The following is a 576,716-nucleotide window of genomic DNA, read 5'->3' on the forward strand; positions in this document are numbered from 1 at the left end:
TGGGTATACTAATAGACCCTACTCACATAACTTCAGGTGGCATTTGTAATGTAATTAAAACAGTGCCCGGTAGGCAAGTTTGTTAAAAGATTTTTTTCAACTGAAGTGTTTGGGTAAAATGACCTGAGGCTTGGTAATCTGCCACCAAAACTAAACTCAGCTTTAGAGCCCAGGCTGCCTGTGACTGTCTTGAGTGAGTCCTGTGAAGAAGAAACGAATTTTTTCGGGTTCTGACAGGTGCGTGCAGTTCAGACATTCACCAGCAGAGGGCGCCACAAACCAAATACCTTGCAGGGGCCGGTTCCTCCCCGGGTAAGAAGCGCACTGTGGAGCACATTTTTGCCCCTGGAGCCTCCAACCGCCCTGGGCGCTCTCGGACCGGACGCTCCTTGCCCACCCACTCCCGGGGCTGGCCTGCTCTTTCTCACCGTGGCCCTTGAGCTCTTTGGCCGAGAAGCCTGGTATTTGGCCTCTATTCTCCTCACAGCCTGGTCTTCAGGGCTGCTTCTGCAGTCTGCAGGCTCACCCTCCCTCCCTCTGTCCAGGTTCCACCTGGCCACCCGTGCTGGAGAGAGACTGGCACTGCCAGACTGGAGCCAGACCACTCCATGTCTTTGGACCCCAGGCCCCCCACCCCCAACCTGCCTTGGGCGCTTGATACCAAGAGATGAGCTAAAGCCAGACTTCAGATTCCACTTAAACTTGCTGAATGCCCGCTGTCCGCTCTCTTAGACCGGCTCATCCGACCTCACAACGGTGCTTTGAGGTTGGTGTGTCACTCCCATTTTGCAGATGAGAAATTGGGGCTCAGAGACATTAAATGACCTGTCTGGGACCACACAGCTGATGGGCAGTCAGGTCTAACTCAGACATTCTGGCTCCAAGCCTAATGTTGAGCCCCAATTTTATCTCCTTTCTGTCTCCTTTCTGTCTCAAGGAAATCCAGAGTTTTAGGATTAGAATGTATCTTTTTTTTTTTTTTTTTTTTTTTGACAGTTTTGCTCTTGTTGCCTAGGCTGGAGTGCAATGGCGCGATCTTGGCTCACTGCAACCTCCACCTCCCAGGTTCAAGTGATTCTCCTGCCTCAGCCTCCCGAGTAGCTGGGATTACAGGCTTGCACCGCCATGCCTGGCTAATTTTGTATTTTTAGTACAGACGGGATTTCTCCATGTTGGTCAGGCTGGTCTTGAACTCTTGACCTCGGGTGATCTGCCCACTTCGGCCTCCCAAAGTGCTGGGATTACAGGTGTGAGCCACTGCGCCCAGCCGATTGGGATGTATCTTCAACTCCACTTCCCATCCAGGTACTCAATGCCTCAGCCAGCCCTGGGTGGGGAGGTACAACCTTTGCTTGGAGACATTTCTGCCTGGCTTCCTCCTGCTTAACTTTCAGATCTCAGCTTAAACACAGTGGGGACTACTCAGAACCCCAGAATTGATATGAAGATTATTTTAATTTATTACTAAGATTATATGAAGACATTTGAGAGTCAACAGATGCAGAAAGAAGCCCTTTTGGAACTTCCCTTATCTGACTAAAAGCAGCAACTTCTGGGAAACGAAGCTGCCAGAAATTCCTTTCTCATGGGTGGGCCTACTCCCAGGATAGAGACCAAGAGTAAACCTACCAAAAATCCCCACTCTGGGGGAGTTTCATGGGTGTGAAGAAAATGGAAAGACACTCACTCCTCCATAAACAATCACAGACTTTTCTATTTCCCATTTGTTCTCCTATAAACCGTTGTGTCTTTTCTAAAGAAACCCATTTGTTCTTCCCATAGAAGCTTTTTCTCCCCGCTCCCTTTTCTGTACTATGTTAGGTATACAGATGCCCCTTGACTTACGACGGGGTTATGTCCCAGTAAGCCCATCTGTATTAGGGTTCTCTAGAGGGACAGAACTAATAGAATGTGTGTACACACACACACACACACACACAAAGGGGAGTTTATTAAGGAGTACTAAACTCCTTAATAAGGAAAATTTTGCTAGTCAATCACTAGCGGTGATGGTGAGTGGTGCCACTTCCACTTCCACCCCTTGATTCCTGGATGTGTGAATCCTGGCTATGGGAGAAATAATACCATATATTGGACACTGACTCAGAGCATATATGGCCTTCTGGAGAACTTTGCCCTAGCCCTGCAAAGTATTGTCACCTAGTTGGCATTGTAATTGTGACTTCAAATGGCCATTCCACTGTTCTATCAATCCAGCTGGTTCAGGATGATGGGGAACAGGGTAAGACCAGTGAATTTCATGAGCATGAGCCCACTGCTGCACTTCTTTAGCCATAAAGTGAGTGCTTTGGTCAGAGGCAATTCCGTTGGAATATCGTGATGGTTGTGAAGGCATTCCGTGAGTCCACAGATGGTAGCCTTGGAAGAAGCATTGTGTGCAGGATAGGCAAACCCGTATGTGGCCATATCTGGAGTAAGCATCTATTCCAGTGAGGATAAACCTCTGCCCTTTCCATGATAGAAGAGGTCCGATATAACCAAACTGCCACCAGGTAGCTGACTGATCATCCCACGGAATGGTGCCATATTGAGGGCTCAGTGTTGCTCTCTGCTGCTGGCAAATTGGGCACTTGGTAGTGGCTGTAGCCAGGTTAGCCTTAGTGAGTGGGAGTCCATGTTGCTGAGCCCATGCATAACCTCCATCCCTGCCACAATAGCCACTTTGTTCACGGGCCCATTGGGTGATGACGGGGTGGCTGGGGAAAGAGGTTGAGTGGTGTCCACAGAACGGGTCATCCCATCCACTTGATTATTAAAATCCACCTCTCCTGAGGTCACCCATTGGTGAGCACTCACAAGGGATACAAATAGCTTCACAAGTTTTGACCACTCAGAGAGGTCCATCACATACCTCTTCCCTAAATTTCCTTGTCATGCTTCTTCCAAGTCCCTGACCATCCAGCCAAACCATTGGCTACAGCCCATGAATCAGTATATAATCGCCCATCTGGCCATGTCTCCTTCCATGCAGAGTGCACAACCAGCGCACTGCTCGAAGTTCTGCCCACTGGGAAGATTTCCCTTCATTTCACTGCTGTCCTTCAGGGATGTCCTAAGAAAGGAGCTGTAGTGCTGCAGCTTTCCGGTGGTGCCTGCATATTAGGCAGAACCATCTGTGAACCAGGCCCTAGTCTTCTCTTCCTCTGTCAGTTGATCATAGGGAACTCCCCATGAGGCCATCGGTGCAGGCTGGGGGAGAGAAGACAGGTGGCAGGAATGGAGACAATGGGTATTTGAGCCACTTCCTCATGTAACTTAATTGTGCCTTCAGCCAGGGCTTGTGCTCAAGCCCAATTACATATATACCACTTCCATTTGATGGTGTTATGCTGCTGTACCTGACCCACTTTATGGCTAGATAGGTCAGAAAGCACCCAGTTCATGATAGGCAGTTCAGGTCACATGGTGACTTGATGACCCAGAGTCAAACGTTCAGTTTCCAGCAAAGTACAGTAACAGGTCAAGAACTGTCTCTGAAAAGGAGAATAATTATCTGCAGAAGATGACAGGGCTTTGCTTCAAAATCCTAGAGGCCTCCACTGTGATTCACCTAGGGGAGCCTGCCAAAAGTGCCAAACAGCATCTCTATCTGCCATTGACACCTCAAGCACCGTTGCATCTGCTGGGTCCTATGGCCCAAGTGGCAGAGCAGCTTTCACAGCATCCTAGGCCTGTTGCAGAGCCTTCTCCTGTTCTGGACCCCACTCAAAACTGGCAGCCTTTCTAGTCACTTGATAAATGGGCCAGAGTCACACACCCAAATGAGGAATGTGTTGCCTCCAAAATCCAAATAGGCCCACTAGGCATTGTGCCTCTTTCTTGGTTGTAGGAGGGGCCAAATGCAGCAACTTATCCTTCTCCTTAGAAGGAATATCTCGGCAGGCCCCACACCACTTGGCCCCTAGAAATTTTATGGAGGTAGAAAGTCCCTGAATTTTCGTCGGATTTATTTCCCATCCTCTGACATACAAATGTCTCACCAGTAAGTCCAGTGTGTTTGCTACTTCTTGCTCATTGCATCCAATAAGTGTAATGTCATCAGTGACCACTGTGATATCTTGTGGAAATGAAAAACGATCAAGTTCTCTCTGAATAAGATTATGACACAAAGCCAGAGCTGATATACCCCTGAGATAGGACAGTAGAGGTATATTGCTGGCCTTGCCAGCTGAAGGTAAATTGTTTCTGGTGGGCCTTACGGACAAGAATGGAGAAAAAAGCATTTGCCAAGTCAATGGCTGCAAACAAGGTACCAGGAGATGTGTTAATTTGCTCAAGCAATAAAACCACATCTGGTACAGCAGTACAGCAGCTGCAATTGGAGTCACCACTTGGTTAAGCTTACAGTAAATCACTGTCATTCTCCAAGATCCATCTGTCTTCTGCATAGGTCAAATGGGGGGGTTGAAGGGGGATGTGGTAAAAATCACCACCCCTGCATCTTTCAAGTCCTTGATGGTGGCACTAATCTCTGCAGTCCCTCCAGGGATGCAATTTTGTTTTTGATTTACTACTTTTTTGTTTTTTTGAGACAGAGTCTCACACTGTTGCCCAGGCTGGAGTGCAGTGGCACTATCTCCACTCACTGCAACCTCCACCTCCCGTGTTCAAGCAATTCAACTGACTCAGCCTCCCGAGTAGCTGGGATTAAAGGCTCCCACCACCACACCTGGCTAATTTTTTGTATTTTCAGTAGACACAGGGTTTCACTGTGTTGGCTAGGCTAGTCTTGAACTCCTGACCTCGTGAGCTGCCTGCCTCGGCCTCCCAAAGTGCTGGGATTACAGGCATGAGCCACCGCGCCCAGCCAATTTACTATTTTTTTTAGGTGGAGGCAGCTCTGATGGCTTCCATTTGGCCTTTCCCACCATAATAGCCCTCACCCTCCTAGTCAGGGAGCCAATGTGGGGGTTCTGTCAGCTGCTAAGTGTATCGATGCCAGTTATGTATTCTGGCACTGGGGAACTGACCATCAGATGAGTCCGGGGACCCACTGGACCCACTGGACCCGCTGTAAGTCTGACCTGAGCTAAAACTCTATTAATTACTTGACCTCCATAAGCCCCTACTTTAACTGGAGGACCACAGTGACATTTTGGTTCCCCTGTAATCAACGTCAGTCCGAGCCAGTGTCCACTAGTCCCCGAAGTGTCTGATCATTCCCCTTTCCCCAGTGCACAGTTACCCTGGTAAAAGGCTGCAGGTCTCCTTGGGGAAGGATGGAGAAAGATTAACAGCATAAATTGTCGATGATGTGGTGGGGTCCTTCCTCAAGGGGACCCAGCCTCCCCATTTGTTCAAGGGGTTCTGGGTCTGTAAAGTGGCTCAAGTCTGGAAATTGTTGAGGGGCCATGATTCTCTGTTTTTATAATTCAAATTAGTCTTTTGTTCATTCGACCTGGAAGTTTTCTGCTTATATAAATTAGGTAGGAATGCAGTAGGCTTTCTATCAAGTTCACTTCTAGGAACACCATAATTAATTAGGCAGTGCCACATGAGTGAGACTATTCTGGATTGCTGCTTTGTCTCTGCTGTCCATTACGGTAGCTACACCCACTTTGCTTTTAACAGTTGAGTGCTGCCACTTGGCCCCAGCCACCTCGGGATCCGATTATTCCTATTGCATTTAAATTTTGTAGTTGAGTGCCTGTGATTCCCACTTAGATCTGACATACAGAGAAGAGCAATTACAGGGATCTTCAAGATGCAGGTGCTGCCCTCACAAATCTGTTTTGCAAAGCGTTGGTCAAGGTTATATCTTCTGGACCCTCCCAGTTGAGATGAGTAGGTGTAAAGCGACTAATCCACTCCACCATCCCAATCTCCCTAAGCCTTTGGATCCCTTCCTCTACATCAGACCAAGGGAGATCAGGTATTTCCAGCTCACTCGCAGTGGGCCATCTTTTAATCCATATTTCAGCTAACTAAGCAAACAACCTATTATAACCTTTTTTTTTTTTTTTTAACTCCCCAAGCTGCAGCATTAAATGCAGACACCCTACTCAGTGGGCCCAAATCAATACATTCAGCCTGATCCAACTCTGTGTTCCTTCTACCATTTTCCCACACCCTTAATTTCCATTCCCATGCCTGTCCTCCAGATTTCTGCTTATATAAATCAAAAACCTCGAGCAGTTCTTTTTGAATGTTGCACACCTCCTCTTGGGCCACACTCTCAACCTCACCTCTAGGGGCCCGACAGGACTTTAGCCTAGTTGTAGGTCTAGAAGCAGACAGGGGTGTTGGGGGTGGCTCCTGAGGAGAATCAATATTATCGTAATCAACCTGGCAACTGCTTCAGGAGAGGCCATCACTGTTGCCTCAGGCAGCACAGGGTTTATCTCCTCAGACAAAGGTGGAAAGGCTGATGGCAGCATGGATTGTGGAGGGGATGTTGCCACTACTAGGGATGTGGAAGCTGTTTCTTCTGGTAAGAAAGTTTCATCAGAGTTTATAAACTCAGTGTCCCCAGCTTCATCAGGGTCCTCCCACACATCCCCATTCCAAGTTGCCACGTCCCATTCTTTTCCAATCAATGCCCTCACTTTAACAATAGATACCTGGCAAGGCTGTGCATGCACCTTTCATTGAAGGTCAATCACTCGCATGATAAGAGTGTCTGTGTGTCTGTTTTTCCACAGTTTCAGCTCTTTCTCAAATAAAAAAAAAACTCACAATATTATATTATGTAGGCTAACGAATATTTTTTGAAAGTCTACTGTGTGCCAAGCACTGTTTTAAGCATTGAGGAAAAAGCCAGACAAAGTCCCTGTCCTCACAAATCTGACCTTCCAGTGGGAAAGAATATATGATAAAGCAATACTTTGGCTGTTGGATATACCATAATTTATACTAAGCTTATATTTTTTGACATTTATACTGCTTTCACATTTGAGAGCAGAGACTCTGTGTCAGAAAGATCAGAGCTAAAATCCAAACTTTCCTACATACAGTGTGTCTTTAATGAGTTACTCAACCCCCTTATGCCTCAGTTTCCTCATTTTAAACATAGGTATAAAATCAGCATTGATCTAACTGAGCTTTTCTGATGATAAAATGAGATAATACCTGCAAAACACTCAGCACAAATTATCTGTTATTATCATTGCATTCCATGTACAGAAAGCTTTGTGCCCACATTTAGTAATTTCTGTAGGAAAAATTTCTAGAAGTAGAATGAGTGAGTCAAAGTTAGCATTTTTTTTTCTTTTCTTTGAGACAGAGTCTGGCTCTTGTTGCCCAGGCTGGAGTGCAGTGGCACAATCTTGGCTCACTGCAACCTCTGCCTGCCAGGTTCAAGCGATTCTCCTGCCTCAGTGTCCTGAGTAGCTGGGATTGCAGGCCCCCACCACCACTCTTGGCTAATTTTTTGTATTTTTAGTAGAAGCAGGGTTTCGCCACATTGGTCAGGCTAGTCTTGAACTCCTGACCTCAAGTGATCCACTCGCCTTGGCCCCACAAAGTGCTGGGATTACAGGCATGAGCCGCTGTGCCTAGCCTTTTTTTTTTTTTTAAGCATTGATATATTCCAAATTGCCCTTGAGGAAGGCAGGACCAAGCTACCTCCCACCAGGGGAATATGAAGGTGTTGGTGGAAGGCACCTCAGAGATTCTCATAGGACAATATCTGAGATATTGATGTTTGCCCTTATCCTTCTAGACCACTGCGTTGCATTCAACACGACTAACCTGCTTGAAAAGTCTCCCTGTCTATTGCTTCCCTGGCATACACTCTATCTGGACTTTCCTCTCATCCAACTGGCTGCCCCTCCTCATGCCTGGCTCCCTCCTCTCCAATAACAGCCATTTTGGAGAGTCAGTCGTGGACCTCACTGGCTACTTTCTCCATCTCCCTTGGAGAGGCTTGTGACTTGAGCCAGCATCTCAGTGAAGACAGCTCCCACTACTTCTTCCACTTTCTCTCCTAGCTTTACCCACTTCTAAAAATTGGACTTTTAAAATTGAGGTGCTCAATGAAGTACAAAAATAAATAAGTAAAAATAAATTGCACAGCATGACAAATTGTATATGCATACATTCATATGTCTATATCGACATACTACTACTACCATGCAGACCAAGATATAAAACACTTCCAGTACCCCAGAATTTTTCTTCATGCTTTTTATTTTTTATTATTTTTTTTATTTTTTGGAGATAGGATCCCACTATGTTGCCCAAGCTGATCTTGAACTCCTGGGCTCAAGTGATCCTCCTGGGCTCAAGCAATCTCCCTGCGTCGGCCCCTGAAAATGCTGGAATTCATGCATCGTTTTAGTCTATACATATACTATCCAGAAACAAACACTGATCTGATTTTTTTTTTCTTTCACTGATCTGATTTTTAACACCATCACTTAGTCTTGCTTGTTCTAGAACTTCATATAAATGACCCAAATGGCACATACATTTTGGTATTTGGCTTCTTTCATTCAATATACTTTTTGAGATTTATCTATGTTGTTGCATGTATGAACAATTCATTCCCTTTTTATTGTTGTCTAGTATTCCTTTGAATAGTTATGCCCCAACATGTTCATCTGTTTATCTGTTGATGGACACATGGGCTATTTCTGACCATTGGCTATTACCAATAAGATCTCTATGCACATTCTATACATATATTTTGGTAGATACATGCACTCATGTCTCTTGGGTGGAAGTGCTGGGTCACAGCTTTAAGAGATACTATTTTCCATAGTTGTCGTACAATTTTACATTCTCATTAGCAGTGTACAAAAGTTCTGGTTTCTCCTCATCTTCTCCATCACTTAGTATTACCTGTCCTTTTTCTTTTAGCCAATCTGGTGGGAATGTATTTATAATTTGTGGTTATAATTTGTATTTTCCTGATGGCGAATGATGTTGATCATTTTTTCATGGGTTCACTGGCTATTTATATGGGCTCTTCTATGAAGTGCCATGTCTGTTTAAGTATTTTGTCTTTAAAAAAAGCACCTTTTCAGTGCTATAATATATATACCATAAAATTTACCCATATTAAGTATATAGTTGAATGAGTTTTGGTAAAGTATATACTCATGTGTATGTGTATATATATACTTACATATATACATATACGATCAAGTTCTAGAACACTTTATAGAGTCTAAAGTTCCCCCATGCCCTTTGCAGTCAATCTCTGACTCCATTTTCCTTTCTTTTCTCTCTGAGAATCAGCTTATCGATAAATTAAACAACATAGCAAGAACTTGTCTCTTTAAAAAAAATAGCTGGGTGTGATGGCACATGCTTGTAGTCCCAGCTACTTGAGAGGCTGAGGCAGGAGGATTATTTGAGCCCAGGAGTTTATGACTGTGGCGAGCCATGATATGTCACTGCACTGAAGCCTGGGCAACAGAGTGAGACCCTGCCTCAAAAAAAATTTCTTCCTATTCCTCCTGTCTTGCTGAAACTTTGTACCACTTGACCAACATCTCCCCATTCCCTCCATCCCTAGCCTCTGGTAACAACCATTCTATTCTCTGCTTCTGTAAGTTTGATTGTTTTAGTTTCCTCATATAAGTGAAATCATGTGGAGTTTGTCTTTCTGTGCCTGGCTTATTTCACTTAGGATAATGTCCTCCAAGTTCATCCATGTTGCAAATGAAAGAGTTCCCTTCTTCCAGAAGGCTGAATAGTATTCCATTGTGTATATATGCCACATTTTCTTTATCTAATCATCTGTTGGACAATTAGGTGGGTTCCATCTCCTGGCTATTGTGAAAAATGCTGCAGTGAACATGGGAGTGAAGCTATCTCTTTGACATACTGATTTCAAATCCTTTGGATATATACCCAGAAGTGGAATTGCTAGATCATATTGCAGTTCTATTTTTAGTTCTTGAGGAACCACCATACAGTTTTCCATAATGGCTGCACTAACTTACACTCCCACAACAAGTGTACAAGAGTTCCCTTTTCTCTGCATCTTCACCAGCATTTGTTATCTTTCTTCTTTTTGATATTAGCCATTATCGCAGGTGTGAGGTGATATCTCATTGTGATTTTAATTTACATTTCCCTGATGATTAATAATGTTGAGTATTTTTTCATGCATTTGTTGGCCATATGTATGTCTTCTTTCGAGAAATGTATGTTCAGGTCCTTTGATCATTTTTTAATCTGAGTATCTTTTTCTTTGCTATTGAACTGTTTGAGCTCCTTATATATTTTGGATATTAACCCTTTATCAGATGCATGGCTTGCAAACATTTTCTCCCAATCTGTAGTTTGTTTCTTCACACTGTTCATCATTTTCTTTGCTTTGAAGAAGCTTTTTAGTTTGATGCAATCCCACGCTATTTTTGCTTTTGTTGCCCATGCTTTTGGGGTCAAATCCAAAAAGTCACTTCTCAGACCAATGTCACATAGCTTTTCTCCTTTTTATTCTAGCAGTTGTACAGTTTCATGTCTTAGATTTAAGTCTTTAACCTTTTTGACTTGATTTTTTTATATGGTATGAGATAAGAGTCAAATTTTACTCTTCTACAGTGGATATTCAATTTTCTCAACACTCTTTATTGAAGAAACTATTCATTTCTCATCATGTGTTTTTGGCACCTTTGTTGAAAGTAAATTGACCATAAAGGCATAGATTTATTTCTGTATCCTCTATTCTGTTCCATTGGGCAATGTTTCTCTTCTTATGCCAGTACATGTTGTTTTGATTACTATAGCTTTGTAATATAGTTTGAAATCAGGTAGTGTGATGCTTCCAGATGTGTTGTTTTTGCTCAAGATTGCTGATATGGCTTGGCTCTATGTTATCACCCAAATCCCATGTTGAATTGTAATCCCCACATGTTAGAAGAGGGATCTGGTAGGAGGTGATTGGATCATGGGGGCAGATTTTTCCCTTTGCTATTCTTGTGATAGTGAGTTCTCACAAGATCTGACTGCTTAAAAGTGTGTTGCACTTCCCCCTTTTCTCTCTTTTTACTCCTGCCATGTGAAGATGTGCTTGCTTCCCCTTCTCCCTTCCACTAGGATTGTAAGTTTCCTGAGGCCTCCCCAGCCATTGGAACTGTGAGCCAATTAAACCTCTTTCCTTTATAAATTACACAGTCTTAGGTAGTTCTTTATAGCAATGTGAGAATGGACTAATATAATTGCCTTTTGTGGTCTTTTGTGGTTTCATATGAATTTTAGGAATTTTTTTTCTATTTCTGTAAAAAAATGACATTGGAATTTTGATAGGGATTGCACTGAATCTGCATATCACTTTGGGTAGTATGGACATTTAAAAAATATTAATTTTTTTTTTTTTTTGAGAAAGAGTTTCACTCTGTCACCCAGGCTGGAGTGCAGTGGTGCAATCTTGGCTTACTGCAACCTCCACCTCCTGGGTTCAACCAATTCTCCTGCCTCAGCCTCCCGAGTTGCTGGGATTACAGGAGCCTGCCACCAGGCTTGGCTAATTTTTTTTTCTTTTTCTTTTTTTTTTTTTAGTAGAAACGGGATTTTGCCATGTTGGCCAGGCTGGTCTCGAACACCTGACCTCAGGTGATCTGCCCACCTTGGCCTTCCAAAGTGCTGGGATTACAGGTGTGAGCCACTACACCTGGCCTAACAATATTAATTATTCTAATCCATGAACACAGTACATTTTTCCATTTGTTTGTGTCTTCTTCAATTTCTTTCTCCTTTTTTTTTTTCTTTTTTTTTCTTTTTGTGGAGAACAGGGTCTCACTATATTTCCCAGGCAGATCTCCAACTCCTGGGTTCAAGCTATCCTCCCGCCTCTGCCTCCCTAGGAACTGGGATTACAGGCATGAGCCACTGTACCTGGCTCTTCAATTTCTTTCATCAGTGTTTTATAGTTTTTAATGCACAGATCTTTTACCTCATTTACATTTATTCTTAAGTATTTAATATTTTCATAGCTATTGTGACTGGGATTGTTTTCTTGATTTTTTGATAGTTTTTTTATGTATAAAAACTATTAATTTTTGTGTGTCGATATTTGTATCCTACAACTTTACTATATTTCTTTATTAGTTCTAACAGTTTTTTTTTTTTGGTCTGTGGAGTCATTAGGGTTTTCTGTGTATAAATCATGTCACCAACAAACAGACAATTTTACGTCTCCCTTTCCTATTTGGATGCCTTTTATTTTTTTCTCTTGACTAAGTGCTCTGGCAAGGACTTCTGGTATACATTGAATAAATGTGATGGAAATAAACATCCTTGTCTTGCCCTTGGTCACAGAGGAAAAGCTTTCAACTTTTCACCTTTGAGTATGACGTTAGCTGTGGATTTGTCATTTTTTTTTTTTTTTTTGAGATGGAGTTTGCCCTTGTTGCCCAGGCTGGAGTGCAAAGGCAGGGTCTTGGCTCACTGCAACCTCTGCCTCCCGGGTTCAAGTGATCCTCTTGCCTCAGGATGGATCCTTGAGTAGCTGGGAGGACAGGTGCATGTCACCATGCCCAGCTAATTTTTGTATTTTTAGTAGAGACAGGATTTCTCTCGCTGGTCTCAAACTCCTGACCTCAGGTGATCCGCCTGCCTCGGCCTCCCAAAGTGCTGGGATTACAGGCGTGAGCCACCGCACCCGGCCTCATGTATGGTTTTTGTTGTATCGAGGCTTATTTCTTTCTATACCTAAATTGTTGAGAGTTTTTATCATGGAGCGATGTTGAATTTTGCCAAATGCTTTTCCTGCATCTAATGAGATGATTATATGGCTTTTGCTTCTCATTCTGTTAATGTGATGTATCACATTTATTGATTTGCATATTGTATTAGGGCATTCTTGCATTGCTATAAAGAATACCTGAGACTGGGTAATTTATAAGAAAAGAGAATTAATTGGCTCGTGATTCTGCAGGCTCTACAAGAAGCATAGTGGCATTTGCTTCCGAGGAGGCATTAGGAAACTTCTCATCATGGAGGAAGGCAAAGAGTAAGCAGGCACATCACACGGTGAGAATGAGAGCAACAGAAAGTGGACAAGGGGGGGCGTGTCATATACTTTTAAATGACCAGATCTCGTGTGAAGTCAGAGTGAGAGCTCACTTATCACCAAGGGGAAGCCCAAATCATTCATGAGGGATCTGTTCCCACAATTCAGATACCTCCCACCAGGCCCCACCTCCAACATTGAGGACTACATTTCAACATGAGATTTGGAGAGGGGAAAATATCTAAACTATATCATATATGTTGAACAGTCTTTGGGTCCCAGAGATAAATCCCACTTGATCATGGTGAATGATTCTTTTAATGTGCTGTTGAACTTGGTTTGCTAGTATTTTGTGAAGAATTTTAGCATCTTTGGTGTTTTTTTTTTTTTTTTTGAGACATAGTCTCACTCTGTCACCCAGGCTGGAATGCAGTGGTACGATCATGGGTCACTTCAGTCTCCATGTCCTGGGCCCAAGCAATCCTCCTGCCTCAGCTTCCAAGTAGCTGAGACTACAGGAATGTGCCACCATGCCCAGCTAATTGAAAAAAAAAAAACAAACTGTAGTGGCAGGGTCTCACTGTGTTGCCCACACTGGTCTTGAACTCCTGGGCTCAAGCAATTCTCCCAAAGTGCTGAAGTTACAGGCATGAGCCTGGCTTCTACATCTTGGTTTATTAGATATATCGCCCTAACATTTTCTTTTCTTGTAATGCCTTTGTCTGGCTTTGGCATCAGGGTAATGCTGGCCTTGTAAAATGAGTTTGGAAGTGTTTCTTCTTTGATATTTTTGGAAGAGTTTGCAAAAGCTTGGTATTGGTTCTTCTTTAAACATTTGAAAGAATTCACTCATGAAGGCACTAGGTCCTGGTCCTGGGTCTTTCTTTAGTGGGAGACTTTTTATTACTGATTCAATCTTTATATTCATTATTGATCTGTTTAGATTTTCTGTTTCTTCAGGTCCTTTATTAATTTTCTGTCTGGATTGTTGAAAGTGGGATATTAAAGTCCCTTACTATTATTGTATTGAGATCTATGTCTCCTTTCAGTTTCTTTCTTTTCTTTCTTTCTTTCTTTCTTTCTTTCTTTCTTTCTTTCTCTTTCTTTCTTTCTTCTTTTCTTTCTTTCTTTCTTTCTTTCCTTTCTTTCTTTCTTTCTTTCTTTCTTTCTTTTTTTCTTTCTTTCTTTCTTTCTTTCCTTTCTTTCTTTCTCTCTCTCTCTCTTTCTCTCTTTCTTCCTCTCTCCTTTCTCTTTCTTTCTTTCTTTCTTTCTTTCTTTCTTTCTTTCTTTCTTTCTTTCTTTCTTTCTTTCTTTCTTTCTTTCTTTCTTTCTTTCTCTCTCTCTCTCTCTCTCTCTCTCTCTCTCTCTCTCTTTCTCTCTTTCTTTCTTTCTTCTTTTGAGATGGAGTCTTGCTCTGTCACCCAGGCTGGAGTGCAATGGCACAATCTCGACACACTGCAACTTCCACCTTCTGGGTTCAAACAATTCTCCTGTCTCAGCCTCCCTAGTAACTGAGATTACAGGCATATGCCACCATGCCCAGCTAATTTTTTTGTGGGTTTTTTTTTGTGTATTTTTTAGTAGAGACAGGGTTTCACCATGTTGGTCAAGCTGATCTCTAACTCCTGACCTCAAATGATCCACCTGCCTTGGCCTCCCAAAATGATAGGATTACAGGTATGAGCCACTGTGCCCGGGCTCCCTTCAGTTTCTTAAACATTTTCTTTATATATGCATCCCTAAGTCAGGTGCAAATATATTCAAAATTGTTACATCCTTTTGATAACTGACCTTTTGATAAACTGACCGCTTTATCATCATGTAATATCCTTCTTTGCCCTTTATTTTATAGTTTTGTTGCTTACTTTTTTCTGATATAAATATGGGATATCCCTGCTCTCTTTTGGTTTCCATTTGCATGGAATATCTCTCTTCATCTTTTTACTTTTAATCTGTGTATCCTTAAAAAGTGAGGTGAGTCTCTTGTAGGCAGCATAGAGTTGGTGCTTTTAAAAAAATCAGTTTAGCCACTCTATGTCTTTTGACTAGAGAATTTAATCCATTTAATTTCAAAAAATTCTTGATAAGTAAGAATTTACTACTGCCATTTTGTAATTTGTTTTCTGGTTATTTTGTAGATAATTTGTTTCTTTCTTCCTATCTTGTCTTCCTTTGTGGTTTGACCATTTTTTGTAGCGGTATGCCTTAAATTCTTTCTATTTATGTTTTGTGCATAAATAGGAAGCTCTTGTCTCTTCTTCATTCAGCGTATGCATTAGTTTGCTGGGACTCTGTAAAAACATACCACAAACTAAGTGTCTTAAAACAACAGGAATGTATTGTCTCACAGTTTCAAAGACTACAAGTCCAAAATCAAGGATCTGGAAGGGCCATGCCCTCCCTTGAAGGCTCCAGGAGAGAATCTGTTCTATGCCTCTCTGTTAGTTTCTGCTGTTGCTGGCACTGCTTGGTGCTCCATGGCTTGCAGCTGCACACCTTCAGTCTCTGCCTCCATCATCACATGGTGATCTCCCTGTGTGTCTCTGCCTTCACACAAATCTCTTCTTTAAAGGGCACCAGTCATATTAGCTGGGCAAGGTGGCTGATGCCTGTAATCGCAGCACTTTGGGAGGCTGAGGTGGCTAGATTGGTTAAGCCCAGGAGTTTGAGACCAGCCTGGCCAAAATGGCAAAGCCCTGTCTCTACTAAAAATACAAAAATTAGCTGAGCATGCTGATGCATGCTGATCGCACCACTGCACTCTAGCCTGGGAAACAGAGCGAGACTCTGCCTCAAAAAATAAAAAAATAAAAATAAAAATGAAGGACACCAGTCATATAGGAGTAGGGGCCCGCCCACTTCAATATGACCTCATTTAAAATAATTACATCTATAATGACCTTGTTTCCAAATAAGGTCGCATTCTGAGGCACTCGAGGTCAAGATATGTCTTTTGGAGAGGGACACAATTCAACCCCTAACAACAGAATTCCCTGGACATTGACTATTAGCTTTCTTCCTTTCTAATCACATTATAAAGTAATGATTGGTGTGGTGTGGTGGCTCACGCCTGTAAATCCCAGCACATTGGGAGGCTGAAGTGGGCAGATTGCTTGAGGCTAGGAGTTTGAGACAAGCTTGGCCAACATGGTGAAATCCTATCTCTACTAAAAAGTACAAAAAATTAGCCAGGTGTGGTGACATGTGCCTGTAGTCCCAACTACTTGGGAGGATGAGGCAGGAGAATAGCTTGAACCCAAGAGGCAGAGGTTGCAGTGAGCCAAGATTGTGCCACTGCACTCCAGCCTGGGTAACAGAGCAAGACTCCTTCTCAAAAAAAAAAAAAAAAAAAAAAAGAAAAGAAAAGAAAAGAAAAGTAATGCCCTATTTGTGTATCTCCTTCTCCTAATAGATTATGAGGTGTAAGGTCTTTTTCATTTCTGAGTTCCCAGTGCCACTCCTGGCATACGGTAGGCACTCAATGAATATATGTGGATAAAGAAATGGCTGAAGCCTCCCCAGACCCAGCAGAGTCATGCCACGTCCACCAAGTTTTGGTAACACCCCTCACGAGCTGCCATTCCCACCTTCACTGCTTCTGTCATGGCACAGGTGAAGTATGAAAGCTTTGACTCTTTTGTGTCTCTCTAACCTTAATCTTTTCTCTCCGTTCTAATCCTATTAGTCCCTTAAAGCAAGGACTGAAATGAAATAGAAGGTGGAAGTAGAGAAAAAAATATGACTGGGACTCAATTTTGAAAAATAGTAATTATGAAACTAACACATAATAACATTTTAGGTTGTAATGACCTCTCTGCATGAATTCTAAAAGTGAAGAAAGAATAAATCAGATATTGATTATTTGGAGATGGCCTCTTAGAGTAATTACTCTGACAAGTTTATATGAGAGTTTGATACTAAATCTTTCACTCCCTCTTGATTGTCACGACACACACAGAAAGGTCACTTTAGCAAAAAACTTAATACCGGATGGCCTTTCTACATTCTCACAGTACAATCTTTGTCTTTTGGTGTCTCTACTCCCAGACCCCCTGTTGAAGTCCTCATCTTGTTGCATTAACTAATCTGTCTCCACCAGATCCTCCCTGGGCCAGACTGTTGCTTGTGATGGGAGCAGTTCCTGACATCACTGTTACGGGCTTCCCAAAGTCCTGCATCACTGGAAAGATTCTCAGTTTTACTCTGCATTTGATTTGCATTTGACAACATTTGACAATCAGACATCAGCAAGAGACTTAGGACAGAGATATTGACCCTATGTGTAGGGAGAGGATGTGTGGGGGAAGAATGGCTTAGTGGGACTCGTTTTATAAGGGAGTAGTTTGTTATTAAACTGGCAGTGTTGCTTCCTGCAGGCTGAGAATGACGGTTGTTGGTATAATAGACATTCAGGTAACTAAGCCTCTGGTTTTTTGGCTGAGCCTCTCCATGGGTGTTTGTGGTCCCAGCTATAGTCAAGCGGGATAGATCTTCCTAGAGCTCGACTTTAATCAGAGCAGGAGTTCAGAATAAGGCTGCCCCCAGACCATCCTGGTTCATAGCCCAACTCTTTACCACCTCATTGGGATGACTTTGGGTAAGTCACTTGACCTCTTTGAGTCTTAGTTTCTTTCTCTGTAAAATTAGATTTTAAATGAGATAATTAATAGGGAGCCCACAGTGCAGAGCTGAGCACATAATAAACAGTACACACATTTTGGAATTCCAACTGACCCATTCACTCTTTTCTCTATACGCAACTTGACTTCTAGGTACAAGAAACTTCTTACAGTTCCCCAAACACATCGTGTATATTCACTCATTTTTAAGAGGAGATGGAAGGAGACATTCACAGCTGTTTCAGAAATTGGGTCAAAACCTGTTTTTCCATGTGCCAAGATAGGTGCCAGATATGCCCTGCACCTGCAGGGCTTAGTCTTATCAACTCCCACCAGCTGCCATAACAACCTCTGTAACAGATGACTAGACATTGTAGAGAGGAGAGTACATATGGAGGTAGGTAGTGCTTTTCCCTTTTCCTTCCCAAGCTAAGTGAGTGAGGCTCAAGGAGAATCATCTTTGAGGTGGGGGTTCCTGTAAGAAAGGGGGACTGGCATCTGGTTCCCTGGCTACAGGTTTGCTAAGTTTCAGACATGTGTGGGCACCGGGTTGCAGCATGGGGAGGGAGAAGTTTTGGTGGAACTTGACACATATGAGTGGAGTCGGGGGACCCACAGTGATATGGTTTGGCTATGTCCCCACCCAAGTCTCACCTTGAATTGTAATAATCTCCATGTGTCAAGAGTGGGGGCAGGTGGAGATAATTGAATCTTGGAGGCTGTTTCCCTCATACTGTTGTTCTTGTGGTAGTGAATAAGTCTCAGGAGATCTGATGGTTTTATAAACGGGAGTTCCCCTGCCCAAATTATCTTGCCTGCCACCATGTAAGATGTGCCTTTGCTCCTCCTTTGCCTTCCGCCATGATTGTGAGGTCTCTCCAGCCATGTGGAACTATAAGTCCATTAAACCTCTTTCCTTTATAAGCTACTCAGTCTTGGGCATGTCTTTATTAGCAGCATGAGAACAGACTAATACAGTAAATTGGTACTAGGTAGTGGGAATGCTGCTGTAAAGATACCCAAAAATGTGGAAGTGACTCTGGAACTAGGTAACAGGCTGAGATTGGAACAGTTTGGAGGGCTCAGATGAGGACAGAAAGATGTGAGGAAGTTTGGAACTTCCTAGAGACTTCTTGAATGACTTTGGCCAAAATGCCAATAAGGTCCAGGCTGAGGTGGTCTCAGATGGAGATTAGGAACTTGTTGGAAACTGGAGTAAAGGTCACTCTTGCTATGCAAAAAGACTAGTGGCATTTTGCCCCTGCCCTAGAGATCTGTTAAGCTTTGATCTTGAGAGAGATGACTTAAGATATCTGGCAGAAAAAATTTCTAAGCACCAAAGCATTCAAGAGGTGACATAGGACAAAAGTTTGAAAAATTTATAGCCTGATGATGTGATAGAAAAGAAAAAGCCACTTTCTGGGGAGAAATTCAAATCAGCCTCATAAATTTGCATAAGTAACAAGGAACCAAATGCTAATTGAGAAGACAATGGGGAAAATGTCTCCAGGGCATGTCAGAGACCTTCATGGCAGCCCCTTCCATCACATGCCTGGAGGTCTCAGAGGGAAAAATGTTTTCCTGGACTGAATCCAGGGCCTCCCTGCTGTGTGCAACTTTGGGACTTGGTGCCCGCATCCCTGCTGCTCCAGCTGTGGCTAAAAAGGGCCAAGGTACAGCTCAGGCTGTGGCTTCAGAGAGCACAAGCCCCAAGTCTTGGCAGTTTCCATGTGATGTTGGTCTTGCAGGTGCACAGAAGACAAAAATTGAGGTTTGAGAACCTCTGCCTAGATTTCAGAGGATGTATGGAAGTGCCTGGATGTCCAGGCAAAAGTTTGCTGCAGGGATGGGGCCCTCATGGAGAACCTCTGCTACTGCAGTGTGGAAGGGAATTATGGGGTCAGAGTCCCCACACAGAGTTCCCACTGGGGCACTGCCTACTGGAGCTGTGAGAAGAGGGCCACCATCCTCCAGATCCCAGAACTGTAGATCCACTGACAGCTTGCACCATGAGCCTGGAAAAACCATAAACACTTGATGCCAGCCCATGAAAGGAGCCAGGAGGGGACTGTACCCTGCAAAGCCACAGGGGTGGAGCTGCCCAAGACCATGGGAATCCACCTCTTGCATCAGTGTGACCTGAACGTGAGACATGGAGTCAACAGAGATCATTTTGGAGCTTTAAAGTTTGACTGCCCCACTGGATTTCTGATTTGCATGGGGTCTGTAGTCCCTTCGTTTTGGCCAATTTTTCCCATTTGGAGTGAGCGTATTTACCAAATGCCTGTACCCCCATTGTATCTAGGAAGTAACTAACTTGCTTTTGATTTTACAGACTCATAAGTGGAAGGGACTTGCCTTGTCTCAGATGAAACTTTGGAATATGGACTTTTGGGTTAATGCTGAAATGAGTTAAGACTTTGGGGGACCATTGGGAATACATGATTGGTTTTGAAATGTGAGGATATGATATTTGGGAGGGGCCAGGGGTAGAATGATATGGTTTGGCTCTGTGTCCCCAACTAAATCTCACCTTGAATTGTAATAATCCCCATGTATCAAGGGCAGGGGCAGGTGGAGATAATTGAATCATGGGTATGGTTTCCTCCATACTGTTCTCATGGTAGTGAACAAGTCTCAGGAGATCTGGTGGTTTTATAAATGGGAGTTCCCCTGTACAAGCTCTCTTGCCTGCTGCCATGTAAGACATGCCTTTGCTCCTCCTTCACCTTCTGTCATGATTGTGAGGCCTCCCCAGCCATGTGGAACTGTGAGTCCTTTAGACTTCTTTCCTGTATAAATTACCCAGTCTCAGGTGTGTCTTTATTACAGCATGAGAATGGACAAAACCCACAGGGACAGAGATTGATGTCTGTCCCTCACTGGCAGAGAGATGATGATGAAGTCAGCTTGTTGTGGCTGCTGAAAAGACAGGGCAGCCACAGGGCAGCTGGCACATCTGTGACTCCTCCTGGGACAAGTGAATGCCACAGAAATTAGCTGACTCAAACCTTTGATGGATCCCGACCAAGAGGCTGTCTGCCAGTGTGAGGGAAACCCAGCAGGGAGACGGTCTGTATCTCCAGGCAGGAACTGAGGATCATGAGAAGTCATCTGGATAATGCAAGGCCAAACTCAGGGGGCCGGGCTTGTGAAGGTCCCCACAGGGAGCCTCTATAGAACCCTAATGTGCTTCAAGAAAGACCTAGCATTTTTACCAGGTGGGGGCAGCCAGGAGAGCTTGGCAAATACCTCTGCTGTGACTCTGTTCTCAGAGTCAGATATCACTCCCTGGGGAGCATTTGTCAGCATGAGGGGGTGTTTGTGTTTTCTGCTGTCCCAGTGATTAGGAGGTTGCTCTTGGTATTTAGTGAGCAGGGGTGCTGGACATCTCGTGATGTATGCAACAGTTCACGACAATGAAGAATGGCCCTTCCAAAATGTAATGCAGGCTAGGTGTGCTTGCTTATACCTGTAATCCCAGCACTTTGGGAGTCCAAGATGGGCAGATTGCTTGAGCCCAGGAGTTCAAGACCAGCCTGGGCAATGTGGTGAAACTCCATCTCTACAAAATATACAAAAAATTAGCTGGGGGTAGTGGTGCATGCCTGTAATCCCAGCTACTTGGGAGGTTGAGGTGAGAAGATCACCTGAGCCCAGGAGTTCTGCAGTGAGCTGTAATCATGCCACTATGCTTCGGCCTGGGAAACAGAGCAAGACTCTGTCTCGAAAAACAAACAAACAAATGAACAAACAAGCAAAACAAAATGCAGTGCAGCTCGTTGCAGACAGCTGATTCAATGAAAGACTGCAACTTTTCCTCGAATCCCTCCTCCCCATGCCATGACACTGGGACACCAGAAGCAGCAGAGTAGGAAGAGGAGGGGAATAAGGAAAGGCTTTACCCCTTCCCCACTGTGAGGTCTTGAGCCATGAATTGGGTCTGAGCTGGGGATGGAGGATGCTTTGGACTAGAGTGAACTTCTTAATAGAGTGAGTCTTCCAAAAATGTGACTGTTTTTAATATTAGAAGGGACAGACACGCAGGGATCTGCCTAAGGCATGGAAAGGAGGATTCCTCAAGACATGGGTGAAACCACAAGTTGGAAAAGATTAAAACAATTTGTGGTTTGAACTCTTCCTGAAAGTTAATTAAATTCAGTTGTTGATACATTTATTCATTCATGTATTCAATATTCATTGAGCACCTATTATGGCCAGGGCCTGGACATATTGATGAAGACAAAGCTCTTGTTCTCACGGAACTTACATTCTAGTCAATTTGTGTTTTGTGTCTCTGTGCCTTTGCACAGGCTGTTCCCTCTACCTGTAATTCCTGGCACTGTCCATCTTTCTGCACAGGATGAGATTCCTTCAGATTTCAGTCAGGCTTCACCTTCCATGGAAGACATCCTTGAGCTCCATGGTGGCATTGGGAATCCCTCCTTCCATTCCCTAAGTTATGGCAACACTGTTACTCTAATCATTGGCTCTGTGTCAGTTCCCTTCCTAGCCTGAGGTCACCCTATTATCCCCAGCACCTCAATGAACACATGCATTGAATTATTAAAGAAAACTCTGAAAAGACTGTAATGTAAGTTAATTGGAAAAATCTGCCTCCTTTATTCACCGTTTTTTTTTTTTTAGCACTTCACACTACAAGACCCTGAACATGTTGTTGCCCACCTCAAAATCCTGGGCCTCACTTTCCTCATCTGTAGAGTGGGCGTATAGTCTTACCTCCTCAGGTGCTATGAGGATGAAATGAAATGGGATGAATGGAGGGAGTCCCAGGGGCTGGACTGTGGGTGGAAGTGTGTTTTAGCCACAGCCTTGGGGACACCCTTGCTGAGGGCTTACTAATAGCTTCTGGATCACCCATCACATTAAGAAACTGGGACTCTGATGAGCTTGTCGACATTTTCTAGTGCTTGTTGATTTACAGATTGACTTCTCAGAGGGGATTGTTATTATTATTGGTTATCGCCTCTCTAGTTGCTTCTAATTCCCTGTTTTTCAGCCAAATTGGCTGAAACCAATGTTTCTCATATATGCCCTGGGATTCCCACCTCCCTGCTTTTTCTCATGTTTGTAACTCTGCCAGCAGCCATTGAATTCCCATTCAACCTTCTAGACCCACTCAGATGCCACCTGTCAATAAAACATTTTATGATCCTCTCAGCAGATTGCGTTCCTGCCTTCTTTTCTGAAGGTCTTTTCATTCATTGACTTAATTAGGGAGGTTATGTTTGCCTTATCCCCTGTTTGAGCCAAGATTTCAGTGGCCATGTCTGTTTTGTGCCTGTTTCCTGAGACCTTAATCTGATCCAGTGGCTTGTGTATGGGGGAAATGACAGAGAATAGAACTGAGGCCATGGTGGGAGGGTGGTACAGATGGGTGCTGGGACAAGAGCCAAACAGCCCCATCTGAGCTGACCTCTGAGCTGACCTCTATCTCTACCACAACCTGCTTGGGCCCAGCTCTGCCCAAACTTGCCCACATTATGCCAGCAGACCTCACCCCCGCTTCCAGTGCATATATACATGTTCCCACAAGCTTCCTGAACTCCCAGGAGGAATCAGCTAGTGAAGCCCACATGGAGATAAGATTAGGTGCAATTCGTTAACAGGAGTTTTGGCTTTCTCTGTTTTGGCAAAGCCTTCTTGACAGAACAAACTCCCTGGGAAAATGCATTAAGCAACAAGTCCCTGTGGCATTTTAACAGCCAAAAAGCCAGCTGCTGAAAGAATTCCAGCCAGGCAGCTGCCAACAACAGGCTGATTAATTAATGGAATCCCATTTGCAAAATTAGTAGCAAACATTATTATCCAGGTGTGTCAGCCCTAACCCCCAGCAGAGAGCAGTGGAATAAAAAGCTGGTTTTAAAGGCAGAGAAGAGCCAGGGAGCAGGGATAGAGGTGGAAAGCTCTCATAGTCAGAGGGCTTGCGTTCTAGGCCTCTAGGTTCCAACCCTGAGTGATCACAGGGCTCCATACCCACTGGATTTCAGATTGTTGCTGTAAACCAAAAAGTACGTAAGACAGGTCTCAATCATCTTAGAAGTTTATTTTGCCAGGGTTAAGGACATGCCCATGACACAGCGTCAGAAGGTCCTGATGAAACTGCCATTGCAAAATTGTCACTGAGATAGTGAATGAAATTTGACATAGCCAACTCCATCTTGCTTCCAACCTCCACACTGTCCTTGCTCATTCCTGGGCGTAGGCTGAACTAACTTTAGGAGAAACTTATCATGGTTTATAGTTTAAAACAAAGACGATGACATCCCTTTCCCAAAACAAACCTCCTTCTTGCCTGGGGATTAGATTGCCTTTGTAGGACTAGCAAATTAGCCTCAAGATTAGAAATTATGGTTTAAGAGTCATGCAGCTGGAGGCTACAAGATTCTGACATTCCCTAAACTGCTCCTAAGATCAATGCTTGAGATATTTTGCAGACCCTGCACTTGGTGGATCAGCTGGCACCACCGGATCAATTAACTGGCTCATCTAATCTTGTGGCCCCCACTCATGAGCTGACTCAGTGCAAGAAGACAGCTTCAATTCCCTATGATTTTATATCCTACCTAACCAATCAGCACTCCTGGCTAGCTGACTTCCCCCAACCCACCAAGTTATCCTTAAAAACTCTGATCCCCGAATGCTTGTGGAGACTGATTTGAGTAACGATAAAACCCTGGTCTCCCACACAGCCAGCTCTGCAAGAATTACTCTTTCTCTCTTGCAATTCCCCTGTCTTGAGAAATTGGCTCTGTCTAGGCAGCAGGCAAGGTGAACCCATTGGGTGGTCAAACTGAGAATATGTGCCTAAGGTGGTCAGGCTACAGCTTGATTTTATGTTTTAGGAAGACATAAGTCATCAGTCAATACATGTAAGATTTACATTGATTCTGTCCAGAAAGTGGGGACAACTTGAAGTGGAGAGAGGGGTGGCAAGGGCAGTAGGGGGTACTTCCAGGCCATAGGTGAATTCGAAGATTTCCTGATTGGCAATTGGTTGAAAGAGTTTATCTAAAGACCTGGAATCAATGGAAGAAAGTGTCGGGGTTAAGATAAGGGATTGTGAAGACCAAGGTTTTTATTAGGCAGATGAAGCCTCCAGGCTGCATGCTTCAGAGAGACTAAATTGTAAATGTTTCTTGGCCAGGTGCGGTGGCTCATGCCTGTAATCCCAGCACTTTGGGAGGCCGAGGTGGGCGGATCACGAGGTCAGGAGCCAGGGCAGATTCACTGGCTAACACAGTGAAACCCTGTCTCTACTAAATATACAAAAAAAAATTAGCTGGGTATGGTGGCGGGCGCCTGTAGTCCCAGCTACTGGGGAGGCTAAGGCAGGAGAATGGTGTGAACCCGGGAGGCGGAGCTTGTAGTGAGCAGAGATCACACCACTGCACTCCAGCCTGGGTGACAAAGTGAGACCCCGCCTCAAAAAAAAAAAAATGTTTCTTATTAGACTTTAAAAAGTGGCAGACTCTTAGTTAATTCTCTCCTCGATCAGGAAAATTCCTAGAAAGGGAGGGTTTTCCCCACAAGAGACAGCTTTGCAAGGCCATTTCAAAATATGTCAAAGAAATATGTTTTGGGGCAAAATGCTTTGATTTCTCCTAAGGCCTGCTATCTGTCATGTTGGTATCTCATTGCTGCCAAGAGTCTGCTTTATCGGCCTTAAGGTCTCTGTTTTAATGTCTTTAAAAGCTGGTCAGCTGTGCCTGAATTCCCAAAGGAGGAGGGTGTAATGAGGTACGTCCAACCCCACTTCCCATCAGGATAGTTTAGGGATGCCTTGGCTGAGAGGAGAGGTCCATTCCATTGGTTGAGGGGCTTCAAATATTAATTTTGGTTTACATTGTCATGGAACATTTATTAAGCATCTACTGTATGCATGCCATACTGGCTCAGGAATTAGAAAACTTGGCTCCATCACACAGAGGAGCACAACCAACTTTCCCTCTCTGGATCTGGTTTCTTCAACTACGAAGTGGAGATGATGTTGACAGTGATTATGACAGCTTCTATACGATGAGCACTTTCAGTGTGACAGACTCTGAACCAAGAGCTGTCCAGCCATTTCTTACCCAATCCTCGTATCAATCCTCTAACACAGAACCTATTAACAGAACCATTTCATAGATGGAAAAGGAAAGAAACAAGTCTTTGAGAGTGTACTGAGTTGGCTAGTGTCCTCCCAAAACCCATGAACCTTAAAACGGGACCTTATTTGAAATTGGGTCATTGCAGACATAATTAGTTAAGTTGGGTGGATTAATACCAACATAGAGTGGACCCTTACTCCATTATGACTGGTGTTCTTATAAAGAGAGGACTTCTATGTCATAGGTAGTGACTAGCTGGGCCCAGTGGCATGAGTGGTAAAGGAATTTACCAAGACAGTTGTAGGTAAAGAAAAGCAGATTTATCAGAGACAGTATAAAAATACATTACAAGAAAGCAATGGGGCTGGGTGCGGTGGCTCATGCCTGCAATCCCAGCACTTTGGAGGGCTGAGGCAGGTGGATCACTTGAGGTCAGGAGTTCAAGACCACCCTGGCTAACATGGTGAAACCCTGTCTCTGATAAAAAATACAAAAATTAGCCAGGTGTGGTGGGCGCCCATAATCCAAGCTACTCAGGAGGCTGAGGAACGAGAATCACTTGAAACAGGGAGGCAGAGGTTGTAGTGAGCTAAGATCATGCCACTGCACTTCAGCCTGGGCTCGGTCTCAAAAAAAAAAAAAGGAAAGAAAAAAGAAAGAAAGAAAGAGAGGAAGAAAAGGAAGAAAAGGAAGAAAGAAGAAAGAAGAAAGGAAGAAAAAGAAAGAAAGAAGAAAGAGAAAGAAAGAGAGAAGAAAGAGAAAGAAAGAAGAAAGAAGAAAGAAAGAAAGAGAGAGAGAGAAAGAAAAGAAAAGAAAGAAAGACCAAGCAAGCAATGGGCAGCACAGCAGAGAAGGGGCTGTCTTCAAAGAGGCAGGGGCTGGAGGGAAATTGTATGGGGTTGTGCCAGAGGGGCTAGCTGCAGAACGAAGTTGTGGTGCCTGCAGTTTATTTGTGATGAGCTGGTCTCTCAGAACAATTTTTCATCCTTCTTCCCCTCTGGGGCCCTCCCCTACCTGGGGCCCCTTCTTCCTTGTTGCTTACTTATCATGAGGTCTCTACATTCTAATCTTCAGAACTGTGGGAGAGAATAAATTTCTGTTGTTTTAAGCCACCAAGTTGGTGGTGATTTGTTGCAGCAGCTTTAGGAAATGAATACAGAAAGGTTAAGTAAGTTGCCCCAGTCTACACAGCTGTGAAGCAGACCCCCTGAGGTTCCTAGGCAGATTCTGATTCCAGAGCCCCAGTGATGAGCAATTACTCTGTCTTAAATGAGTCCGTTTTGTTCATCAGTGCCTGGAACAAAGCAAGAGCTGATGAACTGCCAGCTGCTATTGTTGCTGTTGTTATTAATTATATATCATCATGGGCTCACTCCCCCCTCTGCATGCTTTGCAGGGTAATATGAGGAACACTAAGACAATAAATGCCTTGTAGTCTTTCAAGACCCAGACAACTGTAAATTATATTATCATTAATATTATCATGAGATACAATGAAGTAAAGAAAAAGTACAGTGAATATTTTTTCACAACACACTGAAGTGTGACTAGTCAAAGCAACACCAGTTCATCCCAGTGAGGGGGAGGAGAGAAGTCAGCAAATCCGTTGTCCTCTGGACCTTCCCATGTCTCATTTGCATCCCCAAATGCTGCCAGGTACCAAGGAAGAGAGAGAGAGAACGACCACAAATCTCCCCTTTTCCCTGAATCCACACCTTTTGCCATGTTGTCAGAGGCATTTGAATCGTAGCAACTCCATCTTGAATAGGGGTTGGATAAAATGAGGCTGAGACCTACTGGCTGCCTTCCCAGGACGTTAGGTGTTCTAAGTCACAGGATGAGATAGGACGTCAGCACAAGATACAGGTCATAAAGACCATGCTGATAAAACAGGTTGCAGTAAATAAGCCAGCTGAAACCCACCAAAGCCAAGAAGGCAACAAGAGTGACCTCTAGCCATCCTCACTGCTCATTATATACTAACCATAATGCATTAGCAGGCTAAAAGACACTCCCACCAGCACCATGACAGTTTACAAATGCCACAGCAACATCAGGAAGTTACCCTATATGGTCTAAAAATGGGAGGAACCCTCAGTTCCAGCAATTGCCCACCTTTTTCCCAGAAAACTCATGAATGATCCACCCCTTGTTTAGCATATAATCAAGAAATATCCATAAAAATGGGTAGCCAGCAGCCCTCAGGGCTGCTCTTCCTATGGAGTAGGCATTCTTCTTCCTTTGTTTTCTTAATAAATTTGCTTTTCACGTTATGCACTGGCCCTGTCTTTCTTGTGTAAGATCCTAGAACCCTCTCTTGGGGTCTGGATTGGGACCCCTTTCTGGTAACAATGTGACTTTGCAGCCCCCTCATTTCCATGGGTGGTGTATGTTTTCCTGCCCTTGACTTTGGGTTGGCCATGTGACTGATGTTGGTTACGCAGTCAGATGGAAGTGATGTTTAATCATTTATGCTTGATCTTTTGCATCTCTACCGGCCCTCTTGTGCCTCTGCCATCACCATGAGAAGAATGCTCCAGGCAGCTTGCAGACTCATTAGGAAGATTAGAGACACGTGGCCAAGAGCAGGGCCATGTGAGCCGAACCAATGCTCATTGTTGTACACCACTGAGGTTTTGAGACTTTTTTGTTATGCAGGATTACTGTAGCAAAAGCAAACTGATACAAACCCCCAAGGGTTTCCATCCAGGTTTGCAAATGACACCGGTTACTTGAAGCTATGACACGCGGTGAGACTCAAATAGCAGTGAAGGTGTTCCCTTAACCCTCCACAGAAACCTGGGGATTGAGAGGATGGTCACATGAATGACATCTAATGACTGCATGACCTTAGATATAATTAATTAAGTTGGGTGGGTTAATACTAATGTAGGGTGGGCCCTTACTCCAGTGTGACTGGTGTTCTTATAAAGAGAGAACTCGTAGCCTTCAAAACTATGGGAGAGAATACATTTCTATTGCTTCGGACCACCTAGTTTGTCTCAGTTTTTCATCTGTCTAATGGGAATAAAAAACATTCCCCTTAGGATTGCTTTGAGCATTAAGCGAAATAAAATACACAAAAGGGTTTAGCATAGTACTGTTAGTGGTGGTGAATCCATATGGGTCTGCAGCAACCTCAGTTTTTGCCTCCTCAGAAGAAAGAATTTGAATGAGGGGCATCAGGCAGAAGGAGAGACAATGCTTACACATCACTTCATTTATATAGATTCAATGCACTCAGTGCATAGCAAATGCAAATTTTGCTTTTTGGAACTTCGTAGAATTGTTTTCCTGAATATTTTCTTTTGAGACATGGTCTCATTCTGTCAGCCATGCTGGAGTGCAGTGGTGCGATCACAGCTCGGCTCACTGCAGCCTCCACTTCCCGGGCTTGGGTGATCCTCCCACCTCAGCCTCTCCAGTAGCTGGGACTACATGCATGCACCACCACACCTGGCTAATTTTTTTTTTTTTTTTTGCGTATTTTTGTACAGACAGAATTTTACTATGTTGCCCAGGCTGGTCTTGAGCTCCTGGACTCAAGTTAGTTGCCTGTCTTGGCCTCCCAAAGTGCTGTGAGCCATCACGCCGGACCCTGGATATTTTCAATCAGAGATGGTTGAATCCATGGATGCAGAATCCATGGATAGGGAGGGCCGATTGTCCTATGTGTCAGGTCCTCTGCTAGACACTGGGCATAGAGCAGTGAACAAGACAACGAGCCCATCTCATTGGAGGTTATATTCTAATAGGGAGAGACAATGAAGGGATGATAAACCAATCAATATAGCATATCAAGATCGGTGGAGGGTCAGATATGATCTGTTCATTCTCAGCCCCAGTCCCTCACTTCCTCTTCCCAATGATGACAAAAAAGCAAGGGTGATGATGAAAGAGCAGTAATAGCTGCCATTTGCTGATGGCTCACTCTGCACTGGGCATTTTACTTGCACTAACTCATTGTATCATCACAATAGCTCTCCAAGGCTGTGCCGTCATTACCCCATTTTACAGTTGCAGAGAAGTTAATAACTCACCCAGGGCCACACAGCTGATACATCAAGGACTGCAAGAGATTCAGACCCAGGTTCTCTGGAATCCCACGCTTCCGGCCCACCCTCTCCCCAATTTTGTGTGACTCATGCTTGCAACACACCTTTGTACAAACCCTCAGTTTCCAACACATCTCCTTTTAGTAGCTACTATTTACAAAAAGCCTATCAGGTGCCAGGGATTGTATGTATGTTATTGCCTTTAATCCTCTAAGGAACTCCTAATTGTAGGTATCTTACGGATAAGGAAACGATCTCAGAGAGGTGAAATAACTTGTCTCTGGTCACATCGATAGAAAAGAACAAGGCTGGGATTGAAGCGTTGGCCTGCTTGAGTCCAAATGTCATGTTCCTTCATCTTCTCACATTGATTCTTCATCTGGCAAATTCCTAGACATCCATCAAGACCCACTGTAAATGCAGCCTCTTCGCGAAATCATCCCTGACTCTTTGAGGCATAACTTTTCCCTCTTCTCCATTCCCGCTGTTCCTTTAGTGTAATAATAGTTTGTGATTATTTGTTTCCTTCTGCATCTTTCTCTCTAGGCACTGAGCCCCCTGAAGGTGGGGATGCCTGGTCGTACTCCACTGATTACAATCTTGCCTCTTTCTCCAGAGATGAGGGCTCTGTGCATTTAATTTCATTTATAATTTCAAACTAACCTGTTAGCCTATTTGTCCATGTATTTATGCTATTTACCATTAATCTAATTAGCATGGAGTGAGGGCAGTTCCAGTGGAGCTAATAGAAAAAGTGTGCTTAAGGTCAAGTCCAACCCTTAGCAACATTGTGGACTGTACCTTCAGCCACTCCTTACCGCTATCAACACTGCCCCCTAGAGGTCGCCCAGGCTGGAGTGCAGTGGAGCCATCTCGGCTCACCACAACCTCTGCCTCCCGGGTTCAAGGGATTCTCCCGCCTCAGCTTCCCGAGTAGCTGGGACAGGCACGTGCCACCACATCCCGCTAATTTTTGTATTTTTAGTAGAGATGGGTTTCATGTTGGCCAGGCTGGTCTCGAACTCCTGATCTTATGTGATCTGCCAGCCTCAGCCTCCCAAAGTGCTGGGATTACAGACGTGAGCCACCTCGCCCTGCCCTCTCTGGCTGTTTCTTTCCACTGTTATTAGGAGCACTGGCTGACAAACATTTACCCCGAGGGAGCCTGGAAGCCCCAGGTCCTCAGGGACCTGCATTTAATACAGAAATCACTAAGAGTGAAATTTCAATTACCTGCACTTCAAGCAGAGCCATGGTATGACTTTTGTGGTCTCTTTTCTCTATAAAACGTATTAAAATTATATTTTATAATTGTGTTGGTAGAGAGAGAAATATTATCAAGGGCAGATCATATTCTTGTGTTCTTCTGATTTATTTAATTTTAAATTTTTAAATTTTTGAGACAAGTTCTGGCTCTATCACCCAGGCTGGAATGCAGTGGTGCCACCTCGGCTCACTGAAACCTCTGCCTCCCGGGCTCAAACCATTCTCCCACCTTAGCCTTCTGAGTAGCTGGGACTACAGGTATGCACCACCACATCTGGCTAATTTGTGTATCTTTTGTAGAGATGGGGTTTCACCATGTTGCCCAGGCTGGTCTCAAACTCATGAACTCAAGCGATTTGCCCACCTGGGCCTCCCAAAGTGCTGGAATTACAGGCATGGACCACTACATCCAGCCTGTTCTTCTGATTTAAAAAAGGTTAAAGCATTTTTGCAGGCCCCTGCTGGTATTGTGGGCCCAGGGCACAGTGCTAGCTGTGCCTGGTAGACAAGGTGCCCTGATTTGCAGAGTCATGTGTCAGCCCTTGCAACCATCAGGACACTTGGGGTGGAGAGTCAGTCCATGCATGAGGGAATCCCAGCAGGCTTCCTGTGGAATGCATCTTTTTTTGTTTTGTTTTGTTTGAGACAAGGTCTCGCTCTGTTGCCAAGGCTGGGAATCACAGCTCACTGCAGCCTTGACCTCCTGGGCTCAGGTGAGCCTCCCACCTCAGCCTCCTGGGCAGCTGGGACTACAGCTGCCACCACCACACTCGACTAATTTTTGTATATTTTGTAGAGATGGGGTTGTGCCGTGTTGCCCAGGCTGGTCTTGAACTCCTGGGCTCAAGTGATTTGCCCACCTCAACCTCCGGAAGTGTTGGGATTCCAGACGTGTCGACACCTTGCCTGGCTGGAGTGCATCTTTCTGGTTAGAATGGGTGCATCTTTCTCGGGTCTTTCTTTTCTCATGGGACGTCTCATGAATTTGTGTGTCATCCTTGTGCAGTTCCATTTTCATAGGTGGTGAAACTGAAGCTCAGAGAGCAGTGGCCACTTTTCCAAGCCCTCCCAGCAGGCACCAGGAGTCTAATTTGGAGCCTGTCCTACCTGTCCAAAGCCTGTCCTAGCCCTGTTCTCTGCCTGAAGGATTGTTTTTCAGGATGACCTGAGCCTTTTGTGCCATGGTATAGTGTGAATATTTGTCCCCTCCAAATCTCCGGATGAAAGTTGATCCCCAGCGTTGGAGGTGGAGCCTAATGGGAGTGTCTGGGTCATGGGGGTGGGTCCGTCATGAATGTCTTGGTGCAATCCTCATCCTCACAGTAATGAGTGAGATCTCACTCTGTTGGTTCACAGGAGATCTGGTTTTTAAAGAGTCTGGGACCTCCTGCCCTGCCCCACCCCACCCCTTGCTCCCTCTCTCACCACGTGGCATGCCTGCTCCCCTTTCTCATCCATCACGAATGAAAGCTTCCTGAAGCCTCATCAGAAGCAGATGCTCGTGCCATGCTTCTTGTACAGTCTGCAGAACAGTGAGCCACATCAACCATTTTTTCTTATAAGTGACCCAGTCTCGGTATTCCTTTATATCAATGCAAAATGGACAAATACACCCAGTGCCTTGGTTGGGGAGGTTTCAAGGCCAGGGTTCTCAGGTGCCCCAGCTGGGAATCCGGTCCAGCCCATGAAGACCCCAGTGAGGCCCATCACTCCTTTAATCTAGTGATGGGCCTAGATTAAGGCCCCCTAGATTATGTTTGTCCCTTGGGCTTCTGACCAGCTCAGCAGAAACCGTTCCTCTTCCCTGATGCCAGAGGCCTGACCTGGCTTCCACGTCCTTTTTGTTCCCAGCACTGGTTAGGGGCAGAAGTTCCGTATGCATTTACATGGTCCCTTGCTGCCCTCTCTCACAACACTTCAGGTTACTGAGGACAGGATTGCTCCTGGGTCTGTTTCACTCACCACTATCCCAGTGCCTGGCAAACAGAGGCACTAAGAATGACAAATGACTGACCAAGGCTGTCTGTTGGCTCCGGACCCCTCTCCTTGCTCCTGCAAGGAGGGACAGCTACGCTGAAGGTGTTGGAATTTGTAACGCAGCAGACCAGAACAGGAGGCGTGGGCCCCACACTAGGCAGCCCTTAGAGGTGGGGCAGGTCCTTGGAGACAGTGGCATGATCTCTGATACTGGGAGGCTGGCAAAGTGTTTACCCAGAGAGCACAGGGCAGGCCTAGGTTTTGCTAGGTGTTTTGTTAGGTGGACAGATAATAGAAGCAGGGTGCACCCAGTGGCCCGATAAGTTGGCATCGCCCCACCTGGTGTGGCTCCTGTGGTTGGTCCTACTTACCCTGTGTGTCAGGGCTGCCTGCCATAGGCCAGCAGGAAAACTGGAAGTTGTGGGGACCGAAACTTTCCCTGAGTCTGCCCCTTCCTCCTCTACCCTGAGCCCTAGACTTCGCACTGCTCCCACTCGCCTCCATCCTCTCCTCTTTCTGCAGATTAGCTGTGCCAATCCATTAACATCATGCTTCTGTCACAGTCCAGTCTGCTTTCTTCAGCTCCGCCCATCCATATATCTTGGCTCTGGCCAGCTCCAGGGACCCTTTCTCATTTAGCATTGACGCCATAAACAGCTTCCAGCCTGAACTCTGAGCAAAATTAGATGATGCTTGGGTCAACAGGGGAGGGGACAATGTTTGAGAATTGGGCACTGGTGGAACAGGCTCCTGCACAGATGCTAAATGGAGGAGAGTTAGGCCAAAGGTGTTGGAATTTGTAACACAGAGGCTATACGAGGATGAGCAGGCCCTAAACTAGGCAGCCTGTAGGGATGGGGCAAGTGCGTGGAGACGGTGACAGATCTCTCAACACAACTCAGGCAACTCAGTCAGAAGGACCCAGACTGAAACCTTCGCCAGTGGGGAGAATGGGCCAGACTCAAAAGCAGGGCCCAGATCCAGGCTGATGATGCTGAATGAGGCAGGCCAGCAGCTCCCTCTCAGAACACCTCTGAAGTTCTCTAGAAATGCGGAGTTCCAGGCCCACCTATAGCGCTTCTCATTCAGAGGGACTTTGATGGAGCCCCAGGCTCCGAAGACTTTGCATCGAGAAGCCCCCTAAGCACTGACCTCAAATGCCTCCAATCAAGGACACGAGGCGCCTCATAGCCAGAGCTGGGCATGTAGGAGATTTGGGAAAGCCAGAGGAGAATCTTCCAGAAGGCCCTCGTGGTGGAGAAGGAAAAGGAGAAGGAAAGGAAATGTGATTCAGATGTTCTGTGACCTTTAACTTAGACTTGGAGGCAGGTGTTACTTTTCTCCAGTAACATGACTTTAAAATAATCATTTTCTTTCCTCAGAAAGAAAGGGAGAGTTAAAATAACTATCTCCATTCTCCTTCTCACCAACCCCCTACCCGTGGTATATTTGTGTGCCAGCAAATGGTAAGTGGTGCCCTTCATGTAACCCGTCGTCAGTTGATGGGTTGGGGGTACATTTCTGGGGGAGTGTTTGGTAGACTATCCAATTATGGGTCCTATAGAAATGGGTTCCGAGCTCCAGGATAGAGTTTAATCAGGGAGCTGCTGAGCCTGTCATCATTTCAGTCCGATGTTTTGGCCTTGTAAAAGCTCCCAGAGGAAAACAGAGGGCCTGGAATGCATCCTGCTTCTTGGGTTCTAGAAAATTAACCTGCTGGGATTACACACCCTTTGGGCAGGCTGTAAACCTGAGACATGGCCAACCACCACAAGATTTCTGCTTCCTCACTCTCTCCAGGTAGTAGATGTTCTCTGTGTCCCCAGACTCCTGTGATGGCAGCAAAGGAGCTACTCCTGAAATCCTCCAAGCAATTTCTGCGGACCGCAAGCATGCCAGATAGTCCCAGATGGGCTTGCGTCTCAGGGTGTGACTGCAGGCATTGGGATAGGAATGGCCTTGGACGAAGGACACTTTCTTCTTGGATGAAGAAGAGGGCTTCATGGAAAATAAACCCAGAACTGTGTGGAAAGAGGCCTGACCTCCTCCCAAACCCCAGCTTGGCTCCCCGCTGACAGAATTGTGTTTGGTTAGTGGCAAAAGATGTGTTTTAAGGCAGTGAAAAAGGTGAGTCAGAAGTTTGGATAATTACTGTCATCAGGTGGATTTTCTTTGCAACGTGCAAGTTCTCTGTATTGGGACTGAATCACAGACACTGTGTTAAGGAAATGAGTCCATGAACTGTTGGATTCCATTTAAAAAATCCAGATGGAATATGCTGATGGTTAAGGCCTGTGGTGCCCCTGCCTCATTTGTCAGGCCTCCTCAGTCTCCTCCAATCCGCAACAGTTCATCAGGCTTTACTTATATTTCCTATTTTGAGATTTTTGAAGAGTATTGATTAGTTACTTCGTAGAACGCCCCTCGATTTGGGGTTTGTCAGGTGTTTTCTCGTGATTAGACTGAAGTTCTTGTGAAGGGGTCCGCAGAGATGCTGCGCCTTCTCAATGCGTCAGTCAGGTGGCACATGATGTTGGTAGGTGCTAATGGCGAGGTTACCTCTGGTCACTTGATTAATTTGATATCTGCCAGAATTCTCCACTGTAAAGTTACTATTTTTCTCTTTGTAATTACCAAATATTTTGGTGGAGATCCTTTGAGACTGCAAATATCCTTTGTGGCTTAAACTTCTACACCCTTACTTTTAGCATCCATCGGTGGATCTTGCTTGTGGCAATTATTACTTTGGTTTTACAACACACACACACACACATACACACACACCACACGCATCTAGACATATTATATTCAAACTGCAGAAAACAAAAGACAAAATCTTGAAGGCAGCCAGAGAAGAAAGGAACATTACATTCACAGGAACAAGAAAGGAGTTACAGCAGACTTCTCATATGGAACCATACAAGTCAGAAGGCAATGGTGTGACATCATTAAAGTGCTGATTTTTACAAAATACCTGTCAATACAAAATTCTATATCCATCAAAAACACCTTTCAAAAATAGAGAAGAAACAAAGGCTTTCTCAGACCAACAAAAACTGAGGGAACTCACTGCCAGAAAACCTACTCTACGAGAAATGTTAAAGTTAAGTTCTTTAACGTTTTAAAACAATGGGGGAGAAGGAAAATCTCTTCCACAAAGAAGAATTCCAATTCATACATGTAGAAGAAATCAGGGTAATAGAAAATTACCAGTAGAACACCACAGTAAAGGATTTCCGAGCTTACTCTAGAACCACTGTCAATCTGAGTCCCAGTCAACTCATACATAAAATAATTATTTATCCCTCTTATTCTGGAAAAGATCAAGGGCAGTTTGAAGATAATTGCCCTGCCTACTTCTAGCCTAGAAATCTACAATGTGGTTATGAAGGTCAAAATATTAGAATTATGAACAGGTAAGGCTTAAAAACCGTAAAAATGTTAGCAAGATACAGGGTATTACTACAGCCTTTCTAAAACATTTTACTGCGTCAAATGGTTCAATAGCCTCAGCTGATATTGAAATAAAAAGACTCAGTGGAAGAGAAAAAAATACTTTGGGGTCTGTGGTTTGGTATAACTATCATCAGCAGTGGCACCATTTAATAATCAAGAGCCATCTTGAAACCATGTGGCACGGGTTGGGTACCAGGTGCAAGAACAAAACAAAGTCTTTCACTGAGGGATGCAGCTTCCCCCTCTTTATCCCAGCATGTGGCCCATCAGTGCCCACTGTCTGTGCCTTTCCGGGGGTTCACAAAGCCACCCCTGAGGCTCATCTCATGTGACCCTCTCCACAGCTTCGCGAGGTAGCCAGTGTTGCTGCCATTTCCACGTGGTGCACAATGAGGTCGACACACTTGGCCAACCTCTCCCACACTGGAACAATCGGGACTGGTGTTCAAACCCAAGTATGTTGACGCCAACAAGTGTTCTTCACTACGTGGTTGGCCGGACCTCAGAAACTGTGCTTTTTGGGGGATATTTTGTGATTTGAATGTTGTTGCCCCAAATGTGGGATGTGTACCAATGATTTGGGTAGAACATGAGATGATTTTAGGGGCCCTCAGGTGTGGAATTAATTACACAGAGAGAAAGTTATTGCCTTTGCAAAACTCTTCCTGTCCTTTTGGTTACATCACAGGGAAAGTCTCTGCTTGGGGCTAGCGTGTCTTTAATACCTCCTTACACTAAACAACTCGCTTATACCACCTGGGAGGCTGAGGTGGGAGGACTGCTGGAGCCCAGGAGGCGAAGGCTGCAGTGAGCCAAGATTGCTCCACTGCACTCCAGCTGGGGCAATAGAGCGAGTCCCTGTTCCCCTGCCCTCATCCCCCCAAAAAAGTTTATGCCCATTTTGGATCTTATTTAAAGAAAGTCATGTGTTTTGATATAACATTGCTCTGCAAAAATTGCTTAGTACAACTGACCCTCTAGGAAGATGAGCCTTGGGTATACTGATGTTCCTTGGCCTCCCAGCACACCACCAGGGTCCCCAGGAACCTATGTTGGAGATGCAATCACTTGCTTTACTCCAACCCATGTACTAGAAATATGGAGATCAAGGAATCCCATAGGTGCTCCTCTTCCCATCCCCACAGCACCTGGTATAGTACAGAGCCCATGAGAAGCTCTGTTTGGGGTTACAGGTTCCTTTTTTTTTTTTTTTTTTTGAGATGGAGTCTCGCTGTGTCACCCAGGCTGGGGTGCAGTGGCGCGATCTCGGCTCACTGCAAGCTCCGCCTCCTGGGTTCACGCCATTCTCCTGCCTCAGCCTCCGAGTAGCTGGGACTACAGCCCCCCGCCACCACGCCCGGCTAGTTTTTTGTATTTTTAGTAGAGACGGGGTTTCACCATGTTAGCCAGGGATGGTCTCGATCTCCTGACCTCGTGATCCACCCACCTCGGCCTCCCAAAGTGCTGGGATTACAGGCTTGAGCCACCGCGCCCGGCCAAAGCATTTTGCAGTAGCTCCAGGATGCCTTCCCTTGAAGAGTGATATAGAGAATACTTTAAGATCTCTGACTTTGGAGCCATGCAGCGCTAAGTTCGAAGCCCACTGTTGCTGCTTGTTGAACTTCTATCAGGTACTTCTGGTATGTAAAGAAAATATCTGGGTTTGTGAGCTGGAAGGAAAGGCAACTGAGCCTGAAGAGGGACCTGTTGAGGAAGGGGGCAAGGTTGTGTGGAGTAGGGGCCAAGAGCCTGGACTGCACCATCAGGAGCCCTAGGTTCCTTCCCCAGCTGTACACTACCCACCCCTGAGGCCTCAGACAAGGGACAACCCCTGTGCCTGTTTCTTGGTGTCAAAAACCAGGAGGCTGGATGAGATGGTTTCTAAGGGGCCCCCACCAGCTCTGATGTTCTCTGCTCTACATTTCAGTTTCACGAGGCATAGGTTTTCAGCTTTGTCTTCTTTACGGTGGCTGTCTTTCATTTCTTGAGACAGAGTCTCGCTCTGTTGCCCAGACTGGAGTGCAATGGCATGATCTTGGCTCACTGCAGCCTCCACCTTCCAGATTCAAGCGATTCTCTTGCCTCAGCCTCCCGAGTAGCTGGGATTGCAGGTGTGCACCACCATACCTGGCTAATTTCTGTATTTTTAGTAGATACGGGGTTTCACCATGTTGGCCAGGCTGGTCTCGAACTCCTGACCTCAGGTGATCCGCCTGCCTCGGCCTCCCAAAGTGCTGGGATTAAAGATGTGAGCCACTGCGCCCGGCCTTTCCTCATCATTTCTGAAAGCGCTGCGTGTGCACCACTCCTACCTTAGAAAAACAACAGCTATCATTTTTGAACGCTACTGTCATCCCCTCAAATGCATTCTCCTGTGTATATGAAGGTCAACAGCCTTTGTTCCTCGTGTGGATGATAGAGGTTATAAAACTAGACTCGTTACAGTCTCAGAAGGCACAAAGGAAATGCATCAAATCAAAAAAAAGGCCAGATTTCATTATCTGGCCTAGAATGTTTCTCCAGTCAAGACACCAAAATGACGCTCACATCCGTGAAGGTCAATTTCCCATTTCCTTTTTCTGTGAGTCCAATAAATGCCTGTTTAATTAGGTGCTTGTCCTCCACTGACCACAATGAGCACTCATGGAATCTTAGTTAATGAAATGAGGATTTATTATATTTTCCATTTTAATAAATAGTCGTCATCTTTGCATTGGGCCCCCAAGCCCTGGTAAAAATGAAATGGTTGTACGACCATTCAGAGGGAAAATGTTAAGCTATGTTCTTTAGTTACAAAAGTGAGTCTCTCCCCGTCCCACACCCCTACACCACCATCTTGCTGTTTAAAGGCCCAAAGCTGAATTTAATTTTCTTATTACATTGAGGTCTCACAGATGCCACAGACAGACATTAAGGCCTTAAAAATAAAAAGAAAGGGACAACAAAAAACAGAAACAGGTATAAAGAGTACAACAGGCTGGGCACGGTGGCTTGCACCTGTAACCCCAGCACTTTGGGACGCCAAGGCTGGCGGATCCCGAGGTCAGGAGATTGAGACCATCCTGGCTAACACGGTGAAACCCCATCTCTACTAAAAATACAAAAAATTAGCTGGGCGTGGTGGCGGGTGCCTGTAGTCCCAGCCACTCGGGAGGCTGAGGCAGGAGAATGGCGTGAACCCAGGAGGCGGAGCTTGCAGTGAGCCAAGATCGTGCCACTGCACTCCAGCCTGGGCGACAGAGCGAGACTCCGTCTCAAAAAAAAAAAAAAAAAAGTACAACCGACATTTTCCCTATGCAGACACCACTGGCAGGTCTGCTCTGAAGGAAGCCTGGCAAAAAAGAAAGCCCAGACACATCCCCAAGCATTCTCCCCACTTTAAAAAATTCATTCATTCAGAGTTCTAGGGAAAAATGAGTCGTCACCATTTTTGTTCCCAAATAAGGAACAGAGAAAGCCTCAGGAAATCAAGGCTTAAGTAAAATCTATCTCCCCAGGCAGTTAAAGCTCTGAAACAAGATTAAAGAAACAAGGCAATGTCTAATGCTGCTTTTGTGATTTATTTTGAAAAGACTGAATTTAGACTTAAAGAATAAGGATCAGGAGACAAGCATTGAGGCTTCAGGCCCCCCATCCCTGGAAGGTGGCTGTTGGTTAGAACCCAGATCAGATTTCTAAAGATGGGCTTGCGGAAGCTCCCAGGAACAGCTCCCAGAAGGAATAGAGCCAAGGCGTGGGGCTGAGCTCGTCCCCTGGGCGGCAGTCATCCTCCATTCTATTCTGGCCTCTGCCCAGCATCCACTCCTGGCTTCTATCTGTCCCCGCTGGTCTCTGCTAACCTGTTGTTCATGATTGCAAAGGCTCCCACGCCCCCTGAGAATTCATTGTCCCGGGCCAGCGTGCTGGTCTGGTGGGGGCAGCCATTGGCCATCTCAGACAGTTGTTTCTGCAGGATGGCCAGCGAGGCCTTGTTGGCTGCCAGCAAGTCCTTCATGGAGATCATCTCTCCCGAGAGCCGGCGCCCGTCTGTGTCACTCTCTGCCACCCCGTCTGTCTCTATGGAGATATTGCAGCGGTTCCGGATGCTGCCTGGCATCACCACGTTCCTGCGTGATCGCAAGAGTCCTCTCTGGCATTGCGGGCAGCACCCGCTGTCCATTTTCCTCAGGATCCAGTTCAAGGACTGTTTGATGAGGATAGAGATGACATTGAACAAGGAGTAGATGCAGCAGACACCCATGAGGATGAAGACGAAGTTGGCAAAGCGATAGAGGCTTTGGCTCTCATAGTGGGCATTCTGGCTGCTGACCAGGTCTCCAAAGCCGATGGTGCTGAAAGCCACGAAACAGAAGTAGAGTGAGTCAAAGTAGCTCCAGCCTTCAATGGGGGTGTACATGGCCGAGGCGCAGCAGGAGATGAGGACGGAGGCCGTGCATAGGATCAGCATGACGTAGTACACGGAGGGCTTCCAGCCAGCCAGGCTGTCCACCTCGCACTGCCCCGCATCCTTCAGGCTCTCCTGGGGCAGGGCCCCTCGTCTCCGGAGCTGCCGCTGGTGGCACGACTTCATGATGTAGGCGATGACGGTGATCAGGCGCTCCAGGAAGAGGTTGAAGAACAAGATGGTGCTGGAACACCCAACAAGGCCGTAAAAGATAAGAAAGATTTTTCCACCTACTGTTGCCGGAGTTGTCATCCCAAACCCTGCAGGAGAGAAAAATGAGAGAAGAGTAAGAGAAATCTTTGCTGTGAATGGGGTTTGGGTCTTGGCTTTGATGGCTGGCAAAGGACCTAAAGGGAGAGTTTCATAAAATCACTCAGCCCTAGTCTTTTAGGAATGAGAAAGAGAATTCTCACCTGCTTTTGAACATACTAAGCGTTGTTCAGAGCTAGGCTGCTGAAAGCCCGTGTGGTGCTATTGTGCATATCAGGAGAATAGCACCTCATCCTCATGGTGGACACAGCCAGCAAAAAATGGCTTGGTGATGAGAATATGGGCTGGATTTCAGCCTCCCTTCCCTTCTCTGCTAGATGTCCTTGTACAGTCCACAACCTGAACAACCATACCCAACAGACCATGTTTAGAGAGAGAAGCAAAGGCTCATACAAAGAAAAGGCTTATACAGACTCATCAGAATTCATTTATTCTACAAACACTTATTGACCTGGGGATAGAACTGTGGAAAAGACAGTTCTGGTCCCTGCCCTCATGGAGCCCTAGTCCGGTAAGATGATTATGATATTGTGTGGTAAGTGTGGTGCTAGACGGAGTACAGGGTTCTATGGGAGCTCCTAAGAGGGGAACCCATCTAAGAAGTGGGGTTTAGGAAAGATGAAGCAGGGAGACTGGAAAGCTAAAGAGCAGTTAGGCAGGCAAGAAGGGTGTATGTGTGTGGTGGTGGGATGGGGAAGTGGGGATGCTGCAGGCAGAGAAACAGCAGCCTCCCAAAGCACTGAGATTACGGGTGTTTCTAGCATACATAGAAATGAGAAATTTGCTCAAGATCTACTCATCTTTTAAACAAAATTCTTCAAACACACACTTCATGCTTTTGGAGTGACAACGGAAGTATTGGATGTTATACTTTTATAAACTATAAAATGTCTGTTTTGCCTTTGCCTCTAACTGTTCACAATTTCCACCCTCCTGACCTTTTACCTGTGCACACAGGCATACTGCTAAGAATGCATATTGTAGAACAATGGATGTTACTAAGAAAAACAGAAATAGAAAAGAAAGCGGTGATACACTCAGGATTTCTCATGAAGGGGCAGTGAGGGTCAGCCCACTCTCATCAGAGGGATGAGGGTTCCTTCCAAGCAAATGATTCAGTGAACATGAGAAGGCTGATAGGTGGGGGAGGGGGGGTTGGCATCAGAGTTACTCTGACTACAAACACCATTAAAAAATAAAAAGAATACTGAGCATGCCTCCCTGAGTCAGTTTCTTATTAAAATCAAACCATCAAACCTCTCTCTCACTCTCTTTTTTTAAAGAGATGGGATCTTGCTCTGTCCCACAGGCTGGAGTGCTGTGGTGTGATCACACCTCAATGCAGCCTCAAACTGCCAGGTTCAGATGATCCTCCCGCCTCAGCCTCCCAAGTAGCTGGGACTGCAGCTGTGCACATCATGCCTGGCTAATTTTTAAATTTTTGTAGAGATGAGGGTCTTGTCTTGTTTCCCAGGCTGGCCTTGAACTCCTGGTCTTAAATGATCCACCTCCTCAGCCTCCCAAAGCACTGGGATTACGGGCATAAGCCACCATATCCAGCTCAGTTTTTCCTTATTTTCAAGTTCAAATTTCTGACTTGGGTCCCATCATTTGGATCACAAGAGCTCTCTCATGATCCTCCCTCCTGAAAATACCCCACTTGTCACCAAGCTGATACAGTTCCTTGTTGCTTCAGCTCGGTCAATGGCTGCCTCCCAGTGCACCCTGGAAGTATTCAGACCAGACCTTGAAATGTGTATGCTTTTGGGGTTATGACCTGCTGGTCTGCTCAAGTCAAGCCAAGGGGCCACTTTATGTATTACCATTTAGAACTAAATACAATTTTCCTTTCTCAGCACACAAGGAGCTGCATTTGGATAAGAAATTAACAGCATGTAACCAGGAAACTAGAGGAAGATACCGAGTGTAGCTTTTGAGCTAGATAGGATGGAATGGAATTGCCAGGATGATTTGGGAAGGGAGGATCGAGGGACGGAATAGTTCCATTGAGAATTACTTAGGGCCCTTCATGGTAGAGGGAAAATCAGACCATCATCTCTTCTCTGGGAACTCTTCAAAATCAAAGTCCCTCAGCAATTCTTGGCAGTGGAGGTTCAATGTAGACCCCAAAGCTGCAAGATCAGAGCGTACTGCTGCTGTAGTTACTAAACACAGGGATCTGAATGCAGTAAACACGCAGAAAAAGGGGGAAACATTTGTCTGGGGCCATTTATTCTAGAAACTGGATGAAGTCCATGAAAATAGGGAAGGTTCAGAAACACAAAGAGAGGTGTGTGGGCTGGGGGAGGGTCCTTTCAGACGATTAGAAGAGAACATTCTCAGGTAGTCCTCGCCTGTTTTAGAGGTGATTTAGTCATTCTACTCTCAGAAAGCTGAGCAACAGCAGTTGCTATGGATTTGCTTCCAGCCACAGTGATAGCAATAATTTACGGAGCACCTGTTAAGTTCAAGGCCCTGCATTACATGTCTGGGCCTCTGCCACGGTTTGAGTGTTTATGTGCCCCCCAAATTCATATGATGAGATCCATCACCCATAAGGTGGTGGTATTAGGAGGTGGAGTCTTTGGGAGAGGTGAGTATGTGGTAAGTGTGGTGCTCTCATGAATGGGATTAGTGCTCTTATAAAGAGGTGATTCATTCATTCCTTCCTCCATGGGAGGACACAAGAAGGTGCTATGTATAAGGAAGCAGGGCTCTCGCAAGATACTCAACCTGCATATGCCTTGATCTTGGACTTCCCAGTCTCCAGAATCATGAAAAATAAACCTCTATTGTTGATAAACCTCCCATTCTTTGGTATTTTGTTACAGCAGCCCATGTGGACTAAGACAGCAAAAGAAGATGACACAGACAAAGTCCTTGACCCCAGCATCCAAGGCTGAGACAAACTAACTACAAAACAAGCCACAGTGGGCTGGGCGCAGTGGCTCACGCCTGTAATCATAGCACTTTGGGAGGCCGAGGTGGGCGGATCATGAGGTCAGGAGATCGAGACCATCCCAGCCAACCTGGTGAAACCCCATCTCTACTAAAAATACAAAAATTAGCTGGGCATGGTGGCATGTGCCTGTAGTCCCAGCTACTCGGGAGGCTGTGGCAGGAGAATCGCTTGAACCTGGGAGGTGGAGGTTGCAGTGAGCTGAGATTGCGCCACTGCACTCCAGCCTGGTGACAGAGTGAGACCCTGTCTGAAAAAATTAAAAAAAAAAAAAAATCAAGCTGCTCTGAGTCAAGGGCCAACAGAGAAGCACCATGGAGTTATCTGGGCTTCAGGGTCCCAAATGCAGCCTCGCTTTGGGATGAGTGACATAGGTAGAGACAGTGAGGTGCTGATGCCAGCAGACACACTTGATGAGCTGATTTTTCCAGTGAATGAGGTTTCTAGTGACATGTTCCAGAGATTTAACATTTCTAGATTCTCTTATTTATTTGGTTTTAACATACTCAATTGTGTTAAAGGAGGGATAATCATGACTTTTGGTTATTTACTGTTTGATGGATGATTGCCATCTCTCCAATCAGCAAAAATAACAGAAAATGGTACAAATGGTGGTATTTATGGAAGCAAAGGGAGACAGCTTCCTCATGTCTGCAGTTGGAGATGTGAGAAGTGGTTTTACTACTCTCAGCGCTAAAAAGTGTGGAATTAAGCTAATAACGTAGGCTTTTCCATAGAAAGCCTCCCCTTTTTTGAACCCCATAATGCTGAGAGTTGAAGATGGCTCAGATGGTGAATAATAACCCTCAGGGTCCTTTTCTGGTAGAGGAAAAGGGCTCAGGGATTATTATCAAAGGCCTTTCCTCTGCCAGGCCGTGTGCTTGTCAGCAACTCCTCACACCCACACTGGCGAGCTGGGCATTATAAGTCTACTAGTTGCATTCGACAAATGAGAAAAAGACTACAGAAGCTGAGTGGTTTGCCTAAAGTCATAAAACCAGAATCAGAACCTAGATCGACTTGTCTCCCAGGCCTGTGCTTTTCTCCACCTGACTAGGCTAACTGAGTATAGCTCACTGTCATCACTGTCAAGGGTACAAGCCACGAGCAGAATGGAGGGAAGGAAATTAGCCAAGTGTCCATAGTTCAATGCTTTATACAGACACCCAGACCGCAGTGGCTGCCAAACCTGGTACCAAAATCAGCGGGGGTTTGGCTGGGATCAGAAGCTAAAACCTTAAAATTTTCATGTACTAAAACATATAAAATATATATTTCTGAATGTATATATGTCTCTTCCAACAAATGATATAATTACATCAGTTTAAAAACCTGTTATGCCCCATGCATTTCAGTCTCCCCATATTTTGTAGGCATACAAATGAAACTGACAGTCACAGGTGGTACTTTTCAATACCTAATATATTCCCTGTGCTTCAAGCCTGAAGTCATCTGACTGGTGTTCAGCCCCTGAGTCTGGGCGCAGATGAGTGGATCGAGAAACAACGGTTCATGAGGTTGGCTTGGAGGCCAATGAAACTCACAGCTGATTTGGTCTAGTTCCCTTACATCATTTCAGACCTCTGTTAATGTGCTTGTAAATTCTAGGGCAGATTCTGGGACCAATCCCAGGCTCTCTGTTGTCCTTGGGGCTAGGAATAAAGCTACCAGGACTGCCAAGGTCCCAGTCAACCCCCACAGAACACTTCACTGAGCCCATGAAGAGCAGGCCCATAGTCTCCCAGCCTTTTATGTATATGCTGTCAACTACATATTTTTTTTTTCCAAAATTCAATTAAGGTTAAAAAAAAAAAAAAAGTAAAAGCTTTTTATTATGGTATTTTTCAAACAGGCACAAAGGTAAAGAGCAAAAAGTGTAATAAACTCCTATTTTCCAAATTATCAACATTCTGTCAAAACCATGCTTCTCCCATCCCACCCCACCCCATCCCCTTTATTTGCTGGTGTATTGTAAAGTTAATGCCAGATAACATACCATTTCTTTGATGAACAAAGACACATCTTTAACTGCCAAGGGCTTTATTTTTCCAACATAACCACTGTGCCATTACCATACCTAATAATATTAATACTAATTCCTTAATATCAAATAATATCCAGTCCATATTCAGGTTTCTCAAAATTATCTTTTTATGGATGATTTGTACGAATCAGCATCCAACAGGCTGCAACCACACTTAGCACAGCTCTTCAGCCTCTTTCATTCATTAACAGTCTCCCCTCTCATTTGGTATGCCCTTGATTTCTTGTGTCCTGTAGACTTTAATCAGATTTTTTTTTTTTTTCTGGAAATACTTGAGGGTAGAAAAGAGCATTTTGTATTTCAAGAGTGTTCTTATATGCAGAGGCAACTCTCAAATGCTACACAAGGACATAAAAATTGGTATAAACTGTCTGGAAAGCAATTTGGGAATATGTGTCAGACACTTTTTTTCTGTTTTTATTTATATATTTTTTATTTTTCATTTTTATGGGTACAGAGTAGGCGTATCATGAGATATTTTGAGACAGGCATATAATGCATAATAATCACATCAGGGTATCCTTTTTATTCTGCTTTGTTTTTGTTTTTGTTTTGCTTTTAGGAATATATCTCCCAAATTATGACTAATGTGACCAATTATGCACATGGATGTTCACCACGTCTTTACTTTTAATAATGAAAATCCTCAGCAACCTAAATATCAGATAATGGGGAAATGACTAAATAAACTAGCCATTAAAATTGTATCTCTAACCAGTTCTCAATGACTGGTGAAAATGTTAAGTGGAAAAAAGCAGAGCAACTTTGTGTGTCTGCAGTGTGTCTGCAGCATGAGTCACGCCTGACATATGGGGCATCCTCATTAAATATTTGTTGGATGAAGGAATAAACTTTGTAAAATATATTTATGTAGCTATATACTGCAGCAATTAAAATGCTTTTGGCTGCCAGGAACAGCAAATCATAAATAGAGGTGGCTTAAATATACAGGGGCTAGCTCCTAGAACATGACATTGAGAGAGAGGGCAGCTCCAGGGATGGTTAATACAGTGGCTTTAGAATATGATGCATGAATCAAGACTGACTCCTTCCCAGCTCTGGCCCCACTACCATGTCAGCTGGCTCCTTTCACACCAACAGCTACAGGAACCGCTCCCTCACACACCAGTGTCCAGAGTCAGAAAAATGGTTTCCTACTTTGTGTATCCTTTCCAGAAATCCTCTGGCAAAACTGCCATTATATACCACTGACCAGATCAAGTTACAAGCCCACTCAGAAAACCAATTATCTATAAGATGAAGGGTTCCTCTGGTCAGGATTCATCAGATTCCCTTGGGGGAAGAGATGGACCCCAGAAGTGACAAGGTCTGCCACGGACATACATAGAAAAGGGGGAAAAAGAGAAAAATACACAAAATTATCAATCAGGTTATTTCAAGGTGATGATAAACAAGTGATTTAATTATTTTCTAATGTTTTATCTTTCATTACTTTTTTAAAAAACTAGCCAAGTGCAGTAGTGAGAATGGGGGAAGGAGTAGAACAAAAAGTGCTATCTGTAACTGTGAACAATCAATTGAAATAACTCACTACCTTCAGACCAGCCTCTTTTATTACTGTATTTTGCTTTTTTTTGAGACAGGATCTCACTCTGCTACTCAGGCTGGAGTGCAGTTGTGTGATCTCAGGTCATGGCAACCTCCGCCTCCCAGGTTCAGCAGATTCTCCTGCCTCAGCCTCCCAAGTAGCTGGGATTACAGGTGTGCATCACCACACCCAGTTAATTTATATATATATATTTTGAGACGGAGTCTCACTCTGTCGCCAAGGCTGAAGTGCAATGGTGTGATCTCGGCTCACTGCAACCTCCGCCTCCTGGGTTCAAGGGATTCTCCTGCCTCATCTTCCCAAGTAACTGGGACTACAGGCACACGCCACTATGCCTGGCTAATTTTTGTATCGTTAGTAGAGATGGGGTTTCACCATGTTGGCCAGGATGGTCTTGATCTCTTGACCTTGTGATCCACCTGCCTCGGCCTCCCAAAGTGCTGGGATTACAGGTGTGAGCCACTGAGCCAGGCCTCTTTCATTATTTTTAAACTGAGAAAAATATGTTTCTCAGTAGGTTTTCTCAAGTTGCAGTCAAACACCTGCACAGACACCTGCAGCGTACCTCTTGATTCATTCTTCTCAATACTCTGAGGAACCAAAGCTTGACTTGCATATACTTTCCCACAACCTTTTTCATGCTAACAGTTTAAACCTTCTCATGTGGGATGAAACTACAAAAGAACTGGAAGACCATTTTTTCGGTAAAAAGCCCCTCCAGTTTCAACTGGGATGAAGAAAGGAGGCAAGAACAGACTCCTGTGGATTATTCTTAAGGGTGAGGTGGGGAATGGGAAGTGGTTCAATGATGGAAGATGTAGAGGATCAGCAGGGGGTCCTGAGTTCTCACTGGGCCCATTGTATTTATGGGGATTAAGGAACCACAACTCTTCATGACCTTCATGACCTTCTAGCCCAAGCTTTTCAAGTTACTGGTGGGGAAACTGAGGCATCAATAAGCCAGACAATCTTCACAAGTTGTGGAGGCTTGGCTGAATTCAGATCCCGTGTCCGCAATGCAGACTTCTCTCCTCTCCTCTTCTTGCTCGTGGTACATAGTTTCCAAAGATTATTTCAAACAAACTGCTCCCATCCTTGTAAGCACTGGCAGTTCTTCCCATTAAGAGAGGAAGCTTATTTCCTCTCTCCTTGAATCTTGGATGGCCCTGAGACTTGCTCTGGCCAGCAGAATATGGTGGGAGTGATGCTGTACTAGTTCCAGGCTTACGCTGTCAGAAGCTTAGGAACTTCAGCTTCCTCTCTCTGGATCCCCTAGACACCACGTAAGAAGGGTGACCGCTCAGCTGCAGAGACAGGCCCAGCCATTCCTAGATGAAGTGCCAGGCACTAAGTAAAGCCCAGCCAAGGCCACAGCTGGATGCAGTCACAAGAGTCAGCAGTTGACACTGAGTTGAGCCAAAGAACTGCCAGCTGAGCCCAGGAAATTCACAGAATTGTGAGATACATCCATGGTTGGTCAAACCACTCATTTGGGGAGGTTTGCCACATAGCGATGGATAATGAAGTATCTTCTGTCTGGGACTTTCAGTGTTTTCAACAGGCACCTCTTTCCCTCTATCTTCCTCCTTTTCTTCAGCTCCCTGCTCCATCCTCCATGGAAAATTGGGTGTGAGGGACTTAAAGGAGCTTCAAGAGGAGGCCTGCAAGGGATGTGGAATTTAATGGAGGTTCAACTTGTAAATCAAGCAAGCTGTTGAGCCTGTTTGATTTTAAGCACCAGCCTCCAATTGAGGGCAGGGGTAGGAGGAAGAGAGCATTCTATTGTTGATAAATATTTGGCTGCTTCCCAAATTGGGCTATAAGAATAGTGTTTCCACAAACTTTTTTGTACATGTCTTTTAGAGATGAAGTAGAGACCCCTCTTAGGAGCCTGCTGGCCCACTCCCAAATCCACAAGCATGGAAATAAAAGAAAATCTTGAGTTCCTTTAGGGGACATTCCAGTTACCTAGGTATCCCTGAGAAGGAAACGAGCAACTTGATGACCAAGAAGGTAGTAGTAGCTTAAAACAATAGCTAAGGAAGCTCAAGTCACAAGAGTCTTGGTTCCCTATAGAAACTAAAGATAACATCTTAATATATGTCTCTGAGTTGTTTTTTCAGAAACCTGGATCCCCACCAAATGGATCCACTGGCATGTACATCTCAGATAAGGGGGAACTGAGGACTGAACTCTGAGTGCTATTCTTTGTTCTAAAGTTCTTCCTGAGCATCCTGGAGGAGGTCATGTCCATTAGCCAGAGCTAACATTCTTTTTTGCTGACCCCACATTTTTATTTTATTTTATTATTTATTTATTTTATTTTTGAGACAGGGTCTTGCTCTGTCACCCAGGCTGGAGTGCAATGGCATGATCATGGCTCGCTGCAGCCTCAACCTCCTCAACCTCTGAGGCAAGAGGTTGCCTCAGCCTCCTATGTAGCTAGGGTGTACGAGACCAAACAAAACCAATTTTTGGATTTCAGGTCTATGTTGCCCAGACTGGTCTCAAACTTCTGGGCTCAAGCAATCTGCCAGCCTTGGCCTCCCAAACTGTTGGGATTATAGGTGTGAGCCACCATGCCTGGCCTAACCCCCAATTTTTAAACAAAGCTTCTTTTCCTTAACTAATTGTAAATCAGAAATCTTTGAATCTACCTGATATGGTTTGGCTCTGTGTCCCCACCCAAATCTCACCTTATATTATAATCCCCACATGTCAAAGGAGGGACCTGTGGGGAGGCAGTTTCCTCCATGCTGTTCTCATGATAGTGAGGGAGTTCTCATGAGATCTGACGGTTTCATTTATTTATTTATTTATTTATTTTTGAGATGGAGTCTTGCTCTGTCTCCCAGTCTGGAGTACAGTGGTGCGATCTAAGCTCACTGCAAGCTCTGCCTCCCAGGTTCACACCATTCTCCTGCCTCAGCCTCCTGAGTAGCTGGTACTACAGGTGCCCGCCACCAAGCCCAGCTAATTTTTTTTGTATTTTTTTAGTAGATACAGGGTTTCACTGTGTTAGCCAGGATGATCTCGATCTCCTGACCTCGCGATCCACTTGCCTCGGCCTCCCAAAGTGCTGGGATTGCAGGTGTGAGACACCGCACCCGGCTGAGAGCTGATGGTTCTATAAGGGGCTCTTCCCTCTTTGTGCTTTCTCTTGCCTGCTGCCATGTAAGACGTACCTGCTTCCCCTTCTGCCATGATGGTAAGTTTCCTGAGGCCTCCTCAGTCATGCAGAACTGTGAGTCAATTAAACCTCTTTTCTTTATAAATTACCCAATCTCCAGTGTTTCTTTATAGCAGTGTGAAAACGGACTAATACACTACCTATGATCTGTAAGCCCCTGCTTCAAGATATCCTGCCCTTTTAGGCCAAACCTATGTATAATCTTCATGTATTGACTCACAATTCTGCTTGTAACCTCTACTTTCCTGAAATTTTCCCTTGCTTGCAAATCATTGGGAAGTTTGCGTCTTAAGCATGAGCTGCCTGATTCTCCTTGTTTAGTGCCCTGCAAATAAACACCCTCTTTTCTCCCCATTTCAAACCGTGGTGTGGATGTCTGGCCTTACTACACCAGGCAAATGGACCCCAGTTTAGTTCAATAACATTTTGGTGACCATATGTACACATTTCTCTTGGATACATATACTTATGAATGTAATTGATGACTCACAGGATATGAATATGTTCAGTGAAGTGGATGTACAAATTTACCCTCCCCTCATCAATGTTTGAGCTTCAGTTCATATTCTCCATATTCTGTTTGAATTTTTGGAGGTGGAGTCTCAGCCCATCACCCAGGTTGGAGTGCAGTGGTGCAATCGTAGCTCACTGCAGCCTCAAACTCCTGGACTCAGGTGATCCTACTGCCTCAGCCTCCCAAGTAGCTGGGCGACACGCATTCTGGTGGATACATAGTGGTTTTCATTCGCATTTCCTTCATGTCTAATCAAGTTGAACATCTTTTTATAGGTTTCACAGTCATTTGGATATTCTCTTTAGCACCTGCTCACTTATTTTGGCCATTTCTCTTGTTTATTATTGATTTCTAGGTGACACAGAAACATTGAAGCTCTAGGCCTTGAGTGAGGCTTGGAAGGGGGCAGGTTTGCTGGGTGAATTTACTGCCTCATTCATGCAAGGGCAGTGGGTTTCACACAATCAGCTTGGCCAGCCTTTTATCTTTCACAACACTCATTTCTCTGATTGAAAATTATTTCTAGCTTTTTTTATCCTAGCCAATTCACTCTGTGGTGCACATTCTGATGACAATGTTGATCGTGCTTAATAGTAACCTCTTTAGAATGGATTCCAAAATAGACACTTGCATGCCAACTGCCTCTCAGGTATAAATTGAAGTGAACTTATGCAAAGCCACCACACTATAACACTTTATGCTGAAGTGTTTTACGGTAAGTGACCACTCAGATAATATGACAACACCAAAACAATACAATAACATTAGTGTAACACTTTACACTGAAGTGTTTTATGGTTAAGTTACCACTCAGACAATACGATAACACCAGAACATGCTCATGTTAACACTGTATCAGGATTTAAATTTGACAAGCCAAGGTTTGGGTCCTATAATTGAAAGCTATAGTTGTGCACCAAAGGCTTACACATTCTGTAGGAAATTAACAATTTCCGGTCACCTCATACTCGAGGAACCCCTGTACACCTATAAATCTAAGGCAAGGGTACAAGCTGGTGACTCAAAATCCTTTTCCAAGCCCTTCTATAACTCTTTTTTTTTTTTTTTTTTTTTTGAGATAGAGTCTGGCTCCATCACCCAGGATAGAGTGCAGAGGCACTATCTTGGCTCACTGCAACCTCCACCTCCAAGGGTCAAGCAATTCTCCTGCCTCAACCTCCCACGTAGCTTGGATTACAGGCACCTGCCACCACACCCAGCTAATTTTTGTCTTTTTAGTAGAGACGGGGCTTCACTATATTGACCAGGGTGGTCTGGAACTCCTGACCTCAGGTGATCTGCCCGCCTTGGCCTCCCAAAGCAGTGGGATTACACGTGTGAGCCACCACACCTGGCTCCTTCTATAACTTTGTAAAGTCAAACTTTTCCCATCAAGAACACTGCCCACTGAGTTCTGCAAGACAGAATGATGCCAGTAGGCAGAACTTAGTTTTGTCTCTGTGAAATTTCACATTTCTCCATATTTGTGTTCATCATGTGAAAGGAAAATAAATCTTGGGGCTCCCAAATCACTAAACTAAAGGGAAAAGTCAAGCTGGGAACTGCTCAGGGCAAACCTCCCTCTCATTCTATTCAAAGTCAGCCCTCTGCTCACTGAGATAGATGCATATCTGATTGCTTCCCTGTGGAAAGGCTAATCAGAAACTCAAAAGAATGTAACCATTTGTCTCTCACCTACCTGTGACCTGGAAGCTCCCTCCCCACTTCCATTCTTCCTGCCTTTGCTTAAGTTGTCCCACTTTTCCAGACATGTATTAATTGATGTCTCATGTCTCCCTAAAATTTATGAAACCAACCACCCTGGGCACATGCCCTCAGGACCTCCTGAGGCTGCGTCACAGATGCGTGTCCTCAACCTTGGCAAAATAAACTTTCTAAATTAACTCAGACATGTCTCAAATGTTCAGGGTTCACTATCATAATCTGTCTTAAACAAATCAAAAAGAGCAGACTTTATGAATTATGAAAATCAAGGTAAGGATGTCTCTCCTTTGGCATCGTTCCTTCTTCACCAACACCACCGGAAAATCACCAAGAAGGAACAATGGGATGTGAAACTGGCCTTCTCTGGCCTCTATGAGTTTTCCTTCATAGTCTACCCATGTGCCTTGGGGCTCCTGTGTGCAGAATAAATCCGTTGCTTAGCACAGTCTCAGCCCTACAGAGAAGAGCCTCCCCAAGGAGGGGCTCAGCAGGTCTGTGTCCTCTCTCCTAGCTGGAAATGGGCTGGAGGGATTGGTGACACCATTAGGCAAGTGAACTGGTGTTGACCAGGAGATCACGTGAAAGGGAATTAAATTTTGGGACCCCCAAACGCATTTAGCCAAGGGGAGAAGTCAAGCTGGGAACTGGGTCGGGCAAACCTGCCTCTGCCTTTTGGTTCCTAAACAAGACAGCTACAAGATGAAAGCTACACGCCTCCCCCATATTTTACCCACAAGGAAATTCCTAGTGAGCTGTTAAAATTTCACCATGGCAATGCAAATTGATAGCTTATCTTTACAGGTGCAGTCAACCCTGCCCACCAGACACAAATGCATATCTGATTGTTCCCCTGCCCTATTGTGTCTCTGTTATCTGACATAAAATGCAGATTCCCTGCATTTTTCCTCTGCCCCATTTGTTTATATCATCTTATGTAAAACATGCAGATTCACTGTGCCAGACAAAGGCATGAATGTCTATTTTTCCCTACCCCACTCTTAAAGGAAAATTGTATACTTCTCACTATTGTGCCCTTCCCCTTAGATTTGGAGCCCTCAAAATAATCTTCAGAGAAAGGCATAGACCTGTCTCCCTGGCACGCGTCCTCTACTTTGGCAAATAAATCTCCTAAAATGAGGCTGGATGCGGTGGCTTACGCCTGTAATCCCAGCATTTTGGGAGGCTGAGACGGGTGGATCACCTGAGGTCAGGAGTTGGAGACCAGCCTGGCCAACATGGAGAAACCGCGTCTCTACTAAAAATACAAAAATTAGCTGGATGTGGTGGTGGGCACCTGTAATCCCAGCTACTTGGGAGGCTGAGGCAGGAGAATCACTTGAACCTGGAAGGTGGAGGTTGCAGTGAGCTGGGATTGCACCACTGCACTCCGGCCTGGGCAACAGAGTGAGACTTTGTCTTAAAATAAATAAAAAATAAATAATAAAATGATCAGGGCTCGTAATTTTTTTTTTTGATTGATAATCATATAGGTAAAACCTTCTCTTAGTTAAATGCTTGGATGATTTACTTCTCAGGGGTACCTAGGTACCTGGAAATTCCCCTGAAGGAACTCAATTATTTTCTTTTATTTCCATGCTTGTGGATTTGGGAGTGGGCCAGCAGGCTCCTAAGAGGGATCCCTGCTTCATCTCAAAAAGACATGTGCAAAAAAATTTGTGGAAACACTATTCTTATAGCCCAATTTGGGAAGCAGCCAAATATTTATCAACCATAGAATGCTCTCTTCCTCCTACCTCTGCCCTTAGTTGGAGGCTGTTCCTTAAAATCATCTCCGTCCCCGGCAGAAAAAGAAAGTACAGAATGTTAGAAATTTTAAGAAACCTAACTTTTGGGAGAGCCAGAGTGGTGATGAGAGTCCCTTAAAGAAACTTAAGGTAAGGAGAGACTGGGACAAGTAAGTACCTTGAGATACGTGTGCTAGGAGCTGTGTGGAGAGGGAGGAGGCCCGTGGAGAGGTCCAGAGGGCATCTGTACTTCACTGGCTACCGAGAGCCCGTCTGCAGATAAAGTTTATGAGTATCCTAAAGAAAATGCTTACAGATAAAGGTTTACCACATGAGGGTCAGGGGTCCCCCATCAATGCTGACTTCCTCTGGGACATCCTCGTTTCTCATGTTGAGAGAGGCATGGAAGGAAAGTGCTGCCGTGACAATCAAATAAGGCAGCATTGAGTATTCCGTAGGTTTCAAACACTGTGTTGAGAGCAAGGCGAGGAGGTAGTAGTGAGATGATAGTTTCTGCCCTCCAGGAGTTTCAAACCCGATCCAGGAAATAAAGTACTAGAAATAACAAACAAGAAGGCGACCCGCACAAGGCAGTGTACAAAATCAAGTCAACTCCTTTTCTGAGTCACCTGCAGATGACATCAAAGATATCTGCTCAACCTAAAACTTCTTTAAACTTCATAAAAACTTCTGCCAAGCTTCAGAGAGGATGGAAGATCTGATTACATCTTTACTTGCAGTATTTAAAAATTAACTTTTTAGTTTATAAAAGTTAACTTTTATACTGCAAATAAAAGGTGAATGTATCGGTCTGTTCTCATGCTGCTAATAAACACATACCTGAGACTGGGTAATTTATAAAGGAAAGAAATTTAATGGACTCACAGTTCCACATGGCTGGGGAGGCCTCACAATCATGGTGGAAGGTGAATGAGGAGCAAGTCACGTCTTACATGGAGGCAGGCAAGAGGTTATAAAACCATCATATCTCATGAGACTTATTCACTACTGTGAGGATAGTATGGGGGAAACTGTCCCCCCCATGATTCAATTATCTCCACCTGGCCCCACCTTTAACACGTGGGGATTATTACAATTCAAGATGAGATTTGGGTGGTGACACAGACAAACCATGTCAGTGAATAAGGTAGAAGGAAACTTAGATCATCTGGGACAAAGGTCCTAAACTTTAGTATGCCAAGAAATCCCCCGAGGAGTTTGTTAAAAACTGGGATTTCTAGGCCTTATCACCAGATACTCTGATTCAGGAGGTTGAGTGGGACCAGAAAACCTGCACTTTAAACCAGTGCCTAACAGTGATCTGATGCAATGACCACAGACCCCACTCAGGGAAATACCAATGAGCTAGAGTCACGGCACTGGGGTAGACAGGGTTGGTTTGTGGAAGGCAACAAAAGTCAAGTCTGCCTGGGGAAGAGTCTAAAGAACAGTGTCCCTATTCCCCAACAAAACCCAGCGAAGGATACAATATCTCTGGGGTCCTGGAAGCAAAAACAACCCTCACTTTTTTTTTTTTTTTTTGAGACAGGTCTCACTCTGTCGCCCAGGCTGGAGTGCAGTGGTGTGATCTCGGCTTACTGCAGCCTCAACCTCCTGGGCACAAGCAATCCTCCCACCTCAGCCTCCTCAGTAGCTGGGACTATAGGCACACACCACTATGCCTGACTAATTTTTGTATCTTTTATAGAGATGGGGTCTTGCCATGTTGTCCCAGCTGGCCTCGACTTCATGGCTTCAAGCAATCTGTCCGCCTCAGACTCCCAAAGTGCTGGGATTACAAGTGTGAGCCACCACACCCGGCCCCTCACTTCTTTTGTATGTTAGTATGTGATGCAGAAAACATTTCAGATGGTACAGTATGTAAAATGAGCTATCCTCAGAAGTTCTGGGTTAACCGTGGAGCCTTGTGGCTGACAGGAAAATAATTGCTCCCTTCTCTTCCTTTGGATGGAACTGACTTGCAAAGTATTCAAGGACCTTCTACTTCCTACACGTTGATAAAGGAAGTGAACAGAGGAAAGTGCTACTTTCCAGCCAATACACCTTCTGCCATGTGAGCCAGGCAGGTGCTAGTCCCAGTTAGTCTCAGTTTATTTTTGTAAAGTGAGGTTTGGGATTATAGGCAGGGGGTGGGGGTAGGAAGAGGAAGAGGGAGATGCAGAAACGTGATAGAGAATTGAAGTGGTCACTTGCGAACCAGCTTTCGGCAGCGGTGTTGGCTAGCCCAGTGGACTGCCTCGGTCAATGAGCAGGCCTGGGTCCTCAGTGTTCTAGGCAGTATTTTCTAGAGTGGCACCTTAACCATTGGTATCCAAACCATCTGAAGAGCTTGTTTAAATGCAGATTCCTGAGCCTTACCTACAAATCAGCATGTCTGGGATTGAGCCCAGTTCCCCGCATTTAGAACCATGATTACCCTATAGCTGGAGAATCACTGTTCTGGAGTTTTCCATTCAAGACAGGGTTGCTCCATGATTTAATAGACTGGCAATTAAGTAATTCAATAAATGTTATGCTTCCAGGATAACTATACTCTTTATATCTGTGTTACCTAGTGGTGAGAAAAGCAATGACAATAGATCACCTTTGGGAAGTTCTTCCTTTGCTCCTGGCCTATTGGTTTGTGACTGCGGTACGAGGGTTAAACCTCTCTAGGTCCCTGAGCACAAAGCTGTTTGACTGTCAGAATTGTGCCATAATGAGGAGGACAGTCATGATGACAGTCTGTGCACACAGAGTACTTTTCAGAGCCAGGCACTGAGTTTGGTGCTTCCCACAATCCTCATGCCAACCTTGAGAGGTAGGAACCCTTCATCCCCCTTTCACACTTGAGGAATCTGAAGTACACAGAGGTTAAGTAACTTGCTCAAAGTCATGTAGCTAGCTAGTTAGGGCCTGGGTGCTAGTGCAGACCCAGTTAATGACCTAACTATGTCATGCCCACAACTTATTCTGGTTGTCCCTTTGGTAAAATGAGGATAGGGTATCCCAGATGAGCTCTAAGGACCTTCCAATGTCAATATTCTAGTGATTCTAGTGATTTGGGTGTGTGTGTGCAGGGCATGAATCAGAGCTCATTCTGCTCATGCCATCACCCCAGGATTCCGGGGAGGACCTACTCAGCCTCTGCAGCTCTCCTTCCACAGGCCAGGCAGGTAGACCCACAGTCTACCCAGATAAATAAGAAAATTTCTTTTTTTTTTTTTTGAGATAGAGTCTTGCTCTGTCACCCAGACTAGAGTACAGTGGTGTGATCTTGGCTCACTGGAACCACCACCTTCTGGGTTGAGGTGATTCTCCTGCCTCAGCCTCCCAAGTAGCTGGGATTATAGGTGCCTGCCACTACATCTGGCTAATTTTTGTATTTTTAGTACAGACAGGATTTCTCCATGTTGGCCAGGTTGGTCTTGAACTCCTGACCTCCGGTGATCTGCCCGGCTCAGCACCCCAAAGTGCTGGGATTATAGGTATGAGCCACTGCACCTGGCAACCCAAAGAAAATTTGTATCTGTAACTCTTCTGGACAAAAAATATGTTACAGGCTGATGTAAAGCATATTAAAAGTTGCCAGGTAAGCCAAAGCGAACGTATTTCCACTCTCTGCCTGAACTATCATTTTGCAGCAGTTACCACTATCAATACAGAGGTTACCAGTTCTTCCCAAAGTTAAGGATATTCTTGGAATTTGATATTTTTAGGGTTATGACTCCTCTCTCATTTCCATAACAGTAAAACATCTCTGACAAAAGATTAGGAACGTAGCACAGATTAAACTGCTTTCCAGGTAACTTCTGAACTATGGGGTTGTTTCTAGACTATTCAGCAACAAGTAATTTATAAGTGAAAAATAAATTATGGCTATTCTAACTGTACGAGCTAAAAGCTAGGGAATGACAAATAGAGATGCTTTAAATCATCTGCATTACTACAAGTCACAGTAGTTCTTGTACACAGAAGTAACAAAAATTGGCTGCATGGGAATCAGAGTGCATCAGCTCGCGAAGAGGAATTTAAAACATTTCATTTCCCTGAGAGAGTCACTGCATCTCGGGGGCATTTAGTGCTGCGTTTTCTGCTTTCACAAGCTTTCCCTCCTCACAGTCAGCCAGGATGATGGCTGGAATGAATGCCAGAAGCAGTAAATGCTGTCATTATTTCTGATTTTACCCTCATTTAAGGTGAAAAACAACGTGATTTACTTATCTCAAGGAGGTGTCCCAATTCCAGTGCTTCTTAACTTCTAAAATTGTGAAACTACTCCTTAAAAGCAAGCAGATATAATTATGTTCTCTCTTGAACTAAATTGCCCTCCCTCAGACTAAGCAGAAATGGCTCAATTAAGTAGAATGTTACCAACGCAGGGCATGTAACTGATAAAAGGTGCCTTTGTGCCTTTTCTTCAACGTGAGTGAGAAAATCTGGCTCTGAGACATTTTGAGGAACGATGACTATATCTTTATTTTGGTGGACTTCTGAGCCAAGTATATGTGAATCTGCCTGCCTTTTTGAATTTCTTGCTGCAGAGGACAGGTACACAAGGCCCCTCTGGGGAGCTGGTAGTCGGTGTAAAAAGCAGAAGATGAGCTATACTTCTTGGCCTAGGGTGGATCCCAGCCCCACCCTGATCAGCACTCTCCCCCTCCCCATGGCAGCCTCTTGGGCCCTGATATGGTTTGGCTGTGTCCCCACCCAAATCTCATCTTGAATTCCCATGTGCTTTGGGAGGGACCCAGTGGGAGGCAACTGAATCATGGGAGTGGTTCTTTCCTGTGCTGTTCTTGTGATAGTGAATAAGTCTCACAAGATCTGACGGTTTTAAAAACAGGAGTTTCCCTGCACAAGCTCTCTTGCCTGCCACCATGTAAGACATGTCTTGCTTCCCCTTCGCCTTCCACCATGATTCCGAGGGCTCCCCATCCACGCGGAACAGTAAGTCCATTAAATCCTTTTTCGTGGATAAATTACCCATGGGTAAGGGGTATGCGAAATGAACAGTGTGAAATGAATGAATACAGTGTGAAATGAATGAGCAGTGTAAAAACAAACTAATACAGGCCCCTTTGTGGGACCCTCATGCTTCCAGAAATCCCATTTGAAAGTCAAAGACCTACAAAGAATTAGTGGCTCTCTCACCTTTTATGGTTTTACTTAAGTGTCCAGAATAAAGCATGGCCCAGGGATACAAAATGACAGAATCATAAAGGCTTGAAATAAATGTGTTATTTACAGTATGTGTTCCTTCAGTCTGCAGCTCTTTCCTACAAAATCATGAAATTTCCTATGGTACTATGGACCCACTAGGTATACTGCATTACCTACAATCTCCAAGAAATGTTTGGCAAACACCTCACATTTGCTATGACAGTAGCTCTAGGGAACCAACCCTGGTAGAAAATTAAGTTTTTCTTCTCTCTTCTCCATTCTCTCCTTCTTTTCTATTCTCTCTCTTCCCTTCTTCCTTCCTTCCTTCCTTCCATTTCTTTAAAAGAGTCTTTAAAGAGTTACAACTCAAACCTCATTCTTTTTAGAGGCACCTTCTGGGCATAGCTAAATGAATCACTGTTCTGTAAGAAACGGTTCTTTGAGGGGTTTCTTTTGGGGCCTTTCCTTAAAAATGTTAATTTTAGTATTATTAGTGTCAGAAAGAAGTTGTAACTTTCCTTTGGCCAAAGCCAGTATGGATCCATTCTTTAAAAGCATTGTGACATTTGTGGGACACATGGGATGGGTATAATAAATGAGCTGGCGGAGGAAAAGTTAAAAAATATTGTAACGCGATGGCATTTTAGTTAGTCATGGGGAAAGGAGGAGCTGATTCATTATGATTTATTTTTCCACAAAGGGAACAGAGACTGAAGACAGACACCTCCCATGAACTCCAGGCTGCTACCCCAAATGCCAGGGTCTTTGGTAAGTGACTTTTAAAAGTAGAAATGTGGGCCAAGCACAGCGGCTGATGCCTGTAATCCCAGCACTTTGGGAGGCTGAGGCAAGAGGATCACTTGAGGTCAGCAGTTTGAGACCAGCCTGGCCAACATGGTGAAACCCCATCTCTACCAAAAAAACACAAAAATTAGCTGGGGGTGGTGGCACACGCCTGTACTCCCAGCTACTTGGGAGGCTGAGGCAGGAGAATCGCTTGAACCCAGGAGGCGGAGGCTGCAGTGAGCCAAGATTGCACCACTGCACTCCAGCCTGGGCAACAGAGTGAGACTCCATCTCTAAATAAATAAATAAATAAAGTAGAAACGTGAAGTTAGATGGAACTGCCAACTCAGTTAGCAAGTGTGAAGCACCCAGTGCAAACCACAGTTCAAGTTCATCCTGCACCTGATGTGCTTTGTGTCAGTCACACCGTTATGCTCAGTGTGGTCTGACTTGGTGGCTCAAGCATGTGGCTAGGAAAGGGTAAAGTCATTGTTATCCTTTGGGCAACAGAAAGAGGAATGAGCAGCTGCAGATGCAGAGAGAAGGTACTAAAGAGAATGATTTAAACCTTGAACCATATCTCAGAGGCTCTCCTATCTGAGTGCCTTTTCACCACAGGATTCTGGGAGTTGGGACAAAGGGATTTTCTTCTGATGACATAATTTCTAGTTTTACTGGCAAAAACAGGCTGTACAATGAGTTCACCTAACTTGCGTTTCTCTTCCTTAATAATTGTTCTGTGACTCTACTTTTTTCTCCTACCTGCATCTGGAATGTTCCTTCTCCTTGACAAGCCATTCGTGTTCTTCATTTCCACTTATTCATTCAACAAACATTAATAAAGCATCTACTACATGCCAGATATGGAGTTCATTGTTATCAGTAAATAAGACATTACCTCTCAGCTTCCTTAAACTATATTTCTTCCAGAATTTGCACATTGTTTCTCCAGCAGTTTCTGCTTCATTGCCTACATTTTTCATGTGTTTACTGGCCCTTTGTATTTCTTCTTCTGTGACTTGCCTACTAATGTTTTTAGCCCACTTTCCTATTAGGGTATTTATGGTTTTTCTTATTGGTTGGTAAGAGCTCTTTATATATTTTCAAGAAAGTTAACCCTTTGTCTTCTATATATGTTGCAAATATTTTCCCCAATTTGTGTTGTCTTTTATTTGTGCACAAATGTTTTGTTGCTATGCTAAAGTTTAATTTTTGTTTAGGTAAATCAATTTCTTTTATTGTGGCTCTTGGCTTTTGGGGTCACAGAGAGTAAAGTCCTTCCTTCCTTACCCTAGGAACACGCCAGTATTCACTTATGGCTGTGCTTTTCAAAAACAATGTAATATTTAATTCCTTGTTAATTGCAGGCACGTAACATTTAAAAAACAGTTTATTTTTCTTATCACTATTTTAAATTGAAATTTCTATTGAGATAATTACAGACTGACAGCAGTTGTAAGAAATAATGCAGAAAGATTCTGTTTATACTTTACCCAGTTTTCCCCAATGGCAATATTTTACAAAACTACAGCATAGTATCACTACCAGGATATTGACATTGATACAATCCAAAGATCTTTTTCCTTTTCCCCTGTTTGACTTGTGCTAGTGTGTCTTTAGTTCTCATAAACAGGCTCTTCAGCACCATCTTTGAATGGTCCATTCTTTCTCCACCCTCCTGAAATGTCACTTACCAGAGACAAAATTCTTCTGTTTCTGGATTTTATGTTTTGTTTAATTGATCCATTGTCTATGCTGAGGCTGGTACCAAAAACGTAGACAGTTCTTTTTTTTTTTTTTTTTTTTCTGAGACAGGGTCTCACTCTGCTGCCCAGGGTGGAGTGCAGTGGTCACTGCAGCCTTCACCTCCCAGGCTCAAGTGATTCTCCCCCTTGGCCTCCCAAGTACCTGGGACCACAGCTGCGCACTGCCACGCCTGGCTAAGTTTTTTGATGTTTTGTAGAGATTGGGCCTTCTTACATTGTCCAGGCAGGTCTGGAACTCCTGGGCTCACACGATCCTCCTTCCTGGGCCTCCTGAAGTGTTGAGATTTCCAGGTGTGAGCCACCATGTCCAGCACAGTTCTCCTTTTTCTGTTCTTTTTCTTTGTTTCTTTTTTTTTTTTTTTTTTTGAGACAGAGTCTGGCTCTGTCGCCCAGGCTGGAGTGCAGTGGCCGGATCTCAGCTCACTGCAAGCTCCGCCTCCCGGGTTTACACCATTCTCCTGCCTCAGCCTCCCGAGTAGCTGGGACTACCAGCGCCCGCCACCTCGCCCGGCTAGTTTTTTGTATTTTTTAGTAGAGATGGGGTTTCACCGTGTAAGCCAGGATGGTCTCGATCTTCTGACCTCATGATCCGCCGGTCTCAGCCTCCCAAAGTGCTGGGATTACAAGCTTGAGCCACCCCGCCCGGCCCCAGTTCTCCTTTTCTTAATGCTTGTGAGGGCTCTTCCCTCACCTCTCTTCTCTTCCTCCTCCTTTTCCCTTTTTCTTTTCAAAGATGCCCTTGCTTATTTCATGTTCAATTTTCCCGATGAGCTTTAGAATCATTTGGTTAAATTCCAGAAAAGATATTTGGATTGTGATTGGGGTTGCCTTATATTTAGAGATTCGTTTTGGAGAAATGACATCCTTACCAAACTGAGTTTTTCCACCAAGAACACAGTGTCTCTCCATTTATAGAAACCTTTAAAAAATGAGCCTTAGTAGAATGTTGTAATTACTTCATATGAAGTCTGCACAAATCTTGTCACACTGATTCCCATTTCATAGCTTTTGTAGATATTGCAGATGGAATCTTTTCTCCCACCATACATATTTTTTGGTTGTTTTCTTATTACTGATTTTTTTTTTTTTGAGACAGAATCTCGCTCTGTCGCCCAGGCTGGAGTGCAGTGGCGCGATCTCAGCTCACTGCAAGCTCCGCCTCCCGGGTTTACGCCATTCTCCTGCCTCAGCCTCCCGAGTAGCTGGGACTACAGGCGCCCGCCACCACGCCCGGCTAATTGTTTTGTATTTTTAGTAGAGATGGGGTTTCACTGTGTTAGCCAGGATGGTCTCGATCTCCTGACCTCGTGATTTGCCTGCCTCGCCCTCCCAAAGTGCTGGGATTACAGGCGTGAGCCACCGTGCCCGGCCTATTACTGATTTTTATTGTAGTAAAATAGACATAAAATTTGCCATTTCACTATTTTAAAATGTACAGTTCAGTAGCAGTGAGTACATGCATGATGTGTACAATCACCACCAGCCAGCTCCAGAACTTTTTTATTATCCCAAACAGAGTCTCTGTGCCTATAAACAGTAACTCCCTGTTCCCTCGCCCCACCGCGGCAGCTTCTATTCTACTGTCTGTCTATAAATTTGCTTATTCTGTGTACCTCATATAAGTGATAAGTGGGCTCGTGTAATATTTGTCCTTCTGTGTCTGACTTTTTCCATTTAGCATGATGTTTTCAAGGCTGATCCATGATATAGCATGGATCAGAATTTCATTCCTTTTTATGGCTGAATAACATTTTCTGTATGAATAGACTGTATTTTGTTTATCCATTTCTCCATCCATGGACACTTGGGTCGTTTTCTCCTTTTGGCTATTGTGAAGAATGCTGTTAGGAACATGGGTGTGAAAATATCTATTTGAGTCTCTGCTTTTAATTCTTTTGGGTACATATTAAAAAATAATATTTAATATTTTTTCACAACTGAGATAGCAGGGGAAAGGCAGATAGCAGGGGAAAGGTATTATATTACCTTTTTTTTTTTTCTTCCTGAACCGGAGTCTTGCTCTTGTTGCCCAGGCTGGAGTGCAATGGCGCGATCTTGGCTCACTGCAACCTCCACCTGCCAGGTTCAAGCGATTCCCCTGTCTCAGCCTCCAGAGTATCTGGGATTACAGGTGCCCACCACCACGCCTGGCTAATTTTTGTATTTTTAGTAGAGACGGGGTTTCACCAGGTTGACCAGGCTGGTCTTGAACTCCTGACCTCAGGTGATCCGCCCACCTCAGTCTCCCAAAGTACTGGGATTACAGGCATGAGTATTACATTTCTAATTAGAAAAAAAATGAACATTTCCATCTACCCAAACACAAAAATTAAAAATCACTCATATTTTACATATGAGTAAAAATATATGTACTCATCTTTCAAGGCCTTTGCTAAATGCCCTTTCTGTTTCTATAGGCCCTGACCACACAGGGACAGTCATTCATGAACTCTTAGCCGTGAGCTCAGCACACACCAGATACCCTAAACTATTACATGCAATTGTTTATGAAAACTCGGTTCCCTCTTTGTGCTTTTGAGTCTTCTGGATGAGTTTATTCACAAAGGCAAAAGGGAGTTAGGGCAGGTGCAACAGACAGACTCCATTAACTTTGCAGAAGTGGTTTTGAGGCAACAAAAGCGGGTGAATTTCTCTAAAGTGCCAGGTTGTTCTGTCAATGTCTAGGTATTTACTGTAGGCCGGTAACACACTTGAATATATCTCTCTTCCACTTTCCTCACAAGAAAAGTAATTTCTCTTCCTGAATTGTGTATATTCTTATTTTGCTGCAGCCTGAAGTCCTGAATTGAGTTCTTAATCAATACATCTTTGTATTTTCTGTTAAGTTTTAAGCTCCTCAAAAGCAGAGGCTTGTCCTGCAACCCCCTCCATATGCATGCATGTGCATACGCATACACACACACACACACACACACACACGCATACCTACACACACACAATTATTAAGAATACCAAGTCTGGAGTCAGGTTACCTGGGTTCAGATCTCAGCCCTGTCATTCACCCAAGGACACCCATCTGGAAAGGGATACAGGGGGAATTTAAACCCCAGCAGTTTGGGGTCATTATTCTAACTTTAAGCAAATTATTTAACCTCTTTTATGTCTCAATTTCTTCATCTATAAAACAGGATACTAACAGTACCACCCTCGTAGAACTTTTGTGAGAATTAAATAACCTAATATAGATAAAACACTAGATACGTGCCTTCGAGTTCTAAGAGTCAGCCCTTCTAACGGGAGGCTGTGACTGACATGTGCAGTGCCAAGCCCCGTGTTTGCTGAGTCACACTTTCTGTGAATTGGGTCTTCCATTGTCCACCTGGGGAGATTTCTCATCTAATCACACCTTTGCCCTCCTACAGCTGGAATAGCATTTCCACTGGTATTTGACAAGAACCAGTTATCAAGGACAGACCGACCCAGGCCATGTGCCTGATGGGTTGTGTTTATGGCCCCGAGGGCAGCAGTCTCCTGGAAAGAGAGGACAGGCAGGCCCTGAGTCCTGGCTCCATTTCTGATTTCTAATCAGGGTAGAAAGGTCATAGCTATTGTCATGGCTTGCATAGGTCTCTGGAAAAACATGTGTTGGAAACTTAGTCTCCAAAGCAACAGTACTGGGAGGTGGGGGCCGAATGGGAAGTGTTTAGGTCATCAGCGCTCCACTCTCAGTGGGTTAATGCCGATTATAAAAGGGCCTGAGGTTGTGAGTTTGATCTCCTGCTCTCTCTCTCACCCTCTCTTTGCTCTTCCAACATGGGATTAATGCAACAAGAAGGCCTTTGTCTGATGCCGGCCACTCAACCTTGCACTTTCCAGCTCCAGAACCACAAGCCAATCCATTTCTGTTCATTATAAACTTCCCAGTCTAGGCTATTCTGTTATAGCAACACAAACGGACTAAGGCAGTATGATGGTTGAGGGGTTCTGGAGCTCCCAAGTGTGCACTCTTCCAACGGGGGGCCCACAGACTCCCACAAGCCTGGCTAATCAACACTGCTGTCAACTTCTAATGAGGCCTTCCTCTTATGGCCTGTTCCAGGCTGTGGCTACGTTGCCTGTTAGGTCTTGCTACATTTGCATGTCTCCCCTAGGAGGACATACGCAACATGAGGACAGAGACCTTGACTCGAGGACAATGTTTGTCAAATATTTGGAAAGAAGGAAGGCAGGCAGGCAGGAAGAGAGGAAGGGAACCTTCTCTCTCTCCTCTACCCCACCTACTCACTTCTCAAACACTGCACTCCAGGAAGCCTTCTTTGACATATATTTTTTGTCTAATTTTTGGGAGCCAAGAAAAAGAAACATGAAAACAAGGCTGTAAACTATTCAAAAGTAGGGCTGTGCCCATCCTGGTGTCTTCCCCCTTCCCTTCTGGCCCCCAGTGCCTGGCCAAGAGGTGGCCACAGTTACAGGTCAAGGCCTGGGTCAAGTCATGAATGCTTCCTTTTAGGAACTTTGACTTAGCCTGCATTTTTTTCTCTCTCTTATCAGAGACAGATAATAAGCAAATAATCTTTGTTCTTCCAACTCTTTCCCTGATGGACACCAGCTGGGAGGGCACGGGTGTGGGGACATTTCCCACACCTGGGGCCATGTCTTGTCAGGGCAGATGGAACACCAGGCCAGCCCTGGTATCTTCACCAGCTTCTCACAGGAGGCCCTGGTGCTCTGGGCAACCATGGCTCTGGGTCATTGACAGGTCTGCTCCTGCTGTGGTCACCTCCCTTCTAACCTGCAATCAGCCTGAAGGTTTGTTCAGCTCAGTCCAGGGCATGGAACCAGCAGGAGTTCCCAAGGTCGGGGGCTCATTGCCATTGCCATCTGATCCTTCCAAAAAAAATGCTAGTCGGGCGCAGTGGCTCACGCCTGTAGTCCCAGCACTTTGGGAGGCCGAGGCGGATGGATCACTTGAGATCAGGAGTTCAAGACCAGCCTGGCCAACATGGTGAAATCCCATCTCTACTAAAAATACAAAAATTAGCTGGGTGTGGTGGCACATGCCTGTAGTCCCAGCTACTCTGGAGGCTGAGGCAGGAGAATTGCTTGAACTGGGAGGCAGTGAGCCAAGATCATGCCATTGCACTCTAGCCTGGGAGGACAGAGAGAGACTCTGTCTAAAAAAAAAAAGAAAGAAAAAAGAAAAGCCAAACCAGGTATGGTGGCCCACACCTGTAATCCCAGCACTTTGGGAGGCCAAAGTAGGAGGATTGCCTGAGTCTAGGAGTTCGAGACCAGCCTGGACAATATAGCAAGACCCTGTCTCTACAAAATATTTTAAAAATTAGCTGAGTGTGGTGCCACATGCCTGTAGTCTCAGCTACTCGGGAGGCTGAAGTGAGAGGATTCCTTGAGTCCAGGAGATTAAGGCTGCAGTGAGCTATGACTGCACCACTGCACTCCAGCCTTGATGATGGAGTGAGACTCCATCTCTAAAAGACTAAAAACTAAATAAACGCTGACACTTTTTTTTTGGTTACAATGTGCTTGACTACTAAGACGGGATGACTGATGGGATGAAAAAGGCCTGCACAAGTACAGTGGATTGTTTATCCAGAATGAGTTTTGGTTAAATTAATATTCTGGTTAACTGAGGATTACAATAGATAGTAGATACAAATGTGCAATTATCGAAGTATGTCAGAATGTGCTCATCACACAAATTCTACCAGATTATATTTAAAACTATCTTTGATGGTCCAGATGGCATTTCAGATTCTTGCAGTACATCAAAATTATCAAAATAAGCACAAATTATTTTGAAATAGCATTGATGGGAGTGTCTGATTATATCAGATTCCTTGCTGCTTGAATTCCAGTAAGTGCACTTTCTATGTTTACTTGTACATAGAATAAACTCTGGTTCATCCAGAATCCGAACCTATGCATTTATGCAACACGAGAAAGTATAACCACTGGACTGGACCCCAATACAGCCAACTGGAAAGACACCCTGGAGACATACATCGTCAGGGCTGGAAGGCTCCAGCTTGGAGCAGGAGGAGAGCAGGTGGCCTCCTGCATGTGAGGCCAAAGAGCACAATGGGGAAGAGCAGGGACTCACATCTTGCTTTTGCCACTCATGCACACGGGGACCTTTGATATGGTATTTAACCTCCCCTGTGCCTCACCAGTGAAATGGGATGATCGTAATATCCCACAGGAATGGGGGTCAGATTCAGTGAAATGGAGCATATAATACGCCTGCTGCTCCTCCTTGTTTCGGCCCCCATTCCTTGAATATTTCAGTCCCTGGCTCACAGTTGTCCTTCTCTTCAACACTATTCCTGTCACAATTCTGTGCGGCTTCAGTATTCACAGAGAATCAATTGCTCCCTTGCAAAACCCTGGCCTGGCCTCTCAATTCTCGAACCTTCTCCTTTGGCATACTACATTATTTTTTTCATTTGGTTTCCAAGGCACAAGTCTCCTCTGGTTTTCTTCCTAAGTCACTGTCTTCTCGTTCTCAGTCTCCTTTGCTAGCTCTTCTTCACATTTCTGTCTTTTAAGTATTGGGGCGCCCCATCCCTCAGTCCTGGGGCCTCTTCTCCACTCTCTCTGTTCATTCCCATGATGATATCATTTGGTGTCATGATTTTAAATACGATCTCTATGCTGACGTCTTTTAGGTTTTTTTTTTTTTTTTGGACAGACTCTCACTTTGTCGACTAGGCTGGAGTGCAGTGGCACGAACGTGGCTCGCTGCAGCCTCGACCTCCTGGGGTCAAGAGATCCTCCCGCCTCAAGCCCCCCAAGTAGCTGGGACTACAAGTGTGTGCTACCATACCTGGGTAATTTTCATATTTTTTGTAGAGATGGGGTTTTGCCATGTTGCCCAGGCTCGTCTCGAACTCCTGACTTCAAGTGATCTGCCTGCCTTGGCCTCTCAAAGTGCTGAGATTATAGGTGTGAGCCACCACACCTGGCCTGTCTTCCAGATTTTATCTCTAGTTTGAACTCATTCTGCTGAACTCCATACTGGTGTATCCAGCTGACTGCTTTACTTTTCCACTTGGCTGTGTAATACCGACTCTCAAATTAACAGGTCCAAAATGGAATTCCTTTCTTTCCCCTCCAATCTGATCCACCCACAGTCTTTCTTTTTTCAAAAAATAGCAACTTTCCCCTTCCAGTTGTTGAGGCCTAAAATAGTCATCTGGTACTCCTCTCTTTCTCTGACACATCCTATCCATCAAGAATCCCGTTTGTTCTACCTACCAAAATATACTCAGAACTCAACCATTTCTCATCACCTTTCCTGCTACCTCTCAGGTCCAAAATATTCTGTCTTCCCTGAATTCTTGTAGGAGCCTCCTGAATGGTCCCCCTGCAGCTATCCTTCCCTAGCCTGCAGCAACCAGAGCCATCCTTCGGAAACAAGTCAGATCACACACTCCATAGCCCCAAACTCTCCATTGGCCCCCATTCACCTGGTGTGAAAACCAAAGTCTTTCCAAGAGCCTACAAAGCTGACCCAATCTTCCCCTCCCCAGTTCTACCTCTAACTTCTTCTCCAGCCCCTCCACTGTTCACTCAGTCTCTTTGGCTCCATGGCCTCCTTGCTGCTGCTCCTCCATCCCAGGCCCCCTCTGCAACTCTTGCTTCCTCTGCATTTCCCCCAGATAGCTGCAAGCCTCATCCTTTTACCTCTTCATGTGTTTGCTCAAATGCCACCTTCTCAGTGAAGCCTTCCCCAACCACCCTAAAGAAGACTCAGAACTCCCATCCCTCTTTCCTGCTTTATTGTAATTTTTTGTATGGCACATATCACCAGTATGATATACCATATATTTTATATATTTGTTTATTGTCTCTCCTATTAGAATGTATGTTCCACTAGGACAGAGATTCTTGTCTGTCTTGTTCAATGCTGTATCCTCAGAGCCTAGGATGATGCCTGAAACATAGTAAAGGCTCAGCAAATATTATTTTCATTTGTACATACAGTACATAGTTGGATTAACTTCATCTCTTCCTGCACAGCTTTTTCAATCATTCCCACCTAAATTTTCCAATGCAATATCTCATATGGGAAGGGCTAGCTAATGAAATTAATAAAATTAATAGGATAAGCAAGTGTCCAAGGGAAAATTATAAAATTACCTAGAGAATAAGTGATTTACAAATGTCCTTAACCTAGAAGCAACCATTTATGTAAACAAATTGATTAGTTTTTTATAAGTCATTCTTATTGATACCTCTTGTAGTTCTGAGTATGTCTGAATGGTCCTGTTTATCCTCTCTTGTTATTGTAACCAATCATGCAATGGCAGCTGGACAGGCTGACCAGGAAATAGACTGCAGGATGGGCTAGGCTAGTAGAGCACATGCTTAGTAGAACGTATAGCATTGTGGGTAAGAGAGCAGGCACTGTGGGTAGGAGAGCAGGCATTGTGGGTAGAACAGCAGGCATTATGGGTGGAAGACCATGGCACTGTAGGTAGAAAAGCAGGCATTACAGGTAGGAGAGCAGGTATTGTGGGTAGGAGAGCAGGCATTATGGGTAGGAGAGCGTGGCATTGTGGGTAGAAGAGCAGGCATTATGCGGAGAGCACAGCATTGTGGGTAGTAGAAGTGGTGTTGTGGTAGGAAAGCCCACATTCAGTGTTGGTAGAGATTATTCAGGACTATTGGCAAGGGCAGAACATTCTCATGGTTTCAGAGCAAACCAAATAGAACACATGCTGCCTAATTAGGGTCAGGCAGAAGCAAAGAATAAAATCCTGACCGAAGTCAGAGCATAGGGTCAATCAGAGATGCAGACCAGATAAGAGGCTGAGTCCAATTGGAACTAACCACGTTGGGGCAAGATCCATGCCAAGACCCACCCACCACCACCTGGTGACCCCAGGACAGAGGCTGGGTGGCCCGCTCTAAGCACATTCTTTGGTGGGTAGACAAGGGCTGCCAGGTATCACTGCTCTTGGGAGAAAGTCTGGGCATACGGGGTATAGAGCTGTGGCTGCCATGCCTGAAGACAGCTCCCTGCCTCTAAGTCAAGACAGATCTAAGCTGATCTTCACAGCTCAGAGGCCTTCAGACTGCAGCCCATGTTTCTTCTCATGATCCCTTTTCAGTACTCCTGATGACATCAGATTGAGGGCTTTCCATAAATGGAAACTTTATCCATACCACAATATTCACTGCATATTCACTGCATATCCACTGCATGCCAGGTTATGTGCTATGTACTTAGATCATGACAAAAAAGTAAACATAGTTCCTGCCTGCAAGTGCAATAGTGAAAATAGACTCATAAACAAGGATAAGTAAACTATGATAGCAACAGTTAGTATTTATCCAGCACGTACTAGGCTCCAGGCTCTGTGCTATAAACTTTACATGGATCATTTTATTCAGGAGACTGTGAGGTAGGTAGTACCGGTATTAAGTTTCTATTTTACAGAGACTTATAGATGTAAAAGAAATTGCTCATGGTCACACAGCTAGGAAGAAGGAGAGCCAGTATGAGAACTACAGTCTTTCTGACTCCAAAGAAAGTGCCTTAATCACTAAGCCCTACTTACTCTTGGGGCTTTAGGGAGTACAGTGGGAGGAATACCTAATTCTGACTAGGGTCTGGGGAGGCCAGGGGAAGGAGTCAGGGAGGTCAGAGAAGGCTTCCCCTGGGAGGTGGGGGATGTCTGAGCTGAGGCCAGAAGAAGCAGTACATGTGGTCTAGGTAGAGTTGCAGGAGAAACAATGCAGGCTCAGGGAACTTGTAGTGCATAGGAAGAGCATGGTGTGCTCAGGCAAGTGCCAGTGGGGTGGCAATGGGGATGGGCAGAGTTGAGTGTTGGAGGGGCAAAGCTGGCGAAATGTCAAGGCCCAGACCAGGCCCTTACTACAATGCAGTCCAGCATAACCCTGTGCTACAGATCTCCCAGGCCTCAGAAACCCACGCAATGAAACCTCCTTGAATGGGGAGGCTCTATGTCAATTAAAATAGGTTACTTATAAAACAATCCTAAAATTCATATGGAACCACTAAAGACTCCAAATAGTCAAAGTAATCTTGAGCAAAAAGAATAAACTGAAGGCATTATACTACTTGATTTCAAAATAGACTATGAGGCTACTGTATTAGACCATTCTCATGCTGCTAATAACATACCTGAGACTGGGTAATTTATAAAGAAAAAGAGGTTTAATGGACTCACAGTTCCACATGGCTGGAGAGGCCTCACAATCGTGGCGGAAGGCAAAGGAGGAGCAAACGCATGTCTTTTTTTTTTTTTTTTTTGAGATGGAGTTTTGCTCTTATTGCCCAGGCTGCAGTGTAATGGTGCGATTTCGAGTCACCACAACCTCTGCCTCCCAGGTTCAAGCAATTCTCCTGCCTCAGCCTCCGGAGTAGCTGGGATTACAGGCATGCGCCACCATGCCCGGCTAATTTTGTGTTTTTAGTAGAGACCGGGTTTCACCATGTTGGTCAGGCTGGTCTGGAACTCCCGACCTCAGGTGATCCACCTGCCTCAGACTCCCAAAGTGCTGGGATTACAGGCGTGAGCCACGATGCTTGGCTGCAAAGGCATGTCTTACATGGTAGCGCGCAAGAGAATGTGTGCAGGGGAACTGCCCTTTATAAAACCATCAGATCTCGTGAGACTCATTCACTATCATGAGAACAGCATGGGAAAAACCCGCCCCCATGATTCAATTACCTCCCATCTGGTCCCTCCCACAACATGTGAGGATTATGGGAGCTACAATTCAAGATGAAATTTGGGTGGGGACACAGCCAAACTATATCAGCTACTGTAACTAAAATAGCACAGTATTGACATAAAAACAGTATATAGGCCAATGGAATAGAATAGAGAGCCCAGAAATAAATCCACACATTTACAGTCAATTGATCTTTGACAAAAGTGCCAAGAATGCACAATGGGAAAAGGACAGTCTCGTCAATAAATGATGTTAGGAAAACTGGATATCCATATGCAGAAGAATGAAACTGGACCCTTATACCATATACAAAAATCAACTCAAAATGGGTTCAAGACTTAAACATAAGACCGGAAACTATAAAACTACTAGAAGAAAACACAGAAGAGTTTCTTGACATTGGTTTTGGCAATGATTTTTTGGATATGACCCCAAAAGCAGAGGCGACAAAAAGCAAAACTAGACAAATGGGATTGCATCAAACTAAAAGCTTCTGCACAGCAAAGAAAATAATCAGAGTAAAAAGATGACCTGTAGAATGAGAGAAAATATTTCTATCCCACACATCTGATATGGGGCCAATATCCAAAATATATAAGGAACTCAAACAACTCAATAGCAAGAAAACAGATAATTTAATAATGGGCAAAGGACCTGAACAGACATTTCTCAAAAGAAGACATAGAAATGGCCAAGAGTTACATGAAAAAGTGCTCAACATCACTAATCATCAGGGAAATGCAAATTAAAACAACAGTGAGATATTACCTCACACCTGTTAGGATGGCTATTCCTGCCAAAAGGTCAGTGTTGCTGATGATGTGGTAAAAGAGAACCCTTGTACACTGTTGGTGGGAATGTAAAAAAAATAAAATAGGTTACTTTTGAGGCTCTGTATATTAGGCTATTCTTGCATTGCTAGAAAGAAATACCTCAGATTGGGTAATTTACAAAGAAAAGAGGTTTAATTGGTTCATTGTTCCCAGCTGTACAGGAAGTATCGAGGCATTTGCTTGGCTTCTGGGGAGGCCTCAGGAAACTTACAATCAGGAAGGTGAAGGGGAAGCAGGCACATCTTAAAGTGTGAACAGGAGGAAGAAGGGAGGAGGTGCCACACACTTTTTTTTTTTTCTTTTTGAGACAAGGTCTTGCTCTATCACCCAGACTGGAGTATAGTGGCGCGATCTTGGCTCACTGCAACCTCTGCCTCCTGGGCTCAAGTGATCCTCCCGCATCAGCCTCCCCAGTAGCTGGGACTACAGGCATGCACCACCATATCTGGCTCATGCCACACACTTTTAAGCAACCAGATCTCATCCCTATCACAAGAATAGCACCAAAGGGGTAAATCTGCCCCCATGATCCAATCACTTCCCACCAGACCTCACCTCCAACACTGGGAATTATAATTCAACATGAGATTTGGGCAGAGACACAAATTCAAACCGTATCACTCTGCTAACCCCAGGCTTCCTTGAAGAAGTTCCTGTTAGCATGTACACTTGAAACTGGAAACCTGCCTTCCTGTGCATCAAACAGACCTTCTCTGATGTGGCTGGTTCCAAATATGTTTCTGGACTTTGCAGGTTGGAGTGTCTCATTCATGAAGATCTTTGAGAGACAGATTGAGAATCTTACCTTTATTTCATTTATTATTTTTATTTTTTTGTATAAACAGGGTCTCGCTATGTTGCCCAGGCTTGTGTTGAACTCCTGGTTGCAAACAATCCTTCTGCCTTAGCCTCCCAAAATGCTGGGAGGTGTGAGCCAGTACACCTGGCCTAGATATTACCTTTAACAGGGGAACATAGTAGTTAAGCACATGGGCTGTATAACCAGACTTCCCAGGTCCGGCCATACTTAACTATCATCCCCAAACAAGTCATATCCTCTCCAGCTTCTGTACCTCAGCCTGGGATGCTCTTTCACTTTTCCACTCCCTTCTTTGGCTGGGGAATTTCTACAGTGTACTTCAAGTCCATGAAATCTCTGAAGACTAGGTTATGGGTCCCTCTTGTGAGCGCTTATATATCTTTATGTGAGCGACATGTACACACCCCTTTGGTAGCCACAGCTCTGTACTGCAATTGCTGGTTCACTTCCCTGTCTCACCTACTAGATGCTAAACAGTTGGAAGGCTGTGGATTACTTGATCGCTGTTATGTCTCCAGTGCCTAGCACAACGCCTGGACATAGTAAGTGCTCTATTTGCATTTGTGGAATCAAGTTAGAAACCTCAATCATCTTTTGCCCTCTCTCATGTCTTTGAATTCAGTGTGTACTCAAGTTGCTTCTTAAAAATGATTCCTGAATTCTTCTTTCCATCACCATGACCCTAAGCACTTTGGTTTAAACCTTCTTCACATCTCACCATGCCTGCTGTGATGACCTCATTGCTTGTCCCCAGCCACAGCAACAGGCAAATCCTGTATATGGTTTGGCTGTGTCCCCACCCAAATTTCATCTTGAATTGTAACTCCCACAATCCCCATGTGTCATGGGAGGGACTTGGTGGGAGGTAATTGAATCATGGGGGCAGGTTTTTCCTGTGCTGTTCTTGTGATAGTGAATCTCACGAGATCTGATGGTTTTATAAAGGGCAGTTCCCCTGCACATGCGCCCTCTTGCCTGCTGCCATGTAAGATGTGCCTTTGCACCTCCTTTGCCTTCTACCATGATTGTGAGGCCTCCCAAGCTATGTGGAACTGTGAGTCCATTAAACCTCTTTTTCTTTTCTTTCTTTTTGAGACAGAGTCTCACTCTGTTGCCCAGGTTCAAGTGCAGTGGTGTAATCTTGGTTTACCGCAACCTCCGCCTCCCGGGTTCAAGTGATTCTCCTGCCTCAGCCACCCAAGTAGCTAGGACTACAGGCATGCGCCACCACGCCTGGCTAATCTTTGTATTTTGAGTAGAGATGGGTTTCACCATATTGGTCAGGCTGGTCTTGAATTCCTGACCTTGTAATCTGCCCCGCCTTGGCTTCCCAAAGTGCTGGGATTATAGGCGTGAACCACTGCGCCTGGGCAAACCTCTTTTTCTTTATAAATTACCTAGTCTTGGGTATTTCGTCATAGCAGTATGAAAATGGACTAATACACCATGCAATATATAAACCTTTCCTGACCTCATTCATTTTTCAGGGAGGCACAATTGGATTTTACCATCACAATAGCACTTTTACAGTGTATTTGTAATGCAGTGAAAAATATTGACCTCCTGTGTTTGACTGGGAGCTGCTGGATAGCAAGAACGGTGTGTTGTTATTCATTTGTGTCTGTCCAGCATCTTACAAGTTGAGTAATGATTAGCAGAGTGAATATGATTTATTACCTTCTTTCCTAAAGTTCTCTACTAGCACCCTGTTGCTCATAGGATAAAATATGCATTCCTTAGCAGGGTCCCAAGGTTACTGCCTGAATCGGAACTTTCCCCGCCACCTTCTGATCCCTCCCACTGTGCAGCAGAGCTTCCGCTGTTCCAAAGGCACCTTGTCACTCTGCACCTCTGGAGTGCTGCCACTGTACATCGTTTGCCTACCCTGTCCCTCTTCTGCCCATTCAAGGCCTAATTCAACAGCCACTCTCTGTGAAACCTTGCTCAGCTTCTCCTGGCAGAGTTAATGCTCCTTTCTTGTCTGTGGCAGCATTTGTTATCCATATGAAATGATCTGTTTACAGGTTATTCTCCCCTTCTGGGCCACAATGGGCCGGTAAGGCCTTGAAGGCAGGGAGAGGATCTCATGTATAACATATATAACAGGGGAGGTGCCCTAGAAAGGTCTCCTGACTGAATAATTGTGTTTTATAAGATTTATGTTTTATAGGATTAATGGTGTGGTGCTAGGGCAAGAATGGGCAGGCACATTAGAAAAGAGTATAAAAGCTCCAAAAGGGACTCCTGTAAACCTAAGACATTATTATTATTATTTTTTGAGATGGAGTCGCATCTGTCACCCAAGCTGTAGTGCAGTTGTGCGCTCTCAGCTTACTGCAACCTCTGCCTCCCGGGCTCAAGCAATCCTCATGCCTCAGCCTTCCAAATAGCTGGGACTACAGGCACGCACCACCAAGTCCGGCTAATTTTTTTTTGTATTTTTAGTAGACAGGATTTCACCAGGCTGGTCTTGGACTGCTGACCTCAGGTGATCCGCCCACCTCAGCCTCCCAAAGTGCTGGGATTGCAGGCCTGAGCCACCATGCCTGGCCCCCATAAGCATAAGACTTATGGGTGGTAAAAGCAGCATCGCAAACCAGGAGAGAAAGAAAGACCCATTCAGTCAGTGAGTCCAGGAACATTAGATATTTTTAAAAAGAATTAAGTATAATCTAACCTCACAGCATATAATTAATTAAATCACAGGTATAGAAAATCACTAAATGTAAGAACACTGACCTCTAAAAATACTAGAGATAATTAAACATAAATATCTCATTGACAGAGATGAGAGATATAAGCCCTAACACAATAGAAGAAATCTCAGATGGGAGATCTAAGCCCCAATACAATAGAAGAAATCTCAAAGGAAAATACTGCAATAACTTTGACTATGTATCAATTTCAAAATATACATTAAAAAAGGCAAGTGACAATGTAAGAAATCTAAGAAAAGATGTCTACTATAATTAAAATGTTAATATATTTCAAATATTAAGTGTACACAAACTGATAAAAACATCACAAACCAGGAGAGAAAGAAAGAAAGAGATCCCATCGCTACCAAAAAGAAAAAAAAATTAGCCAGGTGTGGTAGCATGTCTGTAGTCCTAGCTACTCAGGAGGCTGAGCGGGGATTGCTTGAGCCCAGAAGTTTAGGGTTGCAATGAGCTACGATTGTGCCACTGCATTCCAGCCTGTGTGACAGAGTGAGACCCTGTCTCTAGAGAAAAAATTAGAAAAATATGCCTGAAAATCTCTTAGGACTTCCACATTTGACTATGATAGAATATCAGGAACTAGATCTAGCCTCCTTTCTTAAACAACTAAAACAATGTACAAACGTATGAAACAAGAGTTTGCAGACATGGACAGCAGGCAGACATAGAAATGGAAATACATTATTTTAAGGTACTTGTATTATATGTGAAGTGGCATAATAATACTCGAAGGTAGACTGTGATAGCCTTTAATGGTTATAACCTTATAAACCTTTAATGGCTACTGAATCACCATTAAATAACACATTGAAGAATTTTAGCTAATAGGCCAACAAAGAAGGTAAAATGGAATTATACAAATACTCAATTATTTAAAAAGGTAGAAAATGAGGAGAAAGAGAACACATAACAGATAGAAAAAGATAAATAAAAAATGGTATATTTAAACACAATCATACCGATAAACATACTAAATGTAAATCTTTGAACACCAAATTTGAAGGCACTGATTGTCAGATTGGAAAAAAAAATCAAGATTCAACTATATGCTGCCTATGAGACACCCATTTCTAAGTATAAGGACACAAAGGGTTATATATAAAAGAAAGAAAAAAGATATTCCAGGAAGGGCGCGGTAGCTCATGCCTATAATCCTAGCACTTTGGGAGGCTGAGGTGGGTGGATCGCCTGGGGTCAGGAGTTCGAGATCAGCCTGGTCAACATGGTGAAACCCTGTATCTACTAAAAATACAAAAATTATCCAGGCATGGTGGTGCACACCTGTAATCCCAGCTACTTGGGAGGCTGAGACAGGAAAGTCGCTTGAACTCAGGAGGCAGAGGTTGCAGTGAGCCGAGATTGCACCACTGCACTCCAGCCCGGGTGACAGAGCGAGACTCCGTCCCCCGCCCCCGCTCCCCAAATAAAGATATTCCACATTAACCCAAACTAAAACCGGAGTGGTAGTCATAAAAGAAGAGCATAGGTTAGGGCAAAGAATATTATCAGGGTAAAGAGGACCAATTCTAAGAGGATCTTCTATAATGAATAAAGAGACAAATTCATCAAGAGAACATAAAAATTCTAAATGTTTATGCACCTAATAACAGAGATTGAAAATCCTTGAAGCAAAAATTGCTAGAACGGTATGTAGAAATAGACAAATTCGCAATGATAACTGAAAATTAGGGCTGAAGATTTCAACAACCATCTCTCTCTCTCACTTTCATATTCGTTTTTGTTTTTGTTTTGTTTTGTTTTGAGACAGAGTCTTTCTCTGTTACCCAGGATGAAGTACAGTGGTGTGAACACGGCTCACTGCAGCCTTAGCCTCCTAAGCTCAAGTGATCCTCCCGCCTCGGCAGCTCCCCATCCCCCAGTGTCTGGGACTACTGGTGTGCGCCACCACACTGGCTAATTTTTAAATTTTTTGTAGAGATGGGGTTTCATCATGTTGTCCAGGTTGGTCTTGGATTTTTGGCTCAAGCAATCCTCCTGCTTTGGCCTCTCAAAGTACTGGGATTACAGGTGTGAGCCACTGCACCTGGCCAACCATCTCTCAATAAATGACATAACAAATAGAAAGAAAATCAGTAAGGATCAGTAAGGAATCAATAATACCAATTCTATTCAAACTTAAAGAAAATGGAAGAAGAAGAAATGCTTTCCAATTCATTCTATGAGTTCAGCATTACTCCAACATAAAGAAAAAAAAAAAAAGCAAAGTGCTTACCAGCGTCTCTCATGAAGACAGATGCAATAATTCTTACATAATTTCAGCATGTTTGAATCCAACAATGTATAAAAATGATAATACATCATGATTAAGGAGAATGTATCCCAGGAATATTCCGGGTTTTGTTTTCTTTTTAAATTTTTTGAGACAGGGTCTTGCTCTGTCGCCTAGGCTGGGGTACAGTGGAGTGATCTCAGCTCACTGTAGCCTCAACTTCCTGGGCTCCGGTGATCCTCCCACCTCAGCCTCCCAAGTAGCTGGGACTACAGGCACGCGCCACCACACCTGGCTAATTTTTTGTAATTTTTTGCAGAGACAGGGTTTTGCCATATTGCCCATGCTGGTCTCAAACTCCTGAACTCAAGAGATCTTTCAGCCTCAGCGTCCCAAAGTGCTGGGATTACAGGCGTGAGCCACTGCACCCCACCTGTTCTATTTGTTTAATATCTGAAAATCAGTGTAATTTACCATGTCAATAGACTAAAAAAACACACAAACAAACATGTAATCACTCAGTAGATGCAGAACAATCATTGACAAGATCCAACATCCGTTCATGCTAACTCTCAGCAAACTAGGAATGGATAGGAACTTCATCAGTGTCATAAAATACAAAAACCCTACTGCTAACATTAACATTGTATTTAAAGATGACAGACAATGCCTTCCCCCTATAGTCAGGAACAAGCGTAGGATATCCACTCTCACCATTTCTATTCAACATTGTGCTGGAGGTTTTAGTGCAATTAGGCAAGAAAAAGAGTTAAAAAGCAGATTGTAAAAGTAAAACAGAGGCCAGGCACGGTGGTTCAAGCCTGTAATCCCAGCACTTTGTGAGGCTGAGGCGGGTGGATCACTTGAAGTCAGGAGTTTGAGACCAGCCAGGCCAACATGGAGAAATCTCATCTCTACTAAAAATACAAAAATTAGCCAGGCGTGGTGCTGTGCTCCTGTAACCCCAGCTACTCGGCAGGCTTGAACCCCGGAGGCAGAGGTTGCAATGAGCTGAGATTGTCCTACACTCCAGCCCAGGTGACAGAGCGAGACTCCATCTCAAAAAAAAAAAAAAGAAAGTAAAACAGCTTTCATTCACAGTAGACACGATTGCCTATGTAAACAATCCAATGGAATGTAGCAGAGAACCAAGACTAATAAATAAGTTTGGCAAAGTTGCAGGACATAAAATATAACAATTCTCTTTCTATATACTAGCAATGGACAATAAAAAATGGAACTAAGATATCATGTACAATAGAATAAAAAATATAGAATACTTAGGGAAATTTGACAAAAGATGTACAAGACCAGTACACTGAAAACTACAAAACATAACTGAGAGAAACTTAAAAATAGTGAAATAAGTAGAGAGATATGCCATGTTTAGGGCTCAGAAGACAATATTTTGTTAGGATGTCAGTTCTCCCCAGATTGATTCAATGCAACTCTAATCAAAATTCCAGCAGCATTTTTGTAGCAACTGACAATTTTAAAATGCACATGGAAATACAAAAAAACTGGAATGCCAAAGCAACTTTGAAAAAGAACAATGTTAGAGACTGTTAAACTACATTTGGGCTTTAGAAGCCTCCGTCCAAGTCCTACATAGCAAACTGCAACCTAACTTAGTGCATAACAAATTGAAAAGCAGATAGGAATTTGCCTTTGTAACAAATAGCTGAATCTCAGTCTAGTGTCAGTCAGTTGCAGGTGGCCAACTGTTCGAATTATGTTCAATAAGGCAAACGCCATGGAGCCAACTGGGCTCTTTTTCTCTGCCTCACTTCTGTTTTCTGTACATCTCTTCCCTTTTTCTGTTAGAAATGTTATCCATGCACATAGCAGCCCCAGAGTCTCACTGAATTTGTCCTAGTTCTAGGATCTGCTTGATTCATGAATTGTTCTTTGCTCAATTAAACTCTACGAAATTTAATTTGCCTAAAGTTTTTCTTTTAACAAGATTTACACTACTTGATTTCAAGACTTATTATACAGCTGCAATAATCTAGATAATGTGATTGTGTAAAGACAGACACGTACCTAGGTGGAACGCAATAGAGAGCCTAGAAATAAACCCACACATACATGGTCAACTGATTCTTTACAAAGATGCTGAGGGTAGCAGAATATGCAACCCCCAAATGTGCTGCTTTGGCATAAGGATTATTCTGAGCTGAAGGCAACTGAGAAGCGAATATTTGAAAACTGCGAATCCAAGCACTGTGAGGCGGGAAGCTGAGGGAGGAGGGAGGATGGCATGAGCCCAGGAGGCGGAGGTTGCAGTCAGCCAAGATCATGCCACCCATCCTGATCCTCAGAACAAACAAGACTCTGTCAAAAAAAAGAAAGAGAGAAAGAAGAGAGGAAGGAAGGAAGGAAGGAAGGAAGGAAGGAAGGAAGGAAGGGAGGAAGGGAAGGAAGGAAGGAAGGAAGGAAGGAAGGAGAGAGAAAGAAAGAAGTTTCTGCTCTTCTCCACAAAATAGGAACATAGGGTACATAAAAGTGTCCCTACCTTTTTTTCTAGGAAAGATACACATTCACGGGGAGACAGCTCTGAATTTTTATCAATGACAGCTGGCGCAGAGGGAATCGTATTAGAAATGGCATATCTTCCACTGATTCCTCATGCATTTTACCTTCCCACAATTTCAGCACCTAAGAGCATAATCCTTCTCCTATGTCTTATCACTTCTTTAAAAATATATTGATTTTTTGTTAAGGTGCGATGTAAGCCAAATCCTAACCAACCTTGCTGTTACTCACCAGTGGATGCTCCCACACATAAACACATGTTAATAAACCGCTGTTCATTTAATCCATCTTTCGTCAGCTTAATTTACAGGGCCAACTTAAGAACCTAGGAGGGTACAGGGAAAATGTATTTTTCCTCCCTTACAGTGCCCAGGCAATTCACTTGGAAATGAACCATGTTTTTAATAAATGATGCTTAAAGAATTGGACAGCCAAAACAAGAAAACACATTACTGATGCATGTAACAATATAAATTAATCTCGAAATGATTATGCTGAGTGAAAGAAGCCAATCAAAAAAGATATATATTGTGCAATTTCAATTCTGTACAATTCTAGAAAATGCAAAGTAATTCATAGTGACAGAGAACAGATCGCTGGTTACCCGGGGACAGGGAAGGGAGGGGTGAGCTACAAGAGGGCATAAGGCTGGGCATGGCGGCTCACGCCTGTAATCCTAGCACTTCAGGAGGCCGAGGCATGTGGATCACGAGGTCAGGAGATCAAGACTATCCTGGCTAACATGGTGAAACCCCATCTTTACTAAAAAAATACAAAAAAAAATTAGCCGGGCATGGTGGCGGGCACCTGTAGTCCCAGCTACTTGGGAGGCTTAGGCAGGAGAATCTTGTGAATCCGGGAGGCGGAGCTTGTGAATCCGGGAGGCGGAGCTTGCAGTGAGCCAAGATTGCGCCACTGCACTCCAGCCTGGGCGACAGAGTGAGGCTCCATCCCCCCCGCCCCAAACAACAACAACAACAACAAAACCCAAGAGGGCATAAAGCTGGGTGTGGTGGCTCACGCCGGTAATCCCAGCACTTTGGGAGGCCGAGCCTGGCAGATCACTTGAAGTTAGGAGTTCGAGACCAGCCTGACCAACATGGTGAAACCCCATCTCTACTAAAAATGCTAAAATTAGCCAGTCATGGTGGCTCATACCTATGATCCCAGCTACTCGGGGGGCTGAGGCAGGAGAATCGCTTGAACCCTGGAGGCAGAGGTTGCAGTGAGCCAAGATCGCACCACTGTACTCCAGCCTGGGCAACGAGAGTGAAACGCCATCTCAGAAACAAAACAAAGTAAAACAAAAAAATCCAAGAGGGCATAAGGATGCTTGGGCATGACGCATCTGTTCCTTACCTAAATCGCTTAGGTGGTTTCAGGAATGCATATATTTGTATGCATTTGTGTACTCATTAAATTGTCAAAAATGTGCAGACTATTGTATGTCAATTATAGTTCAAGAAAGCTGCAAGAAATAAGAGCATGGTTTAAAACAAATAGCTCTGGTTACACTATCAAGCCTCAAAGTGTGACGCCACTTTCTTGTGTGTGTTTCCATTGAAGACAAACCCTCCTGGGAATGCAGTCAACCTTTGAGTCACTTCCTGGGGGACAGGCAAGGAATGGAGGAGGAGGGGCTGCCAGCAGGGTCCAACTCTCTTGGTTTTGGCCTGGAGAAGCTAGAGTGTGCAGGAGGACCCCCATTTCCAGGGGATGGGGTGGCAGGTGGCGGAGTTATGCCCTTCCTTCTCATTCGCTATGGGTAGGAGCTTAAATTGGTCAGCTGAGAAATAACTCACCTTCCCCTAATGTGACAGCGGGTGGCTGGGAGCTGCAGGAGGCTCAAGTCCCCTCTGCCAGATGTTGCCTTTAAGTTGCCATTCACTTCCTTCATCTGAACTCTGCCAAAAGTAGCCAGAGGAATGATCATTAAAACATCACTGCCCCAGGGAGACAATGACCTTTGCTGATTTATTTCTCATCAAGGAACTTAAAACTTACAGAAGTCACAGGCACATTTATCCACACTTCCCATCCAAATCCTTAACCCGCAAACTCTACTGGGCATGACTAATCTTCCTCAGATAATTCAGAGGGTACAGCAGGATCTTACAGGGAATCCTGTGGGATTTTCAAGGGCGCGACATTAAAATGAAATGGGTTTCAGTTTATTTCTGTGCTTGTCCAGTTTTAGTACCAGATTTCTCTTTTTAGAGAGAGGGGACTCATCTGGAAGGGATGATGACTCACAGTCCCCAGCCCTGCACCAATGTTGAACAGTTAATAGCAATATTCCTTTGTTCCCTCTTCCCCCAGCATCAGATTACTGCTTTGTAGTATGGTACATTAAAATGTTCACGTTCATTGCTTTTCAATGGGCCTTCAAGAACCAGAATGTTCTTGATGGGTGGTAGGACTTCAAGAACTGGAAGAAATGAACAAGTCTCTTAAGTCTTTTATTCTATAGGTGAGAACAGGCACTGGGAGAATCCTCTTCTTGAATTTAAGGAGTCTTGCACGAAGGCTCAGAGGCTCTGAGGTGTGGTTTTTCTCCCTGTTCTTATAACCACACTCCAACCTTGAACCCCAAAGTCAATGGGCCTGTTTTAACCCTTACATCTCCAGTCTCTTTCATGATAATTTGCCTGGTTCCCCTGAGACGGTGGGTCCTGCATCCCAACATCTCAAATCTGACTACCCGCCATCTCCACAGTCACCCCATAGTCAAAGACCTCACTGCTGGTCTGGACCACTGTACACATTCCTAGTGGATTTTTCTTTTTTTTTTTGAGATGTAGTTTTGCTCTGTCACCCACGCTGGAGGGCAGTGGTGCGATCTTGGGTCACTGCAAACTCCAACTGCCAGGTTCAAACGATTCTCATGGTTCAGCCTCCTGAGTAGGTGGGACTACAGGTGTGTGCCATCATGCCCAGATAATTTTTGTATTTTTAGTGGAGACGGGGTTTCACCATGTTGCAGAGGCTGGTCTTGAACTCCTGGGCTCAAGCGATCCACCTGCCTTGGCCCCCCGAAGTGCTGGGATTATAGGTGTGAGACACTGCACCCAGCCCCTAGTGAATGCTTCTGCTTCTTTTCTTGCCCACGTACAACACTGTTTCCTCCCAGTGTCAGAGTAAATTGTTCATGTTTCATTATGAGAGCGATTGTTTAAAAATATAAATTGGATCTCATCACTCCCTTACTTAGAATCCTTCAATGGCACCGCGCTGTACAAAAGGAAAGAACTCCAGCTCCTCACTGCCTTACAGGGCCCCGCATGCTCGCAGTCTTACCTCATCCCCAGCCTCATTTCATCACACTCTTCCCCTCGCTCACTGTGCCTCAGCTACACTGACCCGCCACAGGGCCTCTGCATCTGCTGTTCTCTCTTGCCTCTCTTCCCTGGTTCCTCATTCACACTGCTGGATGCAGGTCTCAGCTTCAATATCCCTTCCCCAGACCCTTGGCCACCTAAAGAGTAGCCTGCCCCGCTCCTCAGCTTCATTCAATCATCACCGTCTGTGTGTGTTTGTTTTCAACAGCACTTGCTCCATCTCAAATTACCTCTCATGTATTTATGTACTTTATGATAAAGTGAAAGCTCTGTGAGAGCACGGACCTCACCTGCCTCTGCTACATCTCCAGTGCCAACTGGATGCCTGAACCACACACATAGGTCCCATGTGATTCTATCCTTCCAGAGCCTTCTGAGCCCCACTGTGCCTGATTAATGGAACCAAACCCTTTGTGCCTTGCTGACCTTGCCGACCTCCCTGGAGCCGCACTATTGCCTTCTAGACACTGCCTGCCTCGATGTGTTTTTTTCTGGCCTTACTCTTCCCCTGGCCATTTCTTCTGGGCCATAAAACAGAAAATTAACCCCAGAAGCAACCTCTTACCAGTAGTCAAAAAGATGTCACTAGCGGGTATTGCACCAATCTGTGCAAATTGGAAAGAGACTCCCATCTGAGAAGAAAAAGCCCCCATGGGTGCAGCTATGGAGAGCAGGCAGGGTGGGCTTACCCCTCAGTTGGGGGCCTTTGGGCAGTGCACGAATCACACAGTCGTACACGGCATCTTTGAGATCTCAGAGATCCCATGTCAAGCCCCATAGAATGGATTTTTACTTCTTTTCTGTAAGTCTCTCTTCTCTGACATTTTATATAAATTCTCAATTATCCATGGTAAATAGGGAATGGTGATTTGAAAGCCAAAGACAACCTCCAAATCTCCCTTGAATAAATCTCACTACTTACTGAGTCCTAACTGTGTGACAGGTGCTGGGCTAAACACTTTAAGCACACTGTCACATCTTATCAACCATATGCCATCAGCACATTGGGGGAAATAAAAGTTCCAGAATTCCATAAGTAATATGATCCCATTAGGAAACCAAAATGGTAGCATATGTTTCAGTCATGGACAGAAAGACCTGTATGGATAGAGAGAAAACTCCTAATAGTAGTTATTTTGGGGGAGTAGAATTTGCAATAGGACTTTATACGTGATATATTTTTGAATTGCTTATATATATATATATTTAAAATGAGCACATATTACTTCTATAAACAGAAAATAATAAATAAAGCTATTTACATTTTGAAAAAAATAGCATGGAATAAAAAGCTGTAAGTAAAAAGTCAAATTAATTGCTTTGACTTTCAGGTTCTTGACCCTACATTTTTTCTCTGTTATGGATAGTGATAAGCAGGGAAATGACCAAAATGACTCAAGTCAGAGGATGCCAACAGCTAAATAATCAGCCCTAGAATATCTCTCCACTTCATCATAGATAACAGCAACTCCTCATCGAGAACCGGTCCTGTCTTTAAGCTAAAAGCTGGACCACTTGCCAGGCTAACAGTGGAATCAATTTCTAATTATGAGAAGCTACAGGCTTTTTAAACACACATTCGTGTGTATAAGCAACTTATCACCATTTTGTCAAACCACTGAGTGGGAAAATAAATTCTGACATTTGCAGTTCTAATGTGATGAACACACAGCTGGGAGTCAATTACATTGTTCACAATTTTACGTCTCATTTATTTCCTCCATTTTTAGAAATAACTTTACAACTAATAGCCTTCTTTCATTTGTTCTCAACTGAGCAAGAGTGGGGCCGAGTACGGTGGCTCACGCCTGTAATTCTAGCACTTTGGGAGGCGAAGGTGGGTGGATCACCTGAGGTCAGGAGTTCGAGACCAGCCTGGCCAACATGGTGAACCCCTTCTCTATGAAAAATGCAAAAATTAGCCTGCCGTGGTGGCAGGAGCCTGTAATCCCAGCTACTCGGGAGGCTGAAGCGGGAGAATCGCTTGAATCCAGGAGGCAGAAGTTGAAGTGAGCCGAGATCACGCCACTGCACTCCAGCCTGGGTGACAGAGGAAGACTCCATCTCAAAAATAAATAAATAAACAAATAAATAAATAATAAAATAAAATAAAACAAGAGTGGAAACATTGGCCAAAGGCAGAAAAAGGCTGCCAAGTTCACTGGGTACCTTGTTACTAGCAGGAAATGCAGTGGGGTGCAGTAGGCAGTGGCCCCTGCCATGGTTAAGAGAAAGGAAACTAAAGGCCACGAAGGCAGAAGGTTTACTACTTTTCTGTGTTGACTTTGGCTGTTTTTAAATGAGCACAAACATGAAAGAAGAAACATGAAGCAGAACGATTTGGTAAACTGCTCCATGACCTGTGGGTAATTCCTTCCAGAAACTACACTCTCACTGCCTGTTTTGCGATTGAGTGACCCTTGCTTTGTTCTTCCTTTCATTTCTTTCATTATCTGTCTTGGCCAGAGAAATACACATGACGATGCTAATGAACATCACCTTGAGACTTTAAAGACCTTCATGGGGGTAACCTTTCGTCATCCAAAGTGCTATTTTCAAATACCGGGTCTGTATTTGACCCTCTCAGTTCTGCCTGGAATGAGGGGCGGTGGGGGGAATAGAGCACCTTCCCTCTCTCGCCAGGCTTCCTCCATTCACTGGGTCCTGGAGCTGCATTCAGTGTCTATTCCAGCCAGACCATAGGACAGAGATGAAGGACTTCTTGCTCTCAAATAGCTCAAAACTCAGTTAGCAAGAAAGCCAGTAAATAACTATTTTACTACACAATGTTGTGTGCTGTCTTTGTGATAATAACTATCATGGGTATGGATTATTTTGCTTTCAATAAAACCTTAGGCAGTTCAGGTTTCCCTAAGATTTTTTTTTTTTTTAATTCCCTCCTCCTTAAATCAATTCACTTGTGTCCCTGCTCTGAGGCAGGGACTTCTGCTCTGCCTTCCTTGGGGTCCTTATGAAAGGAGTCTCCCTTCTCACTTGGACTCAGGATTTATTTGCCAAGAGTCTCCAGATTCCTCATGCCCAGGCACCAGACGTCGGTCAGCAGCCACCTGCTTCCATCTACCTGTTCCTACTTAGAAGGAACCATGATGGGACATGGGAGACCTGCAAAATAGACCAGGGACCATCTACTCCATCCATTTCATCTGCAGGAAATGCAGAAACAGCAGACCAGAGGCATAACTGTGAGCTCAGTGTCCATGAACTTCCTTGACGTCCAGTCTTCTGCTTGTCCCATCTGCTATCATCCACATTCTGGCCACTTTTCACCACCCCCAGCCCAATCTCCCTCTTGGTGGTACGTCTCTGTTTCTGAACGCCATCCCCTGGTTTTGTCCACCATACTGCTGCCCAGGCCAGGTGTGTGTGTGTCTTGCAGATGTTGTGTTGTGATGCAGGGTGTGCCCTGGTGCTCCCAGAACCTGTGACGTGGGTTTCCTTTATGCCTGAGAAGTGATGGCAGCTGAATGTATGTTCTCATCTGTTGAAGGGGAGAAAGCAGCTTATCGGCATCCTGGTGTCACCACGAAGGTGGACTCTTCTGATAGATCAAGCCCTTTGGGAAATTTCTTTAACACTCTACAAACATGTCAGATCCCTACACTCAACCAGAAATAAAAAGTTAAACACAGAGCAAAAAAGATACCTTTTCTTGAAGAGGGCAGCAGCCTGGCTTAAAGCCTGAAAGCAAGCCCTCCAACCTCTCTCCAACAAGGCCAGACACTTGCATGCCCAACCTGATGTGGGAGCCACAACCCACCAATAACATTACAGGCCATCTTCTCTCTAACGCCTGTCCACGGGCCTGTGAAAATCATCTGCCATATGGCGAGGAAGGCAGAAAAGGTCCTCTCGAGACCTGGCACCGGGCAGTGGCCATCAAATAGAATGGAACCTCAACATCTTTATGTTTTAGAAATCTGAAAAATCATTTATGCAGCATCCTTTATCAGCCGTGAAACAGTTAGAGATGCCGGTGAACCTCAGCACCTCCCTTCCGTTGGTCCTCAGTGAGATAAATGTTGACCTCATGCCATGGCGGGCTGGCTGGACCCTGGTGGCCCAAGGAGACGCTTGACGGCAGCACACTTCCCCTCTTTCCTTTGCCAAGAAGTCATCAAGCACATAAAGAGTTTTCTTTCATGAAGCCCACTTCATCCTTATCTTTGTTTTCTTTTCGAATGAGTCCCAATTGCAGGATTCAGTAGAGATGTGTGTTTTTATTAGAAGACCTGGGTCAGCGGTATGGAGGTGTGAGTTCCCCAAGTGGGCCACTGGGCCCAGTTCCCTGCGATTTAACAACGTGCAATGTAAGGTACCTATTGATGATTCTGAAAGTGAGACGAATTGAGTAAACCTTGGAGGCAGGGTAAAAACTCTCAAATCAGTCATGTCTATGATGAGCAGGCTACTGTGAGCTCCACAATTCCCAATTCAGAGGAGCCTTATCATCTAGGAAAGTGTTTTCTTCTCAGCAGTTCCTGTTTCTTATGGTTTGTTTTTAACAACGTTTGATTATAATAACATTTCATGTTTGTTATTCACCATAATATATCTTCATTGTAGGAAATTCAGAAAATGCAAAACACCATTCATAATCCCACTGTTCAGAAAAGGGATCAAACGGCCGGGCGCGGTGGCTCAAGCCTGTAATCCCAGCACTTTGGGAGGCCGAGACGGGTGGATCACGAGGTCAGAAGATCGAGACCATCCTGGCGAACACGGTGAAACCCCGTCTCTACTAAAAAATACAAAAAACTAGCCGGGCGAGATGGCGGGCGCCTGTAGTCCCAGTTACTTGGGAGGCTGAGGCAGGAGAATGGCGTAAACCCGGGAGGCGGAGCTTGCAGTGAGCTGAGATCCGGCCACTGCACTCCAGCCCGGGCGACAGAGCGAGACTCCGTCTCAAAAAAAAAAAAAAAAAAAAAAGAAAAGGGATCAAACATGTCTCTCTGAAGTTCAGTTTCTCTGTCAGTAAAGTGGGAGATGAAGAACGGTATGAGGATTAAATGAGATTATAATGTAATCTATTATACTTTTATCCTATACTAATGTAAAGCACTTAGCACATAAGAGTTGAATAATGTGAGCTGCCATTATTGTGAACACCCTGATGTGTTTCCATTCAGTCTGTGTGTGTGTGTCTCTACAAACATCAACATTTCATAAATGGTGGATCTTTCTTATGGAGAGTTAATTTTTCCTAAAACTCCTACCTACGTCCAATTTCAGTTCAGTTCTGACTAACCTTCTAAGGCTATGTTCCATAAACTACAACAGGAAGAAAGACAGTCAAACAATAAGGAAAGTTGAGAAGTGTTACCTCTATGTACAAGGAAATAGTGTTTATTTCTACCACTTGGACATTAACTTGCAGATGTTTTTCTAGAGGCAAAAATGCATTTCCCCCAAATTCTATACATTCTGACCTAGTCTCACATCTTACCAACTGCACAAGCTACACAAGATAGAGATGAGGTCTCACTCCGTTGCCCAGGCTGGAGTGTAGACGCACGCACAGCTCACTGTAGCCTCGAACTTGTGGGCTCAAGAGATCCTCCTATTTCAGCCTCCTGAGCAGCTGGGACCACAAGCAGGAGTCTTCTTTGATTCAGGTGCCAAAGGACGCTTGGTAGAAGGGTCTGGCCTATGTCCCATGGTTTCAGCCACATTGTCGGGACTTGATACACCTAATTGGTGCCCAACATGAGGCAGGCCCTGGGAATACAGATGGGAAGAACCCATTTTCTCTTCTCTAGAAGCACCCATGGAATTATACTGAGAAAGCAAATGGGTAGACTGCCTCACCGTGCACTGTGAAAAGCTCTCTAGATGAGCTGTTTTTTGGACAGCGAGGCCCCAGGAGAGGGATTGTGGAGGCTGCCTGGAAAGCAGGGAAGTCTTGCAGAAGAGTAGAGTTGAGCTGTGTCTCAAAGGAGCAGGAAGAGTTTCTCAGGCAGACAAAGGGAAGAGAGAAAGCCAGAAGTGTGGACTCTGAACTCAACTTGCCTGGTTCAAATCCCAGCTCTGTTACTTGCTAGCTCTGTAACATTGGGCAATTTCTTAACTGTTTTTTTTTTGCCTGTTTTGTTTTTGTTCTAAATAAGATTTGAAAACCCAGCTTTATTGAGCTATAATTCACACACCATACGGTTTATGTATTTAAAGTGCACAATTCAATGTCTTTTCAGATATTCACAGAGTTGTGCAACCATCTCTACAGTCTCCACAGTGAACGTTTGCATCACCCCCAAAAGAAACCTCATACTCACCAGCAGTCACTCTCCGTTTCCCCTTAAACTCCCATCCCATAGGCAACCACCAATCTATCTTCTGTCTCTAGAGATTTCTCTGTTGTGGACATTTCACATAGATGGGATCACACAGTATATGGTCTTTTGCAACTGGCTTCTTTCACTCAGCATAATGTTTTTGAGGTCCGTGTCTGATTTGTCACGTATAAAATGAGACTAATAATTGAATCAACCTCAGAGGTAGATTTGTTTGGTGAAGTTTAAATGAGATCAAGCTTGTCAAGCGTCTGGCCCATAGTAAGTTCTCATTAATGTGAGCTCTCTCCCTGCTGACATCTCTTTACGGAGCCAAGGAAGAGAACAGGTCAAATGTCTCCTGTCTACAATGATCCTGTCGTCCAAACGTTAGATAAGCTATGAAGCCGTGACTCATGCGCACAGCTGTTCCAACGTGAAAATGGTGTACAGTGGGGAAGACAGAATATCAGTACAAACAACAGCGAGGCAAGGCAGGAAAGGAGAAGCAGCAGGAAATGAGGATCATGGAAATAGTGTCTCTCAGGGTGTTATGAGAATTAGACATGGGACAGGGCTTTGTAAACAGCGAACTGAGGTACAAATGGCAATAGGTACTATTCTTTTTGCTTTTATTGTGGTAAAATATACATAACATGAAACCTACCATCTTATCTACTTTTAGCTGCAGTGGCATTAAGTACGTTCACATTATACAACCACCACCAGCATCTGCAGAGCTCATTTCATCTTGCAAAATGAAAACTATAGGCCCACTAAATAATTCCCTATTCCGTCCTCCTCCCAATCCCAGGTAAACTCCATTCTACTTTCTTTTTTTTATTTTTATTTTTTGAGACGGAGTCTCACTCTGTTGCCCAGGCTGGAGTGCAGTGACAAGATCTTGGCTCACTGTAACCTCCGCCTCCTAGGTTCAAGTGATTCTCCTGCCTCAGCCTCCCGAGTAGCTGGGAGTACAGGCGTATGCCACCACACCTGGCTAATTTTTTTGTATTTTTACTACAGATGGGGTTTCGCCGTGTGGGCCAGGCTGGTCTCAAACTCCTGACATCAGGTGATCCTCCCGCCTTGGCCTCCCAAAGTGCTGGGATTATAGGCTTGAGCCACTGCGCCCAGCCTCCATTCTACTTTCTGTCTCTATGGATTTGACTCTTCTTTTACATCATATCAGTGGAATTACACACTCTTTGTTCTTTCATGACTGGCTTATTTCACTTAGCATAATGTCCTCAAAGTTCATTCAGTGTTGTTAGCGTGTACCTGAGCTTCCCGTCTTTTTAAGGCTAAATGATATTCCATTGTATGTAGAGGCCACATTTTGTTTCTCCAATTGCCCATCAGCGGACAGCTGGGTTGCTTCCATCACTTGGCTATTGTGAACAATGCTGCTGTGAACGTGGACGTATAAATATCTCTTTAAGATCCTACTTTCGATTCTTTGAAGTATACCCAGAAGTGGGATTGCTGGATCCTGTGGTAATTCTGTTTCATTTTGGGGGCACCCACCATACTGTTTTCCATAGCTGTTGCACCATTTTACATTCCCACAGGCAATGCACAAGGGTTCCAGTTTTTCTATCTCCTCATTGACATTTGCTATTTTCCTTTCCGTGGTTGTTGTTGTTTTCAATAATAGCTATCCTCAGCCTGGGCAATACCCCGCCTCTACAAAATCTACAAAACATTCGCCGGGTGTGATGGCTTTCGCCTATAGTCCTAGCTACTTGGGAGGCTGAGGTGGGAGGATCATCTAAGACCAGGAAGTCAAGGCTGTAGTGAGCCACGATCATGCCACTGCATTTCTGCCTGGATGACAGAGTGACACTCTCTCTCAAAAAATAAATATATGGCCGGGCGTGGTGGCTCATGCCTGTAATCCCAGCACTTTGGGAGGCCGAAGTAGGTAGATCACGAGGTCAAGAGATCGAGACCATCCTGGCCAACGGTGAAATCCCGTCTCCACTAAAAATACAAAAATTAGCTGAGCATGGTGGCACGTGCCTGTAGTCCCAGCTACTCAGGAGGCTGAGGCATGAGAATCACTTGAACCCAGGAGGCAGAGGTTGCAGTAAGCCAAGATCGCCCGGGCGACAGAATGAGACTCCGTCTCAAATAATAATAATAATAATAAATAAATAAATAATAACAATAACAGCCATCCTAACAGGTGTGAAGACGAATAGTTACTGTTCTTATAATAAAACTTGTTTGAATGGAAAAAGAGGAGACATGACACTTACTGAGTGTCCTACTATGTGCCAGGTGTTTCCATAAGTTCTCATGGAAACTCAGCAGCCCTGCGAGGCACACAGGAGTGATCCAAATTCACAGATGAGGAAGCTGAAGCTAAGGAGAGACCAAGCACCTTGTGCTCGTTCTCACACTCGGGCTTTTCTAGAGGAGCTGGAATTGAACCTGGGTCTGGCTGACGAAAGCTGATACGGTTCCCACCATACTCGACTTTGCCGCCTCATGAGCCAAGTAATTGTACCATTTACTGCGCAAAGAAATCTGCATTCTTATTTATTTATTTATTGAGATGGAGTTTCGCTCTTGTTGCCTAGGCTGGAGTGCAGTGGTGCGATCTCGGCTCACCGTAACCTCTGTTTCCTGGGTTCAAGTGATTCTCCTGCCTCAGCCTCCCAAGTAGCTGGGGTTACAGATGCCTGCCACCACATCCAGCTAATTTTTTGTATTTTTAGTAGAGATGGGGTTTTGCCACGTTGGCCAGGCTGGTCTCGAACTCCTGACCTCAGGTGATCCGCCCTGAGCTTCCCAAAGTGCTGAGATTACAGGCATGAGCCACTGTGCACGGTCAACACTCCTATTTATTTAAATGTCCTTCTCTGGCTGGGTGTGGTGGCTCATGCCTGTAATCCCAACACTGTGAGGCCGAGGCAGGCAGATCATTTGAGGTAAGCAGTTCCAGACCAGCCTGGCCAACATGGCGAAACCCCATCTCTACTAAAAATACAAAGATTAGCCGGGTGTGGTGGTGTGTGCCTGTAATCACAGCTACTCGGGAGGCTAAGGCAGGAAAATCATTTGAGCCCGGGAGGCGGAGGTTGCAGTGAGCCGAGATTGCGCCATTGCATTCCAGTCTGGGCAAGAGAGTGAGATCATGTCTGAAAAAAAAATAATAATAAAATAAAAATAAATGTCCTTCTCCATCTTCTTCCAGTTCTGGCATGCGATAAATTAATCCATGATCATCTTATCTGTCACAAGCAATTTCAATCACATCTCCTCTGAGTCTTTTCAAAACGAAGTGCCTTTTTATTAAACAACATTATATGCCAATGAAAGAACAGACAAAAACAGCTTCGTTGATGGTCTCAGCTAACATGTTACGAACTGTCTCCACTTTTGTAATGGCTACTGAAAATGGACCTAAATGAGTACACCATCGGGCTCTCCCTGACTCTGCTAAAGACAATCTGTTAAAGTTATATGAATTGTTCACTGTTTACTTTCCTTGGAAAACTTGTTAGAGCCCATTCTTCTGCTTGTTAAGCCCAAGAAAAAACACACCCAAATGACGTAAAGTCCTCTATCTTCTTTAAAGAAAATGTCAAACATACTAATCTCAGTGTCTAAGTTTCAGTCACATTGAATGCAGAGAAGGAGGATGAATAATACTGAGAGCTGGTGAAAATGTGGTTCATTGGAACTTTTCATACTGTCACAGGAAAACAAAGTGTCACAGCAACCTAGTAAAACAATTGGGTATTATTTTATAATGTGAAGCAGGCACACACCCTACAGCCCAACCATCCTCCTCCTAGGTATTTATAGACAGTGGTTCCCAAAGTGGAGCCTGGGGCAGCAGCTTCAGCCTCACCTGGAAACTTACAAAAAACGCAACATCTCTGGTCCCTGCCTAGGCCCACTGAATCAGAAGTTCTGGGGGTGGGGCGCAGCCATATGTGTTCTCCCCAAGCAATTCTGACGCCACCTCACACTTGAGAACGATTGCACTAAGCAATGCTCGCACATGTGCCTCTAGGAGACACCTGTCAAGAATGTTCACTATGATATTGATCACAATGGCTAAAACCTGGAAAAAAGCCCCAGTGCCCCAAAGCAGGAGAATGAATACGTAAACTGTGGAATATTCATATGATAGCATATTCTGTGGAAGCAAAAATAAATAGGTTCTAATTTAGACACAATGTAGATGAATCTTGGAAACCTAAAATTGAGACTAAAAAGAAAGTTGCAGTTGACTACATGTGGCATGCTGCTTCTTTTGTAATCTCAACGTCAAAAGGAAGCAACGTATTGCTTAGAGTTACCTACTTATGTGATAAAAGTATAAATTTTGAAATGATAATTACACAGTTCAGGGTAGTGGCCCCTCTTGAGGGCGCGGGGAGGAAGATGCAGAATAGGGCAGTACTGATAATGCCTCCGTCCTCAGGTTGGGTGAGGGGCTCAAGGTGTCCATTTTATTAGCAGGATGCATACCTTACATTTATGTTACACATATTCTTCCATATGTATCAAATATCAAGTTTAAAAAAGGGGGATGGGGATGAATTCTGCCAAGTATCACACTATCTCTTGCTCAATTCGGAGAATGATGCTCAGGAAAAGTATTCGGTGAGAGATACAACGTTCGAGAAAATTCTCCAGAGTAGAGCCAGCTTGGAAGGGTTTGTGGCCTCACAGGAACAGGTGAGCGATAAAGGAGGCTGAAACGCACAGAGGATTCCTTACCTCTGTGTCCACCTCCATCTCCAGAATGGTAAGGTGCTGAGGGCTGGCCCTTTATTTTCGCTGCCATGCTTGTTTGGGATGTGCATTCACCCGACACTTGAGAACCCACATGTGCCGCACAGTGAGAAGTCAGTGCAGGGAATGAGCTGAAGGGAAGTGAGGACAGGAATGAAAGGGAGCAGCTAGCCGAGGGGGTCCCCAGGTCTGGATAAAGAGGCCCCTGAAAAACACCTAAATACATACAAACGTTTTTACTACTTAAAAATTTTGGTTTGTTTGTTTGTTTTAACCACCAACTGAATCCTCCCTGGGACTGGAAGTAAATTGCCGCATAGAAAATTGTAAATCTTTCCCAGAATGAAAGAATACATTTCAATTGATGATGGAGTACATAATTGCTACACAAAGTACTTAAATGTTTGCACCATTGATCCAGTGTTAAAGACGAGATACACAATTCCTGTTCTTCCTCCATAGGCTAGAGAGTCCATATTTTTTATTTCCATGTGCAGACAGATTTAAAACTGCCTCCAATCCTATTGTGGAAAGCTATTCTAAATGGTCATATTTAACACGGGGGACAAGGTCTGGGGTCAAGCCAGGTTTGCCTGCAACCTGGGCAACTACCAAAGCTCCATCTGTTTTCTACAATACATATTCTTCCTTATTTCCCAAAAGTACACTCAGAATGGTCACAGAATGTACTCTGTTAGATGAAACATACTCTTGGAACATTAAGTAGTTTTTTTTTTTTTTTTTTTTTTTTTTTGATAGCATCTTGCTTTATCTACGAGGCTGGAGTGCAGTGGCACAATCATGGCTCGCTGCAGCCTCAAACTCCTGGGCTCAAGGGATCCTCCCGCCTCAGCCTTATGAGTACTTGGGACTACAGGTGCACATGACTATCCCCCGCTAATTTTTTTTTTTTTTTAAGAGATGGGGGTCTTGAGATGTTGCCCAGGCTGGTTTCGAACTCCTGGATTCAAGCAATCCTCCTGCTTCAGCCTCCCAAAGTGTGGGGATTAGAGGCATGAGCCATCACGCCTGGCCATAAATAGCTTTAATATACTATGATGAGTGAGTTGTATGTGAGGCAGAGAAACCAGTATACAAAAAAAATAAAGTATGGTGAGCACTTTTACCTTTAAATTACCCAAAGAACAAATGACCTGTCCCCAAAACAGGACTGCTCTGGGGGCTGGCTCAGATCTATACACATAGTTTTCATTCCCTGCAGAAAATACAGAAAGGCTGTTTTCATGCTACAAAACATATAGGGTGCCAGGCATGGAGAAAACATTTTAAGGTGCATACTTTTTTTTCCATTTTTTAAAAATAAACTTTTAATTTTAGAATAGTTTCAGATTCATAGAAAAGTTGCGACGATAATACAGAGTTTCCATATCATACCCTGCACTCAGTTTGCCCCGCTATTAACATCTTCCATGAATATGGTACATTCATTGCAACTAATTAACATTCATGTATTATTAATTAAATTCCATACTTTATTCAGACTTCCTTTATTTTTCCCTAATGTCTTTTTTCTGTTCTAGGATCCTACCCAGGATACCACACTACATTTACTAGTCATGTCTCCTTAGGCTCTGCTGATCTGACACTTTATTAGACTTTCCTTGGTTTTGATAACCTTGACAGTCTTGAGGTACTGGTTAGGTATTTTGTAGAATGTTCCTCAACTGGAATTTGCCTGATGTTTTCTCATGATTAGACTGGAGGCTGGGCGTTGTGGCTTACACCTGTAATCCTAGTACTTTGGGAGGCTAAGGTGGGCAGATCACTTGAGGTCAGGAGTTCGAGACCAGCCTGGCAAACATGGTGAAACCCAGTCTCTACTAAAAATATAAAAATTAGCCAGGGATGGTGGCGTGTGCCTGTAGTCCTAGCTACTTTGGAGGCTGAGGCAGGAGAATCTCTTGAACCCGGGAGGCGGAGGTTGCAGTGAACCGAGATTGCACCACTGTACTCTACCCTGGGTGACACAGCGAGACTCCATCTCAGAAAATAACAACAACAACAAGAATAGAGTCATGGGTTTGGGGGAAGAATGCCAGAGAGGGGAATTGCTATTCACATCACGTCATGTCACGTCACATCACGTCACGTCACATCACATCACATCAAGGGGATACACTACCAACATAACTTATCACCGATGAGGCTAAAACCTTGAGCTCCCAGGTGAGACAGTTTTTCCACTGCAAAGTTGGACATTCCTCAGCCCATGCTGTTTCCATATTGTGCTTTTTGGAAGGAAGTCACTATGCACAGCCCACAGTTAGGAGTGGAGAGTTCATGGCCCACTTCCTTGAGGGTGAAATAATTTGTAAAAATTATATTAAATTCTTCTTCAGAGGAGATTTGTTTCTGTTCCACCATTTATTTATTGAATCATTTTCTTAAATCAATGTGGACTTAGGGATATTTACTTTATATTTAAGTTATTTTCCAATTCCAATTCTACTTTTTTTTTTTTTTTGAAATAGGGTCTCACTGTTTTGCCCAGGCTGGAGTGCAGTGGCATGATCATGGCTCACTACAACCTCAACATCCCCAGGCTCAGGTGATCCTCCCATCTCAGCATTCTGAGTAGCTGGGACTATAGGTGCATTCCACCATGCCCAGCTAATTTTTGTATTTTTCTGTAGAGATGAGGTTTCACTATGTTGCCTAGGATGGTTTCGAACTCCTGGGCTCAAGCCATCCACCTGCCTCGGCCTCCCCAAATGCTGGGATTACAGGTGTGAACTCCTGTGCCTGGCCCAACTTTAATGTACTTATTTTGTTGTTCAAATCATTCCAGCTTTGGCCACTGAGCGTGCTTTCAATTGAGTCCCGTGTCTCTTTGACATACTCCATTGTGTGTGTGTGTGTGTGTGTGTGTAAGCATGTCCTTATTTGGTACATATGATTTTACCATGAGTTTTCATATTAAAATTAAGTAAATCAGCTGAGCGAGGTGGCGCATGCCTGTAATCCCAGCACTTTGGGAGGCTGAGGCGGGTGAATCACGAGGTCAGAATATCGAGACCATCCTAGATAACACGGTGAAACCCATCTCTACTAAAAATACAAAAAATTAGCAGGGCGTGGTGGCGGGCGCCTGTAGTCCCAGCTACTTGAGAGGCTGAGGCAGGAGAATGGCATGAATCCGGGGGGCAGAAGTTTGCAGTGAGCTGAGATCGCGCCACTGCACTCCAGCCTTGGCGACAGAGAGAGACTCCATTTCAAAAAGAAAAAAAAAATTAAGTAGATCTGGGGGTTGGGGATGGGGAAGGATAAGAAGAACTCCTTTGAAGTCTGAGGAGCTATTATTACTATTATTTTGACAAAAGCCTATCCTTCTTAAATGATCATTTCTTTCTATATTTGTATTACAAAAACATCCCTTTTCCTTCAATCTATAGTAAAAGATTCTTCGTTCTCCTTTTAGCTGGAACTTCCATCAAAAAGCGTGGAGCTTGGGTCTCACATAGCACCTAACACCCAGGGGCCCTCCATTCAATAACTTCTTCAGCCTAATACTTGAGTTCCTACAAACTTCACTTGTTTCTACTTTTACAAATTTTGCAAATTGGGGTTGCTAAGCTCCATAACAACAGAGAGATTGTCTTCTTACTGTATTTTTTCAGAGTTTAGCTGTATTCATTTTCTATTGCTGCTGCAACAAATGACTACAAATTTAGTGACTTAAAACAACATACATTTATAATCTCACACTCCTGTAGGTCGGAAGTCTGACCTGGGTGTCAGCAAGCTAAAACTTGCTGTTCGCAGGGCTGCCTTCTTCCTGGAAATCTTAGGTGAGTCATTTCCTTGCTCATTCTGTTGCCCACAGAATTCAATTCCTTGTGGTTGCAGGACTGAGGTCCCTGTTTCCTTGTGGGCTACCAGCTGAAGTCTGTTGCCAGCTCCAGTTCCTGGCTTATTGAGGCTGCCCACATTTCCTGGCTGGGGATCCCCTTTCTCCATCTAAAAGGCAGCAATGGTGGGTGTGATCCATTTCATGCTTTGAATCTCTTCTGCCTTTCTTATATTTCTCTGACCTCTGCTAGGAAAGATTCTCTGCTTTTAAGACCTCATGCGATTAAGTTGAGTGTACCTGGAGAATGCAGGATAATCTCCCTATTTGCAGGTTCCAGGGAATGGAACCTGTCCTGGGGCAGGAGCCATTATTGGGCCTATTCCATCAGCACAGTGTCTACATATCACAGGCATTCAACAAACGACTAATGACTTTAATGAATGAAAGAGCTAAAGAATGCTGTGAGCTGGGTGCACATTAATTGGAGATGCACAATTCTGCTGCTGTGCTGATATTTTGCTGATTAGAAAGTATCCTATCCATGAAAAACTAATTGTTTGCTGGGCAGAAAGCATGACAGTGTAGGATAATGAAAGCAGCTCAGATTTCTCTTTGGCATTTCAGTGAAACAAGGTTCTTGGTCCTGGATACACATTAGAATCAACAAGGAGCTTTTACAAAATATCTGTGCCAAGGCCCCTCAGAGACCAATTAAGTGAGAATCTCTGGAGGCATTGCTATCTGTTAAAAACTGCCCAGGTGATTTGAAAGTGCAGCTGGGGTTGAGTCACTGGCTTAGAATTAGCCCTGTCTCCACCTGGGCAACATAGTGAGACCCCATCTCTACAGAAATTTTTCTTTTAATTAGTCAGGTGTGGTGGTGCGTGGCTATAGTCCCAGCTACATGGGAGGCTGAGTCAGGAGGAACACTTGAGCTCAGGAGTTTGAGGCTGCAGTGAGCCATGATCATGGCACTACACTCCAGTCTGAGCAACAGAATGAGACCCTGTCTCAAAAAATAATAATAATAATAGCCATATCTCATAACTGAGGACTGGCAACTTTTCTCATTCTATTGCCTTTTGTTATGGACCGAATTGTGTCCACCCCAAATTCCCATGTCAAAGTCCTAACCTGTCAATACCTCAGAATGTGACTGTATTTGGAGACAGGGTCTTTAAGGAGGTACTTAAATGAAAACAAGATCTTTAGCGTGGGCCCTAATCCAATCTGGCTGGTGTTCTTATAAGAAAAGGAGATCAGGACCCAGACACACACGGAGGGAAGACCACGTGGAGACACAGGCAGAAGGCAGTCATCTGCAAGCCAAGGAGAGAGGTCTCAGATGAGACCAATCCTGCTGATACCTTGATCTCAAACTTCCAGCCTTCAGAATTGTAAGAAAATAAACTTCTGTTGTTTAAGCCACCCAGTGGCTTGGTTATGGCTGCCCTGTCTGATACAGATTCCAAGCACCAGGTGCCTTTGAGCTTCCTCAGTGAGTGCAAGTTCCTGGGGATGGGATTTGCTTTCTCACCTTCGTTTCCCTGATGCTTATCAGGTTGTCTGAATATAGCTATAGTTCAATAAATACAATTAAAGCAGCTGTGACCCTGGGTTTATGTCTTAGCTCTGCCACCAATTGGCCATGTGATCTTGACTAAGTTAACAGGCTTTGGAGTCTTCATCTGAAAAATGCCACTCCATGAGAGCGCTGAGATAGTGTGTGACGGAACTGTGCTGGGAAATCTACCAGATTTTCCCACAGCCTGCCTGATTTTGATATGGATATGAAGGCTTATTAGGTACGTATTGAATGAATGAACAGTGTCACAGAGCAAACCATGCAAACCTTTTCTTCTATCAGCTCAGGTATATTTTAAAAATTAGTTTTATAATACCTTTGGTCTCCTCCAAGTTATAGTTTCTCCCTTTTTTTTCCATGTTCACTGAGTGCCTTGTGCCAGTTTGTGAATATCATGTAGCAAACAAAATCCAACAATTTCACACTCCATCCTTAAACAATAAGTGAGTACAAACCTTTTGCAAAGCAATGTCAAATTATGGGTGAACTGAGGTCAGGAGTTTGAGGCCACCCTGGCCAACATGGTGAAACCCTGTCTCCACTAAAAATAAAAAAAAAAATTTAGCCAGGTGTGGTGGTGGGCACCTGTATTCCCAGCTACTTGGGAGGCTGAGGCTGAGGCAGGAGAATCACTTGAACCCGGGAGGTGGAGGTTGCAGTGAGCTGAGATTGCGCCACTACACTCCAGCCTGGGTGATAGAGTAAGATTCCGTCTCAAAAAAAAAAAAAAAATGTGGGTGAAAAGTCTTTAAAATATCCATACCCTATTATCCAGAAATTTCACTTCTGTTACTCACTTCTGAGGAAAAGCTGCTAAATACAGAAATAGCTTTATCCATAAGTACATTACTTATAGAATTATATGTAACTGAAAGAATCAGTGAAAATCTAAATGTCCAGTAAGGGGGGACAAATAAAATATAGTACATGCCCATCATAGACTCTGATGAAGCTATTAAAATTGTGGAAAACGTTTACGTGATGGCAGTTCCTTAAGAAAAAGATATAAAATACATAGGTTAAAAATGCATCTGCCGGGCATGGTGGCTCACACCTGTAATCCCAGCACTTTGGGAGGCAGAGGCGGGCAGGGAGGTCAGGGGTTCGAGACCAGCCTAGCCAACATGGTGAAACTCCATCTCTACTAAAAATACAAAAATTAGCTGGGCGTGGTGTTGCATGCCTGCAATCCCAGCTACTCGGGAGGCTGAGGCAGGAAAATCACTTGAACCTAGAAGGCAGAGGTTGCAGTGAGCTGAGATTGCACCACTGCACTCCAACCTGGGCGACAGAGCAAGACTCTGCCTCAAAATAAAATAAAATAAAAAGCATAAAGGTAAGGCTGAAAGGAAATCCAAAAAGATACTAATAAAGTAGGTGCTTTAACAATGGGCTATGAGTGATTTCCCTCCTGACCTTTGCTGCTCTGGGCTCCTGACTTTTTTCTATAATGAGCATATACTACATTTATCATGGGAGAAAATAGAGTTAATATAAAACAGCCAACAATAAAGAACAGAAACAGGACCCAGGAGACCTATTTTGCTTAAGGATTCAGCTATCCCATTACAATGCTTGGGAATGATCAAACACCATTTAGCTAATGACACTGCCGCGGTGTAACGACATCCCTCCCCAGAAGGTTTTCCTGATGTGGGTGTAAAACACATCCTAAGGAAGCCACGGTGCTTACAGGGAGGCAAAGGACAGAGGCTGCCAAGTGCTGCTTCAGCAACTTCTCTTCTATCCCTTTTACAAAACATTCTCTTTAATTAATTTAACAGAAACCTGTCGATGAAAGTCAATATTTACACAAACGGCCAATTCTGATAAGGCACATATATTATTCTTACTCTGTGCAGCATGCTCTCCAAAGTGGTTCCTACCTCGGTAGTGAGCCAGAAACCTAGACGTCGGCTGGTTGCCTCCCTCACCCTCATTGTTATGTTCAGTCTTTCAAGTCCTAGTGACAATGGACTCCAAATCACCCTCCAGTGAGTCCATTTCTCCTGTGGCCAGTGCCACCACCATCTCTCCCTCAACAACTGCAATAACCTCCCAAGCCACAGACTGCAATGGGTGTATTTATCCAATTCTGTAACCCCATTGTATCTAGGAAGTAACTAACTTGCTTTTGATTTTACAGGCTCATAGGCGGAAGTCTCAGATGAAACTTTAGACTTGGACTTTTGAGCTAATGCTGGAATGAATTGAGACTTTGAGGGCCTGTTTGAAGGGCATGATTGTGTTTTGAAATGTGAGGATGTGAGATTTGGGAGGGGCCAGGGGCAGAATGATATGATTTGGCTTTGTGTCCCCACCCGAATCTCATCGTAAATTTTAATCCCATAATCCCACAGATTGTGAGAAGGACCCAGTGGGAGGTAAATGAATCACGGGGGTCAGTTCCCCCCATGCCGTTCTCATGATAGTGAGTGAGTTTTCACAAGATCTGATGGTTTTATAAACGTCTGACATTTTCCCTGCTGGCACTCACTTCTCTGTCCTGTCGCCATGTGAAGAAGGACGTGTTTGCTTCCCCTTCCGCCATGATTATAAGTTTTCCTGAGGCCTCCCCAGCCATTTAGAACTGTGAGCCAATTAAACCTCTTTCCCTTGTAAGTTACCCAATCTCGGGCAGTTCTTTATAGCAGCATGAGAATGGACTAATACAGCAGATAAAACTCAAAGTAAACTCTTGTGGGGAGACTTGGTTATCCTCACTGGAATAGTGCACAGACACACACACATCACACATGGAATACTAAGCAGTCATGAAAAGAACAAGATCATGTCTTCTGTGGGAACATAGATGGAGCTGGAGGCCATTATCCTTAGCAAACTAACACAGCAACAGAAAACCAAATACTGCATGTTGTCACTTATAAATGGGAGCTAAATGATGAGAACACATGGACACATACAGGGGAACAACAGACACTGGGACCTACCTGAGGGTGGAGAGTGGGAGGAGGGAGAGGAGCAGAAAAAATAACTATTGAGTACCAGTCTTAGTACCTGAGTGATGAAATAATTTGTACAGAAAACTCCTGTGACACACGTTTACTTATATAACAAACCTGAACATGTACCCCTGAACCTAAATTTTTTTAAGTTAAAAAATAAACAGAAGGCCAGGTGCAGTGCTCCACACCTATAATTCTAACACTTTGGGATGCCAAGATGGGTGAATCACTTGAGGTCAGGAGTTTGAGACCAGCCTGGCCAACATGGTGAAACCTTGTCTCTACTAAAAATACAAATATTAGCCAGGCATGGTGGTGGGTGCCTGTAATCCTAGCTACTTGGGAGGCTGAGGCAGGAGAATTGTTTGAACCTGTGAGGTGGAGCTTACAGTGAGCCAAGATCATGCCACTGCACTCCAGCCTGGGCAACAGAGTGAGACTTGGTCTCTAAATAAAGAAATAAACCAAAAATGACAGCCATCCTAGTGGGTATGAACTGGTATATCTCTGTGGTTTTAATTTGCATTTTTCTAGTAACTAGTTCTGTTTATGTGATGATTATTTATTGATTTGCATATGTTGAACCAACCTTGCATCCTGGAAATGAAGCGTACTTGATCATGGTGGATTAGTTTTTGATGTACTGCTTGATTCAGTTTACAGGTATTTTATTGAGGATTTTTGCATCAATGTTAATCAAGGATATTAACCTGAAGTTTTCTTTTTTTTGTTGCATCTCTGACAGGTTTGGGTGTCAGAATGACCCTGGCCTCATAGAAGGAGTTGGGGAGGAGTCCTTCCTCCTCAATATTTTGGAATAGTTTCAGTAGGAATGCTACCAGCAACTCTTTGTACATCTGGTAGAATTCAGATGTGAATGCATCTGGTCCTGTGCTTTTTTTTTGATTGGTAGGCTATTTATTACTGAATCAATTTTGGAGCTTGTTATTGGTCTGTACAGGGAATCAGTTTCTTCCTGGTTCAGTCTTAGGAGGGTGTATGTGTCTAGGAAAGTATCCATCTCCTTTAGGTTTCCTAGTTTGTGTGCATACAGGTGTTCAAAGCAGTCTCTGATGGTTATTTTTATTTCTGTGGGGTCAGTGGTAACATCCTCTTTGCCATTTCTAGTTGTGTTGATTTGGATGTTCTCTCTTTTCTTCTTTATTAGTCTACCTAGCAGACTGTCTATCTTAGTAATTTTTTCAAAAAACCAACTCCTGGATTTGTTGATCTTTTGAATGGTTTTTCATGTCTCTATTTTCCTTCAGTTTGGGTCTGATTTTGGTTATTTTAAAAAATGAAAATAACAAGTGTTGGCCAGGATGCAGGGAAACTGGAACTCTTGTGCATTCCCGTGGGGATATAAGATGTTGCCGTTGTTGTGGAAAATGGTATGGCAGTTCCTCAAAAAGTTAAACAGAATTATCCTATAACCCAGCAATTCTACTCTTAAACATCCAAAACTATTGAAAACAAGTACTCAAACAAATACCTGTACACGAATGTCCATAGCAGCACTATTCATAATAGCCCAAAGGTGGAAAACCACACGTGCATACACTATGAAGTACTGAATCATGCTACAATGTGGATAAACCTTGAAAACATGAAGCTAAGTGAAAGTGTAACCCAGAATCCCGGAACTCTGGGTATGCCCTGTGAAAAAGTACGTACTTGTAACTGTTACATCTTAAGTCCTTGATGTTTCAAAAAAGTTCCAGGAAGAAACTCAGCCCTAGAAAACAAACATGGGTTGGATCCAGAGATGCCTGGGTTGGAGATGAACTTCGCCCAACTCCCCTCATTACCATACTAAACTCTCCTCCCAGGAAGGAGCTTGCTTATTCACCATTTCCTACACACATATTTAGAAGCATGATCGGTGACAGTGCCTTCACTGCATTTACTTTACCTTTACATACAATAACTCAGCTACCAGCCCGATAAAAGCTCTGTTTTCACCATTATTTGGGGAGGCACTGCTTTGGGAACTATCCCAGTGTTCTCCTTACTTGCTGCAAGTAATCAAATCTCTTTGTTAAGCCCTCCTTGGTTGTAGTCATTGAACAGTCACTGGCCAAGCAATCGAACCCACCTGTTGTGTGGGTAAGAAACGGAGCCAGACACAAAAGGTCACATGTTGAAGGATTCCATTTAATGAGAACTGTCTAGGATAGATAAATCCATACAGAGAGAACACAAGCTGGTGGTTGCCAGGGGGCTGAAGGGAAGAGCAAATGAGGAGTAACTATTCAAGGGGTATGCGGTTTTCACTGGGGGCAATGAAAATGCTTTGGAACTGGATAGAGGTAATGGGTTCACAACACTGTGAATGTACTAAGCATCACTTCATTGTATACAAGTGGTCCCCTCTTACCTAAGGTTTTGCTTTCTGAGGTTTCAGTTACCTATGGTCAACAATGGTCCAAAAATATTAAATGAAAAATTCCAGAAATAAACAATTCCTTTTTTTTCTTGAGACGGAGTCTTGCTCTGTCACCCAGGCTGGAGTGCAGTGGTGCGATCTCGGCTCACTGCAAGCTCCGCCTCCCAGGTTCATGCCATTCTCTTGCCTTGGCCTCCTGAGTAGCTGGGACTACAGGCGCCCACCACCACGCCTGGCTAATTTTTGTATTTTGAGTAGAGACAGGGTTTCACCATGTTGGCCAGGCTGGTCTCAAACTCCTGACCTCAGGTGATCCACCCGCCTCAGCCTCCCAAAGTGCTGGGATTACAGGTGTGAGCCACCGCACCCAGCCCAATTCCTAAGTTTTAAATTGAGTGCCGTTCTAAGGAGCATGATGAGCTCTCTCACTGTCCGACTTTGTCTCACTTCAGACATGATCATCCCTTTGTCCAGCTGTATACACTGTTGCCCCTGAGCCAATGAGTAACTGTCTAGGCTATCAGATCCACTGATGGCAGTGCTTGTATCAAGTCACCCTTCTTTTTCTTAACAATGGCTCAGAAGCATGAGAGTAGTGATGCTGGCTATTGTTATAATTGTTATATTTTATTCTTATTGTTGTTAATCTCTTCCTGTGCCTTATAAATTAAACTTTATTATAGATATGTATGTGCAAGAAACACAGTATCATATAGGGTTCAGTAGTATCTGAGACTTAAACCATCCATCTGGGGTCTTGGAATATATTCTCTAAAGATAAGGTGTATTTTGACATGGTTAATTTATGTATGTGCATGGGAGCAGTGAGAGAAAAGATGAGCACATTTGCTTGCAACCCCTTGTAAGATTGGGGATTTCCTGAGCAGTTGTGACACAGACCCGTGGGGTATGCAGCCTTCACCTGGCCTGCTGCGCATGGCCTCCTGGGAATCAGGGGGCAAGGGGAACCTTTGCAAACCCGAAGCTCATTCTGCCTGCTGTAATGAGCGGTCTAAATCCACTTGGGCTTGTTTCCTTTCCCAAAGCATCCATGGAGGTTTGGTGAGCTGAGCTAGCTGGGCCTGCTGCTTACAGGCTGCTTGCTGCTTGACAGCCCTCATTGTCCCCTGATGTACATGAGCCAACAGGGCACACGGAACTGCCTTTTCAGGGACGCGGTCTACCATAGCAACTGAAAATTGCTATCACTGTGCAATAGTTTATAACTAAACTGTGCAATAGAAAATCTCAGCCACAGCCATGCTTGCTTTTGCCCCCATAATGCTGAGAATATTTATGGGCACATTGCCAAATACTTGGTGACTTAGTGACATCCATTCAGAGAGAAGACAGATTTAAAGGCAGGCTTCAAACATCTTCAGGAGACTATTGCCTGAGAAGGGAGAAAAGGACTCCTGTGAGCGTTCTTATGTTTCGATCTGTGTAGTTACATGGCTAAGATATATGTGAAGAAGCGTGCAAACAATGAATGTCAAAACTCATCAATCTGTACACTTTAGATTTACACCCTCGACTGTAGATGGGTCATATCTCAATACAATTTTTTTTTTGGCAGGCAGGCGTAGAAAAATATGTTTGGAATCATTCCATTTAATGAAAACAAAGCAAGCAAATAACATACAAAGAAACACAGAACCTTCTGGAGCAGTTTAAACACTGTATCAGAGCAAGATGCTGTTCCTCAGAATGAGGAGTGCAATGACCATGCATTACAGCCGTGGTTCTTAATCCTGGCTGATTGAAAATCACCTGAAGAGCTTTTAATAAATAGCAACGCCTGGGCACTACCCACAGAGATTCTGATTTAATTGCCTGGGCATAAAAGAACACTTTATAGCTCTCCAGGTGGTTTTATCAGGGTGGACAAACCATGGCCCACAATCTAGATTGGCCTGTTGCCTGCTTTTTTTTTAAATAACATGTTATTGGAACCCACTTGTACATGTTCATTCACGTAAACTCATGGCTGCTTTCAGGCTCCAGTCGTAAAGTTGAGCAGTTGCAACAGAGACCATATGGTCTGCAAGCCTAAAATATTTGCTGGCTGGCCGTTTACAGAAAGGGCTCCTGGGTCAGACATCTGAATTGACTGTGGAGTTTATAAAACACAAGAAGATGTTCAGCACCACCTGGAACCTTCTGACTCCAGCTCTCCAGGATGAGGCTTGGGCATGACTTCTTTGTAAGTTTCACAGGAGATTTTTCTTGAGGATCCCCTGGTTCTGAATCAGGGCCCTTGGTGCTTTGTAGTGATGCAGTTCTCAGTGGAGCCCAGTGACCAGCAGCAGCAGCAGGCTGGCTCTTCCAGAATCACGTGAGGAACATTTACAACTCAGATCCCCAGTAATTACCCTTCAGAGATTCACACTCAGTCGCTCTGGTGTAGAGTCCATCTACTGCTGTTATGAACAAACCAACCAACAAAACCCCAAAACAATGAAACGCCAAAACTCCTCTCTGTGTTTGGGAACACTTACATTCAGGAGCTGAAATGAGACCAGGTCCCAGTCCCAAAATTTTGAAGGTGCAATTCCTCCTGGTTGCCAGAATCTGCACTGGGTTGGTAGAAGTCAAGTGATTTGGATCTGACTTTGGATTTAAGTGCAAACAAGAGAGCTGGTTTTGCAGAGGCCACACTTGGAGGGCACTCCAAAGTCTCTGCTCTGCAGAGAAAGTGAGGTGATCCTGCACCTGCATGCAGAAAGAGGGGCCACCCAGCAGAAGGAGAAACCCGCACTGGGAGGCTGCTACCTGGTGAGCACTGGCGATGCTCAACTAGCAACGAAATCCCCCAGGACAGCCACTGCCATCTGTTTCCAAGAGAGAGACCAACAACCTAGGTCTCACTCTCAAGGATGACGCACAAGAACACCCAGAGAATCAGGAGCGTGCACCTCCTGGTGGTGGAGACACAAAGATGCACGGAATAAAATCCCTGCCCGGAGGCTGTAATTAACATACATGAAAAAAGATTGGGAGCAATATACACTTGCAGGCATCTAGCTTAGAACTCGGTGACCTCCATGGTCCTGAGAATGAGGAAGGTCTGCTGTAATTAAGGCCAGGCTTAACCGGACTCACCCAGGACCAGAGGAATTTCTAGTTAGGTTGACAACATTTTCTCAAACTTGGCTGCCCCTTAGAATCACCTGGGGAGGTTTTAAAATCCCAAAGCCCAGGTCATGCCCCAGACCACTCAAATCAGAATCTCTGCGGGTGGCAACCAGATGTCAGTAGTTGTTAAAGCGCCTCAGGTGATTCCAATGTGCAGCCAAGTTTGACCGCCCTGGTCTACACCCAGGGAAGTCCAAGGGGGTCTGGGTGCAGGGAGAAACAACAGGAAGCTGTCTGGAGCCCGAGTATAGATATGTGGGGAGAGGCTGGTGGCTGGAAGTACACACAAGTCCACAAAGGGTGGTGAAGGGAAGGGTGGTAACAACTATGATACTCTAGATAGAAATTGGAAATACATTGGCACAGCTAAGGGGATCCACTGGGAAGTGAGCCAAGGTACTCAAGGAAGAGCTGCAATGAAAATCAGAGTTTGCTTTTTCTTTGGTCTAGGGTATTTTGACCCCACTATATTTTGGGGAATAATTTTAGACTTACAGAAAAGTTGCAAAGATAATACAGAAAGTTCTTGTATATATATCCCTGTAGGTTTCTTTTTCTTTTGTTCTTTTCTTTCTTTCTTTTTTCCTTTGGAGACGGTCTCACTCTGTCCTCCGGGCTGGAATGCAGTGGCGCGATCTTGGCTCACTGCAACCTCCTCCTCCTGGGTTCAAGTGATTCTCCTGCCTCGGCCTCCCAAGTAGCTGGGACTACAGGCACATGCCACCATGCTCGGCTAATTTTTGTATTTTTAGTGGAGATGGGGTTTCACCATGTTGGTCAGGCTGGTCTGGAATGCCTGACCTCAGATGATCCTCCCGGCTCAGCCTCTCAAAGTGCTGGGATTACAGGTGTGAGCCACTATGCCCGGTCCCTTTTGGTTTCTTCTAATGTTAAGATCTTACATTACCATGGCACATGGATCAAAACTCAAAACACCACCATTAGTACGTTACTACCCAGCAAACTCCAGACTTCATTTGGATTTCACCTATTTTTCATCAACGTCCTTTTTCTGCTCCAGGATCCAATAGAAGATGGTGTATTGATTTAGTCATCAGGTTTCATACCCCACCATTTTCAAACACTCTATTTGATTCAATTGGTGCTTTAAACTTAAAAACATTTTTGTTTTGTCTTTATGAATATGAATGTATTTTTTCATCTGAATTTTACCACTGAAGAAATTGTATTGAGACAGTATTTTCCTCAGTGAATTCCATTACAAGCTACTTTAATTCTTTGAACAATTTTTCCATGCAGGTAAACCAGTACCATGTTTTTCCATCAAAAAAAAAAAAAAAACTTTTCAACCAGGTGCAATGGCTCATGCCTGTAATCCTAGCACTTTGGGAGACTGAGGAGGGAAGATTGCTTGAGCTCAGGAGTTAAAGACTAGCCTAGCCTGGGCAATATGGCAAAACCCTGTCTCTACAAAAAATACAAAAAATTAGCAGGGCATGGTGGCACACATCTGTGGTCCCAGCTACTCAGGAGGTTGGGGTGAAATGATTGCTTGAGCCCAGAAGGATGAGGCTGCAAAGAGCTGTGACGGCACCACTGCCCTCCACCCTGGGCGACAGAGCGAGACCCTGTCTTAAAAAAAAATAAAAAAAAAAATCTTTTCATCAGATTTTTTACAATAAACTTTACCAGAAATATTTGGTTCATCAATTGCTTTTTGTCTATATGAATGCTGTCCATCCTGGTTTTTGACAATCTGAATTTCCTTGGATGATCACATTTCCACCAAGATCGATTTTCCTGAATCAAATTCCGCATATCCAGGTTTGCCAAGATGTGATCCTTCTATTGATTAAAACAACAATTTTACCATGTGCATTTTTCCTTCTGTTGCTTTTATTTCATTTCAGTTTTCTATCACATTTAATTTTTTGCAGTTCAATTGTACTTTTCAGCTGTACCACATTTACTTTCTGTAGTTTCTCATTTGCAACAAATTTTTATCACTTGCAATTTTAACTATTATATTTCCTTTTGCGTTTTTTCTACCAATAATATTTGCAGCGACGACTACAAGATTGATGATTTGCATTGTTTGTAGTTGAGCCGTGGAAGAATTGAATGGCTCTTCTCAGATACTCTAGAGACGCTCTACTGGCCGGGATGAATCAACTGCATTGCTCATCCAGTTCTTCTGGATGTTTGTGTTCACGCATGAACCAGCAGAGCAAGAATAGATGATGAGTCAAGTGAGTGAAATGATCTGCTTCATTTTAAAAAACTTTTTAAAAGCTTCACTTGGTGGGTGGGAGTCCCTGCATGTCAGTGGCTCTGCCTTACCCATGGAACACAACGTAAATGGCATTGCTAGGGATACACAGGATGGTGCAGGAATGTGAGAAAAAGGTAAGAAGGGCCAAGGAGAACAAGCAGGGCAGGATGTTTGGCTGAATTCCAGGTGAAGACACAGGGACCAGACATGGTGCTGAGGCAGAGCCTTGGTCTAAGAGAAGACGTCCTAGTTCCCAGAATTGGAATATAAGGTCAGGGTGGGGCCAGCCCCAAGGCTGATTTTCTGCTGAACAACTAGCCTAGGATCCTTAGACTCCCCAGGAGGAGTAGATTCTCCCTTAAGAACCTGGAGGTGGCCCAGTGACCCACCTGTGAGGGATGCGTGGAAGGGGTGGGGCCAGAAAATTACTAGAGAAGTTGATTCACCTGAAGAAATCAGTCACCTTATTTATTTAGGTAAAAAAATAGTCACAAGAGAAGGTTTAGCTGTAATACTCCACAGTAAACAACTGCCTACACAGAGGGAAAGTGGCTTTATTATTGTGGCCAAGCCATCTGGGGCAGTGATGTCACAGGGAGGGACAAGAGGGACATTCTACATCTAGAAATGAAAGGGCTCAGCTCCTTCTCCAGATGTCCCAGATAACCTTCTCCAAAGAAGTGCAGGTCAACATCTCTGCTTGGTCTCAGGACAACAAAAGCGAACATTTCACTGTCTTCCATACTGTCCTCTCCCATTGCCCGACTACAATCAATGAAATTCACTGAATAAGGACACAGCTGGGAAATAATTGGGCTTGAGTAGCAACTAACAATTCCCCTCATTCTTTCCCTGAGCTAATCAACCACATCTCCTAGAGCCAATAAGGAGAGGACCTCTTCTCTGTGTATATATGAAATGTAACGTACTTTCGGGAAGAAAAGTGAATAAATGTATAAATGGCTTGAGCATCTTTGTAACCAATACCCAGTCAAGAAACAGAAAATGTCCAGAACCTCAGTGGGTGGCCAACTCTCCAACCTCTATCTGACACTTCAGGACAGTTTCTTGACTTGCATAGAATCTGAGATTTGGATGGAGAACTACAGCTTTGTTTTGCAAAGATCCACAAGATCTGGAGATGCCTAGAAATGAAGTTGGGGTTCTCAGCTTAGTGGCTTTAAGGCAACAGGGAATTAAGTGTTAATAGGCTACTGCAGGGAGTTCCTGATCAGGGAGTTCAGAGGAAGACTCAGAGACTCAGGGATGTGTGTGTGTGTGTGTTTTTGAGACAAAGTCTTGCTCTTGTCATCCAGGCTGGAGTGCAATGGCGCCATCTCAGCTCACTGCAACCTCTGCCTCCCGAATTCAAACGACTCTCCTGCCTCAGCCTCCTGAGTAGCTGGGATTACAGGTGCCTGCCACCACGTCCAGCTAATTTTTGTAGTTTTAGTAGAGACAGGGTTTCACCATGTTGGCCAGGCTGGTCTCAAATTCCTGACCTCAGGTGATCTGCCCGCCTTGGCTTCTCAAAGTGCTGGGATCACAGGCGTGAGTCACTGCACCTGGCCAGGGATATGCATATTTGTTAAGTACCCCAGGAGATTCAACAGCATGTGGCTCTCAAAGACATGCCGCTTTAGAAAGACATGCCCTGAATCCACAAACACTTAGCTCAGGAGGCACTGTGTGACTCCTTATGTCCTTGCTACTCAACGTGTGGCCCCAGACTAGCAGCAGTGGCATCACCTGGAATGCAAAATCCCAGGTCCCACTCTAGAGCTCCTGAATCAGTTGCTTTTTTTTTTTTTTTTTTTTTCTTTTTTTGGAGACAAAGACTCACTCTGTTCCCCAGGCTGGATTGTTGTGCCACGATGTCGACCCACTGCAACTTCTGCCTCCCGAGTAGCTGAGATTACAGGTGCCTGCCACCACGCCTGGCTAATTTTTGTATTTTTAGTAGAGACAGGGTTTTACCACGTTGGCAAGGCTGGTCTCGAACCTCTGACCTCAAGTGATCTACCCGCCTTGACCTCCCAAAGTGCTGGGATTACAGGCGTGAGCCACCACACTGGCTCAGGTGCATTTTTATACAGTCTTGCTGGTAATCTGCATGCTCATTAAAGCTGTAGTAGCACACCTCTGGGTTCCTTAAAGATAGTCCTCAACAGGGGCTGTGCTGCCCCTACAGGCCATTTAGGAAATTTGAGTTCGGCAGGTGGTTTGGCTGTCACAATGATTGGCATTTAGTGTGGAGTGGGTAGGGCTGTTACATGTCCAGCACATTAAATAAATATCCTGGCTAGGTGAGGTGGTTCACGCGTATAATCCCAGCACTTTGGGAGGCTGAGACAGATGGATCACTTGAACCTCGGATTTCGAGACCAGCCTGGGCAACATGGCGAAATCCTGTCTCTACAAAAAATACAAAAATTAGCTCGTTGTGGTAGTGCATGCCTGTGGTCTCAGCTGCTTAGGAGGTTGAGGTGGGAGGATCACCTGAACCTGGGAGGCTGAGGCTACAGTGGGCAGTGACTGGACCACTGCACTCCAGCCTGGGTGACAGAGCAAGTCCTTTCTCATACACACACACAAAAAAGCGCTGGGCGCGGTGGCTCACGTCTGTAATCCCAGCACTTTAGGAGGCCGAGGCAGGTGGATCATGAGGTCAGGAGATCGAGACCATCCTGGCTAACATGATGAAACCCTGTCTCTACTAAAAAATGCAAAAAATTAGCCGGGCATGGTGGCAGGCGCCTGTAGTCCCAGCTACTCGGGAGGCTGAGGCAGGAGAATGGCGTGAACACGGGAGGCGGAGCTTGCAGTGAGCCGAGATGGTGCCACTGCACTCCAGCCTGGGCAACAGAGCGAGACTCCACCTACAAAAAAAGAAAAAAAAAAAAAAAGAAAGAAAAGGAAGTCCTGCATCCTGTACAACTTCCAATTGTCTCACTGGATATTTATGTATACATGTCTGCATTTATCTGAGCCTAGAACCTTTCTCTTTTTTTTTTTTATCTATAGGTATTTTTTTATTAGAAAAGAAATTAAACATTCTTACTAGAGACTGAAGAAGGAAACTAACAATCTTACAATTATAGAACAGGCAAACTTCATGATAGGGGACTCTTTTTTTTTTTTTTTTTTTTCTTTTGAGACGGGAGTCTCGCTCTGTCGCCCAGGCTGGAGTGCAGTGGCACCATCTCAGCTCACTGCAAGCTCCGCCTCCTGGTTTACGCCATTCTCCTGCCTCAACCTCCTGAGTAGCTGGGACTACAGGCACCCGCCACCTCGCCCGGCTTGTTTTTTGTATTTTTTTTTTTAGTAGAGACGGGGTTTCACTGTGTTAGCCAGGATGGTCTCGATCTTCTGACCTCGTGATCCGCCCGTCTCGGCCTCCCAAAGTGCTGGGATTACAAGCTTGAGCCACCGCGCCCGGCCCATGATAGGGGATTCTTAAGTTTTCAAAGCATTGGGGGCTCTTTCCCAGATACACTCTTGGGGTAGGGGGCTGTAAGTTTTCTCAGATGTTTTACATTTTGTGCTTTAATTTTTGTTGGCACTCTAAATCAAATAAATACATAGTGTTCAGGATTATATGGATGGCCATCTTAAATAACAGAGTGTTCCACATGACTACAGCCTCTGCACTTGTGCCTCTGATCCACGTGACAGCAAGACCAACTATGCTTAACTTTTCATATGATTTCTCCAGTTGGGTCCTGAGATCTTTCACAGAATCTTTCACAGAATTGTTGACCATTTCCTGTGAGATCTGTGAGAGGACAAGGTGGACAACACTGGCTCAGAGCAGTGATTCTCAAGGTGGGATGGGATGGGGTGGGGTTGAATCTCCGGAGAGATGCATGTAGTTTGAAAGAACACATTCAGAATACCCACTGATTTCATAACACCAACTCCATAAAGTCAAGCAGAAAAATGACTTCAGCTAATGGGCAGTAGCAGAAAACCAACTATGGATTCATCATTGTAGAGAAGGAGTCTGTATAAACATAGTTGAAAAACACTGGCTTAGAGGCAGAGGCATGCCGACACGCAGAGAACAGTAAAAAACGCGTGCCAAAGAGAAAGAACAATTGAAGGTCACTGGGCGAATCCTAGGCCAGAACTCGTCACAGTCTTCTGAAAACCAAAGAGCACATCAAGAAGAAAACCAAGATGACCTGTCAACCTTCTTGGCCCCGTGGTTAAGAGCAAGTTGATCCACTCTTAAATACTGAGCCAAAAGAAGAAAAAAGCTGTTTGTGCCCCCCAAATTCATCTACCAGGAAGTGCTGTCATTATGTGCAATGCCATCCAGCTCTTGAGGAGGGAAGTCAGCGTGTGGCCTGCTCTGTGGTTGCTGCAAAACTCCAATCTGCTTTAGTCGCATCAGCAGTTCCCCACTCTATTGCATGATGACTAGATCACTGCACCTGCCTAAACAATCTTTACCGATAAAGACTCGAGGCCCCGTTCTTGCTCCCGTGAGCTGTTCCAAATAATTTTGAATCTCATTAGTGTGGCTGGTGGCTGTGATATCGACAAATTCCAGAAGCCCTTGTTTGATGGGTAATTGACTGAGGATCTCCTGGGTCCTCCTGCAGAATGGGCAAGTGGGCTTGATGAACACAAACACCTTCCCAGGCTGGATTTTGCAGTTCACAGACTCTTGAGCCATGCCGACAGGCTGCGGTCTCCCGGGGAAGAATCCTCAGTTGCAGGTATTGCATGGGTATTGAGCCAAACCTAATTCTTGTTTTACAAATAAACATACTCTTTGTTTTTTCACAATTTTAATGTTTACTGAAATTTCCAGGAAGGCAACTGCCCTATAAGCTGAGGGAAGGCTCAACATGTATTTTAAGAGTAACCAAATGTGCACCATCTCAGGCAATCTCATCGTGGACAGTAATGCGGTGGTGTGCAGTACAGAGCACCCGTGTCAGCCTACCTGTAGGTACAAACACCTGAGCACTTCATTATAGTCAGACCCTAGCATTTATATATTGATATATAAATATATATATATATATTTTGAGATGGAGTCTCACTCTGTCACCCAGGCTGGAGTGCAGTGGCTCAATCTCAGCTCACTGCAACCTCTGCTTCCTGGATTCAAGCGATTCTCCTGCCTCAGCCTCCCAGAGTAGCTTGGCCTACAGGCATGCACCACCACGCCCCGCTAATTTTTGTATTTTTAGTAGAGATGGGGTTTCGCCATGTTGGCCAGGATGGTCTGGAACTCCTGGCCTCAAACAATCCATGTGCCTTGGCCTCCCGAAGTGCTGGGATTACAGGTGTGAGCCACTGCACCCAGCCCACATTATTTTACTATAAATGTTTTCTGTTGTTTATTCTTTTATAATTAGGGTAGTATAATGTCTTTCTAAAATATATGCATAGTTTATGAAATTTCATTTCAGGATAATAAATATTTATAAAATTTCATGATAGTATCATAAATTTTTTTTTTTTTTTTTTTAAAGACATAGTCTCGCTCTGTCACCCAGGGTGGAGTGCAGTGGTGAGATCTCGGCTCACTGCAAGCTCTGCTTCCTGAGTTCAAATGATTCTCATGTCTCAGCCTCCCAAGTAGCTGGAATTACAGGCATAAGCCACCATGCCTGGCTAATTTTTGTATTTTTAGTAGAGATAGGGTTTCACCATGTTGGCCAGGCTGGTCTCGAACTCCTGACCTCAGGTGATCTGCCCGCCTCAGTCTTCCAAAGTGCTGGTATTACAGGTGTGAGCCACTGCGCCCAGTACCTTTCTTATTTTGCATATTAGTATGTGATGTGGAAAACATTTCAAATGGTACAGTATGTCAAAATAAGATCTCTTCAGAAGTTCTGTGTTAACTGTGGGGTGTTGTGGCATCCAGCTCATAAATTTTTTTTTTTTTTTTTTTTTTTTACATAAAAAGGGAGTTGGCAGGTATTATAGGAGTTGGGCAAAACTATTCTGATTGAATCACCTCTTTTTCCAAAGGCCTTGAAACCCAGGGAGATGGATTGCCCAAGGTCACAGGGGTTAACTAGTGTCAGAAGAACCAGACACCCAAGAATTCAGACCCCAACCAGGACTTGGCCCCCTGCCACCAGCACTGCCGGCTCAGCCTGCCCAGGTCTCTGGAGGGCTCTTTGTCTCCATAGTAAACCTCCTTCTATGGCCCTGCTTTTGCCAAGGCCTGGACAATGCTCATCATGCAGTCTTACTAGGAAGCATGAAACCTTTGTTGGACTGTTATTATTTTTAACCCAGGACCTTTTATTTCATATGCAGATATTACAGTGATAAAATGAATGTGCCTGGCTCTCTTTGGACACAAATTTCTGCCTGTCCTTGTCTGTTTAGAGCTGGATTCAAGGGTCTTCAAGAAAAATGGCCAGAAGGGAAAAAACAAAAAACAAAAAAACTTCCTTGATTTGGGGAGACAATGGATTTTGCAGTTAAAACTCAAAGCTTGGGACTCTAACCCATGAGTACCCTAGTACCCTCAACGACCACAACCCAAGGCCACTGGGTGGGTGGTACTTAGTGTGCATACACAGAACGTCCCCATCAACTGTATAAAAACTTGTGTTGCTCTAATGTTGGCTGTTCTGTCACTTGATTTATCCTGTATATTAAAGTCAAGGGACCCCGTTTTCCTCTAACATCTGTAATTTCAGGTAAGGACTCTAGAGGGAATAAGTGAGGTGAGGACCACTTCACCAAGGGGGTGAGAGAAGATCTCATGTCTTCAGGTGAGGCTGAAGATGGGGACCCAGTTTTATAAAAAGCTGAGAGAAGAAAAGGGCCTGAAGAAGAAAGGAGCTTGGACAATCAGGAGACAGGAGACCAGTGTGAATGAGAGACACGGTGCTGCTGAATGCTTTGGATGGATGGGTGGACCCAACCTCACCCTATTTACGTAACCCATTTACCTCACGTAGCAAAACGGAGTTGGAAAGTAGCTGATCCTGGCTGGTGGCTCATGCCTGTAATCCTAGCACTTTGGGAGGTCGAGGCGTGCAGATTGCTGGAGGTCAGGAGTTTGAGACCAGCCTGGCCAACATGGTGAAACCCCATCTCTACTGAAAAACAAAAATTAGCCAGGCGTGGTGGTGCATGCCTATAATCCCAGCTACTTGGGACGCTGAGGCAGGAGAATCACCTGACCTGGGAGGTGGAGTTTGCACTGAGCCAAGATCGTGCCACTGCACTCCAGCGTGGGTGACAGTGCGAGACTCTCAAAAAAAAAAAGAAAGAAAAGAAAAGAAAGTAGCTGATCCCCAAGTTCAAGACGGTGACACCTCATAAGAAAAAGGACTCCCTGAGACTCTTCCACCTTCCTTGCCCAACCTGGATAGGATGGCGTCTCCCTTGGGCTTAATCTGACCATCCCAGGAGGACACGTGGCCCAGGAAAGAAACGGAATGCACATCGTCCTTGTGAGACAATTCTGGCAGGATTCCTCAAGTGATCACACAAAGGCTTCAAAGACATAAAAGAGATACTATTGTCAAGCAAATCCCAAGAGTTCCCAAAGATAGGAATGCATGTGTGACAGGGACAAGGTGTCTTTTTGCCATCTGGGTGCTGCTGTGCCAAGAGAGAAAACCGTCTCCAGAGAACGTGTTTTCAGTGAGGTTTCCAGAAACTCATCAAAGAATGGCCTCTATGAGCATAGATTTCAAAGAGTCTCTGTGGAAATAATAAATGTTACTGTTATAAGAGGGAAAGGGGTCTGGAGAGAAAGCCCAGAAGCCACTCAGTTCCTGACACCCAACAAGAATGCTGGGAGGGGCCGAAAGGCGTACGCTGGAGGAGGAGGCACTCAGGGCCATGCCAGGCTTTTATTCCAAGGTGTCCTTGAGGAAGAACAAGATTAGGAGGCTCGGCTGAGAAGAGAAAAATTCATGTCAAAGGAAAACTGAGTGGAGGAGCGAGATGAGTGAGTTGTCAGAAAAGGGAAAAGATCAGGAGAGAAAAAGAGACAAGAGAAGCTAACTCCTGCCCAACAGGAATGTGAAGAGGCAAAGACGGGATCTTCAGCAAGCCTAGAGACTGATCTTACACATCTGGGTACGGCCCGTGCCTCATTGAGCTGCTGAGAATGGAAGCTGAAAAGGCAAAGTCTTTAGAGGTAGGAGATGCACTTAGAGATCTCTCTGGTCCAGGAGAGAGAGAAACAACAACAAAAAACCTGTCTGGGCCTGGTGCAGTGACTCACACCTGTAACTCCAGCACTTTGGGAGGCCAAGGTGGACAGATCACCTGAGGTCAGGGGTTCGAGACCAGCCTGGTCAACATGGTGAAACCCCGTCTCTACTAAAAATACAAAAATTAGCCGGGCGTGGTAGTGGAAGTCTATAATCCCAGCTACTCGGGAGGCTGAGGCAGGAGAATTGCTTGAACTCGGGAGCCGGAGGTTGCAGTGAGCCGAGATCACGCCATTGCATTCCAGCCGACAAGAGTGAAACTCCGTCCCACAAGAAAAGAAAACCTGTCTGTCTCTCTGGGGTGGACAGGATGCTCTAGTTTTCATGTGTGTTTCAATCTCCAAAAATACCTGCATTATTTTTCAGGGGAAAAGATCCTGGATAAAATAACTCAGATTGCCCTTGAAATCCCACAGATGCTGCCGAGGCTGCAGAGAAAAGGGAAAACTTACACACCGTTGGTGGGAATGTAAGTTATTTTGGCCACCGTCGAAAGAAGTCTGGAGATTTCTCAAAGAACTTCGAGTTACCATTTGATCCAGAAATCCTATTCGTAGGTATATACCAAAGGAAAATAGATCATTTTTCAAAAGAGATAAATGCACTTGTATGTTCCTCACCTTGCTAGTCACAATAACAAAGACATGGAATCAACCTAGGTGCCCATCAACAGTGGACTGGATTAAGACAATGTGGTATTATATATACATATACACCATGAAATACTATGCAGCCTTAAAAAGGACAAAATCATGTCCTTTGCAGCAATGCGGATGGAGCTGGCAGTCATAATCCTAAATGTATAACACAGGAACAGAAAACCAAATACTGCATGTTCTCACTTATAAGTGGGAGCTAAACATTGAGCATCCACAGACATAAACATGGGAATAACAGAAACTGCAGACTACTAGAGCAGGGCGGGAGGGAGGTATGGGTTGAAAAACTACCTATTGGGTACCACGCTTATTACCTGAATACAATATACCCATGTAACAAACCTGCACATGTACCTCCTGTATCTAAAATAAAAGTTGGGGGGGGGGGGAAGTCCCAGAATGTTAACAGAACTCAAATTCCCCCAAATCTAATGTCTAATACCTTAGATGAAAGCTTGGCAACTCAACTGGAAGACAGCAACCCACAGGGAGACAAAAAGTCAGGTTAATGTCTAAGCACAGCCATACTGACTGAGAAGCTCTGTAGAAAAGCACCACTTCCCAAAGGCTATGAGAATCATGGGAGGAATTTCACAGTGGCTCATGGGAGAGACTCTGCTGTCGGTGTCATTGACTCCCAATAACCAGGAAGGAGACAGGAGAGAAGACAACATTCTGAAGGTGGCTGTGTAGGGCAGGGGTTGAGATGCTGGGCACCGGAGTCCAATCATCCAGGATCGAATCCTGCCTTTGCCACCCAGCACTGTGGCACAGGCAAGATTCTTACTTGATTCTTCTAAGCTTCCATTTTACATCAATTAATGAAGATACTATAGTTGATGGGAGAGTTATGAGCTGAATCTGCAGCCAGTGAACTTTCGGTATGCTGGCTGGTGTTGTTACCAGTTCTATATCACAGCTGTACATTCTGCCTTAAAGGGAATTCCTGGAGCCCCTATAGATCTGGAGGAGTTCATTTCAATGGAGGGATTTCTTTTTTAAAATTTTTTATTTCCGGCCAGGTGCGGTGGCTCATGCTTATAATCCCAGCACTTTGGGAGGCCGAGGTGGGTGGATCACCTGAGACCAGCTCGAGACCAGCCTGGCCAACATGGAGAAACCCCGTCTCTACTAAAAATACAAAATTAGCCGGGTGTGGTAGCACATGCCTGTAATCCCAGCTACTTGGGAGGTTGAGGCAGGAGAATCACTTGAACCTGGGAGGCGGAGGTTGCAGTGAGCCGAGATCATGCTTCAGCCTGGGCAACAAGAGCAAAACTCCGTTTCAAAAAAAAAAAAAAAAAAATTATTTCCACAGGCTTTCAGGGGAAAGGTGGTATTTGGTTACACGAGAAAGTTCTTTAGGGGTGACTTGTGAGGTTTTTTTTTTTTGGAGAAGGAGTCTCACTCTGTCGCCCAGGCTAGAGTGCAGTGGTATGATCTTGGCTCACTGCAACCTCCATCTCCCAGGTTCAAGTGATTCTCCTGCCTCAGCCTCCCGAGTAGTTGGGATTACAGGAGCGCGCCACCACGCCCAGTTAATTTTTTTGTATTTTAGGAGAGACGGGGTTTTACCATGTTGCCTGGGGTGGTTTCAAACTCCTGAGCTCAGGCAATCCGTCTGCCTCGGCCTCCCAAAGTGCTAGGATTACAGGCATGAACCACCATGCTTGGCCAATTTGTGAGATTTTGGTGCACCCATCACCACAGCAGTATACACTGAACCCAATTTGTAGTCTTGTATCCCTCTTCTGCAGTCCCACCCAATGGGAGAATTTCTGAATGTGGTGCCCCTGACCCCTCGTCTAGGTATTGGTTTTGCCATACGAGGACAACACACAGGTCCAGGACAAGATATAAGAGTGGAGACGTGCTGGGACTTCAGATCGAGATTTCAGAGAAATCAAATCTCCTGCCCATTTGGTGCCAGAAGTGATTTCAGAGAGAGACTGAACAACAGGGGCAAAAAACGTATTTTGCGCCCACTGTGAAGCAGACATGGTTCCAAACACCCGGCCTATGTCACCTGGTCTACTCCTCAGCACAACTCTCAGATGTGATTGTTACCACCCCATGTCACAGACAGAGAAACTGAACAGGCGACTGAAACACCTCAAATGACGTAATTCCACCATACACTGCAACCTCCTTAGTTGGAAAGCACGTGGAAGCATCTGCTTGACTCAAATATCTAGTAACACCTGTAACCCCAGCACTTTGGGAGGCTGAGGTGGGAGGATTGCTTGAGCCCTAGAGTTTGAGACCAGCCTGGGCAACCTAGTGAAACTCTGTCTCTACAAATAAATAAAACAATTGGCCGGGCATGGTGGCACACACCTGTGGTCCCAGCTGCTCGAGAGGCTGAGGTGGGAGGATCACTTGAGCCCAAGAGTTGCAGGCTGCATAAGATGTGATCATGCCCCTGCACTCCAGCCTGGGTGACAAAGCAAGGCCCCGTCCCGGGAAAAACCAACCAACCAACCTACTGCTGAGATGCAAATACAATTTTAAAAGTTGCAGCTCTTCAGACTATTTTTCAGAATCATTCCACTGTTTCACGTGGACAAATCAAAGTTGTAAAAATAGCCACTACTAATCTGATAAAATTACTGCTTTCCTTTGTTCAATCCACTGCTTCACACTTTGAGGCCTGCCTGACATCCTTGAGACTGATTAGACCTTCCTCTTCTATTAGGTAGGCAATGTTCTCTCCAGCAAACAGAAGAAGGCCTCATGTCCCCGAGGTCACCAGAACCAGCCAGAAAGTGGCTTGTTGAATGTAATTTCACGCAGAAATCAGCTTCCAGTTTAGATGTCATTAGGGCCAGCGTTGCTGAGGTTTGAGATTTGGCCAGCGATAAACAGGTCACCAAAATGCAGCCACAGCACCTATTATAGAGTTTCTTGGGTGGAAACATGGACTCACTTGTTTACATCAAGGTTCCCAAATGAAGATATTTTTAGTTTCATTGAGTTCTTTTTTTCTGTGGCCAAACCCTAATGATCCAGGTGTAGATTATCGATGCTATTAACTCCAAAGTGGGATCGACTCCAAAAAACTTTATTCTGGCCCCTCGGTACTTCCTAACACAGAACGTGCAAATTAATTTTAATACTGGCTTGTGATGGGAGGGGCAGGAGCAAGCTGAGCCTCAGGTAATGTGCAAACAGAACAGCAGCTTCAGAAGAATCCAGAGCTGCATGGTTAGTTGGGTTCTTAGTCTCCATCAGGGAAGGAGATGTGAGTTTTGTGTGTATGTCAAAGCCAAATAAGCACAAATTTGGGACGGTCTGCCCTGCTTTTTGCCTCCCCTGGAAGGAAAAATTATGTTGGTTTGGAGAAAGGATCTGGCTTTGGGACCCTCCCCCTCGAGCAGAGGTCCCAGATCCTTGTGAAGAATGCTGTGAACATCTCACCCACCTATTGTCTATTTATCTGCTGTGCGGTCAGGTTGTCACGGCTGTTGGCGCGCTGCTTCAGTTACGCAGGGTTTACTTTGCTGTGCAATCGCAATGACTTTCATCTAGAGTCCTCAATATTTGCCTAAACAATCAGCACTTTTCTCCCTAGTTGTCCCAAATGGGAAGCTTGATGCTATATATACAGCCAATTGTTGAGCCAAGAAACACCTTTCTAATAACTCACTCTAGGGATAAATCAATCCTCAATCTCCTGGAGCCAAATCCATGAGCATTCTATTTTTCCTGGAATTTTTCATATACTCAACTTGAAGGAAGAAGAGGTCATTAACAAGAAACAAGATGCAGCGCTTTATTTAGGACATTTACAAAGCCACCAAGGGGTATCTTGAATAAGGGTGAAGAGTTCCATGTCGGACAGCCTCTACACCTGCAGTTGCTCCTAACAATGCCAGAGGCAATGCACAGTCCTGAACTTTCCTCACATGAAAGTTCAACAGCACTGAGAAAACTCTACTTACTGAGAAAGCAGAGTGGTCTAACATATTTAAACATATCTCATCTCAACTATGTTACAACCATATACACAGTGTTTGGGAAGAATCGCACAAAAACATAAGTGGTCATTCTGAATAGTAGGTGATTTTTGTTCTCTTTTTTTTTTTTTAATAGAGACAGAGTCTCGCTCTGCCGCCCAGGCTGGAGTGCAGGCGCGATCTCGGCTCACTGCAAACTCCGCCTCCTGGGTTCAAGCAATTCTCTGCCTCAGCCTCCCAAGTAGCTGGAAATACAAGCACCTGGCAACACGCTCGGCTAATTTTTGTATGTTTAGTAGAGATGGGGTTTCACCATCTTGGCCAGACTGGTCTTGAACTCCTGGTCTCATGATCCACCTGCCTCGGCCCCACAAAGTGCTGGGATTACAGGCATGAGCCACTGCGCCTGGCCTTGTTCTTTAATTTCAAAGGTAAATACAAAATTATTTTCTAAAGATTTGCAGTAGAATCCTAGTAGTCCTTGGTAATGAGAGAGAAATCAATTAAGGGGGACAATCCCATCCCCAATGCAATGTAGATAGGGCTTTCTTTTCTTTTTTTTTTTTTTTTTTTTGAGACCGAATCTCACTCAGTCGCCCGGGATGGAGTGCGGTGGCATGATCTCAGCTCACTGCAACCTCCACCTCCCAGGTTCAAGCGATTCTCCTGCCTCAGCCTCCCAAGTAGCAGGGATTACAGGCGCCTGTCACCATGCCTGGCTAATTTTTGTGTTTTTAGTAATGATGGAGTTTCACCATGTTGGCCAAGCCAGTCTCGAACTCCTGACCTCAGGTGATCCACCCACCTCAGCCTCCCAAAGTGCTGGGATTACAGGCGTGAGCCACCGTGCCCAGCTGCAGGTGGGGTTTTCATGGTCTCCAGAAGGGCTTTCTCTGTGATGTGATCACATTGACCTTCAGCCTGGGTGGTCACGTGCTTAATATTGTTATATAAATTATAGCACTTCAAAACTTTAACTTCACCCTAAGCAATGAGAGCCAAGAAATCAGAGTATTTTTGTGTGCCATTTAAATAAACAAAAATTGAAATAAATAATAAATGCCAATGAAATAGCCATTAATAAAATACACTGTCTTCCATGTGTTACCTGAAATGATGTGTGGCCCCCGTGGTACTTGGGAACAACCAGGTTTTCTGAATTCACATTTTAAAGTCTATGAACCTGTAGGTGAGTGTGTGACACGTGGAGCAGGGAGACAGACACATGAGGCAGATGCATGAGATGCCGGCCCAGGGACAGACAGAGTCATCCCCTCCCCAGGAGGGAAGTTTCTGCCCTGGAACACTGAGAGAGAAAGAGCTGGATCCTTGTGATGAATTCTCCTTGTTTGCTTGTGTTAGTTTGAGTAGGACTGGATTTAAAGAGTCCCATTTTTTCTGGGCACGGCGGCTCATGCCTGTAATTCCAGCACTTTGGGAGGCTGAGACGGGCAGATCACGAAGTCAGGAGATGAAGACCATCCTGGCTAACACGGTGAAACCCCGTCTCTACTAAAAATACAAAAAATTAGCCGGGTATGGTGGTGGGCACCTGTAGTCCCAGCTACTCGGGAGGCTGAGGCAGGAGAATGGCATGAACCTGGGAGGTGGAGGTTGTAGTGAGCCGAGATCACGCCACTGCACTCCAGCCTGGGCAACAGAGCGAGACTCTCTCTCAAAAAAAAAAGAGTCCCATTTCCCCTTTCTCTGCCCCTCATTATACACTCATTACTAATGGCTAATAACTGGATGAGAGATACATAGGGGTTCCTATACCCTATTCCTTTCTCTAAAGAGGAATGGTTTATTGTGATTGTCTTGTTTTTCTTCCAGTATTTGTATACTGGGCGTGTTGTGCAGGTTTAATCTGATTGCTTAGTCTACAAATGGCAGCTGGTGAGCATTCATATCTGGGGAACATGAGCCTCTGTGTGCTGCAGCTCAACAGGACTTTGAATATTCTCCCATCAGGGATGGGGAATACAGCTTGTGGCAGTCAAGGAGACGGCTGGGGCTATTGTTTGGCTATGGTTTGAATATGTCCCCACCAAAATTCGTGCTGAAATTTGATCTCGAATGTGGTGGTGGTGGAAGGTGGGGCCTAGAGGGAGGTGTTGGGGTCATGGGGGCAGATCCCTCGTGAATGGCTTGGTGTCATTCTTGTGGCATTGAGTGAGTTCTCGCTTTGGTGAGACTGGACTAGTTTCCATGGGTATGGATCAGTTCCCTTGACAGTGGGTTGTTATAAAGCCAGATGTCCCCGGGGTTCATGCCTGTCTGCTTCCCCTTTAACCTTCTCCACCCTGTTAAGGTGCAGCACGGGAAGCCCTTGCCATAAGCCAGGGTCTTGCCCTTGAACTTCCAGCCTGCAGAACTATGAACTAAAGAAACCTCTTTTCTTTACAAATTACCCAGGCTCAGGTATTCTGTTATAGCAACACAAGACGAACTAAGACAGCTGGTTCTATTGGGCAGAGGCATCTCTGGGTGTATAGGAAGGAGGGTTTATGCTAAGAGGTGGAACAAAATACAGAAAACAAGGTTTGGGTTTCATCTCCTACTCCCCTTCACTGAGGCAGCCATGTTTGTGCTGCTGGATCCAAGTCCCCAAGATTCACCTGACTGGACAAGGGATAAACACCTGACCCCCACATTTGGCCAATCAGATTCTCTCAGGAAGGTAACTTGGGATTAAGAAACAGTAGGCAGTCATCGTTAGTTGTTTCAACTGAGGGGACAAAAACTCAGGGCTGAGGGGTGGCCATCAGCAGCCAAGAATGGGAAGAAGCAGAAAGTAGAAGTCAAAAGCAAAAGAAAGAGAGAAGCAAAGATAAGAGCCCGAGAAAATGGCCGCCAATTCTTGCTGATTTTCCACTTTCTGGCCTAGCACTGTTGTAAGTCTCAAATTTGCTTCCTGCCCTGCAGTTCCATGAACTACCCCTGTATGTATCCTTACAATACAATCTACAATTTGTCTTGAGCTGATTCAAGTTAGTTCCTAATATTTGCAAGCAAAAGGGCCTTGACTAAGATAATACAGAAAACATGGTCATACATACTGCTAATCAAATTGTTCCTAGTTTTTACAAGATAATAATTTATTATGTCTTGTTGCATTCTGCAAAGATGACTAAGAATTCAGGCATCTCACTGTCTGTGATATTGTAAAATACATATTTGGTCTTTGTCCCTGGTTCCTGGTGTATAACTCCTAAAATCTGTAGATTCTCTAATGTGATGTCTTTTTGTATGTTAATGAGTTAACTGTTGACTGGCAGCCCTTAGGTAGTTTCAGAATGGAGCTGGTCACCAGAAAGACCAAGGCATGATTAGAGAGTTGGGACTTATAGCCTCACACTGCAACCTCCGGGAAGGGGAGAGGAGCTGAAGGCTGAGTTGATCACCAATGGCCAATGGTTTAATCAATCATATCTATATAATAAAATCTCTATAAAAACTCAAAGGGACAAGGTTTGGAGAGCTTCCAGATAGCTGAACACATGGACGTTCCTGGAGGGTGGCTCACCCCAGAGAGGGTTTGGAAGCTCCACACCTCTTCCTATAGGTGTTATCCTATGCATCTCTTCATCTGTATCCTTTGTAATATCCTTTACAGTGAACCAGTAAACCGAAGTGTTTCCCTGAGTTCTGTGAGCCACTCTAGTAAAGTAAGCAAAGCTAAGGAGGGAGTTGTGGGACCTGATTTACTGCCAGTCAGTCCGAAGCACAGGTCAAACATGGAGCCTGCAATTGACACCTGAAGGTGGGGGGCAGATAGGGACTGAGCCCTCGACCTGTGAGATCTGACCCTATCTCCAGATAGATAGTGTCAGAATTGAACTGAATTAGAAGACATCCAGATGGTGTTTGCTGCAGAGGACACCAGCTTGCTTGATATGTAGGATAATACCCTGCCCCTGAAGTGTGGACTGAGTCTTGTCTCCTTCGAGTCGACTGGAGCTAGGACTTGAGTTGAGGTGAGCTAGGACTTGATCTGTTTTAGCCCCAGGAAGAGGAAGCAAGTTAAGCAAGTACTCCATCTGGTCACAGAAGCCTTCTGTGTTGATCGTTGTTGAGTGAGAGAATAGAAAAAAACCAGCTTAAGTTTTTCCACTCTTAGACCATCTGAACAAGTTTGAGAATAATGCTCTAACTTACTGGGAAAAAAGAAAAAAGAGGCCCTTCTGGGGTCTTCACCCAAACACATCTGGAAAAAAAATAAGATAGCTGATTAGAAGCAGCAGAAGATACGTTGACTGTAACGCTGAGTCTCAAGGAAGAGCAAAAATCAGAATCGCTTTAGGAAGTTTTGGTGTTTGTTTCAAATGGCGCTACCAAGGCTCTACCTCAGAGCTACTGAATCAAAAGCTCAGTCAAGTAATCGAGGCAGTTATACATTTTTTTTTTAGTTTCCTAGGAGATCATGCTGTGCACCCCTGTTAGAAAGAGCCACTTGATCTCAGCACAAAGGACATCTGAGAAAAGAAAGGACTCTAGATATCACAGATTAATGTAGGGACAAATAAAGCTAGCCGCAGTGGTTCCTTGATGGTGTTGCCTTTTTTGACAGAAACGCTGTGATTCTCTGCCCATAAAGATGAACTTCAAACATCCAAAAGGGCTTAAATTATATTTGGCACACATTTTCTGAAGAGGCGGGGTAACACGTAATCCATTTATTTTAAATGCGTTCACCAAAATGGTTAAGATAAAAACAATTTGGGACAAACACAATTCTAGACAAAACTTTAATTCTTAGAAAAGTCCCTGGTAGGCCGGGCACAGTGGCTCCTGCCTGTAATCCCAGCAGCACTTTGGGAGGCTGAGGCAGGTGGATCATGAGGTCAGGAGATCGAGACCATCCTGGCTGACACAGTGAAACCCTGTCTCTACTAAAAATACAAAAAATTAGCTGGGCATGGTGGCGGGTGCCTGTAGTCCCAGCTACTCGGGAGGCTTAGGCAGGAGAATGGCATGAACCCGGGAGGTGGAGCTTGCAGTGAGCCGAGATCGCGCCACTGCACTCCAGCCTGGGCAATAGAGCGAGACTCTGTCTCAAAAAAAAAAAAAAAAAAAAAAAGAAAGAAAAGAAAAAAGAAAAAGAAAAGTCCCTGATTATGAAGACCATCATCCTCCAGGTGCCAAATAAACCCAGTGGTGCTGTGCTGCCCCTGAAATGTGGACTGAGTCTTGTCTCCTTTGAGCTGACTGGAGCTAGGACTTGAGTTGACGTGAGCTAGGACTTGATCTGTTTTAGCCACAGGAAGAGGAAGCAAGTTAAGCAAGTACTCCATACTCTGATGTTGACTCATAGATTACAAGAAATAGAATCAGTTTCATTATGAGAATCAAGCCCTTTGTATTTGCCTCACTGGTGAAAATTCAGTTGAACAAACACTAGACAAGTGTTATGGCTGGCTCATGGTACTTCTGGCTGTCAGAAGAAACAATTACTTTGAGAGGTCATGTGAATACCTGGTTCTCATTCAGTGGAGACAATGCAAGTACATTACATTCAAAGCATATGGGATGTAGTTTCCATTGATTCATCTACTCAGGAAATATTTACTGAGGCCTATGGCATGCCAGCCCTGTGCAAGGTGTAGACACGCACAGGGGAATGAGATAGAGACAGACAAGTAGCTCCTGGTTCCATGCAGACAGCACGACCTCAGAGATGTCTGTCTCACCATTCTCCATGGAGTGAAAGCTCAAGCAGAAGTTAAGAGATCTGATGTCACGAGAGAAAGAGGCCAGATGTGGAAAATGGCACCCCCCGTAAATCCCATTAAAACAAATCCCATTCAAGGCAATAAGCACATTCAAGGCAATCCAAATATCAAGAAAGACTTAAGACTGTATTCCAGAGTTCCAGGAATGAGGATTTGACATAAATCTCTACCCATGAATAAGGAAACTTTACAATGCTCGGGAAGGATGGCTGGGAGGGATGCCACCCTATAGAACTGAGACAGCCCATAATGTTCTCCGCAAGTGAATGGGAGACAGAGAATCTCCACAGGAAACCTCAAATAACCCCAACCACCATCTGCTCTCCATGGGGGCCCCTTCAGCCCTTTCGCAACATTTCCACTTCATCTAATTTAGGCTGGGCACGCTGGGGAGGACCAGGGGTGCCTCGGAATATAGCATCAAAAGCATCCATCCTGCTTCCTGACTTGCCCTAGATTTGTTTAAAATGTAGAGGTGGCAAAGAGAAATTAGGGCAATAGTAACAGGCTTTTATTCAGAAAACTATCAAGGAAGAATAAAATCAAGTGGAAATGGGACTGACTCCATCTCCAACAGATATTATTGCAAGTTAATTTTCTTCATCAGTGCTGGGAGAACAATAGCAATTCTACATCATGCGTTTGGGAAACGTTCTGCTCAACTAGTTAATTAGTTCACAATACAGTCTGAGACTTTGAGGGTGACACAGACATCTAGAAGGAGCGTAGGCCCTGGAGCCAGGCGGATCTGCCTCTCTTTCTGCTGGCTGTGCAGTGAGGAGCAAATTTCCTGTCTCAGTTTCCTCATCTCGCATGGAGTGTTGTTGTGAGGATCCAATGAGATGATGCACTCACATTAGCACTTAGTACAGTGCCTGGCTCAACACATTTAATTACTGGAATTGGTACCCCTATTTAGAGTGTCTGCCCCATACCCAGAGGAAGCTTAGCATCTACTGCAAATTAAGGGTCTAATAAATGGTGGGTGTTTGGTCTCCCTTGCCTGTTTCTGAGTATCATGATGCTTTTTTTTTTTTTTTTTAAGACAGGGTCTCACTCTGTCACCCAGGCTAGAGTGCAGTGGTGTGATCATGGCTCACTGCAGCCTCGACCTCCTGGGCTCAAGCAAACCTCCCATTTCAGCCTCCTGAGTAGCTGGGACTACAGGCATGCACCATCACGCCCAGCTAATTGTTTAGTTTTTGCAGGGATGGGGTCTCGCTATGTTGCCCAGGCTGGTCTCAAACTCCTCCCGCCTTGGCCTCCCAAAGTGTTGGGATTACAGGCATTAGCCACCAAGCCTGGCCTTGTGATGCTTCTTTAAAGGCAGAGAAATAAAAACACTCAATTCTGAAAAGCTGGTCTTCTGTATCTTTTGATCCCACCCACCCTCTTAATCACTAGAGGGCTTTCCTGCTCCTCCAAAATGCTCCCTTTGACCTCTGTCCTCCATGTTTCCTTATCTCTTGCCTGCAAACCTCAGTGTTGTTCCTTCTTTTTAACTGTGCCCTTACTGTATCTGTGTTTCATAACCTACATTTTCCCCATGACAAAGCCTCTCCTCTTTTCATTGAATATCAATTTTTAGAAAGAAAAAGCTGCATGGATGGATGTGTTTTAGCAGTGGGTTTCTCTCTGCCTCCCAATCAACACGGAGTTGTTCACAGAGGAGTCACTAAAAATGTTTTGCAAGGTTAATGTCTGCAAAAAGTGTCTTTAAGAATGGAGGTCCCAGTTGGGCGCAGTGGCTCACGCCTATAATCCCAGCACTTTGGGAGGCCGAGGTGGGCAGATCACTAGGTCAGCAGATCGAGACCATCCTGGCTAACATGGTGAAACCCATCTCTACTAAAAATACAAAAAATTAGCCGGGTGTAGTGGCAGGCACCTGTAGTCCCAGCTACTCGGGAGGCTAAAGCAGAATGGTGTGAACCTGGGAGAGAGCCCGAGACTTACAGTGTGAGCCAAGATGGTGCCACTGCACTCAGTGCAACAGAGTGAGACTCTGTCTCAAAAAAAAAAAAAAAAAAGAATAGAGCTCTCTTTCCCAATATGAAATTGATTTTATTCTTAAATAACAGCATCCTTGCCAATGTTTAGGTAAGTACACAATAATGTAATTCTTTTTTTTTTTTTTGAGGCCGAGGTCTCGCTCTGTAGCAGGCTGGAGTGCAGTGGCCGGATCTCAGCTCACTGCAAGCTCCGCCTCCCGAGGACCTCACGCCATTGACCTCAGCCTCCAGTAGCTGAGACCTGAAACTCCCGCATCTCCTTGACTATTTTTTTTATTTCTTAGTAGAGGCGGGGGTTTCACTGTGTTCGCCAAGGATAGTCTCCGTCCCAAACCTCAGCCGTCCAGCCATCTCGGCCTCCCAAAGATAACTGGATGAAACGAGCCACAGCGCCCGATATGTAATTCTGCTTTTAGCCACCACTGCTTTTCTGATGGTCTTCTCTTTCTCCCCTGCCAGCCCTGGTAACTCCAGGACTCTCCCCATAGACTCTGTTTCAAACCTCACTTCCTAAATCACCTTCAGGAGCACTCTACCCCACCGAGAACAGGGTATTGGCATGTCTTTTACCCTCCACGCGTCACTGTCTGCATAGAACTCATAAATAATGAGGCCGCTGGCATGCCCAGTGTTCTGCATTCCAGGTTTAAGAGCAGTCTTCCCCCCAGAAACAGGCTTTTGGTCATTATCCAAAATCAACATGGATGGTATCCAACAAGACCTTAGAGATGCTATTTTTCTTTGACTGTGCTGCGTCAACTGCCTACTGTATAGGACTTGATACATTTTTAATGACTGTACTGAGTTTCCTCTGAACTTGTCACTTTTCACCGTTTCCAGTTAGTGGGTCTTAATTTCCCATAGGAAAACCTTTAGCCAGCCATAGAGTTCATTCTTTACTGGTTCGATTCTCAGTAATTAAATATTCTAAGTGGAAAAGCTCTTGAGTCTACTGATTTGGGACACCCAGAGGGAAATCAACAAGAATGGAATAAAATCTCCATGTACCCCATCAGGAAAACTTTGACTGCTACATGATCAAACTGGATACAATTTAAAAAAATAATACCATGTGGGGCCCTCTAACTCTTTCTTGGGATTCTGATTAAAAATCTAGGTGATAAGATCACTTGGTTCATATATCTCAGAGATAAGAGGAACCTCGGCACTTGAGCCAAGGGACAGGAAACAGGTCAAACACAGAGATGAATGGCAGGTGGCAGTCAGCCTAGGCCGGTGGGACCAGAAGCACTGAACTCCCCATTATTAGTCTGTTTTCATGCTGCTGATAAAGACATACCCGAGACTGGCAAAAATGGACTTTAATGGACTTATAGTCCAAAAAATAGAGCTTTAATGGACTTATAGTTCCACATGGCTGGGAAGGCCTCACAATTACAGCAGACGACAAGGAGGAGCAAGTCATGCCTTACATGGATGGCGGCAGGCAAAGAGAGCTTATAAAGGGAAACTCCTGTTTTTAAAACCACCAGATCTCATGAGACTCATTCACTATCATGAGAACATCATGGGAAAACCCATCCCATGATTCAATTACCTCCCACTGGGTTCCTCCCATGACACGTGGGAATTGTGGGAGTTACAATTCAAGATGAGATTTGGGTGGGGACACAGCCAAACCATATCATTCCACCCTGGCCCCTCTCAAATCTCATGTTCTCACATTTCAAAACCAATAATGCCTTGCCAACAGTCCCCCAAAATCTTAACTCATTTCAGCAGTAACTCAAAAGTCTACAGTCCAACGTCTCATCTCAGACAAGGCAAGTCCCTTCTGCCTATAAGCCTGTAAAATCAAAAGCAAGTTAATTACTTCCTAAATACAATGGGGGTTCAGACATCGGGTATTCCCACTTCAGATGGGAGAAAGTGGCCAAAACAAAGGGGCTACAGGCTCCAGACAAGTCTGAAATCCAGCAGGGCAGTCCAATCTTAGAGCTCCAAAATGATCTCCTTTGACTCCATGTCTTGCATCCAGGTCATGCTGATGCAAGAGGTGGGTTCCCATAATCTTGGGCAGCTCTGTCCCGTGGCTTTGCGGGACACAGCCTCCCTCCAGGCTGCTTTAATGGCTGGTATTTTCTGTGGCTTCTCCAGGCACATGGTGCAAGCTGTTGGTGGATTGACCATTCTGGGGTCTGGAGGACAGTGGCTGTCTTCTCACAGCTCTGCTAGGTGGTGCCCCAATAGGGACTCTTTATAGGGGCTCCAACCCCACATTTCCCTTCCTTGCTAACCTAGAAGAGGTTCTCCATGAGAGCCCCACCTCTTCAAGCAAACTTCTGCCTGGACATCCAGGCATTTCCATATATCCTCTGAAATCTAGGCAGAAGTTCCCAAACCTCAATTCTTGACTTCTGTGCACCTGCAGGCTCAACACCACATGGAAGCTACCAAGGCTTGGGGCTTCCACCCTCTGAAGCCACAGCCTGAGCTGTACCTTGGCCCTTTTTAGTTATGGCTGGATTGGCTAGGACACAGGACATCAAATCCCTAGACTGCACACAGCTCGGGGACCCTGGGCCTGGCCCACAAAACCATTATTTTCTTAGGCCTCCAGGCCTGTGATGGGAGGGGCTGCTGTGAAGACCTCTGACATGCCCTGGAGATATTTTCCCCATTGTCTTGAGGATTAACATTTGGCTCCTTGTTACTTAGGCCAATTTCCACAGCCAGCTTGAATTTCTCCTCAGAAGATGGGATTTTCTTTTCTATCATATTGTCAGGCTGCAAATTTCCCAAACTTTATGCTCTATTTCCCTTATAAACCTGAATGCCTTTAGCAGCACCTTTAATAGTACCTCTTGAATACCTTGTTGCTTAGAGATTTCTTCTGCCAGATACCCTAAATCATCTCTCTCAAGTTCAAAGTTTCACAAATCTCTAGAGCAGGGGCAAAATGCCTTGAGTCTCTTTCCTAAAACATAACCGGAGTCACCTTTGATCTAGTTCCCAACAAGTTCCTCATCTCTGTCTGAGACCACCTCAGCCTGGACCTTATTGTTCATATCACTATCAGCATTTTTGTCCAAGCCATTCAACAAGTCTCTAGGAAGTTCCAAACTTTCCCACATTTTCCTGTCTTTTTCTGAGCCCTCCAAACTGTTCCAACCTCTGCCTGTTACCCAGTTCCAAGGTCATTTCCACATTTTCAAGTATCTTTTCAGCAACGCCCCACTCTACTGGTACTAATTTACTCTATTAGTCTGTTTTCACGTTGCTGATAAAGACATATCCAAGACTGAAAAGAGAAGAAAAAGAGGTTTAATGGACTTACGTTCCAAATGGCTGGGGCGGTGGGCGGGGGGGGGCCCTTACAATCATGGCAGAAGACAAGGAGGAGCAAGTCACATCTTACACGGATGCCAGCAGGCAAAGAGAGCTTGTGTAGGGAAACCCCTGTTTTTGAAACCATCAGATCTCATGAGACTCATTCTCTATCATGAGAACAGCGCAGGAAAGACTCAAACCCATAATTCAATCACCTCCCACCAGGTTCCTTCCATGACATGTGGAAACTGTAGGAGTTACAATTCAAGATGAGATTTGGGTGGGGTCAGAGCCAAACCATATCACTCCCCAAAAGGATCATCTGTAGCTCCTCTTCAGTGAATGGCTGGCACGGAGGAACGTGGGCCTGACATTGCCAGATTTTTCATTTTCCCAAGAGAAATCAGAAATCTATATTTTGACTGGGAAATCTGACATTGAAAAGTTGACAGTGAATTCAGGTTTTCTCAAGCACTCTGAGGTCCACAGCAGTGAGGTGGAGGTGGCTGGGAAAGGCGCCTGAGAACTGACTGTGCCCATCTCTTCTTTATTCTGCCTTCTGCCTCCAGGGACTTCACTTTAGTGGCTTGAAATCAGCCATTGTGGGAATATTTACACCACAGAAATAGGCAAATGCTATGAATCAGAGCTTTCTTTTTCTTTTTTTTTTTTTTTAAGCTTGTTGTTAAACATTTACCAACTCATCAACATCTGTGGACCTAATAAAGTGTGTTGCCTTTGGTCCAAGGCCAGTGGCAATTTCTAATTTAAACTTAAGCAAGAAGCCAGCCTGGGCAACATGGTGAAACCCTGTCTCTACTAAAAATACAAAAATTAGCCAGGCATGGTGGCAACACACCTGTAATCCCAGTTACCCGGGAGGCTGAGGTATAAGAACCACTTGAACCCAGGTGGAGGTTGCAGTGAGCTGAGATTACACCACTGCACTCCAGCCTGGTCAAAAAATAAAAATATAAAAATAAAATAAATAAATAAGTAAACTTAAGCAAGAAGTAGCATTGAATCACCATGAAGCAATATTATATATTCCAAAATCAGCATTTACAGCCAAGGACACATGGCATGCTGAAACCACAGGGTAGGTGGTGGGCTAAGCACCAGAAGGACATCATCACTAGCTGGGAAGGCAGAGACAAGGGAGCAGGGCGGGAACTCTGAACAAAGTCTCCTACACTGTACAAAGGGTACTCTATAAGTAGGACATTTCCAAATGCTGGCTTCTTCCCCCACTGCTCTAAGGGACTGTGGTAAATTATGCTGCCAATGATGACCCTCAGCACCTGGCAACATCCTGAAATGGTTTCTGAATCATCACAAACAGCTGAGATTACGCACAGTGATTGAGCAACGAGAGTGTTTCAAGTCCGTTTTCAAACAACTACAAGTGGATGAATGCCCTATCATGAGAAGCAGGGATGGAGGCAGTGGCAGGTTCCCTTTTTCCCTTCATTCAAAACCAGCCTAACCTTGGTCTTGTTCTCAATTCCTGTTTTCTCTTAACTGGAGTCTTCAGCAGTCTGGGGAAGTGTATTGGTCTTAGAATAATTTATTTTTAATGAATGAAATAAAATGTATAAAATTACAAAAGCCGCCGTATTAAAACACACTTACTAAACAATGAAACAAATGTGGGACACATTAAATGTGCTCTGTTATTAAATCATAAAATAATAGCTTGGGTGAGGTGGCTCTTGCCTGTAATCCCAGCACTTTGAAAGGCTGAGGCAGGCAGATTACTTGAGCCCAGGAGTTTGAGACCAGCCTGGGCAACATAGTGAGACCCAATCTCAATTTAAAAAAAAAAAAAAATATATATATATATATAAAGTGAAATAACAAAATTAAGGCTAATAACCACCATGATTTTAAGGTAGTGGTGAGGGTGAAGGATAAGGGATCTGCCCTGTCAGGTGGAGGGAATGGATCTGTGATTTCACTGGTGCCAAAGCTACAGGCCCTGCTCATCCTGTGTCAGGGTTGTTACCTACATTCATCATTCATCATTGGAAGACATGCTCAAGGTTAGTCTGTCAGGGGTTAGTTGGATGCCAGTAAATATAAAGACGGAATTATTTTACCATCTACATTTACAGATGCTCTGAATTCTATCCATGGGCCTGGCTTAAGAACTCCTGCAGTCAGGTTGGGCCAATAATAAGAACTCAATACATTCTGACTGAACCAAACTGAGCTTCACATTTGATACGGATGAGTGCTGGGTGTGGTTCTAAGGAGAAAAGCAGGGAGGAGAGACACCGTTCAAACCCAGCATGGGACACCCAGACGTCTTCCTTAGTATATAACCTGGCAGCCCTGTTTCTTCAAAACAATAGTCTGCAAAATATATTCGTCAGTAACATCAAATAAAACACAAAACCATCTACTGATGGCAAAAAGAAATAGTGAACCGGAGCCATAGGTTTTATTTCAGTTTTCGCTAGAATTTTGACTATCTTGGCAGCTACCCACTGCTTCTCCCAGTTTAAATCACGGCTGAACAAAGTTTGAAACAAAGTTTTACCATCTACTAGCTGTGTGGCTTTGGGCAAGCTATGTAACCTCCGTGCTTCAGTTTTCTCACCTATAGAATGGGGGAAACTACTAGTCCTACCTCGTAGGATGAAAGTTTATCTATGTAGGGCTCTTTGTATAGTACCACAGGAGAGGAAAAATATACTATATGTTAGCAGTGAGAATAAGATTATTGCAAATTAGCTAACAATATTTAAATTTAAAAATTTAAATTCCAAAACTTGGCAGTACCTATAAAATATTTACAATTCAGATATTACAATGAAAATATGGTTTGTAAAGCAGTTGTGCTAGCAAATAATTAGGAACAACCTATGTCTTACAATAGGAGGAATGGTTAAATTAATGAACATCCATATCATGGTTAAGTATCCTGGGCAACCTCAGAAGGATACAAGAACTATGAATGAACATGCCCCAACTAATTCTATAGATCTATAGTATTATCCTGAGACCAAAACAAGACAAAGTGCACAAGAAAAGGAAAAAGGTACATATATATATATATATATATGGTTTTTTGTTTTTGTTTTTGTTTTTTGTTTTTTGTTTTTTTGAGACAGAGTCTCTGTCACCCAGGCTGGAGTACAATGGCATGATCTCAGCTCACTGCAACCTCTGTCTCTTGGGTTCAAGTGATTCTCCTGCTTCAGCCTCCTGAGTAGCTGGGAGTATAGGCATGTGCCACCACACCCGGCTAATTTTTGTATTTTTAGTAGATACAGGGTTTCGCCATGTTGGCCAGGTTGGTCTCAAACTCCTGACCTCAGGTGATCCGCCCGCCTTGGCCTCCCAAAGTGCTAGGATTACAGGAGTGAGCCACTATGCCTGGCCTATTTCTTTTGAATATTGAGGTAAAAATCCTAAACAAAATACTAGTAAACCAAATACAGCAACATATTAAAAAATTATATGCCATAATCAAGTGAGACTTATCCCAGTCTAAGGTTGATTTAATATCCAAAAATCAACACCTGTAATCTTAGCACTTTTGGAGGCCAAGGTAGGTGGATCACTTGAGGCCAGGAGTTCAAGACCAGCCTGGCCAACATGGCAAAACCCCATCTCTACTAAAAATACAAAAAATTAGCTGGGCATCGTGGTACATGCCTGTAATCCCAGGTACTCCAGGAGCTGAGGCACAAGAATTGCTTGAACTTGGGAGGCGGAGGTTGCAGTGAGCCAAAATTGCGCCACTGCACTTTAGCCTGGGGGACAGAGTGAAACTTCATCTCAAAATAAATAAATTAAAAAAAAAAAAAATCAGTGCAAAACATTATGTAAATAGTATAAAAAATAAAACCACATGATCATCTCAATAGATGTGGAAAAAGAATTTGGCAAAAATCTAACAGCTCTTTGTGATAAAAACCAGAAATAGAAGGGATCTTTCTCAACCTGGTAAAGGCCATCTACAAAACCAATTTCATACTCAATAGTGAAACACTGAAAATTTCCCTCAAGATCAGGAATAAGATAAGGAGGTCCACTCTTATCGTCTCTATTCAACATTGCAGTCGAGGTTCTAAGTCAAGCATGAAATAAGGGAAATAAAAGAAATCCAGATGGGAAAGAAAGAATTAAAACTATCTCTACACATAGATGACATATTCATATATATAGAAAATCCTAAGGAACCAACTGAAAATTTTTAGAACTAATACATTAGTGTAGCAAGGCCACAGGATAAAAGACCAACATGCAAAAACTAATTCCATTTCCACACACTTGCAATAAACAATTCAAAATAAAATCAGGAAAACCATTTCATTTGCAGTAGCATTAAAATAATGAATGACTTAAGAAATTTTTTTAAAAGTCCAAAACTTATGCTCCAAAAAACTATAAAACATTGTTTAAAGAAATTAAAGGATCAAAATAAACGGAAAGACATCCCATGTTCATAGATTGGAACACTTAGTATTGTTAAGATGGCAAAATTCCCCAAATTAATTCAATGTAAGTCTTCTTTGCAGTAATTGATAAACTGATGTTAAAATTCAAATGAAGTTCAAGGGACTCAGAATAGTCAAAACAATCTTGGGGGGAAAAAAAACCAACAACATTGGAGGACTCACACTTCCTGATTTCAAAATTTACTACAAAGCCACAGTAATCAAGGTACTGGAATAAGGACAGACAGACAGGTCAATGGAATAGAATTGAGAGTCCAGATATCAATTTCATGTTTATGGTTAATTGATTTTTGTCAAGCGTGCTAAAACAATTAAATGGGGGTAAGAATAGTCTATTCAATAAATGATGCTGGAACAATTGAGTAGCCACATGCAAAAGAATTAAGTTGGATCCTGTCTTAGTTCATTCTGCGGTGTTATAACAAAATACCACAGACTGGGTAACTTACAAAGAACAAAAATTTACTTCTTAGAATGTTGAGGCTTGGAAGTCTAAGATCAAGACACTGACAGCTTGAAAGGGCCTTCTTGCTGTCGTCACATGAGGGAATACATGACATAGTGGAAGGGCAAGGAGAGAGAGAAGGAGGCCAAACGTGCCCTTTCATAACACAATTAATCCCACCCATGTGGGCAGAGCCTTCATCACCTAATCACCTCTTAAAGGTCAAACCTCTTTATATTGTTAAAATGGCAATTAAATTTCCATGTGAGCTTTGGAGGAAACAAACACTGAAACCACAGCAGACCCATATTTCACACCATGTACAAAAATTAACTCAAAACGGATGAGCAACCTGAATGTAAGAGCAAAAATATAAAACCCTTAGAAGAAAACATAAGTATAAATCTTCATGACCTTAAATTAGGTAATGGTTTCTTATAATATGACACTAAAAGCATAAGCAACAAAAGGAAAAATAGAACTTTATCCAATAAATTGGACTTTATCAAAATTTAAAGCTTTGGTGCTTCAAAGAACATCAAGAAAATAGTGAAAAGAAACCCTCAGAAGGGGAGAAATCTTTGCAAATCATGTATCAGTTAATGGACTTGAATCTAGAATATATAAAGCACTTTCATAACTCAGCAATAAAAGGACAAATAACCCAATTAAAAGATAGGCAAAGAATCTGAACAGACCTTTCTTTTAAGATAGTATACAAATGGTCAATAAACACACAAAAAGATGCTCAGTATCATTTGTCATTAGAGAAATGCAAATCAAAACCACAATATGATACTATTTCACATCCAAAGAGAGACAGTAAAAGTGCTGGAGAGGGTGTGGAGAAATTGGAACCCTTGTACACTGTTGGCGGGAATATACAATGTTATAGCCATTTTGGAAGTTTGTCCAAAGATAAAGAATAGAGTTACTACATGACCTAGCAATTCCAAACCTATATGCTCAAGAGAAATGAAACATATGTCCACATAGAAAACTTGTGCTCTGTAGACATACGTTTTTATAAACTTATTCGACATTGTATGGTATTATTCATAGTAGCTAAAAAGTGGAAACAATGTAAATGTCCATCAACTGATTAACTGATAAATAAAATGTGGTACATCCATGTAGCAGAATATTATCTGGCAACAAAAAGGAGAGAAGTACTAATACATGCTACAACATGGCTCACCTGAAAACATGCTAAGTGAAAGAAGTCAGTCACAAAAGACCACATGTTGTATGATTCCATTTATATGAAATGTCCAGAATAGGCAGATCTATAGAAAGTAGATTGTTGGTTGCCTAAGGCTGGAGGGGAGAGTGTCTTAGTTCACTAGGTGTTGCTATAACACAATACCTGAGACCAGATAATTAATAAAGAAAAGAGGAGGCCAGGTACAGTGGCTAATGCCTGTAATCCCAGCACTTTGGGAGGCCGACATAGGCAGATCATCTGAGGTCAGGAGTTCAAGACCAGCCTGGCCACTATGATAAAACCCTGTCTCTACTTTAAAAAAAAAAAAAAAAAATAGCTGGGTGTAGTGGCACGCACCTACAGTTCCAGCTACTGGGGAGGCTGAAGCAGGAGAATCACTTAAACTCAGGAAGCAGAGATTGCAGTGAGCTGAGATCATGCCACTGCACTCAAGGTTGGGCAACAAAGCGAGACTCTGTCTCGAAAAAGAAAACAGGTTTATTTAGCTCATGGTTTTGCAGGCTGGGAAGTTCAAGATTGAGCAACTGAATCTAGTGGCTTCTGGCGAGAGCTTCACGTTGCATCAAAATACGGTGGGGAATGGAAAGGAAAGCAGGCAATATGAGAGGCAAACCTCCCTTTGTAACAATCCACTCTCACTGGAACTAATCCATTTCTGAGAGAACTAACCCAGTCTCGAGAGAAAGACATTAATGGATCTTAATGTCCTAATCTTTCCTTCAAGGCACCACCTCCCAACACTGCCACACTGGGGACCAAGCCTCAACATGAGTTATCGTGTGGATAAACCATATTCAAACCATAACGGGGGCAAAGGCTAAAGGGTATGATGCTTCTTTTTTCAGAACTTGAAATGTCCTAAAGTTGATGGTGGGGATGGTTGCAAAGCTCTGTAAATATGCTAAAAACCACGGAATTGTACACCTTAAATAGATGAATTTTATGGTATATGAATTATACATTGATAAAGCTGTTAAAAAAGAACCATCAGCAGCTATAAAAAACGAATTTGCAAAAAATACACAAAGAACCACATATATGTGTGCAGGAAGTCATGTGTGTGTGCGTGGACTTACATGATTGTGGATGAGAAAACAATTCTGGAAAGATCCACATCCAACTCTTGGAGTTGGTTATTTCTTGGAGAGTAGGATGGGGAGCAAAGGGAGACTGGTTTTTTACTTTAAATACATTGGAATGATTTGAAAATGCATCCAAATGCATACATATTAAGAATTTTTCATGGAAAAAGTATTTTTAAAAAGAAAACCCACCTTGCAGTTAATAATCGAAGTTAAAGTTTGGAGAGAGAGGACCACACACTCAAAATCTTCCGTTTCCAAATTTTGCCTTTGGCCTAGAACTTCCCAACTAATGGAAATCACTACATATTTTCAATTTCTGAAACCTGGACTTGGCTTAGTCCTCTCTTTGGTCCCAGTGCTCAGCACTGAGCCCTTCGCAGTGCCTGAAAGGCTCGCAGAAAGAAGAGAACCAGAGAGACTCTTCTTCTGGCAGATTCTCATCCTTTGGTTCCCTTTAGGGCAGTCATTCTCCCCCAGGGGGGATCTGGAGAGAGTTTTGGTTGTCACAACTAAGGACACACTATCAAGGGTGGTGCTAAGCACCCTACAATTCACAGGACTGCCCCACAACCGAGGACACTCTGGTCCAAAATGCCAGTTGTGTTGAGGTGGAGAAACCCTGCTCCAGGGTCACAGATGTTTTTTAAGGAAATGGACATGGGCGGGTTAGCTATTTAGGGCTTTCTCTCAGCCCTGGGGAATCCAAAACAGGTGATGCCTGACAGTCTGGGGTGAGGAGTATCCTAACTGGGAACCCTGGGACTGGGGATACAAAGAAGAAAGAGAAAAAACAATACTGAGTTTCATTACTGTTGCTGTTGTTAAAAGGATGATGGCTGCAAATATAAAAGCAAGTCTGAAAACCTGTTATTCCTGATTCCATCCTCCTAAGATACTAACAATAAAAACATTTTTTTTTTTTGACGTCTGGAACCTCCAGTCCTAACCTCTCTCCTGAGCTTCAGAGTTCTTTTTTTTTCCAATTGTTTGTTTATTTATTTATTTGGGATGGAGTCTCACTCTGTCACCCAGGCTGGAGTGCGATGGTGCGATTTTGGCTCACTGCAACCTGTGCCTCCTGGGTTCAAGAGATTCTCCTGCCTCAGCCTCCCAAGTAGCTGGGATTACAGGTGCCCGCCACCATGCCCGGCTAATTTTTTTGTATTTTTAGTAGAAACGGAGTTTCACCATGTTGGCCAGGCTGGTCTCGAACCCCTGACCTCAGGTGATCCGCCTGCCTCAGCCTCCCAAAGTGCTGGGATTACAGGTGTGAGCCACCACACCTGGCCTTCAATTGTTTATTGAATGTCTCCATTCCAAGGTCCCAAAGGCTCCCTAAATTCAATACCTTCGAAACTCAACTCGAGATCCCTCCAGCCGTCCTCACTTTGGTATCCCATTTTGACGACAACAGCATTGTCCACCAAGTTATCTCACTAGTGTGTGTCCAGGGACAACCCTTCCTCCTCCTCTCCCTCATCTATGAAGAGTCTTCTGCTTTGGGACCTGTTTCCTTCTCACTTTCAGTTGTGTGCCTCCCAGCACACCTGCTCCCTGCTCACACCGGAGGTGGACGTGTGACCTTGACCTCACTCATTAAGTGTGTGTCATGAAAACACGCCCCAGGCAGGGCCTGCTCAGCTCTTCTCAGGGGCTCCGGGAGCCAGGATCTTTTTCTTTCTGAGTTCCTGGGCACTGCTTTCTGACACATTACTAGCTGGAATAAAGACTTCATTTCTTAGCTATTCCTGCAGCCATGTGACAAAGTTCTGATCAATGAAATATAAGGGGAAGTAACTGGAATTTCTGGGAAGCCCCTTATAGTAGACACTATTTGTGCCCCATCCAGATTCCTCTAAACCCCTTGAGCCTTGTGAGTGCATCTCCCAGTTGTTGCAGGCTCTGCTGCTAATGGCTCACACCTGTGACTGCACACAGCTGAGACCTGGGTGGTGTAGGCCCCTCTACCCCACCAGCCACAGCCAATGATTGGCTGGTGTGGGAGTATAAAAACCCAGTTCCTTTGCTTCCAGGTGGGCCAAATTTTAACGTGTAATTTATGCTCCATAAAATAACCTCTTGTTTGACTTTTCCCTTTTCTCATCCTCAATTCCCTCACACTCCTACTAGTTTATTTCTGGGAGCACTTCCTTGATAAATCATTTCCTCCCAAATCCTTGGCCCAGAGTCTGTTTCTTAGAGAAACTGACCAAAGACAGTGCCTCAAAAGGGAAGGGACACCCCCTCCCTCTCCCTTTCCTCCATCCTACTACCTAGCATGTCGATGTGATGGCCAGCACACCAGCAGCCATGTTGAACCTGAGAACTAGGGTTATACCACCCAGCTGAAGAGGCTTGACTCCTGGTTGACTTTGTGCAGTCCCCACAGCAACTCTGAATTGCCTACGTGCAGTACCTGTAGCCAATCAAAAAGTGGCTAAACAGGATAAATATTTTAGACATATAAATATATCAAGTTCTTCTGCTCTGAAACAATCAAATAAATACAAACTTGAGGCAAGGCGTGGTGGCTCATGCCTGTAATCCCCGCACCTTGGGAGGCCGAGGCGGGCGGATCACGAGGTCAGGAGTTCAAGACCAGCCTGGCCAATATGGTGACACCTCATTTCTACCAAAAATACAAAACTTTGCCGGGCGTCGTGGTGCGCACCTATAGTTCCAGCTACTCGGGAGGCTGAGGCGGAAGAATCGCTTGAACCTGGGGAGGCGGAGGTTGTAGTGAGCCGAAATCACGCCACTGCACTCCAGCCTGGGCTCTGTCCTCTCTCCAAAAAAAAAACCAAAAAAACTTGGTCAGGCGCAGTGGCTCACACCTGTAATCCCAGCAGTTTGGGTGGCCGAGGTGGGCGGAACACCTGAGGTCAGCAGTTTGAGACCAGCCTGGCCAACATGGTGAAATCCCATCCCTATTTTGTAATAATAGAAAAATTAGCTGGGCGTGGTGGCGGGCGCCAGTAATCCCAGCTACTCCAGAGGCTGAGGCAAGAGAATTGCTTGAACCCAGGAGGCAGAGGTTGCAATGAGCCGCGATCATGCCACTGTACTCCAGCCTGGGTGACAGAGTGAAACTCTCTCCAGAAAAACAAAACAAAACAAACAAACCAAAAAACCCACAACAACTTGAGGGGTCCTCTTGGCCCTTGAGGCAGCCCTTAAAATACCATGAACCCCATGGCTCCCTGGACCACAGTTTGAAAACCATAGTCCTGCTTGATCTTCAGGGCCAACGCCTTGTGATCTTCATCAGCTGCTTAAAAGGAGGGAAGACCCAAGACACAGAGAACCTTGGTGCCAACATGACAAGAGCTAACAGGCAAAGTCAGGAAGTGACTTCTGGGATCAGATATGTCTGAACTGGAGGTGAAAGTCCTGGGGGCGGGCACCCGTCATCATGGTGATGGGAGAGAGGTTGCAGCTTTGAGACGACTGCCGACTGCCGGTGGGAGGCAGAAGTCTGTTTACATGGACTCCTGGGCGGTAGGCAGCACGCTACCCAAACCTCTCACCCGTGGTAGCACACACATCATCAGCCTCCGCTGAGATTCTGCTAACCAGACCACTTCTGTCTTCTTAGACTATCCCAGGTCACCTAAGGGCCACCACACTATAAAAGAGACCATACACGGTCACTTTAACTGGCGATTCTTCCCACAACACGGACCCCAAAGGAAGAAAAGGTAAAGAAGTGGTGGTTCAGAGTGTAAGGTTTGAAGGGAGATGCCACTCTGCTTCTAGCTGGGTGGCTTCAGACGGAGCACAGAAGCTCTCGGAGCCTCGGGATCCTTGTCGGCAACATGAGAATATTAATAGTACCGACCTTATGGGGTTGTTGTTACAACTAAACGTACACAAAGATGTGCATTGTATTTAACATTGTGTGTGTGAACTCCAAAATTTCATACCTTTATTATATGCAATAGTAAAAAAAAAGAATCACATATAACCCCCAAGTCCAACTATTTGAGGGTAGTTAAACCATTCTGCATTCATATAAACGCATGGAATTCTTGAGAAAGTGTATAGGAAATAATGTGAAAAAGCTAATAGTCCACACATACTTATAGATTTCAATAACTATGTGTAGTCGCAGAAATCAGAAGAGTTTAAGTGAGTGTAACCGCCCTTAGTTTCTTTTAGAAATAAGTGCATGCAAGGTTCACTCTCTGTGAAAAAGCGTCCTTTAAGTGAACTATAAAAAGCAAGCTCTGCTACACTCAAGAGCGATGCTATGCGCTCCCTGTCTTTCTCCCTCCCAAAGATAAGGAAGCCCAGAGCTCCTGATCATCAAAGCTTCAACTGGGGGACCCAACCCCTCAGACCTGTCTGGCCAGCACAATGCTGTTTCAAAGTGAGAATCTGAATGCCTGTGTTGGGGCTGCTCTCTCCAGGGTACAAGGCCCTACTGCTCCCTAATGTCCTACCACCTGTTACACTCATTTACATTCACGCTCTGACCCCTGAGTTCACGGATTACAGTGTTTCCCTTTCAAGGAGAGGTGATCAGTTGAGAGACACAGGACAGCTGATTAGAGAATGGGAAAAATAAACCCCTGAGCACCTAATTAGGCTTATAAAGATGGCTCTCTGGCCAAAGGAAGACGCAGTAGGTGTGCTGAAGGTCCTGGTAAAATATCTGGCAATTCACATGAGCTGAACCGAAAGAGGCAGAAGGCTGGAGGATGGAGGGAGGGCCGTGTTATGACAGAGGTGCCTCCTGATGAGGTGATTCCTCCCACCGTCCTCAGCAGGACCACGTGCTTCTGAGTCTGAACACAGAAATGTCCTCCTCGAATGGCTGAGATGTTCCCCAGGTGTAAAGTCATTAATGTACTAGTGATCACCATCTTCCCCTACTCTTCCCTCTTCTTTTTTTTTTTTTTTTTTTTTTTTTGAGACAGAGTCTCACTCTGTCACCCAGGCTGGAGTGCGGTGGTGCGATCTTGGCTCACTGCAACCTTCCAGGTTCAAGTGATTCTCCTGCCTCAGCCTCCCGAGTTGCTGGGACTACAGGCGTGCACCACCATGCCCAGCTAATTTTTTGTATTTTTAGTAGAGACAGGGTTTTACCATGTTGGCCAGGATGGTCTTGATCTCCTGACCTCGTGATCTGCCCACCTTGGCCTCCCAATTCTCTCCTTCCTTCTAAGGGGAAAAGACTGTTACTTGCTGGTCAACTGCCAGGACTGTCCTTTACTATGGGGAGTCCAGGAAATATGCTGAGAGAAAGCTAAATGATGTTGCAGAAGTGAAGTCAATCCTGGTAACAGGGAGCAGGGAGAGATGTGGGGAGATGGGACCAGGAGGGACAGAAAGACAGGGCTGATGGTTGGGAGAAACTTGGTGAGGAGTTTAGGCATAAGAGGTTCCAGAACTCCTTTGAGATAGATATGAAAGCCTGGGAGAGGAGAAAAGGAAGAAGTTTCCTTTACGTTATAAATTGGAGACTCTTTAAGGTTCTTTTAAGATACAAGCAGAAATCAAATTTATTTTTCATTACTTTTGGCTAACACACCGTGCTTCTTTCAAAAGAAGACAGCTTCTTGGACAGGACCCCAAGGAGCCCAAGGATTATTTGGGTTAACACTCAAACCAAACCCATCTCTCCTTCATAGACAAAGGGACAGAGGGAAAGAGAGAACTGGATGGAATTTAGGATAAAAGAAAAGGAAGCCATTCTATTTTATAATATAAACAAGAATTTCTAATGCAACAGGCTAAGATGAGCATATGTGAATACTAAATGCTGGGCAATGGAGAGTGAGGGCTATGTCCTGCAACACAGCTCTAACTTCCAGATACTGAAACGTTCCCAGCAGGAAACAAATAATTGAACAAATCCAGGATTCTCAGAATGGATGATCTGAGCTTCCCCATGAAATTTTAGAAGCTGGAAGAGGTATGGCCCTCTCACCCTACCTCGAGTGGAGGTAAGCTCTCACCAGCTACCCTTCCTGTCTCCTCATTCCCCACGACCACACATTGCTCCTCAGCTGCAATTCCAAAACGCACCTGCCACTGTTCGCATGAAACAATACATTAAAGTGCTTTAAAAGTCACTGCTGTAACTGGAAATGGAGAGTAGTTGCAAAAAAAATACCAAACAAAAGCTTGCATTCTTATGGAATCTGGATGGACAAAGATTGAAGCACGAAGACAATGGGAGAAAGCACAAGGAAAGGACTGAAATACAAAACTGAGTTGAAATGAAAAACATTTCTCTATCTAAGTAATAAATAAGAAATTATAGACATTGAACAGAGAATAAAGAATGAAAAATATGACACATTTAGTCTTTAGACAGGGTCGAAAGTCCTTAACTATAAAGCACACAGATACACTTTAATTAACATGGCATCCCCCCTGCTCCCAGCAGAAAAATGAGGGGAGAATTAGTTGATTCAGAGAAGATGAACTATAAGTATTTTTAATAAACATTTTGAATCAACTTTAATAGAAATCAGAGATATTAATTATAAGGAGATTCATTTTTGCCTAATTACAACAATCTGCTCATGTTATAATGGTTATATAGAAAGCAACGAGATACAAAATACATTTCAGTGATTTTAAGATACACCTTTCCCCCAAATTTTAATCTCTCTGAAATCGAGATGCATCCCACAACAGGTAGCATGTCAGAATTTAATTGGCAGTGTTTCTTTCTTGATGGTACGTAAAATAATGATGCATCTTAGATTTTTAAAATAGCACTTTAGGTTCAACATAATATGATTAATATGATTATACGTATAATACGATTGACGTATAATATGATTCCCCAGACTATTTACAGTGTTTGTTGTTGGTAGAATTATGGATGATTTCTACTTGTTTTATACTTTCCCATATATTTCCAGTCTTCCAAAACTAATATATATTTATTTCATCACTAGACACTGAACAAAACAAAACTTGGTTCTAATTCTAACTCTGCCACTTTATAGTTGTGTGGTCTCAAGCAAGAGATTTATGCTGTCTGCACCTCAGTTTTCTGACTTGCAAAATGGAATTAGTCATAACTTCCCCGCCTATCCCGTAAGGTTTGTGCACAAATGCTTTGTAATGTGTGAAGTGCTCAATGTATGATTTAAATCTGGACTCATGCATAACATCCATTAATGTATATCATCAATGCATTTGGGGGATATTTTTATTCTTTCTGAATGCTTCATCTTCTCTGATGTTAGTTTATAACTTTGTACTATAAAATAGTGATTTCCAATATTTTATTGTTTGGACTTGATATACTTAGATTTCCAAAGCTCTTTCCCCAGCCTTGTTCCCATGAGAAAAGAAAAAAGAAAAAAAAAAAGATTCCCAAAGCAATATTCAGTTTGGCATCACATGGATTTACACACTGACCAGGGCCAACCACACACCTACCAGTTGAGCCCCAGAATCCCATGGGGGCCTTGTAGAGTATAGCCATGCAGAGCCAATCATGGGTCACATCCCTGGCCAGAAAAGGGCATCTGCATAATTATTTCTGTTTAATAAAAATGAATAGGCCTGGGTGCAGTGGCTCACTCCTATAATCCCAGCACTTTGAGGGGCCGAGGTGGGCAGATCACGAGGTCAGGAGTTTGAGACCAGCCTGACCAACATGGTGAAACCCCATCTCTACTAGAAATACAAAAATTAGCCAGGTGTGGTGGCAGGCGCCTGTAATTCCAGCTACTCAGGAGGCTGAGGCAGGAGAATCGCCTGGATCTGGGAGGCAGAGGTTGCAGTGAGCCAAGATCACGCCATTGCACTCCAGCCTGGGTGACACAGCGAAACTCTGTCTCAAAAAAAAAAAAAAGAATAAAAACTGTTGTTGAGAATCTAGTCACATATGAGGCAGGGCTGAGCCTCTCCGTCTGAGCATCTCAGGTCCTCATGAACCGAGTCATCTTCTCAGCCTGAGCCTGGCGCATCCCTGCATCCGGATGGTGTGTAATGAACCTGCCCTCAGCGCACTTGACTTCCAGCTGGCGAGGAGGTCATAAGACAGCAGGTGAGCTCACCTCCTCACCATACCTGCCTGGCCACTGGTTTGTCTGTGTTCTAAAGCATGGGGGGGCTTGTCCTAGTCAGCAACATCACAACATGAACGACCCTCTAGACTCTAGATTTCTCAAACTTCAATGTGCCCAGGACTCACCTGGATGTCTTATTAAAGCATAGACTTTGATTCTGTTGGTCTGGGGTTGACCTGAGACTCTGCATTTCTTTTCTTTTTTTTTTTTTTTTTCCTGTTTGAGACAGGGTCTTGCCCTATTGCCCAGGCTGGAGTGCAGTGGCACAATCATGGCTCATTGCAGCCTCAACCTCAACCTCCTGGGCTCAAGCGATCCTCCCACCTCAGCCCGCCAAGTAGCTGGGACTACAGGCCTGCACCACCACACCTGGCTAATTTTTTCTACTTTTTTGTAGAGATCGGGTTTCGTCATGTTGGCCAGGCTGGTTTCGAACTCCTGGCCTCAAGCAATCCACCCATCTCTCCCTCCCAAAGTGCTGTGATTACAGGCATGAGCCACCGCTCCAGGCCCAACACATCCTTTTTTAGACTGGAAGAAACATTTCTTCTGCAGCTTGCCATGAAGGGACTGGGGTAATGTTTCCCTGACCCCTTGAAGTAGGGTGTGGTGGTTCTGTGAACTGATTTGGCCAATGACATGGGAGTGGAGGGGACCTGTGCTACTTCCAGGTGGTGGCAGCCATTTGATCATTGGTACTCGACTCTTCAGCCCTTTCTTCCCCTTCCAGAGCAATCCTGGAAGCATGTGCTGAGGAAGAGGAGCCAAGAGACAGAAGAGGCCTGAAGCGCTGGGGCAACACAGAGACAACCGCCCTGTGGCATCACCAGCGCCCATAGTGAACTTGGTGTGGGTACGAAGTACACTTTTATTACATTAAGCTACTGAGATTTTGGGAGTAGCTTGTTACTGCAGCAAAACCTAAGCCTCCCCTGACTCTGTCAAATGCAGAGTACCGCAAACCCTTTGGGGACAGAAGCTAGCTATAGATACACCAGCAAATGTGGGGACAAATTCCTAACAAAAGCTGGTTTCAGAGAAAAGATATTCACAGAAGATCATTTACCAGACGAATTGTTATTCTACTTCTCTGAGTACTTTAAATGTATTCCCGTTTCATGTATGATCTCTAGCCTTTTTCAGAATCAACATCTCTGAATTGTGTTTTAATACTCTGCCCTGAGGTTTTCTTTACTCCAGTCAAATATACTTAACATGTTTGTCATTTGAACCATTTAAAAGTGTACAATTCAATAGCATTAAATATATTTGCAATGTTGTATAACCATCACCACTATCTATACCCAAAATGTTTTCAGCATCCCAAACTGAAAGCACCCATTAAACAATAACTCCCGCTTCTGGCCTTCCCTCAGCCCCAGTAACCTCTATTTTAATTTATCTCTATGAATGTGCCTATTCTAGATACCTCATATAAGTGGAATCATATGATATTTGTCCTTCTGTGTCTGGCTTATTTTACTAAGTATAATTATTTTCAAGGTCCACCTATGTTATAGCATATATCAACATTTCATTCCTTTTTTTTTTTTTTTTGAGATGGAGTCTTGCTCTGTCACCCAGGCTGGAGTGCAATGGAGTGATCTCGGCTCATTGCACCCTCCGCCTTCCGGGTTCCAGCGATTCTCCTGCCTCAGCCTCCAGAGTAGCTGGGACTACAGGCGCGAACCACCACACCTGGCTAACTTTTATACTTTGAGTAGAGACAAGGTTTCACCATATTGGCCAGGCTGGTCTCGAACTCCTGACCTTGTGATCCATCTGCCTTGGTCTCCCAAAGTGTTGGGATTACAGGCATAAGGCACTGTGCCTGGCCAATTTCATTCCTTTTTTTTGGCTGAATCATATTCCATTGTATGTAGCCCACATTTGGTTTATTCATTCATCTGTCGATGGACACTTGGGTTGTTTGGATATTGTGAATAATGTTGCTATGAACGCTGGTACAAAAATATCTGTTTGAATCCCTACTGTTGATTTTTTTTGGGGGGAAATATACCTAGAAATTGAATTGCTGGGTCATAAAGTAGTTCTAGGTTTAACCTCTAGGGAAACTGGCAAACTGTTTTCCACTCTAAGCTTTGACTTTCAAGTCAAAGGTCTCAATTAGGTAACAGTGACATGAAATCCTCAATTGCATTTTCCAGGAAAATATTATTTGTGAATATCATCTGTTATCCTATACAATGTCTCCTATATATAATCCCAAGGAGAAAACACTTTTGAGAATTAGGTACTGGGGCCAGGCGTGGTGGCTCACGCCTGTAATCTCAGCACTTTGGGAGGCTGAGGTGGGCGGATCACTTGAGGCCAGGATTTCAAGACCAGCCTGGCCAACATGGTGAAGCCCTATCTCTACTAAAAATACAAAAATTAGCTGGGCATGATGGCTTGTGCCTGTAATCCCAGCTACTTGGGAGGCATGGAAGTTGCAGTGAGCCAAGCTCATGCCACTGCACTCCAGCCTGGGCAACAGAGTGAGACTCCCTAAAAAAAAAAGTGGCTCACACCTGTAATCCCAGCATTTGGGAGGCTGAGGCAGGAGGATCACTTGAGGTCAAGAGTTTGAGGCCAGCCTGGCCAACACGTCGAAGCCCATCTCTATTAAAAAAAAAAGAGGTTAGCTGGGTATGGTGGTGCACACCTGTAATCCCAGCGACTTGGGAGGCTGAGGCAGAAGAATCACTTGAACCGAGAGGGCAGGGGTTGCAATGAACCAAATTTGTGCCACTACACTCCAGCCTGGGTGACAGCAAGACTCTGTGTCAAAAAAAAAAAGGAGAATTAGGTACTGGAAAAGGTTTATATTTCCTCCTTTCTGATACTAAGAATTCTAACATGGGTCATGACTGTCTGCCATGAAGCCTGAAACCACATCCGAAGCTTGAACAGTCACTGCTGGTTCTCTCCCTTCCATGGGATTCCCCACCATTCCTTGGGATCTTGTTATCATTTCCTGGCATACTGGCCTGATTTCCAACAGCAGAGCCTGTCTTTGCCTGAAGGCTACCCTTGCACTGTCCACAGAAGAAAATAAGGCCGGAAGTACCTGGGACTTACATCCCTGTGCTCCTTCCTCATCCTCCCCAGACAGCTTTTTAACCAATTCCTGACAGGTATAGGTGTGTAAATATCCCAGCTTTCTTGCGTGGGATATCTGGCTCAGGAACTTTGCATTGCTTCCAAGCTTCCACTTGGGATTAGGTACCAGTTGCCCACTATGGCGCCTGACTTACCAGCATACCCTGGATTAACTTACTTTCCTTCCTTGATTCACTTTCTCTTGCACCTACGTGTATCCCTTGCTCCTCCCAATAAACTGCTGGCACTCAAATTCTTGGCTCAAGGTCTGCTTCTGAGGGAACCCAAACTAAGACAAAGTTCCTCTCTAGCAACTTCATAGCTCTGCTTGCATTCCATATTTCTGTTCTTCTTTTCCCTCGTTCTGAAGTTTTATTTATATTTTATGATTATTTTACTGTATACTTTGTCTGCTACCTCAAAGTCTTTGCAGAATAAAGCATGGTGGAATTAATTTTTAGAAGAAAAACACCATCATGTAATGTTACAATAAAAATGCAAGATATAAGTGGTTTATAGAATATAATTCTAATTTTTAAAAATGCATATGTGTATGAGTATATGCAGAGGAAAAAGGAGACTAGAAGAAAATGGACCAAAACATTAACAATGGTTAATTTGGATGATATGACTGCATATAACTTGATTTTTTCTTCTTTATATTTTATTTTACAAAAAACCTGAACCTTCAGTTTTTTCATCTATAACGGAGGATTGCTATGTCTACCTCGTGGAGTTGTGTTGGCTGAAATGAAGTGTGAATGTAAGACAGCAATGAGCTGCATTGCACATTCACGTAATAATCATACAGTATGTGCCTAAAATGGGCCTGATAAAGGTTAGCCAGTGCTGTTATTACAACAATTAGTGAAACAATTTAAAAGGAAATGCTACAAATGAGAAATAAAAATCAGCCCACACTTACATAATGTTTTTTACCTTTTAACACGCATGCACTTACATGAACTTATTGTCCCTCACAAGAACCCTGTGACAGGGGCAGGCTTAGGTGGAGGGAGGGAGCAGGGGCAGGCAGGACTAATATTCACCAAATAGCTGATGTGCCAGATACCAAGGTGGGCACTCTGTAGATGCCTCAGATGAGAAAAGGATGGGGCTCGGAATAGTTAAGAGGCTTGCCCAAGATACAAAGGCAGGATGAAAAGCTCCCACTCCAGACTCTTTGTCCAGGTTTCTTTCCACTCCTCCATGCCACATTGTCATATTCGTATCACCAAAGCCCATGTTCCTAGATGGCCACCTACCCATGCCACTCTCAGTTCCTGCTACATGGATGCACCTGTCCACACACATGCTCTGCTCCTTCCTGCCTCTGTGCCCACTGGGAGCACAAAGAGATGGTTTTTGATGGTGGTGGGGAAGAGTCAGCCCTCAAATCTCCCATCAAAACCATCCCAAGTAACCATTCAATCTAAAAAACTCCTGTACTTGCTATGCAAACACAGTAGAGTCAAGGTCACTTCCAAAATGATACCTCCTAATCAGTTTGTTCATCCCAAGTCTTGCCTATGCGGAGATTCTGGAACTGTCTTCTGAGACGTGGGAGGTGATGTGAGGAGGGGCTTTTGGGCTTTTGTCTGCTTAGAGTCCAGCAGAGAATGCGGGCTCGGGGGGATAAGCATGGGGATGTTATTCCTCCTCCACCAATCTTGGGCCCGTTCTGGTCTGCTGCGAGTTTTCCTGCCTGATACCTAGTTATGGTGGTGTCATCATGGCCTGCTGATGGGCAGCACCATCTGGGATGGGATGGGGGCTGGGAACCAGGCACTTCAGATACAACCTGTGTGTGCCTCATCATGCTGGTCCTCTGCCTCACCTGCTATGCATCAGCTGAAGCCCTGAATTCCCGGACTAGCCCTGGGAAGTCTTTCTTGATGAATCTAACCTGAAGCCAATCTCTTTTGTCTTTTGTGCTGCTTCTCCTGGCAGAATGTCTATGTAGCACAGCCATGTGTGGGAGCCTCAAGGAGGTTCAACTTATCTCCCCACCTCACCAGCGAGCTCTTCTAGAGCGCACAGGGGCAGTAGCTACAGAGCGCTCAGCACATGCACCCTGGGCTGTTTGCAGCTGCCAGCCTTTTTTGCAGCTTGGAGGCCACTGCCTCTCCATCTAACTTTTCCAAGCTCCCTCCCCTGCTCCAGGTCTCTTTTTGCCCCCCTCAGAATTTATTTCTACAGCATCTTCCCCAACCCCCATTAATCACTTGATTATTCTTCAAGGATGAACAATCTTTAGGGGTGTGGTGCAAAGACTCCCCCAAATCATTTTCCTTCTGCTGGGAAATAAACACAACTGACTGTAGCTGTGCTACATGTTTGCTAAAAACTTCTCAATGGCTCCCAGGTGCCTCTAGATAAGTTCCAGCTCCTCAGTCTGTCAGTGAAGGTCCTACCCCCACCTCCATCCCATTAGTCAGCAGACCTTCCTAGTCTTCCTTCCACGGCTCCAACCAGCTCATAGGACCCCTGAGTGCGACTCTCTCCTACTCCAGGGTGCAACGCGCTTTCAGTTCCCAAACCCAAGTTATGCCTAACACGAACTGATTCAGGCCAAAGGTCACTTCCCTGGTTCTTCCTGGTGGGAAATTTTCCATCCTTTGAACCGTCATTGGCACTTTGGCTTCCTCACTTCCAGTCTGGTGTTCTGATTTTTTCTCGGTGTGAAGTCGAGGGCAGAATGTTTTAAAACCTGCACTTCCCCTCTGACTCAGTAAATGTTCAGTTTCCTGTCCCTATCTGTAAAAGCTTTCCTCCCCATGAACTCAAGCCCTGTCTCCTTCATGAGACTGAAAATCTCCCAGAGCAGAGCGTCTCCAACTTAAGGATCATTCCAATCCTTTGGGGACTTTGTTAACAGGCAGATTCTGACTCAGCAGGTCTGCAGAGGGGACTGAGACCGCGTTTCTAACAAGCTGCCAGGTGACGCTGAAGCTGCCGGTGCCTGGACCACATTAGAGCAGCGGGGAGGCAATACCACCTGTTGATCAGGCTACAGCTCATGTCAGTGCAGTCGGGCTGGGTGCCCAGATGGATGAATGAAAGGCTGAGAGGGTCGGGCCCCCCCCACCCCCCGAGAGGAAGTGGAGGCCGCCCGGAGGTTGTCAGCGAGTCCGGCCAGCACACTTACCTATGGTGGACACAACGGTGCCCACGAAGTAGAAGGCGCCGGTGAAGTCCCAACGCGGGCGGACGTTGTCCACGCGGATGCCGGCCCGAGTGGCCTCCTCGTAGTGGCGGAGGAAGCCGCGCAGCTCGTCGCGGCTCAGGTTGTGGCCGCGGCTGAAGTTGGCCAGGCGCTCCTCCCAGCGCTGCTTGGCCTGGCGCTCGTGCGCCAGCTCCAGCGCGGAGAAGACGGCGGCACCGCCCAGCAGGTAGAGCACGATGAGCGCGGCCAGCAGCAGAAAGCGCGCGTTGTCCTCGTTCAGGTGGCCCGGGCCCCAGCTGAAACCTCGACCGGCCATGGCCGGGCCCCCAGGGGCAGCCCCCAGGCCCAGGGCACCCGGCGCCAGCGGAGTCTCGCCCACTTCCCCGGGAAATAAGGGCCCCGGCGCTCAGCCGGCTCCCGGGCGCCCCACCGCCGACTCGCCCATGACCGCCGGGAGCTCCCGCAGGCCGCGAGGCTCCCCCGGCCGCCGCCTCGGTAGCTCCTGCGGCGCCAGCTCCCCACGTCCTCCTTGACGCCTAGTTTCAAATCCGCTTTGTCGCCGCCGTTCCCCTCCACTCCCCCCGGTCTCTTCGGAGTTCTCCTTAACGCCGAAGGTCCCGGGGAGCGGGCGCAGAGTCCACGTCTGCTTGGCGCTGGGTTGCGGACGCCGTTTCCATCCCTGCTGCCTGTCTGGCTTAGGTAGGGGAGGGGGCGTGGCGCGTCTTCAGGGCAAGCTCGAGCGAAGTCGAGTTTCCGCCGAAGAGATGGTCGAGGGGGTCCGGAGGTCGGCAGGTAAGCAGAGCCACGGGGTCCTGGTTCCTTTGACTATCGCTTCTCAGGCCACCGACGGCTAAGACGCGGGCGTCAGTCTGCTGGCTTTGTAGGTGCCTCCCCAGGTAGACGACGGTGGTGCGTCCTAGTTGTGGTCGTGGTGTCGCGCTGAGCCTGTGGCCTCCCGAGTCACCGAATCGGCTGCTGGGGCTTAGGGATGGAGCGGGTCCAGGGTGGGCGCAAGGAGAGAGGGGCTGTACTGAGCGGCGTCCGCGGGCTCCGACCTCCCGCCGGGCCCCAACGCTGCGCATCCGTTGCGCGGACAGGCTGGAGAGAGGAGACCAGAAAGGGAGGTTGGAACAGGGAGCGAAGGAAGTTAGGGGCATCTCCCCCGGGCAGCCGGCCTCGCCTTGCCCATGCCAGAGCACCCTTGGTCTCTGGATCCTGCGCGGGGGCGTCCTCTGCGCCTACTAGTGGGCTCCGCCCGGACCAAGCCCGCACTGCGAGCCAGCCCCGCTTCCAGAGAGGAGGCCAAAGACTGGGGGCTGTAAGGGCCCCGTGGCCAGGAGACCTTGACCTTGGAGAGTTCCATCTCTTCCACCCGGGCTTGGCTGCTTAGTGCGTTCCAGAGTTTTGCCCGGACGCGGGGTCCGCGCAGAAGGCATTCCCCACCTCACGCACACCATCAGCAATGCTCTCCAGCAAACCGCCAGGGCCCCCTCCCCGAAACCCCGCCTTGTAGGGGGCGCTGGCGCCGCTGCCGCTCTCAGATCTCACCTTCCGGGGAGCGCCCTCTCCGCGCCGCTCCGTCGGGACTGTTCCCGGGCCTCCTGGCAGCCGCGGCCCTGCCCTGCCGGCCGGCGCGGGGAGCACAGGTCCGCACCGCGCTCTGCCTTCTCAGGCGGGCGCGCTCCGACGCGGCAACAGGTGGAGCCGTGCGGCTGCCAGCTGCGGCGACTCCACCCTGTCGCCCGCCTCCTTGCGCGCGGGCCCGCCTCCTGCGCTGGTCTCCGCCGGTAGACGCCTGGCGTTCGGAGGGCCGACCAGGGGCTGCAGTGCTCCCACCAGGGCGCGCAGATCTGGGGAGTGAATGCAGAACCGGCTGGTGGGACGCTCAGCCGGGCCGCGTGGGCCCTCTGGGACCGGGAGAGGGCGCTCTGCCTCCTCCAGACACATCCCGCCCCCGCCCGCGCAGACAGCCCGGCGCGGCCCTCCAGAATCACCCGCCCGGGCGTGTGGGAGCGAATCTGCACGCGGAGAGGAATGGATACGTGGGCATCTTCCCACCTTCCGAGAGAGCGGTCCCAGGCTCAGAGCCCCACACACCACCCTTACGCACCAGGAGCAGAGACAGAAGGGCTAGGAGCCCTGTTGAGTAAAACCGTATGATTTCGAATAATGAAACACAGCTCTGGCGAGTGCATTTTCATCAGAAACCCTGGTGCTGTTAGCAGTCCTCTCGGCTCTGTTACTCACTCCCCAATGCCCCTCTTTCATCCAGCCTTCTGAGGGGCAAGAGCTTTAGGGGCATCGCGAGAATAGGTGCCTGTGTATACACCCAGGGTGAGTACCGCAATTACCTTTTAAATTCATTTTATTATGAAAAATTTCAAACATTCTAAAAGTTGAAAGAACTTTACAGTGAACACCCGTATACCCACCACCTAGATTCTACAATTAACATGTTACTATACTTGATTTATTAGATACCTATCCGTCCCTCTGTCCGTCCATCAACCCATCTGGTTTGGATGCATTTCAGAGTAAGCTGCAGAGCTTGGTAGACTTTCGCCCTCATCCCCAGTACTTCTGCCTGCATATCACTACGTAGGGTTCAATATTTACTTACAGAATTTTTTTCCTTTTCGGATAAAATTTACATACAGTGAAATGCATAAATCTTAAGTGTATCATTAGGTGCGTTCTGACAAATGCGTACACCTCTGCAAATCACCTATCCAACCTACCAACCAAACATCACCAACAGGTCAGAGTTCCCCGAAGTCCCTTCCCTGTAACTCCCCACCCACATTCCTCCAGAGGAAACCACTGTTCAGAATTTTTCTGCCATCGATTACTTTCGCTTTTATAGAACTCAGTTTTTTTTTTTTTTGTTCTAAATCTCCATATAAATGGAATCATGCCGGTATGTACTCTCTTGTGGAAAACATGTTTTTGAGATTTACCCATGTTATATATCTTAGTAATTCCTTCCTCTTTATTGCTAGTTTTTCATTGTTTGGATATACCATAGTTTTATTCTTTCTCCTTCTATTGATAGAAAGGAGAACTGTTATAAAATTTTGGTCATCATAAATAAAACTGTTAGGAACATTCTTGTACACCTATGTAGACATATGTTTTCATATTTCTTACGTAAAGACCTAGGAGTGGAATTGCTGGGTCAGAGGGTACGTATGTATTTCGTTTTATGAGAAACTGCCCGACATTTTCCCAAAGCAGCTGTACTGACAGTGTACAATTATTGTTCTGGATGCTCCGTATCTTTGTCAACATTTGGCAGTATCAGTCATTTTAATTTTAAAACTACTGGTGGATGTAGCAATATCTTGCTGTGGTTTTAATTTACATTTCCCTGATGTCTAAAAATACTGGTGGATGTAGCGATATCTCACTGTGGTTTTAATTTGCATTTCCCTAATGTGCTTGCTGGCCACTTGTGTACCTTCTCTTGTGAATTTTCTGTTGAAATATTTTGCCCACTTATAAAATTAGTTTCTCTGTTACTGAGTTATAGAGATCCTTTATATATGCAGGATACCAGTCCTTTCTCAGCTACATATCTTGCAGATATTTCTACCTCTGATTTGCCTATTTATTTTCTCATTTATTTTCTTAAATATGTTTTCTGTATGTTTGGTGCCCTTTGAGAAATCATTACCTCCTTCAAGGTTGCATAGGTTTTCTGTCTCCCCACACTTTTATATTTGGGTCTATGATCCATTTGTTTCTCTATGGTATGAGGGAAGAGTCAAAGGTCATTTTGTCCAGGTGGATTTCCAGTTATTCCAATGCTATTTGTTGAAAAGATAAATATGCCTGAGTTTCAGGAATTTAGTTTGTTCATTATTTGCCCACCCTTACGCTAATAACACAGGATTTACATTACTTATAACTCTATGGTAGGTCTTTAGTGGGACTATAATTGAGTCCTCTAACTTTGCTCTCCTTTTTCAAGATTCTTTGAATGTTATAAAACTTTTACACTTCCACTAAAAAATCATAGAATCAGCTTAATTTCATCAAAAAAGCTGTGGGATCTTGATTTCTGGGATTGTGCTGGATTTTGGAAAGAACATCTTGACAATTCATGAAAGAGGTATATTCCTCTATTTATTTAGGGTTTCTTAACCAAGTTTTCATATTGGAGAGTTTGCACATCTCTTGTAAATTCATTCTAAAGTATTTTATGTTCTTTTAATGTTATTGTAAATGGAATTTCAAAATTTTACTTTTCAGTTGTTTGCTGTAGTCCATAAAATACACGATTGTTGCAAAAGTACTTGAATTCTTCAGCCTTGCTACATTTCATCAGTTGTACATGTTTTGTTGATTCCTTTAGGAGTTTTTTTTGTAAATAATCATGTCATCTACAAGTTTTGCTTTTTTCTTCCTGATCTTTATCATCTTTTCCCCCTCTTGTCTGCAATGGCTAGAGCCTCAGTATATTATTCAATAGAAGTGGAAGCAGATATCCTTGTCTTATGATCTTAGGAGAAAACTTTCCTTTTATCATCATTTATATAATGTTAGCTGTGGGGTTTTCATAGGAACTATCGGATTAAGGAAGTTTCCTTTTATTGTTGTTTCTAGTTTTCTGAGTTTTTTGTTTTTAATGAAGCATGAATGAGTACTGAATTTTTCAAATGCCTTATCTGCATCTATGGTGATGATCATATAGTTTTCTCCTTTATTCTGTTAATATGTTGTATTTCATTGATTGCCTTTCTAATGTTAGTTAAGCCAATTTTGCATATCTGGGATAAGTTGTACTTGGGGTTTCCACTCTATTCTTTTTATTCTTCCACTTCTGAATTTACTCTTCTTTTTCTAGCTTCTTATGGTGGATGTTTAGATCACCAATTTTAGACCTTTCTTCTTTGCTAATGTTAGTGTTGCAGGACTTTTCCTTAGTTCAGCTAAAGATGGGGTCCTTGTCCGTCCTGCGACCATGAAAATTTAGGTTGGCGGAGGGTTTGAAGGGTAAAGCAGGACTTTATTGGGTGAAAAGGAAGAAAAGGGAGAAGCAGGGACTCTCTCTAGACCAGAGTCCCTGCTACAGCGCTTCCCGCCCTTAGCTTGAATCCCAGGTTCCACACAGGAAGAGGAGGGGTCGGGCTCCTCCCTGCTGCAAGGGTCCTGAACTTCCCCAGGCTCCAGCTCCACCTCAGTGGACAGGCTGGTTGGAGCTTCTCCAGCGACCCCCTCCCACCTGGCTGTCTCATTAGTATTTTTAAACTTTACCTTTCCCTGTTAGCCTGGTGCTAGCTCCATCCTAAAAATTTTGGTATATTGTATTTTCATATTTTATTCAAATTATTTTCTGATTTTTTTTGGCACATGAATTATTTAAAAGTGTGTTGCTTAATTTCCAAATATCTGGAGTTTAAAAAGGACACATTATTTATTTCTAACTTATTTCCAGTGTGTTCAGAGAACCATATTCAGTATGTTTTCAATCTTCCTAAATTTGTTGAGACTTATTTCATGGTCCAGCCAGATGGTCTATTTTAGTGAATGTACTATGTGCACTTGAAAAGAATGTGTATTCTGCAGTTGTTGGCTATAGTGTTCTATAAATGTCAGTTAAAAGTAATTGATGGTGTTTATACGATCTATCTTTACTGACATTTGCTCTATGTATTCTATTGATTGGTGAGAGGACTATTTAAAATCACCAGCTCTATGTAATCATCTATTTCTACCTTTATGTCACTTGTTTCATGTACTTTTAAGCTGTTATTAAACATATGTATTGATAATTATTTTATCTTCCTGGTGTAGTGACCCTTTTATTAATATGAAATGTCCCTCTTTATCTCTGGTAATACCCTTTGCCTTGAAGTTTACTTTATCTGATATTAATCCAGTCACCACATTCTTCTGCTTGACATTTGCATGGTATCTTTTCCCATCCATTTACTTTTAACTTATCTGCATAGTTTACGTATTTTAAGTGGACTTGCTGTGAACAGCATGCAGTTGGGTCTTTTTCGGGGGATTTGTGTCAGTTCTGATAATCTCCATGATTGACCAGACCAATGCTGGTCAATAGAATTTATGTGATAATGGAAATATTTTCTATCTGTGCTGTTCAATATACTAGTGAAATACGGGAGTCACTACTGAGCACTTAAAATGTGGCTAGTGCAATGAAGAGACTGACTTAAATTTTATTTAATGTCAATTAACAAGTATCTCACGTGGCCTGTGGCTGCCATCCTAGTGCAGATAGAGACCATTTACATTTAATGTAGTTGTTTATACGACTGGACTTAAGTCTACCATTTTACTATTTGTCTAGTTTGTCCCCACTATTTTTGGCTTCTCTGTTCCACCTTTCCTGACATCTTTTGGATTAACTGGGTCTTTTTTAGTTAATAGAGTATTTTTCAGAGCAGTTTTAAGTTCACAGCAAAATTGAGAGGAAGGTACACATTTCCCAAATACTCCTGGTCCCACACACACACATAGCCTCCCCCACTATCAATATCTCCCAACAGAATGGTCCATTTGTTATAACTGATGAATCTACATTAACACATTATTGAAGTCCATAGTGTGTATTAGGGTGCACTTTTGGTACTGTACATTGTAGGGGTTTGGACAAATGTATAATGACATGATCCATCATTATAGTATCAGACACAGTAGCTTCACTGCCCTAAAAATCCTCTAGACTCTGCCTATTCATCCTACCACCTCCACTCCTGCAACCTCTGGTCTTTCAACTGTCTCCAAAGTTGTGTCTTTTCCAGAATGTCACATAGGTATAATCATACAGTATGTAGTCTTTTCATATTGGTTCCTCTCACCTGGCAACGTGGATCTACGATTCCTCTTGTGTCTTTTCATGCCTTGACAGCTCATTTTCTGAAGAGCGCTGGATAATATTCAATTATCTGGATGTACCACAGCTTATTTATCCATTCACCTATTAAAGAACATCTTGGTTGCTGCCAAGTTTTGACAGTTATGGATAAAACTGCTATAAACATCTGTGTGCAGGTTTTTGTGTGGACATAAGTTTTCAACTCCTTTGGGTAAATATTAAGAAGTGCAATTGCTGGATCATATGGCAACTATATTTAGTTTTATAAGAAGCTGCCAAATTGTCTTCCAAAGTGGCTGTACCATTTTGTATTCCCATGAGCAATAAATGACAGTTGCTGTTGCTCGATATCCTTGCCAGCATTTGGTGATGTCAGTGTTCTGGATTTTGGCCATTCTAATAAATGTGTAGTGGTATCTCATTGTCTTAATTTATACTTCTCTGATGACATATGATGTGTGGAGCATCTTTTCCTATGTGTATTTGCCACTTGTATATTTTGGTGAGGTGTCTCTAGCCTATTTCTTTTTAAGGGACAGTTGCCCAGGCTGGAATTCAGTGGCACGATCATAGCTCACTATAGCCTTGAACTCCTAGGCTCAAGTGATCCTTCTGCCTCAGCCTCTCAGGTAGCTGGGACTACAGGCATGGACCACCATGCCAAGTTTTTTTTTTTCCCTTGCTGCCCAGACTGGTCTCAAACTCCTGGTTTGGCCCATCTTTTAATCTCATTGTTTTCTCATTGTTGAATTGTAAAAATTCTTTGTATATTTTGGTTAACAGGGCTTTATCAGATAACTGTTGTGCAAATATTTTCTCCCAGTCTGTGGCTGGTCATTTTATTCTCTTAATAGTGTCTTTCTCAGAGCAGACATTTTTATCTATTGGCTTTCTAGCTCTATCTTTACATTAAGTGGTTGCTCTAGGGATGAACGTTTCACAGCTCTCTAAGAGCTAACTAACATTGTATCACTTTGGATAAAATACAGATAGCTTACTGTAAAGGGTCCTTTCCTTTTCCCCTCTCTGCATCTATTATGCCATGATTGTCATTCAAATTATCTACATATGCTAAAATCCCACCAATTTTTATTTACTTACTTTTTTTTGATATGGAGTCTCACTCTGTCGCCAGGCTGGAGTGCAGTAGCGCAATCTCGGCTCACTGCAACCTCCACCTCCTGGGCTCAAGCTATTCTCCTGCCTCAGTCTCCCGAGTAGCTGGGACTACAGGCACATGCCACCATGCCCAGCTAATTTTATTTTTAGTAGAGACGGGGTTTCACCATGTTGCCCAGGATGGTCTCGATCTGTTGTTCTCGTGATACACCTGCCTTGGCCTCCCCAAGCGCTAGGATTACAGGTGTGAGCCACCATGCCTGCCTATTGTTTACTTTAAACAGTAATACAAAGTTTAAAGAGAAAGAAAGAAGACATCCCTTGTATTTAGTCGGATGTTTACTATTTTCAGTGGCTTTTATTCCTTCTTAAAGATTTGAGTTTCCCTCTGGTAAAATCTGCTGTTAGCCTGAAGAACTTCCTCTAGCATTTCTTGTAATTTAGATCTGCAAATTCTCTTAGTTTCCTTTTATCTGAAAATATTAGTTTTTTTTTGTTTAATTCATTCTTGAAATATATTTTTGCTAGATACAGATCTCTGGGGTGACTTTTTGTTTTTTTCCTTTCGGCATGTTAAAGACGATGTTGCACTGTCTTCTGGCCTCCAATGTTTCTAAAGAGAGGTCAGCAGTCATTTAAATCATTACTCCCTAGTTTCCTGTTGCTGATTTCAATGTTTTCTCTTTAAGTTTGGTCTTCAGTAGACTATGATGCATCTAGATGGGGTTTTCTTTGTATTAATCCTGCTTATTATTCACTGAACTTCTTGAATCTGTAAATTTATGTCTGTCACCAAATTTGGGAGTTTTTTCGGCCATTACTATTTGAACTTTTTTTTTTTTTTACAGTCTTGCAGAGTTTTAACAGTTGCTTTAATAGCTTTGACTAGAACTTCTTGGGGTTGATCTCCTTTGTCTCTTCTCTTGAGAATGAGGCAAAATTTTTTTATTCAGATAGTGAGTAATTTTGGATTGTATCCTAGACATTGTATTTAGTGTATAATTTATGTTGTATTGTAGAAACTCGGGATTCTCTTATATTCCTCTGAAAAGAATTATTTTAAAACATGCAGTTAACTTGGTTGAACTCAGCGATAAAACTGTCTCCCCTGCAGTGGGAAGTAGTTCAACTTTTAGTTCAGTTCTTTTAGCCTTAGTCCTGCATGCATAGTTCAGTGGTCAGCTAGAGATTTGGGCAGTTTATATACAGAATTTAGGAATCCCCTCTCTAGCTTGCTTTTCTGTTATTTCCCCCTTTACTCTTGAGAGGCTGTGGTGCTCTGAACTCTACTCTGGTTCCTCAAGCCAGCGAGACTGTAGATTGTACACAGGAGCTTACCTGTCCTGCAAGGTGCATGGACACCTGGCCTCAGGCTAACGGTGGTAAAAAACAGTAAACTCACACAGTCCGGCGCTCGTTCTCCAGTTACTGACTCCTCTCCAGTATCTGCCTGCTTTTGGTCTATTTCAGTATCTTAAGAAGTTGGTTTTTAAAGAAGGTTTTTTTTTCCAGAGCTTACAGTTTTTATTTGCTAAAGAGTTGGTCCAATAGGAACTCTTTGGCTCTGCGAAAAACCTGAAGTCACCTGGTTTCCCCCAACATTGTATAATGACATTTTCAAACATATCAAAGAATTTTACAATGGCAGCTTGCAAATTGACCACTGAGATTGGACAATTAAATTTTTCTATACTTGCTTGATCATGTATCTACTTGTCCATTAATATATCTTACATCTTATGCATTTCAGAGTAAACTGCTGACATCCATATACTTGCCCCTAAATACTTCAGCATGTGTGTCATTAACTGGAATTCAACAACTGTTTAGTTTTTTCCTTTCTGATGTAGAATTTACATACCACAAATGCACATATCAGGACTTACACTGAGTGTTTTAAAAATCAGCTTTATTGAACTATAATTTATATCCAATAAAAATTACCAATTTAGTATATAATTCAAGTTTTATTAAATGTTACCAACGCCACAATTACGGTAGAAACATTTCTATAACCTCTAAAAGTTCCCTCATGCAGTCAAGTCCTTCTCCCGACCCTTGCACTTACTTTCAAGCCACTTAAGTCTACTCTGAGCACAAGTGGGTGCCACTCCCAAGAACAGGAATTGGAGCCCCTTCACTGCCAAATGTGTTCTGGGGGAGTTGGGGGCAGGGACACAGAAGGAATGGAAAAATGGAACCAGGTCTCAGACTGGGCTCTTCAAAAGCATCTCCAGGTTGTCTCTAGAAAGTAGTTAAGTGGCTCATTAAAGCCATTAAGTCTGCTCCTCTACCTAAAGGCAGATTCGGCCAATCCAAGCACAACTAAAGATGCTCATTTCTTGAGTGTGCTATGGTATTAGAGGAGAACAAGAAGCAGAAGTTTGCTCTCATCTTTAAGAAGACTGAAACCTCAGACAGATTCACATACTTCTTTGAGCTTCAGTTTCATTTATAAAATGGACTTCCTCCTGTGGGTGAAGTGGGACATGCCAGGCACGTAATAGACATCCAAATATTTACTGCATGGATGCATTCTGGCAAATGGTAAGGTTCTTGGCCAAGTAATTATTTTTAATCCCCAGCATGTTGTTTCTGATATCAAAGGAAGGCGGCTGTGTATCCTTTCTTTGCAAACTTAGGAGTTTCTCGTGTCAAACGTAGACATTCTCATAACATGTAAAAACACTTGTCCGACCCTTCCCACCACACAGGTGACCCTCTCTCCGGCCACTTCTCCCCAAGCCATTCGGTGGCCAGTCACCAGCCCATTTTTCACACCCTCACCAGCGGTGCACACTGCCCAGGCCCTTCTCCCTCGGACCTCCCAGGTAGCACATCACAACTCCTTCCTTCCTTTCAGATAAGCCTTAGAATCTATCTGTCCTAGTAACTTTCCCTGCTTCCTCCTACCCATTCAGATCCTCCCCTCCCATATGGGTGAGTTTATATCAGGCATCTGAACCAAAAGGTCAGTGGTTCCCAGCAGGAGATGAGTGGCTCTGTATGAGGGGCTTTACTGACTGCGAGGCCAGCCCAGCCGGCCAACCTAAAGGCCCTCACCTCTACCTTCTCCCTCTTCACCAGCTATCAACTCACTCTTGGGGTTCACATTAACATGCATTCCCTAATTCCCCCAACCCCACCAATCAGATGCTGCCACTTCTTTCTGGGAGGCAGCAGGTATCAGTAACGGTACTTGCAGGACAGGAAGTGCACTGGTTAGCTCTGCAGAGTTGTTCAGGGTGTGCTTCTGGGAGGCTCAGTCTAGGGGTGAAGACTTCCTTGTGAGCGGAGCCCCTTTCTGTGGGATGCAAAAAGGGGCTCCAAGGCCAAAATTTTTAAATCTATCCATCTTCCAGAAACAACTTCCATTTAGTAGTCTGGAAGCAATATATGTGGAAGAATGCTAGTTTCCAAAAGGCATGGGTTTTATTTTCTACACTTAATTGCCCCAGAGGCTGCCAGTTGGTTCCAAGCACTTTTATTTACGGCTAACAAATACAAATCATTACAACCCACATTTCTGAAGTTCTTGCCACTGGTCAAGAGCACCGCTTCATTTGATCCTTGTAACAACCCCATGAGGCAGGAAGGACAGGTATTAGTCCTGTCCTTCAAATGAGAACAGGAAGACTCAGAGGCGTTACTGCAGTGCCTCGAGGTCTCACAGCTTGGAGGAAGCAGAGCTGGGACTAGACAATTCTAATGAACCCTGAGTGTCTTGTGGCTGAGTCACCTCTCAGGCTTTGGTTGGATCTCAGGCCATGACCAGGTGAGTATCTGTCTTCATTCAGGGTGGATGAATGAGGGAACCTGGAAAGGAACACACACATAGATATGTACATTGAAGCAAAAATCAGTCCATTGTGTGCTACACACAGATATTTTCATTAAAAAGTGCTGGTCATGGAGTGAGCACAGTGGCTTACTCCAGGAGTTCCAGACCAGCCTGGGCAATATGGCAAAACCTTGTCACTACTAAAAAAAAAAAAAAAAAAAAAAAAACAACCAAAATTAGCTGGGTGTGGTGGTGTGTGCCTGTAGTCCCAGCTACTCGGGAGGCTGAGGCAGGAGAATTGCTTGAGCTTGGAAGGTCAAGGCTGCAGTGAGTTATGATTGCACCATTGCACTCCAGCCTGGGGGACAGTGCTGACCCTGTCTCAAGAAAAAAAAAAAAAGTGCTGGTCATGACCCTTAAATTGATTTCAGGATTCACTAAAGGGTGGTGACCTATAGTTTAAAAAATCACTGTTGTAGGACACAAGGGTTCACTAATTTATGCGGCTTTTTCAAGAAACTTTAAAAAATAGTTCTCTACTTGGTTTCCTTTTGCTTTTCAATAAATTCTACAAGTTTGCACAAATTATTTAAGAGGCATAAGGTTTCTGTGGTGCAATATTAATAGGTCAGCTAGAAACGCTTCTCACCCTGGAGGAGACATCGGGCATTTTCTGCCTCCCTTTGGAGAACTTCCTATCTGCTCCCTCCCTCCCCATCAGGGGCAGCCCCAGGATCTGGAGTAATTGGATCAGGAACGGACTTGTGACTCAAGATGGCCAATCCCATGTGTCCAGGGACTTTTGCTGGGGCTGTGGAGCTGGAAGAAAGATGGGATTCTAGCGCCATGGGGGAATCTTGGCCTCCACGTGTGGAGAGCTTGCTTGAGAATGATGCCCATATTCTGGAAAGCAGAGCTGAAAGTTGGAGACAGTCTGTTACATTAGGGATTCCCTGGCTCCAGCACACTGGCCAGACTTTTGTTCATTGTACATTAACCTGGTTTCTCGTAACCATAAAAGAAACCTAATGTATTCTTTCATAAAAATATTCATAAAATATTGAATAGCAAACATTTGAGGCTTTTAAATGTTAGTAATGTCAATTATATGAGAACAAAATCAGCATTCAGTTGTCATGTTAATTTCTAAAGAACCTATGAGCAAATAGCTATCCAGGGCATATTCAGTAGCATCATCTACGTCCTCAGGTCCAGAAAGGGATAGCATTGGCTTAGCTAGGACAGACTTAGCACCTCAGATGGGGCACAGATCTTGTTCATTAACCAGCTGTGTAACCCTGAACCTTATTTTTCCCTCTATATAATAAAATGAAGATAGTATCACCTGCCCCATTGTGTGAAGATATATATACAATTACCTATGATCATAAATTATGATTTAAGTTACCCATAATAAATGCCCCATGGATGCAATTTCCCCTTTGCCTTTCCTTTCTAAGCTTCTCTTTGTGTGTATTGAAAAAGGAGACTGATCCAGATGCCTTCCAGTTCTTAATAAAAGCAGTGGACGCCATGTGGTGGCTTGCGCCTGTAATCCCAGCTATTGGGGAGGCTGAGGCGGGAGGACTGCTTGAGGCCACAGTGAGTGATGATCGTGCCATAGCACTCCAGCCTGGGTGATAGAGCAAGATTCCATCTCTTTAAAAAAAAAAAAAAATGCAAGGGGCTCTTTGAAAACCTTGCTACAAAGGGAACAGGAGACACTGAAACGTGCCTTAGATACATGAACCATAAAGTTGGTCAGACTGCGGAGCTTCTTCTAGGCCTACTGTGAATAAAATATAATTTATACACATCAGTTGAATTCTGCTTTAAAACAGACTTGATTGGAACTCTGTGAAATATGGGACAGGAGTTGCACCAAGACTTGCAGGCTCTGCCCTGTGTCTGCACACCACCTACCACCTGCTACTGTGGGCTGCCTCTTGCCCTCCCCATCTCTGGTATCTCCCATGCTGCCTTCTCTTCTGACACTGGTCTCATTCCTCCAGCGCTGTGCTTTAGACCTAGCGAGTCAACAAAAACGGTGGGTTTCAGAAAATTTAATAGATCATACTTAACAGTGCAAAGCGTTCAGCCCTTGATGCTCTTACCTGAAAGGAGCCCACTCTACTTGCAGGTCTGGCTTTAATAATTCAGTGGCTCAGTCCTGCATATTGATGCGACATTTAGTGGGTGACTTTATGTGCTGCTAGTTGGTTCTGTCACGTCAACCATGATTTGCTGTTACAGTGGATGAAGGCGTACCCAGTCTTGTATATATAGTTACATATCACGTATGCCAAGTGTATTAGTCCATTTTCATACTGCTATGAAAAAATACCCGAGACTGGGTAATTTATAAAGAAAAAGAGGTTTAATGGACTCACAGTTCCACGTGGCTGGGGAGGCCTCACAATCATGGCAGATGGTGGAGAAGCAAAGGCACATCTTAACATGGTGGCAGGCAAGAGAGCACGTGCAGGGAAACTCCCATTTATAAAACCATTAGTTCTCATGAGACTTATTCACTATTACAAGAAGAGCATGGGAAAAACCCGCCCCCATGATTCAGTTACCTCCCACCAGGTCCCTCCCACGACATGTGGGTATTATGGGAGGTACAATTCAAGATGAGATTTGGGTGGGGACACAGCCAAACCATATCGCCTGCCCCTTGGCTGGACCTTGGGAACATCTGCTGCCTGGATCCTCAGAGCAGTATAGGATGACTCTGGAGCTAAAATGCCTGGGTTCAAATTCCAGCTCCACCACTTGCCAGCTATGCGACTTTTCAAAAATAACTGTAATTTTTCTGTCTGTAAATGGGGATAATGACGGTACATCCTTGATAAGGTTATGAAAATTAAATAAACACAAAACACATAGAAGAGTTCCTGGCACAAAGTGCTCAGTGCTGGCTGGCCAATGTTAATGCTCAAGGACCAGTGGACACAGACCAGGCTCAGAGTTGATCACCAGCCTCCAGGGAGGCTTTGGTCATGTCATTGCTGACATTCCCAGGAGCATATGGCCACAGACCACCTTTGATCTCTCATTTTTTGGATGTGTGAATCCTATTATATAAGCAATGGCCACCTAACTTACTAGTTGATAAAAACACAATAAGAAATTGTACAGTTTATGGTACTCTTTTGTCCTGGATTTGCTTGAAATAAGTAGGCTACTAAACTTGGAAAATTTTTCAAAGATTTTGTAAGATGATCTGACCTAGGCATAATATGGAGTTAGTACCATATTCACACTGGAAATCACGTAATTTATATTAGGGATAACTATATAACTTCCACTAAAGAATCCAGGAAAACCAAGCTCAACTTGTGTGTAGTGCGATGCAGGAAGGTGTGCACTTTCGAGACAGCAGAGTCTTGGTTCCATTGCTTACTGGGGGCTTTAAGTTATTTAACTCCCTTGAACCTCAGTTTCCTCATCTGTAAAATAGGTCTAATAAGGCTGGGCATGGTGGCTTATGCTTGTAATCCCAGCACTTTGGGAGGCCTAGCCAGGCAGATGGCTTGAGCTCAGGAGTTCAAGACCAGCCTGGGCAACATGGCAAAAGCCCGTCTCTACTAAAAATAGAAAAATTAGCTGGGCGTGGTGGCAGGTGCCTGTAGTCCCAGCTACTTGGGAGAATCATTTGAACCCGGGGGGTGGAGTTTGCAGTGAGCTGAGATTGTGCCACTGCACTCTAGCCTGGGTGACAGAGCAAGACTCTATCCAAAAAAGAAAAGAAAAAAGGAAAGAAGGAAAATAGGGCTAATAATGGTATATTCTTCAGGAGGTTGATGGGAGGATTAAGTGTAAAGCACTCAGGCACAGGCACTGAAACACTGGAAGAACTCAGGAAACATAAGCTGTTACTGTTAGGTGGAAAAATACAGCCTTCCAAATCAGGGGCATGCAGCTTCATGCCAACAGAGCAGAGGTGAGGGTTTCCTCAGTTAGGGAGAAGTAACTGTTAAACCTCAATGGGAGAAGGATAGAAGCACAGTTTCCTCAAAAACATTAGGCATGCTGTGGTCAGTCCCCACCCCTCCCACCCCCTCCTAAAAAAAAGAAAAAAAAGAAAAAAGAAAAGACCTCTGAGTAGAACTGCTTGTTTTCTGTGTTCCCACGTGTTTTTGATTATTCTTGGGGAGTTACTTAACTTCCCATGTGTGCCATCAGCTGTGCCAGAAAGCACAGGGTAGTGACCCTACCCCCAGTGGCCTGGCTCAGCCCTGCCGTTCCCTAGGCCCCTCAGCTTGGCAAGGGGCACAGCACTGGTGTCAGGGGTTGGGCCTGGACACCTACCAAGTGTAAATTCCTTGACCATGACTTTCCCTAATGTGACTTCAATGTTATCTATTCAGCCCATTCTGCAGAACTTCTCTCTCCATGTCCAGGTGGGCCCCCCCAGGGCCTAGAGGAATACTATTCCAAGTGTGAGTACTACTGCCAGACTTGGAGTAGTACTCCTCTAGGCCTGGGAGGGCCCATCTGGAAATGGAGACTCAGCAAGGCCGACTGGTGCTGAGTTCAGAAAGTCAAAGCAAGCATTCAGAAACTTCCATAGCAATTGACAGTGTTGAGACAATCTAAGCACCTGACTTTATATTCTAAAAATGTTATCCACAATAGATTGGGGGAAAAAACAGTCCATCTCCTTACATATAGCCTACCACACTGCCCAGGAGCTCTGGTTGTACAGTCCAGCAGTTAGCAGAAGAGGCTTTGGGTGCTGTCTGACCTGAGTTCAGGTGCTGCTAAAGCACATTTTCTAGAAGCATGACCTTGGACAAGCATTTTACCTTTTGAATTTCCTTCTGGAAAATACAGACAATCCTAATGACCTACCTGTAACAGTGACAGCAGCAAGCACTTGTACTATTTTCATGCTGTGCGGGTGTGGCTTAACACTTTATAGGTACTAAGTCACCAGACACATCAACCCTCTACAAAGGGTATTATTACCACCTCTTTCATTTTGTAGGTGGGGGACCATGGCACAGAGAAGTTACATAACTTGGTCTAGTCTGCACAGCCAGTAAGTGGCAGAGCTGAGATTCAAACCCTGGCCACCTGACTCCAGCTCTGAGCTCTGACCCACTTTGCCAATCCGCCTCCTTGTGCTGTTATGTGGATCAGATAAGCAATGTACCCATGTGACCCTACACAGTCATTGTCTAGCTGTCAATCTGCCACCATCATCTTGATTAGCTGGGTCCTGCTCCAGAGCAGGCCAACTGACTGCAGCTGTGATGAGGATGCCCTGCTGACTGCGAGGCTTGCCTGGCACTACCCAGAAGCCTATGCTGCCCCTGCCCCAACCTGGGTGGGACCAGTGCATGGTGAGAATCGCATTCTTTGCCACAGTCCTTTGGACACTCGGATTAAACTGCCGTGCCAGCCCCACCATGATGTCGGCTTTCACTACCAGCCCCGGGCTCTCCCTGTTTCCTTTTATGGCTGTTGGGCTCATCTGATGTTGAGTTGGAATGTTTTCGTTCATAGAGGGGAGGGTCACAAAAGGTTTAAGGCTTAGTTTTCTTACCTGCAAAATAAACTGGTTAAATTAATTCAGTAGCTTTTCAAGTTTATTTTTAAAAAGCTGAACACAGACAAACACATGCAAAACCCCAGATAATATCCTTTACAGAATCCCAGTATGTAAAACAGATAAAGCAGAGCTTGTCTGTGGGAAGGTGGGAGGCCCTGCAGCCCTGTCTCCCTGCCTCCTCCTTTATCGCCACACCCCCACTGCAGCCTACAAGGTTCCTAAGGTACTTTTGGAAAATCCTAGGCCTCTGAGGAACATTTGAAAGACTACTTTAGCAAATCTTTCAAGACTAACATTCAACTCTATCCTTTTAAATTATAAGATAAAGAGGTTGATGACAAACTGGAAATCAGCCTCATGCAGAAGAAAACAAACAAGGTCTAAAGCACTCTAGGGAGAACGCAATGCACACAAAGCACAAAGACACTGAAGCTCTGAGCCCAGCTGGCTGTGTGGCCCTGGGGACACCCTTAACCTTCTAGGCCTTAGCTTCCTCACTGGTGAATTTAAGGCACCAAATTAAGTCACCTTTTAGGATTTTTCCCAAAATACTTGTGTGCTTTTGGATGTTTCTATGAGCTGTTCTCTATGGAAATTTCTGAGGATAGAAGAGACACTCATTTACCCTGGGCAGGTGTTTGGGTTTGGTGGGACTAAGCAGTGAGGCAGCCAGCAGGGTGCCAGGGAGAAGCCTCGTAAAGCTGAAGCTGAAAGCTATGAAAAGCTGCTGTGAGGACAGTCAATACAATTCTTAGCTGCAGGGGACTGAAACGGCACATCAGTCTCTGAGACAGATCCTACGGGCATCCCCTAGGATCACCTCCAGCGACCCCACAAGACGTACTCAGAAAGCTGAGAGAGGGCATGGGTGAAAAAGGAAATGATCACGTTCTTCCTGGGTAAAGTTCTGGTGGAATGAAGGGTGCCTTTCTGGATGGAGGGTGGAAGCACAAAGTCAATCTTCAGTTCCCAACAGCTGACAGCACCAAGAGATTCTAAGTCACTGTGAGGATAATTTTATATCTATACACGCTGAGCATCCCTAATCTGAAAATCTGAAATGCTCCAAGATCCAAAACTTTTTGAGTGCTGACATGATGCTCCAAGTGAAAATTTCCATGCCTGACCTCATGTGATGAATCACGGTCAAAAGGCTGTCAAAACTTTGTTTCATGCATAAAATTACTTAAAATATATAAAACCACCTTTAGGTTATTGTCTATAAGGTGTATATGAAACATAAATGAATTCTGTGTTTGGATTTGGGTCCCATCCCCAAGATATCTCATTATGCATTTGCAAATATTCCAAAATTCAAAAAAATCCAAAATCTGAAACACTTCTGGTCCCAAGCATTTCAGACAGGGGATACTCAACCAGTACATATTTTTGGCATACAGAAGTTCACTAGTTTTCTTTCCAAAACATATAAAAGTGGATTAAGAAAATAATACTTTTTTTTATTGAGAATGTTAATGTCCATTAAAAGTATAACCAACATCCATTCATCAGAGTGACCTTTGCAGATTTTGTAGGGGTACAAGTAAGACTTTAAGGGAAGTGAACATCCAGTACAAAGAAGAGATTCCATGTTTGTGGCTCAATGTCTTACACTTAAATTTCACAGTGCCTCAAGATTCTCAGGAGGGCACCCACATGTTCCCATGCGTATCCGGTGCTTTGACATAAGGAATGTTCCATATCCATGGCCGATCTGGGGGAAAAACACATTATGTAATATTTATTTGAATAGGATCATAGAAAATGCACTCACCTGATGGCATAAAAGCACTTATGTGCTTGACTCTAAACTGTGGTAGAATATTTTCTGAACCAAGCCCAGAAGATTTTCCCCCTTCAGACAACAGCTTTTAGCAAAGGTTCCTATCAGGACACTAGGGTGAGTGAACATGGGGAATGAAAAGGTTTGGCTGTGTCCCCATCCAAATCTCATCTTGAATTGCAGCTCTCATAATTCCCACGTGTTGTGGGAGGGACTTGGTGGAGGTAACTGAATCATGGGGGTGGGTCTTTCTCATGCTATTTTCATGATAGTGAATACGTCTCACAAGATCTGACAGTTTTATAAAGGGGAATTCCCCTACACAAGCTCTCTCTTGCCTGCCACCATGTAAGACGTGTCTTGCTTCCCCTTCACCTTCCACCATGATTGTGAGGACTCCACAGCCATGTGGAACGATGAGTCAATTAAACCTCTTTCCTTTATAAATTACCCAGTCTCCAGTATGTCTTTATTAGCAGTGTGAGGACAGACTAATACAGGGAGGCAGTCAGAGACACAGGGGTGAATCCTGGTGCTGCCACTTACTAGCTGTGTCACATTGACAAATCACTTTAACCTGAACCCCAGGTTCCTTATCTGTACCTATGTTGTGGAGCTGTCACGAGGACTGAGAAAAATCCACATAGACATTGTATCTGGCAGACAGAAAAGACCTAACAAAGGGCAGCAATTCCTTTCTTCTTTTAGGAAGCAGAAGAAAGCAACAGTAGTGGTTGGTACAGCCACGGGTGCAGCTCTCAGCTGGTCAAATGTAACCAAGAGGCCCAGAGTCACATCTGTAAAATGTTTTTGTTCTATTGTTAAGGGTTAATAATTTAGGAAACATGAAGGTCTCTGTATAAATAACTGTAGACCAAAGCTGAGGAAAGCAACACGCCTGGGTATGGTACAATGGAAAGAACACTGAGGACCATGTCAAGTCTACCTCCGTCCCTCTTAATATCCTAGGGAAGGCCTATGAGTTATGGCATCAAGTTCCTCCTCTATGGAATGGGAACTAATTACGTTAGCAACTGCCAGGGATTACTGTGGAGCACAAATGAGAACATCTGTGAAAGCTCCTGTTGTAGGTGCTCAATAAATGTGAACTTTTCTTCATTTTAACTGATGTTTCAGAAATTGAAAACATTTCAACAAATCACTTTTACCACACATTGCCACTGCTAGAGTCAAACCATTTCAAAAGAACTATAATATGGGTAGATCGTAAATACATCACAAGGATTAAAAATAACTCCCTATATTATTGTCTTGGTAAGTGTTACAGAGAAACTTCAAGGGGCTGGAATGCGTATTGTAAACTGCCTCTTGGCGGGTCTGGCCTGGACCACCAAGTTAAAGTAGTGTCTCCCAACTGCAAACTCGCCTCTGGGGCAACCTTTCCCTTTCTCTTGAACAGAGGCAGATGGTAGGTCACAGGAAGGTCTGGCAAACAATGGTATCTGCTGCTGTCTTCTTGCAGCCTCACTGTTTGTTCAGAGCCATCATACGAACAGCAGCACCCAGCAGGATAGGTGGGAAAAAATACCAAAGATGGCAGCAAATCATCAGAACACTCCGTCTCTGGCTTTGGGATGGTTTGAAAGCATGAAATCAGACACTTCTTTGTTAACTACACAAGCTTGTTAGAGAGCTATACACCTGAGTCTGTGTTGCATGTTTGTTTCCTAAGAAGCTGAGACTCTGGCAGGGCTGACAGCTCTGACTCCCCATTGCACTCATTGGCCTCAATAAGCCCTTGCTCTCTTCCACTGGAAACTCCATCTGTGCTTGGACTTCTGTTATTACCCATCTTTTCCTGTATGCTATTCTGTTGGGTAACATCAGCTCTGCTTCATTCCCAAGGCCAACGACACCTGATTCTTGCTATATGAGATATGAGTGCTATTAGACATACTATTCAGCAATGCAGGATTTTTGATGCAAGCATTTAGCACTCAGCCAGTAACTTAAAGATCACTGTTGCATTTACTCCTCTCCCTCAAAATTAGGTCATAAATGACCAAGCAAGGACCTGGTAACCACTCTGTTGGCAAATTCCCTGTAGCTCTGCTTTTTGAGTTTTTAGCCTTTCCAATACAAAAACTAAACTCTGCTGTTTAAATGAGTAGAATGTCTACAGCTGGCTGAAAAGCGCATCACTACCTGGAGGCAAAGATAGAAAAATAATCATAGGAGGAGAAAAGAAGGTGGTTGTGGTTCTTTTAACTCATCACTCCTGGAAATCAGCATTAATACTCACCGGTTGAGAAGAAAACCTGCTTTAAGCAATCCTCCTAAATTGTCCCATGAGAGGACAACTTGCCTTGTAATAATTCATGCACATGTATTCAAAACATTTGTTGCATGCTGGCTAGGTGCTAGAGATTTGCTAGGTGCTATGGATAGAGGGGAATAAGCCACGCATGAAACCTCACAGGGCTTCTAGTCCAGTGGGGAAAACAGACAAGCAGGCATGCCACAGATGTGGAGTTCTGACCTTTTCCATGTCTGTGTAGCAGTCCCCTAACCTGGCTGACATGAGAAACGCTGGGCACCCTGTTAGAGAACATTTCCAAGGGACACATGCACAGAGATCTTGTTTCAGTAGGTCTGGGTTGTGGCCTGGCAATATGCATTTTTATCAAATTCTAAAGATGATCTTGATGCAGTCAGAGTTTGGGATTCAAGGCTACAGGGGATGGGAAGCTGGCTTTTTTCTGGACTTTAGTGGAAGAATTTAAAAGAGGGGAGGGTCATGACCAGATGTGCGTGGTAGCACCGTAGAGGATGGCTTCCAGTGGGAGGAGACCAGAACTGGGAAGGTGAACAAGCAAGCAAGGCTGGGTGAAAAAGAGGAGGCCTACATTAAGGCCATGGTTGGAAGGATGAAAATGACAGCCCATGCGGTTTTGATCTCTTTATATACAGAGTCTCTGTCCCATCTCTCCCTGTGGTCATACTGTGTGCCTCTACTGCCTCTTTGTTAACTCTAGAACTTAGCCCTCCACAGGGAGGCAGTACCATGTAACAGGAAAGGGGGTGTGGGCACTGGAACCAGACTGCCAGTGGGGCCTTGACCAAGTTACTCTGAGTGCCCTAGATTCCTCATCTAGAAACTGGGGATTGTACCATCGTACTTGCCTCATGGGGTTGTGAGGATACAATGAATTAACTCATGCCAAGTGCTCATATGAGTTCCTGGTACACAAAAGTACTTAATGAATGCTAGCTGCTATTGCGATTACTCACCTCCCTCAATTCACAGAGGATAAGGACTGTCACCCTATGTACTATGTAGGTCTTAACAGTTTCTTTTTTTTTGAATAATCAGATAAATCCAAGTGAAGTACAAAATCCTGTTTAGCCAGGTAATAAGGTCTTTTCTCCAACCCCCTAAGAAATGGCCAGACTTACGACTCTGCTCTCACCCGCAGGCCTGAACACTCACACATACATTTTCCACTGTCATCTCTACGCAAAACTTGATGTATGACCTCCAGAAGCCACTGTCACTGTCTTTGCCTGAGCAGTCACTTTTAATTCTTATACCAGGAATAAGTAAAGTAGGGTGTGGGGGCGGGGTGGAATGCCAGAGAGGAACCAATTATCCTGAAAGATCCAATGCCATTTTACATTGGCCTACACTGAAATCCAGGAATGTACGAGACATGCCAGCTTGAAATGCCAAAGAAAGCTCTAAAGTGTTTTGCACTGATTTACCAAGTTAGTAGAAATGCAATTATTTGTAATTGCGGTATCAATGTTATCTGAAACCCATTAACACCTTTCTCTGTGAACTGCACATATTAATCTGTGACTATATACAGCAGAACAGAACCATCTAACTGGTGTGAGGATAAATTCAACTTGCTGAAACTCAGTACTTATTTATTTCAAAAGAATCAATTTCAATCCTAGATTTCCTTAAGCTTCCTGATTACAAAGTAATTTTAAAAGCTGAACTCGTAGTTCACTTTTAGCCTTCTGTTTGCGCTATGAAACAAAAATAGATTTTACTAAAGGAGATGGCCAAAATCATTCTAAAAAATGTTTTGGGTTCTTAATTAAAAAAAAAAAAAACTTCATTTCTGAAGACCTTTCAAAAACAGGTCCTTAAAAATGAAACATATCAACAATTTTTTTTCTTTTTTTTTTTTTTTGAGACAGAGTCTCGCTCTATCACCCAGACTGAAGTGCAGTGGCAGGATCTCAGCTCACCGCAACCTCCACCTCCCAGGTTCAAGTGATTCTCCTGTCTCAGCCACCCAAGTAGCTGGGATTACAGGCACGTGCTACCACGCCCAGCTAAATTCTATATTTTTAGTAGAGACAGGGTTTCACCATGTTGGCCAGGCTGGTCTTGAATTCCCGACCTCAAGTGATCTGCCCACCTCAGCCTCCCAAAGTGCTGGGATTACAGGTGTGAGCACCACACCCGGCCATACCAACAATTTAAAATAATATACCTTTTGTGCATTTTATTTGGAAAGGATAATCCAATCAACTTTGTTTCCCTTAGAAAAATACTTTATGATTCTGGACTCTAGCAATAATTCTAACAGGTTTAGACTGAAGTTTATTCTGCTACTATCTGAATGTAGGGGACTATTTAAAATTAATAAGGCAGTGGGAGAATGGTTAGACCATTTAGGAACCGATGGTTTTAAAACCTTTTGGAGGATTATGTATATTATGTATGTGCTAAATCTACATTATGCATACCTCATGTGCCAAACAGCTTTTAAGGACCTCTTCAGCTGGTGTGAGTGTCCGCCTGTAATCCCAACACTTTGGGAGACCCGAGGCGGATCAAGGTCAGGAGATAGAGAACCATCCTGGCCTTGCTTTCACGGTGAGAACCCTGTCTCTACTAAAAAAAAAAAAAAAAAAATAAAAAGCGTGGTGAGTGCGTGCCTGTAGTCCCAGCTACTCGGAGGCTGAGGCAGGAGAATATAAGTGAACCCAGGGCCGGAGCTTACAGTGAGCGAGATGAATTGCCACACACACTCCAGCCTGGGCGACAAAGCGAGACTCCGTCTCAAAAAAAAAGGACCTCTTCTATTAAACAACTACATTTACAAATTATACTTGTTAACAATTATGTACACCCTGGTAAACACCAATTTAACCAATCAATCAAAGTTAACATCACCAGTAATTAGACAGATCAATAGGATGTGTCTCCTGATATGATGCACCAGGAAGAACACATTACTTCTTTGGTATTCTTGGTAAAAGTGCATAACCTAGGTCTAATTATAAAGAAACAGTGAGTGGAAAACCCAAAGTACAATGTTCCTCAGAGTTTATAAAATAAGTGGTCTATGCTATGCAATGTGTTGATGTCATGAAACAAAAAATTGTGGAACTGTTCCAAATTAATGGAGACTAAAGAGACATAACTCAATAACTTTCTCTTTTGCTATAAAGGATATTATTGAGGAAACTGACGAAATGTGAATAGTTTTGAATCAATATTAGCTGCTGATATTGATCACTGTACTGTAGTTATGTAAGATAATGCCTTTCTTTTAGGAAATATACAATGAAAATATTTACGGATAAAATGACATCACATTTGCTACTCTCAAATAGATCAGAAAAGTTAATATGAGAGAGGATGTAAATGTGATAAAATATTGACATTCGGGGAACTTGGGTAAAGAGTATATGGGAATTCTTTGTACTCTTCTTGTAACTGTTCTGTAAATTTGGAATTATGCCAAAAATTTGAAAGAAAAAATACTATATAAGGACTCATATGTATTTTTTAAAAATAATGAAAACGAAACAACCTTCTTAATAGACTATAACTAATACCTCTGAAGCTTTGCATGTTCAATTACTTCTTAAAGGAGTCATACAATTTATTAAGTCCAAATAAGATAGGCTTTATTTCACCCTTAGCTCATTACTTTCTCACCCTTTACTGTCTCAATAGCATATAACAAAGTGAATATAAGCTAAGAAGAGAGTGCAAAGCAGATGCCCTTGGAAGAAAGGTTAAGATTACACAGTGATCTATTTTGCTTCCTCTTCAAAATCAAGGTCACACAGCAAGTGGGACATATGGAAAAAATTTGTGTTAGATTTTAAAAGGTGGTGATTTTGCTTTATAAAAGCCTTCTTTGGGCCAGGTGTGGTGGCTCTCACTTGTAATCTTAACACTCTGGGAGGCTGAGGCAGGAGGACTACTTGAGCCTAGGAGTTCAAGACCAGCCTGGGCAACACAGTGAGACCCCATCTCTACAAAACATTTTTTAAAAATTAGCTGGGCATGATGGTGCGCACTGTAATGCCAGCTACTCAGGAGGCTGAAGTGGGAGTATCACTCGAGCCCAGCAGTGTGAGGCTGTAGTGAGCTGAGACCATGCTACTGCACTCCAGCCTAGGTGACAGAGCGAGACACTATCTTTAAAAAAAAAAAAGGCCGGGCCGGTGGCTCAAGCCTGTAATCCCAGCACTTTGGGAGGCCGAGACGGGCGGATCACGAGGTCAGGAGATCGAGACCATCCTGGCTAACCCGGTGAAACCCCGTCTCTAGTAAAAAAATACAAAAAAAAAAAAAAAATAGCCAGGCGAGGTGGCGAGCGTCTGCAGTCCCAGCTACTCGGGAGGCTGAGGCAGGAAAATGGCGTAAACCCGGGAGGCAGAGCTTGCAGTGAGCCGAGATCTGGCCACTGCACTCCAGGCTGGGCGACAGAGCGAGACTCCGTCTCAAAAAAAAAAAAAAAAAAGGCTTCTTTTAAAATGACTGCTATTAGTAAAATGGCTTTGGTTAAGTATGATTTTTCAGGGGAAGAGGAATGTAAGTTTGATGAGAGTGAGGATTTGTGCCTGTCTTGTTTGCCAACATATTCCAAGTACCTAGATGGTGTCTGCACACAATAGGCTCTCAATAGAGATCTGTGGAGAGAATGAATAAACAGCAACTACTGCACCAAGCAAGGAATACTGGTAGCTGAGTCTTAGTTGTTGCTTTCCTTTCATCATTTTCTTGGTTTCAAGATACCTGGTAGCCTCTTGCATTGAGCTTTACTTCATTCACAGCAGTATATTCCTTTGCTAAGCTTTCTGTACAGTCTTCTGTCTTAAAAAAAAAACCACTGACAAGATCTTGGAGGTGTTACAATGGCTTGAAGATCACTTTTTTTTTTTTTTTTTTGAGATGGAGTCTGGCTCTGTCACCCAGGCTGGAGTGCAGTGGCCGGATCTCGGCTCACTGCAAGCTCCGTCTCCCGGGTCCACACCATTCTCCTGCCTCAGTCTCCCTAGTAGCTGGAACTACAGGCGCCCGCCACCTCGCCTGGCTAGTTTTTTTTTTTTTGTATTTTTTAGTAGAGACGGGGTTTCACCGTGTCAGCCAGGATGGTCTCGATCTCCTGACCTCGTGATCCGCCCACCTCGGCCTCCCAAAGTGCTGGGATTACAGGCTTGAGCCACCGCGCCCGGCCGAAGATCACTTTTTAAAATGAAGTGCTTTTCAAATGTTCTTAACCACTCACTTTTTCAATCTTGGTAAATGCCTTTCTATAGTCTATACGGCTCTTCAGGAATGTTGGCTATATATGAACTGGTGATACTGAATTACTAATACTGTCCTACATGCAACTGAGGCAGTGTAGAAGACAAAACAGTACCAATATTAAATAAAATGCTCCAGTCTCTCTTGTATGTATCTTTATTTTTTTTAAAAAAATATTATTTTAGCTTAAGCATACCCTGAGATTATATGTATCTTTCAAAAGAAATGCTGAAGAAACAAACAAAACTCATTTAAACACTGGAAAGCATTCTGCTTGCTGGCCAAATAAAAGATGTATCATTCCATGGTCTAAGACACTATACCTAGTTGTAAACTTCTAAGTTCCTGGGAATGCTTACTTTACTGGAAGGAAAGGGACCTTGGAACATTTTTTTTTTTTTTTTTTTAGACGGAGTCTTGCTCTGTCGCCCAGGCTGGAGTGCAGTGGCCGGATCTCAGCTCACTGCAAGCTCCGCCTCCCGGGTTTACGCCATTCTCCTGCCTCAGCCTCCCGAGTAGCTGGGACTACAGGCGCCTGCCACCTTGCCTGGCTAGTTAGGCTCTTCTAGCGCTTCCATTTTTGCCTTCTTAGTCCTTTGAAGATTAGGACTAAAGAAATGAAGGCGGTGGAATCCAGTCAGGGTGCAGGGTTGGAGATGGGACGTGCAGGGCCCAAGGCCAGACCCCAGCAGATAAAGCCTAATCAGTCAGTCCCCACTTCCAACAGGGAGGAAGAGAACTTGGGTTTAAAAAAAAAAAAAGAAAAGGAAGAAAAGGAACCTGAAGAACAGATAAGGGGAGAAAAAGACAAAAGTAGCACGAAGCCAAAAGAGGGAAGAAGAGGTAGACAGGTTTAGGGACAGACTTGCACAAGCTTTAGATATTTAAAAATCACCAGCTCACCACGGAAAAGGGGAGGGAATTCACACTAATTCAACATCTACTGTTGCCAGGAACTGAACTTTGCATTTTAATAACAATTACAATAAAAGCAGCTAATGTTTATTGACTGCTAGCTCTGAATAAGTACTTTATAGATAATCTCAGTTAATCTTTTCAATAACCCTATAAGGTAGGTACTCATAGTTCCTTATTGTGTAGACAGAGACACTAAAACCTAGAGAAAGTAAATAAATGTCCAAGTCTATTTAGCAAGTTGTGGAGTTGGCACATAAACATGGCCTGACTTTAAAGCAGGCTTTTCCTGGTTTTTTTTTTTTTTTTTTTTTTTTTGGTGGCAGGTAAGGTGCTGACAGACTGCTTTAAATTCTGATAAGAATCCTGATAGTCTTGCTATGGAAAACGAAATATGCATGAATACACAACAAATTAGGAGGACTCAACAGAAAGGCTATAGGGAATTTCCACACTTTAGAAAGAAGAAAAAGAATGCCTCCTAAAACTTAGTCTCAAACTATTGATTAGAGAAATACAAAGTTACCAGCAAGAGGCAGGACGGCACACTGGACAGCATGAGATAGGATTAACTTTGTTAGATGTGTCAACACAATCTAAGAAAGGGCCCATCAGACAGAGGAGGCTTGGTTCACCATGAAAGCTGAGAATGGTTAGTGGGTGGGGAAGTTGTGAGAACCCATGAAACACTGTCGAGGGAACAGAGGAACCTACTGGGCAAGGCCGAGCTTGGTAAGAACTGGAGATTTTGGGGTATCAATGAGTGATGTCATTAAAATTTGCCAACTGAAAAAAAATCTTTTCTCTGTTCAGATTTAACACTGGCTCAGACACCTGCAGATTATAATTTGGTTACTCATGTAGGCCTCTCCTTTCCAGTGGAGAATATGCTGATTTGGTGATGTAATTTGCCATTTTAAATTAAGTGTGTCTTGATTATATATCTCATCCTGTCTGAGTTTGCTAAGTGTGGACCCACCTTAAAGACAGATATTCTCAGGGCTGATAAAAGCAGCAGAGCAGCCTGTGAGGCTGGGATACATGCAGGCCGGACATAGGTGGGTACACTGATGCCAGCCAGCCTTCCTCTGAGGACATCTGAACCTTCTGTAGCTATTCCTATTATGTTTCTACTGTGAAAGATACTTGGTGACTGCCCTTAAGATTCAATGCATGCAGTTTTCAAAGTGTGGCCCCTGGGGACCTCCCTTTTGAGGGTTTGTGAGCGTGCTGGTTGGGAGGGTCTGTGAAGTCAACACTATTTTCATTGTAGTATTAAGCCATCATTTGTTGTTTTCACCTTCATTTTTACACAGGTATACAGAGGTTATATGATGTGATATCACAACAGCCTCAAAGAGAGCACAGCAATGAGAATTCAGGTGTCACCTTTTAAGATGCACATAAAGAGGCTTGCAAAAACATAAAATACCACTTCCCTTGCTATTTTCTTCTTTTTGGAAATTGTCATAAGAACTTTTTTTTTTCCTTAGAGTTGAGGTCTTGCCTTGTCACTCAGGCTGGAGTGCAGTGGCTCAATCATAGCTCACTGCAGCCTCAAACTCCTGGGCTCAAGCAATTCTTCAACCTTAGCCATCCAAGTAGCTGGGACTACAGGCATGATCCACCACATCCGCCTATTTAAAACAATTTTTTTTTTTTACATACTGGGTCTCACTATGTTGGGCAAGGTGGCCTCGAGCTCCTGGCCTCAAGTAATATTCCTGCCTTGGCCTCCAAAGATGCTGGGATTACAGGTGTGGGCCACCGGGCCTGGCATAAATGTATATTACAATAGGTTTATTATTGTTACATTTCTTGGTTTTAATTTCTGATAGTTAGGCTGACCTTTATGATGGTGTGAAAGTGATATGCATTCAGTAGAAACAGTACTTTGGTACAGTCTTCAATAAATTCCATGAGATAGTCAACAATTTATTATAAAAGAGTCTTTGTATTATTTTGCCCAAGTGTAGACTAATTTAAGTGGTCTGAGCATGTTTAAGGTAGGCTAGACTAAGCTATGATGCTCAGTAGGTTTGGTGCATTAAATGCATTTTTGACTTATGAGATTTTCAATTTATGAGGGGTTTATCAGCATGTAGCCCCACTGTAAGTCAGGAAGGATCTGTATAGTAATTATAGGATACAAAGGGATTCTAAGACTAACTAGTGGCTACACAGCCCCAGACAGGTTGGCACAGGTCTCTCTGCAAACCTGAGCTTCCAGAGGGTTCCATGAGCCAGGATCCCACTAAGACCAAAGGCTTCTCCTGGGCTCTGTTTGTTTTTCTTATGCATATCCACCCATGGTTTTCCTTTATCTGTGTCTTACCTTTACTTCCATACAGTTCTGGAGGCAAATCATATGGCACAGGAAAGGTGGCCATTGGCTCCTGGCTGCCAGCGAAGAACTTCTGTTTCACTTTGAAATTGTCTAGACCCTGCAGACACACAGAGGAAATCTATGATTGCACCTCATTTTCTGGGTTAAAAAAAAAAAAACACCCAGAAGGCCCCAAGAAGCAATAATATCTTTATGGTACCTAAATAAAGTTCAGATTATTTCGGAGCTATTTTCCATGTTCATAGGCAAATATATTTACAAGCCCCCTGCCTCAAATTTTTTTTTCTAAACATAAGAGCTTTAATTTTCAGGAATTAAGTTATAGCAAAGTTTGCAAAAGTTTAACAAAGGATGCAAAGAAAAAAGAGAGACAATTTTGGATATGATAGCCCATTTCAACCAAACATTATGTACAGTTTGCAGAGAGTTTGTAGAACTCACTGTATAAAAATACCTCAAAATACTTCCAACATTGCTATAGTAACAGGCTGCCTGGAGTAAGAAGAAATAAAAGCTGCTTTCATGTATAATGAAAGTGTTCCAATATAATGTGACAGAAGTATAAAAATGAAAAATTTTTAAGACCTATCAAAATGGAAGGTTTATTCCAAGAACTCTAGAATAGGGTATTAATTTTAGATCTTAATCAGGGTGGAAGTGGAGGTTCTATATCTAGGCTGATGTTCACACTGCCACTTCCTTCCAACACAGGGCCTGCCGCAGTGCAGGTGCTTACCACATGACTGATGTGCCCCCTTGTGCTTCCATACATTGACCATCTCCTGCCCCTTTGTGGATTATCCTGGCATTCTGCTTGTCTGTCTGTCTCTCATTCCTTCTGTCCACCCATCCACACACATATCCACCCTTCAGATCCTCAATACGCACATACCCAACAGTGCTGATGTCTTAGGAACCCATAAAAAGAACAAAGACTGAGGTTCTTAGTCCCTGTAACTGTGCAACTTAGCAAGCGGAGGCTGGTCATGGGCGGTGTCAGAGAACACGGGGAGGTCCGTGTTGACTGGGCTTCAGAAAATCTGGGTTCTAGCCTTTCCTGTGGCATTTACTAAGCTGAGTAAATGGCTGATGTCTGCACATTCGTTCATTTGACACTTTATTTCTCGAGTCCCTCTTCTGGGTCAGGCATGGTGCCAGGCACTGAGTGTGTAAGAGTTAACATAAACATCAACATCCTTGTCCTCATGGAGTATACAGTCTGATGGAGGGACATCAAATACATCTATAAAAGTAAAATAAAAATTACTATTTGTGTTAAGTGTTGCTAAGAAAAGCAAAAGAGTGCCATAAGAGACTAGCAGGCCTATTTTAGACTCGGCAGCAGGGGGTGATCAGTGGAAGACTCTCTGAAAAAAGCAACACCTTTATTAAACTCTGAAAGATGAGTAGAGCTTGGTCAGGTTGGAGAGGAAAGAATTATGTTGCAGGTGGAGGGAATAGCATCTGCAAAGGCCCAGAGGTGGCAAAGAGCCTGGCAAGCCCCAGGGACTAAAACAGATGTTCAGTGGGACAGCTGGCCACTTTTATTAGGTTTCTTTTTTTTTTGGAGACAGAGTCTCACTTTGTCACCCAGGCTGGAGTGCAGTGGTGTGATCTCAGCTCACTGCAGCCTCTGTCGCCCAGGTTCAAGCAGTTCTCATGCCTCAGCCTCCTGAGTAACTGGGATTACAGGCGTGTGCCACCATGCCTGGCGGATTTTTGTAATTTTAGTGGAGATAGGGTTTCACCATGTTGTTCAGGCTGGTCTTGAACTCCTGGCCTCAAGTGATCCACCCACCTCAGGCTCTTAAAGTGCTGGGATTACAGGTGTGAGCCACTGCACCTGGCCTAGGTTTCAATTTCTGTGTTTGTAAAAGTGGGATAGGCTGGATGTGGTGGCTCATGCCTGTAATCCCAGCACTTTGGGAGGTCGAGGCAGGCAGATCACTTGAGGTCAGGAGTTCAAGATCAGCCTGGACAACATGGTGAAACCCCATCTCTGATTAAAAAAAAAAATAATAATAACCAGGAGTGGTAGTGTGTGCCTGTAATCTCCGTTATTTGGGAGGCTGAGGCAGGAGAATAGCTTGAACCCAGAAGGCAGAGGCTGCAGTGAGACAAAATTACGCCACTGCACTCCAGGATGGGTGACAAAGTGAAACTCCACCTCAGATTAAAAAAAAAAAAAAAAAAAAGTAAAAGTGGGATAATCAAGGTTCTGGAGACATTACCATTTCTAACTTTAGCACCTAGCACAAAGTCCTGGTGCATAGTAGGTGTTCAAGAAATACTGATCTGTAGAAATGGGACTAAAGTTCCTTTCCTGCTTATTTTATAAGCTTCTGCACAAGAGCAAATAGCACAACCTGTATGAAAGCGTTTTGTGTATGTCAAGACCTACAGAAAAGTATGGGTTACAGCACTGATGAAGATGGTGACCAGTAATACAGGGAAAGGCAGGAGGTGGCAAACTCTACACAAAATAGGAAGAAATGCCCTTCTTCCAGTCATTTTCCTTTTCCAAGAAGGACAAGGAAAGGCTTTGTAGAGGATATTTTAGCTAGGGCTTGAAAAATTGGTGTAATTTTAATAAACAGAGAGATGATGGGAAGAATACCAAGCGTGAGAACAGGATAATCAAAGGCTGGGTGGGCAAAGCACAAAGCAGGCACGTCCCAGGAGGGCAAGGGCCCTAACACAGAGGAGGGGGACAGGGAAGACATGGAGGGTGGGCAGGCCGGCTCAGCAGCACCTGCCCCCAGGTGTCCCTGCTCACATGACACCTTTGACACACTCTGGATCTGAGGAAGCCCTTAATTATCTCTTGCTTTTGCAGACTGCTTACTTGCTGTATGGTTCTAAGCAAGTTACTTAGCCTTTCTGTGCCTTGGTTTCCTCGTTTACGAAATGAAGATGATACGAGCACCTAACTCATAGGGCTACTGTGAAGATATACAAGTTATTTAACAATGACTGGCCCATGGTACATATTCCTGGAAACAAATGAGTATAATTGTAAGTATTTTCAGAGCAATTCTCTGTGATGTAATCACTCCTATTTTACAGAGGAGGAAACATATTTGGAGGTTAAATAGTTGCCCAAGGCCATACAGCTATTAAAAGTGGCAAGGCTGGGCACAATGGCTCACACCTGTAATCCCAGCACTTTGGGAGGCCGAGGTGGGTGGATCACCTGAGGTCAGGAGTTCGAGACCACCCTGGCCAACATGGTGAAACCCTGTCTCTACTAAAAATACAAAAATTAGCCAGGCATGGAGGACTATGCCTGTAATCCCAGCTACTTGGGAGGCTGAGACAGGAGAATCGCTGGAACCCAGGAGGCAGAGGTTGCAGTGAGCTGAGATCACGCCACTGTACTCCAGACTGGAAGACAGTGACAAAACTCTGCCCTCCCCGCCACCCAAGAAAAAAAAAACAAAACAAAAAAAACTTGGGCACGGTGGCTCATGCCTGTAATCCCAGCACTTTGTGAGGCCGAGGTGGGCGGATCACCTGAGGTCAGGAGTTTGAGACCAGCCTGGCCAACATGGAGAAACCCTGTCTCTACTAAAAATACAAAAAATTAGCCAGGTGTGGTGGTGCGCATCTGTAATCCCACCTACTTGGGAGGCGGAGGCAGGAGAATCGCTTGAACCCGGAAGGCGGAGGTTACAGTGAGCCGGGATGGCACCACTGCACTCCAGCCTGGGTGACAAAGCGAGACTCTGTCCCCCCAAAAAAAATAAAATAAAATAAAGGTTGGCGGGGCTGGAAATCATACCGTGTCCAATTCTTGGTCTTACATTCCTTCCACCAAGCAAACAGATGGTCTCACATTCACCACCAGGAACTGTGACAAAGGAAGAATTCCTTGAAAATTTAAGGCAGGCAGGGTCAAGATGAGCCGAATTCTAGAAACCCTGGTATTTGGACATTTTAAAAAATAAAGAGGCCAGTGGTTGGGAAGTGATAACAAGTTAATGATTATTAAATACTTTTTTGGAGTTTCAGGTAAAATATGACTTCTCTCTTATTTAGCTCCTATTAGTACTGATATTTTCAAATGTATCATGGCCACAGGTTATGGCTCTTTATAGCCTGGGCCCAGATCTGAGGCTGTGTGCTCAATCCATGATTCCATTTTGTGATATTTGACTTCCGATGTGAGAAGGTTTGAACTATCCCTTTCTGACAGAAACCAATATGCTTTTATTTTGAATGCCATTTATGATCCAAATTCTAGGTTATTACAAAAAAGTACTACTTTTCCCCTTCAATCTGAATGTCAAATAATTTGAGGCTGTCTTCTAATGATCATTATTTCTATATCACAGTGGTATCACTTGGCATTTTGCGAAACAGAGGAAGGCACCCTCCCAGGCATAGATACTTAGAAGACAGTTAAAACAATAAGTTTATAAAACACCAGGTGAGAGGGTGGACATATATCACACATAAGAAATTGCTGGCTTTTCCTTTCTTCAGCTTTGGGAGTGAAAGAGCTGATTATCGCTGTGATGATTTATGTTTAGCAGCTTAGCTCAATCATGGGGAACAGGAGGCATGCTTCAGTTTCAGTTAGAGATGTAATTTATGTTTTTATCTGCATCTATCCGAGTAGCAACCTCAAGTGGTAAAACCCTACACAAGGCATCAGGCTTTCCTGGATAAAACAGTGACAGCAGCTGAACTTCCCAGAAGGGGCACACTTAGTCAAAGATCAACTAATTGGCAAGGAAATAAATTACAGGAAGGTGGTGGCATCTTTCCTGCAAGGCATGATCACGACTGAAAGTGCTTCCTACTAGGGGCTTAGGAAAAGCTTTGTGGAGAAGTGTAAACCTAACAGGATTTTGAAGGATGGGTTTTTGATAAGCAAAGGGGCTGTTTGTGTGGGGCTGGGGGAATGCAGTTCAGAAGGAAAGAAAAGAGTGCAACCTCATCACAGAAGTGACATCAAGATTCTGATTTGACTGAAAACCCACGGAGTATCAGCCCCTGCTTTCAATCTTCTGTTGAACTGTGTGGCTTATATGCGATTGCTGCTACCGCTAATATCAACTGCAACCTTTACTGAGCACTTGGTAAGTACCAGGCACTGCTGTAAACACTTAGTAGGTTATAACTCTTGATCTCACATGAGATCCTATGAGTTACATTGTTTCCATTGTACAAGGAGAAAAAGGGGCCTACAGAAGTAGAGTAAGGGGGCCAAGTCTAACACAGCTTGTAAGCAGGATCCCAGCTCCTCTCTGTCTCACTTCAAAGTTCATTCTCTTTCTCTCATTTTGGCTCCTAGAGATCTGAGGTCCCTAAGGGATCTGTTCAATGTGTTCTCCCATATTCTTTTACCAAGCTACTTCAGAGTTTCTGAGGCAAAGAGCAGTAGAGCCCAGGATCACACTACTAGTAAAAAGGGGCCATTGCTGCTACAGCCTACGTGCCTTAATGTGCTAACAAATACTTGTGGGTGGCTAGAGCCTGCGGGACATGCTGTTCCAGCTCACAGTGGACCTTGATGTCACACAAAGGAGTCCGGACATCGTCTTGTGGGCCAAAGACTGCTGCTGAGGATTTAAGGGCAGAGGAACACAGACATTGACATGTGGGCAGAAACCCAGCAGTAGGCTGAAATGGGGAAAACAGGCAGGAAAGGGTCCGTTCATCCAGGGGAGAGAGAAGGTGACGACCAGTAGGAACAGGCAGAGAAGTTCTCGCCAGGGCAGATGGTATAGGATGTGGACAGGTGAGAGGAAGGAGTAGAACGCAAGAGCTGTGGCTTTATTTGCTGGATGCGAGAATATCAGTGGGTACCAAGATACGCCATGTCAAATTGCTGCCCCTCTGTGGCCTCCTGGGAAACCCTGGGGGCCCACAACAGACGGGCTGGGCCCAAGGCAGGTAGGCAGGGCTGGTGTTGGAGGGAAGACAAAGAGAGGGTGAAGGTGGTGGCTCTTGTAAACTGTATCAGTTCTTCCAGCCAGAGTCACATCATAAGAGTGCATGTACTTGTGGTACACACCGTGTTCACAATGAAGAAGTTTAAACAGAACAGAGAAAAGAGAAAGTAAAGACTTTTTGGAACCCACTAGCACAGGACCAAGTGACGCTGGGGCTCAGAAGAGGCTGAGATCAGCACAGGGACACCTGGGCCACCTTCATCCGGAAGGAAGCAGTATTGGACCCTGATCCAGGCTTCTCAGATGCCTATGTGCAATATTATTCCCAGAGGCAGGAGGAATTCTAGCCACAGTGCGCTAGACAGGCTCAAGTCCAGGGCCTACTCAGTGCCTGACAGAGTATGTGTTCAATAAACACCAAAGGAATGAGGTCCAAAGAGAGAAGTACTTGTACCTCCCTGATACATGCTCAGAGGCCTTCGGGTTTGGAATACAGCTACTGATCTTTGAAATAATCACAGCTTTCCTATATTGAGACTTTCTGAACCGTAGTCTAATTTAAAAGTTAAATACACTTAAAGGGACAACCCAGAAAACATTATATAATTGATAGATTGATTTTAGACCTGAAAAGAATAAAGTCTTTGATTTAAATTAACGAAGTTTTGTTAAGCGCCTACTATATACCAAGCATCACTAAGTGTTGGACATACAAAGTCAAATGTACCTTGATGTGACTCTCCAAAGCTCTTGAAAGTGTTCTTAGTCAAAGGGGAAGCTACCGACATCATACTGTACAAGTAAGGTTGCTCTCAAAAGGATGTATTTCCGGATTTATTCACTTAAAAGAACAAGAAAAAAATAGGAACACGTGGTACCAGGGACTTACAGCCTACAGATCAATCCCAGGGTTCAAATGGCATCTTTATCATGAATGGGAAATGCTGGTTCTCCACCTGCTGTATTTTCAGTTCACAGTAGTGTCACATCACATGGCAACTTGGTTCCAGAGTGACAGGCCCTAATCCTGGCTGTGGGGAATTAGAGAACTGCAGGATTCCTTTTCTAGGTGAGGCCTCTGCAGTGTGTGACACTGTGCCATTCTGGGCACTAAGCTTGACTATCGGCAAACAATGGCTCCAAATGAGCCTCCCAGAACAGAGCAAGTGACACAGCCTACTGGCGAAGGACAAAAGTGGCAACTCTGGCTGCTGATAACTCAGACACGTGGGTGATGCGGACACAGAGTTCTACCAAGAGATATGAAGGAGGGCTGATCTCAAGGAATTAAATTCTGGATGATGTCCAGTCTGAAGGATGTCTAAAAAATTCTGTATTAAGTAAGTCTATTTGGCAAACATGAAGCCAAAAACACTAAAAGGCATGTCTTGCTGGTACTGAACAGGGAAACCTAAAAAAAGATATTAACGCCTGGCCTCATTTTATGATAAACTGCATTCTTGTTAGTAAACATTTTAGGATTATGATACAGAAATCTTTTTTTATTTTTATCATTTTTTATTATTATTATACTTTAAGTTCTAGGGTACATGTGCACAAAGTGCAGGTTTGTTACATATGTATACATGTGCCATGTTGGTGTGCTGCACCCATTAACTCATCATTTACATTAGGTATATCTCCTAATGCTATCCCTCCCCGTCCCCCCACCCCACGACAGGCCCTATTGTGTGATGTTCCCCACCCTGTATCCAAGTGTTCTCATTGTTCAATTCCGACCTATGAGTGAGAACATGTGGTGTTTGGTTTTCTGTCCTTGCGATAGTTTGCTCAGAAGATACAGAAATCTTTAAGATATTTATTAAGTTAATTTATAGGGATTGGCATTTGTAAGTACTGCAGTGGACTCCTAAGTGTATGTGTATTTTAATTTCAAGACAGCTACAGATGAGCTATTCCATATTGCAAATTGCTTTACAATACAATTTGTGAACAGATTTAAGCACCTACTGCACACAATACCCACTGGATCAAAATCACAGTCTCCATACTATTTCACACACTTCTCACATTGTTCGGTATGGGTCAACTTAAAGGAAACAACTTCAACTAACAGACACTTAGGAAAAGCCTCCCACATGACCCATTCAGCTCACTCTGGTCCAGAAGACACGAGTCGATGGTCACAATGCAAAGTGGGATATGTGCTGAGCCCCAGGTTCTAGAAAGTTGTGGATGCAGAGGAGGGGTGCCTGGAGTGAATACAGGTGCAGCAGGCAGAGGTGGGGTGTAAAGGTGTCATTCTCAGTACAGATTATGGCTGGCTAGCAGGGTGGATCTGGCTTGTAGTGAGAGCCATGAGTTCTGCACAGCAGAAACAGTAAGTACCAGGAAGGAGACATTAGGAGTCGGAGCACGAAGGGGAAAAGCAGCCCCACTAAGGAGCCTGGATTCTGCCTTACAGGATCTCCAGCAGGTAACATAACCAGATTTGTGGTCTACAAGGCCCATTCCCACAGCATGGGTGTGGCCCAGGGAGGTGAAGTGGGGGCCATGGCAGTAACTGCTGACTCGTCCAACATGTGATGTTGCGGGGGTGGTTCAGAGGGAACAAATTATCAAGCAGCATTAAGGAGTGAGAAATGACAAGATCTTTTGGGAGGCTGAGAAGGATCACTTGAGCCCAGCAGTTCAAGACCAGTCTGAGCAACATGGCAAAAGAGAAAAATTAACAAGTCAGCTGGGCGTAGTGGCACACAGTTGTAGTCCCAGCTACTCAGGAGGCTAAAGTGAGAGGACTGCTTGAGCCTGGGAGGTCGAGACTGCAGTGAGCTATGATGGCACCACTGTACTCCAGCCTGGGCAACTAGGCAAGAGTCTGTCTTAAAGAAAAAAAAAAAAAAAAGAAAAGACATGCCAAGAGAGTGAGGTGAATGGTAACAGTGACTCATTAATAATCAGGTTTGTTCAAGAGTGTGGCTTACGTGGCTAAGATGATGATTTTGATAATACATGCAATGTGCTATATCCTCGAGTACATTTTAAATAGTATAAATCATAATCCTAATTTCAGAGTTATATTTTATAAGATTCAAATTCTCTGAAAACTGGCCTGAGACCACTAGCCCTGCTTAAAAAAATGATGCCTTTCTACTATCCATGTGGAACCAAGGCCAGTGGTGTGTTCTGTTCTCCGATCTCCTTCAGATTGGAATTCCAGCCTCTCACACCCACGCCCCATCCCCATTCCAGGCACACAGAACTGTTGGCTCTTTCCCACACACAGCCTGCACTATTATCTCTGTCTGGAAGCCTCCTCTTCCCTGACAGCAGGTTAAGCTCATACTCCTTTCTCAAGAGTGAGATCGAATGCCATCTCCTTAACAAAGCCTTTCCTAAGCCCCCCAGGCAGACTACATGGTCCCTCTTCTCAGAGCCCCTGTATTTTGAATGCCCCACACCCTACTTCTTGTCACATATTGTAATCACCGGTGTCTGTTTCCTCAACTTATCCATGCGTTTCCCGAGAACGAAGCCTCCACCTCATCCTTTATTCTCTCTGCAGGGGCCTGGAAGACAGTAGGCACAGGGTGTGTGTGGGACTGAAGTGAGTGTGAAGGAGGGCAGTCCCAGGCCACTGGAACATTCAGGTAGGAGCCTGGGGTATGTTTTGAGGAGGGAACTGTCGAGCTGTTCCATTGGACAGCCTCTCTTTCACAAGCTAAGCGTCTCATTCCTGTGCACGTATAAACTCAGCGAAATGACAAACTACTTCATGGCACAAATCCCTGGGTCATCCTCAAGGTCAAAACCATCAATGTTAATTTTGTGAAGGCCGAGCAAAGGTCTACTTTTTTTCCAGAAGCTTCACATATCAGTAGACAACATAGATGTTGTGATACAGGCACTTAAAGTCTCCTGTATCAAAAAAACCCAACCCTTTTCACAGACTGACGAGACGCACATCAACTCACTTATGGGTGAAACCCCCTGGTAGTATCTACCCCTCAGGGTGACTTCCTCACCCACATCCATCCTCCCTTCTCTGGAAACAGGCTCATTCTCTGGGGATGGAGCTGGGAGAGTCCTGAGTCATGGAGGGCAGATCTAGGCCTGAGGCGTCACTGGGAGGTGGAATGGCCAGCACCGGGCTGCACAGTCATGCTAGCTGCAGTAACCTAGGGAGAAGGGCCGCTGCTGAGTCCCCTAAGAGGGCCTGGCCCTGTCACTTCCAAGTCTCAGCTGCTCGGCAACTCCTCTGATCCCGTGACATCCACCCAGCGTCTTTTCAGTAAACTCCTTTCATCTGTGGGCTTCTGTGGGCACAAATTGTTTTCCGTAACACACAACAAAGTCCTCTGGCTCTGCTCACTCAGGTAGGCACCTCCCTCAGGTCTCAGCCCCCGGCTCTCACCCAGGAAGGATGTCTCTGTCTCATTGCTTAGGTGTATCAGGTGGCCATCTGACTCTATGACCACCCTGGCCAACTAGCCTATGAGCTCCCTGGGAGGGGAAGGGTAAAGTCATTCTGTTGTACCATCCACAATGCCTGATTAGAGCACTCTGCCCAAGTCATTTGTGATTCACTGAAGGACACAGACAGCCCAACCAAAGGGACAATGGCTGATGAGAAGACAGGTATAGTGAGTGGGGCCTCACCAGGTTCATGATGGAAGCCTGCTGGAAAGCACTGTTCCAGGCTCTGTTTTTTGAGATGTGCTAACAAACTCTTGGAAAATCAGTTACAATCTTAGACTGTTAATTACATTGTCACCCTACTCGAGGCCTAGCTGTTGAATCTGTTAGCATAGTCTAGAAGGGGTGGAATCTGTTTTATATTCTTATCTGACGGTCTTTATAAATAATGCAACCTCTATTTTACCCAGAATGTGCTATAATGGGGCTCTTTCTTACTCCAAAATATAGAGGAGCCCACCTATACAGTCAGTTTAGGCATTCCAAATGATTATTTCTTTTTCTCCATTAGCCTTCATTAATGGATAGTCAGAGAAAGAATACCTGGGGTAAAAAATGAATAGCTCAGAAGGGTTTAGAGGACCTAGAAGGGCAATACATTTCTTCCTATTAGCATTTTCATGATCAGCATTTTCATGGGCAGAACAGTTACAAAGGACCAGACTTTTGTAAATGCTGACAACAGAAGCCAAACAGGAGTGATGTGGAATTTATTCCAGTACTTATTATTGGGCGAGAACTCCAGCCTCAGTTATTATAAAAGCCACAGTCACTACAATCACACCTCCTAGTGTTGTGACTTCATCGTTACCCAGAAATTGTGTGATAAAGCTGAAATCTTATAACTAAAAGAGGTTATATAGTTTTGTAGTGAAACTGAGATGGAAAGAGAAAGAATGGATAGATTGGTGAGAAGAGGAGAGAGAAAGGGAGAAAAGAGCTCTTCACCTGAGCATGGTGTGAGAAACAGTGAGCAACGCTGGGGTGGGCTGGGAAGGTGGGTGCTCTCCAGAGTGCCTTAAGACTGGATTAAGCGGTGGCTCACACCTGTAATCCCACTTTGGGAGGCTGAGGCAGGCAGATCACTTGAGGCCAGGAATTGGAGACCTGGCCAACATGGTGAAACCCCGTGTCTATCAAAAATACAAGAATTAGCTGGGCGTGGTGGCAGGCGCCTGTAGCTCCAGCTACTGGGGAGGCTGATGCAGGAAGATCGCTTGAATCCTGTAGGTGGAGGTTGCAGTGAGTTGAGATTGTGCCACTGCATTCCAGCCTGGGCAACAGAGTGAGACTCTGTCTAAAAAAAAAAAACCCGGATTAGTCCAGATTGAAGTCTGAGGACAAGCACACACCAACTCCTCAGCTAAATCTTCTGGTCCAGTCAGAGTCGTCCACAATGGAGCTTTGTCATGGGTGTTTGTCATAAATTCAACTATAGCCAGTTGTGGGTGGTGGGAGGGAAGGGAAGGGAAGAACGCAGGGAGGGAGGGAGGGAAGGAGGGAAGGAAGGAAGGAGGAAAGGAAGGAGGGAAGGAGGGAGGGAGGGAGGGAAGGAAGGAAGGAAAAGGCATTAGCCATCTCATTGTGTGGGTGAAGCATCAGCCATCTCATTGTGTGGGTGATTCTGAGTGTGTGCCCACAGTGACAGGAAGGGAAGAAGGGAGGAAGGAAGGAAGGGAGGGAGGGAGGGAGGAAGGAAGGAAGAAGCATCAGCCATCTCATCGTGTGGGCGATTCTGTGTGTGTGTGCGCACGGTGAGTATGAGGAAGTGACATGGGAGATCTTAGTCCATGTGCCTCTTATGGTGGGAATGTCTCTCTGGGTCAAGTGTGATTCTAGCATTTAGAGATAACAGATGGCTTATACACCCCAGTCCCTATGTGCAAGCCACTCCTTCTGGTGTTTGGACACAGAAACCTCAAGTGGCTCCAGAGCTGGGAGACAAGCTGGCTGTGCTGGACATCTCGAGAGACCACTTCGACATGGTGCTTTTCTAGGGGGCTTACTGGGCCAGAGGCGTATGTCCTTTGTGCCACCCCCTGGCCCCACCTGGCCAAACTCTAGACGATGATGTGAACCAATTTCTGCTTCCCAGTTTGTGCTACTACTAATTCCTTTCCAACAGTGATGCCATTCCCACCTCTCTCTATACAGCCTATATCCTAAGCATCTTTCAAATACTCTGCCAAGCTCTCCTGCTTCCCAACTTCATCATCCAGTCACCCCTACCTAAAACATCTTGTGATTGATTGGGCCATTCCTTTGGTGACTTGTCATCTACCACCTTGAGATAAATCTTCACATTGTAGTTTGCAATATTTATTTTAAATGTTATTAATTTCGCTGGAAGCACACAGTCAATTCCTAATCAAGTACATGCCTTGAGAGCAGGTATCCTGCTGCGCCCAGACTGGTGAGTGTTCAGTAAGCTCAGAGGTACAGACCAGTGGTTAAGAGCGCAGGCTCTGGGTAAGAATCCTGACTGTTTCCTGCCAACCTTAGGCAAGCTGTTGTGACTAAAGGAAGAGAACACAAAACCCAATTCATTTCACATGTGACCCACTGTGCGTTTCAAGTGTAAACTTACAAATGCTGAAGGGAGGAAAAGGACCCCAAGCTCGTAGGAGCGGATCATCAGCTGGGTGCCATTCTTCTCCAGTGCTCCCCAGGCGGCCTTGGACAGATTCGCGCTGCAGAGGCAAGGACACAGAAAGGGCTGACTCAGGGAGGCATCTCAGTGTGGGTCAAACTTCCACAGCTGCAAGAGCACCGGTCAAAAAAATATATAGCTGCAATCACATTCATTCATTTTCTAGCAGAGCTGCTGCATTTTTGAAAAGAGAATTTAAATCCTGCTGTTCTCTAATCCTCAAGATTTATCTAATTGCTAATTTGGGATAGCTTCACCCTCATCTGCATTTTCCTGAGGGCAGCTATTAAAATAATTATCTTTCCTTAGATTTTATTTTTTTCTTTCTAAAGCCCCTTTTCTTTTCACGGTCCTGGAGTAGCCAGGATTTCTGGTTTTGCTGTATATAAAACCAGCATTTAAGAAAAAAGTTAATATTATCTTATGCAGTAGTATCTTAAGCTTCATATTTCCTTTTTCAGTTTTTTTGCCAGGTAGTGCTAATTTCTACTTTCAATGTGAAGAAAACACCTCTGAGAGCAATAGACTATTATTTGTATCTAGAAAGAAATGGTACATTCAGAATGATGTTTTATATGTTCAAAGAGTTGTAGCTAAAAAATCACGGTACAAGTCAGGCATAGTATTTTGAGGGAGTGAGCCACTGTATTTTGGGAGGCCGAGGTGGGCAGACCACTTAAACCCAGGATCAGCCTGGGAAAGATGGCAAAACCACATTTGTACAAAACATTAGCCAGGCATGGTGACGCGAACCTACAGTCCTAGCTACTTGGAAGGCTGAGGTGGGAGGATCGCTTCAGCCTGGGAGGTGGAGGTTGCAGCGAGTGGAGATCGCACCATCACACTCCAGCCTGGAAGACAGACAGTAAGACCTCGTCTCAAGAAAAAGAAAAAAAATCAAGCAATGTGTCAGAGATTAACATAAACCCACAATAAACATTTTTTTCAGTTAGGTTCACCCAAGTTCTATTTTATTTTTAAAACTTATAAACCTCAGCTATTCAGAAAACTCTTTACAGCCTGACTTTGTGGATGACTGGGACTTTTTCAAGATTCACTCACTGGTGCACCAAGTATGTTTTCTGAGTTATGTGCTGGAACTATTGTCTACTGGAATTGGAGAGTCAAACAAAAACAATGACCAAGTAAGATTAAAAGAGTAATGTTTGTTAAGGGTTCTATGGGAACAGAGAAAGAAGAATGTGGAAATCAGAGCTAAGGAAAAATCTTGAAGCGCTTAGGCTGACTTAAGAAAACAGAGCATTATTTACAAACTTTCCTGGCTTCCTAAATGAACCATATTGAGGACAGGAAACCTTTGCACAAGGACCACAATCATGAACATCACTGTCTGTGACGTCGTTGAGACATTAAGTGAAGAGGAAGCTGATGTTTATGATAAAGTGGTATTATGATTCTAGGAAAAAAACTTTTTTTAGAAGTCCAAGATGACATCTTGCTTTTAGGTCTTTGACCTGTTAGTAAAAACAGGTCATCTCCTTGGCAAAGAGAAAAGTCTAAAGGCAAAACCAACCAGTGGGTCTAAGGTGTTTCTCTCACTTTTTAGATGATCACTTTCTAGCCAACTCTTGACTATCAGTATCATGACAATACAGAGGTATCTTCTGGAAGGCTGTTCTCATTCTTTCCCGATGAGTTGTGTTTTCTTAGCATTCCAAGATTTGAGGGCTTATTCCAAAGTAAAGTTCAAAAGAGATCGCAAGGACAGCCTTTCAGATGGCTGCCTCCAATCCCTCCTTGTATTTGGCTTCTAACAGAAACTCTACCGTGAACACTGAGAGCCTGAAAGTCACTTGCAGGTTGTCTAGGTGATAAATCAACATTCCCTGACATATCTTTAATAACTTTTTACATTCTGGGTAATACTTTGAATCACTGGCACCTAGGGCAGCCAGGAACATGGGGATTTCCAAACTCTTGTGGGGTGGGGGGGCAGGGGGGTGAGGTGTGTGTGTGTGTGTGCACACGTGAGCGTCATGTACAGCAAAAGCACCGTGTCGTCATGTGCAGCAAAAGCACCATGTCGTCATGTACAGCAAAAGCACCATGTCTTTCATGAGGCACAGCGACACCACAGGACTCTCTTGCTCCCATAATTCCAAAGGAGTTCTAGCTTCTGTTCTCCACATGGAATCCATCGTCCACTGCCTGTCCTGGCATCTGTTGAGAACTCGTTTTCATCACTTTGTTCCCCCTGCCCTCGTTCTTCCATTGTTCTTTTGTCTACTGGACTGGGCAGCTTTCTCTCCCAAGTGCTATGGTTTATGTTGTTGTTGTTGGATACTGAGGGATGCTTCATCACTAAAGAGGGGTGGGGCATTTAATTTACTTTAGATCCTTAGGGTAGAACTCTGGAGGTCCCATGGTCTACCATTCCACCAGAAACACTACCCACCAAACGCTTAATAAAGTCATGATGAATAAGACAGTAGCTTCTGGGGGTGTATCAGTCAGGGTTCAATCACAGAAACATAACTAGGAAATTGTGTGTGTGTGTATATATATATATGTGTGTGTGTGTGTGTGTGTATTTCTTACAGGAATTTATTATCATGTAATTGTAGGAGCTGGTTAAAGTCTTTATAAGGCTGTTATCTTTGTCCTGATGCTGGAGCTAGAAGTCTACAGGGCAGGCAGAAGCCAGAGGAGGATAAGCATAAAGTGGAGAATAACTAGCTGGAGCCACAGGCATGGACTGAAGACTGTGAGGACTGAAAACCACGTGGTTTTTGTGCCTCTGGCACTGCAGGTGTGGATGTCTTGCAGAAGAGAGGACCTTCATCACAGAAAAAATACACACGTGGTGAGGGCCAGGAGTTAGAAAAGCTGAAGGAGGACGTGAGGGGATGTGAGGTCCAGCTTCTGCTGGACACAGTGACAACGCTGAGTTATAAAAATGGCTGCTGTCTCAGCTGGGCGCAGTGGCTCACGCCTGTAATCCCAGCACTTTGGGAGGCCGAGGCAGGAGATCATCTGAGGTTGAGAGTTCGAGACTAGCTTGACCAACATGGAGAAACCCTGTCTCCACTAAAAATACAAAATTAGCCAGGAGTGGTGGCGCATACCCGTAATCCCAGCTACTCAGGAGGCTGAGGCAGGAGAATTGCTTGAACCCTGGAGGAGGAGGTTGCTGTGGGGCAAGATCGCACCACTGCACTCTAGCCTGGGCAATAAAGGCGAAACTCCATCTCAAAAAAATAAAAAATAAAAAATAAAAAAGCTGCTGTATCACATTTGCTCTCCAAATATAAGAATCTCCCTTGGGGCCCACCTAATTGGAAACATACAAGAAAGGGAATTCTGGAAATTGTGGTTGAGGGTAGACAAGTTGACCATTACTAAGTGTTAGGGACTGAACGTTTTGTCCTTCAGAATTCATATGTTGAAATCCTAACCCCCAATGTGATGGTGTCAGGAGCAGAGGCTTTGGGTTAGTTACGTCATGAGGATGGGGTCCTCATGAATGAGACTGGTGCCCTTATAAAGGAGACCCCAGAGAGCTGCCTTGCCCGCTTTCTACCTTGTGAGGACACAGTGAAAGCTCAGCAGGCTGCAGCCCAGAAGAGGGCCCTCACTGGTACCTGGCCATGCTGGCACCCTGACATTGAACTTTCATTCTCTAGAACTATGAAATATATTTATAAGCTGCTCTGTATAGCAGTCTGAGCTGAATGAGGCACCAAGCCACCACAGCTAAGTTGACCAATGATCTGTTGCTCAATTAGGCAGTTTATCATCCCCTTGCCTACAAGGAGTGCAAATGGTGGTAGAATGCCCTGCCACGGGGCTTGTGAGGTGTGACTGTTTATTACAGGTTTGACCTCAGTCCCCAATATGAACATTTTGTCCCAAACATTACATTTTTAAGAGTAAACTTGATAAGGTATGACGAAAAAATTCCTACAGGAAATCTCAGGAGAGCACAGGAATGGCATGTGAGGCACATGGAGAAGGCAGGCAGGCACATGCTGAGAAGAGAGCCCTGGACCCTGAATCAGGAGCAGTTTGTGTCTCGGCTTCCTCACTCACTGTGACTCCTTAAGCCACTCCTCTCCTCCCTGGGCTTTAGGTTCCTGTCTCCAGAATGAGGGTTGTCAGCCTGTGAGACCAAAAATCCCTTTCCAGGCTAGAGTTTACAATGATGAGAGACACCCATGCTCACGTGAACTACAGTGTTCCCCTCCAGTGATGCAGTCTCACCCTAAGGTAAAATCTCTGAGTTTCACTGGAGGTTTACCACTGGGGAGTACTTGTTGCATGTTCATGATAACACATGGGGGAAACAACTGCCTAAGAAAGGAAGTGGGGAGCTATGAAGATGACCTCTGGGCCAAACCCTGCTCCACGCATTTTTCAAAACCTGAACTTTGGTAACGGGAACAGTTGCCATCACCAATGCCTGCTTAAACACCAATTAGAGTGGCTGATTAGATTCACTTTTAAGTTTTTTTAAAGAAGATGTACAAGTCCCCAAGGATGACTGCTGTTATGGGAACATATGTCCACTGATAAAATATTTCTTTTCATCATTAATTACTTAACAGTCTAGGCAGCAGCAGCAGCACAAAGAGTACAGAGACAATGTACAGACTGAGGCTTTGGCCACCACACTTCTAGAGGACCAGGGATGAGGGGACAAACATGTTCATGGACAGCTGCAATAAAACAGAATGTTAACAGTGGGTGCTGGAGAAGATGGAGACCAAGCAGCTGTGCTGATGTGGACGGGAAACCATGACTCCAGCCAATGCTGCTGTTGTCCCTTTCCTAAAACTCCACAGCAGTGTGTGTGCCACAAACATAGACATTGTAGGTTTCCTTCCATTTTGCATTCTCTGTAGGTTTTCTTGTATCACTCTTAGGTTCTGTTTTATGGATTGAAAAGACATTTCACAAGTGATATGTAAAGATATTCTCACTGTAAAAGATTCAAGTTGTATGCAGGTATACACAGGGACATAATCTTTAAGTTTGATAGATTCTGTCCAATTTCTGTCTCAAGCATCTATCCTATTTAGATTATTAGCAATAGTGTATAGAAGTATGCTTTTCTTAGACTCTTGAGAACACTAGGTGGATAGTATCTGTTAAAAGTTTTACAAGTCTAATAGGTAAAATATGTCTAATTTAAATTTGACTTCTCTGATTACTAACAATATTAAATACTGTATTAGTCTGTTCTCACGTAGCCAATAAAGACATACCCAAGACTGGGTAATTTATAAAGGAAAGAGGTTTAATGGACTCACAGTTCCAACATGGCTAGAGAGGCCTTGCAATCATGGCAGAAGGTAAGGAGGAACAAGTCACATCTGATAAGGATGGTAGCAGGCAAAGAGAGAAAATGAGAGCCAAGTAAAAGAGGTTTCCTCTTATAAAACCATCAGATCTCATGAGACTTATTCAGTACCATGAGAACAGTATGGGGGAAACTGCCCCCAAGATTTAATTATCTCCCACTGTGTCCCCCTCACAACATGTGATAATTGTGGGAGCTACAATTCAAAATGAGATTTGGGTGGGGACACAGCCAAACCATATCAAGTATTTTTAACTGTATCTACTTGTATTAGTCTGTTCTCACACTGCTAATAAAGAAATACCTGAGGCTGAATAATTTACAAAGGAAAGGAGGTTTAATGGACTCACAGTTGCACATGGTTGAGGAGGCCTCACAATCATAGCAGAAGGCAAAGGAGGAGCAAAGGCACATCTTACATGGTGGCAGGCAAGAGAGCGTGTGCAGGGGAACTGCCCTTTATAAAACCATCAGATCTCGTGAGACCTATTCACTATCACGAGAACTGCCTGGGAAAACTCACCCCTGTGATTCAATTACCTCCCACCAGGTCCCTCCCATGACACATGGGAATTATGGAAGCTACAGTTCAAGATGAGATTTGGGTGAGGACACAGAGCCAAACCATATCATTCCACCCTTTACCCCTCCCAAATCTCATGTTCTCACATTTCAAAACCAATCATGCCTTCCCAACAGCCTCCCAAAGTTTTAACTCATTTCAGCATTAATTCAAAAGTCCATAGTCCGAAGATTCATCTGAGACAAAGTACATCCCTTCTGCCTATGACCCTGTAAAACCAACAGCAAGTTAGTTACTTCCTAAATACAATGTGGGTACAGGCATTGGGTAAATACAGCCATTCTAAATGGGAGAAATTCGCCAAAACACAGGGGCTACAGGCCCCATGCAAGTCCAAAATCTGGCAGGGCAGTCAAATCTTAAAGCTCCAAAATGATCTCCTTTGATTCCATGTCTCATATCCAGGTCACGCTGATGCAAGAGGTAGGCTACCACGGCCTTGGACAGGCTCTGCCCCTGTAGCTTTGCAGGGCATAGCCCCCCTTCTTGGCTGCTTTCAGGGGCTGGCATTGAGTGTCTGCTGCTTTTCCAGGCCCACCGTGCAAGCTGTGGGCTCCTACCCCACATTTCCCTTCTGCACTGCCCTAGCAGAGGTTCTCCATGAGGGTTCCACCCCTGCAGCACACCTCTGAAGCAATGGCCTTGCAGGTACACAGAAGTTAAGAATTGAGGTTTGGGAACCTCTACCTACATTTCAGAGGATGTAGGGAAACGCCTGGATGTCCAGGCAGAAGTTTGCTGCAGGGATGGGGCCCTCATGGAGAACCTCTGCTATGGCAGTGTAGAAGGAAATTATGGGGTCGGAGGCCCCACAGAGTCCCCATTGGGGCACTGCCTACTGGAGCTGTGAGAAGAGTCACCATCCTTCAGATCGCAGAATTGTAGATCCACTGACAGCTTGCACCATGTGCCTGGAAAAGCCATAAACACTTAATGCCATATTTTCATGCCATGGAGTCCCCTATGCTCTAGTTCCCAAAAAGTTTCTCATCTCCCTCTAGGAATATGTTAGCCTAGACTTCATTGTCCATATCACTATCAGCATTTTGGTCAAAGTCATTCAACAAGTCTTTAGGAAGTTCCAAACTTTCCCACATCTTCCTGTCTTCCGAGCCCTCCAAGTCTCTAGGAAGTTGCCACTTTCTCACATTTTCCTGTCTTCTTCTGAGCCCTCCAAACTGTTCCAACCTCTGCCTGTTACCCAGTTCCAAAGTTGCTTCCACATTTTTGGGTATCCTTATAGCAGCACCCCATTCTACTGGTAGCAATTTACTATAACATCTGTTCTCTCACTGCTAATAAACGCATACCCAAGACTGGGTAATTTATAAATGAAAGGAGGTTTAATGGACTCACGGTTCCACATGGCTGGGGATGCTTCACAATCATGGCAGGAGGAGGAGGAGCAAAGGCATGCCTTACATGGTGGCAGGCAAGAGTGTGTGTGCAGAGAAACTGCCCTTTATAAAACCATCAGATCTCATGAGACATATTCACTATCATGAGAACAGCACAGGGAAACCCACCCCCATGATTGAATTACCTCCTACCAGATCCCCTCCATGACACGTGGGGATTATGGGTGCTACAATTCAAGATGAGATTTGGGTGGGGATACAGTCAGCCCATATCACTACTGAATGCTGATGTTTACTTCTGTGGAGTATTAATTTTTAAACTATGATACTGTGTTTTTCTCTTGATATGCAGTGCTCATTAGTTTCCTGCTGCTGCTCTAACAAAATGCCACAAATTTAATGACTTAAAACAAAGATTCATTATCTTACACGAAGTAAAGTAAAATTAAAGTGTTAGGAGTGTTGTGTTTCTTCTGGAGGCCCTCAGGAAGAATTCATTTCCTTGCCTTTTCTAGTTCTAGAGGCTGCCTGCATTCCCCTTGGAATGTCTGTGTTCCTTCATCTTCAAGGCCAATGAGGTCAGCTGAGTTCTTTTCTTTTTTTTTCTTTTTTTTTTTTTTTTGAGATGGAGTCTGGCTCTGTCGCCCAGGCTGGAGTGCAGTGGCCGGATCTCGGCTCACTGCAAGCTCCGCCTCCCGGGTTCATGCCATTCTCCTGCCTCAGCCTCCCGAGTAGGTGGGACTACAGGTGCCCGCCACCTCGCCCGGCTAGTTTTTTGTATTTTTTAGTAGAGACGGGGTTTCACCGTGTTAGCCAGGATGGTCTCGATCTCCTGACCTCGTGATCCGCCCATCTCGGCCTCCCAAAGTGCTGGGATTACAGGCTTGAGCCACCGCGCCCGGCCAAGCTGAGTTCTTTTCATGCAGTGCTTTCTCTCTCTCTCTCTCTCTCTCGACTTGTCCGTCTTCTACTAAGTATCTTTGTGATTATACTGGGTCCTCCCCCAATAACCACTCCATTTTAAGGTCAGTTGATTAGCAAACCTAATCCCACCTGCCACCTTAATTCCCCTTTGCCAGGTAATTTAACAGTCACAGCCCCTGAGGATTTACACAAAGACATCTTTGGGGGGCCATTATTCTGCCCACCACACAGTGCTTTTCATATATTACAATTATGTTGTAAATGTTTGCCCAGTTATAACTGTTTATGAAAACTTTTATAGTTCAGAAGGTCTTTTTTGCTTGCTTTCTTCCATTTTGGGGCGAGGAAGGAAGTTATCCAAGGTGCAGTTTTTTACTTTATAACATCTGAGTGGCCGGGCGCGGTGGCTCAAGCCTGTAATCCCAGCACTTTGGGAGGCCGAGACGGGCGGATCACGAGGTCAGGAGATCGAGACCATCCTGGCTAACACAGTGAAACCCCGTCTCTACTAAAAAATACAAAAAAAATACCGGGCGAGGTGGCGGGCGCCTGTAGTCCCAGCTATAGGGAGGCTGAGGCAGGAGAATGGCGTAAACCTGGGAGGCGGAGCTTGCAGTGAGCTGAGATCCGGCCACTGCACTCCAGCCTGGGCGACAGTGCGAGACTCCCTCTCAAAAAAAAAAAAAAAAAAAAAAAAAAATAACATCTGAGTGTGAGTTCTTATTTAGAAAAACCTTTCCTCCATCCCAAAGTGGTGGCTTTTGACAAAGTAAAGTTTTAAAATATTTTGAAGTCCAAACGTGTAAATCTTTTCTTGCAAGTGCATTTTATGTCTTATGTACTAAATCTTGCCTACTTCAAGGTTATAGGATATTCTTGTTCTAGGCTTTATAGCTTTAGCTTTCTCACTTGGGTATATCATACATCTGAAGTTAATTTTGTCTATGGCCTAAGATAGGCTAAGGTTTTTTTTTTCCTGCATTGATATCCAATTGCTTTAGCACTATTTATTGAAAAGAACATCCTTCGTCCACTGAATTACATTGATGCCTTTGTCAAAAATGTTTGATGATATATGTGTTTATTTCTGGACTCGGTTCTATTGATCAATTTATCTGTTCTTATGCTGATATCACAGTCTTACCCTGCTTTTATAGTGAATCTTGAAATCATGTTTAAACTCCTTGGGGTTTTTCAAATGCACAATCATATCTTCTGAAAATATAGTTTTACTTCTTCCTTAACAATCTTTATGTCTTTTATTTTTTTGCCTTATTGCACTGGCTATAACTTCCAGTACAATACTGCAGAGAACCCCACTTACCCTTCAATCTATTATGTGCTTTCAATAAGACTTTTCCCCAAACCACTATCCTGAAACCACTGAAAGTCACTGAAAACCTCCACACTGCCATATCCAATGGAAACTTCTTTAATCTCATCTTAATCTCTCCGTAGCATGAGAATTCTACCATCAGTGCCTCCTATCCCCTGGCATAATTGAAACATTAATGTAATATTTTTTCCTTGTTTTCTGCTACACTTTGTGGCTTCCTTTCTGCTTTCAACCTCTCTGGTCACTCCTTTTCTTCTACCTGATCTCTCAAATATTGAAATGCTAGGTATCTGCCCCTACCTTACATCAAGATATTAATATAGACATTGTTTCCAGGTTCTTGAAGAGACCGGCAGAAACAAAATCTCTCTGGAGGTACAGAGGTCTGTCCACTCAAGTCACAGATAATTTTTATAGTTAAAGCTTCAGTGAAGACACAAATTGTAAAATAAAAGTGAAAATAATCCAAATCCATCATAAGCAAGACAACAGAAAATATAATTAGACCTCCAGGAACTTCAGATGATTGGCCGATTAGATGACAAGTTAAAAATAAGTATACTTAAAATGATTTGAGCTGGGCATGGTGGCTCATGCCTGTAATCCCAGTGCTTTGGGAAGCCAAGACAGAAGGTTTGAGGCCAGAAGCTCGAGACCAGCCAGGGCAACAAAGCAAGATCCCATATCAAAATAAAATGCAAAAATTAGCCAGGCAGGGTGGTGTGCACCTGCAGTCCCAGTTACTTGCGAGACTGAGATGGGAGAATCACTTGAGCCCAGGAGCTATGATCACGTGCCACTGCACTCCAGTCTGGGTGACACAGCAAGACCCCACCTCAAAAAACAAAAACAAGCAAACAAAAGATTTCAAAGTAAACAACATACAAAAGAAATAATGAAACCAGCATAAAACAAATTTGCTAATAACGGCAGCTAATATGCAGCATCTATTAACTGCGAAACATTGTTTTAATACCTTCATATAATCTATTTATTTTCATTCTTAACTATTAGATACCTATTCTATTACTATCCTTATTTAACAGATAAGGAATGGAAGTCATTTGCGCCCAAGATTTCAACAGGTACTAGATGATAGAGTAAGAATTTGAACTCAGGCAGTGTGACTATGGTCTGAACTCTAAACCATGAAATATATGGTATCTAAGAAGGTCCAAAAGTAAAATAAAGTCACTAGAATTAAAAACTCTACTGTTGAATTAAATACCACGAGTCACAGCTGAAAACAAAACTAATGAAACAGAAGAAAGATCTAAAGAAATCAGGTAGACTGCAACTCAGAGGCAAAGAGGTAGAAAGTCAGAAACTGAAGATTGAATGAGAGGGTCCAACAAGCATCTAATAAGAGTTGCAAGAAGGAAGTAAGAGAAGGTGAGAGTCAATATGCTTAATGATAACAGCCAATAAATTTTACTGAACTGTTGAAAAATCAGCTCTTTAGAGTGAAGAAATACAACAAACTCTGCTGAGACTAAATAAAAACAAATCCATACCTACTTATCCATCATAGCTAAATTGAATAATACCAAAGGTAAAGAAAATCTTAAAAGCAGCCAAAGAGAAAAGACAGCTTTTCCACAAGGAGCAATAATTAGATGGCAACTTCTCAATACTAACAACTGAGCTCAAAAGTCAATGGAAAAAAATATTTAAGGAACTTGGAGGAAGACCAGGCATGGTGGTTCCCGCCTATAATCCCAGTATTTTGGGAGGCTGAGGCAGAACGACTACTTGAACTAAGGAGTGTGAGACCAGCAACATAGTGAGACTTCATCTCTAAAAAAGAAAAAAATTAGCCAGGTGTGGTGGTGCATGCCTGTAGTCCCAGCTACTTGGGAGGCTGAGGTGGAAGGATGACTTGAGCCCAGGAAGTGAAGGTTATAGTGAGCCAAGCCTAGGTGACAGAGCAAAACTCTGTCTTAAAAGGAAAAAAAAAAAATCTTAGTTGGCAGTTACTTTGTCCCAGGTTTGTTCCCCCCCCCCCCCAACAAGACAGGGTCTTGCTCTATTGTCTAGGTTGGAATGCAGTGGAGCGATCTCAGCTCACCGCCACCTCCGCTTCCTGGGTTCAAGCAATTTTTGTGCCTCAGCCACCTAAGTAGCTGGGATTACAGGTGTGAGCCACCATGCCCAGCTAATATATTTTTAGTAGAGACAGAGTTTCGCCATGTTGCCCAGACTGGTCTTGAACTCCTGGTCTCAAGTGATCCACTGACCTCAGCCTCCTAAAGTGCTGGGATTACAGGCGTGAGCCACCACGTCTGGCCAGATAATTTTAAATTCAGTTAAATTATCACTCAAAAATGAGGGTTAAAATAAAGAAAGTTTTAGATAAATCAGAGCTTATTGCCAGTAAGAAGGCATCAATGAAATAACTACAAAAGATATAGTTCAGGAATAAAACTGAATTTATTTGAAAGGACAGGGTTACCAGGAAGAAAAAGGAACAAAGAAATGAGTAAACTTGTGGGTAACTGTAAACAAGAAGTGACTGTAAAATAATAATGACAATGACTAATTTTGAAAGCCAAAAAAGGGTGGAATGAAAATATTGGTGAATAATAAAGAGGAAGAGGAGCTGGGCATGGTGGCTCACACCTGTAATCTCAGCACTTTGGGAGGCCAAGGCAGACAGAGAGTTTTGAGCTCAGAAATTCAAGACCAACCTAAGCAACACTGCAAAACCCCTTCTCTACAAAAAATACAAAAATTAGCCAGGCATAGGCCAGGCACGGTGCCTCATGCCTGTAATCCCAGCACTTTGGGAGGCTGAGGTGGGCGGATTACCTGAGGTCAGGAGTTGGAGACCAGCCTGGCCAACATGGTGAAACCCCGTCTCTACTAAAAACATAAAAAAATTAGCCAGGTTTGGTGGCAGGTGCCTGTAATCCCAGCTACTTGGGAGGCTGAGGCAGGAGAATTGCTTGAACCCGGGAGGCAGAGGTTGCAGTGAGCTGAGATCACGCCATTGCACTCCAGCCTGGGTGACAGAGCAAGACTCCGTCTCAAAAAAAAAATTAGCCAGGCATGGTGGCATACACCTGTAGTCCCAGCTACTTGGGAGGCTGAGAGGGGAGGATCACCTGAGCCTAGGAGGTCAAGGCTGCAGTGAGCAGTGATCATGCCATTGCACTGCAGCCCGGGTGACAGAGTGAAATCCTGTCTCAAAATTCTGCAGATGTTGAAGAATCTTGGGAGATTAACTACTAGGAGGATGCAACACATCAGCTGTGTTTCCAGGGTAGATATCAGGTCTTACAGATACAGTGTATTAACAAAGAAACACCAGCAGGAAAAGAAAAATGAAAGTGATTATGATGCATGTTTTCAAGCAGATAAGAGCAGAACACTAAAGGAGATTAGATACTTGCCTGTGGGGTTTTTCAAGTGTAAAGTCTGACAAACCACCAAATAGATTCGGACAAATCTACTTGCAACCTCACTTTGTTCCTCAGTCGTGGGCCTATCATGACCCTCCCCCCGCCAAGCAGTGTTTCACAGCCATGTTGGACTCTAAATGGAGGCTTTGGTGCCCGATGGCATAGTCTAGCCTACCTACTGACCTAGTCTTTAAAAGGATCCATCTATTCTTGATCCCACAGATGGAATTACAAGGACTTTAGAAGTCATCACATCAATAATCCAAAATGCCAAAAATTACTGCCAAGAAGGATAAAAAAATTGCTTTTCAAATTTCAGGTCAAAATTGGTATTTAGAATACTATACCAAATAATTTGAGTACATATTTAATAGTAACCCATGTGATAATCAAAAACTGCTTACTGTTTTATTTTCTAATGAAATGTTCCAATGTTTTAGTCTGCCTCCTATAATGGAAAGGCAATAAATACAAGGACTTGAAAAGAGCAACAGACTTGTAAGATTTGAGTTTGCTTTTGGCTAGCTGTGTTACCTTGTGGTTATGTACTTAGGTCACCAGTTTCTTCACTTACAATACAGACTTAACACCATCTGCTCATTGCACTGGGTTATAATGAGGAATGAATGAAATAATCTAGGTGCAAGTGCTTAGGAAATTTTAATGCACATCACAAAGGTAAGGTTTGGAAATGGTTAATGCTTTTAATAGAACTATGAAATGTTTGTTAGAATGGGCCCTGGGAGATGATCTATTATAATGATTTTTTAAAATTTTCTTTTTAAACCTGGAGAACCCTTTGTTCAAAGGAAACATTTTAAGCAAATAGGGGCAAGTATCTCTAGGTGAATTACCTGCACTCGTCTCTCTCTGCCCACTGTTGTGGTGGTTTCCAAAAGGGGTTTCCAGAGCCCACAGGGCTCCAAGGAACACAGTATAAAATCAACTGATTTAGCCCAACCCCTGGTTTTACAGATGCGGAAATGGGCCTAGAGAGCAGAAGCAAATGTCTTAAGAGTGTAGCTGCAGAGTGAATGGACTGTTCACATGGCCAGTAAGACTGAATAGTCCAATATATGGTCAGCATTTGGTCAAGGTCCTTGGAGACCTTGAAAAGCTCTCTGAAGATGATTCCTCTATAAAGTGTGTGAAGGCTGGTGCCTTACCTTGGTTTTCCTGAGTCCCACAGTGTACAGTGTCCTGGGAATTATTCTTGTCTTTTTGGAGCCTGAAATATTGGTGCTGCATAGCACAAGGAAGGTTCCCACTAAGACCTGAGATAGCTGGAGGAGCAGCCTCCTTGGGGCTGATGATCAGCTCCACAAAGCCTAACAGCATGTTTAACTCTCCCAGAGAGCTGTGCTCACAACCTTATAGGCAACCTGCTTCCTCCCTTCCTTCTCTTGGCCTGTCACCATCCTGCTGACTCTCCTGTAATAATGTTTCTGTGCCAATCCCAAAGCAGAGAGACGATAGGTCTACATCAATTAGAAGGCAAGTTCCATGAAAGCAGGGACCATACCTGTCTTGTCCATCATCTATAACTAAAACCTAGAACAGCACCAGGCACATAAACAAGAAATAGTCACACCAGACTACCTGGGTCTAAATCCTAGCTCTTCCTGCTTCCCAACTGGGTCACCTGGGGGCATGCTATTTAAGCTCTCTATGCTTTAGTTTTCATATCTCTAAAATGGGGATAGTAACAGCACCTAGCTCCTAATTTGGAGGATTAAATGAGCTAGTATAAAAAAGCTCTTGGCCAGCATACAGTAAGCACTATACAAGTATCTGCTATATTACTTGAGAGAGGCTTTCTTTGGAGGCCAGTCCCTGGTGGGAAATTCCAGGTAGCACCTCCTCATCTCAAGCCAGATGTGCACTTAGTGACTAGCAATGCCAGTGTGCAAAGGGTCTAGAGGCACTGAGTCAGGGGTCTCAAGCTTTTTTCCATCGTGATGATGTTCACGAGACTTTAGTAAGGGGTATGCTGTCTTCAGTCTGCTTGTACCAGAATGCAGGCAGGCGAGGGTAGTAATATGACCTTGAATCATCTCTATTGTATAAAGGAAGTCACTTGTAGGCGTTAGTACTGATAACCAACATTTGTAACAAAGCACATGAAGCATACCAGCTAATCCCAATATCTTAGAGCCACAGGGCCAGGCAACCAAGTCTACCCAATGACATCTGTAAGTATTTTCTTGTGTAATCCAATTTTATTTTCACCAAAATACTCAGACAAAGGAGAACAAAAAGAGATGATTTGTTTCAGAATCAAAGCAACAGACATTAGAGAACGAGTACTGCATAGTAATATTGAAAAGCAGAGGAGAGAGAATGTCTTTTATGTTTCCTCAAAAAGCCAGTGATTTTTCAGTCAAGCACTTGTCTCGTTTTCTCCTGAAGTGGCAGCACCAACATTTCTGCTCATCCCTGACTATCCGCATTGCCTGTCAGTTGCTAGGCAACTCTAACAGTGATCCAGCATGTGTTAGGTACCCACCTTGCTTCTGACCACCCACAATACACAACTTTCGTAACTGTTCTCATTGGGTTTGCCAATTACACCTAGGCACTAACCAAGGCTTCTCTTAAACCTCATCTTCCTCCTGCTTAGTCCTGTGGTAAAATTTAAATACCACAGTTGTCATCATGTCCCAATAATTTCCCTAACAACCGGCTGCCCATCAAACATGGGATGATTTTATGGTAGGATCAAAACAGATGGGAGGAAAATCTTATTAAAAACCATAAATATCTCTCCATAAAAGCAAGTAACCAATCAAAAGAGGAAATCGCCAGCTAATATAACATCCTAATAAGTTCAAGTGAACTGTTAATTTTGAGTTTCTCTGAATGTATAAATGTGGCTGACTGTACTTGTCCTGATTAAATAGAGTAATTGTGAGCAATTTAAAAATTAACCACATATGTCTGGGCGCAGTGGCTTACACCTGTAATCCCGGCACTTTGGGAGGCCAAGGCAGGCGGATCACGAGGTCAGGAGTTCAAGACCAGCCTGGACAATACAGTGAAACCCCGTCTCTTCTAAAAATACAAAAATTAGCTGGGCATGGTGGCATGCACCTGTAGTCCCAGTTACTCGGGAGGCTGAGGCAGAAGAATCCCTTAAACCCGGGAGGCGGAAGTTGCAGTAAGCCGAAATCACGCCACTGCACCCCAGCCTGTGCGACACAGCGAGACTCTGTCTCAAAAAAAATAAAAGTAAAAATAAAAATAACCACATATTTGGTTTAGAAAAGGCTATATATCTCTGAAAAGATCTTTTTTTGAGACAGGGTCTCGCTCTGTTGCCTAGGCTGGAGTACAGTGGTGCCATCATGACCCACTGCAGCCTCAATCTCCCAGGCTCAACTTATCTTCCCATCTCAGCCTCCTGAGTACCTGGGACTGCAGGTGCACACCACCACGCCCCCTCCCCTTTTTTTAAAATAAATTTTTTGGTAGAGATGGGGTTTTACCATGTTGCTCAGGCTGATCTCGAATTCCTGAGTTCAGGTGATCCGATCGCCTTGGCCTCCCAAAGTGCTGGGATTACATGTGTGAGCCACTGCACCCCGCTTGAATATGTCTTAAGGTCATATATGTTATACGGATGTGTTACACAGGCAAAACAGATAAAGGCTTTATAAGGTGCTTTCTTAAATCCTAAGAGGCCTAATGAATATGAGAGACATGAAAAATCAAGCAGTGAACTAATATTAAACACAGCATACTGTTTAATAGGAAACAACCACATGTTTTCTATCATCATCCTTGGGATTCCATAAATGAGATAAAAGCCAAGGGTATAAATGCGTTTTGCAAAATTTAAGTGGCAAGGCTAGTAAGTGGCAATCTCAAACTAGGACTTGGATCTTTGGACTCTATCTCAGGTTATTTCCTCCATAATATGCTAGATGACTGGGTAACGTCACCATTTGTAGACCCTGGGTTTAAAAATGTTGATGGGTTATAGCTATTAAACCCAAGCAACTAGTAGTAGTGGTTTCCAGATGAGGAGCAGGCTGGGGAACGGGAATGGGAAGACATACCTTCTTTATATACCATTTATATATTGTGTATGTTACCTATTTGAAAAAAATAAGTTTTTAAAAGGGCACTGATTCAGATATTTTTTGGTCACTACCCATGTGCCATGCAGTGTTAGATGCTAAGCAGAAAAAGATGAGTAAGATCAGGCACCTTGCTCACCCGAAGCTCATGGTACAGGGAAGCAAAGGGATCCAGAAAGAAGCAATCAGGTCGATGCCTACAGAAGCAGTGAGAAAAGATATTCAAAATTAAAAAAAAAAAAAAAAGGAATCAACTGAGAAGATGTAAAAAGGACCAAGCAAAAAGCGCCATGAAAACACAAACGAAAAAATAATGTCTGCTGAGCTACAAAAAGTTTCACTTCAAGGGGAGCATTTGAATTAGAACTTGAAAGAAAAGTATGGTTATTCTAGACAGTACAGAAAAAAATAAAACCTGAGAAGCAGTCTGAAAATAAACTGCAGTTAGATTAAGGGGGATACCATTCATTCAGTTTGGGGCCACTACAGGCCAGGTACCGAACTAGGCACTGTATTAGCCAATCTGCCAGAAAGCACAAACACTAAAGAATAATTACCAAAGATCACAATGAGTATTCTGGTAGGCAATGAAGCCTGATAATTATAAACTCATTTTCTCTACAGTAAAAGGAAACTTCTAATGCAGATAGTTCAGCAGAAACTTCATTTAAAAAGGTTTTGGTGCAGATTTTATGATTCTTGGTGATGTGGTTACTATGGCAACTATATACTAAAACATGACCCAGGGTCTATGAAAAATGCTTTCAGTCAGAACCTCAGTCACAACACATAATGAAAGAGAGGAAATGAAAACTGTGATTTATATTTAAAATAATAAAAGGGAAGATTAAAAACTATATTAAGGCTAGCATTTGTATAAGATTCCAATTCCTGACCTTCTGTAGCCAGTTTTCACATTTGTGAAATGTCAACTGGATGAAACAAAGTCCAAATGATCAGGAAGTCAACATCCTCTACTTATGATGGGTAGAGACATAACAGGCAATAAGATATTATATAGACCCAATAGGAACCATACGAAATACATTTTCTAAGGGGATGAGATTTTTTAAGATTAGGAAATCAGATCTTTTGTGATTCTACGAATCTTTTATAGGACTATTGTTTTTAACAACTCTGCATACCCAAGTAAATATGGTTCTCCAAAGCAGTCATGCTGTGGGGTTGGTCCCTTACTCCAGTACAGCTGCCTCTTTTGGCTCCACGAAAGTATAGAACTTCACTTCTCAAAGAGCTTTGGAGCCGGAGGTTCAGTCTTTCGAGTATGTACAAGGGTACTTTTGCTTAACTATAGAAAACAAACCCCAATTTTGGAAACAGTAAAAAATTAATTCCAGCCAAGATTGGAGAATAAGAGGGTAAATCGAACTAGGAAAGAAATATCAGTGGGTTAGGCACAGTGGTTCATGCCTATAATCCCAGCACTTTGGAAGGCCGAGGTGGGCGGATCATCTGAGGTCGGGAGTTCGAGACGAGCCCGACCAACATGGAGAAACCCCATTTCTACTGAAAATACAAAATTAGCCATGGTGTGGTGGTGAATGCCTGTAATCCCAGCTACTCAGGAGGCTGAGGCAGGAGAATCGCTTGAACCCAGGAGGCGGATGTTGCAGTGAGCCAAGATCGTGACATTGCACTTCAGCCTGTGCAATAAGAGTGAAACTCCATCTCAGAAAAAAAAAAATTCAGTGAAGTCTGTGGAAAGCAGAATCGAAAGATGGCCCCTGGTGCACACACCTGTATATCCCCTTTCCTTGAGGATGAGCCAGAATTGTGAATATGATGGAGTTTCACTTGCATAATTCGGTTATCAATTAATTGACTAAGTTACTCAAAAGGGAAATAATCTTGGGTGGGCTTGGGTTGGGTCCTTTCTGAGATAGATCCTCCTGCCGGTTTCCAAGAAGCACCCCATGAGGAATGCGGCAGAACACCACGGGAAGCACCTAGGAGCTGAGAATACCTGGCTGACAGCCGACAAGAAAGCAGGAACCTCAGGCTCACAGCCACAAGCAACCGTGAGCTTGAAAGAGGACCCCAAGCTTCAGATGAGATCACAGCTGGGTTGACACCTTGATTTTAGCCTGGCGAGACACTGAGCAGAGGGCTCAGCTGATCCACGCCCAGACTCTTGACGCACGGGAACCATGGAATAGTAAATTTGTATTGTTTTAAGCCCTCTTAGTTTGTGATCATATATTACAAAGGAACAGAAAACTAATGCAAGGCTGAAAACAAAGAGTGTCTGTTAAGAAACAATACTTATTTACTAACGTGTCATGTCAACTCATTTTGAAAGAACTTGGAAGAGTGGCAAGAAAACTTGAGCAATGGCAATGTTTTTGGCCAAAGCACCTACTTTCAAACACTTATTTGGATATGTAGCTCTAGATTATTTTTTAAAGTCTATCATGTTAAAAGTCAAAATTCATACTGCCTATCATTCACTGTGCTTATTACCCCTATAATTTTTTCTGGGGAATTTAATTTTATTGTACTTAATAAAGAGGAGTTGGTTATTCATTCCAAACCCAAACATTAGTATGGATCAGTAGTAATAATAAAGTAGAAAAATATCAAAAGTTAAATTTATGTAGCTTTTGACGTATTTACCTTTGGCTAAAATCCAATTCTTAAAATCTAGTATGTCTGCTACTTTGCTGACACAGCATTAGATTTGCTGGGCATGAGCGCTTCATTTGGACTAGAATCCAGTGCTCTCTACAGTCTTGCCTCACTATTCTAAAGCAAGTAAATATATTAAATGAAAGGATATATTATATTCGTTGTTCATAAACTTTTGAATTTATTCTCAAGGATGATGATATTGTCCATCAGAGCATAAAATCTAGGGAATATTTAGAAATGTATAAGGCTTTTTTTTTTTTCAGCTTTCACCAGGACTTGGCAGTTAGTATGTGAGGGCCAGGTTATTAAATAACTTATAATGCATGGGACAATCTTGTATAACAAAAAATTATCTTGACCAAAATAACAATAGTGTCCTGTTGAGAGACACCCTATTTGAGTATAAGCTAAAGTCAACTATTTAAAATCACATCTTATTCTACAAAATCTCATGGAACAAGCATTTAGAAAAGCACTCAATTATTCTAATCAATTCAAATTATAACATTCATTGAACTGCTTTCCATAGACCCACAACTAATGAAGCCTCAGGCAACCCAGGAGGCATCAAAGAAACAGTAATATCTGAAAGCAGGTAAAAAGGCAAAGTCTGGCCACCCACTACTGCTCTGAACTCACCTACCCATCCATTCTATTGACTCTAGTAACACTTACTTTGCTGTTAATCAAACACAGCAAGCATATTCCCACTCCCCACCCCACACAGGAATGCTTTCCCTCAGCGACCCATCCACATGGCTCTTCTCTTACTTCTTTCAGGTCTCTGCATGAATGTCACCACGTCAGGAGGCCTTCTCTGACCCTCTTCTTTAAGGAGCAGCCTCCCTCCCCAACCCGGGCACTCATACCCTACAGGACAGTGTTTGAGGGTGGGGACTCTGGGTTCTTGGGCACCGTGTTTAACCTCTGTGCTTCAGTTCTTCCATCTGAAAAGGGGATTCATGGATACACTGTAGAATGGCTATGAGGATTACATGAATTAATATATATATATAAAATGTGCTTGGAACTGTGCCTGAACTGCTGGTTAAGAACTACAATGTTAGCTCTGAAAATTTAAAAACAACTACCTAAACCAAATTTGAAATAAAGCATTTAACTCATTTCATCTGATAGCAAAACTTGATCTTAACTCAATGGGCAACAAAAGTTGAACTAAGATGACATGAGGCTACCTGTGATCTTTGCTTCCAAAATGTTTTATTATAAAGTGTTGGTCCAGATACTACTAGGCATATTAACAGACAGTATAGGTACCATATTATCTTTCTAAAATCCAAATATTGAACTACATATGGTACCAAGAATTTAGAATTAAAGACTGTGCACCTAAATTATCATTCCATTTTTTCTGTATAGCACTTACCACCATTTGCATATATAAACATACTTCTTTGCTTTTTGTATAATTCCCAGCACCAGAACATAAAGTCAAGATGTTTTATTGTTTATTGCATTCTTAGCACCTAGAAAAGTGTGCGGTCCACAGTAGGTGCTCAGAAGTTATGTGCTGGATAAAAATGGTTAAATCTGATACCCAAAACAGAATATATATATAACATTTTTCTTAGTAGAAGAAAGGTTATTTCATGGAGAATGTGTGACCAGTTGCTCTTCAACCCAGGAGGGATGGCTTGAATCCAATTCATTTGCTTGGCAATGCAACACCTCGTAGGCATGAAAAGCCCACCTGATATGTATTTCTTGTATGTTCGTCAGTGCCCAGGCATTGATCTGCTATATTTTCCTCAGGAAGTCACAAAGGATTATGGTGTCAACAATCAGTACTAACCCAAACTCCAAAACATACTATATGTACACCACAGTTTTAAGTTCATCTCCAACAAACAATTCCACCTGAAGTCCCCACCATGATAAATGAATCTGCAATCAAATTCACCATCATCCCACTGTGGGAGGCCAATTCCATTCCCTGACTTCTATACTGATATCAGTGACAATCCCCATCTCCACATCCCAAACTCAGGAATCATCTTTGAGGGCCCTCCCATGTTCCATTATGCAGTCTAGGCAGTGCTTTCACAGTTACCACTTCCATCCTAGCCTTCATCAGCCTTCACATGTCAGGCACCTGGCCAGTCACCAGGGTATGCTGAACAAGACAGGCATGGACTTGGCCTCAGAGTCTACAGGGGAAGCCAGATAATTACACAAGCAACCACAGTGAATAGAGAAAGAACACTGACCATGCAGGAATCTAGGGCATTATGGAAGCCACCAGGCTCCAGAAGTGATGTTTTGGCTGAAAGACTGAAAATTAAGGTCTTATTGGGTAAAAACCCACCTATGTAGAATAGTCAAAAAGCATTACAAGTGCAATTAACTAATATGTATACAATGAATTCTTTGGTAAATCTCTTTCATGCAAATGTAAATTCTATGAGAACCTCATCTTAATTACTCTCTTCTTGCCACAGTGGCCAATACATATTTGCTGAGTAATGGGTAGAACTGCCTCAACTCTGCTGCCTTATTCCTCATTGAGCGGAGGGAGGGGATAATGCCACCTCACAGCTCTTGTGGGGACTGAAAGAGACGACTATGTAGGTAAAGCACCAGAAGTGTCTGCCACATGGTGGCTACTTAATGCAGGTCAATTCTCTCCCCTGCCCCGTTCTTCTTACTCCCACAGGTCACCATGGTTGGCACCTCAAACCTTCATAGTTGCTGTGCAGATGAGAAGTCTGAGGCTCAGAGAGATTAAGAAACTTGTCCACGGCAAGACTTGTTCAATAGTAGACATGACCATCTCATCTAGTACTGTCTGACAATGCTAAAGCTCATGCTTGAGAGACAAAATAGTGAGGTGTAGGAGCTGTGAGCTCCACTGGCGGCACATGGATCTAAGGATCTGGACAGGGAGGGACCAGCAGAGGCTGAAAGAGGCTCCAGGAGGAGATGGGACCTGAACACAACTCTTAAAAGATGAGTAGCAACTGAAGAAACAGAGAAAAGGGATGAAAGGATCAGGAGAGGAAACTACATGGGCTGCTGGCTAGATGACTTCAGGGGCAAAGGAGGCTAGCCTGGCTTCTTCTCAAAGTTCCTGTTAGGTATTAATGGGTAAGAATGGTGAAAATGGTGTGGCTGGGGCATGACTTCCAAACTGAGGAATCTGTACTTTAGCCTACAGGACATGGGAAATTCTGAACACGGGACAATGAGGAAACTCTATGTTTCAGAAAGGTGAAGGGGCATGGGCAACCAGGATGAGTGGCCTGTGAAGAACACCCACGTGATGGCACAACAGATAGGAAACCCTTTCAGAAGTCCAGGTGATAAGTTTCTGACCTGGTAATTGCAAGGACTGGTAGAGGAAACTTTTGAAACATTTCAAAGATGAATAGGCTTTGATAGCTATTTCCAAAGCATCCACGTGCCCACCTCAAGCACAGAATTGGTCTCTTCCTATTGTAATTATTTCTGTGTCTGGCTCCTCACATCAGAGACTGTGAGCATCTAAAAGGCACTATCTAGATCTTCTGTTTTATCCTGAGTGCCCGGCATCCACAGGAGGACCTCAATAAATGTTTGCCCAACATTTGAAGGAAGAGTGAAAGAGGACATTCAGGCTTTAAACCTGGTAATAAGAGACAGGTGCCACAAGGGCAAACAAGAATGTTGGGAAAAGAAATCTCCATCTACATACGATGAGTTCGGTTTGGGAACATTCTTTCTGGCAGATTCAGAAAAAGTGACAGACAGACAAAATGTCCAAACCTAATCAAGGGAGCTGCTTACTGGGAGATGCCACTTATATTGGGAATCTACACTTTCCTTGGTTATGGAAGGGCTGAGAGAGTGGGCTCTATGTATCTAAGTTGTTATTTATGTTTCTTAGAAATCTTGCAATCATATTGGAATGCCCAATGTCCCTTTCCTCTTTTATACAACAATCAAAGTAAAGCCTGACACAATTTCTTTGGAATTAACTAGTCTTTGTAGAAAACAGGCACACCGGCCGGGCGCGGTGGCTCACGCCTGTAATCCCAGCACTTTGGGAGGCCGAGACGGGCGGATCACGAGGTCAGGAGATCGAGACCATCCTGGCTAACACTGTGAAACCCCATCTCTACTAAAAATACAAAAAATTAGCTGGGCGCGGTGGCGGGCGCCTGTAGTCTCAGCTACATGGGAGGCTGAGGCAGGAGAATGGCGTGAACCCAGGGGGCAGAGCTTGCAGTGGGTGGAGATCACACCACTGCACTGCAGCCTGGGTGACAGAGCAAGACTCCGTCTCAAAAAAAAAAGAAAACACGTACACTAAACCTGTATGTGGATTAAGAGGGGCATCAGACAGTAGAGAAGAGGCGTGCTGCTGTCTGGGTTCCACCACTTATTACTGCATGATACTAGGTAGCTTATTAATCACTCTGTGCCTCCTGGTCATCATAGCGCTGTTGTGAGAATTAAATAAGTAAATACACATGACTGCTCACCCAGAACAATCTGGCATATTGAAATTGCTGAATGAATGTTGTTGCTATTAATCTTTAAACATTTAGGAAGTAGATATAGCTTTCAGTCCAGTTATTACAGAATAAAACTAGAAGCTACAAATCCATAATGACAAATTTCAAGTTCTTACAATAAACTTCAAATAACTATAATTTGCTTAATTCAGTAACAGCCATTCAACATTAAAGCAGATATTCACAGTACAAAACTGACAAGATACTAAATGAGTAAACTGACAGTGGATGTTTTCTGACTTAATTTTAGAAAATACATGCTAAAGGTATCTAAACCTGTGTTTCCTTTTACATAGCCTCATGGAATCACTCGGCTGTTCCTTGAAAACCCCGTGTATTTTCCCACCTCCATGGCCTTTGTCTTCACTAGTTCCTTCTAATCCATCTGGGTTTTCTCTCAGGCTTACTTCTAGGCCTACTTACAACAGCACCTCTTTACTTAGTTTAGCTCATCTCTCATTTGATCCTGCCTCTGCCCCAGCAAGGCAATACAGTTCTAAGAGTGCTTACAATACAGTGTTTACACAGGTAAACACCTAGGATACAGGGTCACATGCATGGCAGGGCTCATACTTCCTGGCTCTTTGTGTTCCCACAGTGAAGCACACACTACCATTGAACTGAACTACAAAAACTTTGCCTTTAGAAAAAGATTACTCACAGGGTTACTTTAATCTCCACTTCCCTTAATACCCTTGAAACAGAATCAATAATACGCAATTTCTGTGAAGTACATCACCTTTTTATTACACTTTGAGGGAAAACAACACCCAAACAGACATTAAATTAAACTTTTCCAATAAAGTAGAAAGAGACTCAAGATTGCAACACCAAGTCTTACTAAATCTCCAAGCTGCTGGTTTGCCCTATGGATTTTGGACTTGCCAGCCCCCACAACTGCATGAGCCAGTTCCTTAAAATAAATCTTTCTCTTTCTCCAAGAAGATGTAAGTGGCTCTTTTGTTTAAAAGTTTGTTCATGAGTGCTGTTCCTCTCTTAAAGAAATAATTCTACTCTGTGGTACTTTAATTAGTTGCTATTGACATTAATTATGTTACTGAATCATGAAGAGATGCCTAATCGTTCAGTTCAGCCTGGGAGTCAGGAACTCAAGTTCTAGCTTTCAAAGGGCATAGCAATTTATCTTCCTATAAAAATAGACACAAAAATGCCAACAGGTAGGTGGTTTCTTATAGGGGTGATGAAAATATTCTAAATTTAGATTATGGCAATGGTTACATAATTCTGTGACTATACTAAACCATTAAACAGTAGAGACTAAATGGGCAGGTTTTATGGTACGTGAATTACATCTTAAAGATGTTTTAGAAAAGGACACATAAGAGATTTGAATGCCTCGGGTTTTAATTACCTAAGGAGAAACTAAGAAAAAAATATTAATTTTAACATTTCATTATTCTTCTGTACTTACCCCAAATGTCAATTTGCATAACCCCTATTGAGGTATTAAATAATAGAAGTAAATGTTAACTTTATGCAAATCTTATAAACATCCAGATTTATAAGCAAAAGCAGGTGACGATCATATATACTTTACAAAGGGATTAGTCATGGGATGCCTTTAAATAAGGCTCATGTAACATAAACATACTGAAAACTAATGACAACTCGCTAATCACTTTTTAGAAACCCATTCAACATTCAGAGCAAGAATTATGAACACATTAAAAAGATTTCTCCCATCAGGAATGTAAGGACTGTTTACCTTGTGACAAGGAACCAAGCAATTTTACTGAAGTCTGGAGAAGGCCTCATATATGTCTTAATATGTGGCATGGCATTGCTGCGGCCAGAAGTCTCAGCTGACCATTTGCTAGTGACAGAAAAGACACAAGTCGCTAATTACAAAATAAAACAAATTGATCTTAATCCTAATATTAGGAAACTGCATGAAAAGAAAAAGCCTATTATCTAAAAATTAACAGTGGCTACACGACTCTGTGACCTGTGATATTTTATACAGCTGCGTTCAAATAACGCATGACCATTTTAGAATTATAAACTTCCCACTTCTCACAAGAAGAACTGTAACCTTTCAGCATATAGCCTTTCCATTTTTGCCATGAACATACATACACGCATACATATTATTTCTGGTTTTTTTTTTTTTTTTTTAGAGACAGAGTCTTGCTCTGTCACCCAGGCTGGAGTGCAGTGGCGCAATCTCGGCTCACTGCAAGCTCCACCTCCCGGATTCATGCCATTCTCCTGCCGCAGCCTCCCGAGTAGCTGGGACTACAGGTGCCCGCCACCACGCCCAGCTAATTTTTTGTATTTTTAATGGAGATGGGGTTTCATCATGTTGGCCAGGATGGTCTCGATCTCCTGACCTCGTGATCTGCCCGCCTCGGCCTCCCAAAGTGCTGGGATTACAGGTGTGAGCTACCGCACCTGGCCCTTGTGTTGTGCTTTTAACAGCATGTGTGCATATGTCTCCTGCCTGAACTGTGAGCTCCTTAAAGGGAAGAATCATGCTCCCATGGAGTGTTACGATAGAGGCTCAGCAAAAGCTTGTTGAATGAAACAAAATACAAAAAAGACAAAATACAAACAGTATATGAAAAAAATGAATGCTGAAAAGCGAGGGCAGAAACACTTTAGTCAAATGCTGACATTCACAAATCTGAGTTTGGTTTCTAAGTTTCCAATACTGTAGACTATGGTTCTATGGGAACCTATATAATGAAGCAACAATCCTTACTTATAGGAGGATGGTCCCCCCAGATTAACTGATCGTCTGTGAAAACAGAATCAGGCTTAGGTAGGTACCATCACTGTCTTCATTCAAGTGAATTTAATAATATAATACTGAAAGGAGTTCAATATAAAAAAATGTCCTCTGTAAGGAAAAACCTCTCAAGAAAGCATTAAAGAAAAGCTCCAGGATAACACACTGAATTACAGCTGAAAGCTATAATTCAAAGTAATTCTACTTTCATTTCTGGCTAACCAGCACAGCAAACACCTGTTGAGACAAGCATGAAACAGACTGGCCTTGCATATGCAGACTGTGCAACTGCTGTGGCTGGAGAAGGATGAAGCACATTCCCTTCACTTGTCCACTCAGCATTTACTGAACTCTGACAACATGCCAGATACTATCCTGTATCCTCAGGAAACAGCAGCATAGAATCTGCCCTCACCAAGCTTGCAGCTGCACATATGATGGTACAGACAGAATAATGATACTTTATATTTTGGAAAAATGAACTAAAATACTGCTTATGTAAATTCTAAACTACCCAGCATGATCTTTTATTTATCTTTCTTGGCATGCCAATATTTAAATAGAAACCTCACAGCAATAAATTTTCCTCTTTGGTATTAAGAACCTATTCCAAAAAAAAATTCAAAACCTTGTTTTAAATTATTTCTATCACTAACATATGTAGATGAAAGAATATAGCTATATTACATAAAGTTCCTTTTTAAAAAAAACAAACCAGTGACATAAATAACATTCTAATTCCTAAAGAAGCAATAGCAGCAGTCTAAACCAATTACTTACTGAAAATAGGAATGCAGCCAATTCTGTTTTTCAGCTGTCTGGATGCTATAGGGAAGAGAGCCCCCAGCTTTTAAAAGAAAAATAAAACAATAAAAATTATGAAATATAATTTGAGGAGCCCTCATTAAGAGGAAAATCTATAATAAACAGCAAGAAGGTAACAGGAAAAAAACTACTTCTATTACTTCATCTTACAGAACAGTTATTTGAAAGAATATCTCTATACTTGCATTAGATATGTTCTCTTAATGAGGTTTCCTTCCTTCAGTATTAACTTTATACAAATCTTATAAACATCCAGACTTATAAGCAAAAGTAAGTGATGATCATATACTTTACAAAGTATAGTCATGAGATGCCTTTAAATAAGGCTCATGTAACACAAACATAGTGAAAACTAATGACAACTTGCTAATCACTTTTTAGAAACCCATTCAACATTCAGAGCAGGAATTATGAACACATTAAAAAGATTTCTCCCATCAGGAATGTAAGGACTATTTACAATTCTTCTCCTGTGTCGAGAATAAAAGTAAATTACCTCATTGAGGACGAGAACTGACCAAGTAAAGTGGAACAGAGCTTTTTCCTGCAAAAGCTTCAACTGCAAATAACTAAAACCATTCAGTTTCAAAGCTTCAACTGCAAATAACTAAAACCATTCAGTTTCAAAGCCAGTTATAAAACAGCTTTGTTAAAAATACCACGTTTTTCCCCATTAAAAGTACACTTTGAAAAGAAAAAATTATAATTGAATTACTTGGTGATGGTAATTTAACATCTATAACTGCATAGATCTGAGGTGTCAGAATCCTGGCCCATCCTACTCTCCTTGATGCAAATAAGACACAGCTGGACAGCCTCTGTTTTTGCCCAAGACCGTGACACTTGGGGAGGAAATCTAGGACGAGATGTCAGTGCTCCTTCTACTTCACCTTTACACACTATTTCCAAACAGACTTTGTACTGGCTGAACAGATTCTGACAAACAGAAAAGAATGGCTAAAAAACAAAACATTCAGTAAACAGTTCAGTTTGAAAAAAGGAATTCTAAAAGCCTTATTCTTGCAAAGAGAATAAAGAAAGTTCCAAGTGGAAATTAGAAGTCAATGCTTGCTCATTTTTGAAACAAAGAAAACTCCACAGTGGATTCATCAGTGACTTTCCAAACACATGCTGGAACTTCTCCACACTGATCTATACCCAAAGAGATCTATATCCAAACATCTCTGACATATCAAATAGGGCATGTCCTGTCTTCAACTTCAAATAACTAAAAACATTCAGTTTCAAAGCCAGTTATAAAACAGCTTTGTTAAAAATACCATGTTGTTCCCCATTAAACATACACTTTGAATGAATCTAGCCTATTAGAGGCGCAAAAAGAGGACCAAAGAAAAACCACCACTGTATCCCTGGGTCTCAGTGAAGTAATTTTGGTTTTTCCATTAAAAAGCAAAAAAATGGGCAAATACACTCCAAACTTATTTTTCTGGCAGATTTTTCTTATTGAGCCTGATAAGCAATAAATGGACTAATTCAGCACATTCTGCTCTAGCCATCAGCAAATGCCAATGCCAATTAGACTTCGCTTTTTCCAGAGACAGCCACTATTTGGGTTTTCGGTTAACACCTCCTGATTACACTAACTAGGGGGCTGCTGAATTCCGAATAAAGGTTTAGTGCCTGGTATGAGTATAAGGGAAATGGACAAGGTTGAAAATCTTAGGCATTTGCAGATGAAGCCCTTGACAGAATAAACACATCAACAATGTTACGCCAAAGGCAAAATTTAAAAAATTCCAGACCTTAAATATATCTGTATCAGGCATTTAAAAGAACCACATGGTACCTCAAACACAGGAAGGGAGGATGTGGAAAGAGATGAGAGGAAGGTACGCTGGATAAGCTCTGAAAAGGCACTGAAGAGTAAGGGGAAGTTGATTTTATTTGGCTATCTTGTCTGGACAACTAACCTGCTGGTTACCTTACCAGTAAAAATGAAAACCATTGTGCAGAGGGTTTCTGTGAGGATTAATAACACACCCAAACTGAGGGGTATCATCTGCAGAACGTAGAGCTTGATATTGCCTATTTTCATGATCCTTATACAGTTAAGTGAAAACCATCTCCAAATTTCTAACCAATACTGGTAAAATTTTACCAGGACATTCATGAAATATACATAAAACACAACTGACACAGTCTCCCCAAGAATTACCAGGATATCCTTCTAAACTGGTCCGCACATTTTCCACAGAAGGATAGATCTAAAAATAAGAGAAAAACAATAAAACTCAGAATGTACCATGTTGAAGAAAAAGAATGATAATCAGCTTTTAAGAAAATGAAAATCTGTTAAAAATACTTTTAAATTAGAGAATATACTTTAAATTTTTAAAAGTTCTCATCTTACAAAAAAATGAATTAGTAATTAAACAAGAACCATATTTGATGTAAAATTATACTTCAATTTGAATATTTTTTCCTTTGAAATTCAAGTTAACATTGAATGGAAAATTAACTATTAATTCACAGGTCTCTAAATAATTAAAATGCCCCTAATTCTGCTGGCTATGCTACATCAAATATTTTCTTCCTTGGTGCAGCAACCTGAAAGAAAGGATAGAAAAATCACAGGCCAGTCTGTGTTTGCAATGGAGCTCCTGAACAAATCCGCAAGCTCTTAGCACTGGATATTAAGGCAACTTGATTACAAATGACGATGCTAATGTACTGCTCTTTCCGTACCCCGCCCCCTCCTACGCCCCCCCCCCCCCAAAAAAATCACAGAATAAAACATCTCTCCATTACAAAGAGGACCAATTTTCAATTCTTCTCCTGTGTAGAGAATAAAAGTAAATGACCTCAATGAGAATGAGAACTCACCAAGTAAAGAGGGACAGAGCTTTTTCCTGGAGTCTTGCTTTCCTTCCCCAGTGTCAGCATGCTCTCTTTAAACTCAGAACATAACCACTTTGATTCATCAGCTCCCAAGGAGCCAATGCTTGAAAACTGACCCACGACAGGCCAGGACTCTGCATTAGGTATGGATGAGGCATGGTCTTTCAGAAGCTGGGAAAGAATAAAAATGAATGTTAACGTGACTCAAATAATCTTAACAGAAAGGCTGTAATACCTGAAAACAGTTTTCTGCTCTTGGAATGCCTAATTAACAAGAAAAGCTGAATATACTAATGATCAATTTCATACCCACACATATACATTTTTTCTTCTTTGGGAATTTTTTTTTAAATACTAAAAACATATTTTTAATGGAGTAGATGGACAGAAGTTCTCCTTTCCAAAATTCTTTGATTTGTGCTAAAAGCAAAAACAGATTTTAAAAGTTTAAAAAGACCCATTTCAGTAGAAATTTCAGATAAACCACCAACTTGTCATATGAAATTAGATTTTTACTTGAAATCACAATTGTTTAATGCACCTTTGATACTATGAAATATGTATTTGGTCTTCATCCCTGTTTCCTGGCATGCAACTACTAAAATCCTTGGGATTTCCAATGTGATGTCTTTCTGTATATTAATGAGACTGATGGCAGGCAGACCCTAGGTAACTTCAGGATGGGGGCTGGTCACGATAAAGACCAAGGCATGATTAGAAGACTGGGACTTTTGGCACAACCCCCCAACCTCCAGGGATAGGAGGGGCTAAAGGTTGAGCTGATCACCAGTGGCCAGTGATGTAATCAACCATGCCTATGTAATGAAGCCTCCATTAAAAACCCAAAAGGACAGGGTTTAGGGAGCTTTCTGACAGCTGAACACCTGCAGGCTGCTGGACAGTGGTGGTGCACCCAGAGAGGGCATGAAAGCTCTGTGCCCCTTCCCTATACCTTGCTCTATGCATCTCTTCATCTGTATCCTTTATAATAAGCCAGTAAACATTACGTGTTTCCCCGAGTTCAGTGAGCTGCTCTAGCAAATTAATCAAACCCAAAGAGAGGATCACGGGAACCTCAACTTGAAGCTGGTCAGCCAGAAGTTCTGGAGGCCCAGACTTGCAACTGGTATCTGAGGGAGAGGGACAGTCTTGTGGGACGGAGCCCTTAATCTATGGGATCTGAGACTACCCCCATACTTCTTTAAAAAAAAAAAAAAAGTATTTTTTCAATTATTTTTTCCCTACTTTTCTCTTTTCACTGTTCCCCCCAACTCCTTCCCCACTTCCTACTTAGCCCTTTAGAAATGCAATTATAACCTTTTACTTTTCCTTTAGCAGCCACTCCCTACAGGGCAAGTTCATCTAACTTTGTGCTTAGAAGCTCCAGAGCAGAACTTTCTCCCACCAGGGCACTGCCTTGAGGGACAACAGTAAATTTACAACCCAAAGTATGCCCACTAAGAAACTCTCCCACCTGGAGAGTTTCGGCCATCTTTACAACCTAGTTCTGCCCAGGAAGAGACCAAATGGACTGCCTGGTAGAGAAGGCAGAAAGTAAGGAAGTATCCACCTGCTTGCTTCCTCCTCTGCGTGCCATTCATGCTAGGCCCCCTTTTAAAACTGTCCACTTTCTGCGCCAAGAGCAAAGCAGTACCCTTAAGACAGGAAGCCTGTACTTATTCCTCTAAGCCAGCTTTGGAATAAAAAGTCACTTTCTTTATACCATGACTTTCTTTAAAGTGACTTTCTTTATACATCTCCAGGAAGACAGCGTAAGAATTGAAGTGAACTAGAGGACACCCAGCTGGTGTCCCCTGCTTTGTGTATGAGGAAAACCCCACACATATTTGGTCACAGTTTTCTGTGTTGACTGTTGTAGTGTGACAGCAGAGGAAACAAAGTGAGTTTTTTGCTACTGACATTTAAACCATACCTAGAAGGATTACATATTTTGACTCCTATCATTTGAAAGAGGTTTAACATTCATAGTTTAACACTTGAGCTCCAGGCAGCTGTGATGGTCTAAACATAAAAGAGAATATTTACATACACATACCAGCTAAAACACTGCAGAAGACTGATCTGCATTTCCTGCTTTGGTAATTATGCAAAGCTGCAGAAACAATTCAGAAAATATTTGGAAACCTTATCCACTTAAATATGTGCTGAATGCCTACCTAGAGGGCTGGAGAGAGCAGAAAAATAAACTGTAGCTCATATTCTGACTGATGTGTTGTTTAATATGTATTATTTTCCTTAACACAGCTTAGGCATTAATACTTACATATACACTTCCCAAAAAGCCCAAAGTTTCCATGTCCACCTTGGGTACAGCATGGTGTAGGGAACACAGCTGAACCGACAACTTACAACACCCAGTTTCTATTGCAGTGCTCAGCCCCTGAAGGGCCACCCTATCCTGGACAAGTCTCGGGCTTAGATTTACACTTCAGTGGAAACAGGCACCTAATCACCAGCCTGCCTTCCTGGAAGAAAGCTGTGGCGCAACATAAGCAACTGCGTGTAAAAAGTGGTTTGAAAACTCTTTAACATATAGTTGAACTTTCAGTATCAGATGGTGATCACACACAATACGTGCTATTATCTAGCCTATCTAAACCATTAGACATTAGGCCACAAACAACCGTGTATGTGCACTGAAGACTTACCATGTACCCTGTACTGTTTTATATTCATCATTTCATTTAACCCTCACAATCACCAGAGGGAAGTACTATTATCATGTCCACTTCATAGATGACAAGTGATGTACGTTAAGGAATAAGTCAAGGTCACATGGCTTGTAGATAACAAAGCAGGGTTTGAACCCAGCTATGGATACCTGCCTCCAAGGCTGGGCACAGGCCAATGTGCTCAACTTCCTCTCAAGGCCAAGACATAAAAGATGTCTTCACAAGATCCTGCCTGCTTTAAGTTGTGATCTCATTTCACAAAAGGAAATTAAAATAAAAAGTTTCATTAACCAAGGGAAAATTCTTACATTTTAAATAGTTTACAGAATAAGAGGTTAAGGCTTTAAAGAAAGCCACTTTAGGGAACTTATTTATTTTTTTGAGACAGAGTCTCGCTCTGTCGCCCAGGCTGGAGTGCAATGGCGCAGTCTCAGCTCACTGCAATCTCCGCCTCCTGGGTTCAAGTGATTCTCCTGCCTCGGCCTCCCGAGTAGCTGGGATTACAGGTGCTCGCCACCATGCCCGGCTAATTTTTGTATTTTTAGTGGAGACGGGGTTTCACCACGTTAGCCAGGCTGGTCTCAAACTCCTGACGGGCTGTGATCTGCCTGTCTCAGCCTCCCAAAATGCTGGGATTACAGACATGAGCCACCACGCCTGGCCAGGGAATTTATTAAGGTCAGTAAACCACCTAAAAAGAGATGAAAAAAACTTTAATCTTCAACTTATTTTATTTTATGACCTTTCTTTGTATATTTTCATATCAGCAGCAAGTATTATTTTTGTAATTAGTTTTATTAAGGGCACTGGTTTAATAATCAAAATATAGCTCAATTGTAGTCTTTACTCAACATTTTGTTTTTTGAATTTATATCTTAAAACTTGATATGCTGAATAATCAAAAGCTATAATATATGTATGAATAGGAAGCCTCTATCTTTATTACAAATAAAAACTAGAGTATATTTATGCCATTAATAGCCTATAGCTATAAAAGAGGCAAAACACATTAAAAAGCAGTAATTACTAAGAACTATAATTATCAATTTATCAAGTACCTATTTGCCCAGAATTGTGCAGAAATATTGTGAAGCTGCATCAAAATATAAAATTATTTTAAAAGAGAGAATATACATTAAATTTTTTAAAAATGTTAAAATAGTAAAAGTTCTGTTACCTTCCTAAGTCTAAAATGTCCCCAATTATCTTTTTGACTTCCTTGAAAGCGTCCTGGGGTTGAACCAATAAGATAAACACTAAAAGACATAAAAACACAAGTTATAAAACATAGTGATGTGCTTTGGGGACCAAAAAAAAAAAAAAAAAGACAAAATACACATGAAAACTAATATAATCAAGAAATGATCCAAGAGCCAACCCATTTTCTTGAATTGACTCTCAAATTCATTTTTCAAGCAAATCAACTAATGATGGAACACCTACAAGACGTAAAGTATCAGACAAAGAACTCAATAATTGTGAGAGTACTCCAGTGGGAGGCTAAGGTAAACATGAAGATTGACTGGCTATCACTTTCATGCCTGAGACCCACGAGATACAGATGTGATAGACTCTGTTCATCCCCTCATCACATCCTGAAGCTTGGCTAGATTTCACCCCATCTCTTTCCAGGCCCCTGCATTCCAGACCTCATGAGGCTCGCAAGGTATGAACCTATCATAAGCACCCAATTGGTAAGTTGGCACATACTTCGTTTCGGAGAGATCGTGCTCGTGGATGGTATCTATCCACTCCTTGAGAGAAGGGGCATTATAAGCCATCAAGTAACTGATGAGATCAGCTTTAAAATGTGTTGTCGACTCTCCAGATTTGTGGGTTCCATCAACAATTCGTGGGTATAAGGGGCTCAACCATATTCTGGAATTAAAAAAAATAACCTTTTAACAGTCAGGCACACAACTGATGACAGTGATCTCTCTATCGATTACGCCTTCATTCTAAGAAAGAGGTGAATTCTCAGTGTCTCCACATCGTAAGTAATTTTAGGAAACACGAAACATAAATGTGAGCACACTACTCCAATGGCTTCCCATCACATTCAGAATTATTCCTGAATGCCATGCCATGAATTTAAGATTCAGTAAGATCTGGGCTCTGCCCACTTCTTCCAACCCACATCCCTCCACGCTCCCTCTCACTCGCCAAACCTTCCTTATTCCTCCTATTACCTCTGCACCTATATATTGCTTTCTAAGACTTGATGGTAAGAGTTAAGAATTCTACTCTTAACAGTTAGAGCAAATTCATGCTACTAGTGGTAATCCCAGCAAGAATTTGCCCTTGTCTGCACCAATGCAGCTCTTCAGCCAAATGTGAAATAAGAATTGTGTTATCTATACCAAAAGTGTATGTGAAAAATCTATTTTCAATCAACAAACCCATTTTCATAATGTAGGTGCTATAGCAGCATATTTTTATGTCTTATACTGGTGCCTGGATTAAGTATCACATTCAGTGACATTACAATAACCTCAAACTTTCAAACACTTAATTCACTGAAGAAGCATAATAGACATCTTTCATTAATTCTTTTTCCCCAGAGGAAAACAGTGCTCTTTGCCAAAACTTCTACATTATATCTGTAAACAGAAAACAACCATATCTAATCCCAATCCTTCTATAAACTGCTTCACAGTAGATTACTAAAATGGCTTCAAACCTTTTGTGCTTCAGTTTCTTCAACTGCAAAAAAGTGGCGTTAACAGGGCTGCCTCACTGGGCTGTTGCAAAGCAATGACTTACAGGAGCAGTCAAAAGTATCAGGTGTTACATTTTTCCCCTTCTGTGGCTACTCCCCTTTTCCCCACCCTGGGTTCTATCTATTTTTTTTTTTTTTTTTGAGACGGAGTCTCGCTCTGTCGCCCAGGCTGGAGTGCAGTGGCCAGATCTCAGCTCACTGCAAGCTCCGCCTCCCGGGTTCCCGCTATTCTCCTGCCTCAGCCTCCCGAGTAGCTGGGACCACAGGCGCCGCCACCTCGCCCGGCTAATTTTTTGTGTTTTTAGTAGAGACGGGGTTTCGCCGTGTTAGCCAGGATGGTCTCGATCTCCTGACCTTGTGATCCGCCCATCTCAGCCTCCCAAAGTGCTGGGATTACAGGCTTGAGCCACCGCGCCCGGCCAGGGTTCTATCTATTAAGCTGAAAGAGAAACTGCCTATTTCTCTTTCGCCTGGCAGCCCCTGAAGGAGACTGGCAAGATGCAGGCCAACAGGGCAGAAGTCATCCAGAACTGCAAAGACTCTTGGCAGCGCATCTTCTGCAAGTTTCTAGCAAGGGGCACTTCATACCCCTGCTTCCCACCCTGGGGAGGCACTTAGCACAGGAGGTAGCATGGTGTGACAAGGGCTGGAGCCCAGGTTCTGGACCCAGATTGGCTAGCTGACTATACCATTTTGGGTAAGCCCTGTGACCTCTCTGGGCCTTTGCCTCCATGTGTAAAATGACCAGGTTGGGCTGGATAGACGTGGAGGACCTCCCCCTTGCAATAGCACCTCAAAGTTTCCAGGTGAGTGAGGCTCCTCCCGGATCAGAGATTCACTCACAGGTGAGTTCAGGATGAGAAAGAAGACAATGACTTTCTAAACTAAGATGCTGAGATATGAGGCATTTTTAACACGTCACAAAATAAGATGAGAAAATTATTATAATGAGCCAAATAATTTTATTTTATTTTTTTTACTGTGAGCTTTGAATGCAACTCTTGTTCTAATTTTAAAAGTGAGAAATCAACAGGTGAACCATCAGGCAGCTGAAGGGGATTAGCAGAACCACGGACCAATTATGAAGTGAGATTATACACAAAAACTGCTTTCAAAAGTTTTAAAATTACCCTAAACAACATGAAATGCAAAGTATTAGAGAGTAGAATATAGACCAAGCATGAAATAATAGGATCCCACACGAGGATGGCTGCTAGAGGAAGATTTCAGTCTTGGTACTTTCTGAGTTTTGAACCGTTCCTACCTAGTCAGTAAGTTTTCTAAAATTTTAAATTAAAAAATATTTTTTTAAATAAAAGGAACACCCAAGCCCTTACTCCTGCCTCTTCCCTCCTAGCAACCACCCCAGAGAATCCCAAAAAGGTACTACTGCCTGTAAGCTAAGCTTCCAACTTCAGAACGAGCTGGAGGCCCAGGGTGGGATTCTTGGAACCATGTGAGGCTGAGCGCTAACTCGAGAAATCCCTTTAGTAACATTAATTATTGTTTCATGGGAACAAGCTACATTAATCTCATTTCCTTTTGTTAGGGCTACATGAATCTCCACACCCAATCTGGCAGCTCAGGAGAGCTGGCTTAGAAGCTCTTGGGGTACCAAAGGCATAGTTAACCATAAATTTAGTAGATCAAGAAAGTGCTACAGCTGAGACTTAGAGACAGAGCAGCTATCCCCTCAACCCTGGACCAGTCAGAGCCACACTTCATTTTGAAAAGCATATTTTAAGTGGGATACTGAAAAACTGTAATGTGTTTATAGAAAAACTACCAGGAATTACGGCTAGGGGGCTCAAAGCCACATGCTATGGTGGGGCAAGGGAGTGGGGAGGGAACAAGAGATGTGAGGCTCAGAGACAAGACTCCCTTTCAAACTCTGAAGGACTGCCTTAAGGGAAAGAGATTACATTTGTCCTGCACAGCGCACTCAGGTTGAAGCAAGACCTGTTGAAGGAAGCTGGAAAGTTATTTTAGCTCACACTAAGATGTAATTTGGGGCCGGGCACAGTGGTTCACGCCTATAATCTCAGCACTTTGGGAGGCTGAGGCGGGTGGATCGCTTGAGCCCAGAAGTTCGAGACCAGCCTGGGCAACTAGGCAAAACCTTGTCTCTACAAAAAATACAGAAAGTTAGCCAGGTGTGGTGGTGCACGCCTGCAGTCCCCGTTACCCAGAAGGCTGAGGTGGGAGGATCACCTGGGCCCAGGAGGTTGAGGTTGCAGTGAGCCGTGATCATATCACAGCATTCTAACCCGGGTGACAGAGTGAGACCGTCTCAAACAAACAAACAACGATGTAACCTGGGCTCAGCAGAGCTTAGCTAAACGTAATACACTCCAACTAGGAGTTCTAGCCCAAGCTAGGCAATGATATGGGGCAGGGTGAGGCAGAGGAGGATGACAGAGAAAATGTGAACCCAGATATGATGCTAGACAAACGTCCGAGTTTCTCCCAACGCAGAAGGCTGTTTGTTAACCAGCTCTTCTCTAGGACAGGAAGAGATGTGCAAAATGGCTTCAATAAAAGAAAATTAAAGTTAGTCATAATCAAGAATAGCTGAACTTGATTTGAGCAAATCCCTAAAAATCCCTTTTAAAAAGCAAACCCCTCTTGAAAAGGGGATCAAAACCTGGATCTAGCATATGTGCACCAAGTACAGAGGGTTAGTAGTTTATAAAGTTCAGAAAAGCTTTCATATTCAATTCTTCTCTTGGAGATTCACAACTTTATTAACACACTAAAGGCTCTAAAAAGACACCAGCTTAAATTTGTTTCAAAGAAAACACACCAACTAGGGGAGTGGGGAAATATTTAGCACACTATTAACATGACCAGGCCCTACCCTAACTTTTCCTTTGATTCCTGTTTGGGAAGCGGCAAGCAAAAATACAGGTGAGTACATGAGCAAGGAGAAATCACAAAAGCTATCTGGTAAATCCTACTGGGAAAACAATGGGTTCAGTTCTTTCATTCTGTAACCCCTTCTCTGCCTCAGGTCCTCTGCATGTGCTGTTCCCTCTACTTATCTGTAGAGTGTATATGATGCCACTTCTCTAAAAACTAGGAAGACACTACTGTGTGTAAATAGTAATGTATGTTTACATGTACCATAGAGGTAGCTGTGGATGATGATGCTCCTGTTAACACTGGTTACTCCAAGAAGGGAGAATAGGGCAGGTAGTAGAAGAATACAGTAACTTTTTCTGCATACAACTCCTTTTCTAGGCCATGTGTGTTATTTTTACAATTAAAAAAAATAGAAAAAAGAATAAAGCGAATGTTCCGGCTTTTGACCTTTCTCAGCACACACACTGCCAGGAAGTGAGCAGGCCCCTACAAACCCTTGAGTTTTCTGGTGCCAGTCAGCATGGATGAGGTTGGAGGTGTGTATGACAACCCGGAGGCCTTCTTCATAGAGCAGCAGCATCATTTTCCTTTAAAAACAGCAAAGGATCAAAAAGCATTAACAGTACTTTCAAAATATGTAATACTTTCCAATGCAAATGTAATATATAACTAAAGGAATGTTTTTAAACTCTCATATTACCCAAACTTAACATTTATAATTTTCCCTTCTATACCATGATGAAAGTCTGCCTGAGTGATAGGTTGAAAACCTTTCAAAAAGGTTGAGTATTTGGTGGTAAAAGAACTTTCACCCCATTCTGTCTACCTGGCCAGTCCTGGCACTTCACATCCCTGCAGCCTAGCCCCTTATTATCTATTCAGCATCACCTGTTACTACTAGGCACCATGGGAACCTTATCGTCTGGTGTCTGAGATTCAAAGCATGGTCAACAACCTCTTGCTGCATCATGGCTGGCATTTTTTAAACAACTAAAATAGCATAAATTGGTATACTGTATATATTTAATTACTGGTTCATGAAATTTTGTTTTGGCACAAAGTTATGTTAGTGCATAATACACTGAAATGTAAAGTGTATTTCTTATTATGAGTTGAAATTTTAAGAAGTTTAAAAGATGCTTCATTACCATTAGTGGTTTTTTGTATCCATAGATGCCACACTTGTCAAGTGAGTTATCTGGGCTTGGGGTAAGTCTTGCCTATTCTTCATCAACCCAAATCAGACCTAGTTGGGTCCACTCTTTTTCCATGTGACCTCCCCAGACCTCTAATCGAACACATTTCTCTTATTTTAATTGCAGTGAGAGAGAGGGAATAGGATACAGATAAAAGCTTTCCATATGAAGTCTGAAGACCTGACCTCCAGACTTTGTCATTTAGAAGCCCTTTGACCCTAGGTAAGCCATTCAATGTCCCTAAGCCTCAGTTTTCCACTTGTATGTCTAAGGATCAACCCCACTTCACGACTGTTGTGAATGAAATGCAAAAATACATTTTGCTACCAGGCATGGTGGCTCACGGCTGTAATCCCAGCACTTTGGGAGGCTGAGGCTGGCAGATCACCTGAGGTTAGGAGTTTGAGACCAGGCTGGCCAACATGGCGAAACCCCATCTCTACTAAAAATATAAAAATTAGCCAGGTGTGATGGTGGGCACCTGTAATCACAGCTACTAAGGAGGCTGAGGCAGGAGAATCACTTGAACCCGGGAGGCGGAGGTTGCAGTGAGCCAAGACTGCACCACTGCACTCCAGCCTGGGTGAAAGAATGAAACTCTGTCTCAAAAAAAAAAAAAAAATTTGTTAAATGTGAAACACTCTCACCTGTACATTCCTATTACTCCTTCGGTACACAGCTTTATTTTCTAATCTAATAATGGATGATTTTTATCTCCCTGTTGTTTTCAATAGGATTATTTCAATATTTCAGGAATCTAAGTTCTCTCTCTCCAACTAAAGTGTCACTTCTCACGGCTGTAACTCTGTCCTGACTTATTTTATCATTTCTATTGAGGCCAAAATGCTACTTAATACTTACTGATGAAACTCAATTCACACATGGGAAAAAAAACTGAACCACCGGCTCTCTCCAAATAAACAACATGAATACTATCTGGGCAGGATGAAATTATCATAAAAAGATAAGAAAAAGGATATGAGGACAGAAAAGAGAATGAGATATTTAGCTCTTGCCAAAACGAGAAATTAACCCAAGCTGGCAAACAGTAAATTAATGCAAAGCTGGAGAAATGACAGCTGCTGAGCCATCTTCTTTCCATTTGTGAAATGTACTCCCTGAAATCTGGGCAAATTTACATACACAGTTGCCAAATCAGCAGCTGATTGTAATTAAGAATAAGTCAGTTATGGATTCATGATAGAAGGTTTACAAATATTTCCATTAGTCAAGACATCGATTATCAGGCAAATCACACACTAATGTCAATGAATGCTATCAAACAGAATTATGAACTTGAGAGTAGCCATATTCATCTTTTCATAGACAAAATGGTAGTGTTAATAAGGTCACAATTAAAAATGGATAGGAAAGGGCGAGGAATGAGATCTCCCTTGAAGAATGCTGACCTGCCATATTGTCTGCTAAGCTGTAGGGCAGCAAAAGGGACCCAACCCAAATACACAGCTATTTCTGCAAAGGGGGAAGAGAACTAACATATGGCAAGCACCTCTCTGCCAGGTGCCATCCTAGAAGCTCTGTCGTATGTTATCACACCAATCTTCACAGCAATCCAGAGAAGGAGTTATTCTCATTCTACAATTGTGGAATCTATGTCTGGACATTTAACAGGGATTATCCAAGGTCACAAACTGGGCCAGCAGAAGAGCTTGTTGGGATCACATATGCCCGATGCCAGGGCACTCCTTTCACCACACATGGCTTCACAGGGCTGGTGGCTGCAACGGTGAACACTTCATGCTACTGATACAGGGGTAGGCAAGGTGGGGGAAGACATGGCCTTGGTGGGAAAGAGGACTGAATGATGCGTGGTGGGGGCCTGGCTATAGATCTTAGTGGAAAGAAGCATGCCTTGCCCATCCTGTGGTCTGCCACTAGCTACTGCCTGGATCTGGATATTTGACATTCAGCTGCTTTGGCTTTCTCTTTCCCCTCTATCGATTCTTGGAGCCATAAGAATTAACTCTGCTCCTCTAGAAAGCTCTAGAGGAAACCTCCAAAGAGCTTTCCCATTCTAAAACACTGAGAGACAGACCACAGGATTGCATGGCATCCAACCGAAACTGGACAGAGCGGGGCTTGTGTGCCAAAGTGTATACAGTCTCAAAGACTGCCTTGTTCACTGTTTCTAGCTCTACCCTGTAAGGTGGGGAATGCAGTTTATACTCCATCACTATGATCTGGAAGGTGACTCTCCTTTTCTAATTCACATGTTTGTCTTGCTTCTCTCACCAAAGAAAAAGCCATAAGAATAAAAACTCTATATTCTCTTGAACTGTGTCAAGAACATAATAAGTATTTAATTCCTAAAACATTTTAAAAATAGGCTAGGTGCGGTGGCTCACGCCTGTAATCCCGGCACCTTGGGAGGCCGAGGTGGATCACCTGAGGTCAAGAGTTCGAGACCAGCCTGGCCAACATGGTGAAACCCCATCTCTACTAAAAATACAAAAATTAGCTGGACGCAGTGGCACGTGCCTGTAGTCCCAGCAACTCGGAGGCTGAGGCAGAAGAATTGCTAGAACCTAGGAGGCGGAGGTTGTAGTGAGCCGAGATTGCGCCATTGTACTCTAGCCTGGGCAACAGAGCGAGACTGTCTCAAAAAAAAAATTTTTTTTTAAATAAGCAACTAGAAGTAATTTCAAGACACGAGCTCAATCTTCTACAAAATACTGTCATTTCAACAAAGTGTAAACTACAGATACTTAATTGGGAAAAGTTCAATTGTAATTACTTTCCAATGGCATTTTTTGTTTGTTTTTGAGACAGGGTCTCACTCTGTCGCGCAGACTGGTGTGCACTGGCATGATCTTGGCTCACCACAACCTCCGCCTTGCAGGCTCAAGTGATTCTCCTGCCTCAGCCTCCTGTGTAGCTGGGATTATAGGCACGTCCCACTATTGCCCAGCTAATTTTTGTATTTTTAGTAGAGATGGGGTTTCACCATGTTGGCCAGATTGGTCTCGAACTCCTGATCTCAAATAATCCACCTGCCTTGGCCTCCCAAAGTGCTGGGATTATAGGCATGAGCCACAGCGCCCAGCCTCCTAGGCATTTTAAACTCTGAATTAAGAGCTCTTGGTCAGGCATGGTAGCTCACGCCTGTAATCCCAACGCTTTGGGAGGCAGAGGACGGTGGATCACCTGAGGTCAGGAGTTTGAGACCAGCCTGGCCAACATGGTGAAACCCAGTCTCTAATAAAAATAGAAAAGTTAGCCAGGTGTGGTGGAAGTGGCCTGTAACCCCAGCTACTTGGGAGGCTGAGGCAGGAGAATCATTTGAACCCAGGAGGTGGAGGTTGCAGTGAGCCGAAATTGTGCCACTGCACTCCAGGCTAGGCAACACAATATTTCTAGTTGCTTATTTTTTTAAAAAAAATTTTTTTTGAGACAGTCTCGCTCTGTTGCCCCCCCACCCCGCCAAAAAAAAGCTCTGTTGAGTTTAACCTGAAAAGTATGTGTGTAGGCGCTAGGGGGTGGTAGTGAATGGACCAAAGGAAACAATAAGGTAAATTTTAGCAATGAGCATACAAGAACAAATTTAAAGCTAAAGTTAATGCCAGCACAGGGACTCATGCCTGTAATCCTAGCACTTTGAGAGGCTAAGACAGGAGGTCTGTTTGAGCCCAGGAGTTCAAGATCAGCCTGGGTCACAAAGTGAGACCCCGTCTCTACAAAAAAATTAGCTGAGCATGATGGCGTGTGCCTATTGTCCCAGCTACTCGGGAGGCTGAGGTGGGAGGATTGCTTAGGCTCGGGAGTTGGAGGCTGCAGTGAGCTGTGATCATGCCACTGCACTCCAGTCTGGGCAACAGAGTGAAACCACGTCTTGAAAAAATATATATATACACATACACACACACACATATATATATATAAATTAAAGTTAGAATAAATAGGTTCTATTCCTGTCTCCACTACTGGCCCAAGGAAGAATCACATACCTAAACCTGGGCCTCAGTTTCCTGATCTAGAAAATTAAAATGACAGACCAAATAATTTTTATAAGAGCATTAAATAAAAGAATAGATCTCCCAGGCTCAGCTAAGCATCACTGTGCTAGATCCGAGGTGGGCCTACCATGCTCAGTCTTTCCTAAGAATAACCGTGTAACGGACAAATGACAATGCTTGAGGGGTTCCCCCATTTCATAAAAATTGCTTACGTGTGGTGTGTTCCAAATGCAATATCCAACTTTGCCTAGGATGAAAAAGAAGTCATTTATTTAAAAACAACTCACTAATATCCATATCTACTGGAAATTACATTAGAAAGCAATCAGGCCAACTTTTTTTTTTTAAACTATTTCTACTGACCTCTACTGGACAAGCCCTTGAATAACAAGACAGCTTTTATAATAGCATCTGGGGACGCTCATGAAAACAAACAAACAAACAAACAAGACATAAATTTTGTTACCCAGAATGATTCAATATACACTACATTTTTAATTACAGTAATTAGGACTGAGAAGCCTAATTTCTGTAGTTGACAAAAAACTAGTAAAACAAGTGAGACTCTATGCAAAGTTTTAGATATTTGGCTTATACAGAAATTAATGGTACACAGTTTTCAGAGAATATTTAAAAGAAACACTGAAGGCTGGGTGCAGTGGCTCATGCCTGTAATCCCAGCACTCTGGGAGGCCAAGGTGGGCGCATCACGAAGTCAGGAGATCGAGACCATCTTGGCTAAAGCGGTGAAACCCCGTCTCTACTAAAAATACAAAAAAATTAGCTGGGCGTGGTGGCGGGCGCCTGTAGTCCCAGCTACTCAGGAGGCTGAGGCAGGAGAATGTTGTGAACCCCGGATGCGTAGCTTGCAGTGAGCTGAGATCGTGCCACTGCACTCCAGCCTGGGTGACACTGAAAGTGGTGGCGTGGTGGCAACATAAAGACTTAGGATGTCAAATTAAAATAGAAATGTTCTTGTATTAGCATAGCAAGTGCTGAAAATAAAAACATATGAAATCCATTTTCATGTTATAAAATGACACCTTTACAAACTAATGGAGGGTATGTATATAGAAAACATTTTATCTGATACCCACTAATGCCAGATCTTGGTTAAGCAGAATATGTCACAAGATGCAGGTTATGAAAGAGTTTAAATAACCGTAACAGTTTCACAATTAGGAATGCAGTACATGGGCTTAAATCCTGCCTTCACAACTTTCTACGATCCTGGAAAATACATCTAACTCTATGCCTCAGCTTTCTCCTCTTTAAAATGGTACCATTCTGAGATCCAGAGTTGTTAGGAATGAGCTCACACATGTAAAATGCTGAGGAACGGGGTCCTGCATGCAGTAGGCACTCTACAATCATAGCAATCACTACTGCAACCTCTCCCCACTACCTACCCCGGCCTCCTTACCACATGACGTGGGTGAAACTTTGCTGGGGGCAGTAACGGGCAACTGGCATACACAGGTGAGTTACAACACAGTCCCTATTTGGAGTGGAGATGCTCACAGACCAGCATGTATCTGTGCACTCTGGCCACAGAAGAAAGTGCAGGGAACTCTATTTCATGTCTTCAAAATTACCAAATGAGAAGGAAGACTGCCACTCTATAAAATGATATTTAGCTGAGAAAGAACAATGGTGAAGAGACCTGGCTTTTGTTTAGTTTGCTACAAGTTACATGATTCTGGGTAAGTCTAAGCACAAAAAACAAGGATAATAGCTTCAACAGATATTGTTTACTGGGTGCTAGTAATCAAGTCCTTTAGTAAACTCTAGGATGAACAGCATCAGCAATCAATTTCAAAGATAAAGAAATTAGGTGACAAGCCAGTGACAAGCCCAGAATAAGTGTTGCAGACTAAACACTTGTGTCCCCCACCAAATTCATATGTTGAAGCCCCAACTTCCAATGTGACTATTTGGAGAGAGGGACTTTATGGAGGTAATTAAGGTTAAATGAGGTCATAAGGGTGGGATCCTGATGATCCTGATCCAACAGGACTGGTATCCTTATAAAAGAGCTGCCAGACAGCCTGTGTATCTGCCTTCTTCCCTCTCTCTCATGAGGACACTGTGAGAATGTGGCCATCTGTAAGCCGGCAAGAGAGCCCTCACCTGGAACTGAATTGACTGGCACCTTGATCCTGGATTCTCACCTCCCAGAACTGTGAGAAATAAGTGCCTGTTGTTTCAGCGACCCAACTCCAAGAAAAGTCACCCAGGTAATTTTGTTATAGCATCCAAGCACACTAATACACACACACAGAGCTAGGACTGAGCCCAGGCAATGTGACTCGGACCACCACAAGGTCTCAATGTCTGCCCTTAGGTCCCACGTTTGCAAAATGGGAGTGTCAGCAGCCACCGACTAATGTGTCTCAGTTTAAATGACCCATGTTGCTAGAAAAATACTTTATCTTACAGACAAGGTACAAAGGTGTTTCAAGACATCAGGAGAAGGACACAATCCTGTACATCAGCCTAGAGTTGGGAGCTTCTTTACAGCTCTTTCCAAGAGGTTTGGAAGAAGCGGCTCACTATGCCCTCTGGTGGCCAGCCTGGAGCACACTATCAAGCACAAGAACCACTCTCCTAAATGAGTATAGGTAGGTAATAATTTGAAAAAGACTTTATTTCCATTCATTTAGTCACTGGTTTTCGGAATTTCTGTGTCAGTTTACTTTCTGCCCACTATAAGGTTTGATGGGAGCGATCCTACTGCCGTCTAACCTCTTATGTTGCTGGAAATAGAAGCAAAACAATGGAATTTTGGCAACTGCTAGGCAAAGGCACATCTGTGGGCATGAGATGAGCCCATGTTGGACAGAAGGCATTTTAAAATGACAGCTCCATAAAGTGCAGTGGGTTAAATCATAAGGAAAATGTTGTGAGGTATGTTTAAAACTGACAAGATTGAGCTCCTGTACTGTATTAATCTTAAAAAAATACAAATATATCACATATAGTTAGAAAAAGAGTGATACAGTGTGAGTTGGAATTCTTACATCTTTGTGGATGGGGAAAAAAGACACTAGAAGGAAAATGAGAAAAAAAAAATCCAGAAAGTATGTAATTCACTCTGTCTCTGTACTCACAGAGCAGAAATCTTTTGCCAATTTTACTAAGCTAACGATAAGGAAAGAAAAGGGCTATAAAAAGCATCTTTCGTGTTTTCTCATAATGAACTAATACAGCCAAAAGAAATAGGAAAAGGTGACTATCACACCAGCTTCTTCATAACCACCATTTCTATAGAAAGTAGTTATCATAAATGTGAGAAATTCTTCTGTATTCCTTGTTTTCCTTTCTACTTTGCATGTTTCATGCTCAAAATGCCACGTGTAATAGAAGATCTTTGTGGATGATGAGTCTAAATAAATGGGTCCTAATGAAAGTCCAAGACTCACTGGCCACGCTGTATGCTAACTGCAAAGTATTAGAACAAAATTACGGGACTATATAAAGAAACTGGGCAATAACCGTTTTTTGGCCTTTGATATGGTTTGGGTCTGTGTCCCCACCCAAATCCCATCTCAAATTATAATCCCCAATGTTGGATGAGGGGCCTGGTAGGAGGTGATTGGATCATGGGGGTGGACTTCCTCCTTGCTATTCTTGTGATAGTCAGTGAGTTCTCGTGATATCTGGTTGTTTGATAAAAGCATGTAGTTCTTCCCCCTTCTCTCTTCCCTCTTGCTCCGACCAAGTAAGATGTGCCAGCTTCCTCTTTACCTTCTGTCACAACTGAAAGTTTCCTGAGGCCTCCTCAGCCATGCTTCATGTATAGCCTGCAGAACCGTGAGCCAATTAAACCCCTCTTCTTTATAAATTACCCAGTCTCAGGTATGTCTTCATAGCGGTACAAGAACAAACTAATATAGCTTTCTTTTCTGCTTTGCTTTGGTCCTAGCAAACCAAGTGGATATGCCTGTTATAAGACCATTTAATGTCTCCACATTGGACTTAGATCATACACAGCATACGACTCACATAGTTTCCTAACAGTTTTTTAAATCTATAGGTCTCTCCTGTTCAGACCTTACATGCAACTGATGTGAAAAAAAAGAATTACGGTTGAAGGACTACCGTTGAAGTGTCAATGGCAGCTAATATAAGTTACATAAGGTGTCACAAAAAACTACAAGTTTTAAGTTGCACTCACAGGATACTCACAAAAAGAAACCCATAGCCACTGAACTGCATCCAGAAGACCTGTTCAGTGTTGGAACCCAGGTTTCGACAGGCATACTGACAAGATACATGTAACCAGTGGAGCACTAGCAGGTTGCAGGAAGACTCAGAATTCATAGTACACTGAGTAAAACTGAAGAAAGAGAATGTTTGAATCAGAGAGAGAAAACTAAGGGAGACAGGACAGATCACTTTAGATATATGAATCACTGACATGTGTAAGATGAAAGACTTACTTATTTGTGTGGCTCCAGAAGGGGAAAATTAAGACCAATGAGTAGAAATTAGGAGGAAGACTTCAGGCCCACAAAAAGAAAAACCTTTCCAACCCTGAGGAGTACTACGAATGGGATGCTCTATCTCAGGAAGTGTTTAAGCTGAGGCTAGACAAGTATCTATTGATGACTGATGCTGGAGAGAGGATTTCTGTACTAGGTGGGAGGGTGGACTAAATGTCTAAGTTTCCTTCTAACTCAGACTACGCATGCTCTTCAATGGCAGTAAGTGGTTTACCTGGCAGAGAGAGATGTTCTCGTAAGGCTTGGCCTGGGCATGGAGGTGAGCCTTAGCCTCTCGCTTATCACCATGCACAAGCAGGATTGGCTTCTTCCTGAAAAGAGAGCATTAGTATTTAATATACATCATTCATGGCTGGGCACGGTGGCTCACACCTGTAATCCCGGCTCTTTGGGAGGCTGAGGCCGGTGGACTACCTGAGGTCAGGAATTCGAGACGAGCCTGGCCAACATGGTGAAACCCCGTCTCTACTAAAAATATGAAAATTAGACAGGCGTGGTTGTACGTGCCTGTAATCCCAGCTACTCTGGGGCTGATGCACGAGAATCGCTTGAACCTGGGAGATGAAGGCTGTAGTGAGCTGAGACTGAGCCACTGCACTCCAGACTAGGTGCCAGAGCAAGACTCTGTCTCAAAAATAAATAAATAAATAAATAAATAAAAATACACCATTCATGAAGCTGGACTCGCCTCATTAAGGAATGCTAACTTCCTTATCACTCGATATTTGTTTCTGGTCTTTGTAGTGAGTGAAGACAGGGCTAACACAGAGCAGTGATCAGCTAATGTTCATTTACCAGATACCTTTATAATGGGGCTACATGGCCTGATCCTGCAGCTCTGTTGTAATACAGAGGGGTAATGACTCAAGAAAGTCCTTGAATAATTATCTTCTTTGGCTGAAAAGGGCACATAAGTAGCTCTGTGTTAAAATATTTAAGTCCAAATAAATTAAAGATATATAATTATTATTATATAATATAGTGCTTTTTTCTTTTTCTTCTTTTGGACGACACAGTGGATTCATTTCACACCACATCTATATTCACCAAACTCCTCCTGTGTGCTATGTACTGTGCTATATACTGACCCAGGATACAACAGAGAACAGGCCCAGGCCCAGGCCCACAGCATGACGCAGCTTCACTAATGAGTGGTTAGATTCCTATGAAACAGAGCCCAAGCTATGTTGAAAATGCTGTATTTTTGAATTACAAATATAATATAAAAACACTCTTCAAGAATACATTAAAAAGGCTTTTGAAGGATTCTTGATCTTTCTGATTAATTCAAAGCAAGATAATACTTAGAAATAAGCATATTTCTACAAGCTCTCCCAACACAACAAAAATTGGATATAAGCAATCAAGCAAGATAAACAACTGAGCCACTTCCACATTTATCAATCACACTGCAGAATGATGCTCTACCATTCACAAAGGAACAACAATCAACTAGAGAGAAACATCATAGAAAATGCACTTCCAGTACTAATGCCTCACTACCTCATGCTCAATAGCTTTATTCTAACATGACAGGTAAAATAAAACTATGAAATATGCACCTGTGATTTTTAGAAATTAGGTAAGAAAAACAGAGAATAACGTAAGAAACACTCGTGCATCTAGTACCTAGAAGTAAAAAATGTTACATCAAGTCATCTTATAAAAAAAGATTAAATATGACTGATAGAAATTGAAGTCCTCATCAATTCTTTCAAATTTATTGGTTCTACGACTTATTACAAAAAGACGGCACCTGAAGAACAGCATACTGAGGTATAAATCCTTATGATCTGAATTTTTCTACATACAAATTCTGGATGTTACTTAAACTTACCATTTAGGTCACTCCTCGTTCTTCTAAGGCTCGTAATAGCCTTCCCAAGATGCATTTGGCAATAAGGGGATGCAGGGAGAAGGAGGACACTTTTGCCCCTTTAGTTACTGAGAGTCCAATGGATACTGTATTAGTGTGCCAGGGCCTCTTCCAAAACAAAGTACCACAAACTGGGAGGCTTAGACAACAGAAATATATTGTCTTACAGGTCTGGAGGCCAGAAGTCCAAGATCAAGGTGCTGGCAGGATTGGTGCCTACGGTATGAGGCGCATCTGTTCCAAGCCTCTCTCCCAGCTTCTGGGAGCTTGGCTTGTAAATGGCGTTCTGTGTCTTTACATGGTCTTATCTCTGTCTCTCCACCCAAATTTCTCTTTTTATAAGGACGCCAGTCATACTGGATTAGTGTCTCTCCTAATGCCTTAATTTTATCTTGATTACCTTTGTAAAGGCTCTATCTCCAAATAAGATCACATTCTGAGGTACTGGGGCTTAGGATTCCAACAGATCTTTTTTGGGGCAGGAGAATTTAACCCATAACAGATACAACAAAGGAACTGTAGTCTACACTTTGCCAACACTCTAAGGGGGTGACAATTTGATTTCAAGGTCTTTAAGAAAAGGGAGGAAGAACAGAAAATGCCAACGTGACACCCAAGGATACTACTGCCAGGAGGAGCCAAGACAGAAATTGCTTGTTGCCTCCAGACAGCCATTCTCTCCTCCTTCCCTAACAAAAGGCTAATTCAGGACAAGGTGAGCTAAGCTAAAAGACATTTCTAGCCTCTTTTAGAGCTAGTTAGCATGCAGCTGAGCTCTGCTCAATGAAACAGATGCAGGTGTTGTGTGGGGTTTCCAGGAAGGCTACTCAGATGGGCATAGCTGGAATGTGGGCCTTTTTGTCCTTTTCCTCCTTTTCCCTTCCTGCTACCTGGAATAGACAAGTAAGCTGGAGCTCTAGCTGCCATACTGGGCCATGAGGTGACTCTGAAGACTGAAGTCGCACACCAGGATGGTGGAACAGAAAGGGTAGGTGGATAAGTTTTTGAGAACCCCAGTGCCCCTATCCAGACCATAAATGTTTACCATTTGAAAGTAACAGGCTGGAAACAATTTCTGTCTTATTTAAGCCACTGTTATTTTGAGTATTCTTTTAGATGCAGCTAAAACTAATTCTGTGTGTTACAGGTCAAAAAAAAAAAAAAAAAAAAAAAAAAAAAAAAGGCTCCAAGTGCCAAAGCTGCTTGAAAAATTTTAACAGTATTTTATCTACTGTTAATGTCAAAGGTTTCCACAATCTGATGCCCTAAATGTACCAAGAATTTTGAGGACCCTGACAATCATTTTTTCTTGTGTGTTTTCCTCCATTCTACTTGCTGTTATGGGAATCTGTCCTGTAAATGTGTTAGAAACAGGGAAGGGTGGCACCTCACTGTGTGATGCCCTATTTGGTCTGTATTGCCTAATATGAGGCTGATGAAGTGCAGGCAGAAGGCAGAACTAAAAATCCATCACCTCCAGAGCCTAGATAAGGGAAGGCCATATGTATAGCCTCCTTTCTTCATCTCAGAAACACAAAGGGATCCTCAAAACAGAACAGCATTGATGTGCTACAGAAAGCATGGCACGCTGGCCGCATGTTGGCACGTTCACAGATCTACAAGGTATGTGGAGACGGTATTTTCCTTCATATTAAGACTGGACATAAAGTTCTGTTATTTGAGTTAAAGCCTGTCCTTATCTACTTCCTGAAAGAGCACAGAGGAAATGCTAAAATCTGTGAAAAGAATGTGTAGGATGAAATAGATCAAAGAATGCTGTTTTCCCAATATAATTTAATGTCTGTATGATTTTAATGGTTTCAAAAGAAAAACTCAAAAAAAGATGGGTGGCTTTCACCTGAGAAATACAAATCTTAGGTGTCAAAGCCCCCTTACAGTTTATGGTGGTGTCTGTCACTCTGTAGAACTCACCTGAATTCTGGTGGATACTGTTTTACGAGCCAATCCACGTCAAAGCAGTAGTTAAACTAGATGGGAGAAAAGAAGAGTAACTAAGCCATGGGTAATTCTGGCAAACAGTTCATAAGGATAATTATTTGGTTATTACATTTAAGGAAACTTTAAAATAGTGATACATTACATGTATTATTTATAAACCTGGAGGGTTATGCTGCAATACTAATAAACCTACAATTTATCTTAAATGCATGGTTAAAAGAACCTAAATGGAGCCAAGTACATGAGATAACAGGTTCCCAGGAAATTATCTCTGCATGTGTTGGCAGCATCTGTACTTGTCTGCAGGGTGTTATTACATTATGTCTAATGGCCTGAGATTAATTTAAATAAAAGGACTTATAAATTTACCCCTTTTCCCCTAGGTGATTATAAAAAGACAGATACTGGAGAAAAATATCCCAGGACTTTCAGAAAAGAACGTTTCCTTTCAGGCTAACTTATTAGCTAGCTTTGTACACAGCCACCTGGGACCAGACATTCACTAGGCTTCTAACAATTAAATCTTTTTTTTTTTTTTTTGAGACGGAGTCTCGCTCTGTCGCCCAGGCTGGAGTGCAGTGGCGCAATCTCGGCTCACTGCAAGCTCCGCCTCCCGGGTTCACGCCATTCTCCTGCCTCAGCCTCCCGAGTAGCTGGGACTACAGGCGCCCACAACCGTGCCCGGCTAATTTTCTGTATTTTTAGTAGAGACGGGGTTTCACCGTGGTCTCGATCTCCTGACCTTGTGATCCGCCCGCCTCGGCCTCCCAAAGTGCTGGGATTACAGGCGTGAGCCACCGCGCCCGGCCCTAACAATTAAATCTTAAATGCAAGTTCTGTACTGGTCTTATCCATGGAGGCTCCTCCCCACATCTGGGTAATCCTGGACTTAGTAGCTCAATTGAGCTAACAGGGCATTTGCAAATGCTCCCCACCTTCCAAATGGAAACCAGGACTTTTGATGCCAAACCAAACGTAAAGGAAGCCTGGCTTTCTTCAGGGACAGGGCCCTTTGTTTGGATCATTTACTCGTGGGTCTGGAGCATTACATGATTTATCAAGACCAAGGGACCAGCTCAGTCAGGAAGGAGCCATTGAACATGAAAATGCACATTTTTCTAAATCAAATCAAACTTGACTTGGCCTTCACTACTCTATCCATACCTCCTCACTCTGCACCAGAGTTAACTCAGTCCCATGAGTTAATCAGTGTCCCACTCTAGTCTTTCAAGCTGGAATGTCCAAAGTGACATCTTGGCCAGTGGAGCCTGACTGAGTCAAATGCTCTCCTGATAGTGACATCCCCATTCTGTTGATGGCCATGGATCCCATTACTGTGGCACTTGAGCCAGCCTCCCGATATGTGCCATCTCGGTCTCTGAACGGGACTGAGACCCCCAAACTGCACCTCTCATATTTTCTTATGGAGTTGTTTAATTACCTGTCTGCTTTCACCCAAAGAAAAAACAGTTTAAAGGTATACTTACCTGAGCTGAAGAAACAAGCGTCCCAAATAAAGGAGATAAAATATCTGAGAAGACAAAACATAAATTAAATTCACACTTGCAAAAATCCTCTAGTCGTAATAATCACTAGCAACTCATTCAACAGTCACTGACAATCAAGATCTGACTCAGAACACAGTAAGCTAAATACAAAGTCTACAAAGTCAGACTGTAATGTTCCATAAAACTAAAAAAAATTTTCCCTACGGTATTTAATGTTTATCATATATTCTTTTACAAAACAATGCAAAATTAAAATCTACAACTTCAGTACTGAATGACTGATCAATTTTAGAAACTCAATATGGACAATAATGATACATATTCTTTTCAGATCTCTGAACTTCTACCTCCTCCAAGTACCCATTCAAGTCCCTCTCTAGGAAACCTCCCAACTCAAGACTAGAAAAACTTTCTAAAAAGATTTTATAAACCTGGACAGTTTAGAAGGACTTTCCAGAAAGACTGGAAAGCAGTTGCGGCCTGTGAACGAAAGGACAGAGGCACCCACAATTCTAAACTCACATTCCTGGTGTTCCTGGTCATCTCTAGGGAAGTCCCACTTTATACCCACTCAAGCTTTACATCAGATAGGTTGGAAAGCTCACTTCTCAAACCACACCACGAGAGAAAGTACACGATCATCATGACCTTCCATTACAACAGCCACACCTGCGGAGACCTGTTAGGTGCCAAGCAGCATTCTTGGCACTTCCCATGTATTACTTACTCCTTCTATCCATTTTCTAGATGGGGTCTGTTATTCCTATTTTATAGAGAAGAAGCCTCCTTAGGAGGCTGCGCACACACACACAGCTAGGAAGGGGTAGAGTTGGGGTTTGAACCTAGGCTGTCGGGCTCCAGCACCTTCGCTCAAACCCACTAAACTACCTCTGAGAATTAAGACTGGGCTCATTCATTTGGCAAATATTTACTGAGTGCCTCCTATCTTCTGGACATTGAGCTAGATGCTGGGGTAGAAAGATTTTCAGAGAACAACAAAAAAATCGTAAGGAAGTTTCTACCTTATTGGGAGAGTTGCAGAGATAAACTGCAAATACTCTTCCATTTTGCCCCCACCAACATGTATTTCTACCCTTCTAAATTTTACCCATCTTCCAAGGGCCTTTTGAAGTCCCCCTTCCTCCATGAGATCTTCTAAACCATCTACAATTATGGCACATGGTAGAGTGCTATAGCAAACAGCATGGATTCTGATGCCAGAATGTCATTACCAGCTCTATGACCTTGGGCACTTTTCTAAACTGCAGATCCATCACTTATCCAAGGAAGACAATTGTAACATCTACTCATAAGACTGTCCTAAGGATTAAAGGAGAAAATATATATAAGAGCTCCATGACATGTTACCACAATATCTTGGTGCTAATAGCCAGTTATTTTATTATACAGAGCAAAACTTGGCAAAATTCTCTAAGTATTTGTCAATCTGTCTCAAACAAACAAAAAACTTGACAAAGTACCAAGATAAGAGATTCTCAAAAAGAAAACAACCTGTAGAACACTCTACAGTATGGAATACTCCAACATGTATACATCACACATAATATACAGTTATATACTGGATATATATTTAAAAAAAAAAACACTAGCGACAGTTAACATTACTATTCTTAAATATGGGACAGGAAAAAAATCTGAAATAAGGGTAATACTGTTTACTGTGTGTATTTGCCATGTGAATATATTACACCGGTCACTTCATGTATTTGCTCCCATTTTTCTGCATTTCCAGTTTAAAGATGAGCAAACTGAAATTCAGAGAACGTTAGGTCCCGTGTTAACAATCCATACGGCAAATGAGTGGCAAGGCTGGAAAGCAGATTCTAGAGCTCCCGCTATTCCCCCTGCAAATGCTCCCTGAGGAAGAAGGAGAGTAAACTAAGGCCATCTTTTGATCCATAACTGAAACATCTATTTGTACTCAGGCACTATTTTTTTTCTTCTTCTTCTTCACCAGGAACCAAACCCAGGCTTTTAAGCAGTGGTTCTCAAACCTGAATGGGCAGTAGAATCCCCTGATGGGCTCCTGAAAACACAGCTTGCAGGGTCTCACCCTCAGTCTGATTTAATGAATTTGGAATGGAGCCTGAGAATTTGCATTTTAACAAGTTTCAGGTGATGCTGAGGCTGCTGGTCCAGGGCCCATGGAGAACCACTACTGTTGTCAAGTATTTGCTACCTTGTTGATAAACTGTTACTCATCAAGCTTAATCTTAAAAAGTTAAATAATGCTAAACATGGTGCTAAGTGATACAAGGGGTTGAGCTACAAGGTTTTGAGAACACACGCTCTGCCTGAGTTAAGTAAACAGTCTGCTGTCATACTAATGCACTTGCCTATCAAGAATTCTTTTCCTGAAAGTAGTTAAGAACACAAAGAAGAGTTCTCAGAAATCATTCTAGGCTGCCCTCCTTGTTTCATGGAGGAGAGACTCTCAAGGGCAATTCAACAGCTCCTTGACAACCAGCATCCTCTTACCCTTGATGTGGAGGGCTCCGGAGTTATACTTCGGCTTAACTCCGGAGACTCTAGTGAGGTAAAACTGGAAGGGATTCCCTTTATCCAGCATGTCCCAAATGTCCTGGCCCTCCCCTGATGTCTCGTACTCTTCCTCCTCTTTGAGCCTGTGGCAGGTGGGAGGGCCATGATTTTCAGTTCTTTGGGCAGTGCCGTCACTGGGAGCCGAGATGTCTTTCTCCTCTTTGATCACCACTTTCTCAGCCTGCTTCTGCAGCATTTCTGGCTGTAGCTCATCATCACTGCTGGACAGACACCAGCCTAGGTCCTCCTGGGAACCGCTTTTCTGCCTTTTGGGAGGTAAAACTGAATCTGTATCGCTGAATTTCACAGGTGACATTTTCCTCTTGTGTGCGGCTTTCCGGGCCTCGGAACAGGTATACCTGGGCTCATTTGCTGCTCCTTGCAGAGAAGAGGTAGACGGCTTGTCTGGTTTTGGCTTTTCTTCCTCACTTTCATCACTACTGGATATGGTCCACCTCCCATAATCGCCTTCTTGAGACATTATACTCCTGGAAATGGAAAGTAGAAACGTCAGCATTTCCCATTCATCAGGGCATTGGCAAAATAACTTCATTGCTCTCAACTTCCCTATCAGATGAGCTGACACCTTCCAGAGGCTGACGACCTACCATCAGCTGCTTTTTGGGTGTTTATAAGCACATTACCAGAATCCACTATCAGATTCTGCCAAATTACAAGCAAAAGTCCTGGTCACCTTTCTTTCTTCTTCCCTTTGTTTTCCTTCTTTTTTTTTGAAACAGGGTCTCACTCTGTCACCCAGGCTGGAGTGGTACAGTGGTTCAATCTCAGCTGACTGCAACCTTTGCCTCCTGGGCTCAAGCAATCCTCCTGCCTCATCCTCTGGAATAGCTGGAACTACAGGCGGATACCACCACGTCTGCTAATTTTTTTTTTCTTTTTTTTGGTAGAGACAGGGTTTCACCATTGTTGCCCAGGCTGACCTTGAACTCCTGGACTCAAGAGATCCACCCACCTCGGCCTTCCAAAGTGCTGGAATTACAAGTATGAGCCACCATGCGCAGCCTTGTCTTTCAATCTAAACTTTGTTCTTAGATATCCTAGGAAAGGGGGTTGAAGGCGGCATCAAGACAAACTCCAAAATAAAACATTCATTCTAGACCCTGAAGCTTCTAACAAGCATTTGGGGTTAATCTATGTTCAATGCTTAAGGTCAAATTGGAATTTACAAACCTGGCCTTCACCCAAGTATAGACACCCACAGGACTTCAGTGATTATGTATGTCTTACTTCCCAAAAGACAACCCATTTACCATAAAGCTTAACAAAGTCTTCAAGAGGAATGCCAAATGACCACTTAGGTATGTACGTTATTTACACTACTTCCATGAGGACCCAACTAACTCAAGATACAATTATCCTATTGGCCACATCATAAATCTACTAAAACCTGCACAGAAATAACTTATACTGAAGGAACACACTTATATTTTTTAAGCCACATAGTTAAATTCTACTTTCTTGTTCTGAGAAGAGGAAAGTACATGAAACAGTCACTTTTGGTGTTACCTACAAAATCTCGTCAATTCAATGGTAAAGGACTATCTAAGTCGACTTTCCAGATAGCTAAAGAACAGTTCCTCAAAGTGATACTTTTAACATTTTAGCACCAGACCTGGGGGAAAATTACAAAACTCAATAGTCTGTGCTCAGATTAACAGTATCTTTAAGTTTTTGCCATTTTAAAGAGGCTGAAAAAGATGCATTGACTGGAGTAAACCAAGATGGTGACACTCCCTTCACAAAACCTACATTCCCCCAAAAAGAGAATTCTACATTATTCTACATCAAAAAATTTGCAAATGAATACATATGCATGTGTCTCTAGATGAGAACTAAAAATAAAAATCTTGGCCAAGGGGACCCCAGAGAAACCTTAAAAACTGAGTTCCAGGCCATGGTGGGATGGGAGCTCAGACATGCCTGTTATATCCCCTCCCTTCTGCGGTTTAAACACAACTGACCAGAGATCATAAGACTGGCAGAATAGATTCTGTGACAATATGACACTAAATCATAAACAAGACCTAGGGCCATGCCAAGCAAGGGTTAATCACACATTGCTACCCTTAAAGAATAAACTATGTTCTACCTGCCACAGGATTCTTTTTTCTTTAGCAGCTAAACAAGCACTGGCCTGGAGATAAGTAATATCTAAACAATTGCAGCTCACCTACTGCCAGATGCTTGGCTGACACCCCTGGTGTCACAGGCCATCACTGCAGCTGTCATTGGACAATGGACCAACTTCAGTAACTTTCTCCTGAAAAGAAACCACAGACTGGTTCTGACCAGTCCTCAGAGGCTGAGCACTGAGTGCCTTCATGTCCCTCCTTCACCTTTTGACATAGAGTGCCTAATTGTAAATCATTCAAATATTAAGTTTCCATCCCAAAGTGAACATAAGATGCATGAAACACGCACGCTTGCTCATTACTCATGCACAGTGCCCCCCTTGGTGAATATTCATAGCTCCTCCCACACCTATTGAATATGTATACTTGGCCATCCCATTCAGCATAAATCCCTGTTCTACCCTCTCCTCCCTGGGATGCCATTAAAGGTCTCTGCCTGAGGCTGTGCTTCCTAGCCTGTCAGGCCACACTGCAGGCTGTATCCCTTTACAAGAACTAAGCTCTCCTTTCTAAATGTATACATCTCATGATTTTTCCGTGGACACAGCAGGGGGTGGAGGGTTGGAAATACTTTAAAGGTATCTTTCTCTTTTCACAATGTCTCTCTTAATCTTCTTCAATTAACTACCAGTCAAGTCAAGCAAGCCTTCTGTAAGTTACATATTTTGAGGAGCTTTTATGCAAGAATGCATCAAGACAATAATCTGGCCCGTTCTACATGGCTCAGGGTCACTATTACCCGTCCGGCATGAACACACTATCTCACAGCCAAAGCCTGACGGACAGCAGAGAGGGCTGGGGCCACTTGCTTCTGGAATAGTGACCCGACTGTCTGGCTCTTTTGAGCCTTCATATCTGCTTTCTAAAAGTTTCTGTTCATTTCTACACTCTGTCCAGCCCACTTCAAGGGGTTTATTAAAACTCATAGCATAGGTATATTTTCCCTAAATTGTTTCTCATCTGCTAAGGGTTAAGAAACTAGATAACCAGGTTTGTAGAACTGTATTGTCATGGTTAAAGGGGTCTGAGTGCCCAGTTTCCTCCATGAAAGAGATTCAGATTGATTTACTACTCAACACCTACTTAAGCAGCTCGGAGGTGTTTCCTTAAATGTTTTTAATCCTTCCGGTATTAAAAAAAAACCCACAAAACCTTAGGTTCCTCTAGTGTTCTAGAGTCTAGAAGTTGCTGGATAGAGGTATTTAAGCTGCTCCAATTCACTTTGAAGAAACTATTTCAGTGGCTACAGTTTTGTGACTTTAAAGTTATTTAGGGACAAAAGAACCACCTTAGGAAAAACCACTCTCTGAATGTCAGCTCTAGCTTCCTTTGAATTCTAAAACAGTTCTAAACCAATGCGGTTAGCAGGTCTGTTTTTGATGAGAAAGGATTCAGCTTCCACTCTTAGAAGCAGTTTGCAGAATCTTAAGAGGCTACCATAACAAATATGGTTGCCTGCATTATATAAATAAAATGGAATTCCCAAACCCTGAGAATTCTGTAGGTAAAATTCTTAGCAACTCTGTGAATTATTTGGAGAATTTCAAAGGTTTTTTAGTTTTATCATTATCTACATTTTCTAAAACCATATGGAAGTGGAATTCCCTCCAACAAAGTAGGACAAGTGGGTAAAAAATAGAACAAAGCTTTAAAAAAAGACATTTTCTAGAGAACAAAGTCTTTTTTGAGGTTCTGCTCTATACATAAAGTTTTGGACCTGCTGACATTCAAAAATATGCCTGAGTCGTTTATTAAAGACAACCCAATACAATTTGTTCAGTTACAATTTAGTGCAATACACTAATAAAACTGTCTTATTGTTAAGTGTAGCAGCTTACCAACCTCTTTATGAAATCAAGGCTCGCGCCCAGCTGGAAAAGAACTGCTGGTAAGCACCAATATCAAATTTTTACTTTGGATAACTGGATGGTCACCAGTAACAGAATTTACTTCCCTCGTACAGGCTCTGATGCCCAGCATTCCAGAGTGCTTTGTAATCAAGTCGTACAGTTTTAACAAATGTAGAACCCAAGAGCTTTCCTTTCATTGTTTATCATCTGTCTTCCCTGCCTGGGCAGTGCTTGGTACAGCATAAATCTAAAGTCACACTTTTGGTAAGTGGTACCGGAAGAGTCAGAGAATACAATACAGCTGTGTTGATGCTGAATCCTGGCACTCAGTCAGGACGGCACAGTGTTTCCTAAAGTGGGATTGGGACCTGACATTATGAAAGTACCTCCCCTTCCCGTCCAATCCAACTCCCTGTTTAAATCAAGAAGAAAGTTGCAGTGTTGTAGAAATGCTTTTAATCTTGATTTGGAACAAACAGCAGGGTTTGGGCTCTTCTGCAGGCACCAACAATTTTGTTTACCATCAACAGAAGGTATCTGATGGCTATGTTATATTTGAAATAGCAAAATAAAGTTTATGTAAAAGAATGATTGGATTCAAACAAAAATATTAAGTATACGATAGTCCATGTGATAGCAGCAGGAGGCAGACACATCCCTAGGCAGATAGGGGCAGAGCCTCATTAAAACCCCACCTACAAACCAAAGACAGTTTAAAGCCTGAAAGCCAAGCTACAAGTCTTGGATAAATCCACAGACTGGATTGATAACCTCTCTTCCCACTTGGCACGGCTTCCTCTAATTAATCACCACCCTTCACCTACTTTACATACACCTACCCTTCCCTAATTCGTTTTTTACATTGTCAAGCCCACCTTTGGGTGGTGCCTTTGTTTTAGCCTTTTTTGCATACTTACAAACCGATCAGCACACACTCCCCCATTCTGAGCCCATGAAAGCCCCAGACTCAGCCACACTGGGGAACTGCCCACCTTTGGGTGGGGACAGGGGACACCCACTTGGGGTCCCCTCTCTGCTGAGAACTGTTTCATCACTCAGTAAAACTCATCTCCACCCTTCTCCCCTTTGGTTGTCACCCTAACCTTATTATTCTTGGATGCAGGACAAGAAACTGGGACCTGCTAAACAGCAAGTGCAAATAGAGCTATAGCCCTGTAGCAGCACTCTGTTCCGCTGGTGGAACAACGGGAGAGGGAACCACTGGCTGCCACACGCCTCCATTTACTGGGCTGCAGATGGCGGGACTAAAAGAGCTGTTAATACATCCCTATTTGCCTGGCATCTCTCCAAGTGTTCGGGCACCACCACATCCCCCTCATCTGGACACCAGAGTCTGATGCCAGAGTCACTTGCCACACGTCCAGGCCATCCACAGTCCTGCATGGAGTCTGTGCCTGGGCCAGCACTTGGAACAGCCATCCAGGCCTCCAGGCTCACTCATACACCCACTCCTTGCAGGCTGAGCGTGCATAGTGGCCACGGGATCTGGGCCAGGAGGAAAGCCAAACGCACAATGCCAGGCTGAGTGGGCAGGGCACCTCCTGCGGCCAGCCCAGGGCTGGAGGTCTCCAGCTGGCAAAGCGGCCCTGAAAAAAATCCCGTGTCATATGTGTGAAGAGAATAAAACAAACTGGGGAGAAGGCAGGTGAGTGTGATTGAAATTTGGCAAACACTGCACTAACATGAAAAATCTAAAGAAATTTTCCCACCAAACGCTAGCTCAGGACACTGTTAGCGCTTTTATTAAGGACTTTAAAACACGCTGTGGATATGAAAGGTACTCCATTTAGAGCTGCTAAGTGTTTCCTCACTCCCCACTATACCGGACCCAGCTGGGGCATTTCTCTTTCACCTCCAGTTGCTCCTTCTCATGGAGCTTAAAGACCATCAGGTGGGCCCGGGAGCCAGGCTCCTCAGTTGAGTTCCTGTGTGGCCAAAGGCAGCATGGGCCCTGTCTCAAACCCAGCCATGACTAGGGAGTAAATGTGCACTCAGGCAGGTTAGTTAACTGCTGAGCTTCTGTTTTTTAGTCTGTAAAATGGTTATCATGCTTACCCCCTGGAGTGCATTCATTCAACAACTTACTGAGCAGTCATTATGTACCGAAAACTGGGAATGAGGCGTTAACAATATAGTTTCTATCCTAGCAGAGCATAATTTCAGGGCAGAAGAGACAGACCCACATATAAAAATTTTAATAGCCAAGATGAGTTAGACATTCATTACATTTTATAAGTATGAGACAGAAAAATAGGGGTGATCTTGGGAATATGCTGAAGAAGTAACATATAAATGAGACCCAGAGGGCCAAAAGGAACCTGCTGTCTAAATGATGGGGTGAAGAGCATTCCAACTAGAGGGTACCCAGCCTGCAGATGGGAAAGAGATCATAAAAAAGGACTTAGGCAAGGCAGGCAACGGTCCAGGATGAAGGGGGTGAGGGGAGAAGACCCGTTAAAGAAATTGGATTTTATGCTATGAACAATGGGGTCTCACTTAGGGCTTAAGAAGGGGAATCCGAATTGCATTTATTTTTTTTTTGAGACAGTCTCGCTCTGCCACTCAGGCTGGAGTGCAATGGCACAATCTTGGCTCACTCCAACCTCCGCCTCCCAGGTTCAAGCAATTCTCCCACCTTAGCCTCCCGAGGAGCTGGAATTACAGGCACCCGCCATCATGCTCGGCTAATTTTGTAGAGACGGGGTTTCACCATGTTGGCCAGGCTGATCTCGAACTCCTAACCTCAAGTGATTCACCCGCCTCGGCCTCCCAAAGTGCTGGGATGACAGGCGTGAGTCAACGCGCCCGGCCTTCGATTTGCCTTTTTAATACAACTGTGTGCGCTCCAACTCTGTGGAGAACGGTTTGGAGACAAAGGAAGTGAGAGGGCTCTTGTTGAAGGCGTTCGACGGGAGCCGATTCGTAAGGTGAGGAAGTGATGACAGCAGCTGCCAACCTTACTGTGCGATCATCTGGGGCCGGCCAGGCACGATTCGAAGCGCCTCATCGGGTGTAAACTCGCTTCACCCTCAGGACAACTCTATACTACGTACCGTGACCGTCCTCCTATACTGGGAAACCAAGCACAGAAAGCTTAAGCGTCTGGCACGTGGTGGGCGCTTTCCTACTCACTTTCTGGGACCACGCACCTGTAAGCTAAGGTCTGGGCATAAAAACCCCAGCAGAGGCCCGTAGCGCCGCGCCCAGGCAGGACACAGGTCTCCGCGGCGCCTGTGCGCGCCCCCTGAGACGCTGTGATCGGAGAAAACCGAGGCCCAGGGGCCGAGGCGACCCTGCCCCGTCTTCCCGGCCGCGCCGCTTCCTCGCGGTCCGCCTCCAGCCCTGCAGGACCCCAGCAGCCCGCGAACCGCGACCGGTCAGGAGCAGGATCCCGGGCCCGACCGCAGCCCGCGAGAGACCGCACCGAGTCCGCGCTCGCTACCGCCCAACACGTACCTGAGGCGCACGGAACCCACGCTCGCCTCGGATCCCGCCCCTTCGGCGGCCGCCGCGCATGCGCGCAGAAACCCTCGGGGCAGCGGCGCGGGGCTCGAGGTCCGGCCCCTTCCCCTTCCGGGGAGCGCACCGCTGGGTCCTAAAGCCCGCCGGGTGTCTACCCAGGACGGGGCTCGGGAGACCTCGTCTCCCCTAGCTCTTGGCTGACCTCCTGGAGACTTCTTAAAACGAATGGAGAACCAGAAAGGCGTCCCCTAACTTCTCTCTAGTTAACTACGAGCAAGACTCACCCTCTTTACGGAATTCTCATGGCTCAGGCTCCCGGGACTCCATGCAGCGGCGTTTGGTTTAAAGTGGAGAGAGGATACGCTTAGGATAAAGGCAGCTGCAAGGAGACCTGTGTCCTGGGAAGGGCTGGGTGCAGACTTTGAAATCTGCTGTAAAATAAAATGTTAAATGAGTTCCCACCGGACTCAGAACTTCGAATGTCTGTTCCTTCTTCGAAACAGTTGCGTTCTTTTAAAATCTTCTGAGAAACGGAACTCGCCCCACAGTCCTTGCCTTCAATAAGGATGTTTGCTGTGGGATTTGGGCTCTGTGCTATTTGTGGTATTTATTCTTGGAATCTCTCTCAAACTAGGCATGTCTTCCAGAGGACTGAGTGAAATACATTTGTGTAAACATAACGGCTCGTTTCGTTCGTTCATTGAAGATCTACTTTGTGCCATGTACAGTGCTAGGTGCTGGGGTTATCTGGAGGACAGAGCAGATGTAGTAGCTACCCTGGGAGCTCGATCTCAATGACTTGCTGATCTGAACGAGAATCCTGGACTTGGCTCTTTTCGTTTGTCTTTGTTTGTTCACACTCTTTTTGTCTCCAATAATGTTTAGCATAGTGTCATAGATCTAAATGAGTAAAAGTAACTTACTGCAAGATGGAGGGAGAGAATGAAATAAATCATGAACCAGGCATTGAACCAGCACCTAGAAGCGCTTGGATTTCCGGCCACACGCAACTAGTAAAGAGGACAGAGGGGGCGGAGCCAAGTGCTGGGGGCAGGCCTGGGCGCCTCACTGCCAGGGCGGCTCCTAGGAAACTTAATTAAACAAAGGCTCTGGCCAATAGCCCTGCGGGATTAACGCGAGTGGGTTGGCAGGTTGTCCAATGGGAGGAGACGACGGAGTTGCGCGGTGAAGTTCGGCTTCCTGAGCCGCGGCGGGCGTCGCCGCGTTAGGCTGCGAGCCAGGCCGGGGCAGCAGTGGGCCGTGTTTGGGGTGCTGGGGTTCGGTTGTTACAGTCGCGATGTTCTTCTCCGAGGCCAGAGCCAGGTCGCGGACGTGGGAAGCCAGTCCCTCGGAACACAGGATGTGGGTGGAAGTAGGTGTCCGGAGGGCGACTGAGCCTCGGACTTCAGCTTGGCCTGGGCCTCTCGCTTTCTCCCCCGCGCCTGGGTCTCTCTCTGCCGGGTTGTACAGATAAGACCTGGGCTACCTGTCCAAAGGGTTGTGGTTGATGACTGATCCTGGAGCTGCAGGGCTCCTGGCTCCCCGTCCAGGACTACGGCTACCTCCAAGTTCCTTCTCCTTTCCCTCTACATAGTCTATTAATGGTAACCACGAATCTGCATCTCTCCTCCCGCCTTTCAAAGCCAGCCCCTTTGCCTCACCTTCCTAGCTCCAGGACTGAATTTTGGGTAGAATTTATCTCGGTGGTCTAAGTGAATTAATTTGCGTCATCCTAGCGATTAACTGGTTTTACTTTCTTGAGGGAAATTTCAGCCCATCTTTAAGAAGATTTTAGTCCATCTTTGATTTTTCTTGAGAATTAATATTGGGATAATGAAATTCTATTTTCATACTCTACCGCTGGGCCAAGTTTTAGATTTTCGAGGTCCAAATTATATAAACTAGTAATAAAAATAAGAAGAAACAGTTTCTGTCTCATTAACTAAAGCTATTTAATGTTCTTCAGGTATTTAAGGCATGTGATGAAGATCACAAAGGATATCTCAGCAGAGAGGACTTTAAAATTGCTGTTGTAATGCTGTTTGGGTACAAGCCCTCCAAGGTAGAGCTTTCTTATATATTTGGGGATGGGGTAGACGATCAGTGGTGCATGGACCTTGAGAAAAGTCCACAGGGCTAGCTTAGGATGTTTATAAATTGCTTTATAAGCAATTTCAGAGATGTGCCCAGTGCTGAATTTTAGCTTCCTCTTAACACCTCAGCCCAGAGATGAAGTAGAAATCTTTTCCACTGGAGCCTACACAAGCCTATCTCACTACCAGGCTGCTAATAACCATTATAAATACGAGACGCTAGAGAGGTGCCAAGAGGGAAGGCCGAAAGGGAAGTGCTGGTAACAGGATAAGTTTACATAGGACGTGACATAGTCTCTTTCTCGTTTTACTTTTGTTGCTTTGTTTATAAAATACATCCACAGTCAAAAAATTAAAACAGTGCAGAAAGGTATAAAGTTGAGCATAAAAATCTGCTCCCCGCCTACCAGAGGGTCCAGCTCCTAGGGGATTACCATTAACAGTTTTTTGTGTAATTCTGAAATTTTCTATCCATGACATACATATGCATAGTCTTTTACTGAAACCATAAATGGGTAAATATTGTGCCTACTTTAACTTGCTTTTCTCATTTAACAATATATCAACCTAAAAGCACACACCACTACCACATTTTAAAATATAGTTGCACATTATTTTTTTTAGCCAGGTTCCTGTGTGGGGTTATATATGTGTTTTTGTTTTTTTTTTTTTCCTACAAACATTGCTGCAATGATACACACATTTATGTCCTTGTGGCTGTATATCTGTGGAATAAGTTCCTAGAAGTATAATTGCTAGGTCATGAAATATGTACATTTAAAATTTTGTTAGATATTTGCTCTCCAGAAAAGATTGCACCAATTCACCAATAATGAGAGTTGAGCTGAGCTTCCATGAACCTCATACTTGAGTAGGGCAAGCTTCCTGTTCACCCCTGTCTTTATGCTTTTCTGCTTTCCTGTTACATTCATTCTAGAGACAATGCCCTTCTTGTTAAGCTGGAATTAGTCGTAGTCGAGATACTGTCCAGATTCAAGAAATTGAGCTGCCACCATCAAGCAAAGGGAGCACTCAGGGCTCGGCCTGGAATGCCGTCCCTCACTCTCATTAGACCAGACAGCTTGGCAATTAATTAGGGCCTAGCTGTTCCTGATGAGTGGGCTCTGCCTTTCTGTCAGACTGAAAGCCCAGCAAAGCCAGGGACCCTGTGATGTCATGCTTCTCTGCTCTATTTGTGTCAACAGAACATACTGTGAAGTTGTGATGTACAATAAGTATTAATATATTATCTTGACCCAAGTAGGTTGCATGGACAGCCCAGGTGGGTTCAGAGTGGCTCAGCTATGAGGGGATGCCTAGTTACTGAGAAGCTTATTATGGCGCTCAGAGAAGTAGTCAGGGCCAACTTTTAGAAATTGCAGCTCTCCTGTTTACCTGTAATCATTTCAGCTGGAATTAAAAAGCAAGTCAGCTAAAATGAGTCAGCCTGTGAAGCACTGTATTTAACTTGGATTCACCTGGAAAGGTATCTTGTCTCATTTTGCCTTTCTCACCCTTGAGTCTACTTGGTTTCAATTTTAGAATGAGAAATTTAATGACAAATACAGTGATGTAACATACTGTACATACACTCCATGAAATTTAACAGATTTTACTTTTCATACTGGGATAAGGTTTTCCATTTTATTTTTTAAGCAAATGAACTATTTACTAACCACAGATCACTAAATGGTAAAGTATTCACTAATAGCGTGTCACCTATAAACTTAGTCATTGTACAATGAACTTTTATTATGCAAGTAACTCAATATATAATTTCTGTGAAATTCAACAGATTTTTTAGACTAGGTTGAGGTTTGGGGTTTCATTTTTGAACATTGCTTTTGAGCAAATGAAATATTTACTGACTGCAGGTCATGAAGCAATAAAATACTTATATAATAAATCACTTATACGTTCATGCGGTTGTTTACATTATTTATTTATTTTTTGAGATGCAGTCTTGCTCTGTCACCGAGGCTAGAGTGCAGTGGCGTGATCCAGGCTCACGGCAACCTCCACTTTCCAGGTTCAAGCAATTTTCCTGCCTCAGCCTCCAGAGTAGCAGGGACTACAGGTGCACACCACCATACCTAGTTCTTTTTTTTTCTTTTTTTTTGTATTTTTAGTAGAGACGGGGTTTCACCATGTTGGCCAGGCTGGTCTCCAACTCCTGACCTCAAGTGATCTGCCCACCTCAGCCTCCCAAAGTGCTAGGATTACAGGCGTGAGCCACTGCGCCCACCCACACATAGTGAAATTTATTGTTTCTATTTAATAAAAGGAGTACTTGCTAGTTGCTAGTGATATAAAGATGAATGAAACACAGTCTCTACTTTGAAGCAGTTCAGAGTTTAATGTAGAAAGACATAAAACTGTGAAAGATACCAAGAAAGAGAAGAGATTGAAAAACAGAAAGTGAAGGGAACAAAGAAGGAAGGCCGAATTCTAGTGGTAACTATAACAGTCGGGGTGGTCATTTAGACTAGAGAAGATAGATTACTCTGGTAAGTATCTAGGAACACTTTGTGGGTGGTGGGACAAGTTAGGCCCTGATGACTGACTGGATGCAGTGGTGGTAAGGGTGACATGACCACCGGGACTGAAGGGATAGCGATGCCACCAATTAAGAGAAAATTTAAGAGTAGGTTCAGAGGAAGTCAGTGAGTTTCGATTGGAACACATTGAGTTTGAGGCAGCTACGAGCATTCCAAGTGCATTCACTCGTTAAATAATGTGCTGTCTATTGAGGTTATGGTGGGGAAAATCTGCTGTTAGATGTTACTGCTTCCCTGAGATGTAGGAATCTGAAATTGGGTGGAGAGGGTAGGGCTGGAGATAGGCTTGGGGATCTTTGGTTTGCATGTGGTTGCTCAAAACATGAGGCTGGATGGCATTGCCCAGGAAGAGTATGCAGAATAGGAAGAGCTGTGGTCTGAGGATAACATTAGGGAATACCAGCATTTAAGGGTAGGAAGGGACTTGAAGAAGTTGGAGTGGGAACCATTTGGCAGGGACAAGAGGAACCAAGAAAATGCAGGAAATCCAAGACTGGGAAGAGTTCAAGACCAGAAGTGGAGAAATTATGTCAGATGCCACCAAGGCTCTAATACTATAATGTTTATAAAGCCCTTTTAACAGTGTGGTAAAGGGCTTATATTTTAACATTTAGTTAAAGCAGGTCCTCATGTTTTCTATACAGTAAAATCTCAAATGTTTAAAGATGCATAGGGGAAAAAAACTGATTAGTCTAAAATGATAACAGTGATTTTCACTGGATGACTGATTTTTTAATTTTCCTCATAATTTTTTGTGCTTTCTACATCAATCTTGTGGTACTTTTATAACCAGGAAAAAAAATTTAAAAATAGAGCCATAGTGCCCATTATAACAATTGTTTGTATTTGTCTGAAGCAGAAAGGCTGCCTGTTAGATTATATATGGGACAGCCAAATTGATTTTCTGTGCTTAAACTGTTTTGGTCAGTGGAATAAAGTTTTGGGGGCTATTAGAGGCTAGCAGATTAGTGTCTGCTATTTTATAGATGTTGATGGAAAAGTAAAATGACTGTTATAGCTATTGTGTGTCATTGCTTGTCTGCTTGGTTCAACAAACTTGGTTTCTCATAAAATAGATGCTTATTCCCACCTGAAGAATTAAGAACTTGCACTGTGAAAACATTTGATAAAATTACATGTTCTATTATTTTTTCCTCTTTTCTAGATAGAAGTGGATTCTGTGATGTCTTCAGTAAATCCAAATACTTCTGGTAATGTGAAAGTTAATATTTTTAGTACCTTATTTAGACACTGAGATGGCTTGACTGTGTCCCTACATCAATCTCATCTCAAATTCCCATGTGGTGTGGCAGGGACCTGGTGGAAGGTAATTGAATCATGGGGGCGGGTTTTTCCCATGCTGTTCTCATGATACCAGATAAGTCTCATGAGATCTGATGGCTTTCTAAGGGGGGATTTCCCTGCACAAGCTCTCTCTTTGCCTGCTGCCATCCATGTAAGATGTGACTTGCTCATCTTTGCCTTCTGCCATGATTGTGAGGTTTCCCCAGCCACGTGGAACTGTAAGTCCATTAAACTTCTTTCTTTTGTAAATTGCCCAGCCTTGGATATGTCTTTATCAGTAGCGTGAAAAGGGACTAATAACACTCACAAAATGAAAATTAAAAACGGAAACTAGGCTGGGTGCGGTGGCTCACGCCTGTAATCCCAGCACTTTGGGAGGCCAAGGCGGGTGGATCACCTGAGGTCAGGAGTTCGAGACCAGCCTGGCAAAGATGATGAAACCCGGTCTTTACTAAAAATACCAAAAATTAACTGGACGTGGTGGTGGGTGCCTATAATCCCAGCTGCTCGGGAGGGTGAAGCAGGAGAATCGCTTGAACCAAGGAGATAGAGATTGCAAAGAGCCAAGATCGCAGCATTTGCACTCCACCTGGGCGCCATTGCACTCCAGCCTGGGTGACAAGAGTGAAACTCTGTCTCTAAATAAATAAATAAATAAAAACTATATAGCATTATATTTAAGCACATCTTTGTTTTGTTTCTCGTTGTCCAAAAGGTTTTGGTTGTTTTTATTTTATTTTTTAATTTTTAATTTTTGTAGGTGTATGTATAGAGAGGTGGTACATGAGAAGTTTTGATGTAGGCATGTTATGTGTAATAATCACATCCTGGGAAATGGGATAACTATCCCCTTGAGCATCAGTCCTTTGTGTTACAAACAGTCCAATTATACTCTTAGTTATTTTTAAATGTTTATTATTTTGACTATAGTCACCCTATTGTGCTATCAAATACTAGGTATTACTAGTCACATCATGGAGAATGGGGTATCCTTGCTATCAAGCATTTATCTTTCGTGTTACCAAAAATCCAATTATACTCTTTTGGTTATTTCTTAATGTACAATTAAGTTGTTATTGACTATAGTTACCATGCTGTACTATCAAATACTAGGTCTCATTCTTTTTTTTTTTTTTTTTTTTTAATCCATTAGCCATCCACACCTCTCCCCAACTCCCCCACTACCCTTCCCAGCCTCTGGTAACCATCCTTCCACTTTCTTTGTCCATGAGTTCAATTGTCTTGATTTGTAGATCCCAAAAGTGAGAACATGCAGTGTTTGACTTTCTGTGCCTTATTTGACCTAACATAATGACCTCCCATTTTCATCTGTGTTGTTGCAAATGACAGGATCTCATTCTTTTTTATTGCTGAGTAGTACTCCACTGTGTGTACCACATTTTCTTTATCCATTCATCTGTTGGTGGACACTGAGGTTTCTTCCAAATCTTGCCTATTGTGGACAATGCTGCAACAAACAGTATATGAGAGTGCAGATATCTTCCATATGCTGATTTCCTTTCTTTTGGGTATATACCCAGCAGTGGGATTGCTGGATCATATAGTAGCTCTATTTTTAGTTTTTTGAGGAACCTCCAAATGGTTCTCCATAGTGATTGTACTAATTTACATGCCCACCAGCAGTTTATAAGAGCTCTCTTTTCTCCACATCCTTGCCAGCCTTTGCTATTGCCTGTCTTTTAGATAAAAGCCATTTTAACTGTGGTGAGATATTATTGTAGTTTTGATGGCATTTTTCTGATCAATGATATTGAGCACCTTTTACATATGCCTGTTTGCCATTTGTATGTCTTCTTTTGAGATTCTTTTAATTTTGATTATTTATAAATATGTTTATTACAGGGAAATTTTAAACTGTTGAAGTGCATAAAGAAAAAATATCACTCATAATTTTAACATTCAAAAAATGATACTAGGTTTTCTGACTTTTGCATCTGGATGAATGGACATGGCACCTACTGAAAAGAGAAGATGGCAGGCGGGTGGGGCCATGGGGTGGGGGCAGGGGGCGGGCAATGCTTGGGGGTAAGGGAGACTAAGAGCTCAATTTTGAATATGTTTGAGAAGTGTTAGTTTACTATGTCCAAGCAGTCGGACTGGATGAATTTCAGAAGTAAGTTCTGGGCTGAAGAAATGTGGGAGTCATCAGTCTGTAGACAGATTTTAAAATAATGAGAATGGATGAGACCACTTAGAGAGATAGAGTGGACTGAGAATGTTAAGAACTCTAGCCAGTAGAAGTCAGGTGGAAGATGAAGAAATGGCAAAGGAGACTTAGGAGTGATGGAGGGGCAAGAGGAAAATCGAGTGTTTGATCAAAAACCAAGAGAAGTAGATATTTTAATGAGGAAGGTGTGCTCAGCACTATCAAATGCTCCAGAAAGGTGAGGTGGCATAACTGATGAGTATCCTTTGCAGTTGGCCACCTGGAGGTGTTTGGTGACTTTAGCAAGAGGCATTTCAAAGTGTGGTGAGGGCAGACTGGGTTGAAGATAAGTGGAAGGTGATGGTAAAGTGTGACAATGTGAGTAGATGAGGCTTTCGTTAAGTCCAGAGTGGCAGTGGATCAAGAGATGTTTTGTTTGCTTGTGATTGTTAATATTTAAATGGAAGAATGTGTTCCCAAGCTTAGCCGAATGATCTAGTGAAGAGGAGGAAAGAAGATGAGAGAGGGAGGGAAGAGACCTGTTGTGTAAGGGGAGAGGATCCAGAGCATGTTGAATTGGCTTTTTAAATATTACCTTTTTTTGAATAATTTAAAACTTCCAAAAAGTTCAAAATAAATTAGTACAGAGAATAGCTTACTCTCTGTATAAGGTACACCTTTTACCCAGATTGACATTGTTAACATTTTACCCCATCTTCCTTCTCCTTTGCACTTTCTACCACTATCCCTTTCTCTTCTGTACTGAACATAACCACAGTATGCTTATCATGTTCATAAATATAGGTTGATACTGTGTTTTATCTGATTTATCATCTATATTTTGTCGGTTGATCTAATAACATCCTTAATAATATCTTTCCTTTTTTAGTATTTTAAAAAATCATAAGTGTATCTAGGGAAAAAAAAGACACATTATGTGAATAGGAACAAAGCTAAAAATGACAGCAGTTGGCTGCTGGTGGTGACTCACACCTGTAATCCCAGCACCTTGGGAGGCCAAAGCAGGAGGATTGTTTGATGCCAGGAGTTCAAGACCAGTCTGGTCAATATAGTATGAGACTATCTCAACAAAAAAGCAAAAAAACAAAACAAAACAAACCATAGCCTGGCATGATGGCACGTGCCTATAATCTTAGCTACCTGGGAGGCTGAGGTAGGAAGATCCCTTGAGCCCAGGAGTTTGAGGTTGCACTTAGCCATTATCACACCACAGCACCCCAGCCTGGGCGACAGAGTAAGACCTCATCTCTTAAAAAAGTTAATTAATTAATTCAAAAGAAGAAGAAAATGGGAACAAGAATAGATGGAAATAGACAAGTAGAAAACAAACAATATGGTAGATTTAAATCCAGTCATTAATGTTTTAGTTAGATGTAAATGATCTCAACAGCCCCATTGAAAGGGAGATACTGTTAAATTAGATAAGCGAGTACAAACTAACTCTGTGTTGCCTAGAAGCCCACTTGAAATATAAGGGCAAAAAAGATTAGAAATATATACTGTACTGAACACTAACCAAAAGAATGCCAAAGTGAGCATGTTAATATCAGATGCAGTAGACTTCAGAAGAAGGAATATTACCAGGGATAAGGACAGCCAGTTCATTAAGGGAATTAAATATTTATGCCCCTGGCTGGGTGTCATGACTCAAGCCTATAATCCCAGCACTTTGAGAGGCCAACGCAGCCAGATCACTTGAGGCCAGGAGTTTGAGACCAACCATGATGAAACCCCATCTTTATGAAAAAATAAAAATTATCTGAACATGGTGGTGCATACCTGTAATCCCAGCTACTCGGGAGGCTGAGGCACGAGAATTATTTGCGCCCGGGAGGTGGAGGTTGCAGTGAGCCCAGATTGCACCATGACACTCCAGCCTGGGTGACAGAGCAAGACTCTGTCTCAAAAAAAAAAAAAAAAAAATCCCCTAATAATGGAAATTCAAAATACATGAAGCAAAAAACTAATAAAACTGTAAAGAAAAATGGACAAATCCATGATCATGGTAGGAGGCTGCAACACCCCTATCAATAATTAATGAAGCAAGTAGACATAAAATCAATAAGGATATAGGAGACGTGAACAACACTGTCAACCAGTGTGACCTAATTGTCATCTATAGAATGTTCTACCCAACAACAGCAGAATACACATTCTTTTCAAGTCTACACAGCATATTTAATAAAATTGGTCATACTCTGGGCCATTAAACATGTCAATACATTTAAAGTACAAAGTATGTTCTTTGTGATGGAATTATATTAGAAACCAATAGCAAAGCTGTCTGGAAAAGTTGCAAATAGTTGTTCCAAATAAAAGTTTAAAAGTTCCAGATAAATAGTACACTTCTAAATAACTCATAGGTCAAAGAAAAAAATCAAAAGGGAAAAATTAGGAAGTATTTTGAATTAAATGTAAAGACCACATTTCAAATTTTGTAGGATGGATTGAAAGCAATACTTGGAAAGTGGTAGCACTAACTTTCTATGTTTGGGAAAGAATAAATGTCTCAAACTGATGACCTCAGCTTCTACCTTTAATTAACTTCCACCTTTAACTACAAAAAAGAGTAAATAAGGCCCAAAATAAGTGGAGGAAAGGAAATAGTAAAGATTGTAATGGAAATTGATGAAATTGGAAAGAGGACAAACAGAAAAAAATTAAAAGCTGATTTTGTTGAGGTAATCAATAAAAATGAGAAACTACTACCCACACTGAGCAGTGGGGGAAAAAAAGAGATCAGGGATTACTAATATTTAGATTGAAAATCTGTTACACTTTATATACAAGTTTTAGAATCACATTTGAAGTATGACTTTCAGGATTATTGCTGGGAGAACATGTTCTTGATATAATCCCTAGCTTGATAGAATTGCTCCAGGTTTTAAATTTCTTGTTGAAAATTTTCACTTTCAGAATATTCAGAATAATGTTTGATGTTCCATTAGTTACAACTTCTTGATAAAGCCTTTTCTACACTTTTTTCTTAGGGTTTTTTGTGAATATTCCTATCTACAGAGAGTTTTCTTTTCCGGCAAAAGGATTTCCCATATTCTTTGCATTGATAATATTTATCTTTCTTAAGAGTTCCCTGATATTCAGTGAGTTATTCTTTCTGGATGAAGATCTTCCGCTAGTCATTATATCGTGTTTCTCTATTATGTTACTGATATGGATTGGCTGTGTCCCCACCCAAATCTCATTTTGTAGCTCCCATAATTCCCACGTGTTGTGGGAGGGACCCGGTGGGAGATAATTGAATAATAGGGGTGGGTCTTTCCCATGCTGTTCTTGTGATAGTGAATAAGTCTCACGAGATGTGATGGTTTTAAAAAGAAGAGTTCCCCTGCACAAGCTCTCTCTTGTCTGCTGCCATTCATGTAAGACATGATTTGCTCCTCTTTCCCTTCTGATATGATTGTGGGGGCTCCCCAGCCATGTCAAACTGTAAGTCCATTAAACCTCTTTCTTTTGTAAATCATCCAGTCTTGTCTTTATCAGTAGCATGAAAAAATATTAATACAGTGACTTTTCTGATACATCAAGCGTGACTATTGCTGAAGGCACTTTAACATTCATTATTCTCATAGACTTTCTTTCTTCTGTATGTTCTCTGATTTTGAATTAAGGATTTGACTTTACACTGAATGTTTTCTTTCCTTAACTAGTTCTCTAATGTGCAGAGAGGTATGGATTCTGGAAGAAAGAATACAGTCCCCACCTGTATTCTCCCAGCTGTACTCGTGTGTGTGTGTGTGTGTGTGTGTGTGTGTGTTTATTTGGAGAAACTCAAGACCACAAACATTCAAGAAAAGGAGTAAAATAGCCTAGCAAGAAATCACTGCTGAACTCTGATTGCTGCTAACATGCAATTTTTCTATTAGAACTGTTCCATACTGAACCAATTTCAAACCATCTGCTTTTTCTTCATTCTCTATTATTGATACAAGTCAATTTTACATGGTATTTCTCTTGAAAGAAGAGGGCTCCTGTGCAGATTAAATGTTTTTTCCACATGTATTATCTCTCTTCTTAATGTTTGGATCTTGAAGAACTGAAATTGGCCGGGTGTGGTAGCTCACGGCTGTAGTCCCAGCAGTTTGGGAGGCCAAGGTGGGTGGATCACTTGAGCCCAGGAGTTTGACACCAACTAGGGCAACATGGCAAACAAAACCCCATCTCTACAAATATTAGCCAGGCCTGATGGTACATGCCAGTCCCAGCTACTCAGGGGGCTGAGGTAGAGGATTGCTTGAGCCCAGGAGGTTGAGACTGCCGTGAGCCGTGATCGCGCCACTGCACGCCAGCCTGGGTGACAGAGCAAGACCCTGTCTCAAAAAAAAAAAAAAAAAAAAAGTCAAATGCTGGCCTTGGCCTCCTGGCAACTATTTATTCAGGTAATCAACTTTCCAAAGTTCTTTATAATACAGCTGTGACTTGGGAATTCTCCTCTACTATCCATTGCTCTTCTTCAGAACAGGGCTCTAACACGCCATCCACAGGATTCTTTGTGCAGGGCCCAGTTGCTGCCCAGCTTGCAGGGTGAGGTCAGATTCAGCTGCTTTCAGGAAGGGGCAGAGCCCCGAAGCTAGACACCCTGCACTTTGGGTTTGGGATTATACCTAAACCTGGATGCCCAGGCCCTGCTTCCCAAGGGCTTCTAATCCTCTTGAAAAGTGGGTCATTTCAATAGAGATTTCCTTGTGAAAATTAAGAAGAGTGAAAAATTAAAGCTACTAGAAATAACAGTAGAATGTCTGGAAGAAGTGTACATGCTGGGAGAATTTGAGGGCAGCCAGGGTGAGGAGCAGAAAGGTGCTAATGATGTTTTTAATTGCCTGTAACCTAACAAGCAAGTGAATATAAGCAAAAACTGTTGTGGCTGCTTGAAACAAGGAAATATATGAGTGGGAGAAAAAAATCAAGCCATTTGTTAAAGGAAGCAGCACATCACAGTTGAGGTCAGTTCTGATTTACAGTCTTGCTACCTCTTTCAGAGGGTTTCATTATAACCCTCATTCTCTGTGATGCACTTCATAACTTCTGCAAGTGTATAGAATGAATAAGCTTGCAACTAGAAGAGACCTGGAAAACAGTCATATGTCCTTATTTTAAAATGAGGAACCTAGGCTTCAGAGAAGAATCACAAAATGATATAGAGGAATAATAAAATAATAAATACTTGGCAAAATCCTTTTACAGTATTTATTATTATTATAATAGATAATTGCAGCAATCATTGCCTGAACAGTTATTGTGCAGATCTGTGATGAGCACATTCATCTGTAATGATTGTTATATTTAATACAACTATGATATTATGATTATCCTCTGTATTAGCCCATTTTCACACTGCTCTAAAGAACTACCTGAGACTGAGTAATTTATTAAGAAAAGAGGTTTAATTGACCCACAGTTCCATAGACTTAACAGGAAACATAACTGGGGAGGCCTCAGGAAACTTACAATCAAGGCAGAAGGCAAAGGTGAAGCAAAGACCTTCTTCACATGGTGGCAGGAGAGAGAGAGAGTGAATGGGAAATTGACACACACTTTCAAACAACCAGATCTGGTGAGAACAAGGGGGAAATCAGCTCCCATGATTCAATCACCTCCCACCAGGCCCCTACCCTGACAGGTATTACAATTCGAGATGAGATTTGGGTAGGGTAGGGACCCACAGCCAAACCATAGTATCTTCATTATGTTTTATTATTTTAAGTTATTATTTTTGAGTCAGGGTCTCTAACTCCCGGACTCAAGTGATCCTCCCACCTCAGCCTCCCAAAGTGCTGGAATTACAAGCATGAGCCATGGTGCCTGGCTGATTATCCCCATTTTATAAGTTAAAAAATTCTGGCCATTCATGGTGGTATGCACCTGTATTCCCAGCTGTGGTGGGAAGATCACTTGAGCCCAGGAGTTTGAGATCAGCCTTGGCACATTGCAACACCATATCTCTTAAAAAAAAAAAAAAAAAAAGTACTAAAAAGTTTAATAATTAAAAAAAAATAAATCCAGAAGCCTAGGTATTCATTCCCCTAAGGAACTTTATGAATCAATGAGTTAAAGTCAGGAGTAGAATCAATACACAAAACACAAGTCACCATGTTCTCTATAGTTGTTAGATGTTAATTTCAAATTTGGTTCTGGACTACCTAGCATCCAGAGCAAATAGGAAAACATGAGCAAGCACGGCTGCAGTCAGGGTCCATGCAACAAAACGCTTTTTCTAGAGAGGTGTTAAGTCCTTCTGCCCTGGGATAGTTCTTCTGTGATGTCTCATGGAGGAGAGACTGGTGAGTGGATGTCACTGTCGACGAGCTGTTCAATAAATGCAGTAGTGAATTTTGTAACGCTGTTGCTTCATCTTTTCTCAAGACCAGTGTTTAATGTCAGGGCAATTCTATGAAGGGCAAAGGCTGTGTGTTCCAAGTATACAGATCTCAGATGGTCTTTATTCCAGAAAAATTGTAGACCATTCTATATAAATAACAACAGCCAAGATTTACAGGGCTTTTCTTTATGCTAAAAGCTATAAATAAGAACTGAATGAGCATTGTCCCACTGAATCCTCATACATTTGTCTCTGTGTTATTATCTCAGATCTATGTAAAATATGCCTAAGGTTAAAAACCAGAAAAAAAGACTTCAGAATTTTGTTTTCACTAAGCGAACAGATTGAGCGTCTTTTCTGTTTCCTTATACTATTGCCATTTTAAATTAATGAACATATTCTACTTTGATACTTGAAAAAGCTTTCCAGGAACTTACTTTTAACCCTCAACTTTGAATGATGGAAAAATCAAAGAGATTGATTCATCATAACAGTAATTATGGACTGTGTGACTGCTATCCCGTGTAAGGTCCAATTGAAAAATAATTTGTGGATGATTAGGTTAATGGTCAGTTGGCTTGCATGCTTTTATTTATTAATATCTTATCTGGCTTGTTCTACACCAGACATTGACTATTAAAGGTATTATTTTTCTAAATTTAAATATCCTTTTTCTGGTCTTAGTTTCTGTCATAAAACACCTGCTATTATGTATGGTTTTTTATTTTGGCTTCTATGGAACAAAGACCAAGATATAGCAGGGATGAAGGTTTTGGTTGATTTCAGATTTCAATTGGCCTCCTAGTTCTTTTCTATAATCAGGAAATTGCATACACATTAAGGTGACCTTATCTTGATATTATAATCATAGGGGTATTTTGTGGGATCTCCTACAGATATTCACCCATCCGTGTGTTTATTTAATTACCCATTTAGAAAATGGTGAATATGTTTCACTATAGAGATGGGGAAGAATTAGGAGACACAGACACTGACCTAAAGACATTTTTTAAAAAATTATGTGGTCTGGGTGCGGTGACTCAAGCCTGTAATCCCAGCACTTTGGGAGGCCGAGGAAAGTGGATCACGAGGTCAGGAGTTCAAGACCAGCCTGGCCAACATGGTGAAACACCATCTCTACTAAAAATACAAAAATTAGCTGGGCGTGGTGGCGGGTGCCTGTAATCCCAGCTACTCGGGAGGCTGAGGCAGGAGAATTGCTTGACCCTGGGAAGCGGAGGTTGCAGTGAGCCAAGATCCTGCCACTGGACTCCAGCCTGGGTGACAGAGCAAGACTCCATCTCAAAAAATATGTATATATCTTATGTGATAGGGAAGATGAAAGAAATATTGCCACTTCTTTTACCACCAGATGTTTATTACAGGCAAGAAAACCTCTAAGAGTTCAGGAGGGCAGCACTGCCCCCTAGAGGAGATGTGGGCCTGGAGCTGGACACGCTGAAGGATGGGTGGGATTTGAAACAGTGATGGAGCAAAGGAGAAAGGTGGTAAATGAATGCAGTGCAGGTGCCAGTTGTGTGCCCCGCCTCCTGCTCCTGTTGCTGGTGCTGTGCTCTCTGTGTAGAGTTCTTCAGAGACGCTCTTCTGTGGTGTCCACCTCAGTGCCTGAAATCTCTTCTTCCTAGGTCCCTGTTCTCTTACAAATCTCTCTCCCATCTCAGATTTGCATACCTAAATATATCAGCTGTCATGCTGTTAATGCAGTCCTCCCATTAACAGAATCCACTCTCCTTGGATTTTTACCTTTTTTTTTAACCTCTGCAACAGCAAGGAGTATAGTACATAACTATAAATGAATTGTGTCCAGCCGAGTCAGCTGACGTGATGAGAGTTGGGAAGGATTAAGAACTGGTGTGCATGGAAGGAGGGATGAAGCTTTAAAGTCCAGAATAAGGTATTAAAACTTTGTGCTGTTTAACACTGAGGAACCTTTTAAGCTTTATGAGCAGGAGATTTATATAATAAAAAAGTAACAATTCCTGCCTGGGTTTGACAGAAGTAAGATTTTATTGGTGCAGATTTGTCTATTCTACTGTAACTGGTTTTTGTTTATTTGTTTTTGTTGTTGTTGTTGTTTTGTTTTTTGAAATGGAGTTTCGCTCTTGTTGCCCAGGCTGGAGTGCAGTGGCGCGGTCTTGGCTCACTGCAACCTCTGTCTCCCAGGTTCAAATCTGGAGGTGAACATGTGATTCTCCTGCCTCAGCCTTCGGAGTAGCTGGGATTACAGGTGCGGCACCACCACACCTGGCTAATTTTTGTATTTTTAGTAGAGACGAGGTTTCACCATGTTGGCCAGGCTGGTCTTTAACTCCTGACCTCGGGTGGTCTGCCTGCCTCGGACTCCCAAAGTGCTGGGATTACAGACATGAGCCATCACACCTGGCCTCTAACTGTTTTTACTCATTTTCCCTCCAATTATATAGTAAAACTTGATTTCTTCCATTAAGGTAGATTATTTTCTCTTTATTTCCTTACGCTTCTGTAGTAAACTGGAAGAAAATATTGTCCTCTGAATTCATTTATCATAGGTGACAACTCACTATTTTTGAAGTCACTTTCACCTACCATCCTTTCAGTCTTTCTGTGTGAACACATTATATCCTTCCCCCACCTCTTCACCGTCATGGCCCCTAAAAGTCATAATCTGAATTTTGTGTCTCAAACTAGAGAAGGCTTGTATTATCCCTTTTGAAAGACTGCTTCATCCTTTTAAACCCTAATTTTTAAGCATTTTTTAACTCCTAGAAAAATCAATATGTGGCACAATGAACATGAACCCTTCCTTTCTACTAAATCTAGGACCAGGCTTACAGCCCAAATGACTTGCCATTTTTATTGTTTTCTCCTTCACTCTCCCCAGGTTTATTGCAGTTTCTAATTTGAGCTCACTATGATAGCCAGATGCTAGACTCCTTCATTTTCAAGAGGATTTCTCTGTGTGCACTGACCCTGAAGCTTAGAACTGTCAACCACAAAAAGCTATACGTAATGAAACTTTCAAGTAAAACATTTATGTGGTTTTGTTAAGACTTTTTGAATATATCTTCCCCTGTGGTGAAAGATGATTACCCTCCTAAGAAACTGCTTAAAAACAAACAAGTAGAAAAAAATAACCTTTCTAGTCTTTCTCTGACATATATATGTGTCATATATGTGACGTATGTCATATGACATATATGTGTGACGTATATGTCAGAGAGAGACTAAAAAGGCTATTTTTTTCTACTTGTTTGTTTTTAAGCAGTTTCTTAGGAGGGTAATCATCTTTCACCACAGGGGAAGATATATTCAAAAAGTCTAACAAAACTATATGAATTTTTTACTTGAAAGTTCCATTACGTATAGCTTTTTGTATATATATATATGTGTGTGTGTGTGTGTCTATATATATATCACGTTTATTAAGTAGTTTGGAAACTAAAAAATATGTACATGTCAGCAGGGCACAGTGGTTCATGCCTGTAATCCCAGCACTTTATGAGGCTGAGGTGGACAGATCATGAAGTCAGGAGTTCGAGACCAGCCTGGCCAATATGGTGAAACCCCATCTCTACTAAAAATACAAAAATTAGCCAGGTGTGGTGGCATGCACCTGTAATCCCATCTACTTGGGAGGCTGAGGCAGTAGAATCACTGGAACCCAGGAGGCGGAGGTTGCAGTGAGTTGAGACTGCACCGTTGCACTCCAGCCTGGCAACAGAGTGAGACTCCGTCTCAAATATATATATATATGTATATATGTGTGTATATGTGTGTATATATGTGTGTAGATATATGTGTGTGTATATATATGTTATAGAACATGAAGAGAGTCCATTTTGCCAAGGATTGTTTATAAAATGGAAGGAGATGTTTTCCAGTTGCACAAAAAAATGCATGGACTTGCAGAGTCAGGAAGGATTTGTAAAGATCATTGGTCCCTCACGCCTGTAATCCCAGCATTTTGGGAGGCTGAGGTGGGCGGATCACAGGGTCATGAGATCGAGATCATCCTGGCTAACACGGTAAAACCCCATCTCTACTAAAAATACAAAAAATTAACTGGGCTTGGTGGCAGGCGCCTGTAGTCCCAGCTACTCAGGAGGCTGAGGCAGGAGAATGGCGTGAACCTGGGAGGCAGAGCTTGCAGCGAGCTGAGATTGGGCCACTGCACTCCAGCCTGGGTGACAGAGGGAAACTCCGTCTCAAAAAAAAAAAAAAAAATCATTGGTCCAGTGGTCTTTAAACCATGATCCTCAATCCTAGATTCTTTGGGGACACATTCAAAAGACACTGCTGGATAGGGAAGAATGGGAAGGCCACCCACTTCAAACCAAGTAGTTCTGCCTTCATCTCCTCTACAGATGAGGCTTTCCATTTTCATATAAAGAAAAACCTTTCCTACAGCTTAAAAAAAAAAAAATAGTTTGCCAACTATTGATAGAGTCCAATGACCCAGGCAATTTCTGAATACCTTCTGCAGACATATTAACAATAAACATAGATAAACACAGAGACCTGTGTGGTTCCTAACGTTGTGATGCTAATTTGTAACCACAGTAAAGTATGTTTAAGTAACTGTTAGTAGTGAAATGGTGTATACAAAAGACTTAACATTGTATATGAAATTAGAATTTTCTGAACATATTCTTCCTCTGGAGGCGGGGTGGGAGGGGACACAGGTAATACATTTCTTATTGGGTATGAAATCTGATGTCAGTAGAATTACTGAAAGGCTTTGTGAAGTGGTAATTTTAGGTGTGAATGTTGTGACAGCAGGTGGAGCTAGTAGTAGGAACTCTATTTCTAGGCTATTTAGAGAGCTAGGTGAATACAGCTTACATTAGTGTGTTTTCATTGTGGAGCTTCAGGAATAGCATGTTATTATGTATTGGCTTTGGAAAGTGATCATATTACTACAACACGAGAGCCGAGCTGAACAAAAAAATTCCTCTGGTTTTTAGAAAAGGGGCTTGTATTTGGATAAATGTTGCCTTGGAAGACTAAGACAATTAAGGGCATAGAAGGGAGGGGAAATGTTCACACGATATATACTTGATGAGTTTAACCCCTAGAATATGGACTTTAAGAAATAAAGCATATGATTTTGTGGGAAAATAGTGTGAAAGAAATTGATTACACATATGGAGTAATTGGTGTTATTGGATGGCTTTTCCTTTTAAGTGGTAATAGGCATACAGTTTAAATCCACATACATTTTCTTCTAGTAAAAGCTAAAGAACATTTGTTTTTATCCTACAAAATTGTGAAATAAAGACCTGAATACTTCATAGCTCCAAATACTCGTGAGTTATCTGAATAAGTAATATAAAAGATATCACCACTCAGGTCCTTTTTTTTCCTTATGAATTACACAGTGAACTATGGAATTGTGCTTTTTTCCCTTTATCACTTCTCTAAGTCAAATGCAATGATAAGAGCAAATATTATGAATGTAGTTGTCTCTGGATTTTGTTTGGTTTTTACTATATCATATGTTTTAAGAAATGGGAGTTTCCGAAGTGACAGTTTATTTTGCTGGCTATGTGAATAGAAAGAGACCTACTTTTTGGCATTCATTTACAGAGTTATAAGATCATTTAAAACATGGGTCTTTTTGTTTTTTGTTTTTTTTTCCTGTTTTGAGACAGTCTTGCTCTGTCATCCAGGCTGGAGTACAGTGGCACGATTGCAGCTCGCTGCAACCACCAACTCCTGGGTTCAGGCTATTCTTATGCTTCAGCCCCCCTCCGAGTAGCTGGGATTACAGGTGCATGCCGCCACACCTGGCTAATTTTTGTATTTTTAGTAGAGGCAGGTTTTGCCATGTTGGCCAGGCTGGTCTCAAACTCCTGACCTCAGGTGATTTGCCTGCCTCAGCCTCCCAAATTACTGGGATTACAGGTGTGAGCCACTGCACCTGGCTAATTTTTGTATTTTTAGTAGAGACAGATTTGCCATGTTGGCCATGCTGGTCTGGAACTCCTGACCTCAACCTCTCTGCCCACCTTTGCCTCCCAAAGTGTTGGGATTATAGGCGTGAGCCACCACACCTGGTCTAAAACACACATTTTAAGCCTGGCATGGTGGCATATGCCTTTAGTTCCAGCTACTGGGGAGACTGAAGTGGAGGATAACTTGAGGCTAGGATTTTGAGGCTGCAGTGCGCTGTGGCCATGCCTGTGACTAGCCTCTGCACTCCAGCCTGGGCAACGGAGCGAGACCATGTCTCTAGGGAAAAAAAAAAAAACCCACACACATTTTAATGCTTTTTGCTAAAACTCTAAACAACATCTTCTTGTTTATTATTCATTGAACGTTACTTACTCAGCAAACATGTAATGAATGCCTACTGTCTGCTAGACATTATGTTAAACGTGGGATAAAATTTTGAACACTATACACTGCTTTCCCTCAGCAGGTCTCAGTTAGACATGTGGCCAAATAATTACCATAGATCCTAATCACTTCTATGATTGCATGATGAACAGAGCGCTGTTGGGTCACAGAAAGAGGACTCAGCTGAGAGAAATCAGAGACACATTCAAATAGGAGATGAGGCCTGGGTTGCATCTGGAAGGAGATGTAAACATTCCCTAGGAGAAACAAGGAGAAAGTGCATTATTCCAGGCAGTGTGTTTTATACATGCAAAGGTGTGGAGTGTGAAAGGGCCTCTTGGCTTGAGGAAGCACCAGGAAGTTGACTAGGAAGTCTTGAGAGGTAGACTGGGGTACGTTTCTGAAGGGTCTCCAAGGACATGCCATTATCAGTAAATACATTATTCAAGAATTTCAGCTACTCTAGATGCTACTTAATTGACTCGATTTTGGTGTTTTTGAAGCTAAAGTATGGATATGACCTGATGGGCACATGGCATGGCTAGACTTCAATTTTAACCTCAGCTAGCAATTTGGCATATGGTCTCTGTCACAGGGGTGATTAGGTAAGAATGGAGCTGCATCAATGTGTATCCCCACAACTACAGAAAAAAAATGCTACATATGCTAATTTGCTATAGTACATACGATTGAGCACCTGCCAGGCACTCTGGTATGTGAGGGAGATATGCCCTGTTGCCTAGAAGACAGCCAGCCACCTCCTGAACTTCTCCTCTTGGTTGTCTCCAGAGCACTGAACACTTCACACAGCTGAATGGCAACTCCTCATCTCGCCCCAATTTTGCTCTTCTCCCAGACTTTCTCCTCTCTTTAAGTAGCTCTTCAAGCCAGAATCTATGGGATATTCTTGACATCTCCTTCTTTCTCACCCGCCACATCTAGTTCTTCATCAAGCTATGTTATTTAGATTCTAAAATATATCTGGAAACCTTCCACTCCTCTCATCCCCACTGCCAGCAACCCTGGCAACCACATCTCTTGCCAGTAGGCTCCTAACTGGTCTCTCTTTCTACATTTTTGCTCCCCCACCTCAGTCCCTTTATCAAGATAATGGCCAGAAAGATATTTCAAAACTCACATCATATAACTTCCCAATTCAAACCTTCTGTTGACTTCCTATTGCAGCTTAAATAAAACCCAAATTATTTACTGTGGTCCACAAGAGTCTGTGAGTTCTGGCCCCTGCTGCTCTCCCCAACCTCATCTTGTGTCACTTCTCTCTGGCTCACTTTGTTCTAACCACAGCAGCCTGTTTTCATTTTCCCACCTTGCCACCCGACGGCCTCGGCACAGGCTGTTCCTACTGCCAGCAATGGTCTTCCTCCCAATACTAGGTCGTTGGTATTGTCTCATGGTTTAGGTCTTGGCTTAAATATCTCCTCCCTGAAGGGATCTCTCCTTCACCAGAGTCTACTCTACATGAGGATTCCTGTGAATCTTTTTCACAACCTCCTGTCTTTCCCCTCATTGCCCATGCCACAGTTTGCATTGAGGTGTGTGTTTGAAAAATTGACTGCCTTCCCCACCAGATCAGTAGCTCCCTTGGGACTAGAATCACGTATATTCTCTTTTTTCCTCTATTTCCAAAACTTAATACAGTGCCTGGCCCACAGTAGGTCCTAAAATGTTATAAAGGAATCATTGAAGAACAGAAAGACATTTTTTTTTCCATTTTAAATCTTTAAATATAAATAAAGATGTAGGAAATTAAGAAAATCATTTCTACATTTTTTTTAAATGATTGGAACTATTTTACAAAAGGTATACAGCTTAGTATTACCTCACTAAAAGAAAAAAATGTGCATGTGGTTATTGTATGATTAGAGGCTATTTTTAAAACAGAGTGATAATGTTATTTTATGGAAATTTTGAGTTATAAAAATGAACCGCTCTTTTTATATATGTAGAGCTCAGTTCACTAAAATGTTTAAATTCTTGGCTTCGCTCTTTAAACCTACTACAAAGATCACATTAGAATTCATTTTAATAGACATTGTAAGCACAGTATCCAATCTCATTTTATCATGCTGGGCTCTTTTATTATGAGAGTCGCAGGAAGCTGGGCCTGAGGCTGCTCCACACGTTGTGGGGTGTATCCAGGGCTGGGGATGGTGCCAGCTCTATTGTTTATGTAATATTCTCTCCACCTTTATCTGTGGTGTGCAATTGGTATTGACTTTTACGAAACTACTTCTCTGACCCGATCTCCCAGTTGGAAAAAAACCTGCCATAGTGACATCTGGCTAGGAAAAAAGGGATCAAAGAAGCATAAGGAAAGAAAAATTATGAGACCTTGTTTAATAAGTAGTTTCCTGCTTATTAGATCTGTTGCAGGGAAGAGTGTTACACTTTTTTCAAGGTCACCATTTCTTTACCCCTGGAAAAAGCTCAGTGAACCCTAAAAGTGTCTTGCATTTTCACTATTGATTTCTAGTGTTGGGTCTGTTAAATGTTAGCATTTAGCAAAATGCCTTTTTCGGTCTTCAGGAAACTTTACAGATCTTGAGTAAATACTGTTCACCACAATTAAGATAAAATTAGATTATTTGTGATATTTATTACTGTTCATTTCTGTTTAATTTTTTCTTAAAGAGAAAGACAGTAACCTTTGACAAATTGTTCTTTCCCCAACTTTCAGGTATATTACTCGAGGGGTTTTTAAATATTGTCAGGAAAAAGAAGGAAGCTCAACGGTATCGGAATGAAGTAAGACACATCTTCACAGCCTTTGACACATACTGTAAGTGTCTCTAACGTGTTTTGATGTAAAAAAAAAAAAAAATTGCTATTAAGGGATTGCGAATAGGATTATATACCCAGTAAATCAAATATATAATATACTTGGAAGATTATATTACTGTATTCGTTAGATGTTACCTTAGGTATTGGTGCACATTTTTTTCTCCATCGTGATTTTAAATTCTTGACATTTACCGCGGATGAAGTGGTATTTACAGTTATATGGTTGTGTTAATATATTGTACCTTGATTGTCATGGGGACCGCAAAAGGACTGGCCATGGGGGATATAGGCCATGAGCCACCTATGGAGGTGTGGGAGACTGTGTGACTTCTTCATCAACTCTTGGTCTGACCTACATATGATTGATAGAATTGTTTTCCCACATAAGGTGTGGCTGAGGGGTGGGTGGCTGTAGACCCCCTAGGCCCCACAGATCATACACAGAGTGAAAAGACTCATGGCGTCTAGGTTCAATGTCTTGACTGCTGTTATGGTTTCCTTCTAAATATTAATATTTCATGATTCTAATACCTAGCAAAGGAAAAGACATGAATTTTGAAGATTGCATTGTTTTGGTAACTCACAAAGACTCAAAGTCTAACACCACTGTTACAGTGCATGTCTCCATATAGTGCTATCCCGGGGACTGAGAGAATCGGCAAAATGATAGGGCCAGAAGTGACCTTCAAGATCAGCTGGGACTGCACTGAAGGAAAGTATTATTAGAATCTCAAATTATTCTGATGAGACAATCTCAGATTACCTTATATGTGAAACCAACCATAAACTACTGCTTTTCTCCTAGTAATATGTTAAAGTAAGTTTTTCACAAATGTTATGGCTGAAGTAACAGTTGATAGGTCTTATCAAAGCAAGTGAATATTTTTTATTGTTTTCAAATAGATCGTGGATTTTTAACTTTGGAAGATTTCAAGAAAGCATTTAGGCAGGTGGCTCCCAAGTTACCGGAAAGGACTGTTCTTGAAGTATTCAGGTGAGGCATCAAAATCCTTCTGTACACCATCCTCTTTTGATTTACCATTTGCTTTTACGTGTTTTTGATTTTATGGAAAGCACTTATTTATTCTGATTTTTCAGTCAGGAACATTTTTCTCTTGCAGCATGGTGTCATGATCCAGGAGGGAAATCTATAGTTAACTATGGGTCCTTCCACACCCCTGACAGTGGACTGTAAAGTCGGGGGAGCGCTTGCACACCAGGCAGGTGCATACAAGCATTTATGAGTAGGGGCAGGAGAGGAATAGGAAGAAAGAATAACTTCTTCAGATACTTACGTGTGACCCAAAGGAAAATGAAGCTTTAGTAATATTTAGCATGGACGTTGGTGTCCTCACATGGTCTGTATTTCAGACAAACACAGGTTACATGTGGTTCTTGAGTTGTCTGGAGAGAACAGTTGGAGTTGCCTGATGGTAGACCCCTCATTCCCTTGCTTTCAAAGCCACTGACACATGTTGCTGTTCACACATACCTGATAAAGTGGATTTAAAGATTATATTATGTGGTTCTTATGAACGAATCCTGACAAAATGGACAAGTGACTTAAAAGCAGTTTCTGTTAGGAAACTGCAGATTGAAGGTAATATTAATAGTGCAAACACATGCTGATGTGAGAACACAGCAGAGCTGTCTCTTCTCTGACTCCCAGCATGAGCTCTTCATCAACCCTGTTAACAGGTGTATTCATTAGCGTTCAGCACACTAGTGAGAGCCAGAAAACCCAAAAGAACGGAAACTCAGAAAATACAGAAATTCATTTCTTTGTCATATAAACATCGGCAAACCAGGGATGAATGTTGACCATACAGTCGGGAAGGATCCAGGTTGCCCGTTTTCTTGTTGCTCTGGCTGTATCAACACCTGGCTTCTCCCTCTTGCTCCAAGATGGTTGCTTAAGTTTCAGCAGTCAAATCTGAATTCCAGCTGGTTAGGAGAAAAAGAAAGCAGAAGGTATGCACTCCTTTTCAGGACGTATATTTTTTCCACTTACAACCCAGTGACCAAAACTTAGTTCCAAGGTCATGCACAGCTGCAAGGGGGAAGGGTTTTGGAAAATGTAGTCTTTGCTCTGGGCAATGATGTGCCCACGAATAGAGGTTTTGATACCAAGGAAGAGGGAGAGAGAATGGATATTGGGGGACATCTCGCAGATGTTCCCATTTGGGATAAAAGTAACTTAATGAAATACGACCAGAGCCAGCCCTTCTCAATAGAAATTATTAAATAAGTTATTTGAATGAAGATTTGCAGTCATTATCATTAACAGTGACATATATGAAATTCATTTGCTGTATCGTTGACAAGCAAGCTACTAAGCAAGCTATTGAAGAAGAGCAAAGAAGTTAAAGCCAGATGCATACAAAATGCTTATAGGAAAATATTACTTAGTTGATTTTGTAAAAGCAAATCCTTTAAAATGTAGCATCTTTGTATTTTGTGATGAGATAGGTAATGAATATCAGTATACTTCTACCATACAAAAGTTGTTTTTAACAAAGGAACTAAAAATTGATACTCATTTTCTTTTTACAAAAAGACAAGTTGTCCAAATTTGATGAACTTTATGTGTTAAATGGTTTTAGTAGATACTACCTTATATAGATTTTTGAAAAATATATTTAAATGTAGCCATTCAGGCAATGTTTTAATGATGAATGAGAAAATAACACCTTCTTAGAAGAAAAGCTGTGCTATAGGGAGAACATTTTTGAAATACATGTTTGAAAATGTTACTTTATTTTAAAATATAATGTATGTCACCTATTAAAATTCATATCTGCACGTTTGGTATGTTTAAAATGGAATGTCCTGGCCAGGCATGGTGGCTCATACCCGTAATCCCCGCACTTTGGGAGGCCAGGGTGGGTGGATCACTTGAGGTCAGGAATTCGAGACCAGCCTGGCCAACATGGCAAAACCCCATCTGTACTAAAAAGACAAAAATTAGCTGGGTATGGTAGCATGTGCTGTAGTCCCAGCTACTCGGGAAGCTGAGGCAGGAGAATCACTTGAACCTGGGATGTGGAGGTTGCAGTGAGCTGAGATCACACCACTGCACTCCAGCCTGGGTGACAGAGTGAGACTCCGTCTCAAAAAAAAAAAAAAAATCTACAAAATTGGTGATTTTAGCACACAATTATTAAAAACAGAAATTTGGCCTGGTGTGGTGGTTCAATCCTAGCACTTTAGGAGGCCAAAGCAGGAGGATTGCTTGAGGCCAGGAGTTCAAGACCAGCCTGGGCAACATAGACCCAATCTCTACACAAAATACAAAAATTAGCCAGGTGTGTTGGCATATACCTGTAGTCCTAGCTACTAGCTACTTGGGAGGCTGAGATGGGAAGATCTCTTGAGCCCAGAAGTTTGAGGCTGCAGTGAGCCATGGTTGCACCACTACACCCCAGCCTGGGCAACAGAGCAAGACCCTATCTCTTAAAAAATGTGTATATGCATATATATATATATGTATTTGTCCATCTTTCCATGGGTTAGAGTATATCTTGAAAATGTATTAAAGCTATTGAATTATATATATAATTATATATATTGAATTATATATGTAATATATAATTATGATTGGAATTATATATATTAATGTATATAATTGTATATATGTAATATATAATTGATTATAGATATTTAAGTATATATAATATGTAATATGTAATTATTTAATTATATATAATCTATATTTAATTGCATTTAATATATATGCAATATATAATTATATAATTGATATAATTGTATATAGTTTGTTATATATAATTATACATAAATATATATAACTAATTATATATTAATAATTGTATATATGATTATATATGATTAACATATATAAACATATATAATTATATATATAATTCAATAGCAAGATATCAGGAAAGATGGACATTTACCAGCTGAATTTTAGTTGGCATTAACAACAAAATAATAATTTTAGAAAACACAACAAATTTTCAAATTCCTAAACCTTTACATTATCAGAGGATGGAGTCAGTGGCATGATGACCTTTTCCCATTTTGATCTATGTATTTTCATGAGTTACCTGTACTATCCATTAAAACCAAGTATCAAAACAAATTGAATTTTAAATTGCTCACTTACAAAATATTAAGCCAAGATTTTCAGAAATAATAAAGTATATTAATGTACATTGTTCTAGTTAAGTATTATTAATAATTTCTAGTGACATCAGAAAGTTATTTGCCATTAATGAATAAAATATTTTTATCTTTAATTCTTTAGAAATTTCTATACTTTAACCATGTACATAGTATATTAATATAATAACACATGTGCTCCTCTATAAATAAGTATATTCATGTTGTGGAATATATGCCCACAAATCTTTTTTTTTTTTTTTTTGAGACGGAGTCTGGCTCTGTCACCCAGGCTGGAGTGCAGTGGCCGGATCTCAGCTCACTGCAAGCTCCGTCGCCCAGGTTACGCCATTCTCCTGCCTCAGCCTCCCAAGTAGCTGGGACTACAGGCGCCACCACCTCGCCCAGCTAGTTTTTTGTATTTTTGTAGTAGAGACGGGGTTTCACCATGTTAGCCAGGATGGTCTCGATCTCCTGACCTCGTGATCCACCCGTCTCGGCCTCCCAAAGTGCTGGGATTACAGGCTTGAGCCACCGCGCCCGGCCCAACATGCCCACAAATCTTGTACTTCCTAGGGTTGTGAGACCAAAGCAGTTTGGAAACTGCAACATACAGCCAAAGAAGATACTTTGTTGATTGAATATGGGCTCTTTAAACTCTCAATTGTATTTTTATAATATCACAATCCCAAAATTAGACTAAATAATGAATAACACGATCAGGCACGGTGGCTCGTGCCTGTAATCCCAGCACTTTGGGAGGCCGAGGCGGGCAGATCACCTGAGGTCAGGAGTTCGAGACCAGCCTGGCCAACATGGCGAAACTCCATCTGTACTAAAAAGTACAAGAATTAGCCGGGTGTGGTGCTGGGCATCTGTAATTCCAGCTACTCAGGAGGCTGAGGCAGTAGAATTGCTTGAACCCAGGAGGTGGAGGTTGCAGTGAGCCGAGATCACGTCACTGCACTTCAGCCTGGGCAACAAGAGCGAGACTCTGTCTCAAAAAAAAAAAAAAGAATAACACATATTAAAGGAAGTTGTGAACTCGAAAAATATTTCCTGTTTGTGTAAATTGAAGTAGGCCAAAGAAACAGAGATGTCTAACATATCACACATATCCTTATTTCAGTCATGCAAACAATTTTCAATAATAAAAAAAAGCAACTGCTGAGGCTGTTAGCGATGCAAAATTATTTAATGTTTCCAAGGTTAGACGTTCACTTTTTGAGATGCTTGAGTAGCTTTTCACTTAATTAACCAGCATGTATGGGTTTCATTACCCAGGTCCACAATTCACTACACAGGTCCAGAAAAAAAGCTGATCTCTGAAAAGCACTAGAAGAAGGCAGCTAGAGAGGGAGAATTCTAATTAGGCCGGGGTCCTCTGTGGCTTGAATGACTGAAGAAGTTTTTATAGTCTTCAATTCAGTGACTGCCAGATTCTTCCCAAAGAAATTTCTAGAGATCAAGAGTAGGCTCTTTCGAAAGTACTTGCCCGCATTACACTTTAATTTTACAAACCAAAGAACAGCAGTTCAACCCACCAAACAATAAAAACAATCCAAAGAAAGAGATTTGGACATAGACATCAAGGAATCATTTCACTTTATAATTTAATAGAAACACTAGTGCATCATTCATTAATTTGGAAAGTGAGAACTAAATGTAACATAATTTTGTAAGGTTTGTGAATTGTTGCCTAGGTATTCTGGTGATGTTTTCTTTAGTGATTTAATCATTAATGAAAGCAATGTGGTTTTTTAGAAAACATTTTATTAGGGTTCATAACATTCACATTTTGTTGTGCAATCATAATCTCCTGTTTTGATTTAGTCGTAGCTCTACAGTTGAATGAATTCAAAGCTCACCTCCAGGCCTTTTGCTATGGTTTCTGCTTAACTGAAGTTTATCCTCAAGTAGGGGTCATAGGAATTATATTTCCCACTGTCTATCATGTTCAAAAATGCTTATCTGGGTCACTGTATTTGAATAAAAATATGTAATGGATTGAATGCTAACATTTTTGAGTCACATTCTTTTTCTTTGAGAACATTGGTTATGCTTATATTGGAAGTCCTTTTAAGTTTTTTGCTAATTTTTATTTTATTGCTTGCTTTGCTTTTAATATATTACCATGTCACTTAGTGTATTTTCAACAATATCTATTCTCCTTCATACTGCATCCAATTTGGCATTTTTCTTTTCCTGTTTTGGTTTTACTTTTCTCTTACATTTCTTTCTTGAGCTGTATCAGCTGATGTCTCATATCCTTTTGTTGTTTTGCTGTATCTTGTTATTTTGTAGTATCTCCCGTATCAACGTTCAGCTCTTGTTTTATAGAGGCATTTGTTTTATTAGGGGAAACAGTGATTTTTCAGATTTTATTTTTAAATGAGTGATTGCTTGGGGGAAGATAATTATAACTTTTTCCACATAAATTATTGAAAGCAAGTTTTCTACCAAGAGAAAAGTTGTGAGGAACAAATTACTTTCATAAACCAAGGGATATCTCATATAAAAAATTCAAAATTAGTACTCATTTGTTATATCTAAAGATATCATAAAATCTTTAATACTTGGATTTCAAACTTTGAGACTTTTTTCAGTGTTTGAAACTTAAAACTTTCGGGTGGGTGTGGTGGCTCATGCCTGTAATCCAACACTTTGGGAGGCCGAGATGGGCGGATCACTTGAGACCAGCCTGGCCAACGTTGTGAAACCCTGTCTCTACTAAAAAAAAAAAAATTAGCCTGGCATGGTGTTGCACACCTGTAATCCCAGCTACTCAGGAGGCTGAGGCACAAGAATTGCTTGAACTTTGGAGGCGGAGGTTGCAGTGAGTCGAGATCATGCCACTGTACTCCAGCCTGGGCAATGGAGCAAGACTCTGTCTCAAAAAAAACTCGTCTCTACTGAAAATACAAAAGTTAGCTGGGTGTGGTCTCACGTGCCTGTAGTCCCAGCTACCTGGGAGGCTGAGGCAGGAGAATCACTTGAACCTGGGAGTCGGAGGTTGCAGTGAGCCTAGACTGCGGCATTGCACTCCAGCCTGGGAGACAGAGCAAGACTTCGTCTCAAAAAAAAAAAAAAAAAAAAAAAAAAAATACCATAACTTTGCTTTCCTCTTAGAACTGGTAGTCACAATTTGTGTATTCTTGTACTATATCAAAGATGATGTTTCATTATTAGTCAGAATTTCTACCCACTAAAAATGGCAGAAGATCAAGAGATATAAGAGCTGTTTGTACTATAGTACTGTTTGTACTATAGAATTAATGTTAGATAATAGGCTGTTTTGAGCAATTAAAAGTTAAGTAAGAAATGTCTTTCCTCTTTAACACTAATAAAACTTGTGGGAAATTTTGTAGCACTATCTCTCGTTTTCAATGTTCAGAAATCTTCAGTGACTGAAAGGGGTAAAGTTAAACTCTTTAACCTGGCTTTGCAACATCTGGTCCCCTTTCCAAACTCATCTTTCATCAGTCCCAAATTCCTGTGTTTCCCTTGGCATGGTACTTGTTCCTTTGATTATGTGATGTGCGTTTATACTTCATTCTGTTTCGCTTGCCTAGCAGTGCCTTTCCCTACTCTTACCTGTCCAGATTTAAACCATCTTTAATGGTCCTCCTCAATAAAGCCTTTCTTTCTCTACATTGTACGGTCTTCTTTCCCTAAACGTTGATAGTATTTACTGTTATGTATTTTTTCATTCACCTACTTGATAAATGAAAACACCGTGTATATGATTATCCCCATACGTTAGTACAAGTTCTTTGAGTTTATGGACTTATATCTGTAATCGCCACTGCCCTTGGCATGTTGCTTTATGCATTGCAGTTAATAAATAATCATTGGTCCATTGCCACTTATTCCAAATGCCCAGTGACAGTAAAATTCTATTTTCTTTGTGGTTTAATTTATTTCTCATAAACTAGGAAAGAGTACTTTAAAATGCAGTCAGGAGCTTCATAGCCACATGTGGTTTTGCTTTCTATTTTTCTCTGTCTACGTGTGATTTTCATGAATTAATCTCTGGTGGTCTCTTTTTGCTTTATTTTGGAGGCATTTTTGGTTCATGATTTAGCTTCGGCTGTCATCAGGAAGCTGGCTTAATATTCTTTCTTGACTTTGCCCACCATCAACACCCTGTGGTATTTCTGGCTGGCATTTTTCTCTGCATGGATATGTTTACTTCTCCATGCCTAGGAACCTTCTCCATCTCATTGTAAGCACTGCTATTTGTATATTCCCACCACCTGTCAGTTGGCAAAAAGCTCTGGGAAGCTGCTTTTGCTTCCCAGTCGTGGGATGAAATGTGAATGTGCGTAAGGTCCATGCCCTGACCCAGCGTCCAAGATCCTGAGTGCACAGGCGAATTGCCACATACTGATGTAAAGTGGAAATATCGAGGCACCAAATGCTCCCGTCATGACTGGAGACATTTAAAGTTATATCCTGATATTTTTGGTGTAAGAATCCCTTTCTTCACATTATGCAAGGGAAGGTCAAAGGATATAGGACATCTAACTCTCCTTTTTTGAATATTAGAAATTGGGTGCAAATAAGAATGTCATTGCCCGTTGAATAAGATATTTTCAAAATCAGAGTATTTGTAGGGGCTAGTGCTTAGGAATGCAATTGTAAAAGGGAGTGATGGATATTCTCTTGGCAGAAAAATTATATAGATGTTATATCACAGCCATTATAGAAGTAAGGACTGTCACCACCTTGGGTAAAACAAACTAATAGGCTCTTCTGTTACGCTGATTGGAAGAGTCTTAGAGAGCTGAGGGCCTAAAGGAAAGTGATTTCAGAGAGCATTTATTTTTTCAAGTCATTTGCATCTCTTTTGAAATGTTTGAAATGTTATTTCTCACTATAGTTTTTAGCTTCCTATAATTCCTTTCTGCCAGCAGCCGACTTGTTGAGTATCATTTTCCTGGTCCATCTCTAACGAGAGAAGATTTCCCAGTCATTATTTTGTGCTTCAGAATGATTCTGTATATAATCATGCAACTTCAATAAGATCACAATTAAAATGAGCACCTAATTTAGTGACTGTGACTATTGGTCTTTGAGTATCTGCCTGCTTCCGGGTATAGAAAAATCCAAAAAACACCTAGGAATCATATTTCATTCTTTGTAGCCATACATAGATAACAGTCATCTGCTATACCTTCTGTGTGAGTGGCATGACCAAAGAAGTAGACTTCTTGAGGTCCCAATTTTTATTTCAGGAAATTTTGTGTCTTCTCTGCAATGGAAGTGCTTTAGTTTTTATTTCAGTGGTTTTGTTTCAAAATTATATTGTCAGAGATTCCCTTTTCTTTTTTTTTTTTTTTTTTTTGAGACGGAGTCTGGCTCTGTCGCCCAGGCTGGAGTGCAGTGGCCGGATCTCAGCTCACTGCAAGCTCCACCTCCTGGGTTCACGCCATTCTCCCGCCTCAGCCTCCCGAGTAGCTGGGACCACAGGCGCCCGCCACCTTGCCCGGCTAATTTTTTGTATTTTTTAGTAGAGACGGGGTTTCACCGTGTTAGCCAGCATGGTCTTGATCTCCTGACCTCGTGATCCGCCCATCTCGGCCTCCCAAAGTGCTGGGATTACAGGCTTGAGCCACCGCGCCCGGCCAGAGATTCCCTTTTCTTATTGTCCTCTTGCACATGCTTACAAGATGGGGAGTATGAATGTGTGTTAGCTTTTCAAGCTGACCTCAGAATTTCCTCTCTGAGGGACTTCTAGGCACTTTCACATGTGATATATTGAATAAAACTGTACTTTAAAAATTCAGCTATAGAAGTAATTATATTCTAGTCATTTTAAGAAAACACCAATTTTTCGGAGGGTTCTTAATTGGTTTTGATTGTCTTTTTTACCAGTATGAACTTTAGAAATGGAGGAATTGAAACTCAAAAACTGGACCAGGAAGCAAGTAGAGAAGATGACTTTGTTACATAGATTTTCAAATATGTAACAATATGTTTCAAATATGTTATTTTCGTTTCTTCAGTTAAGCTAACTTATGAAGAATATATTATTAGATTGGAAGGGATATTTAGTCTCTTCACATTTAGGAAGCTCAGATTTTGAAGTCCTCTCTTATGTTAAACCCATCCGGATACAAATTCTATTCATCCTTCAAGGCCCAGCTGTTAAGATATTTCTTATCTCGAAAGCTGGCCCTACCCTGCCACCTTTTGGAAAGACACCTTTCCAAAAAGGAAATTGTCTTCACCTTCTGCTTTAAACTCCTAATCTTTCGTAAATATCTTTCTTCTTTGTGCTTTTTCATAGTTATTTGTACCCATGTGTTATTTCCAGTGTCAGAATGGGAGCTAAACGTGAGAAGGCATAGTAGGGTATTCATGATCACACTCCCCACGCTCCTAGCACAGTTTTTTAGGTCTTCAATAGATGACTTCATCTTATGTAAATGATTGGCTTATTTCATTGGAAAAAAAAGACAGGCTTTTTATTACTATTATTTGTTTTACTCTTTAAATACCACACTGGCACCATGTTAAGGTCAGGAGTCCATTCAAACCCCAGGATGAGTTCCAGGCCCAGCTCTGCCTCTGACCCATTTTTCCACAAATCAGTGAACCTCTCTGGACTGCACTCTCATCTGAGAAAAAAGGGTGTTGTGTTATAGGATCTGGCAGGCTTCTCCAACTCTGAAATTCACTGGTGGCGTCATCTATCATGGAGAATAGCATGGCCGTCTCCTTTATTTTCTCTGCGTATCACAGATATTATTCAGAATCTACCACAGCATGAATATAGATGTGGTCTGTCAGTGTGACAAAGACTGTTCTCAAGAGGAAATTACTGGGTTTGACAGCTACCCAACCCTGGGTTTAGTTTTTGGGATGTCACTATAGAAAGTGTTGTGGCCGATGTATCCAATTCCTCATCTACATATATGGCTGAATATGCCGTTCTTGCTGTAATAGCATGAGGGCTATTTTTCTTTTAATTCAGCTGTCACATAGGAAACTGCTGCCATGGTTTCTTTCTATGACCAAATGTTGCTAACCCTTTCAGTCATCCTTGAAGTTATTAATAGCCACACATCATGAATGTATTCATGCCATTTCCTTTATAGAAAAAGGAATCAATTTCTCGTGTTTTTCTTTTGTAGTAGATAGCTAACTTCTAGGTGGAATTTTTGAAAATATTGAATTTCATATTTATAAAATAAGAGAAATCTGTATTTAATAAAATACATATTTTATGAGATGCTTAACATTGTTTTAAAATGCCATGACAAAGTAGGCCAGGAATTAAGAATTACATCAAAGTTTTGATTGTCCACCTTATATATAGACTAAAATCAAGACCGAAGATTTCCAGTACTACATTTTTATCGATGACAGCAACCTATGAGTTTGCTGCCTTATGTCTGGCCATCTTGTCCACCTACCTCCTACCCCATCATTCTCCTCCATCAGGCTACCTTGAATAGATGCATCCTTGACATTCAAAGAGTTCTCCAAAGACCAGTGGCATCAGCATCAGGGAGCTTATTAGCGATGCCTAATCTTAGGACCCACTCCAAAGGTACTGAGTCAGACATACTTACTTTAATATTCCTAGGTAATTCATATGCACATTAAAGTTTGAAAATCATTGGCCTACCCTACTTAAATTTTGGATAATTCGAGTAAATTATCATTTCTATTTATGTTACTTCCTAACTTCAATAGTTTTTTATTCCCTACCAGATAATGTCTAGATTCCTTAGCCTGACATGCAAGGCCCCTATAGACAGAAACATACAAGGCCCTATAGACAGAAACAGCTGTGCCTTTTTTGCATGTCCCCCAGTATTTCATCCTACTCCGTCACTCTGGTCTTCTTGCCATATACTGTCTCATTTCTCTCCTAGCATTTTTGTTCATGGCAGGTTCACTGCTCTCTTTCCTCTGCTCTCATTTCCCCATCCACATATCTGAATGGTATCCATTCCTTAGCTGAACATTCTTCTATGTAGTCTCTCTTCCTTTCTTTTTTTTTTTAGACAGAGTCTCACTTTGTCACCTAGACTGGAGTTCAGTGGCACGATCTCGGCTCATTGCAACCTCTGCCTCCCAGGTTCAAGTGATTCTCCTGCCTCAGCCTCCCAAGTAGCTAGGATTACAGGTGCCCGCCACTATGCCCAGCTAATTTTTGTATTTATAGTAGAGATGGGGTTTCACCATGTTGACCAGGCTGGTCTCAACTCCTGGCCTCAAGTGATCCGCCCGCCTCAGACTCCCAGAGTGCTGGGATCCCAGGCATGAGCCACTGCACCCGGCCCTATGTAGCCTTTCTTTATCACTCCAGCCCACAAAGTATCTTTCCTCTTCTGTAGAACTCCTATAACACTTGCCGTATTGACATATCTAATAGTAGCAACCACAACACCACTGGCAACTAATATTTACTGAGTGTTTTCCATGTGCCAGGCACTATGCTGAACAAATCCTCACATGAACCACTTGGGTTGGGCTCTGTCTGCCCCCATTTTACACATGAAGAAAAAGCTCAGAGTGTTCTAAGAACTTGCTCAAGGCCACCAGCTGGTGGCTGATGGAACCAAGGTTCAAACCCAAGGAGGCTGCCTTTCCAGCTTGTGCTCTTAATCACTGTTATATTCCTTTCTCACGTCTTTCAACAGTGTAAAGACCCTGAAGGTAGGAAGCATGCTTTTGTATCCCTCCATTGCCTAGCATAAACACCAGGAAGCAAGGCCTATTCACCCTACCCTAAGAGCATTCTTGATGCACTGGCTGCATGGTTATATGGCTTTTCCCTGTTCCTACGAAGTGGTTTGGTTTGGATTGTTATACTTGAGATTTCATTTGAAAAAATATGCGAAAGGAAACTGATGCAATATTTTATCCATCAAGCTGTAGAAGGCATTCCAGTTCAGATTGCTCTGATAGGAACCCATGTGTTATGCATCTTGCCTATGGAATTATATCACAAGACCAAAGTATTTGCCAAATAAATTATAAAACCCAAGTATATTGAAAATTGCTGAATGGAGTTTTATCATAATTTTAACTGGAGTGGGAGTGCTAAACGAAATTCATGGCTTTCTCTTCATAAGGCAGGATTATACTTTGATTCACTTGGAAGACTCTTTAATCAGTTACTGTGAGTTTAGCATTGTGTTTTATAAATTCCAGCTGGGCCACATTATCTGCTCTTCTCTCCTTGGTCGCAACCTGCTGCTGGAGAAAATCAGGGCAAAGCAGTGATTAAATCCACTACAGACTTAGTGTGAAGCCTCGTAGTTCCTGCACTCACTCTTGCCTCTGCCTGTCCCAGCCCTTGAAGCTACTGATGATGGCTCCTTTGGTAGACTCTGGCTCACCCATTTCCTAAGCCAGCCCCAGGAAAAGCAGAACAAGTATTAATACTAATACCCTTTACTTTCTCCCCTACTCTCCCTGTTTATCACTCACTTCTACCTGCCTCCCACTCACGGAGTTTTTAGAATCTTAAAATCCCAGGACTGGTTACTGGTGGCTAGACATGGATCCTGGACTCTTGTCATTATTCCCCATCCCCCTCCTTTCTCCCAGTGCCATGTCCTCCACATGCCACACCTCTAGTCTCCTTAGCTGCCATTAAGCCCAAGAATCAATGTTGACACCACTTTTTCCTGATCTTTACTTAGGCCTCTGTCCAAGGCCCCCACCCTTTGTTCTGACCCATACTGCAGGGCCTGCACTGTTAAGTGGGCTCGGGTGCTTGGACCTGCTCTTGGCCGATCTGAGATCTGAAGCTTACTTACCATTTGCCTTCTTTCTTTAATGTGTCTGCCTCCCCATCATACATTCCAGAGTGAATTAGTTTCTCTCTCTCTCATCAAGTGTGATGTCTGAGAAATCTCTCAACTCTGCCATCCACCTTCCTGGATCCTCTTGCTTAGATCCCCTGGTGCCGGCCTTGATCCCAGAATGGGACCATGTCACAATTCAGGCAGAAACTGATCTCTACTTGACCAAAGTGTTTGGGCTACCAGAATCTGTGTTCTGTACTCAGTTCCCCCACCCTGGTCCTGTGTCATTCCAGAATGCCTTCCATTTCATGCAGAGATCTGGTATGCCTGTCACTCAGGTCATGCAACACCCCTATTGCGATCCAGGAGAAGTGTAACTCAGCTGGCTTCGGTTCCCTGTTATAGGGATGGCAAGTAATTGACATGCCTGCCACTGACCCCTCCTGTACCTGTGGCTGCCCTCTTCTGCAGAACTCAGAGTTCTTCTCAGTACAATACCCCAAGCCAGCTCATTAGAGTTGTCATATGAGATCAAATCTCTTGCTCTCTGTAAGGATGTATTCTCTGTCGTGGTTGTACCAAACCTTTCCCACTACGGTGCTTTGCAGGTGATCTTGCCTTTTTCTTCATGGAGAAGATCATGGCCTCTTCCTGGGTTTTGAGACGGAGTCTCGCTCTGTCACCCAGGCTGGAGTGCAGTGGCGTGAACTCGGCTCACTACAAGCTCCGCCTCCCGGGTTCCCGCCATTCTCCTGCCTCAGCCTCCCAAGTAGCTGGGACTACAGGCGCCACCACCTCGCCTGGCTAGTTTTTTGTACTTTTAGTAGAGACGGGGTTTCACCATGTTAGCCAGGATGGTCTCGATCTCCTGACCTTGTGATCCGCCCGTCTCGGCCTCCCAAAGTGCTGGGATTACAGGCGTGAGCCACCGCGCCCGGCTCTTCCTGGGTTTTCTACCTTCTCTTCACCTCTTAAGTTTTTTGAATTCCTTTAATTTTCTTTTTTTTTTTTTTTTTTTTTGAGATGGAGTCTCGCTCTGTTACCCAGGCTGGAATGCAATGGTGCAATCTCGGCTCACTGCAGCCTCCACTTCCCAGGTTCAAGCGATTCTCCTGCCTCAGCCTCCCAAGTAGCTGGGATTACAGGCTACCATGGCCGGCTAATTTTTGTCTTTTTCGTAGAGACGGGATTTCACCATGTTGGTCAGGCTGGTCTGGAACTCCTGACCTCAGGTGATCCACCCGCCTCGGCCTCCCAAAGTGCTGGGATTATAAGCATGAGCCACGATGTCCGACCTTCCTTTAATTTTATTTCTAAGGAAAAGGGGTTTCTTCTTTTTTTCCCCTAATTCCTCTCTTTTGTTCTGGTCTTATCTCTTCCCCTTTTTTTGATCTAAGGCATTTCTCTGTCAGCCATTCCCACTTCTGTTTATAATGCCTACCCCTGCCTGAAGATATACTCATATCCATCCTAGAAAGCTGCTGTCTCCAAATAAGGGCCTCCAGTTGCCCCCTGTCCTTTTGCTCAGGGTTCATTGTTGCCAGCTTCTTGCAGCATTCACACCCCGCCTGGAGAGCCAGTCCTTGATTCTCGCTCTTCCCCAGCTTTCATTGCACTGTATCGTCCGCTGCAGTGACAGTGCTTCCTATTCATTGATCACCAACTACGTGTTACCTTCCTTAGTCCTTACAGTGACTCACCACATCAACGGCATTTCTATCCGTTTTACGGATAAAGCTGAGAGTCCTTTATTGCTAAATTCAAACCAAACTGAACTAATTCACAATTATTATTATTTTGTTGGTCAAAGAAGTCACAGAACCAAGCCCCTAGGGCAATCAGAATTTTTTATTTGATTATAATCATATTGCTGGTACTTGTTAATGGTCAAGTGTTTTTGTAACCTCAAAATGTTATTTTCTTGTTTAGGAATGCCACTGCCTAGTAATGATAATGATGGAGTAGACTGAATTTACAGGTAGAATAAAATGTCTGCACTCCCATGTTAACTGCAGCATTAGTCACAATAGCCGAGATATGGAAACAACCTAACTGCCCTCCACTGGATGAATGGATAAAGAAATTGTGGTATGTGTGTACAGCAGAATATTAGCCATAAAAAAGGAAATCCTGCCATTTGTGACAGCGTGGAGTCATCTGGGACATTGTGCTAAGTGAAAGAAGCCAGACACAGGAAGACAAATATTGCGTGATATTCTTTTTTTTTTTTTTTTTTTTTTTTTTTTTTGAGACGGAGTCTCGCTCTGTCTCCCAGGCTGGAGTGCAGTGGCCAGATCTCAGCTCACTGCAAGCTCCACCTCCCAGGTTCACGCCATTCTCCTGCCTCAGCCTCCCGAGTAGCTGGGACTACAGGTGCCCGCCACCTCGCTCGGCTAGTTTTTTGTATTTTTTAGTAGAGACGGGGTTTCACCGTGTTAGCCAGGGTGGTCTCGATCTCCTGACCTCGTGATCCACCCATCTCGGCCTCCCAAAGTGCTGGGATTACAGGCTTGAGCCACCGCGCCTGGCCTATTGCGTGATATTCTTATATGTGAAATCTGAAATAGTCAAACTTAGAGAAAAAGAGTGAAATGGTAGTTGCCAGGGTCTGGGGAGTGGGGAAGATGGGGAGATGTCAGTCAGAGGATACAAACTTTTAGTTATAAGGTGAATAAATTCTAGTGATCTAATGTACAGCATGGTAACTATAGTTAATGTGTTGTGTACTTCAGATTTGCCAAGGGAGCAGATCTTGAGTGTTTTCAACACACATACATATATACACACACACACACACACACACACACACAAAGCATGTCAGGTGATGGATATGCTAATTGGCTTGACTGTGAGTCATTACACAAAGTATACTTTTATCAAAATGTCATCTTGTATACCTTAAATATACACAATTTTTTGTTAGTCATACCTCAAAAAATGTCTACACAGACTTAGACTCATGACATGAGTCATATTAAAGGATATATTTAGAAACAAAAATAAATAAAAGTTTGAAAATGCTTTTCTTAACCCAAGTCTTATTGTTAGGATTCCTGATAATCCAGTCATGACTTCAGTTAGGAATCCTTGCCATGGTATATTGAGACTCTCGTCCAAGGAGAGGAAGGAGCAGGAGGGTCTCACTCTTGTTCTCTCCTTGTAAAAATTTAACTGTGTTTGCAGGAGAGAGTATTTGACAAATACATGAACAAATGAATGAATGAAGTGGGCAAAGAAATAGAATTAATCTGATCAAAGTTTACAAGTTCAAATTATGTGTTAAATTGGGTAGAGCAGCTGCTGGCCCTTACTTTTTTCTAGGCCTATTTCAAATGGTCTTCTTTAATAGACTTTCAATTGCAGATTTAGACTTGGAGGCTTTAACAAATATGAATTGAGTACACATTTGTATAGCAATTTAAAGTGCTATTATCACAAAATTGTCATGGTAGATTTAAACTCTGGCAGATGGCTTTTAACCAAACCCTGCCATCAGAGTCAAATTTGATTCTTTGGATGGTTCTTTCTTTTTTCTGTCTCTCTTTTACATAGTCTAGTAAAGAAGTTTCTTCAATGACCAGTTTTGCCATAAAGTTGATGCCATTTGTTCTGTGGGTTACAAATTTATTATCACAAATGGCTAGATATACTTCTCATAGACAACTTGTATCCACAAATTGTTTTTTTTTTTTTTTTTCCTGAGCCATTCTCCCTAGAAAACACATTGTTTTGGGGGGAAAAATTAGACTATCCTTCAGGGATATTTATTTTCATGATTCATTGTGCAGAGATCAGAGTTGTGCCCTAAGGGCTTGGCTCTGCTCTCTTTATACTGGTATCCATTGCTAGGTGTGGCTCAATTAAACAGGAAGGGTGGCTAGATAGCATATATATTCACAGGTCAGATGGCAGCATCCATCTTTGAGACATGAATCTTGGTGGGAAAAGTTCAGTTTTTTAACAAACGTGAAATTACCTCAATCATTTTTATATCAAACATTTAAATTAATGTCTGATATAAACACTGGAGGCTAGCATAGTATTTGATACCATTTAGTTTGCTCTCTCTCTTAGTTTCTGATTTTCATTGTAGTTCTCAGTGTTTGCTTTTTCAGTGTGAGTTTATGGCAGAATAAATCAAATTAACTTTGGTGGGTAGATTGAGTTTTCTCTGGTGACCTTTACTAACCAAAACATACTTTCTTCTCAGGTGAAGAAACCAGACTGGATTACTATTTATTTGACTGACAAAGAAATGCATTTCTAATTTTATTTAGTGACTGAAATAAGTTGCTTCACCGTAAATTAAATGTGAAATAAATGTGTGATCATCTCTTAATGAACCGAACAGATTGAGAGCTAAGCTCCTTTGCAGTAGACCTCTTTCGCCAGTTGGTGGTGCCAAAAACTCTGCTAAGAAACGGATTGAAAGAACAGGTTAACCAGGAGACTTTCTTAATAAGCATTATTTTCGTAGTTTTTGAAAAATTTGTACTGAAAACATACACCCAAATTATCACATTTTCTAAGGTTAGGAAGCAAAGCTAACCCCTCTGGTGACCAGCAGAATACATTTCTATAATGATGTATAGCTTCTGTAATGATGTCGTTGGCCTATGTTAATATTCACATATTGGAAATTGTAAAGTTGTATAACATCTGACTCCATCCTGGAAATAGCCTTTAGTGTGCTTGCCTGGAGAGTGGAGGAGCAAACAATAATGTGTACAGAGAAGGAGAGTGATGTCCCTGGTTATATTTATTGGCGAATTTGGGTCTTTAAAAATATTGACTTGTGTTATTATTGCTATGATTTTTTTTTTTTTTTTTTTTTTTTTTTTTTTTTTACCATTAATGTATTCCTGGAACAGCAGGAACATTGCTTTTTTTTTTGGTTAGGGGCTAGGTTTGTTTGTTTAACCCTTTACTGTTTAGCCCTGAAAAAGTCCAAATGGAGCAATAGCCTGTTGCTTGAATGTGTCCTGAGATACAGTCAGAAGAACAAAGGCTTTGGAGTCAGAGAGATCAGATTTTGAATTTCCCTACATATTTCATAACTCTCTCTCTCTTTTTTTTTTTTTTTCTTTTAGACCAAGGTCTCACTCTGTTGCCCAGGCTGGAGTGCAGTGGCACAATCTCGGCTCACTACAACCTCTACCTCCCGTGTTCAAGTGATTCTCATACCTAAGCTTCCCAAGTAGCTGGGACTACAGGTGTGCACCACCACACCTGGCTAATTTTTTAGTAGAGATGGGGTTTCACCGTGTTGGCCAGGTTGGTCTCCAACTCCTGGCCTCAAGTGATCCACCTGCTTCAGCCTCCCAAAGTGCTGGGATTACAGGCGTGAGCCACTGTTCCCAGCCTTTCATAACTGTCTCTTAATTACTTATGCAGATTCTCTACTGCTCAGTTTTTCCAGTTTGTAAAATGGAGATAATAGCGTCTTCCCGTGAGAGTTGACGTAAACATCACCTGAGATAACGGATGTGCTGATTAAGTGCTCCTCACCCTGTCCTTTTCTAGTTTAAGCACAGACTCGGTTCTTTTTGAGCCTCCACCACATCCCATGCTCTTAGCCAGGGCCTTAGGACTGGAGTCTCTCCTTGTGTCTAATGATGCCTCATGCTGCATTGATGAGATGTTTCCAGGTTGTAAAGTTCCACAAGGATTTTGTAAAGACTCACAAAAGAGATACTCATATTGTTAACTATATGTGGTGTTCAGATATTTGCCCGTCTACCCTGGGATGCTTCCATGTTGATCTGAATCTGCCTAAATGTTTAAGATTGGAGAAGGGAGCACAGGGTTGCTGACAGGTGTAGCAGCAGTGTCCCCAACCATTCATTTATCCATTTATTCCACAAACTTTTACTCAACATTATTCTTGCTGGGTCTCCGACATACAAAGATGAATTCCCAGAGAGCCTGAAGATGCTTCTGAGAGCTGCAGACTCAAGAAGCAGGATGCTTTCTGCTTAGCAGGAATTGATAAGCAGCCCTTATCTATGGAAGAGCAAGAAAGATAAATGTTTTTTAAAATATTATTTTAAAAACTTATAAGATTGTAAAAAAAATTTTTTAACTTTGAAAAACTGATAGTTGTATTAAGCTTTTGATAGCATCATGTTTGGAAGAATGAACAAATCAGAAGAAGGCTTCAGCGTGGTTGGTAAACTCATAAAACACTGTTAATTAGGAGCTTTAGCCCAGTATAGAATTTTAAAATACAACTATGTAAGGTACATATGTTTTTAGGAATGGCACAACTAACATCTTTGATTAGATGCGATTGAAAGATTCAGACCCTTAAGATTTAGAGATTATGGAATCATAGAATTGGATGGTGGCAGGGACTTTAGGAATCACATATGCCATCTCTCTTATTTTCTAGCTAAGAAAATGGAAGTCAAACGTATATGGCTTACCCAAGGTTACGTAGACCTGGATCAAAACTCAGGTCTCCATGCCAAGGCATTATTTTTCCATCCTAACTCCTATACAATGAGCCATTTTCAGTAGATAAATATATACTTGTTCCATCTCAATAAACTTTCATGCTAAATATGGAGTATCATGTGCGCCCCATTATCAAAATGAAAACTTTGGCCGTACCTTCGACAGTTAATTAAGGTGCTCCTACTTCCATCTCAGAGCTGAGCTGAGGGGAGGCAGGGCACACCAGGCCTGTCATTCGCAGTTCTCAGCCAGAGCCAACGAGTTCCCCACAGAAGCAGGCGGCATTTTCATTCACGCCTGCCTTGCCTGCTTCTAGTTTCTTGCTAGATGAATGGCATCATATGCCGCAGGTGTATTAGTAATTTCTGAGTTTGTTCCCCACTAAAAATGACCTCATTGTTTTGTGCTTCTTTTCCATAATTATACAGTAACAGGAAAATAAACCAGCTCTGGGTACAGCCCACAGCAGAAATCTTGTGCTCTTTATGCAAGTTTGATTTATAGACGTGTACTGCAGAGCAGAGTGACTATGAAACATTCATCTTCCCATTGCTAGTTGCCATGGAAATCAAGTACACAGAGCAGTGTCATTCCAGTCCTGGTGATGCCTGCAGTAGTTTATTCCTTTGTTGTTCCCGTTTCTTAAGCAACTGCCTAGCATTCTTTCATCATTACAATTAATCATGCACACAAGTTTTTATCTTCGTCGCGCATAGAAAGTACTAAAAACGTATGACAAAAACAGGGAGAATTTAAATATTCCTATGGCTTTAAATATGCATTTGTAATTTTCACCCTCAGTCCCACTGGAAAAATAGGTCATGCAAAAAAGAAGAGCGTATATTAATGTACAGATATTTCAATAAAGAAAGCAGTATAGAAATTTGAGGGAAAAACAATGCTAAGCCCGGGAAGCCCGGGAAACCTTAAGGAACTTCAGATCCTGAGGTCCCCCAGTGTTTAGAACTAAATCAGCCTAGGTAATGCCAATCAAAAAAAAAAAAAAAAAAAACAAGAAACAAAAAGCCCCTGAGCTGTGTATCATCAACTCCTGTTTTGTTAGTCTCCTTAATGATTTGAACAACCTAGATATTTGCTGGATAGACATGCTAGACGTTAGAATAGAGATCCTTTTTCTCTTTAAAGGCCAATAAAGTTCAGGATATATTTTTTTTAAGTGGAAGTAAAAGGAATTCTAGTTCTTTTTCTTTTTTCAATGAAACCATTTTATCTCAGTTTTAACCCACATAGTTCATAGTCTATACCATACCAACAATGAATAAATGCTTGTTGATTAGCCACTGCCTTCTTTTGTGGACTTCTGGCCATTCTGTTGGCTAAGAAAGCGTGTTCCAGAATAATTGTCTGGATCTAAATCCCTGCTACATGGCTTATTAGCTGTGAGGCCTTTGAAAAGTATCTCAGCTTGCCTTGGTTTCCCCATCTGTAGAGGGAACAGCTATAAAATTAAGATAATGACGGGTTGTTAGGAGGCTTAACGGAGATAATTCATGCAAATGGCTCAGCCCTGTGCCTGGCACAGGACACGTGCTCTGTCAGTGGGGACTGCTGCCGTGGCAGTGGTGGTTTCTATTGCCATGACTACTACAGGCCACAACTGAATGGAGAACTGTGCTCTGACCTAGAGAGTAATACTCAGTTGATCTACAGCAATTCAAGCCCCAAAGCCACAGGACTCTGTTCCCAGCGTCCAGGCTCACACAATGATTGCTGGTGCTTTGTTTTGCTTATGCTACATTGACTTGTTAACATCTCAAGACTGTGGATACTAGGATGGTGGCTAAGAAGTATTTACAAGGGTCTTTTTATCTGCAAATTGAGAAGAGAAGGCTGCTACAGGCAGTCCTTGAAGATGCAAATTTCTCATCTTTGACCTGGATTTGTTTCTTACAAGGAGCTGTGTGTGGAGCACGTTGGGAGGGAGTGGGCTGCCTTTACATGTCTTGAGGAAGGTTCTCGTGTTTGTCTACATAGTCTGAAATAACGTCTGACCTGCTGCCTCTCCACCCCCAAACCCCCCTTGTCACTCGGCAGTGCCTGAAGCATTCCTTCAGCCTTTCTGGAATTGAAGTTTTCCTAACTGGTGGCAGAAGCATTCTTTGTTGAAATTTACTCTCCTTGGCAGTTCTCCAGGGCACACGGCAATGCCTATTTATTTGATTTAGCCTTTGTTTGGTTAGCCTTGTATTTTGTCTGTTTTGCTTTGCGAAGTTCTTTTTCCCCCAAATTTTCATGTTTAAATCCCTTGGACTTCACTTCTATTTATTTTACTAGCTTGCTTTAAAATACTGCTAAAAGTTGTTTGCTTTAAGCTCTCACAAAATGAGTAGTCTTGGATTCATTTGTCTTCTTCCCCCAAGCCTGATCCATAGTGTGTGTACTAGGTGCACCTTTGTTAATTATTAAAACAAAATAGGCTTTATAGTTTGTACTTTGTACATCCTAATGTTATACTACATTGTCTCCACTTCTCTTTATTTAGCTCTTTGTTTTTTTTTTTTTTTTTTTACCGTGTCCTCCAATCATTAGGCTCATGTTAATTCTAAAGAAATAGAAGTAGCTTAACTTTTCTGAATCTTTTTGTTCTCCCTCCTCTGCCATTCTTCCTGCTTCTCCCCACAAGATAAAAACCCGTCCGACTCACCTGTCTTCCAAGTGAAGCTGGCAACACTCCAAGTGACATAAGTACCCCAAGACACCCATTTTTTTGTAACTAAACATTCAGTGACGAAACTTAGACCTTCTCTAGACATTTTTTGTATGTATGTATGTATGTGAGACAGATTCTCACTCTGTTGCCCAGGCTGGAGTGCAGTGACACAATCTCAGCTCACTGCAGTCTCCGCCTCCCAGTTCAAGCTATTCTCCTGCTACAACCTCCCGAGTAGCTGGGATTACAGGCGCCCACCACCACGCCCAGCAAATTTTTGTTTTTTTAGTAGAAACAGGGTTTCATCATGTTGGCCAGGCTGGTGTCAAACTCCTGGCCTCAAGTGATCTGCCCGCCTCGGCCTCCCAAAGTGCTGGGATTACAGGCATGAGCCACTGCACCCGGTCACTAGACATTTTAAATCCTCTCAACCCCTGATTGTATGTGTGGCCTTCACCTCACACTTAATGTGGCCAACATATTCTCTTGCCTTCTCTTTGTCCCCGAATCACTGTAAGAGAGATCTTTCCCCGTGCTTTTTTATTCTCAGGCTTATATCTTTCTTTGTTTTGGAAACACATATTTGTTAGAATCTTCTGCATTGCAGATACTGGAATTATATGAAAATGAACAAGATAGACATTGCTTTGCCCTTTAGGAGCTTGGAGTCTAGTTGAGAATATAGGTGGTTAGAATCCAAGATGGTTAATCCTGAAAGATGACTACAAAGTACTATGGACAAGAAGAAGGCTTAGTGCAGACTGGGGAGGGGGCACCAAGGCTGACATCAGAGAAGTGATAGCCAGCGTGAGACCTGGAGGATGGTCTCCATTTGCCGGACTTTGTCTTAGCCAGGCAAGGAGGGAAGGCATATTCTAGACAGAATGCATCTGCAGGGGTCAGTGGGAGAGTATGAATAACTGAGAGTTGTTACGCATAGTTAGCCTACTATCAAATACACCTATTTTTTTTTCAGTGGGTGGGTGCAATCAGAAGGATGAATGCAGAGTGATGAGACTAGAGCGATAGGCAGTGTCAGATGAGGAGAGTCTTGTAAGATTTGTCAAGTTCAGACTTTATCCTGAGGATACCAGGAAGCCATCGAAATGTTTTACGTAGGAAAGTGAGGTGATCAGACTTTTTTTTTTTTTTTAAAGACAGAGTCTTGCCCTGTCACCCAGGCTGGAGTGCAATGGCGCCATCTCGGCTCACTGCAACTTCCGTCCCCCCAGCTTCAAGTGATTCTCCTGCCTCAGCCTCCCAAGTAGCTGGGATTACAGGCGCGTGCCACCATGCCCAGCTAATTTTTTGTATTTTCAGTAGAGACGGAGTTTTGCCATGTTGGCCAGGCTGGTCTCAAACTCCTCACCACAGGTGATCCACCCACCTCGGCCTCCCAAAGTGCTGGGATTACAGGTGTGAGTCATGCCCAACCGACGCAATCAGACTTATAGTTGACATGATCTCTCCTAGTGTAGTGTGGAGAATGGATTAAAATGTGGCAAGAATAGCCTCTAATTGGGCTGAGTCTAGGGACCACTTTCCCAACTCAGCCTTCTCTTTTTTTGCGGCGGGGGGGGACGGAGTCTCGCTCTGTCGCCCAGGCTGGAGTGCAGTGACGGGATCTCAGCTCACTGCAAGCTCCCCCTCCCGGGTTTAGGCCATTCTCCTGCCTCAGCCTCCCGAGTAGCTGGGACTACAGACGCCCACCACCTCACCCAGCTAGTTTTTTGTATTTTTTAGTAGAGACAGGGTTTCACCATGTTAGCCACGATGGTCTCGATCTCCTGACCTCGTGATCCGCCCCTCTCGGCCTCCCAAAGTGCTGGGATTACAGGCTTGAGCCACCGCGCCTGGCCTCAGCCTTCTCTTTAACCCCACAATGTTTGTCCAGCCCAGCATGCATTTTTCTGATTAGCATGAGGGCTCATCTCAGACATCAGCTCCCTTTCTCTAGCTGCCTGTCTTAAAGGCCGGGACTGTGTCTTCTCCCTAGCTCTGGGCTGGCTCTTGCTCTACACTAAATGTGTCATCTGGAGCACCGACTGGATCCAGGTTTTACCATTGCCCAGAAGAGTCTGTTGTTTTGCCTATTGTCTTGGCTCCCCTGGGATTTTGGTGCCAGCTTAGATCTAGCCTGAGTTCAGTGATCTCCTTTGACCCCTGAAATTCATTGCCATTCACACGTTGGCCCTTCCTGCCCAGCCAGTGTAGAACAAACCTGCTGCTGAGGGAATCCTCCTAGCCCTCTCTTTCCCACTAGTAGTTGAGTATCCTAGATACTTCACAATTGATCTCCATTGTATACCTATACAGAACACTACATTTGATAAGATGGATTGAGGTAAGGTGAGGGGAACTAGCTAAAGGTTGAGTATCCCTTATCCAAAGTGCTTGGGAGCAGAAATGTTTCAGATTTTTTATTTTTTCAGATTTTGGAATATTTGCAAATGCATAATGAGATAAGAATGGGACCCAAGTCTAAACACAAAATTCATTTATGTTTCATATATACCTTATACACAAAGCCTGAAGGTAATTCTATATAGTATTTTTCATAATTTTGTGCATAAAAAGTTTGTCTTAAATACTTATGTGTGGAATTTTCCACTTGTGGTGTAATATTTGTGCTCAGAAAGTTTCAGATTTTGGAGCATTTTGGAGTTTGGATTTCCAGGGCAAGTTGCTTAACTTCTCTGTGCCTTAGTTTCTTCATGTATAAACTGCAGGTATTAAGAGAACCTACACCAGAATTGTTTGGAGGATTAAGTGAGCGAATGCCCATAAAAATACTGTGCCTGGCCCATAACTAGCTCTCTCTACTTATTCATGTTGTTACTATGGTGTCTAGACTTAACCCTAGGGAAAGTGGGAGAACATAAAAGGTTTTTGACTTCAGGAATATTTGACAACAGCCAAATAGGTATTAACCTTGAAAGTTCCACCCCTCCTCTTCACTATGAATAATTGAGAGATGACAGTGGTATCACATCCTGCCCAGCTAGGGGGCTATTCCAGTGAGTAAGTAGATGTAAGGGAGTGATAAAAATAGCTAACTGATACCTAGTGCTCACTGTGTGCCAAGCCCTGTTCTAAATGCTTTAGTTGCATTAACTCATTTGATCCTCACAACGACCCCATGAGATGGCTACTGTGATTATTCCCATTTTACTGATGAGGCAACAGGTACAAAGCAGCTGAGTGACTTTGCTAAGATCCCATTAACTGCTGGAATTCGGCTTGGACCAGACAGTCTGACTCCACGTTGGAAACACAAATAGATACAGCCACCATGTAAAGGAGGATCTTTGCCTTGCCTTTTTCTCTCTCCCCACAGGGGTACCCTTAAAAAGGGATTTTGAATCTCTTTATCAATCAGATCTACTACAGTCTGTAGATTTTGAAGGAACCATTTTATTTAAGGGCCTTTCCGGTACAATTTCAATAGAATAAAGATCTAGACAGCACATAAATTTTCATAGTAAAAAATAGAGCTATATAATCTATGGCCATAACCCTTTTCATAGCCCTAAGGTTGGGGATATATGAAAACACTTTAGCTGAATTGTACATTCTTTTTATAAAATGCCTGATTTCTGGCAATTTGGTCAGACAATCTTTTGATAAAAATATCAAAAACCTCATACTGCAATACTGTAAAATGTGATGGTGTTAATGGCCAAAAACATCTGTATTTTAGACTGTCATGAACTGTTTAAACATCATCATAATAGGAAACATTTATGGCTTAAATAATTGAAGTCCACATTTCTCAGAAGCCATCTGCTCATCTCAACCTTTTGTTAGACCTTCAAACAAATCACAGAACTGACCAACTTGAGTTTCTCTGTAACTCTTTCTGCTCCATCATGGGGTAGTGGGATGTGCAGGGGCTGTTGGTCAGTTCTTCCGAGTTTGAATATCATAGTCGTGGGAAACTGATGTAGGCGTCTGTCATGGGAAACTGATGTCTGTTAACCTCCCTGGACTTCAGTTTCTACTTCTGAAGGACTTCTAGCTTTAAAATACCTTGATTCTCTCTTTCTAAACCTTTTGTTTACTCACTGTTTAAAGAATATTATAATTAATATACAGTGATCTAATGGTAAGAAATAGAGAAGAAAAGACAAAATAATTTGGTTTCATTAATTTCATTTAACATTATTTCACAAAAGTTCATTAAGCACCTACTATGTACATGATAAATATGTGTTTCACTGTCCAGTATACTAATAATGTTAAATTCTCAAACTGACTTGGAATTTTCCTTCTCTCAATTTTCCCAGTGCTAATGTTCCCCTCCTGGCTACAACATTACCATAAAATGTTATACTCTTTAATCTTATTTTCATATTCCCCAAACAAAGCAAAACAAAATCTTTCATCTCAAAGGCATTTTTAGCATGTTGCAAATTATCATGAAATCACACACAATTTTCTGTTTTCAGTTTTTCAATGTAAAACCTACTAGGTTATGTTTCTTAGGAAAAACTGTAGACATCAGATGTTCACTTCTAATTTAGATGGGTTAGCTGACATACTAATTTCAATGAGTTGCAGTAATGAATTTGTCATAGAATTGAAGCCATTTTCTGGCTATAAATCACCCAAACCCAAATGCTGTAGGAAATTTACAAGGACTGCCATTAGAATGGGATGTTTTAAATTATCTCAGTTGTATTGAAACAAAACCAAGCCTGATTAACAGATATATCGGGTAGTCATGAATTGATGTGACAGAAAAGAGTTATTGGGCTATTTGTCAAATGATAAACTGGATGATGATGATGGAGAAAGTTACCTTTTTTTTTTAAATTTTTTTTAGTGCTCTAATGAGTGCCAGGCATTGTCAGTATTTCATGTAATCCTCGTGATAACCTTATGAGATGTACAGTATTATTACTATTTCTATTTTACAGATAAGAAAACTGAGCTTGGAGAGGTTAGATAATGTTCCCAAAGTCCCACACTTTAAATAGCTGAAAATGTTTCACATTGCTTGTTGTCACCTTGAGTTCACCGTATTTAAAGTGAAGGTCATCATCCTGATCCCTTGTTGTTCTTTCTGTTTCTGTCAGTGATATCATGATTTTCTGTTTCATTCTTGCAGTCATTGATTTTTCCTTTTCCATCTTTGCTCTAAATCCATTCAATTACCAAGTCCCTTCCCTCATTCAGTGTCTTTCTGCTGTCAGCCTGCTTCTCATCCTTAGTGTCTAGGCCTCCCACCTAAATGGACAGGCTAAAGGCCAATCTCCATAACTCAGTCTTCAAGGCTGGCTACTCTCTGACTCCTCCTCTTCTTCTAGGCTCTTTTTCCTGTTACTTCTCTCCAGATGAACTAGTTACCTAAATACATTGTGCCCATTTTCTACATCCCCTTTTGTACATGATAACTCTTCTGAGATGGCCTCTCCCCTTTTCCCTGCTCCGTGAGCCCTGTCCCTTCCTCAGCATGAGACTGGGTCTTCTCCTGAAAGATGTGTTTTGATCAGCTCATTCCTCAGTGAATATCCCTTCTTTTCAATGCTTGTGACAATAGGCTCTATACCTGTCATTTTGCACTAAGCACATGCCATCTGACTGGCATTGCTATACAACTCTTCGTCTGTGTGATCTGTTTCTCTCTTAGTGGTGGTTAGGGCTGGGTCTAGATCTCTCCCTAACATCTGGAACATTGCTCTATACCTAGAAAGTACAAGTCTTCATGCTTCATGTGCTTGGGTAAAGAGAGGAATTTTTATGGTAACTATAGTAAATATCTCATATATTGACTTCATTGACTTAAGAGATCTCCTGTGAATCCTCCAAGCCTTATTATTCAGAGACCCATTTCACTAGAAAGGGACCACATGTATTCATAGGATACAGTAGTAGATTGTTTGCAGAGATGGTCATAGCTCCTTCCATCCCTGTTCATGCACCTGTGTAAAGTGACTTGGCTCTCTTCCCATCAGGAGGAAGAATTTATTTCTCCACCCCCCAAATCAGAGCTGACTTGTGACTTTGACCAAAGGGCATAGAAAAAAGTAACAAATCTCAAAACTTGAGGGGTGGTCTAGGGGACCACCCCCAACAAAGGATCCCATCTGGGAGAAAATTTTTGCAATCTACCCATCTGACAAAGGGCTGATATCCAGAATCTACAAAGAACTTAAACAAATTTACAAGAAAAAACCCCATCAAAAAGTGGGCAAAGGATATGAACAGACACTTCTCAAAAGAAGACATTTATGCAGCCAATAGACATATGCAAAAATGCTCATCATCACTGGTCGTCAGAAAAATGCAAATCAAAACCACCATGAGATACCATCTCACACCAGTTAGAATGGCCATCATTAAAAAGTCAGGAAACAACAGATGCTGGAGAGGATGTGGAGAAATAGGAATGCTTTTACACTGTTGGTGGGAGTGTAAATGAGTTCAACCATTGTGGAAGACAGTGTGGCGATTCCTTAAGAATCTAGAACTAGAAATACCATTTGACCCAGCAATCCCATTACTGGGCATATACCCAAAGGATTATAAATCATTCTATGATAAAGACACATGCACACATATGTTTATTGCAGCACTATTCACAATAGCAAAGACTGAGAACCAACCCAAATGTCCATCAGTGATAGACTGGATTTAGAAAATGTGGCACATATACACCATGGAATACTATGCAACCGTAAAAAAGGATGAGTTCATGTCTTTTGCAGGGACATGGATGAAGCTGGAAACCACCATTCTCAGCAAACTATCACAAGGACAGAAAACCAAACATTGCATGTCCTCACTCACATGTGGGAGTTGAACAATGAGAACACATGGACACAGTGTGGGGAACATCACACACCAGGGCTGGTCAGGCGGTGGGGTACTGAGAGAGGGCTAGCATTAGGAGAAATACTTAATGTAAGTGACAAGTTGATGGATGCAGCAAACCAACATGGTACGTGTATACCTGTGTAACAAACCTGCAGGTTGTGCACATATACCTAGAACTTAAAGTATAATAGTAATAATAATAATAATAACAGATATGTTTGTGTTAGAGTTCTCTAGAGGAAGAGAAGTAATAAAATATGTGTATAAATATTGAAAAAAAAGGGAATCCATCTGATGCCATGCCTTTTGCCACATTAATCCCTGAGTTTTTGTTCCATTGTATACATATGATAGATGTGGCTTGAGATGCTTCTTGAACCAAAGTTTTAATGCATTTCAAAGTTCTGCACTTCTAAGAAGTGATCTTAAAGGTAGATAATAAATTGTGGTTATTCACATGCCCTGATACCATAGTTCTGTTTTATCTCTTGTAGTTTCTTGAACGTAGTCCAAAATTAACATTGATTTAAAGTGCTAATATTTTCTCAAATGTGTTTTTAAAACTTTGCATTCTTGTGTTCTTCATTTGCAACTACCCAGAATTGCCCCTCCCCTTCTCTTTTACCCATTATAAGGAAACAAGTTCTCTATTCGCCAAATAGCAAAACAGCTTTTGCTTAACAGTGTATATTTCACTTTCGTGCTAAAGCTGTATCCCAGTAACATTTTCTTTCATGGAAAATGACCATTTCTTCCAGGAGTATGTAATTTTTTTTCAAATGCATGAAGTTTTCAAAATGAAACCGTATCAGACAGAATGATCTTTGGCCTTATGAAAGTGGAATTTTTTTTGTAGTTCTGTGGTTGTCCATTATTTTAAAACCTATTAGTTACAACAGGTTAGCTTGAAAAATGAGGAGGTTTAAATCTGAGACAAAATATCTCACTATAGTTAGATTCTGAAACTCTGCCAGCAAAATTGTGTTTGAACGCTTCTTGAATTTGTTTTGTGAGGGGTAGCTTTCTGCTTTAAATGTGTATTCAGTAAAACACAGTTATTCAAATTCTGGTAGACATGTAGGGGAGCCAGATTAATGTGTAACGCAGATGCAGCATTGTTCTTGGGGCTTTTTACTCCTAATGACTGACCTAATGTGTTGCGTCTCCTTTTTCTGGCTGAGAGAAGGAATCACATTTTATTCAGTAATATGTTCACATTGTGTTTCACCTCTTGCTATCTCTTATACTACAAGAATACCTGTGACGTATTGAGATAGCTAATATCATTGCTAGAAAAGTACAAGGTAATTTGGATAGAAAATAATGTGATAGCTTTAGTAACAGAATATAATTAAATTAGCGCCTAGAGTAAAAATAGCGAAATGATTTATTTTTAGTCTTGAATGGCTCAGATCGGTATGATTAAAATACGTAAATTAAATAACAGCCTTTAGTTCAGTGGTGTTCTGAGTGGTATCAACTCTCTCTAATATCTAATCTTAAGTATTAATGATCTAATTCTAAGTATTCTATTTTCCTCTGCCCTCCCCCACTATTTTAAGTAAACCCAATATGAATTAGATAAAATAGGAAACACATTTGTTATATTCTTGGAGGCCTTGGAGATTAAGGATTTTAAATTGGGCTGGCATATTTTTATTAATCTACTAGAAAGTGGTTATTGGAGCACCTTCTATATACCAGGGGCCATTCTAGATGCTGAGAATGGAGCCACCAACACAGCAAACAAAGTCCTTGCTGTCAGGGAGTTTACAGATAATAACTGAGTAAACAAGCAAGTTAATTTCAGATAGAGATAAAACACTATAAGAAAAATAAAATAAATACAGAATACGATTGAATGGGGAAGGGGTTGCTTAAAATTGGGAAGCTAGGGAAGACATTTTTGAGGGCTGACACTTGAACTGAGACCTAAATGACGAAGAGCCACGCAGAAAGAGGAAGAGCAGTTGCAAAGGGTCTGAGATGGGTATAAGCCTAGAGGGACTGAGAAACTAAGAGAAAACCACAGTGGCTGGATTGCAGCGAAAAAGAGGCAGCAAGGTCTGAGCGAAATTTGAGAGGTAGGCGGGGCAAGATGCTGCATTAGTCATGGGTGCTACCTTCTTTCTTTTATATTACAGGGTGAGTAGCCCTTCCCTGAAATGCATGGGACCAGAAGTGTTTTGGATTTTGGATTTTTTTTTAGATTTTGTAATATTTGCATTATACTTACTGGTTGAGCATGCCCAATCTGAAAATTTGAAATCTTATGCATTCCAGTGAGCATTGTATTTGAATACCATGTATAATATCAAAAAGTTTCAGATTTTGGAGCTTTCAGATTTCAGATTCTGGGTTAGGGATAACTCAACCCATATTATATTCCGTATTGTGTCACATTCCATCATGTCATATCATATCTCACACCATGTTGTGTATTTATATTGTATTATATATTTATGTCCCTGTACCTTACAGGGAAATGAAGAGTCAAAGAAAGACCTTAGACTTCTCAAGATGTGTAGATTTTCTGGCATTCCCAGTGTACAAAGTCATGCTAGTGGGTTGCTGTATCCTGGCTTGGAGCCCTCACCTGCTTTTCATGTTTCTTTCCCATTATCAGTTAAATTCAGTTCAACAGATACTTTCTTGGTACGTGCCGGGCCCAAGAAACTGATGAATCCACTTGGGCCATTTTACATATGAATGCAGAAGAAATTGTGATAGACTTTCATTTTAGAGCAACTTCCCTAGATTATGTCTATTATTTCAATTAGTGAGCACCTATCTTTTGTACCATCTTATTTATACTTAGGTTACAAGCAGTAAAATGATCATAAGGGCCAAATATCTAATCTAAATGGCAGTGATATGTAATGTTAACATAGTCATCATTTGTTTCTCTCCACTGGCGATACAAGACATAAAAAAATGATTTTGAGGCCTACTTAAGCATGAGACCAAGAAGTGTTTATCATTTGAGTACCTCTCTTCTGGGAAGAATAAGGGAAGTTTTTAAAAAAATTAACAGTTTAATAAAATATCTGAAAGTTTACAAACGTATTCTTTTAAATGAGGCAGCACAGATCTTCTGTTACAATGGTTATGATCAGAGTGTCTGATTTACACTAGAGGATCAGGAAATAATGTAGACTATTTCCTTTCCGCGTGTCTTCATACCATATGTAGCCGTAATATACTGACTTAAAATTTCCACCGAATTAAACTTTCCAGTGATTTATAAGATGTTGAAATGCATTACCAAGAGCAGTTATTGAATCTTCCTTCAGAGATAATTAACAAAAGACTTTGTTATTAAAAAAGAAAAAAAAGCAATAATTTAGGTTTCATGATGGCAAAGGTAAGCTCTAGAAGTCTTTCTGTGATTTGCTGATAGTAATTCCACTCCCTGGATGTTTGTTTTGCTTTGTTCTTTCTAACTCTCCCTGATTCGGTGGTTTGATAGATTTTCCTCCTATTTAGAATAAAACTGTAGAAGTCAGTACCACATTTAGTATCTATCTCCAGGTATGGCCAATCCTTCTTCCCACTGGCTGTGTTCTGGAAGGTTCTGGAAAACAGCTGACAAAGCCTGAATGTGACAGGGCAAGACATTCTAGGTAGCCCTCGTGGCTTTTTCAGCTGTGCTTCTTATTTTCTCACAGATGTATGTGTGGTATGTAAGTGTATATGATGCATATATGAAATGAATATTCAAGTCAGAAAATTTGTACATTTATGTTCCTCCCCGGTTACGAAACAAAATATTCCATTCTAGCCATGGTTAAAGCCCCCTGGGTAGCCCTGCCTGATTGCCCTAGAGATCATCACTGTCCTGATTTTTTTTTTTTAAATCATTCGTGTATGTCTTTATATTTTATGACATAGATTTATATATCTTAAATAATACAGAGTATTGTTTTGCTTATTTTTATACCTTATATAAATGCATATATAAATGCTTTTTCTCTTATTTTATTCTTAGGAATTATCCACATTGATCCATGTATCTTTCATTTATTCTCCCTGCTGTATAGTATTCTGTTGGGGCACCAGGGGGCACAATAACCAGCACCTTCTTTTCCCCTCCAATATCAATTAAAATATCGACTCCAAGTGTAAGAGAGTAATAGAAATTTCAGCTTTCTTAGTGACATAGTTCTATTGGAGGGATTGGTTTGCTAAAATGCAGCCCACATTAAGCAGGTTTACCCTGTAGAGTGGAGTGGCAGGGTCTTTAGCGTATTCATATCAGCAGTTGACTTGTTTCCCAAGTGGTTGGGCCAGTTCACAGTATCACCAGAATTCCTTTCTATCTATATACCCACCAGCACTTGTTACTGAACTCTAGTTTTTGCCAATTTGATGGGTGTGAAATGGCATCTTATTGTGATTTTTAATTTTTCTCATTACTTACAAAGTTCATCATGTCTCCTAGCCCTTTGGGTTTCCTGTTCAATGTCAATTTCCTATTTATGTGATTGGCCCACATAAAAAATATTGGGTAGTCTGTTTTTAAATGATTTATAGGGGCTCTTTATATATTCTGGGTACTAATTCTTTCTTATGTGTGAGTCACAGAAATTTTCACCCACTTGTGGCCTGTCCTCATTTTTTGTGGGGGAGGGATTATCTTTTGATGTATAACTGGATATTTTCCCAGAGGTTTTAGAGAGAACGTGAAAAAAAGAAAAAAGTGTGGGACTCTTTGGCATGTCCAAAGTCTAGAATTTTGGAGAACATGTGTGTAGTGTTACTTGAGCATACAAATGGGGTCTCCCTTGTGATTTTCTGCCTATTGCAATACTCACATTATCTTTGAACACTTGCTCATCTTTCTTTTTCTAAATTAGCCAGTTTGAACATTTCTCTGAGATTTACATTATTTTCAAGTTCTTTTACATTATAGAATTCAATGTTTACTGCTTAAATTATGATTTTTTAGCCTCAGTATAGTTGCATGAAAAGGCTATACCATAAAACAAGTCTGACCTACCAAAAAGCAAATTTGTCTACCACTTGGCAACTCTCTCTGTGTAACACAACTTTTTCATTTTACCTATTCTGATGGCAGTGCTGTATTAATATTTCATTCTCTCCATAGAGCTTGTGGACATTATCATCATCCAAAGGCATTTGAGTACTAAATTGCATATGATGATATTTATATAAGAAAATTGCAGGCCAAGCGTGGTGGCTCACTCCTGGAATCCCAGCTCTTTGGGAGGCCGAGGTGGGAGGATCGCTTGAGGCCAGGAGTTCAAGACCATCCTGGGCAACATAGCAGGACCCCGTCACTACAGAAAATGAAAAAAAAATTTGCTGGGCATTGTGGCACACCCCTGAAGTCCCAGCTACTCAGAAGACTGAAGCAGGAGGATCCTCTGAGCCCAGAAGTTGGAGGTTTCAATGAGCTATGATTGTACCACTGCACCCCAGCCTGGATGACAGAGTGATACTTTGCCCTCCTAAAAAAGAAAGAAAGAGGCAATGCGAGGCCAGGCGAGGCGGGGCAGGGCGGGGCGGGGCGGGGCGGAAAAGAGGCCAGTCACAGTGGCTCACACCTGTAATCCCAGCGCTTTGGGAGGCGAGGTGGGTGGATGACTTGACGTCAGCAGATCAAGACTAGCCTGGTCAACATGGCGAGACCCTGTCTCTACCAAAAATACAAAAATTAGCCACACGTGGTGGCGCGGGCCTGTAGTCCCAGCTACTCAGGAGGCTGAGGCAGGAGAATTGCTTGAACCTGGCAGATGGAGGTTGCAGTGAGCTGAGATTGTACCACTGCATTCCAGCCTGTTCAACAGAGCGAGACCCTGTCTCAAAAAGAAAAAAAAAAAACAGCAAAACAAAAACGAGAAAAAGAAAATCACATCATGATTTTGCTAATTCTTCGTAAAACTGGTTTCTTATAGGGTCATACATAGATTTTCACCATAAAAAGAGCCTCAAAGAGCATATGGTACAGTCCCTTATTTTACACATGCGAAGTTAAATGACCAATGCAAGGTCTCACACCTTGGTGGGGGTGAATGTGGGCATGGAATAGGATTAGGACCCAGAATTCTTGGCCCTGGCACAAGGTGTTTTCCACTATGATGGATTATAGAATAATAATGTTATTCTTTATTTTTATAAAGTTGGTGTGCATTTCTAGATTTCCTTAGGTTTCATAGAAACATAGGTTTCAGTACTTTTAGCTTTTTGGTGATGACATCGTTTTAGTTTCTTAGTACTGAAGGAACTGTTTATCATACTTGCTTAAATTAGCTTTATGGAAATAATGTATACTGTTTTCCTTCCTTATTTTCAACCGTATTTACATGCTAGTCTTTCCAACAGGTTGTATAAATAAGTTAAATGTTATGGTAAATTATTCCAAAATGGCATATTAAGTTTGCATAAATTAAAACTATGGTGCAATACTATGAATCAAATTGTAACTAGATGTAAATTTGTAAATGTGTGTAGTTAATTTTTTAAATATAATTTTTCCATGCACGACTGCTTTATTTAAGTTAGTGTGTTTAACAATAAAATTAGTGCGTTCAACTCAAGAACTACAATATTACCATTAACTCACATATACCGGTGCACTCCTCCATCCTATCTTCCTGCATTTTTCCATAGGAACCAGTATCCTGAAGTGTTTATTATTCCCATGCTTTAAAAATACACACACGTGGTTGGGCGTGGTGGCTCATGCAATCTCAGTACTTTGGGAGGCCGAGGTGGGCGGATCACAAGGTCAGGAGACCGAGACCATCTGACTAACACAGTGAAACCCCGTCTCTACTAAAAATAGAAAAATTTAGCTGGGCGTGATGTGCGCCTGTCGTCCCAGCTACTCAGGAGGCTGAGACATTGCTTCAACCCTGGAGGTGGAGGTTGCAGTGAGCCAAGATCATGCCACGGCACTCCAGCCTAGGTGACAGAACAAGACTCCGTCTCAAAAAAAAAAAAAAATGCACATATACATATTTTTCCTATATGTTTCTCTAATGTTTAATCTTCCTTGTTTTTAAACTTTGTAAAAAAGAATGTCAAATGTATATAGTCTTTGTGACTTGCTTTTTTTCACTCAATAGTGTTTCTAATATTTATCCTTGTTTTATGTATAATTCACTCATTTAAAATCTGTTTAGCGGCTGGGCACAGTGGTTCACGCCTATAATACTAGCACCTTGAGAGGCCAAGGTGGGAAGACCTGTCGAGGCCAGGAGTTCAAGACTCTCCAAGCAGTAAGCAAGACCCCGTCTCTATAAAAAATACAAAATAAAAATTATCCAGGTGTGGTGGCACATACCTATAGCCCTAGCTACTGGGGAGGCTGAGGTGGGAGGATCACTTGGGCCCAGGAATTCAAGGCTGCAGGAGTTCGAGGCTGCAGGAGTTTGAGGCTGCAGTGAGCTATGCTTGTGCCACTCACTGCTCTCTAGCCTGGGTGACAGAGTAAAATCCTGTCTCTAAAAAAATAAAATAGTATAGCATTCCACTGTATGGATTTACCACAGTTTGTCTATTCTTTGGTTGATGGGCATTTAGTTTTCTTTTCCCCAATTTTGTTTCCTTTTTCTCTTCTTATTAATACTGTATGAACACGTTTGTATCGTAACTCTTAGTGCCCATGTGCAAATGCTTCTCTGGATATGTACTTAGGAATGGAATTGCTAGGTTGTAAGGTACACAAATGTTTACTTACATAGTGCTGGAATGTCATAATGCCAAATGATATTTTCAATAATTCATATCAATTTACATTCCCACCAACAGTATATTCTGTTGATGGGCATCCTCTCCAACTCTTGCCAGACTTATTTTTTTTTTCTTTCTTTTTTTTTTTTGAGACGGACGGAGTCTCGCTCTGTCGCCCAGGCTGGAGTGCAGTGGCTCGATCTCGGTTCACTGCAAGCTCCGCCTCCTGGGTTCACGCCATTCTCTTGCCTCAGCCTCCCGAGTAGCTGGGACTACAGGTGCCCGCCACCACGCCTGGCTAATTTTTTGTATTTTTAGTAGAGACGAGGTTTCACTGTGTTAGCCAGGATGGTCTCGATCTCCTGACCTCGTGGTCCGCCCGCCTCAGCCTCCCAAAGTGCTGGGATTACAGGCGTGAGCCACCGCGCCCGCCTGACCGCCAGACTTCTTAATCTTTCCCCGTTGAGTGGGTTTAATATCTCATTGTCGGCTTGATTCGTGTTACCCTGATTAATGATGAGTTCTCTCTCTTATCTCTTCACGTTTACTAGTCTCCTCTGTGACATACCTGTTCACGGTTTTGACCCATTTTTCGATTGCATTTTCTGTTTATTTGAATGTGTTCTTTATAGATGTTCTCAGTACAAATATTCGGTCTAGTTAACAAATATCTTCTCCCAGCTTGTGGCTTGTCTTTTCACTTTCTTCAAGCGTCTTTTGAGACATAAGTAAAATTTAGTTTGGTTAAATTATGAATCTTTGTCATAGTTAGAGGGCTTGTGTCCTGTTTAAGAAACCCTTCATTACCCCCAAAGTCAGAGACCTATTACCTATATTTTCTTCATAAAATTTAAAGTTTTGCTCTTGAATATTAAATCTGTAATTCTTCTACAGTTGATTTATGAGTATGGCGTGTGTGAGAACCCAGTGTCACCTTTTCCATATGGACAATCAGTATTTTCCCCTCTGTTTACTGAATGTGCCCTCTTTTCTCTGCTGTTCTGCTTTGCTGCCTCTGCTCCTGTGTTTTCTATCCTGTTTCATTGGTCATTTAATCTGTCTCTGCACCAGTTTCTCACTGTCCTCATAAAATCTTAACACTGGTAGGGCAAGTCTCCCTCCTTACTTTTCGTCTTTAGCAGTGTATTGATTATTTCCAGCTCTTTGTTTTCTCATAATAATTCCAGAAACTAACTTGTTAAGAACCAAAAACTCCGTTCACATTTTGATTAACATTTACTTTACAGATGAATTTCTGGAGAGTTGACATCTCAATAATATTGTCTTCCTATCCATAAATATGATATATTTTTCATTGGGTATTCTTGAAAGCCTTTCAGAAAATTCTTATAATTTCATCACACTACTATCACTATCATTATCACAATGGTTTTCACTTATACTGTATTTCTTATATGCCAACCCCCATTCTATTTGTATCCAGTCTTTACAGCAGTCTTTTGAGGTAGATCCTATTATTATGAGATATTGCACATAGGAAACTGAGGCACAGAGAGGTTAACAACTTACTGTAGATCACACAGCTAGTTAATAGCAGAGGCAAGATTCTAACCCAAGGTGCCTAGATATAAAGTTCATACTTTTAATTACTACTCTATATTGCACACAGCTTTTTTTCTTCTTTTATTGGATTTCTTCCTACATATTTTATAGTTTTTGTTGCTATTATAAATGGTAGCTTTTGAAAATTACGTTTTTTAAATTACCTGTAGAAACAATAGAAACGAAATTGCTTTTTGTATGTTAATCTTCTAGCTAATAACCTTGCTAACTTTGTAGATTTTTAAGGATCCACAAAGATAATGATATCAGTGGAAAATAGTAATTCTTTCTTCCTTTCCAATCCTTGTATCATTTATTTCTTTTTGCTGACATATGCACTGGCTAGGACTTACAGGGGTGATAGTGTCTTGTTCTGAAACTCAAAGGGAAAGATTTCAATATTTTATCAGTTAATTTGATCATAGCTGTAGGGGTTAGATCCTTTCTCAGATTAAAGAATTTCTCATCTGGTCTAGTTTATCATGAGTTTTTTAAAAATCAAGAATTGATGAGAACACATGGACTCAGGGAGGGGAACACCACACACTGGGGCCTGTCAGGGGGTGGGGGACAAGGGGAGGGAGAGCATTAGGACAAATACCTAATGCATGTGGGGCTTAAAACCTAGATGACAGATTGATAGGTGCAGCAAACCACCATGGCACTTGTATACCTATGTAACAAACCTACACATTCCACACATGTATCCCAGAACTTAAATTTTTAAAAAAATCAAGGCTGGGCATGGTGGCTCACACCAGTAATCCCGGCACTTTGGGAAGCCAAGGCAGGCAGATCACGAGGTCAGGAGATCAAGACCATCCTGGCTAACATGGTGAAACCCCGTCTCTACTAAAAATACAAAAATTAAGCCGGGTGTGGTGGTGGGCACAGGAGAATGGCGTGAACCTGGGAGGCAGAGCTTGCAGTGAGCCGAGATCACGCCACTGCACTCCAGCCTGGGCGACGGAGTGAGAATCCGTCTCAAAAAAAAAAAAAAAATCAAGAATTGGCATTAAATTTCACTATATGCCTTTTCTATATCGAGATGTTATTTTTTGAAATTCATTAATGTGATGAATAACATGTCTGTATATATATGTATAGTTTTAATATCAGTTCATCTTTTACATTTTTGATATAAACCCAATTGTACTATCCTATTAGCTTTTTAATGCACAGTTGGATTCAGTTTGCTAATATTTTACTTAGGGTGGTGTGTGTGTGCGGGCGTGCTTGTGTGTGTATCTAAAATGAGTGTCTAAAATGGAGGTGTAATTTTACTTTCTTGCTTTGTTTCATTTCAAGGTTATATTGGCCTCATACAGTGAATTAGGGAGAATTTCCTGTTCTTATATTTGGTACAGATTTTGCTATTTTAATGTAAATAGAATATTGCCTTGGAAAGTTTATTATAACCTTAATTATAAACATATATAATCAGAAACCTCTTGCTTTTGACAATACATTGTTTTCTGCTACTTTGAAAAACTCTAATTTCTACCATGGTACCTCAAGCTCTTAAGTATTTTTAATGAATTAAAAGTACAAAGGTATTAAAAGGTTATAACCAAACATTTATTAAAATCCCCTATGTTACATTTTATAGTTTTGTATTCCCTGAAGTCACTTCAAGTTATTTATTTTTAAACATAGAACATCTAGTTGAAGTCTATTTATGTCTGCTTCTGCTGGTTCTTGCTCATGGTGACTAGTTTCCTTGTAAACTTGTTTGTATTCAACTTTCTGGAGCTCACCGACCTTGAAAAATAATTTATGGAGAATTCACGAGCCCAGTTTGAAATCAGAGTGGTTTATGTGTTTTTGCCAGGCTCCTTGGAGCACCATCAGTACGGGACTATATTAAAACAGATCCACAGATAGAAGTTTCTGTACTCACTCAAGGTATGTTTAGACCCAGGATCCCAGGGAGTCTCCTAGTGAGGGTCAATCAACACTCATAACTTCTCAGGGGTGAATTATCGTTTTTTTATTTCATTTTTCTCTTACTCTTTTGCTCAGCAACAGGGAAACTTTCATGTAGTCCTTTGGATTTCACCTTAATGTGGGAAAGTTATCCTGTGAGACGATCCAAATTGGGAAAGTCCTGTATCTTCACTTCTGACCTCGTCCCCACATGAGGCTACCAGACCGCAACCCCAGTGCATGATGTGAGTGAATGCCTTCGGGGCAAAGGTGGCTTTGGGATGCCAACTTTCTTTCCACTAACCTCTTTGGGTTCAAGCTAGCCTCAAGAATTTGGCCTGCCAGCTCTTTTTAATTCTTTAGTCCTTTTAAGGTGGTTTTGTTTTAGTGTCTTATCCAGCATCTTTAGTTTTTTTCATTGGGGGGTTGATCTGAGTATCCAAAAACAGAAACTCATGTGAATTCTTAAATACTTTGTCTCCCAAACTTTTCCTTCTAAATTCTGCTTTCCAAATATTGATTTATTAGGTAGACCATAAGATTTGATAAGTGTTAGAAAAGAGTATCCGCTTATTTGTAAGAGATATAGAAAATATATAAAATTAGTAATGCATTTCTAAAGCTTAGTAGTTCTGGCATTTTAGCTTTACTTTATCTTCTATTGCTGTTTAAAGAATGTGACCAAGTATTTCTGACCTTTTATTGCTCTTATATTGAATATCATTTAGAGGTTGTAAGCTAAGTATTTATTTTCATATAACCTAAAACCATAGTATTAGGAAATACTGATATAATTTAGTGATCATGTCATTGAAGCTTAACATTTTTATTGCATTCATTATTTATGAGAAGAAATCATGCAGTGTTTCTGTTTTTATCAAGGTATTGTATCTAAAAATCACTTTTCTTGAACTTGAATTCAATATTTATTAAAGTGCATTTTATAGCACTTACACCTACGACAAAATAATTGATTAACCGTGTCCAAGTGTGTTGATGGGTCCTCAAGGGCCAACGCTAGATTCAATGATTCACTAGAAGGACTTCCAAGACTCCACCTACAGTCATATTCAGGGCTATGATTTATTACAGTGAAAGGATTCTATGCAAAATCAGCACAGGGAAGGGTACATGGGGTGAAGTCCAGGAGAAATCAGCTGCCAGTTTCCCACTGTTCCCTTCCATTGGAGTCACAGAGAACACAATTCCCCAGCAGTAAGCTGTGACCACACATGTAAAATATGCCAACCAGGGAAGCTCAGTAGAGACTCAGTGCCCAGGGTCTAATTGTGGGCTGATCACATTGGCGTCTCTGCCTGGCGTGTGCCAAAATTTCAGACTCGCAGAAGGAAAGCAGGTTTTCAATGGGAGCCATATTGTTTGCACAAACAGTTTTAAGCACAGTGATCAACTCTTCCCAGTTAATGGTGGTAGGAACCTTCCTGAAATCCAAGTTCCCAGAGGCCAGTCAAGGGCCAGGCTTGTAAGCAGAATTGCAGTCAGGTCTGCTATGTTAACTTTTTTCTACACGTGGAGCTATGGCTAAAGTTTTTTTAAGCACTTATCATTTGGCAAGCATTGTTCTAAGCTCTTTACTCATTTCATCCTCACAATCACCGTTTCAAAAGATGGGGAACTGAGGGATAGAGAAGTTAAAAAATTTGTCTCATATTTCACAGCTAGTAAGTAGTAAAACAGGATTCAAAGTAAGTCTTTGAATCCATGATTTTATCCAATACTTTATTTGGGTTTTTTTGAAAATTACTTTCATTTTGTCTCACCTCATGAATAAGATGTTCCATACATTTCCTTAAAATGGTGATTAAAATAAATTGTCAAAAAAGGAAGAAGTTGTCTTCATACAACCTCTTTTAATCTTCAGTGTTGTTTCATGGCTCTTAATTTTCAGATTTGAAAAATCATTCTAATTATTATTCAGATCCTTCCTGATCTCATAGGCTTTTCTCTGCCTCTGTGTTTCTTCTGGGTTGGAGAATTTGAATTGTTTTTTTCCATTTGTCTGGTCCTTGACCACTAATTTACTGCCATGGTTCTTCCTATATTTCCCTTTGGTATTTTCTGAAATTTAGCTATTAGAACTGCAAACAGAGAAAGTATCACAGCGCCATGGTTTTATAAACAAAGACAGGACAACTGTCTTAGTCCGTTTGGGCTGCTATAATAAAAATACCATAAACTAGGTGGCTTATAAACAACATAAATTTTTTTCTGACACTTTTGTAGGCCAGGAAGTCTAAGAGCAAGGAGCTGGCAAATCTGGAGTCTGGGGAGGGCCCACTTTCTGGTTCACAGATGGTACCTTCTAAATGTGTCCTTGATATAGTTTGGACATTTGTTCCCACCCAAATCTCATGTTGAATTGTAATCCCCAATGCTGGAGGTGGGGCCTGGTGGGAGGTGTCTGCATCATGGGGGCAGATCCCTGGTGCTGTCTTCATGATGGTGAGTTCTTGTGAGATTTGGTCATTTAAAAATGTATAGCACCTCCCCCGCCTCCAACTCTTGTTCCTGCTCTGGCCATGTGACATGCCTGCTCCCACTTTACCTTCTGCCATGATTGTAAGCTTCCTGAGCTTCCCCAGAAGCCAAGCAGATGCCAACGCCATGCTTCCTGTAAAGCCTGCACAACCGTGAGCCAACTAAACCTCTTGTCTTTATAAATGACCTAAGCTCAGGTATTTCTTTATAGCAATGCAAGAACAGCCTACTACAGTCCTCATATGGTGAAAGGAGAGAACTCTAGTCTCTTCAGCCCCTTATAGGGCCACCAATCCCATTCATGGGAGTTCTAATTACCTCCCAAAGGCCCCACCTCCAGCCATCACATTGGTGATTAGGTTTTAACATATGCATTTGGGGCAGGCACAAATATTCAGACCATAGCAACAGCATTTTCTGTTTTATTTCCTTCTTTGTAATTCTCATCATTGTATTGGCCATATTATCTACCTCAGTATGTTGGACAGTGACTTAAGAGGGTGGCCTTTAAATGCTCCTAGAGGGCCATCTGGGATATAGGTGATAACTAAGAGCTTGCCTCTCTACAAGTATACTTTAGATTATTTTTTTAGAATTGAAATGAGAAGATTCACTATTTGCTATATCCATTCCCAAGAAAATATAACTTCAAGAAAAATGCGAGTGTTAACACATGTGCTGAAATATGATACAGATGTTTAATGTCTTACTGTAATATTATTTTACCATTTGTAGTCACCTGCTTTTTTGATCCCTGCCTAAGTTTGCTTTCTTTATTCCATAACACCTGTTCCCAGGAATATATTTACAGTGTGTTGTCTTTTCTAAATGGTTGGTACATATGGAAGAAAAAGGTTAACTTTTACTGGTTTCTTTCAGTAAATACCTTAAGGATTCCTTGTTATTTATTTTCAGTGTTACTTTATTTCAATTTAATACCCGAATACTGTTTTTACTTAAATACCACATAAGGAGTCATGCTATATGACCTAGGCATGACACTTACTTAAATGTTTATGGATAGGAAACAAGTTATTTCTAGTTTTACTTTTTAAAAAGAATTCCAAAACTTCAAACTACACATGATAAATGGCCCTGTATTTCCATAGGCTTAGAAAGCTTATGTCTAATTTATTACGCCCATGTGATCATGTGTATCTAGTTGTTTGCTACCTTCTATTTCAGATCTTTGCATTTGTAGTTCCCTATTTAAACATCACATCATCACAGAGGCCTTTCCTATCCAAAGTGACTTCACTCCATCTCCCATCCCCAGTAAATCTCTGCTGCCTGGTTTTATGTCATTCATAGCACTTAGCAAATCTCAGAGAAGATTTTTTGGTTTTGTTTGCTTATTGTCTGTCTGTCATGCTTGACTATAAAGCTTCATGAGAGTAGTGATGTTGTCTGTTCTTTCTTGAATACCTCTGGATGTTCAGGTTAGTCCATAGCACATGTTAAATGAATCAATGAATTTATTAAAGACTATAGAAAACAATCTGTTTATATTAGATATGATATTTGATCTTTGTTAATTCAAACCTATGAGATTTTCTGTGGGTTGTTTAGGACGTGGGGAAGGTATCCAGACTAACCTTGGGTTTAGGTTATAATAATTAGCTAACTAAAAAGTTAACAATGGATATATTTAATCTCTTAGCCTCATTAAATTTTCTGATTCTTTGGGCTGTCTCTGAGAATTGTGTGTCTGCTGTAAATTATCAGAACTACAATAAACCAGGAGTCTTTCCAAATTTAAAGATACTAAATATATACCTTGATCTCTTTGTGTCCATTGGAAATATTTTTTTTTTTTTTTTTTTTTTTTTTGAGACGGAGTCTCGCTCTGTCGCCCAGGCTGGAGTGCAGTGGCCGGATCTCAGCTCACTGCAAGCTCCACCTCCCGGGTTTGCGCCATTCTCCTGCCTCAGCCTCCTGAGTAGCTGGGACTACAGGCGCCCGCCACTTCGCCCGGCTAAGTTTTTGTATTTTTTAGTAGAGATGGGGTTTCACCGTGTCAGCCAGGATGGTCTCGATCTCCTGACCTCGTGATCCACCCGTCTCGGCCTCCCAAAGTGCTGGGATTACAGGCTTGAGCCACCGCGCCCGGCCTGGAAATATTTTAAACATAGAAAAGTATAGAGAATAATACAGTGGAACACTTGCGTTTCAGCCACTTCCCTTTATCTCGTCTTAATATTTGTCATATTTGCCTCAGTGTTTGGTCAAAAACCAGTCTTGATATTTTTAAGATATCATTAATACTTAAATCAGTAGATTTTGAGTAAAGCAGATCACTTTCTATAATGTGAGAGGGTCTCATCTAATCAGTTGAATGCCTTAAGAGAAAACATGTAGGCCGGGCGCGGTGGTTCACGCCTGTAATCCCAGCACTTTGGGAGGCCGAGGCGGGCGGATCAGAAGGTCAGGAGATCGAGACCACAGTGAAACCCCGTCTCTACTAAAAATACAAAAAATTAGCCGGGCGCGGTGGTGGGCGCCTGTAGTCCCAGCTACTCAGGAGGCTGAGGCAGGAGAATGGCGTGAACCCGGGAGGCGGAGCTTGCAGTGAGCCGAGATCGCGCCACTGCACTCCAGCCTGGGCGACAGCGCGAGACTCCGTCTAAAAAAAAAAAAAAAAAGAGAAAACATGTAGGTCCCCTGGGGAAGAAGCAGTTCTGCCCACAGGCTGCCTTCAGATTTGAGGCTGCAACCTTAACACTTCCCTTGACTCTCTGTGATGTTGCATTGGTCTGTTTGTCTATCTTTGTGCCAATATCACACTCTCTTTATTATATAACTTTGTAATCTTGATGTCTGGCAGTATAAGTCCTAGAGCTTTGTGTTTTCTTCAGAATTAGCTTGGCTATTTTTAGCCCATTGTGTTTTAAAATAAATTTTAGAGTCAGCTTTTCAATTTCCACCAAAAAAAAAAAAAGAAAGAAAGAAAAAAACAAGAAGCCAACTTCATACCCAAAAGTTGCTGTTTTCTTTCTTTCTTTCTTTCTTTCTTTCTTTCTTTCTTTCTTTCTTTCTTTCTTTCTTTCTTTCTTTCTTTCTGTCTCTCTCTCTCTCTCTCTCTCTCTTTCTTTCTTTCTCCTTCCTTCCTTCCTTCCTTCCTTCCTTCCTTCCTTCCTTCCTTCCTTCCTTCCTTCCTTCCTTCCTTCCTTCCTTCCTTCCTTCCTTCTGTCTTTTTCTCTTTCTTTCTGTCTTTCTTGTCTTTCTTGTTTTTCTTTTCTTTCTTTGTCAGAGTCTTACTCTGTCACCCAGGCTGGAGTGCAGTGGTGTGATCTCGGCTCACTGCAACCTCCACCTCCCAGGTTCAAGCGATTCTCCTCCCTCAGCCTCCCGAGTAGCTGGGACTACAGGCGCCTGCCACCATGCCTGGCTAATTTTTTGTATTTTTAGTAGAGATGGGGTTTCACCGTGTTAGCCAGGATTGTCTTGATCTCCTGATCTCATGATCCACCTGCCTTAGCCTCTCAAAGTGCTGGGATTACAGGCATGGTGAGCCATCATGCCCGCTGGCTGGATTTTTAATTGAATTTATATTGAATCTTTAGATTAGATCAATTTGGGGAGAATTGACAATGCCAAAATGTTTAAGTCTTCCAGTGCCCATAAAAACAAAAGTATATCCTTTTGTTTTTAAAGGTCTTCTTTAACTTTTCTTGCTGTTTTGTAGTTTTAATGTAAAAGTTTTACATGTTTTGTTAGATGATTCTGAGATATTTGATTTTTATGTAGTTATATAAATTTTTAAATTTTATTTTCTACTTATTTAGATATACAATTGATTTTTATATGCTGGTCTTACACCAGCAGCATGACTGAATGTCTTAGTCTAGTCCGTCTGTTATAACAGAATACCATAGACTGGACGGCTTAAACAACAGAAATTTATTTTCTCACAGTTCTTAAGACTGGGAAGTCTGCAGTCAGGTGCCAGCATGGTCCGGTTCTGGTGAGGAGGCTCCTCCTGGCTTGCAGATGGCTGCCTTCCTGGCTGTGTGCTTCTAGGTCCTTTCCTGGACAGGTGCACGGACTAGAGGATCTCTTGCTCTTCTTATAAGGGCACTAATCCCTTATGATGGTCCCATTCTCATGACCTAATTACTTCCCAAAGACACCACCTCCAAATACTGTCACATTGTGGTTGAGGGATTCGACGCAGAATTGAGAGCCAGGAGTGGGCACACACATTCAGTACATAATACTAAGTTAACTTATTAATTCTAATACTTTGTCTTAGTAATTGTAATAGTATATGTTTTATATTTTATTGGCATGCAATCATGTCATCTTCAAATAATAGTAGTTTTATTTCTTCTTTTCCAATTCTTATGTCATCGATTTCTTTTTCTTCTCTTACTACATCAGCTAGGGTCTCCCACATAGTCATAAATAAAAGTTATACGCGCAGGTATCCTGTTTCTTCCCCATCTTTGTGGAGGGAGGGGAAAACTTTAGTATTTCACATTAACTATGGAATATGCAATAGGTTTTTGTGTTTTGTTATGTTTTTAGGGGATAAATAACCTTTATTAGATTAAGGGAGCTCCTGCTTTGCTAAGAAATTTTATCATGAATAGATACTGACTTTTATTAAATGCTTTTTCTTCTCATGTTGCCATGATCATATTTTTCTCCTTTACCCTGTTAATGTGATGATGATATGCAGTAGACTAATAGTAAAAATAGAACTATTGTACCATTAGTAAATGTGAGGCTTAGAGGACATACAATTGTATAATTTTTTTTGTTAGGGGCATTTAAAAATTATTGTTTTCTTATTTTTCAGAAACAGAGTCTCCCTCTGTTGCCCAGGTTGGAGTGCAGTGGTGAAATCATGGCTCACTATAGCCTCAAACTCCTAGGCTCAAGCAATCTTCCCACCTCAGCCTCTGGAGTAGCTGGGACTATGGGCGTGTGCTACTATGCCCAGTTAATTTTTTGAAACTTTTTAAGAGATGAGGTCCCAGGCTGGTCTTGAACTCCTGGCCTCAAACAGTCTCCCATCTCCGTCTCCTGAGTAGCTGGATTACAGATGCAAGCCACTGTACCTGACTATATGGATATTATTTGTAGTAGATTCCACAATGCTGTTCAATTTGTCTATGTCTAACAGGTACTTGGGAAGAATAATTAAATGAACAAAGGAGAGTGGTTTAGAAGTGACGGGTGACTTGGCATTTGTGTCCAAATAAAAAGTAAATGTACATTTGGCCCTCCATATCAGCAAGTTCCGTATCTGTGGATTCAACCTACTGAGGACAGAAAATATTTTTTTTAAGTTGCATCTACACTGAACATATACAGACTTTTTTTCTTTGTCATTATTTCCTAAACAATATGGTATAACAACTGTTTACATGCCATTTACAATGTATTAGGCATTATGAATAGTCTAGAGATGATTCAGTATACAAGAGGATGTGCTTAGGTTATATACAAATACTACAGTATTATATAGTAAAGACTTAAGCATCTATGCATTTCAGTATTCATGGGAGGTCCTGGAACCAGTCCTTCATGGATACCAAGGGATGACTATATTTATGTATTCAGTCACCTTTTGACAAAGTTTTATGGCAGTGTTTCTTTTGTGAGTCTGAACAAATATTCAAGAAACTACAAAACATTCCTCTAATATCAGTTTCTTTTCTTCTAAGATGTACTAGAATATTATGTTAAGGTGACTATCTTAGTCAATTTGTGATGCTTTAAAGGAATACCTGAAGCTGGATAATTTATCATGTAAAAGGTTATTTGGCTAAAAATTTTGGTGGCTGGAAAGTTCAAGATTGGGTGTTTTGCATCTGGTAAGGCCTCAGACTTCTTCCACTCGCGGTGGAAGGCACGGGGAGCCGGCATGTGCAGAGATCACATGTCAAGAGAGGAAGCAAAAGAAAGAGTTGGGAGGCGCCAGACTCTTCTTAACGACCAGCTCTGGTGGGAACTAATAGAGAAACAACTCAGTCACCCCCAAGAGAGAACATTCATCTGTTCATGAGAGTTCCACCCCCAGGACCCAAACACCTCCCGCTAGGCCTCACCTTTAACACTGGGATCAAATTTCAGCCTGAGGTTTGAGAGGACAAGCATCCAAACCACAGCGGTAGCTGTAGGACTTTTTACCTCTGCCTTCTTTAAATTGTGTATTATATGTATCTGAGCCACAGACTGAGAGGTGGGTCGAACATTCACTCAGGCTTTTCTTGTTCCTAAGAACAGTGAAAATTCAAAGAAGGTACACTCTGTCGGAAATTGGTATTTCCCACCATTGCTTACATAAATCTTAAACTTACTTTCAGGTGAGTAGATGAGTGAATGGATAGAGAGAGAAAAAGAGAGAGAGAGAGAGAAGTCATGGAAACTTGCTGTAGGTTTTTCACCCGGATGAAATGAAACATCACAGATGGTTTCTCACAGATGATCTCTTTGGCTTCCTTTCATGGGGCTTTCTCCCAGGGCAGTGCATTCTTTGTCAGTGGTGGGGAAAGAGTCAAAGTCACTATATCAAAATGATCAGTATTCTATAACATATTTGAATTTAGACCATCTCAACATATGCCCCACATACATTTCCCATTGTGCTTCACCCTTAACAGAAACAAATAATAAGACAAGGTAGTATTTGAACCTCTCAATGAAGAGTTTATAATGCATCGAATAAAGGCTTCATAGATACCAGTATTTTATTTGTCCCTCTTGGCACCCAGGAAGTTTTTCAGCACTCAGGCAATGCATGTTAGATCAGAAATGTGCCTTTCTTTTGTAAAGTAGAAAAAAGGTGCTTGAAAGGGGAAGTGGGATTAGAAAACCAGATCGCTCCACACAGGTGCTCTTGAGCAAGCTAGTTTTTGTAAGGATTATAAATAGAAGTCGAAGTTCTGGTAATTGATTATAGTAATACTCCCATGCTTGTGTAACCCTAGGCGTCCATGCTCCTGTGTGTAATGCTACTGATCTTGGTTGTAGACCGAGGTTTGAAATTATCTTTGTTCAAGTGCGTGCACATATTCAACTTCATACCTTTAATGAGGGAAAATTTAAGACAAGTAAAATTTAGAACAGATTTTGTACAGTTGGTAGTAGAATTAAAAAATACTTTAGTTCCAGGCCAGGCGCAGTGGCTCATGCCTGTAATCCCAGCACTTTGGGAGGCCGAGGTGGGGAGATCACCTGAGGTCAGGAGTTTGAGACCAACCTGGCCAGCATGGTGAAACCCCGCCTCTACTAAAAATACAAAAATTAGCCGGGCATCTTGGTGCATATCTGTAATCCCACCTACTCGGGAGGCTGAGGCAGGAGAATTGCTTGAACCTGGGAGTCAGAGTTTGCAGTGAGCCAAGATCGTGCCACAGCACTCCAGCCTGGGTGACAAAGAAAAAACAGATATATATATATATATGTTCCAAGTCATAAAGTAGACCAAAAATATAAGTAGCTCTGAAAATAGTTTAGATAAAACTTTTTATTGATGGGTAGAGAGTGGATTGTGAAGAAACTGAGATTTTTGTATATCTCTAAATACTGGGGTTGATGAAGAGCTCAGTTATTCAGCCTTTCACTTCTTCTTTTAACAAGGATTTATTGAGGCACCTGTTACTTGCTTACACTGAGCTAGGCAGTGGGGATATGGTGTGAAGTAGACAGTTTTGTTCTGTAACATTAAATGGCAAAACAGTAACAAGTAAACTAAACCAGTGATAACCATATAATCACCAATTGTTCTAAATGCAGAATAAATAAATAGGGTAATAAGAATGCAGAGTAGTTGGGACAGTCACCTTAGGGCACCTGTGGAGACCACAGGAGACGGTGACATGTATGTTTGTGATTTCTGTGGTACCACCCATCAGTGGACCTGATGGACCATGGTTCTGACTTCTGTCCTTTCCCCATTTTATAGATGGGGAAGATGAGATGCAGAAGCACAGTAACTTTCCATGTGCGTGTAGGCATCTGTGTTAAGTGGTTAAGTAAGAATTCAAACCCAGGTGGTCTGACTCCAGAGCTTGTATTTTTAACCACTATGCTATACTGTCCCACAAGTAATATTCGTTTCATATTAGTGAAATAAGATAGATAAGTACCAAGCAGACTAACCCCAAAGCCTTCTCTTAACAGCTACACTAACTACCTCTCAAGAAGTCATAGAGTTTATAGACTGACACAGCTGGTGTGTTTTTATCTTTTTTTTTTCTGTGAAGTAATTAGTAATTATTTTTTCCATTTTATTTAGATTTCATTATTTTTCAACTAATTGTAAACCACCTTCAAAAGAAAAGAAAAACGGAAGTGAAGGATCTCAGTTTAGGATCAATTTGAAATATTCTTAAGACTCTTTTAATGTAATAACTTGAGCATCTTCATCTGCCTATGCAGTCCAGTATTCGGGAGAATGCAGTTCGTCTTAGTCTGTTTGAGCTGCTATAATAAAACTTCATAGACTGGGTAGCTTATAAACAACAGAGTTTTATTTCTCACACTTCTGGAGGCTGGGAAGTCCAAGATCAGGGCACTGGCAAATTCAATGTCTGGTTAGGGCCTGTTCCCTGGTTCGTAGAATGGTGTCTTACATGGTGGAAAGGAGCAAGGGAGTGCTCTGGGTCCTCTTGGTCACCAGTCCCATTCACGAAGGCTCTTCCCCATGACTTACTCTTATGAAGGCCCCACCTCCTAATACCATCACATTGGTGATTAGGTTTCAACATATGAATTTTAGGGAGACACAAATGTTCAGAACATAGCAGAGTCATACGGTAAATACTAAGAAAGGTATACTCACAACATTTAGAATAAATGGAAACTGAAAAACTATTAATAGGCCAAATCTTAAAAGAGCATATACTAATGCTAACATGTGTACCCATACACATATTTGGCTTTTCTGATAGAGCAGGTTTGTTCTGGAGAGTGTATACACAATGAATTTTGCTAAAAGTTTTCTGTAACATCCCTGTGTTGTAATAGGGGAAGAAACATCACTTCTCTTTTTATAATTAGAAAATGCAGGTTTATAAGGTGATACTCAGAGTGAGTCAAGCTGAATATTGGGTAATCTTGAATCATAAACCCTTCTACACCCTCCTTAAAAAATTATTGTCTCCATGAAAAGTAACAGGAAGAAGAGTCTATATGAGCCCAGCAGTGCAAATTAGCCTACAAATTAACTTGGTTTGGCAAAAGTAAAGTGTGCTCTTAGTCTTCTTCAAAAATACTTATTCAGACATATGTAAAAGAAAATTATGGTATGTGTTTGTAGGTAATTTAAATATTTGAGGGTTTTTTTTGTTCTTTCTTTTTTTTTTTTTTTTTGGGTGGGGTGGCATGTTTATGTTTTTTTGTGTAGGTTACCATAGCCAGATGAATTAAATGCATTGTAACTCATTGAAAAATAGAACAAATTTAAATTGAATAAGAAATGTGGTTCTATAGGATTATAGCATAGTTACTATTATCACTAACATAAAGAAGTGTCAGGAAGAGAACAATAACACCTGCTGTGATACTGAAAGGAATGAACATCTGGAATAGCAAAAGTGATAAAAGGAAAATAATACGAAATGACCTAAATTTCATAAAAGGTATCTTTCTCATGTCTTTAAATACAAAAGAAGGAAGTAGGATCGAGTACACTAAAAAGAAAAATAGTCATATGATGTAAGAGTTTGTCCACCAGAGCTTAACAAAAACAGTGGAGAACAGAAAAAATTGGGCTAAATATTGAATACAATAGCTGTTTAGTAATGATCAGAGGACAGGGAGTGGGGGGATCATGTCTTGGCAAAAGAAAGGTCAAAAGGGCAGAAAGTACATTTTGGGTTAATTCAAACAAGGTAAAGTAATAGAAGAAAAGAATACCAAGTAGACAATGTTTTAAGATAATGAAATGTATAGCCTAATGTTATGCACATTGCTTAGCAACAAGCAATTTTAAAAAAGAATGCAAAAGGAACTATGGAAAAGAAGAAAGAGACATGTGTCTTGTAAAGCAATCAGATACAAGATGAAAATGAGAAGAGCCAAGAAAGAAAGTGAATTTAGACCTCAAAGAAGTTTGAGATAAATGACCCACATTTGTTATTGTCTCTTAAGTCAGTTTTTTAAAAAAGTTAGATACTGAATTATAATAATCATTAAAATAACTGCCCAAAGTAGAGATATTGATTGCTATGTAAAATGTACTCCATATTCTTTATATATAAAGCTGTGAAGATATATTTAGACATTCATATAATTTAATATTTTGAGAAAATATATTTTAATACAGTATGATAAAACAAATCTATAAAAATGATTTAAATGTGATTTAGAAGGGCATTTGGAGATGATTTTCATCTTTTATTTTCTTGTTTTGGATATGGATTGTTGCTTTATACAACTCTGATACTTCGTTGTAAATATTTAAATAGTGGGTAGCATCTGACCTGTTTGTAAAGTTCAGAAGTACCTTTATATAAATAATAGCTTCTAAAGGCCAGTAGACGCATTTAAAAATAAGCAAGTAAATTAATTCATCCCATACCTGGCAGTTAAAATAGAATGCATTTCCATTATTTGGCTTTAGATTTGACCTTGTAAAAACGGAAAGCAATACAAACCCCACATACCACAACTACCACAGGGGTCATCTAATGAAAGGATTGTTGTCACAAAACATTGCTCAGATCATCTTTTAGTATGTCCCATCTGCAAGCTAGAATTTTTCTCCTAGTCATCTGTCTTTTGAAATCATAGAATCTCAAGCCTTGTTTTTTCCCCATCCATTTGAGAAAATGACCAGCATTCTGTAGCGTTGGAAAGAAGGTACAGATTTAATAACAAACATGAAAACAATTGAGCAGAAGTGGAAATAATCAAGCTTTTATTATTGAGTTTTGGTACTTACATATCATTACTCATGATAACGCTTCACAGTGCTTCTGCCAATCAGAGTTCTTACTGCTCAGTGTTTTGAGGTTGAGAATGGTAAATTGAAGTATGCAGTGCCTCTCAGAATAGTTATCCAATGTCTTAATATATAAAGGGGTGCCTTTTGAGATACTCCGATTTGTATTTAGGATTTACCCATTGCTAAAGCTGAATGCTTTTAATTAAAACAGTAGATCCAAACAACTGCCAAACCCTTTCATGGAGTAAAATGCCATATTTTAGTAAATCTGAGACACCATTGATTCTAGGAGCACCATCATATTATGTACCACTAATGACAGAAAAAAAGTGGTAAAGGCAGAAAAAGTTCTGCCTGTTAAACTGTGACACACTGCTAAGATACCAACAATTGCAAGATGCTTTGCAATTTTATAAATTTTAAATTGTGGAAAATGGTGTTAGAGAAGCAATGAAATAAGATCATGTGCACCTTCGCTACTTTGTTCTGAATTCTCTTTAGATTTCTTATACCCAATACTAATCCTATCCAGTGTATTCTGTCTTTTTAGAATCTCTTCTTGGCCCCATTACCCGATTTCACTGCTTGTAACCTTGACTTCACTCAAAAATACTTTTGATTGGCCGGGTGCAGTGGTTCATGTCTGTAATCCCAGCACTTTGGGAGGCCAAGGCAGGTGGATCACAAAGTCAGGAGTTCAAGACCAGCCTGACCAACATGGTGAAACCCCGTCTCTACTAAAAATACAAAATTTAGCCAGGTGTGGTGGCACGTGCCTATAATCCCAGCTACTCAGGAGGCTGAGGTAGGAGAATCACTTGAACCTGGGAGGCAGAGGTTGCAGTGAGCCGAGATTGCGCCACTGCATTCCAGCCTGGGTGACAGATCAAGACTCTGTCTCAAAAAATAATAATAATGATAATAATAATAATATTTTTGGTCATCTACTCTCAGAGTAGATAGTACTCTGACTATCTCAGTCAAACATCCCTCTCTGACCTATCCTAGCCTTACGAGAGGATGTAGACATCAACTGTGGATAGTCCGTGGGCTCATTCTTGCCTTGTAAGCAGGATGTAGGCATCAGTTCATGAAGACCTGGTTCTACAGCCATTGTAGAGCTTCCCCATTCAGTGTTGGCTGGACTTCTACCCGGTGCCTGGCATGGCGCAGGTGCTCTAGGTTACAACACTGAACAAAACATGTCCTGCAGGCAAGGAACTTGCAGTCTGGTGGGAAAGTAGATGCATAAACGGGGATTGGAATTCACTTAACTTTAGCTGTGACAGGCAGGGCTGCCAAGAGGTAAAGTTTCTCTTCACCTCTTCCTTGATTTACTATCCCCCCTCTTTTTTTCCCGTGACCCCCAACTTAACCTTTCATAATGTCAAACGAATGTAATCTGCCTTACATTGCACAGAAGCCTATCAAGAATTCTCTACAAGTGGACTATCTGAACCCATGCGCATATTGTTTTGTTTTTTACTTTTTTAAAAACACATGTCACATACATAATCATGTGCATATTTTGAATAGAAATTGCCCCAGTCCTAATCAGCTACCCAAATGGGAGTAGGAATAACTCATTGTAATGATGATGTTTGACCCTGTCTTAGAGATAGCATGTCCAAGAGGCCCAGCACCTTCTGACCTTAGGATATGACCTAAATACAGCCTTATCTGTTTAATGGAACCATCTTCTCCTCCTCTTTTTCTCCCTGCTCCTCGACCACCACCACCACAGATGCTAGTAATAGAACCCATTCTGGGCCCTGCCTTCTCTCTAGCTCTATCTCAGCCAAGCTTCTGGGAAAAGTAGTCTACTTGTTGTTTTCATTTCCCCATAGTCTCTACTTCTGAACTCAGTACAGTGTGGCTGTCCACTTCTACCAGCTCCACTGAAATTTGCTGTGCTCACCAACAATCTCCCTGTTGCCAAATGTAACCTTCACCCTTCAGTCTTTGAACCCTTTTCAACATTCAAACTAATGACCTCCTTGAGATGCCCTTTTCCAATGGCATCTGACACTGCTGTCTCCTGGGTTGGGTCCGACCTTTAACAGCCAATCCTTCCACTTTCCCTTGGTGAATGGCACTCTGCCTGCATGCCCTTTCCAATTTTCTCTTCCTTACCAGTATACTTTCTCTGGGAGATTTCACTCACAGGCTCCACTCCCACATGGAGGGCTCCCAGTTCCATTCCCTTAGCTCAGCCTGGTTTTCTCAGTGTCTCATCCCCATCTTCAATTCCTACTGAACCTCTTTCTCTGGGTATCCCCACTGACCCCTCAAACTCCACATATTCTAAACAGATTATATTACCTTTAACCTGCTGATCCTTCTTTTTTGTGTAACTTTTCTTGGTTCATGATGTCACCGTTTACCCAGTTACCCATATCAGGAACCTCTAAGTCAACCTCTTTTCTTGACCACTTGTAACCAACTGGTCACCAAATTCTGTCTCATCTACAACCCAGACCTGCCTCCGTTTTTTTCCACCTCAACATTCTTGACTAATGCTATCTTAGTTGGCTGAAACAAAGTACCTCAACTGTGTGGCTATATGGTTTAGCTGTGTCCCCACCCAAATCTCATCTTGAATTGTAGGTCCATAATCCACATGTGTCATGGGAGGGACCCGGTGAGAGGTAACTGAATCATGGGGGCAGATTTTTCCAGTGCTATTCTCGCGATAGTGAATAAGTCTCATGAGATCCAATGGTCTTTATAAAAGGGCAGTTCCCCTGCATGGCAGTTCTTAGTTGGTGGAGTAATTTGTCTGTTTAATTCTGATAACGAATGAGACTCTGGCATGCTAACTAGTTACATGACCCCCAAGCAGTCAACATCCCCCAACTTCTTAGAGGGACAAGTGGCATTCAGCCACCTGAGATTCAGCAATAACAGGTCTGTGATGCCCGTAGATGTCCAGGGCTACACGTGTGCTACACTGACTGGTGGCATTTTGCCCCTGTCCCAGAGATGTGTGGAACTTTTAACTTGAGAGAGATGATTTAGGGTATCTGGTGGAATAAATTTCTAAGCAGCAAAGCATTCAGGAGGTGACTTGAGTACTTTTAAAAGCATTCCGTTTTATTCATTCACAAAGATACAGTTTGGAATTGGAACTTATATTTAAAAGGGAAGCAGAGCTTAAAATTTTGGAAATTTGCAGCCTGACAATGCAATAGAAAAGAAAAACCCATTTTCTGGGGAGAAATGCATGCTGGTTGCAGAAATTTGCATAAATAACTAGGAGCCAAATGTTAATCACCAAGACAATGGGGAAAATGTTTTCCGGCATGTCAGAGACCTTTATGCCAGCCCCTCCCATACAGGCCCAGAGGCCCAGGAGGAAAAAATGGTTTTGTGGGCTGGGCCCAGGATCTTGCTTCTTTGTGCAGTCTCAGGATTTGGTGCCCTGCATCCCAGCCATGGCTAAAACGGGCCAATATACTTCTCAAACCATTGCTTCAGAGGGTGTAAGCCCCAAGCATTGGAGGCTTACATGTAGTGTTGGGCCTGTGGGTACACAGAAGTCAAGAATCAAGGTTTGGGAACCTCTGCCTAGATTTCAGAGGATGTATGGAAATGCCTGGATGTCCAGGCACAGGTGTGCTGCAGGGATGGAGCCCTCATGGAGAACCTCTGCTAGGGCCATGCAGAAGGGAAATGTGGGGTTGGAGCCTCCACGCAGAGTCTCCACTGGGACTAGTGGAGCTGTGAGAAAAGGGCCACCATCCTCCAGACCCCAGAATGGTAGACCCATTAACAGCTTGGATTATGTACCTGGAAAAGCCACAAACACTCAATGCCAGCCTGTGAAAGCCACCAGGAGGGGAACTATAGCCTCCAAAACCACAGGGCCAAGCTTCCCAAGGCTGTAGGAACCCACCTGTTGCATCAGCGTGTCCTGGATGTGAGACATGGAGTCAAAGGAGATCATTTTGGAGTTTTAAGATTTGACTGCCCCACTGATTTAGGAGTTGCATGGGGCCTGTAGCCCCTTTGTTTTGGCCAATTTCTCCCATTTGGAATGAGTGTATTTATCCAATGCCTGTACCCCCATTATATGTAGGAAGTAACTAACTTGCTTTTGATTTTATAGGCTCCTAGGCTGAAGGGACTTGCCTTGTCTCAGATGAGACTTTGAACTGTGGACTTTTGAGTTAACGATGAAATTGGTTAAGACTTTGGGGGACTGTTGGGAAGGCATGTTTGGTTTTGAAATGTAAGGACATGAGATTTGGGAGGGGCCAGGGGCAGAATGATATGGTTTGGCTGTGTCCCTACCCAAATCTCATCTTGAATTGAACTCCTGTAATCCTCTCATATCATGGGAGTGACCCAGTGGGAGGTAATTGAATTATGGGAGTGGATTTTTCCCATGCTGCTCTCATGATAGTGAATGAGTCTCATGAGATCTGATGATTTTATAAACGGGAGTTCCCCTGCACAAGTTCTCTTGCCTGCTGCCATGTAAGATGTGCCTTGTTCCTCCTTCACCTTCTGCCATGATTATGAGACCTCCCCAGCCATGTGGAACTGTGAGTCAATTAAACCTCTTTTATAAAATACCCAGTCTCAGGTACGTCTTTATGTGTGACATACTAATCCTAGTGTGAGAACAGACTAATACAGTGGCTTAAACAACAGAAATTTATTTTCTTACAGTTCTGGAGGATAGAAATCTGAGAAAGCAACAGGGTTGGTCCCTTCTGAGCTCTTTCTCTTTGGCTTGCAGATGGCTACCTTTTCTCTGTGTCTTCACATATTCTTTCCTGTGTGTGTGTGTGTGTGTGTGTGTGTGTGTGTGTGTGTGTGTGTGTGTCTATCTGTCTCCCAGTCTCTTCTTATAAGGATACAGTCAGATTAGGGCCCACCTGCATGACTTCACTTAAATGTAATCACCTCTTTAACAACCCTATCTCTAATTACAGTCTCCTTCTGAGGTGCTGGGCAGTTAGGACTTCAGCGTATGAGTTTTCGGGGGACACAATTCAGCCCATACTACCTGCCTTCATTTTCTTATGAGCTTATTGCTTACTCTCCCACTTTGTTTCTATACCTCCAGTATCATCTGCATTCTGACATATCTTCCGTATTACCATCAGAGAGGTTATTCTGAATTCAAAGAAGAGCACGGTACTCTCCCTGCTTAAAGCCTCGGGTCAGTGGAGGCCTACCCAGACCCCTGCACAAGGCACTCTTTCCTACTTGCACTGTACCCCAGCCATGAGGAAGTATTTCAGCTTCCTCTAAAGGTTTAGACCCTTACATCTGTGCCTTTGCATGTGTGGCTTTCTGGGTCTGGAATGTTCTTAACCCAGCCTCCCTTTATCTTATCAACTGTGAATTGTTTAAGACCCAGTGTAGGCTGCCAGAAGGAAACATGGCAAATAGCAATAGAACAAATGGAGAGAAACTGTTGAATTAATATATGAGAAGGCATCTTTTTCATAAGAACACAAAGGAAAAGAATATGGTAATGTAAATTAGGCTGTTACAGACTTTTTGTCATGCTCTGGAGCCCCTGAAGCTTTCTTAAAGGGATGGATGATAAAATTTACATCTTCCTTTTCATCAATTACTTAGCCATCAGTTCAGGGTCCATCTCACCATATGTAATCACTGCCTAGCCTTCCCAAATCGGAGCCCCGTCATAGGGCTGCAGTGGGATCCGGAGAACCCACTCTCAGCAGTCTCTGTCCTTTAACCCTAGACACAGGAACAATGCAGCTCTTCCCCACCTTTTCTGAAAAATAAGTACAAATTGCAAGAAATGCAGCACGGATTGTACGATGTCAGTACATTAGCAGTGACATGGGAAATCTGATGGAGTCAGGGGGAAAAGGTGTAAATTGCAGGATAATATCAAGGGGAGGTCAGTATGTTAGTAATGCAGGGAATATGATGGACTTAAAGAAAAGGTATAAATTACTGGGTAATAGAAAGGAGAGGTCAGTACATTAGTAACATGGGAAAACTGGCAGATTTGGGAGGAAAAGGTGCAAATTGTAGGATAATGTAAAGTAGGGGCATCACTGTAACGATGAGCTTACCTCATGCCAGGAGACTGGCTGGCCATACAGACTCTGGCTACAACTTTCAGTATTTTTCTAGTTCTGTCTCACTGCAGATCTTTAAGTCTTTTACAATCATTAATTAAATTTCTTTAAGAGCTCTTTAAGCGTCCTTAAGTCATTAAATTTCAAGTTCATATTACAGAGAAAAAGTATTGTCCCTGCTCAAAAGAAAAAAAAAAAGCCAGAAAGATTCCCTCAAAACTTCTGAATGGCTGAACCTATCAACCTCATATGTGCCAACTAATAAACACCCATCTTTTAAAGACTCCTTTGCTGTACACAGACACACATTCCTCCAAGAGGCTCTGTAAATATGACTGATGTTTCTGTGTTCAAGACAAAATTAAAGCAGTCATATAATAAAATATTTTTAAATAAATATTTTATTGATGTATAACATACGATGGGAACCTATTCTGCACAAGCCTCTCTCATTTCCACATGGTTTATGAGTGAGGCACTCGCTGCCCTTTTTTCCAGAATATCTTTTGAAGGATGTTTTTATAGAGAACAGCCTTCAGAGACAGAGATAGTGTCTCCTTCCAGAGCAATGGAAAGGCTTGCTTAATGACCATTTAAAAAGATCCTGGGCTGGGCGCTGTGGTTTACACCTGAAATCCCAGCACTTTGGGAGGCCCCGGTGGGCGGATCACCTGAGGTCAGGAGTTCAAGACCAGCCTGGCCAACATGGCGAAACTCTGTCTCTAGTAAAAATACAAAACAAATTCCAGCTACTCAGGAGGCTGAGGCAGGAGAATCGCTTGAATCCGGGAGGCGAAGTTTGCAGTGAGCCAAGATGGCGCCATTGCACTCCAGCCTGGGCAACAGAGGGAGACTCTGTCTCAAAAAAAATTTTTTTAAATTCCTGGTTGCTTAAACTCAAGGTTCTTCTTCTGTGGAAGAAGGGATGCCACTTGCACATGCAGGCATCCCTCTGGGCCCAGCTGCATCAGCCCAGAAAATTTGGGGCAGGGACTGACTCAAACGTGCCGATGCTCTTGCTGTTTGCTGTGCTATGAGTAGTAAAGTCCTTCATTTCTGACCCAGTAGTCCTGGGTCTTCTGCCAGCATCTGTGAGCCTGTGGCATGTGGCAGCTTGCAAGGAGGCTACATCTTCAGATCCTTCACAGTTTTTAATAGTTTATTCAACAAGAATGGGATGCTGCCAGAGGCATAGCTTTCTGGAAGAAGAGTAAGGAAATCATGATCCTTAACAGGACTTGAAGGAAGTTTATGGGGATTAGTAGCACATGTATTGATCGGATCGTATGGTCAGCCAGGCAGTCAGGTTCTGCTTCTTTTCTTGTTTAGAAAGAGGAGCTGGGGAAGGACTTGCAGTGGATTCACGCTAACTGCCTAGAATGCGTCCGGGTTGTCGCTGCCTCTCCTCCAGGCAGGAAGACTTCCTCGCCAATGAGATGGTCAGCCCCAGGTCCTCCCGTTGAAACAACCGTGCAGAGATTCATCCTGGGTTGGCAGAAGGCTCTACCCTCTTTTAGACAACAGTTATACAGACAGATGCCTATATTGAGTGAGAATGTAGGGAAATTTATGATTTCCATAGGCAGAAACCAGAGAATTATTAGAAGTTTGTCTTGGGAGATGGGTGGTGGAGCACGTAATACTTGTTAGGGAAGCATGGTGACAGCTGAGCCATCTCAGCCTAGTCCCTCCTGCACTCTGTCTGCCAACTTCGGACCCACGTGGAGATAAAGGTCTCAAAGACTTCTGCAGGGTTTAACCAAACTGAAAAATAGACATTTCAAGATCCATATTTGGAAGAAAAATATTTTGAAAAGCAAGAGAATGAGAAATGAAAAGTTCAGGAAAGTACTTAAGAACATGTGGCACAGGGCTCAGATCAAGAAGGAACACAGTGGTAGCTATGATCTTTTCTCTTTTTTTGAGATGGAGTCTCCCTCTATTGCCCATACTGCTGTGCAGTGGTGCGATCTCAGCTCACTGCAGCCTGCACCTCCTGGGTTCAAGCAATTCTCCTGCCTCAGCCTCCCCAGTAGCTGGACTACAGGTGCCTGCCACCATGCCTGACTAATTTTTGTTGTTGTTGTTGTTGTATTTTTAGTAGAGACGGGGTTTTACCATATTGGCCAGGCTGGTCTTAAACTCCTGACCTTGTGATCCGCCTACCTCGGCCTCCCAAAGTGCTGGGATTACAGGCATGAGCCTCCGCTTCCAGCCAGCTATGATAATCTTGTTAGTTTTCTAGTTCTGACACTGGGGGTGAGTTCACAAGTTTTGCTTTTATTAAGCTTCATAATATACCTATTAGTTACATATGTTCTTTTGTATGTATTAATTATTACATAATACATTTTTGTGATCAGCTTAGGGACATTTATAATTGGAATTATTGAATTGCTATGTGTCATATAACAACTGTTGGATTCTTATATGGCTTTAGTAGAGTGGAGGATAGTGTCTTCCCGTAAAAGCCCTGTAATATCAAACAAGAATTTTGACAGGAAAATGGTGTATCTACCTACCTTCCTGGGAGAAATACTGGAGATGTTCAAGGTTTTACCTTTCTTAGATAGTAGATAGATCATGAAATTATTGCAGACTAAGTGCTCTGGTATTTTCCTAATCTAAGATTAACTTAAAATTATTTTAACTTAATGTCTAATTTAAGATACAGTTAATTTTCATCGATTCTGAAAACAGATGCTAAACACCTATGTTTATAATGCTGAGGGGGCGTTACCTGGGAATTTGAGACATTTGGGAATATCTTCTGTTTACTCCAGCAACCTCATTGTTCATGAGGAATGAAGAAGCCACCGTATTTCCTTTGGTAATTCTGTCTTCCATCTGGCCAGGAGAAAGAAGGATTCTTCAAGCCTTTCTCAGGTGGTAAAACTCTTAAGGAGAATCCTGTGCTTTTTGTGTCCCCTGAGAATGACTGCAGCTCCTTACTGACGACTTATCCTAAAACAAGGCCTCTGGGAACTCACCAGACCTTATCACACTTGGGAAGAGAGCTTGATATGTGGTCTAGTTGTTGTTGGGAGTTAGGACACTAGATTATTTGTGAGGTCTCTTAGGATGCTGTCGTCATAAATAATACTCTCTAAAGGTTTTTACCACCTACTGTAAACCAAAGGCTTTCTGTGCTTTTTTACTCTTCACTGCAACCCAAGGTAGTCGTCGTCACCATCCCCATCTTGTGCTGAGGAGGCAGGGCCTAGAAAGAGGCGAAGTCACTTTTCGTGGCCTCTTAGCCAGAATGCACACTCGGTCCTGTGGATTCTATAACTCATGCTTTTAACAGTGGCAGATCTTTGTCATTGAATCCTTTAATTCTGGTAACATTACATGAGTGTGTAAAATTTTTTTTTTAACCTCATGGAAGTGAGAATGTCTTACAGTTCTGATCAGACATTATGTAATAAGGACAAGTGGGTCAAGCTCTGTGACCATTAGATTTTGCTGAGATCTGATTACCCCTTTTTAAAATGAATTCCATGCCACTACTTTTCAGCAAAACTGTATCATTGATAGTGAAGTGGTTAATATTTTCTAATAAGCTAGATTTAACATTTTTAAAGTATGAAGCGGAGGGACCAAGTACATTAGAGATATTTTTATTTTTGTTTTTGTGATTTGAGACAGGGTCTCACTCTCACCCAGGCTGGACTGCACTGGTGTGAACACGCATCACTGCAGCCTCAAACTTCTCGGCTCAAGTGATCTTCCTGCTTCAGCCTCCCAAGTAGCTGGGAACACAGTCGTGTACCCAGGCTGGTCTCAAACTCCTAGGCTCAAGTGATCCTCCTCAGCCTTCCAAAGCGCTGGAATTACAGATGAGCTGTATTTCTTTAACATGCTAGAATGAGACCTAGTGTGCGCCTATTTGTTTCTGTAAGAAAGCAGGTTTGCACAGTATCTTGGTGTCATGCTCACGAAGGGTATGTCATTTTCCTTCTGATTTATAATTGGTCCCTATGAGGGAAGTCACAGCACTTTATGTCAAATGGGCTTCAAAAGTAGAATATGAAGTGTCTTTATCCTTAGTTTGCTGATTTGTCTTTATTCAGCTACAGAAAATGTAAATATGTTAATCTGGCATACAGAGCCTTAAAACAAGCAACTGCAGTGTGAAGGTGGCCAGAGCTGGCCTCCTCTAGGTGCAGAAGGTTGGCCACATCCCTGAAGACAGGTGTTCACTCTGTGCTCCAGAGACCTGGGACCCCCAGTTGCATTCTTTTCAGGAGAAGCATTTTACAATTTCTGTGCTTAACTCTACAGAGTATTTTATCTTGGTGTATTCTTGTAAATGCTGTTATTTGATGGAATTTCATACAAAATTGACATATCTTTCCTTTTAATAGGAATGTTTTGTATCTTTATAAACTCTTTCTGAGGACCATATAGTCCTGTATGTAATAGTGGTTTAAATATACATAATTTGAAGTGCAAACCACTGCAACTTACAAACCATATCATAGCAAGAGAAACCTTTATTTTAGATTAGTCCTGCTGGTCTTGCCAGTCTCTCTTCAGGAACCATATTCACTTGACTTAATGATGAGATTGCACACTGTTAATCTATCAGTTAAACAGGTGTTTATTGCACGCCTATTATGGGCTGAGTTCAGGGTTTTCCCCTGTGGAAGAGACAAAGGAAGTACAGCCCCCAATTAAGAATGGATTGGTTTCCAAATGATTGGGAAGCTGAATCTGGAACCTGGAATGTAGCGTCCAACAATGTAATGAATGGCACTTAATTTTCCAGGTTTGCCCATGAGGCATCATTAATCACTAGTGTGGTTCATCCATACCCTGATGTCCAAGGCTCCTGTTAGGGTTGAGATACAAAAGAAAAGCAGGGGGAACTTTCTTCTGCCTTTCTGGGTGCTAAGGTCACTCCCGTGCCTTCCTGCCACGAGGGTTCCCAGTGTCCTCCACAGTCACCAGCTGCCTCCTGCCTGTTTCCCCAACCCAGCAAAACTCTCATTTCCTCGGCGTAGCAGATCTCAGTTAGATGTTAGTACAGAAGTATTTTGATTTAACTAATTCATACTAACATATACATAACTGATAACTTCCTTAATCTTTGCAGAGGCATTTGCATTATTAAAACAAAATACTTCTTAAATGCATATTAAGTCAAGCAAGGGTAGATTATTTAGCACATAGGATAAAGTGAAATAAAAGATTAAGGCCATGCAAAGTTGTGTTGGGGCTGCAGGGTCACCCTGGAGACAGAACAGCCCTAACTGGAGCTTGTTCCCTGGGACTAGCTCTCCAAAGCCCGACCTACTTCTCATCACTTCTTTCCTTATACTGTTTCTAAATTTCTGGATTCTGGAAAAGGCCACACATTAACATGGTGATGGCACCAGCAGAAGCTCCATTGGTTGAGGTGAGGTTTAGGGAGGACCAGGGATTGGCTGAGGTCATCCATGACTGATTTTAGGTTTGGGTTACCTACACACCAGCTGGTAATAAACGTAGGGACTGCCTATATAAGGCAGGGTCACTGACTAAAGAACAAGACAAAGGTATAGCACCAGTAGTGACCAGAAATCATGGAATCATTCAGCAATTCAGGTCCTATTTGCTGGTGGTGAAGCAGGACACCTGGTTTCTGGCTTCATACTCACTTTATAATCTACTCAGGAAAATAGACCTTGTGTAAATAATTACACTAAAAACAAGATCAGGCCAGGCTCGGTGGCTCACGCCTGTAATCCCAACACTTTGGGAGGCCAAGACAGATCACTTGAGGTCAAGAGTTCGAGACCAGCCTGGCCAATATGGTGAAACCCTGTCTCCACTAAAAATACAAAGATTAGCTGGGTTTGGCGGCAGGCACCTGTAATCCCAGCTACTCAGGAGACTGAGGTTGGAATGGGCCAAGATTGTGCCGCTGCACTCCAGCCTGGGCAACAGAGTGAGACTCTATCTCAAAAAAATAAAAATAAAAAAGTAGATAAACAAAACATTTTTTGAAATGAGATAATGACACATTTCTCTACCTGCTGTCGTAGAAAACCAAAGAACATCATGAATGATTATAGCCCGGGGCCTGATTGAGCTGGAGCGGGGGTGGCTTCTCTGAGGGAGACACGTTTCAGCCTGGACAAGGAGATTAAGGCTGGGTCAGCCAAGCGACAAGGGTGTAGGCCCAGAGCTTAGGGGCGCATTTTAGGCAAGATGCATAGTGTGCAAGACCCTGGGGAGGAAACACTCTCGATGCCTCTGAGAAGTTGCTGGTGAATCTTAAGAGGGAGAACCTGCAGGTGCTGGAGGGGAGCCTTGGAGAGGGCAGGAGGCAGCTTTGTCCCACAGGCCTCACAGGCCACGTTGTGGGGGTAGACCCTGAAAGGCATGGGGTCTGACTTTAGGAATTTAAAGCATGGGAGCAACAGGTTCTACTGTATGGCCCTGACCATGCGTGTAATTGGGGCTTGGAGAAGGGAATCTATTATTGGTGAGGGCAATTTGGATCTGAAGGGAGCAGAAGGGGCTGTTGCCACACAGTGTCATTTAGGGGTGCCCAGAAGGGCCCCTGCCCAAAAATGTCTTTCCAACCATCCCTGACGGTGTCTAAAATCCTATCATTGAACTTCATCTCCTTTAAAACACAAGTCCTCTGACAGCCAAGCAGGATCAGACAAAATTGCAGCCTAATATTTAAAAATTTTGTCAGGTCAGGCATGGTGACTCATGCCTGTAATCCCGGCACTTTGGAAGGCCGAGGCGGGCGGATCGCTTGAGCTCAGGAGTTTTAGACCAACCTGGGCAATATAGCAAAACCCTATCTCAGACCAGGCATTGTGGCTCACACCTGTAATCCCAACACTTTGGGAGACTGAGACAGGCAGATCACTTGAGGTCAAGAGTTCAAGACCAGCCTGGCCAATGTGGTGAAACCCCATCTCTATTTTTAAAAAATACAAAAATTAGCCAGGCGTGGTGGTGGGCGCCTGTAATCCCATCTACTTGGGAGTCTGAAGCAAGAGAATCATGTGAACCTGGAAGGTGGAGGCCGCACTGTGCTGAGATCGTGCCACCGTACTCCAGGCTGGGTAACAGAGTAAGACTCCATCTCAAAAAAAATAAAATAAGCCAGACATGGTGGCATGTCCCAGCTGGTCCCTGTAGTCCCAGCTACTCTGGAGACCGAGGTGGGAGGATCACTTGAGCCTGGGAGGTTGAGGCTATAGTGAGCCGTGATTGTTCCACTGCACTCCAGCCTGGGCATTGGACCCTATCTCAAAAATAAAAATAAATGTTTTTTAGACCTCCAGCCATCCTTTTCAAATAAAGTGTGTGTGTCTCTCTCTCCCCATAGCATCTCTTCCCTCTTCAGACGCCCAGGACTCATATGTCAGTCTCTAAATCAACACCTGATTTCAAGAGAGGCTCTGTCAGATACGACTTATATGAACTTTATGATGCAATTTTGAATCAGTCTGTTGCCTTTTCCCAGGATATAACGTGTGGCTGATTGTAACTCCAACTGCTTTAGGTGATAAAAGGAATTTGTTGACTCTCACAACAGAACCACGCAGAAGTGGGATTGCCTTTGGTGCAATTTGATCCAGCCCCTGGCCGCAGGTCTCTGGTGTTCTTTCAGCCTTGCCCTTGCCCCTTGTCGGTGATGATCTTGACTGACTCCTCCCAAGGATGCAGCACTGACTGCAGCGGCTCCCGGTCTCACACCTGTAACCTCACCAACCTGAGCTGAAAGTGCTGCTGTACTCAGGACGGTCACAAGCCCTTGGCTTCTCTCTAAGGTTGTAGGACACCCCTGAGCCAATTATTAGGTCCAGGAGCATCTAATAATCTGAGAACTAGTCACTGAAGGCATCCTGCTGATTGGCGGAGTATAACCTCTGGAGCTGTGAGTGGGATCCTTCCCTCCCAAATCACAGGGACCCTGGAGACCAAGAATGGGCACAAGCTCTAGGGAAGCACCAAACAACACTGGCAACATAGGGATATTTGTATTTTAAGTCTTATGTCTGTTAGTTTAATATTAAAGAAATGTAGCTGGACACTGTGATTCATCCCTGTAATCCCAGCACTTTGGGAGTCCAAGGTAGGTAGATCACTTGAGGCCAGGAGTTCGAGACCAGTCTGGGCAGCATGAAAAAACTCTGTCTCTACAAACAAACAAGCAAAAAATTATCTGGGCATGTTGACATGTACCTGTAGTCCCAGCTACTATTTGGGAGGCTGAGGTGGAAGGATCAGTTGAGCCCAGGAGGTCAAGGCTGCAGTGAACCATAATTGCACCACTGTACTCCACTGTACTCTGTGTAACAGAGTGAGACCCCATCTGAAAAAAAAGGAAGGAAACAAAAGGAAAGGAAAAAGGAAAGAAAAGGGAAAAGAGAAAGAAACATGGGCATCAGCAAACAGATGGGAAAGGAACTGTTTTTAGGGTAGACCATTGGGCCATCCAACAGTTCCTGAAACTTGTGCTTCCTGTACTAGCCTTGCCTATGACACTCATTCATATAATCACTAATTTGTTAGTATGGCTCGGTTATGCAGTTATTTTTGCCTCTGACATACTCCTGTGTTAAAGGGAGTATATCTGAGCTTGGGTCTGGGACATTTAAAATAGGCTAAGTGTGTGGGTATTGGGGATGGAATTCCATAAAGATGTAGATCCTGTTTGTTTAGGACAATTATGCACTATTTAGAGCTAGTTATTTAAAAATTAAATAGTGTTCCTCATTGGTTATATTAGAATAATTTTATAAATAAGCTTGAGAAAAGTGGAAGATGATGCAAATAAGGGTTGTTAAAGAAAAGTTCGATGATCTTTTGTTTGCTATCTTAGTTTAAAGAGTTTTTAAAATTCAGAATAAATGAATTTTCAGTTTTAAAAATATTGGAGCCGGACGCGGTGGCTCAAGCCTGTAATCCCAGCACTTTGGGAGGCCGAGACGGGCGGATCACGAGGTCAGGAGATCGAGACCATCCTGGCTAACATGGTGAAACCCCGTCTCTACTAAAAAATACAAAAAACTAGCCGGGCGAGGTGGCGGGCGCCTGTAGTCCCAGCTACTCGGGAGGCTGAGGCCGGAGAATGGCGTGAACCCGGGAGGCGGAGCTTGCAGTAAGCTGAGATCCGGCCACTGCACTCCAGCCTGGGCGGCAGAGCGAGACTCCGTCTCAAAAAAAAATAAAAATAAAAAATAAAAATAAATAAATAAATAAAAAATTAAAAATATTGGAATGGTTTTTTTAGTTTTTACTTGATTAAGTAGTACTGGCTGTATTGAATTCTTCAGAAATACTTCAAAATCAGGCAAAATGTGTAGCATTGCCAATTTTTCATCCTAGGTCCTTTTTTTCTCAACCAGCTGTATTCATTAATATTCACAGATATATGAACATAAAATGAGCATATGCTCAACAAATATTTATCATGTTCAGGGTGCATCCCCATTGCTGGGGATATGGAGAAGTTCATTCACTGCCTAGTGCCAGCAGCAAACCAACAATGAGTTTAGAAAAGGGGAACAGTTGCTGGGGTGAGAGGAGAAAGCCTGCAGAGGATGGGAGAGGCTCAAATGTTGGCAAGGAAGGGGAGAACATCCCAGGTGGTCAAACAAGTTTGCTTTTGCAATTGAATTTCATTCTATTTTTCTTAAAATTATAGAGCCTGTTGCTTAATTCTAAGATTTTCTTTCTTGTGTAATATTTCCTGTAGAATTGTTAGGAGTTGGTCATATAGATCACTTCAGACCACGTGTGTATTATCCAAAGTTTCTGTAATGATTTCCTGTTATTCTTTCAGAATTGTTTTATCGTGATACAATGTAATTCTAAATGTCTTTTATAATGTTGAAAGTATTGCCAAAAACAATTAGAATATTAGATTATAATTAAAATATTAGGAAAGTATCAATAATTATACTCTTAAGAAATATTGGGACAATTTCTTATTTAGCTAAACAGCTAAAAGTTGTTTCATCACTATCAAGCTTGTCCACCCGCGGCTCTGGTGACCAGGACAGCCTCGAGTGCAGCCCAACACAAATTTGTAAGGTTTCTTAAAACATTATGAGTTATTTTGGCGATTTTTTCAAGCACCGTTAGTGTTAGTGTATTGTTAGTGTTAGTGTATTTTCTGTGTAGTCCAAGACAATTCTTCTTCTAGTGTGACCCAGGGAAACCAAAAGATTGTACACCGCCGATCTATAGTCATTATTTTGCGGCCTCTTAATATGTTCAGAACTATTACTCTCTATTGTCTTTTAGCTTGACCCATTCAGACATGAGAATTTCAGAAAACTGAATCTGTCGTCAAGTTGGCAGAGTTCTTAGCTGACTTTCTTTAACACTGAGTTGTTGGATTATTCTTAGTTTAATAAATTTAGGATTAAGCCTAAAATTTTCCATTTCATATTATTTCCTCCCTTTTAGTTATTTCCTGTCCTTTACTCTTTTTTTTTTTTTTTCTACTAAGTCTGTGAACTACCCTAGTTGGCTGTGAATTCCTTTTGGGCAGAGATCATCAACTACCTGGAGCTTTGGATAGTACTTGGCATATAGAAGATGCACATTAAATGCTTACTAAATGTATGGAAACGTTTCACATATACGTAGAAAGAAATAATGCAGAGGAAATTAGATGTAAGTGCATACATGTAATTTTAATTTTACTTATGATTTTGAACACTCTATCTTCTTATAGCAGCTTCCTGCTAGTTTTACCTAACCCAGAGCTCACTTTTTCTTACCTTCTCCAGGAGGTAAGGTTTAGAAACCTGCTAAAGTGCTCTCTGACATCAGTTATTTTGTAAGACAGACTTGTTATCTGTGACATTAACATGTTTGATGATGTGAATGCTCAAATTTTATGAGATCTTTTGTTCCTCTTCTGCATAATTAAGTTCTTTTCAGAACAACTTATGTATTGTAGTTGCAGTGTGTATTTCAGACTAGTCAACACAACTAAAATTTGATCATGATTACTAGCTTTTCAAAGTCATCCTTCATTTCCCACCAGGGAGCTTTCTGTCAGAATTCATTTCCCATTTGGAAGATATCTCTCTGACCCACAGTTTTCTGGACACAATTCATCCTTCACATATGTGAGACTGCCCATTGTCATCAATCCTCAGCTCCTCAGATGCCAAAAATCCCCTCTATATTCAGAGTGATAAAATATATCAAAAGTGTTAGAGGAAAGAAAACTAACAAAAATGTTTAAAAGATTTTGTTCCAGTGATTTTTCTAATTTAAAAAAATGCTTTTAGTATCTGTTTCCATTGTTACTGTTTAAGAAATTAAAATAATAACTGTTACAGTTAAAACAGGATGTGCTTTCTATTTTCTTTCCATCTTTATATAATTAAAAGTGAATTTTGGCAGCGCTGCAATATAATTCAATTCAATTTAGCAAACATTTATGGAGACCCTTCTGCTGATCCTGCAATACCATGGTTTCTATAAGAACTGGCTTTTAGCTGCAGTGAGTGTGAGAGAGTGTGATCCAGATGTGACTGCTGAGGAAACTAAAATTCACTGTGGAAGGAGATTAGGTAAGGAAAGATTCATCCAAGAAGGAATTTCATGTTGAATTTTGGACAGAGAATTAAATTTGGTCTGTGTCTGTGTCTATTTTTTGTTGCTATAACTGAATACCTGAGACTTGGCAATGTAGAAAGAAAAGAAATTTATTTCTCACAGTTCTAGAGGCTGGGAAGTCCAAGAACATGGTACCAGCATCTGGGGAGGACCATCTCGCTGCATCGTAACATGGCAGAAGGCATCACATGGAGAGATGGCAAGAGCATGTATGTCAGCTCAGGTCTCTCTTCCTCTTTTTATAAAGCCAACAGTCCTCTCATGAGGGCCCCACCCTGGTTATCTTATGTAATCCCAGTTACCTCCCAAAGACCACATTTCTAATCAGTTTAGGAATATGGGGATCAAGTTTCCAACACATGAAATATGGGGTACACAGTTAAACCATAGCAACTTGCAAAGGGGAATGACATTGCAGGTAAGGGCCACTGGGATTGGATTCAGCAGGGCATGTACTGATTCTTGGGCAAGGAAGGGACATGGTAAGAAAGGTCTTCATCGGTTTGCAGGCTGCAGCAGATACCAGAGAACTAAGTAACTGACCGAGGCTTAAGTGATGAGGTCTTGTTTCTAGGGTAAAGGAGGTAGACATATGAAGGCTAAGTCAAATCTTAGAAAGGGAAGGTCAAATCTTAACACAGAATCAGGTAGCCTCAGTAGCTTATTGGATATTGGGAAGCAATGTGAAAAGAATTGTCAAGGTTAGTTCCAAGGACGGAGAGCCTAGGTGAGTAGGGAATCAAGGTGTCATATTAGTATAAATGGATGGTTAGAAAGAGAAGTGTAATAGGCGGTGGCTTTAGAGGATGTCAGTGGGTAGGAGGAAAGCCAGAAAAGGAATGTCAGAGGAGAACCGAGAACTTACAGTTTCATGGAAGCAAAGAGAAGACAGTGTTTCAAGATGACAGGAAGAACAGAAAAGTTAAAAAATAAGAGGTCTGAGTTTGGTTTTGTTTAGGACAAGGACAAAATGTTGACCTTTGAGTGACTTCAGAAAAGTAGTGGAAGTGGGTACCAGATGGCAAAGGCCCTGAAAATGGAGAAGAGATTTTGTTACTGGGGAGACTGTAAAATAAAATCCTTCAGTCACTTCAAGTAATAAACCCCTTCGAAGGAAATTTACTCCTTAACTGGCTAGCATTATGTTACAAAATGCTAGTATATTATTAATACCTGGAGATTTAAAATGTACCTGTTTTCACATTGTAACCCAGAAACATTATTTTTACAAACCATTTGGAAATAATAGTTTGATATTCTTTGATTCCACTCTTTCAGAATTTCACTTATCCCTCTCCAAGATTTATTTCTGGGTCATTGATTCAGATTCCAAAACTAGTGTTTTCTATAAGCTTATTTTATGCCTAGTAGAGTTGAAATTCAAACATTTTCTAACAGTAGCAACTGAAATAGCTTCAAAGACATTTTTCACATCTACCTTACTTTTTCTTGGTTGATTATATCTTTTCGAAAACACACCAGATTGACAGCATGTGAGGTAGTATGCCTATAGTAACAACACAAGCTTTTTAGAATGGTTGAGAAATGCACTTTGGCCTTGTTCTGGTTCCTGAAGACTGTTTGTTTGTTTGTTTGTTTCCTTGTTTGTTTGTTTTGGGATGGAGTTTTCACTCTTGTCACCTAGGCTGGAGTGCAATGGTGCCACCTCAGCTCACTGCAACCTCTGCCTCCTGGGTTCAAGTGATTCTTCTGCTTCAGCCTCCCAAGTAGCTGGGATTACAGGTGCCCACCACCACACCCAGTTAATTTTTGTATTTTTAGTAGAGACGGAGTTTCACCATGTTGGCCAGGCTGGTCTCAAACTCCTGACCTCAGGTGATCCACCCGCCTTGGCCTCCCAAAGTGCTGGGATTACAGGTGTGAGCCACTGCACCCGGCCCTGAAGACATCTTTTAGTCCTCAAAGGAGCCAATAAAGGAAAAAGTACATTAGAACCAGAGTCATAGGACCTCAGTTCTATTCCCTCCTTTGGGGCTTGACTGTGAGGAGGTCAACATCTAGAGTTTTCAGCAATGAAGTGAGAAGACTGTAACAGAGGGCCAATTTGGTCTCATTCAAATAAAAAAGCTCAGAATGCATGGCTATACTATGTATTCTGTCTTTCACTAATCAAGCCTACTGCATGGTATGACTCCACATTGGCAGACGTGATCAGAGTGTTCCTCATGCGCCCTCCTCTCCCTGTTTCTTCTGCCTATGTTGGAACAGCCTCACCTCTCCCTTCACGTGTCTGACTCTCCTCCTAACCTCAGGTTACCTGGTTTTTGGCATACAGTGGCACCCCTGGCACCTAGCGCCTCCGGTGCAGCTCAGGTGCTCCGTAAATATTTGATGACAGAGTAAATGGACTGTGTTGTAGTATTGCCCACCCTGGTGGCTCTCCACACTGACTGAGCATCAGAAACAGAGATCTCCAGGTCCTACTCCCTCGCCATTGGCATTTGAGTTTCTAGTTTCTAGAAATGGGCCTATACATTCCTATTGTAAAATTCCCCCGCAGGTCATGCTCATGTGAGAAACGCGAGTCTCCTCTGCGAGTTCCTTGAGGAGGCAACTATAGTTTCTGCCATTTCATTCCCATTCTAATTCTGGCAGAAATTAGATATACAAGAAATATTTGTGAATAAGAGAATTTAACTCTAGAGAAAAGTAATAAATAATAAACGAGAGGAAAATGCCCTTTCTTCTGTTTGCAGATCTAACACCTTGGACCTTTGAAGACTAATTCACATCACCCATAGCAAGTTATAGTTTTAAATAAATGAAATTATGTAAGTGCTCAAACCACCAGACATGATGAAATTCAGAGCTCATTGTTATCTAATAATTTTGTCTAGGGATTACTCTGCTTTATTTGCCCGATTTTTACAATTTTGTGATAAGATATTTGCTTTCATTATTAGCTGCTTTGCCATAGGCCTTATTTTAAATTGTTTCTTTTTTTTTTTTTGAGACGGAGTCTCGCTTTGTCGCCCAGGCTGGAGTGCAGTGACCGCATCTCAGCTCACTGCAAGCTCCACCTCCCGGGTTTACGCCATTCTCCTGCCTCAGCCTCCCGAGTAGCTGGGACTACAGGCGCCTGCCACCTCGCCCGGCTAGTTTTTTTGTATTTTTTAGTAGAGACGGGGTTTCACCGTGTTGGCCAGGATGGTCTCGATCTCCTGACCTCGTGATCCGCCCGTCTCGGCCTCCCAGAGTGCTGGGATTACAGGCTTGAGCCACCGCGCCCGGCCTTTAAATTGTTTCTTAATAAGTCACAATCCACCAGTCTTTTTCGAGTCATATAATTCTAGTATTTTAAGCTAGAGTTTCTTTCTTTGGGGTGAGGGACGTGAAGTGCTGAGTAAAGAACTAGTGTGAACTTTTGGTGTCTTGTCACCACCCACACTTATGTATATCGTATTTCTGTGCTCCAGAGAAAGCAATTAAGAGAATTATTTTTTATCTAAGAAAACTATGCTATCCTAAATACAAAAACCTCATCATTGGCCAGGCACGGTGGCTCAAGTGGGAGGCCAAGGCAGGCAGACCGCTTGAGCTTAGAAGTTGGAGACCAGCCTGGGCAACATAGGGAGACCCTGCCTCTCCAAAAAACAACAAAAAAAAAATTAGCTGGGTGTGGTGGCGCACACCTGTGGTCCCAGCTACCTGGGAGGCTGGGGTGGGAGGATTACCTGAGCCCAGGAGGTTGAGACTACAGTGAGCCATGATCACGCCACTGCACTCACTCTGGGCAACAGAGTGAGACCTTGTGTAAAAACAAAACAAAAAAACCCTTCGTCAGTCATAGCCTATTAGCCTGTTGACCTGCATTTTAGTTATCTGTGGCCAAGTAACAAATTTCCCTGACACTCAGCTGATTAAAACAACAAACATTTAGTGTCTCTCCAGGATCTGTGGGTCAGGAATCTGGGAGTGGCTTTGCTGGGTCATCCTGGTTCATGTCCTCTCATGAAGTTACAGTCAAGGTATTGGTCATCTGAAGGCTTCTGAGGTGGCTCACTCAGATGCCTGGCAAGTTAGTGCCTGTCTGCAGGAGGCCTCAGTTTCTTACCACATGGCCCTGTCATCAGGGCTGCTTGAGTGTCTTCACCACGTGGCAAGAGAGCCAGGAGAGGCAGAGCCTAGATGTAGCCCCCACCCAGTGCCCACATTTAGGGGGAAGGCTCTCTGGCTCCACTCTTGAAGGGAGGAACATCAAAGCATTTGTGGACATAATTTAAAACTGCCACAGCCTGTTCCATTAGATTCTGTTTGCTAACTTAGATGTTTTGTCCAGGATCTGAAAGCATCTGTGATCCAAGTTATTTATTTAGTTTCTTCTCCACAAGTAGAAGCTGGATATCAGAATTTCTGGTTTCTACTTTATTATTTCTAGGGCCTCCTTTCTTTTTATTCTCTTGTATAAGATAATGAGATGCAGTAGTAAAAAAATCATCAAGCATTAGAATAAAAAGATATCATTTTCTCTCTGCACACCAGACTGCAAACTTTTCCTGTCTAGACTGTAATTCAGAACTTATAGTTTCTGAGAAACCTTCTTATTGAAGGTGGGAAGAAATTTAAGAAACCTGCCCCGTTTCTAGATGAACTGGTGAACTGGTGAGCGCCGATTCCACAGCATTCACGTAGGATTAGAGGAGCAAGCGTCAGGGATGACAGAGCTTCAGAGAAGGCATCTTACAGTTAGTTACTCAGGAGCTTCTCCAAAAATGGAACCAATGACCATCCAGCATTTTATTGGTGATTTTTTTTTTTTTTTTTTTTTGAGATGGAGTCTCTCTCTGTCGCCCAGGCTGGAGTGCAGTGGCGCGATCTTGGCTCACTGCAAGCTCCACCTCGTGGGTTCACGCCATTCTCCTGCCTCAGCCTCCCGAGTAGCTGGGACTACAGGCGCCCGCCACCACCACGCCTGGCTAATTTTGTTTTGTATTTTTAGTAGAGACAGGGTTTCACCATGTTAGCCAGGATGGTCTCCATCTCCTGACCTTGTGATCCGCCCGTCTCGGCCTCCCAAAGTGCTGGGATTACAAGCGTGAGCCACCGTGCCCAGCCTATTGGTGATTTTTTTATAGGAACTTTCAGGAAAAAAAAAAAAAAAAGACCAGGTCAGTAACAGCTATAAGCCCACATAGGGTGTTAAAAAAAATAAACCCAAAGGCATTTATTAAGTGAGCCAGGCATCAGGAACCGTGTTTTTACATAATTACCTCATTTCAAGTAAGTGCCCTTTCGATTCTTCACCCTCCAACCAGTCTTTCCTTCTTCGTGCGTCATGATTATAGCACTTTTTGGCCCGTATCTGTTTGCCACTTGACTAGGAGTGCCCAAAGGGCAGAGCTGTAAAATGCATCTTTGAATCCAGATGAGCAAGGCAACGCCTGGCCCTTAGTTGATTTTTATTGTTTGCTGTTGAATTTAACAAGTCTATAAGTAAATACTATTATCTTTTTCTCTGTAAGAAAGAACACTCAGAGGATTGGAAAACTTGAGTGCAGCCCATAGTTAGTAAGAGGCAGAGTTTGAGATTGAAAGCCAGGTCTATCTTTTCTGCTTCAGTTCAGATGCTCTCAGGAGAACTCTAGGAGGGAACTGTGCTGGGAGCCCCAAGTAGTATCCTTATAGTTCTCAACTGGGAGAAATTACTTAGGAGGCATTTCTGTCTTTGCCCAGAATGAATCACTGTAGTTTAAGAGACCTCCAAAAGGAAACAGTCTGTTGATTGGATAAAAGGGTCTTGAAAATAAGCTGACTTTTGCAAACCATATATCCGATAAAGGTTAATATCTAAAATTGATAAAGAACTCATACAACTCAATAGTAGAAAAACAAATAGCCCAATTTAAAAATGGGCAAAGGTCCTAAATAGACATTTCTCTGAAGAAGACATAAAAATGACCAACAGGTATATGAAAAGGTGCCTAGTACCATTAATCATCCGGGAAATGCAAATCAAAATCACTGTGAGATGCTACCTCACACCTGTCAGGATGGCTGTTATCGAAAAGTGAAAAGATAACAAATATTGGCAAAGGTGTGGAGGAGGGAACTCTTGTAGACTGTTGGGAATGTACGTTGATACAGCCATTATGGAAATCAGTATGGAGATTTCCAAAGAAATTCAAAATAGGGCATGGTGGCTCCTGCCTGTAATCCCAGCACTATGGGAGGCCAAGGTGGGCAGATTGCTTGAGCTCAGGAGTTCGAGACCAGCCTGAGCAACATGGTGAAACTCTGTCTCTATAAAAAAAATACAAAAATTAGGCAGATGTGGTGTTGCACGCCTGTAGTCCCAGTTATTTGGGGGAGTAAGCCAGGATAATTGCCCAAACCTGGGAGGCAGAGGATGCAGTGAGCCAAGATTGCACCACTGCACTCCAGCCTTGATGACAAAGCAAGACCTTGTCTCAAAAAAAAAAAAAAAAGAGAGAAATTAAAAATAGAACTACTATATGACTCAGGAATTCCTCTTCTGGGAATATACCCAAAGGAAATAAAATTCACTGCCTTGTAAAGATATCTGCTGATAATTGCAGCATTATTCACAATAGCCAAGATACAGAAACAATCTAAGAGTTCATTGCTGGGCAAATGGATAAAGAAACTGTGGTGTATATACACAATGGAGTATTACTCAGCCTTAAAAGTGATCCTGCCAGTTGTCACCACATGGATGAACCTGGAGGGCTTTATGCTAGGTGACATAAACCAGACACAGAAAGCCGAATATTGCATGATCTCACTTACATGTGGAATCTAAAAAACAAACAAAAACCCAGTCAAATCTACAGAGAGAATAAAACAGTGGTTACCAGGGCGGTGGGGGCATGCCAAGAAATGGGGAGATAGAGGTCAGAGGATACAAAGTAGCAGATGTGTAGGATGAACAAGCCTAGAGGCCTGATGTACAGCATGAGCACTACAGGTAATAAAATTGTGCTGTGTTTAGGATTCACACGAAATGAGTAGATTTTAGCTACTTTTGCCACAAAAACAAAAAATTGGTAACTATGTGCAGTAGTTAGTTGGGATATGTTAATTTGCTTTGCTATAGTAACCATTTTTATCGATATGTATCCCATAACATCATGTTGTATACATTAAATATACACAATACAATGTATTCATTTATTGTTTGAGACAGAGTCTCACTCTGTTGCCTAGGCTGGAGAACAGAGGCACAATCACTGCAGCCTCAACTTCCCAGACTCAAGCAATCCTCCCACCTCAGCCTCCCTAGTAGGTGGGACTACAGGTGCACACCACCCTGCCCAGCTAATTTTTGTATTTTTTGTAGAGATGGGGTTTCGCCATGTTGCCCAGGCTGTTCTTGAAGTTCTGGGCTCAAGTGATTCTCCTGCCTCTTCCTCCCAAAGTGCTGGGATTATAGGCATGAGCCACCACACCTGGCCTAACATTTATTTAAAAAGAAAAGAAAAGCTGTCCTATTCAGGCTACAAAAGAATTTTTGGTATTACCTGATGTTCTTCATTCTGTAAGTGGGACACTAAAAATTCCTCATGCCTAAAGTGCTAAGGGAACGTCCCCTTTTTTCTTTCCCGTTTTTCCAGGGATTCTGACCGGGGTGATGCAGCAATTGAACATGGTATTTAGATAGGAAGTTGGAGCTCACTAAATGAGGAGATTGTGTATCAAACCCCCGACCAAGCTACTGAGACTTCCTGATCACTCTTAAGAGGCCCCATTGCAAGAGTCTAGGCCCTAAGCTAAGGTAGTGGTGGAAGAGCAGGTGCATTCAAATGATATTTCATGTCTAAATATACAGGATCGTGGTGACAGGATGCATGGTGGGTAGACATAGAGAAGTTGAGGAGGCCTGGGAGCCTGAGTGAATGGTGGCTTCAGTCAGTATGGTAGAGGATGGGGAGGAGGAGCAGGTGTGGGGTTCACTATGGGGGCAATTTGGGCTGTGGATTCATCTTTTGGACAATCAGGGAAAATATTTTATCAAGAATTGTACATGGAGATTAGACGGCTCCATGAAACAGCAATTGTCTCGGGACATCTGGGAGACAACTGGATTGTAGGGATGTATCTGATGATGTCCAGTTCATGGATTGCCGGTACTGAAAAGAGCCGACTGCTGCAGAGGACTTTCTTGGCTGTGTGCGGCTTTGTTGGGAATCTCTGCTGCTGTCTTTATAGCTCAGTATCCTGAGTGAGGAGGGGAGCAATGGGCAGCTTCTTGCTAGTGGATGTGGAGAGGAGCTACCACATTGCCCTGTAGGATGCGGGCCCCTCTCTCTGCCCAGCTCTCCTGTGGGCCATTACATGGAGCTTTCTTCTACTCATTATGATTTGGCAATCTTAAATGCCTCTTTTAAAAAAAAATGTGTCTATATCTGCTTTGAGATTTCTTTTTTTTTTTTTTCTTTTTTTGAGAGACAACCACAAATTCATGCTTTATCTTCTTGGGGGAAATACCTCTACTAAAACTATAGTTTGGTTTTTTCCATATGGGTGTTGATACAGATGGCTGTAATGAGACCTCTCTAATTAAGCACTTGCTATCTGACTCTGAATCATTTTAGATGTGCTGGCACTCTTGCTCTCTCTCTCTCTCTTTGATTCAAAGAGTTGTCCTAAGATGTAACACATTTAGCTGTTATTATAGTGTATAAACTTTCCATTTTTTCGTTTGTAGCTTACTCTCTTTTTTGTGCTAATCTGAAAGCATAATTAAGATGTCTGACTTTAGTTCTTTCCTTACAAATATTGCCTAACTCTTCTGTCTTTAATTATCTGAAATCATTCCTATGTAAACAAATAACAATTGCAGATTGTACTACCTACATTCTTTTGTTGTGAGGATGTAAGTACACCCTTGTTTGTTAAATTACAGTCTTTTAAAGAAATCGGATGTGACACATTTTGTCATTTTATATGATGCCATAGAAAACAAAGGATCACTTCCATATTTTTATGCTTGACATCCCTTTTATTTAATATTCATTTTAAGAGCCAGTGTGGCAGGTGAAGTGAGGACAGGCTTTGGAGTCACACTGCCTTGAAAATCTCAGCCTCGCCACTTCCTAGTGGTGTGACTTTGGGTAAATTGCTTAGGTGCCTCTCTGTGCCTAGGCTTCTTGGGGCATGAAATGAGAATGATGGTAATATTCACCTCACATGATTATGGGCATTAAGTGACATAATGCAAGTTACATGCTTAGCCCAATGCCTGGCATTGGTACTATGTGCTAACAATATATATTTTTATATAGTAGAAGAAGCTTTCTTAACCAATTCACCAGATTAAAGGAAGCTTCCAGACCCTATGCCGAGCAGTTCAGTGGATGCCCACAACGTGGTGAACTGTAACTGGCTTCTCTCTAGTACACTCAGGCACTTCTACTCCAATTAGTTGAGTTTATTTGCTGCTAAACCTGTTTATGCTATTTGTTGCTCGTGTTTGTTCCCAAGCCTGTTTGTGCCGGTTGAACTTGTTATTGTAATTATGTAATTTAATTAAATATCAGGCAAACAGATGGAATGTAAAAGTACAAAAAGACAGCAGCTTTTTCCTGAAAATGAACTTTGTAGGCTATGGAAAGACTTAAAATATTATCAGTAAGGTACCTGTAGTAGTCAGATTTGTAGAGACCGAAAGGAGAAGGGTGGTTGCCAGCGGCTAGAGAGAAGGTAGGAATGGCGAGTTGGGCTTTAATGGGCACAGAGTTTCCATTTTCCAAGATGAGGAAAGTTCTGGATGGGGACAGGGGACAGGAGATGGGTGGGTTACACGATGGTTGTACAACAATGTGAGTGGACTTAAAAATGACTAATTTTATATTATGTATATTTTAATACAGTTAAAGCTTTTAAAAATATGTCATGTTAGCTATGGATAAAATAGCTGTTAAAAGATTGAGGTGGTGTGGGAGGAATAAAAAATCTAGAGAGAGTCCATATCGAGATTGTTTCCCAGTGGTCGTTAAGTTTTCATACTTTCAGGAAACCAAGATAGGAAACTTATTTTAAGTTTAACATGAAATGTTTAAGTTATGTATGTGTCTTAGGCCGGGCTCCTGGGAAACAGACTCACAGATGGAGATTGAGGCCACTGGAACTCGTCCTCCTGTGTTGATCAGACCTTGGATGTGGGTTACTCCCCAGGGGAGGGGCATTATCTCGAACAAGGCGAACTTCTTTGGCTGAGCGTGAGTCTCGGGAGGTTCTTAGCTGAGAACAATCAGCAGGTAACGCTCCAGCAGCTGGAGGATCTGAGTGGTACACGACAGCATCCACAACAGTGTGTCTCCATTTTGTGTGTGGTTTTTCCCTTTATAACAGACTTTTAAAGATTAACTGATTGACTTTTGGTCCAGGTTGCTTCAAGTAAGAATATCTTCACTGCTTGTGCAAAATTTTCTGAAGGTCTCGTTGTATTTGATCTTCTTTGAATATGACAGTTGTCCCATCTATGATACAAGAAGACTGTGTTCTCATGAATCCTGTAAACTTAATCACAACAAATAAACATGTGTGATGTGTTGGAAGCACAACTGATGTTAGGGCTTCTGTGCACTCCTAAGTATTTTCTAGTATTTATTTTAAGATCATGGAACCAACTTCAGGTTTTTAAATTTCCAAAGACTCTTTTGGCATTCAGTGGTATCCTTTGGCAAACTCTCCATTTTGGTACTAGAGGTCATTTTCCTTTCATGCCCTATGACCTGTAGGTCTCTCTCTGCGTGTTCTTTGGTGACTCTTCCATCTGCTGCAAATAACTGCTATCCTTCTTTCTTTTACTTTAGCCTTTTGCCTTAGACCCGCGTCTCTTTATGATGATCCCAAGGCTCCTGACTTGAATGATGGCCGATCTCCAGGATGTCTAAATTTCATTTTGGGATATAGTCTTCCAATTCTTAAAACAGGAGCCCTGTTTATGTGGTTGTTTTGTTTATTGTTAGATCCAAATTTGCTTTTGATTTCTCTCAGCTTGCTTTGCCCTGAATTGTCAATGCTAAAGGGGAAGTCTGAATCCCTTTGCCAACGTGACCATAAATATAGCACAAAGATCCTATGATTACCCTATAGTGTCTGTTTTCCCTGAGCATTTTAGCATGTCCTGACCTTTTAGCAGGAATACTATTCAGCCTCATTTATGCTTAGCCCTTCATTTAGCCAAGTTTTGTTGTTTCCTTGGTTTCAAATTTTATCTCTTTATGTGAACTGGGAGCTGAAGCCTTTCATTTGACTTGTGATCTTATACATTCTGGAAGCTCATACATGTAATCGTGGAACAAATAAAGCAGCTGGAGGAAATCTTTTCTGAACAAAACCCAAGTGGGGCATTTGGGTGCAAGCCAAGATTTCAGCAGCTACAGAGGGAGATGTACAAAGGCTGCCTATATTACAAAGCCAACAAATCACTTCTGGCCAAATAGGAATGTCCTATAGGTAATGGCTGGATAGAGGGTAAGGGACCTTTGCACATTTAATTACCTGACCACAAAATAAAGTGTTTACTGTAACCTTCCAAGGGCTCTCTAGTAAGTTAATTCCTGTAATATAACTAAAGGTAGAGAAACACTGTGGCTCAATGGATGAACAATAAATTGGAATTCTGAGTCTGTTCAGCCTGGGCCTAGGCCTCCCACTAAATTGCTGTGTGGTCCTAGGCAAGATACTGAGTGTTTAACTTTCTAGGGTTCAGTGTCTCCATCCAAAATTAGGAATTATAATACAGATTTAGCTTACGGAATACCAAGAAGGCACTAACCAACTAACTAATAGTAAATGAGGCCCTGTAGCATGAAATCCTCTATTAACTCCCTCTTTTCCCTTTATAAAGGAGAAAGTTAAATGTCCTACAGTGATCAAATAATTAAGTAAAATTTCACTGGACATTTTGACAAGATTGGTTATTGATTCATTAATTCATACACACACACACACATACATATCTGGACTTAACACATACAAAAGCAAGGGCTTAGAATGGAGGTAGGTTCAAAACAAATGTAAAGGAGTTTCCCAAGGTTTTCATCATCTATTAGTTCATCCAGGCAATATTAAGAATTATGCAGAGCAGTGCCTCTCAAACTTTATGTGCGTAAGAATCACCTGGAAGACCTTTAAAATGTCCTTCCTGGCCTCCGTTCTCAGAGTTTCTGATTTGGTAGATATTGTGGTAGAGGCTAAAATTAGCATCTAACAAGCTCCCATGTGCAGACCACACTTTGGGTTGCACAGTCTAGAAACATTCAGAATGCCAAGGGAAGGAAGACACATGGTGTCTATAAGGCAGGTAGGATTAATATTAATACTCCATGGTGTGCTAATACTAATTATACTGTATCACGGTGTGTGTGTGTGCACAGGACCATGTGTTCTAAGATCATTTCAGAGAACATAGCATGTGCAGAGGCTTAGAGAACTGAAACCACATGACACATTCAGGAACGTGAAGTTTGCATCACTGCAGCAGAGAGCACGTGGCTGGCCGGGAGGCAGGGGGTAGTCTAGTAGGGGTGGGGAGGAGAGGAACATGTGGCAGAAGAGATGCCAAGATCTAGGTAGAGCTCTGATGGTAATTAGGGGGCTTGTGTACCCTAAGAGATTGGATTGCTTTCCCAACCTGATAACAAGAGGAACGGAACAGAGAAAATAAAAGATTCACTAGAGTTCTCAAGGTGGTAGAGTTAATGATAGCATAAAATTTAGCCAAATATAATCTAGCTAACCCATTAATCCTGCTGAACTTACACTTCAGTTGAAAGTTAATCTCTTGAGTATCTGTTTTCTTCATTTCTGGTCATTTTTGTGCACCATATGATGACTTATGTGTTCTTAAATATGACCTGTTTTCCATTATTTTCTAGGTTCTTTTTCTATCCAATGAATAGTCAGCCCGTAATCCTTGTCCAAAATTGATTACAATAATGAACAGGTGGAATACCAAGATCTTAGCAATAAAAGTATCTTACCCAGAACAAACAAACAAACAAACAAAAGCAGATTTCCTTATTACAGAAGCAATGCATACTTATTACAGAAGCTACAGACAAGCAAAGAAACCTCCCACAATCCCACTCACATTTAGAAAACCACTGCAAAAGCCCCTAGACACTAACTTCTTAGATTCTTTTCCATGTATACGTGCATTCTTCCCCACCAAAATAGATTGCACCAGCTACGTTTTGAAAACCAGCACAGTTCATTTACACAGTCTGCCAATTGTTGGACATTTGCAGTCTTCCAGTCTCATTCCCATTGTTTCACGTTTAGTCTGTTCCAAGTAATTTCCCATGGCTGATGCCTAAACTGAGAGTGAAGGAACAGGAGTCAGCCAGGCAAAGATGGTGGAGTGGAGGGATAGACATTCTAGGCTGAAGTACTGCCTGGGCACAGGCCTAGAGGTGAAGCAACCGTCACATTTGTGAGAATAGAAGGATGTACAGTAAGGGTGGACGATGGAGGGTGAAGGGTAATGGGAGTGGAGGTTCACAAGATTAAAACCTTGCAACTAATAGCCTACAGTTAGATATCCAGGGGACTAATTAGCCAAAATTTATTTAGGGAAAAAGTAGAGGGAAAAAAAGACAAAAAGAGAAAAAAATCTGCAGCCTGTCCCTGAACGTTATTCCTTTTCAACCGAATGTTTTATTTTCATTTTTATTTATTTTTTCTTGAGACGGAGTCTCGCTGTGTCGCCCAGGCTGGAGTGCAGTGGTGCCATCTCGACTCATAGCAACCCCTGCCTCCCGGGTTCAAGCAATCCTCCTGCCTCAGCCTCCTGAGTAGTTGGGAATACAGGTGCTTGCCACCACACCCGGGTAATTTTTGTATTTTTAGTAGAAACGGGGTTTCACCATGTTGGCCAGGCTGGTCTCGAACTCCTGACCTCAAGTGACCCGCCCGCCTTGGCCTCCCAAGGTGCTGGGATTACAGGCATGAGCCACTGCACCCGGCCTCAACCAGATTGTTTTAACACAGTGTTGCTTTCAGCAACTTGATTCGGACTAAGTTGGTTTTGGCAAATGGCTTTCAACCAAATGATCTCTATCCAAATTAAGAGGATGTGGGGGCTTACTGGATCCTGTGCTGTGCTGCAGCTGACCTATGCAGGTTCTCAAGGTATTTCTGCCCATCTTTTCAGTCATGTCACCTTCATAGCTTGAAATCAGCAAATGCTACAAATCAGGGATTTTTTTTCATTAGGGCCAGTTCTACGGCACACCACTAGATGTAGCTGAGTGAGAGGGAAGAAGTCCAAAATAAATGTCCTGGGTTTTTGGCTTGGGAATTGAGCATTGAAGTCATGTATCAGTACCAGGCATCATAAACTTTGGAGTCAGAGGACCAAGATTTGAATCCTACCTGCCATTTTTCTGCCACTTCAAGCAGAGTAAAAAAACCTCTCTAAGCCTCAGTTTCCTCATATGTGAAATGGGGTCACTAATATTTAACTTATGGGATAGTGATAGAAATTAATCCTTGAGAGAGCTATTATTATTACTGCAATAAAAGGAAAAGCATGAGGGCATTAAGTTGATATTTTAATATGTGAAGTTTGAGTTTCTTTGGGGAGCTTAGGGAGAGAATCCTGTAATAACAACAAGAGCTAACATTATTGATTGTTAACTACGTGCTTTACATACATTATTTTGTTTAATCTTCCAAAGAACTATATAGGTAGGTATTAGTGATGTGATTGTTCTCATTCTGAAGCTGAGAAGACTGAGTTTTAAGTTAAGTATCTTTCTCAAGGCCAGACAGCTGGTAAACGCAGAGACAGTTTGGAAGGCAAGTCTGTCTGAATTCAGAGTTTGCATTCTTTTTTTTTTTTGAGACAGAGTTTTGCTTTTGTTTCCCAGGCTGGAGTGTAATGGTGCAATCTCAGCTCACCGCAACCTCCACCTCCCAGGTTCAAGCAATTCTCCTGTCTCAGCCTCCCAAGTAGCTGGGTATACAGGTATGCACCACCATGCCTAGCTAATTTTGTATTTTTAGTAGAGACGGGGTTTCCCCATGTTGGTCAGGCTGCTCTTGAACTCCCGACCTCAGCTGATCCGCCCGCCTCTGTCTCCCAAAGTGCTAGGATTACAGACATGACCCACCGCACCCAGCCTAGAGTCTGCATTCTTAACCAGTGGGCATATGGGCCTCCACTCAGCAGAGACATCTGAGCTCCATGGTGTCAGTTTGTGAATGTTCTCAGTGGTTCAAGTCTTAGGTTTGAATGAGGTAACACTGGAGGAATCTATAGAATCAGAAAAGCAGGAGGCAAGGATGCAACTCTGGGCAACACTGAATTTGAAGGTGAGATAAGAGTTTAGAGAAAGAAGGGTTGATTAGCAGTTTTGGATGCCACCAGGAGATCAAAAAGGGTAAGAATTAAAAAAGGTTATTTGGATTTGGCAATATGAAAAGGATTGATAATTTTAACAAAAGCAGCTTGGGCAAGATAAGGAAGGCAAAGGCCAGATTGCTTTGGGTTGAGAAATAAATTGGTAATGAGGAAGTAAAGAAAACTGGTATAAATTCCTTTTGAAGAATGAGATGCTAAATAAGCTGCTTGGAATCCAGGGAGATATTTAAGACATAGATGTGTTGGGCAGAAATAGTAGAAGTGAAGGAATGTGATTGAAGAAAGCAAGACCCTTCCTTAGGAGATAGGAGAGATGGAATCCAAAGCCTGGTAGAAGAATTATGACTGGATTGACATCAGGATTGGGCTTTTTAGGTTGGGTGTGATAGAAGATCAAGGAGGCAGAGAACTAAAGACAGTCATCAGTTGACCAAAGTCATAGCATCATAGGCTGCAAGCTAGGAAGCGAGTAAGTAAGACCAGGAGGCCATTCATAGAGAATGTGGAGGGGCCAAGGTCCTGGGGGCCTCAAAGATGCGGAAGAGAAGTTGGGAGTAAATGAAGAATTGAGTTGTTAGTACAGGGAGTTGTGCACGGTATGCTTGATATTGATATTGATCAATTCATGTTCAGAGAAGCCTGGGTAGCTGACAAAGTCCCTGGCCCTGCCATTAGAGATCAATTTTTGAAGCGGAGTGAAGGTGAATTCATCAGAATTGAGGAGCTGAAGGGACTAAGCATGGAGTCGTGGCTGAGAGCTTGCACTGGTGTCCTTTTGAGTTCCCAGCTAGGAAGACTGCATCTTTTTTATAATACTTTGTTAATAATCCAAATGTTATGTCTAAAGAGATCCTTCCCCATTATGATGGAAACATTCCTCACGGTTAGTGACATTCTTTCATTGGTGCCCAAGAAATCTGATAGAATCTTCAACTTTTTTTCAGTATGTTCATCCTGAGATTGGTAGAGGAAATGTCCTGGATTCATTTCTTCCCCTTCCAGAGGATGTACAGCTTACACTTTCAGAAGTATAATGCTAATAAGACTAATAGCTGTCATTTGTTAAGCACTTACTACATGCTAGCCACTGTGCTAAGCACTTTATATGGATTATCTCTTTATATACTTAAAACTGCAAGATAGGTGCACTTTCTGTGTCTATTTTATGGATGAGGACTCTGAAGATTAAAGAGGTTAACTCCCTTGCCCAAGGTCACTCAGCTTGTAAATGATGGAGCCAGTATTCAAATCTGGGCAATTTGCGTCTAGAACTTGAGACACTAACTCTGTAAAACTGCCTGTCAATGCTGGGGAGACCTAAGTCAGCCTCATTTTGGAGGTTAGTGTATTCCTGTTTGTGAAGGAAGAGGAAAGCAGCCATCCTTGGGACCCTGTCCAGAGACGCATCACTGGACCCAGGACTCCTGACTGCGCCTCCGTCTCCCTGTTGTCCGTCTTCAGCCTGCTTCTCCCTAAAGTACAGAATCACAGTGCCCTTTGGGCATTCCGTCACCTCCTACAGTACTGCTCAGCTAAGACAGTGCCCTTCACTGCCAGGGGCAGCACGAGATGTCTTCCCAAAGCCCCGTAGAAGTTAATCTTCTGAGCACTCCTTACAAGAGAGCTGAAGAACGGCATGAGAGCCGTTTCATTCCACTCTCGAGTCTTAGAAATACCAGCGGGTTGTTTCACATACACACGTCACTGTGATGGCGCTTGGCTGTTCAAAGTGCAAGGAGGTTGTTGTGCTGACGTCGAAATCTTAGTTCGAAACCGTATTTCAAGAATGCTCAGAAAAGTAATATAAGAAGTATGCAAGGAGAAGAAAGCATTTCTTTTATAATGATAAAGTGAGTAACTCAATAGGAAAGACCTCCTTGGAAATCATATTAATTTGTTTCTAAATTAATTTGCTATTTGCTGAAAGCTACTTTCAGAAAATGATACCTTGTCCTGTGATATGCCTAACTCTAACTTTTCTATTTAAATGATCCATTTACTTGGATGAACTCATGATGCATATTCAAAGAGTACTGATGGAAGAGAAATGGATGAGCACACATTTTAAAAACTGCAATACATTAGGTATTTCTTTATGTTTGTTTGTTTATTTATTTATTTATTTATTTATTTATTTTGAGATGGAGTCTCACTCTATTGCCCAGGCTGGAGTGCAGTGGCGCAATCTCGGCTCACTGCAAGCTCCGCCTCCCGGGTTCACAACATTCTCCTGCCTCAGCCTCCCGAGTAGCTGGGACTACAGGCGCCCGCCACCGCACCCGGCTAATTTTTTGTATTTTTAGTAGAGACGGGGTTTCACCGTGTTAGCCAGGATGGTCTCGATCTCCTGACCTCGTGATCTGCCCGTCTCGGCCTCCCACAGCGCTGGGATTACAGGTGTGAGCCACCGTGCCTGGCAGCTTTGTTTATTAACCAAATGAAGACTTTTTAACCCCTATTTGCAAAGGCAAAAGAATATTTCACTTCATCATGTAAAATGTAAAACAACAAAACAGATTTTTTTACTTTTAATGTTCGATATATTCCTAAACAATATCAATTTATACCAAATACCTAATCCTTATAACCCCCCCTCCCCTCACTGCCTCCTCCAACACACCCACGGTGCTAGATACAGAGCTAGAAGTCACGCTGGCAGTCTACCTCATAGTGTTCCAGAAACAACACCAAGGAGGGTTTACCTTACTCCTGATCATAGGGCCTGAGGCCAGAGGGCTGATACCCAAAGCCAAGTCCCAGAAGGAATTACAATGAGACCAGGAAATTGAGTTCCAACCAGGACTTTGTTAAGGCCTAGGTGTTAACACCCAGGGATTGAGCCAAAACCAGGGATGGAGTGTGGGGGTGTGGCTGGGAGGAAGTGACTGGGAAGGCAGAGAGTGAGGAAGGTTGGGGGAAGTGTTAGCCATGCAGAAGGTGCTTAGCATGGATTTCAGATACAGGGCCAGTGCCCCAGGCAGCATTGTCACAGGCAGCTAAGCTGGGTGGTGATGGCCTTCCTTATATTCATTCATCCTCCCAGCAGTTCTCTGTATGTGATCCAGGGCCGCGAGGGGTCTGTGAGGTCAAAAGTATTTTCACAATATTAAGGTATCATTGACATTTGCATCAATGGTACAAAAACAATGGTAGGTAAAATTGTATGAATTATTTCATTCGATTTTAGCCTGAAGACAGTAGTGAAAACCATAGTCGTAGTCATTGTATTCGTCAGCACCTTGCCCTCACAGTTTAAAACAATTGTCAGTCTCACTTAAGAATATTTTGAATGAAATATTAAAAAGTATTAATTTTATTTTCTCAATCCCCAAATGCATACCTTTTTAATATTCTGGGAAATATCCATACAGCATTTCTGTTATATGCCGAAGCACAAAGATTGTCTCCAAAAAAAGGATTTCATGATTGTTTAAGTTGAAATCAGAACTGGCCACTGTTTTACTGGAACACCATTTTTATTTGAAAGAGTGACTGACAGACAAACTACTGTTATTCAGCCTTTAGTATTTGGTCGACATTTTCTCAAAACTGAACGGAGTGAGCCTGTCATTTCAAGGAAAACAACTGACAGTATTTGTTGCCAATGATGAAATTCAAGCTTTCAAGTGAAATTTAGAATTTGAGAAACTTGTATTCACCACTGTGAGCTTGACAGTTTCTCAATACATAAAGGCTTTTCTGATGAGTTCAGTGGTGATATTAAATATGGTTTTTATAGTATATGATGAAATGTGCTAACATTTAGAAGATCTGTTTAAGTCACTGAATACATATTTTTTGATGACCAGTGTAAGATGTTACAAAATCATGAATTTTGCTTGGATAAAAGATCCATTGCAAGTATAAGATACCCCAATATATGTTAACATAATAAAGTATGAAAAGTTAATTGACATGTTTTCAAATTCTACACTGCAGCTAGTCTTTAAGAAGAGACCAGTTACTGAGTTACAGTGTAGCACAAGAGCATCTACAGTCATCTGAAAAGACTATGAAAACACTCCTCCCCTTTTTAACTACGTATCTATGCAAGGCCATATTTTTCTTTATATGCTACAGCCATATCTCTACAAAGGAAATTCGGAAGCGGAAGAGAATCTAGCTATAATTTATTAGGCAACACACATAAAAGACTTACAAAAGTGTAAAATCATGATATTCTTGTTACTTTTGTTTTGCGAAATGAATTTTCTTAAAAACATGTTTATGTTAAAATACAAATAACTTATTTTAAAATGAATTAATATTTAAAATTTTTCTCCATTTTAATATTCATTTCTAGTATATAAATATCGATTGATATAACCTACATGAACAGAAGTTTTTAGAGTTCTCAGTTTTTAAAGTATAAAGGAATCCTGAAGCCAAAAATTTGAGAACCACCGTTCTGGTACATAGAGAATATATAGTCGGCTTGGGCTGGTGCAGAGATAGCATTGTGTACTAGACAGGAGTGGACCTTGCCCATGGAGCTAAGTCATCTACAGCTGAAGAGATAACTCCCATAAAGTGTGGTCAGTACTGTGATAGGAAAAGCACAGGGTGATATGGGAGCACCTGACCCTGTTGAGAAACTTCCAGGATGAATTAATGTCTCTCTGCTTATTCTTAAAGGATGAATGAGAGTTATCCAGGCAAAAACAGGGCCCTCTGGGTATATGGAAAATCATGTGCAGAGAGCCCCGTGGAAGAGATCATGGTTCCACTGCAGAAATAAGAGGAGTGTAAACTGAGTACAGGGTAAAGAGTGATGGTGTTGACAGAAGCTGAACTAGAGGACAGCAGCCACATCACGAAGGGCTGTGTGAATTCAGGAGGCAGGATCTCCTCCAAGGGGAACTGCAAGATTCTGGAGGGTTTTAAGACAGGAGAGGGACATCAGATTTATATTATATTATATTATATTATATTATATTATATTAATTTATTTTTTGAGACAGTGTGTCACTCTGTTGCCCAGGCTAGAGTGCAGTGGCATGATCTCAGCTCACTGCAGCCTCCACCTCCCGGGTTCAAGTGATTCTCTCACCTCAGCCTCTTAAGTAGCTGGGATTCCACACTTGGCTAATTTTTGCATTTTTAGTAGAGAAGAGGTTTCACCATGTCGGCTAGACTGGTCTCAAACTCCTGGACTCAGATGATCCACTTGCCTCAGCCTCCCAAAGTGCTGGGATTACAGGCATGAGCCACCACGCCGGGCCCAGATTACATTTTAGACAGATCCCTCTGGCCATAGGGAATGAATGTCTAGAGGCAAGGGATACTCAGTAGGGGTCATTGTGGCAATCAGAGAGCTGATGGAACCTGAACTAGGATGTGGCTGAATTGTTGGAGAGACATGCATACACTTCAGAGAGAGGTGTGTGGAGAAGTTTACAGAACTAGGTAAATGGTTGGGTGTGGCTAGAGAGGGAAGGATAGGCATCAAGGCTGAATCTAGTTTCAGGTTCAGCACCTGGGAGTCATGATGTTCACCAACAGAGAGAACATAGGCAGTCAGGTTTAGAGAGGACGAGGAGGAATCCGACTTGAGTTCCTGTAGGGTATCCAGGAGGAGCTGCCTGGTCATCTCTCGGATGCATTGTTCTGAAGCTCAGGAAAAGCATCTGGACTAGAGGCACAGAGGAGAGAGCTGTCAACACACAAACTGTAACTGAAGCCATGGGCTGAGTGAGAACCTTCAGAGGGTTGGAATAAGAAGAGAAGACTGCCTAAGGAGACAACCTTGGGGGTACCAACATCTAAGGGATAATCAAAGAAAGGAGAGTGTGCAACTGTCACTGGAAAACAGTAAACAGTGCCCAGAGAAGTAACAGAATCCAGACTATGTGGGCATTGAGGCAAGGGGAATAGAGTCAAGAAGAAAGGAGGGGGCGGGGTCAGCAATGACGAGTACTGCCAAGAAGTCAGTACAAGGAGGATTAAGAGGGTCTTTTTGACTCAGTAACAAGGTGGTAGTTGTTGAGTCATTGATTGCTTCCAGAACAATATCAGTAGAATGGCACGTTCCAGTAGGTTAAAGAGTGCGGGAGAGAGGATAGCAGATGGGGCGGGGGGTCGGGGGGAAGAAGAGAGTAGTTGAGGGGGAAGGGAGATGAAGGCGGTAGCGGGAAAAGAAAGGATGGGAAGAGAGGGAGGTTGAGATTACTTTCACTCAATGGGAAGGAGGCAGTAGAGAGAGAAAGCTGAAGATATAAGACAGAAGGGGAAATCATTAGAATGGGGTTTCCAGAAGAGTCAGGCAGTGAAAGGACTGGGGAAAATGTGGAGAGATGCCAAGTCTCCAACAAAGAACCAAGTTCCAATCAAGGCATGAGATGAAATGAACATTAGCGAGGAAGCTGAGGATGTATGATAGTTTAGGAAATGGAAATTCCATGGTGCTCAGTGGAAAGGTTTAAGAGGAAGAAAGTAGTGAGAATTTAGATTAAAGGAGAAAAAGCACAAGGCAGTGTGAGGAAGAAGACACGGGAGACTGGAACGCCAGAGGGGCTCCCCAGAGTGCCCAAGCATGGCAGTTTTGTGAGGAGACAGGTGTATACAGGGAGCTGTAGCTTACTTTAGATATTGGTAACTTAATTACAGCAGTCTCATCTTTTTACACAATGATGCATTTATATCGCAACCTAAAATTTATTCTCAACAATAATATTCTTTTTAACCAAAACATCATTTTCTGACCAATTCAAATTATTCTTATGTGTTTCTGTTGTTTACTTTTATGTTCACCGGGTTCAATCTTCAGTTACACCACTGCCATTAAGAGATCCCTATGTAGAAAAATCTATTCATTATGAACACATTTATTGCTTCATTGAGTTGCCTATTTAAAATGCAGAGAACCACAAATTAAATGTAGTGCTTTTCCATTTTGAAAAAAGCGGATGAATGGGTACTATTTTCTTGAATACATCATGTTTGTCTTACATAATTAACATTCCAGATTCATAGGCCAACAGATGCCAATCCTTGCTTGTTTTGATACTTGTTCCTCAATGGTCATTACTGAAAGAGATGCCTCGTAAGACTTGAACGTGCTGTGTTCTGCATCAGAGGAAATGATAAGGCAAATGTAATGGAGATTATTGCTTTTGGGGGATAGTTAAGTGATGTCCAAAATCTATTTCTCTAAGGTTAATTATGCAAAGTACAAAACAATTTCTTCATTGCAATTGTAAAATAAAATATCTCAAGTATCTTCAGTATAAGCCTAGTCTATAAAATACTTCTAGATTCCAAGTTTATAGCCCTTTACTAAATATTTATTGTATTTAAGACAGGAGTGTTTGTTCTAGAAACATGCTTTAATGTCATATTTTCTAGATTTCTAATATTGAGAAATTTGAATATACTTGTGGTGAATATGTGTAAGCATAGACTACCGTATAGTACAAGAGCTCTTTTAAGTGGAAAATCTGTGGGGAATGCCTAGCGGATCTCATCTGGAGGTCAGACTTGACTTTGTTGCCTTTTGACTCAACCAGGCCATTTGAGCTGTGATAGAGTTTGAGTCTGCCCAAATCTCATATCCCACCCAAATCTCATATCCAGTTGTAATCCCCAATGTTGGAGGTGGGGCCTGGTAGGAGGTGATGGATCATGGGGGCAGTTTCTAATGGTTTAGCACCATCCCCCCTTGGTACTGTCTAGTGAGTGAGTTCTCATGAGATCTGGTTGTTAAAGAATATGAAGCACCTCCCCACTTCCTCTCTCTTCCCCCTGCTCCGGCCATGTAAAGTTCTGGCTCCCCTGTTGCCTTCCACCATGATTGTAAGTTTCATGAGGCCTCCCCATAAGCAGAAGCCGCCATGTTTCTTGTATAGGCTGTGGAACCGTAAGCCAATTAAACCTGTTTTCTTTATAGATCACCCAGTCTCAGGTATTTCTTTATACCTGTGTGAGAAGTGACTAATACAAGCTGCCAGCCAAACCCCCTCACTTGTTTCCCTCTTGTTTTTATTCTTCCCATCGTGACCCCAAAGAGGCCTCATGTTCCATTTCTTAACACATATAATGGATCCTCCTGTAAGTATGTAGGCTGTGGCAGACTAACAGAGAGACCTCCATCCTCAACACCAGCTAATGCCCCAGGCTCACAGTCTGACCACTCTGTTAGAAAAAGAAGCCCCTCCATTCTCTCTGGTTGTCCCATCCCCATTCTACTTTGCTCTTTATTTGTTCTGACTCAGCCTCCACCCTTCTCCTCTCTCAAACTTTCGAAAAACGTCCCTGGAATCCTTTTTTCATAGTAAACACACCCACCTCCTTAACTGGATGGTAGAACATTGTACCTGCCTTCTTGTCTTAACTGAAATTTGACTCTTCCCTGAGAGCTTTTCCCAGTTGAGAGAATCCTGCTCCAGAAGCACAATGCTGTTTGGAGTCCATCGTTTCCCACCCTGTTGTAGACCCTACTCTTTTGATCATCTTGCTATCTGACTGATTTGTCCTCTGTCCATAACACTGTCATCCACTAACCTCATAGTCACCTGTGTCACATATAGCCTCCCCTAAAACTCAAAGCCCTGCCATCATCGAAACTACTCAGTCCTTTAGATTTTCAGTTCTTTCACATCATCAGTTCTAGTGAATTTATCTGTGTTACCTTTGCTGCCTGCTTCGTTAGCTATACCCTGGATCCTTACCAGGAAAACACATCATCACTAAAATACCACATTGAAATAACTATTTTTTATGAGTCAGGATCTCTGATATAATGTTGGGTAGTAGAAATGATAGTGGACATCCTTATGTGCTTTTAAGCCTTTTTAAAGAAATGCTTCTAAAGTCTCACCATTTACTATGATGTTGCTGTAGGATTTTGGTGGAAGCAAAATGCTTTCGTATTCCCAATCTGCTCAATTTTTCCACTATAAATAGCTGTTAGGTTAATTTGAATATTTTTCTACATATGTGAAATCCTGTTATTTTTCTCCCTTAATCTATATTTGTAGCATTAAATATTTTCTCTCCTTCTGAAATTTCTTTTAGTTTAATGTTAGCACTTTCTTTTGTGTCTTCTGTGTCTTTTTGACTGTCCTTTCAAGGTTTTTTTTTTTTTTTTTTTTTTTTTCCTTTTTATCTCTCTGTACTGCAGATTTCCACAGTTCTACCTTCCAGTTCGTTAAATCTCTTTTCAGCTCTGTCAATCCTGCTAATTATACATTTTTTCATTCTAAGACTTTCATCTGGTTCCTTTTCATTTCTACCTCTTTTTATTTTACAACTTTCAGATTTTACGATCTTGCTAGTAATCTCTAGTATGACTGAGGATGTTTAAAGTCTTTATTCAGAGTGTTCTGTAGTACATATTTCCTTGGATATGAATTGCCCCATTCATTGGACTGCTTCTAATCATGGTGCATATCCTTTTATATTTTGTAATTTTCTTTAATTAAGAGCTTAACTTCCCTACAGATTTGCCCGATAAAGGTTCTCTTCGGGAATTGTCTGAACCCCAGGCCTATGAATTCCTCAACTCTGAAACAATTCATAAGTTAGGCATAGCTTGGGAATCCTACTGCAGGAAAGTGATTTCTATGCCCATGTGAAATGCAGACTCAGAGGCTAGTTATATATAGGTGTCTTATCTTCATCTCTAGTCATAGGTAATTTTGGGCCTTGATCCTCACTGAAAAAAAATGAAACTGTTATCACCCCCACAGCCCCTCCCCCACCCCTGATTTATGTGTGGTCATGCTCAGCATTCATATTATTTTTCCTTTGCAGATGTGGAAACCTCAGACCCCATGTCTTTTCAGCACCTGCCCCTACCTCCAATCTCACAATGGCCATAGTCTCACACATCACGACCGCATGGGTTTATGATCCTTTTTTATTCACAGAGACTTTTCTTTTTTTGTTGTTGTTTGTTTTTGTTTTGTTTTGTTTTGTTTTTTGAGACGGAGTCTCGCTCTATTGCCCAGGCTGGAGTGGGGCGCGATCTTGGCTCACTGCAAGCTCCGCCTCCCAGGTTCATGCCATTCTCCTGCCTCAGCCTCCCAAGTAGCTGGGACTACAGGTGCCCGCCACCTCGTCCGGCTAATTTTTTGTGTTTTTGGTAAAGACGGGGTTTCACCATGTTAGCCAGGATGGTCTCGATCTCCTGACCTTGTGATCCGCCCACCTCAGCCTCCCAAAGTGCTGGGATTACAGGCATGAGCCACTATGCCCAACCTTCTTTCTTGTTTTTAAAAATGATTCTATCAGTTAGGGCCCCAGCAGAAAACAATATTATTCAGATACCTGAATTCAAGAGATTTGAATGAAGGGACTATTTACAGGTATAAGGGCAGGAATAAAGCATACAACAAGGTCATTTGAGGTGCTCAGAGACTAAGAACAGCAGGTTCTAAAAGGGCAAGGGAGGAAATGTTATTACAGAGCCCAGGAGAGCTGGAGCTATTGAGAAGGGGCTGCCTGGTAGAAGCTGTGTCTGGAGGAAAGTAGCCATTACCAGAAGGAAGCAGGGAGACTGATTTGGATGGGCATATCTCCTGGTCCAATAGTGTCCTTGTGCCATGGAAGGACTCTAGAGCAAAAGATGAGACTGAGCCTAGCCCTCTAAAATGCAGGACCCAGGGCAGGGTCCCCTCTGTCCTGAGTCTTACGCTGAGCCCATTACACTTGATCTTCATCAAGACCTGTAGTCCCTTGACCATCTGTGTTTTTCTCAGACCGTAAACCTCTTGTGGTACTCCCTTCCTTCCCTGTCTAGCCTGGAGCCTATGGCCCCTCATACTCCTAGCAGTGCCCTCAACTTCCTAGCACCCTTGTTTTTCCATCACTCCTGCCTAGCAAAATCTGAGTCCTGGGCCAACCCGACTCTCCATCTTCTTGCTTTACGCTTAGGTTGCTGAGTGTCTGCAATTAAAATATACAGGTTAGGCCAGGCACGGTGCCTCACGCCTGTAATCCCAACACTTTGGGAGGCCAAGGTGAGCAGATCGCCTGAGGTCAGGAGTTTGAGACCAGCCTGACCAACATGGTGAAACCCTGTCTCTACTGAAAATACAAAAATTAGCTGGGCATGGTGGTGGGCACCTGTAATCCCAGCTGCTCGGGAGGCTGAGGTGAGAGAATTGCTTGAACCCGGGAAGTGGAGGTTGCAGTGAGCCGAGATCACGCCACTGCACTCCAGCCTAGGCAACAGGGTGAGACAACGTCTCAAAAAAAAAATGTATATATACACACACACACACACACGTTGAGCATCCCTAATCTGAAATCCAAAATGCTCCAAAATCTGAAACTTTATAAGAGCTGATGTGATGCCACAAATGGAAAATTCCACATCTGACCTCATGTGACTGGTTGCAGTCAAAACTTTGTTTCATAAACAAAATTATTGAAAATATTATATAAAAGTACCTTTAGGCTATACGTATGTTTATAAAATAGCAATGAATGTTATCTTTATATTTGAGTGCCATCCCAAGATATCTCATTACATATATGCAAATATTCCAAAATCTGAAAAAAATCAGAAATCTGAAACTCTTCTGGTCCCAGGCATTTCAGATAAAGGACCTCAGCCTGTATCAGCAGTGTAAACATGCTGGGCCTCTGCCTCCAGGCATCCTGCTGTGTTCTCTCAGGCAGCTTTTTCTGGTTTCCACAGAAGCACTTTCAAACCTTTACCACTTTTCTCAGGCTCCTGCCCCATTTTCCCTGTCACTCTCAGCAAATGGCCTTGCCTCCTATTTCTCCAAGAAAATAGAAGTCATCAAAGCATAATGTCTTTTACTTTCTGCTTCCCTCTGCAGTTACTATACACTGTTGGTAAGGATGAGGGTGATGGAGGATGATGGCGAACTTTCTTCAGCACTAACCACTGACCGCTTCATTCTGGTCACAATGGCAGGGGTACTATTTCCCCTATCCCCCAGCCCCAGACAAATCCTTCCACCATAGCTTTGGATTCTGCCCTTTTCTACTTCCTTTGGACCTAACTGCATCAATTATCTTCTCTGTCTGAAGCTCTGCATTAAGCTGCAGTCACTTCTCTACTTCTCATATCCAAATCTCTTTCAGTCCACTGTGATTTTATTTCTGCCCGGGTAAATCTGCTGAAACTGCCCTGACCAGGTTCAACAGGAACCTCTTTGTTGCTGCCTGTCAGTACTTCAGTCCTTGCAGTATTGGGCACTGTTGAACCCACCTAAACATGCTCTTTGCCCTAACATCCATACACCTTCCTAACATCCATACACCTTCCTACTTTGCCGAAAAGCTCTCCAAGCCTGCTTCCCGCAAATGTCGTCTTCCGCAGAGTTTTGCCAGAGACGGCTTCCCTTCTAATTCCTTGCACTCCTACTGCCCTGCCTGGAGAAGGCGCTCAGTCAGTATCAAATTACATATGCAGATCCAATTGCCGGTTGCAAATTCAAGCAGTAGACTCACAGGTCTTTAAAAGTTTAAGCAAAAAAGAGCTTTCTTTTTCTTTTTCTTTTCTTTTTTTTTTTTTTTTTTTTTTTTAATATTTTTTTATTGAGACGGAGTCTCGCTCTGTCGCCCAGGCTGGAGTGCAGTGACGCGATCTCCGCTCACTGCAAGCTCCGCCTCCCGGGTTCACGCCATTCTCCTGCCTCAGCCTCCTGAGTAGTTGGGACTACAGGCGCCCGCCACCACGCCTGGCTAATTTTTTGTATTTTTAAAGAGATGGGATTTCGCCGTGTTAGCCAGGTTGGTCTCTATCTCCTGACCTTGTGATCCGCCCGCCTCGGTCTCCCAAAGTGCTGGGATTACAGGCGTGAGCCACCACACCCGGCCACAGACTTTTTTTTTTAAGGGATACACATTTCCAATTATAAATGATGTATTACTTATTGCAACTGGAATCCACCGAGGGGAAAAAAACCATAATAGCTTATTTCAGAACTAATACGGCTATATGTTAGCAACAGAAATGGTGTAGCTATCTTATTAGAAATACAATAAAGAGATTACTTAGCAACTGTCTCCCCACACCATCATTTCATTTTGCTCTGTAGTTCTTGGCAGAGAGTCTAGAAAGAAAGAAAATAAATTTAAGCCACACAGTGTTATCCTAGACTAAATGATTTCTGCAGTTCTGAGAAAGAAACCTTAAAAGACAATGGATGTTCCATGATTATTGAAAATAACATTTTCAAAATTTTTTCTCTAGGTACATTTGATTAAACATTATAGCCTTTTTCCTTTCATATCTTGTAGTAAAGCTTCTCTTAGTTTCATGTTCCATACTGAGAACTTGAGTGCCACACACCAGCCTAGGGGCCGTATTGGATCCTGACACTGAAAGAATTCAGCCAGAACTATTTAAGGCTCTCTTTTCATTGAAATAAAGAAATGTCACATATAGAACATTCCTTTGTTTATTTATTCATCATTCATCCAACAAATAATTATGTGAACAGTCACTTCAAGAAATCTTAGAGTGAATATTATTCAATATATGAAAAGATGCCTGCCAAAAGATATGCTGAATTTGTGACTTTATTTTGGCTTTACCTGCTAGCATTTCTTTTCCTAACCTTCAGACTGTGTTAGTCAGAAGTACCTACTTTTTGCACAGTCACAGATTCCGAAGATCCTATCATTTCATTGCATCTGTTCCTGCCACAGTTACTTTAATAACAATATTCATCACATGACCTTTATGTGCTACTCTGTACTTAAATAGGGAAAACAGTTGTCCCTCCCAGAGAAGAAAGAATTGCCAAAATTAAATAAAAAGTCAAGATTCCATTACCTGATGATTTGCATGTTTCACATTGTTTGCAACATAAGTAGGAACTTTAAAAATGATACAGTAACCATTTTAATTTTTATTGTTGTGTAAGAAAATGGATATGACTCAAAGGGAGATAGATGAGACATGAAAATGTTGTGGGGAAAATTCTGTTAATGCTCTCAATCTTCTGGCATTACCTATGCCACCAAGACAGTGTAAGGCAGAATTTCATACAAATGGTCCCTGACTTTTAGGACGGTTCAGCGTTACAGTGGTGTTGAAGAGATAGGCATTAGGTAGAAACCGTACTTTGAGTATCCACACAACCTTTCTGTTTCTCATTTTCAGTACAGTATTCAATAAAGTACATGGGATTCAACACTTTATTATAAAATAGACTTTGTGTTAAATGATTTTGCCCAACTGTAGGCTAATGTAAGTGTTCTAAGCACATTTAAGTAGGCTAGGCTAAACTATGATGTTCAGTAGGTTCGGTGGATTAAATGCATTTTCAACTTACGGTATTTACAACTTACAATGCTAAGTCAGGGAACATCTGTATAGTGCCGAGCCCAGAGTAAGAATTCAGTGTCTGCAGGGCCGGAAGAGTCATGGCCTACAGAAACATACATGTGTGACCTAGGCTTCATGCAAAATCATGAGGAGTGGTAGGGCTTATGGCGAACTGGAGAGCTCCCAAGTTGCCTAAAGACATCCACATTTAAAAATTTAAAAACACTGTGCTAGCCAAGCAAAACCATGGCTAGAGATCCTGTACTGCCCCTAGCTTGAGTTTGGTTTTTTGTTTGTTTGTTTGTTTTTTGAAATGGGGTCTTGCTCTGTTGCCCCTGCTGGAGTGCTGGAGTGCAGTGGTGTGATCTCGGCTCATTGCAACCTCTGCCTCCTGGATTGAAGTGAGTCTCTTGCCTCAGCCTCCCAAGTAGCTGGGATTACAGGTGCCAGTCACCATGCCTGGCTAATTTTTATATTTTTAGTAGAGATGGGGTTTCACCATGTTGGCCAGGCTGGTCTCAAACTCCTGATCTCTAATGATCCTCCCACCTCAGCCTCCTAAAGTGCTGGGATTACAGGTGTGAGCTACCACGCTCAGCCCCTAGCTTGGATTTTAGATCTCTAAGTTATGCCTGTCCCTTGCCTTGTTTCTGCCATTCCCCTTTCTGCATGCCTTCTTTCTCTCCTACTCTTCACCGCCACCCACTCCGTATCTTAGACCACTTGCTGCCTCAGACGAAAGCTGCAATCAAAAAATACTGCTTCATTTCAAAGAACAATTTTAACAAAATGTGCTTGTGTTTGAGAAAGTTTGCTTCCATATGAAGCAAGCATCATTTCAAACACTTTTTAAAAGGTTTCAATCCTTTCAATCTTTGTTCGTTTTTACTACCTTGTAATACATGCTCTTTCTTTAAAACTTCTAACAATAATTAAGAAAGTACAATTTTTTCCTTCCATTCTTCCCTTCACCATTCTCATTCTCCAGATAAATACTGCTAAATTATTCAGTGTCTATAGATCCAAATTTTTCTGAGTATATAAACTAATATATGCATGCACATACATAGATTATATAGAGATATCTAATTAAAATACTGTTATACCATTCAGCAACTTGCTTTTTCATGTAGACAAAATTTCATATTATTGTAGTGATATCACATTCTTTGTAACTCCTGTTCTTTCAGCAGTCATATCAATGTGCCATAATTTCACCAGTCCCTATTAATGACATTGAAATTTTTTAATCTTTTCTGTGAGTATTCTACTCTAAACTCCATGCATGGATGTGAGATAGACATCACCATGTTCAAAACCAGACTCCTAATCTTCTCCCCAAAACCTGCTTTTCCCATGGTTTTCTGCCATCTTAATTAATGGTAACTCCATCCTTTGTATTGCTTATGCCAGAAACCTGGAAGTCATCCCAAGTTCCTTTCTTTTTCTTACCCTCCACATCCAAGCTGTCAACAAATTTCAACTCTGACCACCTCGCAGCACTTCCACTCTGTCACCCAGTGCAAACCTCCACCACCATCTCGGCCTCTTACCCAGCTCCAGGATTCTGCCTTTGCCCCCAACAATCTACTTCAGGTCTCTTCTCCACCCAATAAATAAATCCAGCAATGATCCTTGTAAAGTGTACATCAGGAGGGGCCTTCTCATCTCACCTATGATAGGTATGGAGTTTTTTCTTTTTCCCATTTCACCTGTGATGTATGTTTGTGACCTCCAATATGTAACCACTCACTGTGTTGCTTTTTAAATGATTTTTAAAAGTTTGTTTACAACCATAGCCACTATTTGCAATTATGAGTGTATAACACTAAGCATGAGAACTAGATCTGTTAAATTTTTTTGCCAATTTCATTAGGTGACTTCTGTAAGCATCAAAACCTGGCATTGATTGAGGTTGTTTTAGGCTTAACTAGTATTGTACAAAATAAAGTAACTGAAAGCATGTCTGGTGGTAGGAGGTACTTTATAAGCTAACTAATGCTTTTCAAAGGGATATGTATTGAAGGAAAGGCTCGCTTTATATTACATCCTATAAGGCAGTGTTTCTTAAACTCTCTGTGGAAAAGGACCACTTTTTATAACTTTCCAGTCTGTTGCAAACCGGTACTTTGTAAAACCTAATAAAAGTGAATTACTAGAAAAATGAAATTTTTTAAAAGAGACATATAAAATAAAAGTTGTAATTTTTAGCAAACAGGAAATTATATTGCAATAAATATTACTAGGGTATAGGAAAAAAGACACAAAAATTGTTCATGTTTGTTCGTTGAAGGTATGTGTGTAGGCAGTTAATAGATAGGCTATTGCACTTGAAAGTTTTCTTCATTTTAAGGGAAAATGGAATTCCCATATTAAATGTGTGTACACTTTGAACACAATGTGGATCAATATTTAAAGTTTTTAACGTGACAAATTGGATTGCTTCCTACTTGATACTTTACCTAATCTAGGTAAAATTGCCAATAAGACTACTTGTAGGGAATAAGGTATATCTAAATAGTTTCTATGTTTTATTTTAATAATAATACAAAAGAAACCAGTCTCACAGAATGGAATGGAGGGAGAGATTTTAGAGCAATTTTCGGTGAGCTCAGTTTATTCATTTAAACATTTTATCTAAGATGGAGCCAGTGCCACTATGCTTTCAATCCCTCAACAGACATGAGTGCCAGCAATATATCCTGTAAATTATAATTCAATATAATTATCTTTTGGCAAAATAAATGGATCCTAGATCCATGAATTTTTTAGGCATAGATCTTCTTTTGATGGAAAATAAAATTCAAAATGCTTTATCAAATTTAAGGTGTTTGGTGTTTGCACTTCATTGATGTGCAATATCAGAGTCATCACTATGTCATTTAAAATTGTTACATTTTGGAACATGTTTCATAGCAACCTGTAGAAACTGTTCTTCCAAGCTTTGAACTTTCATTTTTGCCATTCGATTCTACCTGTCATTGAAAAACGTGTTGCATTAATTCTTTGAATGGAAATATTAAGATGCTGAGGATATCAGATGCATAAACAGTCCTCTTTGTCCAATTCATATCTTCAACAAGTTGGGGCCAAATTGTCTTCTTCTTTTGCAGAAACATTAAGAGTTGTTCTGTAGTTCAAACTTTCTCAAACACAGCCTATTGGTCATCATATCCCAGCAGGCAGCAACAGCTGGTTATAATCTGCTTCCATAGTATCATACAACACAAGAGAATAATCTAAGATTTGACACACTAGCCTTTACCTAATTCACAATTTTTCGTACAACATTAAGCCCACTGTTTAGTTCCACCAACATTTCTTTTCATAGCAGGACTTCCTCATGAGAGAAACAAAACATAGATTTACATTCTGGTACAAGCTCCTTGTGTTAGCCAGGATGGTCTCGATCTCCCGACCTCATGATCTGCCTGCCTCGGCCTCCCAAAGTGCTGGGATTACAGGCGTGAGCCACTGTGCCTGGCCCCAAGCTCCTTAATCAACATAACTCCTCCAGAATATTTCCTGCACTGTCAGAACATACCCTACACACAATTTAAACTCCAAACCACATTTGTTGACAATATAATCTTTCATAGTTTTATACAGTTCAGACTTAGTTATGTATGTCAGCAACAAAATTGAAGAAAAGAACTCTTCCTTCATATCACCATCATGTTCCAATTGCACATAAACAGGAATGTGAGTGCAATTATCATGCTGCAATGAAAAATATGTTGCCAGCTTTAACTGCTCCGTGGGTTAGCCTTCCATATCGTTAGCCGGTGCCTGGATATGCTGAGCTGTGGTGGCACTGAAAAGTAGTGCTTGAGCCACCTTCTTTGCTGCACATTCACCCAATATTTCCAAGTAAATGCCTTGGATACAGTCTTTTCACTAATATCTCCCCAACTGTATATGGATCTAAATTTTGGCAAGCTGAACTGCTTCTTATTAAGCCCATAAAGCCCTGATGTTTATATGTAAAATATTGAACATCTGCTTCATAAGCTATTTAATCCAATATTCTTTCTTTCAAAAAATTCTTGTGGTTTTTAACTGAATTTTTGTAAGTAAACACCCCATAAGTTCTGATGGTTTCATTGCTTCATAGCCAGTACATACAAAAAACCAAACGCTATGTTTTTAGCATGTCAACATCAATTACAGCTTTAAACTCAACTCAGCATGTTATGGATCATAGTTCTGGGGAAAAGCAATATGAACTCTTTGGGACTTGGTTTCTTCAGAATCACTTCCATGTCACCATTTGGTTTCTACCCGTCATACTCAGAAAATTATTTTCTCATGAAAAAAGTCCAGTGAAGCTTGTTTCACCTTCATAAATTGAGGGTGAAAATAACAAATATTATTTCTCCAATCAGCTAATAATGTTAAACCACAAAGTTAAAAATTCTGATGGAAAATTAAAACTTATAAAGTCAGTCATAAAAATAAATGCTTACATTTTCACAGGTTTTTATACACTTTTAGGGTACAGTTAACAGACCAGTCATCTCAATACAATAAGTGGTTATATATTAATTAGAGATCACAAACGTGCATCTCAGGTTGAATGAAAAAACACACCTATTATAATGTTATGCAAATGGCTACTAAATGGCTTTAGGTAAAAATTTCTACCGTCAGTACTAAGCATGGAATCAAAGTCCTGTATTCCAGATACCTTTTCCAGATGTGCCCTGGAAAAGAGTTTGTGTCTCAAAAAGTGGCTCCGGTGATCATGAAAATGTTTATATGAAGATGCATGTCAAGAGTGAATAAAAGGCTAGGCACAGTGGCTCACGCCTGTAATCCCAGCACTTTGGGAGGTCGAGGCGGGAGGATAACCTGAGGTCGGGAGTTCGAGACCAGCCTGACCAACATGGAGAAACCCTGTCTCTACTAAAAATACAAAATTAGTGGGGTGTGGTGGCGCATGCCTGTAATCCCAGCTACTTGGGAGACTGAGGCAGGAGAATTACTTGAACCCAGGAGGTGGAGGGTGCAGTGAGCCACGATTGCACCATTACACTCCAGCCTGGGCAACAAGAGCGAAACTCCATCTCAAAAAAAAAAAAAAGAGTGAATAAAATTGCTTCATGAAACATGGTCATGGAAACAGCAGTGCATGTTGGTTCTTCAACTGTCTCTGGGCTCCAAACTCACCCTTCTATACTCTGCATGGTGGGGCCAGACCTGACTGACAACCACATCTCTCGTTTCCCAGTTGCTTCCCTTTAGGTCCTGTCCTCCTGAGATACAGAAGCTACTGGGTGGCCGGAGAAGGGAGAGGCGAGTGTACCTTCCTGTCCTCTTGGAGTTCCCATGAGGCTCACTCCTGTAATAATTCCTCACTCCAGTTATCTGTAGTTGTAGTTTCGTGCATTTTCCTACAGTGTCCTCCCTCAGAGACGCCCGCTTCAGCCTCCAGCAGCCTCTCCAGGGCTCTGGGTTCCAGCTCCACAGGACCTTCCTGCAGCCTCCTAGGTTCTAATAACCTCAGTCTCATCCCTTTGTTTCTTCAGCCCTAAGGATGGTAGAGGCTTCATGTGTTTTAAAAGTTACTACCTTTTAATGGCAGAATTCCTCTTTTGCCTTTTTTCTTCTTCTCTACCTGTCTAACCAATTTTTTTATATTAAATTCTCTCTTTTAAAATCACTGTGGTTTCTGATTTCCTGACCGAATCCCAACTGATATAATAAAATGGTACCAGGAGTGGTCCCAGGTGGTCTGGAAGTGGTTTGATTGTGTCTTTGGCTCCAAATGCAGTGCTGAGCAGCTTGTCAATGTGAAATGGAATGTTAGTAATCGGGTCATGCCGGGGCATCATGATTAATCAAACTATCCCCTGTGGTTGATTGTGAAGAAGTGCCAGAAGCTAGTAACTTAAGGCACCGAATGGCGGCTGCACTTAGCCATTATAGTAGTAATGATGATGTCAGAAGTGTGGAATTCTGCCTTTAGTGGAATTCTTATGAAAAAAAAAAATGACAAGCTCAAGTCTTTAAACACTCAGCTCAAGTCATATCTAGCAAAATCTCAAATTATTTTACTTCTTTTTATCTCCACCTCTACCATCCTACTATAAGCCATATTTTCTCACCGGAAGTTTTGCAACAGCTTCCTCGTCTCCCTTCTTACAATCCATTTCTTAGGCAGTGACCAAAGTACCATAAAGCCAACTCCTCTGCCTAAAACCTACAATGATATCCTACTGTATTTAAAAAAAAAAAAAAATCTAACCTCTTCAACTTCATCTCAAACCATTTTCCTCCTCTCCGTGTTCCAGTCTTTCTAGCTCTCTCTGGCCTGGGAGTTCCCACTTTTATAGTTCCTTCTTCTTAGAATTCAATTCCCTTGGCATATATGACTGTTACCCATCCTTCGTATTTCATATTCCCTAGGTCCCCAACCCTCCCTATTTAAAGCAAACCTTCAACTCTTTCCTCTAGGAAATATGTTACTATGCATTCATTTCTTACATAGCACTTGCATATATATATATATACACACACACACACATATATATATATATATGCGTGTGTGTGTGTGTGTATGTGTGTGTGTGATATATTTCATATTTATAACAGGGTCAATTAATCAAGAAGACATAATAATTCTAAGTGTATACATACATAATAACAGAGCTTACATATATATGTATATGAGAGAGAGAGAGATCTTGTTCTGTCTCCCCCACCACCCTGCTCTCCGTTTGGGCAAAAACCTGTCTGTCTTATTGGCTGCTATATTCCCAGGACCCTGCTCCAATACCTATCACATAGTAGATGATCAATAATTATTTGTTGATTGAATGATCCTGGGAAGTAATTTTCTTTCAATTCACTTGCTATTTTAGTTATAAAACATTGCAAGCATCCAGAAAATATTATAGCAAACATCCAGGTACCTGCCAGCAAAATTTAACGGATTTTGACATACTGCCATACTTGCTTCACATCTCACACTTGCACTCGCTCTTTCTCTCTCTCTCTCTCTTTTTTTTTTAAGAAATGTAAAAGAATATTTTCCATTTCATCTAAGTTCAAAATTATTAGCACATATTACGTATACTATTTCCTTATGATATTTTTAATGACTCTAGACTCTAACTTTCAGTTGTAATATAGGTGATTTGTGGGTTTTCTTCTCCCCTCCCCCATCAGTCTAGCTCAGGGCTATCAACTTTATTAATTTTTTTAAAGAGGCATCTTTTGGTTTCATTTGTTTTCTCTATGATTTTTTCATTTTCCAGTTAATTGACTTTTGCCATTGTTAGTTATTTCTTGTAGTTATTTTAGTTGACTTGCTCTTTTTCTGTGTTCTTAAGGTAGATGTTTTGATCATTGATTTTAGTCTTTTCAAATGTCAGCATTTAAAACTACATATTTCCATCTAAGGACTGCTTTAACTGCATGCCACAATTTTGATATGTTGCATTTTCACTGTCATTTAATTCCAAATGCTTTCTGGTTTTTCTTGAATTTTCTTCTTTGACCTATGGGTTATTATGAAATGTACTGTTTAATTTCCAAATATTTGAAACTTTTCCTAGTTTTTTTTGGTTATTAATCTCTAATTTCATTCCGTTATTCAATTTCAATCTTTTTAAATGTGTTGTACTTTTATTTTATTTTATTTTATTTTATTTTATTTTATTTTTTATTTCTTGGTCCCAGCATCTATCTTGGTAAATGTTCCATGAGCCCTTGAATGGAATGAATATACTCTGGGTGTCAGGAGTGGGGCTCTATAAATGTCAGTTAGGTCAAGTTGGTGATGGTGTTGGTGATATTATTTTTACTGATTTCCTGTCTCTGTGTTCTCTCATTTACTGAGAGAGAAATGTTAAAAATAACTAGCTATGGTAATGGATTTGTCTGTTTCTCCTTTTAGTTCTCTCGATGTTTTGCTTCATGTATTTTTAAGCTCTGTTATTAGGTACATATGCATTTAGAATTATTATGTCTTCTTGATTAATTGACCCTGCTATAGTTATGAAATATCTCTTATTATCTCCACCAGTATTTTTTGTTCGGCAGTGATACTGATGTGGCTATTCTGTCTTTGCTGTGATTACCATTTTTTATTCTTTTACTATTAACCTATCTGTGTCTTTATATTTAAAGTGAATTTCCTGAGGAGAGCATATAGTTGAGTCTGCTTTTTCATCTTTTCTGGCAATCCTGATTTTTAATTAATGTTTAGCATATTTTCATTTAATGTAATTATTTGCATGGTTGGGTCTAAGTCTACATCTTCACATTTCCTATTTCTCTCATTTGTCATGTGTTTCCCGCTATCCCCCTTTTCTACCTTTATTTCCAGTATTTTTCTTTCCTTTTTGTAGATCCAGTTTTCCATTTCATATTATTTTCCATAAGCCTAAGGAACTTCCTTAAATTTCATGTCTGCTGGCCACAAATTTTTCTCAGTTTCTGTTTATCTGAAAATGTTTCTATTTTCTTTTGTTTTTGAAATATATATATTTCCACACGTTAACATTGTACTTCTAACTGGCTCCCATGGTGTCTGATGAGAAGTCAGTGGTAGTTTTTATATGTTTTTTTTGTCTCTGAACAAATATGTCTTTTTCTCTGCTTTTAAGATACAGTCTTTATTGCTAGTTTTCAGCAATTTGATTACCATGTTGTTTTTTGTAGCATGCTTGATTATCTTACTTAGAGTTCATTGAGCTTCTTGGATCTGTAGAATTTTCGTTTTCATCAGATTTACACAATGTTTGGCCATCATTCTTTTGAATGTTTTTTTCTTCTTCCTCAACCTTCTGGTACTCCAATTATGCATATGTTAGACCACTTGATATTGCCCCACAAGTCACTGATGCTCTTTCCATTCCTCTGTTCATTTCTTTTTCTCTCAGATTTAGTTTGGAGAATTTCTATTCCTGTGTCTTTACATTCACAGAAGTTTTCTTCTGAAATATTTAATGTGACATTGATCCCAGTCCATGAATTATTAACTTCAGACATTATGTTTTTCATCTCTAGAAGTTCCACTGGGTTTTTTAAAATACTTTCCATTCCTGTCTTTACTATGTCTATGCCTTCCTTTAAATACTAGAGCATACTTAAAAGTTCTTGTCAACTAATTCTATTGTCTATGTTATTTCTAGTTCTGTTTCCATAGTCTAATTTTTCTCCTGCTTATTGGTCACATTTTCCTGCTTCTTAGCGTGTATAGTAATGTTTTGATTGGATTCTGAGTATTATTATATTAGATTTCTATTGCTGCATGACAAACTGCTACAATCTTAACAACTGAAAACAACACCCATTTTCATTTCACTTATGAAGGTCAGCAGCATGGTGGACTCATTGTTTTTGTTAGGGTCTCAGGAGGTCCAAATCAAGGTGTTGGTTGGGATGGGCTCTTACCTGGAAGTTCATGGGAAGAATCTACTTCCAAGCTCACTCGGGTTGTTAATAGAATACAGTTCCTTGTGGCTGTAGGTTTGAGGTACTCATTTTCTTACAAGCTGTTGGCCAGGATCTACTCTCTGGCCCTGGTGGATGCCCATATTCCTTTTCATGTGATCCTCTGCATCTTCAAGCAACAATGGTATGTCAGATTCTTCTTTGGCTTTGAGCCTCTTCAACCTCCTCTTTTACTACACATTCGAGAAAGTTCTGTGCTCACGTGGGTAGATTAGGCCCACCTGGATAATATAACAATCACAGGAGTTATAGCTCATCACTTTCATATATTCAGGGTATGTAATCTTGGGGGTTATTCCTAGAAATTCTGCCCATCAGAATTACGACCATTGTGATGGCCAAGTGGCAGGGTTTTGATGTCTTCTTTTAAAGAGTATTGAGATTTCTTCTGGCAGATTCTAAATTTACTTGCAAATCAGCTTGATATTTTCAGGCTGGTTTATAAGCTTTGTTAGGATAGTTCTAGAATAGCTTTTACTCCGCGACTGATTTAGCCCTTTTTCTGAGGTATGGCCTTTCAGGTGTCTATTTAATAACGTAGGTATTCAGTGAGGTCTCCACTCTCAGTAGTCAGAATCCAAACCCGTGGGAAAAGAACTTACAGGTACAGATGGCCTGTGGCCATCTGTTTGTCAACACACTGTTTGTCCGTAGGATATTTGGCCAGACTCAAGTGCCAGGCAGATTTCCGGAGCTTTTTTCTGCATAGCTCCTTCTCTGCCCTACAAATTCTAGACTCTCAGCCTCTCCCAGCCAGTGGAGTGCCAAGGGTGGGGTAGGAGGACCAATCCAACTTAGGTGCTGAAAATTTAGGAGTATTTGTCCAAAGATAATTTTAAAACAGTGACCCAAAGTCTATCTTCTTTTATCACCATGTTTCTAAATACCTACTCCTGCCAGGGGAAGAAAACAAGCATGCTTATACGCCTACATTCTGAGTAATTGCCGAGGTTACTCTGAGTTTTAATAATACATATATAAACTTTGTACACTTTTATTTCTTAGTTTTGGTAAACAGCCCCACTTGCTCATTTTGAGAATACATTTATAACAGTTCAGAATCATTTGAACTGGCTTCAGGTGCAGTTAGTGTTTTCATCTCCGATTGCGCCAGAAACTCCAGTGTTTTAACAATATATTCGGTGTAAACAATGATAACACAGTGGTTGTAAACATTAAAAAACTCGAGTTATTAAATGTTATCTAAATGACTACTTCAGAGTTTTAATGTGTGTTTAAAATGGAAAATAGTGAAAAAGTGGGAAATGTGAGGTGTAATGTTTATGTTTGTTATGTGTAAATTATAGTTTACACCTGGATGATTTTACTGAATTTGAATGATATTTTGTAAAGTGATATTTATTCTCCTTTTCGGATTGTTCATGTTTGTTTTAAAACCAGAGACTAAATCAAGAAAGTCATGACTGTTGCTGATTATTCCATGAGTGTTGCTGAAAATCGTTTTGTCACGTAGAGGAGGAGATGTTTAAAAAGGGTGTGCTCCTGGTGTGAAATAGGTTAGAGTCTCTGTGCTCAGGTTTCCCTCCCCCGCAGCTCCATCCAAACGGTGCCTCTAGGCAGAAAGCTAGGACCATCCCAGGGCTCACTTCGTTTGTTTTTCTTTTCAGGGAACACGGGCCTTACTCTCTGTTGTCCAATCTCTGAAAGTAATTTTTTAAAATATATTTTTCATTCTTTATGGCAGAAGGACTAGTATGGTACCCTCCACGTTGGGTTTTATTATTTGTTTATATTGCTATTTCCTAGATTTGCCTGAGTTTTATAAGCATAGGAGCCATATGGTATTACAGGTCTCCAGAAAAACAGACACAATAGGATTTATATACCTAAGGGGAGAAAGACTGGTTTTAAGGAACTGGCTTGCAGGATTGTGGGGCTGGCAAGTCCAAAGATCATAGGGAAGGCTGCCAGCCGGAGACTCAAGGAAGAGTTGTTATTGCAGTCTTGAGGCAGAATTGCCTCTTCTTTGGGAGATCTCAGTCTTTGCCCTTAAGACCTTCAACTAATTGGATGAGTCCACTTATGTTATGGAGAGCAATATGCTTTACTCAGAGTCTACTGATTTAAATGTTAATCACCGCCCAGCACAGTGGCTAACAGGTGTAATCCCAGCACTTTGGGAGGCCAAGGCAGGAGGATTGCTCAAGCCCAGGAGTTGGAGACCATCCTGGGCAAGATAGTGAGACCCCCATCTCTACAAAAAATAAAAAATTAGCCAGGCACTTGATCCCAGGAGTTCAAAGTGGCAGTGAGCTGAGATCAGGTCACTGCATTCCAGCCTGTATGACAAAGAGAAAATATGACAAAAATTTTACATATATAAAATATGTAAAACATGTATATAATATGTATATTATATATAATATATATTATAATGTATAAAACATATATATAATATATATAATATCTAAAAATCTAAAAATTAACTTCACAGCAATGTCTAGACTGGTATTTGATCAAACAACTGGGCATCATAGCCTAGCCAAGGTAACACATAAAATTAACCATCGTACATCTATTACTCATTTTTATACCCCTAGAACTTCGAGTAGTGCATAGGAATTAAGGAATAGCAAATAAGAGGCTGGAGTTTGGGAATAAGGAAATAATGTTTAAATAAGGCTGCGAGTAGAGGCTACTGCAGCTCCTGAGAGACTATGTGAAGGAGTTAACTGTATTATGTGGGCCGAGTGGGAGTCTTCTAACGTTTTGATGAGGGATATATGTGATGTCGCCTGTCTAGATGGCAGTGTAGGGACTGAAATCTAGTGTGCAGCATTATGATGGTAGCTAGGGGAGGAATGAGAAGGACCTGAGTGAGGCAGTGTCCAGGGGAAGGCCAGCAGTGAGAGTGGTGGGGGCTGTGGAATGGAGAAGAGTGGAAGGAGAGAGGGAAAAGGCAAATGATGAATATTTTGCTGGGGAATTCAACATTTAATTTTCCTTAAGTTTCTTTGTCTCTTTGGTGGCAGGACTTCCAACTCCTTTGGAGAGAGCTTTAGACGTCTCTATTGTGTCTGTTTCTCTGGAGAGCTTTAGAAAGATGTTACTAAACTTCTAAAACACAAGCATGCTCTTCTTTGTGAATAAAGGAAAAAAAATCGACAGCTCTGCACTTAAACACCTGTAATCCCTTCCTTTACTATGACAACTGTTAGGTTTTTCTATAGCCTCTTCCAGTCTTTAACCTTATGTAATCCTAGGCTTTTGTATAGCTGTTATAATATTGTATATGTGGTTTTGTGTCCTACTATGAGGAAGTTTATGTCTGCGTGGTCTTTACATGTATTATGTTTAATAACAGAAAAGCTTTATGGTAAATTGATGAGCCATAGTTTACTGAGTCATATTCCTCTTGTTGGATTGGGATTTCCTAACAGATTTTTACCATTGTAAAAGATGATGGTATAAATGACTTTTTATCTAAATTTTTTTTTACATTTTTATTGTGATATAACCGATGTGTAATAAACTACATATATTTAATAATTTAACATGCTTGAATAATTTTTGGTATGTATACACATGAAATATAATTTCAGTCAAATATTGAAGATAGCCATCACCGTTAAAAGTTTTTTTGGGGCTGGGCACAGTGGCTCATGCCTGTAATTTCAGCACTTTAGGAGACCAAGGCAGGAGGACTGCTTGAGGCCAGGACTTCAAGACCAGCCTGGGCAACAAAGCAAGACCCTGTCTCTAAAAAAAAATGGTTTTTTTTTTTGTAATTAGCTGGACATGGTGGTATTCCCCTGTAGTCCCAGCTACTCTGGAGGCTGACCAGGGAGGATCGCTTGAACCCAGGAGTTTTAGGCTGTAGTGAGCTATGATCATGCAATGGCAGTCCAGCCTGGGTGACAAAGTGAGACCCTGTCTCCAGGAAGAAAAAAAAAAAATAGAGAGTTTCTTTGTATCCCTTTGCAGTTCCTCCCACCCTCCTACCCCTTCCCACCTCCCTGTTCCCCCTTCCCCCTTCTCAGATAACCACTGAACTACTTTCTGACACTGCAAATTAGTTTTCATTTTCTACAATATTATATAAATGGAATCATATAATTATGTACTTGTTTTGGTCTGGCTTCTTTGACCCTGTGTAATTACTTTGAGATTTATCCATGGGATACCATGTATCAAGAGTTCATTCCTTTTCCATTGCTGAGTACATTGTAACAATGTACCATGTTGATGGAGGTTGGGTTTGTTTCCAGTTTGGGGCCATTAAACAAATAAAGCTGCTGTGAACATTGGTTTGCAAGTCCGAATAGATATGTGCTTTCTTTTCCCTTGGATATGTAGCTAGGGGTAGAATGGCTGGACCGTCTGGTAGATGTATTATATGTCTAGTTTTTTTACAAAACTGCCAATTTTTTCCTAAATGGCTGTACCTGTTTTCATTTCTACCAGCAGTGAATGAGAATTCCAGGTGCTCTGCGTCCTCACTAACACTCTATCTTTGTAAATTTAGCCATTCTTACAGGCATGTAGTGGCGTCTCTCACTGTGGTTTTAGTCAGTATTTTTGTAATGACCAATGACGTTGAATATCTTTTCATGTGCGTATTTTCCATCGTATCTTCTTTAGTGAAGTGTCTGTTCAAATCTCTCACCTGTTTTTTACCGTGGTGTTTGCTTTATCATTGAGTTTTGAGAGTTCTTTACATATTGCTTTATCAGGTATGTACTTTGCAAAGATTTTTCTTCTAGGCTGTAGCTTGTCTGTTCATTGCCTTACCTGTGTTTGTTGAAGAGCAGAAAATTTTAAAGTATATTTTCTTTGGATACATTTTCAGAAATAAGATGAATGGGTCAAAAACATAATCTTTTCTTCTTTCCTTCTTCCCTCCCTTCCTCCCTCCTTCCTTCCCTTCTTCTCCGTACCTCCTCTTTCCCTCTTGTTTCTTTCTTTTGTAGTTCTACTTGTTGTCTGTCTTCCAAAGAATTTGAAACACTATCACTGAATCATAGTGTGTTGTTCCCTGGAGGCTCGCCAACTCTGGTCTTTCTCACTTGTCTTTACTGGCTATTTTGGTGAGTGTAAAGTGTGACATTGCAGCTTTATTTCATTTCACTTACCTGGCAAGTTGAACATTTACTTAAATTTGGTATTTAAAATATTTTTCCTTCTGTAACTTTTAACCGTTTGTCATTGGTAATTTTGAATTATTCTTATAGAGTTATAAGAGCGTTTCATATATTTTAGATATCAACATTTACATATAATATTTATCACAATTTCATATCCATATTTACCTTTTATCTTGGTTTACTCCCTACCCCAACTGCAATTTTTTTTTTCTTTTTTGAGACAGAGTCTCACTCTGTCACCCAGGCTGGAGTACAGTGGCGTGATCTCAGCTCACTGAAACCTCTGCCTCCCGGGTTCAAGCAATTCTTCTGCCACAGCCTCCTGAGTAGCTGGGACTACAGGAACCTTCCACAACACCCGGCTAATTTTTGTATTTTTAGTAGAGTCGGGGTTTTGCCATGTTGGCCAGGCTGGTCTCGAAACTCCTGACCTCAAGTGACCCACCCGCCTCAGCCTCCCAAAGTGCTGGGATTACAAGCATGAGCCACCACGCCTACGCCTGGCCTGGCAACTGCAATTTACTTGTAATTTTCTCGTGTGTTTTAAATAGTGAATCTAAATACCTACCTGGGATAAATATATTATTATTTTCATCTACCTTTGGGATATTGTATGTTAAATTTTTATTTACAATGTCTTTATTCTGTTTTATAGTATAAAGTAAGGATCTAAGTTTATATTTATAATTTTTTTTTTTTTAAGAAGGAGTCTCAGCTGTATCACCCAGGCTAAAATGCAGTGGTACGATCATAGCTCACTGTTATCCAGAACTCCTGGGCTCAAGTGATCCTCCTATCTGAGCCTTCTGAGTAGCTAGGACTACAGGTACATACCCAGCTAATTTTTTTATTTTTTATTTTTTGTAGAGACAGGGTCTCACTATGTTGCCCAGTTTTTGGCTGGTCTCGAACTCCTGACCTCAAGCAATCCTCCCACCTTGGCCTCCCAAAGCACTGGGATTATAGGTGTTAGTCGCTGCTCCTATTTCTTTTAATGTGGGTTGCTTTTTGATACATTCTGATCTCTCTTAAGCTGCCCCTTATTGTCCCAGTTAATCTCTGATATGAACTTCAGAATTCTTACATACTAAAATATCCTATTATTATTTTATTTAGAAATGTATTAAATCTACAAATTACCTTGAAGTATTGCCTATTTTTCTTTTTTCTTTTATAAAATGTTTATAGTTTTTTTATTGGACTGATACATTCCACCTTACTTTAATTACCAAGTGGGTACTCAACGAATGTGTATTAAATACAGATATATTTTTTCCTTGTTATAAGAAAAATCTAATTTTGAAACAAAAAGTTTGATAGTTGTTGTTGAAAAGGAATGTTATTTTTAGAGCATGTTTTATATAATAATTATCCTTGCATTATTTTACTTCTAAAATTCTTAGTAGATTCCTTTGAGTTTTCTGGGTTATATAATCGCAGCTGTAGCAATTAATAATGTTTCTTTCCTATTAATTTTTCTTATTTGTTTTTCTTGCCTTTTCACCATGGCAAGACCCTCTGCTAGTTTATTAAATAAAATGTAAGATAAAGAGTATCTCTGTTTTGAGTTTGCTTTAGGAAACATGCCACTAATATCTGTATCTCCACTAAGGGTTTTGCTTTGTTTAGTTTTCAGAAGTTAAAGATTAGGAATATATACTTTATTTTATAAAATTCCCTTTTAAGCCTTTTAACATGTAAGTAATTGTGAGGGCCAGCAAAGTGTGCTAGGAGTGAATTAACTGTATTATGAGAAGAACATATTTCTTTTATGGTTACTTTTCTTGTTAGTTCACAAATTTTTTATCTTTTGCTCTAATGTTTCAAAGATTTTCTTTTTAAGGAGTTGTTGGTACTTCGTCATGTTCCTAAAGGAAGAAGTCAAATTATCCTTGTTTGCTAGCAACATATTTAGAAAAACCTAAAGACTCCACCAAAAAACTATTAGAACTGATAAATGAATTAAGTGAAGTTATATGATACAAAATCAACTTATAGAAATCAGTACCATTTATATATGCCAACAGTGAACAAACTGAAAGGAAATCAAAAAAGCAATTCCATTTGCAATAGCTACAAAAAAAGTATAAAATACCTAGGAAGAAATGTAACCAAAGAAATAAAAAATCTCTACAAGGAAAACTATAAAACACTGATAAGAGAAATTGAAGAGGACACAGACAAAATAGATATACCATGCTCATGGATTGGAAGGATTAATATTGTGAAAATGTCAGTACTACCCAAAGCTATCTACAGATTCAGTGTAATGTCTACCACAATACCAATGACGTTATTCACTAAAATAGGAAAAAATGCTAAAATTCTTTTTTCTTGATATTTATTTTTCCAGTTGAACCCGACAAATGAGTCAAAACTCTAATCTTTAGGATGTTCCAGGAGGACTCACTTTCCTCCATCAGCTTATTTCCTCACCATTGCCCAAAATTCAAATTTACAGCAATTTATATAGTACTAATTAGAAAGGATTTCGGCGGGGCACGATGACTCACACCTCCCAGCACTTTGGGAGGCTGAGGCGGGTGGATTATGAGGTCAGGAGTTCAAGACCATCCTGGCCAACATGGTGAAATCCCTTCTCTACTAAAAATACAAAAATTAGCTGGGCGTAGTGGCGCACACCTGTAATCTCAGCTACTCAGGAGGCTGAAGCAGGAAAATTGCTTGAACCCAGGAGGCGGAGGTTGCAGTGAGCCGAGATTGTGCCACTGCACTCCAGCCTGGGTGACAGAACAAGACTCCATCTTGGGGAAAAAAAAGGATTTCATAATGAAATTCCTCCAATTATGATACCAATGCTCCTATTAAACTCAGGTTTTGTGAAAGACTTTTTTCTTAAGCCCAACCCAGCATCCGTGGGGGGAAAACCTAACTAAGAACTTAAACAAATTTTTTACATGCACACTTATGACACCATTTTTGAAACACTAGTATTTTGAAATGTTTTTGTGCCTTCTTTTCCCACCCCCAAATTGTTGGGATGTTCTCTTGGGCTATTCTGTGGGGCTCTGGGGAGGATGTTCATTGTGATGTCATAATTACCACATATTCCAAGGATAGATCTTCATGTCTTATTCAGCCCCTAATTCTGCATGGCTGTGAAAAGCTTTAGGTTAACTGCACACCAAAGTCATCCTAATCCTAGAGTTTATCCCATATTCCCACATAAGCTGGAAATGATCAAGCAGTTGAAATGGGGAGTCCCAGTGTCTTGTCCCTGGTACTGCTTGCAGTGTGTACACAGCTTTGAGATGGCAGTGTATTACAAATTGGTGTTTCTTTCTGTGTCCAATGGGACCAACCTGGGTTTTTGGCAAAGACCCTCAAACTCTCCAAAAGCCCAGAGTTATTAGCTGGGCATAGGACTGTGCTGTGAATCCAGAGACCTGCTCTGCTATGCTAGGTAAGAAAGCAGCTTCGTGCATCTGAGCCTCTGTTTCCCCATCTGTAAAATGAAAGAGTAGGGCTGGGTGATTTTTTTTTGAAAGTTTCACTCTTATTGTCCAGGCTGGAGTGCAATGGCCTGATCTCCGCTCACCACAACCTCCACGTCCCAGGTTCAAGCAATTCTCCTGCCTCAGCTTCCCAAGTAGCTGGGATTACAGGCATGTACCACCACACCCAGCTAATTTTCTATTTTTAGTAGAGAGGGCGTTTCTCCATGTTGGTCAGGCTGCTCTCGAACTCCCAACCTCAGGTGATCTGCCCGCCTCGTCCTCCCAAAGTGCTGGGATTATAGGCATTAGCCACCGTGCCCAGCCTGCTGGGTGACTTTTAAAGTCCCTTGAAGGAAAAAAGACTACGTGGTGTTGTTCTGGGGAGAGGCTTGGACTCTGGAAGCATCGAGGGCAGGTCAGTAGAGCCCTTTCTCCCAGTGGACCAGACCGTGTGTTGCTGGCAGGCGGCAGGTCTGAAGCCCTCACCACAGCTCACTTCAGCGAGGGACAGAAAAGCAAAGAGGGGAAGAAAAGAAGACATGAAAAGTTCTCACTTCAGGGCATTTGTTCTGTACAGTGCTCTAGAGGTTGTAGCACTGAACACCAAGTTCAGAGTTATTTTATACCTGTGGTTCAATTCAAAGTGGAAAAAAAAAAAAAAGGTTAGTTTTTTTTTTCTCCCCCCAGGGAGCTATTTTCAGTAAAACTTCCATATGGGGATATATTTATTACTAAAGAGTGTCAAACCAGTCAAATAGTCAGACCATGTAGTCACTGAAAGAGAGCGGCAGCCGAGGAATGCACGCAGACACCGGGCACCCTGGAACTGCATTCCTTCTCCGCAGAGTCAAGCACGGTTGTTTCTCTGAAAGTTCTGCCCGTAACATCTTTTCTTTCATTCCTTTCTCATAAACTCACGTTATGTAAACTCCCTAAGTGTGAAATGGTTTTCCTTGGTTGGCCATCACTCGCAAGATGATTTTATCAAACATGAATTTTCCCTCAGCTATCAGCTGCACGCAATGGGAAACTCACAAAATAGAGAAGTGGTTGTGTGCTGAGCACGTAGGCATTTTGTGGGTGGTGGAGGGTAGAAGGTGGGGCAGGGCATGGGAGGTGGACGGTTGGGAGGAGATCTGGCTGAAGTAACAAATGCTCCTCATAGAATATGCTGGAAATAGAGAAAGGTCTGAAGAAAGGAAACAAAACAAACAAACAAAAAAAACCAAACAACCATATTCATACCAAACCAAAGATAATCATCATTAATATTTTGGTATTGATTCTTCCCTGTTTCTCTGTTTTTGTTAAGATGAGTGTGAGTTTTATATCCATGCTTTTCATTTTGCCATTTTCCTTTATAAATAATCCTACAATAAACAAATTTGTCTTCACTTTTATCTTCTTAGGAGATGTTCCTAGATACCAAGGTATCGTATCAAAGAGTCTGAAGTTATTTTTATCATTTTTACAGCTCCTGTAACAAACAAATTCTGCTCCCCTCACTGCATATGCCCTTTCTCTCCCTGTTCTTACCAATGGCCGAGTGCTATTTTTCAAATCTTTACGAATCTAATAGGTGGAAAGAGTATCTCATTTTTTTGTTTTATTTCTCCAATTGCTAATAACCTTGAACGTTTTTACATGTTTATTAGCCTTTTCTGTTCTCTTTTCTGTGAATTATCTATTCATACCATTTGCCCATTTTCTCTTCTATAGTGAAAACATTTACTTTTTTCTATTTTTATTACAATTGTTTTTCCAGCTTATTGTTTTCCTTTTTTATTAACATTTTTGATGTGCAGAGATTTTAAGTTTTCATCTATTCAAATCTGTGATCTTTTCCTTCACAATTTCTTCAATTGCTTTTGTACTAAGAAAATTTTCCTTGTCTAGAGACCAGATTAATATCTGCTTCCATATTCTTGGTTGGTTTGAATTTTAGGACTATCTAGCATGTTAATGAGTTTGGAACTTATTTTGGTATATAGCATGGGGTGATGATCTAAGCATTTTTATTTCCAAATAGCCAGTTTTTCCATGATCCTTTGTTAAATAATCCCCATTTATATATAATGCCTTTGTCACCTTGTGCTGTGCTGATTCCTTTTTCATATGAGGGGACCTTTCCAGGACATCTGTCCTATTCCCTTGGATACCTTATTCTTACTCCAGAGACACACTTTCCCCCCTCCTCCCCCCAGTTCTTACAATATGTTCTAAAACCTGGTGTTTCTTGTTGTCACATTTGTTCTCAGCTCTTCTTGCCTGTTTATTTTCCAGATGAATGGTAAAATCATTTTTGTGAAGTTCCAAGAACTCCCTTTGGGGTTTTGATGAAAATTGCATTCAACCTATAAATTAATTGGGAAGGATTTGGCATCTTTACAATGTTCAGTCTTCCCATCCAGGAATACACACGTGGCTTGTCCCTGCACATTTTCAAATATCCTTTTATATGTCTCAAAGGAATTCTGTAGTTTTCTTTATATAAATTCAACACATTTCTTATTAAGGTATTTCTAGTTATTTCATATTTTGGGTACTTTTTAAAAATGGAATCTTTTCCCCCTTTAGTTGAGATCACTATTTTTAATATCACTTTTTCCCCACTGATTGCCAAATTCTGACAGGAATCTAAGTGAAAAGCATATTTGTTCCTTTCCAGGCTTATAAGCTCAGAGATTTAGAACTGGAACCAACCTTAAATCTATTTTCTTTTTATATATGATAACACTGAAGTCATGAAAGGTAAAATAATTAAATAAAGATCATATTACTTATTAGGAGAGTGGCTATAGATGAATAATACTTCCAAATGTCCATGTTCTTTGTGTCAAAGACTTGTAAAACTTAAATACCCAAAACTAAATTCATGATCATCTCCTTTGTATTAGATTCCTATTGCCGCTATAACAAGTTGCCACCAGCTTGGTGGCTTTAAACAACACAAATTTATCATCTTACATTTCTGGAGGCCAAAATCCAAAATGGCCATCACTGGGCTAAAATCCAGGTATCCGCAGGGCCGCATTGCTGCTGGAGGCTCAAGTGAAGAAGCCATGTCTACTGTTTCCAGCGTCCGGAGGCCCCCTGCCTTCCGCTCATGGCTTTTTCCTCCATCAACAAAGCTGGTAGTTTAGCATCTTCACATCTCTCTGGCTCCTGTGATTCTTGTACACCCTCTCCTGCTTTCAAAATCTCCGAAGATTACATTGGCCCCACCTAGATAACCCAGGATAATCTCCCCATTTTAGAGTCAGCAACCTTAATTCTGTCTGCAACCCTAATTTTCCTTCCCCACATAATACAACATATTCACAGGTGCTGGAGATAGGACATGGATCCCTTTGGGGCAGGGTGTTAATAAGAAAAGATAAACTTCCAAAATTTGTATCAAGCACGTCAGCCCCCTACTTGAAGCACTTTGATGACTTCCCATCGCTCTTTGGATCATGACCAAAGTCCTTACATAGACTTCCAGGACCTGAATAGTTCCAGCCCATGCACCCCACAGCCTCATTTGGCCCCATGCTCATCCTCACTCTGTGCCTGGTCACATTTGCCTTCTTTCAGTTCCTTGAATGTACCTTGCTCTGTCCTGCCACAAGGACCTTGCACATGCTGTTCCCTCTGCTTGGAGAGCTCTTCCCCTCTCACACCTCCCTTATTAGCTCCCTGCTTCTCAGATTTCAGCCAGGTCTTGATCCCCCAACCTGCTGCCCAGTTCTCGCCCCTATGTCCCACCCTCTCCTAGAATATTCTGTCACTCCTTCAGGGCGCTTAGTACACTGGTAATATTATTTTGCTTGTATTAATAGAATTATTTAATTTTGCTTGTAGAATTCTCTCCCAGGATTGGGTAAAAGCTCAAAGGGACTCTTGTGTTTTCTGCTCACCCATGTATCTTCAGAACCTACTGTGCCTGGACCATAGTGGGCTCTTAGTGTTTGCCTGGTGAATGAGTAACTGAACTCAAGAATCCATTTCTTTTTTCTTTTTTTTTTTTTTTTTTTTTTTTTTTTTGGAGACAGAGTCTCACTCTGTCGCCCAGGCTAGAGTGCAGTGGTGCGACCTTTGCCTCTCAAGTTCAAGCGATTCTTCTGCCTCAGCCTCCTGAGTAGCTGGGATTGCAGGTGCGTGCCACCACGCCCAGCTAATTTTTGTGTTTTTAGTAGAGACAGGGTTTCACCATGTTGGCCAGGCTGGTCTCAAAACCCTGACCTCAGGTGATCTACGTGCCTCTGCATAGTTACTCAACATGTTCAGTAATACATTTATAAAAGCGAAAAGACTGGATTGACTCAAAAGTCCAACAAAAAAAATGTATTATAAATCCATTTGATAAAATTGCATATGGCCATTAAAAATGAAAATTATAAAGACTATAACAATGGGAGAAACATCTGTCTTACATTTAAGTAGCAGGATCCTAATGTTCTTATGCTGATGGAAGGACAAGTCCAACATTTTCACAGCAATTGATGTAAGATCGTGGAGTGGTGAGTTCTTTCTCCCTTCTCCGAACTCTCCCGTTCACATGCTCGTATATTCAGCAGATACTTATTGAACACCACTGTGTGCCAGACATTGTGCCGAATACTGGGAACAGCACAGTGAACACGATATAGGTGACCTCTGCCCACTGCAGGTTCATAGGCAGGCGAGGAGGATCACTAATCTCAGTCACATTGATGGTCCAGCATTCATGGGCTGTCACTGTGTTCAAGAAAACGTGGGTTCCTTCACCAGAGTGTGTACCATAGGCTATAGAAAATACTTCTAAAATCTGGGTCATCATGATTCGGGTCCTAAAATTTTAAATTGTGGGGGAAAATTATAGGGTGAATATACCTGTTTCCTTTAGTCTTTAGGCCTTGAAGGAGATTTTCTAAATTGTCTCTGCAGTTTTTAATCACTGTTTATTCCCTTTTAAGGAGGTGGTCATTGGGATGCCATTGACAGGCGGAGGGAAGCAGAACACTTTCCCTGCCCAATTCAGTCTCTTTCTCAAGCATTTGGAGGTTCCTCAGCCCCCACTTCTAAGAACTAAAAATGCCGCGTTCTCTCCAACATAAATTCTCTTGGTTTTGTCTTCTTACACTTCTGCACTCGGTGACTGTGCCTCTGTGCTTGAGCATAATGTAAATACTTAATTTGTTTAATAAATATCCTGAAATAGCCTCTTTGAGTTGTTACTAGAAGGGCACGAACCTTTTAAGTCACTTAGCCAGCACAGATCAACACTTAATGTCTTTAATGATGAGCGTGATCTTTTTTAGTGGCTGAAATGCTCCATAATCAATGATGTGGCCCTGCCTGGAGGCAGGAGAAACTAGATAATGGGCAGAAAATGTCTTGCTGGACTGGGCCAGTAATTTGAATCCCTGAAATTGGTATTAGTGTGGCAATTTATGGGAGAGCAGTTTCTTCCCAAGGGTAGGAAGAGCTCCCCAACATCCTAATGTCCCTTAGTGATTTACGCTATATTGAAACCCCTCATGAGCCAGTGTCTGTTCCTGGCAGGAAGCCTCTGAGGACTCTTCGCCTCCCCCACCCACAAGGCAAATGCCACACCAGAGTCAGCACAACGGTCACCCGTCTCAGGAGTAATGCTTAGTGCTGGGCAGAGGGAGCGAGGTGGACAGGGTCGGGGAATGAGGATGTCATATGCAATTTGTAAGACCTCCCTCACGGTATGTTCCTTTTTCTTCTCCCATCTCCATACCAACTCTGAGAATTATTGCAGGGATAGAAAACAAATTCTAACTGTTAGATGAAGAAGCACTTCCAGTTTGGGTCCTCAAATGTCCCCTCTGAACTTTCACTTGGAGTCCCTTAGTTTTAATCCTAGGATTTGATTGATTTGCCCATATTCACGCCCCTCATGCATTTCATAATTTTCTAAATGCTTGTATATGGCCCTCTGAACCTTTATCTCTTTAGACTGAAATTCTCTTGTTAAAAGCCCTTTTGGTCATTCCATTTGGTGTGACTTTTTTATTGTGAGTGGACTCCATTAATAGAGTGCTTTTGATAATTTGAGGGAATTGTTTCATTAAGAAATGTTATTCATTTTTTATGTCATGTATTATTGTCCACAGACCCAGAGGTTTTAAATGCTAGGAGCATGTTGTAAATGAAAACATAAATAATTTATTATAGTCATGCTGAACTAAGGCCAAATTTCCTAGTGGCTCAGTGATGCACATCACATCAGTGAGAAATGGGCTGAGATGTAAAATCTTATTTTCGCAAATGGATTATTGAAAACTAAAGTACAAGCTGTTAAAAACAAATCTTAATTTTTATATAAGTTCCTGCACTCTCATTTAATGGAAAAAAATTCTATCTTCACAGAATTTTAAAATAATTTTTCTACAACCAAGATATACAGAGTAAATTACTCACTTACTGGTGAGTATTTGCTAACACTGTTATGAGAATATCCTTCAGGATTTGGCCATGTCACAGCCCCTAGGGTGATTATAAGGTCCTGTACAGGCCTTTGAAATATTACGCTTTTAATTAGATGGAGCAACGGCTAGTCTTTGTTCCTATATCATTATATTATTAACATTCATTGCCGGGACTCCTGGTTGCATCTCATTGCAAGGGAGGCTGGGAAATGTAGTCTAGCTATGTTCCCCGGAAGAGAGGGAAGTAAATTTTGCTGAACACAAAGCAGGCTCTGCCATGGAGTCAAACTCCACCCATCCCCAAATGGATAGCCAATTATCCCAGCTTCTTTTCCTGCCAACCTGTTCCATCCCCACTCGTTTGAATTGCCTTGTTTGAATTTTGCAGAATTCCTATATTCCTATTTCTGGACATTGTTCTTATCCATTGATTCCTGAGTAATAATCACGCTGTTTTAATTACTGAATTGAGGATTTATTTTTGTTTTGATAACATTATTATTTTTAAAAATATTTTTAATTTTATGGCATATTTATTTTCCCAGATAAACTTTTGATTTATCAAATTTCCCAAAGAAAGTAAACAAAAAACTCTACAGTCCTTCTATCACATATTATTAAAAATATATCCCACTCAGAATATTATACTATTAAAGAAAATAAGCATTATTTGACAATTGGTATTTTCTGACTCTGAGGAAGTATACTTTTTAAAAGGCAAGCTTCCGTCTAAACAATGGCTAACAATGTAATTAGGAGGGCATTTACAAATGGCTTGATATTTATAGTTCACATTTCAACTTCAACTCTATTTGTTGCATTAGCAAAATGAAACTCATTAAGCCTTATTCTTTTAGTCCATCTCTCCAAGCTTCTGAACCCACTAATACTCAGCTTTCTTGTATGGAAGTATGTAATCTTTCCTACATTACACTTGAAAGTTCAGCTCATTCCTAAACCTCCAGTCAAGGAGATGAACTTGTTGCTTTCAGAGAGGCCACATCTGTGCACTGAGCCATTATGCCATCTGTTAAAGTGGTCAGAGTTCATTTTATTGCCTCCTTTGTGGAAGGACTTGTACTGTAAAAAGCCTGTGTTATTGAAAACATAATTTTCTTCATCATTATGCTTTCTTTCTAGCCAGATCATAACCTGCTAGAAATCTATTGAGCATAGAGTGAAAAGCTCTTCAGAATAGCTGTTCTTAAGAGATTAAATGATTGCCATCTCTGTCCCATTTCTTTTATCTCATAATCAAGTTCAAGATGATACTGGGTATCTCAGCTGAAGTGATTATATATTTGAAATAGAAATGGCTTTATCTCCACTAATATTTCACATTGTTGATGGTAGGATCTTTTTTCTTTACATTTATATATGCTTATGGTTGCTTATAAATGTCCACAGGGTCAAAGGTTCAAACTACTTTTTTTTTAAAAGGCTAAACATGGCTAACAGGAGTTGGGTTGCATTTTCCAATTTTCTGCATACAAAGATACTAATTGTATAACTAAGATCCAGCTTAGATTCATCAAAATTGAGAACTGGAGCAAATCTTAGCAATCATCTAGCCTAGCCATTCAGCTTGACACGTGAGCAGCTTCAAAGTCATAGCAGTTGAGAAACTTGCCCAGTTGAGAAACTTGCCCTTGGCAGCAACCTAGCTGAGCAGAGAGCTCCCTCCTGGGAGGTTTCTCCTGGACCACACTGTCTCCCTGCCATATTCAGAGTGGGCCTGTGGTAGTTGCACATTTACGGCATGGGGGGAAGAATGGAAGATCTTAGTGACTCAGAAGTGTGGGAAACAGATTTGTTATTATTAGTTCGAAGATGCACTTTTGCATTTTATCCTGAAAGCTGTCTGATCTGTGCTGTTTTCTTACATTGCCATTTCTCTTCCAGAGAATCAACGTTAGCAACACGATCATATCCCCGGTTATTAGCAGCTCTGTTAAAACACTTGATAGAGAAGGAATATCAAATTATTTCCTGGAAGTATAGTCTAAGGCCTTGGGCTATATGTTGATTGCATTTATCCACATGTCTACAAGTAGTCAATCATCTGAAATGACATACTGAAATTATATTTTCTCCCTTTTAAAATATTTCAAGCTGTTAATGAGATTCCTCGTTCTTAAAATTTAGTAAATAGGAAAAAGTGAGTCATTATTTATGGTTAATCACTTTGGCAAGCTGTGGCTGTATTTTACATCCATTTTTCCTTTTTTCTTGGACTGGAGAATTTATTCCATCACTTGTTAGGGAAAATATATATTAGTCCCCTCAATAGCCTCTTCAGTGCCTTAAGAATCACAATTAAGGCACCATAAACAGAACTTTCTGTTGGATACAGCAAGCAAGTTACTTCTTTAGAATGCAGAGCTGAGGAGAATAATCCAGAATCTTGAACTAGCATCCAAAGAGAAATCTAAATTATTTATGGTTTCTTTAAAATGGAATAATCATTTCAAAACTACTATGTTCATTGAGTATCTGCTGTCTGACCATCAAGTTCCAAATACTGCAAGGTTTGGAAAATATTTCAGACAGGATCCTTTGTATGTCAGGATGCTTTCATTTCCAAGTAGCAGAAAATCCATTTCATCCTGCCTTAAACAACACAGGGAATTTATTGGGTCAGTGACTAAGAGTCTTGACATAGGGGAGGCTTCAGGCATGGTTTGTTTAGGCTGCAGCTCACTATGCTGTTCTCTGACTCTTTCCTTCATTATATATAGCTCCAGTCTCAAGCTGGTAATTAACACTTAAAAGCCTGTGCACAAATTATTGAATCAATGTACCATTGGAGCATAGAACTGTTGTGGAAATTGCACGCTTATGGTAGGAAAAGGCTGTTGCAATAGCAAGCCTCGCCTCTGCATCTCAGGTGTCCGCATTCAAAGAGCTTCTCAACTTGCAAACAAAATTCCTAGACTTCATTATGTTTGTACCAATTCTTTACCAATCAGTAGTGGCCAGGGGAGGAATGACATGTGTTAACTGGCTTAAGCCAATCAATTCTCGAGCCAGTCACTGTGGTAAGGAGAGTGGGATTACAGTCATTGTTTAAGGCCAGTGAAATCCCACTTCTAGAGCTGGGGTGGAGATCTGTCCCCCACAGTCACACAGCTGCTGCATGGCACAGAGCAGGTAGGATGGATGTTGGGGAAGAAACCAACAATGTCCATGGAACTGTTAGGCTAGTAGGCTGAGCTGAGTGCTAATGAGGCCACCGTTTTGCCTGGCTTATGTCATTCTTTATTCCTGGCCTGAACTGGACATTCTGTTATGCTTCACAGTTCATCCTAAACAGCCAGGTCCAGCACTTGCTTATGATCAGATCATAACTATACCTCTGCATCCAAAAGAACCCTATCAGAATCTTATATTCAGGAATACCTTGTCCTCACTCTGAAGGAGCACTTAAAGTCCAATAATACTATTTATTATTAACGAACTAAATATTATTAATAAGACATGTATATTAGACAGTAAAAAGACTGCTGCAGTGTTTTTTTTCTGGTTAACTCTGGCGTTTTAATTGCTTGTAACTTGAAACTTCAGAGCTCTTCTTAAAGACAATATTTAATTTCCTCCAAAAAAAAAAAAAGCATTTTGCAAATAGAGGAATAGTCTGATCTCTTTCGAGTAGTGAGATCTCTTTTACTTGAATGAGAATCTGATATGACGTGCTATTGCTGATGGCAATTTAAATGCTCTGTGTGAAGTTTCATCTCTCAAAATAAACTTTCCATTGTGTCTTAACCTGGGTTCTTCTTGAAAGCAGAGCCTGATGAGGGCTTGTGTACAGGTCGTTGTGAAATAGAGAATGAGGGAGTGCAAGTGTCTGTCACCAAACTCATTACTGCCATGAGCGATTGGAGCTTGATCCTACCAGAACCTCCAAAGAGCCAAGAGAATGACCGCAGAGTTGTCTACGTGCAGCACCGAAGCGGAGAACCATTATCCCCCGGTCCTCATGCCTCATTGGTCAAGGGGTGCCACCTGCTCTGTTCTACCCACATGTGGACGTCTGGGATGCAGAGGGGAGGCTTGGTATTGCAACAGCCTTTTCCTACCATAAGCGTGACATCTCCACAACAGTCCTGTGCTCCTTTGGTACATTGATTCAATAATTCGTGCACAGGCTTTTAAGTGTTAATTACCAGCCTGAGATTGGAGCCATGCACAATGAAGGAAAGAGAAAACAGCAGAGTGAGCTGGAGTGTAAATTGGTCAAGAAGTTCTACCTGCTCTGTGCCTGAAGAGGGCCTTAACACCTTCTTTTTCATGCTTCCATGCTTAGGGGGCAGGGGGTGCCACCCCAGGTATCAGAGCAGTCCCAGATAGCAAAAGATACTGTTACTGGCTCGGGCGAGGCTTTCCCAGCAGCGGCTGGTGTCAAAGAAGGTTGCGTAGTGTGGGATGGGCACAGAGGGACCCCAGTACACACCGAAGAGAATGCAGTGCATCTGCCAGAGTCATGTCGGAGCCTAGAAGAGACCAGAAATCATCTGCATATCTCTTTAGTCTTTCCTGCGTATCTGAATGGCTTCTCTTAACACATGTCTTTAAAAAGGTAAAATTAATAAACACATTACCAGCTGAATTGCTGTAGAGCCCTGCAGGACTCTCATCAACAAAGAGGCAAGCACGCCAGTGGGAAGCAGCAGCGGGCTCCTCAGAAGAGAAGGCTGCTTGCGGGAGAGGGAGTCATCATTACATCTTCAATTGGCGGGTCCTCTCATCCCCAGCAGGGGCGCCTTGCTTGGAGGGTAATTTTTACTTTCACTGTTCAGTCAGTATGACAGCTTTGTCCCTAATGTAATGGCAGTTTTGACTTTGGTTTAAATTATTCCATAAAGAATCAGAAAGAAAAAGCTGCTCTCTCCCTTTTCCCCCACCCCAAAAATCCCACTAAGAAAACTTTTCTCACTTAAATCTTGGCCTCCACATTAAATTTCTCATTCATGTTTCAGGTGAATCAAATACGGCGTCAACTTTCAAAATCTCATGTGATTATCAGAGTGACACAAAATAATTACTCTCTGTCAGTGCTTTTGTTGGGAACACAGATATGTCTGGCACAGTCCCTGTTACCACCAGCAAGAGTTTGCCTCTCCAGTGGGGTCTTCTCTGGGCTCATTTCAAAACCTCAGAGTGTTGGGACAATCTTCTGTATGATCTGAGACACATGTGCTTCAGCTGACCCTGAAATCACTTTTTTTTTTTTTTTTAAGAAAAAGTCTTTAAAGCAATTATATCAGTAAGTGTAGATTTAGCTGGACTGTTCGAAAGGATTGCCTTAAACTGTGATTCCTCTAGCTCAATGGTTCTCAACTGGAGCGATTGTGTCCCCCAAGGGACACTTGGCAATTTCTGGAGACATTTTTGGCTGTCACAATTGGGCGTGAGGGGTGGGAGAGGGTCCTACCAACATCTGGCAGGTACAGAGGCCAGAGATGCTGCTAAACGTCCTGCAATGCCCAGGACAGCCCCCTCTCTGCTATATCAGAGCATTGTCTGGTCCAAAATATCAGTTGTGCTGACATTGAGAAGCCCAGCTCTAGCTATTGTGGATTTATACAATTTGAAATAAGGCCAATTGTTTGGAAAATTCAGATTAAAAAGAAAGAAAATATTCTTTCAGGTGAAAAATATGTAAGTAATATTAAGGAATATCTTAAGACAGAATTGCCCAAAACCCTACCATCTTCATAAGACAAGTTTCTATGTAGCATATAACCTTCAGCTTCTGCCTAAAAGAATATAAACATTTATAAAATTGCAATTATGGGGCTCACCACAGTAGCTCATGCCTATAATCCCAGCACTATGGGAGGCCAAGACAGGTGGGTCATTTGAGGTCAGGAGTTTGAGACCGTGCCTGTAATTCCAGCTACTCGGGAGGCTGAGGCAGGAGAATCGCTTGAACCTGGGAGGCAGAGGTTGCAGTGAGCCAAGATCGTGCCATTGCACGCCAGCCTGGGCAACAGAGCAAGACTCTGTCTCTAAAGTAATTAATTAATTAATTAAAATTAAAATTAAAAAATGAAAACATTGCAATGATGATGCATATACCATTCTGTATTCTTGTTCCCACTTTAAAAATATCACTTTCATAGTCTTTATATCATTTTAATAGAAAAGATGCCATTGTATTAATGTAATAAAATTTAAACCATTTCCTTTTCTTTCTTTCTTTCATTATTTTTAAGTAACTTGGGTAAAAGCAAGTACTCTAGTCTGAAGCCTGGCTTTGGAGACTTGGACATGGGGTACCCCTGAATAATTTTAAAGAAAATGATTTTCCAAGAAATAACTACTTTCAGAACATTCTAAGAAATTGTTATGATGTCAGCATTTTCATACAAGAAACATTTACTGCTTGTGAGAAACACTGACTATTTACTTTTGTTTTGGTTTGGTTTGTTTTGTTTTTTGAGACAGAGTCTCGCACTGTCACCTGAGCTGGAGTCCAGTGGTGTGATCTTGGCTCACTGCAACCTCCGCCTCCTGAGTTCAAGTGATTCTTCTGCCTCAGCCTCCCAAGTAGCTGGGATTACAGGCACCCGCCACCACGCCCAGCTAATTTTTTGTACTTTTAGTAGAGATGGGGTTTCACTATGTTGGTCAGGCTGGTCTCAAACTCCTGACTTCATGATCCGCCCGCCTTGGCCTCCCAAAGTGCTGGGATTACAGGCTTGAGCCACTGCACCCAGCCAACTATTGACATTTTTTTAGTTAAAAAAACCCTAGGTTTTCCTTCAGAATGTATTAGAGCAATATGTTCCCACCCTTTTATTACTAATCTTAATAAAAGTCTCCCAGTGTAAAACCCTGGCTCCTTCAGGGTTGAGACCTCTTAGCTCTGGGTCAGGGAAGCAGCCAGCCTGGGCTGTTGAAGCCCACACAGCACCACCAAAAAGAGCAATTAGAATCTTGTGTAACAAATCTGGATGTGAGAGAGAAAAATGCTAACATTCATGCTGATGAAAGTAATTATAACCACTTGTTTTTTTTGTTTTTTGTTTTTTTTTTTTTGAGACGGAGTCTTGCTCTGTCTCCCAGGCTGGAGTGCAGTGGCGCGATCTCAGCTCACTGCAACCTCCACCTCCTGGGTTCCACCGATTCTCCTGCCTCAGCCTCCCCAGTAGCTGGGATTATAGGCGTGCGTCACCACGCCCGGCTAATTTTTGTATTTTTAGTAGAGACGGGGTTTCACCATTTTGCCCAGGCTGGTCTTGAACTCCTGGTGAAGATAGGGGAGAGGTTAGAACAGGTAATACAAACAATTTGGAAGTACGTAGGAGACGTAACAGTTAATCGAAGGACTTTTGGTCACCGCATCATTGGGGAATTTCTGACTGTTCTCATATGGCATCTCCCTGTGCCTGTACCCTCTCCTGTCTTGGCTTGTCATCTCCTTCCTCCTGGATGGTCCTAAATTGTTCATACCAAGTAATACAGAGCAGTTCTCTCTCTCTCTTTTTTTTTTTTTTTTCTTTTTTGAGATGGGATCTGGCTCTGTCACCCAGGCTGGAGTGTGAACTCAGCTCACTGCAGCCTCCATCTCCCAGGCTCAAGCGATTCTCCTGCCTCAGCCTCCCAAGTACCTGGGATTACAGGCACGTGCCACCATGCCTATCTAATTTTTGTCTTTTTAATAGAGATGGGGTTTCACCATGTTGGCCAGGCTGCTCTCGAACTCCTGACCTCAAGTGATCCACCTACCTCAGCCTCCCAAAGTGCTGGGATTACAGGTGTGAGCCACCGCGCCCAGCCCAGTTCTGCTCTCTTGAGTCTCTACTCCCAAAATCAATTCCAGGTCTCCCTTTTGCATCTCAAAAACAAACACACCAAAAAAGCCTTTCATTTCACTGGACCTACATTTCTAGAAGCAGTTATTGTTAATAACAATTAATTCTCCTCTTTTACACTGCATAAACTTTAATTCCTTTGACAAGCCATTTCTGAGATAAAAGTCTGTATATGTGTCTATACCTATATCCCTGTGTCTGGTAAAAGGGCAGCTGCTTCACTGGATTGAAGTGCGTGGTCTTTGGCTGTGGGGGGGGTTAGAACACGTGCACCCGGTGTTCGGCACTGGTTCACAGTTTCCTGCTGCTTCACTCTAAGTGGTTCAGCCTGACATTCAAGGGATTCCCCCGCTCCACTGCCCCGTGTTTTGAGCCTCATTTTCCAAAGCTTGTCTCTCATGTGGTCTCGTCTGTACCTAGTCTATGCTTTGCAAAATGTGGTTGAGCCTGGAAACCGTAATTGAGTTACTTACGGATCCCTGAATGATGGGTCTAAGGTGTTTCTCAGGTGTTTCTTTACTTATTTATGAGATTGAGTTTTGCTCTTTTCACCCAGGCTGGAGTGCAATGGCACGATCTTGGCTCACTGCAACCTCTACCTCCCGAGTTCAAGCAATTCTCCTGCCTCAGACTTCCTAGTAGCTGGGATTCCAGGCATGCACCACCATGCCTGCCTAGTTATTGTATTTTTAATACAGATGCGGTTTCACCACATTGGCCAGGCTGGTCTCGAACTCCTGACCTCAGGTGATCCACCCGCTTGGGCCTCCCAGAGTGCTGGGATTACAGGCATGAGCCATCACGTCAGGCCACAAGCGTTTTTAGACTCAGTGAAGACAATGAGGTGATAGTTTCTTTCTTTAATCCCCTAGTACCTCCTGCAAGGTAATAGATTTTCTATAATATTATCAGCTGTTTCCTCAGATTCATTTATTCCACAAATTCATTCATTCAACATTCGTCCTCTGCTGTGGGGCAAGAAGTGGGGCCACAGCAGCAAACAAGACAAAGGTCTTGCCATCCTCAAGTTTCTTTCGCGTCAGGGTTGCGGGGTGAGGAGGCTGAATTGTTTAGTGCTGAGGGTTTGTTGATGACACCCAAACAACGTATTCTAGTTTCAAAACTAGAGCAAACTCACGTTAGGGTTGAATGCTGTAACAGAAACGAGGGGGCTTTTTACCTGATGACATTTCCTTCCTCTCCGCAGCCAGTCACTAATTCTACCCACCACACATCTTTTCTGTCACAGTGATTGGAGTGTGGGTGCTATGAGACCTTCCTTCTTCAGAATGATTCTGTCTGCAATGAAAAACAGTATTTGTTCGCTTTTAAAATGATAGCCCTGAACTTGAATTTCCTCTGCACTCTCTGTGAGATGACCAGACCTGCTTGTATATATGTGATGAGGACGAAAAGTCCAAAGACATAAAGTATTTCAGCATGTCTCATATGAAATATAAATTTAAAATGATGATGCCCTGCCATTCATTATGTGAATAAAATGCCACCCCACACGTTTTGAATACACTTTCCAGTTTTAACAGTTCTTGGTTATACTATGCTCATTTGATGATGGAAAGCTCTGGCAAAGGCAGCAAGAAAAGTCAGAACTTAATACAAGAACAGGCGGGGCACAGTGGCTCATGCCTATAATCCCAGCACTTTGGGAGGCCGAGGCAGAGGGATGGCTTGAGCTCAGGAGTTTGAGACCAGCCTGGCAACATAGAGAAACCCCATCTTTACCAAAAAAATACAAAAAGTAGCCAGGCGTGGTGCTGTGTGCCTGTATTCTTAGCTACTCAGGAGGCTGAGGTGGGAAGATTGCTTGAGCCGGAGAGGTGTGGAGGTCGCAGTGAGCCGAGATCGCGCCACTGCACTCCAACCTGGGTGACACAGTGAGACTCCATCTCAAAAAAAAAAGTTAATGCAATAACAATGAAGTCGTTTACTCAGAAAGTCAGGCAAAGGGACTCACTTCTCTACAAGCATTCAGCATCTCAATAAGTGAATAAGCACACTCGCACACACAAAAAATATTATCAGAAGCAGTTTATTCGAAACATTATTTTTCTAGGTTATTCACTTAACTCACTGTCTGAGATTTATAGTTCAACCATACCAGTTCAGAGTGGAAAGAAAAAAGGCTGTTTATCTAATCCAATTCCTTGGGAAAAAATACTTAGGCAATATTAAGAATCTTCAATTATCTAATTTAATAAAAGGGATGATTCATATTCTGTAGTTAGTAACGTGATACTGATTATTTCTAATCCCTTAGAAGAGATCTGACACTATACTTTTGGTCCTGTGTAGCATGAAATCATCATGTATATTTTACCAAAAGAAGTAATAAGAATAATGGCCTCCGCAGTCTGCAATCATTTTATACGAACACACTGCAACATGGTTTTGCCCTGGGGCAGAGAAGTAGGGATTTTTCTCTACTTCAAAAGAATGAAAAATTATCATCACTCTATCCAGAACCATTATAGACTTCAGAGACTTTGGCATGAAATATTCAGAAAGTTTATTTTAGAATTCAATATTTTAAAAGCCTGCTTTAAAACTATTACAGTGATTAGTGGCTCTCTTGCTTGGGCCAGTCCTTGCTTTAAAAAGTCCTATGTCATGGTTGATACGAATTTGAGGTTTGAACAAAATATGATTGGCATCAACCGCAGGAGCTACTTGTAAGGCATTGTTTTAGAATGCCCCCCAAAGAGGACTTGGGACCACTACTCCTCAGTTATGCTTTCAAACACACTTTTTTTTTTTTCTTAATTGAGATGGAGTCTTGCTCTGTCACCCAGGCTGGAGTGCAGTGGCGTGATCTCTGCTCACTGCAACCTCTGCCTCCCTCCCGGGTTCAAGCGATTCTCCTGCCTCAGCCTCCCGAGTAGCTGGGATTACAGGTGCCCGCCACCATGCCTGGCTAATTTTTTGTATTTTTAGTAGACACGGGATTTCACCATGTTGGCCAGGCTGCTCTGGAACTCCTGACCTCAGGTGATCCACCAGCCTTGGCCTCCCAAAGTGCTGGGATTACAGGTGTGAGCCACTGCATCTGGCCTGCATGTGTTTTTGACATATCACAGAAAGACATGTGTAAGATAATTAGAAAGAGCCATTTCTTTTTTTCTTATATAATCTGTGTATTTGGCTTCATCTCTTTAAGTATGTGGAATATATTATTTCTGTAAGTTTTAATAAATACCCTTTCTTTCTTGCAAACATTTATTATCAGTGAAAAAAAAGGCATCAATCTCAGCCTTCAAGTAGATAAAGTAGGTTCCTCTGTCACACAGACATGCAAATAAATAAAGATTCTAATGTGCTCTCGGTGCATAGGTGTTAACGAGAATAATGTGTAAATGACTTTTTGTTTCATTTTCCAGGGAAGTAGATCGAGACTCAGATGGTCACGTCAGCTTTAGAGACTTTGAATATGCCCTGAACTATGGACAGAAGGAAGCCTAACTATTGTGAAATACTTTTGGTAACTCTGGGGAGATCAATAGATTGTAATGTCAGCAGACTCTACTAATGATGTTATACTACAGACTTGTGATTAAACATTTTAAAAATTTTTAATTTTTGTGGGTACATAGTAGGTGTATATGTGTATTTATACACACGCACATATATATGGGTTACGGGAGATATTTTGGCACAGGCATGCAATAAGTAATTGACTAAACTTTTAATCATAATTTTTGGATGCTGATGATGGACTTGCATCTCGGAATCCTAGAGGTGGTTGCTGCCGGGGGTCTCCTTCTGTGTGTCCAGCAGACCTAAGTCAGGCTGCCATTGATAGAGCTGGGTCTGGGGATGGCACTGGTGGTCCCCTTCCTCCTCACTCTTCTCGCCCCCCACCCTCTCCACACTGCAGACTGGGGTGCTCCACTCACTCACCTCATTGTCCTCACCATCCCACCTTGGGTCCCTGAATCTCATCAGCTCCTAATATCTGCAGAGGGGCAGCCTTTTCCTGCCAGTGGTGCCAGTTTCCTTCATTTGCTCAACATTGGTTGAACAAATAATAGCACCTACACATACAGAGTACTTACTATGTTCCAAGCAATGAGCCTGGCCTTGGGAAGCACAGGCTTAAGACTTCTCTAAGATAGGCTTATGCCTACAATCCTAGCACTTTGGGAGGCCAAAGCAGGAGGATCACTTGAGCCTAGCAATTGGAAACCAGCCTAGGTAACATACCGAGACCCCATCCCTTCCCAAAAATTAATAATAAAAAATTATCTGGATTTAGTGGCATTATCTGGATTTAGTAGTCCCAGCTACTTGGGAGGCTGAGGTGGGAGGATCATTTGAGCCCAGGAGTTTGAAGCTTCAGTGAGCCATGATTGCACTGTTGCACTCCAGCCTGGATGACAGAGCAAGACCCTGTCTCTAAAAAAAAAATTTTAATTAAAAAAAAAAAAAAAAAAGACTTCTCTAAGATTATGTCCCTGAGTCCAAATCATCACTGTAAAGCGGTCCCAGAGCACTGTCTGTACAAGACAAGGAAACTGGATTGGGCTAACACAAGCAAGCCCTCTTGGGCTGTATACAGAGGAAGAACAGAGTGGTAAGGGTGCTGGGGGCAAGAGACATGTTTGCAGAACCCTTTAGGATGGTCTAGGCTTGGGAGTCTCACTGCACAGAAGCAAGCCTTGAGCTGCTCAGCTGCCCTCTGCCACACACCCCCTGGCTCCTAGCAGTCGTGTTCTGCACCCAGAGCCTCAGCCGTGTGTGTTCATGTTCCCCATGTCTTGCCCATCCTGCTCGGCTCCAGTCACTGCTATACTGGTGCAAGAACAGCAATGCTGGACACTCAGCATTTATTGATGGTAATTCCAAAATACTGGTATCAATACTCTGATTTATAAGTGTTCGGAATGCATAACATGAACATTAGTCAAACAACTTTATAATTCGCTTTTTAAGTGTCAAAATTTAAAAGTCAAGTAAAATTGTAAATTTGTAATACAGAAACATTAAGCATCATTATCTTACAAAGTATTAGCAGAAAACCTTAATAAAAATAAATGTTTGGGTTTATTTTTTTTGAAACAGAGTCTCACTTTGTCACCTAAGTTGGAGTATAGTGGCATGATCTTGGCTCACTGCAACCTCCGCCTCCTGGGATCAAGTGATTCTCGTGCCTTAGCCTCCTGAGTAGCTGGGATTACAGGTGTGCACCACCACATCCAGCTAATTTTTGCATTTTTAGTAGAGAAGGGGTTTCACCATGTTGGCCAGGCTGGTCTTGAACTCCTGACCTCAAGTGATCCGTCCATCTCGGCCTCCCAAAGTGCTGGGATTACAGCCGTGAGCCACCATGCCTGGCCAATAAAAATAAAGTTTTAAACTGTCAAATAAGAGGAGTGTAAGAAGATGTGACAGCTAAATGTCATTTGGTATCCTGGATGAGATCATGGAATAAAAAATAGACATTGGCCGGGTGCAGTGGCTCACGCCTGTAATCCCAGCACTTTGGGAGGCTGAAGTGGGCGGATCATGAGGTCAGGAGATTGAGACCATCCTGGCCAACACTGTGAAATCCTGTCTCTACTAAAAATACAAAAAAAAATTAGCCGGGCATGGTGGTGGGCGCCTGGAGGCTGAGGCAGGAGAATGGCATGAACCCGGGAGGTGGAGCTTGCAGTGAGCCGAGATGGTGCCACCACGGCACTCCAGCCTGGGCGACAGAGCAAGACTCCATCTCAAAAAAATAAAAATAAAGACATTAAGTAGAAACAAATCAAGTATGGACTTTAGCTAATAATAATAATGTATCACTATTGGTTCATTAATTGTGACAAATGTATCCTACTCATATATAATGTTAATAGTAGGGGAAACTGGGTGAGGTATATGGGAACCTTCCACTATTTTCATAATTTTTCTATAAATCTAAAACTATTCTAAAATTAAAAGTTCATTTTAAAAATAAAGTCTTATTCGAAACCTAATAAACTAAACTTTATCTAAAATGAAGAAAACATTGAAAATCAAATAGAAGTAAAATCTTATTTCAAAAACAAAGTGGATCAATTGTATTATTGAGTAGCTGTTGTGTTTATGTACGAATTGTTCCAGTTGATGAAAAATTGATGAATTGTTCCTTTCTGATTTTGGGTAGAGTTTTGTTCAGCAAGTATTTTCATCGTACGTTGAATAATTGAGTCGTTGATCCTGATCTCAGAACATAAATGATGCATACTTCAGATTTTTTAAAATATCAAAATTAGAGTAATACATGAACAAAGTGGCATTATTCAGAAAGCCATAACCTCCTATTGCAGTGACTATTCGGACCTCATTTCTCCCGGGAAACATGACAAGGGAAAGGGAGGGGCCACTTCCCACAGTTGATGCCGCAGGCGAGAGGCCAAGCTGGGGATAGCTATTGGGCAACTCCCTTGACCCTGGACTAGTCAAGGCTCTTTTTTGCCTGAATGACAGAAAGCCACCCAAACTAGCTTAGACTGCAAGAGAATGTACTGGAAAACACTGGGCTATCTGATAGAACTAACATAGAGACAGCAGTGGTGCCATGGGTTTCCAGGATAACCAGAACCAACCATACCAGCACCTTCAGATTCTGCCTCTCTCCCACAGTCACAGACAGCCTCATAGCATCCTGAAAAGGAATTGGCTCATGATCCATTCAGTTCCAAGTCTAGAGACCCCACATAGAGGCTCTGATTGGCCACCTGGAGCACTCAAATCTGGTTCACTCAGGGGGTATGGATGTGGCCACTGGGGACTCGCCCAGGTGTACCCAGGGCTGGTCGCAGAGAGGGGAAGTTTGTAAGATCTGAGCAGACATCCCATTTTCTTTCTTAGAAGAAAACCATATGTCTGTCTAGGTGTAAACTATAGTCTAGAGGGGAGAGTGCTCCTCGGATTTGCTACTTAGGAGGATCCAAGCTCTCAGGGCGAATACAGAAAGAGAGAATGAGAAGCCACTCATGTCACCTTCCCCTTCTTTTCACTTGCTCTGGGCCCAATCCAAATCCTCATCCCATAAGCTTTTTCCTCAGCTTCTCACTTCCAAGTCCTAGTCCCTGTCTTTGTCCCCAGTCCACATGCTACTGTCTGTGCGGAGTGACTTTGTTGATCTGATTTCAGTTGAGTGGCCCAAGGGTGGACATCTATTGAGCAACTCAGTCTCTTCCCTTGGGAAACACCAAGAGTGGGCATGAGTGAGAGAGAGCAGTGCCCCTCTGAGGGGCTGAGTAAGTGGGTCTGACTCAGGAGTGAGTCGCACACATGTTTTCTACCATATGGCCTGGAAATCCAAGGCAGCGAGTTGGCATTGAGAGCAGAGAAAAAAGAAAAAGACCCCGAGAGGGGAACAAGAAAGGAGACAAGAAGCCCTATGGTGCTTGGCTTCTGGTTAAAGCTTGTATCCAAGGCCCAGTCATAACCCTCTGGGTCCTGTGAGGTAACCCTGTATCCTCCCAATAAATCTTTCCGCTCAAGCCAGCTGGAGTTGCTTTCTGTTATTTGAAACCAAGAGAACCCTAACTATTGTAAGCATCGAGCCAAGGACAGAGTCTTGGGCAACGTTAACATTTACTAGGACAGCAGAGAAAAGTCTTCTAATGAGACTAAGAAGAAGCAGTTGAAGGTGGAAGCAGAAGCTGTTGCCCCCTTCTCTCTGTGATTCCCCTGCCCCCACTTGCCATCTCCCTGTGACCCATCTTCCCCATGGCAGCAGCTCTCAAAGGGGTCACCAGTGAGCTGCTAATGAATGGCCAAACCCACCAGCCCTTCTCTGACCTCATCATACTTGTCGTTTCTCCTGGGTCTGCCCTGACAGCTGCACCTTTGAAATCCTTCCCTTTTAGTTTCCATGACATGGGTCTCTCCTGGTATTTCTGTGCCCGTTTTTTCCCCTCTGTCTTTTCCTGCTTCCTCTCCTACAACCATCCCATAAGTATTAGCATTTTCCAAGGCCCTGTGTTTGGCCAATCTTCTTGATCCACACATTCTCCAAGGATGATTTCATCACCACCAAGATTTCAGCTATCATCTTTATGGGTATGACTCTACAAACAAATCTTTGACTTGACCTCAGCTCAACTCCAGACCTGTGTTTTCATTTGCCTATCAGACTGCCATGCAAACTCGTTGAATTAAAATCAGACTCGTTGTTCCCCTCATTTTCAAAACCATTTTCCCATTCTGTGTTTCTTTTTCCTAGCCACCGCCCCACCCCCCACCCAGAGCTGTCATCCAAGCCAGCTGCCGCAGCGTTCTTCTCAAGTCTCCCCCATCTTCCTTAGCTCCGTCATCCAGACACTTGCTGAATCCTTTTGAGCCTGGCTCTGTAAACCCTTCATGGCATTGTCTTCCATCCCGTCCTAATCATTCTGCCCTTGTCCTTATTCCTCCTTCCATCCTTCCACCTAGTTGTTTGTTCTTCTACTCGTTGACATAAAGATGAGTAAAAGATGTGCAAGTAAAAAGCAAACCCTGCTGTCAACAAATTTTAATCTAGCATGTCCGTAATCTTCCCAAAGCACAGACAAAATTACTTTGTCTCTACTCAAAAGCTTTCAGTGGCCATCTTTTCTATTGGATAATGTCTAAACCTGTAATAGGCCATTCAAAGCCCTCCATAATCAAGTATTAATTTATATTTTCAGTCCCATTGTTCACAACTACCTCTGCCATACCACCCCACAACCAGGTAAACTCACACACAGTCCCTTCTCCTAAATACACCAAAAACAAGACATCTTTGCCCAAAATAGAGGAGTAACAAATACTCTTGGAATTAATATCTGACAAGATAATAGGAAAATGCAACCATAAAATAATAAAACTCATTTTGAAAAACATCCGGGACCATCTTCATCATAATGAGAAATTTTCCCTTCATTTTGTCACCTTGGGAAGGGGGACTAATTATGCCAGGTATTTTGTATATTTGTTTTATTTTTAAAATTATTGAGATAGATATTAGTCATCTTCTCTTATAAATGAGAAAACAGTCCCAGAAAATCTAAGTAACTTGATTGGAGGCTAAGTGATGGTGATGGGAGAAGAGTGTCAGGGTGGTGATTCAAACCTGTCAGCCTGATGGAAAACATATGCCTTTCCTACGATGCTACATTATTACCTCCAGTGGGAAAATCATCTATGGCATTGATTCATATTCTATGGTGACCCTTCATTTTCAGCCTAAAATGAATTTACCCAGATTCACTGGATAATCCAAGACAAGCCTCTAGCACATAGTAGGTATTAAAAATGAATTTCCAAGCTGGGCGCAGTGGCTCACGCCTGTAATCCCAGGACTTTGGGAGGCCAAGGCGGGTGTATCACCTGAGGTCAGGAGTTCGAGACCAGCCTGGCCAATATGGTGAAACCTCATCTCTACTAAAAGTGCAAAAATTACCCAGGCATGGTGACAAGCACCTCTAGTCCCAGCTACTCGGCAGACTGAAGCAAGAGGATCTCTTGAACCTGGGAGATGGGGGTTGCAATGAGCCGAGATGACACCATTGCACTCCAGCCTGGCTGACAGAGTGAGACTCTGTCTCAAAAAAACAAAAACAAACAAACAAAAATTATTTTCCATCTTCTGCATCACCAAACTTAACCAAAATTACTTTGGGTTATTAAACCTACTTTCAAAAGACAAAGATTAAAATGTGCTGCAAGCTCTAAAGGCAGTATTCAAAGAGGAGTTTCAGAAATGCTGCGAACAATTGAAGCATCTTTGAAATAGGTGTGTATTCTCACTGGGCAACGCTCACTTATGTATATAAATTCTAAACAGTGTATTTCACCAATCAGCCTACTTGGTATTCACACTTCACTTACAGAATTGTAATTTAGGATTAATAAAAATGAACTATTGGCTACTTTCCTTTTTGTAGCTTATAACTTTTGAGAAATTTGTTTGGAACTGCAGAACTAGGCAGTTAAAAAATTCATATACACACACAAATTGAAATTCAATAGCATTCGGAATAGCAGCTCATAAAGTAACCTTTCTTACAAAACAGACTTAAATCGGATTGGCCACAGGGATTGAAAAATAGCTTAAAACAATTCAGCATAGTAAAATATAGAGCGTCCAATCAAAATGTTTCTTAGATTATTAAGTTGATGAAATACTCAGAAATGTGAATAAAAAAGAAATTATTCTAACTTCAGAGAAAATGCAGATTAATTTATGTGAAAACGTCAACTGAAATCCAAATATACTCCCTATTTTATGCTTTACTGATCCTTGAAAAAAATTTCAACAGAGAGCAAAACAGTTAAGTTGGCTTAAGTATGTGACTTCAGAAAGAGCAATTCCAACAATACTGAATTTATAGAAAAAACTTTTGAGCAAGGGGCTGGAAATATATTGTGTGTATTGTCATAGCAACAGTCATTTTAAGGTAGAAGTCAGGTTTGAACATCTTTTTAATTTTAAATAAGGAAGCCAAGTTTAATTTTAAATAACTTTTCTAAGGTCAAATGTGTCAGGGATAGTGCTTGAGTCCATTTCCTTACCAAGCTTTCACTCTTGCCACTTGTCTTGGATGGCCCATGGGATAGAATTTGTTCATTTCTTTTTTTTTTTTTTTTTTGAGACGGAGTCTCGCTCTGTCGCCCAGGCTGGAGTGCAGTGGCGATCTCGGCTCACTGCAAGCTCCGCCTCCCGGGTTCCCGCCATTCTCCTGCCTCAGCCTCCCGAGTAGCTGGGACTACAGGCGCCCGCCACCTCGCCCGGCTAGTTTTTTGTATTTTTTAGTAGAGACGGGGTTTCACCGTGTTCGCCAGGGTGGTCTCGATCTCCTGACCTCGTGATCCGCCCGTCTCGGCCTCCCAAAGTGCTGGGATTACAGGCTGGAGCCACCGCGCCCGGCCTCATTTCTTTCTTTTTTTCCTTCCTTGTTCCCTTTCTTCTTTCCTTCCTTAATTCCTAGAATCGCATACATTGGACCGTCTAAGGTTCATTCAATCTGACCCGCTCCTTGGCTGACATCCAAACTTCTATGAGCAGATTTTTCCCCTTACTACAAATTGAAACCGAAATTCCAGAACACTTTATGTCTTTCATCAAACATAGAAATCTCTTGGCCATGATTTCTTCAAACACTCCATTTACCACATTCTTGAAGAGAATGGCCTTCTCAGACTCCAGTTGTACATATTTTATATCAATTATATTATCTGACACATCTCTTATTCTCTGTTCTTCTCCACCGTGTCTTCATGCTCTTCCTCCTCTTCCTCCTTTCTCTCCCTGTTTCAGTTGGATAATTTCTACTCTCGTTTGTTTCTAGGGGCAATGTAAAATGGTACAGCCACTTTGGAAGACAGTTTGGCAATTTCTTACGAAGCTAAGCATAGTCTTACCACATGATCCAGCAATCAAGTTTCTAGGTATTTACCCAACTGATTTGAAAATTTCATCCACACAAAAATTGCATATGAATGTTTATAGAAGCTTTCTTCATCATCACCAAAAACTAGAAGCAACCAAGATATGTTCTTCAGAGGTCAATGGATCTTCTACAAAATACCTGACCAATCCTCCTCAAAACTGTCCAGCCCATCAAAAACAAAGAAAGCCTAAGAAACAGCAAGAGGAACCTCTGCAGCCATGGTGACTAAATGTAATGCAATAGCCTAGATGGGAATCCTAGACCAGGAAGAGGACATTAAGGGAAACCCAGGAAATCTGGATAAAGTATGAACTTTAGTTAATAATGTACCAGTATTAGCTCATTAATTGTAGCAAATGTATCATATGCATACAATGTTCATAATAGGGAAAACGGAGTGAGTGATATATAGTAATTTCTATACTATCTTAATTTTTCTGTAAACCTAAAACTGTTCTAAAGTGAAAAGTTTATTTTTTAAAGAATTCAGATCTGGCCAGTCACAGTGGCTCACCCTAGTCCTAGCACTTCGGAGGCTAAGGCGGGTGGATCACCTGAGGTAGGGAGTTCAAGACCAGCCTGACCAACACGGAGAAACCCCCGTCTCTACTAAAAATATAAAAAATTAGCCAGGTGTGGTGGTGCGTGCCTATAACCCCAGCTACTCAGGAGGCTGAGGTAGGAGAATCGCTTGAACCCGGGAGGTGGAGGTTGCAGTGAGCCGAGATCACGCCACTGCATTCCAGCCTGGGCAACAAGAGTGGAACTCCATCTCAAAAAAAAAAAAAAAAAAAATCAGATCTTACTTCGTGGTGGAACTTATATACCTTTCCACTATTTAAATTTATAATAAAAGTTTAAGGTATCAAAAATATGGCAAAAGGAGTATATAACTTTTCAGAATAATGTTATGGAATGCTTAGCAAAAAACCTGTGTAGACCACCACTTATGGCACTTTTTTTTTTTTTTTGTCTGTGAAACAGAGTTTCCCTTCTGCCCAGGCTGGACTGCTCACCGCAACCTCCACCTCCCAGGTTCAAGCAATTCTCCTACCTCGGCCTCCTAAGTAGCTGGGATTACAGGCACACTCCACCATGCCCAGCTAATTCTGTATTTTTAGCAGAGATGGGGTTTCATCATGTTGCCCAGCCCGGTCCCAAACTCCTGAGCTCAGGCGATCCACCCTCCTTGGCCTCCCAAAGTTCTGGGATTACAGGCGTGAGCCACCACGCCCGGCCACTTATGGCACCTTTATAGGACCCTCCGTCTGCACCCCCAACGATGGCCTCCCTAATGGGGTCAGGCCTTTGCCATAGGGAAGTATGTTCACAGCCTCTTATATGACTTGGATTGGTTTCTGACAAAGAAGAGACCTCATATAGTTTAAAGTATTTTTGAATTGAATTTTAAAAACATTCAAAAAAGGAAAGTCTCCAACTTTCTATTGTACTGCTTTCAATATATGTTTCAAGGAAAGAAATCCCTTAGCTTTGGACCTATTGAAAAGAAAGCCCTTTCTACTTCTCTTGAACTTGGTAATTTCTCACAGTGCTGAGAAAACTGTAAGGTGCCATCCACCCATAAAGTGTAGTTCCTAGATTCGCCCTGCAGCAGGTCTTGAAAGGGCTGCTAATGAGTGGCGCACACCCGCGTACCGGGAGGAGCCCTCCCCTGCTCTCTCTGCAGTCCTGGTGACTTGGCCTCAGCTTGGCACTGAGTCATAGCCTTGGAAAACCAGCATGGTCGTTGTGAGATTACTCAGGGACTAATTTGATTTTACAAAGTTCATGTTTTCTACATTAAAGTTGTAATGGTTAACAAGCCTAATTCTTCCTTAAGCTTTTACTGTATAGACAGATCCTATTCTTCTATCTATAAATCTGGAAAATTTTATTAATCACTCTAAGGTGGCTTTCATAATTCTGTTACATTTCCATACATTTTACCTGCATGTATAAAATATATATTCAGTTGTCTTTCTGTATTAGTCAGGGTTCTGTAGAGGGACAGGACTAATAGGATGTATGTATATACCAAAGGGAGTTTATTAAGGAGAATTGATTCACATGATCACAAGGTGAAGTCCCACAATAGGCCGTCTGCAAGCTGAGGAGCAAGGAAGCTGGTAGTGGCTCAGTCCGAGTCCTGAAACTTCAAAAGTAGGGAAGCCAACAGTGCAGCCTTCAGTTTGTGGCCGAAGGCCCGAGAGCTACGGGTGAAAACGCTGAAGAGCTTGGGAGTCTGATGTTCCAAGGAGGGCAGGAAGCATCCAGCACAGGAGAAAGATGAAGGCCAAGAAGACTCAGCAAGTCGGCTTCCCCCACCTTCTTCTGCCTGCTTTATTCCAGCCGCACTGGAAGTTGATTGGATGGTGCCCACCAGGCTGAGGGTGGGTCTGCCTCTCCCAGTCCACTGACTCAAATGTTAATCGACATCCTCACAGACGCACCCAGGAACAATACTTTGCATCCTTCAATCCAGTCAAGTTGACCCTCAATATTAACCATCACACTTTATTTGATTGATCTTATTAGGAATTTACCAATTTTATTAATCTTTTCAAAACGCCAACTTTTGGTCTTGTTGCTTTTCTTTTCTGTTTGTTTTCTGTTTCATTATTTCTGCTCTTAATTATTATTATTTCCCTTCTTTTTTGCTTTTTGTTTTTTAGCTACTTGAGAAATTAAGATCATTGACTTTCAGTGTTTGTTTTCTAATTATATATTTAAGGTTATACATTTCCTGTGAGCACTGCTTTAGCTGCATCTCATGAGTTTTTGTACATTTTATCTTCATTGTAATTCTCATAAAAATATTTTCTAATTTCTGTTGTGATTGCTTGTGAACACATGCAGTATTCAGAAATGAAATGTTAAATTTTCAAAAATTGTGAGTTTTCTAGTTTTCTTTGGTGATTTCTAGCTAATTTCACTGTGACCAGAGGACTTATTCTGAATCTTTCAAATCTTTCAATCAATTCTCTTTTAAGACCTTTGGTTCTCCAATGAATGAAGACATCTTCCCATGTATTTCAGCAAGTTTTTAAGAATAGTAAATTAAACTCTGTAATATCTTGAATGTTCCAACACTATTTGTAAGCTTGGATTTCAACTTAAAATCATAAATCTAAGCCAACTTGTATCTTAAATTAGAATCACCAAGTGAATCTGTTAATCAGTCTGAGGCTGTGCTGTCCAATGCGGTAGCCAACAGTGCATGTCTTTATTTAATTTTAATTTTTAACACAATTAAATAAAACTTAAAATTTAATTAACCACTGAACAGCCATATCCCGAGTCATACTTCAAGTGTCCAATAGCTGCATGTGGTTAGTGACTGCCATACTGAAGAGCACAGAATAGAACATTCTCATCACTGCAGCAAGTTCTGTTGGCCTAGACAGCACTCCCTAGGTGTTCCTGCACAATGCTAGTCAGATTTTAGATTGACTGCTCTGGGGTCAGCAGCCCATCCTGGTTTAGTCAGCTGACAGAGTCCTGTGGCACTAGTATGGTGATGTGTGCAAACACTACCTCATATAAGAGAGCTATTATGGGAACTCCTTAGAAAGGGATTGAGGGGAAGACCAACACTTTGCAGCAAACTGCCTGGAAAATGCCTGGTCATCCTTTATCTTAGTTCATTTGTGCTGCTGTAACAAAATACCTGAGACTGGGTAATTTATAAAGAACAGAAATTTATTTCTTACAGTTCTGGAGGCTGAGAAGTCCAAGATCAAGATCAAGGGGCGGTATCTTGTGAGGGCCTTCTTGCTATGTCATTTCATGGCAGAGAGCAAGAGGATGAGAGAGCGAGAAAAGGGGGTTAAATGTATCTTTCTGATGGTAAACCCACTCCCTAAATATCAGCATTAATCTATTCATGAGGGTAGAGCCCTCATGGCTTAATCACCTCTTAAAGGTCCTACATCTTCACACTGTTACAACGGCAATTAAATTTCAACATGAGTTTTGGAGGAGACAAACATTCAAGCTATAGCATCCTTCAAGGCTCCATGCCTACATCACCCCCATATGACAACTCTCGTAGCTCCTTTAGAGGGTTGTCATACTTTCTTCTGGACTCTCACAGAAGCCTCTTCAGAGTCCTCCCCATGTTGTAGTGTGATTGGCATATTTCCATATCTGTCTCTGACTCTTGATCATGAACTTCCCAAAGGCTAAGGCTAAGTGTCTTTTTTGTATTTTTACCATCTTTGACCAAGTATTTCCCCAGCTTCCCCGGGGACCGGTGTCCGTAATGCTTGACACAGTGCCTCATCAACGACAGATCTTGGCACATTGATGAATTAAAGGGAAATTTCTCTGAAAGATGGTGCAGTATAGAGCCAAGAATCAGAAAACCAGAATTCTGTGCTCCACTCAATTCCTATCTCTTGTATTCTTTGGCAAGTCAACCACTTCTTAGGCTTCAATTTCCTCTTCTTCATAACTTTCAGTGAAGAGGTTGATTTGGATAAGATTGCTCACTGCCCATTTGTCTTAGTCCATTTGGGTTGCTATAGCAAAAATACCATCGACTGGCTGGCTTACACAATAAACATTTATTTCTTACAATTCTGGAGGCTGGGGAGTCCAAAGTTAAGACACTAGCAGATTGGGTGTCTGGGGAGGGCATTCTTCCTGGTTAATAGACAGCCTTCTTCTCACTGTGTCCTCACACGGTAGAAGGGGTGAGAGATCTCTCTGGGGTCTCTTTCATGAGGGCCCTGCTCTCATTCATGAGGTCTCCACCTTCATGACTTAATTACCTCCTAAGGCCTTACTTCCTAATACCGTCACACTGGGGGTTAGAATTTCAACATACCAATTTTGAGGAGATACAAACATTTGGTCCATTGCACCATTATACATGAATTAGCATTATATGAGCAGAGAGTGTCATGGCCAGGGGAGCTGGGGAAATATTGGTCAAAGATGATAAATGGGTATTTTTTAATATAGGGGTTCACAGAACTTTTGAAATGCTGAAGTCCATTATGGCACTCCAATAAATGAGTAGAATGTGCAAAGTTTCAGACTTATTTGATGAACCATGGAACCAGGTTGGATGTGGGTGCCTGTGTATGTGTGTGTATGTAGATAGCACCATCATAAAGAATGGATGCTCCATGGATCATATCTTGGGAAATGGTTAACCATTTCTGCTGACCCCTGCAGAATCTTCCAGTTCTGTATTTTTATGATGATGCCTTCCAGAGTCTTACAGTCCCTGTGGCTGACTTGGACAGTGCTGTAACTGAGGACTCACAGAGCCATACACTTCACCTTCTGCTCCATCAGCCCCTGCTTCCTCATCAACCTTCCACTCCCTGCCCCACCCAAAAGAAGACATTGGAGCAGCTCTACTTCACATGTCTGTCGGGAGAGACAGGGCTGGGGTGCATGCACACTTACCTTTGACCTCTGATAGGGAGGTAAAGTTGCTGCTAATCTGAAAGAGCAGCTGCTTTGAAAATCAAAGCGTAAGACAAGGAGAATGATTTTATGTTAACTTAAAATTGATTTTTTCAGTTCTACCACATTTCTTTCATGGTTTCATGGGTGTCAGTTTAATATATCTAGTTTGAGCAATAACTTAATATACAAGGCTTTCACACATATGAATGTCTTAAAGCAGCAACAGATTAATAATGTTATGTTATTAAGAAAGCAACAATGAAATATTCTACAGAGTTCATATTCCATATATTATTAATGAAGACCTTTTGTGTTTTGGTGGGTCGGATACTTTATAACATGGATGCCAAATAGATTGGAAATGTTTTTGCCTTCTTAGCAAAACGTCCCAAATTAGGCTACATGAATAGAGAATATTTGCAACAGGTAACCAAAATGGCCATGAGGCATTGTGGGACAGGAGGTGCTGAATTTATTTCAATCAGAGATTCCAGGAATAGCAACATTCTTATGCTAAAGAACAAAATGAATAATCATGTCAGCTGCTTTGGGATAAGAAGCAGGAAAAACAGGGTTTCCTCGTGCTGTGCTAAATTGCCACATGCACTGAACTTATTAACTTATTAACTGAACTTATTAACTTATTAAAAACCAATGTTTAGGCCGGGCATGGTGGCTCACACCTGTAATCCCAGTACTTTGGGTGGCTGAGGTGGCTGGATCACCTGACGTCAAGAGCTCCAGACCAGCCTGATCAACATGGTGAAAGCCCATCTCTACTAAAAATACAAAAAATAGCCAGGCGTGGTGGTAGTTGCCTGTAATCCCAGCTACTCGGGAGGCTGAGGTAGGAGAATTGCTTGAACCTGGGAGGCAGAGGTTGCAGTGAGCCGAGATTGCACCACTGCACTCCAGCCTGGGTGACAGAGTGAGACTCTGTCTTAAAAACAAAAAAAAAGAAACCAGTGTTTACTGTAGGGGTCCCCAACCCCTGGGGCTGGTACCGGTCCATGGCCTGTTAGGAACCAGGCCACACAGCAGGAGGTGAGCAGTGAATGAGCAGACATCACCACCTGAGCTCCTGCTCCTCTTGCATCAGCAGCAGCATTAGATTCTCATAGGAGCATGAACCCTACTGTGAACTGCGTGTGCAGAGGGATCTAGGTCGTGTACTCCTTAAGAGAATTTATTGCCTGATGATCTGAGGTGAAACAGTTTCAGCCCAAAACCATGCCCCCATCTCATCTGTGGAAAAATTTTCTTTCATGAAACTGATCCCTGGTGCCAAAAAGGTTAGGGACTGCTGGTTTATTGTATGCCTGCCATTGGTCAACACTGTTCTCAGCATGTTGCATGCATTATAGAATGTAATTCCTTTTTTTTTTTTTTTTTTTTTTTTTTGTGAGAGAGATTGAGTCTCACTCTGTAACCCAGGCTGGAGTACAATGGCACAATCTCAGCTCACTGCAACCTCTTCTTCCCAGGTTCAAGCAATCCTTGCTCCTCGGCCTCCCAAGTAGCTGGGACCGCAGACGCATGCCACCACGCCCAGCTAACTTTTGTATTTTTAGATTGGGTTTCACCATGTTGCCCAGCCTGGTCTTGAACTCCGGACCTTAAGTCATCAGCCTGCCTCAGCCTTCCGAAGTGCTGGGATTACAGGCCTGAGCCACTGCACCCGACCATAGAATTTAATTCTTGTGGCAACTATAAGAGACACAGTCTTGATTCTCGGGAAGAAGGATGAGGACTGCTAATGGTATGTGGGAGACCTGGTGCTTTGAATTTGGACAGTCTGGCCCAAAGTCCATCCTCAGACCCTCAACACTGAGGCTGGAGACCCCTGGCCTTTCAGATCTGAGCTCTAGGTTTGGGGAAGCACCACAGATGTAGATGAGCTTCAAGTGTTTCCAGTAGCAGAACCAGTGGCCTCTGTCTCAGAGGTTCCTATGTGTCTGATCAGTGGCCCCCCCAGGCAGACATGTTGGTGTGGATGGAACATTCTAGACACATCTCCCAGGTACAGCGTGACTCTTTATTAGGGACAGCCGCCATCACTCGCTCATCTAAGAGACCCCTTTGTTCTTCACGAAGCCAGAGTCACCAGAGGACTGGAGACTTGTAAACAATTACACCCACACACACCCCTCCCCTCCTTCCTACACACTTACATGCATCCTCCATCCCAGTCATCAGCCCTGCACTGCCCTCTATTTTTGGGGTCCTCTCTGCACCTCCCACCATTTCTCACAGGAGACCTCCTTGACTGGCGGCATTTGGCTTATACGTCATTAGACTTTGTCCAAAGAGCTTATGTTGCAGGCTTACCTCCTCAGGATGCCCGGTCATGCACTCAGGTGAGCAGGATGCACCCATTTCATCCCAACTCAGATCAATAAGAGGAGGGGTTGTGTAACCCGAGAATCCCAGGACCCCATCAGTGATATAGCACTACCTGGCTTCTTCCCCACCATCACTGGGCTTTGCCAGACACATTGAAAGTTTGAAAAGCAAAACAGCATTTTTTTCTAATCATCTGATTTAGAAAATGGAAGAAGTGATATAAAATTGATTTTGCCAATGCCCTTTCCGTGCAGATACTAAGTTCAATGTAGCTGTGATGTAAATATTAATGATATTTCAGTTTTCGTGTTAAGGTTTGTTTGTTTGTTTCTTTGCAGCAGCAGTCAGGAGAGTGACTAAACGCTTATTCATTTGCAGGGTTTTTCTTTTGGAAATGAACATGCTGGCACAATTTTAATTGGGTTTTAGTTGTTGTTGTTTTAATTCTCACAGTGATGGCTTGGCTATGTCTTTTGGGACTGCAGAGGGAAACTGGCATCTGGTGTTTGAGGATTCTGGGGATTTGCACCATATTTATGTGTAATAACTATACAGTAAATAAACAGAATGAATAATTAAGTGAATAATGAGTTTCTCAGAAAAGAAGGTTCCTCTGAAGACTTCGAGAGAAATTCTCGTGTATGTGTTCCACCCTCCCTCCCTCCCGCCTAGCGATTCCGCAGTGTTCTCACTGTGTCATTGCCCCCGTGGAAACCAGCAAGGACATTTTCCAAGCCAAAGTCAAGCGTGCCATAAATCGACCCAGCTAGATACAAATGAGGACGTTTCTCTCACTTTTGTATTTTCTTCCCGTTGCAAGGATGTTGGACTTACATTTGTTAGAATGAACTTTTTTAACCCTAGAGAGAGAGATTTGCCTCTTTAAAAATAAAATCCATGAGATTAAATTTCATTAAATAGTATTTCTCTCAGGGGCTAAAAACTTGAAATTTCAGAAATTGGCTGTATCTGGTGAAATTACATAAATGCATACTAATACCCATATTAGTCAATACAAGGTGCCCTTGCTTCTAGATGCAAGCCAGGCCTAAAGTGAATCTTCCCAGAGGTAAAACCCACTAATATCGGTAATGATCGCTTCTCTCATGTGTGTGTTCATCAGTTCACTCATGTTTTTACTTGTCCATTCATTCATTCAGTGACCATTCACTCATATGGCTTTGGTTTTTGTTTTGTTTTGTTTTGTTTCCTGAGACAGAGTCTTGCTCTGTCACCCAGGCTGGAGTACAGCGGCGCAATCTCGGCTCTTGGCAACCTCCACCTCCCCAGTTCAAGTGATTCTCGTGCCTCAACCTTCCGAGTAGCTGGGACTACAGACATGTGCCACCATGCCCAGCTAATTTTTGTATTTTTTATAGAGATGGAGTTTCACCATGTTGGCCAGGCTGATCTCAAATTCCTGGCCTCAAGTGATCCACCCACCTCAGCCTCCAAAAAGTGCTGAGATTACAGGCGTGAGCCACCGCACCCGGCCCACTCACATATTTTTATTTGTCCATTCATTCATTCATTCATTCAGTGAGGAAGCAATTATTTACTGAGCACCCACTACATGCCAGGCCCCGTGCCAGGCTCTGGGGACAGCTGGCTGAGTAAAACCAGACCCAGTTTCTGTCCTCACAGAGCTTGCATTCTTGTCAAGATGACAATATGATCATAAAACAGATTACAACTGTGACTGGTTCTGTGAAAGAGAGTATGTCAGTCCCCTCCGGCAGCCGTAACAAAATACCACAGGCTGGGTGGCTTAGACACAGAGACTTATTTTCCCACAGTTCTGGAGCCTAGAAGACTAAGATCATGGCACAGGCAGGGCTGGTGTCTCCTGAGGCCTCTCTCCTTGGCTGGCAGATGGCTGCCTTCTTACGATGCCCTCACGTGGCCTTTCCTCTCTGTGCACCTATCCATAGGGTCTCTTTTTGACTCTACATTTCCTCTTATAAAAACACTACTCATTGGATTAGGGCTCATCCTAGCTGACTCATTTCACATTAATTGTCTCTTTAAAGGCCCTGTCTCCAAATATAGTCACATTTGGAGGTTCTGGGAATTAGGACTTCAACATAGGAATTTTGAGGAAAGCTAATTTCACCCATAACGGAGAGGTAGCTGGACAGAGATTGTAATGGGGACAGGTCAGATAACCGAGCAGGGACATAGGTAGGCTTTCCTATTCAGCCGGGATCTACAGGATGAGTAAGAGCAAATTAAACAAAGAGGAGAAAAAGGACCTTCCAGGAAGAGGGGAGAGCAGGCGCCACAGCCCTGCAGCAGGAGGGGCCGGTCACTGCAGAGAGACCAAAGCAAGAAGGCCCCGGCGGCTGAGATTCTGTGAGGCAGAGCATGGGGTCCAGGACAGAGCTGATTTTCTAGGTGGGGCACAGGCCATGCTCAGCCTCAGAGACCGTGGTCAGCAGTTTTGTCTTTTTCCAAGAGCGCTGGAAGATCACTGAAGGTGTCTGAGTGACGGCAGAGGTGGAAATATCAGTCTGGCTGAAGGGCGGAGGGCAGGCATGTGGGGATCTGGGGGATGTTCTGCAGAGCATCAGATACAGGGAAATCCTGCAGACATCCAAGCAGGAAATGAAAGTGGCTTGGATTCGGAGGTGGGACAGGATCGGAAAGAAACGAGTGGATTTGATAGATCTACGGGGGGCAGCTGATTTGATATGGGGGGCACCGGGGGACAAGAGTTGGTGGCAGGTGAGGTATGGTGGGCACTGGTGACGGGGGAGATGACCAGTTATCTCCTGGACTTCTGACTTCCATAACTGGATACGGAATGTCAGTTGGGTCAAGAGCTCCAGAATAGGCCCTCGTTTGAGCTGAGTTTTAGTCATATTGACATCAGTAGACACTGAAGGCCACTTGGCCACTTTTTGTTCCTCAACACAGATACCTCTTTCTCCAGCATGTGCCGTTCTACTAGGAACACTCTTTCCTGCTTATACTTCACTGCCCATCTGCCAGCCACATCTCAGCCCAAGGGTCAACCTTCTCAGCAGGGAGGTCTTCCTAATTTCCTCAGACTAGTCTTGGTGTTTCTTTTTTTTTTTTTTTTGGAGACAGGATTTTGCTCCGTCGTCCAGGCTGAAGTACAGTGATGCGATCTTTGTTCACTGCAACCTCTACCTCCCAGGTTCAAGCAATTCTTATGCTTCAGCCTCCAGAGTAGCTGGGATTACAGGTGCATGACACCATGCCCGGCTCATTTTTGTGGTTTTAGTAGAGACGAGGTTTCACCATGTTGCCCAGGCTGGTCTCGAACTCCTGGGCTCAAGCGATACACCCACCTCGGCCTCCCAAATTGCTGGGATTACAGGTATGAGCCACTGCGCCCAACCATCTTTCATAGACTCTTATAACACACTGTACTTTTCCTTCAAAGCAATTGCTATTATTAAAATTACATAATTAGTTGTTTAAATTCTTTTTCTCCCGCTAGAATGCAAAGTCTATGTTCTGTGACCATATCTGTCTAATTAATACAGCAGACAGGTGGTTCTGGAGCCAGAGTCTCTGGGTTCAAATCTTGACTGCCCTGCTTCCTAGTGGTGTAAATATGGGCAAGGTATTTCACCTTGCTGTGCCTCAGTTGCCTTGTATGTAAAATGTGGATTATAATTGTACTTCCTTCATAGAACTTTTGGGACTTTTAAATGAGTTAATTAGCATAGAGTGTTTATTGCAGTCCTCGGGATGTAATAAGCACTCAGTAAAAGTCAGCTATTATTATTCATTACTGTATCTCTAACTACTTGATGGACAGATAATCAGATAGATGGATGGACTAATGAATGGATAGGTGGGAGGATGGAAAGATAGGTAAAGATGGCAGGAAATAAAACACGGTCTTTACTAAGTTATATCGATTGAACATAGTGGAAATGCAAGGAAGCCCAAATGGTATTGTGAAAAGAGGGGATGGCCCATACTTTACAACATAATTACATTTCAAGATATTGAGCTCCCTTAAGATAAACTTCGCCTGTATGGTTACTTTCAGGCAGAGCCTTAAGTAATCTCCATCAAGACTTCTTCAAAGATAAGCGAAGTTATTTGTCACTTGACTTCAGTAGAGGAAAAAATTTCACCACAACCCAACCATCCCCTTCTTAATTAAAAACTGTGCATTTCCCAATTTAACTGATTTTTTTTAAAAGATATAATCTAAAAGCTGAGTTTAATCTGATTTAAACAATCAATTGATTCATTGGCTTATTCAGTCTCGTGTTTCTCCCCCAAATGATAATGGAATTCCTACCATGTGTCAGACACTGTGATAGGTACTGGGTAGTTACAAAGTCACATAAGATATTGTCAGGCCAGGCACCGTGGCTCATACCTGTAATCCCAACACTTTGGGAGGCTGAGGTGAGAGAATCACTTGAGCCCAGGAGTTCAAGACCAGCTTGGGCAACAAAACGAGACCCTTCCTCTACAAAAAATTAAAAGAATAAAAAATTAGCCAGGCATGGTGGCACACACCTGTAGTCCTAGCTACCCCAGAGGCTAAGGCGGGAGGATCACTAGAGCCCAGGAGTTTGAGGTTGCCCTAAGCTGTGATCATGCCACTGCACTCCAGCCTGGATGACAGAGTGAGACCCTGCCTCCCAAAAAAAAAAAAAAAAAACTAAAAAAAAACAACAAAAACAAACAACAAACAAAAAACGTATTGTCATTGTCCTCAAGGAGCTTAAGATCTAAATAAACTTTATAAAAAAGTAAGTAAAAACTTACGATAGCTCTACCTGATCAAAATAAACAAATGCAGAAGCAAAAGCTGTTTTCTGAACAGGAGAAGCAGCCTGTTACGGCTCAACCCCACTCTAATCCCAGCTCTGCCCTGGCTTCGATGGTGGGGCCTCTGGGGAGAATGGCCAAAGATGCTCAGTCCCAGACGGAAGGTATTTTCATTATTGTCACTATATTTATGAAAGTAACTCATGTCTGGTATCTCCTTTTCACCCAGAGAATTCTCTTTGTGTAATTTATTACAAAATTCAAGGCCATTTCATTGGGGGAAACGCGCCGTGTCATTATTACAACAACTCCCCCTGTTTTTGTTCAGTTTTGAAACTGACAATCTAAAGACTATTTTTAGCTCAGTCAAGTGAGATTATTTGTTTCCTTATTATGAGAAGTTTTTCCTTCAGACTCTAGTTAACATGAATTTTATGCTCACTTATTATGTCACATGCTCCAATTCAATTTATTTTAAAGCGATTCTTTGGGGAAAACTGTAAAGCTAATTTGAATTGATTCTTTAGAGATTTCATTTTAAATGAAGTGCTATAAAAATTGGCAGACAAAGTGAAAAAATGGAATTGAATTTTCTTCTTCGGCTACTCATTGGATTCAGAAATCTTGCTTTTCGACACTGCCAAGGGTTTTGATATAATGTTTTATGCAATTTTCATAACATTTATCTTAAACTCCACTGCCTTTGGTTTGGTTGTTCAACTGCAAAATGGTTTCCTGGTATTTCCATATAAGAAAAAGCAGAGTTTTTGCTAAAGGAAAAAATTGGTGTTTTGATACAAACTTTCTACCATCTAATGGTACCCATCTATAAAACATCTGGTGTTAGGCAGGTGTTCTAATTCTGGAGTGAATATCTAGCACTTGTGGACAAACTTGTTAAGGGGAGTGTGGAATAAAACCGCATCTCCAACTTCCTCCCACTTTGTCCAGTTTATTTGTCTTTCTTTCAAAGTTGATGGATTTCCAACTTGAGGAAAGTGTGGAAATAATAGGCAAGAAGCCTGATGACTTAATTTCCTGTCCCTCACAGACCCCAAGAAGCACTCCTTGTTCCTGAGAATAGTAGGCTCCAAGCTAATCAGAAACAGCCATCGCTGGTGGGGACCGGGGCCCCGGGATTGGTCCGTCTGACTGCAGTTGATGATTTACATCCTATTATTAAGAATCTAATGGGAAATACATCGAAAACACATGTCTGCCATTTCATTTTGAGACATGCTTGTTTTCTTTGATGTGTTTTTTAAAGGGAGTTTTATTTCACACTCATCTTTTCCCTTGAATTCCCTATACAGCCACTATCTTTCCTATTGACCCAGCTGGTAAGCTCATCGCCAGCTGACCAAGGGTCTTCACTCGCTTTGGCTCTGCTGCCATTGAATATAGCACCGAGTACTCGGAGTGATTTCCCCAAACTCAGGTTGGCCTTGAAAGCAACAAATCATTGTTGCATGAGTTTTTGTTCTGATTACAGAGACGATAATCATGTGAAGTGAATGCAGGTGTCATTAGGGTTGCGGCAAAAGGAGCAGACCCAAGACCGACTTCTCCATCAGACACATGATGTCTGCAGCCCCGGATACTTGCAGGCCCCAATTTTAATTATAATTTCTTTTACGACTGGAGGAAAATGAGTATAATAGTGAATACATAATAATGAATCCAGCCTAGATAGTATTTTTTATACCAACATAGTTATAAAATATAATTGGGGGGGCGGGGAGGAGTCTCGCTCTGTCGCCCAGGCTGAAGTGCAGTGGCCTCCCGGGTTCAAGCAATTATCCTGCTTCAGCCTCCCTAGTAGCTGGGATTACAGGCACCTGACACCATGCCTGGCTAATTTTTGTATTTTTAGTAGAGACAGGGTTTCACCATGTTGGACAGGCTAGTCGTGAACTCCTGACCTCAGGAGATCCACCCACCTCGGCCTCCCAAATTGCTGGGATTACAGGTGTGAGGCACCACACCTGGCCTAAACTATAATATATATTTTTTTAATGTTTTAACAGTAGAAGAAGGTCCATGAAGGCAAAGTGGCTCAACGCATGGAAGTCGTAATTCATCTCTGAGCAGAACTGCTGTGAGTAACATGGAATAAGGGACTGAGTTTGAGGATTGGCTTTTCTGTGACTGTGGAAGCTGATGGAACAGTCTCAGCAGAGCCACTAGACCTCTGCATCTGGAGATGGGCTTGAGGTTACCCTAGGTCACAAAGCCAGCAGTCGAGAAAAAAAGCCGGATGTGAAGGCAGTGGTTCTCAACCTGGGATGATTTTTGTCCCCCAGAAGACATTTGGAGATGATGTCTGGAGACAGTTTGGGTGGCCACAACTTAGGTGAGAGTGACTACTATCTAGTGAGAAGAGGCCAGGGACGCTGCTAAACACTGCAATGCACGAGACAGCCTCTGACCACGAAGAGTTATCTGGATTGAAAGAGCAACAGTGCTGAGGCTGAGACACCCTTATGTGAAGAAAGGCCACAACCTGTAAGCCACGTCTGCCTCTTGCAGCCCCCTCAGTGATGGGATAACCCGAAGCAGGGGTTGCCATCCCTTATCATTGGGCAACACTTGCACCTGGGAGGATTTGGAGCTGCTGAAGAGGGATATGGGGCAGCTGCTGAGGAACTGCAGGGCTGGCTGCCCCAAGCCACCGGGTAAGTCAGCAGATCAGTAGCAACGCACTGGAGCTACACTAACAATGCACAGTGCCCTGCACCCACCTGCAGAACATGAGAGCTGCTGCTTCACTTCCACCTTCCATATCTCATGCAAATTTCTCTCCTGGTCAGCCCTAACTTGAAACCCTACAGGGAAGGAACTCTAGAAAATGTAGTTCCAGATTCACTAAGTTGCCATAGTCGAAGCCCCCCACAGTAGACCCTGAGGGGCTCTGCTCACCAGCACTTTATACCTGTGAAGTAGTGTTTTCTTCACCTCACTCCAGACTTTGCATGCATTGAAATTGGATGTGCTATTGCAATTGTTTTAATCCACAAACACCTGGTGTGCTTTAGACTGCTGGTTGTGCATCCACATCTTTCAGAAATAGAGTTGTGGCTGGACACACAGCTGCCCAGACAGAGTCACGTCCCAGCTTCCCATGCAGTTAGGGGTGGCCGTGTCACTGCTACTTATCACATGCACGTTTGGGCAAGTGGGGGTGCCAGCTCCAGAGCTGCACCTGTGGACTCCAGCTGCACACTCCTCCATGTGCCTTTCCCCTTCCCATCAGCAGGAACCCAAATCCGAGGCAACCCAGCTTCAACCACACAACGACAAGAGCAGAACAGCAGGATGGAGAGATCTTGGAGGTTTTATACCCTAAAGCACCCGCATTGTACTCTTCTTTTTTCCTAAGGAGTTCTGAGTGAGCTTCTTAGTCACTTAGGTCGTGAATAATAAAAACAAACTGAGGCCAGATGCAGGGTCTCACACCTGTAATCCCAGCACTTTGGGAGGCCAAGGCAGGAGGATGGCTTGAGGTCAGGAGTTTGAGACCAGCCTGACCAACCTATCAAGACCTTGTTTCTAAAAAAAGAAGGAAACAAGGAAGGAAGGAAGGAAGGAAGGTAGGGAGGGAGGGAGGAAAAAGAGAGAGGAAGGAAGGGAGGAAGGAAGGAAAGAAAGAAGGAGGAAGGAAGGAAGGAAGGAAGGAAGGAAATAAATAAATCAAAACCAACTGAAATTGGCTGGACACAGTGGTTCATGTCTGTAATCCCAGCACTTTGGGAGGCTGAGGCGGGAGGATAGCTTAAGCCCAAGAGTTTGAGACCCCCTAAGCAACACAGTAAAACCCTGTCTCTACAAAAAATACAAAAATTAGCCAGCCATGGTGATATTCGGCTATGATTCCAGTTACTCAAGAGGCTGAGGCAGGAGGATTGCTTGAGCCTAGGAGTTTGAGGATGCAGTGAGCTATGATGGTGCCATTGCACACTCCAGCCTGTCTCCTTTTAGAGACAGCAAGACCCTGAAAAAAAGAGAAAGAAGAAAGAAAGAAAGAAAGAAAGGAAGAAAGAAAGAAAGAAAGAAAGAAAGAAAGAAAGAAAGAAAGAAAGAAAGAAAGAAAGAGAGAGAGAGAGAGAGAGAGAGAGAGAGAGAGAGAGGGAGGGAGGGAGGGAGGGAGGGAAAGAAAGACTGAAATTCACTTAAGCAGAAAAGGGAATGTATTGCTTCCCGTAATTGCAAAGTTCAGGCTAAGAGTTTCAGGCATAACTGGATCTGAGGGTTCAAAGTATGTCATTAGGATTCTCTGTCTCCCAACATTGGCTTCCTGCAGGAGTCCAGGGAAGATGGCTTTGAGAAGTTCCAGGCTCACAATTTCCTTCTAGCTCATGACCCAGGAGAAAGCAGGAGCTTCTCTCTCTCAAGGCACACTTAACTATGAAGAGGAAATGTGGAAGGGTCCCTCTGGGGGTTACAGGCTCACCCTGAACCAATCACTGCAAACTTCAGAAGAAGGGAGATTAGAATGAACCTGTAAAATCAGTAGCTGTTATGGCCCACTTGGGAAGTTAACCAACATTACGAGGCAGTGAAGACAGTGCTGGTGGGGGGTAAAATCAGGAAGCTGCAGCTGAGGTTCAGGAGAAGGAAAACTATTCTCAGCTGAGGTGGTAAAATCAGGAAGCTGCAGCTGAGGTTCAGGAGAAGGAAAACCATTCTCAGCTGAGGTCGTTAGGAGTGCCTTTGTAGGAGAGGTAGGATTTGAGTTGGGCGTTGGGAGGCCTAAAGTTTAAAAACGGATAAAGAAGAAAATACCGTACTTTCGTTCCTGATCATTTTCTAAGGCTCAAGGAAGCTAGCAGCCCAGGGGGATGTAAAGGATCGTGTTGGCTTTCTTTCCTTTGCCACTGGTTCAGGACGAGAAGCGTTTTTCTTTGATCTTCGAGTTCTTCCAGAGACTGACAGAAAGGGGGAGAATTTGGATAAAAGTCTCCAGCACAGGCACTCACATGGAAAGCAGGAGGAAAACGCCGTGCTTCTCCCCAACCTGAGGAACAGCTGGTAAGTGTAACTGGCAGTTTCCTTAATCAGTCCAGAAAGGCTTGTTATATAAATAAATGATTCAAATAGGAAGTGACTTACCTCAGGAAACATGCCTCGCTCTTTTTGGTTTTTCATGTTCCTAGAATGGTTTCTTTCAGGTTTGGGGTAGAATAGCTTGTAATTTTAATACACATTTATTAATTCTAAAACTGTCTAGTGTTAGGATTTTAGGAATACATTTTTATGAGGATTCAAGTTGCATAATAATTTTCCAACCAGCCAGGCTAGCAGAGCCAAGGGCTCAATTCTGTAGGACAGGGATCGGTCCTTTTGTCTATAAACGTCCTGTGCCAACCAGGGTGCTGTTGGCTGGGTTCAGGGGTATGGTAACTGGTTTGACCTTAAAAGGTGCTGGAGGTGATGGTGGTGACTATGCTACTGCTGCTGCTGATAGCAACTATTGATCTCACAGGTGAGGCAGTTACAATAGAAACCCCATCGTCTTTATTCTAAGGGAACCATTACACTCTCTTTGTATGGTGGATGATTGATGACGGTTAGATCAGATCAGAGATTTATTGTTTCCTACTTGTTGGTGATGTAATGATGACTTTAGGCACAAAGCTCTTTTCATTGATAGACAAGTCTGCCCCTTCATGCAGGGAGTGGGAGATATCCTCATGTTTGGTTTAGGCTGAGTCTCTTCAGACCAGTTTGTCTTTAGAGCCCATTGGAAGCACTACAGCAGCTCAGTATCTGTCATCTGTTCCCGCAGTGGGCAGCGGGGATGCTGCATGTCTTTTCTATGAGAACTGTAATGAATCATATGGGGGAATCCTGACTTGAGGTGAGTAGAGGCACCCAACTAGTTAATTGCATCGAAATTAACTAATTAACTAAATTAACTACTGGTGGATTGCTCCCTATCTCGGTTCCCACACATTGCCATGTAGCTTTCAGTGTCTCTTATGGCGGGAATATACTTCTCTGCTCCATTGATGTTGGACTTGGCACCATGACTTGCTCTGGTCGATGAGATGCAAGCAGAAGAGAGTCTGTGCGGGTAGGAGTTGAAGCTTTGGAGACTTCACCCCTGCTTTCTCATTTATTCCTTTCACTCTACCATGGGAATGGCATGTCCCGATGGGCGCCGCTCTTTCAGCCTGGCAATATGAGTGAGAAATACATACCCGTTTTTGTGAGCCATTGAGATATTAGGGCCACTTGTTACAACACATAACCTAGTGAAAGCTGACTGACACAAATGGTCACTTATTGTCCTGGTCATTCTTGTGAAAAATGGTCCAGCTCTTAAACGTGTGGCTACAGACTGAGCTTGTAACAACTCTAGAAAACATCCTAAATCGAAGAAAACGAATGGACTACAGTCAGATTAAACCAACAATAACAAGAAGCCAATTTTGTATATAAAATTTGCAAAGGCTATAAAAATAATAGCATTAGAAGAGTATACCGGAAACAAGCATTCTTAGACATTGTTAGTGGAGAACTACAATGCTGGAGATACATTCAGGAGCAATACTGATAGCAATAAGAGATGGTATTTATAGAGTGCTTTTATGTGCCAGGCACTACTATTTTAAGTTTTACTGACCTTACTTGAATTAATAAAATTGATTTACATGTACTAACTTAATTCTTTTCTTTTTCTTTTTTTTGAGATGGAGTCTTGCTCAGTCGCCCAGGCTGGTGGGCGGTGGCATGATCTCGGCTCACTGCAAGCTCTGCCTCCCAGGTTCACGCCATTCTCCTGCCTCAGCCTCCCAAGTAGCTGGGACTACAGGCGCCCGCCACCTCGCCTGGCTAATTTCTTAATTCTTATAATCATCTTGTAGGGAAGGTATTATTATTAAAAATATATATATTTCAAAACCCATAAAAATGTTTCTTTGCTCTTTGATGCACATCTGGGAGTTTATCCTGAGGAAATAATTAAAGATGAAGTGAACAAGTTTTATCTAAGAATGTTCGTGGCAGAATCGTTCATAACTGTGAAACTCAGAAGCAATATAAACATCCAGAAAATGGGAATCTTTTAAAAAAATTGAACACTTTAAAAGTGATATAAAAATGTATGGTGGACATGAAGACTTTTATTTCCATTAAATAAAAAAAGCAGCTTAGTGGCAGGGGACAGTGGCTCACACCTATAATCTCAGCACTTTGGGAGGCAGAGGCAGGGGGATCACTTGAGGTCAGGAGTTTGAGACCAGCCTGGCCAACATGGTGAGATCCTGTCTGTACTAAAAATAAAAAAATTTAGCCAGGCATGCTGGCACGCGCGTGTAGTCACAGCTACTAGGGAGGCTGAGGCAGGCGAATCACTTAACCTGGGAGGCAGAGATTGTGGTGAACTGAGATTGCACCACTACACTCCAGCCTGGGCGACAAGAGTGAAACTTTGTCTCAAAAAATATATATATAAAATAAAATTAAAAATAAAATAAATTTTTTTTAAAAAAAGCAGTTTAGTGAAAAATGCAGCATAGACCCGCATTGTCTAATACAATAGCCACCAGCCACATGAGCACTTAAAATGTGGCTAGTCTGGGCCGGGCACGGTGGCTCACGCCTGTAATCCCAGCACTTTGGGAGGCCGAGGCAGTCAGATCACCTGAGGTCGAGAGTTCGAGACCAGCCTGACCAACATGGAGAAACACAGTCGCTACCAAAAATACAAAATTAGCCAGGCGTGGTGGTGCATGCCTGTAATCCCAGCTACTCAAGTGGCTGAGGCAGGAGAATTGCTTGAACCTGGGAAGAGGAAGTTGTGGTGAGCCGAGATTGTGCCATTGCACTCCAGCCTGGGCGGTAAGAGCAAAACTCCATCTCAAAACAAACAAACAAACAAACAAACAAACAAACAAAATATATATATATATACACATATATATATATATATTTATATATATATAAAACTAGTCTGAACTGAGAAGTGCTGTAAGTGAAGACAGTATGTAAATAAAAGAATATGAAAATATTTCATTAATAATTTCTATATTGATTGCAAGGTTGAAATGTTAATATTTGGGCCATGTTACTAACATTAATTTCCCCTGCTTTTTTTGTACTTTTAAAAAATGTGGCTACTAGAAAAAGTTAAAGTTTCATATGTGGCTCATATTTATTTTAGGCCTTGTGACCACATAGTTTCTGTTACAACTGCTCACCTGCCTTGTAAGTCACAGCAACCACAGATGACATAGAAATGAATGGACATCACCGAGTTCTAATAAAACTTTATTTATAAAAGCAGACAGCCAACCAAGAGGGCTATAGTTTGCTTAACCATAGTCTAGACCAGAGTGTCCTAACCTTGGCCCTTTTGACATTTGGGGTTAGGTAATTTGTTGTTGCTGTGGGCTGGTCTGTGCATTTTAGGATGTTTAGCAGTATCTCTGGCCTCAACCACTAGATGCCAGTATCACCACCTGCCCTGGTTTTGACAACCTAAAATGTCTGCAGACATTGCTGAATGTCTTCTGTGGGGCAAAATCACCCTGATTGAGAACCACTGGTCTAGCTCATATGATCTGATTTCCGAGAAAACAAAAATTGTGTGCGTGTGTCGTGTTCTGGATGGGTACCCACCAAGGTGCAGGGGTTCCATGTTTGCCTTTTTCCCCTGTCTTTTCATTTTTCTGCATTTTCTAAATTAAGCATAGGTTATTTATTTAATATGTAAAAAAGAACAATTGTGGGGCCGGGTGTGGTAACTCAGGCCTGTAGTCCCAGCTGCTTGGGAGGCTGAGATGGGAGGCTTGCTTGAGCCCAGGTGTTCCAAATGAGCCTGGGCAACATGGAGAAATCCCACTGCAAAAAAGGTAGGGGGATGGGGGCAAATAAATAAATAAAACAATTGTGTAGAAAAAGAAAGCCAAAAAGACAAAGATAAAATGAGACTACAGAAATAAATCCACGTGTAGAAAAGAAAGTGAGAGTTGGGGGAGAATGCTACTTCATCTCCAAAAGACAAGTTTTCTACTTGGCCAGGCCCTCAACTGCCACCGCAAGATGTAATATCAAGGGCAGCAGATATGGTTAGGCCAGTAAACCGATCTCTGAGTTGATGGGTTTGGAAAAATACATCTGTCACGCTGGAGTCGGCAGGCCCTTGCTTGGTGTGGTGTAACTATTTACCAAAAGGAAGCAGGCTTGATTTTGATGCACACATCACACCTCCTCAGGTGTTAGGCATGCTGGGACCTCCCCTGCTTGAGTCCACCAGGGAAAGGAGGAAGTAAGGAGTTAGACAAGGTTTCAGAATGAAAAATTAAAACGCTGACTGCACTGAACGACTTCTCACAAAAGCCCGGCAGTAACATTTTAGCAGCTAAAAAATCAGTGCCAATTTACTGATACTTAAAATTCACGTTATTATAAATCAATTATTATTATAAGTAACATTTACTTTGTGCTTACCATGCGCCGGGCAGTGTACCTCATTTAATCTTCCATAATCTTCCTTATAGTGCTGAAAGGTAGGTGCTGTTCTTAGGATAGCTTTCCAGTTGTGGAACCCGAAGCGTGGAGATGGTAAGTTATAAGTCCCACAGCTAGCAATAGATGGAACCAAGGCTGTAGGCCACTCTGAGTTGACAAGTCATGCCCTTGTGATCTAAACTACAAGGGTGTACATTTTCTCTTGGGATTCAAGTTCTTATTTGAATGAAAAATATATAACTCCTAAGAATTATGGTTTTTGGAATTAGTCCTTTTCAGGAAAAAAAAAAAATTGCTCACTGTCATCATGGGTGAGAAGCTAATAAGCATGTCAAGTTCAAGTGTAGTTGAACAACTTAATGAAGAGGTGGAAAGAGGTGAGGCAAAGGTCTAGGCAGGAAGTGACCCTGAAAGCTGGCTGGCCTGATACTGGAATCTGGGTGGTGGGTCCATGTCAGTGGTCCCAGCCAGTGTCTGGAGAGATTGAGGGCACAGCAGAGAGACTCCACAGAGAGGGCGTTGGCAAGAGCTGGACAGGCCGCCATCATGGAAGAGGGGCGCTGGGAGGGAAACTGATTCAGAAGCGCAGTTCTCTGGTGTGCAGGCACAGAAGTGCCAAGCAGCAGCGCTACAGCATGACCGTGGACATTAACTCACTGACTGCACTGTGTGGGAGTCGGTCAGCCCCAGAGCAGGGCTGAGTTGGCAGATGAAGGGTAGAGATGATGCCAGGTGTCTGGAGTAGGGAAGGCAGGTGTGGCAGAAGCTGTGGATGGCCCCCAATGCCTGTTCTTCCCTTCTGCCTTGGTACTAGAGCTCCCAAATCTTATTAATAACTGGGCACATGGCCACCAGCCTCCCTTGCAGCCCAGTGTGACCATGCCCTTCTTCTCCTGCTATCCTTCCTCTGGTAGTGATGCAATGGCCAGAACTCCAGCAGCCATTTGAGACCATGAGGTGGGTATGGCATGGTGGCTCATGCCTGTAATCCCAGTGTTTCTGGACACTAAAGTGGGAGGATCGCTTGAGGCCAGGAGTTGAGACTAGCCTGGGCAACCAAAGTATAAATGCATCTACAGAAACTGTTGGTCCATACAATGTAATAAGAATTTTGAAGGCCAGGTGTGGTAGCTCATGCTTGTAAGCCCAGCAATTTGGGAGGCTGAGATGGGAGGATCACTTGAACCCAGGAGTTTGAGAACAACCTAGGTAACATAGCAAGAGCCCGACGCTACAAAAAATAAATAAATAAATAAACTAGGTATGGGGGTGTGTGCCTGTAGTCCTAGCTACGGTGGAGGCTGAGGTGGGAGGATTGCTTAAGCCAGGAGGTTGAGGCTGCACTGCCGTGAGCTATAATTGAGCCACTTCACTGCAGCCTGGGTGACAGAGTGACATCCTGTCTCAAAAAAAAAAAAAAGACCATGAGGTGGGTACTCTTGTTGCAATTGGTGGAGTGAGAACATGGAGACTGGCTTCCTAGTGTTTGCAAAACTGCCAGGTACCAGGACAGTCTCCCCTCTGCTCACTTCCAGACTTGGTTTCTATTAGACAACTGCATGTGTATCTTGTTAAATTTATTATTATTTATGGTTTTCTATCATTTTGAATGAAGCTGAAGTTAATTTTAACTAACTTGGCAAGGACTGACATTTTCTTTGTTTTTATTTATTTATTTTTATTTTTATATTTTTGAGATGGAGTTTCACTCTTTGTTGCTCAGGCTGGAGTACAGTGGTGCGATCTTGGCTCACTGCAACCTCTGCCTCCCGGGTTCTAGAGATTCTCCTGTCTCAGCCTTTCCAGTAGCTGGGATTATAGGCGCCTGCCACCACACCCGGCTAATTTTTGTGTTTTCAGTAGAGACAGGATTTCACCATGTTGGCCAGACTGGTCTCAAACTCCTGACCTCAGGTGATCCGCCTGCCTCAGCCTCCCAAAGTGCTGGGATTACAGGCACGAGTCGCCACACCTGGCCTGTTTTTATTTTTGATTCAGGGGGTATATGCACAGGTTTGTTACAAGGGTATATTGCGTGACGCTGAGGTTTGGGCTTCTATTGATCCCATCACCCAAATATTGAACATGGTACCCAATAAGAAGTCTTCCCAGCCATTTTCCCCTCCCTCCCACCCCTCTTTTGGAGTCTCAGTGTCTATTGTTCCCATCTTTATGTCTGTGTGTCCCCATGTTTAACTCTCGCTTATAAGTGAGACCATGCAGTATTTGGATTTCCGTTTCTGCATTAATAGGACAGACATTTTCTAATGCTGGCCTTAGAAAGCTGGCTCCCCCTCCCAACTCCCTTCCTATAGCATAGATTCTATATAAACTCATCCTAGTTTGAATTAATAGGAATTTAAAGTTACTTTAAGTGAATGAGCGCAAACACGTTCACAGACCTGAATATTCCAGAACATGTTGTAATTGCTGCAGTTGTTCCAGTTCAGGTCCTCATCCACTCCCGTCCCATCCACCCTCCCACCCAGCCACCAGGGTCTCAAGGTACATGTACAATAGAAGGAAAAACTTAATTTACAAATAGAGTGCTCTTCTCCCCAAGAAAATTCAGTCACAGCCATCATTACCACTTCCTCAGCTTCATACTCCATTCTAATACCTGCAGTGATGATCCACAGCTCACACTCTGTCTTCCATTTCTACCTCTGACAAAGCTTAGTTCCTGCTTGCCTCCCTAGGTGCCCTGAATCCCAGCCTCTCCTGCCTCCCCTAGGACTGAAACCCAATCCTCATCTCATTTCCTGCCTGTAAAACAACCGCTTCCCACAATCATTCATTATCCCCATCAGCAATTAACCTTTTATCGTGTGTTTGTTGATACCACAATTCTGGGGTATATGATAAAGGTGTGGTTGTAGGAATGGATCCTCAGGAAATAGACTTTGAGATAGATGTTTCTGGGGGAGAGTTTTGGGGGAAACCTGCACAAGAATGAAGGAAGAAGGATTGGACAGTTCAAGAAGTTGAACTTTTTGGCAATTGTGAGAGAGGGCTCAGCTCACCCCACAGGGACCTCCAAAGATGGCTGGTCCTTCAGAGATGTCTGGGATTGAGGCAAGGGATTGAGTGCCTTAGTCCTTTGAGTCCTTTGTATCTCCAGGCAGCACACTCCAGTTCCCACTACAGATGCATTGAAGGATTTTGGCTGGTTATGGTGAGACTTCTCAGGGTGGTTGGGTGGCTACCTACAGCGTCTAATACTTCATCTCTGAGGCCCAGAACATGAATTTTCCTTATAGGTCCATAGCTGATCAGTCTTTCTATGACAAATCATACTAATTAAATTTAGACAAGACAAATGAATACATGACAAATGGATTTGTTGACAATGAGATTGTCTCTTCGCGGCGATCAAAATGCTTGTGTTCCCACATGTTCTCACTTACAAGTGGGAGCTGAATGATGAGAACACATGGACACATGGTGGGGAACAACACACACTGGGGCCTGTGTGGGGAGGGTGCGGGGAGGGAGAGCATCAGGAAGAATAACGAATGGATGCTGGGCTTAATACCCAGGTGATGGGTTGATCTGTGCAGCAAACCACCATGGCACACGTTTACCTGTGTAACAAACCTGCACGTCCTGTACATGTAGCCTGGAACTTAAAATAAAAGTTGATGGAAAAGAAAGTTCGTGTTCTTTATCTCTAATATCCATGTCCCAGTATCGATACAGGGGAAAGACGGTAGCAGTGTCGAGGTCTAAAAGTCATTAAGTCCAAGTTAAAGCAGGAAGTCAGCATGGTCCAAGACATCTCTCTGTCAGAAGAAAACTCGAAGGTATTCGATGCTTCAGAGGGAAGGAGTAAGAAGCTAGAAAATATCCGTGATGTGGCAAGGACAAAATATGTTTCTTCTCTGTACCAAAAAAAAAAAAAGTCTAGGAAAAACTCAGAAAGGTACAAGAAAATCATGGTCCAAATAGAGGCAAAATACAATGAATCGTAATTTTGAGTAACTGCAGGGACGTAATAAAAGAAAATCAATTTGGCTGTGCTCCTGGGAACATACTCCTTTGAGCCACCCAAAAGGTGGTGACATTGAACCCAAGAGGAAGAAGTGTGGTCCTAACGCAGTCCTTGGCTCTCCAAGGAACAATATTTACCTGCTCACAATCATGTTAATGCAGTTCATTGGCTTTGAACTAGTAGAATTAACCCGTAAACCAAGCACAGAGGACTCATCATGGTTGCAGAACAGAATGAAATGTTACCAGTCAGAACAATGGAAAGACAAAGATCAAGCTGAAAGAAGTTGAAAGGGGAAAGTGGGGGAGCTGATATCTCCACCTCATACTGTGTGGAGTTAAGAAATATTGTTGAAAGCTCATGGAATGAGGCCAAACATGGTGGATTATGCCTGAAATCCCAGCACCTTGGGAAGCTGGGGCAGGAAGACCACTTGAGACCAAGAGTTTGAGACCAGCCTGGGGAATACAGCAAGATCCTATCTCTCTAAAAAGAAAAAATTAAAAATTAGCCAGGTGTGTTGACATGTGCCTGTGATCCCAGCTACTTGGGAAGCTGAGACAGGAGGATTGCTTGTTCCCAGGCATTCAAGGCTGCCGTGATCCATGTTCACGCCACTGCCCCCCAGCCTGGGTGACAGAACAAGGTCCTGTCTCAAAATAAATAAATAAATAAGTAAGTTCATGGAGTGAGAACTGGAATTTTAAGTATATTACTTAAAATTATGTTAGTAACCAATGGAAGGATTAAAAATAATACTAAAACCACCAAACTTTGGAAGGGACAAGGGGAAGTGGAGGCAGAGTTAGTAGGTGTTTACTTTTCAAAATAGGTCGACTATGTATACTATTGGTAAATTATGAAGCAGAAGAGTAAGCATACGATTTAAGGTTATGGAGGTAACCATCAGAAAGAACAAAGACAGAAGCAGTCAAGCGGTTGGCTTTGGAAAGCAGCTGCAGGTGGAGGCGATATGGGAGGTAGAAAGTTCCTTCTGTAGCATTTTATTTTTTCATCCTATGCATGTATTTCTTGCAAATTATGGAAAACAGGTATGATTTTTAAAATCACCGGGCAGAGTTTAATTACTAATCAAAAGGAGGTTTGGCAAGTATAGACTCAGAATGATTTGGGGGATAGGTCTCTTATGTTCTAGAAAAGCCCGATGAAATCCTACTCTCCAGCAATGGAGAACACATTTTTGGTGCTCCCCCTCATTTCGGGGCCTTTCTCTACTGAAAAGAAGTGGGTTCACACAGACACATTTAAATGTGCGGGCTCTTTCACGAACCTCTGCTTTGTGTCCCGACAAGACAGATCCATGTCAGAGGACCACCTCTGACTTCTTCCCGAGCTAGCTCATTCACTCCTTTGTTGCTCAAAATAGGGAATAACTGGAGCCGTGGTCCTAATGGTGGCAGCACATTAGACTTTCTTGTGGAGCTTTAAAAATATACCCTTGCCCAGGCCCCACCCCAGACCAATTACATCTGCGGCCCCGGCTTTGGTACTTTTTTAGTTTAAAAAATTCCCCAGGTGCTTCTATTGTGCAGTTGGAATTAGAAGCGCAGCTGGAGTTGAGAGGCGCGGTCCGGTCATTCTGTGCTGCTCATCAGAGGACTGAAGCAGGCTCACCTGGAGGTAGCTCACACGTCCTTCATCATCGCCGTTTTTGGAGAGTGGTCATACCCGACTTTTCCCCAGTTTCTCACTGCCCATTCACTGCCCAAGCCCTGCCATACGGCTCCCCTGCTACCCGCGTCTCTGGGAACTGCCTTTCCTCATTCTCTCCAGTGAGCTGCTATGTCCAATGAGTTCTCCAGTCCCTAAACGTCTTCTCTGTGCAGTGTTTGACCCTGCTGATAAGTCCTCCTATGCTCAAATCCCCTCCTTGGTTTCTTTGATCCCCACTCTCCCTGATTCTCTTCCTTCCTCCCTGCTCAGCCATCTCAGCCAGCCTCAGGAGAACCATCCGCTGTTTGCCTGGGCCTCTCCTCTTCATCCCAGATCTGCCCGCATGGGCCTCTCCTCTCTCATCGCTCACATTCTCCTGGGGGTTTCAAGTATTTTCTTGACTGCTATTATCAACTCACTGAGGATGGCCTCAGGCCTTCACCTCCATCCCACATCGGCTATCTGATTGGCTACTGGACATTTCCACCAGATGTCTTACAGGTACTTCAATCAAAACCTTCCCCCAAATGAAGCTCATCATCTAGTGCCCAAACCCCTTCTTCTCCCATCTTCCTTGCTTTGTTGAATGGCCCCAGTTATCCAACCCCACTCAATTATACAACCCGAACTCCAGAAATTTCCTAGACACATCCCTTTTCTGCCTCCCACCAACATCCAGTTAATTCTGTCTTAGTCACCCCCTCTGCTCTATCTCTGCCAGACCTTCAAGTCTGTCCATCATCTCCTCCCTGGGTGGCTGCGATGGCCTCCCTACCTGTCTCACTGACTTAATCATGTCTCCTTAGGACATAGGCAATACTCACTTAGGTCAGAGCAATCATTCCAAAGCACAAATATGACTGTGTCAATCTCCTGTCTAAGACCCTTCAATCGCTTCCTCATGGCCTGCCAAGTCCAAACTTAGAAAGATCCACCAGGCAATAATAACTTACTGCTCCCTCCCTCTCCAGTTTCAGCACCTGCTAGGACCAACAGATGCCCTGTGCATCTAAGCACACTGAGTGCACCCACCCCCTTCTTCCCGATCTGCCAGCCTGCTTCCTCCCGGCTTTCCAGCTTCCCCCTGCAGTCTACTGGGCCTGGAATGCCCTCCTGGTTGTTTTCTATTCACACTTCAACCTTTTGCTCAGACCTTACCATGTTTAAGTCACCTCCTCCTCCTGTCTATTCTAGGGTCTGGCAAACGGTAGGTGCTCAAGCAATGTTTACCGAATGAGCAAGTACACAATACTGTAAATTTTAAACTGGAGTGTAGTATTACTACATGAAGAAGGTGCAAAAGATAATTATATATCTAATTCTCAAACACGTTGACTTTAAAGGAAGGTTCTCAATGTACTCAGAAGAGCCCTGGGGACCCCCACAGAGCTGCCTCAAAGGCTGCTGATGGGGATCCCCACTTTTAAACAGGAACCCTTTCATTTCATCTATTTTATATGTTGGTCTTTGAGAAAGATCTAGCTTGAGCAAAGTGTCTAAAGTGTCTTGTGACCAAGGAATATATTAAAAACAATTCTCTAAATTATTCAAACAAGGTGAAACATAATTTCCAGGTTAATTACCCCTGCAAAAAAAGTTCTCATATGTCTGTTTTTTGTTTTGTTTTGTTTTTTTGTTGACTGCCACAGGAATGTATTTTTTCTGGATTTTCCTTAGTGTCTTAGTGACATACTTGGCAGGGGTTTTTTGTTTTGTTTTGTTTTGGCTTTTAAAAAAATTATTACTTTGAATCAATTGTATATGCATACAGTCAAAAGAAGTTAAGAGAGAGAGAAAAGGAATTCGGTGAAAAATTACCCTCTCACAAACACCCTGTTTCCATCGTCCAGAGACAATGCTGTGGCTGGCTTCAGCACGTCATTCGAGAGATTTCTGTGCAGGGGCCACTGATCTGCTGGGCAGGAAGCACATTCACTTGGTGGGGACAATGGAAGGACAAGTCTTCTCCTACATGTCATGGACATGGTTTAATCATTACAAACTCAGAGTGGCCTCAAAAGACACCTGGCCCCACTATCCAATGACTGTCAGGAAGAAGGGCTTAACATCAACTCTTCTAATATCAAAACCATTTTTTGGCAGACAACCTCTAGCATTTGCTTGGCTCATAGCCAAATACCCATTTAGATCTGCTTATTTACTTACCTAGGGGTACATTCTTCTCCTAATACATTATGGAGGATTTATCAGGAAATGACACTACTCAAAATGAGATGGTCTGTGGGTGCTTTGCTGAATATATATTTTTAATGACTGGAGTAAGCATTTGATATTTCAGTAAGTGGCGTTGGGACAATTCACTCTCAAATGAAAGACAAAAGAAAAAATCATAAAGAAAATAAAATTCCTACCTATTGCCACCACTGAAATACATTAAGGAGGTACTAAAGACTGGAACATGGGGAAAATACACTAAAACTGTCAGAAGAAATTATAAGAGAACACCTTTTTGAATTTTGGAGAGAAAACGCTTATTCTTTTTCTTTTATTTTGAGATAGAGTCTCCCTCTGTTGCCCAGACTGGAGTGCAATGGTGCAATCTCACCTCACTACAATCTCCAAATCCTGGGTTCAAGTGATTCTCATGCCTCAGCCTCCCAAGTAGCTGGGATTACAGGCATATGCCACCATGCCCGGCTATTTTTTTCTATTTTTAGAGGAGACGGATTTTCACCATGTTAGGCAGGCTGGTCTTGAACTCCTGGCCTCAAGTGATCCACCTGATTCAGCCTCCAGGGATTACAGGTGTGAGTAATCACACCCAGCCAGAAAGTATTTTTTTTAAGACAATACAAAAAAATACAAACTATAAACGGAGGTCCATCTGATTATACCTGATTTAAAACCTTTTGTCAAAAGCACACCATGAACTAGATTAAAAGACAAGTGGGGGCCTGGGAGAAGGTATTTGCAGAAGATCCAGCAGACAGAGAATTGTGAGCTAGAATGTATGTGATCCCTACAAATCAGGTGGAAAAAGCCATACAACCCCAAAGGAAAAACAGACCAAAAATATGAACTGAGAATGTATAGAAGAAGAAATAAGAACAGGCAATGTGTGTATTAAAAAATACTCAACTTCATGCAAACTCAGGAAAGCGCAGTTAAAACAATGTGGGTTTTTTTGGCCAATCACATTGGCAGAAACCTTGAGCCTGAGAATATCAAATGTTGGCTAAGCTGTGAGAGAAATGGTGCCCTCATTCACTGTTGTTGGGAGTGTAAATCAACGGAGATATTTGAGAGAACAATTTAGCAGCATTTTGTAAATTTGAAAATATGTGTCGCCTGTAACAGCAATTTCATTTCTACATATTTACTCCCACAGGTGCTCACTCTGTCCGAGGATGTGTATTTGTGTTTAGTTTCAATCTAAAAGTCCACCATGAGACTGGCTAAAATACTGTGGTGTTTGTGGTCTGTAGAATACTTTGCTGCCTGTGTTAATTTGTTTGGGCTGCTGTGACAAAGTACCACAGACTGAGTGACTCAAACAACAGAAGTTTATTTTCTCCCTGTTCTGGAGTCTAGCAGTCTGTGGTCAAGGTGTCAGCAGGGCTGGTTTCCTCAGAGGCCTCTTTCCTTGGGGTAGAGATGGCTGTCTTCTCCCTGTGTCTTCACATGGCCTTTAAAAAAAAAAAAAAAAAAAAAAAAAAAACTTTTATTTTAGACACAGAGGTACACATGCAGCTTTGTTACTAGAGAATATCGTGTGATGCTAAGACTTGGGGTAAGTACCTGATAGGTCGTTTTTCAATTTCTGGCCCCTCTCTCCCTGCCCCCTCTACTAGTCCACAGGGTCTGCTCTTCCTGTATTTACATCCATGGGTGCTCAATGTTTAGCATCCACTTATAAGTGAGAACATGCAGTATTTAGTTTTCTGCTCCTGTGTTAATTCCCTTAGGATTATGGTCTTCAACTGCATCCATGTGGCTGCAAAGGACATGATTTCATTCTTTTTATGGCTGCGTAGTATTCCATGGTGTATACGTACACCACATTTTCTTTATCCGGTCTACCACTGATGGGCACTGGGTTGACTCCATGTCTTTGCTATTGTGAATAGAACAGTGATGAACATACAAGTACGTATGTCTTTTTGGTAGAATGATTTATTTTCCTTTGGGTATATACCCAGTATATAATGGGATTGCTGGGTTAAATGGCAGCTCTGTTTTAAGTTATTTGAGAAATCTCCAGACTGTTTTGCATAGTGGCTGGACTAATTTGCATTCTCACTAACAGCGTATAAGCGTTTCTTTTTCTCTGCAGCCTTGCCAGCATCTGTTGTTTTTGGACTTTCTAATAATAGCCATCCTGACTGGTGTGAGATGGTATCTCATTTTGGTTTTGATTTCATTTCTCTGATGATTAGTGGTGTTGAGCATCTTTTCATATGGTTGTTGGCCAACTGTATGTCTTCTTTTGAGAAGTGTCTGTTCATGTCCTTTGCCCATTTTAAAATTTTAATTTGCATAAGTAAATTGGTAACACAGAGAGTGGGGCACTGCTGTAAAGATACCCGAAAATGTGGAAGCTACTTTGGAACTGGGTAACAGGCAGAGTTTGGAACAGTTTGAAGGGCTCAGAAGAAGACAGGAAAATGTGGGAAACTTTGGAACTTCCTGGAGACTTGTTGAACGGCTTTGACTAAAATGCTGATAGTGATATGGACAATAAAGTCCATGCTGAGGTGGTCTCAGACGAAGATGAGGAACTTCTTGGGAACTGGAGTAAAGGTCACTCTTTCTATGCAAAGACACTGGCGGGATTTTGCCCCTGCCCTAGAGTTCTGTGGAACTTTGAACTTGAGAGAGATGATTTAGGGTTTCTTGAGGGAGAATTTGCTAAGCTGCAAAGCATTCAAGAGGAAGCAGAGCATAAAAGTTTGGAAAATTTGCAATCCAATGATGTGATAGAAAAGAAAAACCCATTTTCTGGGTAGAAATTCAAGACTGCTGCAGAAATTTGCATAACAAGAAGCCAAATGTTAATCACCAAAACTATAGGGAAAATGTCTCCAGGACATGTCAGAGACCTTTGGCAGCCTCCCAATCAATGTCCTGGAGGCCTACGAGGGAAGAATGGTTTCCTGGACCGGGCCCAGGGCCCTCCTGCTCTGTGCAGCCTTGACACATGGTGCTCTGCATCCCAGCTGCTGCAGTTCCAGCCATGGCTAAAAGGGGCCAAGCTACAGCTCAGGCCATTGCTTCAAAGAGTGCAACCCTCAAGCCTTGGCAGCTTCCAAATGGTGTAATGGTCCTGTCAGTACACGGAGGACAAGAATCAAGGTGTGGGAACATCTGCCTAGATTTCAGAGGATGTATGGAAAAGCCTGGATGTCCAGGCAAAAGTTTACTGCAGGGATGGAGCCTCATGGAGAACCTCTGCGAGGGCATTGCAGAAGGGAAGTGTGGGGTGGGAGACCCCACAGAGTCCCCATTGGAGCACTGCCTAGTGGAGCTATGAGAAGAAGGCCACCATCCTCCAGACCCCGGAATGGTAGATCCACCTACAGCTTGCACTGTGCGCCTGGAAAAGCCTCAGACACTCAATGCCAGCCCATGAAAGCAGCTGGGAGGGAGGCTGTACCCTGCAAAGCCACAGGGGCAGAGCTGCCCAAGGCCATGGGGAGCTTACCTCTTGCATCCGTGTGACCTGGATGTGAGACATGGAGTCAAAGGAGATTATTTCAGAGCTTTAAGATTTGTCTTCTCTGCTGGATTTTGGACTTGCATGGAGCCTGTAGCACCTTTGTTGTGGCCAATTTCTCCCATTTGGAATGGGTATATTGACCCAATGCCTGTACCTCCACTGTATCTAGGAAGTAACTAACCTGCTTTTGATTTTACAGGCTCCTAGGCTGAGGGACTTGCTTTGTCTCAGATGAGACTACGGACTTGGACTTTTGGGTTAATGCTGGAATGAGTTAAGACTTTGGGGGACTATTAGAAGAGCATGATTGTGTTTTGAAATGTGAGAACATGAGATTTGTTGGTGGGGGGAGGGCAGCAGTGGAATGATATGGTTTGGCTTTGTATCACCACCCAAATGTCACCTTGACTTGTAGTTCCCGTAATCCCTATGTGTTGTAGGAGGGACATGGTGGGAGGTAATTGAATCATGGGGGCAGATACTCACATGCTGTTCTTGTGATAGTGAGTTCTCATGAGATCTGATGGTTTTATAAGGGCCTTCCCCCTTTTGCTCGGCACTTCTTGATGCCGCCATGTGAAGAAGGACGTGTTTGCTTCCCCTTCCTCCATGATTGTAAGTTTCCTGAGGCCTCCCCAACTGTGAGTCAACTAAACCTCATTCCTTTGTAAATTACTCAGTCTTGGGTACTTCTTCATAGCAGCGTGAAAATGGACTAATACGTGGGGTTATTTATTTTCTGCTTGTTGATTTGTTTGAGTTCCCTATAGATTCTGGATATTAGGCCTTTGTTGGATGCATAATTTGCAAATATCTCCCCCCATTCTGTAGCTTGTCTGTTTACTCTGTTCATAGTTTATTTTGCTGTGCAGAAGTGCTTTAATTTAATTGGGTCCCACTTGTCTATTTTTGTTTTTGTTGCAATTGCTTTTGGGGAATTAGCCAAACGTTCTTTGCCAAGGCCAATATCAAGAAGAATATTTCCTAGGTTCTCTTCTAGGATTTTTATGGTTTGAGGTCTTACATTTAAGACTTTGATCCATTTTGAGTTAATTTTTGTGTATGGTGAAAGATAAGGGTCCAACTTAATCTTCTGCATGTGGCTAGCCAGTTATCCCAGCACCATTTATCGAATAGGGAGTCCTTTCCTGTTGCTTGTTTTTGTTAGCTTTCACATGGCTTTTCTTTGTGTCTGTGTCCTAATCTCCCCTTCTTATAAGGACAGCAGTCATATTGGATTACAGCCAACCCTAGTGATCTCATTTTAACCTAATTTTCTATTTAAAGATATTGTCTCCAAATGTAGTCACATTCTGAGGTACTAGGAGATTATGACTTCAACATGCAAACTTTGAGGGGAACACAATTTAGCGCATAACCCTGCCCCTACAAGGAATGAGTAAGATCCATGCATAACAAAGTGTCTCCATCTCAGAAAGCAATGTTGAGTTGAATGTGCATGAGGCATAATGGTGCGTACCATGTGATACCACCTACCACTTAGAGGCATGGAACACACCCACAAACCTACAGAAATCCCTTCTATATGTGGGTAAACATTTAAATGCTCTGGAATTGGCTGAGCACAGAGGCCGGGGCTAACACCTATAATCCCAGCACTTTGGAAGGCCAAAGTGGGTGGATCCCTTGAGCCCGGGAGTTCAAGACCAGCCTGGGCAACATAGTGAAACCACATCTCTACAAAAAATACAAAAATTTTCTGGGTATGGTGGCATGTGCCTGTAATCCCAGATACTTGGGAGACTGAGATGGGAGATCACCTGAGCCTGGGGAGGTTGAGGCCGCAGTGAGCCGTGATTGTGACACTGCACTCCAGTCTGGGTAACAGAGTAAGACCCTGTTTCTAAAAAAAAAAAATAAAAACAAGAAAGAAATAGAGCCAGCTTATGTATTTTCCATGGAATCTCCTTATCTTAAATGTCTCCTCTCATTCTAGAAATAGACCTATCTAATATATTCATCTATTATGTCACCTTGAACAAATATATATTGTATACAACACATATTTTTAATATATATATATTGCATATTTTTGTACATTTATATATTCCTCTGAGGTTTAGTTTCCTCATTTCTAAATTGGGATGAAAAATACTTGGTTCATTGGAAGTAGGTTCTTAACAAATTAACACAAGCTTTTCTCCTTCCCCTCTTCCATTCTTTGTATGATCATAAAATACTGTGGTTTCCTGGTTTGGTCATTTACAATGTGACTTTGGACAAGTTACCTACACTTTCTCATAATCTGCTTCATAAGATTGTGAAAATTAAAATTCGGCAGACAATTGTCTAAAGCCTCTAGCAGAAGGTTGGCGCACGGTAGGAGTTAAGTAAAAGTTGCTTTCATCCTTCTGGAGCCATGAGCCTGTTATCCCCCAGCAGAGAGATGTTTATTGCATTTGATATAATAATCATGTATTTATTTATGCTCCTCCTTACTCTAAAAGGATTTTCGTCTGCTTGTAAAAAATATCTTCAGAATAATGAGGCCTAGTAAGGGAAAAATTGTATGAAGTAGTAGACAAGATCATTGACCACTTTTCTCTAATAAATGCAAGGAGGGGCTCATAGGACTGATCCCTAAAGTGCCCCCACAGTTGCATAAACTCAAATGCAGCAAGAAGGAGCAAGGCCTTTCTAGGGAGTTTAAGGTGAAATGAAGTCCCACGGTGTAGCTCCTTCATTCATGGTTTGACTTCACTCAAAAGCAAATTTAAATAAAGTATCTGCAGGAATGGATGAATTGACCATTCTCTTTGCTTTTAGAAACTGCTTTACAAATTTAAGATATATATAAAAAAATAATACACAGAATATTATACAGGTGTGAGCCTCTATGCTCGGCCTGACTCTATTTCTTTTCTTTTTCTTTTTCTTTTTTTTTTTTTTTTTTCGTTTTTTGAGACAGAGTCTCGTTCTGTTGCTCAGGCTGGAGTGCAGTGGCACCATCTTGGCTAACTTCAACCTCCACCTCCCAGGTTCAAGCGATTCTCCTGCCTCAGGCTCCCAAGTAGCTGGGATTACAAGTGCACGCCACCACGCCAGGCTTTTTGTATTTTCATTAGAGATGGGATCTCACCATGTTGGCTAGGCTGGTCTTGAACTCCTGACCTCAGGTGATTCACCCACCTCAGCCTCCCAAAGAGCTGGGATTACAGGCGTGAGCTACTACGCCCAGCCCTGGCTCTATTTCTTTTGCCCCATCATATTAGTTTTCTGGGGCAGCCATAACAAAGTACTGTAGATTGGGTGGCTTCAACAACAGAAATGTACTTCCTCACAATTCTGTAGGATGGAAGTCTGAGCTCAAGATGTTGGCAGGATTGGCTTCTTCTGAGACCTCCCTCTTTGGCTTGAGATGGCCGTCATATCCCTGTGTCTGTACATGGTCCTTCCTCTGTACATGTCTGTTCTAATTTCCTCTTTTTATATAGACACCAGCCATATTGCATTAGGGTCCATCCTTGTGACCCCATTTTAATTTAATTGCCTCTCTAATGACACTATCTCCAAATATGGTCACCTTCTGAGGCACTGGGGGTTAGAACTTCAACACACGATTTTGGGAGGGATACAATTTAAACCCGGAACACCCATCATTTATGGTTAGGCTCACTCCCTGCTCAGCTCCAGCTACTGAGGAACTTGGTATTTTTAGAAAGCGTCCATGATTTGGAAAGGTAGCTGATAGCCAAAAATAAAAAGAGCCCTAAGTCATAGGTCTCTAGAGGAATGGTTAGGACAAGAGCTGCCCTTTTTATAATGAATAAGTCCTTGTGGGCAAGTCTCCATTTCATTTGATTCAAGCTGCATCTAACTTCAGTTATCCCATTGTTAAAGTGTTCAAACACTGCTGAGAATAAAGAACCTATTTCTTCACTGCATGAATGAAATTATCGAGCACCCAGATAAAAGCAACTTGTGTTTCCTGCCCAAATTTAACACCAGACTTGAAAAGGACAATCAAGTATCAGCTTGAATTGGTGGTTCTCTTAGACATTATTTACTGAAGTGATCTATTTTACGGGGTTGGGGAGGTCTTCCCCAAACTAAATGGAATGACTTCTTACTTCCTTGCAGTATAGATCACACGGAAAAGCCCCTCTCCTTAGCTCAATGTTCAAGTAATTCAGTGACTTTCTGCAGAGGAAGTGAGTCTTCCTTGCAAGTGATTGTATCTGTTTTGAGATCATGCAGCAGGAAAGAAAAGCTCGCCCCCACCACCTTAAAAAAAAAATCTCCATTTTAGAAGTAACACGTGGTTTGGGACCCTGTTGTTCTTCATTTTTATTGACCTTCTCTCTTGGCATGTGTTGAGTTGCACAGCTTTAATTATCACTTATATACAGATGATACTCAAATTTACACTTTATTTCCAGCCCTTTCAGATGATGTCACCCTCACCCCGAATTTTGGCTCATGTCTTGTCTTGGATGAACCACAACTTTCTCTAATTGAATATGGATGAGTTGAGACTTTAGCAGTTTAGTTGTAAATAAACTCTAAATGCACTGGTGTTCACTTACCTCGTTGATATCCTGCCCCTCCAGTTAAAAGCAAGGGTGTTCAGTGATTCTGAATTATTCTCCTTCATTCATCAGAGACTGCACAGCCAAGGGATTAATCTCCACAAAAGATCCAAAGACATTTGACAGTTTCCATCACTCCCAATTTTGGCTGGAATTCTGGTTATCTCACGGCTGAAATTTGGCCACGTTCTTTGGAAAGGCCTGCAATAAACCTCCTGTTTACGGTCTACTTGGAATACGGCTGCCCTTTGGCCTTGCACTGTGTATGCAATCCCAGGACATATTTTCCTTCAGGCAGCTGTGCTAATTTCTTGTGCACTGAATAAAATGTAATTTGTTAAGATCTTGGCCAGAGTCTCTGCCTTCACATGAACTAGCTTTTGAAATGACTTAAAATTATGGTCTCTCCCTTTCAAGAGTCGCTTGCTGTTTTATTTCATCATGTGGTTGGAGGTGTATTCTACACAGCACCCTGGTACTCATAGAACACGCTATCTTATACAAAAATGTATATTTGGAAACACTAGGATGATTTCATCATAGGCATTAGCCCATGAGCGCCTGGCACATAGCAACCAATAAGCACTCAATAAATTGTTTTGGAATAAAGACTGAGAAAATGAATTTGTAATCCTTTGACCCATTTGTGGTTTTTGCTGCTGTAGTTATTTATATTTTTATCTACCCCTTAGATCATTATGTAACTGTGTTTGTGTAATGATTATTTCAGCTAGAACATATTGGAAACCTCCATTAACATAACTGAAGGGTATAAAATAGAATGTTTGGAGTTGTCAATTAGCCGATTTGTCTTATGTTGCTTTTCTTCATTATTTCAGTGCTGCTAACAGTTCATTCAGCACATTTTAATTAAAAACAAACATATGTGGGTCTGCTCAGAACTCTAGTGTCTACTCATGTAGTTAGACAGGGATGGCAAATATTTCTAGCAGTGACCATATGATATCTTCCATTCATCTCAGCAATAATCCTCCAAATCTAATTATTGGGAGGATGGCAGCTGCACTCGGTTAGGCTTTTCTTTATTTTTGCAGAGATGTATTTTTTCAGCCTGTTGCATTGTAGAAAGTCAGCTGTGGCCAGGGGCCTTTCCAAGGCTGAAGCCCCAGCATTTACAGGACTTTCTCCCACTTGTTTTCCATTTTTCCGCTACCCATTTGTTCCTGCCCATGGGCTTCTGGCCTGATGATGTTCTAAAGAAATGCATAGTCTTCTGACAAGATTGCTTTTTCTGTTTGTACAAATATGTTAGGTATATTCTTGTGACTAGTGGGGACGACCATGGAACAGGTGCCGGGAGGGAAGCTTCGTTGATGGATATGGCATTACCTGCATGAAGTCACCGTGCGTCAGAGTCTGGTCTTCAGCTCTGTAGTCCCAGAATCATGATTCTGCCAGTGTAGCGGGAGTAGTGTAGTCTCTTACTAACTGAGGACACAGAGGAGAATGTATTCATTTAAAATTAAAATGAGAACTATTGAAAAATTGTCACTCACACTGAGTGGCCCTATAGGGTACTATTCGAGAATGGGGACTCTGGAGTGAGACTGCGTGGGGTCAGATCTTGTTTGTGCTGCTCACTAGCTACGTGACCTGGGGCAATATTGCTGAATTTTACTAAGTGTGGCAGATAGACTTTAAAGTGGCCGCCACGATCCCTGCCTCTTCGTATTCACAGCTCGTGTCATGCTCTTCCCCGCAAGTGTGGGTGGGACCTGTGACGTGCTTCCAATCAGCAGCAGGCAGCAAAAGTGATGGGAAGCACGTGATTATGTTAGAGCACAGCATGTCTGTCTCCTGGGACACGTGCCTTTGGAGCCCTGAGTCACCAGCCCCCGTGTAAGTGTCCAGCTACCCTGAAGCCACCGTAGTGGTACAACCAAATGGAGAGACCAAATAGAAATAGACAGAGATGCCCAAGGAGTCACCTGTCTTCATGCTCTAGCCTGTAACTATTTGGGTCTTCCTAATCCAGGCCCCAAACATGTGTATGAAGAGGGCTTTAATATGATTCTAGTGGCCGGGCGCGGTGGCTCACGCCTGTAACCCCAACACTTTGGGAGGCTGAGGCGGGTGGATCACGAGGTCGGGAGTTTGAGACTATCCTGGCCAACATGGAGAAACCCTGTCTCTACTAAAAATACAAAAAATTAGCCAGGCATGCTGGCACAAGCCTGTAATCCCAGTTCCTCGGGAGGCTGAGGCAGAAGAATCCCTTGAACCCAGGAGGTGGAGGTTGCAGTGAGCCGAGATCACGACACTGCACTCCAGCCTGGGCAACAAGAGTGAAACTCCATCTCTAAATAAATAAATAAAAAATAAATAATTCTAGCTCTGCCCACATGTTGACTGCAACCATGGCCAGTCCCAGAGCAAGAACCCCCTAGCTGAGCTCAGTCAACTCCTAGAACTGTGTGACACAAGAAGAAATGTTTGTTGTTGTAAGCCACTGTTTAAGATAACATCTTAGGTAACCATAGAGAATGTGAAAATATATACATCACCAAACTCACATTTGTATGCATACGTATTCATACAGACGTGTATTCTGTTTCAGGCTTGGCAACTAGGAGGGTCAACACTATTGTCACATTTACCTATTATATCATAAACGCTTACCTTCCCCATGGTCACCATGTATGGTGTTGTTTATAAATCCCAGATCCACAATATACGGTCATTTGTAATTTTGCTGAACCATGAATTTGAGTCACAGGCTTGAGGGCGGGAGTGAATTTCTTAGCTAGTGAGTGATCCTAGCTGACTGTCAGATAAACAGTTTTCTTCTCTGTGTGTAGTTCCTTATGCAGTCTGATGTGATTTTTTTTTTTTTTAAAGAGAAGTGATATTGCTATGTTGCCCAGGCTGGATTTGAACTCCTGGCTCAAGTGATCCTCCCACCTCAGTCTCCAAGTCTCCTGGGACTACAGGTGCATGCCATCGCACCTGGCTTAATGTGATTTTTTTTTTTTCTTAATGCTTTGTTCCTTTGTCAACAAACCAGTTCTGCTAGTCCTAGTGTTCAAAATAAAGAGAAAATAAAGAGGCCTGAGAAAGACGTTCCTAGCACAATAATAGAAATTTCAAGGAACAGAACGTCAAATGTGATGATGACTTGCTTTATGATATGAAAACAGTTGGAGGATGTGATCTCAAAACAAGGAAGCATAATTCATTAAGCCATTTTGCCAAGAACTCTGATCAGAATGTGGTAGCTTATGAAGGCATTAGAAGCTTCAAGATATTATTCACATTTTTCAGTTAAAATATGCCAGATTTGGGGAGGAAATGATATGCTATAGTTATATTCAACAATCTGTAGGGCGTTTGAAGGTGTAGGGACATACACCTCTTGAATGTCAACAGAATGTAGTCCTTAAAAATTACATGTGAGACCCTCTCCTAGGCTTGTGCAGCACTGAGAAAAATATAAGTCATTGTTCTTGCTGTTGAGATGCATACAGTTTATCCAGGTGATGGGTGTGGTGTAAGAAAGGAAATAGACAAAGGACAAGTTAAATATTACCACGTTACATGGTGGTGAATGTAGCCTGTGATTCGTTGGTGTAGAGAAAAAGGGCAGTTAGTTGAGGAGAGAGAGAGAGAAAGCACCTGAGATCTCTCAGAGGATAAGGTCCAAGCCCTTTGGCCTAGCATTTCAAGGCCTTCCACAATCTGGCTTCAACTTTATCTCCAGTCTTCTCTCCTAATGTCTTCTATGTAAAACAGCTCTTCCAGTCAATTTGGTGGATTCCTGAAGAAATACACCTGCCTCTCTGTTTATACCCTGTTAATTTAAGGAGTTTGAAATAAAATGAGAGATTGGAAACTTTACACACATACCTACACAAACACACAAAATAATTTCAGAATAAAATAATTTAAACTGCCTTCCTTTTAAACTAAACAAACAGATTCCTTAGCAGCAGTAAGTATAAACACTTTCCATGCCTGATCTACCATTCTCCTTTCCCCTTCTGTCTGGCTAGAGTGGAATCAAAGCCCAGGGTGATCTTAGAAGCTACATGTTGAAGGAGGCAGAGCGTATAGCAGCCTGAGTCCCTGGATGACTGTGTGGAGGAAGTAGCCAGCAACCAGGATCACCTCTATCAAACTGACGCATATGTAAGAAGTGAGCTTCTATTGTGATTAGCCTTTGACATTTGGGTTTTTAAAATTCTAATAGCTAGCTTCTTAGCCACTTGGAATCTCCTTAATCAATATGAAGTTAATATGAAGACATAGGAGAAAGCTATCACTATTGGCCTCAAATGGACATTACCTATTACACTGATAAAGGCTAATAGAATGGTATACATCAAGAGTGTGGATTCTGGCACCAAACTGCAGGATTTGAAGCTAGTTCTACCATTTACCATCTATATAATCTTAGGCAAGTGTATTAGGCAGGGTTCTCCAGAGACACGGAACCAAAAGGATTCACACACACACACAAGAGAACAATTGGTTCATATCACAGTGGAGGCTTGGCCCATCTAAAATGTCCATAATCTGATGGATGAGGCCCAGGAAAGAGTCACAGTTCAAGTCCTAAGGCTGTCCGTTGGTGAACCAGGAAGAGCGGTGCTGCAGAGGAAATTCAAAGGCTGTCTGCAGGCGGAGTTTCTCTTGCTCAGGGGAGGTCATCTTTGTGTTCTATTCAGGCCTTCCACTAACTGCAGGAGCCTCATATGGAGGGCAATATGCTTCACTCAAAGTCCACTGATTTAATAGTAAAGCTCATCCAAAAACACCCTCACAGGAACATCCAGAATAATGTTTGAACAAATATCTGGACACCATGGACCACCAAATTGACCCATAAAGTTAACCATCCCAACTCCACTCCTGTCGACTGGGCACTCACACACATCTCCCTAAACTGACTTAATCTTCAAGTAAAGACAATCATAAGGTTATAGCTCTGCCTAACGTGATAGAACTATCCTGTGTACAGCCAAAAACCCACTAATCTTTTCCCTAGAAGAGGGGCAAAGTCCATGAATGATCTTTCTCCTTCATGTTGAGATCCTGTAGCTTAAGTATATGATGTAAAGCTAACAATACTTAAATACTGTGATACAAAGTCAATACAGCTTATGTTACATGATAAGCGGATAAGAGTGGAAAACACACACATTCATAACAAAATCAGGAAAAAATACTCAGGGCAATTAGAGTCCCTGTCTCTATAACTGGTCACTTGACTGTATGGTTATTTATGGCTACCTATATTCCCTTTTCCCTCAACAAGTACCTCAGCTTGTTGTGGTTCTTTACCTGGTAGGATGAGCCAAATCTTCATTCCCGAAGGGACTAGGCCATTAGTGGCCCTGCTTGGAGTGGGCTGTTGTAGTTTTCCATTGACTTTAATCACAGGGCATGAGTAAGATATGCCTTAAGGGATCTCCTGTGTTCCAGACATACTGTTCCTTACATCCATTGTGGAATGGCAGTCCAAAATTGCCTTGGCAGCCAGCATCAATCACCCCAGCCAGCACAGTCCCTCCCTTCTTGCCTGATGTTTAGAGACTTGAGGAGCCCAAAGTAGCTGAGTGGCGGTCTTAACTCCCAGGTCAATGGAATCATTATTATGTTTCCTGGTGGAAGCTTTCCTGCCTTTGGAACTAAGACCTCTAGGCCAGCAGAGTACAAGGTTGTGGGGACACAAAACAAAAATGTTGCTGGTGGGTTATTAGGGGTAATAGTGAGCGGCACCACTCTTTTTCAACCCCTTGGTTTCTGGACACATGAATCCTGGTTATAGGGAGAAACAGCGCTGTATTTTGGAGGCTGATTCAGACCATACACAGCCTTCTGAAGAACTTTGCCCCAGCCCTGCAAGGTACTGCCACCTATCTGGTGCTATAAGTCTTCAAAAGGCCATCTCACCCTCTATCAAGCCAGCTGCTTCAGGAATGTGGAGAACATGGCAAGACCATCCAATTCCATGGGCATGGGCCCACTGCCACACTTCATTTTCTGTGAAGCAAGTTCCTTGATCAGAAGCAATGCTATATGGAGTACCATGACGGTGCAGAAAGCATTCTGTGAGTCTGTGGAATGTAGCTTTTACAGAAGCCCTGCATGAAGGGAAGGCAAATCTGCATTCAGAGTGTCTGTTCTAGCAACGACAAAATGCTGCTCCTTTCAGGGTAGAAGAGGTTTAATGTAATCAGCCTGACACCAGGTAGCTGGCTGATCACCTGGAAAATTGGTGCCATAGTAGGGACTCAGTGTTGGTTCCTGCTGCTGGCAGATTGGCCACTCAGCCATGGTGATAGCCAGGTTGGACTTGGGGAGTGGGGGGTCCATGTTACTGAGCCCATGCATAACCTCCATCCCTGCCACCATGGCCACTTTGTTCATGAGCCCATTGGGCAATGACAGGTGTTGCTGGGGAAAGAGGCTGCCTGGTATCCCCAGAACCGGTCAACCTATCTGCCTGATTACTAAAGTTCTCCTCTGCTGAAACCACCCTTTAGTGAGCACCCACATGGGACACAAATACCGTCATATTTTTTGTCCCTTTAGAGGTCTAGCCACATAACTCTTTCCTAGACTTCTTTGCCATCAATTTCTTAATCATTTTCCTTCCAACCAAACCATTGACCACCCTCTACACTCAGTACCAAAATCTGTATTAATCAGGGTTCTCCAGAGAAACAAAACCAATAGGGTGTGTGTGTGTGTGTCTGTGTCTGTGTGTGTGTGTGTGTACGTGTATGTGTGTGTGTAGGAAGAAATTTATTTCAAGTAATTGGCTCACATCACGGTGGATGTATGGCATGTCTAGAATCTCCACAGTCTGATGGGGGAAGCTGCCAGGCTGGAGGTCCAGGAAAGAGACATAGTTCAAGTCCAAAGGCTATCCGCTGGTGAACCAGGAAGAGCGGGTGCAGCAGAGGGAGTTCAAAGGCTGTCTGTGGGCAGAATTTCTCCTGCTCAAGGAAGGTCATCTTTGCGTTCTATTCAGGCCTTCCACTGACTGCATGAGTCTCCCCCACGTTATGGAGAGTAATTTCCCTTACTTAAAGCATACCCATTTAAATGTAAATCTCATCTAAAAACACCCTCACAGAAACATCCAGAATATCTGGACATCTGGCCTAGCCAAGCTGACACATACAAGTAACCATCACAGGAAGTTACTCAGTCTTTTAGCACCTTAGTTCCCTCGCCAATAAAATGGAGATAATAACAGAAACTTCCTATTGGGTGAACATGAAGATGAAACAAGCTGATGCATGTATTAACAGCAGTGCCTGCACTCAGCACTCAGGGCTTGATCTTTCTTGTTATCATCTCAGGCTTTGGCCCCAGGCTTCACCCAGGTGACAATACTAAGAACAAGTTTCAGCAGGACCACCAAGAATAACAGGGGCCTTTGGTTGGGAACACCACGAATATGATGAGAGACTTGGTATGTTAGAATTCTGCTGCGGTAGCAAATGGAGACTTGCACACGACCGGCTGCAGGCTACCCTGGCCAGTACGCCATCAGTCAGTGGTGGTTTTTTTCTTGTTTTATTCCATGAATAAATTTTAATGTATTCAGTTTCCCCCCATCAACTGCTTATTTACTGCTCATATTAATGCAATATGGCAAAACCATTTACACGGCTGGAGTCTTTTGCAACCTATTAGAGCATTTCTCCTGCTTTGCTGTCCCTTTGTGTCTGGTGAGAAAATTCATTTTTGCTCTACATGTTTTTGAATTAACTGGCACGACTCAGGAATGTAAGATCGGCATCAATCCAGAGGCTGATGTAGAGCAGAGAGATTAAGAAACTGGCTGGGTTTGGCCAAAATTGGGTGTGAACCTTTCCGGGACCTGACTTCTTCTCAGCATAGGGTTATTGCAAGGATTGAACGGGGAGCCCCAAAACATTGCCTGCTCCTCGGGAAGTGCTCAGGGAATGTGAACTAGGATGACTCCTTTCATAGCAATGCCTTATAACAGGGGTCCCCAACCCCCAGGCCATGACCAGTACCAGTTCATGGCCTGTTAGGAACCGGGCCACACAGCAGGAAGTGAGCTGTGGGCATGTAAGCGAAGCTTCATCTGTATTTACAGCCACTCTCCATCACTCACATGACCACCTGAGCTCCACCTCCTGTTGATCAGCGGCAGCATTTTCATAGGAAAGCAAACCCTGTTGTGAACTGTGCATGCAAGGGATCCAGGTTGCATGCTCCTTATGAAAATCTAATGCCTGATGATCTGCTACTATCTTTCATCACCCCCAGATGGGACTCTCTAGTTGCAGGAAAACAAGTTCAAGGCTCCCACTGATTCTACATTATGGTGAGTTGTATAATTATTTCATTATATATTGCAATGTAATCATATAGAAATAAAGTGTACAATAAATGTAATGTGCTTGAATCATCCCAAAACCATCCCCTGACCCCAGTCCATGGAAAAATTGTCTTCCACAAAACCAGTTCCTGGTGCCAAAAAGGTTGGGAACTGCTGCCCTGTAGTGTTGTTAAAGTGCTCCCCTTGCTCTGGGGAGATCTAGCTGCCTGGGTTCCTGAATGACTGTGTGGAGGAAGCCATCTACCAACCAAGGTTACCTGTCAAACTGTTACATATGCAGGAAGTTAACTTCTGTGGTTAGCCTTTGACATTTGGCGTTTGTTCTAGCAGCTAGCTTCAGAGATACTTTGCATTACCCTAAACAGTATGGTCAGTTAATATTGCAAGAAGGTCATTCACATTCTCAATGTCCTCTCTATCTCTACAGGCTTTGACCTACTGTAGAAAGTGTCTCCTACACAACTTACTTACTCTCAGCATCTAAAAGCCAAGTCAGTGCATCTCTTTTTTATGGAAATGTCCTATCTCCCCAGTTAGACAATACTGTGGGTATGGATTTCAGGGTGCAAGAAATGCATTTCTTTACTGAATTTCTTTCTTAAGTTTCTATGCCACAAGAATAGCAAAAAAGAAATTCTAGTTAGTTTGGGGGTTTTCTAATGTTTTTTATTTGAGCCCAAGTTCTGGTTTGTGGAGGCATAGCTGGTCTTTAATGTCATCATCTGTTGGAGACGTCCTCACTTCTTTGATATTTCATTGTCAATTAACAGTGAGATTTTTACTCATTCTTTACTATAAGTCCCTTCCATTGGTTCAGGACTCAGCTGCCCCAATTCCCTTTATAGGTATGTAAATATAAAGAGGCTTGTGTGAGAGTCCAGGGTATATGAGAATCTGTCTGTGGGTCAATGGGTAGAAGAAAGTACTAAGGACAACAACAACAAAAAAAACAGCCAAGATTTTCATATATAAAAAATATAATGCCAGCACAAAAAGTAAGCTCTTTGAGGGCAAGAACTGTATCCTGACCATATCCTGGTACCCTGTCCAACAAATCAAGTTTTTCTTTTCTTTTCTTTTCTTTGAAGCAGAGTCTCATTTTGTCACCCAGGTGGGAGTGCAGTGGTGCAATCTTGGCTCACTACAACCTCCGCCTCCTGGGTTCAAGTGATTCTACTGCCTCAGCCTCCTGAGTAGCTGGATTACAGGTGCACACCACCATGCCCAGCTAATTTTTGTATTTTTTGGTAGAGATGGGGTTTTACCATGTTGACCAGGCTGGTCTTGAACTCCTGACCTCAAGTGATCCCTGCATCACCCTCCCAAAGTGCTGGGATTACAGGCATGAGCCACTGTGCCAGGCCAAATCAAGTTTTTCTTATTCAGTATTTGCTGCTGCTCTTAAATGAGGAAGAACAGTCAATGGACCACAGAAACGGAAGAAAAGATTCCCAGTGTTCTTAAAACAGTAACATTGGCTGGGTGCGGTGGCTCATGCCTGTAATCCCAGCACTTTAGGAAGCTGAGGCAGGCGGATCACGAGATCAGGAGATCGAGACCATCCTGGCTAACACGGTGAAACCCCGTTCCTACTAAAAATACAAAAAATTAGCTGGGCGTGGTAGTGGGTGCCTGTAGTCCCAGCTACTTGGGAGGCTGAGGCAGGAGAGTGGCGTGGACCCGGGAGGCGGAGCTTGCAGTGAGCTGAGATCACGCCACTGCACTCCAGCCTGGGCGACAGAGCAAGACTCCGTTTCAAAAACAAAACAAAACAAAACAAAAACAAAAAAAACAGTAACTTTAAGCATGGAAGGGCACTGTTATGGGCTGAATTATGTCCCTCCAAAATTCATGCATTCAAAGCCCCAAATACCTCAAAATGTGACTATATTTGGAGATAGAATTTTTAAAGAGGTAATTAAGCTTAAATGAGGTCACCAGGGGTGTGCCCTAAACCAGTATAACTGGCCTCCTTAAAAGAAGAGATTAATACTCAGACACACTCAGAGGGAAGGCTGCTGTGAAGACACAGGGAATTACTTTTATCTTCAGTGGTGGCTGCTAAGACCAAAAGAAGGTAGTGCTATAATTGGGGAGGGTGGAACTGAGTTGAGTCTTCAGCTCTGTGTTGAAGTTTTTTAAAAGTCATACTATATAAATTTGTTTCTCAATATGCAAAACTGAACATATTATTTCTGCCTCTAGTGATGTTGGAATAACCAGTTCTACTTGTTTCCTTCCTATCTGTAAACAGCTAGACAACTGGAAAATTATATGATACAATTGTTTTCAGATATTGGACAGCAAAAGTATAATTCCTGAGAGAAAGGAAACAAAACAGAGTGAAAGAACCACCAGGGAGCTGTAAACTGGAACATTCTCAGCATTCATGATGATCTGGAAGACAACGCAGTCAGTGTAGAGAAATCTCACTGATCACTGTATTAGTTTTCTGTGGCTAGTGTAATACATTACCATAAATATGGTGGTTTAAAACAACACAAACTTATTATCTTACAGTTCTGTGGATGAGAAGTCTGACACAGATATCACACTGGGCCAAGATCACGGCATGATGCTGTCCTTTTTGAAGGATGCAGGGAAGAATCCATTTCTTTGCCTTTTTCACCTTCCAGAGGCCACCTACTTTCCTTAACTCATGGCTTCCTTCCTCATCTTCAAAGCCAACAACATTGAGCCAGGTCCTTCTCATGCTGCTGTCTCTTTGGTTCTTTCTTCAGCACCCCTAGTCTGCTTTTAAGGACCCTTGAGCCCACCTCAATACCCAGAATAAGTTCCCTATTTTAAGGCATGCTGATTAGTAACATTAATTCCAGCTTCTACCTTAATTCCCCTCTGTCATGTAGCCTAACATATTCTTCCCAGGTTCTGGGGATTTGGATGTGAACATCTTTGGTGGAATAATTTTGCTTACTATAACCACTGAGGCATTTCCCAGAACAGTCATGCCATAGTATTACGATAAACTAGTCCTAAAGTGATAGCTACTCTAGACTCAACCTAACAAAGCCTAAAGACAAGCTTGAAAGGATTAAGCTGATCCACAAGTAAATTAATGCTTGTCAAAATAAACTTCAATTCTCTTTAAAGAAAGGCAACAAAATCCAGACACAAATGTCACAAAACAATGTGACATTAATAATCACAATCAAAAGTTACTGGACATTCAAAGAAGCAGAAAAATATGATTCATAACCAGAAGAAAAATTAATCAGTAGAAATCATCCCCTAATGACTGATAATGGAATGATCAAATGGGGACTTTAAAATAGTTCTTATGAATGTGCTCAAGAGTTTTAATAAAAATATGACCATATGAGGAGAGAAATACGAACCATCAACACAAAGTCAATGGAATTTCAATGGAACCAAATGAAATGAAAAATTCACTGGAAATTTAGTTAGAGATTAGACACTGAGGAACAAAATGTCAGTGAACTAGAAGAAATCATGAAAGAAACTATCTAGACTGAAGCACACAGAAAAAGTCTGAATAAAAAATAAAGGCCTGGCGTGGTGGCTCATGCCTGTAATCCCAGCACTTTGGGAGGCTGAGGCGGGTGAGTCGCCTGAGGTCAGGAGTTCGAGACCAGTCTGGCCAACATGGTGAAACCCCGTGTCTACTAAAAATACAAAAAAATTAGCTGGGCGCAGTGGTGGGCGCCTGTAATCCCAGCTACTCGGGAGGCTGAGGCAGGGGAATTGCTTGAACCAGGGACATGGAGGTTGCAGTGAGCTGAGATCTCGCCACTACACTCCAGCCTGGGCGACAGAGTGAGACTCAGTCTCAAACAAAAAAAAAAAAAAAAAAAAAAGAGCGGTCGTTTCCAGAAGCAGGCAGCCGCCTCAGTCGTAAAACTGGTGCTAGCAGCGGCACGGGAGTGGCTAACACATCATCTTGCCGTTCCTGGTGTTTGGGCCTTGCCTGTGACGGTGGGAAAAGAAAATGGCCTTGCGGTACTACAGCTGGGGCTGCGGTCAGCGCTTGGATCCTGAGACCAATTCTGATGATGCTTGCACATACACCCAGGTGTTCCAGTCTTCCACGATGTTTTAAACGGTTGGTCTTGCTGTAAGAGAAGAACAACTGATTTTTCTGATTTCTTAGGTATTATAGACTGTACAAAAGGTAGACATAATAGTGAGAAGCCACCTGAGCCAGTCAAACCTGAAGTCAAGACTACTGAGCAGAAGGAACTATCTGAATTGAAACCCAAATTTGAGAAATACATCATTTAAGCCCCTAAGCCAGTAGAAGCAATAAAACGGCCAAGCCCAGATAAACCAATGACAAATTTGGAATTAAAAATATATCTGTCTCCCTAAAGCAATCACTTGATAAACTGTCATCAGGGAATGAAGAAGATAAGAAAGAAGACAATGATGAAATTAAGATTGGCACCTCATGTAAGAATGGAGGGTGTTCAAAGATGTATCGGGGTCTAGAGAGTCTAGAGAAAATGTCTGTGTATATCATCCCGGAGTAGCTATTTTCCATGAGGGGATGAAATACTGGAGCTGTTGTAGAAGAAAAACTTCTGATTTTAATTCATTCGTAGCCCAAGAGGGCTGTACAACAGGGAAACACACGTGGACTAAAAAGATGCTGGGAGGCCAGGCGCGGTGGCTCACGCCTGTAATCCCAGCACTTCGGGGAGGCCGAGATGGGCAGATCACCTGAGGTCAGGAGTTCAAGCCCAGGCTGAACAACATGGAGAAACCCTGTCTCTACTAAGAATACAAAATTAGCCGAGAATGGTGGTGCATGCCTGTAATCCCAGCTACTCGGGAGGCTGAGGCAGGAGAATCACTTGAACCCAGGAGGCGGAGGTTGCAGTGAGCCGAGATCACGTCATTGTACTCCAGCCTGGGCAACAAGAGCAAGACTCCGTCTTAAAAAAAAAAAAAAGAAAGAAAAAAAAAGAAAGAAAAAAAAAGGATGCTGGGAAAAAAGTTGTTCCATGTAGACATGACGGGCATCAGACTGGAGGTGAACTTACCATTTCAAGCATATGCTAAAAATTCACTTCCAGAACTTAGTCAGGTGGAAGCAACAGCACATTGTTAAAGGTGCACATTGTATTTGAAGAAGAGAAGGAATCTGATCAAAATGTGAAATTATGGGGTGTGATTGATGTAAAGCGAAGTTACATAACTATGACTACAACAAAGATTGAGATCACTATGAGAAAAGCTGAACCAATGCAGTGTGCAAGCCTTGAACTGCCTGCAGTGAAAAAACAGGAAAAACAGAAAGATGACACAATAGATTGGGAGACAGGAGGAAGACTATTCCATATTTCAGAATCCTTAATACTGTGTGAAGTGGTGGCTTGCTGCTGTAATCTTTTGTTTTGTTGTTGTGTTACTGAATCTGGCATTTCAGGGTTAACATTAGGTTCTTAAAAGTCAAAGTCAGTTTGTCTTTTTGTGCCTCTCTTCTTTCTTTGGTGTTATGTAAGATTGATTATTAATTTCTCCTTACTGGTAGGAACCACAGTTGTGTCCTATACTTGAAGAGGTTGGAAAATAGCCCATAACCATAATTGCAGTATTTCTTTGTATTTCTCTGTTGAGCACAGAAATATTAAGGAACATGTTTTTTACATCTTTATATTATTCCATGATTAGTAAAGCAAGATGAAATGTCAAATTTTAATCAGTTTTTCATGGATTTGTGTTCTTACGGTACTTGAAAATATTTAAGGAAGAGATGAGAAGCTCTGCAGTTTTTTCTATGTGGGATGATTACTTTTTTAAGGAGGATTAATTCTGAGGTAGTGTAGTAAGTAAAGGGGAATATATGCATTGTTTAACAAATTAGAATTTGTTCACAACTACTTGAATTTTTAAATTACGGCAAAACTTACATTACTTGCCAAGTAGTATGATATAAGAGTACAGGAAGCATAAATAAGAATGCCGAGGTATCAATTTGGTTAAAATTCACCATTTTATAAGACTAAGCAATAATCTTAAAAACCTCTTTCCTGGCCGGGCACGGTGGCTCACACCTGTAATCCCAGCACTTTGGGAGGCCAAGGCGGGTGGATCACGAGGTCAGGAGATCGAGACCATCCTGGCTAACATGTTGAAACCCCATCTCTACTAAAAATACAAAAAATTAGCCGGGCGAGGTGGCGGGCGCCTGTAGTCCCAGCTACTCGGGAGGCTGAGGCAGGAGAATGGCGTAAACCCGGGAGGCAGAGCTTGCAGTGAGCCGAGATCACGCCACTGCACTCCGACCTGGGTGACAAAGCGAGACTCCGTCTCAAAAAAAAAAAAAAACAAAAAAAAAAAAACAAAAAAAACACCTCTTTCCTGAATGTTTAAATGTGTTTGTATGGTATTATGACTAATTGTTATTTATTTAGAGAATAAACCCTCTTAAAACCTTTAATTAGTTAAATATAAAAAGAAATTATATATATCTTGCCTCCCTGATGGAAAACTATATAAAATTGTAGACTTAAAATGTTTGCAGAAATACATTAGGATATCAGAAAACTAAATATATGGATTTGCTTTATGACTATCTATTACATGTTAAATAAAATAGCTTAATTCTTTTGGAGTTTTTTTTTAATTCTTGAAGAGCTTCACAATTCTAGTGATACAGTGTTGATTATATATTGTACTTTATTTATATTAAATATAGGTAACACAGAATTAGATCGTTTGGATATGTTTGAGGCAGTGCAGAGCTCAAGAAGAAAAATTAGGAAATATTCTAAAGGCCAGAACTCTGGAAGAACTTAGGAAGTTCGGGAATAAATTAAACTTACATAGATTTAAAAAGAAAATAAAAAGACTCAAACCCCGTGAGTCTTATTTTCCTTGGTATTTATGGAATTCTTAAAGAAAAATTTGTAGAAGTACTATATTCGTTAATAAAGCATATATATCATTCTACTACCATTAGCAAATAACTTAGATGTAGTTAATATAATTGTTAAAAGGTTTAGCTCTGTTACAAATAAAAACAAAAAGATCTGGCAACCAGACTTTCATGACATTACACTACCATGACAAGAAATATGGGCAGTAAAAGTTAGGCCCATACAGTGCGTATAAGTATCTAATACCTTGAGATGTATTTAAAATTTTTCAAGTTATCTTCCATGATTTAGGAACCATATAGAGACGTGAAGTCTTTATGGGTTAGGGGAAAGGTTGATACTTAGTTTGATTAAAGGTAATGATTAATATACCTTTTTTTTTTTTTTTTTGAGACGGAGTCTTGGTCTGTTGCCCAGGCTGGAGTGCAGTGGCACGATCTTGGTTCACTGCAACCTCCGTCTCCCAGGTTCAAGCGATTCTCTTTGCCTCAGCCTCCTGAGTAGTTGGGACTGCAGGCACGCACCACCATGCCCAGTTAATTTTTGTATTTTTAGGAGAGATGGGGTTTCACTATGTTGGCTGGAATGGTCTCCATCTCTTGACCTTGTGATCCGCCTGCCTCAGCCTCCCAAAGTGCTGGGATTGCAGGCGTGAGCCATGGCACCAGGCCACCTTTTTAAAAAATACTTCCTTCTGAGGCTGTTTTCCCCTAAACAGTATCTTAGTCTGTACATGTAATTGAAATATTATTTAAAGCAGTGAGTTATTGTAACCTCAGATTAGTTACATTGATCAAAACATTGATTTTTTAGAATATATATACACACACTTATATATATAGCTTTTATATTTAGTCTGGTTACATTAGTAACCATGATATTTTGTTTCTTTCTTCTTAAGGAGCCTTTGAATTTCTTGTCCAGATAAAAATCTGAATGATATTTATCTTAGACTTAAAGGGACACAGTTATTGTTAGGTAGCGTATGTTTTACTATCAGTTAATAAAAAATGCTTTATTGATTTGTTTCTCTTTAAAAAAAAAATAAAAAGAGGTTGGGCACGGTGACTCACATCTGTAATCCCAGCACTTTGGGAGACCGAGGCAGGCGGATCACCTGAGGTCAGGAGTTTGAGACCAACCTGGCCAACATGGTGAAAACCCGTCTCTCCTAAAAAAAAAACGAAAATTAGCCAGACATGGTGGCAGGCACCTGTAATCCCAGCTACTCGGGAGACTGAGGCAGGAGAATAGCTTGACCCTGGGAGGCAGAGCTTGCAGTGAGCCGAGATCATGCCATTGCACTCCAGCCTGGGGAACAAGAGTGAGACTTTGTCTCAAAAAAAAAAAAAAAAAAGAAAAAAAGAAAGAGCATTAATGACGCTTGGGAAAATATTAAATGGTCTAACGTATAAAAAGTAGGAGTCCCAGAAAAGGGAGAACAAAAAATTTATTTGAAGTAATAATGGCCAAAATTTCCCCAAATTTAATGAAAACTATAAACATATAGCTCTGAGGCTCAATGAACCCCAAGCAGAAAAAAGTCTAAACAAAACACATCATAGTGAATTGCTGAAAGCCAGCAATAAAAAAGAAATTCTTAAAAGCAGATAATAAAGACATGTTACATACAGGGAACAGAGACAAGAATATTCACAGACTTCTTGTCAAGAACAATACAAGCCAGAAGACAATAAATATGCATTGTCCTAGAGCTAAATGTTTAAAAAAAAAAAAATGTTTTTTTTCAACACAGAATTCTATATCCAGCAAAAATAATCTTAAAAAAAATAAATAAATAAACAAAATAACACTTTTCATCCAGGAGATCTCCATGATAAGAAATGTTAAAGGATTGCACAAAGGCCATCACAACCTTATACATGAAAAAATACTGCAAGAACATCTGCCCAACACTTGCCTGTCTAGCATCAGATGAGTATCACTCATTCTTGATCTTTATAGCCAAGGATAAGTATCTTCAAGCAATTATGCAATTCTCCTCATTTTTTCTTTAAAAACTTTTGTCTTTCGGCCAGGCATGGTGGCTCACGCCTGTAATCCCAGCACTTTGGGAGGCTGAGGCAGGTGGATCACAAGGTCAGGAGATTGAGACCATCCTGGCTAACACAGTGAAAACCCGTCTCTACTAAAAATATAAAAACTTAGCTGGGCGAGGTGGCGGGAGCCTGTAGTCCCAGCTACTCGGGAGGCTGAGGCAGGAGAATGGCGTGAACCGGGGAGGCAGAGCTTGCAGTGAGTGGAGATGGCCCCACTGCACTCCAGCCTGGGCAACAGAGTGAGACTCTGTCTCAAACAAACAAACAAAAAAAACTTTTGTCTTTCTTTACCTCCCTGAATATGCATATAGTTTATCATGGCATACATATTTCATTGCAATGCCTTACCCTGGAATAAACATAATTTTCTTAAAAAAAGAAAAAGAAATGTTAAAAGAAGCTCTTTGCACTGAAGGAAAATAATACCAAGTGGAAACTTGGATTTACATAAAGGAAGGCACACTGGAAGTGGTAAATATGTGAGAAATGTAAAATATGTTTCCCCCTTATTTACAAATTTCTTTTAAAATGAGTTGAATGTTTAAAGCCAAAACAATAATGTATTGTGGATTTATTATCTATGTGAAGTAAAACATATGTCAACAATTGCATAAAAGACCTAAGGGGAGGAATGAAAATATACTACTGTAAGATTCTTGGTTATATAGTAAGAGATATACTATAATTTGGAAGTAGACTGCCGTAAGTTAAAGATGCTTATTGTAAACCCTATACTGTACTCCACTAAAAAATAAAACAGGTAGATATAGGTGATAAGACAACAGAGAGAAAATGGAACCTAAAAATACTCAATCCAAAAGAAAGCAGGGAAAGAGGGGAAAAAATAATAACAAATAACCAAGTATAAATAAAATAGTAAAGTGGTAGACTTAAATCCATCCCTATTAGTAGCTACATTAAATAAAAGCACTTAAATTAAAAGCCAAATATTGTGAGACTGGATTAGAAAGCAAGACCCAATTCAGAGTTGTCTAAAAAGAAACCCAAAATATAGACAACAAATAGATGAAAATAAAGGAATGGAAAAAGATAACCATACAAACACTAATATTAGGAAAGCAGAGATGGCTATGTTGATGTCAGACCAAGTAGACTTCAGGATAAACAATATAACCATGGATTTAAAAAGGCAATTCACAATGATAGAAGGATAAATTCATTAAGAAAACACAACAGTCCTAAATGTATATGCACTTATTCACAGAGCTTCAAAACACATAAAGCAAACACTGAAAGAACTGAGAAGAGAACAAATTTTTTTTTTTTTTTTTTTGAGAAGGAGTCTTGCTCTGTTGCCCAGGCTGGAGTGCAGTGGTGCGATCTCCGCTCACTGCAACCTCCACCTCTCAGGTTCATGCCATTCTCCTGCCTCAGCCTCCTGAGTAGCTGGGACTACAGGTTCCCACCACCATGCCTGGCTAGTACTTTTTGTATTTTTTTTAGTAGAGACGGGGTTTCACCATATTAGCCAGGATGGTCTCGACCTCCTGACCTCGTGAACTGCCTGCCTCAGCCTCCCAAAGTGCTGGGATTACAGGCGTGAGCCACTGTGCCTGGCCAAGAACAAATTTTTAATTCACAATTATAGATTATTTCCAAACTGAACGGTTTTCTTGCCCAACAAATGGTGTTGGGAAAGCTGGATCTCCACATCGTAAGAATGAAGTTGGACCCTTACCTTATATCATATATAGAAATTAACTCAAAGGTATCACAGAGCTAAATGTAAGAGCTAAAATTATAAAACTCTTAGAAGAAAACAGAGAAAAAGTTTCATGACATTGGATTTAAAAAGAATTTCTTGGATATTACATCAAAAGCATAGGCAACAAAAGAAGAACTAGATAAATTGGACTACATCAAAATCTAAAAATGTGTGCATGAAAGTGAGAGATGACAATGTGCTAGCAGCCCTCACGATGGGCACCGCCCCCTGCTCCATGGTACCCAGTCCTATCAACAGCCCAAGGTCTGAGGAGTGCAGGCGTGGCTCGGGACTGGCGGGCAGCTCCACCTGCAGCCCTGGTGCAGGATCCACTAGGTGAAGCCAGCTGGGCTCCTGAACTGGATGGGGACTTGGAGAACTTTTATATCTAGCTGGAGGATTGTATGTGCACCAATCAGCACTCTGTATCTAGCTAACCTAGTGGAGACTTGGAGGACTAGCACTCTATGACTCCATGTCTAGCTCAAGGATTGTAAATGCACCAATCAGCACTCTGTGTCTAGCTCAGGGTTTGTAAATACACCAATCAGTACTCTATGTCTAGCTCAAGGTTTGTAAATACACCAATCAGCACTCTATCAAAACGGACCAATCAGCATTCTGTAAAGTGGACCAATCAGCAGGATGTTGGTGGAGCCAGATAAGGGAATAAAAGCAGGCTGCCTGAGCCAACCAGCGGCAACCCACTGGGGTCCCCTTCCACACTGTAGAAACTTTGTTCTTTCGCTCGTTGCAATAAATCTTGCTGCTGCTCACTCTTTGGGTCCACGCTGCCTTTATGAGGTGTAACACTCATGGCGAAGGTCTGCAGCTTCACTCCTGACAGCGACACCACGAACCCACCAGAAGGAAGAAGCTTCAGACACGTCTGAAGGAACAAACTCCAGACACACTATCTTTAAGAACTGTAACACCGCGAGGGTCCACGGCTTCATTCTTGAAGTCAGTGAGACCAGGAACCCACCAATTCCGGACACAAAAAGACACTCACTATCAAGAGTGAAAAGGCAACCCATGGAATGGCAGAAAATATTTGTAAATCATATATTTGATAAGGGATTAGTATCCAGACTACATAAAGAACTCCTGCAAGTCAATGATAAAAAACCAAATAACCCAACTAAAAGATGAGCAAAGGACTTGGATAGTCATTTCTCTGAAAAAGATATACAAATAGTCAATAAGCACATAAAAAGATTCTCAACACCACTAACCGTTAGGGAAATGAAAATGGAAACCACTTCACACCCATTTAGATGGTCATCATTTAAAAAAAGTCAGAAAATAACAGGTGTTGATAAAAATGCGGAGAAGCTGGAATTATTATGCATTGCTGGTGGGAATGTAAAATGAAGCTATTGCTATGGAAATTATTTGAGCAGTTCCTCAAATAATTAAACATGGAATTACCATACGATCCAGTAATTCCACTTCTGGGTGTCTACCCAAAAGAATTGAAAGCAAACTCCAACATGTATTTGTACACCCATGTTCACAGCAGCATTATTCACAGTAGCCAAAAAGTGGACAACCTAAGTGTCTATGAACAGATAAATGGATAAACCAAAAATGGTACATACATACAGTGGAATGTTAATTCTTCAGCCTTAAAAAAGAAGGAAATGCTGACAAAGCTATACAACATAGATGAACCTTGAAGACATTATGCTAAGTTAAATCAGCTTGTCACAAGAGAACGAATACTGCATGATTCTTATGTGAGTTTCCTAGAATAGTCAAATTCAAAGAAACAGTAGAAGTGTGGTTGCCAGGAACCTTGGGGAGGGAGGAACTGGGAGATAATTATGTTTAATGGGTACAGAGTTTCAGTTGGAGAAGGGGAAAAAGTCCTGGAGATGGTTGCTGGTGATGGTTGCATAACAATGTATATGTATCCAATACCTTTGAAATGTACACTTTTTTTTTTTTTTTTTTTAAATTCTTTTTTTTGAGACGGAGTCTCACTCTGTCACCCAGGCTGGAGTACAGTGGCCGGATCTCGGCTCACAGCAAGCTCCGCCTCCCGGGTTCACGCCATTCTCCTGCCTCAGCCTCCCGAGGAGCTGGGACTACAGGCGCCCGCCACCTCGCCCGGCTAGTTTTTTTGTATTTTTTAGTAGAGACGGGGTTTCACCGTGTTAGCCAGGATGGTCTCGATCTCCTGACCTCGTGATCCACCCGTCTCGGCCTCCCAAAGTGCTGGGATTACAGGCTTGAGCCACCGCGCCCGGCCTGAAATGTACACTTAAAAATGGTTACAATGAAGCCGGGCATGGTGGCTCACGCCTGTAATCCCAGCACTTTGAGAGGCCGAGGCAAGTGGATCATGAGGTCAGGCGTTCGAGACCAGCCTGGCCAACATAGTAAAACCCCGTCTCTACTAAAAATACAAAAAATCAGTTGGGCATGGTGGTGGGCACCTGTAATCCCAGCTACTTGGGAGGCTGAGGCAGGAGAACTGCTTGAACCTGGGAGGTTGAGGTTGCAGTGAGCCGAGATCACGCGACTGCACTCCAGTCTGGGCAACAGTGTGAGACTCCATCTCAAAAAAAAAAAAAAAAAAAAAGAGAGAAAGGAGAAGAAGGAAGAAGAAATAATAAAAAGGGTTTGGGGAAGGAGACATTAACATGTCTTTGGGGTGATTAAATTTCTTTCTTTTTTCTTCCCCCCCCCCCCCCCCCACCTCAGAGGGAAATTCTTACATTGCAGTCTGGCCCAGTTCCCCAGTTACTCTGTAAGAGAACTCCTGTGTGCTAGAAGTCTGTGGCCAAGTGGGCCTGTGGGTCTGTAAGCTGGCATGGGAACTAGGTTTTTCTTACTTCCCAGTTTAATTTAAGGGAAGGCACTTTGCTGAAGTGCTTAAACAGGAAGGAGAAATTACCAACACTGTTATTTTCTCTTGCGACAGCTTCAAGATTCAAGCTAAAGCTACCATTATCCTTTTCCCTCGGTTCCGCTAAAAATACTCATCTCCCTATTGGGTTCCACAGAGACTGGAACTTTGGTTGGTTCCACAGGTGCAGATGGAGCCACAGGTTCCCTGGTCCTTATAGGCTCTGTGCAGTGATGAGGGACCCTGTCCTTCAGGGGCCTATTGTTTATCCATAGGTGTTCCCTGTAGATTCGGGTGTCAGGCCAGATCCCAGACTTGGATATGGACTTCCTTTTTGAAAGACAGAATGAATGATCAATGTATCCAGTAATGAAGAGACCTCATGGATAATTATTTCAACTTGGTACTATTTCATATCTGATGCCAAAGCAGTACCCTCACATAGAACAACAGAACTCTGCATGGACATAATTTTTAAAATGGGGCTAACAACAGTAACAACAATATTGGTTAACATTGGGAGTATTTTGATATATTGATTTATTTACTCCTTCACAAGGCAGGTTTTATTATTATCCCCATTTCACAGATGAGGAACAGAGAGTCCAAAGGTAACTAATCAGTTACAGGTTCATCTATAATTTTTTTTTTTTTTTTTTGAGACAGAGTCTCGCTCTATCGCCCAGGCTGGAGTGCAGTGGCCGGATCTCAGCTCACTGCAAGCTCCGCCTCCCGGGTTTACGCCATTCTCCTGCCTCAGAGTAGCTGGGACTACAGGTGCCCGCCACCTCGCCTGGCTAGTTTTTTTGTATTTTTTAGTAGAGACGGGGTTTCACCGTGTTAGCCAGGATGGTCTCGATCTCCTGACCTCGCGATCTGCCCGTCTTGGCCTCCCAAAGTGCTGGGATTACAGGCTTGAGCTACGGCACCCGGTCCCCCCTGCCTTTTTTTTTTTTTTTTTTTTTTTGAGACAAGGTCTTGCTCTGTTTCCCAGGCCAAAATGCAGTGGCATGATCACAGCTCATTGCAGTTTTGACTTACCAGGCTCAAGCAATCCTCCCGCCTCAGCCTGGCGAGTAGCTGGGACCACAGGTGCATGTCACTATGCTCGGGTAACTTTTTATTTTTAGCAGAGACAAGGTCTCACCCTTGCCAGGCTGGTCTGGAACTCCTGGGCTCAAGCGATCCTCCCGCCTCAGCCTCCCAACGTGCTGGGATTACAGGCATGAGCCACCGCACCTGGCCCATCCATAAATTTCTACCCCTTTTTTTTGACAACTGTTTTCACCATGCAATGTTCCACTGAGAAACAGACTAATTTGAGGCTTGCCCTGTGTTGCTGTATTGTTCGAATTATTTTACTAGCAAGCTACGGGAAGCCAACTCAAATTTGCTGAAGTGATTATGGGAAAGAAAATTGGTGGTGGTGTAACTGGGGTCACTGGGAATCTCCAGTTTCACGTACAACTGTATCCAAGTGACAAGGTGGTGGTTCTCTCTCATTCATTGTCTCTCTTTCTCTCTCTCTCACACACACACGCACATTATCCACCTACAGAGTCTGTTCACATCGCTGCTGACAAGGTTAAAATGAGTAGCATCAGGCCTATATCCAGAAGTTTAAAGTCTGGTAGAAAGAGAGGGCTTTTGTCCCCTTAAAAGTCCCAGCATGAATCCTGGGATGGAGTCTTATGGGCTTGTCTTGGGCCACTTAACATCCCTAAAGCCAGGCCCCTGTGGTCAAGTGGAAGGAACCATTGAGGTGGCCCGGCCTGTGCCAGGTGTCCGTCTTCATGCCCTGGGTTGGAGGAGAGGTCCGGCTCCACTCAAACTGTGTGACCCGAGAATGTGGAAAGGGAGATCAAGATGCTGTTCCCACACCTCAGTTTGAAGGACAGAGCACATACAAGGCAGACAAAAATGACAGACATTCCCTGTCACTGCCAGGAAAGCCATCCATGGTAGACACTGGATATTATCTGACCTCAAGGTTGCAGGGAATCTATATCACTGAATTGGATGACCAGTAGCCTGCTTTTGTTTGTTCGTTTGTTTAACAGTTTCCAATTCATGATTCAAGAAACTCAGCCGGGCACGGTGGCTCACGCCTGTAATCCCAGCACTTTGGGAGGCCGAGATGGGTAGATCACGAGGTCAGAAGATGAAGACCATCCTGGCTAACACGGTGAAACCCTGTCTCTACTAAAAACAAAAAAAAAACAAAAAAAAAAAAAAAAAAAGTTAGCCAGGCATGGTGGCGGGCGCCTGTAGTCCCAGCTACTCCGGAGGCTGAGGCAGGAGAATGACGGGAACCGGGAGGCGGAGCTTACAGTGAGCCGAGGTTGCGCCCCCGCACTCCAGCCTGGGGGACAGAGCGAGACTCCGTCTCAAAGAAAAAAAGAAAAAGAAAAAGAAAATTAGCCAGGTATGATGGTGCACACCTGTAGTCCCAGCTACTTGGGGGACTGAGGCAAGAGAATGGTGTGAACCCGGGAGGCGGAGCTTGCAGTGAACTGAGATCGCGCCACTGCATTCCAGCCTGGGCAAATAGGCGAGACTCCGTCTCAAAAAAAAAAAAAGAAAGAAAAGAAAAGAAAAGAAACTGAGCCATTGCTGTTATATTTCTGAAGTGCAGCCATATGCTGACTTTTATTTTGATATTCATTTTATTCATTCAAAAAATATTAGTGGAGCACGAATTATGTGTAAGGATCTTGAAATACACAGGTGAGTCAGTGTCGTGACCCTAGCTTACATTCCAGCAAGGGGCTTAATGCCCAGTGCCATTCAGTGTAGATTTCCTTGACTATAAATTGCATGAAGCTTTTGAATATAATGGTGGATTTTCCTATAACACCATGGATAGAATTTCAAATAGAAGCAGGTAGTCAATACATATTTGCTGATTTATTACACAACAGTAAAGATTCATTCTTCTGTATCATTCTTTTTCTCTATTGTTTATGTGCTCCTGGATCATTCAGATCATGAGTGATGGAAACTACCAGCTATATTTCCAAGAACAGTGATGCAACGCTATTCCTTATAGATGTTGGAAATGGAATTATTTGCTATGGGAACCCCATGTCTATTCATCATTTGCATAGTGTTAAACATTGATCTGGAATTTTAATCTTATTTGGTTAAATTATTTCTAGTGAGGTGTTCAAAGACTTTCAAGTATCTCTGCCTTTTGAACATTAGCTTCTTTGTGGTGTGTTTTTTCCTAATTATTCCAAATATAGTATAATGACCATGAAAGCAGCAAAAAAAAAAAAAAAAAATATATATATATATATATATATTCTTGAATTTGATTTCATATTCACAGCTTCCTCTTAGTGCCTCTCTACTTATTAGGTTTATTTCAATGTCATTTACAAGGTGCCTGCCAAGATTATAGTCATTTCAAGTTACTATACATTTAGGGAATAAGTTGGTTCATTTGATTTAAACATGAGACCTCAGTATCTGTGCATATGCTGCTCAAAGCTCCTATTAGAGTTATTGTGAAGTTGGCTACTGTGCATTATTTAATATATATTTAGTAATTTGTTAATCAAATACTTATTGAATGCCTACTATGTGTCAGGTACTACTTTAGACATCGGGAATACAGCAGAGAACAAGACCAAGTGCCTGCTGTCAAGGAGCTTTCATTGTACACGGGGAGAGAGACGATCATGCATAAATAAATAAGAACGTATTATCATGTGCTATAAGGAGACAATGGCAGGATACAGGGTAGAGTCAGGGAAGTAGCTCTCAGGTTGAGGGGTGTATTTGTTTGTTAGAGCTGCCATAACAAAATACCAGAGACCACGTGTCTTAAATGACAGAAATTTATTCTTGCACAGTTCTGGAGTCTAGAAGTCCGAGATCAAGGTGTCAGCAGGTTTGATTCTTTCCGAGACTCTCCTTGGTGTATAGCTGCCTTTTGTGGTGTGTTCACTTGGCTGTCTCTGTGTGTACATCCATGTCTGGTGTACATCAGAGTCTGTGTTCTCACCTCTTCTTCTTAAAAGGGCACCAGCCCTATTGGATTAGGGTCCACCCAAGTGAACTCAACATAATCACCTCTTTATAGACCCCGTCTCCAAATACAGTCACATCCCGAAGTAGCAGGGGCTAGGACTTCAACATAGGAATTTGGGGAGAACATAATTCAGCCCCTAGTAAGGGGGTCAGGGAGGACCTCTCTGAGGAAGGGAGACATCTGAGCAGAGCCCTGAATAGGGAACAAGTCGTGGTTGTAGGTGAGTCAGCGGTGGAAGGGTGCTCCCAGCAGGGGCACAGTGAGGACATGGGCTCCAGACTGGAGTCTGAGGGAGGCCACAGTGGCCGCAGCCCAGGGAGGGAGTGCAAGCATGCTATGCGTGAAGGCAGGGTCAGCCCGTGAGGAACCTTGAAGGCATGGTGAGGACCGAATTTTCTTCCAATTGTCCTACGAAGTCATTAGAGTGTTTTGAGCAGGGCGGGGGACATAATCTCACACACATTTTTAAGGGATCATTTTAAAATTTATGACAGATTTTCTGTAGATTCCCAAGAATTTGGCAGGCAAGGTCATACTGATCATGAAACCCAGAAAAATTTCTTAGAATCGTTAAGATGCTTTGTTGGTTTTCTAGGAATTCTGTCCCTTGAAGATTAAGAGATCAGCTAACAATTACTTGGAATACTGTATTATTGCTCAGGTTTCTCCTGCCACATTCGGTGATGCTGGGTTTATGACAAGAGAAATACCTGTGTTTATATATTCCTATGAAAGAACATCCTTTTCTTGAAGAAAATTTTGGGTTAAAATAGTCTGGTGTGTGGTAACTTATTTATAAGAAGTGATGCTAAACTGACATGACTTTGGGACAACTTGGGCCAGGGCAAATTCTGAGGCATCTTTTCCACCTTTGACAAACGCTGTCTCTAGATTCACATAAAGTAATGAGAGGGCAAGTAACAATTACTTTGGAAGCTTTGAGCAATTTGTTGCCAAAAGATAAAGTATCTCCACAAAGCAGTTCATACAGATCATACCTAGACCGTATTCAGAATTAACCAAAGACTTGGCATTCTTGGGTTGGGTGCAGTGGCTCACGCCTGTAATCCCACCATTTTGGGAGGCCAAGGTAGGTGGATCATCTGAGGTCAGGAGTTCGAGACCAGCCTAGCCAACATGGTGAAACACCATTTCTACTAAAAATACAAAAATCAGCCAGGCATGGTTGTTCATGCCTGTAGTCCCAGCTACTCTGGGGGCTGAGGCACCAGAATCGCTTCAACCTGGAAGGCAGAGGTTGCAGTGAGCTGACATCATGCCACTACACTCCAGCCTTGGTGACAAAGACTCTGTTTCAAAAAAAAAAAAGAGATGAAATTAAGATTAACTGGTGGCTGGGGTGCAGTGGCTCATGCCTGAAATCTCAGCAGCACTTTTAGGAGGAGGCGAGATGAAGCGGATCATGGGGCCAAGGAGATCAAGACCATCCTTCCTAAGTGAGCTTGTCTCTACTAAAATACAAAAAAAAAAAAAAAAAAAAAAAGGGGCCAGGAGTGCGGTGGCTCACACCTGTAATCCCAGCACTTTGGGAGGCCAAGGTGGAGTGGATCATGAGGTCAGGAGATCCCGAAGGACCATCTCCTGGCCTAACACAGTGAAGGCATCTCTACAAAATACAAAGAAGCACCAGCTGGGGTGGTGGCCAGGTAGCCTGTAGTCCCAGCTACTCAGGAGTAGAGGCAGGAGGAATGGTGGCATGAACCAGGAGGGAGCTTGCAATGTAGACAGATGGCCATTGCACTCCCAGCCTGCTGGATGACATGAGACTCAAATCTAAAAAAAAAAAAAAAAAAAGAATAACCAAAGATTTGGCGTTCTGCAGTACATATGGGAAATGACGCTCCATGAACCAGTAGTGTGTTTTCAAATTTAGCCAAAATGGTTGTCATGTTTACAGAATTATTTATATTTGTATTCAGTTTAAAACTCGCATATTCAACATAAAACATAGTCATTGAATAGATTGGTAGTCATTTTCATGGGAACTTGTAAATACATTCAGGTCATCAATTTTCCCTTGTGTATCTCCATTTAACTTTGTGACTAAGGGCTGCTTTCTGAGATCTGTAAAAAGTTTCATCCTATAGAAGAGTGTAACAATATTAGACACAGACACAGGGAAATTTCAACTGTAATATCTTTATTAGAGTTGGTAAAATTTTAAGTGAGATCAGTTACAGTTCAGAAATAAAAATAGGTCACTTCTTTAGTCTTGCTTATTTTTTAAACACAGTATCTATTTTTATGAAGGAAGAAATATAAATAGAAAACAAATTTTAACTAGTATATGCCATAGAAATCATTTAGAGATCATCAGAAACAAGTTAAATTTGAATATGAACGCTTCCCTTGCCCTCACAGGGAAAGAAAATGGACTAACTCATTCTAACCAAAAATTAGACTTATCTATGTGAAAATTAAATCCTTAGAAAAGCAGATAATCTAACCTGGGTTTTGGATACCTGTATCTAAAACGTGTTTAGAACATTCCTCTAAAGACACCTAAAGAAACTAAAGAAACTAAAAGCCTGGCTGGGCACAGTCGCTCACACCTGTAATCCCAGCACTTTGGGAGGCTGAGGTGGGTGAATCACCTGAGGTCAGGGGTTCGAGACCAGCCTGGCCAAGGTGATGAAACCCCATCTCTACTAAAAATACAAAAATTAGCCCAGCATAGTGGTGCATGCCTGTAATCCCAGCTACTCGGGAGGCTGAGGCAGGAGAATGGATTGAATCCTGGAGGTGGAGGTTGCAGTGAGCCGAGTCATGCCATTGCACTCCAGCCTGTATGACAGAGCGAAACTCTACCAAGAGAGAAAGAGAAAAGAAAAGAAAAGAAAATCCCTAGGTCCACAACACATTTTTCGTAGAATCTTGGCACTGAAGGAGAGAAGGCAAAGCATAACTCAGACGGTCTCAGTCAGGTTCTCGTTATTTTGAGGCTATCTTTGGTGGCTGAATTAAAAGGATAGCGTGGTGTTAAAGTAACGTTGCTGTATGTGATTTCATAAGCAAAGTTGGTGATTATTGATGATAACACAGTCATCTGTGGGATGCATTCCTGTGCATTCTAAAACATGAAGCCTCACTTTGAGTCTTACCATTAAGTCCTTGCTGTGAAGGGGTGGCAAGTGTTATTAAGTTGTTAGATTAGCAAGGTTCTACTGCATTTTCACTTTAAGCCAGAGTGCTTTCACAGCTGAGCTGTAATGCTCTAAAAATGCCTACATAACAAGATCCAGACATGGTGTCGAATCCCAAATGGTAAACGGCCAACGGCATTTATACAGTATTACCTTGCTGAAGCCGTAAAAAGTCAGCACATCTGAAAAGACACCGTGCCTAAATCCGAAAGCAGAGAAGAAGCCAGCGCAGGAAATAGGTGGCTCTTTCAATCATAACATACTTCTACAGGGTGGGAAGGTACTTCCGTTTTCTAGAGAACACCAGCGTGAACTCCAATCCCTTCTTAAGGAGGCAAGTAGAAAGAATGAACCTAAATTATCCTATTGATGACTAAATGTTACATTTAGCTCCCGGGAGTCCATGCCTGGAACAGAATTTCAAGGAATCACATTTAGCCTGCTGGCCAACCGGGACCTGCTGCAAACTTGAGTAAACACAAGGTTTCCTAATAAACTGCCTTTCTTAGAAATCTAAAGCACTAAAAACCCTAAGTTCAGGAAAACTTGAATTTCTCAGAGAGGCAGGAAAAGGAATCAAGTTGCGGAACAATAGCTCTAGAAAGAAAAACCGAATGCACCTGAGGGCCGATAGTTAAAGGAGCTGGAGAAATTACATTTCAGAAAAGTATGTTTCAGTGGCCAATTTTGTCTCTAGCTTGGAAATGTACTTGGTGCTAGGGATAGGTTGATTCTTGCATAAACCCTATTTACCTGGCTTGGTTCAAAGTTGTCTGTGACTTTTATATCCCGTGTGACTGATGAATTTGACAAGTTTGCCCCTGGCCCTGAGCTGAGCACTATGAAGGGGCAAAGAATTATAAGACCTGGTTTGGGGCTTGGGGGTGGGGAATGGGGGTTTAAAGAGAATATGCACAGCAGCAGCAAACATAGCAGTGTGCTGGTGGGTTTAGAGAGGGTTTTTTTTTTTTTTTTTTCTTTTTTTTTTGAGATGGAGTCTTGCTCTGTCAGCCAGACTGGAATGCAATGGTGCAATCTTGATCTCGTCTCACTGCAAGCTCCGCCTCCCGGGTTTAAGCCATTCTCGACTAGCTGGGATTACAGGTCCCCACCACTACTCCTGGCTCATTTTTGTATTTTTAATAGAGGTGGGGTTTCACCATGTTGGCCAGGTTGGTCTCGAACTCCTGCCCCCGAGTGATCCACCTGCCTCGGCCTCCCAAAGTGCTGGGATTACAGGCGTGAGCCAGTGTGCCCAGTCTAGACAGAGGTTTTAATAAACTTAGAATTTAGTGATCTTTGTGGCCTGGGACAGAAAAGTCATTTTCTCATTTGCTTGGTTACTCAGAGTAGCCTATCAGGAGGATTTGGGGCAGGGCCAGTGGTGCAGAAGCATTCTTGAGCTACAAAAGTCAAAAACACAGGATCTAGAAAGATGAATGAAATCTGTTCATGACTACCTCGGCAGCATCGAGAGTCACAGAGGGGCAAGATACTACTGTGCTAGGAGGATGAACGATGATTTTAATTTGTAACCGACATAAATAAAAATAAGTTTCCAGGCCGGGTGCGGTGGTTCAAGCTTGTAATCCCAGCACTTTGGGAGGCCAAGACGGGCGGATCACGAGGTCAGGATATCGAGACCATCCTGGCTAACACGGTGAAACCCCGTCTCTACTAAAAAACACCAAAAAAACTAGCCGGGCGTGGTGGTGGACGCCTGTAGTCCCAGCTACTCGGGAGGCTGAGGCAGGAGAATGGCGTAAACCCGGGAGGCGGAGCTTGCAGTGAGCTGAGATCCGGCCACTGCACTCCAGCCTGGGTGACAGAGTGAGACTCTGTCTCAAAAAAAAAAAAATTAAATAAAATAAGTTTCCGATTAGGTGTCTATCATCACATCACCTGAGAATGGATGGATCTTCACTGTATTGGAGGCAACATTTGAATTTATAAAATGGCCTTAAAATTTGGGCTTGTGGGGACCAATGGTGGGCTGACTACCAATGAAGAGATGTGCCATATGCATTATCTCAGGTCAGGGTCTCGCAGACACAGTCCCGGAGATAGGGACTAGTATGCCAGGGTTTATAAACGAAGTACTCCAGGGGAAATGAGGGGGTGGGAGGAGGAACAGGCTGGATGGGGAAGGGGAAGGAGCCCAGCAAGACAGCCACTTCAGGCCAAGTACCAGCCTCAGCATGGCCCCACAAAGAGCAGTGGAGTGTAAGTTACACCTCTCATTGTATCCCAACTCCAGGCATGCCAGAGCTGGGCTCTGCACCAGTCAGCCATTAACCAGTGGCCCCCCAGGGAGGACCCACATTTCCAGGTACATCTATCTCCAGCCTTTAGAAGAGAGTCATTAGAAGCAGGCATAGAAGCCAAGGGAAGGGGCCAGGCTTGGTGGCTCATGCCTGTAATCCCAGCACTTTGGGAGGCTGAGGTAGATGGATCACCTGAGGCCAGGCGTTTGAGACCAGCCTGGCCAACATGGTGAAACTCCGTCTCTACTAAAAATACAAAAATTAGCTGGGTGTGGAGGCGCACGCCTGTAATCTCAGCTGCTCAGGAGGCTGAGGCTGGAGAATTGCTTGAACCCGAAAGGCGGAGGTTACAGTGAGCTGAGATTGCACCACTGCGCTCCAGCCTGGGCAACAGAGCAAGACTTTGCCTCAAAAAAAAAAAAAAAGAGAAGCCAAGGGAAGGACACTAAGAAGTGGACAAGGATTTTGAGGGGAGGGCACAGAGCCCCTCAATACAGTGTTCCCCATATGTATTAAGACCTGTGGGCAGAACAAGGAATAAATGTTTCAGATATGAGTCCAAAATCCAAGGACGCACCCTCCAACTTGCAGACACTGGTTTCCAGTTGAGCTGCTTCTCACATGGGCAACTCTAGCCAGCTGGTAGCAGCAGAGATTTGTGTACTTGGTAATGTTTTTAAAAAACAGCTGGGGGATTGTCCTGGGCAACGCTGGAGGCCGGCTTCTGTGCAATCGCACGGGCCTGCTAGGCTTCTCCCTCTCCTCCTGCTGTCCCCAGAGGAGCAAACAAGCCTCTTTCTTATTCAACCTATGTCTTCCTGAACCCTGTTTCTCTCTGACGGGTGGCTGGAGAGACTGAGACTGTTCTCATTAAGAAGACTACATAATCAAGGCCTAAATTCTGTGCTAGAAATCCTATAAGAGTATCTTGAAAACGGAGGTTGCTCAGGACTGGAGGAGCCATGGAAGGCTTTTTGGCCTTGAAAAGCAGCAGAGCTTAGTAGGTAGAAAAGAGAAGGAAGGGCATCCTGGGAGGGGGGTACACACTGAGCAAATGGCACAGAGGTGAGACCTGACATGTACTTTTATGGCACAAAGTGAAGACTGTCCTAGCTTAAGGGAAGAATCCCAGCCCGGAAGGCTGACGGTCCGTCACCCCGGGTCTGAAATTTGGGTCATGGTCTTAAGCCATCTTTCCCTCTGCTGCTTGGTTCAGCTTCTTTCTGATTCTCTGCCCAATTCCCCACTCAGACTGGCTTTCCATCAAGCTGTGTCGGGCTCCAGACCATCCTCCTAATTAATACATGCCAGGTACCATGAGTTGACAAGCTTTCAATACAAAGAAATAAATGATATAAGCCAGGACGCAAAGCAGAACAAAATAAAGACAGCAGGGGGTGTTTGGAGTGAACAACATCATGAACCCGGCCAATTTCAGAGACGTTTTGGAAAAGCGGAAACCTGATGTGTTGATTAGGGGTCTATTTCCATAATAAGACTGCTCAGAGGAAGGTAATAGAAGAAACAAAAGGGGAAGTGGCGGGACTGTTCATGCAGGATGGAAGCTACAGCTTAAGGAGAGGGGAGAGGGCTTATTGTCTGTCGTCTTCTGTATCTCTGCGGTCTGCTGGCTCCATAAGACAGGGGGCTGCCCCTTCTTTGTTTTGTAAAGCGCCATGAATAAAGAGTTCGGGTATAAATAACAATGTGGTTTCTGGCCCCAGGACCCGATTCAACAGGAAGTACTGCAGCCTTACCAGCTCCAGCTGGTGGTAGATTTTGACTTTTCAGGGCGCACTCTATTCAGAGGAACTGTCTGCTGCTGAGATGAGCCAATATAGTGGTTCAAAACAAGAGGAAGTGTGGCAAGGAAGTGAGGTGCCAATGCACCCGCCGTGAGGGAAGGGCACTTGTGGAGCCGGAAGGCTTCATCTGGCTTCAGGCAGCTAGGTTTGGGGGATTCAAGCAAGGGTGCTGGAATCAGGTAGATGTGGGATCTAACCCCCAGCTCTGCTGCCTGCTGGCTCCGTGTTTAGGCCTTCCAACTGGTAATGCTGAGCTGAGAAAAGACAGTCTATCTTCTCCACTACTGCCAGATTGATTTTCCAAAAGCACAGCTTTGAGCATCTCTTCCTGCTGTTTGGAGATGGCAGTGGCTCCCAACTGCCTAGCAGAAGCCAGTCCACTGTGGGGTTGGCCAAGCTCTGCACTTCAGGGACTTTGACTGAGTCGGTGAACCCTCCTAAACCTCACTTTCTTCATGAAGCAAGGATGATAATTGGCACTGTGTTGTTGGGCCCCTGTGAAAGTTAAAGGGCATGTGGCACATCATAAGTACCCCACTAACAAGAATTTTCACAACTGGTTAAGAAACCGCTTGAGTGCGAAGCCCCGTTCTTCCTTTACTAGATGTGACCTTGGGTACATTTCTTAATTTCCCCATTGTATTAGTCTATTTTCATGTTGCTGCAAAGACACTACACCAGACTGGGTAATTTATAAAGGAAAGAGCTTAATTGACTCAAGTTCAGTGTGGCTGGGGAGGCCTCAGGAAACTCACAATCATGGAGGAAGGGGAAGCAAACATGGCAGGAAGGAGAATGAAAGCCAAACAAAAGGGGTTTCCCCTTATAAAACAATCAGATCTTGTGAGACTTATTCACTACCATGAGAACAGCTGGGGGAAAACACCCGCGTGATTCAAGTATCTCCCACCAGGTCCCTCCCACTACAAATGGGAATTATGGGAGCCAGAATTCAAGATGAGATTTGGGTAGGGACACAGTCAAACCCTATCACCCATCCTCAAACGCTCACCTGTAAAACAAGGTTGTTGAGAGGATTCAATGAACTGATGTATCTAAAGCATCTTGAGCAGTACTCACTGCTCAATAATTTTAGTTTTATAACATCATCATCATCATTATCACTGCTTCCTCTATCACCATCATGATGATCATTTAGATCTGGGAGAAAAAATAGAAATAAATTGGGAATATACTTGTTGAAATGAGTCCCTGAAGTTGCTCTGGGGGTCTAGGAGTGGAGAAGGGGGCTGAACGCCTCCATCCCTCTTCTCCACAGATACTTCTGGCAGGGCCTGGGGTAGTTGTGACCAGTGAGGGCTTCAGGGACTGGGTGTGCCTGTTGCATCTGGCTGTTTTCTCCTGGCCTCTGGATCTAATGCTGGGCACCTGTTCAGCCCAGGCCAACTGGAAGGTGGGGTCAATCTAGCTGAGACTATGGTGGTTGTGGTTGTTAGATAGAGGACACATGCCTCCTCTTTCTGCTGTCATGAGAGTCCCTCAGGGAAAGTTCATGATGAGGTGGAATGTTACTCTGTCTCCTGTTTTTCTATCTGAAGGTAATGACTCTTCACCCATTTTGTGTAATGTTGGCAAGGCTGTCAACAGTATGACCCCACCCTATTGCTGGGGTGTAATGCAACCCAAGCAAAGTGAATCAAAATCATTATAGGGAGTTTGCTTGAGAGCTAGGGGTAGGGGTGGGGGTGGAGGGAAGTGTCCTTCTCCCTTGTCTTAGGATGCAGAGATCTAAAGAACACAGGAGCCTGAAGATGCTAGACAGACATGCTCCTTGCAGCCACTTTGGAGAGATTCTGTTTGAGAGTGAAGTCAATCAAAGTCAAAAGATAGAGCCCTGTTATCATTGTTTGAGGCACTTGATACAGCTATGCCTGAAGCTGGTCACCCCCATGAGCCAATTAACTCCATAAAGCTGATTGAGTTGGATTTTTGTCACTTGTACTAATGAGTACAGTGCCTTTATTTGCAACTGTGAGAAATTTGCTTCATATGCTTTAAACTCACTTGTGTTAGGAATAATTAGATTTTTTTAAATTTGTGGGGGGGCTACCTAGGAGTGGGGAATAGAAAACTGAGATGCAACAGAAGGCAGAGAAGAAGCAGATGCTTTGCAATGAAGCCTTGGAAAAGATCAAGGAAGCTGAGAGCTGGTAGCCAAGGGCCAGAGAACAGCCAGCTGTGTTGATGGAAGGGAAGAAACAGGGTCACCTGTGGGAGGAGCAGGCAGCACAGGCAATGACATTAGTCTGTGGTGCTTATGGATACAGACCTATATAACCTTCTACGTGGTGGCACAAATTTGGCAAATCACTACTCAGCTATATTAAGCCAATTTGATAAAAATTACTCAAACCATCTCAATCAAAAAGGCAATGTCAACTTGGATTCACATAGCCCTGGGCTTAGGGCCAGCTTTGGGACAGTCTAGCTGGGTGACATTAAGAGAATTATTTGACATCTCTGAGCCTCAGTTTCCATTTCTGCACCATAGGGATAATAATGCCTTCCTCACATAATAGGCGATGATGGTACTGTTTTATTCCAGCTATTCCACACCTCTGGGACCACAATAGAAAAATCAGAGGCAAGACAATCAACAACTCCATTCTAAAAAGTACAAAGCACATGCAATATGCGCATGAAGAATCAGACATAGAAGACAGAGGGCCAGGCACGGGAGCTCGCACCTGTAATCCCAACACTTTGGGAGGCCGAGGCGGGTGGATCACTTGAGTCCAGGAGTTCAAGACCAGCCTGGGCAACATAGGGAGACCCCGTCTCTACAAAAAAATTCAAAAATTTAGCTGGGCATGGTGGTGCATGCCAATAGTCCCAGCTACTATGGTGGCTGAGGCGGGAGGATTGCTTGAGCCTGGGAGGTGGAGGCTGCAGTGAACTGTTATTGCAACTACTGCACTTCAACCTGGGTGACAGAGCAAGACACTGTCCCCTCCCCCGCAAAAAGAGGGAAAAAAATTTAGCGTGTGTGTTATCTATGATTTACAAGCTTATTTTTGAAACCATAGAGAAGGCAAATCCTGAAAACTGTTCAGGTAGTAAAAGTTGGGAAATGGAAAAATATCCAGTACTATTACTCATTTTCAATCTATATATAGTTAGTAATATGTTTATTTAGTTTGCTATCCTTGTGCTTTTATTTTAGTAACAAATGTCTTTAAGTTATTTATGAGTACTTTTTTCCATAGGCATTATGTTTTGTTTTGTTTTTTTATCATCTATTAGCTGCTTCAGGGCTCTAGCTAGCAAATTTTTGTTGCTGCTGTTGTTGTTTTGAGACAGAGTCACTCTGTCACCCAGGCTGGAGGGCAGTGGTGTGATCTTGGCTCACTGCAACCTCTGCCTCCCGGGTTCAAGCAATTCTCGTGCCTCAGTCTCCTGAGTAGCTAGGATTACAGGCATGTGCCACCATGCCTGGCTACTTTTTGTATTTTTTTTTTTTTTTTTAGTAGAGACAAGGTTTCACCATTTTGGCCAGGCTGGTCTCAAACTCCTGGCCTCAAGTGATCCACTTGTCTTGGCCTCCCAAAGTGCTGGGATTATAGGCGTGAGCTACCGAGCCCAACCTCTAACTAGCAAGTTTGACACAGAATTGAGGATGGTGGTCCTCTCATTTCCTTCTCAGGACGAATAGCAGGTCTGATGGCAGCTGTGAAGAAGCCACAAAGTTTTGGTGACTAGACTGTCAAGGAAACAGGGTTCTCTAGGTTGGCACTAACAGTGATGGTTAAGTCTTCCGCACTAGCCAGGGTTTTCCAGAGAAACAGAACCAATGAGATTGGGCATGGAGGCTTGCACCTATAATCCCAGCACTTTATGAGGCTGAGGCAGGCAGGAGGATCACTTGAGTCCTGGGGTTTGAGATCATCATGGGCAAACACCAAAACCCTGTCTCTACTTAAAAAAATAATAATAATAAAGTAAAAAGTGTATAGATGTGAGAGAGATTGATTGATTTTAAGGAATTAGCCCTTAAAATGACTACAGCGACTGGCAAGTCCAAACTCTGTAGAGTAGGCCAGCAAAGTTAGAGACCCAGGGAGGTGCTGCAGTTAGAGTCCAAAGGCCGAGTCTACTGGCTGAATTCCCTCTTTCTCCAGGGAGGTCAGTCTTTTTTTCTATTAAGAACTTCAACTGACTGGATGAGGCCCACCCACATTATGGAAGGTCATCTGCTTTACTCAAAGTCTACTGATTTCAATATTAATCTGGTCTTGGTTTTGTTTTGTTTTGTTTTGTTTTGAGATAAGGTTGGCTCTATTGCCCAGGCTAGAGTGTAGTGGCATGATCTCGGCTCACAGCAACCTCCATCTCCTGGGCTCAAGCCATTCTCCCACCTCAGCCTCCCAAGTAGCTAGGACTGCAGGCACGTACCACCACTCCTGGCTAATTTTCGTTTTTTGTTTTTGGTAGACATGGGGATTCACCATGTTGCCCAGGCTGGTCTTGAACTTGTGAGCTCAAGCAATCTGCCTGCCTTGGCCTCCCAAAGTGCTAGGACCACAGGTGTGATCTACCATACCTGGCGATTTCAATGTTAACTTACCTTTAAAAAAATCTTCACAGAAACATCTAGAATTGTTTGACCAAATATCTGAGTACCGTGACATACCTATGTTGACACCTAAAATTAATAAACATATCTCCTCAAATAGTTTTTGGACCATTGACTTCCCAGATGAGGCCCTGGGAGGACCATGAGCAGAGCTACTGCTGAATGTCTGTGAGACACCACAAGCAAACCCCAAACCTTTACATCCCTATGACCTGAGACTCCCTAAAATAACCTGGGCAGGGATTTGCAAGGGTGTTAAAATTCTAAGACAGCAGTTGGGAACTCCAGTCACAGAGAGTTATGTCTTTGTATTAAAATGGTCTCATTTGTATTCACAACCTAGCTAGGCCTGGGACATTTAGGTTAGTTTCTTGTTAACTAGGTAGCACCCTGAAGATGTGCCTGTCTTTATTACCCAGTGACTGGATGGGGTGCAGGTAGTTAGTAATAGTTTTACGAATAAGTCTTAACAAATGTTGCACACCTAGTAGTGGCACAGATATGTGGTGTATTCATTAGAAGTTGAACTGGAAATGGGCACTATAATTTGTGTTAGTTCACTGGTTCATGGACAAGACCTTGACAGCAGCTGCCTGCATTTAATGGAAGAAGTTCCACTTGGGAAATGCAATTCTTGGGGTTTGGTCTCAGCTCTATGTCTGTCCGTGGGGCCTTGGGAGAGCCTGTTACCTTCTCTAGGGCTCTCTTTCATGGTCTATAAAATAAGGAGGTTGATCTGTAAGGTTTCTTCCAGCTCTCACATCTACAATTCAGTAAGATCATCTAGACAGTGGCCAAACCCCAGGATATGGTGTGTGGAAGCTGTAAAGGGAGATTCAGGGAAAGGTGCCTACTGACTCCTGTCCCACCTTCTCTACTTGACTCAGAGTAATTGCCTCTTGGAAAGACCAGACCAGGTGAGTAATCCTTTACCATCTTGCGTGCTATGGTCTGAATGTGTCCTCCCAAAACTCATATGTTGGAAATCTAATCAACAACACGATGGCATTAAAAGGAGGGGCTGTTGGAGGAAGGTTAGATCGTGAGGACAGAGCACTCATGAATGGGATGAGTGCCCTTATCAAAGAGGCCCCAGGGAGCTGCCTTGCCCCTTCCACCACATGAGGCCACAGCAAGAGAAGTCATCTATGAAGTAGAGAGTGAGCTTTCACCAGATGTCAGATCTGCTGGTGCCTTGATCCTGGACTCCCAGCCTCCAGAACTGTGAGAAATAAGTTTTTCTTGTTTAAAAGTCTCCCCGTTTATGGTATTTTGTTATAGCAGCCTAAATGGACTAAGATACTAGAATCTCATTATCTTTTTTTTTTGAGACAGAGAGCTCTGTTGCCCGGGCTGGAGTGCAGCGGTACAACTATAGCTCACTGCAGTCTCGAGCTCCTGGACTCAAGCAATCCTCCCACCTGGGCCTCCCAAATGGCTGGGACTACAGGTGCATGCCACCATGCCCAGCTACGTTTTTTTATTTTTTTTTTATAGATGGTGTCTTGCTATGTTGCCCAGTCTGGTCTCAAACTCCTGACCGCTAGCGATCCTCCCATCTCAGCCTCCTGAATCACTGGGATTACAAATGTCAGTCACCATGCCCAGTAGATTTCATATCTTTTAATAAACAATTAGTTCTTATGTTTAAAAATATGTTTTTAAATTACATAAAGTTATAGAATATAAGTACACATAAAGAAGGAATTTAAGATTCTATACTCCCAAAACCCAGGGAATCCCTGTATACTTTTGGCATATATCCTTTTAGCATATATGCAATTATTTTTTGTCAAAAAATGAGATCATGTTATATGTCACTAGTTCTATATTTTGATCTTTTAGGATTTTAATACCAGTCTTCCTTCCTTGCTTATTGGTTATTTTTTCTCTTTTTCAGTCTTCAAGCTCTCCTCACAATGATATCTCATATTCTGGTTTTATTGTAAACACTGTAAAAGGGGCAGGGGTTAGCCTCAGTGGTTGGAGGAGAAAATTCAGAAGGTCAAAATATAAACGGCTCTTGAGAGGGTCAAAGCAGCAAGAATTTTTTTTTACCTTGGTGAATTTTCCTTCTCTAGTGTGGGTTGAATTATGTCCCCCAAAAAGATATGTCCATGTCATAGCCTCTGGTACCAGTGAATGTGACCTCATAAGAAAATACAATACATATATACCATGGAATACTATGCAGCCATAAAAAGGAAGGAATGAGATCATGTCCTTTGCAGGCACATGGATGGAGCTGGAAGCCATTATCCTCAGCAAACTAACACAGGAACAGAAAACCAAACACCACATGTTCTCACTCATAAGTGGGAGCTAAACAATGAGAACACATGGACACAGAGAGGAGAACAACACACACGAGGGCCCATCATGGGGTTGGGGGGAGGGAGAACATCAGGATAAATAGCTAATGCATGTGGGGCATAATACCTAGATGATGGGTTGACAGGTGCGGCAAACTACCATGGCACATGTTTACCTATGTAACAAACCTGCACGTCCTGCACTTGTACCCCAGAACTTAAAAAAAATGGGTCCTTGCAGATGTAATTAAAGATCTTTAAATAAAGTCATCCTGGATTTAGGGTAGACCTAAATTCAGTGACTGGGCTCCTTCTAAGAGAAAGGAGAGGGAGATGAGGGACACAGACTCAAAGACGCAAAGTGGGAGGGCCTGTGATGATGGAGGCAGAGATTAGAGTCATGCTTCTATAAGCCAAAGGACACCAATGATTGCTGACAACCAACAGAAGCTAGAAAAGAGATGTGGAAGGGATTCTTCCTCATAGCCACCAGAAGGAACCAATCCTGCCAACACCTTGAATCTGGACTTCTGGCCTCCAGAACTGTGAGAGAATAGGTACCTGTTTTTGTAAACCACCAAGCTTATGGCATTGTGTTATGGCAGCCCTAAGAAGTGAATACATCCTCTGCTATGGTCTGAATTTTTGTGTCCCCCCAAAATTCACATGGAAACCTAAGCCCCACAGTGATGGTATGAAGAGGTGGGGAGGTGATTAGGTCCTGAGGACACTGCCTTCATGAATGGGATTAATGCCCTTACAACCGAGGCCTGGGGAGCTTGTTTGTCCCTTCCACCATGTGTGGACACACAGAAGGTGCCATCTATGAGGCATGAGCCCTCACAAGAAACCAGATCTGCTGCTGCCTTGATCTTGGACTTCCCAGCCTCCAGAACTGTGGGCAGTAAATTTCTGTTGTTTATAAATTACCCAGTCTATGGTATCAGTCAGCCCAAACAGACTGAGATACCCCCTTTATCTTATGCTCTCTTTTGGTAGTGTTCTCATTTCTTGACTTGCCTGGTGAGCCATTGAATGTCTTTTCAGCAAACCTAAGAAGTCAGTCTTGATAAATAGGGTCAGGCCTACTTCACTTTACTGAACAAGAATGTCACTGGAGTTTTTCCTAGAATAAGAGCTACATGATGTACACGAACAGGAAATTCAGCCCCCGGCTCTAAAAATTCAAACCGATAAAGGCAGTTTCAGACTCTAAACAAAATTCTAACAGTGATTTATCATTTACAAAGAGTTTAGAACAAGGCCCATCAGAACCTTTACAGTAAAAATAAAGCCTTGACTTTATCAACTTCCAGCACCAGTTTTAAAGACAATTCCACCTAGGAGGGCGTTGAGGCCTGATTGAGAACACTCCTAAATTATCAAAGTTATATCCCTTCTCTTTGGTGAGACTGTTATTACTGCCAATAATACCAGGGGAGATACCAAAGGCAACAGTGTGCACTGCACAGAGAGAATTCTGTTCTAAATAAAAATCAATTTAGTTCATAAACACTATATTTTAGGGCAGTTCTTTAGACCTTCCTATCTATTTTTATGTCCTATAGCACTACATGAAGCAAAATCTTACTATATTTACCCTTCCTTTCATTATAATGCCAGCAGAAAAAAAATGCATGTCACGCTTTCTAAGAAAAGTTGCGAGGGAGGGTGAGAGGCAGCATCGCCTTTATGGCCATATTCTCATACAGCGATGGGGGTCTGCAAGCATTGAAAATAGATTGATTTAGAAGCAGTGCTTGATTCCAAGATTTGAAAAGCTGTTTTTCAAATGTATGCTTTAAATTATAGAAATTAATTTCATGTGATTGAAATTTCCAAAGTTAATTTCATTTTGCTTTCAAAAAAATTTTCTATTGTGCTAACAGCTTTTATTTTACTTAAACTGTCATTCAATTGGAATGAAATTTACAAACTCTACTAACTGTACTAATTGCAGTTTAGATCCCCCCCAAAGTGGAAAAACGAAGGTTACAGGAGAGTAATGAGGACATTCATTAACAGATTTTTTTCCTTTTATGTTTTTAAAATTTCTTCCATGACCCAGGCCCCTGTGCAGGGTACTGAAGCAAACAGTACAGGGTCCCAGCCCTCTAGGAGCTTATGGGCCAGCAGGGAGTTGGACAATGTTAATGAAGTGGACCCTCAGCAGGGGGCCTTCTGAGATCCACAGGAGCCCTGAGGAAGGCACGTGATATGGTTTGGCCGTGTCCCCACCCAAATCTCATCTTGAATTGTATCTCCCATAATTCCCACATGTTGTGGGAGGGACCCTGTGGGAGATAACTGAATCATGGGGGTGGTTCCTCCATACTGTTCTTGTGGTAGTGAGTAAGTCTGTGAGATCTGATGGTTTTATAAGGAGAAACCCCTTTCGTTTGGCTTTCATTCTCTTCTCTTGTCTGCCTCCATGTGAGATGTGCCTTTCACCTTCCACCATGATTGTGAGGCCTCCCCAGCTGCATGGAACTGTGAGTCCATTAAACTTCTTTCTTCTGTAAATTGCCCAGTCTCAAGTATGTCTGTATCAGCAGTGTGAAAACAGACTAATGCAGCACCCCACCTCAGCTGAGGGAGTGCTTCGAAGATGCTGACATCTTAGCAGGAAGCCCAAGAGTCAGTCAAGACCCAGGGAGTGGACAAGAAAGGTGAAAAAGACAGAGGGAATCATGTGTGCAAAGGCCTAAAGACTTTGGAAATCATAGAAAATTTGAGAAACTGAAAATGGAGGAGAGAGAAGAAAGATGGAGGCTGGAGAGTGGGAGAAACCTTTGACACATGAAGTCAGTGATAGGAGTAGAGGCTGGATGACAAAGGCCAGGAAGGCCAGGCCAAGGACTGTACCCTTTATTTTGAGGAGACCAGGAGAGTAGGTCAAAGGTGTGAACCAGGGCTCGGTGTGACCAGCTTTGTGTGCCACAGTCAGGATGGCAATCAAAGAAAAGAGAAAGGCAAAAGAGAGGCCAAGAAAATGCAGGTCAGTTAGCTGCACCTAGTTTTCTTAGACAGCAGAAAGCACCACCAAAAATAGCAGAGTCTGGGAGGCTGAGGTGGCCGGATCACCTAAGGTCAGGAGTTCAACACCCGCCTGGCCAACATGATGAAACCTCGTCTCTACTAAAAATACAAAAATTAGCTGGGCATGGTGGTGTGCGCCTGTAAATCCCAGCTACTTGGGAGGCTGAGGCAGGAGAATTGCTTGAATCTGGAGGCAGAGGTTGCAGTGAGCTGAGCTCATGCCATTGCACTCCAGCCTGGGTGACAGAGTGAGACCCTGTCTCAAAAAAATAAAATTAAATAAATAAATAAATAAATAAAAATAGCAGAGTCCACTTCTACTAAGTAGATGATGACAACATAGTTAGTGGAACTCTACCATACATTTTGTGTCTGTGTTAAATAACCAAAGCAGCCTAATCATCAAATTTTTTTTGTTCTTTATTTTTTGTTTTTTTGAGACAGAGTCTCACTCTGTCACCCAGGCTGGAGTGCAGTGGCGTGATCTCGGCTCGCTGCAACCTCCACCTCCCGGGTTCAAGTGATTCTCATGCCTCAGCCTCCTGAATAGCTGGGATTATAGGTGCACACCACCACATCCAGCTAATTTTTTGTATTTTCAGTAAAGACGGGGTTTCGCCATGTTGGTTAGGTTGGTCTCAAACTCCTGACCTCAGGTGATTCACCCACCTTGGCCTCCCAAAGTGTTGAGATTACAGGCGTGAGCCACAGTGCCCAGCCAAAAATTGTTAACAAATAAAATTATTATCCTGACCCAAGTACTTAAAATATGAATGAAATATAAGAAAAGACTTAAACTTCTTCCTTTACTCTAAAACTATTATGTGGCTAAGAAACTCGGCATTGAAAGAAGCCATTTTTCATTTCATATATTTGTAGTAGGCAGGCCTAATGAGGGGTAATGTCTAAACATTTCAAACCAAATTCCCCCAGTTTAGGGTGTTAAGAAACTTGTTATTTTTAAGCAATTTAGACAGATATTTGCATATACAAGCAAGCACATTCTTTGAACCAGCCCATTATATAACCTCACTTATCCCTGCAGGCAATAGACTAGCATGAATGCAGAATTAGATCTATCCAGGGCTCTCGGTGTGTGCACATGTGTATAGACCAGTAAGAGATAGACACATTTGTTAGGGACAATAACCGCCTTCCACTTCACTTACCTCTTATGAATTATTTCTGCTCTCAATTTCAAATCAAGAAAAATGCACCATATTTCCGACTCATGCTATCAGATAAGTACTGGGAGAGCTAATATTGACAACAACTGTACAGAAACATGTTGGAATGAGCCATGTGATTCTGCTACTGTAATATCTAGAAATAGAACATTCTCTATGTTCCCTGTTCTTCCCACCCCACATCCTACTCAAGGTGTCACATTCATTCATTCATTATTCACTAATTCAACCGATTTTTAAAGGCTCCTACTAGTTCTGTGTTTTGAATATTAATGGTGGGATTTCATGTCAAACAAGGTACAATCCTGCCCTCCGACAGCTGACACTGAGGAGTTGGAATTTTTAATGGTGCTTCAGAAAATGACAATGTTTATGTGGTTCTGATCACCATCTCTTATCAATTCTAACAGGCGACACAGACTCTGAAACTGGGCTGTCCAGGTTTCAGACTGACTGTTCCGGCTCAGTTAGTGGCAGTGTCAGACTTTAGCGAGTTCTTTGTTGGCTATAAGCATCGTGTTTCTCATAAAAATGGAAGTCCTGACTGGGCACGATGGCTCATGCCTGTAGTCCTAGCACTTTGGGAGGCCGAGGCGGATGGATCGCTTGAGTTCAGAAGCTTAAGACCAGCCTGGCCAACATAGTGACACCCTGTCTCACAACAAATACAAAAATTAGCTGGGTGTCTTGGATCACGCTTGTACTCCCAGCAACTTGTGGGGCTGAGACGGGAGGATCACTTGAGCCCAGGAGGCGGAAGTTGCAGTGAGCGGAGATCGCACCACTGTACTCCAGCCTGGGTGGCAGAGTGAGATCCCGTCTCAAAAAAAAAAAAAAAAAAACAGAAAGAAATGGAAGTCCTAATAGAACCTACTTAATATGATGGCTATGAGGATTAAATAATGTGAAAATTTGGCTGGATGCAGTGACTCATGCCTGCAATCCCAGCACTTTGGGAGGCTGAGGCAGGAGAACTGTTTGAAACCAACCTGGGCAATATAGTGAGACCCATCTCTACAAAATAATTAAAAATTAAAAATTTAGCCCAGTGTTTGGTACATGCCTGTAGTCCTAGCTACTCGGCAGGTTGGGCAGGAAGATCACTTGAGCCCAGGAGTTTGAGGTTACAGTAAGCTATGATTGTGCATTCTAGCCTGGCCCTACCTTTAAAAAGAGCAAGACCTTATCTTAAAAAAAATTTTTTTTCATTAATTAATTAAGATTTTAAATGACCTAGAACAAGATCTGGCAGATAGCAAGTAAGTAAATCATTTCTTGTTATTATTATTATAAATGCCTGGTATTTAGGCATGGAGTTCCTGCAAAGGAATCTTTTACTGTGTGCTTCCAATGTGCAGGGCAAGACCTTAGCTGCTGCAGGGAGATCCAAAGTTGGGCGTTACATTCTAGCAGGTAGGTAAGACCTGTACACTGATAACCATACACAGGGTAGGTATGCTCAAGCCTAAAGACCAGCTGCAGAAAGCTTGTATTTGCTGTCTATTGCTATTTAACAAATTGCCACAACTTAGTGGCTTAAAACAACATACAGATATTATCTTACAGTTCCTATAGATCACAGATCTAAGCATGATTTAGTTAGATCTTCTGCTTCAGGGTCTCTCACGGGCCACACTCAAGTTATTGATCAGGACTGTGTTGTCATTTGAAGGCTCACCAGGAAAAGGATCCTCTTCCCAACACATGTTGACAGAATTCAGTTTCCTGAGAGTTGTTGGGTTGAGGGGCACAGTTCCTTGCAGGCTGTTGACTGGAGGCCTCCTGCATCGTCTTGCCATGTGGGCCTCTGCAGCATTGTGTTCCGGGGTTGCATGCTTTGGTAAAGCTGCTTGCTATATCAAAGCATGCAACCCAACAACACAATAGAGGGAGTCTACTAGCAACATGGAAGTCACAGTCTTCTATAACCCAGACACAGCAGGTAATGGTCTACTCAGAATCTTTCCATTGCAACTGTTTCTCTGATGCTCAGAGCTGTCATGCACTGTGCCCTCACCAACCCACACATGGGGACCCAAAGTCTTTATGTCTCCCCCAGTGGTTTCCTCAAAGCTAGATTCTGGGGAGGAGGGGGAAGCCAGAAACCCAGGTTAGTTTACCATTTTGTCAGTTGCAAGAAGCTCTATGTCAGTTACCTATATATTAATCTTAGCTTCTTTAGTAGTTGTGGTACTCTGTCTGAATCCCCTAACATCTCCTCCTAATTGGTTCAGTGTACCCATCCCCCAGTTTCAACAGGCTTTACTCCCAAGAGTTCATGTTGGCAATTCTCTTCAGAGGACTCCTCTTGGTACCCTGGAACCTCTTCACTCAGATGCTTCCAGAACCAAAAATGTCTGGGAACTCGCAAACCCCCATGGTGGCCTATATACTCCTTACTGGTGTGGGAGTATAAAAGCCTAGCCCCCTTGCTTTCAGGTAGGACAAACTCCTTGGTAATTTATTCTCAAAAGCTCCTAAGGGGTCAGGTTGAGGCTGGAACTTCACCTTAATTCACAACCTTGCTTGGTGCTATAGACTCAATGTTTGTGTTCCCCGCAAAATTCACATGTTGACATCCTAGTCCCAAGATGGGAGGTGCTTAGGTTATGAGGGCTCCCCTTTATGACTAGATTAGTGCCCTTATAAAAGAAGCCCCAGAGAGTTAGCTAGTCTTGTCCAACATGTGAGGTAACAGTGAGAAGATGGCTGACTATAAAGCAGGCCCTCAGGTTCAGGTGCTGAATCTGCCAGCACCTTGGGGCTGATCTTGGACTTCCCAGTTGATATGGTTTGGCTGTGTCCCCACACAAATCTCATGTTGAATTGTGATCCCCAGGGTTGGAGGTGAGACCTGGTGGGAGGTGACTAGATCACGGGAGTGGGTTTCTAATGGTTTAGCACCATCCCCCTAGTGCTGTCTCATGGTAAGAGTTCTCATGAGATCCGGTTGTTTGAAAGTGTATAGCACCTCCCACTTTGCTCTCTCCCCCTTCCTGTTCCCACCGTGTAAGGTGTGCTGGCATCCCGTTCACCTTTCCACCATGATTGTAAGTTTCCTGAGGCCTTCTGTACAACCTGCAGAACTGTGAGTCAATTAAGCCTCTTTACTTTATAAATTACCCAGTCTCAGGTAGCTCTTTATAGCACTGTGAGAATGGACTAATATACCAGTAGCAAATGACTCCACTGGTTGGTCTTGGGTCTGGAAGGTGCACAATAAGAAAATGGAGGCAAGGAGTTTTGGGGGAAGAAGACCTATAGGAGTGGGCACAATGGGGATGCAGATTCTTGCATCACACATTAATGCCTACCAGAGAGCATTCACTGCAGAAGAGGCATTAAGTGACCACGTAAACATGATGACTAATCCAGAAGGTATCAGCCAGCCTTTGTCTTTAGCTGCTACCCTAGTTCTTGCCTAATAGGTTCATGAATGTAGTACCTATGGTGACAGAAATGGAGGCTATGCATGAGTCCAAAAGCATGAACTTCTTCTCACCATAGCTAATGTAGCCACTGCCACTGCTAAATGTCTGATCTGGCCAGGTGCAGTGGCTCATGCCTGTAATCCCAGCACTTTGGGAGGCCAAGGCAGGCAGATTGCTTGAGGCCAGGAGTTTGAAACCAGCCTGGTCAACATGGCAAAACCCTGTCTTTACTGAAAATACAAAAATTAGCCAGACATGGTGGTGCGCGCCTGTAATCCCAGCCACTCTGAAGCCTGAGGCATGAGGATCACTTAAGCCCAGGAGGCAGAGGTTGCAATGAGCCAAGATGGCACCACTGCACTCCAGCCTGGGTGACAGAGCAAGACAGACTTTTTTTGTTCCTCTCTCCCCCTAAAAACGTCTGATCTATCAATAACATAGACTGACTCTGAGTGCCCAGTATAGGGCCATTCCTTGAGGACACCAACCAGAGACTTAGTGGCAAGTTAATTAAGTAGGGCTTCTTTCATCCTGGAAAGAATGGACATCATTTTGTTCTGACTGGGATTGGTACAAATTCTGTGTATGGATTTGCCCTTCCTGCTTGCAGTGCTTTGCCAAGATCTACTAATATAGGACTCAGAATGTCTGATTTACTAACAGAATCCACAAAGCATTTCTTTCCTCGCCTTTTGGTAAAGGAAGTACGTCGGTAGTCACATACCTGTGAGATCCACTGGTCCCACAACATATCACACCATTCAGAAACATCTATCCTGATAATATCATAACCATTTTTTGAAGGCATAGCTAGGCACTAACTTAGAAATGATACTCTGTGAGGTTGGGGCACTCTGCTTCAGGATGCAGTATGTGACTTAAACCAATAACCATTATACTATATTGCATCTCTAGTGAGTTGAGTGCATGAGTCTTGGAAGCAAAGGGTGGAAATATGAGTAGCCTGGCTCACCATCACTCTCAGAGACCTTCTTAGGGGAATGTATGCTTCCTGTCCTCACAATTGTAGAGCATTGGGTCTAGAGGTTCTAGTTCCTGAAGGGAAAATGCTTTGCACCAGTGGACACAAGAAGAGTCCCACTAAACAAAACTACAGCTACTGTCCTATTTTGGATTCCACAAAGGGGGGAAAAAAAAGCGGTTATATAATGGTAGGGGTAACTGATCATTATTATAAGGAGGTAGGGCTGCCGCTATATAATGGGGCAAGAAGGAATTTTTTTCCACTCAAAAACCATTACCTAATAAAGACATAGTAGTACAGAGTTCAGATCCCTCAAAGATGAAGTTTTGGGTCACTTTATTGGGCAAGCCACCTACACTGGCAGCAGGGCTAGTTGAAGACCATGCACGGTTGCTCATGCCTGTAATCATAGCACTTTGGGAGGTCGAGGCAGGTGGATCACAGGGGCAGGAGATAGAGACCATCCTGGCCAGCACGGTGAAACCCCATCTCTACTAAAGATACCAAAAAAATTAGCTGGGCGTGGTGGTGCACGCCTGTAGTCCCAGCTACTTGGGAGGCTGAGGGAGGAGAGTTACTTGAACCCAGGAGGGACAGGTTGCAGTGAGCCAAAATTGCTCCACTGCACTCCACCTTGGCAACAGAGCAAGATTCTGTCTAAAAAAAGGGGGGGGGGGGGTGTGTGGAGGGTGCTAGTTGAGGTTGAGGAGAATCTAGAATGGATAATAGGGAAGAAAGATGATGGTATAATTTGACTGTGTCCCCACCCAAATCTCATCTTGAATTCTAGTTCCCATAATCCCCAAGTATCATGGGAGGGACCCTGTGGGAGGTAACTGAATCATGGGGTGGTTCCCCCCATGCTATTCAAGTGATGGTGAGTGAGTTCTCATGAGATCTGATGATTTTATAAGGGGCTTGCCCCTTCACTCAGCTCTCATTCTTCTCCTTCCAGCAGTCATGTGAAGAAGGATGTCTTTGCTTCCCCTTCCACCATGATTGTAAGTTTCCTGAGGCCTCCCCAGCCATGCTGAACTGTGAGTCAATTAAACCTCTTCATAAATTACCCAGTCTCAGGTTAGCACCATGAGAGGGCACTAATACAGATGGTGAATGAATATGTTATTGTCTTAGGACCACCTGCAGCAACAAGGGCTATCTATGGTCTGTCCTACTAGATCTGTAACCAATTAGAATTTTGAATAAGCTGTGACATGATGAAATGAAAGTGACGTGAGAAGCACGTTGATATGGTTTGGATTTGTGTCCACACCCAAATCTCATGTGGATTTGTAATCCCCAGTGTTGGAGGTGGGGGCCTGGTGGGAGGTAACTGGATCATGGGGATGGATTTCCCCTTTGGTGCTGTTCTCATGAGTGAGTGATGGTGAGATCTGGTTGCTTAAAAGTGTGTAGCATCTCCCCTTCTCTTCCTTGGTCCTGCCCTGGCCATGTAGGATGTACCTGCTTCTCTTTCACTTCCCACCATGATTGAAAGTTGCTTGAGATCTCCCCAGAAGCTAAGCAAAAGCCACCATGCTTCCTGTACAGCCTGCAGAACCATGAGCCAATTAAACCTCTTTTCTTTATAAATTTTGCAGCCTCAGGTATTTCTTTATAGCAGCCTGAGAACGAACTAATGCATGTGTGGATCTAAGTGGTACAAGGGGTGGACTGTCATGGGTGGTGTTGGTGCTCTGCCCAGATCCCTTCAAATCCCCCTTTCCAGTTCATTGCCCCCGGCCCCCAGCTTCTAAGTGGTTTAGTCTTAAAGGTTCATACCCCTAACTTCATTCAGAGAACTTCCTTCCCTTAATCTACAGGAGCCACTTCACTGCAGAAGAGGTATTAAGTGCCTAGACTCACTTAACACATTTAAATGAAGTGCCTAGACTCATCCACACTCACCCCAGAACTAGAAGTGCTAGGTATTTTTGTCCCCCGACCCTTTCCAGGAAAGACTATAGCCAGTGACTAATTGGTGCAGGGTTATGAAAACCCCAGCTCCCTTGCCTCGAGTTGGGATAAATTCTAATTTATGCTCCAGAACTAGCTGGGGATCTCGCTGGGGCTGGAACTTCACCTTAAATTGCTCCCTTGCTTGGCTGCTTCTTTCCTATTCTGCTTCCCTTTCTAGTTTCTCCTGGAAGCACTTCCTTAATAAATTGCTTGCACGCAAATCCTTGGCAACCCAAGACAGTTCCCTAGTAGAAAATACACTCTTGAGCTTCAAGTCAGTGACAAGGAAATAAAGAAAAAAAGGAAACAGAAAGAAAGAAAGAAACCTCTTAGTGAACAGCTATGGTTTACAAGGAAAAAAAAAAAGTTAAATCCCAGAATAGAGTACCTACCATGAGTCAATTTTCTTTGGTTTGGATTTTATTTCCTAAGAATTTGATGATCATAAGTGGTTATTCTGGTAGTACATTACAGAGTGGGACATCTGTAAATTATCAATGATACATCAGCATAAACCGTATGCCCCAGATTTTTTGGACAACCTTGATTTTAAGTTTTTAATCCCCTTGTCAGACCATGTTCCAGACAGTGTGTCCTGGCTGGTGTGGGCGTTTGGACAGCAAAGGGGGATGCTGGGCTAGCCAAGAGGCAGCTGAGAGGATGAACTTGAGCATTATAAAAAGATGGAGACCTTGAAGTTAATAAGCACAACTGGACCTCAAGTCCTGGCTCCACCCCAACCAGCTGTAGGCCACATTTTATTCCCGTTAAAATGAAGTTCCCAGCTCCCACCTCACAGGACTGAAAATGAGGTGATGTATACAAAAGGCTTAGCATTGCTCCTGGATTTCGTGAAGTTCAAGAGATGGTTCCTTTGGACGGGGAAGAAGAGTGGGTGAAGGGCCCTCAGTGGAGTTTGGGGACTTTACTGTCCCAATAGAGCCAGCAGGGGATGAGGATCGAGAGCCCATGTTGAAGTGCTGCATTCATCTAAATTTGCTGAGCGCTGTCTCCCTCCCAGGGCGAGGGACTCCATACTTGTACGCCAAGGGGGAAAAAGACCCGGAAGGGACGGCGCGACGGAGAAGGAGCCCCGAGGCCCCGGGCCACCACGTGGCTTCCCGACGGCCTCCCGCGACCCTCCCCCACCCCGGCCCCGCAGGGGAAGTAGGTGAAGGGTGGAAGCCGAGAGACCGCGCCGCGGAGGCGGCCAGCCGCCGGTTTCCTAGCAACGCCCACCCCGCCCCGCCCCGCTGGCGCGCCGGCGCCGGGAAGCGGGGGGGGGGCCGGAGAGGGGGCGGACCGGCGTTGCCATGGCAGCGCGGTAGCCGCGCCCGACGCCGCCGGCGCCTGCGGGAAACGCGGGCCAGGGGCGCCGAGTGGGCGGCCGGGTAGCCTCCCTGTCCAGCTCCCACTCCGGCATGAACCACACCTCGCGCCCGGGGTTATCCGTGGAGAAACCGAGTCGCCCCCAAACGTGGCAGGGCCGTAAGGCCGGTCGGCTCCACTCACTCCCCCGCCTACTGGGGCGGGCTGGCTGAGGGCTTGCAGACTTTCCAGTTTGTCTGGTGGGGTCTGAGTTGGTCTTTGGGGCCGGGGGTAGGCCGAGGGAATTTTTTTGATTTTGGAATCTCTTCGAACCTTTTTTCCACACCTAAGCGAGACTGCACGCGCGTGCACACACGCACACGCACGTCTGCGGCCTGATGTCCTGTCCTTTTACCCTAGGTGTTGTCACCTGAAGGTTCTTTAATCTTGGAAAGAGAATATGCAAGAGACAGCAGCTTCCAAAAACTGCCTTTTTAAAACGACGTTGAAAATGAGTGTATTTCCCGAGGGCCATTTTAAACGGAAAACCTCCGTGCCTGGAAGGGTGTTCTAGATTCTGGACTCAAATTTGCATTGTTTAAATCACTTTTTGCAGTGAACTGCGATTGGAGAATTCAGTTGTGGGGTATTAAATTTAACCGTACACCCTTTTAGCTAGTGTAATGATCGCTTGGCCAAAAGACCCACTCACAAAGACAAAGCCACACGCTTCTCAGTCGTTCTCTGGCTTGAGTGTTTTTAACAGAGGCGGAGTCAGTCACATGTTTGTGAGTTTAATCAAATTGACAAGGGCTCTGAGCTAGAAAAGCTTACTATCTAATTCGAAGACAACATTAGGTATATAGAGATGCATTCTCTTTGGACTTATTTGAATCAGAGCTTTTCAAATGGAATCCTCTCCTGCATATATTTTTCTTGATCTGCTGCAACTGGAAAATTTAAATCAAAATCCTATTTCTTATATTCATTTTTATGGTAAATGTGCTGGTAAATGTGTCTGGGCTGAGATTATGCATTTTCTTGATCAACAAGGAAATGCACAGCAATCACTGTGAATTGAGCACCTTGCTGATTGAGCAACACTTAAACCTAGAGGCATGAACGACCATAATCTTAGGATGAGAATCCTCCGTAGTATATTTCAAAAGCATATTCACAGCTAACCTTTTTGCACTCCAGAGGATCATTCACTTGGAACTTTTTCATTCTTCATCTTGCCAGATTATTTAATTTCTTCTAAAACCACTGTGACACACTTTTTAGTTTGAAAATGTGATTGTGCTTGGACAAGTGATCATATAAAATTAATTTATACACACACACACATATACACAATGTTCTCTTAATCTTAGATCATTTTTTCCCAGTATCAAAATAGAACCTTTAATTTGCATGGTGGAGAGTAGAGGATAGATTCAGAAAGCTAAACCAAAAGTCTGAACAGAATAGTTTTATGTTTAGCACTATGGAGGAAAAACAAAAAGATGAAACTATGTATACCTAATGACTTTCTGGGCAAAGGGCAAATCATTAAATTAATTTGCTTTACATTTGGCAGTTAAAATGTACCAAATGTATGGGCACAATGGCTCATACCTGTAATGCCAGCATTTTGGGAGGCTGACGCAGGCAGATTGCTTAAGCCAAGGGGTTCGAGAGCAGCCTAGACAACATGGTGAAACCCCATCTCTCCAAAAAACACAAAAATTAGCCGGGTGTTGTGGCATGTGCCTGTAGTCCCAGCTACTTGGGAGGTTGAGGTGGGAGAATCAATTGAGCCCAGGAAGTTGAGGCTGTAGTGAGCTATGATAGTCCCACTAGACTCCAGCCTGGACAACACAGCAAGACCCTGTCTCAAAAAAATTTTTTTAATGTTATAATAGCAACAACAATAAAAGTGAATTTTATAATAAAATAAGGGCGGCCGGGCGCGGTGGCTCAAGCCTGTAATCCCAGCACTTTGGGAGGCCGAGACGGGCGGATCACGAGGTCAGGAGATCGAGACCATCCTGGCTAACACGGTGAAACCCCGTCTCTACTAAAAAAAAAAAAAAATACAAAAAACTAGCCGGGCGAGGCGGCGGGCGCCTGTAGTCCCAGCTACTCGGGAGGCTGAGGCAGGAGAATGGCGTGAACCCGGGAGGCGGAGCTTGCAGTGAGCTGAGATCCGGCCACTGCACTTCAGCCTGGGCACAGAGCGAGACTCCGTCTCAAAAAAAAAAAATAAATAAAAATAAAAAATAAAATAAAATAAGGGCATTTGCATACGTTAATTTTTATTTGGAAACTTTCATAGCCTCTCTGATTATTCATTCATTATCCTAAAGTTCTTTCCATGGAGGTTATTGTCATATTGAGCCCAGAACAACTTGGCCACAGAATATTGGTAAGGGTCCATAAGTGTCTGCAAATAGAATTGCCCAGATCAGCTATTTAACTGGTTGGTCTCTCTAGACAGAGGTTTAGTTACACACATGAGTTAGCCCAAGCTTCACTCCCTATACTTCATTGACCACTTTGGAAAGTTAAATAGACACCCTAGAAGCCCATAGGATTTATGCATGCCTTACTTTATTAATAATATTGGAATGTTGACAACCTCACTAGATTTTCCACATAATTTCCTAACGTGGAAATGATCTCCATACAGCCGTTCCAGTTAGGTGCCAGGATCGCAAAGTTTCTGCCTTATCATTTATGGTTATTGTTACCTTGGGAACCTAATATTTATCAAACACCAGATCCATTTTGCATGCTCACCTTTTCCTCTTTTTCAAATAATCAGTGACCTTAAGCTTTAAGCATCTTATCGTTATTACAGACTATCAGCCTCTTATCTAATCCTGCATTAAACTCGATTTACTGCTTTATCTATACCACTTTAATCTTTTAGAAGCTTATCATAATATGGACTCTTTAATGAAATATTTTTATCATAAGAATAACCTTTCTCGATTTTCCCAGATCTCTCTACTTTTGCTCATTTACCTATATGCCTTTCTCCTTCTTGAAATATTTATGTTTCCCAGTTTCATTCCTTATATACAATAAAATAAGCCCAAATGCTTATCTTGTTACCACAGAAATGGTTGTGTTCCCACAAAATATGGAATCTTCTTGTTGAGCTCCTACTGTCTTATATTTAGCTCTCCTGATTTCAGTAAAATACAAATACTTCTGTTGGTAGAAGACTCTATAATCCTAAAATCCTAAAATAATTTTTTCCCATCAAGTTACAAGGCCACCTAACATTCTCAAAGCACTCCTTTGCATTTGAAGAGGAAATAGTGTGCGGTAGTTAAGAGAATAGGCTCTGAACTCAACCAGGGATTTGAGTCTGCTTCTAACACTTACTAGCTTTAAGACTTTGATCATGTTTTTTTAACTTCTCTAGGCCCCAGGCTCCTCATCTGTAAAATGGGGATAATAGGACTTAACTCGTTAAGTTTGGGTATTTTTAAGAGGTAATTCTTGAAAAGTACGTGGCACACAGTCAACAAAAAATACCAACAGTGGCTATGATTATTATTATTATCAATATTAGAACATTATATTTATGGTCCCCCACTTACCTCAGCCTGAATTCGTTTGTTAGATTAAACTGTCCACAGAGGAACAGAATTCTGACCAAGGAGGCGAGGGATGCAAGGAGAAGGGAACAGTTCAGAGCACGGGCCAGCAGCTAGAAGGAAGTGTCCATGGGCATCCCGGGAAGCTCATGCACAGCGTGGGTCATTAGGCACCTAAGATGATAAAGTGGAATGAAAAATAATCAGAGCTGACAGTAGAATAATTTTCATAAAATTAGTCATGACATAGTCAGACAAAGCCATGAGAGATAAGGTGTTTAAATACATGTAAGACTGTGAGACTGCCATACAGAAAAATATTTTAAAAGGGAGAATTCTGATGAATTCCAAAGACTTAGACCTAGGTGGGAAGATCTTTTTAATGAATTGGGGTTTCCTGGCAGAGGTCAGAATCTACTCATATTAATTTATTTTCACGCTGTTAATAAAGACATAACCAAGACTGGGTAATTTATACAGGAAAAAGTTTTATGGACTCACAGTTCCACATGGCTGGGGAGGAGGCCTCACAATCATGGTGGAAGGCAAGAAGGAGCAAGTCACGTCCTACATGGATGGCAGCAGGCAAAGAAGAGAGCGTGTGCAGGTAAACTCCCCCTTATAAAACCATCAGATCTCATGAGACTTATTCAGTATCATGAGAACAGCACGGGAAAGACCCACCCCCATGATTCAGTTACCTCCCACTGGGTCTGTCCCATTGTGGGAGCCACAAGTCAAGACAAGATTTGGGTGAGGACACAGCCAAACCATATCACTACTCTAGGGAGTTTAAGCAGAAGGAAATTTGTTATAGGATGATAAATGGCTTTCTGGCTTGTTTTTAGGGTTGAGGAAACCCTTGTAAGTTGAAATTTGAAAATGACTGTCTAAACCACCACATGGAACCAGATCAGGGCCTTTGTGTAACAGAAAACTGCCTGCCACATTGTGAAGCTGCCACTACAGTTGCTGACTTGGGAGCCACACTGCCACAGTCACGATCAGAAATCTACCACCATTAGGAAACCACTACCATTAGGGAGGCCCTATGATCCTACAGCTGCAAGCACCAGTGTCACGGCACCCTCATGAAATCTACACTGGTGAAATGGATGCCTTGTGATTTCTTTGGATACCTACAAGGCTAGTGACTGCACACTGGGACATTTGTTAACTCTATTGAAGAAACACTCAATGACTCCTCGACCAAGCTTGCCAGTAGAAATAGCAAAAGCAGCAGAAGTGAAGCTGGAACCAAGCTGGCGCATCGTGAGAACCTAAATTATATTCAGAACCTTGCTTCAAAGAAGTGTGAAAGGGAGTGTGTGCTATTCCACCTCTGCAGTAGTGGAAGACACACCAAATGTGTCAGAGTGGCTGTTGAGCACTAACCCACCTTGTCCACTGCAGACCACATCTTTGGCTAAGTGTTCATATACACTCTTTTCCCTAAATTTAAGCCTCCAGGTAACAGCAATAAACAACAACAGATCCTCAGTAACATTCCAATGCACTTGTCCTCTCCCCACAGGGAGACCAACACTGTATCTATCTCTAGGTAATGTTTGTTTTCTTTAGCGCAGTCACAACCCAGTCTTGATGTCCCACAACCTATGGGCTAAATTCAAGTAAATCATGACCAAAAACCACTGTATAAAATATTAGGGGCCAGGGGAAAGGAATAAAAAGGAAAGTAGTTAATATATGTTTTTTTAAAAAAAAGGCGCAGGCACAGTGGCTCAGGCCTGTAATCCCGGCAGTTTGAGAGGCTGAGGCAGGTGGATCTCTTGAGCCCTGTAGTTTGAGACCAGCCTGGGCAATATAGCGAAACCCCATCTCTACAAAAAATGCAAAAAAATTTGCCAGGTATGGTGGCATGTGCCTGTTTTCCCAGCTACTCAGGAGGCTGAGATGGAAGGATCACCTAAGCCTGGGGAAGTGAAGCTGCAGTGAGCGGTGACCACTCCACTGCACTCCAGCCTGGGTGACAGAGCAAGACTCTGTCTCAAAAAAAAAAAAAAAATTATGTATTATGTGTATATATATATATGTACAGAGAGAGCGAGCTACTCCTATGTATAGAGATACTTGATTGATAGGTAGACACTCATATACCTATATAAATAGAGGTATATGAGTAGCTGCCACAGTCCTCAGTTTTGCTATTGTTCACAACTCAAAGTTGGTTTTCATAACTTCCTTCCTCTACTACCCATTCCGTGTAGTCTTTGCTCCCAGCCCGTTGTTCAGTGGGCCAGACTTCTTTGCCTGGGGACATGGCCTCAACCTTCATTCCTGAGGTCTCTGAATGCTAGGGATGATAGTCTTTGCTAACTCTGGCCACTGGATGTGGCAGTACCAAGAGGGACTCCAGAGAACCTACTTGTCTTTGATGCAAAGCAGCAACTTTAATTCTCCCTAATATTCAGGAGTAACCATGAGAAGCCCAGTGATCAGATGGCAGGCTCAGCTCCCAGCCCATTGCACCCATGTGCTCCCTGACGGAAACAGGCCTCCCTTGAGGCCACAAACCTCAAAATCAACCCAAACCCAAAGTTTGAAGTGATTTAAACTTAAGCACATAAACATTTAAGAAGATCAAACCTATAATATTTATATTTTATGTCAAGAAGGAATCTGTTTATATTTGTGACTTTTAAGAGAATTTCACATCTAGATTAAATAAGTCAGTCTTGTTATACTAAATAAATATCATAATTGATTTAGGCTGGTGATTTCTATATAGAAATCTTTCCACATTCATGCAAAGTATTGGAACACTTAAGAGAAGTCAAGACAGCGTAGTTATGCATTTATAGTAACAAATTTTATTTTATTTCTTATTATTTTTATTTTTTTGAGACAGAGTCTCAGTCTGTCACCCAGGCTGGAGTGCAGTGCCACAGTCTCGGCTCACTGCAACCTCTGTCTTCCGGTTTCAAGCAATTTTCCCTGCCTCAGCCTCCCAAGTAGCGGGGATTACAGACGCCCGCCAGTATGCCCAGCTAATTTTTTTGTATTTTTAGTAGAGATGGAGTTTTGCCATGTTGGGCAGGGTGGTCCCGAACCTCTGACCTCGGGTGAACAGCCCGTCTCCACCTCCCAAAGTGCTGGGGTTACAGTCGTGGGCTACCGCGCCCAGCCTATAGTAACACATATATATCTCATATGTATGATTCAGCATGCTTTGTTAGACTTACAAGAATAATACGGATACCTGGGAAATTTTTGAAATTGTTGTTAAGACAGACACCTGAGTTATGTTAAAAGGCAATCTAATACATCAAATATATAAATGTAGTTAAAAATGTTTAAAGGAGTTTCAACTGAACTTATAAAAGCCTCCTTAAAAATGATTGTTGGTGGAGTATGGTGGCTCACGCCTGTAATTCTAGCACTTTGGGAGGCCGAAGTGGGTGGATCACTGGAGCTCCGGAGTTTGAGACCAGCCTGGGCAACACGGTGAAACCTCATCTCTACAAAAAATACGAAAACTAGCTAGGCCTGGTGATGTGCACACGGGCCTGTAGTCCCAGCTACTCAGGAGGCTGAGGTGGGAGGACTGCTTGAGCCCGGGAGGCAGAGGTAGCCGTGAGCTGTGATTCCACCACTGCACTCCAACCTGGGCGACAGAGCAAGACCCTGTCTCAAAACCAAACCAAACCAAAACAAAAAATTGTAACCACTGAATAATCTTAGCTGTGCACAGCCACCTGCAAAGATATCTAAAAACTTGTTTTTAAATGAGCGTTGGCTGGGCGTGGTGGCTCACGCCTGTAATCCCAGCACTTTGGGAGGCCGAGGCGGGCGGATCACAAGGTCAGGAGGTCAAGACCATGGTGAAACCCCGTCGTTACTAAAAATACAAAAAATTAGCCGGGCGAGGTGGCGGGCGCCTGTAGTCCCAGCTACTCCGGAGGCTGAGGCAGGAGAATGGCGTGAACCCAGGAGGCGGAGCTTGCAGTGAGCCGAGATCGCACCACTGCACTCCAGCCTGGGCGACAGAGCGAGACTCCGTCTCCAAAAAAAAATAATAATAAAATAAATGAGCCTTATGGCCTTGGAGGCAATGTGATATAGCAGAAACAGGAGGAGTTTTGGAGTTTGAGATCTAGTTTTCAGTCCTGGCTCTCCTACTCAAGTAACTACACTACTTGGGGAAAATAGTTTATTATTACAGAAATAGTTTATCTTTTTAAATAAAAAAATATAATCAAGCCTACATTCGTAGATTTGTTATATTCATATGAGACATAAAAATGTACAGTGAAACTATAAACTATCTTTCAAAACTAGAGTGTTCTTATATAAACCAAAGTATAAAGGCATTTACGCAAATGGTACTATATGTTTAGAAATGAAGACACTGAGGATTTGATAAGTTAAGTGACTTGTCCAAGAGCATGTTATTAGAAACACATTTATAATTTAATTGTCCTATAAATTAAAGCACAAAAAATAAACAAAATTAGCCGGGCATGGTGGCATGCACCTGTAGTCCCAGCTACTCAGGAGGCTGAGATAGGAGGATTGCTTGAGCTAGGGAGGTGGAGGCTGCAGTGAACCATGATCGTGCCACTGCACTCCAACCAGGGTGACAGAGCAAGACCCTGTCTCAAAATCAATCAATCAATCAATAAAAACCCCAAAACAGAATAATGTTGGATTCTTTATATTTGTAAGACCTGTTTGATGTGTATGTTCCAAACCTTACACAAATAATGGACAGCTAGAAAGAGTAGATAAGTGATTTATGACTGAGAATGCAAACTACTCTTTTCAAAGTCTATTAGAGTGAACAATTTGGAATCATATGGGTGGAAAAATGGTCACTTATTTCTTTGTGTTCTTTATTTTTCTCATTTGTACTATAATTCCTCTGTAGGTTTCCTGAGACATATTGATGGAAGAAAATAGTAAAGAAATCAACTCTAACATTCTTTTTCAGTGTCTATCCACAGAGGTTTGCCTGTTTAGTTTGCTACGTTATTTTATTTAGTCTAATCAGCTTCCCATAAGAAATGCCACTGAGGACGATTGTCTAAGGTACATGTTTTCATGCTGGCATTGAAAAGCGTTAATAGAAGTTAAATACAGAAATCCCAATATGCTGAGATACATTTTCAACCATAAAATATAAATTCCTTTCAGGTCTTTTAAACCCAAAAAGTGGAGAATGCCTTGTTAAACTCAAATATTTATATAGTTTTGATAATATCAGAAAAAGGAACTGATTTTTATTTTTATTTTTTTATCTTAACCTTGTTACAGAGTTTACAACACAATCCACTGAACTGGGTTTTCCTCAATTCAGGGAACAGGGGTCTCCTATAGACATGCATTCGTATGACCAGCATGGATTTATGTCAAAGTTCTTTCCTTCCCACCAAGTTGCCTTTCACTCTTTTCTATGTGTGTAGAATACATGCATATATGTATGTTTTATTATAAAATTGGCATTATGCTTATGTATTGCTGTATAACCTGCTTTTGTCCCTTGATATGGATGTTTTCCCAGATGATTAAGTGTTCTTTTACAGCATGATATTTAATGGCTACATGGTATTCCATCAACCAGATGAACCATCATTTATTTACCCACTCTATTGTTGGGAATTTGTGGTTACAATTTTTCACTATTATAAATAATATTGTGATGAATGTCCATGTACATAAATCTTTGTGCTCAGTTCTGATCATTTCTGTAAGATAAATTCCAAGATATGAAATTGCCAGGCCCACGAATGTGAATATTTGTACAACTTTTTGTATATAATGATCAGGAGGATACCATTTATTGGACTGTTTATATTCTAGGCACTGTGCTAAATGCTTTATAAAAATAATCTCATTTAACCTTCACAACAAATTTATGAGGTAAGTACAATTAATGTACATACTTTCCAGTGGAAACTGAGACTTGTGCCCAGAAAATGGTAAATAAGTGAGAGTGATTGGCAGACCTAGCTTTGAACCTGACTGTCTGACTTCAAGGCTGATATTGTTAATCACTATACTATATTGCCATTTCCATATTGCCAAAATATCTTCCGTAAAAGATTATTATGATTTAGATTTCCCCCAGTAATACACAAGTGTGTTTGTTTCCCAATACTATTGTGGATTCTTTGATTATGAGTGAAGTTAAGCAATTTTTTTCGTATTTTATTGGCCTTTCGCATTTCCTTTGTGGATTGTCTGTTCATGTCCTTTGCATAGAATATATGTCAGAAATGTTTTGAGCCAGAGTCAGATTATCTGAATTCTAATCACAACTCTTAATCAGCTATGCGATGTTAGGAAAACCACCATAGAGTTCTGGATCTCCATTTCCTCTTGTGGAAAATTAGATGGTTACATGAAATGATCCCATGACCCAGCTCTACAATTTTGTGATTCCATCCATCAGCCAGTTCACCCATGGTCAGTCCTTTCATTGGGCGGTGTGGGAGAAACAGATAGTGACCTATGCAGTGAATCTTTGTGTAAGTCTCTAAAAGATGCTCTAAAACATCTCTTCCGGACCTTGGGATTCATGTGCCTGACATCCCGCCCTTCACTCCCTGGTGGCTTGAAGGTTTTCCTTCCTCATTCTGCTAAGTCTCTCCTTCCTGCTTCCTCCTCTTTGCCCTTGTATCCTAAAATGTGGGGATTCTCCAGGCTTGCCCTTGACCTGTCTCTCCTTTCATTAGATCGCTCTCAACAACATGATCTACATGGGGTTCTTTGAACACGCCATGACTCTTGCCTCTGAACCCTCTAACATGCTGTTCCTTTCACCTGGAATGTGCCTCCCTTTCTTCACTGAACTGACTTGGAGTGTGTCTTCTGCTGGACGCAGGGAAACAACCTGGCTAAAGCTTGATACGTGGATTTGGCGTCAGCCACGTAAGGACTCAAGTCCATGTTCTAGCATGTACTAACCATGTGACCTTGGGCAACCTATGTATCCTCCCTAACCTTCATTTCCTCCTCTGTAGAATGAGAGTAATGATACTATCTGCCTCTTAGGATTGTTGGGAGAAGGAAATGAGACAATGCACACAAAGCTTGGCACAAAATGCTTATTTTTTTTTTTTAGCTTGCCTAGCATCTCATGCACTCTATCGTAGCATTAACATACTGAGTTCTGAACATTCATTGTTTCATCTTCATTAATTAGCACCATGTCTGGCACGCCATAGGCACTCAGCAGCCGTCTGTGGAGGGAATGAATGAATCACATTGCAGATACCTTTAGGAGACTTTTTGTGGTGGTGGTTTTGATTTTTGTACTTACTGTGGTTTATTTGTTTGTTTTATTAACACCTTATCAGGAATTGCTTTCCAACCTGATACGTTAGGAAACAAGATCAATTCTCTAAAATGGTTTAGATGTTTAGGGTTGGGGAACAAGAATGCCTAATCCAGGCCGGGCACAGTGGCTCACTCCTGTAATCTCAGCACTTTGGGAGGCCGAGGCAGGTAGATCGCTTGAGGCCAGGAGTTTGAGACCAGCCTGCTCAACATGGTGAAACCTCGTCTCTACTAAAAATGCAAAAAATTAGCTGGGCTTGGTGGTACGTGCCTATAATCCCAGCTACTAGAAGGCTGGGGCAGGAGACCCTCTGGAACCTGGGAGGCAGAGGTTGCAGTGAGCCGAGATCGTGCCACTGCACTCCAGCCTTGGTGATAGTGCCAGACTCCATCTTAAAAAAAAGAAAAAAGAAAAAAAGAGCTCGGGCGCGGTGGCTTACGCCTGTAATCCCAGGACTTTGGGAGGCTGAGGCGGGTGTATCACGAGGTCAGGAGATCGAGACCGTCCTGGCTAACATGGTGAAACCCTGTCTCTACTAAAAATATAAAAAATTAGCTGGGCATGGTGGTGGGCGCCTATAGTCCCAGCTACTCGGGAGGCTGAGGCAGGAGAATGGTATGAACCCGGGAGGCAGAGCTTGCAGTGAGCTGAGATCGCGCCACTGCACTCCCACTCCAGCCTGGGCAACAGAGAGAGACTCCATCTCAAAAAAAAAAAAAGAAGAGAAAAGAAAAGAAAAAGAAAAAAAAAAAAGAAATGCCTAATCCAGAGAGACAAAATGACACCAAGTAGGGAGGGGAGAAGGTCTTGAAGACAAACTTTACCTCTTTGTTCTGTCAATGGGGACATTCTAAGAAGACACTCCAATTCTCCTGCTTTTCTCCCTAATTCTAGCAGAACCTTGGACCACGTTAGTTAGTTATCGTGGGCAGGTTTGAGTCTATTCATATACGCAGATGGCTAATGTTGCCTGTTTATCCCCAAATGTCTACAATACAACCTCACAGAGGAACTGAGCAATAAAATATTTCAAACCAGTTATCGTCCCTAAAATAATATACATGTTTAGAAAATGGACTGTCTGGGAAGGTGGCCAGAGGGCAGAGATAGCAGAGGAAGCAAGGAGCAGATTGTATGGAAAGAGGGCGGCCTCAAGGCTTATTGAAAATTGAGATGTCTTTGGGGGAAGAAAATCAATGCGGGCTATGAATCTTTTAGTATAGGCTGATGGTGAAAAGCATCACAACTGTTTTTTTTAAAGCATTTTAAAATAATTATCCATGTATATCAGTTAGTGTTTCTTTAAAGAAAACACCTCAGAAGTAGTGTATTCAAAAACAATTTTTAGATAGTGAAGTTGCCTCACATATGCAAATCGATGGCTGGTCACTCCCTAAAGTGCTGTGTGGTTTATCATCAGTTCTAAGAGCCTTAGACACAGGTTCTCATCAGGGTCAATTCTGGAACTCACTAACAGTAAATGCCTTGCCCATTTTACAAAAATAACATCTACCTTCCTTCCACACCCCTCCACACCTTCCCCCAAACCCAGGTGATCTTTCTAATGGCTTTAGAGCATATGTATGTTGTTGAATTGTGCTAAGAAATGCAGCGCCATTTTCTTTTCTTTTTTTTTTTTTGACACGGCGTCTCACTCTGTGGCCAGGCTGGAGTGCAATGGCGCGATCTTGGCTCACTGCAACCTCCGCATCGTGGGTTTAAGCAATTCTCTGCCACAGTATCCCGAGTACCTGGGATTACGAGTGCCCACCACCACGCCCGGCTAATTTTTGTATTTTTAGTAGAGACGGGGTTTCACCATATTGGCCAGGCTGGTCTTGAACTCCTGACCTTATGATCCACCCACCTCGACCTCCTGAAGTGCTGGGATTACCGGCGTGAGCCACTGCACCTGACCGGCAGCACCATTTTCTTATCTGCGGCCTGCCCATCTCCCTTATGGTTTCCATTAGGTCTTCGCCGTCACATGAAAAATACCTCGAATGGTAAATCAAAGCATTCATGGAAGATGTAGAACAAAGAAGTTATGACTGCCAAGGCAGGTCATCAATTGGGCACACATACAAAAATTTCTGGATTGAGAAATGAAAACTCATGGCAGGTCCAGAAATTCCTCTTGATACAGAAAGACAAGGCCCAACCTTCCACCCACTTACAGTCTTTATAGGTGCACAGAGAGTTACATATTATTTTAGCATTTGACAAAAGCATGTTCAAAAATATTTTTCTTTTGCTGCTTTCTAGTGTTTTCCCCCTCCTTCTTTATCCATGTTGAGTGATTGATTTTTAAAAAGATAAATAGAATTTATGGATGCGAGGGAGATAAGAGGCTGAAAGGGACGAGAGGAAATGTGTCTCCTTGCCTCTGCCTAGAATTCCCTCTTCCTCTTGACATCCCAAGCATCTACTCATCTTTAAGACCCTGCTCAATGGAACTTCCTCCGAAAATTGCCCCCACCCTGATTCCTCTGAGCTTTGGCAACCTGTCTATGGCTCCATCGCATCCTCTCCCCCATGAGACGGCACAGCTCTTGATGACAGGTACTGGCCCTTCCCTACCTGATATGGTTTGGCTGTGTCCCCACCCAAATCTCATCTTGACTTGTGGCTCCCATTATTCCCATGTGTTGTGGGAGGGACCCAGTGGGAGATAATCAAATCATGTGGGCAGTTTCCCCCATACTGTTCTCATGGTAGTGAATAAGTCTCATGAGATCTGATGGTTTTATAAGGGTTTTCCCCTTTTGCTTGGTTCTCATTTCTCTCTCTTGCCTGCCATATAAGACGTTCCTTTCACCTTCTGCCATGATTGTGAGACCTCCCCAGCCATGTAGAGCTGAGTCCATTAAACCTCTTATAAATTACCTCCAGTCTCAGGTATGTCTTTATCAGCAGCATGAAAACAGACTAATACACTACCTCTATCCTTAGGACAGTAACTGACATATGGTATAACTCAATTAATATTTGCTAAATGAACAACTGAATGAAAGAATGAAATAGATATTCAAAGAAGGAAAGGAAAAAAGGTGGCAGGTGGTAAGCAGGTTTCACAAAGTAAGAAACAAGAAGAGCCAACACATCCAAACAATTTAAACAGGGAGAAGCCCTGAAGTGAAATCTATTTTTCAGTCTTCACTGAGAGAGCTGCTGTGCAGTTTCTTGCCCAAAGTATATGTCAGTGCTGAGTGGTCACAGTCCCAGTTAAAACTGTGAAATGTGGAAGCGTTGAGAGCCACATCTAAGCATTCAGTTATAGCAACCTGATTTAAATACAGGAAAAGCCGTGTTTTCCAGAAACTTAACCCAGAAAAAGTTCTAGGAAAAAATCTATTTTTGTTATTTTTAAATGGAAATTTTCAAGTGAACACACTGTCCCATACAGAATCTAATCTATCTGAGGGATCTGTAACGTGGAAAAGCATGTGGATGGCAAGAGCAAAGACTGACTTACTGGGTGGTGGCTTTGGCACCAAATGTTTTCCTTCCCCCAAAATGGTTTCTCCTCTTTCCCTTCTCCTAGAACTTGAAATACCCTCCATAAGAAAGCTAGCTTTGGGCCTGGTGTGGTGGCTCACACCTGTGATGCCAACACTTTGGAAGGTTAAGGTGGGAAGACCAGCTTGGACAACATAGTAAGACCCTGTCTCTACCAAAAAAAAAAAAAATAGTCTCATGTGGTGGCACATGCTGTAGTCCCAGCAACTCAGGAGGCTGGTACAAGAGGATCACTTGTGCCCAAGAGTTCAAGGCTGCAGTGAGCTATGATCACACCACTGCACTCCAGCCTCAGCAACAGAGCAATACCTCATTTCCAAAACAAAGCCAGGGTTTTTTAAGAGGGTTGTCATTACATCTCTAGGAACTGTTCACATTCAACTAAAATTCATTTAATTAACTTTTATTAGTGACTACATATACTTAGATAGCTATTATGTTATAATACATATCACCCTTATACTAATTAAAGAAAAGCAGGTAGGTTTTGATGAAATAACATGTATGAATGGTCTAAACCTTCCTTTACATTGCTATTGAAATTCTCCTAGAATACAGAGCCAGTCGTATCACACCCCTGCTCAAATGCTTTTGATAACTTTTTATCTCCTATGGAATAATAATCAAATTCCTTAATGCAAGGGATATTTATTTGGCTTACCCAAACAGGAATGCTCTCTGTCCTATCTTGTCTCGTTCCAACCCTCTGGTTAGAAAGCACGTTCTCTCAAGCATTTGTACAGGATGAGGACAAAGACCATGCTGGTTTATTCAATGTCTTCTTTAAAAATCCGAAAGAATTCATAGAATCGTAGTGACCTAAAAAAGGGTCACTCTTATTGCCATCTTGGTTTTGGTGTGTTTTAGCCGGTTTCTTTACTGCAACCTGTTTTATCAGCAAGGTCTTTATGACCTGTATCTTGTGCTGACCTATCTCATTCTGTGACTTAGAATGCCATAACCATCTGGGAGTGCAGCCCACTAGATCTCAGCCTCATTTTCCCCAGCCCCTATTCAAGTTGGAGTTGCTCGGTTCAAATGCCTCTGACCTTTCCCTGCTCCCTTTTATAAAAGAATTCTTAATCCTAAGGGTTGTAGAAGGATGAAGGTCCATCTTCTGTAACTTCTTCAGGCTGATAGGGGCAATGATATTCCTGCCTAACTATTGGGTCTTTTGTATTCAGGGTAGAGAGGAGCTCAGTCAGAAAGCATCAGTATGTTGAGGGCCATTCATAACTTTGAGTTCTGAACAAAGGTGATATCCAGAAGATTAATAAATTTTCAATTTAAGAAAACATTTGGTAAACTTATCCTGCATTCCTACACAGAAAGTACAACAGCAACATATTCCACAACAGTAAAACGAAATAAGTAATATTATCCCAAGCAAACTAAATAAGAAGGCTTTTCATGAACTGGGCAACTGTTGGAACCACGCTGATATGGGGTTGCTAGCTGATTCCAATATGTGCCAAAATTAGAATATTGATTTCATTTTGTTTTTGTTTTTTACGTTACACAACCACCTTGTTTCTTCTAAGCTGCAATCACAGATCACTGACTGGTTCACATGAATAAGCAGGGTCAGTCTAAATCGCAGGAAAAAAACTCAAAAACAACTAATGAGACTCGCATTTAATAACAGGTGTACGTGTTCTTGAAACATAATTTTCTCTTTCCAGTTTCTTATTTTTACTAAAGACAAATTGTGGTAAGACAGATTTGCTTTATTATACTTGGCCTGATTATTTGTATAAAGTGCAGTGAGAATAATTATTTTTCATATAGGCTTTTAAAACTGGCTTTGATGGAACTCTGTTCCATAAGGAATCTTAGATAAGACTTTTTTTAAAGCTGAGCCCAGTCATAGGTTTATACCCTTGAATACCTATGAGTTGAATAAATTCCTCTCCTCTTGAGGTCTTAAGATAACTTGAGGCTTCTGACCCTGTGGTAATTATTTACTTACCACAGGTCAGCAACCCTGTACAGGGCCTGTGTAGTCAAGGTATGAGGCCAGTTTTCCCAAGAGGCTTTTATTGGCTCTATAAGTCAAATTTGATTCCTTAAAAGGAAAGCACACCATTCTAGTTTAAGCCTTGGTAAAATAGCTAGTTTCTCCAATTCTGTCCTGTTGCAAAAGAAAACAGATTCTTATTGCATTTATGCAAATAACTGTGTTGCCATAAGTTAAGAATACTCACAAACAGTTTTCAATTCTGGAGAAATTAGGTAGAGAGAAACAAATATGCGTCAAATTTTGACAGAATTGTACTTTATTCAATTGTTAAATGCTGTCAATAGCTCAAAAGAAAAGTTTCCTTGACTCCAAAGTTGGCCAATCTAGTGCTACAGTCTAGTTCTTTTGGTTGGGGGTCTCCTCAGTATCATCCCTTCAGGGTTTGCCAGAAAGGTGTTACCAAAAGAGGGTTCTTGGAACTTGCGTAAGAAAGAATTTGAGGTGAATCCATAGAGTAAAGCAAAAGCAAGTTTATTAAGAAAGTAAAGGAGGTCAAATGTGGTGGCTTATGCATGTAATCTCAGCGCTTTGGGAGACTGAGGTGGGCAGATCACTTGAGGTCAGGAGTTCAAGACTAGCCTGGCCAACATGGTGAAACCCCATCTCTACTAAAAATACAAAAATTAGCCAGGCATGGTGGTGTGTGCCTATAATCCCAGCTACTTGGGAGGTTGAGGCATGAGAATCACTTGAACCTGGGAGGCAGAGGTTGCAGTGAGCCAAGATGGCACCACTGTACTCCAGCCTGGGCAGCAGAGCAAGACTCTGCCAAAAAAATAAAATAAGATAAATAAGTAAAGGAATAAAGAATCCCTACTCATATTTCAAAGCCCAATTACAAAGCCAGCAAATATTTTCCTTGCCCCAAAACAAACCTGAGGCACCTCATGAAGCCAATATACCCCAGTGTTTATTGGGCTTCACCTATATGCTGGGCACTGGGCCTTCCCAGGTCTTGAAAGTCAATTTCCCATGAGTTCCCACAGCTCTCTATTTATATATTTTGTAACCTAGGTTTTTCCAGGGCACACAGACTTGGAGTAATAACAGAGTCACAAAAGCGATCACAGGACTAGAGCTAGGACTAGGGCAGGACTAGAGCTTTACTCTAGTCCTTTCCATACCTGCAATTGTAAGAACATTTCCATCCAGTTCCCTTTGCCCAGGGAAGCATTTTATAACCCCTCAGACTACCTTAACCCCTCTTTATGCTTTCTCTATCCTGTACTTTTCCTTCGTAGGACTTACCCAATGAAGTCATCACTGATGCAAGTATGAGTTAATCTCTGTTTGCCTCAAGCAGACCAAAGACATTTGGGGCAGGGGCAAGTGTCTGACTGGTTGGTCATTGGACATCCAGCATCTAGCCCAGTGCCCAGCACATAGGTAGGTAATAATAAACCTTGGGAGCATAAATGAACACAGGCTCCATGAAGCACCTCAGGCTCATTGATCCACATAAACTCTACCTTCAGTGTGTCTCATTTTCCTCCCTCATGTTCAGCGACCTGTAATGCCCCCATTGCTGTGAGGATGAGATTGCCAACATCTTCTGAAGAGAAGCCTTTCAAAGGAGCTTCTAACTTCTGAGGCCACCAGGATGCTATTGATGGTCACAATGGCAGACATATGTTGTCCTCTCATATGTCTTCTTTGATCCAACTTCTGGTTGGACTGTCCAGCTGCTTAAAACACTATATTAGTGCCATGTCCATATGGACTCCAAAAATAACCAAAGAGAGAAGGAACCCATTCTACCAGCAAGAGAACCATGAGACCTTGGGTACTGGATACCCAGTGGACAGGCTATTGATGGAAAGATTTTGTCCATTTGGCCCTCTTCCCTTAAGAATTAGGGATGTGGCTGAAAGCCAAGTAGTCTCAACCTGTCTCATCTACTCTGACCTGAAGCACTGAATTGGCAATGATCTTCTGCATCTCATTTCCCTCATAATTTCTGCTTCCCAAAAGGCACATCAACTTCTACCAGGTGTACCCCACAGAAACCTCCAGGCATTCCGAGACAAGGCCTCTCCTAAGGACATCTTTCAGGTTTCATGCCACACTGCCATAACAATTAATACACTCAGTGTATCAACCCTAGATTTTATTTTATTATTCATTAATTTTTAGAGACAGAGTCTCACTCTGTCCCCCAGGCTGGAGTGCAGTGGCATGATCACAGTTCACTGCAGCCTCAAACTCCTGGACTCAAGCAATCCTCCTGCCCCAGCCTCCCAAGTAGCTGGGACTGCAGATGTGCACCGCCACGCCCTGCTAATTTTAAAAAACTTTTTTTAGAGACAGAGTCTTGCTATGTTGTCCAGGCTGGTCTCAAACTCCTGGCCTCAAGTCATTCTCTTGCCTTGGTCTCCCAAAGCACTGCGATTACAGGCGTGAGCCACCACTCCCAGGCTGCTTGCTAGATTTTAAATTCCTTTAAGAAAGTTCTCAAGTCTTGTTTATCATTGCATCTCTCTCTCACTTGCCATGGTCTCCCATCCCCCAGTACCTAGCCCAGGCTTGCACATTCTAGTTGCTTAATAAACATTTGTTGTATGGATTGGCAAATCCACAGTTGAGAAGTTATTAAGGGAGAACAGGTTCAGCAGCGATCCAGAGTCCCCACGGAAGTGCAAGAGGGAGAGTGGGAAAAGGGGAAGGCAGGGAGCAAAGGCAAGGGCTGAGGAGACGCCTCTTCTACTTGACAGCTGTGTCTGTCTGAATGTTTTTCTCATTCTTCTTGTTCCTAGGGATGAAAAGGAAGGAAGTGGTAGATTTGTGCCTTACAGGGCTTCTGCAAAAATCGATACTTTCTGTTTCCAAATTATTTCCTTTCCATTTTTGTGTAGGTCTTACAAAGAGAAAAGGAAGTAAAGAGGAGAGAAATAACCTGAAACTTACAGCTGAGGAGAGGTCAGTGTGAATTAGCCCGATATGTTGGCCAGATTTTTGGACTACCTCATGTCACTCCATTTTCCCAATGTCAGGGATCAAAGCTTTTACTACACTCATAGATCCACCTATTTTTCCTTAGGCTGAATATTTAAAAAAATAAATTTGTCTGGAATGGTAGCTATTTTTTGAGTTTTATGTTTGCATGCACAGTCATTCTGTTCTAGTAGACACAGTTTACCACCATTATGCAATAAGTCTTTCACTTCTTCAGAAACATATAGTCTATTTTTACAGTTCCCACTCTCTGCGGTGAATGCAAAGTCCCAGAAGGAGCGTGCATAGAAAGCAAGGATTTATGTACCAGCCACGCTCCCTCTCAGGGTTCACAGTGTGCTTCCTACGTGGTGGTTTTGCAGGTGACGTGGGTGGTGGAAACTTCCTTAACTTATGCTTGATCTGAGTTTTCTCATCAGAACATGACCTTTGTCTCCTTAACCCAGATGATGCCAATGAAGTGGGTATCCTCCAAGTGAAGGCTTAGAGGTTTGGAAAAATGAATTTCTTCCTCCCCTCCTTTTTTTTTTTTTTTTTAATGTTCAAAACAAACCCTTTTTTTTCCCCACTGGCTACAGCAGTTGCCCTCAGTGAGATGCCTTGGTGATAGCTTCAGAAGCCAAGCCTACCTCTGAGAAATGGAAAAAAAAACCATTTTCAACATCCAGTGTATTTGAATTATTATGTTGCGTTTTTTAAAGCTCCTTGAGAAACTGAGGACCAGAAATGAAAATAATGAAATCTGAGTCCTGTCCAGGCTTAACCATCCTTCTGATTTACAGGGGCTGCTTACACCTTAATCTATGCCTTATGGCTCTCCATCTGAAAAAAGGTGCTGGATTTCAAGGTGGGTAGTGATCTAACATAAATTTTCAAGCACAATAATGTTCTTTTTCTGGCTGGGTCTGGAAGGAGGACATATATATTGGAAGCAGGACTAAAAATTTGACCCAAGTTTCTCACAGAATTCCAGAGCACCTTCTCAACAGTGTCATAATGCTGCCTACCCAAGGGAGAAAGTTTGAGGGAAATATAGATTGTGCTTGAGATTCAGATTTACAGCTCATGGTTTCAAATATTTGGGTGTGTCGTCCTCTCTGCCTAGACAACATGTTGGGCATTTGTTACGCATTTTCCTGGCATTCTAACCCTCAATGTAGATGAAGAGGTTGCATTATGAAATTTGTCTTATGAGCCGTGCAAAACTGAGCTGCGTTTGTAGCTTGCCCATCTCTTTTGATTCCCTGTACTCTTCTGCCTTCTCCAGCACCTGATTCAGAATACGGTCCTCCCACCTCAACCTCCGAAGTAGCTATATGTTACCTTACAGCACATCTCAATTCAGACTACCCACATTTCAAGCGTTAAATAGCAGCACATGTCTAGTGGCTACCTCGATGGACAGCATAAATATAGAATATTTTGATCACTACAGATAGAAAGTTCTGTTGGACATGATCTAGCCCAGTGATGCCTAATAAGAATATAGTGTGTGCCACATATGTAATTTTTTTTTTTTTTTTTTTTTTTTTTGAGACAGGGTGTCACTCTGTTGCCCAGACTAGAGTGCAGTGGCACAATCTCAGCTCACTGCAGTCTTGACCTTCTGGGCTCAAGTGACCCTCCCACCTAACTTCCCAAGTAGCTGGGACTATAGGCGCAGGCCACCATGCCTGGCTAATTTTTCTGTTTTTTTTTTTTTTCTGTAGATATGGGGTTTTCCTATGTTGCCCAGAGCTGTGCACATGTAATTTTAAATTTTCTAGTAGCCACATTAAAAACAGTAAAGAGAGGCCAGGCGAGGTGGCTCATGCCTATAATCCCAGCACTTTGGGAGGCCGAGGTGGGTGGATCACTTGAGGTCAGGAGTTCGAGACCAGCCTGGCCAACGTGGTGAAACCCTGTCTTTACTAAAAATACAAAAAATTAGCCTGGTGTGGTAGCGTCCACCTGTAATCCCAGCTACTCAGGAGGCTGAAGCAGGAGGATTGCTTGAACCTGGGAGGCAGAGGTTGCAGTGAGCCAAGATTGTGCCACTGCACCCCAGCCTGGGCAACAGAGGAAGACTCCATCTCAAAAAATAATAATAATAAAAAACAGTAAAGATAACAAGTGAAATTAATTTTCATAATGTATATTATATAATAAGATGATCATTTCAACATGTAATCAATACAAACATGTTAATATGACATTTTACATTCTTTTTTATTCTTAAGTCTTGGAAATCCAGTGTGTATTTTGCCTTATGGCACATCTCAATTCAGACTACCTGCATTTCAAGGGTTACATAGCAGCATGTGTCTAGTGGCATAAACAAAGAACATTTTGATCACTATGGAAAGTCCTATTGGACAGCACATATCTAGCCCATTCATGAGAATTTTTATATAGAAATTTGTCTTTCTGAAGAAGGCATCACCTGTCATCTTAACTTTCCAAAGAGCCTTAGGCAGTATCTTTCTAGTCAGCAGAATAACAAGAAAGCCCATTTCTAACTATTTGGAACTGTTTTTCCTTCAGGCTCAAACTCAAACTGTACTAAAGTCCCTGGTAAGCAAAGAAAACAGCCAAATGTTTTCTACATTCCGCAGCTTATCTGCTCCCCAGAGCCTCTGGGATGCCTCTCTGTACTCCCTTGGGAAGCTTTCTACTGATATCAAAGTTAATTTGTATATCATTCCTTAAAGTTCCCAAGCCTCATTTAAAAAGGGCTTGCCTTCTCTCCACCCTCAAAACTGCTCAAAGAAGCGGTGTACTGGTAAAGTGTTTAGTAATCAGCTCTCTGGAGGAAGAAGCCCTGATTTGTAGCATTTGCCTATTTCTGTGGTGTAAATACTCCTGCCACAGCCAGTGATTTCAAGTTACCAAAGTGAAGTCACTGAACAAGGCGGTGGGAAGAGCAGCTTGCAATCTGGTGGGAGATGGCTCCACCTCATTACTGGAGCATAGGGAAGTATATGTGGACTTTTGTTTTCTGTTTCCAGGAATCTGTAGAACAAACTTGTCCAGCCCACGGCCCACACACCACAGGTGGCCCAGGATGGCTTTGAATTGACCCAACACAAATTTTTAAACTTTCTTAAAACTTTATGAGATTTTTTTGTGATTTTCTTGGAGTTCATCAGCTCTCGCTAGTGTTGGTGTATTTTATATGTGGCCTAAGACAATTCTTCTTCCAATGTGGCCCAATCTATTAGTCTGTTCTCATGCTGCTAATAAAGACATACTATTTATAAAGAAAAAGAGGTTTAATGGGCTCCCAGTTCTACTTGGCTGGGGAGGCCTCACAATCATGGTGGAAGGCAAAGGAGAAGCAAATTCACATCTTACATGGCGACAGGCAAGAGAGCCTGCGCAGAAGAACTGCCCTTTATGAAACCATCAGATCTCATGAGACTTATTCACTATCATGAGAACAGCATGGGAAAAATTCATCCTCATGATTCAGTTACCTCCCATTGGGTCCCTCCCACGACACGTGGGGATTATGGGAGCTACAGTTCAAGATGAGATGTGGGTAGGGACACGGCCAAACCATATCACCCAGGGAAGCCAAAAGATTGGACACCACTGCTATAGAATATATCATAGAATATCTTTCACATAAAAAGCAAAAATGTCTGGCCAGGCATGGTGGCTCATGCCTGTAATCCCAGCACACTGGGAGGCCGAGGCAGGTGGATCACCTGAGGTCAGGAGTTGGAGATCAACCTGACCAACATGGAGAAACCCCATCTCTACTAAAAATACAAAATTAGCCAGGTGAGATGTTGCATGCCTGTAATCCCAGCTACTTGGGAGGCTGAGGCAGGAGAATTGCTTGAACCTGGGAGGCAGAGATTGTGGTGAGCTGAGATTGTGCCACTGCACTCCAGCCTGGGCAATAAGAGCGAGACTCCATCTCAAAAAAAAAAAAAAAAAGTGTCCCGAGGCCTCAGTGTATTGGATGGAAGTGTCATTTTAAGCATAGATGCCTTTACTAAGAAGGGGCAGATGTTAGCTTAACAAAATATAAAGATTATTAATTTATCATTCTTCTATTTCACATCTATACCTGTAATTAACAATACAGATCTAATCAATATTACTCTGTTTAAACCCAGCTGAACATGAGATCAGCTGTCATTAGCACCTTTGTATTCTGGCTAAATGACAACTATACCACCATTGTTCCATAAAAAGAAACAACAGCAAATACACAAATAGCTTGAGAATGTATCTGAACTTCTCATTGACCCATGTGTCTAGAAAAAAGGCCATATGCTTTGTGAGGCTCAAATAGTCTAAATGCAATATATAGAATGTGGAACAATCAGTTATGGGGTCTGTTCTACCTCTGACAAGCCATAGGATCTTGGGTAAACCTTTAAAACTAACCAGGGACTGCTGGGCACAGTGGCTCATGCCTGTAATCCCAGCACTTTGGGAGGCCGAGGCGGGTGGATCACCTGAGGTCAGGAGCTGGAGACCAGTCTGGCCAACATGGTGAAACCCTCTCTCTACTAAAAACACAAAAAATAGCTGGGCATTGTGGTGCATGCCTGTAATCCCAGCTACTCGGGAGGCTGAGGCAGGAGAATCGCTTGAGCCTAAGAGGCAGAGGTTGCAGTGAGCCAAGATTGCACCATTGCACTCCTGCCTGGGCAACAAGAGTTAAACTTTGTCTCAAAAACAAAAACAAAAACAACTCAGGGCCTCATTTTCCTCACCTATAAAATTTGGGTCAGTGTCGTCCAAATTTTAATCATCCTTATATACAACCATCACTATTTTCATCATTTGCATATGCTACCTGCCCTATTATTTTCTTAGTATTTTTCTTTAATCAACTCACCTCTTTTTACTTAACTATTAGTAACATCCATAAAATCCTAGGGGGTTGTTGTTGTTGTTGTTGACTCTCTGTTGCCCAGGCTGGAGCGCAGTGGCCTGATCATGGCTCACTGCAGCCTCAGCCTCCCAGAATCAAGCGATCCTCCCACCTCACCCTCCTGAGTGGCTAAAACTACAGGCACACACCATGCCCAGTTAATTTTTTTTTTTTTTTTTTGGTAAATATGAGGTTTTGCCATGTTGCTCAGACTTCTGGGCTGAAGTGATCCATTTGCCTTGACCACCCAAAGTGCTGGGATTACGGGCATGAACCACTGTGCCCAGCCTCAATCATAGTTTCAGTGTTTGTTGTTTGTTCTAATGCACGTTGATCTACAAACAGAGCTGTAAACATAACCAATGTGTGTGCGCTTCCTAAAATTATCTTGCATACCACACGTGGCTAGCATGCTGCCTTTTCAGAAAAATAGTGAGGTGATCCTGTAGGTCCCACAGCACTGTTGGTCTGAGAGCTATCATTATCTCAGCTACTTTAGTACTTCCTGTGGAAATTTCAGGGTTGATTCACATTTTAGAGATACTTGTCAGTCAAGATGAGTGAAACGAATGGATTATCTAGCCATACTGCTGTCCAGGTCTCTCACTACATGTAAACTTGGCTTGAGACTTCTATTCTGAAATGTACTTGCTCCTATACCAATGTAACTTGCTTGCTCCATCAAGCAGCGGAAAGATCTGATCAAAAATTTAAATGAACGCATTTTGCATATAATATTTTGTCTCTTACTATTAAGCTCGGTAAATAGGTTGAAATCTGCATATAAATCACTTATATTTGCCTAGTTGTCTCTATGGGGTTGCCGCGATGGTGCTTTAAATATCATGTGAAATTTTTAAGAGATTGCTGGGCATGGGAGAGAATATGGAATTATTTTTCTAAAAAAAGAATTAGGAGTTAGAAAGCAGGACTTTCTTTAGAGTTGATGTGGCTTAAATAATTTCAACCAGATGAACCGTTGTCAACAATTTGCATTTAAAATATAATTAATTATGTTAGTCGGCCTGCTATTATACGAGGAAATTAAGATACCATACATGTTTATAATAGGAAATTTCTCAATTGTCTTTTTTAATCCACTATAAAGCTGCACATTTATTTCCACCAGGGGAAAGAAAAACATATTATGCTGCTAAAGTAATACCAGTCTTTTCTAGGATTAGGAATCAGTGGACGGTTTGTGGGATTTGTGATTTCTATTCTCAAATAAAAACCAGATGGGCTAAACCAACAGCATAAACAGCTGAGGGGAAAAAACTGGCAGAAAAAGTCACATTTGATAATTAAATTTGTTGTTACACCACCTTTTATTTAATAAGACAGTCAGAAACTTCATTTGCAAGATAATGTAACTCCTGAGCTCTGATTTAACCCAATAAAAGTTCAGACTTAATTTTGTTCAGGGCATAATTAGGTAACAATATGATAATCAAGTAGGTCTCTTTTATTTTCTATTTTTATTTTTTTGAGACAGGGTCTTGCTGTGTCACTCAGTCTGGAGTGCAGGGGCACAATCACAGTTCACTGCAGCCCCTGCCTCCCGGATTCAAGCCATTCTCCCACCTCAGCTTCCCGAGTAGCTGGGACCACAGGTGTGCACCACCATCCCTTGCTAATTTTTCTAATTTCTCTAGAAACACGGTTGCACCATGTTGTCCAGACTGGTCTTGAACTCTTGGGCTCAAGGGATCCACCTGCCTCAGCCTTCCAAAGTGCTGGGATTTTTTTTTTTTTTTTTTGAGATGGAGTCTCGCTGTCACACAAGTTGGAGTGCAGTGATGTGACCTCGGCTCGCTGCAACCTCCGCCTCCCAGGTTCAAGCAATTCTCCTGCCTCAGCCTCCAAGTAGCTGGGAGGCACATGCCACCACGCCTGGATAATTTTGTATTTTTAGTAGATATGGGGTTTCACTATGTTGGCCAGGCTGGTCTCGAACTCCCGACCTTGTGATCCACCCACTTCGGCCTCCCACAGTGCTGGGATTACAGGTGTGAGCCACCGCGCCCAGCCTGCAAAGCGATGGGATTATAGGTGTGAGCCACCACACTTGACCAAGTCTTTTTATTATAATAGAGACAGAAAATTCTTGCCCACAACAAACTTTCAGGAAATGTTCATACCGTTGTTCATTTAAATGTAGACATAATGAGTTTATGTACCTATTTATACATAACAATAAGATAAACAGATTTAGTATATGCCTTTTATTGTACACACATGAGCAATATCAATGCAATCACTAACTGTACATTTTATTAATATTGGGTATTCTAGCACAAATGCAAGGAACTAATTCAGATCTACTTTATGAACTAGAGAGTAGAAACAGTTATGTTAACCATTCAATATTTTAGAGAACACGATACCAAAGAAATAATGCACACTTTGCCATTTAATCTAGGCAGTTTGTCTAGAATCCTAGATTCACTGGCTCATACATTCGTACACATTCCATGAGAGCCGACTGTGAGTCAGACCCTGTGCTCAGCTCTTTGCAAGCATTATCTTACAATTTCCACTTTTCGGAGGAGGAAACCGAGGCTTTGAGGGATTAAGGTAATTTCCAGGTTTGTACAGCCAACATGGTGCATGGCTCGTTTGAATGTAGATAGCCCACAGCAGGGCTGTACTCTTGAGTTCCTGCTGCCTGCAAGACCTGGGCTGGTTCTGGGGATGCAAAGATGAATAAGAGGTGGGTACTTATGCAGCTTATCACGTAGGGACCCAGAAATAGAGTTGAAAGACACCATCCCCTGCCCACACTTTTTTTTCTTTTTTTTAAGAGACAGGTCTTGCTATGTTGCCCGGGCTGACCTTGAACTCCTGGGCCTCATGCAATCCTCCCACTTCAACCTCCGGAGTGGCTGGGACTACAGGTGCATGCCACCACACCCAGCTCCAAACTCCCTTTTATTACAGATAAGAAACCGGTGTTCTAAAAAGGTATGGGCCTTATCCTTGGTGTATATGGTAGATAAAAATACAGGTGAAAGGGTAAAGATAAAAACGATGAATTGGTTATTTTAAATAGCAATAATGTCATTTACTAAATACTGCAATATCTTTGTGCTGGAATACGTACAAATTATTACTTAGACTTCGACTTTGCTCAAATATGTGGTAAGAATATGTATGGATGTGAGTGAGTTTTATAACTATGGCTGAAATAGAGATTAAGAAAATAAAGCAACAATTCTGGTTAATTCAGCTCAACAAATATTAATCATGTGCCCATGTGCGGGGCAAAGATAAATCACTGGGTACGTAATGAAGCCTACGACACGCAGGGTCCTTGTCCCCCTAACACAGACCATGGAGAGCATGTGGGTGTTATAGTCATAGTCCCGATGCCAGCTCGGGAGATCCCTGGGAAGGTCATGAGAAATGGTTAGATCCTGGATCTATTGTGAAGGTCCAACCAATAGGACACACCTTTAGATCAAACGTGGCGTTGGGTGCTGGGGATATAGCAACCTAAAGAAGACATGATTGTTGACTTTCCAGAACTTTTATAACGGTCTGGGTGTCAGACCTTAGTCAAATAATCACTCACATAAATGCAAAGTTCAAACAGTTTAAGCTCTGAAGAAAAACATGCCCAGGGCGTAAGAGGGGATCTGATGTGGCCAGGGGCTGAAGTGTTGTCAAGGAAAACTTCTCAGTGGATTCAAAGGATCCACAGGCCTGACGGAGTCGGGGTGAGGGGGGTGGAGAGGAAATAGCACGTGCAAGCATTCTGGGGAAGTGGGAGAATGTCTAGGAGGGTCTGGCAGAGAGCCAGGGAGGTCAGGCAGGAGGGAGCCTGGGGGAGATAAGCTGTGAGAAAGAAAGTGAAGCTCCTGGGCAGGATGCCTGGGAAATGGAAGTTGAAATGGAAATCAGATGGCAGGTCCTACTCTCCAAATCATTCATAGTTTCCCTAATGCAAGGACTGGCAGTGGGACATGGGGCAGGAGGGGTGAGACTCCGATTTTACTATTGATGAACTGTTGATACTGTTGTATCAACTCTGTATCCAGACTTTTCATCAGTGAGCATGTTTTACTTGTTAAAAAAGAACATTTTGGCCAGGCGCAGTGGCTCACGCCTGTAATCCCAGCACTTTGGGGGTCCCGGGCAGGTGGATGACCTGAGGTCAGGAGTTCGAGAGTAGCCTGACCAACATGGTGAAACCCCGTCTCTACTAAAAAATGCAAAAATTAGCCAGATGTGGTGGTGCATGCCTGTAATCCCAGCTACTCAGGAGGCTGAGACAGGAGAATCACCTGAACCCAGGAGACAGAGGTTGCAGAGAGCCAAGATCGTGCCATTGCACGCCAGGCTAGGCCACAAGAGCGAAACTCCATATGGGGGGTGGGTGGGGGGAGGAACATTTAAAGAAAAACTGATGTAAAAGTGAAGAAGTTAGCCAGGGTGAGATGGCTCATACCTGTAATCCCAGCACTTTGGGAGGCAGAGGCAGGAGGATCACTTGAGCCCAGGAGTTCAAGACCAGCCTGGGCAACATAGCAAGATCCCATCTTTACCCAGGAAAAAAAAAAATGAAGAAGTTTTGAGAGGGTTTTTTTTTTGTTTGCCTGTTTGTCTCAGAGTCATCTCCAGAAGACACAGACTGGAGGATGCATGGGGTTCACGTTGAGATCCTGCTTTCTGCCCCTGGGTTAGTGCTGTGGGCTGCCTTGACTTCTTGTTGCTCATGTCTCTATCCCTGAGCTCTTTTATTTTTTTGCTTTAAAAAATTATTAATTATCATTATTATTATGGTAAAATTCACATTACATAAAATTAATCATTTTTAAGTGAATGATTAATGATAGGCGTGAGCCACCACACCCAGCCAAGTTTTTATTAGAAACAGAAAATTCTTACCCACAACAAACTTTCAGGAAATGGTCATACTGTTGTTCATTTACATGTAGACACAATCAATTTATGTATATGTTTATACATAAAAATAAGATAAACAGATTTAGTATATACTCTTTTTTGTACATGCATTAGCAATATTGATGCAATTGCTAGCTGTACATTTTATTAATATGTGGTATTTGGCCGGAAATGCAAGGAACTAATTTACATCGACTTTAGGAACTAGAGACATAGTGGCATTTAGTACCTTCGCAATGTTGTGCAACCACCACCTCTATCTAGTTCCAAAACATTTGCATCACCCAAAAGAAATATCCATACCCATTAAGCTGCTACCCACATTTCCTTCTCCACTGAGCCCCTGACAACCACTAATCTACTTTCTCTATATATAGATTTACCTATTCTGGATATTTCATATAAATTAAATCATACAATATGTGGCCTTTTGTGCCTGGCTTCTTTCACTTAGCATCAAGTTTCGGAGGTTCACCCATATGGTAGCAGATGTCAGTACTTTACTCTTTTTTTTTTTGAGACGGAGTTTGGCTCTTGTTGCCTAGGATGGAGTGCAGTGGCGCGATCTCGGCTCACCACAACCTCTGCTTCCTGGGTTCAAGTGATTCGCCTGCCTCAGCCTCCCGAGTAGCTGGGATTACAGGTGTGTGCCACCACGCCCAGCTAATTTTGTATTTTTGGTAGAGACAGGGTTTCTCCATCTTGGTCAGGTCTTGAACTCCCGACCTCAGGTGATCTGCCCACCTGGGTCTCCCAAAGTGCTGGGATTACAGGCATGAGCCACTACACTCAGCCACTTTACTCCTTTTAATGACTGAATATTATTCCGTTGTGTGGATATATCACATGTGGTTTATACCTTCATCTGTCAATGGACACTTGAATTGTTCCACCTTTTGGCTGCTGTGAATAATGGTGCAATGAGTATTTAAACACTAGTGTAAAGTATCTGTTTGAGTCCCTCTTTTATATTATTTTGGGTATATAACTAGAAGTACAACTCCTGGGTCATATGATAATTCTTTTAAATTTCAACTTAATTTTATTTTTTATTTTTATTTTTAGAGACAGGGTCTTGCTCTGTCAGGCTGGAGCCCAGTGCTGCGATCATAGCTCACTGCAACCTCGAACTTCTAGGCTCAAGCAACCCTCTGGCCTCAGCTTCCTGAGTAACTGGAACTACTGGTGCACGCCACCACACCCAGCTCTTCATATGATAATTCTGTGTTTAACTTTTTGAGGAGCCTATCTGAGCTTTCTTCTTCTTCTTTTTTTTCTTTTTTTAAGATGGAGTCTCGCTGCATTGCCCAGTCTGGAGTGCAATGGGGCGATCTCAGCTCACTGCAACCTCCACTTCCCAGGTTGAAGTGATTCTGCTGCCTCAGCCTCCCTAGTAGCTGGGACTACAGGTATGCGCCACCACGCCCAGCTAATGTCTGTATTTTTTGTAGAGACAGAGTTTCACCATGTTGGCCAGGCTGGTCTCAAACTCCTGACCTCAAGTGATTCACCCGCCTCGGCCTTCCAAAGTGCTGGGATTATAGGCATGAGCCACCACACCTGGCCTGTCTGAGCTTTCTGATTGCTTTTTTTTTTTTTTTTTAAGATGGAGTCTTGCTCTGTCACCCAGGCTGGAGTGCAGTGGCGAGATCTCGGTTCACTGAAAGCTCTGCCTCCCAGGTTCACGCCATTCTCCTGCCTCAGCCTCCCGAGTAGCTGGGACTACAAGCACCCGCCACCACACCCGGCTAATTTTTTTTGTATTTTTAGTAGTGACGGGGTTTCACCGTGTTAGCCAGGATGGTCTCGATCTTCTGACCTTGTGATCCGCCCGCCTCAGCCTCCCAAAGTGCTGGGATTACAGGCTTAAGCCACTGCGCCTGGCCCTGATTGCTTCTTACTGCAGGTCAAGTTGAGGTTCTATAGGCCTGATTTCCCACTCCAGTGAACACTTAACCCTGCAGCTGTGTCTGGTTACTGACTGGAATCCTACTTGGTTCCTGGAAGGCCCCAGCATGTTCCTGAAGGTTCACATCCCTCTTCCATGTATGACAATATTTCACACCACTGATAAGAGTTGGTTGAACTATTGCTGTCAACTTTTGTTCCCACATAACTTATTTAACGAATTACATATTGAAAAGGAGCCTTCCACCCCCAAGGATACTACTGGCCATCAGCGTGTAGGATGTTGGGAGAGGCCTTGACACCAGAAGACACTGAGCTTCCTCTCTGTGAAGAGGTTGTCGGTGCAATTGGCTCTCTTGATGTTCGACCACATTCTTCTTCCAGCCTCTGTACCCCGTTGCCTGAGGGCTTTCTTTGGTCACAAGAGCCCACTCTTGCTCAGGAGGCAGGCTGGAATGACTGGCAGCCCCATGCGGATGTGGGTTTTCCGCTGGGCCCCTCGTGTTCCCCCGCTGTCCACAGTGGTAACTGCTTGGTGAAGTCCCCCTCATGGCTTCCTTCCCTTCCTCCACCACCTCCCGCTCCCCCACCTCCCCCCCCCCCACCCCCCGCCCCCCCACCTCCCCCACCCCCACCTCCCGCACCCCCACCTCCCGCACCCCCACCTCCCGCACTCCCACCTTCCGCACCCCCACCTTGGCCTCCTGCAGTTCCATATCAACCACGTGCCCCTGAATCCTCATCTCAGCTTCTGCCCAAACAAAGACAATGTTATGGTGAATTTCATGTGTCAACCTGTCTGGGCCATGGTGCTCAGATACTTTGTCAAACATTTTTCTGGGTGTTTGTGTAAAGGTATTTTTTTTATGAGATTAGCATTCAAGTCAGTGAGTTTTGAATAATGCAGATGACCTTCCATAATGTGGATGGGCCTCATCCAATCAGTTGGAAGCCTTAGTAGAATGAAGACTCACTTGCCCGCAGCAAGAAGGGATCCTGCCAGTAGACAGCCTCTGGATTTGAACTGTTAACACCTCCCTGGGTCTCCAGTCTGTCCGCCTACCCTGCAGATTTTGGACTTATCAAACCTTCACAATCACATAGCCAATTCCTTAAAATAAATCTCTTTCTGTAGGGGTGTGTGTGTGTGTGTGTGTGTGTGTGTGTGTGTATGTGTGGGGTAGTGGGATGAATAGGGTAGGATGGCAAGTTTAAAATTGGGCCTGTGGAGTTTGCAGTGTTTATAGGAAATCTAAATGAATCTATACAAGGTAATTCCAAATTCAGATACAGGCTGGAAATAGAGATGCTAAGAAAAGCAGCTAACATTTCAGTGTGTTACACCATGTGCCAGAAACTGTACTAAGCATGTTACATGTATGATTTCATGTAATCATTGAATAGCCAGTCTTGTGAGATCAGTCCTTTTATTATACTCTTTTCCAAGACTCCACAGCTAGAATGTGGCTAATTTGGGATTTCAACCCAAACAGTCTGACTGGAAGTTTTTGGCTTCTAGGTAACAAATAAAGCAACAGGGATAAGTCAGTTTGCTTAGGCAGAGGATGTAGTTGAAGCAGAGGGCAGACAGTGAAACTCTAGAGAACAAGAACATTTACCTATAATTCATGAGCAGAGATTTCCTTAAAGATTAAAAAGGGGGAGTTCAGAGAGAGAAAAGGAAAGCCGTGCAGAAGTTGGGTTAGTCATTCCAAGGGAGGAGCATGTTTCTAGCGGAGAGGCATGAGAGGTCAAATGCAGGAGGGATGATAAATGTCTATTGGCTTCAGCATCAGGGGTGGGGGTCAGCGGTACACAGACTGCTACAAGAGGAATGCTGCGGATGTGTAGCTGTGGAAGGGATCTGGGCCCAGGAGGAGTGATGGGCTTAACCCCAGCCAGGGTCACCAGGACTCTTCCATGCTGGGGGCGGCTGATACCACACCACATCCACTGATTTCTTTGATAAAGGACTTTTGCCACTCACACATTCTTTGTTGTGTTCCTGAGCAATCTGTCATTTGCTTAATTTGATTTTACCAGCTTCCCAGTTACTCTGCAATAATGTGTGTAGGATCTATCCTTGCTACATGTGTGCCACTTTGGTTTTTATTTTCTATTTTTTTGAGACAGAGTCTCGCATTGTCACCCAAAGTGCAGTGGTACAATCTTGGTTCACTGCAACCTCTGCCTCCTGGGCTCCAACGATCCTCCCGCCTCAGCCTCCCAAGTAGCTGGGACCACAGGTGTGTGCCACTACACCCAGCTAGTTTTATAATTTTTGTAGAGATGGGGTTTCGTTATGTTGCCCAGGCTGGTCTTGAGCTCCTAGACTCAAGCAATCCTCCCACCTCAGCCTCCCAAAGTGTGAGATTACAGGCATGAGCCACTGTGCCCAGCCACATCGCGTGCAACTTTGAAGATGTTTCTGCATTTTCTTTTTCTTACCTTTAGTAACTTTCATCTGATGCTAGAGAGAAGATATAATGCAGATAAACCAAAGAGTGGAGTTTGGGAAATTGAGTCAGTTCTTACCCTGTTTCTCTTTGGAAATCATTATATAGAGGAAAACTTTTTCATTGTGGTTACTGCATATACCCAAATATAACGCAAAGTCTCTCTCCAAACCCCCGCCTCAAAATAGTCTCTCAGAAAAGTTGTTGACTTCAGTTAAAATCTTTACAAAGTCATTCATGTTACAGGATGCCCTCTTAGTCACTTTATTTTGAACAATAAATTCCCCTGGGAGAAGACATTGCTAGATTTATATTCTTACAGTAGTAAGCTATGGCATCCGTTAAAAGAAAATTGCAGGCAAGGCGCAGTGGCTCACACCTATAATCCTAGCATATTGGGAGGCTGAGGCCAAAGGATTGCTTGAGGCCAGGAGTCCAAGACCAACCTGGCTAACATAGCAAGACCCCGTCTCCATAAAAGAAAAGAAAAGAAAAGAAAAGAAACTTTTAACAGAGATATAGTAATTATTAATGGGAAAATGACCTCTCAATTACAACTGTTGGAAATTGTTGAGAACAAGTCTTCTAAAAACACTTTAAGGTGCAATAAAATAAGTGATTATATTGTGGAGTTCACAAGTAGCTTAGAATATAGTTTTCAAGGTCAGTATTCTTTTTATTTTTTCTTGTTGACTGAGAATCAAGGGTCATTATTATATAAAGATTGCAAAGATGCTATATCTTTGTCTACTTAGATGGAAATAAAGATGATGTGTTCTGAAAAACTCTAGAAAGCTTACAAAGTGAGGCCAGGCATGGTAACTTGTGCCTATAATCCCAGCAATTTGGGAGGCTGAGGTGGGTGGATCACTTGAGATTGGGAGTTGAGACCAGCCTGGCCAACATGGTGAAACCCAGGCTCTACTAAAAATACAAAAATTACCTGGGCGTGGTGGCGCATGCCTGTATTCCCAGTTACTTGGGAGGCTGAGGCATTAAAATTGCTTGAATCCGGGAAGTGGAGATTGCAGTGAGTCGAGATTGTGCCACTGCACTCCAGCCTGGGTGACAGAGTAAGACTGTATCTCAAAAAAAAAAAAAAAAAAAAGAAAGCTTATAAAGTGACTCTAATAATGACATATGATAAAGCATATGAAAACAATAAAAGTGTTGCATGAAATCTGAGTTTATAACATGAGGTTTTAAATATCATAACATTATATGACTAAGTAAATATTATAAGTAGACATATGGCTTTTTGATCTACATTCTCATATATATATATAGATATAGGCCAGACATGGTAGCTCATGTGTGTAATCTCAGCATGTTGGGAGCCAGGGGCAGGAGGACTGCTTGAGCCCAGGAGTTCGAGACCATCTTGGGCAACATATCTAGACCCTGTGTCTACCAAAAAAAAAAAAAAAATTAGCTAGATGTGGTGGTGTGTACCGGTGGTCCCACCTACTCAGGAGGTTGAGGTGGGAAGATCACTTGAGTCCAGGAGGTTGAGGCTGCAGTGAGCCATGATCACACCATTGCACTCTAGCCCGAGCAGTAGAATAAGACCCCATCTCTAAATACACACACACACACACACACGTATACATATATGCTGTATTAGTCAATTTTCATGCTGCTGATAAAGACATACCTGAGACTGAGCAATTTAGAAAAGAAAGAGGTTTAATGGACTTACAGTTCCATATGGCTGAGGCGGCCTCACAATCACAGTGGAAGGCAAGGAGGAGCAAGTCACATCTTACATGGATGCAGCAGGCAAAGAGAGTTTGTGCAGGGAAACTCCTGTTTTTAAAACCATCAGATCTCATGAGACTCATTCACTATCAGGAGAACAGCACAGGAAAGACCTGCCCCCATGATTCAATTATCTTCACTGGGCCCCTCCCACAATACGTGGGAATTATGGGACTTACAAGATGAGATTTGGGTGGGGACACAGAGCCAAACCATATCATATACATATATATTCAAATTGTCCAAAAGGCTTTTGTATTTTTCCATGGAGCTACTCTTATGTACATAATTGTCTTGTATTTGCACAGATAAGGCACTCCATGAGCCCTGATGTAGACTGGCAAATACTTGCACTCAATATTAATGGATCACGACCTATAATCACAACAAGGAAAAGGCTGGGCTAGTCAGACGAAAGTCTAAAGGCTGACCAAGTCCTGCTGTATCCACAGAGCACAGTAGATGATGAACAATGTGCCTCCTGAACCTGAGTGAGTGTCCACTGTCGATGTTGGGCTACATAGCCCAGGTTCCCAACTTTAAGAGATCTTTGCCCTACATGCTGGGAAGGTTGTAGGCTGAGAGCTCTCAGCTGTCAATCCTCTTTGGGAATAGCCTAGGCTGAAGAAAGCTTTCTTGTCCAAGGACATACCCCCTTTCCAGGAGAGCCTGCAGCCAATGGCCAGTTGCCATTGTATGGAGGCTCAATCCCAATGCCCCAGTTCAGACCAATGCTGAAGGAGCTCCCTGTGGGACTGAGGCCTTGCAGTGACTACACTACAGCTTAATTCTCCCTCTTCCCAACCTTCCTTCTTTCCCTTCCCCCTACAGATGTTAATCTCAAACGCACTCCTCAGATAAATCCCCTGCCTGCCAATTTCTGCCTCAATGGAGCAAAGGAACTCGTGCAATTTCAATAATCTCTTAAAAGCCAATTTATCTACAATGGAAAATCCACATGTTCTAAATAGCCATAAAGTTGTTTGTGGATATCGAAATTCAGAGAAACACTGAGATAGATAGTTTAATAGGCAGAAGAGTAAAGATAGTCAGAGACTGATTGGGAATGAACTTCAAGAATTTTAAGATTTTTGAGTGAGTATAGTGCTATAGATGACGTGGAACTTGGTACACTCATGAATGAGGAGGCAACAGCCACTGGAATAGAGGTGTGAAAAGAAGAGTGAGGCAAGGATTTAAACAAGTTCAAAGACCCTGGAAATGACTCAGGGACCTGTCAGAGAGGGGAAGACTGAGCCATTTTTGATGAATACAGAAAATGAGCAGGAATTATATGCACTGTTTTGTGAATTCCTTGACTATTTATTTACTTATTTTTTGAGATGGAGTTTCACTCTTGTTGCCCAGGCTGGAGTGCAGTGGCACGATCCTGGCTCACTGCAACCTCTCCTCCGGGGTTCAAGCAATTCTCCTGCCTCAGCCTCCAGAGTAGTTGGGATTACAGGCACCCGCCAACACGCCGGGCTAATTTTTGTATTTTTAGTAGAGACGGAGTTTCACCATGTTGCCCAGGCTGGCCTCAAACTCCTGACCTCGTGATCTGCCTGCCTTGGCCTCCCAAAGTGCTGGGATTACAGGCATGATTCTTTGGCTATTTATGAAGTACTTCTACCGTGTTAGTGTCTGTCCCAGCAGATGACACCATGAGCAGCTATAAGATGCTGCATAGTTAGATGGTGTGAGGCTGAAGAGAAAGAGACGTTCATGTGAAGGTAAACAATGATGATTTGGCTGGGCGTGGTGGCTCACACCTGTAATCTCAGGACTTTGGGAGGCCGAGGTGGATGGATCACGAGGTCAGGAGTTTAAGACCATCCTGGCCAACATAGTGAAACCCCGTCTCCTCTAAAAATACAAAAAAATTAGCTGGGCACTGTGGCAGGCACCTGTAATCCCAGCTACTCGGGAGGCTGAGGCAGGAGAATCACTTGAACCTCGGAGGTGGAGGTGGCAGTGAGCCGAGATCATGCCACTGTACTCCAGCCTGGGTGACAGAGCAAGACTCCGTATCAAAAAAAAAAAAAAAAAAAAAAAAGATGGTTTGGCAGCCGCGCAATGAGAAGATAATATGGAGCTCTTCTTGCCCTCACCCCAACTCCAGCTCCCTGCACATCCTCGAGGGAGAGCAGGCTTCAGTTATAATTAGGAAGCAGGGGGAACATTTGGTAAAGGATGGAATATGTTAGGAAATTTACTTAGCATTTTATAGGGATTCCAGAGGATGAAATGGGGGGTTTGGGAGAGAAAAGAGCGCCCATAAAAACACTTCCATGCCATTTAAAGAGTGTGATGATGAAGTTAGGGCTGAGATATTCTAGCAATCAATATTGAGACCAGTGATGTTTATTCATGATGGTGTGAGGGTAAACCAGATAACTGAGAGCCAAAGAGATCTACAGATGGACCTAACCCAATTAGGAAAATGAATAACGCAATAGCAGGCCTAGTTTTTATAAATTATGCACACCGATAGGAATAACTTAAGAGTACAATGATTTACTTATTCAACTTAAATTGCTATGAGAATAACCCCTTAAAGAAAAAGATGGCATTATAACATTTAGCATGATGCAACACTATGGTGTTACACGGCGTAGTTACTGAAGGCAGTAACAGACCAATCTAAAAAGAGAGGCTACAGTATTAAAATCATTCCGAACTCCATTAGACAAATGGATGACTTTTCCATCTCCAGAAAGTAACGAATAGGAGAAACAAGGACAGACAAGACAATCAAGAGATTACAGCAATGTAGGGTCAAAGGAGAGCTTCCTCTTTGCCCTCTGAAGGTTCACTTGAAAAATCAACTCACAAAAGGCAGTTTAATGGGAGAAAAGGCATACAATTTATTTAGCACATACACACAGGGAGCCATGCAGTGACTATCCACCCCACAATGGGGGTTTGGAAGCTTATATGCCATCCTGGCTAGACAGGTTATGGGAAGAGAGTGAAGAGGAACTCTGCTGAGGGGATTACTAGGAAGATTGATCAAGGAACAGAGATTAACTTGTTCATTTTCTTGTGAAAGGGTCTGTTCAGGTGTGGTTACCTTCTTGGTCTTACAGGGAGGAGAAGAAGGAACAACGGTTCCTTTTCGTGGGTCTGGATCTTAGGCAGATAAAGGTTTTGGGAGAGACAATGGGGTGGAGAAGATCAGAGAGACCTTGAGGCTTCTTCAGTTCAGTATATCAGACCACCATATTTTAGGGTGTCGGTTTCTGAGCCCCAACAGTAACATTAAGAGAAGGAAAGATGTCAAACAAATAATCATTGTAAAACAAACAAAATAATAAAAAAAAAAAGACAGTTAAAAGAAAATGTAGCATAGTGCAAGAGGCATGTTTGGAAAAAATGATCACCTTTTAGGAAGTTGCCAGTGGATGGGATTCTACTTAAGCAAGCATTCCCAGGTGCGAGGCTATCACTTTGCCTTTGAGATGCCAGGAGTTAAAATGGCATCTCAAAGGCAAATGTATCAAGTGTGATACACGAATGCAAAAAATGTAGGGCGTTGTTCTTACATTTTTCCCCCTACCTTTGTATACCATCAGATTGGTACTTTTCATGGTAATAAATTCATGGTTGAGAGTGGGCACGGAGTGGCCAGAGAAAGGCTATCTCAATCGCATTTTACAACCAGCATGGTCTTTGATTTTTAAATTTTTTTATTTTTCAGGCTACACTTCAACTTTTCTTTCTAGGATTATTATTATTTTTTTCTCTGTGCAAGTTATCTTTAAATAATAAAATCTCTTTCCTTCCTAGTAGGAAATGCTTGTAACGACTTCAATGAAACATTTAGGTCCTCTGGAGCCCAGGACTGTTTTGTGATTCACATCATTACAAAATATGTCCCATTAAGATGATGCACAAGCTGGACGGGAGTTAATGAACCTGCATTCTTGCAGGATAATTCAAACTTTAAGGGTGATATTAACTTAAATAAAATAAGAAAGGGAAGAAAAATCAGGTTCATTGTACACCAGAGATCATGATCTTTATCCTCTCAGTTCATAAAAGCTTATCTATTGCTCAGTTACTCTCATACCATTATTGGAGTGGTTGTAGAGCACATATATGTATATAATTAAGTGCCCCTCTGTGGCCATTAAAGGGCTGCCTGCATTTCCGCAGGGAGCACACGTGGAACTTGATTCACAAGCTTGTAAGAGTATGTCAGTACCTTTCACCTTTATGACATGCTACATGGAAATATGTGGCATCTGCCACTTATGATCCAAAGCAACAGTGGGGAAACTATGGCCCATGGCCAAATCTGGCCCACCACCTGTTTTGTAAATAAAGTTTTATTGGAACACAGCCACACCCATGTATTTACATATTGTCTATGGCTATTTTAGTCCTGCCACAGCAGAACTGAATAATTGCAATGGAGACTGTAAATGGCCCACAAAGCCTACAATATTTACTATCTGGCTTTTTAAAGAAAAGTTTTTGCTGGGTGTGGTGGCTCATGACTATAATCCCAGCACTTTGGGAGGCCAAGGTGGCGGGATCTCTTGAGTTCAAGGCCACCCTGGGCAACATAGTGAGACCTCATCTCTACCAAAAAACAAAAATAATTAGCCAGGCATGGTGGTGCCGGCCTGTGGTCTCAGCTACTCAGGAGGCTGAGATGGGAGGATCCCTTGAGCCAGAGAGGTTGAGGCTGCAATGAGCCGTGATTGTGCCACTGCACTCTAGCCTGGGCCGCAGAGTGAGACTCGTCTCAAACAAACAAACAAAACAAAACAAAAATGGCCAGGCATGGTGGCTCATGCCTATAACCCCACCACTTTGGGAGGCCGAGGCAGGAGGATCACTTGAGGTCAGGAGTTCAAGATCAGCCTGGCCAACATGGCGAAACCCCGTCTCTACTAAAAATACAAAAATTAGCCAGGGGTGGTGGTGCATGTCTGTAATCCCAGCTACTCAGGAGGCTGAGGCACAAGAATTGCACTGGGCGGGGGCGGAGGTTGCAGTGAGCCGAGATCACGCCACTGCACTCCAGCCTGGGCGACAGACAGAGACTTTGTCTCAAAAAAACAAACAAACAAAAAAGACATGGTTTCACCATCTCTTTTGGTCTAAAGGCAAACCTTTGCTCTATACCTGTTGACCAAATACATGATTGTAAAATGAGTAAAAGCTGTATTAAATTAGTCAAATATTTAGTTCAGAACACAATATTTATATTGCCTATGATATCAAGGTTCTAGGAGTTGCTTGACCTACTGAGGAATATTAGCCTTTTTTTTAAAGCCTACACTTGGTATTTTAAGCTCTTCTTTCGTTGTCAAGAAATTAAATAAATAAATAAACACAATAGCCACGAGTTTTTGTGAACCCTCCTGAAACACAATGTCTCGTGTTCCCCTTCTGGCTCTGTGGCAGCTGTTAACTATCAAATACTATTTCTAGAACTGTGCTGACATCAGTCGATGATGATACACAAAGCTGTTTGGCATGACACACACTGTGCAAGTTGAGGCTGTTAAAATGAAACAGCTCTGTTAAAATTAACTCTATTCACATCGCAGGGAAAATATCTAAGTTTGCCAAATCAATTCCTTCCTAGATCAGTGGGGAAGAACCATTTTCCAACCTCCAAAAAGGTGACTCAGACACAGGAGAGCAAAAAAACCTCCAAAATTAAAATGATAAAACAAAAATTTGCTTGACAGCAAAAGTACTTCCAAATGGATGAAATTGAATCCAAAACTGTGGCTGCAACAAATTTAACTGACAAGAAAGTCTGCATAATGGACTTGGTTTTATTATTAATGCTAATATGGGTACATTTTTGTTCTATTGTGCTGATGGCAAGAAGATAAATGCCCACCGAAGGCACTAAAATATCTTCACTCGGTTGAAATACTGATTATAGTTAGAATGCAAACACTTATTCTTCACTTGTGAGAAAGAACCATTTTTTTTAAAAAAAGAAAGTGCTACTATAGAGGCCATTTCAGAATCAGGTATAGCTTTGAAATAGAATTTCTTAAAATAATGCCATGAATGCCATAAAATAATGCCACTTAATGAAGAGTTTCTTTGTAAAATTTTAAATTATGTAGATATAACTACATAACTTTTATGTAGTTATAAAATTACATTAAAAATGATGTAATTATAAAATTACATTTTGATCATGTATCAACATGATAAATATATTCATTGCATGATTTCTAATTAACACTTCTTTAAAATTAATCATTAGCCTTACAGAGTCCTTATAATCAGGGGTTGAAGTTTACATTCAGGAAAACTAAGTCTAATGGTATAAATGATATATTTTTTTTTTACCAGTTCACCTCCCCCTGAAAATCAGTGCTTCAGACTCTCTCCTTCCCTGAATCCCAAGTCACAGGGGCAGCCAAACAGGGATTGTGAGGCACGAGGATTATGCCCAGGAGTATCTGGCCAAGGGTGGAAGCTCCACAGTTGTTTGCAGTCAGGAGGGCCAAGGGTCTGGAAGTCAGGGAGTTCAGGCCAAAGCCAGGGTGCGTCAAGTCAGTAAATCAGTTAATCTGAGAAGCAGCAATTGGGTTTTGGAGATCAAGACTAGTATAAGGTCAGAAACTCCACTCCAAGAGGTTAGTAACAGCAAGGAAATAGAATGTAGGCATGTCAGCCCTGAAGGTAATTTCTATCTGTGTTTGCTTTTAGGGGTCCTGTTTATGCTCCCATGGCAGCATGCAGGGTACTGGTTACAGCTGCTTTAAGAGTGAAAGTACTGTAGATAAACCTCGATCTTAGCTGAGGCTAGCCTCCAATTACAAGAATGCTGTTACAGACCTCAGTCATGTAGAGATTATTTGAATGGCAATTACCCTGTACTCTAAGCCTGTACTAATCATTCTAAATTCTCCCACTACTTGCCTTCCCCATTGATTCGTTTAGTTAACCTTTCTCTACTTTCTAGATCACTGATGTCTATGGTAAGCAGAATGTTAGATGGCCCCCAAGATTCCCTGCCCCCCTGGTGGATATACCCCTCCCCTTGAGTGTGGCAGGATCAGGGAATGTGGTGAGATGTCACTCCCTTGACTAGGCTACTCATCAGTTGACTTGGAGTTAATTAAAAGGGAGCTCTATCCTGGGTGGGCCTGGTGGAATCAAGCAAGCCCTTTAAAAGAAACTGAAGGTCAGAGAGAATATATGCTGCTGGCCTCTGGAAGAAAGAAGCAAGCTTTCATGTTGTGAGAAGAGGAGGTCTCATGGTGAGGACCTGAGAGTGGCCTCTGGGAGCATTAAGCTGTCGCTTGGCCACACAGATGCAAGGAAATGAATTCTACCAACAACTGCTGAGATTGGAACAGGACCCCCAGCCTCAGAGGAGATCTCCGTTCAAACCTTGCTTTCAACCTGGTGAGACTCTGAGTAGAGGGCCTCGCTAATCTGTACCCAGATTCCTGACCTATGGAAACTACGAGATAATACATTTGTGTTGCTTTAATCTGCTAACTTTGTAGTAATTCATGCTGCAGCAATAAGAAGCGAATGCCCTCTCCAACAAAACTTTCTGTGAGAATGAAAATGTTCTATATTTGCTTTGCCAATATGGTGGCCACTAGCCACATGGGGTTACTGAGCATTTGAAATGAGGCTAGTGTAAGCGAGGAACTGAATTTTTTATCTTATTTGATTGTAATTGCCGGGCACAGTGGCTCACACCCTTAATCCCAGCACTTTGGGAAGCCAAAGCAGGAGGGTCACCTGAGGTCAGGAGTTCAAGACCAGCCTGGCCAAGATGGTGAAACCCTATCTCTACTAAAAATACAAAAGTTAGCCGGGTATGGTGTGGGCACCTGTAATCCCAGCTACGTGGGAGGCTGAGGCAGGAGAATTGCTTGAACCTGGCAGGTGGAGGTTGCAGTGAGCCGAGATGGTGCCACTGCACTCCAGTCTGGGCGACATCTCAAAAAAATAAAATCTCAAAAAAATAAAAACAATTACAATAATTTTAACTAATCCACTGTACTCCAGCCTGGGTGACAGAGTAAGACTCCATCTCTAATAATAATAATAATTTTAACTAATTTAAGCTTAGGTAGCCATAGTGGCTATTGGCTATTGACTGGACAGCACAGTTCTTTTTTTTTTTTTTTTTTTGAGACAAAGTCTTACTCTGTCGCCCAGGCTGGAGTACAGTGGCATGGTCTTGGCTCACCGCAATTTCTGCCTCCCGGGTTCAAGTGATTCTCCTGCCTCAGCCTCCTGAATAGCTGGGACTACGGGCTCGTGCCACCACACTTGGCTAATGTTTTGTATTTTTAGTAGAGACGGGGTTTTTACTGTGTTAGCCAGGATGGTCTCGATCTCCAGACCTCATGATCTGCCTGCCTCGGCCTCCCGAAGTGCTGGGATTACAGGCATGAACCACCAAGCCCGGTCGGACAGCACAGTTCTAGATAAATAATAATGAAGACAACAGTCCTTTGATTTTAATGCTTTTGCTCATAAATAGCTCTCTTCTGAGTTCAATTTTTGAAACTTAATCTTAAAATCTCTAAGAAGACTATATGGGAAAACACGCATGATCCAGCCCTACTCCCTCTCTGGCTTCAGCTCATTCCCTTCTCCAAAGCACAGTTTCTTCCAGTCACTTGAGTGCACCAAGTTCTTTCTCACCTGAAGTCTTTCATACATGCCTCTCCCTCCATCAGGACACACTGCCCTGCATTCTTCATCTGTCTAATACCTACTTAACATTTAAATCTCTGTCCAAATGTCACTTTCTCACAGAAGAACTCCTTGGTATCCTGTATCAGTTAGCTATTGCAGTGTAACCAACTATGCCAAAACTCAGTGGCTCAAAACATGCATTACTGGAGTTCTTGCATTTAAGCCTGTTTCACACATGTGCCTGTGAAATGACTGCAGGCTCTGCCTTTTTTTTTTTTTTTTTTTCCTGAGACAGGTCCTACTATATTGCCCAAGCTAGACTTAAACTCCTAGGCTCAAGTTATCCTCCCACCTCAGTCTCTAGGGTAGATGGGGCTACAGGTGCTTTAACCCAGGATTGGCTAGAGTACATTAGCAGGGACAGGTCAGTTCTATGTGTCTCTCATCCTCTCCCTAAGACCAACAGGCTAATCTGGTGTATTAGGTTATTCCTGCATTGCTGTAAAGAAACACCTGAGACTGGGTAATTTATAAAGAAAAGAGGTGTAATTGGCTCACAGTTCTGCAGGCTGTACAGGAAGCATGGCACTGGCATCTGCTTGGCCTCTAGGGAGGCCACAGGAAACTTCAATCGTGGTGGAAGATGAAGGGGGAGCCGGCATGTCACATGGCCTGAGCAGCAAGAAAGAGAAAAGCGGGAGGTGCCACACACTTTTAAATGACCAGATCTCACAAAAATGTACTCATGATTGAGAGGACAGTACCAAGAGGATGGTGCTAAACCATTCATGAGAAAACCACCACCATAATCTGATCACCTCCCACCAGGCCCCACCTCCAACACTGGAGATTACAATTCGACATGAGATTTGGTGGGGACACAGATCCACATCCTATCACCTGGATGTGTCCTTCTCATGGCAGTGGCAGAAGTACACTAGGCAGGGATAAATACACTTGGACCGTTGAGGGCTAGGCTCAAGACTGGCACAACATCACTTTTGCCTTCTTCTATTGGTCAAATCAAGTCAAAAGGCCAAAGCCAGAGTTAGAAGGTAAGGACACTACCCCTTTTGTGGGAGGGGCTGCAATACCACCTGGCATAGGGCTTGGATACAGGGAAGGGTGAAGAATTGGGGGCCGTGATGAAATTTTTCATATTTCCTTCATTCAGATTAGATTCCCCACTCAAAAATAGGGAAGACTTTTCTTTCCAGGCACTGGTACTTGGTAATTATGTATTTACTTGTGAGATTACTTGTTTACTGTGTTAGTCTGTTTTCATGCTGCTGATAAAGACATACCCGAGACTGGGAAGAAAAAAGAGGTTTAACTGGACTTACAATTCCACATGGCTTGGGAGGCCTAAGAATCATGGCAGGAGGCGAAAGGCACTTCTCACATGGTGGCAGCAAGAGAAAATGAGAGAGATGCAAAAGTGGAAACCCCTGATAAAACCATCAGATCTTGTGAGGCTTATTCACTACCACGAGAACAATATGGGGGAAATCATGCCCGTGATTCAATTACCTCCCACCGGGTCCTTCCCACAACACATGGGAATTATGGGAGTACAATTCAAGATGAGATTTGGGTGGGGACACAGAGCCAAACCATATCATTTCCCTACTGTTCTCCCCACAAAGCTATGAGGTCACGATTCATATTTATTTTGTTCACTGTTGTGTCACAGTACCTATGACACTTAAATACTGAATAAATGAATGAATAAAATGTCTGAAGAACATTTTTTAAAGTTGAATGTGTTCTGTTGAACAGGATCTGATGACAGATCGTTAAAGGTTAAGCAAGATTTGGTAGCTATTATCAGAGCATGAGGAAGTATCATTTAACAAACTAATTTATGAAAGTCATGAGAAGTAATTGAAGAATGGAGGATGTGTGTATATACGTACATTTAAAAATTTATGTGAATGTATGAAGGCAGAGGAGTCAGAAGGAAGGGAGAGAGAGAAAAGAGAGGAAAGGAGGGAGGGAGGAAGGGAGAGAGGGAATGAGAATTGACAGGTTATGGCAGTTAGAGATCAGGTATCCTAAGACCGATCCTTGGAACTATAATGCAAACTCTTCTACTAGTCAATGTGTGATTAACCAGAATATGCCTCATGTAGGAGCCAGTAATAGAATGATAGACTCTGTAAACATAACACAGCATTGTTTACCTTGGAAGGTGCTGTTTTCTAATTGTGCAGTTATCTCTCCAGAGGCAACTGTACAATAATCTTAAGACCCAATGCTGGGCACGGTGGCTCATGCCTGTAATCCCAGCACTTTGGGAGGCTGAGGTGGGCAGATCACCTGAGATCGGGAGTTTGAGACCAGCCTGACCAACATGGAGAAATCCCGTCTCTACTAAAAATACAAAATTAGCCGGGCGTGGTGGCACATGCCTATAATCCCAGCTACTCGGGAGGCTGAGGCAGGAGAATCGCTTGAACTCGGGAGGCGGAGGTTGCAGTGAGTCAAGATCGCGCCACTGCACTCCAGCCTGGGCAACAAGAGTGAAACTCTGTCTCAAAAAAAAAAAATAGACCCAGTACACAATATCATCCACTTTGTATTTGCAGCCACATTGAATGTTCTTGTAAGCGCTATTTTTTTTTCTCTTTACCTCTTGGACCTTGCACACTCTCAAACATTTAACCCCCTGCCACCATCTCTCATGGCCTTCCTCCAGTTATTGTGTTGTTGGGAAGTCTTCAACAGGGTTTGTAAAAGGCCTAAGGAAAGGACCACTGAAACATCGTTGTTGCCCTTGCTTTAGTGCTGTGTTGCTGGGATGAAGGTGAAACCATCTGATTTTCATTGAACCACACATAACTTCGGGGACAAACACAAGTTTTTGGTCCGCTGTCAGTCTAGTTAGTCTTAGATTCCAGTAAAAATTTCACATGTTTCTTAATTTTATTTGCATGCATGACATATATATGTACATGTGTCCCTTTTTTTTTTTTTTTTTTTTTTTGGAGACAGAATCTCGCTCTGTCACCCAGGCTGGAGTACAATGGTGCGATCTCGGCTCACTGCAACCTCTGCTTCCCAGGTTCAAGCGATTCTTGTGCCTCAGCCTCCTGAGCAGCTGGGATTTCAGGCATGCACTACCACACCCAGCTAATTTTTTGTATTTTTAGTAGAGATGGCGTTTCAACATGTTGCCCAGGCTGGTCTTGAACTCCTGAGCTCAGGCAATCCGCCCCCTCTGCCTTCCAAACTGCTGGGATTACAGGTGTGAGCCACCGCACCCGGTCACATGTGTCCTTTTTAATCAGGATCACAAACAGCTGCAGGGTGTTAGCACATTACTTTCTTTGCTGTAAGCAGCATTTGAACTCTTGAATCTTGAACTCTGTCAACAATCTAATCTAAGGATGTGAGGCAACAGGGTACGGGGTTTCTAACTGCCCTAGAGAACGTGTCTTCAAAAGGTTTTGTGTTTGCTATTTGTACTGGTTCAAAAGCATGCAGAAATGCTTATTAAGCACCTACTGTGTTCTAGTGCTGGGAACGCTAAGATGAACGACTAGAACCTTGTCCTTATGGAGCCCTCAATCTAGTGGGTGAGGCAGACGTATGTAAGATAATGAGTGCAAAGAGATATGATGCATGCTACAAGATGAAGATGTGAACCAAGTCAATGGGAACATGAAAGATGAATCAATTAATTTTGCCTGGAGGGCCCTCTGAGAGGGAGATGATGCTTAAGCTTAAGAAGAGTAGAAATTGACAAGTGGATAAGGGGTAAAGAGCAAACCAGGTAGCAGACAAAATTTGAGAAATGTCAGAGTCCAGACGAGGAAGGACATGCTTCGTTATACTAAGAAGTCTGGGTTTTATACCCTAGGGCAGTGGTTCTCAAAGTGGGGCCCCTGGACCAGCACCACAACCATCACCTGCAAACCTGTTGGAAAGGCAAATCATTAGTCCCCACCCAAGACTTACTGAGTCAGAAACTGTGGGAATGGAGCCCCATTATGTGTGTTTTAACAGTCTTCCAAAGGAGTCTGACACGTGCTGAAATCTGAGAAGGCTGCTTTTGGTGATGAAGAGCCATGAATAGGTTTGAGTGGGGAAGTGGCGTGGGCACATCTAGATGTTTAGAAAGGTGGCTCTGGCCGTGATATGGAGGGTGAATTAGAATTGGGAGAAGGAGTGGAGGTGAGCGGAGGCAGTGAGACAGTTAGGAAGCTACGGTGTCAGTGGGGGCCACAGTAAGTCGTGATAAATCATGACAAAGTATGAGACACTGGCTAGCCATGGCATCCAGAGGGATGACCTTGTGTTTTCTCTAACATGCAGGGTCCTTAAAGACATTTAGGTTGTTGAGAGGCTTCACACCCCATTATCTAAACCAGAGGCTAAAGAACTCTGAGGCTGCCAAGGAATTATGCAAAGGACTTATGACTCCATGTACACACCTAGACTAAATAAATCATGGAGCTCATATACATGTGAACTACTATTTTCAACATATACAGTTTTTATGAGTAATATTTTATACATTCATTTAAAATAATAACTTCCAATTTTTTTTTTTTTTTTTTTTTTTGAGACAGGGTCTTGCTGTGTCACCCAGGCTGGAGTGCAATGGCATGATCTCAGCTCACTGCAACCTCCACCGCCCGGGCTCAAGCGATTCTCGTTCCTCAGCCTCCAGAATAGCTGGAGCTACGGGCGCCCGCCACCATGCCCGGCTAATTTTTGTATTTTTAGTAGAGACAGGGTTTTGCCATGATGGCCAGGCTGGTCTCCAACTCCTGACTTCAAGTGATCCGCCCCCCTCGGCTTCCCAAAGTACTGGGATTATAGGTGTGAGCCACTGCGCCTGGCCATCATTTCCAAATTCTTAGTAATGCTCTCTCATTATTTTTGCATCAGATACTAAAATACAACTGCCACTCTAAAGGGGATACTGAAAGTTTTGAAAATACCATAAGGGAGTTCTCATCTTGAAAAAATTCAAAACCATTGATTGGCTGCCTAGAATGCCACTTTGTTATAATTATTATTGATGTTTGACAGTGTCAGGAGACTCTGTACTGCATTTGAGGTTCACACGCATATGGAAATTTTAATATTGTTTTGGGCCTCTGATATTTTTTTCTCTTTACTGGGGTTGAGTTTGTAAGCTCAGCACTCAAGAGATTGTTTAGTTCCTCTTAGTATTTGCATGTGATTAGGGTAGTGGCCACTAAGTAAGTGACGATTCTTACATTAGAGCTTTACAGTCTAAAACACCCGGATCTCCCAAAGGTATGATTAGCTGAAAGATTAATTTATTTTACAGCCTAATTATAATTTCCTTTACAAAGGAGAGATCTCTTTATTAAAACAGATAACAAACATTAAAAAGCAAAGAAGACAGCCCCACCGAGTAAATTACTAAAGAAAATATACGCCTAAGTACATTTGCTACATTTTCACCCATTCTTAAATCTTATCAGTCATTGTTTAATCTTTGTTTTTTCTTAAAGCTTTGTAGAAAAAACTGTTTCAGCATTGGAATCATTATACTTCTAATTACAGCCCCTGACTGCTGTCTGGCTAGCACTGTAACTTTCCCCAAAGCTCCTGGCTTTCAGAGCCACTAGGATTAGATCTGCTTGTATGGCTGGTGGGATTCATTAAACAAATGGACTTTCCAGGACAGATGGCTCCACTGCTCTCACCTACCCACTGCAAGGCTGAGACTATCAGGCTCATCTCCGCTTTGCTTAAAAATCAAAGACCCATCCTGAATTTTCTTCAGTAGGGGGTTGGAATGTTCTTACCAGGAGAGCTTCACCTCTGGCTATTTACTGCTGCGTTCACCAGGAACCTCGCTTGTCTTCCAGCTTTGTGTCACACCATCTATCTTTCTATGTAACAGTAATCATTACAGAAAGTACTTTTTTTTTGAGACAGAGTCTTGCTCTGTCACCAGGCTGGAGTGCAGTGGCGTGATCTCGGCTCACTGCAACTTCCACCTCCTGGGTTCAAGCAGTTCTGTTGCCTCAGCCTCCTGAGTAGCTGAGACTACAGGCGCATGCTACCATGCCCGGCTAATTTTTTATATTTTTAGTAGAGACGGGCTTTTACCATGTTGGCCAGGATGGTCTCCATCTCTTGACCTCGTGATCCGCCCATCTCGGCCTCCCAAAGTGCTGGGATTACAAGCATGAGCCACTGTGCCCTGCCACAGAAAGCCCTTATAGACATATATAGTGAGTTTATATCAGCACCACAATATGACTTTATATTATGCTTGTTTTAGGATTCTCCAGAGAAAGAGAACTACAGCATGTATGTGTCTGACATATATATATATATAAATATATGTACAGACATGTACACACACACGAGAGAGAGAAGAGATTGAGATTTTAAGGAATTGGATCAAGTGATTGTGGAGGCTGTCAGATTCAGAATCTGCTGGGTATACCTACATACTACAGACCCAGGGAAGAGTCCATGTTGCAACTTGAGTCCAAAAGCAGTCTGGAGGCACAATTCCCTCTTCCTTGGAAGAGCTCAGTCGTTTTTAGAATTTAACTTTTTACTTTTGAGATAGCCTCGCTCTGTCACCCAGATTGAAGTACAGTGACGCGATCACAGCTCACTGCAACCTCAAATTCTTGGACTCAAGTGATCCTCCCAACTCAGCCTCCCAAGTAGCTAGGACTATAGGGTACTAGCTGTGACCGCTTTGTTCATTAGTCCACTGGGCGATGACAGAGGTGGCTGGGGAAAGAGGCTGACTGGTGGTATTCACGGCATGGGTCCTCTTGGCTGGCCCAAAGATAGTGAGTTATCTCAATGGATTGTGCACCATCAGTTACAGGTAGAACTCCTTGTTCCACTTTTTCCCCTCTTCTCACTACTGCATTTGACTAGTTTTTTTAAAAATTAAAAACAAAACTAAAATGGGTCATCTTATCCACTTGATTACCTAAGTTCTCCTCTGCTGAGGTCACCCTTTAGTGAGAATTCACACGGGACACAAATATCTTCACATATTTCATTCATTCAGATCCATTTCATATTCACATATTTCATCCATTCAGGTCTATCCACACGTCTCTTCCCCAGACTTCCTTGTCATCGATTTTCCGAACACGCTCCTTCCAAGTCCCTGACCGTCCAACCAAACCATTGGCTATAGCTCACGAGTTGGTATATGATTGCGTATGTGGCCATTTCTCCTTCTAAGCAAAATGAACAACCAGGTGCACTGGCCGAAGTTCTGCCCACGGTGGGGGATTTCCCTTCGCCACTGTCCTTCAGGGATGCCCCCAACAGGGGCTGTCGTGCTGAAGCTGTCTACTTTCAGTGGTGCCTGTGTATCTCACGGAACAATTATAATCCAGGTTTGAGTTTTCTCTTTCTTGGAAATGCCCTGTGAGGCCAAAGCTGCAGGTTGGCGAGAGAAGGTTGTGTAGCAGGAGTGAGGGCCCAGGAAACAGTTGTTGCTGCAGTGAGACTCCAAAGGCAGTCTGCTTGCAGAATTCCCTCTTCTTAAGTCTACTGATTTAAATGTTTATTTTATCTTTAAAAATACTACCTTCACAGAAACATCTAGAATAATTTTTGACCAAATACCTGGGTACCGTGGTCTAGCCAAGTTGATACATAAAATGAACCATCGCAGTGTTGTTTTCTAATAGGAGAAAGCCTGTCCTCCCTCCCTTCCTCTCATTCTTCCTTTTTTCTTTCTCTTTCTTTTTCTTTCTACAAATATTTCCTGAGAGCCCACTAGATTCCCAATCCTAGAAGCCTACTGATGAAGTTGAGCGGTCTCCTTGGTAACCATCTCTAACCCAGAATGGAATACAAACGGCTTTCTGAAGCAGACTATCTTCTTTAAAGGAATCATATATCCCTTTCCAATTTTAAACCCTAACTTACAAGCACAATTTTAATATCTCTTTTTGAACAGAAAAATAAGTTTACAAAGAGATTAATGACAGATACTGCTGTTTAGCTGGTGGGTGCTCTAATTTAGATGGTGCCGATTTAGAACTTGTCATGATGTGGTCAGAGATCAGCTCAGAGATTACTTTTGTATTCCAGGGTTTGTCATGGAAATTAATGGTTTAAAAATATTTTGGAGGAAAAGATTAAACCTACTTTAGAAAATAAACTGTTTTCAAGATATTTACATGGTTGAATATATAATGAATGAAATATGAACATTACATTACATTTTAAAAGACTTATTAAAGCAGGTCCAAAGATATCCTGTTTGTCAAAACAAACTGGAAAAAATTCAGTTCGAATTATTATACTGCACATAAACTTATTGGGGGACGTGCATTTCCAGGAATGGGACCGCTACTCAAACCAGTACTGTAGGAGCCTATTAAAGCCCCATCCCCGTGGGGTTGTGTGCCTAGCATCCCACATTGCTGTATTACCAATCTTGTGTCTATTTCCAAAACCCCAGAAAAGGCAGAAGCTTCCCACTGTGGTTTCTCCCCATGCTGGGCTGCAGAGGTGCTCATGATGCCTTTCCCAACGCCCAACAAGTCCTACCAATCCCAGGCATTCACTGACTTTCACTCTTATTTCTCAACTATGTCCATGCTGTCCATGAGGATGCCTCAAACGATCATAAAACTTTTTGTGCTTTTATGTATGTGTGTATTTTAATAGGGAGAGGGTCTCACCATGTTGCCCAGGCTAGTCTCAAACTCCTGGGCTCAAGCAATCCTCTTGCCTCGGCCTCCCAAAGTGCCAGGATTATGGGCTCCAGCCACCACACCTAGCCATTAAAACTTACTTTTAAAATCCCTTATGATATTCTTCCTTTGAAATCACGTCTAGTCTTATCACATGTGTACTTTCGTTAGTCGTTAATGGTTCAAAACTATTAACCAGATCACA

The 576,716-nt window shown here is 42.5% G+C and overlaps 4 protein-coding genes, 1 long non-coding RNA gene and 2 pseudogenes across 20 annotated transcripts; 2 read left to right on the plus strand and 5 right to left on the minus strand.

Annotated features, from left to right (window-relative positions):
• Positions 1-39,951: 39,951 nt before the first annotated feature.
• Positions 39,952-158,817, minus strand: KCNK13 (potassium two pore domain channel subfamily K member 13). Its single transcript, XM_003902153.5, has 2 exons — positions 158,279-158,817; positions 39,952-41,116 (listed from the first exon to the last, which is right to left on the minus strand). The coding sequence occupies exons 1-2, from the start codon at positions 158,610-158,612 to the stop codon at positions 40,224-40,226; spliced, it is 1,227 nt and encodes a 408-aa protein (XP_003902202.1). The 5' UTR covers positions 158,613-158,817; the 3' UTR covers positions 39,952-40,223.
• Positions 117,196-117,920, minus strand: LOC108586954 (annotated as a pseudogene).
• A 154-nt stretch (positions 158,818-158,971) lies between the features above and the next one.
• LOC110743653 lies at positions 158,972-160,598 on the minus strand. Its single transcript, XM_031668970.1, has 3 exons — positions 160,540-160,598; positions 159,845-160,354; positions 158,972-159,394 (listed from the first exon to the last, which is right to left on the minus strand). The coding sequence occupies exons 1-3, from the start codon at positions 160,596-160,598 to the stop codon at positions 158,992-158,994; spliced, it is 972 nt and encodes a 323-aa protein (XP_031524830.1). The 3' UTR covers positions 158,972-158,991.
• A 16,441-nt stretch (positions 160,599-177,039) lies between these two features.
• Positions 177,040-265,506, minus strand: TDP1 (tyrosyl-DNA phosphodiesterase 1). Of its 5 annotated transcripts, none has more exons than XM_003902148.4 (16): positions 265,092-265,159; positions 257,549-258,099; positions 255,029-255,072; positions 253,515-253,570; positions 249,921-250,017; positions 245,414-245,448; positions 240,526-240,618; positions 236,161-236,328; positions 235,628-235,706; positions 231,743-231,928; positions 231,075-231,123; positions 228,854-228,920; positions 227,051-227,158; positions 201,098-201,200; positions 188,162-188,270; positions 177,040-177,314 (listed from the first exon to the last, which is right to left on the minus strand). In XM_003902148.4, exons 2-16 carry the CDS (start codon positions 258,090-258,092, stop codon positions 177,241-177,243), a joined length of 1,812 nt encoding a protein of 603 aa, XP_003902197.2. In that variant the 5' UTR covers positions 258,093-258,099; positions 265,092-265,159; the 3' UTR covers positions 177,040-177,240. The 5 variants fall into 5 exon arrangements, 4 of the variants coding, with proteins under 4 accessions (XP_003902197.2, XP_009210378.2, XP_009210379.2 ...); XR_002523663.2 differs by lacking the exon at positions 177,040-177,314 and adding an exon at positions 194,801-194,914 and having other exon boundaries at positions 188,160-188,270; XM_009212114.4 differs by lacking the exons at positions 177,040-177,314; positions 265,092-265,159 and adding an exon at positions 265,382-265,506 and having other exon boundaries at positions 187,745-188,270.
• Positions 265,507-265,620: 114 nt separating this feature from the next.
• On the plus strand, positions 265,621-426,280 carry EFCAB11 (EF-hand calcium binding domain 11). Of its 12 annotated transcripts, XM_031669038.1 has the most exons (8): positions 265,725-266,469; positions 267,064-267,159; positions 270,914-270,959; positions 288,616-288,717; positions 289,623-289,713; positions 329,650-329,723; positions 329,841-329,989; positions 426,069-426,168. In XM_031669038.1, the coding sequence occupies exons 1-7, from the start codon at positions 266,395-266,397 to the stop codon at positions 329,957-329,959; spliced, it is 603 nt and encodes a 200-aa protein (XP_031524898.1). In that variant the 5' UTR covers positions 265,725-266,394; the 3' UTR covers positions 329,960-329,989; positions 426,069-426,168. The 12 variants fall into 12 exon arrangements, with proteins under 12 accessions (XP_009210384.1, XP_031524898.1, XP_009210383.1 ...); XM_009212120.4 differs by lacking the exons at positions 265,725-266,469; positions 329,650-329,723; positions 329,841-329,989 and adding exons at positions 265,621-265,700; positions 404,803-404,919 and having other exon boundaries at positions 426,069-426,280; XM_009212119.4 differs by lacking the exons at positions 329,650-329,723; positions 329,841-329,989 and adding an exon at positions 404,803-404,919 and having other exon boundaries at positions 265,726-266,469; positions 426,069-426,280.
• A 38,623-nt stretch (positions 426,281-464,903) lies between these two features.
• On the minus strand, positions 464,904-475,684 carry LOC108586952. Its single transcript, XR_001905003.3, has 3 exons — positions 475,606-475,684; positions 473,323-473,421; positions 464,904-465,392 (listed from the first exon to the last, which is right to left on the minus strand). It is a non-coding gene; the product is annotated as an uncharacterized LOC108586952 (long non-coding RNA).
• An 8,466-nt stretch (positions 475,685-484,150) lies between these two features.
• On the plus strand, positions 484,151-486,410 carry LOC101004698 (annotated as a pseudogene).
• Positions 486,411-576,716: the final 90,306 nt, after the last annotated feature.

Source organism: Papio anubis, chromosome 7 (assembly GCF_008728515.1).
Source record: "Papio anubis isolate 15944 chromosome 7, Panubis1.0, whole genome shotgun sequence".
Classification (NCBI taxonomy): domain Eukaryota; kingdom Metazoa; phylum Chordata; class Mammalia; order Primates; family Cercopithecidae; genus Papio; species Papio anubis.

Bases quoted from the DNA above. Each gene is read 5' to 3' on its own strand.
- KCNK13 (XM_003902153.5), bottom strand. From the start codon at position 158,612: ATGGCCGGTCGAGGTTTCAGCTGGGGCCCGGGCCACCTGAACGAGGAC. The intron at 41,117-158,278 runs GTAAGTGTGCTG...TCTCTCCTGCAG, and splicing joins CACCGTTGTGTCCACCATAG to GGTTTGGGATGACAACTCCG.
- LOC110743653 (XM_031668970.1), bottom strand. From the start codon at position 160,598: ATGCCCCTAAAGCTCTTGCCCCTCAGAAGGCTGGATGAAAGAGGGGCA. The intron at 160,355-160,539 runs GTAACAGAGCCG...CTCTCTCGGAAG, and splicing joins AGAGGGGCATTGGGGAGTGA to GTGGGAAGATGCCCACGTAT. The intron at 159,395-159,844 runs GTGAGATCTGAG...TCCTCTCTCCAG, and splicing joins GAGAGGGCGCTCCCCGGAAG to CCTGTCCGCGCAACGGATGC.
- TDP1 (XM_009212114.4), bottom strand. From the start codon at position 258,092: ATGTCTCAAGAAGGCGATTATGGGAGGTGGACCATATCCAGTAGTGAT. The intron at 231,929-235,627 runs GTAACAGAACTT...ATTCTTTCCCAG, and splicing joins GACATTTTAGACTTAGGAAG to CTTCTGAAAGACCATGCCTC. The intron at 231,124-231,742 runs GTGAGTTCTCAT...TCTTATTTTTAG, and splicing joins GCTCTGTCCCTCTTTACTTG to ATCTATCCTTCTGTGGAAAA.
- EFCAB11 (XM_009212119.4), top strand. From the start codon at position 266,395: ATGTTCTTCTCCGAGGCCAGAGCCAGGTCGCGGACGTGGGAAGCCAGT. The intron at 289,714-404,802 runs GTGAGGCATCAA...TTTCTTTTGTAG, and splicing joins ACTGTTCTTGAAGTATTCAG to TTCTACTTGTTGTCTGTCTT. The intron at 404,920-426,068 runs GTGAGTGTAAAG...TTCATTTTCCAG, and splicing joins TGTCTTTACTGGCTATTTTG to GGAAGTAGATCGAGACTCAG.